The 576,716-nt window shown below is 46.7% G+C and overlaps 1 protein-coding gene across 1 annotated transcript; it reads right to left on the bottom strand.

Moving 5' to 3' along the window:
- Positions 1–128,274: 128,274 nt before the first annotated feature.
- On the bottom strand, positions 128,275–525,935 carry INTS13 (integrator complex subunit 13). The gene is made up of 17 exons (XM_086920218.1): positions 525,726–525,935; positions 491,684–491,914; positions 474,544–474,618; positions 471,038–471,240; positions 464,877–464,957; positions 442,434–442,524; positions 397,452–397,580; positions 381,781–381,865; positions 359,543–359,635; positions 357,440–357,529; positions 321,417–321,595; positions 277,991–278,161; positions 259,162–259,316; positions 257,969–258,199; positions 218,320–218,459; positions 130,550–130,685; positions 128,275–128,727 (listed from the first exon to the last, which is right to left on the bottom strand). The coding sequence occupies exons 2-17, from the start codon at positions 491,906–491,908 to the stop codon at positions 128,688–128,690; spliced, it is 2,124 nt and encodes a 707-aa protein (XP_086776344.1). The 5' UTR covers positions 491,909–491,914; positions 525,726–525,935; the 3' UTR covers positions 128,275–128,687.
- Between the last annotated feature and the right edge of the window lie 50,781 nt (positions 525,936–576,716).

The following is a 576,716-nucleotide window of genomic DNA, read 5'->3' as shown; positions in this document are numbered from 1 at the left end:
ACAGTGGGGGTTGAGAATAAGGAGGGGCCCAAAACATAAAAGTTGAAGCTGCCCAAAACGCTTCTCCCTGTGTTAATTCTCTTAGGGTTTTTCCTGAGGTCTATAGCCCGGACCACTGAAAGGAATTACACCAAATTTGACATGAAGCTAGATCTTGATCTTTAGGTAGTTTGGCATAAATACGTCCAGTAGTTTTAGAGATATTAACCTAAATCCAAATGTTTATATTGAGGATAGTGGACCCTCCGAGGATCCACTTTCGGTAGATCCGCAGGTTCACGCGCCACAGCAAGGCCCCGATTGGCTGGCTGCATCTTCACATAAAAGTTTCTCAACCACTCTGCAAATGCACATCCTGTGCACTACTGGTTGATTGATGAATTCCCGTTGGCTTCTGAGGGTCGTTGGGGGCCAAGAACCCCTATTGTTCACACCAGTTAGTCTGACACAGCAGGATTACTGAGACCTCCTCGTCGGAGGTCCCTCCGCGTTTCTCAACCACTCTGCAAACGCACCTCCTGGCACACTCTTGATTGGCGGATGAAATCCCCTAGGGTCAGGGTCATTGGAGCCAAGAACCCCTATTGTTGCCACAAGTAAGTCTGTGGATGATGTCTTCAGTGATGTCATTTGAGATGTCATCAGTGATATCACTGGCCATGTCATGACTGATGTAATATGTGAGGGCATAAGCAGTGCATTGCGGGGGCATAAGTTATAGTTAGCTCAGGTAACTAAAACTAAATTTCACTGGTTTTGTACCAGTAAAATCTGAGCCTAACTATAACGTCCCTTTATTTTTCCAGTGAATATATATATATTCATGTGATCAAGCTCCCAGTGAGGAGTGAAACACGTCATGGCAGGCACTATGCCTGTGGAGTTGGTGGTTTTCTATAATTAAATAAAACCGACACTGCTTCACCCACTAACACTGCGTGGGAGTTCGTAATTTCCTTAAGAAGTGCTGAGGTCCGTGCCTGAAGTTCCACCGGAGTAACTGGGGGACAGGATTGTCTATTTTCATATATATGAACTTTACAAAAGAACAGTATAAGGCGGTGGATGACTTAAGAAATGACCCACCGATAATTATGAAACCCTCGGACAAAGGGGGGAACATTGTCTTGCAGACTTTGGTTGCATATAATAAATAAGCATTGAGACAATTGAACAACAATGAGTCTTATATAAAAGTTAAGAAGGATGTGTACACTAAGAGCATAGGGGAATGTCATGAGATGTTGAAAAAACGGTATGAAAAGGGGATGTTGGAGACGGAAGAATACTTATTTTTGAGAAGATTGAATCCTGTCACACCCTGTTTTTACCATCTCCCCAAAGTGCACAAGAACGCTCTATGCCCCTCAGGGAGACCCATTATCTCCTCCCAAGGGAGGAATGTTTCGGTATATATTGATTATTTTCTGTCAGATTTTGTGGTCAAATTGAGGTCATACACGAAAGATACGAAAGATTTTCTGGGGAAATTGGAGAAAGTGACTTGGAGAGAAGGGGATTTGATGATGGCTATGGATATCACAAGTCTTTACACGTGTATATCACACTTACAAGGCATGGAGGCGACACAGTTTTATCTGAGGAATAGAGAAGCTAAATACTAAGAGCACAACAAAATGTTGCTAGAGTTTTTGAGATTTTGTCTGCACAATAATATCTTCATATTTGATAGTCAGCACTTTAAGAAAGTGTCAGGGACTGCCATGGGAACCTGCTTCGCCCCCATCTACGCAAATTTATTCGTAGGCTGGTGGGAGGAGCAGGTGGCCTGGGCAGCGGACAAAGGTCCGTGGACGGAGAAGATAGTCACCTGGCACAGATATATAGACGATCTCTTCGTTATCTGGAGAGGAACGAAGGAGAGTGCCGAAGAGTACGTAAAAGCACTCACTGAGAATGACTACAATCTAGAGTTTACTGTTGAAATCAGTGATTGCTCAGTAAATTTCCTAGATTTGGAGGTAACTGTGATTGACAACAAACTCTGCACGAAACTATATCGCAAACCCACTGTGGGCAATTCCATCTTGCATGCCCGCAGTGGGCATCCACCTAGGTTAATAAATAGTATCCCCTACGGAGAATTGCTCCGCATAAAAAGGAATAATACAAGAAAACCAGACTTTGAGAAATATGCGGGTGAGAGTATGAGAAGATTCCGTAGACGGGGATACAGTGCACAGACTTTGGAAGGAGCTAAGACTAGAGTTGACTCCATAGGGAGAGAGAAGCTTTTAGAAATGGGCACCAAAGAGAACAAAGAGGAAGACAACAAAAGTGGTTTTCGGATGTTTACCACCTTCTCTAAGGATGCCTCGAAGCTTAGATCCATGTTTGGGAAGCATTGGAGTCTACTCCAAATGGATCCAGTGATCGGAATGGATATTCCGAAAAAAACCCTAATAACATTTCGAAAAGCCAGGTCCCTTAGGGATAGCCTTACTAATAGTTTAATTGGAAAAAAGGAATTGAAGGGCTTTGAGAAAGATTTAAAGGGATTCCATCCCTGTAAGAAGTGCAAGGCCTGTGTGGGGAGTAAAAAAGTTGCAACATATCAAGTACCGGGAATGAGGCAGCCTAAAGAAATAAAGAAATTCCTGACCTGCACTACTCCATATACAGTGTACTGCTTGCAGTGCCCGTGCGGGCTTAAATATGTTGGCAGCACCATCCACCAAGCTAACATCAGGGTACTAGAACACGCTAGGGCCATTAATAACGGGGATTTAACATACCCTGTGGCGCGCCACTTTAAAGCACTACATAAAGGAGATAGAAGTCTCCTAACATACTATTGCCTAGATCATGTACCCCTGAATCCTTGGCGGGGTGACAGACTGTTGACCCTCAGAAGGCTAGAGTCCAGGTACATTATTGACCTCAATACGAAGACACCTGGAGGTCTTAATTCACATGAGGAACTGGCTGTACACCTAGGAGAGTAATTAATAATGAGTGTAGACTCAAACTGTAACTGGAATTAGCTGATATCAATGTGACTGGAGATAAGGGATTGTTGTTTGTAGAATCTTCGTTTTCTTCTGCTTTGTGATTATTGAGAATTTCAAAATTGTTTGATGGTTTATTGGGACATTGTGGACATGAACTTTCATATGCTCATCTATGAGCGGTATTATTTAAATGCGGGTATTGAGGGTGGCTCATTAGGGGCAATAATATAAACATTTCTGAACATTTCTGAGTAGGCCCATCTATGGGCATTATGTACAAAATGAAAATGTTGCCTGCATTGACTTTTGCTGTGGCTCGCAGAAAGGTTATTTAGCATAAGACGTAACAATGCTTGCATAGTCTAAGATGGCGGCCATGGCAATGACTGTTTGGTCCTTTAACTATGTCCTTGAATTGTAAACGTAAAAAACGTCTGTTTCAGCAACGCCATGTTACCATCGACAAAGGCGAATGCCGAAACGCGTCTGGACACGGTGAGCTCGCAAATAAATCTTTGAGCTCGCCACCGTGAGTGCTTTTGTTTTGTGATGTAAAACTACGGAGTCGGGAGCAGTCATGGATGCGGGGGCACCACCCGCTTAAAGACACCCGCTTATGAGTGCTAGGATTTGGTGCAACTTTGGGGCAAGTATATATATATATATATATATATATATATATATATATATATATATATATATATATATATATTTATATATACACACACACATTGATATATTCACCTGTTATAGTTTGCAGAGCTAAGCATAACCTGCGCTGCCCCATCCACTGCTTATGACCTCACACAATACATAACTCATGACATGGTCTATAATATTCACTCATGACATGTTCTATGACATTATTTATGATATCACTGACGACATCTCAAATGACATCATTGATGACATCACTAATGACATCATTCAATGAGTGTGTTGTTTTTTTTATAGTTTACATAATGGGGGGAATCTACAATAGTACGTTTCTACCTAATTTTGTACAGCCTCTGCCCAACTAATGGGTGTAAGTGTTTACAAAATGCATATGGTCCTAATGCATCATGGGTGTGTAGAGGTGTTGAAAACATTATAAATCTTTGTATTGAAGAGTAACTATGTGTGCAGAGGACAGTTCATGACTTGTGTCCAGTATGTTTCAAGCATGTTTTTTTGGTTAGGCAGAAATAGTTTTCAACAGGGCAAATATTCTAAGTAGTACATACTAAGTATTGTAAGCAGCCTTAAGTCATTAGACAGATGTGTCTCAGCATAATTTCTACATAGCAGAAAAGACTTCATCCACAAGGTATTTACCTATGTACATGTGCTTTTTTTGCTTGAGAAGATAGCCTAACTGTCATTTTTCACTACACTATGAAGGCTGCAGGTAATTGGATCTTTAGCACCAGAATCCAGTGGCCGCCATAAGTGTGGCAGGGTATGCTCAGACGTGAGCCCCTTGCTCACTTTGCCACTGGATTCAAGCAAGCCGGGCTGAAGACGGCTGGAATGCCAGAAACCGGTCCTCGGAAGCTTGTTTCCGGTCCAGGGAAGGCATGGCTTGGCAGTTCGGGCTGGACTGTTCCCATGAGGCACAGGGTCAGACTGATTTGCATATAGCCATGTCTGAACTGGGGTGGCAGAGTGGGCTAAAGAACGGTGATGGTTAAACCCAGATCTTTTGCCTGGGTGTGAGTGTTTGATTGCTTCAGATACTCCATCCATTACCACCCCCTTTTGTACCGCTTTTGGCCGCCATAAGTGTGGCAGGGTATGCTCAGACGTGAGTCCCTTGCTCACTTTGCCACTGGATTCAAGCAAGCCGGGCTGAAGACGGCTGGAATGCCAGAAACCGGTCCTCGGAAGCTTGTTTCCGGTCCAGGGAAGGCGTGGCTTGGCAGTTCGGACTGGACTGTTCCCATGAGGCACAGGGTCAGACTGATTTGCATATAGCCATGTCTGAACTGGGGTGGCAGAGTGGGCTAAAGAACGGTGATGGATTAAAACCAGATCTTTTGACTGGGTGTGAGTGTTTGATTGGTTCAGATGCTCCGTCCATTACCACCCCCTTTTGTACCGCTTTTGGCCACCATAAGTGTGGCAGGGTATGCTCAGACGTGAGTCCCTTGCTCACTTTGCCACTGGATTCAAGCAAGCCGGGCTGAAGACGGCTGGAATGCCAGAAACCGGTCCTCGGAAGCTTGTTTCCGGTACAGGGACGGCATGGCTTGGCAGTTCGGGCTGGACTGTTCCCATGAAGAACAGGGTCAGACTGATTTGCATATAGCCATGTCTGAACTGGGGTGGCAGAGTGGGCTAAAAACGGTGATGGATTAAAGCCATATCTTTTGAATGGGTGTGAGTGTTTGATTGGTTCAGATGCTCCGTCCATTACCACCACCTTTTGTACCGCTTTTGGCCACCATAAGTGTGGCAGGGTATGCTCAGACGTGAGTCCCTTGCTCACTTTGCCACTGGATTCAAACAAGCCGGGCTGAAGACGGCTGGAATGCCAGAAACCGGTCCTCGGAAGCTTGTTTCCGGTCCAGGGAAGGCATGGCTTGGCAGTTCAGGCTGGACTGTTCCCATGAGGCACAGGGTCAGACTGATTTGCATATAGCCATGTCTGAACTGGGGTGGCAGAGTGGGCTAAAGAACGGTGATGGATTAAACCCAGATCTTTTGACTGGGTGTGAGTGTTTGATTGGTTCAGATGCTCCCTCCATTACCACCCCCTTTTGTACCGCTTTTGGCTGCCATTAGTGTGGCAGGGTATGCTCAGACGTGAGTCCCTTGCTCACTTTGCCACTGGATTCAAGCAAGCCGGGCTGAAGACGGCTGGAATGCCAGAAACCGGTCCTCGGAAGCTTGTTTCCGGTCCAGGGAAGCCATGGCTTGGCAGTTCGGGCTGGACTGTTCCCATGAGGCACAGGGTCAGACTGATTTGCATATAGCCATGTCTGAACTGGGGAGGCAGAGTGGGCTAAAGAACGGTGATGGATTAAACCCAGATCTTTTGACTGGGTGTGAGTGTTTGATTGGTTCAGATTCTCCGTCCATTACCACCCCCTTTTGTACCGCTTTTGGCCGCCATAAGTGTGGCAGGGTATGCTCAGACGTGAGTCCCTTGCTCACTTTGCCACTGGATTCAAGCAAGCCGGGCTGAAGACGGCTGGAATGCCAGAAACTGGTCCTCGGAAGCTTGTTTCCGGTCCAGGGAAGGCATGGCTTGGCAGTTCAGGTTGGACTGTTCCCATGAGGCACAGGGTCAGACTGATTTGCATATAGCCATGTCTGAACTGGGGTGGCAGAGTGGGCTAAAGAACGGTGATGGATTAAACCCAGATCTTTTGACTGGGTGTGAGTGTTTGATTGGTTCAGATGCTCCGTCCATTACCACCTCCTTTTGTACCGCTTTGGGCCGCCATAGGTGTGGCAGGGTATGTTCAGAAGTGAGTCCCTTGCTCACTTTGCCACTGGATTCAAGCAAGCCGGGCTGAAGACGGCTGGAATGCCAGAAACCGATCCTCGGAAGCTTGTTTCCGATCCAGGGAAGGCATGGCTTGGCAGTTCGGGCTGGACTGTTCCCATGAGGCACAGGGTCAGACTGATTTGCATATAGCCATGTCTGAACTAGGGTGGCAAAGTGGGCTAAAGAATGGTGATGGATTGAACCCAGATCTTTTGACTGGGTGTGAGTGTTTGATTGGTTCAGATGCTCCGTCCATTACCACCCCCTTTTGTACCGCTTTTGGCCACCATAAGTGTGGCAGGGTATGCTCAGACGTGAGTCCCTTGCTCACTTTGCCACTGGATTCAAGCAAGCCGGGCTGAAGACGGCTGGAATGCCATAAACCGGTCCTCGGAAGCTTGTTTCCAGTCCAGGGAAGGCATGGCTTGGCAGTTCGGGCTGGACTGTTCCCATGAGGCACAGGGTCAGACTGATTTGCATATAGCCATGTCTGAACTGGGGTGGCAGAGTGGGCTAAAGAACGGTGATGGTTAAACCTAGATCTTTTGACTCGGTGTGAGTGTTTGATTGGTTCAGATTCTCCGTCCATTACCACCCCCTTTTGTACCGCTTTTGGCTGCCATAAGTGTGGCAGGGTATGCTCAGACGCGAGTCCCTTGCTCACTTTGCCACTGGATTCAAGCAAGCCGGGCTGAAGACGGCTGGAATGCCAGAAACCGGTCCTCGGAAGCTTGTTTCCGGTCCAGGTAAGGCATGGCTTGGCAGTTCGGGCCGGACTGTTCCCATGAGGCACAGGGTCAGACTGATTTGCATATAGCCATGTCTGAACTGGGGTGGCAGAGTGGGCTAAAGAACGGTGATGGTTAAACCCAGATCTTTTGCCTGGGTGTGAGTGTTTGATTGCTTCAGATACTCCATCCATTACCACTCCCTTTTGTACCGCTTTTGGCCGCCATAAGTGTGGCAGGGTATGCTCAGACGTGAGTCCCTTGCTCACTTTGCCACTGGATTCAAGCAAGCCGGGCTGAAGACGGCTGGAATGCCAGAAACCGGTCCTCGGAAGCTTGTTTCCGGTCCAGGGAAGGCGTGGCTTGGCAGTTCGGACTGGACTGTTCCCATGAGGCACAGGGTCAGACTGATTTGCATATAGCCATGTCTGAACTGGGGTGGCAGAGTGGGCTAAAGAACGGTGATGGATTAAAACCAGATCTTTGACTGGGTGTGAGTGTTTGATTGGTTCAGATGCTCCGTCCATTACCACCCCCTTTTGTACCGCTTTTGGCCACCATAAGTGTGGCAGGGTATGCTCAGACGTGAGTCCCTTGCTCACTTTGCCACTGGATTCAAGCAAGCCGGGCTGAAGATGGCTGGAATGCCAGAAACCGGTCCTCGGAAGCTTGTTTCCGGTACAGGGACGGCATGGCTTGGCAGTTCGGGCTGGACTGTTCCCATGAAAAACAGGGTCAGACTGATTTGCATATAGCCATGTCTGAACTGGGGTGGCAGAGTGGGCTAAAAACGGTGATGGATTAAAGCCATATCTTTTGAATGGGTGTGAGTGTTTGATTGGTTCAGATGCTCCGTCCATTACCACCACCTTTTGTACCGCTTTTGGCCACCATAAGTGTGGCAGGGTATGCTCAGACGTGAGTACCTTGCTCACTTTGCCACTGGATTCAAGCAAGCCGGGCTGAAGACGGCTGGAATGCCATAAACCGGTCCTCGGAAGCTTGTTTCCGGTCCAGGGAAGGCATGGCTTGGCAGTTCGGGCTGGACGGTTCCCATGAGGCACAGGGTCAGACTGATTTGCATACAGCCATGTCTGAACTGGGGTGGCAGAGTGGGCTAAAGAACGGTGATGGATTAAACCCAGATCTTTTGACTGGGTGTGAGTGTTTGATTGGTTCAGATGCTCCGTCCATTACCACCACCTTTTGTACCTCTTTTGGCCGCGATAAGTGTGGCAGGGTATGCACAGACGTGAGTCCCTTGCTCACTTTGCCACTGGATTCAAACAAGCCGGGCTGAAGACGGCTGGAATGCCAGAAACCGGTCCTCGGAAGCTTGTTTCCGGTCCAGGGAAGGCATGGCTTGGCAGTTCAGGCTGGACTGTTCCCATGAGGCACAGGGTCAGACTGATTTGCATATAGCCATGTCTGAACTGGGGTGGCAGAGTGGGCTAAAGAACGGTGATGGATTAAACCCAGATCTTTTGACTGGGTGTGAGTGTTTGATTGGTTCAGATGCTCCCTCCATTACCACCCCCTTTTGTACCGCTTTTGGCTGCCATTAGTGTGGCAGGGTATGCTCAGACGTGAGTCCCTTGCTCACTTTGCCACTGGATTCAAGCAAGCCGGGCTGAAGACGGCTGGAATGCCAGAAACCGGTCCTCGGAAGCTTGTTTCCGGTCCAGGGAAGGCATGGCTTGGCAGTTCGGGCTGGACTGTTCCCATGAGGCACAGGGTCAGACTGATTTGCATATAGCCATGTCTGAACTGGGGAGGCAGAGTGGGCTAAAGAACGGTGATGGATTAAACCCAGATCTTTTGACTGGGTGTGAGTGTTTGATTGGTTCAGATTCTCCGTCCATTACCACCCCCTTTTGTACCGCTTTTGGCCGCCATAAGTGTGGCAGGGTATGCTCAGACGTGAGTCCCTTGCTCACTTTGCCACTGGATTCAAGCAAGCCGGGCTGAAGACGGCTGGAATGCCAGAAACCGGTCCTCGGAAGCTTGTTTCCGGTCCAGGGAAGGCATGGCTTGGCAGTTCAGGCTGGACTGTTCCCATGAGGCACAGGGTCAGACTGATTTGCATATAGCCATGTCTGAACTGGGGTGGCAGAGTGGGCTAAAGAACGGTGATGGATTAAACCCAGATCTTTTGACTGGGTGTGAGTGTTTGATTGGTTCAGATGCTCCGTCCATTACCACCTCCTTTTGTACCGCTTTGGGCCGCCATAGGTGTGGCAGGGTATGCTCAGAAGTGAGTCCCTTGCTCACTTTGCCACTGGATTCAAGCAAGCCGGGCTGAAGACGGCTGGAATGCCAGAAACCGATCTCGGAAGCTTGTTTCCGATCCAGGGAAGGCATGGCTTGGCAGTTCGGGCTGGACTGTTCCCATGAGGCACAGGGTCAGACTGATTTGCATAAAGCCATGTCTGAACTAGGGTGGCAAAGTGGGCTAAAGAATGGTGATGGATTGAACCCAGATCTTTTGACTGGGTGTGAGTGTTTGATTGGTTCAGATGCTCCGTCCATTACCACTCCCTTTTGTACCGCTTTTGGCCACCATAAGTGTGGCAGGGTATGCTCAGACGTGAGTCCCTTGCTCACTTTGCCACTGGATTCAAGCAAGCCGGGCTGAAGACGGCTGGAATGCCATAAACCGGTCCTCGGAAGCTTGTTTCCAGTCCAGGGAAGGCATGGCTTGGCAGTTCGGGCTGGACTGTTCCCATGAGGCACAGGGTCAGACTGATTTGCATATAGCCATGTCTTAACTGGGGTGGCAGAGTGGGCTAAAGAGCGGTGATGGATTAAACCTAGATCTTTTGACTCGGTGTGAGTGTTTGATTGGTTCAGATTCTCCGTCCATTACCACCCCCTTTTGTACCGCTTTTGGCTGCCATAAGTGTGGCAGGGTATGCTCAGACGCGAGTCCCTTGCTCACTTTGCCACTGGATTCAAGCAAGCTGGGCTGAAGACGGCTGGAATGCCAGAAACCGGTCCTCGGAAGCTTGTTTCCGGTCCAGGTAAGGCATGGCTTGGCAGTTCGGGCCGGACTGTTCCCATGAGGCACAGGGTCAGACTGATTTGCATATAGCCATGTCTGAACTGGGGTGGCAGAGTGGGCTAAAGAACTATGATGGATTAAACCCAGATCTTTTGACTGGGTGTGAGTGTTTGATTGGTTCAGATGCTCCGTCCATTACCACCACCTTTTGTAACTCTTTTGGCCGCGATAAGTGTGGCAGGGTATGCTCAGACTTGAGTCCCTTGCTCACTTTGCCACTGGATTCAAGCAAGCCGGGCTGAAGACGGCTGGAATGCCAGAAACTGGTCCTCGGAAGCTTGTTTCCGGTCCAGGGAAGGCATGGCTTGGCAGTTCGGGCTGGACTGTTCCCATGAGGCACAGGGTAAGACTGATTTGCATATAGCCATGTCCGAACTGGGGTGGCAGAGTGGGCTAAAGAACGGTGATGGATTAAACCCAGATCTTTTGACTGGGTGTGAGTGTTTGATTGGTTCAGATGCTCCGTCCATTACCACCACCTTTTGTACCTCTTTTGGCCGCGATAAGTGTGGCAGGGTATGCTCTGACGTGAGTCCCTTGCTCACTTTGCCACTGGATTCAAGCAAGCCGGGCTGAAGGCGGCTGGAATGCCAGAAACCGGTCGTCGGAAGCTTGTTTCCGGTCCAGGGATGGCATGGCTTGGCAGTTCAGGCTGGACTGTTCCCATGAGGCACAGGGTCAGACTGATTTGCATATAGCCATGTCTGAACTGGGGTGGCAGAGTGGGCTAAAGAACGGTGATGGATTAAACCCAGATCTTTTGACTGGGTGTGAGTGTTTGATTGGTTCAGATGCTCCGCCCATTACCACTCCCTTTTGTACCGCTTTTGGCCACCATAAGTGTGGCAGGGTATGCTCAGACGTGAGTCCCTTGCTCACTTTGCCACTGGATTTAAGCAAGCCGGGCTGAAGACGGCTGGTTGCCAGAAACCGGTCCTCGGAAGCTTGTTTCCGGTTCAGAGAAGGCATGGCTTGGCAGTTCGGGCTGGACTGTTCCCATGAGGCACAGGGTCAGACTGATTTGCATATAGCCAGGTCTGAACTAGGGTGGCAGAGTGGGCTAGAGAACGGTGATGGATTAAACCCAGATCTTTTGACTGGGTGTGAGTGTTTGATTGGTTCATATGCTCCGTTCATTACCACCCCCTTTTGTACCGCTTTTGGCCACCATAAGTTTGGCAGGGTATGCTCAGACTTGAGTCCCTTGCTCACTTTGCCACTGGATTCAAGCAAGCCGGGCTGAGGATGGCTGGAATGCCAGAAACCGGTCTTCGGAAGCTTGTTTCCGGTCCAGGGAAGGCATGGCTTGGCAGTTCGGGCTGGACTGTTCCCATGAGGCACAGGGTCAGACTGATTTGCATATAGCCATGTCTGAACTGGGGTGGCAGAGTGGGCTAACGAACGGTGATGGATTAAACCCAGATCTTTTGACTGGGTGTGAGTGTTTGATTGGTTCAGATGCTCCGTCCATTACCACTCCCTTTTGTACCGCTTTTGGCCACCATAAGTGTGGCAGGGTATGCTCAGACGTGAGTCCCTTGCTCACTTTGCCACTGGATTCAAGCAAGCCGGGCTGAAGACGGCTGGAATGCCATAAACCGGTCCTCGGAAGCTTGTTTCCAGTCCAGGGAAGGCATGGCTTGGCAGTTCGGGCTGGACTGTTCCCATGAGGCACAGGGTCAGATTGATTTGCATATAGCCATGTCTGAACTGGGGTGGCAGAGTGGGCTAAAGAACGGTGATGGATTAAACCCAGATCTTTTGACTGGGTGTGAGTGTTTGATTGGTTCAGATGCTCCCTCCATTACCATCCCCTTTTGTATCGCTTTTGGCTGCCATTAGTGTGGCAGGGTATGCTCAGACGTGAGTCCCTTGCTCACTTTGCCACTGGATTCAAGCAAGCTGGGCTGAAGACGGCTGGAATGCCAGAAACCGGTCCTCGGAAGCTTGTTTCTGGTCCAGGGAAGGCATGGCTTGGCATTTCGGGCTGGACTGTTTCCATGAGGCACAGGGTCAGACTGATTTGCATATAGCCATGTCTGAACTGGGGTGGCAGAGTGGGCTAAAGAACGGTGATGGATTAAACCCAGATCTTTTGACTCTGTGTGAGTGTTTGATTGGTTCAGATGCTCCGTCCATTACCACCCCCTTTTGTACCGCTTTTGGCCGCCATAAGTGTGGCAGGGTATGCTCAGACGTGAGTCCCTTGCTCACTTTGCCACTGGTTTCAAGCAAGCCGGGCTGAAGACCGCTGGAATGCCAGAAACCGGTCCTCGGAAGCTTGTTTCCGGTCCAGGGAAGGCATGGCTTGGCAGTTCGGGCTGGACTGTTCCCATGAGGCACAGGGTCAGACTGATTTGCAGATTGCCATGTCTAAACTGGGGTGGCAGAGTGGGCTAAAGAACGGTGATGGATTAAACTCAGATCTTTTGACTGGGTGTGAGTGTTTGATTGGTTCAGATGCTCCGTCCATTACCACCCCCTTTTGTACGGCTCCTCGGAACCAGCACGCAGATTGCTTCACAGCCACGACGCAGAAACGGCTATGTGAGCCAACACAGAACTCCGCAGCAATTCCGCGGGGTAGGCATCCGTTAAAAGCCGACTCACAAGGACAAATCACGTGCGATGATCACTGCCTCCCATAGAGCAATATGCCTTCCTGGTCCGCCCCTCCTACCGATAGGCATTATGGGAAATGTAGTCTTCCTCTTTCTATTTGGCAGGCACCTTAGTTAGATCCTGACAGTTAATGAGCAAGTTTCAGCATTAAAGAAACTAAACTTACCAAAGACCATTTCTCGTAAATGAGCAAGTAACATTTCATTTATAATAGAAATGACATCTTCGAGAGATAACATGGTGGCACAGACGTCAACCTAACTAACACAACATCTGTATTTACTGATCGCGTCCATACACAATATGCAGATACAATGTATTAGCCATATAAATGCTAACATGATTTTGGATAAAACACGAATAAGATGACAATGTTACAATTTGATTCTCTCAGTGCCTCAGTGAACATGGTGTGACGTTACACTGGGAAAAAGGTTCATTCTTCCAGCCCTCCCTGGAGTTCTTTGGCTATGTATTCAACCAAGAGGGTATTCAGATGGACCCCCCCAAATCACTGGCCATCCGTGATGCGCCGGTCCCCAGCACCCCATCGGAATTGAGGAGTTTCCTCAGCATGGCCACCTACTGTGGGCGGTTCATCCCAGTCCTCGCAACCCTGGCTGAATCACTGCATCACTGCAAGGCCTCACCAAGGCGGAAGCCAAATGGACCTGGGGCGCCCTGGAACACAAGGCATTCCAGAGCATCAAAGAAACCCTCCTCAGTGAGGCCACCTTAGTGTACTTCAACCCAGCCCATAGAACAGAGCTGCTGGTAGACGCGAGCCCGGTAGGACTTGAGGCGGTGTTGACCCAGGAACAGGAGCCAGGAGGATGGGTCACTCTAGCGTTTGCCAGTAACTCATTGAGTCCATCTGAATCCAGATACGCACAAATTGAGAGCTAAGCACTCGCTATCAAGTGGCCTTGCAATAATTTCCAACTATTTCTGAAAGGGCAAGCCTTCACGGCAGTGACCGACCACCAGCCACTGGTCTCGCTGTTCAAAGGATTGGCTCCACACCCGCTGCCGCGGATCGAGAGGTGGGCTGTTCAGCTGCTGCACTACCACATGGAGGTGGTATACCGGCCAGGAGCCAAAAATCCCGCAGATTTTCTATCCCATCACCCGGCACAGAGGAAAACAACTGGACCTTGCGACAACCCAGAGCACCACATCAGAATGATCTCAAGATCAGCGTGCCCACAAGCCATAACTTTGGATGACGTCCAGAAGGGAGCGGAGCTTGACCCCATATATGCTCGTACTCTTCAAGCGCTCCAAAGTGGGTCATGGAGGGAGTTTCTCTGACAGTGAAATGACTGGTCCCCAGAGAATAAAGACGAATAAGCCAAGATATGGAAGATAAGGAACGAGCTCAGTGCCACAGAGGAAGGAATTCTTCTACGAGATTCCCGCCTTGTGATCCCCCAGGCACTTCGACACCAGGCCACCCAGCTCGCACACTGGGTACATCAGGGCACCACCAAGGGCACCACCAAGATGAAGTCCTGAATGCGTGAGACAGTGTGGTTCCAGGACCTTGAGACATTGGTAGAGGAACTGGTGCGTAAGTGCAAGGCCTGTCAGCTGAACAGACAACCGGAGCGCCTGGCTCGAGTGGTGATGGAAGATCCCTGCACCGCCCCATTGGTCTAAGCAGAGCATAGACTTTGGGCACTTCCCGGGGGGAAAACCACACTATTCCTGGTAGATGCATATTCCAAGTATCCAATTGTGGCGATAATCCCGTCCACAGCGTTCGTCACCAACGCCTATTCTGGAGAAGATATTTGCGACCTTCAGCCTCCCCGCCAAGATGAGGAGCGACAATGGGCCTCCATTTCAGGGAGAAGAGTTTGTGGAGTTCCTTACCCAGCAAGGAATCCACCTCCACCGGATTACCCCGCTATGGCCCCAGGCGAACAGTGAAATTGAACGCGCACGTTGAATAAGACACTGCACATTGCCCTTGTGCAGCAGGCTGATCCAGAGCAACAACTAAATCTGTTCCTACGGGAGTACAGGAGCACTCCCCACTGCACAACGGAACAATAACCCTGGGCGGTGATGTTCAATGGCACCTGGAGAAATCTCCTGCCCATCTGTCCAGGCTGCAAACCTCTGCCGCATGACGCCCGGGATGCACAAGAAAGGAGGAAGCAAAGGAATGACCGAGCCAGCACGCGCCGCCAGGCCGTACAACGATCGCTCCAGCCTGGTGCGATGGTGCTCATCAAGAACCGGCGCCCCGGAGTCAAGTTCAAAACCGCTCATGAACCAGGGACCTGGATGGTCATGGCTAAGAGGGGCACCATGGTAACGGCCCGTCGAGGGGTGGAAGAAGTCTCCCATAACATCTCCTGGTTCAAGGAAGTTCTAGAAACCCCGTCTGAACCCGTCTCAGAAAACCCTACAGAGTCGGCACGGAACTCTGACCACCATCTAACCAGTGCAAAGAAAAAAGACACAAGCCCTGCAGAGTCCGTAGAACTGTCATCAGACACACCACCGAGCACTACCCCACAAGGTGACCCACCTATCCGGAATCACCCGCATCAATACAGTTTCAGAGGAAACCCTCAGCCTAACTCCCGGCTTCAGGACTTTGTGTGCTAGCCAATGAAGACTTTGTTCAAGGACTAACTTGAGAAGGGATGTAAGAGGTCAGCAGTCCTGTTGTCTGGTGACGCAACAGGATGCTGCAGGAGCACCACATCCGTGAGCCAGGCGTGGCTCTTAGGGTTGAATATAAGGGGAGGAGCCGCACGTGGTTCTACTCCTGAGCGGAGTGGCGTGTTGGTGTCCTAGCACTGCATAGCGCCATATATCTATATAATTTACAGTGTCAGTCCCCCCATAACACATGCAATCATAGTTTTGATCGATTTTGCTTCATGACTCAAACGATTTAATGTTAGAAATTCATCCAACGTATTCAGATAAAACTTTAAGTAGGCTAAACCCTCAAGTGTTTCCGGTGCACCAGTGGGCACGTGCCGTCAAGCCAGAGGAGCGTGTTTCCTTACTTCCGTATTTCTCAACACTTAGAACATGTCCCACGTTCATTCAATGAGCATGGGTGAATCATTCACAAGCAGGAGGGGGAGTCCCTCAACTCCACCAACTTCTGCATTTTGTGTACAGGCCCTTTGCATACGAGCATTCGTTGTATTCATTATCACAATTGCAGCAAAACAGGAAGAAAGTTCAGCTGGTAGCTAACTCTACATGCCATAAACTGAAAATCTCAGGGTTATCACCCAGAATGCTTACACAGTCTTAAGTTTGGAGTTGGGTTAAGCACACACTGTGGATTGTGTTGAGCACGTTAAATTGTGCTCAGGACAATTCCTTTGAAAGGTGTGCTAAAGAAACGGTTACTATAGTTAGTATAATATGGGGGTGCTCATGCTTAAAGGTGCATTCGTCAGTCACTCATAGTTTGTTGTTTGGGTCACGTGGCTCAGATTTCAACCCCGTTCCTTCATTGTGAAGACCACCAATTCCACTTAGTGAAGAATCAAAAATTAGCTAGCATTCGCGTCATGAATTTCTAATTTCTTTTAAGGACACGGAGGCAAGGATTATGCTATCTCTTTCTTTACTGTATAAAATCACAGTAGCCAATAAACCTACAATTTAGTATAACAAACTACATTGTCCATGATGCTTTGTATCAGCCACGCCTCCTTAGCCCTCATAAGAGCCCTGGGAACAGTCCCATCATCCTCTTTCTTTGCTCGAACTGTAGAAAAAAGTCCATTAAACCAACAATTTGACGAACATCCTCCAACATGGAAGTTAACTGGAAACCCAGTTCCATCACAACTCTCCAACCAGGAGAAACTTCTTACTCAGGCTTCTTATCTGCTCCTAGGAAAAACAAACATGAACAGCCGTAATTCCTGTTTATTACTAGCATTTAGCATCATATCAACGGGCAGGTAAGCATGAACAATCACATTGTAACATAGCCGGATGGAATAATCCTCGCCTCCGTGTCCTTAATAGAATTGAAAATTTTTGGCCCGAATGCTAGCTAATTTTTGATTCTATTACAGGACCGGAGACTTCGGATTAGGCTAGTTTAATGTTTTACCAAAAACAACAGATGTTATATCTCCCACCGGCTTATAATAAAATTGTTTGAAAGTCGACTCAGACGACCAATCAGCACAACGCATAATGTCCTGGATATTAGCTCCTAACAAATAAGACTTTGATGCCATGGCACCACGCACAGAATGTGCACCAAACATTTGAATATCAACACCAGCTTCTTTCATAATGTATTTAAGCCATCTTGCTAGTGTCGTAGCTGACACTGGTTTAAAAGGTTTTTGCACAGCTATCAGAAGTTGGGTAGCACCCACAGGCCGCAAGGGGCGAGTACATTCCTCATAAGTTTTCAAGCATTGGACAACACATAGCTTATCATTACGAGGATAAGCATTATACTCAACATGCCTGGAGAGAGTTTTTGTACATCCTGTAATAGCAAAGGAATCTCCTTCTGGAGTAAATACTCTACCTGTAATCTCCAGTGCGCGAACATGCGATGAACGTCTACATGCTGACAAGCATAAAAGCATTGCTAACTGCAAACAACTGTTTTCGTGAAAGAAGATTATTCGATGGCCAACTATTGAAGAGATAAATGACTAAAGAGACATCCCATAACCCCGAATACTTGCCTGCTTGATGAAGTCTGAAGCTGTCTCCGAAATTCCAGGCAACTCCCACTGTTGCCTGAAAGCCTCCATGCCATCAGAGACAACCGCTTTGATAGAATCAGAGGGTGTTGCTCCCCGAGAGGTCCCAGGAGAAGAGACTCCGACCAAAGGAGCATCCTGGGGAAATCGCAGCCCATCCCCAACAGTACCGGGAACCAAGGCTGCGATCTCCACAGGGCCGTCACTTATATCACTTCCGCCCCCTGTCTGAGAATGTGAGAAGTCACTCTTGGAATGAGAAGGAAAGGTGGGAATGCATAATTCACTGACCCCGACCAATCCTTAACAAATGCATCCGTCGCTTTTGCTGCTGGATCCGGCCTCCAACTGAAGAAGTTGGGAAGTTGCCGGTTCAGCCTGGACGCCAACAAATCCATCTGATACGGACCCCATAAGTCCTGCAACCATTGGAATATGCTCGGCAGTAATTTACAGTCGCTGTAGTCCCTGAGATGTCTCGAGTTCCAATCCGCTATGACATTGGACTGCCCCGGGATGTATTCCCGTATTACTGTTATTTGACGACTCAGGCAATAATGCCAGAGGTCTTTGGCAATCTCCACTAGCAGAGACGATCTCGTTCCTCCCAACTTAAGATGTACCTCACTGCAGACACGTTGTCCATCCGAAGAAGGATGCAACAAGAGGTCTGCTTGGGAGACAGGGTCTGAATTGCAAATGACCCTGCTAATAGTTCTAGACAATTTATGTGCAATGCTAATTTCTGGGTAGACCACCATCCGCCTGTGGAAACATCTCCGCAGCGCACTCTCCAACCCCAACGGCTGGCGTCGGATTCGATAACCACCTCAGGTTGCGAGCCGAAAATGGCTCTTCCGTTCCACTCTTACACGTGGCCCAGCCACCATCGATCTCATCCCTCACCTCCTGTGAAAGGGGAACCAGGTCTTTATAAGCCAGACCCTTCTGTAGGTGTTGTATCTTGAGCCTCTGTAATGCTCTGTAATGCAGTGGTCCTGAAAAAATCGCCTGAATGGACGGTGCCAATAAACCCACTACTCTGGCGATCGCTCTGAGCGAAACTACCTGTTTGCTGAGAAGTACCACGATCTCTTTCTTCAGGCCCTTGAGTTTTGATTTTGGAAGGCTCAACTGTGCCTTCTGGGAGTCTATCACAAATCCCAGATACTCAGTTGTCTGCGACGGAGTCAGAGCTGATTTGGCATGGTTTATTACAATTCCCAGGCTCTGTAATAGAGAAATGGTCATCTGTAGGTGTTGCAACACTACCTCTGGACTGTGAGCCATTATCAGGATGTCGTCCAAATAAATCATCAGGCGCCCTCCCTGCTCGCGCAGTTGCACGACCACCGGTTTCATCACCTTGGTGAAGCACCAAGGAGCAGAGGAAAGCCTTAAAGGAAGGGCCAAATACTCGAACCACCAACCTTTCCATTGAAATTGAAGGAAACGGCGGTGAGGAGGAAAAATGGGAATGGACAGATAAGCATCTTTGAGATCTATTCTGACTAGCCAATCCCCTTGCTGTAATAAATCTGCCAAAAGGTGGATTCCCTCCATTTTGAAATGATTGTAGACTAGGAAATGATTGAATTCCCTCAAATTTAGCACCAGTCTGTGTCCAACACCCTTCTTCTGAACCAGAAATATATTGCTGCAAAATCCGTGAGGCTTGCTGTTGCATAGCACTATTGCGTGCTTTTGTAGCAATTCTGCTATTTCGGTGTCTATAAAAGAGCTCTCTTGTTGGGAAAAATGGAGATGCATTGGGAGTGTGTCTTGACTGGGTGTCTCTTAAAATTCCAGACGGAAACCCTGAACCGTCTGAAGTACCCAAGCATCCTGTGTAAGATTGCGCCAATTGTGTAGGAAAAATTGTGTGAGGCCCCCCAACGGTAAAAGAGACAGATCTGTTACTCTCACCTGCTGATTTCTGTGCCTGCAAGCCTGCTCTGTTGCCACCTCTGTGGAACGTGCGCCTGCTAAATCGAGGACGAGTGGGGTAGAACGTACCCCCTCTAGTTGAGTCCCACTCTCCTCTTCCACGATCGTAGTGACCACTTGGGGGGACCCTGGTTAGGGAAGCGGCCTGACGAGCGTCCCCTGCCTCGTCCAGCCCTGTGAAAATGGCCTTTCTGAAAAACGGGTAGTAGGGGTGGGTAACCCAATATACCCTTGCGGGCTTGGGCAGTGAAATTGTTTCAAGAAAAAGATTGCCAGCAAGGGGTTTGTTTGTTGGTCTAAGTTAGACAGTATAGCGCAGTCTGAATTAATTAGACTTAGCAGCTGAATAAAATAGCAACTGTTCAAAATATTACGAATCTGTCAGCCAAATACTATAGGAACTACCACACTAGCCCCATAGAAATGCAGTGATTTGAACAGATTCAACAACAAACTTGTGTTTTCTGGCAGTGAATGAAAAATTAAACACAAGAGTACAAGTAAAGCAACACGAAAAGATTAATTTTTTTGGAAAAATTATTATTTTTTATATTGAAATAAATCATCAACGAAAATCAAGGGTGTACAGTTGTAAACAATTGCATGTGTTTCTTGAGTAAATGGAGATGAAAAAAACAATCCATAAATACAGAAGAAAACAATCCAGTCAGGAATACACTAAATTAAATTGACTTCTTTACAAGATGGTGAATAGAAAGCCAGATGTAAAAAAGGAAGAGAGACTTGGATTGAAGAGTCGACGTTTCGGTCTCAGTGGAGTAATCCAGAGACCATCATCAGGACAAGAGGATAATGCAATAAGGATGACCCTTATTTCATTAATAAAACAAAGCTGTAGATGAACTCACGCAGAGTTTAACAATTAGTTGCCTTAGGGAAGCTATTAAGTCTGCCCCGAAGTGATATCCAAATATCCAGGCCGAAAAATGTTAAATATTTAGGGAACCTGTGGTATCAATCTCAGGGTCCGCGATTGTTCTGGAGCGAGTAACTAGCGTGAAGCGTCTCCTCTGTATCGAATCAAAGGTGATTCGATACAGAGGAGACGCTTCATGCTAGTTACTCGCTCCAGAACAATCGCGGACCCTGAGATTGATACCACAGGTTCCCTAAATATTTAACATTTTTCGGCCTGGATATTTGGATATCACTTCGGGGCAGACTTAATAGCTTCCCTAAGGCAACTAATTGTTAAACTCTGCGTGAGTTCATCTACAGCTTTGTTTTATTAATGAAATAAGGGTCATCCTTATTGCATTATCCTCTTGTCCTGATGATGGTCTCTGGATTACTCCACTGAGACCGAAACGTCGACTCTTCAATCCAAGTCTCTCTTCCTTTTTTACATCTGGCTTTCTATTCACCATCTTGTAAAGAAGTCAATTTAATTTAGTGTATTCCTGACTGGATTGTTTTCTTCTGTATTTATGGATTGTTTTTTTCATCTCCATTTACTCAAGAAACACATGCAATTGTTTACAACTGTACACCCTTGATTTTCGTTGATGATTTATTTCAATATAAAAAATAATAATTTTTCCAAAAAATTAATCTTTTCGTGTTGCTTTACTTGTACTCTTGTGTTTAATTTTTCATTCACTGCCAGAAAACACAAGTTTGTTGTTGAATCTGTTCAAATCACTGCATTTCTATGGGGCTAGTGTGGTAGTTTCTATAGTATTTAGCTGACAGATTCGTAATATTTTGAACAGTTGCTGTTTTATTCAGCTGCTAAGTCTAATTAATTCAGACTGCGCTATACTGTCTAACTTAGACCAACAAACAAACCCCTTTCTGAAAAACGGGCTTGATTTCTGATTGAGCCTTATCAAGTGAAGTGAAGGTGCATACATATTTCGACACATCCTTCACAAAACGGTCCCCAAAAAGGTTTTCCTCTGCAAGGGGGCCTGGTTCTGCTGTTGCCAGGTCGGTAGGGTTAGTGTCCATTCGCATGAGCAAGGACTTGCGTCGTTCTGTGGATATGGCGCAATTGGCATTGCCCAGTAGGCAAATGGCTCCCTGTGTCCATCCTGCGAGGATATCTAGATCCACTGGGGTGTTAGCCTCCTTGACCACCAAGGCCATCTCCAGAATCTTTGCGAGTGGACCTACCACGTCAAGGAGTTTGTCCTGACAAAAGCACCACGTGCCAACAATTCCTTTCTTCGGACCTTTGGCAAACTTTTTTAGAAATGAGAGTAAACTGACATCTATTTCAGGGGTTTCTGCGACTTTATCCGGTAGATCAGGTCGAGGTCATTCCGACCGAAGCCGGTTCTGTACCTCCTTATCAAATCCTTTTCTGAGGTTTTCGTGTAAGTATTGTGTGGAGGGAGGCTTAAGCGACACCACTTCCTGGGTGTCCCATTCTGGGCAGCCATCTTGGGGAGGTTGACGGGCTAGTCTCCACCCTGGCCTAATCTATATGACCTCTTCCTATCCCGCGCAGCGGTGACGCACTGCGGTAGCGCCGTATACGCGCCGAAGAGGCGCCAAAGAGAAGCCAGTCCGCGTCCAGTCGCTTCTCGCTGGTCCTGTTCTGGGGTGGTGACCGGCATCATGGTCGGTAATCAAGTTGTCTACAACTCTTTGTGGTTACACTCCTTACGCCCCCCTGTCAGTCCTTCCTGCTGCCATTCCGTCTCTCCAGCTAACACCGACCATCACTGCAAGCACTGTACATGGAGCACCTCCCGCCCATGTAGCGGCTCCCTCCCGTTGGGAGAGTTTTGGAGATTGTATCTCCTTAATTGCCGGTCGCTACCTAAACACTCCACAGAGTTGCATCTGTTGATTGATGAGCTTAATCCTGATGCCCTATTTTTAACGGAAACTTGGCTTCAGATTGACAACGACCTGTCCTTAATATGGGCCACTCCTCCAGGCTACACCCTTAAGCACCTCGACCGCCAATCGGGGAGAGGCGGGGGCTTAGCTATTATATATAGGGACACCTTTAAGTGTCGGGTCACTTCTAATTCCTTGCTGACCTGTGAGAGCTTACACTTTGCACTTGAGCTCTCCCCTACCACCACTTTTCTGGTATTCTTCTCTATCGACCACCAGGCTCCCTCAACAATTTTATCACTCAAATTACTGATCTCACCGCTAACGCAGCCGTGACCTCATCTAACCTCACTCTGCTTGGGGATTTTAATATCCATTCAGATGACCCCCAGGATACGGCAGCTAATAACTTGCGGGCCAACATGCAAGCGTTAGACCTCTGCCAGAGAGGCTATCAGGCGACCCATAAGAAGGGACATCTTCTCGATCACATATACAGTAATATCAACCTTAATGTAGAGTCCCCTGTTCCTCTGCCTTGGACCGATCATTTTTTGATACCGTTCACCTGGCTTTTTAACTCTTGTCCCCCTCCTGAAGCCTCTATAAAGTACATGGGCAGGAAATGGTCCTCACTTCCCCTCACTGATTGGACAACGGCCCTTACTCAAGACCCCCCCGAGAAAGGCCTTGAACCCTGCCTCAGCTTCTAGCAACTTTGATCACTGGATCTCCAGCACTTTAGACCAAGTTCTTCCCAAACGCCCTTGTAATCTCATCAGAAGACCTAAAGTTGCACCCTGGTACACTCCTGCTCTGAGGTTATTAAAGCTTAACTGCCGCAAACTAGAGAGAGCGTGGAGGAAGGACCATTCTCAGTCTAGGAAAGACGAATACAGGTCCGCAATGAGGCTCTATAAATCAGAGATTAAAATGGTGCAAACCTCCTTCTATGAAGGTAAAATTAGTGCTGCAGCAAATGCGCCTAGAGAAATCTTTAGGATAGCTAAGTCCCTCATTTCAGCTCCGGCTGAGCGTCCTTCTGTTGAAGGGGCACAAGACCGCTGTAATGAGCTAGCTGCCTTTTTTCCAAGAAAATCTCGACCATATATTCATCTTTTAGTAATCCTACAGTCAATACCCCCTCCGTCCCTCCTAGGCCAGCTGACTCCTCGGTTCCCTGCAAACTGGACACAATTCCGCTTCTTGATGCCGCCAGCCTGGATAGATTAATCTCCAAAGTTTCTTCTGGCTCCCCCAATGACCCGGCACCCCCCCGGATCCTTGTCAAGGCACTGGACGTTATTCGTCCTGTGATCCTGGAAGCTTTAAACACCTCCATTGTGTCCAGGTCGGTCCCACTCGCTTGGAAGTGTGCCATGGTGAGGGCGCTTCTCAAGAAACCCTCCCTGGACCAGAACAACCTGTCCAACTACCGCCCCATTTCGTTGCTTCCCTGGTTGAGTAAACTGCTGGAGAGGCACACCAACAATATCTTAACAGACTATCTGGAATCCAACTGTCTGTTGCGTGCCTTCCAGACAGGTTTTCGCCCTCAACATGGCACAGAAACTGCCATGTTGGCGGTCACAGAGGAAGCAAGAACGACTTTGGATCGGGGAGGAAAGGTGGCCATTTTCCTGTTAGACCTTAGTGCCGCGTTCGACGCGGTAAACCATGCCACGCTAGTATACCGACTGGCGGGCATGGGCGTGTCGGGCGCGGCTCTGGACTGGCTCACCTCCTTTTTGAGTGAGCGCTTTTTCCGGGTCTTTGAGGGTGAGACAGTCTCTCCTAAACATCCTCTCAGGTGTGGGGTCCCTCAGGGCTCCTCCCTGAGCCCGACCCTCTTTAACGCCTACATGGAACCTCTGGACAGGATAGTCCATCCCTTTGGTGTGCGTATAGTCACCTACGCGGATGATACGCAGCTGGTGGTCTCGTTAGACCACGCAGATGGATCATCCAACACCTTAGGCCCCTGTCTAGAGGCTGTTGCCAGTTGGATGCAAGCTTCCTGTCTCAAGCTTAACGGGGAGAAGACAGACATCATTCTCCTAGGAAATCCCTCCCCGTCTGCTCTTGCACCCGTCTGGCCACCATGTCTTGGCGCTCCTCCTGCGCCCAAGTCTCAGATAAAGAGCCTCGGGATCTGGCTTGACACTGCCCTTGATTTCTCTGTCCAGGCTATTAAGACTGCTGCCACTTGCGTCGGACTAATGAGGATGCTCCGGCGGGTGCTCCCTTTGCTCCCTTTCCAGGCGAGGAGGATCATGGTCCAGGCCCTCATTCTCTCTCGCCTGGATTACGGGAACGCTCTCTACCTGGGAGCACCGGCTTCGGTCCTTCAGAGGCTCCAGGTCACACAAAACAGTGCGGCCCGCCTATTGTTCAATCTGTCCCGTCGGCAGTCGGCGAGGAAGGCTCTGAAGGACCTTCATTGGCTCCCAATGGCTGCCAGAGTGCAGTTCAAAGCTCTGTGCATCATGCACAAATCCTTCCACCGTGTAGGCCCAGTGATTCTGCACCCTCTGGTTACGCCTTATGTTCCAACACGCCCCCTTCGGTCTGGTACCCTGCAGCTGGCCACCTCCTCTAAAATTAACAAAGCCCGTTGGGGTGGCCGCTCTTTTTCCCATTCGGCGACCAGACTCTGGAATGCCCTCCCCTTTGCCATCCGGGGTAACAGCAACCTCCTCTCGTTCAGAAAGGCCCTAAAAACGCATTTGTTTGCTAAATCTCTCTGATCTGCCCCGAGCCTGCGCTAAAACCATTTTATCTTCAAGCGCTGCGAGGCCCCAGGGCGGTTATGCGCTATACAAATGCAATTTTTCATTTCATTTCATTATTCCGCGACCTCTGGCGCCGGGGCCCAGTCTGATGATCTGGGATGTACAATATCGCTAGGATTGAAGTTGAAAGGGGTATTAGCCAGAGTTTCCGGAGTAGAAGAAGCAACTTTCTTGGCTTTCTTCTTGGGCGGGACATCCTCGTCAGTTGTGGTAGTATCGGTGTCGGTGTTAATGGTATCAGTATGCACGTAGACCTTCTGTTTACTCTTCGCTTTGCCCCCCTTATCGTACTCATGACCTGCGCCAGTTGCTGGGGGAAGCGAACTCAAGGCACTAGCATGCGGCCATTGACTCTCTTTCACTGTCTCTGTAGCTGGTGGAGTAACCTTACTTGACTTGTCCTTCATAAACCCATGACACTTTGCAAAACTTTCCAGCTGCTTAGTTATCGGTTTAAGAGCAGCTGCCAATGCTTGTTGCACAGTTGTGGGCACTGCGCTTTCAATAGCCCTGTCCACCAAGGATTGGACGGAGGCGTCCAGAGCCTCCACTATCTTATCTTCAATGATAGTCTCCTGCTGTCCCTCATAATATGCATCCTCCTCATCCTCATATTGCACCCAAATGAGGAAATATATATATGTATTCTGGAGCAGTAATGGGGGGGGGGCAGCCCAGTTGCACACAGTGATTTAATTATCGGATTTGTAGAGCGGACAATTGGATCAAAGCGGCGGTTCTCTCAGTCGCACCCATAAAAAATAAAAATTCCAAGAGGAAAAACATCTCCGAGCCTTGGATTTCAGAGAAACTTAGATTACAAAAACAAAAATGTAGACGGGCCGAAAGGACATGGAGGCATAGCTATGAGGACAAGGAAAAAGCAAACTACTGTAGGGCATTGTCAACCTACAAAAAACTCATAGCGGAAGAAAAAGTGGCCTATTTCGTAAAAAAAATGGAGGAGGCTAAACACTCAAGTAAGGTACTCTTTGCCACTGTTAAAAAATTCACAGAGCCAGCATGTAAAAACATAGAAGGTAGCCTAGATCTATGTAATGAGCTGGGGAAGTTCTACATTGACAAAGTGAAACTCATCTATGAATCCATCAATACCCTTAATAGTAATTCCTTGTCAATAGGAAACACACATCATAAACCAAACAAAGGCTCAGAATTGACAATGGCAGACTTTCAGTTTTCAGCCCCATCCACAGAGCAGATATATCATCTCATATTGACAACTAAGTTAGGGGGCCCATTGGACCCATGTCCAACCAGGGTCTTCCACATGTTCCCGGAGTTGCTCAGCAAGCAACTCCAGCTGCTCCTCGCCAAAATAATACAGGCAAATAGTTTCCTGAAGGCATGGAAAGATGCTTCTGTACGGCCATTCTTAAAGAAACCCAACCTTGACTCATCGGTCCCGGCCAATTATAGACCCATATCAAGAATTCCCTTCCCGGCTAAAATCTTAGAAAAACATCTGAACATACAACTCGCCGGGTTCATCAGGGCATCTCAGGCATTAGACGTCTCACAATTCGGGTTCCGGTAGGAACAAGGGACAGAAACTGCTCTGATTATGGCGGCGGAGGAGATCAGAAGTGTGCTGGACGCAGGTGGGAAGGCTGCCCTGATCCTGCTAGATCTGTCGGCAGCCTTGGACACCGTTAATCACAGCATACGCCTGACCCGCCTAGAAGAAATTGGCCTGCATGCATCCGCAGTTGCATTAATGGCCTCCTTTCTGAGAGAAAGATCATTCACGGTTCAGCTAGGGGAATTCTCATCAAAACCGTTTAGAAACCCGTGGGGGGTACCACAGGGCTCGTCATTAAGCCCTACCCTTTTTAACAAATATGTTGCCCCATTAGCAAACATCATCAGGAACTGGGGTTTTCTCCCTATATCCTACGCTGACGACACCCAAATAGTGGTGTCCATCTCAAACAACACAGGCGAGACAGCAAATAGGTTTAGGCTTTGTATGGACCAGTCAACCACTGGATGCAATCAAATTGCCTAAGACTAAACAGTGATAAGTCAGAGGTCTTGCTGCTGGGGGCCGATCACAGCATTTGGTCACCGGACTGGTGGCCGGATAGTCTGGGCTGCTGTCCGTCACCAGTGGACAGCGTAAGGAACCCGGGGTTCATGTTTGACTCCAAATTTAATTTCAAGGTCCAGATCAATAAACTTTCCTCCTCGGTATGGTACACTCGGAAGCTGATAAGAAAGCTCCTGCCATATGTCGCATTAGATACCAGGAAAACTCTAGTGACTATGTTGTCATTATCTAAAATGGACTACGGAAACGCTTTGTATGCAGGGCTTCAAAAACAGTTACTATTAAAGCTCCAGCGCCTTCAGAATGCGGCAGCCAGGCTAGTTTTGGACATACCCATATTTGAGCTGGTGGCACACAAATTGAGCAATCTCCACTGGCTAACAATAAGAAGAGAACTCAATTTAAGTCAGCGTGCCTGGCATATGAGGCCGTGTATGGTTCAGGCCCTCATTTTCTGAAATACAACCTAAGACACTACGACCCGCCCAGGACCCTCAGGTCTAGCAGTGCTATGCTACTCAAGACCCCCAGATTTAGACAACTCAGATGGGGGGAGAAGCTTTTTTTTGCACACAGCAAAAATCTTGAATCAGATACCAGTAGCAATAAAAAACAGTCAATCACTGCTATCTCTCTGAATGTCCCTACAGACCTGTCTCTTTTCAAAATAATCTTGTCCATATAATTCCCGGCGTCCCTGGCATACCTCTTCTCCCACCCCCGGCAGTCTTAAGTCATTTTTAGCGCCGAGACGCCCACGGGCATTCGTGCGCTCTACAAATCCGATAATCAAATCAAATCTAATTCCTCCACCAGCTTTCAGGCAAAAACGCGGTATAAAAATGCAGATTGGGCCGATCCTGACATGCGCAGCCCAACACGCGCCCAAAACAAGCCCAAAAGCAGCCCAATGGGAGTGCGTGCGCTGCGCACATCGGCCGGATACCACCCGGATCCTGCGGTGCGTACGGGCGATTAGGGAAGCCCACTACACCGGCGCTCGAAGCGCGACCAACAACCGGCCTTTGTTCTGTCGCCCAGCGGCCCGGTACTTCTCGCGCTGAGGAGCGCATACAAACGGATCAATTCCAGCAGCTCCAAAACACGGCGCAAAGCACGCCCACCAATACACTGAAAAGAGCTTGATTACGATACAGAAAACACACGTAAGAGGAACCACAATTACGATACCTAAATGAAGATTACCCTACTCATCGATATTAAATAAATAAGCGCAGCGCGCTCCTCACAGTCTGGCAAAACCGCCTTTAGGTGCAAAAGCCACACAAAAAAGTGAAACAACAAACTGCAATAGTCAAATGCAAATCACAATGCACATCGGTATTATACATATAAGCGCAGCGCGCTCATTACATTCTAGCATATAACCAAATTAGACAATTAGCAACATCGTGGAGAGTACTTATCTCTTGCTGTGAGCAGCAAAGAAAGAGGATGATGGGACTGTTTCCAGGGCTCTTATGAGGGCTAAGGAGGCGTGGCTGATGCAAAGCATCATGGATAATGTAGTTTGTTATACTAAATTGTATGTTTATTGGCTGCTGTGATTTTATACAGTAAAGAAAAAGATAGCATAATCGGAAGCCTCTGGTCCTGTAATAGAATATGCTGAGGGATAAGAGAGAACAATATAGTGTAAATGTCGGGACCCCCTCTATGTATATTTTGGTGACCGGGGAAGAGAGAGGAATACACTGTATATCACAATTTATCAAAATTCCCCCATGGTCAGATCATAATTTCTTTTCAGGCTTCGCTCTCACAATTTAACCATCAAAATTCACATTTAGTATAGGAATAACAGTCTCATATTTTTCATTTGAATCTCTTTTATTTCTTTTTTTCGAAAAAAAGAAATAAAAGAGATTCAAATGAAAAATATGAGACTGTTATTCCTATACTAAATGTGAATTTTGATGGTTAAATTGTGAGAGCGAAGCCTGAAAAGAAATTATGATCTGACCATGGGGGAATTTTGATAAATTGTGATAAGAGAGAACAAAGCAGGACTCTCTGGTCTGCCTCTTTCCGCAAGACACTGCCTCAACATAGCAGAGCAGATATACTCATGGAAGGCTGTAAGATGAGCAAATAATCAGAGATCCTGGACATTGGGAAATGTCAAAATACAACACCTTCTCGACCCGACATCCAACACAAAGTCTTTACCAACTCTTCAATGAAGGACTGCATTAACTTGTTCCGGCTACCAGAGAACAGCCCATGCAAAGGGTATAATGGGAGGATCTAACAGGTCCCCAAGAAGGAGCATGGAGAGCTTCAAGGATGCAGACATAAAGCTGGGAAGCCCAATGCTGAAATACTTAACCATAAGGGACGTGAAACGGAGTAAAATAACAAAGGTGCAGGAAAGCAAATGGCGCAAACTTTTAAGAATGTGTAGCCTTCCAACGGCTTTTGCCAAGTGTGGTCTACTGAGAAAAGTCCTGTCTTATAATGCAACCACTGTGTAAACTTGTCTTTCATTGGTTACTTTTTCCGAACTGTTTTTCTTGGTAAGGCTTAGTCTTACTCTTCAGTGTGCGTCAGGTGCTTAGATGCTTAGTGCTCCTTACTCCTCAGTGTGCGTCAGGTGCTTAGTGCTCCTTACTCTTCAGTGTGCGTCAGGGGCTCAGATGCTTAGTGCTCCTTACTCCTCAGTGTGCGTCAGGTGCTTAGATGCTTAGTGCTCCTTACTCCTCAGTGTGCGTCAGGTGCTTAGATGCTTAGTGCTCCTTACTCCTCAGTGTGCGTCAGGTGCTTAGATGCTTAGTGCTCCTTACTCCTCAGTGTGCGTCAGGTGCTTAGATGCTTTGTGCTCCTTACTCACCAGTGTGCGTCAGGTGATTATGTGTTTAGTTCTCCCTACTTCAGAGTGTGCATCATATGGTTAGGTTTTAGTGCTCATTACTCCTCAGTGTGCATCATGTGGTTAGGTGTTTAGTGCTCATTACTCCTCAATGTGCATCAGGTGTTTAGTCGATTAGTGCTCATTACTCCTCAGTGTGCATCATGTGGTTAGGTGTTTAGTGCTCATTACTCCTCAGTGTGCATTATGTGCTTAGCTGCTTAGTGTTCATTACTCCTCAGTGTACATCATGTGCTTAGGTGTTTAGTGCTCATTACTCCTCAGTGTGCATCAGGTGTTTAGGCGATTAGTGCTCATTACTCCTCAGTGTGCGTCAGGTGCTTAGGTATTTAGTGCTTTTTACTCAGTGTGCGTCAGGAGTTTATGCTCTTTTCTCCTCAGTTTGTGACAGGTAATGCACAGCAAGTGCAGGTGTGCGGGTATTCTTCGAGCATCTGTTTATGACATGCAGTGCACAGGAGTGGTGAATATGTACTGCAGGAGTACGGGTGTTCTTCAATACTCTGTGACAGGCAGTACACAGGAGTGGTGAATATGTGCTGCAGGTATGTGGGTGATCTTCAATACTCTGTGACAGGTAGTGAACAGGAGGGGTGAATATGTGCTGCAGGGATGTGGGTGTTCTTCAATACTCTGTGGCAGGTAGAACACAGGAATGGTGAATATGTGCTGGAGGAATGTGTGGGTGGTCTTCAATCCATAGTCTACAGTAGGTAGTGCACAGAAGGGGTGAATATGTGCTGCAGTAGTGTGGGTGTTCTTCAATGCTTTGTGACAAGAACTGGACAGGAGTTATGAATGTGCTGTTGGAGTGTGGGTGTTCTTCAGTCCTCCGTGACAGGTAGTGAACAGGAGGGGTGAATATGTGCTGCAGGGATGTGGGTGTTCTTCAATACTCTGTGGCAGGTAGAACACAGGAATGGTGAATATGTGCTGGAGGAATGTGTGGGTGGTCTTCAATCCATAGTCTACAGTAGGTAGTGCACAGAAGGGGTGAATATGTGCTGCAGTAGTGTGGGTGTTCTTCAATGCTTTGTGACAAGAACTGCACAGGAGTTATGAATGTGCTGGTGGAGTGTGGGTGTTCTTCAGTCCTCAGTGACAGGTAGTGAACAGGAGTGGTGAATATGTGCTGCAGGAGTGTCAAGGTTCTTCAGTCCTCTGTGGCAGGTAGTGCACAGGAGCAGTGAGTATGTGCTGCAGGAGTGTGAGTGTTCCTCAATACACTAAGGCAGGAAGAACACAGGAGTGGTGAATAGGTGCTGGAGGAATGTGTGGGTGTTCTTCATTCCTCAGTCTATGACCGGTAGTGCACGGAAGTGGTGAATATGTGCTGCAAGAGTGTGGGTGTTCTTGAAGCCTCTGTTTATGACAGGTAGTACACAGGAGTAGTGAATGTGCTGCAGGATTTTTGGGGAGTTCTTCAATACTCTGTGACAGGTAGTGCACAGGAGTGGTGAATATGTGCTACAGCAGTGTGGGTGTTCTTCACGCCTCTATTTATGACAGGTAGTGCACAGGAGTAGTGAATGCGCTGCAGGATTGTGGGTGTTCTTAAATACTCTGTGACAGGTAGTGCACAGGAGCAGTGAATATGTGCTGCAACAGTGTGGATGTTCTTCAATCCTCAGTCTATGGCCGGTAGTGCACAGGAGTGGTAAATATGTGCTGCAGGAGTCTCAGGGTTCTTCAATCCTCTGTGGCAGGTAGTGCACAGGAGCGGTGAATATGAGCTGCAAGAGTGTGGATGTTCTTCAATCCTCTGTAAAAAGTAGTGCACAGGAGCGGTGAATATGTGCTGCAAGATTGTGGATGTTCTTCACTCCTCAGTCTATGGCTGGTAGTGCGCAGGAGCGGTGAATATGTGCTGGAAGAGTGTGGATGTTCTTCAATCCTCAATCTATGGCCGGTAGTACACAGGAGTTACGTTTGTGCTGCAGGAGCGTGGGTGTTCTTCAATCCTCAGTCTATGACCAGTAGTGCACAGGAGCGGTGAGTATGTGCTGCAAGGGTGTGGATGTTCTTCAATCCTCAGTCTATGGCCGGTAGTGCATATGAGCAGTGAATATGTGCTGCAAGAGTGTGGATATTCTTCAATCCTCAGTCTATGGCTGGTAGTGCACAGGAGTGGTGAATGTGTGCTGCAGGAGTGTAGGTGTTCTTCAATACTCTGTGACAAGTAGTGCACAGGAGCGGGGAATCAATCTAAATCGTGGGCATACCTTGCCAGTCCCATTGCAGGGACCGCAGAATCGCTCCCCTCCGCCGCCGCAAAGCCACACCAGCGGCCGCAGCGGGAGGGGGGCGTTCGGGACAGGACAGGACTTCAATCCCCAGACACCCTTCCGGCGGAGTACGCCGCCACACATCATTCCTGCGCCAGGAGGCGCTTCAAAAGGAGGCCAGCCCCGGTGGAGTGGGGGAATCAATCTAAATCGTGGGCATACCTTGCCAGTCCCATTGCAGGGACCACCACCGCAGAATCGCTCCCCTCCGCCGCCGCAAAGCCACACCAGCGGCCGCAGCGGGAGGGGGCGTTCGGGACAGGACAGGACTTCAATCCCCAGACGCCCTACCGGCGGAGTACGCCGCCACACCTCATTCCTGCGCCAGGAGGCACTTCAAAAGGAGGCCAGCCCTGGTGGAGTGGGGGAATCAATCTAAATAGTGGGCATACCTTGCCAGTCTCATTGCAGGGACCACCGCCGCAGAATCGCTCCCCTCCGCCGCCGCAAAGCCACATCAGCGGCCGCAGCGGGAGGGGGGCGTTCGCGACAGGACTTCAATCCCCAGACGCCCTACCGGCGGAGTACGCCGCCACACCTCATTCCTGCGCCAGGAGGCGCTTCAAATGGAGGCCAGCCCCCGCGTCGCGGGATCGCGCGCGGGTCGGCGCCGGGAGAAGCCCGGGACAAGGGCGGGACCATCTAAGGCCAGAAGAGGACGGGCCGGGCCACCCGGCTGGCCGTGCAACAAAAGGAGGTAAAGAGCCGGGTTTATTATTCTTAGGCACACTCCGGCCCTCTCCAAGGGAAACCATATTGTGATTTGTGACATTCTTAGATCCTTCTAGGTGTTTGTTTCTGTTCCCGTGCTAATTACATCATGACATGCAAGGGGGTGCGCAAAAATCCAATTCTCACGAGTGACTTTGCCAAGGGGACGTTGGACCACTACCTAAATAAGGCAACATCACCCATCGTCCATCCAAAAGTGAGAACAGAACGACGACTGTCTACAGATTACACCTTCAGTGAGCGATCTCCCTCACAGACAGTTACCGTAGCACAAAACTCATCATTGCTGGAGGAACTCAATAATTTATGTAAATCCAAGTATGTTGTTGTCGAATCGAGAATCGAGCAACTTAGTGCTTCTATCTGCCCTACAACCATTACAAGTCCCCAGTCTAGTGCATTATCCCAACCAAATGAAAGACTGCTGGGTACTTCCCTTTGTCTACCTGCAAAAGGTAACACGAAATCCATAATGTCTCCTCAGGAGCCTTCTGGTAAAAGAAAACGAAATGTGGACAAACACACGGGGAGCCAAGCAAAACAGCAAAAACTGAACTTAAGCCCTCCATTGCCTATCACCTTTACCCCTAAAACATGTAAGGATTCCGCGAAACGGCTAACTTCTGCATCCTCTACCCGGCCAACTCTATTGGCCCAGATATAAACCATGATCAATTCTATGATATCCCCCTTGATAGAAAGAATGAATAATCTGGGGGATAGGATTGCGGGCATAGAGGAAATGACTAAGGCTAACTCGCTACTCTTAAAAAGTATGGCAGGCCCCAACCAAATACAGTCTTTATCCGCCACTGTAGTGCCTTTAACATCTCCACAAAGTAACATTGACCAAAATCAACCAGCAGCCTCACACATGCTACCTTCAAACACCCTGAAAGTATCCGCAAAATCTACAACAGCACAGAGCTCTTCCTCCAGAATAGGGCTGAAGAAAGAACCCATACCCCATAAAGGGTCACTTCCTAATCTAGGGAATACGTCACGAAAATCTAATCATATACAATTACCACCGGAGGCTGTCCCGTTTGTGTGCGTCCTCTCTGGAGTGCCAGCACTTACAAACGGAAATTCTGAAAGACAACAGGACCTAAGAAATAAGGTGATGTTCTGGCTAACAAAAAATAGACCCCTGCCACCTGATATTGATGGAAGAATACAAAGTTTTAGAAGGGTGGGCTGGCTAGGTCCCCTTCGAAAAGATATACCTGGCGACCTGGTATTAATAAATTTTAGAAATAATAACGTTGTCCCATATCTTCAAACCTGGCAGCCACAAATAGGAGATGGCCCTATACACACCTGGGAACTATCTGACTTTTATCCCAGAGCATCACTCCTCCCCCAATCAAGACCAAATGAAGAGAGTAACTTCACGATGGGCTGAAACGGCCCCGGGGTGAGGGGCGATAATATCCAGACTGTGATTTGACATACTTCGTAATGAACTTAATGATTAGCTGATTTGCTCCAAAGATTTAATGCTATATTAATATAATGTTATTTATTGTGAAATGAAATGTAATGGTGTATATATATGTAATGTTGCTTTTATGATTTTATATTTCAAAATCGAATAAAGCTAATCGAATCGAAGAATATGTGCTGCAAGAGTGTGGATGTTCTTCAATCCTCAGTCTATGGCCAGTAGTGCACAGGAGTTATGAATGTGCTGCAGGAGTGTGGGTGTTGTTCAATCCTCAGTCTATGTCCAGTAGTGCACAGGAGCAGTGAATATGTGCTGCAAGAGTGTGGATGTTCTTCAATCCTCAGTCTATGGCCACTAGTGCACAGGACTTATGAATGTGCTGCAGGAGCATGGTTGTTCTTCAGTCCTCTGTGGCAGGAGTGGTGATGATGTGCCGACTGAATGTGCAGGTGTTCTTCAATTCTCAGTCTAGACTGTAGTGCACAGGAGCAGTGAATATGTGATGCAGTAGTGTGGGTGTTCTTCAGTCCTCTGTGGCAGGTAGTGCACAGGAGCGGTGAATATGTGCTGCAGGAGCATGGGTGTTCCCCAATACTCTGTGGCAGGTAGTGCACAGGAGTGGTAAATATTCCCACTGGATTGCTACAAAAAAGATCACTACTATCACCCCATTTACATTGATTGGATTTCTTAGAGATATCTTCTCTAAAGAGGGCATACCCAGTATGTTAATTACAGACAATGGGGTTCAATTCACTTACGACTAAATGAAGCAGTTTATGACTACCTTATCCATAGCTCATCTCAAATCCCAACTCTACTGCCCAAAAGCCAATGGACTAGTAAAAAGGGCCAGCAGGATGGTAAAGGATACCATTCAATTGGCTCTGGCCTCCCGTGAACCTGTGGAGGAAGTCATAAGAATGATGTTATTGCCATATCACATCACACCTAATGCTGTCTCTGGTGTTTCTCCCTTTACCTCCCTCAAATGTCGAAATCCAGGTTCCAAACTCACACCCAACTGGCTCAATGGAGGGTGTTCAGGAAATCTGTTTTAAGAAAAGTTTAACAGCACAAACTAGAGTATGAATCTAGATATGACAAGAAATTGGGTACTGTTAACAAGAACTGGCAGGAAGGTCAATTGGTGATTATCAAGAAGCCTAAGGTTTTTCGTGCCAAAGTTTCCTCATTTTCAAAACCTTTGAGAATAAGACGTGTTAATAATTTGGTCGAGCTGGAAGATGGAAGCACCTCAAGCATGGACAATATTGCTCGCTGCCCCAAGGTACAATACTCGTTGTCTTCCAGTGAAGAAAGCCAGGACGTACCAACCTCCATCTCACATGACTCTAAAGAACCCAAGTCTCGACGACCGCCATCTTGGCAAGCAGATTATAAAATGTAACTTCTCTTATGATACTCTATGGATGTTGTATTAGTTATGATGATGGTTATTACCACCTTCTAATCTTGCATTATTAGTTCTCCTTTATTCAAAGAGAGATGTGTTATAACTAGTGCTTAACCTCCCCTCATCCTGCTTTCCATCCCGTTTACCTTCCTTCCTCACCCTCCTCGTCTCCCCCCGTTCCTTCCCCTCTATTCGTACATTCCTCCTGTATAACATTGATGTGAAGCTCACCTTAGAATGTTGGTGACTTCACTTGTCAGCTGGCACTGAAGGATCTAGATGAATAAACGCCTGTTCTTACCTCACTTGTGTTGGTGATGGAGCAAGAATTCGCACAGTTCGCGACTTGCTTGTATTCATGAACCTCGAATAACGTTAACGTCTTAACCAACATATTTTGTCTTATTAATATTGCACTTATACACTACACGGGGGTGTCCCAGTGACGCTTGCCTATGTGTTTACTAAACCTAACTACGCTTGCATATTAAATGGTCGCTGCTTTGCGGGATTCTAGTCTGCGCATGCGTCGGTCATACCCATATGATGTGACGCACTCGCAGTTCTGGAGGGAACTTGTCGCTCATGCGCAGTACAGCTAAAATGGCCGCTTTGTTTCTCACATGCTCTTCGCTTGCACTGCTGCTTTAGCCCAGCTATTCCGTTCTGCTTAACTCCTAATGCTATAGTTATTATAAAGTAAGGGATGTAGTATAGCCAATCATGGTATACAGTGTATTCATTTTTTCCCGTGTTTCTAAATTGTTTTCGCTTACTTTTCATGTAACATTCTTCGGGGGCCTGGGAGAGAGGTGCTACTCCATCTTGGAAGCCCGTGCGGTACCAATCACGTGATGGGGGAAAAGAGAGTCATACAGCAGTGGAACCCAGCCAGCTGGCTGCCAAAGCTAAGATGCTCATGGGAACCTGAACTGCGCCCCAACGCGAAGATACTGGCTCGTACCTGCATTTGTTACATTGTAATGTTGTACTGTGTACTTTATTGTTTTCTTAAACTCACATGCCATGGGAACTGGAATGTAGAGGGTGGGTTCAAATATTGAATATTAATTATGAGAAAGTCTTAAAATCAGGAGGTACAATGACCTAACCACCTCCCGTGTCCAATCAGAAGTTGGGGATCCTTTCACTTGCAATATTGGTGGGTGGTACACTGACCCGAAAACAGTATAACTAGCCTAGGTTTAGCTAGAGAAATTGTCCGACTTGTCTGAATAGCTGACCTGTCACTGACCCAACGAACTCTATAGGTGATTGATACAGAGAGCTGCGGAGCACTCTGTCCGTAATTTCCACAAACTCAGTCGGAGTTTGGAAACCTTAAGTGCTGGCGAAGCACTTTGCTGGGAGATTCGAGAACCCAATCGGGGTTATTGGCATATTCCTTGCAGAGAGGGAGTAGCGCAGGCGTTGCATCCGAAGCTGCAGGTGTTGGTCGTACCCTTTGGTGAACCCAGTCCTGATCCAAATCCTGGGGTTATCCTGTCCTGACTGTCCATGAGCTGTACCTGCTCGCCTACTGGCATCCTAAGTCCTTGAGGGTCCTTTCCCGCCTTTCCCAACTGACCCGTGGCCAGGGTTAGTCTCCATCCTGTTCTAGGTAAATATATTCCGTGTGGGTGTTTGTCTATCTAAATCTTTTCTCTCTCTCGTCTTAAATAAAGCAAACATGCCTATGTCTATTTCCCTCTCATTATATAAAATTTGACTTTCATGCAAAGTATTTTACTAGCATGTTCCATATTTTCTCCTTACCTTTAGTAAAACACTGAACTGTTTACATATAGTATGTTCCATTCTTACCCTCCCTATAGAAAATAAGCACTTGTTGGTATAGAAACTTTCATGAGTTTCGTTTTTTCTTAACTGTTAGAATATTTGAAAGCTTACTTTATTAGTATGTTCCCTTTCTCTACCCGCCTTTAGTAACGTTATGAAAGTTTGATAGACTAAAATAGCGTGTTCCTTATTTTTCCCTTCCTTTATTCTTCGATTTATAGATGATTCTCACTCTGATTCATAGCTACACTATATTTCTAATCTTAGTTATTGATAGTCTGATCTGTGTAAATTTCATTCTCATGGCATATGATGACGACAATTAATTAGATAAAGGTGTTGAAAACTTCTTGCGTTTGTGGTTATTACAGAAGTATAAACATTTTCAAATGTACAAAGTATCAATTCATGTTGATTTGCCTATCCATTAATAGCTCCTGATCCATTGTGATCTTAGGTACCTGTTTCCGAGGATTGGTAAGTCAGGTACACGGAAATAATTAGAAAGGAACAAGGATTGCTGATAGGGGTGTGTTGGTCACCTGATTTATGAGAATAGTGATAAATTCGTTATGGGCCCAAGTTTGCATATTGGATAAATAAGAGTCGGGTGACCTGCGCGCTCTATCATTGGCATCATCTTAACTTTGTGCTGCTAGAGTGTGGGTGTTTTCTTCAGTCCTCTGTGGCGGGTAGTGCACAGGAGTGGTGAATATGTGTTGCAGGAGTGTGGGTGTTCTTCAATACTCAGTGGCAGGTAGTGCACAGGAGTTATGAATGTGCTGCTGGAATGTGAGTGTTCTTCAGTCCTCTGTGGCAGGTAGAGCACAGGAGTGGTGAGTATGTGCTGCAGGAGTGTGGGTGTTCTACAGTCCTCTGTGGCAGGTACTGCGCAGGAGCGGTGAATATGTTGCTGCAGGAGTGTGGGTGTTCTTCAATACTCTGTGACAAGTAGTGCATGGGAGGTGCAAATGTGCTGCAGGAGCGTGTGTGTTCTTCAGTCCTCTGTATGCGTTCAGGGTGCTCAGGCATGAGTTTGTGCCGCAGCACTGAAGGGCAGATGTATCAAAATACCTATTTGCGATTCTCAAATAGCGATTTTTTGAGAATCGCTATTTGAGAATTGCAAAATGGTATATATCTAAAAAATCGCAATTGTTTTGCGATTTCTTAATATTCCTTATTTGTGAATAGCAAAAATGCGAATTCGCAATTAAAGAATCATTTCCCATTCATTTCTAATGACCAGGAGGCCCATAGTAATGAGTGGGAAGGTATTCTCAATTTGCAATTTGCAAATCACAAATTGAGAATAATTTCAAGGGTGCAAGGGTGTCATAAGGACACCCTGTTGCACCTCTGAAATTTACATGTGTGCGCATGTGGCGCACATACATGCCCTAAGGGCATGTATGTGCGCCATATGGCACCTTCATAAATGGCAAAAAGTGCATTTGTGAAAGAAATCGTAAATTACCACCAACCTCAAGTTGGTGGTAATTTGCGATTTCTTAATTAGGAATCGCACAACTTTGGTGCTTCATACATAGCATTTAAGGAATCGCAATTTGCGATGCGATTTCAATAATACATCGCATTTTCCGATTTTTTTGTCGCAAATGCTGCTATTTTGCGAATCGCAGTGTTTGCGACAAAAATTTTTTTGATACATCTGCCCCAGCTATTCAATCCTCAGTGTGTGACGGGTAGTGCTGAAGAGAGTGACTGCAGTAATGTGAGTGTGATAGGATTCTCGGCCTGTGCGGCACTGGTGTGGATTCTGTTTAATGTTCACTGTATAAAGGGAATGCACAGGGGTGGTGCAGAGTATGCGTTGCAGTACGGGGTGGGTCATGCAGTCCTGTGTATGTGACACATAGTGCTCGGGAAAGTGTGTGCCACAGTAGTGATGTGCTGCCAATGCTCTTTGTATGACGGGGTGCGCAGGGATCTTCCTCTGGCAGCACTGGTGAGGATTCTCTTTTGTACTCATGTGTGATGAGAAATGTTCAGGGGTGTTGAGTGTGCGCTGCACTAGCAAAAGAGCTCTTTAAAAATCTCAATTCCAGGTTATGTTTTTACTTATTGCGCTTTCTATCGTTTTTAACATCTCCCTTAATGCTAACTATTTAAATAAATGTGCAAATACTTACATTTAAATGAGGGTGCAAACCATAGTGTCTGGTGCCAGATGCAAGATCACATGTGAACTATTTGCACTACCTTAGAAACCAGTACCATCTCTAACGCAGCCTTCATGCAAAACGTGGTTTCGATGCTTTGCATCAAAGCAAACAGTATAGAGAGTTTGCATCTTTTACCGTAAACGAACTGGCAGCTGTGTATAGAAATTACCTCTACGTACAGCAGCAAGTCAACTTTAATGTTGGCTTGTGCTAGCCTACAGGGAACATAATGCAAAAATGTCGGCTATCACGATAGAGCAGCACTTGTATCAGTCACTGTACTTATATCCTCTTGTGTATTCACACTCTGCATTTCTTTTGTCTTAACGTCCTTTTTGTCTCTCGCACACTGGCTGAAGTTGGGCATTTTTCGCCACAGGTATGGATATTTCCTTATTTCCTACCAGTGTAGGATTTTTTGGGATCTAGTGGCCAAAAATATTTGTTGGGCAGAATAGCGCCACAATTAGCTGCCCCCATCCGTGTTAGCAACTAGAAAGCAAGTTTCAATAGTCCCCTTTGATAGTGAGAAGTTCCACAAGCCACATTGAAATGCCTTTTCCTATATGCTGTTGCACACGAATATTCACTGGTGAAAGGGATCTGCTCCTAACAAGGACCAGTGAAAGAACAAGGTAAGCTAGATGTTTTGTACACGTAGGAGATATGGGTTTTGTGATTGTTCTGTTTTGACTCTATGAGCTAGATGTACAAAGACTGGAGTCGGTAACATGAATGTCAAATCACCAAAATGTCAGGAGTAGCAGAAGTAACAGCACACGCCCTTTGACCTTAATTGTCACTCACACACATGCTTACACATACACACATATTCACACTTGCACACACTCTATCATGTAAACAACACTCACCTGCAAGCATGCACATAATAAACCTTTAAAAGCATTTTTATTACTTACCTTAATTGCCGGAGAAGGTCATATTCCAGCTAACTGTACTCCATTTTTTTATTACACAAATAGTGAGTAATAAGTATTATTCACTATTAGTGTAATAACTAAACTTGAAAGAAAGCAGAGAGTGTAGAGACCCAACCAATGTCCATAAGGACGAGCTTCTGTTGTGTTCCTGCAAACACAACAGGTGATGGACCGAATGTGGATCAATGTCACACACTCACCCCAGTCCAAAGATCTGGGCCCAAATCCATCGTTTTTTTGCACTCCACACCACCCTGGGTTAGACAATGGCGATATGCAAATCAGCTCTGACCCTGTGCCCCATGGGAACAGTCCAGTCCGAACTACAAAAGCCATGTCCTTCCCAGAACGGAATCAAGCATCCGAGGACCGGACCGGTTTCGAGGTAACACCTCTCATCAGCCCGGCTAGCTTGACTCCAGTGGTGTGGAGTGCCTGGGACCCACGTCTGGGCATCCCCAGCGCACTTAGGGCGGAATATGCAAACACAACAGGTGATGGACCGAATGTGGATCAATGTCACACACTCACCCCAGTCCAAAGATCTGGGCCCAAATCCATTGTTTTTTTGCACTCCACACCACCCTGGGTTAGACAATGGCGATATGCAAATCAGCTCTGACCCTGTGCCCCATGGGAACAGTCCAGTCTGAACTACAAAAGCCATGTCCTTCCCAGAACGGAATCAAGCATCCGAGGACCGGACTAGTTTCGAGGTAACACCTCTCATCAGCCCGGCTAGCTTGACTCCAGTGGTGTGGAGTGCCTGGGACCCACGTCTGGGCATCCCCAGCGCACTTAGGGCGGAATATGCAAACACAACAGGTGATGGACCGAATGTGGATCAATGTCACACACTCACCCCAGTCCAAAGATCTGGGCCCAAATCCATCGTTTTTTTGCACTCCACACCACCCTGGGTTAGACAATGGCGATATGCAAATCAGCTCTGACCCTGTGCCCCATGGGAACAGTCCAGTCCGAACTACAAAAGCCATGTCCTTCCCAGAACGGAATCAAGCATCCGAGGACCGGACCGGTTTCGAGGTAACACCTCTCATCAGCCCGGCTAGCTTGACTCCAGTGGTGTGGAGTGCCTGGGACCCACGTCTGGGCATCCCCAGCGCACTTAGGGCGGAATATGCAAACACAACAGGTGATGGACCGAATGTGGATCAATGTCACACACTCACCCCAGTCCAAAGATCTGGGCCCAAATCCATCGTTTTTTTGCACTCCACACCACCCTGGGTTAGACAATGGCGATATGCAAATCAGCTCTGACCCTGTGCCCCATGGGAACAGTCCAGTCCGAACTACAAAAGCCATTGATCTACATTCTGTCCATCAAATTGTTTTTTGTAATTTTCTCCCTGAGTGTACTGGGGTAGCTCAGACGTGGGTCCCAGAGCCTCCACACCACTGGAGTCAAGCTAGCCGGGCTGATGAGAGGTGTTACCTCGAAACCGGTCCGGTCCTCGGATGCTTGATTCCGGTCTGGGAAAGATATGGCTGTTGTAGTTCGGACTGGACTGTTCCCATGGGGCACAGGGTCAGAGCTGATTTGCATAAAGCCATTATCTGACCCAGGGTGGTGTGGAGTGCAAAAAACGATGGATTTAGGCCCAGATCCTTGTACTGGGGTGAATGTAAGACATTGATCTACATTCTGTCCATCAAATTGTTTTTTGTAATTTTCTCCCTGAGTGTACTGGGGTAGCTCAGACGTGGGTCCCAGAGCCTCCACACCACTGGAGTCAAGCTAGCCGGGCTGATGAGAGGTGTTACCTCGAAACCGGTCCGGTCCTCGGATGCTTGATTCCGGTCTGGGAAAGATATGGCTGTTGTAGTTCGGACTGGACTGTTCCCATGGGGCACAGGGTCAGAGCTGATTTGCATAAAGCCATTATCTGACCCAGGGTGGTGTGGAGTGCAAAAAACGATGGATTTAGGCCCAGATCCTTGTACTGGGGTGAATGTAAGACATTGATCTACATTCTGTCCATCAAATTGTTTTTTGTAATTTTCTGTTGTGTTCCTGGCATCGATTTTGCTAACTCTGAGGTCAGGGGTTGCAAAGGCAGTGGGAGGGATTGCAAGGGGCAAGCCATGGGCTGCAGCTACGACCCCTAAAACTCCTAAATTAGGTCTCTGGCTGGTAAAAGTTGTCCCAAATCCAGTACCGACTTTTACCGAGTGCATTCTGTTTTTGCAAACTGATTTATGTATTACTAGGTCAGTTTGCAAAAAACGATTCGTAGTGGGTTGTAATTCGACCCAGCTCATGAATATCAATAAGACAATCAAATTATGACTCATTAGGTATCACTGGTATCACAGGATGGTGGTCTGCTGTGGTCAGCAGACCACCATGTCTGTGATTTCTTTTTTGTGTGTTAACTTTGTTTTATTGAGTTTTAGACAATAAGAAAAACACAGTACAGGCATCTTATAAGTATGTAGAGATATGGGGACCCACCACCCTCCCCTGCCTGCCCACTGAGCAGGTTAGCTTTGGTAAAATCCGCCTGTGTCGCAAATGTCCAGGAATGTCCCACAGGGCAAGGTCCCCGACAAGGTACTCCAAACATAAACTCATTTGACTAAAGAAACGGAAACCCAACAACCCTTCCCTCCCCCCCCTTCCCGGAACTGGTGTGTCTGAACTACTCCAAGTGTGGACAGAGCACGCTGTGGATTGAATACACCTATTCCCCGGTGGTATCATCTGAAGGTCTGTAGTCTGAAGTCTGTAAGTCTCAGGAGGCGTAGATATTTCGGGCATGTGACTTCGTTGAATTCCGATTCCAGTATTGCGAGCATTGGCTGCCAAGTGGTAGCGAAAGAGGACAGGGATTGGGTGAGAGAAGCCTGAATGCGCTCCATGTCCACTAGATACCACAATTTGTGAAGCCATCCTGTATGAGTCGGAGGGGTCTGTGTACCCCAGAGGGACAAAATATATTGCGCTGCCGCCCCCATCGCTAATCCCATCTGTTTACCCCAGACTGATTTCAGAGGAAAAGTAAGTTTATTGGCTAGTCCCAAGAGTGTGTTTGCTGGGAATCTAGGGATTTCAGTGTTAAAATGTTTGTCGATTTCATTGAGAACCTCCGTCCAGTACCCCTCCACCTCCTGGCAATCCCATAGCAGATGAGTCAAAGTTCCCTCTTCATCACATCCCCTCCAGCAGGACGGGCTACGGTCAGGATTACCCCTATTCAGGCGGACCAGTGTTAAGTACCAATAGGTTGCTACTTTAACCGCTGCTTCCCTGCTCGCAGTATTCCTAGTGGTGTGGTTGGCCCTGTAGTATATGGCCTGTCACTCCTGGTCAGAGAGAACTCTTCCGAGTTCTCCCTCCCAGCTTTTCTGACCGGCTGAGTGTATTTTAGGGGTCGACGGATAGATTATCCGATAGAGCTCAGAGATCAATTTCCGATCCGTTTATTTCGTGACCAGCCATTTTTCATAAGCCGTCATTTTTCTACCTACAAGGGCGCGTATCTCCGGTATGTCAGAGTTGGAAGTATTAGTATCTGCTCGGGTTGGGGAGATCATAGAACTGCGTGAGGTCTGAGAGTTGAAGAAAAACGTTGAGATCGAATAAGTGACCTGCGGATTTGCACAACGAGTTGAGCCATTGTGAGAAAGCTAGTCTGTCCATTCCAGGTTCAAATTCCGAGGTGTCGAGCAGAGGTATCAGCGGGGAGGGAAGTCCCCACTTACACATGATTGCGTTCCAAACTCTCATAGTCGCGTGAGTTATAGGGGATCTATTAAGATATTTTGGCCTAACCATTCGCCTCAAGAAGTGTATCCTCCAGAGAGCAGCCTGCGCCATTGCTTGGTCCTGAAAAAGCCATCTCTTTTCCGATTCAGGCCGGCTCTATTCTACTAAGTACCGGAGTTGGGCTGCCTGGTAATATTGTAGGAGATTAGGGATCCCCAGCCCCCCCTCGTCTGGAGGCCTATGAGACAAGTCCCTACGCATCCGCGGCCTCTTCCCCGCCCATATGAAATGTTGGATGGGGTCCTGTAGCCTTCGGAGTGTTCCTAGGGGTGGTTCAACAGGAATGGTTTGAAAGACATATAGAATTTTAGGTAAAATGGACATCTTTACTGCCGCAATGCGGCCCAGAAGTGATAACGGATGCTATTGCCATTGTCACAGATCCCCCTGGATTTGAGAAGTGAGTTACGTGTAATTCAAGGAAACTGTCTGCTCTGTGGACGGGGTTAAAGTAATCCCCAAGTATGGGATCGACGTGTACACTCTAAGGTCCCCATATTCTGGAGGTAAAGTTGCCGGCATGGGGTCATTGCATGGATTTCCCAGTATTAATTTTAAAGCCCGACACTGCACCAAAGGCCTCTAGCTCGCACAGGATAGCTGGCACTGACCTTTTAGGTGTATCTAGCACCGCCAAGATGTCATCCGCATACATACTGATAGTGTGGGGCTCCCCTCCAAAGGGAACCCCCACAATGTTGGGGTAATCCCGGATTCTCTGGGCAAGGGGTTCTATATATATTGTGAAGAGGATCGGCGACAGTGGACACCCCGGCCTCGTACCCCGCCAGATGTCGAATGGGCGTGAGTTCGTACCGTTCACTCGAATCAACGCCCGTGGCCTGTCATAGCAGCTTGCGACCCAGGCCCTGGCCCTAAAATGAGCAGTGTGTGCTCTTGGGATGGGCCTCCCACCAGACATCCAGAAGCCCTCTCTGACTCAACCAGGCCCTCCCCTCGGGTGAGATCGCCCCTGCCGAGCCATAGCGGTGGCCCGATCTATTCTGTTCTAGGTTCATAACGAGGTTGAGGTCCCCACCAATAAGAACATATTTATCTTGAGTTTGTAGCACTTCAGACAGTGCACTCTTAAGAAAGGATTCATGACCTTTATTAGGAACATAGAGAGACCCCACAACCAGAGTCATGCCTCCCACAGTGACTGTGTGTGCCAGTAGTCTGCCCTTAATCTCTGCCACCTTGTCCCCTACTGTACCCTGGAAGTGTTTAGCCACCAGTATGGCAACCCCATTCTCTTGTCTGTAGTGGAGGAGTAATATTGATGAGGAAAGGCACGGGATCGCATCCTGTGCCAATCTCTAGACAGCAAGTGTGTTTCCTGTATGAGACATATGGAGGCTCCGAAGTTCTCTAGGTAGGACAGGATGGCTCTACGCTTGATGGGATTGTTGAGCCTCTTGAAATTGAGGGTAACAACTTTCAAGGTAGGACTCGTCATAGTGTCAGTGTGGGGTGGAACAGCCTTGCCCTGGGTTTTCCGCCGCTACGAGGTGCCCTTCTGGGGCCCACCCTGATGACACACCGGTTCTCCCCATGATTGCTTTTAAATGAACTACTACACTGTAAGGTGGGCTATTTCTAGCCCCGAACAAACGCACAGCTTAATGTGCAACATTGCAGGAATTTTTACCAATTTTTCACAATTTTCATCCTTTTTACTCCTTAATTTTCCAAGTTTGTAATCATTATTCAACTATTTTTAATTCGAGTCCACACGCTGAATTTACATATGCTGTTTCCGAGTTTTTACTGTTCAACTATGTCTATCCAGACTTTAAGAATGAACAGGACTAGGGCATAAATTCATTTCAGGCAGTGTTTATTTTAAAAGTACCCAATGCATTTCGGGCTCAACGCCCTTCGTCGGGGGTCTCTGTAAACAAGTAAAAATAATCACAGTCACCAATACAGTAATCCAATCGATTATAGTGTCACCAACTACAAACACCATTTTGATTCGAAACCATTATAATTTCTCAAAGAATCAGTGAATCATCGATGCATTTAAAAAGCTTTACGTAACAGTTCTATGCATTGCAAGTGTCCCTGAGTATACGGCGCGGTCATTAGTTTGTTCAAACCTATTTAAATGCTAAACACATTGAAATTATCCCAACTGTTGTAACCTCCCCCTTACACAAATCATTCCGTGCGATTCTGCAGCAATGAAAGCCTCCCCGTCGCCCTGTTCTTTACATGCACGTTTTTCACAAGTGCCTTTCTAGTGCATCCTAATACATTCTTGCTAATGTGCCCCTTCCAGATCCCTCCATATTCAAAATCCTCTGCATTCACTTTACTCCTAGATCGTGACCCATTTACATGTAGCCGCAGCTTTATCTCTCATATTTTACCTCTATCCTACAATTATTAATAAGCGATTGCATCTCTCTCCGTATCCACCCCTCTACCTCTGATGCTGAAACACCAAACCTAGCCATTACACTGTGTTCTCCTTATAACGTACCTGCCGCTCTGTTGTTAAAAAACCACACGTTCTTCCTCCGTTAAAACTGCCTCATCTCCCTTCCTGAAACCCTTTCTTTTAAACCCGTCGTTGCAACTTCGCAATTAGGCTCCCCGTTCAAATTTCCCGCCCTTCAGGTGTCCCTCGTTACATCTCATACTCAGAACACTACCATTCCCAAGATGCAATTCGAATGGTTTTGACTGTTTAGTCCATGCAATTCTCGGTAATGTGACCAAATTTAAAACGATGATATACCCAATGGTGCTTAACACATAACGTGTGGTCACATTACCGAGAATTGCATGGACTAAACAGTCAAAACCATTCGAATTGCATCTTGGGAATGGTAGTGTTCTGAGTATGAGATGTAACGAGGGACACCTGAAGGGCGGGAAATTTGAACGGGGAGCCTAATTGCGAAGTTGCAACGACGGGTTTAAAAGAAAGGGTTTCAGGAAGGGAGATGAGGCAGTTTTAACGGAGGAAGAACGTGTGGTTTTTTAACAACAGAGCGGCAGGTACGTTATAAGGAGAACACAGTGTAATGGCTAGGTTTGGTGTTTCAGCATCAGAGGTAGAGGGGTGGATACGGAGAGAGATGCAATCGCTTATTAATAATTGTAGGATAGAGGTAAAATATGAGAGATAAAGCTGCGGCTACATGTAAATGGGTCACGATCTAGGAGTAAAGTGAATGCAGAGGATTTTGAATATGGAGGGATCTGGAAGGGGCACATTAGCAAGAATGTATTAGGATGCACTAGAAAGGCACTTGTGAAAAACGTGCATGTAAAGAACAGGGCGACGGGGAGGCTTTCATTGCTGCAGAATCGCACGGAATGATTTGTGTAAGGGGGAGGTTACAACAGTTGGGATAATTTCAATGTGTTTAGCATTTAAATAGGTTTGAACAAACTAATGACCGCGCCGTATACTCAGGGACACTTGCAATGCATAGAACTGTTACGTAAAGCTTTTTAAATGCATCGATGATTCACTGATTCTTTGAGAAATTATAATGGTTTCGAATCAAAATGGTGTTTGTAGTTGGTGACACTATAATCGATTGGATTACTGTATTGGTGACTGTGATTATTTTTACTTGTTTACAGAGACCCCCGACGAAGGGCGTTGAGCCCGAAATGCATTGGGTACTTTTAAAATAAACACTGCCTGAAATGAATTTATGCCCTAGTCCTGTTCATTCTTAAAGTCTGGATAGACATAGTTGAACAGTAAAAACTCGGAAACAGCATATGTAAATTCAGCGTGTGGACTCGAATTAAAAATAGTTGAATAATGATTACAAACTTGGAAAATTAAGGAGTAAAAAGGATGAAAATTGTGAAAAATTGGTAAAAATTCCTGCAATGTTGCACATTAAGCTGTGCGTTTGTTCGGGGCTAGAAATAGCCCACCTTACAGTGTAGTAGTTAACTTTAGTGCCGGTAGGGCATGGCACTATAACCATTCAGCACGCAAACACCTGATGAAATGAATATATACTTAGACAAATTGGATTATGAGGAGTGCATCCTGACCCCCCATTTACAGTGCTTTTAAATGAACCCATTATTGTTTTTAAATGGAGACCATTTTGTTTTCAGCCCATTTTCCTTATAGGAAAAGGGTATGCACTAACAAAAAAAGTTTAAAATTTTTAGGTCTCGCGACCTATCAATGCGCGCAAGCGCATTGAGCAGAGCGAGAATTCAAGTGCTCGAAATCCTCCTCAAACCAAGGGCTTCTTGGTGCGGTTTTCATTAAGTTCACGTGAATCACGTGACCAAAAAAGCACGCGCATTCACGGCCGCACAGCACATCAAAGGGCTTCGCCCAGCGTGTGCTGTGCGGCTTCTCCTCCCCTAATTACCAGCTTCCCCCATGTCTCCCTTGTGTGCTTCTCTTGTAGGCTCTCCCGCCCCCATCCGGCTTCCCTCCGGCCATTTGCCACACTCCTTGCCTCTGTCTTGCCTCCATTCTCCTCCCCTCGCCCGCATTCCCGCCCCTCACCAGGCTCTCCCGCCCCCATCCGGCTTCCCTCCGGCCACAGTACTGGCACTTTATTTTAATCTCATCTCTAACATGAGACTTGTTCGAATAGAACACGAGGGTAAAAGGAATCTGTCCAAACCTCCCATTCAGATTCCATTCAAATCACTCCAGATCCCGTAACCAGTGTCTTTAAACACACAGTGCAGCGCTTTTCACGTTTCTTCAGCTGCCGCCACCGGCGCCGTTATGATGATGATGAGTAACACCGGGCTCCCTCCAACCACCGTTATCCAGGTCACCAACCTGTCCGCCGCTGTCACCAGTGAGCAGATGCGCAACCTCTTCACCTTCCTGGGGGACATCCAAGAGCTGCGGCTCTATCCGCCAGAGTAAGTGCGGCCTTGAGGGTCAGACAGCTAAGTGTGGTCTTGGGACCTCACCCCCAATCTGCACATTCAAATTTAGGGGCCTAGACTAGGTACCGATGATGATAGCTGGAAACTTGGGGTCATGTGACATCTCCAAGTGTCTCTGGAGAGCGTGTCTGCCGTCTGGCCATTGAATGTAATAAACCGCCATACAATCCCTGGCCTCGTGAAAAAAAACAGCCACTTGCTCACATATTGCACTGTCCTCTAATTTCAAAGAGTCCATAAAGCATTACTGGACTAAAAACCCATCAAAACAACAGTTGTTGTGGCCCCTGCCTGCCCTTGATCACATACAGAATAAGCCCTTTGGTAGCGCACAATGTAATCAGGAATAAAAAGCCCATATGTCTTATCATAGTCAGAAATGCCAATGTAAGCGCTTAGATTATTGTTACTGTAAATAAAGTAACAACAGAAGAGAACGCCTCGGCTTGTGAGCATTTTTTGCAGGCGGTAATAGGTTTCCCCTCTCCTCCCCCATTACCTCTTCCACGCCTTCTTTACTCTCTTCTCACCTCCCCCATCCCATCTGACCCACGACCTCCTGCCTAATAATTGCAATTGCTGTGAAAATGGCGCCTTTTGTATACCAAGTTTTCTTGGTCGGTGGGTGGGGAGGGAAATGCAAGAGAAGGCAAATGTGGAGGGGGAGGGTAGACCATGAATTGGCGAGAGGTAGGGGGAAAACAAACAGCATCCCCGCACAGGCCAGTATCGGGGCACCCAGTGAGATCTGGCAGTAGAAAGAGGTTGTTCCGTTTGCCAAGTGACTTGCATCTGAAGGTACAATAAGATAAAGTTTAAAAAAATGAGGGATGTTAACTTTTGCCTAAATGGTCTGCACCTTCCGTCTTAAATAGGGGTGCCAATCTTTGGTGCAACTCATGGACGCTTTACTAATGGTTCAAATGCACATAAAATTATTTGAAATATTTTTGAAGTTATACAGCAGTTAGACGCCTGCAGCTTCCAAGCACTGTACATCACGCATGCTGTTATTAAATATGTAAATGGCCTCTTTCAATAATGTATATTTTTTATCCCATGTCTAAGTGCATCTGCTTTTTTCAAACTTAGCTAAATATATAGTTCACTAGACTAAAAGTGTCATTATAAGCATAACAGTAAAATGCATAAAATAGTAATAAAAGAGAAAACATTACATTTTGCAAAGTCATGCAAGAATTTTCCACCTGACAAATACAATCGAATGATGATGTATAGAAAATAAAAACACAAAACTTTACTTCAGCTCTCTTACGATGCAATTTTCTTAGTTCGTGATAAAAAAGGACATATTTGTAAGCAACATAACTGCGTGTCTTTTCTACAAAGATGTAATAATGCACGTAGTTTCACATCCTGGCTTCTGGGTGATCACTTGGGTCTTCCTCCAGTATAAAGCCCAATCACATTTTAACACAAGCACTGGCGTTGCCAATAGGTTTCGCATTTGGAAAGTTGGAGCTATTGGTTTTGTAAATGACATTTTATATTTATATATTGTTATTGACAATGCCAATAACAATATATAAATATAAAATGTCATTTACAAAACCAATAGCTCCAACTTTCCTAGTGCGAGACCTATTGGCAACGCCAGTGCTTGTTTAAAGGGTAGTGCCATTAAAAAATATTTTTTCAACATTCACAAAGGGGAAGGAGTCTCTTTGGGACCCCTTCAAATTGGCAAATGCCTTACCACTACCTTTCAGTAGCCTGTGGAACATTAATATTTTTCAATCGGAATTTGGTCACAAAACATTAATACATCCTCTGTAATTCAGTATTTGGAAGGGATGTACTAAACACGTCCATTCCATATACAGATTCAGTATGTAGATGCAAACCCAAACACATTACCTGCTGAATCACAATTTTGGGTTTCTTACATACCAAAATGCCTTTTTGCGGTTGCAAACAGCCAGATTCTGAGAATACAACTGTTGGCAAAAAAGGCTGGTACATAAGACCCTATTTTCTAGTTTCTCATCAGTATCAAGAAAGACAGTTAAAAAAATAAACAAAATTCTAGGTGCTTACCTAAAACAATAGTTTGGTGTGTTGTGGTACACTGGTTACCAGTGCAGGCTAGAGCAGTACTGGGGGAATTAGCTGCAAGATGGTTAAGTGTACAGTTAAGTGGGCCTTGTGCAGAGGGGAGGACACTGCTTTCTCTGTGCTGGGTCATTGTGAGTGGTGCACAGGAAGCTGCAGGAGGTGTTTCTTTCGATGGCAACCCATCCATCGCCTCACTGCCTTAGTATGCAGGTATGTAGTGCAATTTGGTGAAGGTTGGCGCCAGTGCAAGTGCATAAGGAGACGGTCATTGAAACTGTGGTAGTGCTGCTAAAGGAGGCAGTGTGGTGACCGTCGGGCAGCAATTGGTCTTCTGTGGACCTGGGCCACACAACAAGTTATAAGAGGGTGGTGTCTGTGAGCTACTCACGACTGTCTTCATGTGCATGATACCCTCAGAAGGGTGAGGAGCAGGGGGGCCTCACTGCTCCCAGTGGCGCCCCCGTGAGCCAATAACAACAAACAAAGAGGCAAGTTGGTCCTCATGAAGATAGAAATAAAGGGGCTAAGAGCAAACAGGGACTAGCACTCAAGAAGACAGTCTCTTTGGCAGTGAGGAAGAACAGCATGTTGGGCCCCACGCACAGTGGGGCAGGGCTCCAAAGTGGGCATAAAGACAATGGTAAGAGGCAGCGGGTGAGGCCAGCGAGTGCAGGCCCCCAAGAAGGCAGGAAGTAATGTAATCACAAAGGGTAGAAGCAAGCATGGCTGGAGACATGCCTACAAGTGCTAAAAGTGATGTAAGACCAGGAGACCCAGGAAGAAGTGCAGCTGGGAGAGAGAGAAGAGATAGAACAATTATAGGTTAACTCGGGATGACTGACAGAGTAGACCTGTTACCAAATCGCAAAATGGGTTTGTGATTCAGTATTAGGAAGGAGCATGTTTAGGGCGTCCCTTACTAATACCGAATCGCATTGGTATGTATGAATGTTTTGTGACCGCAATTGTGGTTGCGAAACATTCACATTTAACCACCTACTTCAAATGGGAAGGGGTCCCTTCCCCTTTGTGAATGTTTGTAAAACCATATTTAAGAGCAGGCAGTGGTCCTATGGACCACTGCTTGCTCCTAAAAAATGAAATGAAAACTTTTCATTTTTCGTTTTGTAAAGCATCTTGTTTTCCTTTAAGGAAAACTGGCTGCTTTACAAATAAAAAAGATTGCTTTATTTGAAAGCAATCACGGACATGGTGGTCTGCTGATCTCAGCAAGCCACCATCCCATGAATTTTCCGAATCCTAGGGAGTTGCAAATTGCGACCTACCTCATTAATATAATGAGGCAGGTCATTTGCGACCCCCTAGGAATCACAAAAGGTGTACTGTACACCTTCATACATTACATTCTGCCTTTTCCATTAGGGAATAAAATGCTATATTCAAACATCTGGCCCTTAGTGTGGAAGAAAAATAAAGCATCACTTGATATCGAAATTGATTTTTCTGCAAAAATATAGTGCCTGGAAGCAGATACAGCATTTCGCGTGCTCGGCTCTCAGAGGTAGCTCTATCAGGTACCCCAAGGGTATAAGAATAGCCCCTGGATGATCCAATCCAGAGTAACAAAGCTAATACAAAATTTTGATGACCAGGCATTGTCCTATGTCAATTACATTTATTTAACGGATGATGACCTTTAGGAACACTTGACTAGAGTAGATCGTGCAATTCTGGAGTTTCCTCACAAGGCCTACAAATGTAATTTTAAAAATTTAAAAATCGCCAACCTCAGTTTACATTTTTCTGGCTATGAGTTGTCAAATGAAGGCAAAAGCCGTTTGACACTCTTCTTAGAGAAGTGTGCACTACTTCAACCTCCATTTACGTTGAAAAGACTACAATCCATATTGGGATTTCTAAAGTTTGGCCGAACATACATTCCAGATTACGCAGAACCGTTTAAACTGTTGTACGACTTGATGCATCCAGACTTTTCCAGTACCCATTGGACACAGGAACACACAAATATTCTACGTTCTGTACTTGCTGACATGATAGTTCAAAACATTCGCACACACGTGTAAACATAATTAACAGGGTCATCCGCGTCATCACCGGGACATCAGGTTACACCTAGGTTGCGTCTAACGAGGGTGACAATGTCCCAATTGCTTATAAATTGCATTTATACACCAATGTTAAAAAGCGTTTTGCACCTACAGAAAAAATGCTGACAGCAGTACAAAATGTTGTGGTGGGAGAGAGAGCCCTGGTTCATGGTAAGTGCATTATTGTGGTGACACATGTGCCGACCTTAGAGGCCATCACCAGAGCAAGCATTCCAAACGCTAAAGCATTACATCGGTGTTGGATACAATGGGCTAACGCACTCACTGCAACAGACTACAGATTTGACTCTACATTACAAACCCAAGCTTTTCTGCAATACAAACAAGAGTATCCTCTGGCTAAAGAAATAATGCCTCTAGGACAGTATGATTACATCATAAATACCGATGGTTCTGCCCAGCCTGCCATAGGGACTAAGCACTAGTACTCCGCAGTGTGCACAATTGTAAAAGGGCACTTGCATGATGGAGAATTCCATCCCACGAAAACCTACATGCAGTCACTTGGTGACTGCACAGCGCAGATGGCTAAACTGAAGGCTCTAATTATGACCCTGGAGAATACAGATCCTGGATTCCCCACACTTATAGTGTGTGATTTGTACTACTGTGTCCAGTCCTTCAAAGAACATCTACACTATTGGAGCCAGAATGGATTCAGAGATTCGAAGGGTTGCACAACTAAGCACAAGATGCTTTGGGAACAGGTGGCAAATTTGAAAGATTGCTTGCCACAAACTCATGTAATACACACGTTGAGTGCTCGTTGCAGGGAATTCCATTTCTGATAAAGCCATGGAAGCAACAATTTGCACTGCTGCAATTGCTACAATTTATCTTTCAAGTGCGAGAATAGACAAAGTCATCATGGTGGCTGTCAACTCTGTTCACAACGAAACCCACTGCCGAAAGGCTTTCCACTCAAGTACTCCTACAAGTTAGATGACAAAATACACTATATGCTCACATTCCTGGAGTGGGTATACAGTAACACCAAACTCTGATCACAGATTAGGTTTAATTCTAGCTGCACACGAGGGTCTGGCCTCTGCACACGCAGAGGTTGCTTCTACAATTACATTATTGCAGCAACACTCCTGGGGACCAGGTATTTACAAACAGACCAAGGACTTTGTCCTTAAAAGCAACATCTGCCAGCAGATGAAGTGTTCTACCATGGCACGTCTACCACAGACACCTGTACTGATTTCAGACAAGCCTCTGGCTTGTGTTTATTTGGGCCATTGCTACCCTGTAATCAGATGAGGCTAACAATGGCATCTTGGTAGCAGTGGATTCCTGCTCTCGATTCCTGTGGGTAAAGCCAAAGCTATTTGCTGACGACTGAACTTTTTTTAAAGGATATGCAAGTCTTTATTGGGGCATACACAGTAGGTGTAGGAATGTGGGTTACTGTTGCAGTAAACCCCCCCACACTTTTTTGCCAGACTACTGATGTACTTTGACTTGATGTGCCCTGGGTCCCTGCCAATCAGGTTCCGTGGGCCTGTGTTCTTTCCCCAAATCTAACCCAATTGGCATATATGGCCACAGGTTAGACCCTAGTAAATGGTACCACAGGTACCCAGGGCACTGTGACCAGGAAAGACCTCTAAGGGCTGCAGCACTTATTGTGCCACCCTTAGAGGATTACACTTACACCTACACACACACACACACACACACACACCTACACACACACACACACACCTACACACACACACACACACCTACACACACACACACACACACACACACACACGCACACGCACACGCACACACACACACACACACACACACACACACACACAGCCTTTGCAGGCTGCGTGTTTTGGTACAGAACAAAATGAAGAGTCGACATGGCCACATCCCTGAGTGCCATGTCTACAACCCACTGCGCTGGCATAGATCAGCACCCCTCTAGCTGGGTGCACAATACCAGTGGTGAGGGAACAGGTGCAAGAGCCCTTTAAGTGCAGTGCTGCCATTAAGAGTATATGGTGCTGGGAGCTTGTCATTAAGAACTCCACAGCACCACAATGGCTACACTGAAAACTGAGATGTTTGGTATCAAACTTCTCAGCACATTACACCCACACTGATGCCAATGCACGCAGAGGGCATCTTAAAGATGCCCCATGAAAAATGAAGAGCCTCTGGTGGGTTCCCTGACTGGTACACACCAGCCTGTCACCACGAGACATGTTTCTGGACCCCTAGGGCGAGAGACTTCGCTCCCTGAACCCAGAAAAAAAGCCTTTCCTGGGTGAAGGTTTTCACACCTCGCCCAGGCCAGGAAGAGCCACCTGTGGCAGGGGAGCTTCAAAGGCCTGGCAGCCTTTGTAATGCGACCCCCAGCCTCTCCTAATAGCAGGAGCAGGCCCCCTTCCTGCCTCCCTCCTTTTCATCGGGAAGACAGGCGGGAAAAACTAACCAGCCCAGAAGGTGTGCCCACCTCTGCCAACTCCACATCTCAGGTGGGGGAGGCAAGGTGAAGACCTCTCTTCAGTCCTCACCATCTTGCAGGTGGCAGGCACTCCCCAATCAGGATTAGGGATTGTGCTCACCCCCCACGTGGGGTGAGCACACCAAGGGTGTAGTCACCCATTGGCTACCGACCTCAAGACCCCTAAAACACCCCCTAAATACAGTATTTAGGGGGCAGCATTGAACCAAGAAAGCAGATTCCCGCAACCTAAGAAGAAAAAGGACGAAAGAAGACGCCCAGCAGAGGAGACTGCAGAGAACAACTGACTTGGTCCCAGCCCTACTGGTCCGTCTGCAGTTTCCAGAGATCCTGCGCCAAAAATCATCTTCTCCTGCAGCCAGGGACCTCCAGATGCCCGGGGAGGACTGACTGTCTTCAACAAAGACCGGGTCTCCTGTGAACATCAGCTCTGTTTAAAAGAAACACCAAATAAAGACACTGAGCCTGCTGAGGAAAAAGAAACACGGTGCCTGGAACCACCACTGCACCCGTCGCCTACAGCCCGAGTTCAGGTGGCCCACTGGTCCCTGCGAGGTCCCCCAACGCTCCAGAGTCTGAGTGCCCTGTGGGCTGACCCCTCCAGGACACCCTGACTCTGCCTGCAGCCTCTGCATGGAGACCCCCCAACCGCGAGTGGCCTGGTGAGATGAAATCCGATCTCAAAAGTCATCCCTGCACCCAGCCGCTTTGCGCCCTGGAGAAAGGAACCAGAGGTGCACCTACATCCCAGAGCCCTCCAACTTACCTGCCCAGCTGTTGGTTCATCCTGGAAGTCTTCCTGGACCGAGCCTGCAGCTAAAAACCAAAAACGAAAATCCCCATTGAAAACAACAGGGCACCCAACGCCAACACAGCACCTTGCACCCGGCCACCACTGCCCGGCTGTGGGTGCACTTTGTGTGCTAAACAAGAGCCCCCTTTGCTCTGAGACTAACACCGGGAGCTTGGCTCCCACAACGTTGTGGCCTGCTCGCCAGCAGCCACCAACCGGAGGCCCTCTAGACCTCATTGGATAACATTGGCCTCAGCACTCTGCACCCGGCTACCCTAGTGCCGCTGAGGGTGTAACAAGACTGCATCTTTGACCCTGGGGTTCGCCTTGTTCTAACTCCAGAAGCTCAACTCCAAAGTCCGATTACTTATCTGGTAACCGTTAACTTAATTTCTCTCCATAAGAACCTATTGACTTTTTTTCTGAAAAAAAAAAGTGTGAAGATGATTTGTATGGAAACCTAAAAAATAACAATTGTGCAAAACAGATTTTACTTACCTTTTCTATAGGAAATGTCCCAGTGTGATATTCAGGCATATCACACTGAGTAGAAAAAGTAATCTCAAAAGTAATCTCAAAAGTAACGTAAAAGTAATTTACCTGTAATTTTCATTGCAAAGTCGATACAAAGTATATGTACAGCATTTCACAGTATTGCATTACCTGTAATTCAAACGTAACCATTTCAAAGTACATTTACAATTGCATTTCAAACTGTATATTTACTGCAAAGTATTTATCAATTCACCTGTGCCAGACTTGCTTGGTTCTAGAAAATAAAATAACTAAAAGAATATTTGTATACAAAACCAATTGGTCTGATGTTCAGTCTTTGAGTGTGTGAAATCATGTGCTGATTGAGTGGGTACAACAAATGCTTAACACTGTCCTCTTATACTGCCTTACTGATCACCCTCACTACCACAAATAGAGAGTGGGGTGCTATCTAACTTTACCTCGGCCTATCTTTGGGAAACCACTAGACTCTATGCACACTATACCTCCCTTTGTTATAGTATGTACAGAGCCAGCTTCCCATAGTGGGCACATTGCTTTCCGACCACAGTCTGTCATTTAGCTCTAGGGCTTACAGAGAGGCCCTGGGATGCTTGGGTGTGACCCTGCATTTCTCTTTCCTCTACCATCACTTATATGGTGTCCAGAGGGCACTCAATAACCTGCCTAGAACATCCTTGGATGGTCGACTCCTTATGAGATCCTATTTTGGGTAAAGATGTGGGTCCCAGACCTCAACGATCACAGCGGTGGAAACTCCATTTGATCCAAACGAACATCTAGCTGTTTTACAGCAACTGAACAGCTTCCAGGATAAACAAAGCAACGTTCAAGTAAAATGCACTGCTACTGGGGAAGTGAAGGAAGTACCAGCAAGACCTGCCTGGGTCCCAATGGTTGGGGATCTGGTCATGGAAAAAATTGTGGACAAGAAAGAATTTGAGCCATCTTGCAGAACGCTTGTACCTGTCCTGGCTGTTGATGGTACAAGAACTGTTATTCCGCTTCTTGTCGATCGCAAAGACAAGAGATTTGACTCAATTGATCTGATTAAACCACACTATATGGGTGATTCCCAACAGTAAACCACCTGGGCTCCTGGGTAGGTACATGCCTCCTCTCGCTACTGTCCAGGAAGTTCAGATGGAAGCGCTGAGAACTAAAAAAGCATCTTCAATGCTACAAGATACAACAATAAACAACAATGAAGTGTGCCTTCTACCTCTTTCTGCAACAACAACTGTATACTCAACTAGTACATAAACACAGATTTCAATTCGGTACCCTGACAAGAATACTGTCTACGTTAATGTGCCACTAATTGAGTCACCTCCCAGTTATCTGAACAGTGGAAACTACATGAACATAGAGCCAAGTCCTCTAGGCCTACTGGACTACTGCAGAGATGGGGTATGGAGATTGTGGAGTTGCTCAGGGGACCACCCCTGCTGTATGAGAGCACAAAGAGGGAGAGAAGTTGGCCACCAAAGTGACAAGCAAGGGGAAAAGACGAATGATGGCATCAGTGGTGATGATGCTGATGGAGCAGTGGCTTAGTGGAACTGATGGTCCTGAAGGGACTAGCGGAAAAAGAGCGGGAAGACAGATGGCGAGGTACAGCCCACATAGGGTGGACGATAAGTACAGAGAAAAGAAGAAGCAATTATCAAGAGGATGAAGGTATGAGAAGACACAGGTGGCAAAAGGTTAAGTTGGATGGGATCCCAACACCCCCTGGTCATGGACACTGACTGGGAGTATTCAGGTGAATGATGGGAGACACAGGGGATTTAAGGTATGGAAGAGAGTGTGCTGCAGGAAACGGACAGAATGGGGGGGGGGGTGACAATAGGATAAGGAAGAGAGTGAGTTCCGGAAGTTCTAAGGAAATGGTCGGACTCAAGGGACAAATTCTTAGAAAAGAGGAGAGAGGTAAGGTATGAAGGAGGGAGAAAGCAGGTTTGGGTGGCACAGGTGAAGGAAGCGGACATGACAGGGTAGGGGGGCAGTAGGTGCAGACAAGGAACAGGGTGACAAAAGACAGAGAATGGGTGATGAGGTATCGGGTAGGATTAATGAAGCTAGGCTAGAAGTGACAGAAAGAAACACTGGATCAGCAACGTTTAATATGGTAGAACAGAACAAGACGAGGGCATGAATTTACCTTATATGGGAATAGGAGCCCCCTGGGGTGCCCATCTGCTGACTAACACCAATGAAAAAAACTGGGCTAGCAAATACATTGACATCTTCAAGATATTGCATAGAGAGACATGCAGCAAGTAAGGATCCAAAGTGAAGGAAAGGGATTTGGCCAAGAGGCAGAGTCCCCTCTAATATCAACACATCGCTGACGGCATTCACAACTTATGCCAGCATTTTTTGTTAAAAATATCCAGATAGCTGTTTGGCTCTCAGAAAAGGTGGACATCATCAGAATGGCATGTATCAGTTTTGGTTGGATAGCATTGATGAGATATGAGCGACAAGAATGAGATATGAGGTATTCAGTGCGAGAAGAGTCCAAGAGTCCACGCAGTAATGGATTGGGGTGACTTGTTCTGGGGAATCGGACGCTACATTTGATTTGTTGACAAACAAGCGACTGTAGTCCCAGACATAACACGCATAACGAGCATGCACACAGGATACAGGCACAGCCCCGAGTTTGGTAGAAGCACACCGCACAGCTACGTCCATTATACATGCGTCCAGATTGACAACCAGTAGTTTGGAGGGTGTAGTGTGGAACGATGCCCCACCAACCTACAGACCTTCAGTTATGTACATGAGAGGAGAGAAATGTGTTACACCCCCTGTTTGCAGTTCTGTTCTGTGCAAGCTGTTATCAAAACACGAGAAAACAAATTTTTGTTCTCACGGACAAATACTGATATGTACGACTGCTCAGTCAGTCTGTTTATTGCTGTAAAGCATATAAGTGAAATGGGAAGAGAGGCAAGGAACCCCGACACAGTTTTGTCATACCTGAACGGTTGTGTACTATATACAAATGTATACAAACAACAAAAAAAAAGGTTGGGGTGACTTGAAAAAGCAACTCAAGGGGGCTGATTTTGAGCTGCTTTTTCAGGTCACCATGTAAGTTCAGACATGAGTAGTCAAAGTGGAGCAGTAATTACCAAGTGGTGCAATGTCCAGCAGAACAGGGAGATAACACTGGTGACAGGGGCCGTAAAGTTGGAAGCGTTGAAGTCTTGGCTGAACCTGTACCCAGATTATTTGGTACAGGGAAGTTGATGAGAGATTTTGAAGGGCTCCATATACAGTAAACTGGAAAGTGAGTGAGATGCAGGGCTGGCAACTTAAAGTTTGCGAAAGGACTGAAGCATATAGTGTGAGACAAATTGACAAAGGAAATGCAGGCAGGTACGATGGCGAGCTCATTTCAGGAGTGCCCATTTCAAATTTTTTTTTATATCCCCTCTAGGTTAATACACTTCCTGTCCTGGTCTACATGTCAGTGGAGGAATGTTCTTTGTACTAAATTGTCATTGACAAGGCCACAGCCTTGGTTAGGAGTGGTAGAGGTGGCAGACATAGTAAAAATGGTCATATAGTTGGCTGTCAGGCTGCTGCTGGTACATCCAGTGGACTTTGCCAGTCCTGAGAGTGATAACAAATTATTGGTAAGTGAAAAGTGAGTGCTGTTGATGGAGCTGGAGCTGAGATGTTTACATATGAAGATGCTACTCAAAGCCAGATACATACTGGGCCTTGACAATAAACGGGCAGATGTTTATTCTCATTTTAAGAGATTGAGCTTCTGTGGATTGGCACAGAGCAGTATGTAGCAAAAATACCAGAAGAAATGTAGGAGTTAGGGGCATGGGCACCCTGACTTTAACTGAAAAATCCCTGGCCGAGTCAGTAGAAGCACCATAAAAATAGGCATGGATGGAGTTTAAGAGATGCAGAGGAAAAAATAGAGAATGAGAGTTTAATGAAGTGATGGACAGGAGAGAAGATGTAATCGTCCGGCCACCAAATTCTCCATTCATCCGTAAGAAGGGAGGCGAAGAAAATTATTTCCGACTTTTCTGGGTTACATTTTCACTGGTTGGTCCTTAACCATGTATACACTTTTGAGAAGCAGGTTTTAATCTTTCCTCCCTCAAAGCCCTTACCCTTGTCACAGGTAAAGAGGAGCTGTGTGTCGTCAGGGTATGAGATGATTTTCGCTCCATACGCTTCCGCCAGGGTTGCCAGAGGGGACATGTATAGTTTGAATAGTGTGGGGCTCAAAATGGAACACTGGGGAACCCCAACATTCATATTAGGGATTCCAGCCGCTAAAGGTGGAGTCCGAACCTCCTGGCCTCCATCTTCCAGGAAGGAAGAGAGCCATTTTAGATCATGGCCGCTGATACCGAGTTTCTGTATCCTGTCCAAGAGCCTATTATAGGGAACAGTATCAAAGGCCACTAACAGATCTAATAGGATCTAAATGGCTTTTCCTCCCACATCAAGGCGTTCCTTAATGTGTTCAGAGACCTCGAACAGTGTGGACTCAATACTGTAATTGGCTCTGAAGCCAGACTGACTGATATGTAAAAGGTTATTTGTTTCCACTTAGTCAGTGGTGACCGTATTTACATATTTCTCCAGGACCTTGTAAAATGCCAGTAGCAGTGAAATGGGCCTAAAATTTGCCGACACCTTTGGGTCAGCAGGCCCAATACGCTGACACTGGAACAACCTAACAGAGGTGGATTCAACATCGCCCTCAAAGAAAAGAACCTAGAACCCACTTGCCTACTGGCACACAGTATCGAAAACTTCAACAAGTGGATCACCAACTACGCCAACACTCTGGCGCCAAAGAAAGGAGGCCACACATCAAAAACGATAACAAGCCAGCTTGTAAATGGAAGGCGTCAGAACTACCAAGCAACACTGCAAACAACTGGAATGGAAATGGAGAACTAGCCCAGGGGAAGTGGAATAGATGCAACCAACTAATACCAGAAACCAAGCGGGAGCCCCTAGCTGAGTAAATAATTGCCAGCTCCAACAGCTGCAAATAAATCATTGCTATCATCAAAAATGTTACCACATCCACAGCAGTCACAGCAACATCAGCCCATCACAGGATTGGTGTAATGGCCCCTCAAACTTCTTTGCAGCAAGATTACAACCTAAGACAACAACTTTGCCCCACAGCCAGACCTCATTACTCTTTCAAGAAGCCTCCCAGTCACAAACAAAAATAACACAATCACCACGTGGGACACCACCAGCACAGAAGAAACCACAGCAATCATAAAGACCATACACTCCGGGGCCCCGGCAGATCCATGCCGAATCACACCTTTGACAAAGGAGCGATCCATATCAATGAGGGCCTCACCCTCATCCTCAACACCTCCATCAGTACAGTCACCTGTCCTGGACCATGGAAACACGTAGCCGCCAACGTCCTCCTAAAAAAAACTTCTGCTGACCCAACCACACCTGCCAACTGCTGATCAATATCCCCCTCCTCTAACCATACAAGGTCTTCAAAAAAATCCATCAACAAGCGCCTTTCTGATATTTTGCCAATCACTAGCATTTAGTTGCTGCACATTCAGGATTTAGACCAACCACAGCATGGAAACTGCCTTCATAGCAGCAACAACGTACATTTGAATGATCCTCCTCTCATCCCATTCAAATCTGAAAACTTCATGAATCAGGTATCCAGCGATATGCCCTTGATTTAATCTGTTACTTCCTCATTGGAAGAACCCAAACCATCAATACACACCCCCACTCTTCTGAAGAACGAGACTCATCGGCGGAGTTCCGCAAGACTCCTCGGTCATCTGGATGGTCTTCAACATCTACATGACTCAAACTGACTGATGTCATAAGGACTTTAACCATAAACATGCTCACATATGCCAATGACATGCACTTGATACTGTCCTTCTTGGACATACCCTACACCAGGAACAAGTTCACCACATGTATGATATAAGTACTTGTTTACTCTCCCCTGAGGCGGAAAGCCGGGGGCTCTACTTTCTTTTCCTTTTGTGGTGTGATAAGCGGTAACTTTTAAAAATTGTAAATATTTTAATTGTAGCGCTTTTAAATCTCACTGCACAACCGCGCTCTCGAGTGCAAGATTAGCTTTGCACCGAGGCACACTCCCCTCACCTTTCCTCCCGGCGTGGCCGATTAGGGGCTGACAACGCGGGGTAAAGGCGCCATCTTGGAGGGAGGAAGGGTTGGCTGTCCAGTGGCAGGACGCCTCCCGCCCTCCCAGATATTTAAGCAGGGCTGACCATCGTTCTGTGTACTTGTTTACTCTCCCCTGAGGCGGAAAGCCGGGGGCTCTACTTTCTTTTCCTTTTGTGGTGTGATAAGCGGTAACTTTTAAAAATTGTAAATATTTTAATTGTAGCGCTTTTAAATCTCACTGCACAACCGCGCTCTCGAGTGCAAGATTAGCTTTGCACCGAGGCACACTCCCCTCACCTTTCCTCCCGGCGTGGCCGATTAGGGGCTGACAACGCGGGGTAAAGGCGCCATCTTGGAGGGAGGAAGGGTTGGCGGTCCAGTGGCAGGACGCCTCCCGCCCTCCCGGATATTTAAGCAGGGCTGACCATCGTTCTGTGTACTTGTTTACTCTCCCCTGAGGCGGAAAGCCGGGGGCTCTACTTTCTTTTCCTTTTGTGGTGTGATAAGCGGTAACTTTAAAAAATTATAAATATTTTAATTGTAGCGCTTTTAAATCTCACTGCACAACCGCGCTCTCGAGTGCAAGATTAGCTTTGCACCGAGGCACACTCCCCTCACCTTTCCTCCCGGCGTGGCCGATTAGGGGCTGACAACGCGGGGTAAAGGCGCCATCTTGGAGGGAGGAAGGGTTGGGGGTCCAGTGGCAGGACGCCTCCCGCCCTCCCGGATATTTAAGCAGGGCTGACCATCGTTCTGTGTACTTGTTTACTCTCCCCTGAGGCGGAAAGCCGGGGGCTCTACTTTCTTTTCCTTTTGTGGTGTGATAAGCGGTAACTTTTAAAAATTGTAAATATTTTAATTGTAGCGCTTTTAAATCTCACTGCACAACCGCGCTCTCGAGTGCAAGATTAGCTTTGCACCGAGGCACACTCCCCTCACCTTTCCTCCCGGCGTGGCCGATTAGGGGCTGACAACGCGGGGTAAAGGCGCCATCTTGGAGGGAGGAAGGGTTGGCGGTCCAGTGGCAGGACGCCTCCCACCCTCCCGGATATTTAAGCAGGGCTGACCATCGTTCTGTGTACTTGTTTACTCTCCCCTGAGGCGGAAAGCCGGGGGCTCTACTTTCTTTTCCTTTTGTGGTGTGATAAGCGGTAACTTTTAAAAATTGTAAATATTTTAATTGTAGCGCTTTTAAATCTCACTGCACAACCGCGCTCTCGAGTGCAAGATTAGCTTTGCACCGAGGCACACTCCCCTCACCTTTCCTCCCGGCGTGGCCGATTAGGGGCTGACAACGCGGGGTAAAGGCGCCATCTTGGAGGGAGGTAGGGTTGGGGGTCCAGTGGCAGGACGCCTCCCCCCCTCCCGGATATTTAAGCAGGGCTGACCATCGTTCTGTGTACTTGTTTACTCTCCCCTGAGGCGGAAAGCCGGGGGCTCTACTTTCTTTTCCTTTTGTGGTGTGATAAGCGGTAACTTTTAAAAATTGTAAATATTTTAATTGTAGCGCTTTTAAATCTCACTGCACAACCGCGCTCTCGAGTGCAAGATTAGCTTTGCACCGAGGCACACTCCCCTCACCTTTCCTCCCGGCGTGGCCGATTAGGGGCTGACAACGCGGGGTAAAGGCGCCATCTTGGAGGGAGGAAGGGTTGGGGGTCCAGTGGCAGGACGCCTCCCGCCCTCCCGGATATTTAAGCAGGGCTGACCATCGTTCTGTGTACTTGTTTACTCTCCCCTGAGGCGAAAAGCCGGGGGCTCTACTTTCTTTTCATTTTGTGGTGTGATAAGCGGTAACTTTTAAAAATTGTAAATATTTTAATTGTAGCGCTTTTAAATCTCACTGCACAACCGCGCTCTCGAGTGCAAGATTAGCTTTGCACCGAGGCACACTCCCCTCACCTTTCCTCCCGGCGTGGCCGATTAGGGGCTGACAACGCGGGGTAAAGGCGCCATCTTGGAGGGAGGAAGGGTTGGCGGTCCAGTGGCAGGACGCCTCCCGCCCTCCCGGATATTTAAGCAGGACTGACCATCGTTCTGTGTACTTGTTTACTCTCCCCTGAGGCGGAAAGCCGTGGGCTCTACTTTCTTTTCCTTTTGTGGTGTGATAAGCGGTAACTTTTAAAAATTGTAAATATTTTAATTGTAGCGCTTTTAAATCTCACTGCACAACCGCGCTCTCGAGTGCAAGATTAGCTTTGCACCGAGGCACACTCCCCTCACCTTTCCTCCCGGCGTGGCCGATTAGGGGCTGACAACGCGGGGTAAAGGCGCCATCTTGAAGGGAGGAAGGTTGGCGGTCCAGTGGCAGGACGCCTCCCGCCCTCCCGGATATTTAAGCAGGGCTGACCATCGTTCTGTGTACTTGTTTACTCTCCCCTGAGGCGGAAAGCCGGGGGCTCTACTTTCTTTTCCTTTTGTGGTGTGATAAGCGGTAACTTTTAAAAATTGTAAATATTTTAATTGTAGCGCTTTTAAATCTCACTGCACAACCGCGCTCTCGAGTGCAAGATTAGCTTTGCACCGAGGCACACTCCCCTCACCTTTCCTCCAAGCGTGGCCGATTAGGGGCTGACAACGCGGGGTAAAGGCGCCATCTTGGAGGGAGGAAGGGTTGGCGGTCCAGTGGCAGGACGCCTCCCACCCTCCTCTGCAGATTATAAAACGATGAGGCCATTCCGTCCGCGCAGCGGGCGCGCCGGCGGCGCGCCAAAGGCAAGCCCGTCTGCGCCCGTCCGCGCCGGACATGGGCCTAGGGCCACCACCCCTGGATCTATCGAAAGGGTTCGCCTACCATCATACTCTCACTCCGTGCTAACTGACCTTCGCCCTCAAATTAAGGAAGGATGCACTAGATATAGCCCAGACTCCATATCGTCTACGACTACATTAAACTGCAAGCACTGTCAGGCGTCCATTCCCTTACTAAATAAACCGGTGGGAAGTGACAACCCAAAACAGACAACACAAAATTTTATAATAGCCCTCATTAATGTGCGCTCTCTGGCCAAACATAGGCAAGAAATTGCCGATGTACTTATAGACAGGAACATCGATATAATGTTCCTGACAGGGACCTGGTTGGATAAAGCATCGGACCCAGATCTTGTGATAGCCATCCCAAAAGGATTTAAAACCTACAGGCTGGACAGAATTGGCAAAAGAGGAGGTGGGATAGCCATAATTGCCCGAGAAATTTTCAAAATTCGTACCAGGGCAATTCCCTCCACAGCATGTGAGGCATTTCACTTTGATATTTACCTGTCCCCCTCCTACAACTTTAGAGGCGTATTACTATACAGACGACCAGAAATTCGGTCGGGATTTCTTACAGAAATCGCCACTATCTTAGAAGCCTCCGCAACTGATAAATCCATAACACTGCTAGGAGACTTCAATTTCCATCTTGACTGTAGTGAAGATAAAGACACTATGTCTCTACAGTCAGAAATGGAGGTTTTCGGTCTATCACAGTTGGTGAAAGGACCTACCCACAATGCAGGACGCACCCTAGATGGAATATTTACCAATCTAGAGAATTTGCTAGTGACCGACGTCCTGCCAATGACTTGGACCGACCACCACTTGGTACTGGCCACGATACAAATTAGCAAAACCTCTATTGTTATAACGCCTAATCCCAAACAGGAATCGTTTAAGGTATGGAAAGATATTAATCTTCCCAACCTTAAGGACGCATTAGATATCTCAAAACCTACTCTGTCCAATGACCCAGAAACTGCTACTGAGCAATACCAAGCATGGCTGGACCTGGCCGTCAATAAATTAGTGCCAGTAAAAAGGATGTCTAGGAATAGAAGTTCCCCTTCAGCATCTTGGTACACTGAGGAGCTCAAAAAACTCAAACAGCAATGCAGAAATAAAGAAAGACATTGGAGGAAAAATTATGACAATGAAAATAGAAATACGTATAAAGAACTTTTAACCCAATATAAACTCCTGATCACAGAGGCCAAAAAAAAGTACTACAGCGAGCAAATCTAAAGTGCTAAAAACTCTAATAAAAAGCTCTACGAAATAACCAAACAACTGGCGGGATGTGTCCCTGACTTGAATCCCCCTTGTTCACAAAGTTTTTGTGATTCATTGGCATCCTTCTTTTTCACCAAAGTGAACGATATTTTCTCAGCATTCAATTCTGGTGATAATCAAAGTACTGAAAAAATAATTACTCCACTCACAAGTAACAACCTGTCTCTCTTTGCAGAAGTCACAGAAGACCAAATCCAGGATATTATTAAAACCATTAAGTCGGGATCGGCATTGGATCCCTGTCCCCTGAATACCCTTCGCCCATTAATGGATACTGTGATTCCTGTTATAACCCAAATATGCAACCTAATGTTCTGTACAGGCATCTTTCCTAAACCCTTAAAAAAGACCTTATTAAAGCCTCTTTTGAAAAAACCCGGCCTAGATAAAACTGAATTGAAAAATTATAGGCCCATAGCCAATCTACCGTTTCTTGCCAAAATAGCTGAGAAAGCCATGAATATCCAACTTGCGGAATTCATCGAGCAACACCATCTACTCGATGAAACACAATTTGGATTCCGCAAGTTTCATGGAACTGAAACAGCGCTCATCAAAGCGGCGGACGACATCCGACTAATCAGAGACCAAGGTGGTGCTGCACTACTGGTGCTTCTAGATTTATCGGCCGCCTTCGACACGGTCGACCACAAGATCTTAGTCGACCGTGTCGAAAAGATGGGCGTGCAAGGCCTGGCAAAACATTTACTGGCATCTTTTCTGAAGGATAGATCCCAGGCAGTCATTCTGGGTCAATTCGAGTCTGCAGAGTTGTCACTACCATGTGGGGTACCTCAAGGTTCATCCCTTAGTCCGACACTTTTTAACATCTATGTGTCGGACCTCGCTAAAACCATAAAAGCGCATGGGATGAACCTTACCTCCAGTGCTTAATTTGTAAAATATGAAGTGCAGGTGCTCCCAGTTTTTAGGAGGCCACACCCACATCCCTGGCCCCACCCACGTTCCCCAATGGCTCCACCCACTTTCCCCAATGGCTCCACCCACTTCCTTTATTGGCTCTATCCCCATCCACAAGCCTCAACACATCAGAGCCACCTCCTCACTTCTATAGTTCAGCAAGAAGCTGAAGACCTGGCTCTTCACACAAACACCTCGAGTACCTCACACCTACACACCTGCCCATTGCCCAAGCACCTGGATACCCTCTTGGGTGATTAGTGTGCTATGCAAATCAATATAATATAATATATAATATGAAAAGTCTATAACAACAACTTATAAGTCAACTTGAATTACAGAATGTGAGTAACGGACAAAATGCAGCTTTAGGAAAGATAATAGAAGGACGTGAGACAGCTTCCCAACTTAAAGAGAATGTGCTTGTACTGTGCTGCTGGAAAGAAAGAAAGAAAGGGATGAAGGAAAAAAATACATTAAGGAAGGCAACAATAAATGCAGGCAGGAAGGGGGGGAGTACTGGTCTGGAGTGAGGAAATAAATGAGTAATGGATGAAAGGAGTAAAAAAGGAGAATGTGGAAGGACTGAAGGATAGAGGGAAAAAGGAAGCTAACGATGTGTGATGTAGGACTAGAAAGAAGAAAGGAAAATGGAAGAAAAGCAGAAGGAAGTGTTAAGGACAAGAAAGAAAGTAATTAAAGAAAGTATGAAAGGACCAGGAAAAAAAATTAAGGAACAAAAGGAGGGAGAAAGAAGAAATGCACCAAGTGTAGTGATTGAATAAAAGATCTCATGTCCGCTTGAGGCAAGTTGCACTATCAACCTTTATATTATGCTTTTGCACACCACCACGCCCAAGCCAGTGAGCCTCTGTTGCTTAAACAGGTGCCTCTCACAGGGACATGCTAAAAGCGTGAATACTCGTACATGCTGCTAGCCTGCTGATCCTGTACAAGAAATAGGTATGTTGTGATATTACATTAATAATATGCCTTTCAATAACATTCCCACGACTGGAATATCTCTCCATTCCTCTGAAGTGCCCGTGAACTTTCATACACAACACCAGCCTGTTCCTCCCATTTCAAGAGGAATCATTTCTTTCATTAAACATGCTTTTATCAAGCACATTCCTCTCCTCTCCCTATTTTTAAAATAAATTACATTCCAAGCAGATTCTCACATAATAATAGTGCCTGTGACAATGCTAGCTACCGCAAGGCTGACTCCCAGTATAAAAACGACAACAGGAAAATGCTGCTACAAGAAACAATTACGACGCTTGCACTTCTACACTGCATTAAATTTCAGTCTAGAATGCCAGTAATATAGCTCAGTTAGTTAGTGCCTAGTAGCAAAGATGTGAATACAACATGAGATTCTTTCATTCTATGACTTAATTTTGAAGTCAATAAAATGAGCACCACCGAGTTAGTTTTTAAAGTACTATGAAGTCCCACGACTAATGCACTAAGTACTATTTAAAAAAAAAGTTATTCCTTACATGTTGCAGAAAGAGTTGCTGCCCCTGTACACATCTTACCTTCATATCTTCTGCCTGACTGCAGCAGGGACCGGGCTGCCCCATATATTAGCAAACTGAATCGAACGTTGTGAGACGAGACACCAGAACCACAGGCTACACTTGACTGAGACTGACTTTAAGTTCATAGCTGCCAAGGTTTCAGATTGCTAAGTGTGACATTTTCACAAGTTCAGTGTAATTATGAGTGACATTTTAACGACTATGAGTGACACTTTCTCACGAGAGCATTAACCAATTTAGATATACAAATAATATCAGAAATTACACCACTTTGAGCAATGAGCCAGGATTTAACAACATTTAAGCAGTGTGACGTCCGAACATAAAAAAGTAAATCTGTAGGCCTCACCTGCGCAGATTTATTATCCATTGCTTCAAAAAAAAAAAAAACATCCCTTAATAGTGTAAATCAGAACAATTGCGCACGCTGCAGCTTGCCTGGCACAGCCCCAACCTGAACCCCCACACATTTTATGATCGTGCCCGGCCTGCCCTGAAAACGAAACCGAATCCTGCCCTGGGCCTGCATCCTGTACTGATTCCACCCAGGCAGCCCACAACTGCGCAACAAATAGCCAGTGAGTGCACACTGCTGGCAACAACAAACCTGATCGTGCATCAGAAACAACATTTAAGCAGTGTGACGTGTAGGCCTCACCTGCGCAGATTTATTTGTTAATTCATGATGTCTGCCGGCCAGGCCTACGCCGCCTATCATTCCCAGCCTCCGTCCAGGCCAATCTTTCATGTTATAATAATGTAATGATAACCAACCACAATGCTAATTAATTTAAAAAAATGTAATCCTGCGCCTGCGGCCCCCGCCGCCCCCAGGCCCTGCCTGCCTGCCTCGCCTCACCTGCCTGCACAGCTCATGAGGATTATTTCGGAAATTCGGCCGGCGCCGGCCTACCCCCAGGCCATCTTGTCCAGGCGCTGGCAATCAGGATGATTTTAAAACCTGACTGGCCACCAGTAAATTAATCACCATAAGGGCGCCACTGCCAGGCCCCCTGCCCTGCCTCGCTCGCACCTTGCCCTCACCCACTGCCCTCACCTGCTGAGCGCTCGCTGCTCCCAACTCCGAGTCCACCAGCAACTTTGCGCGGCGAATACCTCCTAGTCGATACTCGGTGAGGGAAGAGGTGGGGGTATGCTGGGGCGGGCAGAGAAAATGCGCGTGCAATGCATATGCATTCAATTGCATGCAATCTGCGCACACGTCGCTTCCTCTGGCGCGCACAGCCCCAACCCCCGCAGCAAAGCCCTGCCCAGTGCCCTGGCCCCTGCAACAAGTAACACAACAACACGTCCCGCCCACTGGGGCCCCAATCCGCGCCGCGGCCGGGCAGTGGAACTCTTAGAGAGAGAGAGAGAGCAGGGCAGCTGCATGCATCATCGACAATGACGACCTGGTCAGAGTCAACAAGTTTGGCCACAGTGACTGTGACAGCAGTAACACAGCAGCGCCACAGCCACACGTGCCAGAGTCACCAGTCAGTGCGCAGTGACACGCACAACTTTAAAAAATCTAAATCTAAGGCAGGAGGACAGGTGCTCTTAATGCCGCGTGATAGACCCGGCCCCCATAATTAAGTGCCGGTGCTGAGCACCGGCAAGCTCCGGCTCAAATTAAGCCCTGCTTACCTCATATGCAGATGACACCCAGCTGATTCTGGCTGTCAGAAAAAATGGGGAAACAGTAGCGGAGAGTTTTAAAACAGGTATGCTGGCCATCGGACAATGGATGTCAGCAAACTGTTTAAAACTGAACTCCGATAAAACTGAGGTGGTAACCTTTGGCCATCTCAGTCCTAACTGGTCCCCAATATGGTGGCCATCATCCTTTGGAGCCTTGCCCAAACCTGCCACGAAGGTGAGAAATCTGGGTGTCATCTTCGATGACAATTTAAACTTTATGGCTCATGCCAATCAGACTGCCACCACAGCGTTCTATAAACTACGCCTGGTCAGGAAGATCCTTCCTTTTCTTCCCAAAAATGTAGGCAAGACATTGGTCACCGCCCTTGTCCTGTCAGCATTAGACTATTGCAATGGCTTATTTGCCAATGCCCAAGTTAGGGTTATTAAGAAAATGCAGACAATCCAAAATGCAGCAGCCAGGCTTCTCTCAGACATTCCCAAATTTAAGCCTATAACTGAGACCTTAAGAAGTTTTCATTGGCTCCCTGTCAGGAACAGAATCAAATTTAAAACTCTGTGCATTGTTTACAAAGCGTTACACCATCAAGCACCTCAATTCCTGAGAGACCATCTTGTTCCATACATTCCCTCTCGGACACTTCGTTCAGCAAAACTGAACGATCTGGTAGTACCTCGGACTAAGCTGGTCAACTGGGGAGACAGACGTTTCCTGGTTGCCGCCCCAAAACTATGGAACACACTCCCGCAATCCATAAGATCCAGCCCAAATCTCATGTCCTTCAGAAAGAAATTGAAAACCTGGTTATTTAACCTTTAAAATTCATAAGACCGCCCAGGAGAGCATACAAAAGTACAGCGCCGAGACGCCTGCGGGCAATTGTTCGCGCTTAAGAAATGTTAAAAATAAATAAATAAATAAATAAATAAGTTACTACCTGGATGAATTCCACTTGTCTCAAACTGAACTCAGACAACACCAAAGTGGTGGTCTTTGGGAAAGACGCCTCGCCATGGGACACCACCTGGTGGCCCAAACCCTCTGACATCCCAAAGCCTTGCTTACAAGTGATCCAGGGATCTTAGACTAATAATTTTCTACAGACTAGGCACAATTTCATTACCCAACAAGTCCCTTCACGCTGGGTTAGTGAATTACTAAACAATTACCAACCTTACCAAAGACCGAATTGTATCTTCATTTCTATTATACCAATTATGGCGATGCAATCTTTATATAGTTAAGAGGGTTTGGCAAACTAATTCTTGTTTCTAAAATATTAATAAAACTAAAATAAACACCTCTAATAAAGACAGACTCATTTATGTATTTATAATGTTTATCTAAATAATGTGAAATAAGTGCTTAGCAATACCAAAATCACAGATCATCACGTCAATTATACCCTAAAATCCAAATGTCCAACCCAGGCAATACAAATTCAAGCCACTGTCATAGCATTTGTTTCCTCCATCCCGGTCATGTAGCAAATTCTGTGTCACATGTATCCGCTTGTGCCGCATAAAGAGGAAATGTCCCTTCACTCGATGAAGAAATAGTTTCTTTCAGCTAACTCTTGGCAGGAACACAGGACTCCTGAAGGACACTCGTCTTCCACCTTCCCTTTTATTTTCATAATGTATTTTCATTTCATTTAACCCCAAACAGTGTTTCCTGCAGAACAGAAAACAATGCTTCTATGGGAAACAAACTCAGACATTATTAAGCACTTACAGTGCTTTCCATTACGCACCCACCAAGTGCTGCATTTATCTATGCGCAACCCGTGTTAATATTATTTTCCTAGCAAACGTTAATATTGTGCACAAAAGCTGCATTAGACCTTTTATTTTCATTTGTCAAGAACCATTTGCGGCCTACTCCAATGTTTTAGTACGCGCTTGCACAATAGCATTTTCCCTTATGGCAATCCTTTCCACATTAGTTTTTAACCACACTCTGCTAATAAATGTTACTGAGTGTTAAATTTGAGCAGGTTTTATTTCGCGAAAACCCTGCTCCATCACAAGCAAGAAACTTCAAAATCATCATAGACAACAACCTGGACATGGCTCGCCAAGTAAACACTGTGGCCTGGACCTGCTTCAACCCTCTAAATATGCTGAAAATGTTCAAGCAGCTTCCAGACAACACCAGGAAAATGATCGCCATCACCAGCAAACTAGACTATGAGAACACCCAGTATGCATAGATAACAAACCAGCTCCCAATAAGACTACCAACCATCCAAAATGCAGTAACTAGTCCTCCCCCGCCGAAGCCACATCAGACCTTAGGAAACTCCACTTGCTCTCAACACACAAGCGTGTGCACACTTCAAACTCCTCTCTCACTCCTACAAAGTACTCCCTAACACTGTCTCTGTGAACCAAATTAACCGCATTAATTTCTACTTTGCTCAACTCTCACTAGCACACACATCAAAAAAGCAGAGCAGGTTGTTGAGTCTTCTTGTACCTGGGCCATAAAGCCTGGAACGACGTCCCACAACTCATCAGGGCCTCGTCCTCTCGTCTTGACTTTTGCAAGAAGCTGAAGACCTGGCTGTTCAAGTAAGCCCTCCAGTGCAGGCCTCACACACCGGCCATCGAGCTCCTGGATACCCTCATGGGTCATTAGCATGCTATAAAAGACTGATAACAGAACACCACATTTGGAGTTAAGGCAAACAGGTTACACAATCACAAACTTGATGGAAATCTACTCTGCCTTCTAACAAGTGTCATGGGAGATAATGCACTTGTAATACAGTGAACCGAATATCTGTCACGTTTGTGATGGAGTAACCCATCGCCGAACTCTAAAGCTGGCCAATAATATCCACTGCACAGTGTTTGTATGCCTGTCCCTTTTGATTTTTACGGATTCATTGTGGCAACATAAATCCAATAGAGAACATGCAGCTAGTATCTCATATGTTCAAATTAAGAATAATTAATATTGATATAGTATACACAACAAATTGAATTCACTAGTCACATTAATTATCCAGATTGAAGCATATTATCTACTCAATGGTACTTTTTTTAAACCTCTGTACTTTTATACAAAGTAAAGCACAATCATTTTTCTCAACCATAGAAACGGTTGTGGTGATAGATGCTTATGTTATTCAAGCAGCTTAAGGGTGACTAATGAATATTAACCAAGATTTGTGTCTGACATGTTGTTAGATTAGATTCAGAGTGTTTGTTTGGTTTCTGCAGATTAGAGTATAAAGCAATATTGTTTAAGTGTATGAAATGGCCATTTATTTTGACTGGGATATGGCTTTAATTTGTTTTCTTGTTGCTATATGTAACAACTTGGTTTACTTTCTAGTAGTAACCGCATGAACAGACAGAAGTTACTGTGTGAATAGTTACGTTCTCAGGTACTTCCAGAAGGAGAAATGGTAGGTACATTCTTAGATCTCATGTGATTGGGGTTTCCCAAGCAGCAGCATTTGAATAAAAAACACAAAAGGCCTCCAAACTGGATCACTGCAACTGATGTTCCTAGAAAGTCACTTGAATTGCTGAACTTAGTGTACCAAAGGGGATGAATTAAATATTTCTACTGTGCAGGAACAGGTTGTTTGTTTAACTGGAAGGTGGTGTTATTAGTATAAAGACACCAGCACAGTCTCTTCTCCAAGCGTGACCATGGAGTGAGGCCAGGGCTGGAAAAGTGTTCAGAAGGAAGTGAACTTTTTAATGGGCTGCACAATGGGCGTCTATAAAGTAGTTAAAAACTGATAATCCAAATGTACTGGTTTTTATTCACAAAGGGGTAGAGACGAATATTAAAAAGAATGGGTAGGATGGCAGACTCTCACTGTACAGCATATAATAGATTGTTAGGGTTATCTTAAAATGGATGAAGAGCAACATAGTGTGTGTGTGTATAGATCAGAAATATGGTTAAGCATGCTATTCGTCCTAAGAGAGGGAAATGAGGAAGGAGAAGCTGTTGGTCGAGACAGGGAGAAGAGTTGATCAACTGGATCAGGGGATCCGATTGATCAGAATTGATAGCCCTCATTACATTTAAGGAACATAGGTGCGGACCTCATAATTAGCTTATTGACCCTCCTTTTCTTTATTGATTAGAAAGTTGTAATGAATGGGCAGAAGAACAAGATTTGTTAAACAATATTCCATACCGTTTCCTGTCATCTTGAACCTGTACATAGACCTGCTTAGCGCTGCATCAAGATTCGTCAGTATGCTGATGATCTTCAACTCTACTTGAAAGTATCCTCTACATTAGACATACAATGCCTGGAGACCATCCAAGCCTGGATGCCCAGCACCTACCTAAAGCTCAACCTATCCAAGACAGAATTATTTTTGTTTGGCAAAAACAACAAACAAGAAACAGTAAAAAGATGTCTCAATGAATTAAACTTTGACAGCTTTTAACCCTAACTTTTGTTAAATGCCAGATCACTTGGATTCCGCCTGGGCACCAACCTTACCTTATAGGTACACATTATTAAAAAACAAATACAACTTGGTAACAGCTCTTTCTTACTACTGTACACTGCTCTTTTGGGCGGTGATTACTGTGATTTTGTCTGCTCCTACGAGGAACACGCCGCCGGACCCCCGTGTTGTCGGCTGACGGGCTGTGTATGCATGCGAATATTGTTTACTTGGAATACATACAACGCGGCCGGCCCTTGAGGTTGTAGGCCTGGAGCTGTGTATCTGAAGTTCGTGGTAATAAAAAACAAAATAACAATTTCAAAAGGGCTCCCTGGAATATGGTCGATCCTGTCCTGCCTTTTAGGGGCCAGGGTGGACATAATGATGAAGCATGTCACTTTTAGAGTGGGTGAGGGTAATACTAAAGAAGAAAGTTTTTTGTGGTATTTCCCACCTTGATTCCCCTCGGCGTCTCTGCATGTAATGGAGCTGCTCGCGGTGACATCACTTAGAATGTCACCGCGACCAGCGTTCCGAGGCGAGTGCCGGCGGGCAGTGTGAAGCTGCCACCTGTTGTGGCCTGTGCTGTGGCTGGGGTCGCTGTTCTTCCTTTGACATATCTAACCCTATTAAATACCGTTTAACTCCTCAACCACGCCTGTCTACATTTATGACTGATGTCACACTGGCGACGAGGGCCTTTCGGGGACAGCGACCTCAACACGCCAATGAGGTGAAAAAACACAGAGAAGCTGAAGAAGCATAGCGTGAAGTGCACCTGTAACAGACTTAAGTGCTGTAAAAGACTAATGGTGAGGAGCGGCAGCGAGTTGCAACAGAGCGGTGTGCAAAGTGTGTAAATAACCTGTTCCGGCTCGAGGAAAAGAAAAGAGGATTTTGTAGTGGAGTGCTAGCCGAATGAAGAGGCACTTTGCCGGTATCCACCAAGTAGAGTAATGTGTAACGCACCTGAAGCTGACTGAAGTGCCGTGTCCAGCATATGGTGAGGGGCGGCAGCGAGAGGGCAACAGAGCGGTGTGCGGCGTGTGTTAAGAATTCGAAGATAATGGAGTGAAGTGTCAGCGGTATGAGGAGGCACTGTGCCGGCATCTGCCAGTGAAGGGTGCACGGAGGTGAAATTGTGGCGGAGGCCAGGGAAGTGTGGTGAGCGGCTGAAGAGAACTGGACGTTGGACGTCTTCCTAATTTAGGAGCACCAGCTGGGACCATCGGACTGGAGGAGGCGAATGGGATTGCCGGAGGTGGCTGCGGAGGGAGTGGATGTGCCACGAAGATTAGAGGCCGTAGGAAGCGCTGGCGGAGCGTGGCGGTGTGACCTTTCCCTGTTATTGCCCTGACTAGATTTGGTGTACTAGTGGTGACGGGCGGTGCGAGCAGCGTGCCACTCGTAGGTGCATCAGGGACTCTTTTACACAGGGATCTTAGCCTTCTCGTTTGGAAACAACGGCAATAGACAACACCACCCTTCAGGCAACCTTTCGACTTACTTGTGCCTTTTCCCACGTATCGCTCGTCAACCACTCTCAGGAGGAAGTGTAGAAGTGGGGTAATCGCCTCAGACTAGTAACGCCCTCTGCATGAACAACAACAGGGCGAATGTCATGCTGGTAACTCGCCTCAGTGGGAACAGATCGTACGCCACAGTGCCACCCAGTGGTTCAAGAGATTTTGTTTAATACTATCTGTAAGGTTACAGTTCTAAGTGAAACTGTGCAGTAATCTCCTAGGAAAGGTGCATTTATTTTGCTGCATTACTGTCTAGAGTCTTATCATTTTTGCTTATGACCTGTAGTTCCAGTACTTAATCTTCCTCATTTACTCTTAGAAGGGCTACCAGTGACATTGCTAGAATGCAGAGTGTAACACCCCCACCCTTCTTTTTGACCAGCCCCGGGGAACCTACTATTCTGTGGAAAAAGTGGAAAAAAGTGTTTTTGAATTATGCTACTGTGTGTGGCCCAAATCTTGGGCTAGAAAGGAAGGTAGCATTATTGGCATATTACCTAGGAGCGGAAGGGGAAGTGGTTTTAGATCACCTCCCAGATCTAGGGGCACAGGAAGCAAGAGGTCTAAATGAGCTAGAAGTAAGCTTGAAGAAATTAGACTTACACTATCTCCCTAAGACGAGCACCATAATGGAAAGATACCATTTTGGGAAAAGAGTACAGAAGGAGGGGGAATCTATTGAAGATGTTGTATCTGAACTAAGAAGACTGGCTTCTACATGCAAGTTTGGTGGTGCAAGTGAGGAAAGGATCAGGGACCACTCGTGTTAGCTTGTAGGATGGAGCGCGTGCAGGAGGAGTTGAGGCTTAAGGATGACCCACCCCTGAGGGAGGTTTTAATAATAGCCAAACAAGTAGAACACATGTTACTGTGCGTCAGTGAAATAAAGCAGGACACTAGTGAGAAAAGAAGCGAAGACAAACCTAAAGTGAGCGAAGTTGTGACTGAATGTGAGGCTGTGTCTGTGATCAAGGGCCAGAAAGTAGTGAGTAAAGAGCAGAAAGAGAACAAATCGGGAGGGTCATTCAAGGGCTCCTGTTATAGATGTGGTAAGCAAGGGCACATGGCCGATGACAAAGAGTGTCCTGCCCTCAAGTTCACGTGCATACCAGTGACTATGCATATGTTGCTCAGTTTATCAATACCTCTGTGGCCTCACTTCTGAGATCCTTTGATATTGTAGCCATCGCAAATGCTTCAACATTTCTATATGATTTTGCCAATATCCAAATTGCATCCTCGACCACATTCTCCAAAATATGTAAAGTTATGTTATGTAAAGTGATATGAGCTTCAAACATGCAAGACCTGAAATGGACACATTAGCTTGATAAATAAAAAAAGTTGAGTTTGAAAGCACAAATACGGCATCTCCACTAAGTAGTGAGGTTATCGTGGACCCTACAGAAAAAAGGAAAAGAGAGTGATACACTGTGCTTTCACAGATTTATTGTGATCCCTTTCACACAATCAGGAGTACCACCGTGCAGTTCCATCCCAGTCACTCCTACATATCTCCAACTGCATGCAAGCATAAGTGCTAGAGGGGTAGCATACAGGCATACACCCAAAGCAACAATAGAGCCATCTTACTGCTCAGCCGCATACATTACCTACTCAAGACCCAGCTGAGGCTTCTCCCACCAAGAAGAGGGAGAACTGGAGCAGGCCCTGAAGCGGGACATAGCGAGCTAGCATCGCTTACTGCATGTGAGCGGCTCCAGCAATGACCCTGCATGTTTCATTTCAGCACATACATTGTAAATACCAAAGCGCTGCATTACACCCCACGTAATACATAGGCTTAACCCTAAATGCCTGCATTGCCTCGGATGTAGGCTCTATGGTTTTAGTTTCAATGGTCAAATTATGCTGAAGTTCTCGTCTAGGATTATGCAGGTTATTGAGCAGTGCTGATGGGACTAGATGCGCTAATAACAGGGATTGCACAGCTGCCAAAGAGGTCACCACTCACAAAAGGCTTGCAGAGCTAACCTGCTCGCTGAGGGTAGACTGATAACGCAAAACATGACGTAAAAGTGGATGGATCATATTAGCTGCAAACAGCAATACTAAAGAACGTTACACGAAGCTACATCATCTCAGGTAGTGAGTGACCTTTGAATACCTCAGATGACAAAAGGAATTATATGTTTGGTCAAGAAAACAAGAAGGGCGACTACACAGATGACTAGCCGGCCTGCTGGAAGGTGAGGCTTGACTGGTCTGTCTGGGAGGTGCAGGCAATCCTGCTGAGTGAGCAATAGGCACAGGCAAACATACCGTGGACATCTACCAAATTGGTGATCCGAGACCTGGAACGGAGCAATCACCATGCAATGTAGTTTTAAGTATAACATATTAGATGCCAACAACAAACTGTTCGATATAATGCATAATGGTATGTATGTTGCCCAATAAACAAGCGTTAGAAAGCAACGTTTGGTAAACCAGATGCATGAGAATAATTTTGCACTCAAAGGAAAAGTTACTTACCTGCGGTGACGTTGTTTCTGAATGACACTCTATCTACCTGCAGATTCCTCACCTGAAGAACAACCCCAGGGGTCCGACTGGATCCAGAAAACTTCAAAGCCTCGATAACGCCAGTAGAGGATGCTGGACTCAGTCAACGCCAGAAATTGCATCAGGTGAGGTCCCCGTGTCCATAAATCTCCCACTCCATCAAATCAACAACAGTTTCCCTCCATTTATTCCATGGCAAGAGGGAGGGAAAAATCATGTGAGTTTGCATTATCAATATGTATATACACACACACATATACATACATATATATATTTAGCTTGGAACCTTATTAACTGTCCCTATGAGTCATCCATCAACATGGGGAGGCAGGTGGATTGGTGATGAATCTGCAGGTAGATAGAGAATCCACCAGAAACATTGCTACTGCCCGTAAGTAACTTTTCTTTCTGGTGGATACTTCTACCTGCCCATTCCTTACTTTTAGAACAGATTTCACAGGAGAGAGCGCGCGACGCGGCAGCCAAGATGGCCGTTCCTCCGTGAGCTCCGCAACCTCGGCGGCGCTCCGAGACCGAAGGGACTATTTCAAGTCGGCGTTTCCCTCCTTCAAAGGCAGAATTGAGCATCGGAAGTTCTTCTGCACCCAACGATATGCTTGAGGCTCCTAGTGCTCCTTCCTTCATGGCGCACTGAGGTAAAAACGGACTTCTTCGAAAACGGCCGCCATTTTGTTTCTTTCCTTACATTTTCTGCAGTCCTGTTGGCATTTTTAAAATCAACCAATCTAGTTTTCCTGGCGTTTTTCTTCAGGAAGGACTGCCCTGGTTGCTGCTACGTTGTTGTGGGACTGCTGCCTTATAAGTGCTCCTTTTCGCAGATTTACATGTGAGGAGTCACTTTCATTGATAATGGCCGCCATTTTGTTTTCTCACGGCGAAGGGGGAATTAATCTGTTTTTTTTCCAGTCTCATTGATATGGTCCTTCTTGCCTTATTTCAACGGCGTGCATGCTATCTAAAGCTTCTCATAATTGTCTATGGTGCCCCTCCTCCATAGTTTTGCAGTATAACATTCAAACCTGCTACCTCTACTGCTTTGTATGAGCTCCTGCCTGCTCTACACATCTACTGCCTTTTTTGGTTGTTTTTCGGACTTTGTGTGGTGGCCTCTGTATATCTCCTTTTTGCTGGTGCATTTCTATAAGCTGCTTGCTCCATTTCTTTTAGTGCGCCTCTCACTCATACACTATGGAATCCACACAGAATTCTAAGGGTTCCTCTGCGTCAGCTACAACGCGCAAAGACTCTACGTCTTCTGGCAAGCGCCTCAAAAAAGACCCTCCTTCGCCTTCGAAGTCTCCACCTCCTGTGACGCTTGAGGACATTATGGAGGAACTTCGTCATATTCGCCCCTTCATGGCGGATACTACCACAACTCTTCAGAGACTTGATGAGAAATGGTCTACTCTAGACAAAAGGGTAACTGATGTCGAGCAGCAGATAAGTGATGCCAAGGATGTTGCTGCCAAGGTCGCCACTCTCACCAAAGAAGTTGAATTCCTCAAAAAGACCTCTGAGGATTTGGAAAATCGAAATAGGTGCAAAAATCTACGTATTTATGGTGTTCCAGAAAATTCGGAGGGGTCGGACATCATTCATTTTCTTAAGTCCCAAGTACTGCTTATCACTGGTATCCCTAAACATCTTGACATCAATATTCAGAGAGCGCACCATCTTAGCACTAAAAATTCTTCTGCTTCTTTGAAACCCAGGGGCATTATTGCATATTTTCTCCTCTACTCTGACTTAATGACTATTCTTCATTCAGCTAGGCAGCACAAGCAGCTAGTGTGGTCTGGTCACAAGTTATTTTTCACCCAGGATGTATCAAAGTTGACTGCTGCCCGTCGCAAGGAATTTTTGGACTTGAGACCCACGCTTCGTGCCATGAATGCCAGATATGGGCTCATCCATCTGTGTTTTTTTAAGGTCACATACAAAGAAAGGTCTTTCAGCTTCGACGATCCAGCAGATTTGCGGAAGTTCATCAACACCCACAAAGAAGATTCTATGGAACATAGCGGCACTTGATGTTTAATTGTTTCTTTCCTTTTGTCTTCAAAATTTTTCTATTGCCTCTTCGTGCTCTAATATGCATTGTTTTTTCTCTCCTCTGTTTTCAGAAATACATTTCAAGTGTCTGATCCTACTTCTCCTCTGTTGTGTTGTCTCATCGTACGACTTTCTCTGTCACATCCCATCACGCCGTTTTTCCTCATGGTTGTCTGGTAAGTCTCCTTCATTTGTAATACATTGTCAGGCTCAGTCTCCCTCTATTTGTCTTCCTTTTCTTTTTCTCCTTATGTACTCTTTTGTAGGAGGCTTTGTCTTTGACTTTTCTTTTTGTAGTGGGGCCGTCTTTCCCTGTTGCTCCCGCTCTCACTTCACTGTCTGTTTGCTCCTGATATGTATGGCTAAAACCCCACGGTTTTTTGCCATCCTGTTTTTTTTCTCTTATCTTTTGGGACTATGTGTCTCCCAGTTCTCTCTCCTTCTTCTCTTCTTTTGCTTCCTCTTTCATCCTTTTTTCTCATTTAGCCTTTCTATACCCCCCTTATTGCTCACTTTTCTTACTACTCTTCTAGTGCTTTTTTTCATTGGCCTACTCTCCTTCTCTTTTTTTATATTATCTCATTAGGGCTTCTTAAGCATTCCATTTTCTATTTTCTGCCTCTTCTATTCTCTTCTTTCTATATTTCATCAGTGTTCATCTATTTTTCTCTATATTATTTCTATTTTGGTTGAATGAAAGGTCTCAGAATAATTTCTTGGAATGTTAAAGGACTTCGCAATCCGATTAAAAAGCAACGTGTCCTTTCTCACTTAGCGAGACTGAAATGTCAGATTGCTCTCTTGCAAGAAACACATTTGACTTTGCAGGATTTATCCTCAATGCTTAAACAATGGGTTGGAGCAGCCTTCTGTTCCCCAGCTGTTAATCACAAGAATGGTGTTATTCTCTTGTTTCATAAATCGTTAAATGTTCAAGTTTTGCATGAATCTCAGGATTCTGATGGTAGATGGTTGTTTATAGAATGTACAATTAACAATGTTAAATTTTCTTTCTGCAACGTTTATGGTCCGACTGGTGTTGATAATGAATTTTGGAACACTTTTTCCTCCCTTCTCTCCTCACATCCTTCTGAAGACGTCATTTTGGGGAGAGAGTGTAATCAGCTCATGGACCCCTTTTTGGACAGGAAATCCAGAACTAGGTACATTCCCACTAAAATGCAAAAGTCTTTTCATAAGGCAATCACATCCAGAGGCCTTATTGACTCTTGGAGAATACCTCACCCTAATTCTCTCGAATTTTCCTTTTTTTCCCCGGTTCACTCTTCACACTCTCGCATTGATTACATATTTCTCACTCAACATGCATTTCAGTTCATGACTAATTCAGAAATAGGTTCTAATCTTATTTCTGATCACGCTCCTATTATTCTCGATATGGACTTTCCTGCCCCTATCTCCACTTCCAAACGCTGGCGATTCAATAATTCCCTCCTCTTAGACCCTCTATTTATTGAACATTTAACTTCATTCATGACGGAATTTTTCCACACTAATTTTCACTCAGTTTCTGAATTTTACTTTGTCTGGGACGCTTTTAAGGCCGCTGCTAGAGGCTGTATCATTGATTTTGTGTCTCATAAGAAGAAGAGAGCCATAGCCCACTCTACCCACATTCTTAAACAGATTAAACATTTGGAGCACTTATACTTCACTACCAAGTCCCCTGATACGCTGTCTTCACTTATTCAAGCTAAGATATAGTTTAACAAACATTCATGGGATTCTGCCTCTAATAATCTTCTCAAATTTAATGCAAAAATGTATGGTGGTCGCAATAAGGCCGGGAAAACGCTTGCTAGTTATCTTAAAATTAAAAAGCAGAAAACCAATATTATTTCTATCAAGGACTCTCAAGGTGTTTCTCATTCCTCGGATGCCAAAATTCTTGAGTGCTTTGTTGATTATTATTCTAATCTTTATACTCCAGAATCCACTCCATCTCCAATACAGATCGACTCCTTTTTCCAGTCCATACCTAAATCCTCTTCAGATACTGTTGATCTTTCCTCTTTAGATGCCCCTATTTCTGATACGGAAATTCTTAAGGCTATTACTCTTTTGCCCAAGGATAAAACACCTGGCCCAGACGGTTTTACTGTGCGCTTCTATTTGCATTTTAAATCTATTCTCATACCATACCTACTCTCTTTAGTTAATTCCTTTCTTGCTAAAGGCGAATCACACTTTTCATTTACTCAGGCCATGCTTTGTCTCCTTCCTAAAAAAGACAAAGACCCCACTTTATGTAAAAACTACCGGCCTATCTCTCTTATAAACACTGATTGTAAGATTTATGCAAAAGTCTTAGCCTTGCGGATTAATCAAATCATCCCCGATCTCACTAATATTTACCAATCTGGCTTTGTTAAAGGACGCTCCATTACGGACAACTCAAGAACTCTTCTTAACATCATTAATCTAGCTTCTAAAATGAAAGCCCCTGTCGCGGCCATTACATTGGACGCCGAGAAGGCTTTTGATCGTGTTAACTGGGATTTTATGTTTGGGGCTTTAAGATGGCACGGTTTTAGTCCCCACATCATCCGTTACATTCATTTATTATATTCTGCCCCCTCTACTTCCATTTGGGTCAATGGTTCGCAATCCAAGTACTTTTCCCTTCACAGAGGTACTCGGCAAGGCTGTCCTCTTTCACCCCTTTTATTTGTCCTTGCTTTAGAACCTTTTTAAGAAACAATTTGTCGATCCTCTTCCTACACTGGTTTTCTTTATAAGACTATTGAGATCAAATATACAGCCTATGCAGATGATATTATGCTATATGTTTCCAATCCATCCACCTCTTTACCTGCACTTTTTTCCCTGTTACAGGCCTACTCCTTAGTTTCAGGTTATAAATTGAACGTCGATAAATCTGAAATCCTACCTCTAAATAAATTCTGCCTTTCTCATTAGTTTCATGGTTCTGGTTTTGAATGGACCCCCACTCACATTAAATGTCTTGGTATCCTTTATGCTAACACCATTAGGGAAACTATCAGACTTAATCATAAAGATGTTCTCAATAAACTTACTTCCCTTATTAATGGTTGGTCTCCCCTTTTTTTTTATCTTGATGGGGTCGTCTCGCAACAGTTAAAATGATGCTACTTCCTATTGTTAATTTTTGCCTTTCAATGCTCCCTATCTCTCTTCCACTTTATTTCTTTAAATCTATCAACCGTTTACTGACTAAATTCTTATGGAATAATCGTAAGGCTCGCTTATCTCTTTCTCGCCTACAACAGCCCAAAAACTTGGGTGGTGTAAACTTCCCCAACATTTCCCGTTTTCACTCTGCTTTCACTCAAACAGATTTGGCCTTTTCTGGAAGATCCAGTTACTCTCCCTGTAACTGCTTGGAGCTCATTGGAACTTGAGCAGATTGCTCCCTTCTCTTTCCTTACTGCCACTCGTCTCTCTCACCCGCCGGCACGTTTTCTTGCTCCTACTCTTAAACATTCTAAGACACTCTCTTTATCTCTATTCCGCTCATTTTTATCGCAAGCTGAATTACACTCCCTTACTCCTATTTGGTACAATAAGTCCCTTAGACTTAATAATAAAGCGCTATTTTGGAAGGAATGGATTGATAAAGGTATTTTCTATTACACTCAACTCTTTGTAGACAATACCCTTCTTACTTTTCCTCAGCTCTGTGCTACCTTCCATATTTCCAATGCACATTCCCCTCAATATTTTGCTCTCACACATCCTCTCACTGACTTCATTTCTCAGCAATCTTCATTATCTACACTTCCCCCTACTTCTCTCTCTTTACCAAACTTTTCCTTTCCCCTTAAAGCAGCTATAATTTACAAGTCACTCTCTTGTTCCAATGTTACAAGAGCTAAAACTAAACTGGAATTACTTTGGGAACGGGACCTAGCTCAAGAATTTTCATTTCGGACATGGGATGTTATCTGGTCTAAAATACATATTGTATCCCGTTCTGCCAGTACTACACAGACATGTTACTTTTTTTTATAATAGACTCTTTTTTACACCACACGATTTATGCAGATTCAAACTACTTGAGACTCCAATTTGTTGGTCCTGTTCTCATAGCACTGCTGACATTATGCATATGTTTTTTCACTGTCCTCTTGTTCACTCTTTTTGGTTAAAGGTTTGGTCGCAATTGAACAAAATCCTGAATACTACCTTTCCTTTTGAAATTGTACACATTTTTTTTAGGTGGTTCTTCACCTATTTATGATGTTCATTGTAATTTTCGTAAATTCATTGGCCTTGCATTGGCTATTGCCTTTCAAGTCATCACTACCAATCGGAAAGACACTTCTAAAATCTCCTACATTGCTTGGTGGAATCTGCTGTGTCATCATCATAGACTTGATCGTGCCTTTGCTACTACGACCACCTTATTGATCGAAAGGGATTTAATATGGATGCCGTTAACTGAATTTCTTTCTACACCTATTTGAAGTTTTCTTGTCATATGATGCACCTTTTTCTTTCTTAATATATCTTCCTAATGTTTTTTCTCTCCATTATATTGTATTTTTATTCTACTGTATAATCTCTTTTGTTAGGCTATTCCATTCTTCTCCTTTCTCCCTCTCTTTCTTTTTCTTTCTTTTTCTCTTTCTTTCTTCCTCCTTTTCTGGTCTTTCTCCCCTTTTCTCTTCTTCTTCCTCTCGTCTCTTTCTCTTCCCCCTTAAATAAAATCTTTAAAAGCTTTTTCCCTTAGTAATGTTCCTTAGTCCCTTTTGGGACATTTTCTTCATTGGTATATTTTATTACTTTCATTTTATTTTCATTGCTATGTTTCTTTACATTTCTTGTATTGGTGTTCACATGGCTTATATACTTCAATAAAGCTTTCTAAACTTAAAAAGAACAGATTTCACAGCAATACCCTGCCCAGGAGGAGGATGATGGATTAATAAGACCAGTATATCTTGCAAGACAGATCTAGCAAAGTGCACATCCCTGCAAAACTCTGCATCAAGGCAGTAATGCTTTGTAAAGGCGTGGAAAGAAGCCCACGGTGCTCCCTTACATATTTCCGCAATTGGGACACCCCGAGCCAGTGCCGAAGTGGTGGACTTAGCCCTGGTGGAATGGGCCCATGATTTGAGAATATACATTTTTGTGCCACATATTTTATTTTGTGTTTTGTATTCATCTATTCTTGTCTCTTTGTATTTGTTGTTGCATATGTATTGTATGCCCTTAGTAGGGTCATTTTTATTCTTTGGTTTCATTAAACAACTGTTTTTAATACGTTTTTATGAACTGATATAATGTCAATAAAATTGTAGTACTATATCTTTGAGAATGGTCTTTAGTCTTTAATCCTTTTCTTGAGACAAGCAATTGAGGTGCTGATGTTAATCAAAAAGGTAGTACCGCAAACTGGTAGTGAGTAGAACCCATCACAAATTTCAAGTACTTCTGATCAGACCACAGGATAGGGATGTGGAAGTACGTATCGTGCAGATCTAGTGACACCATTCAGTTTCCAAGCTTTAATGCCAGTAGAATTTGAGCTAGGGTCAGCATTTGAACGTCTCCTTTTTGAGGAAGAAATTCAAACTTCTGAGCTCTCAGGTGAGGTGCCAGCCGCCGTCTTACTAGGGAACCAGGAAGTAATGTGCGTAGCAACCTTGGCCCATTTCTGTTTGGCACTAACTCCATTGCTCCTTTCAGAAACAGAGCTGCCACTTCTTGCTGTAGGATTGTCAAATGGTGGGGAAGATAGGAAGAGTGGGGAGGTGGGGAAGATAGGAAGAGTGAGGAGGTGGGATGGGGTGGAACCTGAACAAAGGGAAGGGTATTCCCCTTTTCTATAAACTAAAGGACCCATTGGTTCGAAGTAATGGCCTTCCAGGCTGGAAGAAAATGGGACACCTGCCCTCCTAGAGGCTCCGTGTCGGATTGGAGTGACAAACTAGGCCTGCTTTACTTAATAGGCGGGGGAGGAAGAGGAGGGTGGCAAGAAGGATCCACGGCCTCAGATCTGGATCGACCCCCGTATTGGCAAACTAGGGGATTAGGTTGTTGCTGGAGCGGCTGATATTTCATGAAATGGAAGCAGGAACCTCTCCCAAAGTCACAAAAATGACAAAAGGACAAAAAATCCTTGGTTGGTGGTGGAAGCTGAAGGCCCAGTGAGCATGCCACAGCCATTGATGTTTTGAATTTCTCCAGCACCAAATCAGCCTCATCACCAAAGAGGCACACTCTTTTGAAGGGAAAATCCATCAAACTGGACTAGATGTCAGAACAAAAGTTAGTTATCTGGAGCCAAGCATGGTGACAAATTGAGACAGAGGTGTCCATGCCCAGGGCGACGAAGTCAGCCATGTTAAGACACGACTTAATAATGTGTTGGCAAGAGTTTTATCCATTGGTGATGACCTCCTGAAAGTTGACTTTCATGTCTGGAGGGATTTGCTGCAACATTATTTCGGCCCCGTCCCACAACACACGAGTATATCTAGTCAGAAGACAATTGCCATTTAACGACTTCAAGGTTATACTTCAGGCTGAAAAGTCTTTCTTGCCCTAAGCCTCTAGTCATTTGGACTTCCTGTCCGATGGTACCATAGGGAAGGCTCCGTCCAACTTTATACTTGAGAAGGACACCTGTATAACCAGGCTCTCCGATGTTGGATGTGTTGAAAGGATTAGGGGGGTCACCTGGTGTTGTGCGACAGCAGCGGGTCACAAGTCTGTCGACTCCCAAGGTAGATGACTGCTTCTCCCAAGCCGGGCCACCAATGCATCATTAAAATGCAACAAGGGCATCGGATGTGCCAACAAAACCTCTGTGAGGGCAGAGGTACTGGTAGAGAGTTGGGGCATGAACATCTGGGGTGATGGAGGTATAGATACACCTCACGCCCCAATTGATTACACAGGGCACATGTGGGGGAGCAAACACTAGAGAGATACACGGTCCTCTTTACCTCCATCATTCAAGGCAGTAATGCTTTGTAAAGGTGTGGAAAGAAGCCCACGGCGCTCCCTTACATATTTCCGCAATTGGGACACCCCGAGCCAGTGCCGAAGTGGTGGACTTAGCCCTGGTGGAAAGGGCCCACCATTCATGCCCCAATTCATGCCCCAATTCTGCACCAGCAGGCACCCCCAAACAGTATGTAGTAGTGTGCATCTCTGGCCACAACCTCTCAGGTGGAGGTCAGGTTCACTGTGTCCAATTTTTTGTAAAGTCACACCTTATGTAATATGCTCTGGGCAGAAATTTAGATGCACCAGGCGAAAGCCAGCTCGTATTGCCACCTCCCGCAGGTAGCAGCAGGCCTTGCCACACAAATCGCCCTCCAGTTTTCCCAGATCCCTCTCACACCTATCTCTAAATGAGTCCAATGAGGGAAGGCCATGAGCTAGAAATGTACTGTATACCAACGATATGGCATGCGTATGCAGGTGAGAGGCAAGAACTCTAAACTTAAGGAGTGATTCCTCCGGCTGGTCTTCCAGGAGGGCTTCAAGTTTCTTAAGGATATACTGCATCATCAAATACCTAAGGTATGGCATCTGCAAATACCTAGGTATTAGCTACCCCACAATTATTTTTATTTTTTTTATAACTTTTTACTAAACAGTTGCTCAGATCCCATTTGCATTTATCATACCAGGGATAAAGACTTTATACCCCCCCCCCATTCCAGAGCTCCGTCATCTCTAATGATTCCCAGAGCTACCCCGCAATTCTTAGTATGCCTGCAGCACCAAAAAGGGTGGCATCCTCTCCTTCCAGACAACTCCCAACGCTGAGATACCCAGTGTGTCCCACCTTTTGTATTCCCCAATCATCCTGGGCTTTTTTAGGGCCTCTAACAGTGGTGTTACCATTGTGATTGTCCCCCTCCAGCCCATGATCCATTTAGCCCTCCTCCAGATATATACCACTATGGCCATTGGAGGTGGGAGTTTGCGTGTCATCGTCCCCTGTACAGGTAGCGTAAGTAACCCATAGGGTCTAGTGACCTTCTATCCACCTGGATGGAAGGCTATTGTTTGTTCGAAAAGACTCAATAGTTTGCAACCACCAACTGAACCGCTCAATAGCACAACTTCAGGATTGGCACTGCAATGCCCCAGACTAGTGTCTTTCTTGTCAGCATTGTCAGGGCTAAGCAAAAGAGGCTTCATCATCCAACAGTAGAGTTCAAGTGACCTCATCTACCGGTCAGGAAAACCTGGCCCTACCCAGCAGTGACAGTGGGAGGTTCCGCCAAGGGCCCGTATCTTGCTTAAATTCCACCAGGATCCTCCTCAGGTTTTCGTGGAAGAACAGCTCCCAGTTAGTTGTAATGCAGATGCCCAGGTACTTAAAATCAGTGGGCTCCCTGCAGACCAGGAAGGGTCGGGGGAGCGCCAAGGGGTAGGCCACCAATGTATTGCAATTGATGCATAGCTCTGTGTATGTTCCAAAGACCTATAGTATACGTGGGAGAGACCAGCGTATATAGAAGAATGCCATCTGCATAAAAGGATTTTGCCTTTTCCCAGTTGGGGTCCCATCCCATCCCAGAGCCAGAATTTCAGCATCTCTACGTACCCAGTTCACAAGCAGCTCAAGTGCCACTGTGAACAGCAGTGGGGACAGCAGGCATCCCTGTTTGGTGCCTCTTCCTATTGGTATTTCCTCTGACAGCGTTCCAATCACTGAAACCCAGGCAACAGGGTTTCGATATAGCAGTTTGAGCCACCCCAGGAAAGACCAACTGAAGCCTATCTTTCCTAGGACAGCCCATAAGCATGTCCATTCTATGGAGTCATCCGCCTTTTCGACATCCAACAATAAAGCAATTGCTGGTTCCCATATCCTCCCATTGCTTGCTAGGCAGCTGAACAGGCTCCTGAGATCATGGCGCATTGCTCTATGTGGCATTTAGCCCGATTGGACTTGCAGTATGCAATTCGGGTGGACCCGCACCAGCACCAGCACCTTTACCCCCATGCTGAGCAATGAAACGTGATTTTAGGATGCACAGCCCTCCTGCGGCTTTCCCTACTTGTGTATGGCAACCATCAGGGCCCGGTGAAGGCAATATCCCCTCTTAAATTGCACTTTTGAACAGCTTCCCTCGGTGAGGCACTACCGGCATTCGCAGACAGTTGAAGAATTTGGGAGAAAGACCATTTGGACCCGGAGCTTTCCCGCTCTTCAGATGGGTCAGGGCCTCCGCCATCCGCCTGATGAACTCAATTCACTCAGGATCGCCAAACCGCCCCATGTCCCCACCACATCTTCAACAAAGCAGACTCCATCATCGCACCCCATCTCCGCGATGTCATCAACTGTTCCTTCAACTCCGCTACCTTCCCGGAAAACTGGAAACATGCCGAGCTCAGCGCCCTCCTGAAGAAACCCACAGCAGACCCCTCTGAACTTAAGAACTACCGCCCCATCTCGCTCCTCCCATTCCCTGCCAAAGTCATTGAGAAAGCCGTCAATAGTCAGCTCGCCGCCTTCCTTGAATCCAACAATTCCCTCGACCCCTCACAGTCCGGCTTCCGAGCCAAACACAGCACCGAAACCGCCCTCATCGCAGCTACAGACGACATCCGAACGCTACTGGACAACGGAGAAACAGTTGCCCTCATCCTACTCGACCTCTCCGCCGCCTTCGACACAGTGTGTCATAGCACATTCATACAACGCCTAAACAACGTCGGAATACAAGGAAAAGCTTTGGATTGGATCATCTCGTTCCTCGCCAGAAGAACCCAGAGAGTCCGCCTCCTCCCATTCAAATCAGAGGCATCCGAAGTCATATGGTGTACCACAAGGATCTTCACTCAGCCCCACCCTCTTCAACGTATACTTGAGTCCCCTCGCATCCATCGCGCGCCAACACAACCTCACCATCATCTCCTACGCAGATGACACCCAGCTGATCCTCTCCCTCACCAAAGACCCAAACACCGCCAAAACCAATCTACACGAAGGAATGAAAGAAGTAGCCGAATGGATGAAGAACAGCCGTTTAAAACTTAACTCGGACAAAACGGAAGTCCTCATCTTAGGATCATCCCCCTCTGCCTGGAACGACTCATGGTGGCCACCGGCCCTGGGCACAGCACCCACACCTACAGATCACGCACGTAACCTGGGCTTCATCCTTGACTCCTCCCTCTCGATGACCAGACAAGTCAACGCCGTCTCATCTTCATGCTTCAACATCCTACGCATGCTCAAAAAAATCTTCCGCTGGATCCCCACCGTAACAAGAAAGACAGTCACCCACGCACTGGTCACCAGCCGTCTGGATTATGGAAATACCCTTTACGCCGGGACCACAGCCAAACTACAGAAAAAACTCCAACGCATCCAAAACGCCTCAGCCAGACTCATACTGGACATTCCCGTCATGCTCACATTTACGATCACCTGAAGGATCTCCACTGGCTCCCCGTCAACAAGAGAATAACGGTCTGTCTCCTCACCCACGCACACAAGGCCCTCTACAACCTAGGACCCGAATGCCTCAACACACGACTGTCCTTCTACACACCCACCCGCCAACTACGATCATCCAATCAAGCCCTCGCCGCAATTCTGCGCATCCACAGATCCACCATGGGAGGAAGATCTTTTTCCTACTTAGCGGCCATGACCTGGAATTCCCTCCCCACCCACCTCCGCCTCACACAGAACCACCTCTCCTTTAGAAAGCAACTAAAAACATGGCTATTCGATAAGTAATGCACCCACCCTCCCTCAAGCGCCTTGAGATCGTCTGGGTGAGTAGTGCGCTATACAAATTCCTGAACTTGAACTAGTGTTTATCGTACCTTATCCCCAATAGTAGTTGTCTGGAAATCACAGATGAAATAGAGTAACCCCTCCCCATCGTCAGAGTTGGGCAAGCTGCAGATGTCTTACAAGTAAGCAGCCATATCCCGATCTATGCTGTCCGGTGTCTCCACCATGGCTCCGTCTGTGTATCTATTTCTGCCCTTCTTCCCACTTTCCCAACCTGGCCAGGAGTTTCCCAGCCTTGTTATCAAATTTGTATACCCACCCCTGTTTTGCCTAGAAGCGGGCCGGAGCTTTCTGTTGTGACAGTCTTCTATATTCCGCTCTGATCTTTTCAATTCTAATCACCAGTTCGGACATTGGTAAGGTAAGGAACTCTTCCTCCCCATCGCACGAGTTACTTACCTTCGGTAACGATGTATCTGGTAGAAACGATTCTAGCCGCAGATTCCTTCACGTAGAATTATCCCGAGGTGTGAGACTGGATCCGGAAACTTTTTGCCATCGCATCCCTGTGCGCCAGAGGCGGGGAGACATCATGCGACTCCCCCAGGCGTCGTCCGCGTACGTAACGTCAGTGAGGTCACATAAGCCCCACCACGGCACGCCTACGTCAGTTTTCTTCAGAGAACTTTACCACACCACAACGCAGAGCCACCAGACAAAAAACTGTGGGAGCATGGGAACAGTGTGTGAAAGAGTATATAAAAAAGAAACAAGAGTAAGACACCATAATGAACAGTGCAAGACTGTAATGTCCAAGGGCAGGGACAGAAGGAAGAGCAGAGTCCTGAGCAGACACCCTGCCAGAACATAGACAGCCCCCCCTCCCTCTTCCCCGGAGACAAGGAACCTGCGTGAAAGTCATGACACACATAGCAGGCCTACAACCCTCACCCCGAAACAAGGAAGGTGTGCTAGTCCCACAGGCAGGAACCACCAAGCACCCCAGCATAGAGGGCAACCACCCCCCAGTGAACAAGGGTAAGGCACGACCAGAGGACCCCAATTCAGAGGTTAGCAGAGGGGCCAAGATCCCTAGTAGCAAGAGGAAGGGAGGGAGGGTAGAGGCTGAAGGCAAACTACCCCAACCTGGAGCAGCCAGAGAAGCGGAGCACAAGAGCACTGCAAGGGGAGGAATGAACAGCAACAGGACGGAGCCCCCATCCAGAGCAAAAGGGTGCACTCACAGGAGACAGAGCCCCCCACCGGGAGGCGAGTACCGAAGACCAGCCGAGGGGGTCCTCGCAAAACGGGGAGGAAGGGCGGACCGTGAAGGAATCTGCGGCTAGAATAGTCTCTACCAGATACATCGTTACCGAAGGTAAGTAACTCAAACATCTGATAGAGACTACTAGACCCAGATTCCTTCACGTAGAATAGGTACCCTAGCAATACCCACAGGGGAGGAAGGTCTGCGAGAGGACCCCATCAGTCTGGGCAGGACAGAGGGTCCCACAGGAAACCAAACTTGCAGACCAGGGAAGTAACCTCGACCCTTCCAGGTAAGAAGACCCCACAAGTCGAACACCAGCAACCCCCAGAGGGATGAAGGAGGAACACTGAAGAGGCCAGTACACTCACAACAGAGGGACCAAGGGCAGGGCCGGAGGCTGAAGCACCCCACTCCACCCCCAAGGCACCAGAGCTTCCATCCAATGCCAAGCTAGGCAGAGGAACAAGAAGGCCTAGAAGGCACAAGGAAACAAGAGAAAGAGGGAGAGCCCACCCAGAGGGAAGGCTACAGGCCAGCCAGAACGGCACCTAAGCCACAAGCCGCAAAAGCAAGAACACAGAAGCATCCCAGCTCTTAGAACAAGAGCAGGAAGGGTAGGAAATGCCCGGACACACCACCACAAGGGGCCGCGCACACCACCTCAAGAAGCAATAGCAACATACAGAAAACGCCATGGAGAACAGGCACCCTAAGGCGATCAGCACGCCCCAGCAGAGTTCAGCTACATAATAGCTACCACTACCCCACATAGGGTACGGTAAGTCCCAAGACATGGGAACCCTCTTTAGAAGAACTTCCGCAGCAGAGGAAAAAACAAAACAGGCATGGGGAAAAACACCCCCGTGGAAGGCTTGACAAGCAGCCAAAATGAAAAACAAAAGGCCTAATCTCAGGGCCAAGTCTGTGTAACAAGTCCAGCAAAAACACACACAAAAGGCCGTCCAGCAGCCAACAAGGCCAAAGTCCCAGCAAGGAGGGCTCAATGGCCGGAAAACAGAATCTACAGCAAGGGCAACCGGTCCAAGAAGGTCCAGAACCAATTCAACTCAGCAGTCACTGAGGAGGGGAAGGAGGAGGAGGAGGATGATAATGCGGAGGAGGACGGAGCCCTGCCAGGAACCTCTTGATGGCGGAGTTAGCCGGGGCATAGAACAACAGGCTTCCATCAAACGGAAGATCAATGAGCCGCTCCCCAATATTTTCAGGGAACAGGCCATCCCGAAGCCAAGCATGGTCACAGAGGGGGACTGAGGAAGCCATGGTCCAGCCCAGCACCTCCGAGATGTCCAGAGCTGATCGGAGAATGAACGCCGCCAGCTCCCGTCCATTCAACGCATGATGCTGTAAATCCACCTGGACAGTCTCCTGGGAAGCTGTGAATCCCAGAGACACAGCCTAGTCCCAGAAACAAGAGGAGGCTCTAGCCAATACACATAAGGTGTTAAGGGCTCGCAGGGCAGAGGTGGTCGAAGCGAACATGTTGCGCAAGAGTCCAGCCAACAGGCCTCCCAGGACGGTGGAGTCAACAGTGGCGGCAGGGAGGGAAAAGCAGTCCGTAAAAGCGAACTAGAAAAAGAGGGGTGTAGGGAAATACACGCTGGGTCATACGGCGCCGGAAGGTGCCGGTGCAGAAGGTGTTGAGGCACCGGATTCCCTCTGGCGGGACGCCTCCAAGCCCCAGTCAGGGAAGAAAGGAGCGATCCCTCAAAGTGAAACAAGATCTCCCTCCCACCAGAGCCCTGGTGGAGAACCTCCAAGAGATGGTCCGCCGGGAAATCGTCAATCGGGTCACCAATGCACAGCATGGCTACAGCCGCGGACACCGCGTGTGCGAAGGCTGCACCCGCTACTGTAGGGCCCCACTGTGGAGAAAGCAGCTGTTCCGTGGGCGATGGCTGCAAACTAAGGCGGCCGTCCCCGAAGCCAAGCGGGACGGGCAAAGGCCAGACCTCGAAGTCAGCAGGAACCGAAGAATGGGGGACCTGCCGCACCTCCGACGAGCACCTCCGACGAACACCTCGGCCTCAGGAATGGCATGGAGCCACCCTTCGACGACTTCGGTGAAAAAGAAACCACGCGGCAGCCAGTCTCCGGGGAGGATGACACCAATATGCAGTCAGGCTCCGGAGAAGAGGGAGCGTCCGAAGACGAATCCATGGCACGACCTCTGTGTGGAGCCATAGAGTCCGTCGCCTGAGGCAGGACGTCAACACCATACGGCACAGAGGGAGACACCAGACAGGGCTCCTCCAAGTCACACCACGTCGGGGACCGGAGTGGTGCTGGAGCCGAACTGGCCAAGGGGTGGCCCCGGAAAGGCGCTGACTGGACCCCCGCCGAGGCAGCCCCCTGCGTGGAGGAACGAGAAGGATCGGGGGAGTGACACAAAGCCCTCCACCAGTCTCGGCCCAGAACGTGGCGGAGGGGGTCCGGCGACCATTGCAGCGGCGCAAGGGACGACTCAACCTCCGACTTGCCCTCTGACGAGGCAGCCGCCCGCGGGGAGGGATGAGGGGGGTCCGGAGAGGGACGAGGGGTCCCCATCCAGCCTCGACCCAGAGCGGACGAGGGGAGGTCACTGACCTCTGTGGTGCCGCCCGGAGCAGCAGGCGCTGGCACCATGGCGGCATCAGCTCAGCCGCGGACGAGGCTCTCGCCTGCCCAGAGGGCCGAGCGGGGCTCGGGGATGCGACCCCAGCCCCGGTGACCTTCTGCGACACCACAGGGTCTCCCGCAAGAGTTTGCGGTGAGGCGGAGGTGCCGTGGCCTGAAGGAGGGACCCCCAAGGGGCCGCACCCCAACAGCACTACATCCTCCAAACTTGGATCCGAGCCAGTCGGCGTCAGGGCCGGAGCCGCTGGCGGCGCCGCGGAGGGCCCGCGCAAGGTGAGGGATCCGTGGACACCCCAGGAGGGGAAGGAGGAGGAGACCCCAGCGACGCCTGCAAAGCCGCTGCGTATGTCTCCATCTGGACTCTCGACGCCCCATCACCGGGAAACGGTGGATAGGACGACACGCGTAGGCCACCCACCAGCCCCCGGGGACAGACTGTGATACTTACCCACCGGGGATTGACGCTCACGCGACATTGAAGAAGGGCGAGGACGATGAACACGTCCGAATCTGAAGCTGTCTGTCGAGGCTGATCGAGGGGAAGGAGTTGACCTGGAGAGACGCGCCGAGAGTAGTTTCAGCCGGCCCTCCCGCCGTGACTTCCGCTTCAACCGTTGACACGCCTCACAACCAGTGGTGCCGTGATCCTCCCCCTAAACACCACATACAAATGAGGTGAGGGTCCGTACCCGACATAGGACGCCCACACGACGTGCAAGTCTTGAAGCCCGAAGGCATTCGCACAATGTTCCCCAAAAGAAAAGACAATGAGAAAGAAGGGCCCAAAACAGGCCCGTAGCAAGACCGGATCTGTGTTGCACGCGGAAAAGTAAAAAAAATGATGTAGGCGCACCGTGGTGGGGCTTATGTGATCTCGCCGATGTCACGTACGCGGACGACGCTTGGGCGGAGCCGCGTGATGTCGTTTCCCGCCTCGGGTGTGCAGGTATGCTGTGGCAAAAAATTTTGGATCCAGTCTTACGCCTGGGGACAATTCTGCGTGAAGGAATCTGCGGCTAGTAGTCTCTATCAGATCACCAGTTTTGTTTCCAGATCCAGGCACTCCTTCTCCCTCTTTTTCCCCCAAGTGAGGGAAATCCATTTCCCCCAGATCACCATCTTTTAGGCCTCCCTTATATGCCTCCCACAGAACCACCCCTGATTCCACGACCGCTTATTTTCCACAAAATAACTGGTGGTCTCGTCCATCAGATATTTTCTGGTGCTCCAATTCATAAGCACCTGCAGGTCGAAACTCCATCTCACCCTTGGACTCCCTATGGGCATCTGGTGGTTATAGGGCAGTAGTCTCAGATGTCTCTGGGTGGGTTCTGAATGTCTTCACACGTGCAGATCTGATATTACAGGACCAGGATTTAGTCCACTTTTGAGAGCGACCGCATGGCGTTGGTCGCATATGAAAATTGCTGTCATTTGGGATACTGCACCCTCCACAGGAAAGCTAAACCCATAGAGCCCAGGAAGGTTGCCAGGTGTGTATCAACCCTGGGTGGGTGTCAGGATTGTTTTATCCTGTACTTGTCAATCAATCAATCAGGGGTTTGTGAAACGCGCTACTCACCCGTGAGGGTCTCAAGGCGCTGGAGGGAGGGAGGGGTGCAGCTCCGAGTCATCCGAAGAACAAGGTCTTGAGGTTCCTCCAGAAGGTATGTATAGAGTGGGAGCATCTGATGTTGATCGGGAGCTCGTTCTTGGCCTTTGCCGTGACGTAGAAGAAGGCTCTTCCACCTGCTCTGGCTGTACGGATGGAGTTTTGGTGAAGGCAAGGTCGGCGGAGCAGAGGTTTCGCTTGGGTACGTGGAAGGAGACTGAATCATTGAGGTATTGGGGTCCGGTATTGTGGAGGCATTTGTAGGCGTGAGTGAGTAGTTTCAAGGCTGCTTGCTTCTCGATGGGGAGCCAGTGGAGGTCTGGCGGGTTTTGGGTGATGTGTTCATATCGTGGGAGGGTGAGGACAAGCCTGGCCGCAGTGTTCTGGATGGTCTGTAGCTTTGGTAGCAGAGATTTGTTGATTCCAGCGTAGAGGGCATTTCCGTAGTCCAATCTGCTTGTTATGACTGCATGGGTCACAGTCTTTCTGGATTCGGGAGGGATCCACTTGAAGGTTTTTTGAAGGATGCAAAGGGTGTTGAAGCAGGTGGAGGCAACAGCGTTGATCTGTCTGGTCATGGTGAAGGAGGAGTCTAGTATGATATTGAGATTCCAGGGGTGGTCCGTGGGAGATGGGGGGATGCCGAGGGCGGTGGGGAGTTGTCCCATGCTGAGTGAGTGGGTCCAAGGATGAGGACTTCTGTCTTTTCTGAGTTGAGCTTCAGGCAGCTGCTACTCATCCAGAATGCAACGTCTCATTCCTTCCTGGAAGCTGAGTCTGGTGGTGTCTGGTTTCTACGTGAGGGAGAGGATGTGCTGGATGTAGTTGGCATTGGATACTATGCTGAGTCCATGCAGTCCGACAATGGCAGCGAGGGCTGCCATGTAGATGTTGAAGAGCGTGGGGCTGAGCGATGCTCCTCAGGGTACTCTGGAGTTGATCTCTGTGGGTTTGGAGAGGAAGGGCGGATGCCGGCGTTGTGGAGTCTGTCAGTGAGAGTGCGGTGGAAGACAGTGTCGAAGACTGCATAGAGATTAAATAGGATGACGGTGGCGGTGTGGCCCCACCCACACACACCACCAACTGATCCGGATTGCCAAGAAAGCTGCACTTAAAGACCGACTAGACAACAACACCCACAACAGCAAGGAATTATTCAACATCGTCAAAGAATTTACCAACCCCTCAGCCAACTCCAACGACATCACTCCCTCTCAAACCCTTTGTGACTCCCTAGCCTCGTTCTTCCACAACAAAATCGCTGACATCCACAACAGCTTCGACAACCAACCCGGAGACCAACCCACCCAACCTTCTGCCGTACCTTCACCCCCCTTGAACATCCTTAATAACTGGAACCCAATCTCCACTGAGGACACCATCCGCCTGATGAACTCCATCCACTCAGGAACCCCCACAGACCCATGCCCTCACCACATCTTCAACAAAGCAGACTCCATCATCGCACCCCACCTCCGAGACGTCATCAACTGCTCCCTCAATTCCGCCACCTTCCCGGAAAGCTGGAAACACGCCGAACTCAGCGCCCTTCTGAAAAAACTCACAGCTGACCCCACCGAACTCAAAAACTACCGCCCCATCTCGCTCCTACCATTCCCGGCCAAAGTCATTGAGAAAGCCGTCAACAATCAGCTCGCCGCCTTCCTCGAAACCAACAAATCACTCGACCCCTCACAGTCTGGCTTCCGAGCCAAACACAGTACCGAGACCGCCCTCATCGCAGCAACAGACGACATTTGAACTCTACTGGACAACGGAGAAACAGTCGCCCTCATACTCCTTGACCTCTCCGCAGCCTTCGACACAGTCTGTCATAGCACCCTCCTACAACGCCTTAGAAACATCGGAATCCAAGGAAAAGCACTAGAATGGATCACCTCGTTCCTCACCGGAAGATCTCAGAGAGTCCGCCTCCCACCGTTCAAGTCAGAGGCCTCTGAAGTCATTTGCGGCGTGCCACAAGGATCTTCACTCAGCCCCACCCTCTTCAACGTTTACACGAGCCCCCTCGCGACCATCTTACGCCAACACAACCTCAACATCATCTCCTACGCTGATGACACTCAACTGATCCTTTCTCTCACCAAAGACCCGAACACCGCCAAGACCAACCTACATGAAGGAATGAAAAAAGTAGCCGAGTGGATGAAGCACAGCCGTCTGAAACTGAACTCAGACAAAACAGAAGTTCTCATCTTAGGTACCTCCCCCTCCGCCTGGGATGACTCTTGGTGGCCAGAGGCCCTTGGAAAAGCACCCTTCCCGACGGACCACGCACGGAACCTGGGCGTCATCCTGGATTCCTCACTCTCGATGAACAGACAAGTCAACGCCGTTTCATCATCTTGCTTCAACATTCTTCGCATGCTCAAAAAAACATTTCGCTGGATTCCCACCAAAACTAGAAAAACGGTCACCCACGCACTGGTCACGAGCCGCCTGGACTACGGTAACACCCTATACGCGGGTACCACCGCAAAACTTCAGAAAAAACTCCAACGCATCCAGAACGCATCAGCCAGACTCATACTAGACATCCCGCGTAAAGACCACATTTCTAGTCACCTGAAAAACCTCCACTGGCTCCCCGTCAATAAGAGGATAACATTCCGCCTCTTAACCCACGCACACAAAGCACTTTACTAACTCGGACCCGAATGCCTCAACACACGACTCTCCTTCTACACCCCCTTCCGCCAGCTACGCTCCTCTAACCAAGCCCTTGCTGCTGTACCTCGCATCAACAAAACCACCATGGGAGGAAGATCCTTCTCCTACCTGGCAGCTAAAACCTGGAACTCACTTCCCATTCACCTTCGCCTCACTCAGAGCCACCTAGCATTCAGAAAGCAACTTAAAACTTGGATATTCGACAAATAATTCACCAACCTTCTTCAAGCGCCTTGAGACCCTCTGGGTATGTAGCACGCTATATAAATTATTTGACTTGACTTGACTTGATCAAGGAGAGTGTGGATGTCTTCTGTGGCGGCAAGGAGGGCGGTCTCGGTCCTGTGATAGCTGCAGAGCTGCAGAGAGCAGAGAGTTGTCTTCGATGAAGTCCGTTAGCTGGATGTGGACAATCTTCCCAGTGACTTTGGCAGTGAAGGGGATGAGAGACATGGGTCAGTAGTTCTTCAGGTCGGTCAGGTCAGCTAAGGGCTTCTTGAGGAGGGGCTTGATTTCTGCGCTTTTCCAGTCGTCGGGGAAAGTGGCTGATTCGAAGGTGACGTTGGTGGTGCATCGTAGCTCGGGTGCTATGGCGATGGTGGCTCTGTGGAAGATGTGCAGAGGGTAGGGGTCCATGGGGGCTCCTGGGTGGATGTTTTTTATGGTCGTGGCAGTGTTTTCAGTGGTGACCAGGGTCCAGGCAAAGATGGTAGGTGTTGGAAGGGGGTGACCCCAGGGGTCAAGACTGCTCTCCTAACCACCCGAGACTCTCCTCTCCCACAATTCCTGCCGAGTCTTATCGAGGGATGGTCCTCGCTGGGGAGGACTGATCGTACACACTGTCCACACACCACACTTACGAACGGACACCACACCGTGAATCTTTATCAAGTATGATCTTTATCAAAGTAAATTAGGTAGCAATACACAGCGATCAAGGGATCGCGAAAGTCTCGTGAAACAAGGGAACGGGGAAGAGGGCCAGCCAATACGTAGCGTCCCCTGCGCACAGTTCTCAATCCTCAAACTGGGGGGTACGGGGGCTGGCGATGGTACTTGCTGTCCTACTCACTTCGGTTCGAGGTAGTCATGAGGGTAGCGTTGCTGGTCCAGCCGGACCAGAGGGTTCTTTAAGCCGCGACGAGGTCAGCAGGGCTTGATCGGGAGTACCCCGTAGTACTCGTAGTCAGGGGGAGCCGCGACAGCGTCCGCAGGGCTCTGGATGGTAGCAAGAGTCTCTCGTTCTTAAGAGTGGGCCGCGACCAGGTCAGCAGGGCTCCGATGGTTCCAGTCTTACTCTTGGAGAGGGAGCCGCGTCAGCGTCAGCAGGGCTCGGTGGTTCAGTTCCGTAGCTTCGAGGATGAGCCGCGACAACGTCAGCAGGGCTCGGTGGGTCAGAGTCTGTTCTCCTCAAGGTCAGCCGCGATCAGATCAGCAGGGCTTTCTTGTCCAGTATACAACTGCCGGCTGGATGGGAGGCAGGCTGTCTTATAGGCCAGAAGCCCTTTGATGTCCGGACCCTCAGAGGCAGGAGGCCGGTGATCCGAGGGCCAGGCGGCCGATTGTCTGGGCGGCTGCTTCTTTGATGCTTTGGACCGTACGTCCTGGGGATCCCAGACGCCCATCAAGGTTTGGAGCCAGCTCGCTAGGAGGCCAAAGGTGTGATTGAAACCAGCCCCCTGGGATAGTTCAGAGGTGTGAGGGGAACCAGTTCCTCGAAAGGGGGCTGGAGGTGTGATTGAAGTCTTGGTTTCGGGTACTTGGTGGGTCTTTCACACCCCGGGCGGGTCCGGGCGTGCCGGATGCGCACGCCTGGCTGCAGCCTGGAGCGGCCACGAGCTGCCGAAAGGGAAGAAGGCGGCCGGCCGGAGTGGCCAAACATGGAGTCTGATGGTCACGTGCACGGGTGCAGGCACGCGGTCTGGAGATCGGCTTAGGTCCGGGGTAGAGGCGTCATGTACAGTTCTGGGTGGACTGGGGTCAGGTCCATCAGTAGTTCTTGGGTTGCGGGGATCAGAGAGGACCACGCCATGAGGCCGGGTCCAACATGCGTCCCCTCCAGCTGAAAGACGAGGAGAACTACCCATCCTCTTGGGGGTTCTCTTCGCTGAGGCGAGGCTGAGGCGGAAGAAGCGGTACAGGCCGTCGGCGTTGGCGTGGTCGGCACCAGGCCTGTGCTCAACAGTAAAATCCATCCCCTGGAGGGAGATAGACCAGCGTAGCAGTTTAGGGTTCTCTCCTCTCATCTGCATGAGCCACCTGAGAGGACGGTGATCGGTCTGGACCAGGAAGTGGGTACCGATCAGGTAGGGCCTCAGCTTCTTCAAGGCTCAAACCACTGCGAAGGCCTCTCACTCGATGGTGCTCCATCTCTGCTCTCAGGGTAGTAGCCTCCGGCTGATAAAGGCTACTGGGTGATCAATCCCCTGGTCGTCCACCTGGGAGAGCACGGCTCCAATGCCATGTTCGGAGGCGTCTGTCTGGACCACGAACTCTCGGGAGTAATCGGGGGCCTGTAGTACTGGAGCGGTGCACATGGCCTTTTTCAGTTCCTCGAACGCCTTCTGACAGGCAGGGGTCCAACTAACTTTCTTGGGGTTCGCCTCGGCTGTCAACTCTGTGAGGGGGCCTACAATACTCCCGTAGCCCTTGATGAATCTACGGTAGTACCCTGCGAGTCCTAGGAAGGCCCGCACCTCGGTCTGGGTCGTGGGGGTCTCCCAGGCATTGATAGCGTCTATCTTGGGTTGGAGGGGGGCTACGAGGCCGCTTCCGACCTGGTGCCTGAGGTATACCACGGAGCTTTGCCCTATCTGGCACTTGCTAGCTTTAATGGTGAGGCCTGCGCGGCGCAGGGTGTCCAACACCTCCCAGAGGTGTTGCAAGTGCTCGGGCCAGTGAGCACTGAACACGGCAATGTCGTCGAGGTATGCCGCGCTGAAACTTTCCAACCCGGCCAGGACCTGGTTGACCAGTCTCTGGAAGGTGGCGGGGGCGTTTTTCATGCCGAAGGGCATTACTCGGAAGTGGAAGTGGCCATCCGGAGTGGAGAACGCGGACCTTTCTCGGGCCCTCTCCGTGAGGCCGATCTGCCAGTAGCCACTGGTGAGATCGAACGTACTGAGGTACTGAGCCGACCCTAGGCGGTCAATGAGTTCGTCGGCTCGGGGGATGGGGTGTGCGTCGGTTCGGGTGACTGCGTTGAGTCCGCGGTAGTCTACGCAGAACCTCAGCTCAGGAACGGTGCCGGGGGCGGCAGCCTTCGGAACCAGGACCACGGGGCTAGCCCATGGGCTGTCGGAGGCTTCTACTACTCCCAGGGCCAACATCTTGTCAACTTCGGCCTTGATGCAGGCTCGAACTCGGTCAGGGACTCGGTAGGCTCTGTGCCGTACCGGAGGGCTGTCCCCGGTGTCCACGTCGTGGACGCACCAATTGGTGACGCCGGGGGTGAGGGAGAAGAGGTCCGAGAACTGTCCCAACAACCGGTGACAGTCTTCACGCTGCACGGGGGTGAGGGAGGAGGAGAGACTCACTCCCTCTACGGAGCCATCTTGGTCCTTCGCACACAGGAGATCCGGTAGAGGGTCCGTTTCCTCTTCCTCTCCGTCGTCAGTGGCAAGGAGTAACCCCAACTCGGTGCGCACAAAGTGGGGTTTGATCCGGTTCACATGGAGAACCTTCAGGGCATTCCTGGCCGATTTTGTATCGACGAGGTATGTGACCTGGCTCTTGCGCTCTATCACCTTAAAGGGTCCAGTCCACTTGTCCTGAAGGGCACAATGTTCCACTGGGGACATGACCCAAACCTGTTGGCCGGGCTGAAACTCGACCAGAGTGGCATTCTGGTCGTACCAGCGTTTCATCTCCTCTTGGCTGGCCTCCAGGTTGGCCTCGGCCAGTTCGCGAAATCTCCGTGTCTGGTTCCGGAGGGCCAGGACGTAGGAGAACATATCGGGGGGTGTGCTCGGGGGGGCTGTCTCCCAGCCTTCCTTGACCAGGCTGAGGGGACCCCGGACGAGGTGCCCATAGAGCAGCTCGAAAGGGCTGAACCCCAAGGACTTCTGGGTAACTTCTCTGTATGCGAACAGGAGGCAGGGCAGGAGGACGTCCCACTTGCGTTGCAGGGGCTCCTCGAGACCCATGATCATTCCTTTCAGGGTGCGGTTGAACCGCTCAACCAGGCCGTTACCTTGAGGGTGATACGGGGTGGTGAACTTGTACGTCACCCCACACTGTTGCCAAAGGGACTTCATGTACCGGGAAATAAAGTTTGTGCCTCGGTCGCTCACCACTTCCCGCGGGAACCCCACCCAGGAGAAGATCCCCATGAGGGCCCGGCCCACGACCGGGCCGTCACCGTCCGGAGGGAGATGGCTTTGGGGTATCGGGTGGCATGATCGACCAAGACAAGAATGAACCGGTGACCTAAGGAGGTCCGGGGGTCCAGAGGTCCGACAATGTCGATTCCCACCCTCTCAAAGGGGGTACTGACAACTGGGAAGGGCTGGAGGGGAGCCTTGCGCTTACCTCCGCTTTTGCCGCTAGCCTGGCACGTGGGGCAGGACTTACAGTGGGTTTCCACATCGGCACGCATACGGGGCCAGTAGAAATGTGTCACTAGTCGTTGGTAGGTTTTATCCTGGCCCAAGTGTCCCGCCAGGTTGAGGAGGAGGCCGCGGAAACATAGGGGTACCACCAGCACTCGGGCTGACCCTAGTTCGGCGGTCTTCTGTTCGCTGTAGAGTAGGCCGTTTTCCCAGTAAAGGTAGTGGGAGCCGGACTGGTCTCCGGTGGCCTGGGCTGCGGCCTGTTGCCGGGGCCCTTCAAGGGCGGGGCAGGAGGCCTACTCCTGGCAGAACTCTTCTAGGGATGGTCCTCCCTCCTGGCGCCACTGGGCCAGCTCGGGGAGATCGGTTAGGGTGGGGACCGGGTCGACGAAGGGTCCGAGGGGACCTTCGTCGGATTCGCTCCCTTCATTGGAGGGCTGGTCAGGGACCGTGGGGTGCTCGCCTCCCTCCGAGGCATCAGGGGTTGTATTGGGGAACTCAGACTCTTCGTTCCCGGGGTTGGTCATTCTGGCGGTCATGGCTCGGGTGCTCACACAGGCCCAGAGGGGCAGGCCCAACATCTCTAGATGGGTCCTCCTTTCTACATCCTTCCACTTCGAGCTCTCTAGGTCATTCCCCAGGAGGCAGTCCACGGGCATGTCCGTGCGGACCGCTAACCGTAGATCGCCCGAGACTCCCTCCCATTCAAACGGAACCTGTGCTATTTTGCAGGTGCGGACGGAGTTGTCGGCTGCTATCACTCTGCAGGAGGCGTGAGGGATGATCAGGGACTCAGGGACTAGTGTGTATCTGACGGGCATGATGCTGGCTCCTGTGTCTCTAAGGGCTCCTATGCTGCGCCGGTTAACCTTAACCGTCTGGCGATACTTTTCTGTGTTGTCGAGCAGGTAATCTCCCTGGACCATTTCGCTATTCCCCAGGGAGGCTAAGACCATGGCTGCGGGCTCCCAATCTCCTTGCTCTTCTATCTCTTCCTCTTCTAGGGCTACGGAAGATATCTGTCTGGTGGAGGAGCCAGAGGGGGTGGATTTCTGGGACATGGGGCACAGGGGATCACCAGCATAGTGCCTGGGTATGCTAACACTTAAAACACGCGGTGCTGGGGCGGGGTCCCGGGGGACCTACGCTCGGGGCTGCTCTCGTCGAGGGAGGAGAACGGGGTGTCTGGTTTCTGGGGGGGCTACGCTGGGGCCCTGACTGAGATCCTTGCCGTTTACCTCGACCTCCCCCACCCCTCTGGCGGGAAGATCCTTGGTCGTTCCGTGGGGAGTCTCCCCCGGGACCCTTCTGGACTCGGGTGGCCACCCAGCGATCCGCTTCAACAGCCAGTTTTCGTGGATTGGCGAGCTTGCTGTCCAGGAGATGCTGTCTCAGTTCCACAAAGCAATTCGCGGACAGATGCTCGTAAGCGATGAGGTCGACCAGGCCTTCGAAGGTGGTCACATTGCTGCTCTTGATCCACCCATCTAAGGCCCGGGTGTAGTAGTTTACATAGTCCACCCATGTGGTGCCAGGAATCTTCTTGCACTCCCTAAACCGCTGGCGATACATCTCGGGCGTGAGCCCGTAGCGGAATAGGAACGCGTCTTTCATGTGGGGATAGGCGTTCATGTGCGCGGTCGGCAGGTCCAGCAGGGTGTCTCTTCCCTCGCTGAGGAAGCGGCTCCACAGGCCGGCCCCCCAGTCCTTCTCGGGGACCCGGTGGGCGGACATGGTGACCTCGTAGGCCTTGAGCCACTGCTGGATGTCGTCTCCTTTGTAAAACTCCTTCACGACGTCTTTGGGGATGCGTACCTTTGTTTCCCGGGGGATCTCCGGCTCTCCGAGTCCCGGTGGTCCGGTTGCATCTGCTCTTGCTTTCAACTCTAGTTCTTTGAGGCTGCGCTTGTGCTCGAGCTGGAGTTTCTGGCCTTCATGCTCCCCCTGGAGCCGCAACTGCTCGACTGCCAACTTCTTTTCTGCAAGTTTGAGTTCTCCCTCCAACTTGAGGCGCGCCAGTTCTAGTTCATGACTTCGGTCATGTTCTCGGTCGGCCATCTCTTCCGACGACCGATCCCTCCCGGTTGCTGGGCTCCGGGTTGGTAGCTGGTTTCTTTCACCGGTTGGTGTACTGGGTTCGGTCTGTGGTCTCCCTTCGCCGTTGTCTTCAGGCGGGGGAAGGGATGACCCGGACTCCACCCAAGCTGTTAGCGCTTTTTGGAAATCCTCCTTGGTACTTAGTCCGGTACTCGCGATACTTAGTTCTTTGCAGAACTGCTTTAGCTCTCTATGGGTGTAGTCTTCCAATAGGTCTTTGTCGAATGTTGTTTTCTCACCGGATTCTGTGGACGACATCGTCGCTCTTTTTTTTCTAGTGCGCTGCTGCGTGTGGGTTCAGGAAGTGTGTCAGTGGTACGATCCCCAGACGTAGGTTCGTATCCCACCGCTGCCACCAATGTTGGAAGGGGGTGACCCCAGGGGTCAAGACTGCTCTCCTAACCACCCGAGACCCTCCTCTCCCACAATTCCTGCCGAGTCTTATCGAGGGATGGTCCTGATCGTACACACTGTCGATACACCACACTTACGAACGGACACCCCACCGTGAATCTTTATCAAGTATGATCTTTATCAAAGTAAAATAGGTAGCAATACACAGCGATCAAGGGATCTCGAAAGTCTCGTGAAACAAGGGAACGGGGAAGCGGGACAGTCTTAGAGGACCAGCCAATACGTAGCGTCCCCTGCGCACAGTTCTCAATCCTCGAACTGGGGGGTACCGGGGCTGGCGATGGTACTTGCTGTCCTACTCACTTCGGTTCGAGGTAGTCGTGAGGGTAGCCTTGCTGGTCCAGCCGGACCAGAGGGTTCTTTAAGCCGCGACGAGGTCAGCAGGGCTTGATCGGGAGTACCCCATAGTACTCGTAGTCAGGGGGAGCCGCGACAGCGTCCGCAGGGCTCTGGATGGTAGCAAGAGTCTCTCGTTCTCAAGAGTGGGCCGCGACGAGGTCAGCAGGGCTCCGATGGTTCCAGTCTTACTCTTCGAGAGGGAGCCGAGACAGCGTCAGCAGGGCTCGGTGGTTCAGTTCCGTAGCTTTGAGGATGAGCCGCGACAACGTCAGCAGGGCTCGGTGGGTCAGAGTCTGTTCTCCTCAAGGTCAGCCGCGATCAGATCAGCAGGGCTTTCTTGTCCAGGATACAACTGCCGGCTGGATGGGAGGCAGGCTGTCTTATAGGCCAGGAGCCCTTTGATGTCCGGACCCTCAGAGGCAGGAGGCCGGTGGTCCGAGGGCCAGGCGGCCGATTGTCTGGGCGGCTGGTTCTTTGATGCTTTGTGTGTATGTGTATGTGTGTGTATAGGCATTTATATAGCACACTACTTACCCGGAGGGTCCCAAGGCGCTTCGACCGCTGCGAAACCCTTCCTGGCTTCCCTGAGAGATGGTCCCTTAATGGGTATCTCCAGGGTGAGACCAGGCATCCCCGGCGGTCTGGTGGGGCCGTTAGTGAAGATGAGGCAAGCTAATGCCCAGAGTTGCCGAGTGTGATCGCTGATCAGAGTGGGCACCGAGGCTAGAGAATTATCGAGTCCGCTGACCCTGGTCCAGAAACCTGCCGCGCCGGGAATTGAACCCTGGTCCCGGGCCGTCCTCTGCTCTCGGGTCTGCCGCCTCTAACCAGTGAGCCACACTACTGGACCGTACGTCCAGGGGATCCCAGACGCCCATCAAGGTTTGGAGCCAGCTCGCTAGGAGGCCAAAGGTGTGATCGAAACCAGCCCCCAGGGATAGTTCAGAGGTGTGAGGGGAACCAGTTCCTCGGAAGGGGGCCGGAGGTGTGATTGAAGTCTTGGTTTCGGGTACTTGGTGGGTCTTTCACCCCCCGGGCGGGTCCGGGTACGCCGGATGCGCACACCTGGCTGCAGCCTGGAGCGGCCACGGGCTGCCGAAAGGGAAGAAGGCGGCCGGCCGCAGTGGCCAAACATGGAGTCTGATGGTCACGTGCACGGGTGCAGGCACGCGGTCTGGAGATCGGCTCAGGTCCGGGGTAGAGGCGTCATGTACAGTTCTGGGTGGACTGGGTTCAGGTCCATCAGTAGTTCTTGGGTTGCGGGGATCAGAGAGGACCACGCCATGAGGCCGGGTCCAACAGTAGGCTGGCTGTTGTTGATGGAGTAAGGAGTGGTTTCGGTGTCTGGTACTTGAAGTTGCCATACAGGGACTTGATTTTCAGATGGAAGTAGGAGCTGAGTTTGTTGCTAAGGTCCTGGGAGGGTGTGACATCCGTAGTTCTTGAATGAAGCTGAAGAGTTCCTTTGAGTTGTTGGAGTTTGCGAGGTTTTGTTCTGGATGAAGGTCCTTTTGGTAGATCTGATGAGTTGGTGGTATTCTGTCATGGCGTTCTTGTAGTTGGTCCGATCTTCTGAGGTTTTGCTTGCCTCCACTCCATATCTTCTCGAAACGTCTGCAGGTGCCCGGCTTCCAGTAACAACCCAGTGGGGGTTCCCGGATTCTAATAGTGAGTCAATGGGGGCCCTGGGTTGCCTTCAATGGCATGGCATTCATGCTGGTGGATGGGTAGGAAGAGAGGATGGTTCTGATGGCCAGGCTGGCTGATCCTTGACCCTTGTGAACACAGTGGTCCTGCCCCCTCCCCTCCCCCCGCAAACTCAAAATGAGGCATGGTAGCTGAGCTTTGGGCAGACATGATTTTTGGCAAATTCCATTATTTTATGACAAACATCTTGACTACTACACAGAGGACATTTATGACTTCAGTTCCAATGCACATGGAAACACAGGTTTAAACAAACATGCCTGTTCATTTATAAAGCTTCAGTCTTCCTTCTTCCCATAATTGTGCAAGGTAATTATTTTGACTTTGCAATGCAGACATATTAAGTGGAGAAAATGCAGTCTTAATATGTGGAGGTGTAGATGGTTCACAAGGAACCTGGAATCTGTAACAATCAGTGCCAATTGTACTAGTTGAAGTGCGTCTCAAGACTTGATTACATGGAGCCGCATATAGGCATCACCCAGTGCACTGAACTCAGTTCATTCAATAGACTGAGACGCATTGCGTGCTTGACAGACTGAAATGAGCTGGCAGGGTGCGAATCTAACTGGGAACCTAATTAACATTAACTCCAATATGTTCACTCCACAGAATAGGTTGAGGTCGGGCAGTAAGGAACCTGCAGTTATCCACAAGTAAGAGCATTATCAAAGGTAAGTAATGTATTCTTCTGATGGTTGCTTTTAACTACAGAATTCTCACCTTGTGAATCAATACCAAAGTTAGTTATGCCCCCTCAAAAGAGACGGGTCTGAGGAGTTAACAAAGCACGACAAATTATCCTGGCTGTGGATTTGATTGGTAAAATAGTAGTCCCTGATGAAAGAGGTGGATGGATGCCCATGTGGCTGTCTGACAGATGTCAAAAGCAGAAATATACAGAGCAAGGACTGAAGTCAAATCCTTCTACTAGGTGTAATGAGCCCTTAGGCATTCAAGAAAATCCTTTTCTTGCCAAAGGCATAACACAGTTGAATGCAAAGGACACTTCTTTGTGTATTGACCCACTTCTGGACCACCTCTACTTCTATATACCAGCGATTCAAAGAAAGAACTGAACATCCATTCGAGATCTATGTAGGACCTGTTTAGGATCAAACGAGGGCAGCCTTTCCCCCTCAAAAGAGGGCTGTGGTGGAGAGAAGAAGACAGGAAGCATGGTGGACTGTCCCCGACAAAAGTGAACCACTTTTGGAAGCAAGAATGCACAAGTCCGAAGCACCAGCTTGAGAAGAAAAAAGATATTTATGCAGGCTGGACTGAGAAAGCTTGTAGCTCAATGATGTGATATGCAGAATTAATGCCAATTAGAAAGAAAGTCTTTAGAGATAAAAAGTCTGACAGCACAACTGTAAAGAGCATTGAAAAGAGCTCATATAAAGAAGGTTAGAGCCAAACTGAGGTCTCACTGTAGCACAATGAAGCAGCAAGGAGAAACATTTGAAAGACGTTTTAGAAAATGCACCACAACAGAATACTTGAAGAATGATGGCTGATGAGACAAGTGAAGAAAAGCTGACAAGGACAATAAGCAAATTTTTAACAGCGCCCACAGCAAAGCCTTGCTTGGCCACATACAAGACAAACAAGTGAGCATCAGACCGTTTCAGGGGGTCAACTTTCTTCTCTTCACACAAGATAACAAATTTAGCCCTTTGGCCTGAATATACAGATTTAGGGGATGGGCAGTAAGCACCCAAAATGATATCCACAACTTCAGAGAGAAGATCAAAACTTTAAATTGCTTCTCCTCAATCTCCATGAATAGAGGTGTAGATTGTGTTGGTGTGGGTGGAATACTTTGACTTGCTGTTGGGACAGCAGGTCCTCCCAAAGAGGCAGTCAAAGAGGAAGCCATGCACTCAGAGCCAAGGTTTCGGAATCCCACATTTTCTAAGTTCAGTCCAGGGTTTATCAGGGTGCTCCAGGGTACTATGCCTCCTGATCTTCTTCAGAACCCGCAGGATCAACAGCAGAGCAGAGTTGAGAATGGATACCAAAGTCCCATCAAAGGCAGAATGTGTCACCTAGAGACTATTGGGGAGAAGATTCTACAGCAAAGGTCAGGTAATACACATTTTCAGCAGTATCGAAAAAGTCTACCAAGAGAATGCTACCCTCGAAGAGTATACCCTGAGCTACCTTAGTCTATAGAAGTCACCCCTCTCTTCCCTATTTTCTGCAGTACCACATGGCGGTCAAGTTGTGTCATCGGATTGGCAAACAGATGTTCAGGGCTCGCCAGAAACATGCACCCCCAGAAGAAGGTGTGTATGATGGTGCGGCTCCATCCGAGAACAGAGGTCTCTGCCCTGCACCTTGTCAGATAACATCATCAATCTACAATTCACATGACCATCCCCATTGTGAGCTTCGGAGGGGGCAAGAACAGCTTGTCGCATGTAAGATTGGCACCTGACATCCACCACAGGCGGTCCTGAGCCACATCATCAGAGATGTGGAAGTGATCTAAAAGTCATACCCAGTGCTGGGCCCACAAAAGATTGAGATTCCATCAGAGGCCCTACCTGGGGTAACAGGCAAGAGGCAGTAGCTGGATGCACAATGCGAAGATCCAAAGAAGCCTCAGAACCATCAGGGCTCGAAAAAATAGTTTTGGGTGAAACATCCAGTCAAAGCCTGAATGTCCCAGAATCGCTGCAGGGGCGGAAACACCTTTAAAGCTAATATGTCCAGAGTGACCCCTTATCACAGGAATCCTCAGTACAGGTTGAAGAAGGGGTTTTTGACTTGATTGTGGAAAACCCCTAGTTGGACATGACACCATTGTCTGTATGTTGTAAGAGACCAGTTGGCCTAATCCCACCTTTAATAGCCAGTATTTGAGGTACAGGAATATGTACCTGAAATGCAAAGATGTGCATCAACCACCGAAATAAACTTTATGGACACTCAAAAGTCTAATGTAAGGCCAAACAATAGGACAGTAAATTAAAAGTATTCGGACCCCACAGCAAATCGAAGATATTTCCTGTTCAGGCTGTAGGATTGGTACATTAAAGTACCATTCAGGATCCAAGGCTAACTGACCTTGGGCTTGAGTCAACATATTGAACTTCTCCTTTAAGAGAAAGGAGATCCGCACCCTAAGGTCCAGATACATCTTCAGGTCGCCATCCTGCTTGTGCACCAAAAAGTACTGAGAGTAGCATTCCATTTACCTCTCCACCTCTGGTACCACCTTGCACCCTTAGAACGTAACATCAATACCTCTCTCAGAGAATATTGGCATTAGCAGATGACATTTGGGTAAAAATCAGAGAAATGTGGAAAGGGGTGTCCAAGATGGGAAGGGCCTAACCAAGTTGAACAACTAGAAGGGCCTACTGGTCCAATGAAATTGATCGCCAGTTAGGCAAGCAATGCTGGATATTATGCTCCTTACTGGCAAAAAATGGTCGATGGAGGGTCCATTAAAGTGGATTGGTGTCAGTGGCTACCAAAGAGGAGGACTGAGGCTGCTGCATTCACTCATGAAAGCCTAAATTCTAAGACTATCAGGAGTAGGATGCTTCATTGGGAATGCCAGATCACCTGGCGTCGGGTTATGACATCTCAAAATACAGTGACTCACTGGAAGGTCGAGCAAGTCTTACACAAGGCCACCATGACAGACTCAGTCAGGGCTTTAATAGATAGCAGTAGTAGTTTAAAGTCAAGACCTCACCCGCAGACTCCAAGCCAGCACGTGAACAGCTGCAAATCGAATGCATCTGCAGCCCTATGGACCACCATTACAAAAGAGGCAGTATCCTTTTGTGGGCTTTTATTTCATCTCTGATGAGCATAACATGGAGTTATCGATGACCAGAGGAACTTAGTATGCATAGGCTCTGGAATTGGCATTGGATCTGAATCGGAGTTCAGAGTTGAGATCTTCAAACACGGACTCCATTTCCTCTTCCCAGTGTGTGCATCTGAACGTAAAAGAGCTTCATTTTCTAGTCTTCTTGTGCGTTTTCCTTCCCCTTGTCCCTCAACTTCGATCTGGACTTTCCTGAAGATGGTGAATAGGGCTGGGAGGGAGCAGCCAATCGACTTTGAGTGAGATTGAAACCATTTCCTTTGCTCACTAACAAAGAGTTTGGCCTCCCCTCCCAAATGGCCATCTGTTGTAGGATTTAGTGTGAAACTTGATGCTGAAAACACCAAAGACAACTTAATATGTGGGTCCATGCCTGACATTTGCCTGCTTCAAAAACAACAGTTGATGGACAGAATGCAGAACAAGGTCATACATTCACCCCGGCACACTAGGGATTGCTTGAAACCTGTGGTTTTCAGGGTCACTGCCAAATTTGCACACAATTTGGTGAAAAAACGAAAATGGTAATAGTGGAGTTTTGTATATGCATCAATGGGTTTGGATAAAGAAGAACTCACATCTGCGAAGAGAGCTATTGCCTGTGAGCCGCTGTTGTGTCGACATGTGTGGGGATGGACAGAGTCGCAATGGAGGTCCATGGTGCCACCTGCTGGAGCGCAGGAGCTATTGCAGGAGTTGGTGGATCCAGTTTGACTATTGTCACACAAATTGACCCAGACCAACAAGGCACTTAGAAATTCATTATTTTCATTGCCAATAATGAGATCAGGGCAATCCTGGTGAGTACCTGCCAGGTTCCCGTTGGTGGTTCGCCCGTGAGGCGCCATCTTGCTCTCACACACTTTTTTTCCATATTTGTCTGAGTGCGACACTAAGGTGTGTGATATTCGTCGTCTCACAACTGTTATATTTTATATTAAGGGCTTGGGCATTCTTTTAATATGACACAACATGGATGTACCTCCTACCTCAATAATTAAAATAGAGGAGTTAGTTGCAAAAGTATTGTAACATTTGGTACAACATAAAAATAATGAATTTCTAAGTGCCTTGTTGGTCTGGGTCAATTTGTGTGACAATAGTATTGAGTGGAGGGCGACCCATGACCTAACTTTCCCTCTTGGCTCCTTGTTGTTAGATATGGATCCAGTTTGACGCCTGGGAGATTCAAAGGGAGGAATCGAATGTCTAGCGTCTACATCAATGAACAAAAAAACAAAGTAGGGATACCTGACTTTTGAAATAAGCAATGTATAGTGGCTTCTGCGAATAATAAGGTGCAGCACAGGGGATATCAGAAAGACCTTGGACCTGCTTGCGTGGGGGCACAAGAGGGGAGGAAAAAGTGAAAGCTGTGCTAAAAACAAAACCCAATGCTCAGAGATGTGTTCATACATAATGGGTTTGAGGCACAGGGTCGCCCTGTGAGAGCCTTGTCCGGTACCCGCAGACCACTGTGCATGGCTGAATGACAGTCACACTGGATTCAGCACACAGCATGAGGACAACCTTTTTGCTTTACATTTTGATATGGCATTAGAAATTTTACAGATCTCTTCTTGTTTATCTGTGAACTCAAGGGGTGTAAAGAATCACCGAAAACACATGCTCAGGTAAAGGAAGAGTAGTGAACATTTGGGACCTAACAAAGGTAAGGAAAACATAGTTTGTCTGAAAAAAACTTGATTGACATTCAGCAGACGTGCGTGGCGCAGGTAATGTTTCACTATCCTATCAAAGACAGATTTTGGTTTAAAAAGGCTACGGAACGCTAATGGAATTTTTACAAAAGTAATGAAAATGATGTTTGAAAACAGCAATCTATTTTAGCGCAAATGCAGATCCAAAACGATGGGGTGAGAGGGAACAGTTATAGCACTATAAAGTAAATTGACAGATGTTAAAAAGTAATGAAAACACACTATATGCGAATCCAAATAACAGAAAAAACGTGGGTACTTATACAAGATATTCTTAGGTTTAAAAAATGTCAGTGACTGTCCGGTCACATCAGTATAATGACAAAAAATGTTCCTTGAAATAGAATGCAGGTTACTGGTAGTTTAAGTTGTGGCTTTTCCGGTGACATATGCAGAGTGTGATGGCTTTAAAAACTATATATAGGGGCGTGGCCAAGATGGCGGCCGAGTTGGATGTGCCTGCTTGCCGCTCCGGTCCTTTGCCTGAGCCCCGGCATAATAGCTTCGTCTAGCAGACCTCATATAGCACCAGACGCTGCTGGAACCCTCCCTGATCGGTGCTGGTGATTGATCACGGCGTGAAATGGACAGCCGCATAGAGGGAGGACTGAAAGTTTTGCCCGCCGTACCAGCGTCATTAGGCTGGGAATATGAGGACGCGAGTTGGGCCTGTTGCAAGAAAGACCGTATCGGAGCCTCTCATGTGGGCAGCCGGTGGAATTGGGATATCTGGCTCAAGTGAGCGGGGCGAGGCCTCATCGCAACGGCGAGCCCTCATTAACCTTGAGCTTCGACCTGGCGGGTGGCGGCTGCCGCGCTTTGCTCAGCTAGCATCATTGGAGATCTGTGGCGCGTTGGTGGAGCGGCAGCGGACACAGGACCAGCGCGCTCTTCTCCACTATTTTATCTGTGGTGAGGCCAGCAGTACAGATCGATGGGGCCTCCCATTCCTGATGCTCTACTAAGCAAGGTGTGCAAGCCGCTGACTATTGAGCAAGGTGTGCAAGCCGATGCTGGGACAGGCGACCCATGACTGTGAGCAGATCACGCAGTGTCGAAGCTGAACAGGGCCTCAGTGGTGAATTGCCTCTCCTGGTAGTTTTGGAGTCAGCAAGGGGCCTCTGCAAGCACTTGAAAGCCCGTGACAGGATATATCATTCTTGTGAAGGTGAGCTGCATAGCAGGAACGACTTGGCCCTCCCTTTCTTGGCATCCTTTCCCCCGGTAGGACTAATTCCGTACCTGCAGAAGCTTAGAGGGGACGCAGGCGTCTGAGTGAGTGCTAGCGGATGGGTGAGGTGCCAATGGTCCCCAACAGAGCATAGAGGCCTGAGCCCTTCGAGACAGTTGGACCAGGCTGAGTAGCAGCGGCGTAGGCCTACGTTCATTGACTCTCTGGGCAATTGGGCGAGCGGCCGGACCGCGCACTGAGGCAAGCACTCCAGGACACAAGAGCGGCGTTGGGAGACCCCGATCTGGCACACGCCTGGCCTACTGACGATGGTGGGCTACAGTACACTAATTTATTGGGTCCCTGCTGCATGCTGAGGTTGAGAGAGCTTTGGGGGGGTTTATCTGCCCCTACAGGAGAGAACCTGATAGCTCACTAGGACATAGCAAGGATCGCGGAGTGAGGCCTACAGAGAAACCAAAGGAGAATTTGGACGGAGAAGGCTCACACCGGGAGAGGGTCGCTTGCAGAGTGCCAGAACGGCTGGCCTGGGGCTCTTTGAACTGCTAGTGGCGAGATTTGGAGGTCTGTAGAATTTGTATGTTCCTTCCTTCCGGCCTTAACAGGCCCAGCACCCTTGGTCTTCAGCTGCGACTCCAACCCACAGTGCACCAAGGGGGGCGAAACTTCCTTCACCATGGCCACCAATAAATCCAAGAAGGAGAGATCCATGAAGGATCTCCTCCTCAAGACCGGTGCTGGAGGAGCGGACGCGACGCCAACACCAGGGGGGGCCCAGCTGAACGCGGCGGGCGGGCTGGTTACCCGTGGCATCCTGGTCTCTCTTTTTGCTTCCCTGATCGGGGAATTCCACACCATGAAGAAGGAGCTGACCTCGGAACTCCGCTAAATGTGCAGGAAAATAGACTCTGTAGGTGAAAGGGTTAACACGTTGGAGACGCAAGTGTCATCAAGGCGGTCGCAGCATTCTCCTACTCCCGGGGCCACCCTTTCAGGATCATCTTTAAATGGGAGGGCAAGCTCCGCCAGATCCGCTCCTTACAGGAGACCACATCGTTACTTAACTTGGCTGGGGAGCATCAGGGCACCCTGGAGCGGGAGGACTCTGCAGGCCGTCGTGATGCGAGCAGCAGGGTGGCGCCAGGTTGGGAAGGCTCCTCTTCACTTTCGCTCAGATCCTGAGACAATGGCTAAGGAGCACAAAGTCGTCATTGCTACCTTGGCGGACGACTCAGCAGCCGCAGACTGAAGAAGTATGGATCCGGTAATATTGGGATACTTTTGTTAGTGGGGTCCTTTTGGCTTTCTGTGGCCAGGTCTTGGGCGGTGGTGGCAGGTGCCTCCTGCTGTACATCTCACATCTCACCATGGGGCTTCTAGCCCAGGTCTTTGATGGACTTTCAACGTTATTGTTATTTGTAGTTTGTTTTTCTTTAGGGGAACTGGGGTCTTCTAATCCTCCTTCCAGATATGGTGGACAATTGAGACTTGCATTCTGTGTTGTTTATTTGAAACTGCAGGAAGGGTGTATGTATGGGGAGTCTCCAGGTGCAGGCCGATTTGGGCCTGCAGGCCTTCCAACTGCACTCTTATTTCCATTATTAAGTTTGCTGACATTAAAATCTTGTCCCTTAACGTTAAGGGCATTAATAACCCCACAAAACGGCGCGCTGTCCTGTCCTTTTTGGACAACTCGGATGCTCATATCGGTCTCCTTCAGGAGACACATCTCCTGGTGCAAGATACTCCCAGATTAAGGTCCAAAACGTTTCCTTATCAACTGTTCTCTTCTCGGGCCTCTAAGACAGCTGGGTGGCTATATTAGTCTCTGCTAAGTTTGAGGTCAGTTAGGTCAGAAACAGGTCGCAATTAATGGCATGCTCTTACCTTACACCTTCACAATGGGGCAGCATAGTTTTACAGTAGCCACATTATATGTCCCCAATGATGGCCAGGAGGGGTTAATTCGGGAGGCGAGTCATAAGATGACCTGTATCCCTGACAGATCTCTGTTTCTGGGGGGAGACTTTAATTTGGCTTTTGATAATGAACTCGATAGATCATTGCAGCGAGTGGGGCAAACTGGGGCCCTTTCCAGACAAGGGATGCAATTACTTGCTGAGGCTAGAGTCACGGATGTCTGGCGATTGCACCATCCAAATTCCAGAGAACATTCATTTTATTCCCACCCCCACAAAACATATACCCAGATTAATTATATACTGACATCAGACACACTGATGCAGCAAATGCAGGAGGTTGAATTCCTGTCATTTCCCCTATACGGCCACTCGGCGGTGAGGGTATACCTATCCCGATTCCACCATCGATCTCCTCGTCGTTTTTGACATCTGCGCGAGATGATTCTGCAACGCCCCTCAGTAGTTCAGCAGGTCACCAAACCCATAACCGACTACCTTGATATCAATGACACTCCAGATATCTCAACGGGATGCACTGAAGGCGGTGGTCAGGGGGGAGTTCTTAGGGATAGCAGCAGCTGACAACAAGCTTAGGAGGAGAAAAGAGAGCAACTAACGGGCGTGGTTGTAGAATTAGAGAGAATCCACCAGAGGACAGGAGCACCAAGGGGCTGAAAACTGAAAACAACTTAAGGCCGCCAGGGCACAGTTAGCAGGATTAGACGTAGACAGAGCTGAATATGCCGCCCTCCGACTTAAGCACGCCTTTTATGTTGGAGGGGACAGATGCTGGAAGCTCTTAGCCAACAGATTACGTGCACAAAGCCAGGCATCCCTCATTCCCATGGTAATGGATCAGCTAGGAGGGGAACAAACCACTGATCAAGGAATTGCTTAAACATTCCGGGATTTTTAGGAGACCCTGTACGAAGCCCGGAGTTTACCTGAGGAAGGCCCAGCCCAATATTTACAGGGCATATCCACAGCCAAGTTAGTTCCGAGCCAAGTGGAGGAGCTTGAAGCCCCTATAAGATTGGAAAAGGTTTTCTTTGCCATATGTAAATTAAAATTTCACAAATCCCCTGGCCCGGACGGATACTCTTCTGTTTTCTATAAAACATTTTGCAATACCTTGGCCCCACTGCTGGTAAGGGTCTACAACTCGATCGGGACCTCCAACCCTCTCCCACCTTCAATGTTGGAAGCACTGATTACGGTTATCCTTAAACCGGGCAAAGATAAACGTATGTTCGCATCTTGTTGCCCTATTTCCCTCCTTAATGTGGATCTAAAAGTCTTTACTGGAATCTTGGAGCAGAGACTCTCTCCCCACCTATCAGGGCTGATAGATCCAGACCAGTCTGGTTTTGTCCCTAGGCGTCAGTGTTCTGACAATACAAAACGAGTTCTACACCTGGCGGATAGGTCTAAACGCTTTCTGGCCGAACAAATGATATTCTCTGTCGACTCTGTTTAACAGGATGCACGGGCCGTACCTTAAAGTGACGCTATCTAATTTTGGCCTACCACCCACTTTCATTGATTGGATACTCAGCAGCTATACCCAACCCAACTGCCTCGGTGCAGGTGAATGGCACTGTCTCAAATTGCTTTCCCATTCAAAGGAGAACGTGACAGGGGTGCCTCATGTCACCACTTTTATTTGCGCTGTACATGCAGCCTATGGCTCAAAGGGTTCGGGACGATCCCTCCATAACAGGGGTGCACTTTGGAGGGTCGGAGCATCTGCATAAGTCATAAGCTCTCAACCTCTCTCTTGAACAGGAGACACTAGGCCTTCTGCAGCAGTCTTATCACATTCACTGGGCTCAAGCTTCTATCCCCCATCTGGGCCTGCACCTCTCCGCTAGTTTACAGGTCACCAACTCGATAAATTATACATCGATGTTACGCCAGGTCCGAAATTGTTTAAGAAGGTGGTGGCCTCATTCGCTGTCATGTGTGGGCCGCATAGCGGCCATAAAAATGACATTACTCCCTAAGATCACTCATGTGTTACAAACACTTCCACTGGTGCCTCCGTCAGGAGTTCTACTTTCGTTTCAGAGGGATTTCGAACTGGTTTATATGGCAGGATCAACTGGCTCGTTTGCGCAGGGAGTTAATCTACAGAGATCCAAATGAGGGTGGCCTGGGGTTCCTAACTTGCAGGCCTATTGGTGGGCAGTCCAAATGAGAGCATTGGTTGAATGGTCACGTCCAGAGTCTGAGAAGCACTGGCTGTTCATGGACAGGTCTCTTGCCAGACAGCCTCTGTGGGGGGTCCTCTTCCTTACCGGAGCTGCAAGATCCCGGAATGTGTACCTTTCCAAAGTAACTCACCCTACCCTTTTGGCTTAGGATAAGGTTTCTGCCCCTCGAGGGCTTACAACTTTCCCGTCACCGATCACACCTATAGTACATAACCCCGATTTTACCCCAGGGCTAGACTCAGTGGGGTTCAGGCATTGGACTAGGGAGGGGCAGCGCTCCATAGGGCATCTCTTTGATACCACAGGGCCCCTATCCTTTTCCGATTTTCGCAGGTACCGGGACATACCGCAAACAGAACGGTATCATTATATACAGATTCATCATTGGGTACTACACACTGAGGTGTAGGAGGATGCCGAGAGACATCTCACCCCTATTGAGAAGTGGTTACTTACGCAGCACACCGATTCTCATCTGACATCAGATTTGTACAAGTTTACCAAGTACACCTCCAGCCCTGGGAAAACACTGGGTCAATTACGTTAGGAAGGGGAACTGGGTCTTGCACAGACACCGAAAGAGTGGTCAGGTGTCTACTACAGGGTCCGACACGTGGCACGCAATGTAGCCTCCATTGAAAAAGCCACAACAATAGTTACCTATTGGTACTCGACCCCTCCCCGGCTCCATAGAGGTAACCCCTCTTAAAGTCTGCAACGTTGGAGAGCCTGTGGCTCGCTGCGTACCCTTAACACTTACTATGGGATTGCCCCTCCTTGGCGGGTTATTGGAAGCAGATCTTATATGACATGACCTGTGGGAACCTTTCCTAAAGCTATTGACATCTGACTTCACGGAACTCACCTGCCCCAAATATTTGAGATTATTGCGACTTGCGGATCCACCCACACAAACAGACTTGAGTACTCATGCTCCACAATAGGACTTCTTTCCTTTGGGTCATCTTTAGTTAGGACACATAAGATTGACCAACTGATTCTGGAGGGGTGGGGAGATGTTTCCTGGCTCTTGTTATAGTATATCTTGCCAAAAGAGGTAATCCTGCTACCGGATTGCACTTTGATGGTCACAGCACATGTTGGCTTTGAAAGTTGATTTACAGTTTTTGAAATTGATAAAATAAATCTAAACCTAAAAACTATATATATGCAGGATTGGACAAAAAAAGTGAGGTGTGCATATGGGTATTACCGTTGAAATTTAGTGATTACATTTAATTGACTTGTGTAAGACACAAAAATAAATCGTATGGTTCAATATTTTAATGTCAAGCAGAACATACGGTTTAATTTACCTGCCTAAAAAGCATTTAGGATGAATGAGCTAGATAACACAAACAAATGCAAACCTCATTATTGTATACAACTATGGTCAATTGTAGTGCATCTTTTAATTAATTAATTCTCGTGTGTCAATATATATTTTTGTTCATTGTGTTTGTGTTTATTTATACACTATCCCAGTTGAGGCGTTGTTCATCTATGTGTCTTTTCTTCTTTTAAATTCTCTGCCGCCTCTAAAGTTATGGTTTGAAACTGCTTTATCATAGCATAGAATTGAAACCCTGAGGAAGCGGCAGAATATAATTTATAGAAGTCGTCTAACACGTGTTACTGTTAGCTGTTCTTTGTCTTAGAACTTCAAAGGCTTTCACAGTTCGTAGATTTTGAACTTCAAATGATCACTTATAAAGGTATTTTGTTCAAATGAAAATGTCTTCTACTCTTTGCTTTTTAAATGCTTGATGAAAATCAATGATACCTACACAAAAACGTCTTTGACCTTTCATGTAATCTAATTGAGGAAGAGACAGTGTATGTTTAAGTCTGTCGCAGGTTATTATTGAACTGATGTCCCCAACCAAGATTATGCAAAGAAGTAGCCCGGCTCACCCAAATTAATTCCCAATAAGATTGCATTTATATCGAACCTTCGAAGCAGCTTAATTTCCTCAGGGCAAGCATGTACAAAGCTACTTTTCATTACCAGCAATTAGGTCAAACATCAAAACCCTCCTTTTAGTAGATATTCTGGTCATTACATTACTCATCTTCTTAATAAAAGCGGTTTTGTCTATGTGGAAAAATACATTTACAAGCAACTACACAGTCCCCGAGGTCAGGGCTCTAGTGTTTCGTTAGGCTGTTCCCCGAGGTCCCATTCCCTCCTTACTTCTAGCAGTAGCAGTTATTCCCTACTCACTATAGTAGGCAACATTCAGGGTAACCCAAACTAGTAGACAGTTCCTGAAGTCCACTGACTATTTTAGAGTCAAAAGTGTCCCAGTACAGTAGTGCTAACTAGCAGCAAGTCCCCCCCAGGGGCCATTTGGGATGAAATCAGTCTTAGCCGCACCTTGCAAGATCAGAGTTCCTAAGCATGTCCATTCCAATGAAGCTGGAGTTCACTGCTCACGGTCCAAGCAGATTGCACTCAACAGTCTTCACAGTCCTCACACAAGGTCATCCCTGTGCAGTGACCAGAGGTTCTAGGTAGCTCTTCCTGGCAGGGTACGTTTCTGGTTCATCCTGCAATGGGGGTGGGGTCGAATAGCTTGGCGTGAATCCTTTGACCCACACATGTGCACAGTGTAGTACATCGACTTCACTCCTCCAGCGATGATTTGGACCAGGTCGCATGGCTTGCTGGTCCTGGCGACTCCTCTGACATACGAGGTCACCATATTCTCACAGTACACAGTCAGTGCATCAATGCACCTGACTCAATTTATTGCCAGCCTCCTCTGGTGTACAAGGGATCACCAACTACGATGCCTGTGTGCAGTACAATGCGATCGGTGCAACAGCCGTTTTCTCACACTTTGCAGAGGGAGTCCACTTGACAGGGTTCCACACGGGACCTTTCTTCCTTTAAAGTTTTTTCGTTTTCCTTCTCCTTACAGGGCATATTGGTCTTGGCAAGCAGGCAGGTGCTGGTACTCCAGGCTCCACAGCAGGTGGTATTGAGTTGCCTGGGTGATGCCCCATCACCAAGCAGGAAGATTAGCAGACCCTGGCCTCCAGTCCTGATCACAAACAAAAGTCTTGTAGAGCTTCCCTTTCTCACAACGCCAGTCTGGCTGCTTGGCAGATGACAATTTGGGGGTCTCAAGCTCCCCTTCTTATAGTCCATTTCCAGACACAAAATGTGATTTAGAATCTGATCTGATTCTTTGAAGCTTATGTTGAGGATCTGCTTCTTTTGAAGGGCCCACTCTTCTGCTCTCTTTAAGGCGGCCATAGCAGGAGCTACTTTAATATTGATAGCCCCACAACAGAATCAATGGGAGTAACTAAAGTTCACACCTGGATGTCAGCCACAGTGACATGTTCATCAAAAATTAGCCCAGGGCCCCGGACCTACTCTTTGTGATTCTTCATCATCCCCATCTTCCTGAGATCTGACCAGGTCCCTTTCATGTGACCAGGTCCATTTCCTTTGACCACTCACTGAATCAAAGAGCACCCTTTGAAGTATACAGGGGCAGGAGGAAACCTGTCTCTACCGCCTCCAATGTGTCCCCACCCAGCTTACAATGATGCAACAATATACAAATTTGTCTGGGGGGGTGGAGGGATTCCTCTACTTCCTCGTGTTTCACTATGCAGGCCTGCTTCTCTTACAATGGAACCCAGAGTCTGCCATGTATTGTACTACTCACAAGCATCTATACGGGTAGTGCATGTATACAACATACACACACTACACAGCACTATCCTTCCTATACTCTACCACTCATAGGCACACATACAGTCAGCACTTGCATTTAATATGCATGCATTGCAAATCCCTATATCTTTCATGTACTGTACCACTCACAGGCACACATACATCACATGCATTCAATATTCACTTACTTCACAGCACTACATTCTGTATTGTATCCTTTACAGGCACACATACATCGAAGCGCAGATACACCACTCATGTGCTATGCACCACTACACTGATGTAGGCCAAGGGTGAGGTAAGCACACAGCAACAGAACTTTAACAAGCATTTACAATGCAATAGGTCTCGCAGCATTAAAGTTTGAGTTATTAGCATTGTGTATGACAATGCGTTGCATAACATTTTTAGCAAACTTTGAATTGGTGAGCAGTGAGAGTGTGTGCAAGAGTATGTTGTTGCTCACAACTGTTATTATTCACACAGCTCTGATGATGCACCTCACGCACGGGGGCTGACTCAGTTATTATTCACACAGCTCTGATGATGCACCTCAGGCACGGGCTCACAGCTGTTATTATTCACACAGCTCTGATGATGCACCTGAGCACGGAGCTGACGCAGGTATTATTCACACAGCTCTGATGATGCACCTCAGCATTGGGCTGAAACAGTTATTATTCACACAGCTTTGATGAGGCATCTCAGCACGGGGCTGCCGGCAGTTATTATTCACACAGCTCTTATGATGCACCTCAGGCACGGGGCTGACGCAGTTATTATTCACACAGCTCTGATGATGCACCTCAGGCACGGGGCTGACAGTTATTATTCACACAGCTCTGATGATGCACCTCAGGCACGGGGCTGACAGTTATTATTCACACAGCTCTGATGATGCACCTCAGGCACGGGGCTCACAGCTGTTATTATTCACACAGCTCTGATGATGCACCTCACGCATGGGCTCACAGCTGTTATTATTCACACAGCTCTGATGATGCACCTCAGGCTCGGGGCTTTCAGTTATTATTCACACAGCTCTGATGATGCACCTCAGGCACGGGGCTGACGCAGTTATTATTCACACAGCTCTGATGATGCACCTCAGGCACGGGCTCACAGCTGTTATTATTCACACAGCTCTGATGATGCACCTCACGCACGGGGCTGACGCAGTTATTATTCACACAGCTCTGATAATGCACCTCAGGCACGGGCTCACAGCTGTTATTACTCACACAGCTCTGATGATGCACCTCAGGCACGAGCTCACAGCTGTTATTATTCACACAGCTCTGATGATGCACCTCACGCACGGGGCTGAAGCAGTTATTATTCACACAGCTCTGATGATGCACCTCAGGCACGGGCTCACAGATTTCAAATTTGAAGGTAAATGAACTACAGTGTAGAATTCGGAGGTCTCAATCGAGAAATCGTCCCCACCGTAAAAGCTATGAAGACATGGAATTTCAAAATGCAGTTGTTAAAATGAGTTAAAACATTAGAACGCGGTTCGATGGAGGAAATTTCTAAACGAGGAAAGGTGTTGAATGATTCAGAAAAACAGAAAAAAAAGTAGAATACATTTTTAACCAGAACTTCAAGTTCCTTACTGGTAAATGCTTCAGAAAATAATTCACTTTAATTTAATGTATTTTATCAAATTTAATTTATGCGGACAAAGAATTGCGTTAGTACGATGCAGATGGCCAAGCCACCTACCGTCATCCGTTTCCACTGGTCTCTGGTCATCTACAACCTACTTTTCGACTACAAACAATAGAAGATTTAACCCCAGTTGCCACCCACTCACTGCCCCTTCCTTCATTCCCCGATCAATGTTAACTACACAACAAGCACTGCACCATTCAACCACCTGACCCAACTCCCCTAACCTGTATCTCTGACATCAACATACCTGCCATCTCACACCGTTACACACACTTGGTTACATTAACCATGATGTCTTGAGCCTGCAGTGACCACCTGTCATATACTTACGGGATCCCTCCGCAAGTTCAGCTTCATGTCCGGCGTCCATAGCTAATCTTCAAACGGACGTTATTGGTCCATCATTTTTAACACTTCCGGGTCACATAATAACCAATACTACGGCTGAACATATACTGGGCGTCATCTACGAGTGGAAAGTACTGGTAACGTGTTAGTTGATCGTAAAATGGACGAAGCAGCTGCAAACTGGAGTGACATCTTCGTAATCACAAGCATGGAAGCGATTACAAAATAAACAAGCATTACCCCTTCCTCCAGCGCTTCCGCCGCCTCCGTTGCTGCTGGTCGTGGTTCCTCCGCAGGCGCCGACGATCGGCCCCAACTCCCCGCTGCCCTGCTCCTCTTCACACCAAGTTGACGAAAACAAAACTTAAGAAGCTGAAGCGCGCAAGTTGGCGAAAACGAAACTTAAGCACGCATTGCAAGGGAATTGTGGCCTGTTCAATGGAGCTCGCGTTCTCGTGCGCGTGGCCCGTTCAAATCGCTTTCTTGGAGAGGAGATGCGCGCGGCCAGGTCCTGTCTCCTGGAAAGCTGAGTCGCTAACTATAGGTCTCTGGCGAGACAGCGCTTTGCGCTGTAAATGCCACGAGACCTAAAAATGAGTGAGCCTGTAGGTCTCACTCCAGTGACATAGGTTAAAAAGGACCTTTTCACTCCTACTGATCATTACACAGTATACTGCCACCAACAAGCTCATGCTACTTAACTCCTGGTGAAGGCAGTAGCCTTCCACCACTATGAGGGTATTGCTCTGGGCTCCCTTCTCGATCCAACAAGCCCGCAATCCGTGGGATAGGCCTATGTCACTGTGCACGCGCATGATCAGTGTTTGCCTAAGACAACACAAATCAGCATTAGGCATTCAGACATCAGTACAGGTGGGCAGGGGTGTATATCCATTACCAAGCGGAGGACTTTCCGCCCCAGCAGAAAGCATTCTGTAACTGCAGCAAGCATGCCAAGATTAGGAATTCTGTACTCATGCTAAAAGCATGGTGTGGAACAATCAAACCTGGCAGGCTATGACTTTTTCAAAATAAGAAAATTAAAAGTGAAGCTTTTTGGTTACCTTATAACTTCAAAAACAGAGTTAACGGAAATTTGCATTCATCTCCAATTTTCAAGATCACATCGAACCGTAAAAATCTGAAAAAGGTTGTACACACAGTGCAATGTAAAATCTTTATATACACATTACAATGAATGTTCATTTCTATCGAAAAAAAGGAGAGCTACATTTTAATAAGAGCACAAAAACCTTTATACATGTAATTTAAAGAAAATTCTTCAGATTTAAAATTATTTATAGCACTTTACATTTGTGAAATTACAATTCAATGACACCAGAAAAAGAGAGATTATTCTTCAATTTGGTGTCTGAACAGAATTCGATTAAGTCTATTCCAGCAATGTTTTCTGAACCTTTGCATTTACAAAAAAAATGTTAAAAGGTGCAGGGGAATAGAAAATACTAAAAAACCAATGGAAACAATGTAACTTCGCGATTGCCTGGAAGTAAAAGCAAGAAGTCCTCTGTACAATATTTGGTAAACACCATATTTACAGTAGCTCAAAAAAGGTTCACTGTCTGCTGGCTTTTCCATTTTCTGTAACTTCCATCCTGAAACACAAAGCGGGAAATTATTCATTATACATATTTTTTTGTTTTGGTACACATAAATATACAGGTAAAGAAACCTTTTTAAGACAACAATTTTTTCTTACAGAAATGTTTGTTCTAAGTAAAATGTGTTATTACATCTGTGCTATGTCACGTAACAAGGAACTTGAGTGAGTTCCAGGTGCATCTATAATTTCACAATGTTAAAAATGTTGAGCGACAGTTCCATGCACATCATCCTCTATGTTAGCCTGGAGGGCAAAGGCTGGAATCTTGTTGGCTGCAAAGTGTAGGCCCAAAACTGAACATACACATTTAAACAAAACCGGGAGCGCATATTTTATTACAAGATGAACACTTCAATATAGCCCCAAGATTAGTTTCGGACCACTCATGTATCAGTCTAAAACTGAGCGGGTTCCATAACGAAGCCGTCCCCCGGAGGTGGCGTTTTAACAGTGTAATCAGACCTCAAGAACACAAAAAAGATAAAGGAGGCCATAACTGACTACCTAAGGCATAACGACTCCCTGGAGATTAGCGAAAACACCCTATGGGATGCCCTAAAAGCAATGGTCAGAGGTACAATAATTGGAATTAAGTAAAAAATGAACAAGAATACAAACCTTAGATTAAACCAACTCGAGCAGGAGATCAAGAGGTTAGAATTAGACCATGCACACGCCACACAGGACAATAAGCTCCTAGCGAGACTAACACAGAACAAATACGAATATAACAAAATCCTGAGCGAGAGAGCAAGGTTGTGGTTCAACAAGGGCAAAGCCCTTAACCTATGCGAGGCCAACAGAGCTGGGAAGCTTCTTGCTTCCTACCTAAAACACAAACTCAACCAAATTGTGGTCTCATCTATCACAGATTCAAGCAATAAAACCCACACAAGACACAAAGGCATCCTCAAGACATTCCAAGAGTTCTACTCAGAACTCTACAGGAATGACCAGACCCTTAACCAAGAGGACGGTACAAAATACCTCGACAGAATCGGGCTGGCGAAGGTAAGCACTGTAGACACAATCAGGCTAGGTCAGGAAATTAGCTGCGCTGAAATTGAAATGGCAGTCAAATCACTGAAGAAAAATAAAGCCCCAGGCCAGACGGGTACACAGCCGATTTCTATAAGAAGTGCATACACTTAGGCTTGTTTTCTAGCTATTGTCCTCTGCTAGATAGAAATGGCACTGTTAATGAAATTGTCCTTTCATGCTTACATCTAGGATGACATAATTATCTGCTAGTAAATTAAAATAAATCGCTAGGACCTGCTCAGTGTGTATAGTTTTCTTTCTTAATTAACTGTATAGTTTATTGAGCGTTATGAAATGAATTGTACTATGGTGTTACAATAGCAAATAAACAAAAGAACAGAGCGCGCCCCATAACGGCTCATAATTTGCCTTTGTTTGCACATTATTTAATCACCCCTCTGCTTTATTTGGTCTTGCACTGCTACCTAATTCCAGTGGCTCTGGTTTTAGAGTAAATTGGAATGCACAGGGCAACAGTCTCAAAATGCTGCAGCCTTGTACTGAACAGAGCAAAAGATGATTATATGATGAAGACAAGTCAGATTACAGGTAGCACAAAAAAAACGAATTTTGTAGAAAACTGAACTCCAAATTAAGAGGAGATCTACTAATAGGGCTTCCTTCAGGTTGGTGTTGAGTCATGGGAATACCATTGAAAGACCGTCTAGGCGAATTTGCCTTCTTGGAATGCGTGCTGTTAATACCACCGATGCATACTTATGTTAAAGAACAGCAAGCTTTATCAACAAATGACATATATCAAAAATACATACCCATTTTCCTCTTTCAGATTTTGGTATAACTCAGCTTTGTTGTTGATAGAGTTTAGACGCCCAGCAAATTCTTGGTGCTTCTTGGAGTTGGCAGTGTTGATTCTATTGCTCCACAGGGAGAGCAAAGACATAGGCCCTACAAAAAACAAAGGTTGGAATGCAAATAAAATAACTGTTATAAAAAAAATGTATTATGCTAATTATTAATTTGTTAAATAGACATATAATCACAGAAATGTGATTTTCACCGACATCTATTTAAAGGTAAATGTTTTAAAAAATAGTGTATATTTACTGTATAAAAAATCTAAAATTTTAACACATGTAAACAGCATCTGTTAAAACTAAATAGTAAAGGCGACATACTCGCACCACACATAATAGTAGAAATAAAAGAAAATATCAAATGGCCCAAAAAAAATTACGTTTTTTTATTCGTTTTGGAACAACTTCTCAAGAAGATCAATAAAACAGATTCAATTCATACAATACAAAATACCATAGCAGTATTATATTTTATCCAAATATATTTACATGACTAAGAACTTTTTTAGCAATTTAAGAACTCAATAGCATTTTAGGACAGTTTGTGGTGCAAGCACAAACATCATGACTTGTTCAGCTGTATTTACATTATTTGTGATGAAAATTAACTGAAGAATCTTCTGCGGTAATCTTACAGCTAAAGATGATGAATAGAACACATTCCAGATGTCGTCCAAAACAATGTCCATCAGTTCGCCCCCCCATTTGCCATTAATACATCTCATTGGAAGGCCGACGCTTCTTAAGCGTAACACATTTTCTCAGTGTATGATCAATTACCAATGACAGACGAGGCTGCCTATCTTTTCAACTCAACCGAGTCGCTTATAAAATTTTATTTGACGATTGCCCTACTTCGCTCTGACGCTACTCTCAGAGACAGTCAATTTAATACATTACTTCATCTGACTTGTACTTGACCAAGAGAATAAATCAGTAAATTAAAAAACTAAGATTCTGTAGTTAATAGTTGAGATCATTTGTACAGTTAAAAGCACAGCAAAGATCTAAATGCAACACCCGCCTAACAATATCTCACCAAGTATTTGATGTGGCAAGAAGAATTTGATAATCTCATCTGATTTCGTCCACAAAAGCTTCATATTGGGCTATAATTTTCAATCGAAGAACCTCACAGGAGAAACTGTTACTCATTAATACAGGAGATTTTTTAAAAGTTTCCTTCCATTTTATGAACAAAACACATCTTATAAGGAATATACTAAACCCCTTATAACAGAGCAGGCAGAACTTTAGTTTCATATACCTTAAAAACTATGCAGTTACAACCATGTCATATTGCCTAGATAGTTTTTCGTTTTATATGGAAGAGATGTCAACTATTCTGGGTGACTACAGTGCAAAGGTACACATCCATTTTTTTTTTTGCAACACCTCGCCAACCTCTTACAGGCCTTCTATATTTTGGAATTAACAATATTTTACATTTCAATACATTTAAAAAACGATTTAAGATTAAATGCAGAGCCGAGAGGCCACAACATAATCCTATAGGAATTAGATCTAATAGAATACGACTGTCTGCATATAGCTGCATTTCAGTGCTTGCTCAGGATTGGTTCTTACACCATTGCTGGGAAGTCACGCATGTAAAAAGCTTTTTCTAAAATAGATACCCATTTTAAGGTTTAAAAGTTTTTAATGCACCCTCGTTGTTGATAGAGCTGAGAGACAGCAAATTCTTGATGTTAGAAGTGTTAAACCAATAAGAGTTCCAATATGCACCCCTGTGTAAGTAATTTCTTGTTATTTATTTGCTTAGTTCTCTGTCTGCTCCCATAAGGATTTGGCACCAAGGACCTGTATGCAGTTCTATCAGCAACTTTAATACACTCCGGGGGTGTTTTTGGCGGGGGGATTGGGAGAGGGCGGCCCAAAAAAAAACTCTGCAAAAAATGCAGTGATTCCACAACGCTCTCGCGGTATTGGAGAAAAGCGTTATGTCAGAGCCTACCACCATGGCTGTACTCATGATCCTCCAGAGACCCCAGTGGCCTGGTGAGCAAAGAAACAATAGATTTAACCCAGCTCTGTGACTGGGGATTAATGTTTTATTTAATCAGCATTCCATCCATCATCTGTTCTTTTTACATTTGTTACGCTAAGTGGGAAGGGTAAGCCCAGGCTATCAATGCAAAAGATCTTACGCAGTATAAGATTGAAATCTCGAATCCTCCAGACGCGTAGAAACGAGCTTTTAGGGTTAAGTACAAAGTCATTAATCAGAAATGTTCCAAATTGAAAAGGTTTATTTCAAACCAATCTTCAGGTCATATTGCATCATATGCTGAATGGTTTATATAAAACATATTCCATAAGGATGGTATCAGAAGTAAATTTCCAACAAGGTCGATTCGTACAATTCAGTCACAAATGCATCCCCTATGCATTTCGAGCAGTGCTCTTTGTCAGGGGGAATATCGCATAGTATGACCAGTACGAGCACCTCGGTAAAACCACGAAACGGGTCTGTAGTACGCTTACTACAGATCAGTTTCACGGTTTCACCGAGGTGCTCGTACGGGTCATACTGTACGAATCTACCTTGTTGGAAATGTACTTCTGATACCATCCTTGTGGAATATGTTTTATATAAACCATTCAGCATATGATGCAATATGACCTAAAGATTGGTTTAAAATAAACCTTTTCAATTTGGAACTTTTCTGATTAATGACTTTGTACTTAACCCTGAAAGCGCGTTTCTACGCGTCTGGAGGATTCGAGATTTCAATCTTACACGACGTAAGATCTTTTGCATTGATTTAAGTTTCAGCACCTCACGGTCAGGAGGTGATCATCTCGACATCCCATACCCTAATTTCCAGGATTTACCAATTGATCACACACAATTACCCTGGAGTGCTGCGGCCCTTTAGTTTTTTCGTTTTAAGCCCAGGCTATGCCACTGGATTCAGGGTAGCCTGGCTAATAAGGGGTGATACCCTGACACTCGTCCTAGGACGCCTATTTTCAGTGCAGGGAGGATTTTGCCTGGCAGTTCGGGCTGGACTGTTCCCATGAGAAACAGGGTCAAGACTGATTTGCATATGGCTGGGTCCAAACTGGAATGGCTTGGCGAGCAAAACAATAATGGATTTAACCCAGATCAGTGACTGGGTATGAAGGTTTGATTTGTTCAGCATTCCGTCCATAATCTGTCCTTTTTGCATTTGTTGCACTAAGTGGGAAGGGCAGGCCCAGGCGTGGGTCCCGTGCTAGCTATGCCACCAGATTCAAACTAGCCTCACTGTTGAGGAATGATACCCCAAAACCAGTCCCAGGATGCTTGTTTCTGGTCCGTGGAGGACCTGGCCCAGCAGTTCGGGATGGACAGTTTCCATGGGGAGCAGAGTCAAGACTGATTGCATATGGCTGGGGCCAAACTGGAATGGCGTGGCGAGAAAAAAAATGGATTTAAGCAAGATCTGTGACTGGGGGGTACATTTTTGATTTGTTCAACATTCCGTCTCTCGTATGTTCTTTTTCCACATTGCTTGCAGACAGTAAAACTCTCATGCGAATACACCACAGAGTAATAAAATGCAGCTAGGAAGCACAGTACAATCTATGCAAAACTTGTCCAAAGAGAAACTATTCACTTAAAATAAACAAGGTCTGAATGTGCTATAGATCATACTGCATGGGGTCTTCCTACTGTGGTGAAAAGTTTACAGATAGCCCATCTTCACGAAGTACCTGGTGCACACAGTCTTCTATGTTAAGTAGAAATTGTCACGCTGAGACAATTCTGTCAAATAACTCAAGGCTGTTTTTAATACTTAGTATTTAGTCCGTAGAATCGTTGTCCTATTGGAAAAGTTTTCTGCAGTACCAAAAAGCTTGAGTAGAACTTGGTGTCACAGGCACTCAGAGTTATTGAACAAGTTACTTACCTTCGGTAACGATATATCTGTAAGAAACATTAGTTAGTGTTAGATTCCTTACCTTAGAATATCCCCAGGCGTCAGTCTGGATCCGGAAACTTTTGCGTAGCAGTACCCTTGCGCGTCGGTAGGCGTCGTCTGCAGGCGTCTCCTGCGGCTCCGCGTCCGTCGTTGGCGTCGTGCGCCGTGATGACGTCGCTGGAGTATATAGACGCCGCCTCCGCGCGCTGACGTCAGTTCTTTGTACACAGCTTTTCCGCGCCAGAAGACGCAGAGCCATGAGAGAACCAACACTGGTGCCATTTTGAAACTAGGGCCCTGAAAGGGATGTCCTTAACCCTAGGTATCAGTTCGCAGAACGGGGAGGATGGGTGGGTTCGGTAAGGAATCTAACACTAACTAATGTTTCTTACAGATATATCGTTACCGAAGGTAAGTAACTTGTTCATCTGAAAGAAACACGTTAGTGTTAGATTCCTTACCTTAGAATAGATACCCCAGCAATACCAACCCCGGTGGTGGGTCTGCGAACCAATACATTCCTACACCAGAAAGTCCTGGAGGACAGAACGGCCAAAGAAGCCATCCCTCCGGACTTGACTGTCCAGGCAGTAGTGCCTCGCAAAGGTGTGCAGCGAGGCCCACGTAGCCGCTTGGCAAATATCCTGCAAGGGGACTCCCCGGCCCAGGGCAGTAGTAGCCGCCGTGGCCCGAGTGGAATGGGCCCTCAGGCCAACAGGAGGCTCCTTCCGAGCCAAAGAGTAGCACGCTTTGATGCAGAGAACGACCCACCGAGAGATGGTCCGTTTATGTACCGCCCGTCCCTTCTTCGCACCCACGTAGCCAACAAACAGTCGGTCATCCACCCGGAACTGGCGTGTGCGATCCATGTAAAATGAAAGCGCACGTTTTGGGTCCAGACGATGGAGCCGCTCTTCATCCTTTGAGGGATGCGGAGGCGGGAAGAAGGAAGGGAGGGTGATGGACTGCCCGATGTGGAAAGCAGAAACTACTTTGGGCAGGAAAGAAGGTCTAGTCCTCAGAACCACCTTGTCAGGATGGATGGACAAGAAAGGAGGTTTGACAGAAAGAGCCAGGAGCTCACTCACCCTCCTGGCAGAGGTGATGGCAACCAGGAAAGCCGTCTTTAAAGTCAGGAGACGGAGAGGGCAAGAATGAAGGGGCTCAAAGGGAGCACACATTAAAAAGGTTAGAACCAGGTTCAAGTCCCACTGAGGCATCACAAACGGAACAGGAGGATACATGTGTGTGATGCCCTTCAAGAATCTCGTTACAATTGGGGACTTGAACAAAGAAGGCTGATCAGGAAGCCTAAGAAAGGCTGAAAGGGCAGAAAGGTAGCCCTTGATAGTGCCCAGAGCAGAGCCCTGCTGGGCAAGAGAGAGAAGGAACAGAAGAACCTCGGAGAGAGGGGCAGAAAGAGGATCCACAGCCTTTGCTGTGCACCATGCCACAAACTTGTTCCACCGACAGGCGTATACCGATTTCGTGGAGGGACGCCTGGCTGCCAGAATTACATCACAGACTTCAGGAGGCAAGTCAAATGGCCTCAACTGCCGCCGCTCAATCTCCAAGCATGGAGGTGGAGACTGGACAGGTTCGGGTGGAGGACCGTCCCCTGTTGCTGCGACAGACAGTCCTCCTGAAGAGGCAGGCGGATCGGGGGACCGACTGACATGCTGAGTAGCTCGGGATACCAGTACCTTCGAGCCCAGTCCGGAGCCACAAGGATAACTTGGGCCCGGTCGCGCCTGATCTTCTTCAGCACTCTGGGCAGAAGTGGTATAGGCGGAAAGGCGTATAACAGACCGCAACTCCACTCGCGCCGAAAGGCGTCGCCGTGCGAGTGCCGTCTTGGAAACTCCAACGCGCAGAACTGATGACATTGCGCGTTCTCTTCTGTGGCGAATAGATCTAACCAAGGCTCTCCCCATTTCCGAAAGAGGCCTTGCGCCACGTCCGAGTTCAGACGCCATTCGTGATCCATCGAGCACCGACGGCTGAGTTCGTCCGCCCTGGCGTTCAGAGAACCTGCCAGGTGTTGAACCGTCAGAGTCACGCCCTGACGTTCCAGCCACTGCCAGAGGCGCAGAGCCTCCTGGCAAAGGGTCCACGACCCCACCCCGCCTTGTTTGTTGCAGTACCACATGGCGGTGGCGTTGTCCGTGAACACCTGCACTACACTCCCGTTGACAAAGGGGAGGAATGCCTTCAGTGCCAGACGAATCGCCCGTAGCTCCAACAGGTTGATATGGAGCCGGGACTCCGCCGGAGACCAGACGCCTCTGATCTCCGCCTCTCCCAAGTGGCCTCCCCAGCCCTGGAGGGACGCGTCCGTCACGACAACGTGCTCCGGTTGGGGAAGGGAGAGGGACTTGCCCCTGACCCAATCGCGGTCCGTAAGCCACCACTGCAGTTGTCTCGCAGTGCCCTCCGAGATCAAGACGTGGTCGGACAAGTTGCCCTGATGCTGGGCCCACTGAAACTTCAGGTCCCACTGCAGAGCCCGCATCCGCCACCGGGCGTGATGCACCAGAAGGATGCAGGAAGCCATCAGCCCCAGCAGCCGCAGCGTCAACCTGACCGAAACCCGGGATAGCGGCTGAAAGATGGTAATCAACGCCTGAATATCCCGGATCCGCCGTTCCGGAGGATAAACCCGAAACTGCGCCGAGTCCAGAACCGCTCCGATGAAAAGGAGCTTTTGAGAGGGACACAGGTGTGATTTCGGCACATTGATGGAGAACCCCAGGTCGTGCAAGAGGTCTGCCGTCATCTGGAGGTGGTGGACGACTGTCTGGGGCGAGCCCGCCTTCAACAACCAGTCGTCGAGGTAGGGGAAGACTGAAACCCCTAACCTGCGCAGATGGGCTGCGACCACCGCCAACACCTTTGTGAACACCCGTGGGGCGCTGGTAAGGCCGAAGGGGAGCACGATAAACTGAAAGTGCTCCTGGCCTACCGTGAACCGCAGGTAACGCCGGTGGGCCGGCAGGACGGGGATGTGAAAATACGCATCCTGCAAGTCCAACGCTACCATCCAGTCTTGCGGGTCTAGAGCAGCCAAGACCTGAGCCAATGTCAACATCTTGAACTTCTCGTTCCGGAGGAAGCCGTTGACGTTCCTTAGGTCCAAGATAGGACGTAGGCCCCCTTTGTCCTTCTTGGGCACCAGAAAGTAGTGGGAATAGCAACCACGTCCTACTTCTGGCCCAGGAACGCGCTCGATGGCCCCCTTGGCCAAGAGGGCCGTAACTTCCTCCTGCAGAAGTTGCAAGTGGTCCCCCGACACACGGTGGTTCTGCGGTGGCATGGCTGGAGGAGTGGTCTCGAAGGGGAGGGAGTAGCCCCTTCGGACGATTTGCAGCACCCACCTGTCCGATGTGATCGTGCACCAGCGGGCGTGGTGATGGCGAACCCTGCCACCCACTGGCGTCACGTGGGCCTGAAAGCACGGACTAGGAGGATTTTGAGGCAGATGCTGCGGGGGGAGATGTGGCCTGACCCCGCCGTTGACCCCGACCGCCTCCACGGCGGTTTCCACGGCCGCCACCGCGTTGAAAAGATTGCTGCGGTGCGTGGCTGGCAGCACGTGTGGGGGCGCCCCTTCCGTGGCCACGAAAGGAGCGAAACGAACCCGTTTGCTGGCGCTGGGTCGAGAGACCCAAGGACTTTGCCGTGACCCTGGAGTCCTTGAAGCGTTCCAGCGCGTGGTCCGCCTTGTCACCAAACAGATGACAGCCATCGAACGGCATGTCCATCAAAGTGTTCTGGACATCTGCCGAGAAGTTGGCGGATCTCAACCAGGCGTGGCGACGAATCGCCACCGTCGTGGACATCGCTCTGCCTAGCGAGTCGGTCGTATCAAGACCACATCGAATAGAATATCTAGCTGCATCCCGGCCCTCAGCTACAGCTTTGCCGAGTTTTGCCCGCACCTCCATGGGGCATTCCGGCAGCAGCTCCGCGACCGTATCCCACACAGAGTGGGTGTAGCGGCCCAAGAGGCAAGCGGTGTTGCAAGACCGCAGTCCTAAACTCAGGGACGAGAAGACCTTCTTGCCATATTGGTCATACCTCTTGGATTCCCGATCGGGCGGGGCCGACGGGAATGCGGACTGGGAGGTAGAGGCCTGGATCACCAGGCTCTCAGGGGTGGGGTGGGTGGACAGGAACTTGGGGTCGTCCGGACAAGGACGGTGGCGTCTGGCCACGTTCCGATCAACAGGCGCACCTGAAGAGGGCCTGGACCACGTGCCCAACAGAACGTCTGATAAGGCTTCATTAAACGGCAGCAGAGGCTCCTGTGGGCATGACCGCGGTTTGAAGACCTCAGTGAGGATGTTAGGCCTCACGGCCGTGACGGGGAGCTCAAGGTTTAAGGCCTTGGCAGCCCTCATCAACACCACTGAATAGGCAGCACCCTCCTCCGATGCCACGGAAGGAGGAGAGACAAAACCAGGGTTAGGAGAGTCATCTAAACCACTGGCGTCCCCCAATCACCTGTCCAGTCCATGTCATACTGACACTCACGTGACAGAGGGTCCTCAGACATCATCACCATAGTCGGTGCCAACCATGTAGACCGGCTCCACGGGGTCGACAGGCCCCATCGGCGTCGAGCCCGGCGTCGAGCGACGCCGGTCCGACTCCGCGTCCGGATTCGGTGAGGGTATGGGGACGGCGCCGCCCGGAGCCGGCGCCGGAGCCTTGAAATAACTTGGTCAAAAGACCGGGTACCGCTCTTCAGATCTGCGTCCACTGGCGTGGAAAAAAGAAGAACTGACGTCAGCGCGCGGAGGCGGCGTCTATATACTCCAGCGACGTCATCACGGCGCACAACGCCAACGACGGACGCGGAGCCGCAGGAGACGCCTGCAGACGACGCCTACCGACGCGCAAGGGTACTGCTACGCAAAAGTTTCTGGATCCAGACTGACGCCTGGGGATATTCTAAGGTAAGGAATCTAACACTAACGTGTTTCTTTCAGATCTTCAATACAAAGAGATATAACATGTTCAAAATATCTCTACCCATCAATGATGCATTAGGAGCACATGTGTTTTGTAAACATAAACCCATTAGCTGGGCACAGGCTGTACAAATTTAGGTAGAAAAGTAATATAGTAGTTACCCGCCACTATGTTGTGCATGGAAAGTTTCACTGTGATCCGTCAAGCGGGGATGAGAAAAAAGGGGGGGACCCCAAAATCCCCACACATTTTTCATAGACTTCTTAAGTCAGCAAAAGCTGCTGAACGAAATCAGACCAAATTTGGCAGGTAGCTAAATCTTGGTACACAGCTTGTGGTTGTTTTGATTTGGTGCACATCCATTCAGTAGTTTTTGAGAAATTAAGGTTTAAAAATCATTGTATATCTGAACGATTGGGTGCGAGGGACTCTCGCAAGAGTCCCTTGGTCCCAATTTAAAAAATCTAGAGTGCTCTAATTGGCCCACGGAGTTTCTTTTTTCCTTAGGCCATCCTGAGGAAGAGAGCGTTCTGATTGGTTGCCAGCGCCATGAGAAAAATGTTGCCGGTAGCCATTACAGGACTCTGGATTTTATACGCTGGTCTGAACTTGTGTAAAAAAAATAATATAAGGGGGCAGGTTAGAGCTACCCTGCCACCCTAGATCCTATTTGGGGTGGGCTGGGGGGGAAGCAGAAGGGCTCCGCTCTGGGGCCAAAATAAAAACAAAAGGGCAATTTTTGCTGAGACCCCGCAGGACTCCAGTGGGTTCACGGCAACAAAAAAAAAAAAGAAATAAATGGCACCCGGGACCACATATTTCTATAAAGGGGATAAGGGGTGTGGCCACCATCCCGAGCCACATTTGGCCCAGGAGACCCGATCCCTATGGGCCTGATTTCATTAATATGGGAGGGGGCGCACGGCTCTCCTCCCTGTGCCTTTAAAAAACAGTGGTTTCCCTTCCTGCACCAGTGCTTTGCAAATCTGCTCCAGGTGGCAGGTGCATTTTTAATATGTTTTCCGGCAAGGAGACAGATCAAGATACAGTTCCCACCCGGAGGGAGTCCCTGGGCCCAATGAGGCCCAATGAGGCCTAGCGGCACCCTTTCATTTAAAATACTTAAGGTTCTGGGCAAGGGTCCCCGAAGGGGGCCACGTGGTCCCCTTCACCTTTAAAATACTTAAGGCCCTGGGGAATGGGGTCTGCAGGGCCTTATGAGGTTCGAGGAAGGGGTCCACGCAGCCCCCCTCCCCTTTAAAAAAAAAGCAATGGGGATGGGGTCCCCAGGGCCTAATAAGGTCGGGGGAAGGCCACTTGCCCCACTCCCCTTTAAAAAAAATAAAAGGCCCTGGGGGATGGGGTTCCCAAAGGCCTACTGAGGCTGGTGGAGGGGGGGCACGAAGTGGGGGACCAAGCTGCCCCTCCCCTTTGAAAAACAATGAGGCCCTGGGTGATGGGGTCCCCAGGGCCAAATTAGACTCTGGGAAGGGGCCATGTGACTCCATCAAAAAAATGAGGCCTTGAGGGATGAGGTCCCTAGTGCCTAATGAGGCTCGGTGAGGGGGGTCACTTGGCCCCCATTCCCTTTCAAATACCTTAGGACCTGTGGGATAGGATCCCCAGGGCCAAATGAGACTAAGGGAGGGAGGCCATGTTGCCCCCTCCCCTTTAAAACAGCATTTTCAATGCAATAGGTCTAGTCTTATTGAAAGTTTCAGCTATTCGCATTGCAAATGACATTGTTTGTTAGATTTTATTTTGTCAAAAAATATCCCATCAGTCAGTAGCATAAGTAATGAAAGAAAATCCACGAAGCAAGAAAAGGGTGCAGTACCACAGGCTGAAACTAGGTGTCTCTGTGGAGTTGTAAAGGGACCTCTATTAGCCATATAAGGTAATGAACCCTTATTTATGCTACTGTTGGGCTATTTGTTTAACAAAAAAAGTAATCGGTCTTACATTAGTTTGAGTTAGAGCTATTGGCATTGTAAATGGCAATGTCTTTTACCGATGTGTTATGGAGTGTATGTATGTTGTATGTTTTGGAATTATGTGGGTTGTATTGGATTAGTTAGTTGTGTAATTGAGTGGCATGGAATTGTGTGTTGTGGATAGGATTTGTGTAGTGGAAATATGTGGCATGGTGTACTGTGGAATTATGTGGCTAGTAATTATGTGGTATTTAGTGTACTGGAATCATGTGGAGTGGGATTCTGTGTTATGTAGTGTAATTATGTGGAATGGCATTTTGTGGTATGTAGTAGAGTTCAATTATGTGGCGAGCTGTTGAATTTTGTGGCATGATGTGGAATTGTGAAGTGTGGATTGGATTTGTGTGGTGTGGACTGTATAATTGCGGTGTGTTGTGTAATTGTGTTGTTGAGCTATAGTGGAATGGTGTTGTGGAGTGGAATAATGTGGTTCAGGGTTGAACTATGTGGTGTGCATTGGAAATGTGTGGAGATGAATTGTGTGGAACTGTGTGGAAAGCGTTGCGTTTTTGTGACAAAAAAGAACAAACAGTTAGGGGCTAAGTTCCAGATCTGTGTGTATGGGTGTTAAAAAAAGAAAGAGTTAGAGGCATTAGTGTTGTAAATGTAAATATCTTACTTATGTGTTATGGACTGGAGTGGATGTATGTGGTGTGTAGTGGAATTATGGAATTATGTGGGTTGGATTAAAATTGTTAGTTGTGGCATTGTTGTGTAGCGTGAATTTGTGAAGTGGAATTATGTGGCATGGTGAGCCGTTGTGAATAGCATTTTGTGTTGTGGATTATTATGTAGTGGAGTTTAATTATGTGGTGTGCTGTTGAATATTGTGGTATGATGTTCAATTCAGTGTTCTAAATTTAATATATGTGGTGTGGAGTGGAATAATGTGGTTTGGTGTTGAATTATGTATTGTGGAATGGATTTATGTGAAGTTGAATAGTGTGGCATGGAACAGTGTGGTGTTCAGGAAAAATATGTTGAATGGAATCATGTGGAATGTATTAATGTGGATTGTCATAATGGGCTTTTGTGGAGTGGATTTATGTGGTATTGAGTAGCATGCAATTAGGTCGAGTTGAATTATGTGGTGTTGAGTGGTATTATGTGGATTGTAATTATGTTGTGTGGTTTGGAATTGTGTGGCTTTGAATTGTATGTTGAGGAATGGTGTGGCATTGTTTTGATTTATGTGGCGCTGAAAGCTTGTTTTCTATCTACAGCAGTGCTGACTGAGTACATGTAAAAGAGCCGTCCCTTTAAAAACTGTGAAAACTTTAAGCAGAAGCTTCAGAAAAACAATGTTAACATTTGTACAATTTCTAGAAAGAAAGCTGCCCTGTTAATAGTTTCCGAGTGAACAGAATTTTTCTTTATTCCAGTAAAGGAGTAGTCCTTTTGTAGAAACCTGTGGGTCATGGTTGTTTGTTCATAACAAATAGCCCAGATGTATTGGTTACATCTAATATGTCCTATTACCTTGGATTTTTAATTATATTGTAGACGCTAAGTTTAAATAACAACTGAACATTTTTACAAAAGCAGCACACTAACCATTATTAAAGAAAAATAGCCTTGGACGATATCATAAGGAAAATGCTACTTACCAGAATGCATCTGTTCTTAGCATGTAGAGCTGCAGAGTAGTACACTGTGCATTAGATCGCCACCTGGTGTTGGGCTCGGATGATTGCAGGTTGTCTTCTTGGAAGTAGTCTTTGCTAGTCCCGATAGGTGACTCCTCCCTTGGACAATACTGCGCATGGGCATCGGCTCCATCCTCAGGTTGTTTTTCGCCATGATGGGAAATGATGGAGTCAGTAGAAGTAAAGAAAAGAAGGATGTCCATGCGTATGCATCTAAGTAAGATGAGAACTGGAACGGATACAAGTCCCGGGGAGGCGGGAGGGCGTGTTCTACTCTGCAGCTCTACATGCCAAGAACAGATGCATACTGGTAAGTAGCATTTTCCGTTCGAGGCATATGAGCTGCAGATAGTACACTGTGCATCGATTGTGCAGCAGTATCCCCTCTAGCAGTGGTCACCTGTATACGTTGCAGTTGTTTGAAAGAGCGTTCTAAGGACAGCTTGGCCTACTGCAGCTTGCTGCCTGGCTTGCACATCAACACAATAGTTTAGTGAAGGTGTGTGGTGTAGACCATGTTTCTGCCTTGCATATGTCCTCTAGTGGTATATTTCCTAAGAAAGCCATAGAGGCTCCTATTTTGCGAGTGGAGTGCGCTCTAGGAGGAACTGTTAGTGTACGTTTAGCTTTTATATAGCATATTTGTATACACTTTACAATCCACTGTGCAATCCCGCCTTTGGAGATGGGGTTGCCTTTGTGCGGAGGAGAGAAAGCGACAAACAGTTGTTTAGTTTTTCGAAATGATTTAGTCCTGTCGGTATAGTAGAGTAGATCTCTTTTAACATCTAGGGTGTGTAAAGCCCTTTCTGCTACTGAGTCTGGGATTTGGAAAAACACAGGAAGCTCGACAGACTGATTGAGGTGAAAAGGAGTGACAACTTTTGGGAGAAATGTTGGATTAGGCCTAAGAACCACTTTGTTGGGATGTATTTGAAAAAATGGTTCTTGTATAGTGAAAGCTTGTATTTCACTTACTCTTCTGAGAGAGGTGATAGCAACAAGGAAAGCAGTTTTCCATGTTAGGAATTGCAGCTCGCATCTATGTAGGGGCTCGAAAGGGGGTCCCATAAGTCTGGTAAAGACAAGATTTAGGTTCCACACAGGAGAAGGAGGCAACCTGGGTGGGATTATCCTTTTTAAGCCTTCTGTGAATTCTTTAATCGCGGGAACTCTGAAGAGACACAGATGTTGTCTGTTCTGTAAATAAGCTGCAATTGCTGCAAGGTGCAGGCGTATGGAAGAATATGCCAAATTAGATCTTTGTAGATGTAGAAGGTAACAAATTATATTCTGGATGGAAGCATCCAGGGGATCAATTTGATTATTTGTCCAATAAATTGCGAAGCTCTTCCATTTAGCAGCATAACACGCACTGGTAGTGGGTTTCCTGGCTTCTTTAATAATGGCCATACAGTCTGGTGGTAGGTTTAAGTAAGTCAAGTCAAGTCAAATAATTTATATAGCGCGCTACATACCCAGAGGGTCTCAGGCGCTTGAAGAAGGGTGGGGAATTACTTGTCGAATATCCAGGTTTTAAGTTGCTTTCTGAATGCTAGGTGGTTCTGAGTGAGGCGAAGGTGAATGGGAAGTGAGTTCCAGGTTTTAGCCGCCAGGTAGGAGAAGGATCTAACTCCCATGGTGGTTTTGTTGATGCGAGGTACAGCGGCAAGGGCTTGGTTGGAAGAGCGTAGCTGGCGGGAGGGGGTGTAGAAGGAAAGTCGTGTGTTGAGGCATTCGGGTCCAAGTTCGTAAAGTGCTTTGTGTGCGTGGGTTAGGAGGCGGAATGTTATCCTCTTATTGACGGGGAGCCAGTGGAGGTTTTTCAGGTGACCAGAAATGTGGTCTTTACGCGGGATGTCTAGTATGAGTCTGGCTGATGCGTTCTGGATGCGTTGGAGTTTTTTCTGAAGTTTTGCGGTGGTACCGGCGTATAGGGTGTTTCCGTAGTCCAGGCGGCTTGTAACCAGTGCGTGGGTGACCGTTTTTCTAGTTTCGGTGGGGATCCAGCGAAATGTTTTTTTGAGCATGCGAAGAATGTTGAAGCAAGATGATGAAACGGCGTTGACTTGTCTGGTCATCGAGAGTGAGGAGTCCAGGATGACGCCAAGGTTCCGTGCGTGGTCCGTCGGGATCGGTGCTTTTCCAAGGGCCTCTGGCCACCAAGAGTCGTCCCAGGCGGAGGGGGAGGTACCTAAGATAAGGACTTCTGTTTTGTCTGAATTCAGTTTCAGACGGCTGTGCTTCATCCACTCGGCAACTTCTTTCATTCCTTCATGTAGGTTGGTTTTGGCGGTGTTAGGGTCTTTGGTGAGTGAGAGGATCAGTTGAGTCATCAGCGTAGGAGATGATGTTGAGGTTGTGTTGGCGTGCGATGGCCGCGAGAGGGCTCATGTATACGTTGAAGAGGGTGGGGCTGAGTGAAGATCCTTGTGGCACGCCGCAAATGACTTCAGTGGCCTCTGACTTGAATGGTGGGAGGCGGACTCTGAGTTCTTTCGGCAAGGAACGAGGTGATCCATTCCAGTGCTTTTCCTTGGATTCCGATGTTTCTGAGGCGTTGTAACAGGGTGCTATGACAGACTGTGTCGAAGGCTGCGGAGAGGTCAAGGAGGATGAGGGCGACTGTGTCTCCATTGTCCAGTAGAGTTCGAATGTCGTCTGTTGATGCGATGAGTGCGGTCTCAGTACTGTGTTTGGCTCGGAAGCCAGATTGTGAGGAGTCGAGGGATTTGTTGGTTTCGAGGAAGGCGGCGAGCTGGTTGTTGACAGCTTTCTCGATGACTTTGGCCGGGAATGGAAGGAGCGAGATGGGGCGGTAGTTTTTGAGTTCGGTGGGGTCAGCTGTGGGTTTTTTCAGAAGGGCGCTGAGTTCGGCGTGTTTCCAGCTTTCCGGGAAGGTGGCGGAGTTGCGGGAGCAGTTGATGACGTCTCGGAGGTGTGGTGCTATGATGGAATCTGCTTTGTTGAAGATGTGGTGAGGGCATGGGTCTGTGGGGGATCCTGAGTGGATGGAGTTCATCAGGCGGATGGTGTCCTCAGTGGAGAATGCGTTCCAGTCATTAAGGATGTTCAAGGGGGGTGAAGGTACGGCAGAAGGTTGGGTGGGTTGGTCTCCGGGTTGGTTGTCGAAGCTGTTGTGGCTGTCTGCGATTTTGTCGTGGTAGAACGAAGCTAGGGAGTCGCAAAGGGTTTGAGAGGGAGTGATGTCGTTGGAGTTGGCAGTGGGGTTGGTAAACTCTTTGACGATGTTGAATAATTCCTTGCTGTTGTGGGCGTTGTTGTCTAGTCGGTCTTTGAATGCGGCTTTCTTGGCAGTTCGGATCAGTTGGTGGTGTATGCGGGTGGCGTTTTTGAAGGCGTCCCTGGTGCTGGTGTTTGGGTCTTTTTTCCAGGCCTTCTCAAGGGAGCGACAGAGTTTCTTGGATTTCTTAAGATCATCGTTGAACCAGGGGGCGTTTTTGCTGCCTAGTTTGATGTGACGTTTTTTCAGAGGTGCTAGGTTGTCAGCGCTGTTGGTTAGCCATTGAGTGAAGTTAATGGCTGCTTGGTTGGGGTTTGAGGAGTGGGCAGGGGGGTTTTGAAGAAGCGATGAGGAGATCTGGTCGATGGTGATTTTGTTCCAGTTTCTTCGCAGAGTAGGTTGAGGATGGTTGTGGGTTGTGGTCTTTTTGTAGATAAAGTGAACGCAGCTGTGGTCCGTCCAATGGAGAACTGTGGTGTGACTGAAGGAGATATGTTTGCTGGAGGTGAAGATAGGGACGAGTGTGTGACCTGCGTAGTGAGTGGGGGTATTGACAAGTTGTTTGAGTCCGAGGTTGGCGAGATTGTCCAGAAGAGTGGTGGTGTTGCTGTCGTTCTTTTCCAGGTGAAAATTGAGGTCTCCCAATAGAATGTAGTCCTCGGAGGGGAGGGCGTGTGGGGAGATAAAGCCAGTGATGTCTTCACTGAATTGTGCACGGGGCCCTGGTGGCCTGTAGAGGAGGGTGCCTCTGAGTGTGGTCTTGGGGTCGGTGTGGATCTGGAAGTGTAGGTGTTCGGCGCTAGCGAGGTTGACGTCTGAGCTGGTTGAGATGCGGATGGAGTTCTTATGGACGATAGCTATGCCTCCTCCAGTTTGGTAGGTGCGGTCTTTTCGGATCTTGTAGCCTTTCGGGATGGCAATGGTGATGTCTGGGGCTGAGGAGGCGTTCATCCATGTTTCTGTTAGGAAGGCGACGTCAAGAGAGATGGTGTTTAGTAGATTCCAAAGGTCGATGGCGTGTCTGTGGACCGAGCGGGTGTTGAGCAGGATGCATTTTAGGTGGTTGGTGTCAGATCTCTGTTTGGTGTTAGTGGATGAGGAGTTGGTCTTGGTGCCGTCATACTTGCAGGAATTGCATGTGAAGGGTCCATGGGTGTGTCCAGGAGCGGCTTGGGCGCAGTTGGGGAGTCGACCGGGGTTAAGGGCTGAGAGGGTGGAGGCGTCGTATGTAATGCGGGTGGGGTGGGTGGTACGGGGGCCAGGGGGTCTGGCGCTGGGCGCGGACGGGCGTAGACGGGCTTACCTTTGGCGCACCTTCGGCGCGCATGTGGCGCGACCGCTGCGCGTAAACGCTGCGCGGAAAGACATCAGTCATATATGGATAGTGGGAGGGGCAGGGGCGAGGGAGGATGATCTTGGAGGCGGGGAGCGGGGCGGAGAGCCGGCCTGGGGGTCGCCACAACAACAACAAGATGGCTGCAAGCCAAAATGCGATCGCGACGAGCCAGGGGCACAGGCCGGGCAATGGTGGTCGGCAAACGCTAGTGGGATCGGCGTTATAAGGCACGGCAGGCCCAGGCAGCAGAAATACCGATCAAGTGCAATCCGATGATCCCAAGCAGGTACAGGCACAAGCAGTGCGAGCAGCGCAATCAAATAAACAAATCAATAGTGTCCACAAGCAGCGCGAGCAGCGCTAATGAAATAATTAAGTCAATAGTGTCCACAAGCAGCGCGAGCAGCGCTAATGAAATAGTTAAGTCAATACAGTCCACAAGCAGCGCGAGCAGCGCTAATGCAATAATTAAGTCAATACAGTCCGCGAGCAGCGCTAATGAAATAAATAAGTCAATAATGAACAGAAAACTTAAACAGATAAGTGAATTATGTCCACAAGCAGTTCGAGCAGCGCCAATTAAACAAACAAACAATTGAATAATCTCCAGTAATCACAAGTAAGGCACAGGCACAGGCGGTGCAAGCAGTGCCACGATACCAGGAGGGGATTTTCAGCGGCAAGGGGAGCGACCTCCTTCGAGGATCTTGGGACGGTCACAGCGCTACGAGCGCTGGGACGGGCTGGATACTTACAGTGGGAGGGAGGATGATCTTGGAGGCGGGGAGCGGGGCGGAGAGCCGGCCTGGGGGTCGCCACAACAACAACAAGATGGCTGCAAGCCAAAATGCGATCGCGACGAGCCAGGGGCACAGGCCGGGCAATGGTGGTCGGCAAACGCTAGTGGGATCGGTGTTATAAGGCACGGCAGGCCCAGGCAGCAGAAATACTGATCAAGTGCAATCCGATGATCCCAAGCAGGTACAGGCACAAGCAGTGCGAGCAGCGCAATTAAATAAACAAGTCAATAGTGTCCACAAGCAGCGCGAGCAGCGCTAATGAAATAATTAAGTCAATAGTGTCCACAAGCAGCGCGAGCAGCGCTAATGAAATAGTTAAGTCAATACAGTCTGCGAGCAGCGCTAATGCAATAATTAAGTCAATACAGAGCGCGAGCAGCGCTAATGAAATAAATAAGTCAATAATGAACAGAAAACTTAAACAGATAAGTGAATTATGTCCACAAGCAGTTCGAGCAGCGCCAATTAAACAAACAAACAATTGAATAATCTCCAGTAATCACAAGTAAGGCACAGGCACAGGCGGTGCGAGCAGCGCCACATCGCTAGATTAAGTTGGTGCGGGTCTGGGTGTCTGATTTCGCCATGGTTCTCTGTTAACAGAGATGGAGTAAGCCGCAGCTTTTGGTGTGGAACTAGAGAGAGTTCCAACAGTGTGGTGAACCACGGTTGGCGTGCCCACGTGGGAGCTACAAGGATTAGTTTGAGAGACTGTTGTCTGAGCTTGCGCACCACTAATGGAATTAGTGGGAGAGGCGGAAAAGCGTACGCAAATCTGCCTGACCAGTTCATCCAAATTGCATTGCCTTCGGACAGTGGGTGTGGGAACCTGGCGGCGAAGGCTGGGCATTTTGTATTTTCATGGGTGGCAAACAGGTCTACGTGTGGATGACCCGACTGTTGGAAGAATGGCTGAAGAACTTGTGGATGCAATTCCCATTCGTGAATCTGTTGTGACTGTCAACTCATCTGATTGGGAACTCCTGGAAGGTGTTCTGCTAACAGATGTATGTTTTGAGGAATGGCCCATCTCCAAATGTCTTGTGCAAGCTGGGACAGTTGCAGAGAGTGTGTGTCCCCCTGTTTTTGAATTTAGTACATGGCTGTCATATTGTTGGTCCGGATGAGGACAGCCTTGCCTTGCACGTGAAGTTGGAAGGACTTGAGTGCTAGGAATATTGCTAGCAGCTTGAGATGGTTGATATGGAGTAGCCGCTGTTGAGCGGTCCATTGAATCTGAGTGGTATGTTGTAGGAGATGGGCTCCCCATCCTGTGAGGGATGTGTCTGTTGTGAGCACTACTTGTGGAACTGGCTCTAGGAATGGCCGCCCCTTTGTCAGGTTTTTGGTGTTCCACCACTGCAGAGAGCGATGTGTGCGGCTGTCCACCAACACCAGGTCTGTTAATTGACCGTGAGCTTGGTTCCACTGGCGTGCTAGACACTCTTGTAACGGACGCATTTGCAACCTTGTGTGTGGAACTATGAAGATGCAAGGTGCAAACATGCCTATGAGTTTCATGAACACTCTGGCTGGGAGAGATTGTTGGTGCTGAAAAATCGCAACTAAGTTTTGAATTCTCTGTATCCTGGCTGGACTGGGATAAGCTAGAGCTGTAGACGTGTCTATTGTAGCCCCTAGATACTGGTGTACGTGCAAAGGCTCTAGGTGCGACTTGTAGTTTATCGTAAACCCTAGGTTGTACAACATTTGGATCGTCTGATATGCGTGTGCAACGCACTGACTGGCCGATTTGGCTTTTATGAGCCTAAATCACACTACCCTCACTTGCCCCCCAGTCACACTCAGCGCTACGAGGCCTCCGGGTAGTCTGCGCTTAATAAAACCCATTTAATAATAATAATAATAATAATAATAATAAGGGAAGACATGGATCTATTTTCTTCGCAGATGTGCTGCTACGACTGCTAGGCACTTCGTGAATACTCTTGGTGCCGTTGTCACTCCAACTGGAAGGACCGTGAACTGATAGTGTTGTCCTTCCAGTACAAATTTTAAGTATTTCCTGTGAGCAGGATGTATAGGGATGTGAAAGTAGGCGTCTTTCAGATCCAACGTAGCAAGGAAGTCTCCATGTTGCCGCAGTGGAAGCACTAGTTGCAGAGTGATCATATGAAAATGATCTGATTGTATGTAATGGTTGAGGGGCCTGAGGTCCAGAATCGGTCTCAAGGTCCCGTCTTTTTTGGGAATTAGAAAGTACAGCGAGTAAACCCCCGTCCCTTGTTCCTGTAAAGGAACTATCTGAATCGCACCCTTCTGTAGAAGGGATAGAACCTCCTGCTGGAGCAGAGCTAGATGATCGGTAGACATTGGACGCTGTCTGGGAGGTATGTGTGGAGGGGTTGCTGTAAGTTCTATGCAGTAGCCATGTTGGATAATCGGTCTTACCCACTTGTCTGTTGTAATGGAGTTCCAGACAGGCAGGAACTGTGTTAGTCTGCCCCCTACAGGAGTGGAATGCTGCAGGGAAGTCATTGCTTAGGGGCGTAAGAGGCTTGAGTGTTGTTATTACCTCTACCTCTGCCCTTGGTATTATTGCCTCTGTATCTTCCTCTATAGTAACTCTTGGTAGAGGAGGTTTGTTTCTCGAAAGACATGTTAGTGTCTGTTCCAGTTTGTTTGGAGCCGCCTCTGTAAAAGGGGCGACAAAAGGAGCCTCGAGCTGGGGTAGACTGTAAGTCCCCCATAGACTTGGCAGTGTCTGTGTCTTTTTGCATTTTTCGAGGGTAGTGTCTACCTCCGGACCAAATAACTGGTTTTGGTTAAAAGGCTGGTTCAAAATGGTGGTTTGTACTTCCTGTTTGAAACCCGAAATGTGTAGCCACACATGTCTCCCAATAACGACACTGGTATTATTAGCCCTAGATGCTGTGTCCGCGGCATCTAGTGCGCATTTGATGGAAGCGTTAGATATTAACTTGCCTTCCTGTATGAGGTTAGTAGCTTGATCTTTGTACTGATCTGGGAGGTGTTCAAGCAATTTCTCCAATTGGTCGTAGTGAGCCCTACCATAACGAGAGAGGAGGGCTTGCGTATTAGCTATGCGCCATATATTGGAAGGCTGCACAGCTATTCTCTTGCCTGACGCATCAATAATCTTGGATTCTTTGTCAGGCGGGGGTGCTTCACCAGAAGTCTGAGAATTGGCCCTTTTACCTGCATTGGACATCACTAATGAGTCTAGTGGTAGGTGTCCTTTAATATAGACTGGGTCTGAGGGTGCAGGTGTATATTTCTTTTCAATTCTGGGTGTTTAAAATTCTGGTACGCACAGGATCTTTAAAGACCTCAGTAGCATACTTAACCACCCCTTTAATCATGGGAAGAATTTGAGCAGATCTCTGAGACTGCTCAAAAGTATCTAAGAGAAAATCTTCCTCAATGGCCTCAGAATGCATGGGGACACCATGGTATGTAGCAGCTCTGTTGATCAGCTGGCCAAACCCAATAGTATCCTCAGGAGGATAAGGTTTAGATGGGTATGAGAGGCCTCAGGCACATCAGGGTCATTTGCAGGGTATGGAAAACCCCACCCATATGCAGGTTTTGTGTATGGAAAAGTCCATGTGCCCTCACCTCCAGGGTATGTAGTGTCTCCTTCACCATCCCCTCCACCTAAATCATATTCATCATCATTCTGTGGTGAATGTGATGATAATGGAGATTGTATAGGAGAGTTTTGAGGTGAAACATAGGGAGGAGCGGGAGAAGGAGGAGAGACAGGAAAGGAAAAGTGCAGAGAAGAGGTTGCACAGTCCTTTTTGGCAGGAACCAGTGGTGTAGGTGGTGTAGCTGCAGGTCTCTTCTTGAGTTGTGTGGCACCAACATGACCGGTTTTCGATGAAGATCTTTTTCTGTTGAGGATCTGGTCGAAAAAGGTCCTCTTGAGATGCAACCTTCTTCGGCGCTGATTTTTTCGGTGCCGGCATAGGTTGTCGAGTGTCTGTAGCCGTAGGAGGTATTAGAGGGTCCTGTGGCTTAGGTTTCGGCACCGAAGGCGTCGATTTTGGCTTGGAAGGAATGTTCGGGGGCTCGGAGGCCTCAGAATCAGGCTGTGTGGTTTTCGGCACCGTGTGCGGCTTCGGAGCTGGTGCGTCTTTTGGTTTTGGGGCCGAAACATGTTTCGGTTCCAGTGTCGGCACTTCTTTCGGTGTCGGAGCCGAAGGGTGTTTTGGCTTCGGTATCGACGGAGTCTTGTTCGGTGACGAGGCACCGAAAGGCGGAGGACACTGTTTCGGAGCCGAGGGAAGACTCTTGGTCGGTGATGAGGCACCGGAAGGCGTGGAAGATTTCTTCGGAGTCGAGCCGGAAGGCGGGACTTTTGAAGTAGATGATCGGTCTCGACTGGGCCCAGCGGGCAGAGCGCTGACCTTTGCCTTATGCTTGGGCGTGCGTGGTGCAGGGGCAGTAGTACTCACGCGCTGACCTGATGGAATGGAGTCGTCGGAGTCATCTGCCTCGGAGACGATCTGGAGATCCGGTGAGTCTTCTTCGGGAACGAGTGGAGCCTCGTTGTCGAAGATGTCTTCCGGTGCTGGGGCTGATCTCCTCATCTCGTGTCGACGGGCCCTCCGGTCTCGGATGGTTTTCTTCAAGCGGAAGGAAGCACAGGCTGTGCAGGTCGACTTGTTGTGGTCCGGCGACAGACAGAGGTTACAGACCTCGTGGTAGTCGCTATGTGGAAATTTTCTGAACTGAGTCCTTTCCATATGGTGTAGGCAGCACAGCGTCGATAGGCCCAGAGGCCCACTTGGATGACCGGAATGGAAACTTTGGCGTCGAAAGGTGCCGCCGTCGATGTCGAAGGCAGGTAGTAAATGTTTTATGAAGTTCTGCGCGTCGAAGTTGCAGAAAAACAGTTTCTGGCCGGAGCGGAGAAACTTTCATCCGAACCTAGTGGCGGAAAAAAACAATCTGAGGATGGAGCCGATGCCCATGCGCAGTATTGTCCAAGGGAGGAGTCATCTATCGGGACTAGCAAAGACTTCTTCCAAGAAGACAACAACCTGCAGTCATCCGAGCCCAACACCAGGTGGCGATCTAATGCACAGTGTACTATTTGCAGCTCATATGCCTCAAACATATTATTATGAGAGCATAGTTGCGTTGGGATTATCGCGTAAATGTTTATTAAAAAATAAATGGATTGACAAAAATTCTACACTGGGGGCGTGGCTAGCACCCGACGAATTTGGCCGCAGCCTAGGAGAGCTCCGCGATCGATAACGTCTCTCCCCATGAATCCTGCTATAAATCCGCCGACACGTCACAATCTGAAACCGGGAGTGGGCGCCGGAACACTGTAGCATCTGTCACTGCTGACTTGAATTTGCGGCCTATGCAGCAATCCTGAGCCGGGGACTCGCGTAGGCAAGGGACGGCTGACAAGGGGGCTGGCGGCGAGAGACGAAGAGGTGCACTTTGGGGAGCCGCCGAGGGCAGAATGCCATGACACCTGATACAGCGTGCAAAGAGTCGACTGCGGAAGACAGGGCGTAGAAGGGTTCCCGTTAACGTCTACACGGAACATTGAGAGAGGTGGCATAACCTCGGTGAGTCGCTTGGGAACCAGCAGGAGCTCGGAAGGCGAAAACGGGAAAAGACACTGGCACATAACAGCCTTTTTCTGGGGAGACCTACACTGACCCGGGCAAATACAGCACTGTGTGTGCATACCGCGGCGTAAGTAACAATAGGGAGCAAGGGCCGCGCGATAGTCAGCGCGACTGCAGCGAGGGCCGGCGGCGGGAACGAAAAGCGACGCTGCGGGGTGCCGACGCTGACCTGGTGCTGAGACACCGGAGGTGGCGTGCAGAGTGTGAACAGGGAAAGATTGGACGAGCACTACGTCCTGCTGTCGCCCTCGCAGGGAACAATTACGTGAGATGCCATAATCTCGGCGGCTCGATTTGGAGCACGGACGGAGCGCAAGAGCGAGCATCCACTGGCGCCACGCCGCCTGACAAGACCAGCTTTGAAGCTGAGCTGGAGTCTCATAAAAACTAGTCATGGCCTTCAGAAGGATAAACGAGAATCTGCTCAGTACAACGCGCAGTCCAGCAGCAGGGCGCACATGAGGCAGAAACAACCATAGCCGGCTACTTATACCGGAGGTGCTCAGACGTTCGCACTGGGACGATATGTTCAATCTCAGAGGCACAGCGAGACAAACTCTCACCAAAGGTCACAAAAAAGGGCTGTGAGGGACTAAGAATTGGCCTAAAAGATGACCAAAGCCAGCTAAAAGTAGACTCAAGGGAACACTGTACTATCCAGGAGTTTCTATGTGGAACGCATACGCCACAAACCTTAAACCACGTCAGCTGTGGGAAGCGGGAAAACCGAAAGACCGTGGGAGGGCGCTACTCATGCAGTGATTCAGCGGTGATTACTGCCTATCTCACGGAAGCATTGGGCGAACCACCAAGTAATTCTGACACCATGGGAGGAAGAGGCCAGCGCACGAAGCAACTGAATAAATTTGAGTAATACGCCTACCGAGGGGATTAACCGCCTACCTCAGGGACACATCGATGATGGCTCTCCGTCCACGGCACCTAAGGAGATAACCCTACAGGACATAATGATTACCCTGAACCAGATGTAAACATCAATTGGCACTATATCCACTGACATCCCGCTGCTGTGTACGGATGTTTCTAAAATCAGTACAAGACTGACAGAGTTTGAATCCACGACAGCGGCTCTCTCCACAGATACAGCGACGTTGCAGCAACAAGTCCGAAAACCGGAACAGGAGTACAAACCAATGGAGGCTAAGCTGGATGACCAGGAGGGCCGCTCCAGACGTAATAATGTTCGCCTGGTGGGAGTACCCGAAGAACAAGTTACTTACCTTCGGTAACGATATATCTGTAAGAAACATTAGTTAGTGTTAGATTCCTTACCTTAGAATATCCCCAGGCGTCAGTCTGGATCCGGAAACTTTTGCGTAGCAGTACCCCTGCGCGTCGGTAGGCGTCGTCTGCAGGCGTCCCCTGCGGCTCCGCGTCCGTCGTTGGCGTCGTGCGCCGTGATGACGTCGCTGGAGTATATAGACGCCGCCTCCGCGCGCTGACGTCAGTTCTTTGCACACAGCATTTCCGCGCCAGAAGACGCAGAGCCATGAGAGAACCAACACTGGTGCCATGTAAAACTAGGGCCCTGAAAGGGATGACCTTAACCCTAGGTATCAGTTCGCAGAACGGGGAGGATGGGTGGGTTCGGTAAGGAATCTAACACTAACTAATGTTTCTTACAGATATATCGTTACCGAAGGTAAGTAACTTGTTCATCTGAAAGAAACACGTTAGTGTTAGATTCCTTACCTTAGAATACATACCCCAGCAATACCAACCCCGGTGGTGGGTCTGCGAACCAATACAAAACTACACCAGAAAGTCCTGGAGGACAGAACGGCCAAAGAAGCCATCCCTCCGGACTTGACTGTCCAGGCAGTAGTGCCTCGCAAAGGTGTGCAGCGAGGCCCACGTAGCCGCTTGGCAAATGTCCTGCAAGGGGACTCCCCGGCCCAGGGCAGTAGTAGCCGCCGTGGCCCGAGTGGAATGGGCCCTCAGCCCAACAGGAGGCTCCTTCCGAGCCAAAGAGTAGCACGCTTTGATGCAGAGGACGACCCATCGAGAGATGGTTCGTTTACAAACCGCCCGTCCCTTCTTCGCACCCACGTAGCCAACAAACAGTTGGTCATCCACCCGGAACTGGCGTGTGCGATCCATATAGAATGAAAGCGCACGTTTTGGGTCCAGACGATGGAGCCGCTCTTCATCCTTTGAAGGATGCGGAGGCGGGAAGAAGGAAGGGAGGGTGATGGACTACCCGATGTGAAAGGCCGAAACAACCTTGGGCAGGAAAGAAGGTCTAGTCCTCAGAACCACCTTGTCAGGATGAATGGACAGGAAAGGAGGTTGGACAGAAAGAGCCTGGAGCTCACTCACCCTCCTGGCAGAGGTGATGGCAACCAGGAAAGCCGTCTTTAAAGTCAGGAGACGGAGAGGACAAGAATGAAGGGGCTCAAAGGGAGCACACATCAGGAAAGTCAGAACCAAGTTCAAATCCCACTGAGGCATCACAAACGGAACAGGTGGAAACATGTGAGTGATGCCTTTTAAGAACCGAGTTACAATCGGGGATTTGAACAAAGAAGGCTGATCAGGAAGCCTTCAAAAAGGCTGAAAGGGCAGAAAGGTAGCCCTTGATAGTGCCCAGAGCAGAGCCCTGCTGGGCAAGAGAAAGAAGAAACAGAAGAACCTCCGAAAGAGGGGCAGAGAGAGGATCCACAGCCTTTGCTGTGCACCATGCCACAAATCTGTTCCACCGACAGGCGTATACCGACTTAGTGGAGGGACGCCTGGCTGCCAGAATAACATCACAGACTTCAGGAGGCAAGTCAAATGGCCTCAACTGCCGCCGCTCAATCTCCAAGCATGGAGGTGGAGACTGGACAGGTTCGGGTGGAGGACCGTCCCCTGCTGCTGCGACAGAAGGTCCTCCTGAAGGGGCAGGCGGATCGGGGGACCGACTGACATGCTGAGTAGCTCGGGATACCAGTACCTTCGAGCCCAGTCCGGAGCCACAAGGATAACTTGGGCCCGGTCGCGCCTGATCTTCTTCAGCACTCTGGGCAGAAGTGGTATAGGCGGAAAGGCGTATAACAGACCGCAAGTACACTCGCGCCGAAAGGCGTCGCCGTGCGAGTGCCGTCTTGGAAACTCCAACGCGCAGAACTGATGACATTGCGCGTTCTCTTCTGTGGCGAATAGATCTAACCAAGGCTCTCCCCATTGCAGAAAGATGCCTTGCGCCACGTCCGAGTTCAGACGCCATTCGTGATCCATCGAGCACCGACGGCTGAGTTCGTCCGCCCTGGCGTTCAGAGAACCTGCCAGGTGTTGAACCGTCAGAGTCACGCCCTGACGTTCCAGCCATTGCCAGAGGCGCAGAGCCTCCTGGCAAAGGGTCCACGACCCCACTCCGCCCTGTTTGTTGCAGTACCACATGGCGGTGGTGTTGTCGGTGAACACCTGCACTACACTCCCGTTGACAAAGGGGAGGAATGCCTTCAGTGCCAGACGAATCGCCCGCAGCTCCAACAGGTTGATATGGAGCCGGGACTCCGCCGGAGACCAGATGCCTCTGATCTCTGCCTCTCCCAAGTGGCCACCCCAGCCCTGGAGGGACGCGTCCGTCACAACAACGTGCTCCGGTTGGGGAAGGGAGAGGGACTTGCCCCTGACCCAATCGCGGTCCGTAAGCCACCACTGCAGTTGTCTCGCAGTGCCCTCCGAGATCAAGACGTGGTCGGACAAGTTGCCCTGATGCTGGGCCCACTGAAACTTCAGGTCCCACTGCAGAGCCCGCATCCGCCACCGGGCGTGATGCACCAGAAGGATGCAGGAAACCATCAGTCCCAGCAGCCGCAGCGTCAACCTGACCGAAACTCGGGATAGCGGCTGAAAGATGGGAATCAAAGCCTGAATATCCCGAACCCGCCGTTCCGGAGGATAAACCCGAAACTGCGCCGAGTCCAGAACCGCTCCGATGAAAAGGAGCTTTTGAGAGGGACACAGGTGTGATTTCGGCACATTGATGGAGAACCCCAGGTCGTGCAAGAGGTCTGCCGTCATCTGAAGGTGGTGGACGACTGTCTGGGGCGAGCCCGCCTTCAACAACCAGTCGTCTAGGTAGGGGAAGACTGAAACCTCTAACCTGCGCAGATGGGCTGCGACCACCGCCATCACCTTTGTGAACACCCGTGGGGCGCTGGTAAGGCCGAAGGGGAGCACGATAAACTGAAAGTGCTCCAGGCCTACCGTGAACCGCAGGTAACGCCGGTGGGCCGGCAGGACGGGGATGTGAAAATAGGCGTCCTGCAAGTCCAACGCTACCATCCAGTCTTGCGGGTCTAGAGCAGCCAAGACCTGAGCTAACGTCAACATCTTGAACTTCTCCTTCCGGAGGAAGCCGTTGACGTTCCTTAGATCCAAGATAGGACGTAGGCCCCCCTTGTCCTTCTTGGGCACCAGAAAGTAGTGGGAATAACAACCACGTCCTACTTCTGGCCCAGGAACGCGCTCGATGGCCCCCTTGGCCAAGAGGGCCGTAACTTCCTCCTGCAGAAGTGTCAAGTGGTCCCCCGACACACGGTGGTTCTGCGGTGGCATGGCTGGAGGAGAGGTCTCGAAGGGGAGGGAGTAGCCCCTTCGGACAATTTGCAGCACCCACCTGTCCGAAGTGATTGTGCGCCAGTGAGCGTGGTGATGGCGAACCCTGCCACCCACTGGCGTCACATGGGGCCGAAAGCACGGACTAGGAGGATTTTGGGGTAGATGCTGCGGGGGAGGGTGTGGTCTGACCCCGCCGTTGTCCCCGACCGCCACCACGGCGGTTTCCACGGCCGCCACCGCGTTGAAAGGATTGTTGCGGCGCGTGGCTGGCAGCACGTGTGGGGGCGCCCCTTCGTTGGCCACGAAAGGGGCGAAACGAACCCGGTTGCTGACGCTGGGTCGAGAGACCCAAGGACTTGGCCGTGACCCTGGAGTCCTGGAAGCGTTCCAGCGCGTGGTCCGCCTTGTCACCGAACAGGTGACAGCCATCAAACGGCATGTCCATCAATGTACTCTGGACATCGGCCGAAAAATTGGCGGATCTCAGCCAGGCGTGGCGACGAATCGCCACCGTCGTTGACATAGCTCTGCCTAGCGAGTCGGTCGTATCAAGACCACACCGTATTGAATATTTCGCTGCATCTCGGCCCTCAGCCACAGCCTGACCGAGTTTTGCCCGCACCTCCATGGGGCATTCTGGCAGCAGTTCCGCGACCGTATCCCACACAGAGTGGGTGTAGCGGCCCAAGAGGCAGGCGGTGTTGCAAGACCGCAGGCCCAAACTAATGGACGAGAAGACCTTCTTGCCAAATTGGTCATACCTCTTGGATTCCCGGTCGGGTGGGGCCGACGGGAATGCGGACTGGGAGGTGGAGGCCTGGATCACCAGACTCTCAGGAGTGGGGTGGGTAGACAGGAACTTGGGGTCGTCCGGACAAGGACGGTGGCGCCTGGCCACGTTCTGATCGACAGGCGCACCTGAAGCGGGCCTGGACCACGTGCCCAACAGAACGTCCGACAAGGCTTCATTAAACGGCAGCAGTGGCTCCTGTGGGCATGACTGCGGTTTGAAGACCTCGGTGAGGATGTTAGGCCTCACGGCCGCGACGGGGAGCTCAAGGTGTAAGGCCTTGGCAGCCCTCATCAGCACCACAGAATATGCAGCTCCCTCCACCGATGCCACGGAAGGAGGAGAGATCAAACCAGGGTTAGGAGAGTCGTCCAGACCACTGGCATCCCCCAAGTCACCTGTCCAGTCCGGGTCATACTGGCACTCGCGTGACAGAGGGTCCTCGGACCCCTCCCAACCTTCACCGAACTCTTCATCCTCTCCGTATTCGGAGTCAACGATGTAGACCGGCTCCTCGGGGTTCATGGGCCCCATCGGCGCCGGGACCGGCGTCGTGCGACGCCCGTCCGGCCCCGCGTCCGGCGTCGGTGAAGGTAAGGGGACGGCGCCGCCCGGAGCCGGCGTCGGAGCCCCAGTGCCGCCCGAAGCCGGCACCGAGGAACCGGCGTCGCGCGGAGGCGGAGCCGCGGGCAACCCTGATGGAATCGGCGCCGGGTTGGATGGGCGTCCATCCGGCGTCGACCCCGAAGGCCCTAGCGGCGCCGGGATCGGCGCCGCCGGCGGCGCCGGAATCGGAGCATCCGACGGCGTCGAGGTAGGGTCAGCAGAACCGCTAGGGCCCCCGGACGGGTTCACTGGGCCCGTAGGCGCCGTGGAACCCGCCGGAGGAGACAGGGCCCTCATGGCCATGAGGAACGCCTCAATCTCCTCAGGCGTCGCACCGTGCCCAGGGACCTGAGGGTATGGGGCAGGCCGCGCCGGCGACTCTCGCGGAGCCGCGGGGTTGGGGTCACCCGAACCCCCGGCCGCATCGCGCGAGCGTCGGGGGGAGTCGGGGGTACGATGACGACGCCCCGACTTCTTGTGTTTCTTACCTGACGAGGATGACGAGTGGTGTCGACTTCCGGAACGCTCGGCGCGGCCCCGCGACCGCTCCCTCGAACGCTCTCTCGACCTCCGGCCGGACCGGGACCGCTCCCGGTCCCGACGTGGGGCCGACACCCGGAGCTCCAGTAGCTTGCGGGACCGCTCCCGTCTAGCTTTGCTGGTGAGGGCCCGGCAGTCGACGCAGGAGTCCACGTCGTGGTCGGGGCCCAGACACCGGAGACAGAGGCGGTGATGGTCTGTGACCGACTTCGTGCGCTCACAGTCATCACAGTGCTTGAACCCAGGCATCCTAACAGGCACAAAGTGACAATAATTCGAAAAAACTTGGTCAAAGACCGGAGTACTGCTCTTCAGATCTGCGTCCACTGGCGCGGAAAAAAGAAGAACTGACGTCAGCGCGCGGAGGCGGCGTCTATATACTCCAGCGACGTCATCACGGCGCACGACGCCAACGACGGACGCGGAGCCGCAGGGGACGCCTGCAGACGACGCCTACCGACGCGCAGGGGTACTGCTACGCAAAAGTTTCCGGATCCAGACTGACGCCTGGGGATATTCTAAGGTAAGGAATCTAACACTAACGTGTTTCTTTCAGATAGTGTGAAAGGGCCAGGTCGAAGAACTTATCAAGACCAAACTACAACCACATGGACAGTCCAGTTTCTTCTCGTCCGGGCGCCCCAGCCAGGCCTATACTGGCACGTATGTTTAACTTTCGCGACCGGGACGCAATTCTTCGAACGTCACCTATTGCACCCCCCCATACAGGTGTAAAATAGCACAGTGACGATGTACCCGGACTACCCCCACAGGAACGGAGGCCTACGGACCTGACAGCGCCATACTTGCTGTGGAAACAATACAGATTCAGACTCACTGAACATACGCACTGATCTCACTGGTCACAATAGGTTGTGGGGCCAACATCACAGAATGATGTATTTTAAGGCGTGAACATGACGCAGGACTAAGGCAGAGACTAGGAGTGGTCGTAAGCAGCTCTTCCCCCTCACGCAAGTACACAGTTCTGGGGACTAAGCACTCTGTTAAGTTGGAGTGGCGGGTAGTTTAAAGTCCGCCGTGCAGAAAAGCAGGGGGGGGGGGGAGGTTTCAGTTCAGGGGTTTTTTGTTTGAATTTGTTCTGATGCATACGATGAGACAGGACGGCATACAACTTAGAGATAAGACGTACATATTATACGACACCTTCAACCTTAAGGCCAAGATGATCCTAAGTAACACTCAATATGGTGTCCATGACAGTTACGGACTCACAAACCCCGGGCGCTAAAATGAGGTCCGCTCCCCTCGCTGTGGTGTCCTGGAATGTAAATGGGTTGGGGGATAAGATAAAGAGGGGCCTGGTTCTTCAATATATCACACAAAAGGGGCCAGCAGGGGCACTGATACAAGAATTGCATCTGACGGGCTTTGCATGTAAGGCCTTGGACAGATGGGGTTACAAAATGGCTGTACACTCAGAATTCGGGTTCCAGGAGAGTTGGAATCCTGATTCAGAAGCGTTACCCCTTGATACTGACTGGATCCTGGACAGATGAACAGGGGAGATTTGCAGCGATCTCATGCCAATGGGAAGGGAGACATTATAATATGGTCTTGGTTTATGTTCCACCTGCACCGCATCAATCAACCCTCCCAGCTCTGGGGAAATTCCAGTTAATCGCTCCGCAGAGAGAACTTATCATAGGGGAGGGGGGGTCTTTAATGCTACAATTGATGCTAACATAGATAGAAAAAAAAAACAGGAATTTCAGTGGCTCCAATCTTAAGCTAAAAGACTTTGTTAATGCGATCGGACTCACGGATGTCTGGAGAGCTAGATACCCGAAGGAACTTCAATATAACTTTCAATCAGGGCCCCACAATAGTCTTTCTATAATAGATGCACAAATTACTACTTGTGTAACGATATATCTGTAAGAGACATTAGTTAGTGATAGATTCCTTACCTTAGAATATTCTCAGGTGTGAGACTGGATCCGGAAACTTTTTCGTCAGCAGTACCCTTGCGTGTCGGTAGGTGGCGTTGTGCGGCTCCACGTCAGTCGCTGGCGTTGTATGCGCCGAGATGACGTCGCGGAGACTACTTAGGCGCCACCCATGTGCGCCAACGTCATTTCTGTACATGACTTTCCGCGTCGGGAACGTAGAGCCATGCAAGAAACTGACCACTGGTGCCATGAAAATAGGGCCCTGAAAGGGATGACCTTAACCCTAAAATCAGTTTGCAGAACGGGGAGGTTGGGTGGGGCGGTACGGAATCTATCACTAACTAATGTCTCTTACAGATATATTGTTACACAAGTAGTAACTTGTACATCTGAAAGAGACACGTTAGTGAAAGATTTCTTCCTTAGAATAGATACCCCAGCAATACCAACCCCGAAGGTGGGTCTGCGAACAGAATTACACCAGAAAGTCAAGGAAAACAGAACGGCCAAAGAAACAGTCTCTCCGGACTTGATTGTCAAGGCAATAATGCTTGGTAAGCGTTTGCAGCGAGGCCCACGTAGCAACCTGAAAAATGTCCTGCAAGGGAACGCCGCGTCCCAAGGCAGTATTGCCGTTGCCCTGGTGGAATGGGCACGCAGCCCCACAGGAAGCTCCTTCTTGGCCAACGAGTAACATGCTTTGATGCACAGAACGACCCACCGAGAGATGGTTAGTTTGTGCACGACCCAACCTTTTTTGGCACCCACGTAGTCAACAAAGAGCTGGTCATCCACCCAGAACTGTTGTGTGCGCTTCAGATAGAACGAGAGCGCATGTTTTGGGTCCAGACGGTGGAGCCTCTCTTCCTCTTTTGAAGGATGCAGAGGCGGAAAGAAGGTGGGCAAAGTGATGGACTGCCCGATGTGGAACGGCAGGACAACCCTTGGCAAGAAAGAAGGACGGGTCCATAAAACCACCTTGTCAGGATGAACAGAAAGGAAAGGGGGTGTAGAAGAAAGAGCCTGGCACTCTCTTACTCTTCTGGCAGAGGTGATAGCTACCAGGAAAGCAGTCTTTAGAGTGAGAAGACGTAATGGACAGTTATGAAGGGGCTCAAAGGGAGCACACATCAGATAGGTCAAGACAAGATTTAAGTCCCATTGAGGCATTATGAAAGGCACTGGAGGAAATGTGTGTGTAATGCCCTTGAGGAAGCGGTTGACAACCTGGGACTTAAAAAGAGAAGGCTGATCTGGAAGCCGTAGAAAGGCGGAGATGGCCGAAAGATAACCTTTGCTAGTGCCCAGAGCAGAGCCCTGCTAGGCCAAAGAAAGAAGGAACAGAAGGACCTCAGAAAGATGGGCTGAAAGGGGATCTACTGCCTTCGATGTGTACCATGCCAAAAACTTGTCTTAGTGGAGGGATGCCTGGCTGCCAGAATTACATCACAGACTACGGGAGGCAGATCGAAAGCTGTCAACTGTTGGCGCTCAATCTCCATGCGTGGAGGCAGGACAGGTTCGGGTGGAGGACCATCCCCTACTACAGTGACAGAAGATCCTCCCGAAGAGGCAGTCAGATCGGGGGAACGATCGCCATGCTGAGTAGCTCGGGATACCAGTATCTTTGTGCCCAAATCAAAAGCCACAAGGTTGACTTGGACCTGGTCGTGCCGAATCATCTTCAGCACTGTGGGCAGAAGTGGTATAGGCGGAAAGGCTTACAACAGACCGCAGCTCCACTCGTGACAAAAAGTGTCGCCAAGCGAGTGCCGCCATGGAAATTCCAAAACACAGAACTGATGACATTGCCCGTTCTCTTCGGTGGCGAATAGACCTAACCAAGGCTCTCCCCACTACAGATAGAGACCTTGTGCCACAGCCGAGTTCAGACGCCATTCGTGATCTATAATGCACCGGTGGCTGAGTTTGTTTGCCCTGGCATTCAGAAAGCCTGCTGGGCGTTGAACCAACAAGGTAATGTCTTGATGTTCCAGCCATGTTTAGAGGCACAGATCCTCATGACATAGGATCCACAACCCCACCGCACCCTGTTTGTTGCAATACCACATGGCGGTGGTGTTGTCCGTGAACACCTGCACCACACTTCCGCGGACAGAGGGAAGGAATGCTTTCAGTGCAAGTCGGTTCGCCCGAAGCTCCAAAAGGTTGATATGGAGCCGGGACTCCGCCAGAGACCAGAGGCCTCTGATCTCCGCCTCTCTCAAGTGGCCGCCCCATCCCAGGAGGGACGCATCCGTCACCACTGTGTGCTCAAGTTGGGGAAGGAAGAGGGATCTGCCATTGACCCAATCCCGATTCGTGAGCCACCAATGCAATTGTTGTGCAGTGCCCTCCGAGATCTGGACGTGATCGGATAGGCTTCCCTGATGCTGTGCCCACTGGAACTTCAGGTCACACTGGAGAGCCCGCATATGCCATCCGGCATGTTGCACTAGCAGGATGCAGGAGGCCATCAGGTCCAGGAGCCAGAGGGTCATCCTGACTGAAACCTGGGATAGAGGCTGAAAGATCAGAATCATAGCCTGAATTTCCCAGACTCGCTGCTCGGGAGGATAAACACGAAACCACGTTCAATCAAGAACTGCTCCGATGAAGGGGAGCCTCTGAGAGGGACTCATGTGCGACTTTGGCACATTGATGGAGAACCCCAGCAAATGTAGGAGGTCGGCCGTAGTCTGGAGGTGGGAAAACGACTGCTTAGGACAAGCCCGCCTTCAACAGCCAGTCGTCGAGATAGGGGAAGAAACCCCGGATCCGCGCAGGTGAGCTGCGACCACTGCTATCACTTTCGTGAACACCCAAGGGGCACTGGTAAGGCCGAAGGGGAGCACGGCATACTGAAAATGCTCCTGGCCTACTGTGAACCACAGGAAACGCCGGTGGGCCGGCAGGACGGGGATATGAAAATATGCGTCCTGCAAGTCCAACGCTACCATCCAGTCTCCAGGGTAAAGGGCAGTCAAGACCTGAGCCAGAGTGAACATCTTGAACTTCTCCTTCCGGTGGAAGTGTTTGACGTTCCTGAGGTCCAAGAACGTGGAGGCAGGCCTCCTTTCTCCTTCTTGGGGACCAGAAAGTAGTGGGAATAACAAAAACAACCTACTTCTGGTCCAGGAACGCGCTTGATGGCCCCCTTGGCCAAGAGGGCCTTGACTTCCTGTTGGAGAAGCGCAAAGTGTTCCCCCGACATGCGGTGGAACTGAGGTGGCATGGCTGGGGATAGGCACTCGAAGGGTAGGGAGTAGCCCCTTTGGACGATTTGCAGCACCCACCTGTCCGAAGTAGCGGAACACCAGTGGGAGAGGTGATGTTGAATCCTGCCGCCCACCGGCGTGGGGTGGACCCCAAAGGTTGGACTAGGAAGGCTTTGAGGCAGATGCTGCGGGAGCGGAGGTGGACTGACGGGCACGCAGGCCCCGTGCGCCACAGCGGCCATGACGTCCGCAGCCACGCTGAGGTTGGTTCTGCACAGGCTTCTGGCTGAACGAACGTGTAGGAGCGCCCCTTCTGTGGCTACGAAAGGAACGAAAGGCAGATGTGACCGGGCGCGTGGTGGAGAGACCCAAGGACTTGGCCGTAGCTCGAGAGTCCTTAAAACGCTCCAGCGCACTGTCTACCTTATCGCCAAACAGGCGAGTACCATCAAAGGGCATGTGCATGAGGGAACTCTGAACATTCCCTGAAAACCCCATGGACCGCAGCTAGGCATGGCCACTGCCTTGGAGATCGCCCTACCCAGAGAGTTCACGGTGTCCAGTCCACACCTGATGGCGAACTTTGTGGCGTCTTTCCACTCCGCAACAGCTTGGGAAAGTACAGCTCAAACCTCCTCCAAACACTGGGGCAGCGTCTGCGCCAGCATGAGAGTAGCGGCCCAAGAGGCATGCAGTGTTGACTGACTGCACCCCCAAGCTGGCAGAGGGTTAAACAATTTCTTGCCAAACTGCTCCAGCTTCTTTGATTCCTTATCCGGCAGGGCGGTAAGGAATGCGCTTTGGGAAGTGGAGGCCTGGTTTACCAGGCTCTACGGAGTTGGATGGTTCGTTAAAAAGACAGGGTCACCGGGTGCCGGGCGATGATGCCTGGCCATGTTCTTATCCACAGGAACCACTGTGGCTGGTCTAGACCAGGTGCCCATCAAAACATCTGTCAACGCCTCATTGAACGGACGCAGAGGTTCCAAAAAAATTTGCCACCGGCTGAAGAACTTCAGTGAGGAGGTTGGTTTTGAGAGTGACAGTAGGCAGATCAAGGTCAAGGGCCTCAGCTGCTCTACGGAGCACCACAGTATATGTGGCGCCCTCCTCCTTGACAGCAGGAGACAGAAAACCCGGCTCAGGAAAGAGGTCAAGGCCACCTGCATACTCCGACTCCTCAGCCCACTCATGTTCAGACTCGCACTGCCGTGCAAGAGGGTCCTCAGACCCCTCCCAGTCGCCCCCCTCCTCCAACGTCCGACGGACACGGATTAGGTGGGTAGGCCGCGGGACTCACAGGCTCCAACTGAGCCGATGAGGGAAGTACCCCTGGCCCCGTCGTCCGCGTCCGGAGACCCACGGGGGATGTCCGAGCGCAAGCGCTTCTTCGACTTTCTTATAACGTCTCTTACCCGATTCCGAGAGTGAAGACTTCGACCCCGAGGAGCGATACTGATGGCTCTGCGGTCGGTCCCTCGATCGACCCCTGGACCTCGAATGGCATGGAGACGACTGTCGTGCCTCCAGCAGCTTTCGGGACTGCTCCCGCAAAGCCTCCGGAGCCATGGCCAGACAGTCGGAACATGACCGGGGTCATGGTCGCGCTCCAGACAGTAGAGACAGACGCCAAGGGGGTCGGCCACCGACATCATATGGCGATAGGCCCCGCAGGACTTAAACGCAGGCATCCCTACGCGGCACCAGGAGTCAAAGACTCAAAAGAAGTAGAGACAAAAGTCTCAAAACAGTTAGTCAAAAAGTGACTAGGTTATGTGCTCTAATCGGATCTGCCCTTGCTGGCGCGGAAAAAGAAAGAACTGATGTCAGCGAGCATGGGTGGAGCCTAAGTAGTCTCCGTGATGTCATGTCGGCGCTTACGGCGACGGAGCCGCATGACGCCACCTACCAACGCGCAGGGGTACTGCTGACGAAAAACTTTCCGGATCCAGTTTGACGCCTGGGGATATTCTAAGGTAAGTAATCTATCACTAACGAGTTTCTTTCAGATTACATATTTACACTGGCAGTGGGGATGGAGAGAGTTTTAGATGTAAGCCATTTGCCCAAAGGCATATCAGACCACTCACCAGTACTGATCACCTATGCATCCTGCATCCCGGGGAGACACATACTTTTTCCACTATACCCTGGTTACCTAATAAACAGTGATTAGGAAGGGCTCGATTACTACCACGAAACAATATTTCGCTGAGAACGAACACTCAGTGCACGCGCCAACCGGTCCTAGGATGCTTGATTCCGGTCCAGGGAAGACATGGTTTGGCAGTTCGGGCTGGACTGTTCCCATGAAGCACAGGGTCAAGGCTGATTTGCATTTGGCCATGTCTGAACTGTGGTGGTGTGGTGAGCAAAAACACAATGGATTTAGGCCCAGAACTCTGTACTGGGGTGAATGTATGACATTGTTCTGCATTCTGTCCATCAACTGTTGTTTTTGCATTTGTAACTAAGAGGGACGGGTATGCTCAGACGTGAGTCCCATGCTCTCCACGCCACTGGAGTCAAGCTATCCTGGCTGAAGATGGCTGATAGCCAGAAACCGGTCCTAGGATGCCTGATTCAGGTCCAGGGAAGACATGGCTTGGCAGTTCGGGCTGGACTGTTCCCATGAGGCACAGGGTCAAGACTGATTTGCATATGGCCATGTCTGAACTGGGGTGGTGTGGTGAGCAAAAAAACAATGGATTTAGGCCCAGGTCTCTGTACTGGGGTGAATGTATGAGATTGTTCTGCATTCTGTTCATCAACTGTTGTTTTTGCTCTTTAAGATGATGGCGCTCCCCAGATTTCTCTATGCCTTGTAAAACACATCAATTTCGGTCTCCCCCAGCCTATTTCATAGCGATCAACACAGAAGTAAATACGCTTCTGTGGGATGGCTGGTCAACCCATATAGCCATGCATAAACTGGTAAAGAGCTGGTACGACGGAGGTATCGCCCTTCCTAATATAAAACCATACTACTGAGCATTCCAGCTCGTGGTGCTGAATCAATGGCTAAACGAAACACAAGATGAACCAGTCTATCGCATGGATAGACGTTTCTTGGGAGTAGACGGGATGATAAGGGCGCTCTACAATAATACCAGAACAATGGCCCTGACAGGACCAACAGCACATACAGTTAAGATATGGCATGAGGCGCAATGGGCACTAGGATGGGAGGGGGTCATGACACAGGCAACACCACTATGGGACTCGCAAAAGTTGGGAAAGCTATGCAATACCAAAAGATTCCGGCAATAGGACCTAATAGGCATTTCGAAAGTGGGTGACCTGTGAAAAAAGGGTGAGGTTGTCCCATTCACACAGCTGCAAAACACTTATGGCCTAGCGACGACGGAAGCCTTTAGATATCTGCAGATCAGACATGCACTCACTGCACTGATCCGGCCAGGCACACAACTACCGGAGTCTTCGCCCCAGGAAGAGCGGTTACTCATTGACCACATGACAAAAAAAGCCATCTCCCTAACATATAAGAAAATAATAAACAACCAGCCAGATCCCACAGCAGCCCTTAAAACAAGATGGGAGGATGACGTAGGAGAATTAGACGAAGTGGACTGACAAGAAGCAATAGCATCCCCTAAAGAGGTGTCTATCTCTTCTAGGCTAAAACTAATACAATTGAAGGTGCCACACCGCACCTACTATACAAGAACATTACTGCACAAATTGGGCAAGACGGATACCTCATTCCGCCTGCGACAGTGGGGTGCACCAGGCACATTTTGGCATACAATCTGGCACTGCGCAGAAATTACGGCATACTGGGAAGCGATCATGCATACAGCATCACAGGCTTCAACTAGAACCTAAAAGATATCTGCTTAATAGTTGGGAGCCCACTGATCTTAATCCTGCAGCTCAGGATTGGGTAACATTGGACATGGCAATAGCGAAAAGAAATATAGCGCAGTTCTGGGGCTCCAGATCGACCGGACCCTTTAGACGATGGTGCCAGGACATGGACGGCGTAATGATGACAGAAAAATCTGTATATCTGCATAGGCGATGCCCCAAAAACTGGACCCGGGTGTGGGGAGGGTGGAATAGATACCAGGGCAATATCTGCGAACCCCCACAAGAGGAATCGCTGTCCAAGGGAAGTGACTAACTATTAGGATTAAAATGTTACATGATATGATGGATCTAGACATGCATAAAGAGGAGGGTGCAAAAGAAAAACCCTGAAAACTGTACTGTCGAACCTTACAAATTGCTGCTATGAAAATATGGTCTTACACTATAATGTATGCACAAGTGACTATGAGAAATGATGCATCATTGTATTACAATAGAAAATGTTAATAAAAAAATTTTTTAAACAATTATACGCTGTATCATATTATAGTAACAGAAAAGCAGCACATGTTTCTTAAAAACAGACATAGCCTTTGATTGCTGATCCTTCCTGGAGCACCCATAAACAAGCATTTGCAATGCAATAGATCTCGCATTTGTGACAATTAGAGCTATTGGTGTTGTAAATGGCAATGTCTTTTACTATTGCGTTTTGGTTTGGGTTGGATGTATGTAGTATGGAGTGTAATTATGTAGGTTAGACTGGAATTGTTTGTAGTGGAATTGTGTGTTGTGGAGTTAAATTATGTGGCATTATGTGCATAGTAATTATGTGGTGTTGAGTGTACTGGAATTTTGTGGAGTGTGATTGTATGTCATGGAGTGTAATCATGTGTAATAGTATTTTGTGTTGTGGAGTGGTATGTACTGGAGGTTAATTATGTGGTGTGCTGTTGAATTGTATGATATGATGTGGAATTCTGTGGTGTGGATTGGATGTATGTGATGTGTTGTTGACTTGAATTATGTGGTTTGTTGAATTATGCGGTGTGGAATGGAAATGTGTAGAGTTGAATTGCATGGCGTGGAAGTGTGTTGCGTTGAGTGAAATTATGCAGACTGGAATTATGTGGAATGGTGTGTGGGGTGCATTTGTGTAGATTGTGTCCCCAAGTATAACAATTATGAAACATAATTACAAAGAAAGGTGGCTTTTCATTGCATACATATTCACAAAATCAAAACACGTGGCTTCTACTAAATAATGTCAGAAAAGTACAAATCTTCAATTTCAGACCCAAGCAAGGAGGAGCTGCAAGCAAAACATACTTGTTCAACATGAGCCAGGAAAAAAGAAGATAGTTCCAAGACCAAACACTTCAACACACCAGTGGAAACTTACCAGTAATTAGGCACTACTTTCTGGGTGTTAAACAACAATTAGCATTGGCAAAGCTAAGCAGGCGCCGTGGAGAAACAAGACACATACATTTATTAACTTTAAAGATCATAAGAACTACAGTGTTTATCAGAGTTATATTTTGGAACGAAAAATAACTGTAAAACGAAGATGCATTAGCAGCACCATTGGTGCTTATGACATACTGAATCAGTCCGACAGTCTGAAAATCAATGATATTAAACTAATTAAGAAAAGGGTAGCATCTACAGAAAAAAATACATACCAATGTTGAAACCTAACCTTTAGTTTCATTAAAGAAATGGGGCAGTACATTATTTAGCACCATGCACAAATCTTTATTTCTTCTGCCACATTAGCAAAAAGCTCACACATTCAACAAATTAAACAAGCGTCAAGTTAGACTGATTTTAACAGATTTAGTGCCTGCTCTACACTAGTGATGATCACCTAGTAATATTTCATTGGTTTAGATGTAGCATTTGTTTGGGAATAGATGAAGACAGAACAAAAGCACCCCTTTGGCAGAGAAATGTGCACATTTAATTGGGTCAATGCAAAGTAACAATATCCCTGTACCTTATGTTCCTGCAGCTTGCCACAATAACTATAAAAGTAACGCAAACCAAAAATGAGAATACAAAATATTGGGAACGTCCTCCAAGGATGTGAATGGACAGACTTCCTAAGCAAAGAATGCAAGTCTGGACCCTTTATGACATGCAACTTTAATGATCTAGCACGAACTTTGTAAACAAACCTCTGCTCCGCTTGGAACATTAGTATATGAGAAACCCAGAATCAGTACGTGGAAAGTGAATACTTAACGCACAAGTTACTTACCTTTGGTAACGATATATCTGTAAGAAACAGTAGTTAGTATTAGATTCCTTACCTTAGAATAATCCCAGGCGTCAGACCGGATCCGGAAACTTTTGCGTAGTAGTACCCTTTCGCGTCGGTAGGCGTCATCTGCGGCTCCGCGTCCGTCGTCGGCGTAGTTGGCGCCGGGATGACGTCGCCGGAGTACTTAGACGCCGCCATAGCGCGCTGACGTCAGTTCTTATACACAGCTTTTCCGTGCCAAAAATGCAGAGCCATGATAAAAACCAACACTAGTGCCATGAAACTAGGGCCCTGAAAGGGGATGACCTTAACCCTAGATACCGGTTCGCAGAACGCGGCGGATGGATGGGGCGGTAAGGAATCGAATACTAACTACTGTTTCACACAGATGTATCGTTATCGAAGGTAAGTAACTTGTGCATCTGAAAGAAACAGGTTAGTATTAGATTCCTTACCTTAGAACAGATACCCCAGCAATACCAACCCCGGTGGTGGGTCTGCAAACCAATAATCACACCAGAAAGTTCTGGAGGACGGAACGGCCAAAGAAGCCCTCCCTCCGGACTTGGCTGTCCAGGCAGTAGTGTCTTGCAAACGTGTGCAGCGAAGCCCACGTAGCTGCCTGACAGATGTCCTGCAAGGGGACTCCCCGGCCCAGGGCAGTAGTAGCTGCCATGGCCCGAGTGGAATGGGCCCTCACCCCAACAGGAGGCTCCTTCTTAGCCAAAGAGTAGCATGCCTTGATGCACAACGCGACTCACCGAGAGATGGTCAGTTTGTGCACAGCCCGTCCCTTCTTAGCGCCCACGTAACCGACAAAGAGTTGGTCATCCACCCGGAACTGGCGTGTGCGATCCAGATAGTATGAGAGCGCACGTTTTGGGTCCAGACGGTGGAGCCGCTCTTCCTCTTTAGAGGGATGCGGAGGCGGAAAGAAGGTGGGCAAAGTGATGGACTGCCCGATGTGGAAGGCTGTGACTACCTTGGGCAGAAAAGAGGGTCTTGTCCGCAACACAACCTTGTCCGGATGGACAGAAAGGAAAGGAGGGGAGGAAAGAGGCTGGAGCTCACTCACTCTCCTGGCAGAGGTGATGGCAACCAGGAAAGCAGTCTTAAGCGTAAGAAGACTGAGAGGACAGTTATGAAGCGGCTCAAAAGGACCAGGTTCAAGTCCCACTGGTGCATCACGAAAGGAACAGGGGGAAACATATGAGTGATGCCCTTCAAGAACCTATTTACAATCGGGGACTTGAACAAAGAAGGCTGATCAGGTAGCCTTAAGAAGGCGGAAAGGGCAGAAAGGTAGCCCTTGATAGTGCCCAGAGCAGAACCCTGCTGGGCAAGAGAAAGAAGGAAGAGGAGAACCTCAGAAAGGGGGGCAGAGAGTGGATCCACAGCCTTTGCTGTGCACCATGCCACAAATTTGTTCCACCTGCAGGCGTATACCGACTTTGTGGAGGGACGCCTGGCTGCCAGAATCACATTACAGACTTCAGGAGTCAAGTCAAATGGCCTCAACTGTCGCCGCTCAATCTCCAAGCATGGAGGTGGAGACTGGACAGGTTTGGGTGGAGGACCGTCCCCTGCTGCTGCGACAGAAGGTCCTCCTGAAGAGGCAGAAGAATCGGGGGATCGACATGCTGAGTAGCTCGGGATACCAGTATCTTCGTGCCTAGTCCGGAGCCACAAGAGTAACTTGGGCCCGGTCGCGCCTGATCATCTTCAGCACTCTGGGCAGAAGTGGTATAGGCGGAAAGGCGTACAACAGACCGCAGCTCCACTCGCGTCCAAAAGCGTCTCCGAGCGAGTGCCGCCTTGGAAATTCCAACGCGCAGAACTGATGATATTGCACATTCTCTTCTGTGGCGAATAGATCTAACCAAGGCTCTCCCCACTGCTGAAAGAGGCCTTGCACCACGTCCGAGTTCAGACGCCATTCGTGATCCATCATACACCGACGGCTGAGTTCGTCCGCCCTGGCGTTCAGGGAACCTGCCAGGTATTGAACCACCAGGGTCACGCCCTGATGTTCCAGCCACTGCCAGAGGCACAGAGCCTCCTGGCATAGGGTCCACGACCCCACCCCGCCCTGTTAATTGCAGTACCACATGGCGGTGGTGTTGTCCGTGAACACCTGCACTAAACTCCCCCGGCCAGAGGGGAGTAATGCCTTCAGTGCAAGCCGGATCGCCCGCAGCTCCAGAAGGTTGATGTGGAGCCTGGACTCCGCCGGAGACCAGAGGCCTCTGATCTCCGCCTCTCCCAAGTGGCCCCCCCAGCCCTGGAGGGACGTGTCCGTTGAGGTAGGGAGAGGGATCTGTCGCTGACCCAATCGCGGTCCGTGAGCCACCACTGCAACTGTCTTGCAGTGCTCTCCGAGATCAAGATATGGTCAGACAAGTTGCCCTGATGCTGGGCCCAATGAAACTTCAGGTCCCACTGCAGAACCCGCATCCGCCACCTGGCGTGATGCACCAGAAGGATGCAGGATGCCATCAGCCCCAGAAGCCACAGCGTCAACCTGACCGAGACTCGGGATAACGGCTGAAAGATCGGAATCAGAGCCTGAATATCCCGAACCCGCTGTTCGGGAGGATAAACCCTAACTGTGCCGAGTCTAGAACCGCTCCGATGAAGAGGAGCTTCTGAGAGGGACACAGGTGCGACTTCGGCACATTGATGGAGAACCCCAGCAGGTGCAGGAGATAGGCTGTAGTCTGGAGGTGGCTGACGACTGTCTGGGCCGAGCCCGCCTTCAACAACCAGTCGTCGTGGTAGGGGAAGTCTGAAACCCCTAACCTGCGCAGATGAGCTGCGACCACCGCCATCACTTTCGTGAACACCCGTGGGGCGCTGGTAAGCCCGAAGGGGAGCACGGTAAACTGAAAGTGCTCGTGGCCTACCGTGAACCGCAGGTAACGCCGGTGGGCCGGCAGGACGGGGATATGAAAATAAGCGTCCTGCAAGTCCAACACTACCATCCAGTCTCCTGGGTCCAGGGCAGCTAAGACCTGAGTCAGTGTCAGCATCTTGAACTTCTCCTTCCGGAGGAAGTCGTTGATGTTCCGCAGGTCCAAGATAGGGAGTAGGCCCCCTTTACCCTTCTTGGGTACCAGAAAGTAGTGGGAGTAACAACCACACCCTACTTCTGGCCCAGGAACGTGCTCAATGCCCCCCTTGGCCAAGAGGGGGTAACTTCCTCTTGTAGAAGTTTCAAGTGATCCCCGACACGTGGGGGTACTGCGGTGGCATGGCTGGAGGGGACGCCTTTGGACGATTTGCAGCACCCACCTGTCCGATGTGACAGTGCGCCAGTGGAGGTGGTGATGGGGAACCCTGCCCCCTACTGGCGTCACATGGGCCTGAAAGCTCGGACTAGGACTGGGGGAGAGTGTTTTATTTGCTCAAACACTCAGTCCATCATCCCCTTTTGTGAATGAATGAAGAGATTCTTATTGTGCGCAAACTTTGCCCCATGGGCGTCAAGGCGCCTACATCAAAAATAACAGCTTGTCACCACATGTAGCATTCTATCATTGGTAGGCCCTCCTGAAGAACCAAGTTTTAAGTTCTTTTTTAAACAGGTCAATTGAGGGTAGCGTTTTTATCTCAATTGGGATGGAGTTCCAAAGCTGCGGGGCAACAACTGAAAAGGCCCTGGCTCCCCATCTAGTCAGCCTAAAGCTGGGCACGACAAGTTGGAAAAGTCCAGCGGACCGAAGACCTCTTGTTGGAACGTAACGAGTGAGTAAGGAACTGATCGCACTCATTGATCCCTCTGCCAGTGCTCTATACGCCAAGCAGAGAATTTTAAAAGAAATTCTGTGCTGCACAGGAAGCCAATGAAGGTCTTTCCTGGCCTTGGTGGCAGATGATGTCTTAGGAAGAGCCAGAACAAAGCGTGCAGCAGCATTCTGCACAATTTGCAGCCGATGTATGAGGCTCTTATTAGACTCCATATACAAAGAGTTGCAATAGTCTAACCTGGAGCCAACAAGAGCGACTGCAACCTGTTTGCGCGCCTGGGGGGAGAGATAACCACGGATTCTGTTAAGTATCCTAATCACGCCCCAGCACGTGGCCACGGTCCTGTTAGCTTGTAGGGACAGAGAGAGTGAGGTGTCGAATATCACACCAAGATTTCTGGCTGATTGGGATGGAGTGGGGCAGGGGCCAAGAGAAGAAGGCCACCACTCGCTCGACCAAACATCCTGGTCCTTCCCAAAGACCAGTACCTCTGCCTTTTCGCCGTTAAGCTTAAGGGAATTAATAGTCATCCAGTCTGCCACATACTGCATGCATACCCTAAAGCTGGAGGCGAATGTCATGACAGAGGAGTGAGCTAGAGACACCATTATCTGGGTGTCATCGGCGTAGGACACCACCTCCATCCCCTGCGATCTTACTAGTCTAGCAAGGGGGGCCACATAGATGTTAAATAGGGTCGGGCTCAATGCCGACCCCTGTGGCACCCCACATTGCAAAGACTTGGCAGGGGAGAGGTAGTTCCCAAGCATTACTCTCTGCTCCCTTTCAAGAAGAAAGGAGTTCAAAAGACTCAGGGCCGGTCCAGTAACCCCTGCCTCCCTAAGCCGAGATGTTAAAATGGCGGGAGACAGGGTATCGAACGCGGCCGTGAGATCCAGCAGGACCAGAACTGTAGTTTGGCCAGAGTCCACTTTGCGCCGGATGTTGTCGACCACAAGGGTAAGAGCGGACTCTGTGCTGTGGTGTTTTCGGAATCCGTGTTGCGTGTTGTCTAAATATTCCGACTCATCGAGAAAAGAGGACAGGTGGAGGTTAAGATGCGCCTCCAATATTTTTGCTGGAGCAGGGAGAAGGGAGATAGGCCTGAAGTTTTTAAGAAGGCCGGGATCGAGGGACGGTTTTTTAAGGAGAGGCTTCACAATAGCCTTCTTCCATACAGTTGGAAAAGAGCCCTGGACAATAGCTTTATTCATGGCCACGAGCATGGGAGGAAGAAGACTGCTTCTACACTCTTTAAGTTTTTTAAGAGGAAGAGGATCCATGGGGGAAGCGGATTTAGTCCTGTCAAGTAGAAGGTTCGGTCCCTCCAGAGACAAGAGAGGAAACTCCATAAGTGGTTTGGGAGGGTCTTTACCTAAAGAGTCAAGATTTAATATGACAGGAGGGATGTTCTGATCCAAAGAGTGGCAATGGGCTTCCAAAGAGACATGAATATCCAGGATCTTCTTATGGAAAAAGTCTGAGATATTATTGCATAGTTCTTGCGAACTAACTACAGGATCCGGGAGTTGAAGGGAGCATAACGAATCAGCGATTTTAAAAAGCTCCCTAGAAGATGTGAGAGAGCTGGTAAGATTGGAAAAGTACTCCTGCTTCTCCATTACCTCTCTCTGTTTATACTCCCGTAATGCAGTCTTGTGAGCCTCTCGATCATTAGGGTCCCAAGATTTCCTCCAACTTCTCTCACTGCTCCTGCATCCCTGCCTCAGAAGTCTCAGCTGGTCAGAGAAACAAGGTGCCGTGGGCTTCCGCCGGGCTACATAAGGCAGAGATGCAGGGGCAAGCTTTTCCACTGCATTGGAAATAGAATCCATCAGATCTTGAGCTGCCTCAGCTGCGTCTTTCCGGGAGAGAGATTCAGTAGAGGAGACTAGAGAGGCAAGAGCCTCATCCGTGATGTTCCTGAAGTTTCTCCTAAGAGTAAGTGAAGAGGTAGCCTGGATGCCAGAACAAGGGGCAGGAAGAGCAAATTCCAACTGTACTGCAAAGTGGTCTGTCCAGACCAGCGGCAGAGGGGGGCCAGTAGAAAGTCTCAGGTCATTAGAAAATACCCCGTCAAGTATATGACCAGCCTTATGAGTGGAACTATTCACAAGTTGAAGAAAGTCACAAGCTCCAAGTGACTCAACCAATGATAAAGTATCTTTTGAGTTGGCCTCATCAAGATGAAAATTAAGATCACCTAAGATGGTGAGGCAGGGCTTACCAAAGTAGGGTTCGAGAATTCTTAATAAGTCCGAAGAGAAGCCAGATCTAGGACCCGGCGGCCTATAGATCAAAATCCCTGTGAAAGAGGCCGATGGGGCACACGTGATACAAAAATAAAGAGCTTCGAACTGATCTTGAGGCATGGATAGTGATTTGATCGTGCAGGGAAGAGAGGATTTTGAAAGAATAGCGATTCCTCCTCCTCTGCGCAACAGTCTATCCTGCCTATGCAGGGAATAGCCATCAGGAATGGCCATAAGCAAATCGTGACCGGAGGTGTCAGAGGCCCAGGTCTCCGTAATGAACACCCAGTCCGGCTGTCGCTCATCCACAAAATCGTGAACGCACGTTGATAAGAAAGCCAGATCTCAGGGAAGTAACAGGCTGTTTTTGAGGAAGAAGGGATTTAATAGGGTCAGTAGATGAGAATTGAAAAGAAACTGAACATGTCCTACAACTATAAGAGTGCAGTATCCCTTCAGGCGAGAAACGATGTAAACAAGGTCGAAAACTTGGTTTAAAAGAGAGGATTTCAGACATGGAATATTGCCTAATTACCTCAGAGAGTGAAGATGGAGTAAAAGCCGAGTCCAGGCGCAGACGGGCGCAGACGGGCTGAACTCAGGCGTAACTCCGGCGTCAGTCTGGCGTCCCCGCTGCGCGTTACCGCTGCGCGCTGGCATGGCTGACTTTATATTCGCCTCGCAAGAAGAAAGCGGACTAGAGCGCGCAATGTATGCCCCTTACCCAATATGGCCGCCAACGAGACAGGGGCAATGGACCCGCGAAATGCGGTGCTTTCCACAGATTATAGTGTGGGTGAGATGACAGCAGTGGGGGTATGCGTGGCCGCGTTAAAAGCAGGGGTAAGTGTCCAAAAGAAATCACAACTAAAATGGCAAAACGGGAATTAAAATTCAAGAGCTGCAAATGACAGGCGCTGCTGCGAATAGTGCGCTAAAGCTGAGTAGGGCGAGCTGCACGATTTGCCTGCCTTTATACTCGCCTCGCAAGAAAAAAGCGGACTAGAGCGCGCAATGTCTGCCCCTCACCCAATATGGCCGCCAACGAGACAGGGGCAAAGGACCCGCGAAATGCGGTGCTTTCCACAGATTATAGTGCGGGTGAGATGACAGCAGTGGGGGTATGCGTGGCCGGCGTTAAAAGCAGGGGTAAGTGTCCAAAAGAAATCACAACTAAAATGGCAAAACGGGAATTAAAATTCAAGAGCTGCAAATGACAGGCGCTGCTGCGAATAGTGCGCTAAAGCTGAGTAGGGTGAGCTGCACGATTTGCCTGCCTTTATACTCGCCTCGCAAGAAGAAAGCGGACTAGAGCGCGCGATGTCTGCCCCTCGTATCGCTTTCTTCGCCCTAAGTTGGCAGGGTATGCTCAGACGTGAGTCCCTTGCTCACTTGGCCACTGGATTCAAGATAGCCTGGCTGATGAGGATTATGAATCCGAAACCGATCCCAGGATGCTGGTTTCCGGTCCAGGGAAGACATGGCTTGGCAGTTCGGGCTGGACTGTTCTCATGAGGCACAGGGTCAGACTGATTTGCATATGGCCATGTCTGAACTGGGGTGGCAGAGTGAGCTAAAGAATGGTGATGGATTAAACCCAGATCAGTTGACTGGGGGTGAGTGTTTGATTTTCTCAAACGCTCCGTCCATCACCCCCTTTTGTATCGCTTAGGAGGGTTTTGAGGCGGATGCTGCAGGGGCAGGTGTGGACTGGCCTCGCCGTTGTCCCCGACCGCCGCCACAGCGGTTTCCACGTCCGCCACCAAGCTGGATGGTAGTCTGCGGCCCGTGGCTGGCAGGATGTGTGGGGGGCCCCTTCTTTGCCCACGAAAAGGAGCGAAAGGCAGCCGTTTGCTGACGCGGGCGAGAGGCCCAAGGACTTGGCCGTAGCTCTGGAGTCCTTAAAGCACTCAAGTGCATGGTCTGCCTTGTCGCCAAAGAGGAGACGGCCATCAAACGGCATGTCCATAAGGGTGTTTTGGACATCAGTCGAAAAGTTGGCGGACCTCAACCAGGCGTGGTGACGAATCGCCACCGTCGTTGACATCGCTCTGCCCAGTGAGTCCGTGGTATCCAGCCCACACCGGATGAAATACCGTGCCGCATCTCGACCCTCCGCAAGGGCTTGGGTGAGTTTAGTCCGGACCTCCTCTGGACATTGTGGCAGCACGTCCGCGACCGTGTCCCACAGAGAGTGGGTGTAACGGCCCAAGAGGCACGCAGTGTTGACTGACCGCAACCCCAAACTCAGGAAGGAGAATAACTTTTTCCCGTATTGCTCGTACCTCTTGGATTCCCGATCGGGGGGAGCCGCCGGGAATGCGGTCTGGGAGTTAGAGGCCTGGATGACCAGGCTCTCTGGGGTGGGGTGGGTCGACAGGAAGCAAAGGTCGCCCAGAACCAGGCGATGGCGCCTGGCCACTTTCCTATCTACAGGCGGACCTGTAGCGGGCTTGGACCAAGTGCCCAGAAGAACGTCTGACAAGGCCTCGTTAAACGGCAGCAGAGGCTCTGCCGAGCTTGCCTGCAGTTTAAGGACCTCAGTAAGGAGGTTAGTCCTCAAGGCCACGACGGGGAGCTCAAGGCCCAAGGCCTTGGCAGCCCGCGTCAGCACCACACTATAGGCAGCCCCCCCTCCTTCCTAGCCACGGTAAGAGAGGAGACAAAACCAGTATTGGGGGAAGTGTCCAGACCACTGGTCTCCCCAAGCTCAACTGTCCAGTCCTGAGAAGACTGGCACTCATGTGCCCGAGGGTCCTCGGACCCCTCCCAATCCCCCTCGCCACCCATCTCCTGATACTCAGGGTCAAAGGTTCGGGCCGGGTCATAGAAATAGAAATCTCCCATCGGCGTCGAGAGCGGCGCCGCTCCGACGCCGCACCCGAATCGAGGGTAAGACCAGGGACGACGTCGTCCTGGGACGGCGCCGAAGGCGACACCCTGGGGGCCGGCGCAGACGAGGTCGTGAGGTCGACCGGCAACGACTCGGATCCGAAGCCGGATCCGGCGGGGCCCTGCGCCGTCGGGACCGAAGTCGCTGACAACGCCGGGGCTGAAGCACCTGGCCCGCGTGGGGACCAAGTCGGGCCGCTTGGCCCGAAAGCGCCGCGAAACCCGGCGGAGGAGGGAGTGACCTCATGGCCGTGAGGAACGCCTCAATCTCCTCGGCGTCGCGTTCTGCCCAGGGACCGGCGGGTGTGGCGCAGGCCGCGACGCCTGCTGCTCCGATGGAGCCGCGGGGCGGTGTCGCCCGAACCCCCCGCCGCGACGCGCGAGCGTCGGGGGAAGTCAGAAGAGCGATGACGTCTCTTCGACTTCTCGTGCCTCTTACCTGAGGACTTCGAGCCCGAAGACTGGTGACGACTCCCGGAGCTATGATGACTCTGACCCCGCAACAGATCCCTCGCCCTCCTCGCGGACCGGGACCTCGAGCGGCGCGGGGCGGACTGCCGGAGCTAGAGTCGCTTGCGGGACCGCTCCCGTCTAGCTTTGGTCGTCAGGGCCCGGCAGTCGGAGCAGGACTTGTCGTGGTGGTCGGGGCCCAGACAATGAAGGCACCGGCGATGGGGGTCGGTAACCGACATCAGTCGGTTGCAGTCGACGTAGGGTTTGAACCCGGGCATCCCTACCGGTACCGTCGGAGTCGATAGACTTCGAAAAATTATCAAAAAGGATCGAAAAAGTTAGTCAAAAATTGGCTAAGGGTAGCACTTTTTCGGATCTGCGCTTGCTGGCGCAGAAAAAAGAAGAACTGACGTCAGCGCGTGAGGGCGGCGTCTAAGTACTCCGGTGACATCATCCCGGCGCCAACGACGCCGGATGCGGAGCCGCAGACGACGCCTACCGACGCGCAAGGTTACTGCTACACAAAAGTGTTCGGGTCCAGTCTGACGCCTGGGGATATTCTAAGGTAAGGAATCTAATACTAACATGTTTCTTTCAGATAGGAGAGATCAGAAGGTCAAAACAGCAAGGCTTCTGGTCAGTTACGGCTGCCTCACAACGGGAGAGGTGAGGGATGAAAAAATAATAAAAAATAAACGTACCTGTTTCCGTCGCTGCTTCTCCTCCACGCAGAACCGAAGCATATTTTTAAAGTGGTTTTAGCTGGCCAAACTTCATCTTGTAAATTACTCTTCTTTGAGAACAGAGCTGAGTCTTTGACAACAGAAGCCTTGTGACACCCGTTTGGGAAACTGAACTGTAATTTAGGTGGAGCTTGAACTATTTTATGCATGACTGTGTGCGACCTTCTGTGTCGCTTCCACTACGTCTTGGGGTGGGCTGGAAGTGAACTCTGTACTATGAATCCAACATGAAAATCAACGACAGTAATGACTCTACAATAAACACTTAATGCGAATTATGCTGTGGTTACTAAAGAGGTTTGTTCCCTTCACCTGTGCGTGTCCACATCGTAAAAATATCACTGGAACATCTAATTCTGCTACAGAGAAAGGGAAGGGGCAGAAAGAAGGGTGGCTGCACGAATGGCAGACAGGAGGCGGGAAGGGACCTGCATCTATGTGGCTGCAGATGATCATACAGATGGGATGGAAGGAGTAACAAGCACAGTCAAAGTCAACACGAGGAGCAAGGGCACTCTTCCAATAATCTTCCCTGCTCCGTGCAGCTCCAATCAGACATTTTGGCTGTAAAATAAAGGGTTTGCATTGAAAGTGGGTGGCGTGCCAGGATTTAAAGGCGCAGGCACTTCTAAAAAGTGCTCCATGTTAATAACCAGCATTGGAATGAGCATAACTGTATTGTGATTAGCGCAGGCCAGAACGTCTTACTTATTGCTTTTAGATATGGTGCCGTAGCATAGGGCGGCCACATTTACAAGCAGAAGTAGAAAGCAAGGTGAGCTGATGCTTCTTCTGCTCGGCACCCAGCTCATCCACTATGAAGCTTGGTAAATTAAACCTTAAATCGCTTGATTGTTGCAGGAAGCGAGCAAAAGCATTTAAGGCAGCCTGCTCCGTTTTATCTTCAGGCGCCATGCAGGAAAAAAAGACAGGCACACGTCCTTCGCAAGCAGCTGCCATGCTGTGATGAAACACAGCTGAATATTAAAAGAGAAAGCGCTTGTTCCGTTGCTGGCGGAAGCCATTGAAGACAACCTGCTCTAGTTTAGCTGCAAGGCATGCAGAACAAGGCGACGGTCCCCTCCCTCGCCCGGCGCATCTCCTTTCAGGCACCTTATTTATTTATTCATTTGTTTAAATTTATATATCAGCGCACAGCTAGCCACAAGGGTTTCTCGGCGCTGTGAGGAACAGCAGAAGTTAGAGAGACCTTGGAAGCCCTCTCCCCCAAACACCCCAGGCGGCTGCCTAACCTCCCCGGTCTTCCTATTCCTCAGCTCCAGATTCAGCCTCTTCTTCCTGTCCCTGTTGTCTCGGGGTGAGGATGCAGAGCGAGCCGGCAGTCCGCACGGGAGGGTAAAACAAGCCCTCGCCATTGTGGAACGGCAGGCGCTTGTTGACATCGCGATTTCTCCGTAATAAAAAAACACAGTGCCTACATGGAGTAATGAAGGAGAGAGTGATACACCGCCAGTAAAAGATCCAGTCCGGGTGGGCGGGGCTAAAACTGGACAGGGTGATGACCAGTAGGGTCTAAAAAGCTTCCCTTAAAATGTGAAGGCAGCGTTTAGCATGGAGGATGACGCAAGCCAAATAGAAACCGAGGCGGAGCTTGCACTCCGGGTTGAAAGTAAATCGATCAAAAGAAGCCTCGCGGAGCTTGCAGACGCGCATGCGCTGCAACGCAGGTCTGAGAGACCTAAAAAGCTTGCTTAGTGTGAACACTTAGCAATAAACTCTACTTAGGAATTATAAAAGACTGGCTTTCATAGAGCAGTGACATTTGCATTTTCTAAAGCTTTCTGTTCTAGCAACTGAAATGTGTGTTAAAGAAGGACACTCCCTTTGCAATAAAGCCAAAAAACTGCATTGAGTGACAGTAAATGAAAAATGCATAGGGCTGTTACTGCACATATATTAAGCACAAGATTACTTATAAAGCGCCCTCCATTCTCCCATGTCCGCAGAGACAACACGTTTTGGACACAATTTCTCTTTAATGTATTGCTAAACTGTCTTCGGACATAGAAGGAGAGAGGGCACTTCATAAATAATCTTACAACTAACAGGAATGTTTGGGCAGTTTCACTTTTTAAGAACAAATGAAAAAGCTATGGAATGCATTTTTACAAAGCTTTTTCATTTGTACTTCAAAAACGAAACAGCAATCCTTCCTGTTAGTTTGTTTGGAAAAACAAATCCTGCCTGGTGAACATGTGTTCAGAAAGCACCCTGAATGTTGCCTTCGCCTATGTCCCCAGAGACAGCGCATTTTGGACACAATGTGCTTTTAAACTGTCTTTGCTGACAGAGGAGAGGGCTCTGCATAAATAATATGGTTCTTTGAAAAGTGCAACATTGCACCTTTGTGGAAGTTGTTCTTAACATCTGAATGGCTCCAAAACTCTCTTTTTTTTTTAAAGAAAAGGTGACTGTGGGGAAAATTATATTTAATGTGGAATTGCCCCAACAAGTTTTTTTTCCAAGTTTAATCTTTTTCTGCCGGCATGCATTATTAAACCCTCCGTTTAAAACTCACATTTCTGCAGGGCAATTTAAACAAGCAACAGGAGGGTGGGATGTTGCCGCTAATTGAAGCTGGGTGGGGTGTCAATGTAAAACTAGCAGCAGACGGCATCGATTAAAGTAGCAGCAGGGAGGAGTATGTAGCAGAGGAGAGGGAGGGAGCGTCTGTCTGTAGTAAATTGTAAACAAGCAGTTGCAGATTGCAGGAAAGCATGTTGTGTGTGCAATAGGAGAAAGCTATTTAAGAGAATAGGGCCCCCAGACAGTAAATAAAACATACTGAGTAACACCACAGTAAGAGGGCCAGTCCTCATGGTAGGTTACCAAGAGAGACAAGGAGGTACTAAGGAGGGACTACCAAAGCCTATTGACGAATCAAAAGCCATCATTTGTAAAGATGGTCAGAGCTTAAAGCAAATATACTGAATACAGCAGGTCTCTAAGAAACAGTCCAAGAGCTGCTCTATGCGAGACCTAAAAAAACGGGACTGGCGGATGGGGTATTCAGGGCCTAATGAGGCTCGAGAAGGGTGACCACCACGTGCCCCCCACTTTATAAGACTTATGGCCCAGGGGGATGGGGTCCTAAGGGCCTAATGGGGCTTGGAAACGGGAGGGGGCATGCAGCCCCCCACCCTTTAAACAAACAAGACCCTGGGGGGTGGGGTTCTCAGGGCCTAATGTGGCTTGGAGTGGGTGGCCACATGGTCCACTCTCCTTCAAAAAAATGTGGCCCTAGGGGATGGGGCCCCAATGGCATAACGAGACTAGGAGAGGGAAGCGACATGGCCTCCTCCCCTTTCAAACAAGCTTCGGTTAATGCATTAGGTTTTGCCTATGTGATTAATAATACATATATATGGTACGTTTTAAGTTGTGAGCAGTTGTGCAATATAAGGGGCTTTGCAGTCGAAAACTAATAAGCACAGCGCAAGCGCTGTGCAGGCCAATCCTAAAACATAGGCCTCTTCCATGCCAGGAACAACTGGAATTGCGCATATAATTCTTTATTTTATCCACAAATAAAAAATGATTACATTTTTCTCTCTTTCTTTCTGTTGTATGGAAAGGGGCCAGAAGCTCCCTAACAGTGCTATGGAGCTGTGCGAGTTATAGCATTTTGCTTAATCACATTGCCAGAAGCTCTGATTCGCCCCTCAATCCCTGTACACACATGTTCCTTGCAGCATGGATATGAGGAGCATCAATAAAGAATTCTCAACATTTATTTCAATTTGAGGCCAGTTTTGTAGATAAAAATGTATGACTTCCGCTTCCTCTATTGCGTTTTGTAAACCAGAATGTGGGAATACTGAAGTTGCTTTCAACAAATTAGCAACTCTGGAGCAATATCAGTAATTATATTGTTTGCGGGCGCTTATACGAGAAGTTTCCAAATGTGCTTGCTGCCTGTGAAGAGCAAATTCTCGCTTCCTGAATGAAACATGCAGTACATGAAAAAAGTATATGTATCACCTTAAATAATAGGTTCCCCCCCTGTGAGATCAAGATAAACACGTGCATTGTTAGTTTTGGTCTGTGTGCGCAATTCCCTTCGGAGTGGCTGATAATGATGAGCTAATGACTCCGTGCCAAAATGTGAAAAACGCCAAAAGCATCTAAAGGGGGATGGGCACATTCTTGAAACACAACCCAAAGACAAATGGGTAGACACAAAAAGCTATTTGAGCCTGAAAATATAACTTCTACAGACTCGCCAGGCCCGAAGTTTGTGTAACTCAGAGTCGCTAAGTAAACAAGTACCGAAGTGGATGCCTGCTTATGCCCTGGGGTACAGTGTAGTGCACACAATGACTAAGGCACTGAAGTGTGTCCCTGCTTACGCCCAGGGCAGGAACGGCCAGTGCAGGTAAAAGCATTGAGGATTCGACCGACGATTACAAGGGACTATTAAATAAATAAATGATTTTTCCTTGTTGTTATCTGTCGAATCCCCCCCATCCCGCACCACCGCTCTTACCTGCACGGGCAGCTCCTGGCCCAGGGGGCCGTAGGTAGTGCATGCTTTGTTTGGAGCATGGAGTAAGGAATAAAAGGCTCATCAGAGGATCTCCGAGGGGGTGGAGTACCCAAGGCCTAATGAGGCATGGGGACAGGACCACACAGCGCACCTCCCCTTTTTTTATTGGTATTGCCCTGGGGAATGGGATCTCCATGGTCTAATAAAGCTCAGGAAAGTGGTGTGCATGATTTTGACTCCAGCGAATGGGTTCCCCAGGGGCCCAAGAAGGCCTGAGTAGGGCCCCCCTTATTGAATTTGGCTCCGGAGGATGCAGTCCCCGGGCACTATTAAGTCTCAGGGAGGGGAGCTGCACACCCATTTTCCTTTATAATTGTATTTGGCCGCGGAGATGCCTTCCATGGTCCATTGGCGAGCCCCTGCCCCTGCCCCCTCCCCTTCATGGTATTTTGTGCTGCAACTGCCACTCCTATCTCTCCCATATTGCTGCCCACGCCTATTTCTCAGCTGCTCTCTGTTGTCCAAATGCATGGCCCTGTTCCCTCCCTATTGCTTTCCATGGTCCGTTGTCCTGCACTGCCCTCCCACTTGCTGTGTGGTGTATTGTGCTGCTGCAACCCTTGGTGCCTGCCCTGTAAGGTCCGTTTGGTGCCCCTGCCCACCTCTGTCGTGCCTACTATGGTCCAGATCCATGAACCCCATTCCTCCTGCCCTCTGTGGTCAAATCTACAATGCATGCCAACATTATGAACGTGGTAAGAGGGAGATTTTGGAGAAGAACATTTGGGGAATGGGTTTTCTCCATTCACTTACATTGAAAAAGAGGAGATTTTAGGTGGGAGCCGGCTAAAACAAAGTCCTTTTGGGCTTAAAAATATTGGTAGTCTCCGGCCTGAATTGGATCTATTAGTATGTATGGTTGGTCTAAATGGTGCCCTACCTCTTTGGTACGAAAGGGCCCCTCTCTCTTATTGAGATGTATGGTTGTAATGCAATTGTCTCTTCCTTCTGCTCTCAATGGTCTGTTGTAGTGCCACAGCCTCTCCTGCCTGTCCTGCATGGTTGGTTTGTTGCCCCTGCCCCTCATCCCCTGCCCTCCACGGGCCGTTGTACTGCCCCTGCCCCTCCCACATGCCCATTGTGGTCAACATGCTGCCTCTGCCCCCCTCATTCCTTCCCTTAATTGTACGAGTCCATGTCCCTGACCTCTGCCTCCCCTAATGAACAACTAGATCGCGAACATTCTATATTTATTACAAAAGTGTGCCACGCCTGAAGTCATCTTGATGTAATCAAAACTGTAATACCTAAATCATTTCCTTTAAAAAATATATAAAAACGAGGGGGTCTTTTCACCATTGAAAATTTGGTTAGTGCTCTAAAATACTAATATGACGACTTAGCCTCACTCAGTCCTCACAATTAAGCAGACCATAGCCTATCCCAACGCACACCCTGGAATAGGTGACATAAAGTAAGCATACTGTTAGACCACACTTAAACCTGCAGAAGAATAAGCACATGCAGTTGAATCAAACATAAAACATTTGGAAGAAAAGTAAACCATGCAGACCAAATGCTACAAAGCACATAAAACAAAAAATAAATAAACTAAGGTGAGCGACTTCTCACCCGAATTACACCACTGTTTCTGTACCATACAGGCGTAAGAAACAGTTATGCAGCATAACTTCACAGAAGCCCTCCGAACGTAAATTATGGTGTGCACGTAGAACATAAGTTCCATGTTTCCTCACCACTACCAAAAGTAATTTCCAAAACACACAGTCGAAGATAACATTAACAGACTACCTTCAAGATCAGTGTTCAAAATGAAGACCAGCGATGAACTGTGGTAACCTTAACTTCCTTGGAGTGTGTTCTATCCTCACCGCAAGAGGACACCATCAAGACAGTAGAAAGGCAGCAGTCACTCAAGATCGCTGGATGATCCCCTCCATAGGCAGCGTCGAACTTGCACTCCTCACCTTCCACCAACACCACAAGAAAGGCATTGCGATAATAGAGCTTCAATCTTCCTCCAATTTGTCCTACCGCGTGGGACCCTGAAAGGCAAAGGAACACTGCAAAGCATCGCAAAAGATGCCTGCTGTCTTCTGGGACATGTGTCATCAGGAACAATGGGTCGTCACAGTTTGATGCACAAACCTCCTCTTGTGCTGCACTCCTCTCACGTGCAGAGCTCCTCTCACGCGAAGGACTGCTCTTGCGCACAGAGAACGCCAGAATTCTAGTGACTGAAATTAAGTGCTCAAGAAACGGTAAAGCTCGCACTACAACCAACCATGTTGGTCCCCTTTTTGTTCCTTAATCGGCTACGCCCCACAGGATGTAAATTACAAAAGTACTCAGCCTCATAAAATTGCATCCTTCCACCTCTGGCACGCTACAAGCTTCTACTCGCAGACGTATACAAACTGTAAAGTCCACCTTACAATCCGCTGACCGCTCCTGGAAACTGACAGAGTGCAGATGGTTGGCTCCACCAGAAAGTCAAAACATTCAGGCTGAACATATACTCTCCCTGGGCTGTCCAGATGACAAGGACAATGGTGCGACAGAGAGCGTTCTCAAGTTCTCTTCAAATTGTCGCCAAAATGGTGCCAACCAATAAATGGGGGGGAGGGGAGGGTTTGGGGATCTGTAGAGACAAATCGATACAAGTATAGTTTTCAAAGTAGGTTTATTGACAACCTCGGGACTGCATCATATCAAGATCCTCACAAGGAAGCGGCTACACAGCAACTGAACACATTCTAATCTAAACATATGTGGAAGCAGAATATGGGACATACAGAACATTGTAAATAAATCGACAATCTATTAAAGATATCACTACACATCCCCCATATCCTCTCTATAAAAGAATAAAAAATAAATAAATAAATAAAAAATTAAAATTTTAATATAAGTAGTACAAACATAGTCATCACATTTCTTGGGTTTGGTGATCTTCCTACCAAAACCACTAAACTGATCAACACAATTTTGATTATTTGGTAAATTAGAAATAATATTATCTTCCCTTGAATCAGAAATACCATTTGATTCCACATCAGTAGGAATAAGTATTTCTTCAGTGGAAACAGGTACACTATTTTCGTTATTTCTGTCAATGGTAATACACCAGTACTTGTCAATGTTAGAAACTTTTTTTGTACTAACTTCTTTTTTTTCAGGAATATACTTTTTGCCAAAGCTAATTTGCTCATATGATATATAGACCCATTCTCAAGTTGAACAGTGCTTCTATTTACTTCAACAACATTTTGTGGTTCACTAAATCTGTTTTCACCTTTAACAATTTTCTACTGGATTTTACTCTAATCCATTGTCCAACATGGATGTTAGCATCGTTGACTCCATGTTTGTTGTCAAAATAAATTTTGTTTTTTAGTTGAGAATTAGTTATGCACTCTTTAATGTTATCAATGTTCCAGTCACATTTTCCCACTTTATTCATCCAACCAGGATTTACATTGGAATGGGGAACTCTGCCTCTCATAACAATAACAGGTCTATTGGAAATGGAATCATGCACTGTTGTTCTATGACTCCACATCATTTTCATTAATTCAGTTCTCAAATCTTTTTTTTATTCATGGCAAGCTGAATGATACCTTTAATTACCCTATTCATTCTCTCAACAACCGAATTTCCCCATTGGTGATATAAAGCAGTGAACTTTTGTTTGATACCAGCATAATCCATGAACCTAGTCATCTCCACAGATTTAAACTGAACCCCGTTGTCAGCGAGTAAAGTTTTCGGAAAACCTTCCCTTAAGAATATATTTTCCAAAAAATGAATAAGGGAACAAGTATCTACTTTAGTAACAATTTCCATTTCAGGCCATTTCCTGAATAAATCCATTAATACAATTATACATTTCTGTGTACCATCATTCCATGAGACAGGTGCCATTATGTCAAGGGCCACATCTTCCCACAGTAAACTCGGACACATTAATGGACATAAGGGAGGATTCAATGTTTTCTGAGATTTATCAGCTGTAATACAATCCCCACATGATCTAACAAAACGTTCCGTTTCAATGTCAATTTTAGGCCACCAATAAAGTGATTTAATGCTTTTTTTAGTACGTGTAATACCTGGATGACCTTCATGACAAAGAGTGACTATCTTGTTCCTCAGCAAAGAGGGTGGAATAATTTTATCACCTCTTACAAAAAAATGTTCCTTCGATGCCTAATTCATTTCTCACTTCCCAGTAAGCTTTTAATTCACCCAGAAGATCATGTTTATTACATCCTTCCCAACCTTGTTCAACACAAACCTTCACTTTTTCTTGAATTGGAACATTCAATTGTGCTTCAACCCATTCTTTTTCTTGTAAACCTTGACTATTTTCATCTACAAAAATGCCAGCAACACAAACATCATTCCAAGGACTGGAATCAATTTCTGTAAGGGGTAATGATACCCTACTTAAAAAATCTGCAGTAACATTCATTCTTCCAGGAACGTACTCCACTTTATAAATGAAATCTTGTAAACGCATAGAAAGTCTGGAAATTCTTGCTGAAGCTCTCGATAACCCTTCAGTGGTTAACACTTTTGTCAAAGGTTTATGATCTGTTCCAACAGTGAATTCCTTAAGCCAAATAAACTTTCTAAAGTGCTCTAAAGCCCAAACACATGCCAGGGCTTCCCTTTCTATAACCAAGTATTTCTCCTCAGTTGGAGACAGGGATCTAGAGACAAAAGCTATTGCAACTTCAGAATCTTTTTCATTGCTTTGTGTTAGTACTGCCCCCAAGCCCTTTCCACTGGCATCTGTGGTAATAAAGGTGGGAGCACAAGGATTGAATCCTTTTAATGTAGGAGCTTTAACTATGGCTGATTTAATACTTAGAAAAGAAGACTGACATTCGTCAGACCACTGAAATTTACACTTACTTAAAGCACGCATCTCATGAGTTTTATCTGCAAACTTCTCCACAAATTTGGAATAATATTCTGCTAAACCCAAAAAGGAGCGAAGTTTATCTTTGTTTGACGGTGACGGAGCTCTTGGATATGGCTTCAACAAGTTTGTCTTTCGGTTTTATGCCATCACGGCATATTACATGACCAAGATAGGTTACGCTGAATTCAGCGAACTTTCACTTACTTATTTCACCTGTAAGACCCTTATCATCTAGAACCGCAAAACATTCCTAAGGATTTCATCATGGTGCTTTTTTGACTTCCCTATAATTAATATATCGACCTGAAAAAATACGTTACAAATGTGACCTAACAATTGTGACATGAGGCTCTGAAAAACGGCTGCTGCCGACGCCAATCCAAAAGGCATCTGGCGGAATTGGAAACATCCAAAAGGGGTGCAAAATGCTGTTAAATGTTTGCAATCAGGATCTAATGCGATTTGATGGTATGCGGATGACAAATCTAGTGTTTAGAACCATTTTGCATCCCTAGTGAAAGATAACATCTCTTCAATACAAGGTAATGGAAACTGATCCACAACAATGTTATTATTTAGTCCCCTTGGATCCACACATTAACGAACCTTGCCATTGGCTTGTCTTGCGATGACCAATGGAGATATCCATTCGGATGATTCTATAGGTTCTATGATGTGGGCATTGAAAAGCATATCCAATTCTTGTTTGACTTCATCACGAACAATAAAAGGAAGTTCCTAGTCTTGTGAATTTTGGGAACAGCTTTCTGTTTCAATTTGATATTATGTGAGAAACCCTTTAATTTCCCTATTTTGTTATTGAAGACATTCGGAAATTCCTTCAATACCCATTTCTTTGTATCTTCAGAGTCACAAGCTACTAAAACCTGCTCAGGGCTACTTCGCTCCCTCCGTGTACCCGTAAAGGAGAGAAATGCGGCGCCGTAGTTAAAGGCGGCCGCCATTGTGGGCGCGGAGGGCGTGGCTGGCCCGGCGGCGCGCGATGACGTCACGAGGTTACGTGATCGTCATACGTGCGTCCGGTTGCCATGGAGATAGGTAGTAAACAAAGCCTCCGTAATCGGAGACAGTGCGTTACGGTCACATTTGTAACGTATTTTTTCAGGTCGATATATTAATTGTGGGGAAGTCAAAAAAGCACCATGATGAAATCCTTAGGAATGTTTTGCGGCTCTAGATGATAAGGGTCTTACAGGTGAAATAAGTAAGTGAAAGTTCGCTGAATTCAGCGTAACCTATCTTGGAGGTGAGTAAACTCCACTACAATCCTCCAAGTTGGCAATATAATTTAAAAAATATTACTTCCATTCACTCCATTGAACAGTAAGTTCACCAGGAGCAGATAAGAATTGTCTGGGAGTAGATAAATGCAAAGCAGATTCTGAACGTGGAGCTACTTCTATTTGGGATGGTTCTGCTGGGTTGGTCATTTCGAATGTTAATGGATAAAATGTGCAAAAATAAATAAAATACTCACGATCTGGCTAGAGTGATAGAAAATGAGCAAAATACGGTTCTGAAATGTATTCTGGATATTCAAATAAACAAAGAATTCTTCTCGGTGAAGTTAAAGTGCCGATGCTGAGAAGAAAGTAATCCTAATTTGCGTCACGTCGGGGTCACGTCCAGCGCGATGATGTATGAGCGCTGGGTCACGTACCCAAGTGACACAAGATCACTGCTCTGAACACCGTAGAAGAAGCAGAATGCCAGCTCAAGACTCCGCAGCTTGAAATAAAAAAAAGGCGCGCAAGTGCTCAACTGACGGTAAATATGAGTGCTTGGATGGTGGAAAATGAGGTAACTTTATTTTTTAGAAAAATAATTAAACAGTACCTTTACGATCCATACACATCCACTAGCCTGAAAGCATTGGAAACACGTATAAGCAGGTTTTCACGATCAAACAATGTTTAGCTTCCACTAGCCAAGGAGACTTTGAATTGAAGACAAAATAATCCAATTAAAATACTGCAGCGTGGATTCTCAAAAGTTGCCTCTCCTCGTCGTCAAGTTGTAGAGATGAATCGATACAAGTATAGTTTCTAAAGTAGGTTTATTGACAACCTCTGGGCTGCATCATATCAAGATCCTCACAAGGAAACGGCTACACAGCAACTGAACACATTCTAATCTGAACATACACGTAAGCAGAATGTGGAACACACAGAATACAGAACATTGTAAATACAATCTACAATCTATTAAAGATATCACTACAGGGTCCTGTGTACCCTCCTAAAATGCCCTTTGGGGTCCGTGTATGCTCATTTTGCCCCTTAAATCCTTATACATTGCCTCTAAGTTAAGCCTGACTGTTCTGAACCAAAACTACTAGGGAGTTGAGTTCAGGTTTATTTAGTGACTTTAGTGGTCATCCTGACATGAGTTGTGATTATTACTTTGGGTGGGGGATAATTACATTTGTGAAGAGGCTTGACTTGTGTGCACATAAGAAATGACAATACCGGGTTCAGGTCTCACTGAGACACCACAAACAGTTTTGGTGTAACCATTAATAAAATGCATTATAGCCAGTGACTTAAACAAGGACAGTCAGAAGACAACCCTTAGCAGCACTTAATGCAAGAATTTGCAGGGCTAACGAAAGAACAAACAAAAGAACATCAGAAAGTTTGGCCTATAAGGAATAAGTATTTCGGGCACCACACAAGCAACAAATTTCTGCCCATAAAGTGGGATTTTGTGGAAGGGTATCTGCCCGCAAGCATGACAACCACCACCTAAGTTGGCAAATGAAACACATTCAGGTGTGGCTGTTCAATCTCCATGCATGGAGATGTAGATTATGGACTGAGAACCCTGTGCAATGATGCCGAAACAAAAGATAGCCTCATCAGGGGATAAATAAATTAGGCTTAGGAACTCTAGTTATCATACTATTCTGACCCACGCGAAGTCAATTTGAATAACTTGGGCCAGGTCCTGTCCTGCTCTTCAGAAGCCAAAGTAGGAGAGAAAGTGGTGGGAATGCGTACAGAAACCCCTCATTCCATTCCAGCATGGAAATTCATCGCCTAACAAATGCTTTAGAGGAAACTTTACCTGCGAAACTGAACGTTCTCAAAAGTGGTGAACAGATTTAAGCCAGGGTGTTCCCCACAGTTTGAAGAAGCCCTGCACCACATCACGGTGGAGGTCCCACTCGAAATCTACCAGAAGACACCTGCTTAGTTATTCCATTCTGGCATTCAGGAACCCTGGTAACAGGGATATATGGATCACTGAAACAATATCGATGTCAAAAATATTGAGATACCAAAATATCGAGTAAAAAATATAGAATGCCAAACAGGTAAGTACAAAAATATCGAATCAAAAATATCGATGTTAAAAATATAGACAGTCAAAATAACGACTTTTTTAAATAGTTAAAAGTGATTTAAAATTAATAAAATATAACTAACTTAAAAATTGTTAAAATACTTAAATAACATCAAAGCTAACAGATAATTAAAATAATTAAAAAAAATATATATTTTTAAACACTCCAGTTAGTGCAACAGTAGGGAAAGTGTTGGATAGCGTCGGGGTAAAAATTACTATTTCCACTGCAGAGAGTGCAATATTAGGGAAAGTGTTGGATAGCGTTGGGGTAAAAATTACTATTCCCACTCCAGAGAGTACAACAGTAGGGAAAGCTTTGGCTAGCGTAGGTGTAAAAATTACTATTCCCACTCCAGTGAGTGCAACAGTAGGGAAAGCGTTGGATAGCGTAGAGGTTTAAATTACTATTCCCACTCCAGTGAGTGCAACAGTAGGGAAAGCGTTGGATAGCGGGAGGGTTAAAATTATTATTCCCACTCCACTGAGTGCAACAGTAGGGAAAGCGTTGGATAGCGGGAGGGTAAAAATTACTATTCCCACTCCTGAGTGCGCAACAGTAGGGAAAGCGTTGGATAGCATAGGGGTAAAAATTACTATTCCCACTCCACTGAGTGCAACAGTAGGGAAAGCGTTGGATAGCGTAGGGGTAGAAATTGCTATTCCCACTCCAGAGAGTGCAACAGTAGGGAAAGCGCTGGATAGCGTAGGGGTAAAAATTACTATTCCCACTCCAAAGAGTGCAACAGTAGGGAAACTGTTGGATAGCGTAGGGGTAAAAATTACTATTCTCACTCCAGTAAGTGCAACAGTAGGGAAATCATTGGATAGTGGGAGGGTAAAAATTACTATTCCCACTCCAGTGAGTGCAACAGTAGGGAAACTAAATACTTCATATATAAATAAAAATAACCTAAATATTAATACCAATTACAAATTAATTTAAATAATTAATTGTATATAATATATTAATTATTTGTTTTTATAATTGATTAACAATTAATTATTAATAATTACCTACTAATACAAATTATTTACCAACAATAAGCTAACAATTTAAAATTAATAAAAAATGTGATCAAAATTAAAAATTTCAAAAATGTAATTACTTACAATTAAATCCCACCCTATTCCCCTATAAACCCACAACCCACTACAGAAAATAAATTAATGAAAGTAACGTAATTATCTTGGTTCTCGCGGGTTACGCCTAAATGGATCCCTGTGGATACGTTGTATATCCATTGCTAGGTTCTCATTGGGATGCTGCAATTTAAGAGACTCTTTTAGCAGCGAGATAATAAAGCCCTTGATGTCTGTGCCTTCGCTGCCTTCCGGGACATTTAAAATGCAGATATTGCTTCGTCTGGCATTGTTCTCCACAACCTCCATTCTCTCTGATAAGGCCATATCTTCTCTTTTTAGCTTCAGTATATCTTCCTGAGCGCCTTCTGCACGCATAGAGATTTGCCTCACTGTCTCTTCTAAGGCTTGAGTTCTTGCTGAGAGACCAACAATCTTTTCGTCTAGGGACTCACAAAAACTTCTTATTTCTCTTTGATTTGAGGCAGACTCCTCAAAGCCTCGCTTAATCTCGGCTGATAGTGCTGCAAACATCTGCTGCAATGAAGCGACAGAAATAGGAATGGAACTAGGATCCAAGGCTCCATTTTCCTCAAGGCTAAGAAAAACACCACTGTCAGCGGGACTAAAAGCCAAAAGAGACTCAGGAGGTATCAGCACATCAGCTTCCAGGCTATTTTCAGTATTTCCCAGGTCTATTGTTGTTTGAAGTTCTTTACCCCTGTTTTCTTCATGGGAAGGTGAGGGTGCAGGAGACGGGGTTGTGGCATGAGCTGCCACAGCCCCTGATGCAGCAATTTCGTAAACTGATCCTGCAGACTCCCTTTGACTATTAAATAGGTCTAGGACTGATAGGACTGATAGACCTTCCCCTGCCCCAGCACTGAGGTGCAGTAGAACATCGGAGTCGGTTCCCATAGGCTGCGCCATGGTGCCGCTAGAGTGGACTGGCTCTGGATCTTGCTCCATCGATGCCATTTCGCTGTTCTCAGTAATTGGTTCAATAGACTTACTATCCCTCAACAAACGGTCTTGACCTATTTCTAACACCTGTGGGATCACCTTAAAGTACGAACGCAGCGAAGGAGTAATCTTTGAGGTAGGAGCTGGGGGAGGTTTGGCCGCCTTACTGCATTTTCTTCCCCATTTTGCCTTCACTTCAACAGAAAGGTACGAAGATGTTTTTTTTGGGTTCGAATCAGAGGGTAGTAGGGTGGAGACTTGGTGGCCCACTGAGACTTCTGGGGCTTCCCTTAAGAGCCTCTCTGCTGAAGATGACTCCCCGCCTTTACCCCTCCTTTTGCGGGGACTCCTCACCTTCCCCTGGCCCTTAACTGAACTTTTGCTTTGATTTCCTTTGATAGTTTCTACTGCTTTCATATGCGAGAGGGGAAATTCAGAGGCTTTCAACTCACTCCCTCCCTTCTTCCCCTTTACCTCAGTTGTGCAGTCAGCCTCGTCTTCCTCTTCAAGCCGTCCACTTTCATGTAGTCTGGCGTCAGACCCCGCTCTTGGGAGGCTTAATACAGTACTGGCGCTAGCGCTGGAAGCTAGTGCACTCTCCCTACTTTGGCTCGTGTGGGAGTCCTTACGGAGACTCCGTATGCGCCTGTTCTTCCGGAGCTCCAGGGCGGCCTGCCTCCAATGCAGCAGCTCTGGTGCCCGCAGCTCTCTCGCTGGGCGTCTCCTGCTGTCGGCTTCGGAGCTCTCCGCCTCCACACCGTAGTCCACGCACATCGAGGCGGGTCTGGAGCCGCGGTGAATAAGAGCCTCGTAGTCCAAAATGTGCAAGCAACACGGATAGGAATCAGTTTCAATCTTTTTGCCAAAATTACACCTCGTTTTTACTTTTAGGTGGCATATTAGCGAGCTGTCACGAACAATTTGAAAGAAACGCCGAGGCACTCATAGCGGGGTCGGAGCGGAGCACTACGGCAGTCAGCCGACTGCCGCCATGTTTCTCAGAACCAAGCCGAGGAAAATCCTTGTGAACTTTCACACGTATACTTTGAAAGAGCAAATTTTGAACCTCGCATTAAAACAAAAATCTTTAGCAGGCAAAGGATTCAATTTCCAAATTCGCTCGGACCTGTCTAGATTTACTCTCGATAAACAGTGGGAGCTGGGCAGGAGAATGGATGCTTTTCGAAGGCTGGGTGCTACGGTGCAGATGGGCTTCCCCGCATCTCTTAAAATAATGCATGACAACAAAATGCACAATATACGATCGGTTCAGGCTGCAGATGAATTGCTACTGTCTCTAGGCAGTAGGAAGGAGAAGGGGCCAGCTGACTAGGACAACAGGATGATCCACTATCTTAATGTCTTATAAGTTCTCCCTCCAGCACCCTTTATTACTACAGGTTTAGGTCTAGGAGGCCATGGTAGAGTCAACACATAACAAAAGGAAAAAAAAAAATAACACATAAATAGAAAAAAAAAAAAAAATGATGACTAATTTCTAGCTAAGGCTCGGTAAGGAACTATACCAAATCTCCTCGGATGAAATAATAACAATAATAATCATTTGCAAAAAAAAAAAAGGGGAAAAAAAAAAGTGTAAGGCGCACATAACACAATAAAATTAAAATGAGAGGCACTTGTGGTGGGGGCTGGGAAGAGTAGGGGCACTTACTTCCGGAACTTCCGGATAGTGAGTACAAGGGTTTCTCATGGGAGGGGGGGAGGTTTGGGGTGTCACTGGGGGGTGAAGGGACGCAATAAAAAGGGAAAAAAATATCTATTCTCGATTGAGCTCCAATCAAAGTACATTTAGGAGTTTTCTTTTATTTTTATTTGGCAGATAAACGTGGAATTGTACAAACTGGCAGCTTTTTCTATTAACATCAACTCTCAGGGCTATGAGTAGTCTCAAGATTCTATCCTGGAATGTTAATGGTCTCCGCACCAAACCCCGTGCAAATAAAATTCTGCAGTATCTACGGGACGCTGATGCGGGAATCATTATACTCCAGGAGACACATTTAATTGAGAGTGAAATGCTTGAGCTAGTTAAGAAGAACAGGTGGATAGATACATCAGTCTCTACTTCTCAATCGTTGAATGTAAGGGGTGTGTCTATCCTGTTAAAAAAAACCATTAACATGAAAATCTTACAGCAGAAGGCGGACACTGGAGGGAGATGGGCCATTGTGGCAGTCGAGATAGGTGGCACAGCTTTAACATTAGCAGGTTATTATGGGCCGAATTGCGATGACCCTAATACACTAGAATCATTATTTTTACACCTCTTAAAATTTCCAGAGCCAGTTATAATAACCGGCGATTTTAACATCGTTCTGAATCCCTCATTGGACAAGTCCCCAACAAGTAGACAGCAGGCTTTTTCTAAATCTAGAAACTGCTTACTAGGGTGTATGAACCAATATGGTTACGTCGACATCTGGAGGGTTAGAGAGGGGCAGAGGCAAGGCTTCTCGTTCAGAAACCTCAAATATCGACATCGATTGAGGATAGATTTTATCCTAATTAGCCGAGCCCTGGTTGACTGTCAAGAGTGTAGACTACATTCCTTCGCACCTCTCCGACCACTCTGCTATGAAGCTGGAACTTGAGTGGGGGGATAAGCCTCCCACCCGGATGTGGTCCTTTGATAGATCTCTCCTTACCTCTATGGAAGATATAGAGTTTATACAATCAGAAGCACGGGAGTTCTTCATTACCAATACTGGCACTGCACCAATTGGCATAGTCTGGGATGCTTTCAAGTGTTCATTAAGAGGAATAATTAAGAACAGGACTGTATATAGAAGAAGGCAGTATATGGAAGAGGTGTCTTCTATTGAAACTAGTATGACAGTAGCTCAGTTAGATATCGATATCTGCAGGGCTGACGACAGCCACGACTTATCTTTGAAACTTGCAGAACTGGATGAATTGAAGAATAAATTGTCATCGGTTCTTGACAAGCGTGTCTTGCAGAGATGGGAGGCGAGCAAACTATCTCATTTTCAAATATGGGGAAGGGGCTGGAAGATTGTTGGCCTGGAAAGTTAAATCTGACCGGGTCCGAAATAACATCGACTCGGTTACAACAGATAGAGGCACCTTCACAAGAGACGCAGATATTAGGGAAACTTTCAAAGACTTCTTCCAATCAATATATCAGGAAGATCTTAGTGTTACATCTGATGACATTACGAGCTGGTTAGAGGATATTTCCCTACCATCCTTGTCATCTGAACAGAGTAGTTTCCTGGACAAGGAAATAACCAAGGCTGAGGTAGAGCAGGCCATAAGGGGAGCTAAGGGATGTAAGGCTGCAGGAACCGATGGCTTACCGAACGAAATTTACAAAAACCTGATATTAGAGGTGTCTCCTGTTCTGGCGGCCTTATTCAACCAGATATTGAGGGAAGGAGAGGCCCCCCCCACCTCCTGGGATAACGCCTCTATAACACTCATCTTAAAGCCAGGAAAGCCTCCATCTGACTGCGGCTCGTATCGGCCAATATCAATTCTAAATGCCGACTATAACATTTTTGCTACCATATTGGCCAAAAGGCTTGGCCAGGTAGCCCCAACATATTGCATCCCAACCAAAAAGGTTTTGTAAAGGGGAGGCAGCTATATGAGCTCACTTACGATTTACTAGGCGCTATAGACGTGGCCATAAAGGAAGCTTTGCCCCTATTGGTTCTCACGTTGGACGCCACCAAGGCCTTCGACAGGGTGACCTGGCTATACCTGTCGGAGGCCCTGCAAATATTCAACGTCGGGAACAAATTCCGTAGAGCAATAAACCTGCTTTACGGAAGCCCTTCAGCCTCAATTTTGATCAATGGGGGCCTATCTGAGCCATTTAGGGGAACGAAGGGAACGAGACAGGGGTGTCCCCTGTCTCCTTTGCTATTCGACTTATATATAGAGCCATTTGCGCAAAACTTAAGAGAAAACACACTGATAAAACGTTTTGTTTTTGGTGATTGGAAAAAAAAAGTGGCACTCTACGCAGATGACATTATGATTTTTTCAACAGATATCAACACTGCGTACCCAGAGGTCATAGACTTAGCTCTGAAATTTGGAAAAGTTTCAGGTTATGAGGTGAATGCCTCCAAAACAGAGTCAATGTCATGGAATGTCAACTTAATTACCCATAAAGAAACATCAAGAGCTCACCTGTGGTACCTGGGGATTAATATAGTCAAAGATATAAATCAGATAGCCTCTTCAAATTTTGGTAAAGTAACTGCGTAGTGCCGAAAACTGATGAGAGATTGGGCACACCTCCCGCTTACCATTCTGGGTAAGGTAAATCTTGTAAAAATGTCTATTCTGCCAAAGGTTTCTTTTCTATTTAATTCAATTCCGCTGTTTTTTGATCCCAAATTAATTACAAAGCTGCAGAGCGAGATTTCTTCTTTCATTTGGAACAACAAGATTCCAAGAATCTCTTGGAAAAAGATAAGGCGTCGCAGGGAGAAGGGCGGGTTGGCGGGCCCAGATCTCCAGGTTTACGCATGGGCATTTCAGCTATCACATGCACGAATGCTATTAAAAACACCAACAGAAACAGGCGTAGGTCACATGTTTTCCACCTTGTTGAACTGTGAGGGAGTTGGACAGGGCAGCTTCTTGTTTAAATTTGGAGACCCCAAATTTAAAAAAAAAAAATAAAGCTGAAGGTACTACAGGGGATGGCCAAAACGTGGCATAAAGTGAGGCACACGGTCAAACTAGGGTATTACTCAAGTAGAGCTCCTATATGGGATTTACCCGCGCCCCCAGCCTGGGCGGAAGATGTATTAACACTACCACTTAAAGAGGCTGAAATTGTATCCTGGGGCGACCTGTTTATGGATGGATCTTTACTCCCTTGGGATTATTTGGTCAACAAAGTTGGGCCTAGACTCTCAAGATTCAAATATATACAAATATCAAGCTGGGCTCAGGCATCCCGCACACAGCCTTCGCGGAACAGCAGCTTACTTATAGGGGGAGGAAGTGAATTAGAGACGTGTCTGCTGGATAATCCCTCTGCAAAGAAGGAGATCTCGCTTTGGTACAACATGATCTTAGAGGAAGCAGACGGTAAATTTGTCTCCCAACGCTACTGTGGGCTGACTCAATGCCAGGTAAAGACGTGGAAGAACTTTGGTCAACTTCATGTAGGGTGATGTGGGACTTGGTCAAACCAGCCTGGCTCCGAAGGAACCATCTATTTACAATGCATAGGGCCTACTACTCCCCGCAGAGGTTGTCAAAATTTTCCCCGACAGGCCTGGTCTCTTGCCCAAGATGTGGACTGGAGGCAGCGTCTGACATCCACATGTTTTATGAATGTCCGCAAATTACCTCATTCTGGGATTCCATAAGTAGCAAACTGTCCTCGTTATTGGACTCTCACATCCCCATTGATCTTGGCCTTGTCATCTTCGGTCGGAGCGGAAAGTCCCGCAGCGCTGCCTCTAACTTGGTGTTTTATTCCATTCTGGCGGCGCGTAGGGAAATTTGTAGACACTGGAAGGACGTCTTGCCGCCCACCTTCTATGAATGGCGTTCCTCAATCCTCCAGATCTCAAAACTCGATCTGGCAAGGGGTGGGAACCAGGGTAGGAGAGCCTTTTGGAAACAGCTGGAGCATTTCCTGCTCTGTGGCAGTTTTTGTTTTGATAGATTGGAGCTATGTATGCAAATGAGGATACAAAAAAAAAAAAAAAAAAAAGAAAGAAAGTAACATAATTATCAATTAATCAATTATTTAAAAATAATTAACAATTATATTTTAATTAATTACCAATTAATATTTAACAATTCAAAATAAATACCAATAAATAAATTAAAATATTTAACTAATTATAATTAAATTACTTCCCACCCTATTCCCCTCTAAACCCACAACCCGCTACAGAAAATAAATGACTACAATTAACATATTTATCAAATAATCAATTAAAATAAATTACCAATTATATTTTAATTAATTACCAATTAATAAATAATTAACAATTAATTCAAAATAAATACCAATTAATAAATTAACATATTTAATTAATTATAATTAAATTACTTCCCACCCTATTCCCCTATAAACCCACAACCCGCCACAGAAAATAAATTATAAAAATTAACATATTTATCAATTAATCAATTAAAATTAATTACCAATTATATTTTAATTACTTACCAATTAATTAACAATTAATTCAAAATAAATACCAATAAATAAATTAACATATTTAATTAATTATAATTAAATTACTTCCCACCTTATTCCCCTATAAACCCACAACCCGCTACAGAAAATAAATTACTAAAATTAACATATTTATCAATTAATCAATTACAAATAATTACCAATTGTATTTTAATTAATTACCAATTAATAATTAACTAACAATAATTCAAAATAAATACCAATAAATAAAATAACATTTAATTAATTATAATTCAATTACTTCCCACCCTATTCCCCTATAAACCCACAACCCGCTACAGAATTATATTACGCAAATATTAAAAATAATATTAACTTACTTACCTCAAATTCGATTTTTTGTTGTCTATATTCTGTCCATTCGATATTTTTGTATTCTATATTCGGTCCATTCGATATTTTGTCCATTCTATATTTTTAATTCGATATTAATGCTATTCTATTCGATATTAATACTGTTCTATTCGATATTTTGGTAGTCTACATTCTGTCTATTCGATATTGTCTATTCTATATTTTTTACTCGATATTATTGCTACTTGATATTAAAAACTCGTTATTTTGACTTTACACCTGAATATATTGTGCTGTCCAGCCCACTCCAGAGGTGTAGGGTCTCCTTGCAAAGGATTCAGGATCCCACTCCACCCTGGTAGATTTAATACCTTCCACACAGCGGTAGTGTTGTACTTGAGGACCTATACCATCCTATCTTTAATGGATGGCAGGAAGGCCACACTAGATGCCGGAGATCAGAGACCTCTGATCTCTACCATTCTCAGATGACAACCCCAACCCCTTCCCGGAAGTGATACATCCATCACCACTCTGGGTGGGAGAGGGATAGTGACATGCTGCAGGAGAGGTTGGGTTCCACCAGCCTTCACTTAAGATCCTGTTCTATCTCCTTTGGAGACTGAACGGAGTCAGAGAAGCAGACTATGCTGGTCCACTGGTATCTGAGGGTATAATGCAGGCCCCTCATGTGCCAACTGATATTCGTGAAAAGGAGGATACTCATGGTCAGTAAACCAAAAAACCTAGAGCCATGTCATGAAAACCCAGGATTGATCCCAAAAACATCACCTCACTTCCTGAATGTGCCAAGTTCCCAGTAGCAAAGGAATGGTCTTGAACGTCAGTGTAGAGAAATGCCCCAATAAATGGAAGCCAGTGCATGGGGCTCAGGTGGAATTTCAGCTTGTTGATCGTGAAATCCAAAGGTATTAGGAGCTCGGCCATCGGCTGTGGGTATTCTATGACCAGTGGTCGAGGTACGGGAATAGATGTACTGCTGACCTTCAAAGATGGACAGCAACCAATGCTATCACTTTTGTAACCACCCATGGCTGAAGGGGAGCACTTCAAACTAATAACAATCTTGTCCAAACTTGAACCACAGGTAATGCCTGTGGGACTGCAGGACAGGTATGTGGAAATACCCATCCTGCAAGTCCAAGGACACCAACCAGTCTGCGGAGTCCAAAGCAGAGCGATCTGAGCCAGCATGAGGTTTTTCATTTGTCCTTTGAAAAGCATTCAACAGATAGAGTTCCAGATTATGCCTGAGACTCCTGTCTTTTGGAATACTAAAGAAGCGTGAATAACACCAGTCTGCTTTCTCCGAGCCCGAAACCTATTCAATAGCACCTGTTGAGAGTAAAAGGAACTGACCTCCTTAATTAGGATTGCAGAGTGCTCCTCTGAAATTCGTCTGGCATGAGAATCAGTAACACTCATTTGTCTGATGTGACGAATCTCCAGCCGGGGAGGAAATGTTGGACTCTGCCTTCTACCGCCCTGGCATGAGTCAAAAAGGCTGGCTAAAGCGGTTTTGTAGCTGATGCAGCAGGTGAGGTAGAACTGGAAGACAGCAGTCCATGTCAGGATTTGCCCAGCCGCGCCTACCAAATCTTTAACGGACTACATCGTCCATGAGCCCTCACTGCAGGAAGTATAAGGTAGGACGAGTCAGGAGAGGAAGTTTCACGTAATACGGAGTCCTTCGTTTGTGTCGTTGGAAGAAGCGCTGGTTGCTGTAAGCCTCGCGCTGCTAACGCGGAAGTATTCCTTCCGCTGCTGAACCACTCGCGGAATCTAGAGGTATTTTCGATTATAGGAGACCCGCTGGGAGCCGTTGCTCGCGAGTCGTGTCTTTGTCCTGATATTCCTTTTTTAAAGACCCCATCAGAGGATGGCATCGGCTGATGTGTAACTGTTACTGAGTGTGGGGTGGTAAGACCCGCGGAACTGAGCGTCAGGTCACAGCTTGTGGTTGCATAGTTTGCTTCACTGATAGAGCCTTTGTGGGAATCAGAGCAGTGGAGCGTTGTGGGGATCTACACGTTACCGTGTGCTAGGCTCCTTAATGAACACCGGAACAGTGTGGTGGTCTCAACTACCTGCTACTGGTTAATTGGATTGTTTATTTGTCCTACAGATAAGCGGAGCGTAGTGGTGGTCGCAACCACACGTTGCCGATTTATCATTTGAATATTCTCTTTCTATTAGGATTGGTTTCAAACTTTATTGACTACCGAGGTTGTGGAGTACTATAAAGAGCATCTGTAGATTGGAACAAGTTACACCGAATTAGAGTGACAACAGAGAGATGTATCTCTAACTCTTTTTTAAGGTGGTGAAAGAATTCGGGGATTGAATTATTCAATGGATTAAGTGAAGAAACTGACATTGATATTAAGGGAAAATGACAAAGTCCATTTTCTCATTATATGGTGTGTGCATGTTATGGGCTCGAGATATATACAGGAATGAAGTGGATCGATGAAGTGAATAACCTGTGTGTTTTTGATTACAGGAAACAGGACTAGATCTATCTTATATTGGTTGGAGGAATAGGTACAGCCTTGTAAGGTATTATAGTTCTAGCGAGATTAATTGAGAGTAGCCTTGTTTAAAGTGCCAAGTATATAATGTATCATGCTTTGTCATTTCAGATCCCTTGTCCCTGCTGACCCTTTCCTGTCCCCGGTCTTTCTCTGTTATTATCCCTCGCCTGATGGTTCGAACCCCCTGTGAGCATATTCAGGGTGTTGGTAACATCGGGAGGTGGACCCCTTTGTTCATCGTTTGAATCCTGCGAGGCGGGCCCTGACAGTCCAAGCTGGCCTATAAAAATTCCTACTGGTGCTACGTCTATGGACCCGAAAGGACTGGGACGGGTGCTGTGAGAGCTGTTGAGAGGGCTGTTGTTGCCTATAAGCTAACCATCTGGAGTAACCCTTACATTTCCTGAACTGATGTGGTGATTACTTTGAAGATGTAAATAATATCCAAGGAATGTTCAATTGTGCCCCGATCTTTGAATTGTTTCAGTTCAGAATTAAGCTTTTCCTCTGACAGAGCCTGAACCCAACATAAGGCATATCGGTTAGGAATGCTTGCATATCACCAGAAAACCAGGTGGACCCTATCCAGCCATGCCTTCTGAGCACCCACTGGCGTCAGCAGCTCTGCCAATGAAGTCAGCAATGTCCAGGAAGTCCTGAAGTACGTATTTTGCCATATGCTGGCCGTCATGCATTGAACCCCGAGGTACTCTGTAACCACTGGCAATATTTCACCGACTATGATCCATAATGTATGTATGTACATGCCTGATAGCAAACTACAATGATGGATATAAATGCCAGGCTAGCTGATGAAAACATTTTCCCGAAAGCATAAACACTTTTGGATTCTCTACTCTGAAGTTTGGTCAGAAAGGAATATTGATTGACTTCACTTGTGAAAGCCTGCACAATCACGCCCTCTGGGGCAGTGTGCTTAGTAAGAACGTCCACAGCATGAGGAGCAGGTGTACATGGCTGAGCCACAGGTCCACTAACTGGCAGACATGAACAAGGTTTGCACCATGTGACCATAAAGGTTTCAATAAATTGGAGTGATGGATCCGATGAAGTGGGCCCTGACTGGACAATATCAGTCAGAAATGTTGTTTTCATCGCAATGGTCGGCAACTGTGGAGCCACCCCTGCAAACAAGTACTTTCCACAGCTGGTGGTCCTTGTGCTGAGCCAAGGTATGTTCGAGGAGTTACATTTTGCAGGTCTACATGCACTGCATCATCAGTGTAATGAAGGGTGAAAAATCCATCGGGGTGCAAATATTAGCTTGCCACTCTCGAACCTTCTAGTGAGATTTTGAGTAGTGGGATGGGATTGAGCCCTGCTTCATCTTCTTATCCCTGGGCATGGACATCCAATTAGACTTGCAGTAAGACTTTGAGCATGAAGCAAATCGGTCATGAGAACGTCCTCGTGAACGGGAGTGAGACCCTGTCTGCGACTTGGAACAGAAGTGGGCTCCTCTTTTAGTTTTCAGTGATGTAATGTTTCACCTCCCGGTCCTGGATAGCCTTTACTTGCATGACGGCAGTTATGCCTGGAACCTGAGCACTAAAGACATGCTTTTGTGCATGGGCATGGGCATGAAACCTGTCTGTGGGGACATTATTCCCTGGCACACTGTTGGAGAATTTCTAAATCTTTGGGAGACTGACATAGCTAGGGGTGAAGCTACAAAGCTGAAGGGATGGAAAGGAAGGAATTGACATCTGCCCACATGGGTGGTGCTTTTATGCGGCTCTGCTGCTTTAATTCTGTGCAACAGACTCCATACAGAGCTTTATGACCTTATCTACTGGTAAACCGGAGCACTGCTAATAACCCCCGCACTCGCCCTACTCCCACAGTGATTCCCAATACCTTTCCCTTGTCCTCCCCCTCCAGCCAAGAAAGCCACTACACATCGTATCTATGTGGTGGTCATTTGTTGGCCGCAGTTTATTAGGGTTACAAGGAAACAACAGGTATATCTTGCATTTGCATGTTATGTCATCATATATTTCCTTGCCATTGTCTTTTTGGCCCTTCTGGGTGCGGTTCTTGTGTAGGTTGGATTTGCTTGCACTTCCTCTGCGCGGGAAGGGGATATCCTGTGTCCCAGAGTTAGGCCGCCTCGCTACCTTTCCCGACTTTGTTGTGCCCTGCCATCCGGCGGGGGCTGGGCTGCGAGCGCCGTCTCTGCATATTCCCCCTTCCCTTCCTAGCCATGTCACCCAGCCGTGAGGCATCCCAGAGCTGCTGTCCTTAGGCCACCTCACCCAGCCTTGCGGCACCTGAAGGTGAGTGGACCTATTCTGGCGCACCGCACTCCGGTGTGCCTCCGTACTAACCGTTCTGAGCGTAGTCCTTCGCCACGAGCTTTCCCTATCTCAGCCCTGCGACATCGCTGTTCCTAAGGTGTGGGTGGGTGGGACAAGCTTCTTCGTGCGCCGTGCTGCTCCCCGCTCCTGTAGATAGGAGCATACCTAGGGGAGCGACGCTTATATGCCCCCCCAGATTGTATTCGGGCTACGAGGCTTCTCCTCATTGTGGGGTTTGAAGGCCGCCTCGCTACCTTTCCCGACTTTGTTGTGCCCTGCCATCCGGTGGGGGCTGGGCTGTGAGCGCCGTCCCTGCATATTCCCCCTTCCCTTCCTAGCCATGTCACCCAGCCGTGAGGCATCCCAGAGCCGCTGTCCTTAGGCCACCTCACCCAGCCGTGCGACATCTGAAGGTGAGTGGACCTATTCTGGTGCACCGCACTCCGGTGTGCCTCCGTACCAACCGTTCTCAGCGTAGTCCTTCGGCACGCCGTCAGGGAGGCTGCCGTCTTCCTGCGGCTCCCCCCTTACGCCCCCTTATTTACTGGCATCCTGCTAACCTCATGGCGCCCCACAGGTTGCTCCAGAAAGTCTCCATCCCGTGCTCGGAGAGGTGCACCCCGTCAGTGGCGTAATATTCTGGGCGCCCCGTGTGTATCAAACCAGGCCAGATTGATCCCAGGCAGTTTGCCCTGCAAAATTTGCTCACTGTGAGTTCAGCTTTTTCCTCGAGTTCTCCACCCCCTTGTATGATTCTGCACCTCGCCATTCCTGCCTACTGATCAGTTCGGACCATATGATTGTCGAGCGCCCGAATGCCCTGGCTATCTCCACCAGGTCGTTCTGTATTCCGATGAGTAGGGCCCTCCGCCCCGAACTGGCCAGGTCGTTCCCCCGAGGTGTATGATCAGCACGTTCGGGTGGCACCCCTCCTCTTCCCTCTGGCGTCTGAGGGATGCCGGCAGTTGCTCCCAACGCATGCCTGACCGGCCGAACCAGCGGATGCACGTGTGTCATGGTCTGGACCCGAGTGCGCATCCCCTGCTTTTCCACCATGCACCCATCCGTCTGATGAATGAGTGGCCGACCACCCAAACTAGGTGGGGTCTGCTCCCTGTCGAGGCAAATGGGAAGCGACCGGTCACTCTCCTGCTTACCCCGGGTGTCCCCTGGTCACAATAGCTGGGACCTTACATATGTCTTGTATGCGTGCGAGCGTCACCTTCCCACTGCCTGTATGCCTGCTTCGGGCATCCCGTGCTGTGCCGCGGTTGTGGCTGCCCCTATCCGGAATGAGTGGGACCCAAAGTCTCCTGGTGGCAGACCCGCCTTGCTAAGTGTGAGGCGCATTACCTCTGTAAACTGGAATTTGCTCAGATTGGACCCATCTCTATGTTGGAGTAGGGGGCCCCCTCCGGCTGGGCGTACAGCCATGAAGGCCAACAGGCAGCATACCGCGCAGAGTTCCTGGTCCTGAATGCAATGCAATCTCACTGTGGCCCCTCTACCCGCCTGATCTGTCTTTGAGCGCCGCAGCACCAACTCTATGCCCCTGGCTCTTGGAGTTACATCACTGGCCTGTAGGCAGCGCTCGGCCGGGCCCTCCCTTGCGGGGGCCACTAGTTCGCTGATGCGGAATGCCCCAAAGAACGCCGTGGTGAATGCCACCCTGAATAGCAGCCGCTCATAATCGCCTGCTGCCACGTCCTATAGTGCTCTTAGCAGCGCCCCCAATCTTTCGAAATCTATTGGGCGCCTTGTGTCCGCTTTCTTTCTTTACTTCCTCTTCCAGCCTTTCATTGCCGTCTTTATGTAGTGTGATGCAGCCGGGTTGTGTCCTGCTTCTAACTTTAAATGGTGTGCTATGGCTGCTAGGTGGGCTTGCGCCCAGGACCTGGTCCTCTCGTTCCTGTATGCCCAGGCAATAAATCGCTCTGCCGCCTTGCGCGTGTCCCCTGTTTTGCCCAGTGATTGTATCCCCCCTATTCTCAACACTGTCGCTACGTAGTTGTTGTACCTTTTTGCTGCGCCGGGGGTCAACGCGTGTGTGATCAGTTCTGAGAGCACTGCCCTGCCAGTTTCCACAGCTGGTGCGGAAAGGGGGTCATTTCTGCGTCTGCCCTGGGAGCCAGTTCCCTGAACCTGCTCATCTTGTCTCTGGATAAGGCGTCCGCTATCTCGTTCTCCACCCCCGGCACGTGCCTTGCCCGCAGGTCTATGTTGCCTTCCAACTGCAAGGTAACCAGACGTCGCATTAGTCTCAGTGTGTTTGGGCACCTGGCCGATCCCCTGTTAATTGCCTGAACTACACCCTTGTTATCGGACCATAGGGTCAATTTCATGTTCTGCAGTTCCTCCCTCCAGATAACCAGAGCTACTACAATGGGAAAAAGCTCCAAGAAAGTTATGTTGCTTGTTACGCCTTGCCTGAGTCAGCTGTCGGGCCACTGCCCTGCGCACCACTTGTCCCTCAAGATTGCGCCAAATCCTGTGCTCCCTGACGCATCAGTGTACCGGTTGACCTGCTTGCAGGTGAGCCAGCCTTCCCTCCAGATCAGGACTACGTTGCAATCTGCTAGGAAGGAATCCCACACCGCCAGGTCCCTTTTGACCTCCAACCCCAAGCAGACGTGGTGGTGCTTGTGTGTGAGGCCGCGCATGAGTTTTGTCAATCGCCTTGCGAACACTCTGCCTGCTGGTATGACCCTGGTGGCGAAATTCAGCTTCCCAATGAGTTGCTGAATCTCCCGCCCGCACAGGCCTCTCAACTCTCGCCTCAAGTCCTCCACTTTCTCAGGGGGGGGGGGGGGGGGGTGAAACTGGACGTGCCTGAGACTGAATCAAGCTCTATCCCTAGTAACGTGATCTTTGTTGTTGGCCCTTCGGTTTTGTCTTTGGACAAGGGAATCCCTAGTTCTCCTGCTAGCTTGATGAATGCCTCCAATGTGTCTCGGCACTCTGGGGACTTTGCTGGGCCCTTAAATAGGAAATCATCTAAGTAGTGGAGCTTCCCTCCCGCTGGGTGGAGGTCGTGCAGCGCCCATTCCACGAATGTGCTAAATAGCTCGAAGTAGGCACATGACACTGAACAGCCCATTGGCATTGCTTTGTCATGGTAGTATTGACCCTCCCACTGGAAACCTAACAGGTGGAAGCTGTCGGGGTGGACTGGTAGGAGGCGAAACGCCGATTCGATGTCCGCTTTTGCCATGAGCGTGCCGCTGCCTGTGGCCCTTATCAAGTCTATGGCATCGTCTATTGTGGAGTAGCTCACCGAGCACACCTCCGACTCAATCCCATCATTAACTGACAATCCCTCTGGGAAAGACAAGTGGTGGATCAGTCTAAATTGCCCTCCCTCCTTTGGCACCACCCCCAGTGGTGAGATGACCAGCTCCCCCCCTGATGTGGCTGGGAGGGGACCCTCAATCCTGCCTAGATGCCTCTCCTTTTCTATCTACCTTGTTACCACACCCGGGTGTTGCATTGCTGATTTCAAGTTTCTTTCGCAACTGGGGGGGGAGGGGGCCTCTGAATGGTATGGTGAACCCTCTCTCAAATCCTTGTACTAGTATTTCTGCGTTCGACTTCTTGTGGTATCTGTTGGCCAGTGCGTGTAGTCGTTGCGTGTTGATGGGGCACCATGCAAGGGAGGGGGTACCCTGTCGCGCTTCACCCATGCTGTCCCCACTGCGTGCCTCATTGCTGCTTCTTCTCCCTTTTGTTGCGCTTTGGCTCATCCCTGCGCCTACACTTCCCCGCCGGGTGTCCTCCCCCGCATGCAGAACATGTGTGTAAGAATTTGCATGCTGCCCCATACGTGCATTCGTTGGCCTCAAACTTCCAGCATATTGCTGGTGGACCGCTTGCGTGCGTTCCCCTCCCTGTGCTGAAGTGTTTGTGCTTTCCTTTCCCTCTTTGAAAGGGCCCACGAAAGGGGTGTTCGCCCTTTCCCCCCCAAGACCTTGCGTCCTTTGCCGCCATCATTTTATGTATGAAACCGGAGACGTCTTCCTCGTTCCATTCCATTCCATTCCATTTCCGGGTGTGTCTGCATTTTTAGCCTGAAACCCTTGTCGTATTCTAGCCATGCCTCACCCTGGAACTGCCGTTGCGCATTGTGTATACTCGCCTCGTAAAGCCATAGGTCAGCTGCGCAGCGCGGGAATTTCTCAACTATGATGCATGCCATTATCCGGAACGCATCTAACCAATTGTCAAATGTCCGTTCCTTCCTCTCCCTTCTTCTTTCCCTCCGGTCTTCCTCCTTCCTGTCACAAGTTGTCAAGTCCAGCCCCTCTAGCTGTATCTCCAATAACAAGAATATATCTATGAACTCCTGGCGTCATATTCTTTCTTTTACAGCCAAGGGAATGAGGCTAGCCAGGCCTGTGGCTCTGGTGGTCATGGATGCGGGGCCCGGTGAAGGTCTCGCATAGGCCCCGGTTATGTCTACTCTGGTGGGGGGTCCGCCCTGTAGCTGGACATTTCCCCATGCTGCTGTGGGTGACCCCCCCTCCCTTTCCGGAGCGGCTGCGGTCTGTTCCCCTATCTGTTGCTGCCGTGCCGCGCCTGGGTTGATTAAGTACCAAGGAGCCCCTGTGGCATCCCCCTCCTGCGCGGTTGTCGTTCCCTCCGGTCGCACTGGCCCCTGCCCCGTGCTCGTCTGCGCCCCTGCTGCCCCTGTGCTCCCTGCTTTATGCACCCCTAACTTGTAATACAACATTCTTGAATAATCTCGCTAATATGCTCACCACCCGTTGGTGCATTGTTGGTTCCCTTGTCCGTCCCGCCGCCGCCGTGCTGGCTGCAGTTAGCTGGGTCCGTCTTGGTGCTTTCGTGGTCTTTGCCGCGTCTGCGAGCTTTGCTGGCGCCTTCCTGCTCCTCTTGGACACGGGGGGGGGCGGGGGGGTAACTTTGCGTCTCACTCGTCCCTTCCTCCAGGTCGCGGTCGATGTGCTCGTGCAACCATCCGTCGCCATGCACCTCCGATGCCGCGCGTATCCTCCTCAGCAGGTCGCTCAGGTCGTCCTGGCCCGCCGTTAGCCCCCTCTCCTGGCCATCCCTTCTGGGAGGGTTGCGTTGGGCGGAGTGCTGCCTCTGATGACCTTGCACCAAACTTGTCCGCTGTTGCGCGTGGTGGCGGGGTGCAGCCGCTGTGTTTTATGCACCGAGGTAGAAAATCCCCAGCAGGAACCTTCCTGCTCTGCCAATGCTTGTTGTTCTTTTTGCCGCGTGTTATTGCCTTCTTTCTCCACTAGAGGGCGCCTGCTGCTGCTCACTTGTGCTCCCTGGATACCGAGGGGCACTCTGCTCCTGCCCGCTGGTGCTGCCGGGTGCCTTCCTCACGTTCTCCGAGTCGCCTTGGAGCGAGGTAGGTGCGGGGAAACTGAGGTGTTGCTCCAGTTCGGGATTGCTTCCCCGAGCTTCCTTCCGCCCCTGCACACGCCGGGTGGGCTCCAGCTGCGATTGGTTCGGGCGGGTCTCTCCTTCAACAGGAAGCACCGGGTGGGCTCCGGTCGCGTTTCCTGATGCTTGGCCACGCTCCGGTTGGTTCGAGCGGGCTTTTCTTGGTCTGAATGCACCAGGTGGGCTCCGGTCGCGTTCCTGTGGCCCGGGCGCTTCCGGCTGTTAGCAAGGCACCGGGTGGGCTCCGGTCGCCTTCTCGGGTGCAAGTCAGTCGTGCCGCGGCGTCGGCTGACCAAGATATTACTCCTCTATTCCCTGTCTGTTCGGACGCGCCGGGTGGGCTCCGGTCGCGTACTTCCTGCCTCTAGTGCGCCGCGGAGTAAGCTACCGCCGGGCGCGTTTGTCCAGGAGCTGTAGGCACCGGGTGGGCTCCGGTCACTCTCTCGCTGTGGCCGGTCCTCCACGTAGAGCTGCACGGTGTCGCGTCGCTGTCCCGTCGTCGTCCACAAGGTTACAAGCTTCTTCATGCGCCGTGCTGCTCCCCCTGCTCCTGTAGATAGGAGCATACCTAGGGGAGCGGCGCTTATATGCCCCCCCCAGGTTGTATTCGGGCTACGAGGCTTCTCCTCATTGGGGGGTTTGAATGTCGCCTGCCCCCCCTCATTGGCCGCGCTGGGAACGGGGGGGGCAGGCACCTTTCGGGGTTTCCCCTGCTTGCTGGGGCGACCCCGTTTTCACATCAAATCGGCATCTCCTGTGCCGTCTCCTTCCCCCACCTAGCTGCCCCGGGGGCTCACCGCCGGGTTATGGCGACGGCTCCTCAGCCACCTACGGCGGCCCGCCTCGGCGAGAACATTTCCAGATCAAGCCTGGCAGATGGCTACCTTCAAAAATAAAAAAACACATTCAAAATGCTCTTGCACACTCAAACATGTGCGGCTTTTCCTTTCCATGCAAGATCAGTGCTGTCTTTTATTACCATCTCTAGCTCCTCTGCATTTCTCAGATAGTTCATAAGCGGTCACTCGGACCTTCACTACATCCTTAAAATGTATGCCCTATCAATTTTTCAGCTACAAACAGTAACGTGCATTCAGATTTTATGTCTCCCTTTCAATTATCTCATGTTTTCTTCATTCTAAAGGGATTACCTTTGAACTTCTAAATTACCTTCCAAGTATCCTCCATCCTACCACTAAATCTTGTCATTACTTTTCACGTTTCCGTTGCTCTATATGTAAATGTCACCAGGGTCTCTCCTACTTCCACTTATCCCTCTCCTCTACTGATACATCTACATTATATTTTTCTAGTATCTTTAATACTTTTATGTCCTACAAATGTCTTTGGGTCTCATATGAACCCTGTTTCCAACTATGCGATCAATTGCTCGTTAACAAATATAGAGAGCTTTCATGTTTTAAATGCTTGAGTTCAGATTTATCATAGATTAGTGCAGTTACCTGGGACTGAAATGCGACCACTTAGAAAAGCATATTCACCTGTAGCCACAGAACATATGTTTTTTGAGAAGCTTCCTTACAGAGCCCTATCAGGACAGTGCCTGACCTCAAGATTTAATCTGGTTTTTGTTCGGGATGCAGTATCTCATCTCTCCAACTCCATTTATTATGACATTCTCTGATTGCACCTGATCATTACCCTGACAGCGGAGTCCGAGCTCTATGTCCGATGCCCGGTGGAGCTGCTCGGTTCAGCTATAGAGGAGTCCGGCCAGGGTTCATCCCCTCGGCAGTCACCTACCCAGCCGGACATTGGGCACAGTTTCTCCCCGTCTCCCTGTTTTTCTCACATCCCTCCCCTGACGAATTTCCGTAACTTTGCTTCCTTTTTTCCCCATGTTTATTTTGTTCTTGGAACAAATGTAACTTGTAGCCTGTAACTCTGATCCTTATGTAAAGGCCAGACTTACCCTATCCCTTCCGGACTCCTGGCATGGGTCCGTCATTAGTCCGATATATAAACATGGGAGCAAGAGTAATCCGAACAGCTACCGCCTCATTGCTTTGCTTGACATAGAAGCAAAATATTTCAGTGGCCTTATTCTGGAAGAACTATCGGAGTGGGCGTCCAAAATAGCCATCATCCCTCCTAATCAAACAGGTTTCCGTAAAGGCCAAGGGACAACAACTAACATCATGGCCCTATCCCTATTGATGGGCGAAGCAAAAACCACCAAGCTACCGCTATACCTCTCATTTATTGATTACACGGCGGCCTTCGACCATGTGGACCGAAACAAACTTTGGGAAAAATTATTCAATTGGGGCATTCCGAAACATCTCCTAGATGTCCTAATACTGCTTCACTCCAACACCTGGATTAAAATCAAACTTGGAACTGGCCAGCACCTCTCGAAGCAGATCAAGACAACTAAAGGTCTAAAGCAGGGGTGCTTATTAGCGCCAATTTTATTCACCCTGTTTATTTCGGACTTATTGGAAGAACTTGACAAATGCCGCAATCATGCGCCCAAACTAGGAAAAGTCACCCTCCCTAGTTTGTTATATGCGGACGATTTAGTGCTGATAAGCCGATCGCCAATAGGCCTTCAGCACCTTTTGAATTGTACCCATGCCTTTTCGGTAAAGAATGCCCTAGAAATAAACCTCAATAAATCCAAGGTCATGACGGTGAACTACAGGAAGAAAAGGATCCCTTGTTGGTACCTGAACGGAGTAAAGCTCGAACTGGTAGCCACATATAAGTACCTTGGTGTTGTGCTGGATTCTAGGAACACGTCCAGGCCTCAGCTCCAGTCCATCCGAGGGAAGGCAATAATGACCCACCTCGCACTGAAATCTCTAAAGACTAAACTCCCCGATCTTACCCTTAAACCTTTCCTTGAAATCCTCCGAGCGAAACTTCAACCAACGCTCACCTATGGGAGTGAATCGTTGCATGGGAAGGACGCTGCACTATTAGACACAGTCTTAGCCAATTGCTACAGGGTCATCTTCAATCTTCCCAAATATGCGTCTCCGGCCCAAATATGTCTAGAATTTGGGGTGGTCAAACAAACACTAGAAAGACGGAGCGCATATGTAATTAATTGGCGGAAGATCCGCGATGCAGACCCGGACACCTTAAATGCCAGGGTCTGGGAAGAGCTACTTAGATGTCGCACCTCACTGCCTAGGGACTACCTATTTGGATCTCTTGATGTGCTAGGCTTATCCGATATTTGGGAAACCGCCAAAGACCACCAGTCCTTCAAAAAATTGGCAAAAAAATCTGCCCGAATAATATCGGCAATAGAAGATAAGAAAGACCTAGCCAATAGGGCGCATGGCTGGATAACGGTGGGAGACTACGGAAAAATGCGGCCACAAGCATATCTTAATTTCGGGATGAAAATAAAAATCAAAGAAAAGTTCCTAAAATTGCGCCTTGGAGCCATCCCGATATTACCACACCTGCCGCCGTGGGAGAGAAATCATACGTCGGCCTTATGTCGGCTATGTAAATCTGGCAAGGAGGACATTATCCATGTGATATGCATTTGCCCGAGGCTGGCGGACCTGAGACATAAGTTGTTGCTACCTTTTTTTAGATTATATGCCGTTCGGACCTGTAGGCAGGGAGTTAAACTGTGTTCTTCCTCCAGCGATATTAAATTGAATTGTCAGGTTGTGAAGTTCTTCGATTTAATGAAGGAAAGACTCCAGCACACTTGAAAGACTTATCGGGACTTAATAACAACCTTGAATTGATAATAGCAATTGCTGTATTTTAAATCATTTGTATTGCCATATGGCGTTTTATATTTTTGTAAAGATTTTAATTAATCATACACAAATAAATATATTACTTACTTACTTATGTAAATACTGCCTGCACCTGCCTAAAATGACGGCCGCAACAAACCCTCCTGTGTCTCTCCTGACCTATATAGATCATCATTTGCGTGATGGATTCAGTTTTAAGGTTTTTAAGATACAAATCTTTATTATATTCCTTTTTTTGTGGCTTTGCTGACTCCTAAGTACCTTCTCAAGACCTCCCCCGCTTTCAGAGTTGAACTGGAAAAGATCACTGTCAATTCTTCTTCTATCTGGAATTGGTTTCCCACTCAGTTTTGGCACAGTAGATTACTTTCAGCAAATTGGCATAATGAGGTTACTTATCCTGTGGCATGTTCACTAAAGCAGTGCTCAGGATTCTTGACTGACAACAGCCATGCAACCCGATTATATGTCTGAGCATTCCTAAACAGCAAAATAACAGGACATAAAGGCACTGATATTGCTGAGATTAAACCAGCCTTAAACTAGACTTGATTGCAGACTAATGTCTATGTTGAGTTTTTCACAACTCCCTTGGGGAAGTTAAACCACTTTCATGTTAGTCAATCACCTGTTGTGTGAAGACTACATACTTTTATATGTAATATTTTTTGGTTCACAAAGAATTCTGTTTGCATTATAAAACTGGAGTTACTGGTAGTGGAAAACTGCTCCTACAAGAGTTATGTTGTGACTAGTCCACGAAATATATCAGCAACCAAGAGCTGTAAAATAGAAATTTTCGTCGCCATTCGGTTATGGATTCAAATCCCTTCTGCAATGAGGATAACACAAGGCATTGGATACATGTCTTTTAAAGTTTACATTCCTTCCATGTTTTCAATTTAGTGTTTGACAATCATATTTAATATACCTTTAGCTTTTTCCACTTGGGATGAATCTTCCATAGTAATGAGAGGCTTTTTGTTGGGTGGCTCCGGGGAATCGGGGGAATCTTTAATTATTTCTGCTTCTGCTAATTCTTCTTTTTCACGTTCCAAAGATACTTTTAACCTTAAAAAATACAATATTGGTTCACAAAATATGTACAGATGTGGTCAAAATATAGAAGAATAGTATATGGCTAGTTGTTCCTGCTAAAACCATAGTAGTCAAAGACACAGGTTAAGATCTAGTTTTAAAAACTGGATGAGAAATGTACACAAGCCAAATTTTTTGTTCATCATGTATTTCTAGGCACGTAAATGTAAAGCTTGATCAACAGAGCACCTGCAAATACATGCATACTGTATGTAGATAATTAGGACAAAAACATCTGTAAATAATAAGATAGCGCAGAGCAATTAAATCTCAACAAGCTGGATAATAAGAGCTAACTCTACCAGTGCTTCCAGATTCTCATAGAATCAAATGTTTACTTTAGCGCATTCCCGACCTTTAAGAAATGGTTAAGAACCACCTTTTAATTTACATCTTTTGGGCATTGTAAGCCTTGTTTCATCAAGCAACTTTATATGTTCTATTCAAAGTAATATAGCATGGCTCTCATTCCGAAATGAGACGCAGAGGACTACCTTTTCAGAAGAACAAGTTACTTACCTTCAGTAACGCTCTTACTATAGACTCAATCTTGTTACTTTACTAGCAATTGCTCCTGCGTGCCAGTTGGTGGCGCAATTGGACTCCGGAACAACCTCACTACGGCTCTGGAAGTGACAATGTAGAGCCACAGATAGGCATCAACTCTGCACGCTTACGTCAATATAAAACCAGGCATTCTTTGCCCTCAGATACGAAGCTTGACTGCTAGGTTGAGGACAGCGACAGTCTGCAAAACTTTGGGCATTATTTGCACCTAGAACGCCACTCCAAATAATGGGTTGGAAAGAAGGTTGGTAAGAAATCTGAGGTTAGTGTATACACAAGAAACTCTTATGGAAGATAATCAACAGAGAAGCATCATAACAAAGTGGAGCATTCTGGAACGTCTGGAATTTATATAGTATATTGTCATCAATATAGGATTGATTTTATTTTTGAAAAACTTTATTCACAGCTGCAATATCACATATTTCCGCAGTACATTACATATTGTCAACATATCAGCCGGTGTTTCCTATTTTCACCCCGTGCATGTCCCCAACTTATCGTTTCTCAACAGTGATACTAGACAGGGGACCCAAAACCTTAGTAATATGCAATTCAGTCTCATTGCAGCATCATATTATGATATAAAGGTAGTGGCTCAACATCCCTACGCCCTCCCCCCACCCTCTTGTGCACATGAACTTCCCATCTCCCGGCGGTAGCTCAATTTACTCGTCCAAAGTGTGCTCGGGCGTATCTGGCTGTCGTAGGCGGTAGTGTATGTTGCCTCGTGGGGCTCTACGGGTAATAATACTAAGAATAAGGCTGACTGGGGCACTCCCTCACCCATTGTATTCCCTGTGACTTTTCTTGTCTAGGTCTCGGGCCCACTCCCTACACTCAGGCTGAGGTCCTCGGTCTCCATTGTAATGAGCATAGTCTCCCATTCTTGGGAAATTGGAAATTTCCGGAGGCCACGTGTCTCCTCCGTCCGAAGTGTTGTTCCCTCTGCCCTTCCCCATTTAAGTACTTCTGCCTGCCAAAGGAGTATCCCTGGGGGTCAAGGGGACTTAAACCTCATTGTAATCGTCCTGAGTGCCAACAGCAATGCTAGGTCCAGTAGTTTCAATTGGCCTTTAGCGCCCTAGGTCTTCTGCGCAAACCCAACAGACAGTACAGCGCCTCCTCCGGCACCGACAGGTTCGTGACCGTCCGCAGCGTCCGGCACACCCCCAACCAATACTCCCGGAGTCGTGGGCACAACCACAACATATGTAAGAACCCAGCCAGGTCCTCTCCACAGCGTGGACAATTATGGGGAGAGCCCTGGAACATCTTATGGAGCCTCATAGGGGTCAGGTATGCCCTGTGTAACACCATCGCTTGTATAAATCTGAACCGGACATTACGAGATACCCGCCTGGGATGTTCTAGTATTGTGGCCAGTCTTTGTCGGACAGCTCCTGACCCGTGTCGTGCGCCCATGTTCGCATAAGCGCGGTGAGTGAGACTGCTGCATGCACCCTAACCCCCGTGTACAACCATCTCACCAGGTGTCCTCCCGATCCCATGTAGTATAGCAAGTTTACTAATTTGTGTTGTGGGGATCGTAGGCGTTGTGGTGCCCATCTGTGCTGTATGTAATGAGTGACAGCGGCATGTAGTAGGTACAGTCTGGGGGGGCACCAGTGGCCTGTAAAAAGGCCTCATGAGTAAGAAGGTGGTCGTCTCCAAAAAAGTCCCCTACTCTTTCCACGCCCGCCTCGTTCCATGACCGAAGCGCCCTGTCCGTAAGCCTACCTTGTGGCGTCGGAACACCCAACAGGAGAATGTTAGCTGCATAATCCTCAGCCGAGGACGTGTATGCTAAGGCTTTCCGCCAGCATCTCAAAGCTGTGCGCAGGAGTGGGTGACACTCCGCAGGAATACGGCTCTTCGGGAGTAGCAGGGCATGCAACTCTCCCCGTCCCAGTCTGTCAGTCGTATAATCTATTTCATGCAGGTTCCGTCCCGCCGTCCAGTAAGATAGCCATTGCAGTTGGCTAGCATAGTAATAACCTCTAAAGTCAGGGGCCCCCAGCCCACCGGCTCTGGTGCCCAACTGTAGCTTACGAAGGCCAATCCGTCGTCTCCCCGCCCCCAGATCAGAGTGGTCAGGAGCGAATCGAGGGTGTTAAAGATAGACTGTGGCAGAATAACCGGTAAATTAACAAAGAAGTAAAGCATGCGGGGGAGCATGACCATTTTGGAAATCGCGATTCTTCCCATGATTGAAAGTGGCAGTGTCGTCCAAAACCCCACCGAGGCGCGTAGACTTGAGACAGCTTTGTTAATATTTCCAGCTATCTGGTCCTCCTGTCGCCTATAGACCTGAATCCCCAGGTATTTAAATGTGGCAGGAGCCACAGGGATAAGGTGAGTCCCAAAAGGTATGGAGCCGGGATTCGGAGTATACCCGGAAGTAGAAGCCAATGGACTTCTCAGGGTTAATGGCCAGGCCCGAGATCGCGGAGAAGTGCTCAAAGATCTCAGACATGTCCGTGTGGTCCGTCTCCAGGTCGCGGAGGAACAACAGTATATCGTCTGCGTAAATCGATATCAAATGTTGGACTCCACTGCTGGGGAAACCCTTCCGTTCCATCCTGGTCCGCAGGGCCACGGCCAGGGGTTCCAGGGCCAGGACAAAGAGCAGTGGGGACAAGGGGCAACCTTGTCTAGTGCCACGATGGATCGCGTATGCGTCAGAAATATGCCTCCCCGTACGTGCCTTCGCTGACGGCGCGGTATAAAGCAATCTGATCCACGCCAAGAGGGGGCCAGGGATCCCAAATCTCTCTAGAGCCGTGAACATATACGACCAGGCCAATGAGTCAAAAGCTTGTCGGAGGTCTAAGGCTATACAGCCCGCCCTAGGGAGGGTCGGAGGAGTGGACGCCATGAGTGCGTGCAACCGTCGCGTGTTCATGGAGGTGCTCCTACCCGGAAGAAACCCACATTGATCTCTGTGGATCAGGGCCGGAAGGTGCGTCTGCAATCTCAGAGCTATAATTTTGCTGAGTATTTTATATTCCGTGGAGAGCATCGATAGCGGCCTATAGTTTGTCATCTCCAGGGCATCCCTCCCGGGTTTAGGTAGCGAGACGACCAGCGCCTGCATCGTGGATTCAGGCAATCAGCCTTCTACCAGTGCCGCTTGGTAGACTTCCTCCAGGACCGGCACCAAGATGTCTGAATAGGTCGCATAAAACTCCACTGGGAGTCCATCCATGCCCGGCGTCTTCTTGCGGTTCAGGGATTTGATACCCACCCGTATGTCGTGTTGGGTGATTGGACCCTCGAGGTCCTTTTGGGCCTCGGCGGTCAGTACAGGAAATTGGAGTTCTGACAGAAAGGCAGATATTCGATCTGGGTCGGCGCGTGTAGGTTGCGCATATAACGCAGTCAGGTGATCGTGGAATGCCCTGTTTATTTCAGTTTGCGTGTCCACTAGATGTCCGTCCCGCGTCCTAATCCTGGTTATCACCGGGATGTCTGGGTGCTCCCTAACCAAACGGGCTAGCAAAGCACCCAATCTGTCCGCCTCAGCATGTTGTCTATGGAGGTGTTCCTTGTGATCAATGACTCGTAGTGTTTCAAGAGTGTCCGCGTGTTCTAGGTTTTCTAATTGTAGTTCCCCCCTCCTGGTGGAATCGACCCCCACCTCCCGCTCCAACCGTTTAAGCCTGTCCTCTATGTCTTGTAGTTTCCGGTGTATTTCCCGTCGAGCACCCACTAGTTGCCCAATCGCCGCTCCACGTACCACCACCTTCATGGCATCCCAGACCACCAAATTCGTAGAAGCTGTGTCCCAGTTTTCCACAAAGTATTTGCCCAGTGTCTCGGACAGGGACGCCCTGAAGGGGCCATCTTCAAGTAGGAGCGGGTCTAAGCGCCACGTGGGGACCGGGGTCGGGACCCTCCCCCAGAGGAGGGTGCACGTCAGGGACCTATGATCTGAAAAGGTTTTTGCCAAATATTCCGGATTTTCAATTCTGGACAACAGCTGTCCGGAACAAAGGAATCGGTCAATCCTAGTGTGGAGCATGTGTATGTGGGAGTAGTGAGAGTATTCCCTGTCTTCGGGGTGGAGGGAGCGCCAAACATCCCGCAAGCCCCATCCCGCTGCCCATGTATGAAAGAGCTCCGTCAACCTAGAAACTCCCGCCACCTGTAGGGGGGGATGTGATCTGTCACGATCCAGATCCATGATCATATTCCAATCTCCACCTAATATCCAGGGGGTAGTGGTCCAGTCAGCTAACGCCAGTCCCACTCTCTGCAAAAATTTATCCTGATCAAAATTCGGGGCATAGATACATCCCAACACCACTGGTGAGCCATCCAGCGTACCCCTCACTAGTATGTACCGTCCCTGATCATTTACCCTCCTTTCTACTTCCAGGAACGGAGTGCCATGTTGAATCCAGATGGTTGCGCCTCTAGAGAAATCAGAATAGGTCGTAGATAAGATCGTGCCCCTCCATTTTTTCCTCAATTTAAGGGCCGCTGATGTAGTAAGGTGGGATTCCTGGAGGAAAGCTATCTGAGTGTGGTGTCTCAACAGGAAGGCATGTATTCTGTGTCTCTTCTGAACCGCCCCCAGCCCTCTCACATTCCACGTCGTGATCCCATACTTCCCCTTCGTATCAGCCATAGTCAAAGGTGTGCCTACTCTACAACCTCCACCGCCCACCAGCCGTAGCCCTACTTAACATCCGCCAGGAAAGCACCCACCCCCCACCCGTAACACAATAAAGAACCAAAACGAACAATTGAACAAGTCTCGAAAGGACCAAAGAGTCAGTGCGTTCGCCATCGTGGGGTTGGCCGAGCACCATGTCAGTCTTCACTTGCAGCCCAGCGGGCTCCGCCAGCTCTACGGCATACTGTTCTCGGGGCAATGTTACCAATGTGTAACGGGGGAAATAAGTCCCTGATCACCCGTGCCTTACATTTCTTAACGAATTACATCTGATCTCGACCAAGCCTAGCATCAGGATACAGTCGAGGGCACCAGTATCAGCCACCACTGCCAGGTCTATCTCCCTCCCCAGAACCTACAGCAGTCACTGTACAGTACATAATCAAGTAATAGAAAAATACAATACAATACGGTTTGCTGTCCGTTCAGCTATTTCCGGTCAAGTCTTCGTTCTCGCAGTTATCCATCACCTCATCAGCTGTGCGGGGCGTTACAGTGGAGAATAGGAGAACACTATGGTCCGAATCGGAGTGAACCGTACTGTCCTCAGCTTCCGTCGTGATCTTCTTGGGGTTCTCCCGAAAGGACCCTGCTATCGCCAGAGCATCCAGCTGCTTCTCCTTCTGCTGTTCTCGTGATTGTCCACGCCTCCGTTCGCTGCGTCTCGACCTGGGGGGCCTCTTCTCCTTCGCGTTCTGGGTATCGCTCGATTCCGCCGTGTTCAATCCCTGTGAGGGTCCCTGGCTCCCATCTATTCCCATCACCTCCAGCCACTCCTCTGCGTCCGTCGAGCTCCCGAAGAAGTGGATTTTCCCATCTTGCATGATTTTGAGATGGTCGGGAACAACAGTGCGTACTTGAGGTTGGCCTTTTGCAGTTTCCGTTTCACCTCCAAGTAGGACGATCTCTGCTTTTGGACCATGTTGGTGTAGTCCGGGTAAAGTGAGACTTTCTGATTGTCATACTGGATGAGGGATTTCTCTCTCGCCTTTTGCAGCAGTACATCCCTGTCCCGGTAGTTCAGGAATCTCACTATAACTGGGCGTGGGGGTCGTCCGGCAGCAGGCTTACCCGTCGGGATTCTATGCGCTCTCTCCACGCAGAAATGAGGTGACAAGCCCTCATCTGCCACATGGTCCTGGAACCATTGTTCCATAAAGTCTGCGGCTCGAGTCCCCTCACAGCGTTCCGGAAGGCCTATGACGCGGATGTTATTTCGGCGGTTCCGAACTTCCGCATCCTCCACACTGTCCATAAGTGAGGCGACCTGAGCCTGGAGCTGTTGAATAGAGGCAGCGTGGTCCGACACTGTTGGCTTAATCTCGCTAATGGTCAGGCCTTGCTCTTTCACTCTGTCCGCCAACTTTCCGTGGTCCGCCTTCAACAGGGATAAATTTGTCGTTAGGGTGCCCATTTGTTGTTGCAGGACCGCTCTACAGTCTCTAGTTTCCTGCAGGATGATGTCCAGTTTATCGATCTGCGGCCCTTCCGTTTGTTGCTGCGTAATGGGCAGCGTCAGAGCCCCGTCTCCACCGGTGGGCCGAATCTCCTGCATCGCTGCCGGACCCCCAGAGCTCTCCACCGTCTTCACACCCTTCCGAACCATTCTGGGCGATGTTCCAGGTCCTCGGCGCGCGACCCGGCAGATCCCTCGGCACTGGACACTCAAGGCGGGTCCCGCTTGGCAGCACCCCGTCCGGCAGAATCAAGCTGCGGGAGTCGTGCCCAACCGCCCACAGAGCCAAGCGTCCGCAGCGCGGCTCCAGACCCCGTCCGCACCCCCCCACAGGGCCCGTCGTGTGGTGATGTGGGCGCACCTCCGTCAGTAGCCCCGACCCGTGTTCTCCTTAAGGGGGGGGGGGGGGGGGGGTAAGAGTACGAGGGGGTCTCGAGAGTCCCCGCGGTGTCCTGCTCCGCTCAGCTCGAGCCAGTCCAAATCTCTGTTATGGAGTCCTCCCCGCGGATGGAAAGCGTGGTCCGCGCAAATGGGGCCCCCGTCGCCCGGGCACAGCAGCTCCCCTCCTCTGTGGGGGCGGAGGCAAGTGGGGTTGCAGGAGCGCTATCGGCGTCTCTCTCTGCCCATGCACAACTCACCAGAGGTCCTGTAGGCGGGCCGCCGTCTCGGGGGGACACGCTACCTGCCCCAGCAGGTCACCCAGATGTCCAGGCGTCGCAGCTCTCTCTGCGGGGCCCCCCATGGGATGGGGGGTTAAGGGGAAGCACAGGAACGCCCGCAGCGTCCCTTCCCGCCCCGTGCGCAGGAGTTCTTCACCCCCCGGTGGGGGGTTCGCAGCCCGCTCCTACTGGGGCCCCCGCCGTATAAACACAGCAACTTCCAGCTAGTGGCTCCGGGACTCCTCAAATCCACACGGGGCCTCCACTCTTGGCCGGGGTAGGGCACAAGGGACAGCCGGAGGGGGAGCGGCCAGGGCAGACTCCACGCAGTGGCCAGATAGCGCCCCTCCACCGGTATCACCGCCAATAAGTGACCGGTTCGACGGGGGGGGGGGAGGCGCAGGGAGAGGAAAGGCAGTCCCGAACAGGGGGGGAGAACAGGCAGGCAGAGAAAGTCCCCACGTTACTAGGGCGGCGTCCGCGTTAGACTTCGGGGGCCTCACCCCTCGAGCGCCAGCATTTTAAGCTCCAAGCACCGTCGGACGCCTCCACTTGTCCCGCGGCTCGGCACCTCCTCCCGCGGTCTCTCAGCCGCTTCGTGGTCCGGGGCGCACTCCGGCGAGGACTATGCACATGCCAAATCCGGCGATGGAGACAGCTCCGGCCCGGCTCTCAGTCTCCGGGCACTTCTGGCGCCCGCTGCCGCGGGCCGGACGGCCTCACCAGCTACTGTGGGCCCCGGTCTCAGGCCGCACACTCCTCCTGCAGGCCGGACCACCGAAGTCCCGGCTACACCACGCCTTCAGTCGCCCCTCAGCCAGCGACGGGGCAGTTGTGTCTAGGCGCTATGTTCCCCCTAGCAGGCATGCACCCCAGGGGCCCCCGGGGTGATTTTTGTAGGATTATGCCCCGTTCAGCGCCGGAGCCTCAGCGCTATGCGTCCGCTCACATGGCCTGATAGCCACGCCCCCCATTACAATATAGGATTGATATATTTAGTAATGTTCTTTAAAGTACAGTAAAGGAGTTACTGCATACTGTAAGCCTGCGGTCTTGAAACAGAACCTCTGGTTAGTCAAAGTATCCACCAAAAAGAGCATTATCGAAGGTACGTGGCTTGTTCATCTGATAGATACTTTTAACCAAAGATTCTTTACCTTTTGAATAAATATCAAAGCTGTATCTCATAAAAGACGCAGAGTCTACGGAGTGTGCTTCACACCAGAAAATCTTGCAGGTCAATGAGGGCCTGAGAGTCAAGGCAGTAATGCCTAGTGAAGATGCGGACAGACATTTAGCACACGGCTGCCTAAAACCAACACAAGAGTTCCATGCATCTCATTCATATAAAACCATGAAGATATAATCAGACAATACCATAAAGTCTCCCACGATGCCAACAATAACTCCTTGTATTTATTCAACCAATAGTTATTATAATCCTCACATTGGTGCAGAAGACATAGGTGCAGTGAAGTGAACAATAACATAAATATGTAGAATATGGATGTCGATCAATTTTTGATGTTATGTTATGTTATGTTACTTTATTTCTTTTATAGCGCACGGCTACTCCGGGGAGCATCCCGGCGCTTTAGCAAAGAATAACAGCATAAAAACGGCAATCAACAACAGAAAAAAGCAGAGAATGAAAAGGGTCTATTTCATAAAAAGCCATGTTTTCAGGTCCTTTCTAAAGGCAAGAAGACAGGGAGCCTGTCTCAAGGACAGTGGTAGGTTGTTCCAAACTTTAGGTGTTAAATAGCGGAAAGACCGACCTCCCAATCGTGCGCGACGAATTACAGGAACAGTCATCATAGACAGACCAGATAACCTGAGGGTCCTGCTCGGTGCATACCGGGAAAGACGTTTCCCAATATACTTGGGGCCAATACCATGAAGGGCCTTAACCCCTTCCATGCTGGTGACGAACCCCAGCCGTCATGCACTACAGTGCTCGTGTGCTGATGACGGCTGGGGTTCGTCATGGCCCGCCCGTGTTCTGCCGGCGGCCGCACACGGGGAAAATCGCGGCCGCACGGAAGGGGTTAAAGGCCACAGTCAGGCATTTGAAAGTAATTCGCTTGGAGATGGGTAGCCAATGTAGAGTGTTCAATAAGGCAGTGGCACCAGCTCTCCTCGGGAGCCCAAAGATGGTACGGGCTGCCGAATTCTGGACAACTTGCAAACGGGTCATAAGATATTTCGGAAGACCCAAAAAGAGAGCGTTTGCGTAGTCCAGTCGTGAACCGATCAATGCCTGAACAACTGTTTTCCTGTGGTTAAGTGAAAGTAGAGGAAGAAATTTCCTCAACATCCGTAAAATGCAGAAGCATTTCCCAACAAGAGACAGGATGTGAGGTCTAAAGGATAGTTCACAATCTACTATCACTCCCAAATTCTTGGCCTTAAAAGAGACCTTATCAGGAGGAAACATATCTTGTGGCCACTAAGATTTCCAATCGGGTTCAGGGGCGCAACCGAAAAAGAGAAGCTCTGACTTGGTTTAAGCCATGACATCTAAACCACTCAAACACTGCACCAAGGCAGTCCCTGATCTGTCTGCCATTGAAAAACCCACCCCTATCACATGTGAACAGGAGTTGGGTGTCATCAGCATATGACACGATCTGGGCGCCAAATGATTCCGCGACTTCCGCCAGAGGGGCCATAAAGATGTTAAACAGCATAGGGCTGAGAATGGAGCCCTGCGGGACTCCCACCTCTAGCGGAGCCATATCAGCGGAAAAGGGAGGCGCCCAGATCGTTTGTCGGCGGTCGGCCAGAAAAGATTTTAGCCAATTCCACACCGTTCCGCGAAGGCCACACTCCCAGAGTCTTGCAAGGAGGACCTCATGAGGAACGGTGTCGAAAGCCGCCGACAAGTCAAGCATGACTAACACAGCCTTTCCCCCAGAGTCGAGTACTTCCCTGATGGCATCGGTGACCTCAAGCAGGGCCGACTCCGTGCTAAAAATAGCGCGGAAGCCGGACTGCGAGGCGTGCAACAGGTCGTTTCCTTCGATGAAACTGGAAATTGTCCTGTGCACGTGTCGCTCGGCCACTTTCACCAGAGCAGGGAGAAGGGAGATTGGCCTGTAATTGGCATGGATGAGGGAGTCCAAGGTGGGTTTCTTGAGCAGAGGTAGAATCATGGCACGCTTCCATGCCTGCGGCACCACCCCTGTCGACAAAGATGTATTCAGCAGGGGGTTCACCAAGATGTTAATGGCGGATGCCACTTTCCCCAAATATTTAGCCGGACATGGATCTAAAGGAGAGCCGGATTTCAAGCCTGATAAAAGCTCCAAAGATGTACTAAGATCCATGTTAGGGAATTCGGAGAGGAAAGGACCGTGACCTTCCACAGAGCATGGTGGCACTAGATGGCTCAAGTCCGATTGAGCGCTGGAGAGAGAGGTCTGGATATTGGTGATCTTACTAACAAAAAAGATGGCTAGTTGTTGTATCCAAGAGTCCGTGTGAGTGTGTTTAGGGGTACAGACAGCAGGAGAAGTAAAATCCTGAACCACTTTAAAAATTTCTTTGCAGACATTATCAGCCTCATCAATACGATGTTCAAAATAGGCCTTTTTTTCATCCCAGATTGACTGATGATAGGCTTTAATTGCTGCACGAAATTTCACTTTCTCAATTGGATCATAGGCCCGCCTCCAGGTCCTCTCAGCCCTTTTACACTCCTGTCGTTGTGTCCTCAACTGAGGAGAAAACCATGGGGCCGACGCTCTGCGCTCTCCTGGTTTAGGTGTCTTAGCGGGGATTAAAGTCTCAAATCTGGCTAAAAGCCATTTTTGGAGGAGGACAAGATTCTCTTCCAAACTTCCCAAAAGGGGACAAGGAAAGGTGATAAGAGCCTCAGATAGCATGTCCCCGGAGAGCAGATGAAACAGGCGTGAAGCCAGCGTAGTCTCAACCTCTCTCTCCCGAATAAGGGCAGTGACAGGCAGAGAGAAGGAGATTAAAAAATGGTCCGACCAGAGTACTGGCTGTATAGCACAGACAGAGATAGGTCTCGTTGAGAATACCTGATCTAAGGTATGGCCTTTGTTATGTGTAGGACCTTTCACAAACGGAGATAACCCTAACGGAGCCGTGATATCAATAAGTTTAGTAGCGTCGGGGTCACAGCTAATGTCCATATGGACATTAAGATCTCCGAGAAGAATGCAATGATCAGACCTAAGACAGAGAACTGAAAGAGCTACTTGCAATTCGTCAAAGAATGGTCCCGTTGATACGGGGGTTCTGTACAAAAGTATCCCAGTACAAGCCTGGAGAGGGGAAAAATGTAGGGTGAAGCCAAGTGCTTCACAGCCCTGAATATTCTCCACCGGAAAGGTTGAACAGGAAAAACTCTTTTTCACAATAAGAGCTACTCCACCTCCTCTACCCAGTGTTCTATCCCTCCTAAAGATGGTATAATCCGGAGGGATAGCATTGACCAGGTCCGGTGCGGAAAAATCACTTAACCAGGTCTCAGTCAAAAACAAGCACGTAATATTGGAGTTATACAGCAAATTCCAAATATTAAGAGAGTGGCAAGTAACGGACCTGGTGTTAAGGAGAAGACATTGAAAAGAGACAGATGTATTGTCATGTCCGGTTCCATCTGCAGCCGGGAACCGCCACGCGCATGTTACACTGAGCAGTGATATTTCGGATTTCTGCATTAGGTACTAAGTTTAGACCCACCCCCTCACTCTTGTGGCCCTCTTCATGATAAAACATGGCGTATGACATAACACCTCAAAGCTGTGCACATTATTCACATGCTGAGCTTAGTTAAACAGGGATGCGCCCAAAGAAAACTCATCAACAACATCTTCCCAAGCCATGAGTTCAGAAACAACCAGACTCAATGCTGGAACTGCGACTAAATCAGCGCATCTGCCATTCCGACCAAGGCTTGCAGATGAAGATTTTGTCTTATGTTTTTGTCCTTGTACGGCTACGCCTTAGCTTTGGTAAAATTTGCCTGGAGGCACTCAGGCTCATTCATTGCCTAGATACACCACATCTTTATGCAATGTATGATCCAGATGGAGAAGGTAACGTTTTTCACATCTTTTGTCTTCATAGCACAAGAAAACCCCACAAAAAGCGGGTCATCTACTGAGGGCTCTGTGGTATTAGTCATACGACAAGACGCAGGTAGTTTCGGTTCCAATTAGACATTTATTCAAGGTTCAATAGTCAAAGGGCATACAGCGACCCCAGCCACAGCAATGGCCACGGCGGGTGGCAGCTTCACACTGTCCCCCGGCGCTCGCCTTGGAACGCTGGTCGCGGTGACATTCTAAGTGATGTCACCGCGAGAAGCTCCATTACATGCGGAGCTGCCGGGGGAGGGGGGGGGCTTTGGGGGGGGAAGGTGGGAGATACCACACATCCCCCTTCCCTGCGGAATGAAACATCAGAATTCAACATGAGAACAAAAGTATAACAGAAAAATTACATCATCACATACTGTTCTAGATGCCTGGGTGGTCTGGTCATTCTGCGGCTAGTCCTCCCACCCGGGTGGGGGACCGGCCACTGGTTCCTGGGAGGGAAGACCATGTTCCCCTCGGAGTTGCCTTCACCCTCACTACCTCTACATGAAACCTGACCGGGTGGGGGAAATCTCACTACTCTTCCCAGGTTCCAGATCTTTCCTTCCTGTGTCTTTACAGCATTCCTGAACAACTTATGATCTTGGTGGGCCTACTGTATCCTGACGAACTTGCCCTGCCAGTGGGTGTCCTGATCTTAATGTCATCTCCTACTTTGAACACGGCCTCCTGTGTATAGTTGAGCCTGTCAAACCTTTCTTTCCTCCCAACCATGGCTTCTTCCTGCCTCACGAATCCTTTTGCTTCTTTGGAGTGATCTGACCATCCCTTATGCCACCCCATCCACCCTGGGGACAGTTTGGTGTTGGGTATTCTTGCTCGGAGCAACTCGAACGGGGTGACTCCTGTCGTTTGGTGCGGAGTGAACCTGTACGCTTCAATCCGCCTCCATACTTCTTCTTTCCAATTCATGCCCCTGGCCTTGGCTAATTGGATACTCTCCTTGAGGGTCTTGTTAAAGCGCTCAACCATGCCATTGGTCTCAGGGTGATACAGGGCACAATGCTTGTGTGGGATTCCTCTCTCCTCAAGAAAGTCTTCCATCTCTTTCGAACACAGTTGCACCCCATTGTCCGTGAGTAGACTGCTGGGTAATCCTTCCCTAACAAACAACCCTTGAAGGAACTCAATGACTATCTTAGTTGTGATTTCGCTCCCCAACTTCACTTCCGGCCACCTGGAGTACAAATCCATGAGCACCAGAATGTACGGCGTGCGCACCTCTCCCGTCAATGGATCAACGATGTCCAACGCCAACTCTTCCCAGGGTCCTGATGGTGGTGGCCTGCACACCATTGGAGGTGTCAGTTGTTTCAGTACTTTATCGCTGATGCTACACGGAATACAGTCCATTACTTTTCTTTCAATTGCAAGGTCCATGCTCGGCCACCAATAATCTTCTCTCAACCTTTGTTTGGTCTTGGTGATGCCCAGGTGGCCATCGTGAGCCATGTCTATCAGATTCTCTCTCACAGACACGGGAGGTACCAATCTCGTCCTCCTGAACAGACATTCATCAACCACGGACAGTTCATCTTTGACAATCCAGAATGGCCGCAGAGCCTCAACACGTTTATCTTCATGTTTCCATCCGTCTTTTACTCTTCTGCTCACCTCATCCAAGACTTTGTCATCCTTTAGTGCACATTTCCATGTTTCCTCACCTATCGCTCTCTGGATGGCGCACACATTTTCCGTTTGGCGGTCTTCAAATTCATCATCCCTTTCGTCATGCGCTTCGTTCCCATCATTTTCTTTCACAAGCCTTGACAAACAGTCTGCTGCGAAATTACGTGTACCAGGGACGTACTCGACACCGAAAGTGTATTCCTGGAGACCAACAACCCAACGCCTGATCCTGCTAGAGATCGCATCCAGGCCCTTCTTACTGAAAACCTCCACCAATGGCTTGTGGTCGGTACGAAGAATGAACCTTGTGCCCCACAGGAAATCCCTAAATTTTCCCAACGCCCAGAATACTGCTAAGGCTTCCTTTTCGATGACAGAGTAGTTGTTTTCTGACTTCTGAAGGGATCTTGAGGCGAAAGCTATCGTTTTTTCTCCGTCTTTGCTTACTTATGTGAGAACTGCTCCTAGCCCTTTTGCGCTTGCGTCAGTGGTGACTATTGTTGCACGATTGGGTATGTAAGACTTCAGGCTGGGTGCTTCTGCAAGAGCGTTCCTCACGTCCTCAAACTCTCTGACACTCCTGACTCCAGTTGAACACCGTCTCCTTCTTCAACAACAGCCTGATTGCATACGTTCTTCCTGCAAGGTTCCGTATGAATTTGCCGTAGAACTCCAGCTTCCCCATAAAGGACTTGATTTCGTCCTTGCTCTTCGGTGGCACCAAACTTACAATGATGTTCTGGAGCTCCGCTTTGGGACGGATTCCTTCCGCTGTCACTTTGTGTCCCAAGAAATCCAGTTCCGCGCACCCAAAGACGCACTTTTCTCTTCTCACTGTTAGTCCTTGCGACCTAAACCTGGTCAGCACTTGTCTCAGTCTCTTATCATGCTCCTCATGGTCTCTGGCAAAAACTAGCACATCGTCCTGGTAGCATACGACGCCAGGAATCTCTTTCAAGATATTTCCCATGAGCCTCTGAAACACCGCTGCCGCCGATACCAACCCGAAGGGCATCCTCTTGAACTTGTATGCGCCCATGGGCGTCACGAACGCTGTGAGTTCTTGCGACTCTTCATGCAGCTTGATTTGAAAATAAGCTGAAGTAAGGTCAAGTGTAGAGAATACTCTTTCGCCCTCTAACATGCTCATCATCTGGGTGATGTTGGGCAGTGGGAAACGCTCGACCACAACCTCTTTGTTCAAAGCCCTAAGATCTATGCACAGCCGAACCGACCCATCCTTTTTCTGGGCAGCCACGATGGGTGCCAGCCATTCTGTCGCTTTCACTGGTTCGATGACTCCTGCTTTGCACAGTTTTCCGAGTTCCTTCTTCACCGCTTCTTGAATGGCAATGGGCAGCTTCCTGACTTTGGCCACTACCGGCTTCGCGTTTTCTTTCAATTTATTCTTGTGGCAGTAGTTCTTCAAACATCCAATACCTCCTTGAACTCTGTCACTAAATCTTCCTTTGGCTCTTGTATCTCTTGTATTAAGATTTGGGGATTGCTATTAGGATTAAGATAGACCCCCAACTCTTTCTGTGCTTGCCAACCCAAAATGTTATCACCAACAGTAGACACATACACCTTAGACACTGTTGTCCGGTCTTTGTATTCAATTTTGTCCCAAAAGTATCCTTTCATTTAGATAGGTCGACCCGCATACCCGCCTCCCCCGGGCCTCACATCCATTTTCCTCAAGATTATCCTCCCCTTGGACACCCGTGAAAATTCTTTTGCACTGATGATTGTTATTCTTGAACAGGAATCGAATAGTGCTTCCAACTCGGTGCCTTTTACTTTTATAGTGTCTTTAGGGCTGCAGACCTGACCTTCACCAACTTGCACAACTATTTCTTCACATGTCGTGTCTCTGAGACTGCGGATCTGACCTTCGCTCACACGTACAACTATTTCATCACATACTGTGTTTGTCCTGTCCTTACCCTGTCTACTGAATCCCTGTCCACTTTTGCAATACTGCCTGAAATGACCTTTCTTCCCGCACTTGTTGCATGTGAACTTGAGGGCAGGACACTCTGTCATTGGCCATGTGCCCTTGCTTACCACATCTATAACAGGCACCCTTGAATGACCATCCCAGTTTGTTCTCTTTCTGTTCTTTATTCACTATTTTCTGGCCCTTGATCACAGACACAGCCTCACATTCAGTCACAACCTCGCTTACTTTGGGTTTGTCTTCGCTACTTTTCTCACCACTGTCCTGCTTTCACTGACGCACCTTAACATGTGTTCTACCTGGTTTGGTACTATTAAGACCTCCCTTAGGGGTGGGTCCTCCTTAAGCCACAATTCCTCACGTACACGCTCCATCCTGCAAGCTAACACAAACTGGTCCCTGATCCTTTCCTCAATTGCGCCACCAAACTTGCATGTTGCAGCTAGTTTTCTAAGATCAGAGACAAAATCCTCAATGGATTCCCCTTCCTTCTGTACTCTTTTCCCAAAATGGTATCTCTCCATTATGGTGCTAGTCTTAGGGAGATAGTGCAAATCTAATTTCTTGAAGCTTACTTCTAGCTCATTTAGACCGCTCGCTTCTTGCGCACCTAGATCTGGGAGGTGATCTAGAACCTCTTCCCCCTCTGCTCCTAAGTAATACGCCAATAATGCTACCTTCCTTTCTAACCCAAGATTTGGGCCACACACAGTAGCATAATTTAAGAACACTTTTCCACTTTTTCCACTGAATTGTAGGTTCCCCAGGGTTAGTCAGGTAGAAGGGTGGGGGTGTTACACTCTGCATGCTTAAAATGTCACTGTAAGCCTTCCCAAGATTCAGTAGAGAATGATTAGTACTGGGTAATACAGGGTATTAAAAATAAAATGAGGTGACTGGTAATAGTAAACACAGCAATGTAAATGTACTAAACACAAAGAAGTTTCTGAACAGAATACTAATACTGCATCCTTACAGATGATAAAGACAAAACCATTTCAAACCACAGGGTGGCACTGTGGCGTGCGAGTCTGTTCACACGGAGGCGAATTACAGGCTTGAAATCTGCCCTGTTGTTGGTCATGCACAGGACATTACCATACGGGGAGGATAACCCAACGCTTAACTTCTTTGCCACAGCAGTGATTTCAACAAGGCCTAATCCCCTGTGAGCAGATGACGGAGGATAATGGGGAAAAACACAAGTAAGTTTTAAAGTTACACACGGAGTGGGGATCTCATTGCCGTGTGATATCCAAATCGTGATGACTTAAGCTCGCATGAGTTCCAAGCTCCACGATGTACGTCTGAGTAGCACGCCGCTCGCACCACTCGTCACCTCAATTTCAACCAAACCGGTCAGAAAGTTTGATCCGGACAGGGCCCGCGTCGCTACGCGCTGACGGGGTAGGGCTAATGACAGTCACAAAGGGTGGTGCAAAACGCGGAAACCTGTCAGTAGGAATTCTCACCGCCACACGCCGCCAGCATCTCCTTCAGCCTTTAATCCACGTAGCGCCTAGCTCTCCGCCGACACTTCAGGCAATCCAGTCCGGCACCTCTTTCCCGATGATTACAGCCGGTGGTCCTTAACCGAGAGGATGTGCAACCTCCACTTTGCTTCACAGCCGCTCCACTCTCTTCCGTGACCCCCGCCACTAATTCACACTCCACGCGCCCTTTAGGCGTGGGTGGCAGCACAGCTTACAGCGTATGATAGTTTCCTTGTCTCGAGTAGGAACTGGTTTCTAACACACCTCGCTCTCCCCGCTGATGCCAACTCGCTGCCGCTCCTCACCATATATCGATCGCAGCACTTCCGTCTGCCTCAGTTGCATTTCGAGTGTTCTTCCCCAGCTTCAAAGCGCTTCTTGACATCACGGGCGTGTTGAGGTCGCTGTCCCCGAATGACCCTCGTCGCCAGTGTGGTATTAGTCATACGACAAGATGCAGGTAGTTTCGGTTCCAATTAGACATTTATTCAAGGTTCAAATAGTCAAAGGGCATACAGCGACCCCAGCCACAGCAATGGCTACGGCGGGTGGCAGCTTCACACTGTCCCTCGGCGCTCGCCTTGGAACGCTGGTCGCGGTGACATTCTAAGTGATGTTACCGCGAGCAGCTCCATTACATGCGGAGCTGCCGGGGGGGAGAAAAGGTGGGAGATACCACAAGCTCTTTACTCCAATCAATGGAAAACTAGTTTTTCTTGGGGTCCAAACAGTGAAGGCTCTCCTCCTCCTTAGAGGGATGTGATCTAGAGAAGAAAGCAGGGAATGTGAAGGATTGCTCCACATGGAACGACAACACCACTTTTTAAGGTCCTGAAAGATGGTGGTATATGTGGACGCATTGACAGTGCCTGTAATTCATTGACACAATTATAGGCCCTTTCAAAATACACTCCCAACTCGTGACTTTAATAAATACGATGATGCAGAAAACGTAGAAGGGCTGAAAGAGCCGATAAATCACCTTGAGCACTACTGACAGCAACTCCTTGACTGGCAAAAGACAGTACAAGCAGGAGAACATCTGAAAGTTTAGCCTGCAGATCAATACGATGGTCCTTGCACCAGGCCACAAGCTTCACCTAACATCCAGAATACACTGACTTTATAGATGGGCGGCTTGCAGTCAAGATGACATCCATTACTTCACTGGGCACATTAATTCCAGTCAGCTAGTTGCTCTCAATTTCCATGCATGAAGGTGTATATTGTGATTATTTGCTGGGGAACCCAGCTCTGTTATTGGCAGATGAAAGCGTAGAGAGGAGAAAGACGATCAGATGGTGTGAGTACCAGACCTTCCAAGCCCATTCTGGTGCTATCAGAATAAGCTGAGCCAAGTCTCCACTGACTGTTTTCAAACTCAGAGAAGTGTCAGAGGCTGGAATGCACAAAGGGGACCAGAATACTAGAGTAGGTGAAACACGTTTCCCATGGAACAATGAAACTTTATGGAGCAAAAAACTCAACAAAGAGTGTTCTCATAGGAGCTAAATTATGTTTTCCAAGGTAAAACTCACTGGGAGAAATATGCTCAAGACCACCTCTAGAGGCAGATATCAAGGACCCCGCCAGATGGCTGACAGTCAAGAATATGATGACAATATATGAATACTACAATATTTATCTGTGGGGGGCATGCTATAAATTTTGGAAGCTTAATCATATGATCAATGCTTCACTGTATGATATATTTATTACAAAATCAATAAAATATTTTATTTAAAAAAACTATGGTGGCAATACTTTTCTGATCATATTTATTTATTTGGCTCATTAAAACACTGTGATCTTCAACATAATACATTGCTATAATTAACATAGTCATCAAGTTAAATTATTATAGCCCGCTGCCAATGTCTACATCGGTTGTTAGAGGCCCTAAACCACAATTATAGGCCTAAGCAGCAGGCGAGAGCCTATAAAGAGGGAGAGGACCTTTAATAACTATTAGAATATTGGAATGTTGGGAGCTCCATTGCAGACAAAGGAGTGCTCCCTGCTTCTACGGGCCAGTAAAGGCCCGCAGAGCAACATTCCAATGTTCTACAAAGGCTTCTCGTAGCTCGAGGGGATTTATATCCCCTCGAGCTTTGAGAACCCTTTGTTTAATTTGTTAGAACATTCTGCCCTCTAGTGGCAGAATGTTCTAATAGCCTTATAGCCCAGCTGTCTCGTTAAAGTCCCTCGCCTTCTGCTCGGGCCTTTAACGATTCAGCTGGCCTTTAATAGCCCATATAGCCTGCTACTGCGGGCTATAAGGCGATAGTACAGCCTGAGGCAAAAGGGCTATAAGGCTATCAGGATATTCCAACCACAGAGGATAGAATATTCTAAATTAAAAAGGGAGAAGCAGAAAGACCAATATTGGAATGCTGGAACAGAGGGTTTGTACCAGCCGTTATTAGCCCTGAGCCACTTCATGTTCTCCATCAAAGCTCCCAACACTCCAATGTTCTAATTAGAAAATATTGCACGTACCAGGCTGAATGGATGTTTCCAATCACACACTTATGAAAGAGCCTACAAGATGTTAAAGTATTATTAAAGATACTGTAATGTGTCACAAGCATCCATGTAGTGACCGGTTAAAATGCCCTGCTGACCGTGAAAACTATAAAATTAAAATTACTTGCAAGGTGATGTATGTGAAACAAATAATTACGATGACTGTGCTAATGTAACACATATGTACATAACACTCACTGGACAGTGAACTTTTCTCAAATTATTCTGGTAAGGATTAATACAAATGCACCTGTTGATGCATTATAATCTGCACGATAGTCATGGTACCCACTGAAGGGTCTTGGGCAGTGTTTTCTTCAACAAAAGATGAGGCAATGTGTCACTAAAGATAAGATTAAAAACAGCATTTCAAAGTGCAACAATAAATAAAGACTGACCTAAAAACAGAGTTTGAGATGAGAGGAGTAGGGAACCAGGAAGGTTTATTAAAGTATTAAGATGCAATACAGTAGGCAAAAATAAGTAGTCGCAATAAACCAGACAAAAGACAAATAAATCAGTAACCATAAAGTGCTAAGAGCCTTAATATAAATTCAGCAATAAGCAAAATCTGAACAATAGTCCAAGTGAAGAATGAACAGCAAATGGATAGAGGAATGGGCATCATCCCTAGAAGAGGACCTTAAAGATGGGGCTCACTCCCAAACGGAGAGCATTTGTAACAATTTTCAACACAGAAAGCTTTCGAAGTCGCGGAGTCAGCATGAGATGAGCAAATGTATCAATACTTAGTCAAATCACAATTCAGCATTATGAAACCGTATATAATACCACCATCCTAGTACTACCAACCTGAATGAATATTAATATGCCATTTCTGACCTGATGTCATCAGAGGTGTCAGAACAAATCTGATTACCTTAATAATGAAAAGACTCCTAGATGAAAGGCCTACAGTGAGCAAGCAGGAACACCTTCAGGTATCTAAAGGCTACCTCCGGGTACTTCCACAGCAACATGTCACCAAAAGACAGCAGAGCACATTGTGTTGTCTGCTGTGTCAATGAGAAATGAAATAATGAGCCAGCAGCCATACTAATTTAAGATGGAGTTGAGGCCTAGTTTGGCATAAGCCAGAAAAACATAGTTATATACAACATATCATTATAATTTCAACTGCAATATATTCATATTAACACATCAGAACTTAGTTCCATCACACCAGACCAACAAAAGGTACTGGGTGGTACCAAGCAGCATGGGCCTATCAAATTTGGTGTAGTTTCATTCACTGAAATTAAGATGTAGTCAGAGGCCCCTCGACCTCTTTGAGGCTTTTGGTCTGAGGTACCTAATCAACCTCAGTTTACCATGCACCTGTTAGGGCAAATGCCAAGTAAGGCATCCCACTGCAGTACAGTTTCGACTGGGCCATGCAGATAGTTGTAAACAGGTAGACCAGAGGTTCTCTTGCCTAAGCAGGCAGCAGAAAGTCCAAAACATACCTACCCATTCCTACCAATGGCTAGCAACAGCCTCATGGCACACGTAGTCTATTTGTGCGTATTACTCAATGGTAGACTATTTATAAGCTTCAAATGTTTCGCGTTCTGGCACATTTGTTGAGTATTTCAAATTAAGTATCTAGTGGATGCGCCTGATTTATATCAAGAGAACACATTTAACACAGAAAGACGGACGGGACATATTGACTGACAACATGAATGCTGCCTCACTTTGACTCTGTTTGAAAAACGCCTCATGGATCCAATCATACAATGCTACACCCAATTCTGACCCTACAAAAGAGTAAAAAGGCTGAGACAGCGGTTGCGGTAATGTACTTACTCGCTTCGCAGCTCCTGCGTATTGCTAGCGGGCGCTTGTACTCCCGTTTGTATGGGGCTAGAAATCATTGTAACCTACGTTGTGGACCGGATCCCGCTGTTGTGCGGTCTGCAGAAGGTCTTCCACTTAGAAGTAGGAAGACGGAGGAAGTGGTCACGTCATCACGTGGTCAAAACTGCAAAGCTTGCATGTTCCAGAAACGAGTGCGCTAACCTTACGGAGACCGTGGCATAATGTGAGGCTGCGGCTGCGCATTAGGGTGCCAATAACTAGAGCGCTAGTCAGATAAACACTATGGCAAAGCCTGAGGATGCAGCTGGGCATTACTGGGGCAATATTATCAGGTAGATTTAAAGTACTCTAATTGCTCATATTATACAATCAGTCATATGGAGAGCTCTAGAGTTCTATATGTAGGCACGGTCCTTGTGGGAACGGATGGTGATTAAAGAGTAATGGGTGTCTGGGCTTCACCTCAGACGTGTTTCATAATGAGATATATTAGTGTATAGTACTACGACATGGTGTATATCTGGGATCTCTGTGGGCCTGTTGCCTAGTACCACGCATCTCCATCATTGGAACCATATAATACAATATGATTATTTTCTCTGTATAATGTTCCATGGCACATTGTCATTGAGACCTTTGGTGTGAGTTGAGAGTCTATACACCCGACGTTGCTCTTTTTCCAAAAGCATGTCTTGTACATTTCCAGTTTGTGCATCTAGTTGTTCAATGACCACCCAGGTCATGTCATTGGTCGTGTGTCCTGCAATTAGAAAATAGTCGTCACTTTCGTGGTATTCAGCTTACATCGGATGTTGCTCCGATGTTCGCATATTCTGGTCTTTATTTTGCGGCTGGTCATGCCCACGTTCCTCAGTTGACATGGGCATGTGATTAGATAGACCACTTAAGCTGAATTACAGTTGGTGTGTCTTCTGATATTCCATATTTTTCCCTGTTCAAAGTCTAGGGTTTTTATAGTTTTGGTTAAATGACAGACACTACAATTGCTACAGAGAAAGTGGCCAGTGACATTTGGTAGACCACATGCATTAAGCATGTGTTGTTGGTCGGAGTTAGTTTTTTAGGGCTTGTGGACTCCAAACTATCTCGTAAGTTTTGTGATCTTCTGTAGGAGAATAGTGTTTTTTCCCTTTGCAGTTTACCTGGTTACAATTTTCCAATTACTCTGAATCATTTTGGCGACTTTGTTTGAGATGGAATTGTACGTGGTCACACAAGTTAAAGGGATGGTAGATTCTGTGTGCTCTGTACTCTCTAATAGGCTTTCCCGATTCTGGTTTCTTGCTCTTTTTTGGGCTTATTTGATGATATTGTTAGGATACCCCCTGTTCAGTAGTTTTGTTGTCAGTGCATCTGACTGTGATTTAAACTCCATGACTTCACTGCAATTGCGTCTTAATCTGAGATATTGCCCATATGGTAAATTTTCCCTCAGTGGTCTAGGATGTAAACTTTTGAAGCGCAGAAGAGAGTTTTTTGCAGTGGATTTAAAATGAGGCTTGGTGGTGAAGCCGCCTTTCTGTGCCTCTATATCCAGATCCCAGAACGTGATGCTCTCTTGACTTTTAGCGTGTATGAGTTTTAAGTTGGGGTCAAGGGTGTTGATCCAATCAAGGAATTCTAGCAGTCTGTTTTCGATATTTGTCCAAATTAGGAAGACGTCATCTATGTATCTCTTGCAGAATGTTATATCCTTTGCCAAATGTAGACTGGGGGTTCGGAATGTGTAGTCCTTCAAAATTGGACACATATAGTCCGGCCACGCTCGGCCCAAACCTGCTCCCCATTGAAGTTCCGTATTGTTGTAGAAAGAGAGTGCCTTTATATTCGAAAAAGTTGTCTTTTAAAGCTAGTTCAGCACATTCCAGGACAAATGACTTGGGTCTCCTATACTTCCATTCCGTACTGTCAAGTGAGGTGCGGAGGACTGCAAGTGTATCATCTTGAGGTAGGCTGGTGTACAAGCTTTCAATATCCATGCTCACTAGGATTGATGTTGCGGGGTTGAATTGAAGGTTGTTTATGTGGCTTAGTAGGTCTTTTGTATCTTTCAGATATGCAGGGGATACCTGTACCTCTGGTTGCAAAAAGAACTCGCAAAAGCGAGACAGCGGTTCCAAAAGTGAGCCTATGCCGGACACGGTGGGTCTGCCAGACGGGGGTGTTTTGTTCTTATGAATCTTTGGGATTGTATAAAAGTATGGTATCTTGGTGCCCCCTGGAGTCAGGAATGCAGCTTTTTGTTTGCTGATGTCTCCATTTGATTCTGCCTCATGAACCAGTATTTCTATTTTGGTTTTGAGGGTGTTACTTTGATCTTGTTCCAGTTTGCGATAGTTTTTAGTGTCATCTAGGAGGCATAAGCATTCAGTGTGGTATGCACTTCTGTTTTGTAGGACTATACCACCTCCCTTGTCCGCAGGTTTTATGATGATGTCATCATTATTTTTCAGCTCTTTTATGGCGGGAAACTGTTTCACGCTTGTATTTTTGAAAATATGGTCTTCTGAGGTATTTTCTATCCCTTTGTAGATAGCTTGTTCAAAGGCTATTAGTTCCACAGGTGTAGTGTGTGGTGGTGGTTTAAAGCTGGATTTGAGTTTTAAGGTAGTGTCGCCTTTATCCTCATTCTGTGTTTCTGTCGGTGATTGATTTTCAAAAAAGGCTTTTAGTCTTAGCTTCCGATAGAAGTCAGAAAGGTCACAATGAAGTTTACATTTATCAAGTTTGGCAGTTGGTTAAAAACCTAGTCCTTTGTTAAGTACTTCTTCCTCTGCATCTGTGAGGATGTGGTCTGACAGGTTCGTGACTAGTGTCTGCTTGCACTCGGTCCCGCCTGTGTTTCCTTTGTTTTGCTGCGTGTGTTGGCACTCAGGTTCATGTCTTCCTCCCAATGTACTTGTCCTCTTCGGGGTCGTCTCTCTCGTCCTCTCCAGCCTTATCCTAAAAAAGGAAACCTGTTGTTGGGGTTCCCGAATTACAAATTCCCAACACATCCAACTCGCACACTGGCCAATCCATTCATCCTTCACTCATACAAACATATACTTTGGTCCTAATGTCAATAATAGATTATCTGTCCATATAAACGATTTTTCATCTCATAGTTTCATTTGGTCAGAAACATATTTAGAAGCAGAGCCCTGCTAGGAAGATAAATCTCGCTATATTGTGGTTGACAAAAGGGACCAAAACCAGGTCGACCTGGTTTTGGTCCCTTTTGTCAACCACAATATAGCGACATTAGGACCAAAGTATATGTTTGTATGAGTGAAGGATGAATGGATTGGCCAGTGTGCGAGTTGGCTGTGTTGGGAATTTGCAAATTGTATTGTATATAGCTATTTTTGATGCAATGTTTTATATGTGTACATGCAAAAAAAATCCATGATTTGCTTATCAAAAAATAATGCTCGACTAGTGAAATAAACGAAATAATAAACTAGTGACGAAAGTAAAAAAACGGACCGGTATGTTTTACTCATAAAGGTCTACATCATTATTTGAAAGTAACTTCCAGTACTGGCAGTTGTGTTGTTTAATTGCTAGGATGTTGCTGACATCCTCGTCAGTGAAAGTGAGTCCAGATTTCTCAGCCATGTTGTCAGTGGGTTCTCAGGAATAGCGCTTGGATTAGATACAAAAAATTGAGAAAGAGACTCAACTCTCACAGCTGTGGGCTGTCATAATACAAAGGAACAACTACAGGGTAGGGAAAAAATAGTAAGGCTACTTGTCCTTTTCCCTGGGTAATATGGAAATTAACAAAGTGGACAAGTCCTTAGTAGGTTTTAGGTCGTAGTTCCTGACCTACACCTTTGAAAAGGAGCGCAAACAAAAGGTTGTTTTAGGAAACCCCTCACCCACCTACCTAGTAGGTGGCATGCTTCATCATCGGGCCCAACTGGATTACAGAGTGCAATCCAGCTGTGCTTCAATGCCTGAATTACAGCGGAGCGGGTTATTGTGTGAGACGTGGAAAGTGCTATGTGAAGTGAAATTACGTGATAAAAATGTCTCTAGGAAATACCCTTATAAATGTTTTAATGAAAGGGTCCTAGGACATAGGTAAAAACCTCATCTGGATATGCATGAGGTTTTAAAATGTACCTCTATATCCCTGGGAAAGTGTAGGTCTACTAGTTTCAGCCTTCAGATATGTTCAAGAGGCTTTCATCAGGACCAAATTTAAGTGTGTGGCCAAAGGAAAAAGGCCCCGGTGGTGTAAATATCAGCACACACCCTAAAGTGCGCTGTGAGTGTGGTGGGATCTTGTTACTTACAGATCCTCTGTGGGGAGTGCCTGTGAAGGAAAAAGAACAAGTACAATGCGACATTCATCTGCATTCAAGCATTTCATGCACGTCTTACTTATTAGCGCTCCTCCATGCGAAGAGTAGTGGGGTATTACTCAATGGTGGACTATTTGTAAACTTCAAATGTTTTGCATTCTGGCACATTTGGTGAGTATTTAAAATTAAGTATCTAGTGGATGCGCGTGACTTATATCAAGAGAACACATTTAACACAGAAAGACGGACGGGACATATTGACTGACAACATGAATGCAGCCTCACTTTGACTTTGTTTGAAAAACACCTCATGGGTCCAATCATACAATGCTACACCCAATTCTGACCCTACAAAAGAGTAAAAAGGCGAGACAGCGGTTGCGGTAATGTACTTACTCGCATCACGGCTCCTGCGTATTGCTAGCAGGCGCTTGTACTCACATTTGTCTCGGGTTAGAAACCATTGTAACCTATGTTGTGGACCGGATCCTGCCGTTGCGCGGTCTGCGGAAGGTCTTCCTGTTAGAAGTAGGAAGACGGAGGAAGTGGTCACGTCATCACGTGAGCGGAACTGCGAAGTTCATATGTTCCAGAAACTAGTGCGCTGACCTTACGGAGACCATGGCATGATGTGAGGCTGAGGCTGCGGCTGCGCATTAGGGTGCCAATAACTAGATCGCTAGTCAGATGAACACTATGGCAAAGCCTGAGGACGCTGCTGTGCATTACTGGGGCAATATTATCAGGCAGGCTTAAAGTACTCTAATGGCTCATATTATACAATCAGTCATATGGAGAGCTATGTTTCGTGCCTACCCTAGAGTTGACATATGTATTAAAGAGAGAAGTCTAGGCCTGACAAAAGGTTTATTTTGCCAGTTTTAAAGAGCTACTTATGTGGGTGGCACAATAAGTTATGTTATGTTATGTTATGTTAAATAATATTTATAAAGCGCACGTACGCCCTTGGGCTTCATGGCGCTGAGGTACGGGAACATAACTAAGAAAGGAAAAATAGACAGCCAAATTAGGAATAAACATTATTTGAAGGCCTGTCTAAAAAGCCAAGTTTTAAAGTGATGTCTAAAAGTGAGAATGTCAGGGCTCTGTCTGAGGGGCAGAGGAAGCGTATTCCAAAGGCTGGCGGCTAAAAAGTCAAAGCAGCAGCCACCTGAACGTTTTTTGTTATAGGAAGGAACAATTAAGAGATCCTTCTTTGCAGAGCGGAGATTAAGCGAGGGGGTGTACCTGAGTACCAAGCCTTCAATAAACTTAGGGCCAGTGTGTTGAAGAGCTTTGAAAACCATGCAGCCCGTCTTAAACATGACCCTCTGCGCCACCGGGAGCCAGTGCAGTTGTTCCAGGCCAGGGGTGATAGATTGCCACTTTGGCTGCTTGAGGATCAGTCTGGCCGCTTGGTTTTGAACTAGTTGTAGTCTCTTAAGTTGGCCAAGCGGAAGTCCCAGGTAGATGCTATTAGAGAAGTCCAATCTGGACATAACCAAAGCAATGACCACCTGGATCAGGGCTGAGTGGGTAAGGAATTGGGAAATTTTTTATTTTCCGGAGCTGAAAGAAAGCCCCGGAGACAACAGCTCCAATTTGACCCTTAAGAGAGAGGTCGGCACTGATTAGGACTCCCAAGCTTTTCACAGATGAAGATTTGCACGGGGGCTGGCCCATGATGCTTGGCCAGAAATGGGGACCCCAACTTAGCTCACTTTTCCCAGGCAAGATCAGTTCGGTCTTGCCTGGGTTAAGTTTGAGGTGGTTGAGGTTCATCCATCTATGGATGTGATCCATAGCATTGTGGAATTCAGTAACTGAATCTGGTGTATTGAGGGGGAATATAAGTTGTAGGTCATCAGCATAATTAAAAATGGAGACCTGATAATTCTTTAGTGAGTGAAGCAGAGGACGAAGATAAAGATTAAATAAGAGAGGTGACAGTGAGGACCTCTGTGGGACCCCACAAAATGAAAACAATTTAGGAGCAGAAAACGGACCAAGTGTGACAGATTGTGATCGGTCAGAGACAAAGGAGGTGATCCAATTCAGGGCCGAGCCCCTGAGGCCGGCCTGCTCGACACGGCTGACCAGGATGGAATAGTCAACCGTGTCGAACGCGGCCGACAGATCGAGGAGTATCAGCGCCTGATGGATGCCTTTGTCAGTGTTCGAACGGAGCTTGTTCTAGACAGCCACGATGACGGCCTCCGTCGAGTGGCCGGGTCGGAATCCCGCCTGGTTGGGCACCAGATACTGAGTTGTCTCGATGAAATTAGACAAACAGTTTGTTACATGAGCTTCCAGTACTTTTGAGAAATAGGGGAGTAGGGAGATAGGTCTGTAGTTGGTAGGGATGAGGGGGTCAGTGCCTGGTTTCTTGAGAAGTGGAACAACAGAAGCATGTTTGAAGTTTTTTGGCACAGTGCCACTGGAAAGCGAGTTCTTTAACAGGGTAATTATCCCCTGCGGGAGGGACAGACCGATATCTCTGAGAATGAGTGGAGGGCAAGGGTCGGATGGAGAGCCAGATTTGACCCGGGCTAAAAGAGTAGTCAATGTTTCTAAGATAATAGGAGTAAATGAGTGCAGTAGCGACGGGTTAGGAGAGATATCACTTAAAGGGGTGGGTGAGGGGCAGGCCAGGATACTCTTTTTGATGGTGTCAATTTTTTCCAAAAAGAAGCTGTTAAGAGAATTGCACAGCTCTTGGGTGGGGATAACAGAGGGAGTTGTTCGGTCACAGCTGCTGAGTTCATGCACTATCCTAAATATGTCTTTAGATTTGTTGTGTGAGTTAAGGATAATTCCAGAAAAATACTCAGTTTTTTGTTTGAGAATGGCTTTCTGGTAATTTTTACGGGCTGCACAGTAGGCCACTTTATTTGGAGTAGAATAGCTAGCTCTCCATTTCCTCTCCAACTGGCGGACCTCCAGTTTCTGAGAGTTAAGTTGGGAGTTAAACCATTTGTGGCATTATTGGGGCGAGAATGAGAGACTTTAACCCAAGGAGCATGGGTGTCTGCCGCGTTCACAAGCCAGTCCGAAAGGGATTTCTCCATCAAATCCAAATCTTGTGATGAAGAGGGTTGCGTCGCGGTCAGGGTGTCAATTAATGCTGGCATGTCGATGCCCTTCCATTTGCGAAACGTCCCACCTTTCCCAGTTGTCAGTTTCAAAGACCCTTGGATCAGAAAAGAGAAGCATATCAAAAAATGATCTGACCATATGCAGGGTTCAATAATCAGGGAGCTGTAAGTTGTAGGACCAAAGCTGGTCTAGATTATGGCCTTTCTTATGAGTGGGGGAATCTATGTGTTGCCTAAGGTTGTCGGCCAGTAGCTCCTGCAATACAGCTGCCTGAGGGTCCGCCTCTGGTTTGTCAAACCAGAAGTTCAAGTCACCGGCCAACATACACCTGGAATAGTTGGTCACTAACGGTGCCAGTTGTTCGGCCAGAGAAGTGGGGAAGGAGGGCATCGAGTGTGGGGGGCGATAGATAAGAACGAAGAGAATGGCACCCTTGGTAGTATGCATTTTAAAGACGATGTTGTCTGAATCGCCCAAGGACAAGGTTGGTAAAGCCATGCAATTGTGAGATTTATGAATGATGGCCGCTACACCACCGCCTTTCTTGCCTGGGGGCCGATTACCAGTAAGTATAAAATAATCGGCCGGTAGAACAGCCAGGATGTCTGGTAATGAGTCCTCCGAGAGCCATGTCTCGGTCAACATAAGGACATCAGGTTTTTCGGATGATAATAGGAGGAAAAGGTCCGTTTGGTGTTTGACCATTGATCTCGTATTGAGGTAAAGGCAATGGACTTTCCTATCAGCCAGTGCACTATCAGGTTCCTTGCTGAGGGAGGTACGAGGTGCAAGTTTGTCCTCGCAGGCTAGGAGTGCAGATTTCTGAATGCCATAGAGATTAATACGCTTTAGAACATGAGGCAACACAGGAGGAAGTAGTGGATCTAATGGTCTGAGGGCCGCGAGATCAGCCGAGGAGTATGTATAACAAGCATTTACAATGCAATGGTCTCGGCAATATTATAGGTAGAGCTATTGGAATTGCTCATTATTTTTTTATCTTTTTTGTATCCCTAAATAAATGGCCTTGTCATTTGTATTGGCATTAGCTTTGTATTTTGCATATGTGATACCTATTGCATTAGCAGAGAGAGAGTGAGGTAGTGAGATAGAGCGAGCGAGTGAGGTATTGAAATAGAGAGAGTGAGGTAGTGAGAGAGAGTGAGGTAGATAGAGAGTGAGGTAGTAAAGAGTGAGGTAGAGGGATGTTGTGAGGTAGTGAGATAAGCATAGAGTGATGTTGTGATGTAGTGAGATGGAGAAAGAGGTAGTGAAAGAGAGTGAAAGTGAGTTAGTGAGATAGAGTGATTGAGGTAGTGAGTTAGAGAAAGAAAGTGACGTGAGGTTGTGTGGTAGAGAGTGAGGTAGTGAGAGAGTGAGGTAGTGATGTTTTGAGAGAGAGAAGTTGTGAGATAGTGAGATAGAGTGGAATAGTGAGGTAGAGAGTTATATAGTGAGAGATGGGTCGATAGAGAGTGAGGTAGTGAGAGACAGAGAAAGTGAGGTAGTGAAAGAGTGAGGTAGAGGGATGTTCTGAGGTAGTGAGATAGAAACAGTGAGTTTGTGAGGTAGATAGAGTGAGGTAGTGAAAGAGTGAGTTAGGGATGGAGAGTGATTTTTGGTGGTAGGGAGATAGAAACAATGAGTGATGTTGTGACGTAGTGAGATAGAGAAGGATTGAGGTAGTGTAAGAGAGAGTGAAAGTGACTTAGTGAGATAGAAAGAGAGTTAGTGAGATAGAGAGTGACGTAGTGAGTTGGAGAGAGAGAGTGAACTTGTGAGCTAGTGAGCTAGAGAGTGAGTCAGCGAGAGAGTGTTGTAGTTGTTTTTTGAGTGAGTGACTTGTGTTATAGTTAGGTATTGAGAGTGATATCGAAATAGAGTGATGTTATGGAGAGAGTTAGTGAGAGAGAGAGTGAGATAGTTTTATAGATATAATTCGAGTAGTGATGTAGTTATTTTTGTTTTGTGGGAGAGTGAAGTAGATATAGAGTGAGGTAGTGAGAGAGAGAGAGAGAGAGAGAGTAAGGTAGTGAAAGAATGAGGTAGTGAGGGTGAGAGTTGTTGTGCTGTATTGAGATAGAAACAGAGCGATGTTGTGAAGTAGTGAGCTAGAGAGAGAGTGAGGTAGTGTATGAGAGAGTGAAAGTGAGTTATTGTATTTGAGAGAGAGAGAGAGTGCAGTAGTGAGATAGAGAGAGTGAAGTAGTGAGTTAGAGAAAGAGTGAAGTTGTGGGGTAGTGAGAGAGTGATGTAGTGAACTTTAGAGAGAGTGTGTTGTGATATAGTGAGAGAGAGAGATAGTGAGATAGAAATAGAGTGAGGTAGTATATAGAGAGAGTGTGAGGTAGTGAGAGAGTGTTGTAGTGAATTTGAGAGCCCTCTCTCCTCCTCCCTTCGAGGGCTTTATTGCCATGGAGATGCCTTATTCTAGCTGTAACATCCACCACTACCTCAGATATAACAGGAACACAGACAATATAAATTATGCACAACCCTCCTGGACGCAGGCTGGCGAGCAATTCTTGGAAATCGAAAAACCAAAACCCTTTTAAAATGGCATAAAATATTAAGTGGTAAGTGCTATCAAGCCAACAATTCAAACAATGCCACAAAAGGCAAAACATGAACAGAAAAAAACACACATAGAACAGCGGCCTCTTATCAGTGTTATTTATGGGCGTGGTATAGCCATATTTTTTTTCTGCCAGTCACCTTCTAAAAAGAAAATAGTTTTCACTAGCTTCTCTTATGTCAATTCTAACATCTCTTCCTTGTTACGCTGAAAGCAGTGTGCTCAGACTTGCACTACCAACACTGTGGGCCTGATGCAGGACCTGTCAGCATGTGAAGTGCCTTCCTTCATAAAGAGACATAGCACGGAAGTGTACTATTGGGAGGGTGGCGTCTGCTGTGCAACCATTCCTAGAGCACAGCCCACAAATGCCAGGATTATTAGCGCTGGCAACTGACTCGGGATATAAGAATACTACCATATAGAGAGGGCACAAAATACCCAAGAGTAAACAGTGGCTTGGTACACGTTTGTTAGCGTTAATTTTCTTATCGAAGCACAGCATATGACTTATGCCAAAGGGCAATTGCATTTCCAGGTTGGATGTTTAGTGCACCCACTTGGAGTTAAATATAATTTGACGCACACACTTGCATGAATGGTGTAGATTTACACACCCCCACACACATTTCAATGTGCGCACAAAAAGAATTTCAGAACGGTTTAGAGACAAAAATAAACTACGTAATTTCTGTTCACGTGTTGCACCGAACGTTTACGTCTACACAGAAGCTTAAAAATTAGATATATTCTCATCGTACAGTCAACACCCGAATCTCTCGATTATGTCTGATCATTTGTCTGTGTCACACGCACGTACAGACCTTTTAGATATTTTGCGAGCTGTGCAATTTCTATTATTTTAAAGCTACACACCTATATGAGCTGTTGGCAGCCGATTAAATAGGGAGGAGTAGTAGAGTCAACCTGCATACATGGGCTAACGGTCAGTTGATGTAGAGTATCAGTGGCTAAAAAAAGAGTTTGCACTTTAAGGTAAACATAACCCAGGGAACACTGTTCGCGGGAACCGAGATTCTAAACGCCTATTGATTAGCGCGTAAACAGCGTTCTCGTTTTAGCAGGTGGGGTCCCCCGTCGCTTTGAAAGTGATCATATGAAGGGGGTCAATTCCCAGAGGGATAGGATTGTCGTATGAAGCATGACCCGAGCTCCCAGGGAGTCCGGATGAAAAGGCTCTTATAAGAATGTAAAACAATTATTTATCAGCGCTGGAGGAGCTACTGAGGATATTGAGGTCACTAAAAGCCATTAAAGAAGCGAAAAGGGGGTAATGCCTGTGGGTATGAAGATGAAATCTTACAAATAAGGAGGAGCAGCCGAGGCGCTCAAATACACGGAGAGCGGGAAACAGACAGGGGGGAAGAAGGCACAAACAGACACGGACAGCGAAAATACACGGAGAGCGGGAGGGGGGCGGAAAACATACAGGGGGCGGGAAACAGACAGGGGGAAGAAGGCACGGAGGGAAACAAACACGGGCTTACCTTCACTGCGAAGGATAGAAAATGGCGGACACAAGCTTCCGGATTTTGAGGATTTGTGGGTGTGGTTTTGCTGTCCTGAGTGACGGACGACGTCACAGGGCTAAAGAATGCAAAAAAATCACACCCCAAATCCGAAAAAGACGGGGCTTCTTTGGAGGGATGGCTCTCCAGCCGACAATGAATCCACTAAGCCAAACATAGATCCTTTTTTTGGAAAGCAATTTAAATTTTTTTTTTTAAATAAATATGTTGAATGCACATTTTTTACGGTGTTTATTTCAATCACTTGTCACCAATTTCTCCCAAACATGAGTTTGGATTAAAGATAAAAGTTACCGCTGTTAGTGTGAATTACTCCCATTAGAACAAGACATTTAGTTCTGTATCTTTAAAGGTAACTCTAAATGTTAATTTGTTTTGATATTAACACGTATGAAAGACATTCCATTAAAAATAACTAACGTACAGAAAAAATGAAACGCACCTAAAACAACGAGATTGTGGCCCTGTTTTACTAAAAAGGATGTGGCAGCTGCTTCTGAAAGCTGACATCTTCCTGCCAGTAAACAAAAGAAAGACTGCCCGTGATCACAAGCTTATAGACAGCTTTGGTCAGGAGGGGTGTGGCAGGAGTTACTTCTATCATTTGCAGTTCCCAGAAGAAGCTGCCATTTCCTAGTTTCGGGTGTATGCCCTGTGTTTTTTGTTTTGTACATACATTTGTATTACTTTGTACTGACACAAACTGAACCCAGCACATCTTACCTGGGCACATTGTACTATCAGTGGACAGCCCTACTCCTTATAGGCAATAAGAGAGCTGAACTAGTAGTTCATCTCAAGTGTTTAATTCGATGTATTTCTTTTTGAAGGAGAGTGAGGCTGTGTGTTAAAGTGCCAATTAATCGATAAAATAGAGAGCAAAAGCAAGGAAAGCACACACACATGGATTACTTTCAGCCGCACCCACGTTAAGTGCACTGTACACGACAACTTAAAATATACAAGGCAACCATCTTTGTGATATAAGTGAGTGAGCTCTGCTCCATGGCAATAGGGTTTATCTGTTAACAGGAGATGCTCTTGTCATTAAAAGCATCAACCCTAGTTGATCAGGGAATCAACCTTGATTTCAAGAAGTTGGAATGACGGATCTCTGAAGGCAGGCTGCCAAGATAGTGCAGATTTCTCTCATTCAGCGACAGGAAGCAATTCCGAACAAGCATTATAAGGCCTCCTAGCATATGCCCCCCACAGACGGACATAATGCATGCATGCAGAAATATAACTGCCATATCCGTTAGGGTACCCTAAAAAAAACTCAATGGTGGCTCTCTTGCATCACAGCTCGATCAGCATCTAGGTACATGGAGAGATTGTTCAATGAACTAGTGCCTCTGATAGGCCGGCTGAATCAGTCAGCTTTAGTGGTAGTGATAGAGGAGGCCCTGTCTCCAGACACGCCAGCACCGACACTCACACAACCTCCAGCTTCAATTCAGCATTGGGAACAGAGATGGCTTTGGATGGTGATGGGGGTGCTCGTGCAGCACCCACCTCGGACACATACTGCACACAACTGCCCGGCGTTCTGAAGCCCAGCACAGCGAGGCGCTGCGAGTCTCGCGCGCGGTTCATCTTTGCCGGAAGTCTCTGATTCCGGCAGGTCCACATACACCTGTTTGCTCCTGGGCATGGCACGCCCAGGCGCCTTTTGTCTTTGCCACTGGTGGTAACACATCCAGACACCCCTGGAGTCACGTCCAGATACACGTGCCATTGCTGGTCACGCCCACACACATTTCCCACTACACATAACAAAACCAGACACCATTCACCCCACAGATGGAACGCTTGAGTTTTTTTTGAAGTGTGCATTGAGAACACAGACACAACTGTTTGTGGTGAGAACCAAATCATGGGCTTTTGCTCTTGTTGTCTACAACAAGACACTGTTAGGTGTGAAGTGTGCAGGCCCAGATACATTTTAAGTACGTGTTTACACACTAACATATGCTTGCTTCTGGTTGTGATACCCGACCAACCTGCCCTCGTCACCTAGCGTTTTGAATGGCATGGCCACACAGCAGAGCGTTTTATAGCAGCGAATACATCATATGCCCAGAGGATCACACAGCCAGACTCAGTCCCCAAGCTGAGGCCCCCTATACATCAGGCACAGGCCCACACAGGCCTGATCACAAAGACTTGGCCACGGCACACAGACACATTTGCAGATGAGGATGGCACGCCAAGACACTAAACAATAAATACGGTGCCCCCTGGAGGAGCACACACCCTTCGGGGGGCTCCCTCCGGGGAGCAGGGTCACACAGCCTGACGCCGCAGGTGGGACGGGGTCCCGCACTCACCTGCTCGGGACCTTGGAAGCAGATCCGGCACTGGGGGGTCCGCATGCCGCTGTCCAGGCTGCTGCTGAGGGACACCGCGTCCAAGGGAGGCGCCACCTTCTCCTCCAGGCCGAGGCCCTGCGCCATGTAATCCAGCCGTAATCACATCCACCTGACGTCATCTGGGAGCCGGCCTGCGGTGCAAACACCGTGGGCCATGTAAGTACAAAAGAATGTCCCACTGAGTGGATGAGCCAGCTGACAGCAATCTCCGGCCAAATGGGCCGGCAGCCACGCCACCCTTCCAAGATGGCGAACAATGCTTACAACAGCAGCCAATGAGGTCAGCTGCAATTTCGCGATCCTGGCACAGTCCTAACTTAGAGAGAAGAGACCTCTGACCAGCCGGCTCTCGTCCCACTGGGGAGCCGAGGTCGGTGTAGACAACTACTCGACATGCCAGCCTGCGGACGCATTGCTCTGCTAAGACGGCGGGTGGTAACTATCTCCCGAGTCCCTGCCTCCTATTAACACCGATGGTGTGCACCGAGACCGAAGAAAACCTTGTCACTGGCCAGGGGGTGTTAAGGTTGGCGAAGCTCCACATTTGCCGACCGGTGTGTGGGAGTGCCTGGCATCGGTCGCACCTCCTGCGGAGCTATGAAACAGGCTGCTGCCGGTGGTTCCTGATGGGCACCTGGTCCTGCTAATCGGCTTACACGGCGCACTCCCATCTCCCTGTGCGACCGAGCTCTTCGAGTGGCCTGTAATCTCTGATGAGCTGCCCCTGCTGATTGGATTGTGGGGACATAAAAGCGTGGACCATCCCCTGCGTTCCAACTTCTTTGCACTGTACAAACGCAGAGCCCAGCCCCCCACTCGCATTTAAGATGAGAGTGGGCCTCTGTGGGGCTGCTGTGAGTGAGGAGGGCGGCTTCTGCTGTACCCTGTGGTCCCCAGGTACCTGTCATCTCTCCCTCTCTCTCGCTCTTGACACGCTGCAGGGAATCCATCTCCAACAAATTCTGGGTGCAAGATTGTGTGCAGGGGATATTTGGAAGATCCGTGAGTTGCTGTGTCTCAGGGCCCTGCTGACGGCACACTCGTGAATACTGGCAAGATGGCGGGAGGGGGGCGGGAAACACACACACGGACAGCGAAAATACACGGAGAGCGGGGGGGGCGGGAAACAGACAGGGGGCGGGAAACACACACACGGACAGCGAAAATACACGGAGAGCGGGAGGGGGGCGGGAAACAGACAGGGGGCGGGCAACACACACACGGACAGTGAAAATACACGGAGAGCGGGAGGGGGGCGGGAAACACACACACGGACAGCGAAAATACACGGAGAGCGGGAGGGGGGCGGGAAACACACACACGGACAGCGAAAATACACGGAGAGCGGGAGGGGGGCGGGAAACAGGGGGAAGAAGGCACGGAGGGAAACAAACACGGTCTTACCTTCACTGCGAAGGATAGAAAATGGCGGACTCAAGCTTCCGGATTTTGAGGATTTGGGGGCGTGGTTTTGCTGTCCTGAGTGACTGACGACGTCACAGGGCTAAAGAATGCAAAAAATCACGCCCCCAAATCCGAAAAAGACGGGGCTTGTTTGAAGTGACGCATCTCTCCTCCAATGGCTGGCCTCCGTTTAGGAAGCCAGCCAATGAAGGAGAGAGAGGGCAGGGAGGCGGGACCTTCTGCGCTACTAAGAATCATTAAATCTCATGCCTAAGACTGCGCAAGCGCAGCCTTTTAGGCCTTCGACCTAAAAATGGCCAGAATGACGGGGCCCTGGGCCCGGACGGTCGCGGACGAGCGCAGACGAGCTTGCCTTAAGCGCGCCTTCGGCCCGCCATCGGCGCGCCCGCTGCGCTCGTCCGCTGCACTCCCTAATACACATTGCAATTTATAGCCTGCCTACCTCTGTGAGACTAGACCGCTCGAATCGGTCCCAGAGGTACAGAGCAAATAACAATCACGGTATTTCAAGTGACAGTAAGGTAAAACACAATCAATGCGTGATATTAAAAAGAACCAATTTTTAAAATGTAATTTTAGCGCAAATCATAGCAGTCATGTGGCGCTTGCTGAAATGATTGTTCGATCTAAGAAAATGAGGCTAAGAGCGCTAGTTCCCCACCAGCGACTACACAGGCCCTGCCACTGCCATAGTAATCACAGCGAGTCCCAGGGAGTGTGTCAATTTATAGCCTGCCTACCTCTGTGAGACTAGACCGCTCGAATCGGTCCCAGCAGTCCTAAGATGGCACCTCCCCGCCACTCAAACGGCAATGCAGCCGCGGTGGTAGGAGCGAGGTACAGAGCAAATAACAATCACGGTATTTCAAGTGACAGTGAGGTAAAACACAATCAATGCGTGATATTAAAAAGAACCAATTTTTAAAATGTAATTTTAGCGCAAATCATAGCAGTCATGTGGCGCTTGCTGAAATGATTGTTCGATCTAAGAAAATGAGGCTAAGAGCGCTAGTTCCCCACCAGCGACTACACAGGCCCTGCCACTGCATGCCCATGAGTTGCATTCAATTTACAGACCTAGGATACAAAGTACCTCTTTACTAGGGACTAATAAATAAATGAAATAATCTAAAATTGACAACGTTTCTTAACCAAATATTACTAAAGTAAATATCCAGCTGCCAGGAAGTAGGTGTTCGCTTAGTCCAGCGCATCCACAAATGTGTATGTTTGTGGGTATTCTCAAGCATTTTAGAAGATATTACCCATTCTGTAAATAAATATAGATTCTGCAGAGTGGTAAATTAAGGGTGCAGGGGAAGCAATTACTTGCCCACTACAGAGATATGGACAATTATCATAGTAAGAGCACATGATTACTAGTACGGGAATCAAGGATTTGCGTACATCTCCATGAGTGGGGCAGATTTTATTTAGAGAATCCCAAGAATGCCAAAAATATATGCAAATCATAGTCTTGTGTCCACATCTGACTTTCAAATATCTTACTGCAACTCATGCCTAGGAGATGCATCTAAAGCCATCTACAAGCAAAAGATAACAAAAAGCCTTTTGGAAAATAGTTCTAAGTTCAATTATAATAAGAAGCACACATTAAAACATGACAAAGAATGGAAAGATAAAACGGCCTAGACTTCACCTACAAAGCAAAACAGGTAAAAACAATAAATGTTCTTCCCCTGACAGTGGTAAAACAAATATTTTACCCAGCGTGGTAATGAAAGCTATCCAAAGGTAAAGGTTCTGACCTAGAATCCCATCTGTTAGAAAACATTGCCAGTTAATTTAGAATCCAACCTGTGCAAGACCCAGATGAGAATAATTTCTGTCAACAATACATGGCATTAATGATGCATGCCATGGTAAAACCCTCAATAATTAATTAGCTTTTTTGAAATATTAGATATTTCAGTTCTCTACATAGATCACAAATATTACCTTTGACAGAAAACATATGTTTGAAAATCATTTTACTTCTGCGCTTTTCAAATAAAAAGTAACCTTAAATTAAAAAAAAACATTAAATGTAAATTTTAAGTGTGGGTCAAAGGTAAATATACAGCATCTTTCAAGGCTATGACTGATTGTGCGTGTATGTTCATGTCTAGCTCTACGATGTCTGGATAATTGCTGTGAAAAAATCAATAAAAACAATTGTGTTTTAAAAATAACTGATTATGCGTTTTTAATATCGAAATAACTGTACCTTTCAGATTCCTGCCACAGTTTTTCTGGTTCCAAGTCTTTTACTGTTTTATCAGCCTTGTCCTCTTTTTCTTCCCTCTTCCTTCCTCGTTTCTTGCGTTCCTCCTCTTCTGGTGGTTTGCTTCTGCAAGCCAATACACACTCCAAGACACGCTGGTGTCTTTCGGAATTGTTGATATGCGCCCTTACCAGGGTCTCAAGCTCGTTCCACATGATTCGATATTGCTCATCTCTTTAGAAAAAAGAAAAAGAGAAAAGTAGAACAGACTTCGTATTTTATTAAGAAGTTGGACAAAGTTTCTGTCAAATAGCAAGCTGGTTTATATTTTTCCATTAGTCATAGTGGTTGCTTAAAGGCACCTCCAGACGCCCAAGCAAGATTAGTCTTTGGTAGACATTAAGAAAAATAACATCTAAAAAGAGGAAAACCCAGTCTCTACCGTCATTAGGTGCTGAATAGGGCTCCTAGTCATTGAACCTAACAGTGAAATATAACACAGTACATCCTATTAATAGGAACACTTACAGCTTCTTCTTGAAGATAGGAAAATGTGTTTTAAAGCTGAGAGACTACTTGTTCCATAATATAGGAGTCTGGGCTCTGAAGCCCCTCAATTCGAGGAGACAAGAGGTTGTATAGGAGAGAACTGCAACTGTGATGCCTCTGGATAAGGCACTTGAAAGGCTTTAGTGAATTCTTACAGAAGATCTAGTTATTCAATGTAATAGTGTGGTCACTTGTAAAACGAAAGCACATCATCTCCTGTCATCATACAAAAATTCATAACAATACCAGCCTGTATCCCTGAGCAATTATTGAGAAGTACCCAAAACGTAACTCTCACATCTAGAGGGATTTAAAAGTGGAAGGTGCCTTTTAGGTGGAACAGAGTTATTACTGGAAGGCCTGGGAACTAACCCTGGCATATAAGATCTTTAAAACAGGTAAATCATTTGTTTAATATAGGAATCAAGAAGAAAAAGTTCCTGGATAAGCTATTATATCATAGTACAAGATTCAAGCCACTTGTAGGGTGCGCCATTATCTGTTACACGAAATATATCTGGTAAATGTTCCATTACTAGGGTTGGCTGTTTTTGAAAAGTACATCTCCATGAACAAGCCTAGTTTAAAGTTTCTTGTCATCACCCAACGCCATTTACGAAGCACACACCATTTTGTCATTGTTTTACCTTTTAGGGCCCTTTCCTCTTGTACCCAATGTGGAAATAGGCAGTGGATCATTTTTCCTCTCCATATCAACGAGATTATATATTGTTTTCTGACAGCTCAGCACATCCTCATCTGTCAAAATTTCTTTCACAATGAGACTAGCCAGAGGTACAACCTGCATGGAAAAAAGAATCCAAAAGTGAAAAATTGATAGAGGCCTGTGTGTGGCTGTTTTTGACAGACACCAGCTCAAAACAATTAAAATGATCGGCAAAGCAGGAACAAATCTTAAAACGCCAGAAGCTATATAGGTATCCAGATGGAGAGGAAGCAATTAAGAGAAATGTTTATGTAACAAAACTGGTAGACAGTACATGAGCAAATGATGTGACGATAGTTGTGATCACAATACCTTCATTAAAATCCTAAACATGCTGCCTATTTGTGGGACTCTGGTATAGGTTTTCCAAAAATACAGACCTCTGCCAATACATATTTGTAAACAGCGCCTCTATGAAGACATCACTTTCTTCTTTTTACCAACTATAATTTAAAGTTAATTCAGGGAAACATTGGCATATTCAACACTTTTGTATTTATTTTAGGAAAGTAAAAATGAAGAAAATTGGCACAGTCTTGCCAGTAAGGAATTTGTCATTGTAACTTTAATACCGGCAGGCAGTCACAAAGTGCCACAATGATCTGCAGCAACATGTAACTTCAATGTATTTTCATACCTTGGGCCAAGGGAAGATCATAGTTCGGCCTCTGTCCGGCCCTGCGATAACAACCAACAACGGATCTGGATGGGGATATCAACATACCCCTTTACATGCCAAAGACATTGTTAACATGTCATCCTAACATGAATCAACATTTATCGGCGACTTTCAAGTTGAGTCCAATTCTAAACTGGAGCATAAATTTGCCTATTGATATAAGGACTTGGCAACAACTAATCAAACTCTTGACATCACTGCCCAGGTATTGGAATATCAATCAAACAAGTTTGACATGCAAATTTAATTGTTAGAGACACTAGCCAAATTCACGTCATCCATGGACTCTCGCTTTGAATGCCTCAACGCCACAGTGAGCAGCTTAGTATTAAACGTCCACCAACGCTCGCCGTATCAGGCATACAAGAGTGAATCTGCTCGAACTTGAATGACAAGCTACTCACTTTATCCTCCATGGTGGGTGACCGACTCTAGGAAGTAAAACTGATACAAAAAGCACAGCCTTCATGACCAACTGTCAAATCAGTCTGTCTTCAACAACCTTGCCAAGCACTACTGCACAACTACCAATGCTGGCATCAGAGGAGCTCCCTACCACAAACACAACCCTGAATAATGTTATGGAAATCAGTGTGCAGACACATATCGTTCCTACAAAGCTCGAAATACTAGACAATAACAACTCTGTTCCCAATAAAGTAGATGCTACTGTGCTACCCATTATTGCAACCAGTTCACAAATAAATCTTGAGAATGCCACTTTCTGCACATCTAGCACCGCCCCTCCTCAACTGTTGAGAAAGCAACTCGGGAAACTGAATAAAAAACAGGATAAGATCATGAAAGCAGCAAACCAGGTTTCCACAATCAAAAAGTTTTACAACCCACAACAAAAGAGATTAGTGAGGAAGCTGAGTCAGACTATATCTCGAATCCTCAGAATTTGGACACTGGACACCGGAGCAATAGCGAGGTAAATTTGATCAGGAAAAGCTATTGTGAGGGCCTACTTGCCCATTCTGATGAGCTGCTAGCAGGTGCTCTGCTTGCTCACAAAGTGAATGGGCAATAAAGTTGCCTTGAAATCTTATCTTGTCACATTTCTCTGCTTTCAGAGACAGAGGTCAAAAGTCAGTATTCTCTTTCTACATGAACTTTTCTTTCTGTGACTGAAGTTAGAGGATTTTGTCAAATGAACTGTGTAATAATCAGGATGAGACTAGTTCACTGGTCAAGAACATTACAGTTCGGGCGAGTAGTGTATTCAAGTTACTAGACCTGCAGGCCTAGTACATTTTTTATGATTTTTCAAGCCCTGGGGAGCACGCTCTCAAGTCCCAAGTGTTTTCCCATGTCCTCAAAAAACAAACAGAACACAAACTTCTGTAAGGTTGGAGATCATAAATGCAGGCGCGACTAGCCTACAGCCACCTGCTGCACAGGACGCAAAATAAAAACCTGTTTCACCTCTATGTGAGGCAGTTCCTGCGTCCCTTCTTGAAAAAAGGCCATTATCAAGCCCCAAGTAGGCATGACACCACCAGGAACTCAGGCTCATTAATATCAAAAGAACTAAACTGCACACAGCAAGCACAGTCAAGGCTGTATTCCAAAGCTGTGGTCACCTCAGGCCGCTACTTGACCAATAGAGCAGCTGGATACACTTCCATCCCTCAATCAAGAATTAGGACCCTCAATAAACAATCGCACAGTCTGCTGATGCCTTTGATCCACCCAGCACAACTTCAAAGCATAATAATATATCTCAAGACGCCTCCACTTTAATGACAATCTGGCATCCTAAGTACACCTTCCAAGGCAATAATGATATCTAGAATCAAGGAAACCTTGTTAAACTCTTGGCCTCTTACCCAAACCTCTGTCATTTAAACTCTAATAATATTACCGCTTTACAGTTCATTCCCTCAAACATACTCCCCCATAAGGAAGCAATTGCTGTGACTTGGTCCACTCAATCAGCAGTCAATTCAATATGAGCAAATTGCTAATTTTTAGAAGAGTAGGGAATATTAATAACACTTCCAACAAAGGCCCAATACCAAACAGCTCCTACTAAAAAGGACACGGTGCAAGCCTGTTGTCAGCCCTCCATTTTGAGTAACCTGGAAAAAAAACAACGCCTCAATGGAGTTGATAAAGCTCATACAACATCATCTTTTCTTAGAAATGCAACTGGCTCGCTCCATCCAAAAGCTGTTACCAACTGACAAACATTAATAATTTTAACTCACAATCAGGCAGGGAGACACTGCAAGTTCGCTATTCCTCCAGCGGAAAAACCTCTAGAGGATTGGGGATGGTCCAGTGCCACCCTGTCCAGACCCCCATTAAACTGACTTTCACTCAAAGGACACACCAGCCTAACTCTTAACTTGAGGAACGAGGAAAAATCTATGTTTCTAATATCTTGGAACATAGCTGGCCTACAGAATTTCCTAACGAACTCTGACGCCATTTTTTTTAACATCTCATGATACCATATGTGTCCAGAAATTGTGGCGTGAGGTGGAAACCCTCTTTGAAGGCTATTACGAGTTTTTCTCTCTTGCCGCTAGACAGTCCACCAAGGGCCATACAATGGTTGGCCTGTGCATCACTCTCCCATTGGGACTGTGTGAGCTCTCAGCACACCACTTGACACCACAAATGTTGTTGTGTGGAAGTCAAAAATTGTAGCCACAACTCCATAAAGAGCAATCGGTTCTTGCTAAATGTGTACATTCACCCCAAAGGCCATGGCAAAAGACAAATAGTGAAGGAGCTGGAGCATTTGATATCAGTTATCAGGTTCAATCAGCCCAAAGCCCATCTACTTCTAACCAGAGATTTTGACCTAAATCTGCTTTACAACCCTCTTCGCATCCCCTCTGATGTACTACTGGAATTCCGATGGCTTATTCCACTGCAGGTAACAATTTCACAAAGAACAGACTTCATTGGACACACTCTGATAGCTGCCTTAGAGGGGATGTCCCTACGGACATTTTTCGAAAGATCAACCATCTCATTTCACTCATTCTCCCCAAAAGACCAGCTGCTTTAGATTACACCTTCTGTTCAACTTCACTGTTCAATGCGATTAAGTCTTTCTCTATCACTGTGCTCTGTGAAAGTGATCATATGCCACAGGGTCTAATTAGAAAAAACTGCAGCAACAAGCACATTTTACAGACCGTCAGTTATAATGCCACTTACCAAAATTGGAAACAAATAAAATAGAACTTGTAAATTGCAACAAATTACATTTCCTGGAAAACAACTTTTCTTCATCACAGGCCAACTTTGCGGTATATTATTTAAGACTGACAACCCTTTGTGCAACACAGTCTCTTTGCCCTTGCTAGCAGCCACCGGTTCCCGGCCTCAAGGTCCTCCAGACCCGTTCCATCGCAACGTTGGTTTTCAAAAGAGCTTAAAATGTCGAAAAGATCTCTGAACAAAAAGATTAGCCAGAAACCTGGGAGTCATATTTGACTCCACACTTTCTTTTGACCAGCATGTGAGGAATATGGCAGGGTGCTGTTTTGGCATCATTAAATCATTAAAGAAGTTCTTTGACTTCCTTCCGACGGACTCAAGGAAGGCCGTGTTGGTAGCCTTAATACTCTCCCGGATAGACTATTGTAATGGCTTGATGGCCGGGGTAAAAAAGGCAACATAAAAGAAACCAAAACAAAAAGAGGAAGCGTAGAGGTACTGATAGAATCACCCTCCTAGCAGAACTGTATAAACAAAGATTCCTCGGAGCAGCACGGGGGTAGGAATAAGGATTCTTTCTCCTGCCGGTGATTTAACCGCGCTGAACACCCCTCGCCTGCAAGCTCATGGGGCATTGAAAACTATCAAAAAGAAGACCACAATAGGCCAATATTTTTGTTACTCATTGCATTTACCTTGCTTCACCGGGGCCAGCTCATGCCCTGAAGCCCAAACAGTCAGCTTATTTTTGCTGTATTGTTTGTAGGACAGTAGGAATACTTCTGTAGAACTGAGTTATTAGTAGTAGGGATCATTATACGGTCCTGATGAGTAAGCAGAAGGGGACTGCTTACGAAACATGTCGACTAGGTAGCAAGCTATTGCTCTACCTCACAATCCCTATCTTAATGTTCCCAGCTAGAGAAGTGAATAAATAATTTTTTTCTACTAAGCCAGGGAATTTTCAACTTTTTTGTAATTTTTCACCCTCAATTTGTTAGGTCCCTACACTTTCACTGACACCCCTACACCCACACATATCCTCTGTCACAACTTAAGTGCTCCCGCGTAGTTCGTTTGGTCGTAGCACGCCCCGTCCCGTTATAGGGGCGGGAAGACCCCTATGATGAAGCATGACACTAAAGGACTTTTTAGTGTGTGAGGGGTATTTTAACAAGCACATTGTGCTCTCATCTTTCTAAACCTAAGAGAGAGCCTAATATCACTCAGAAAATTAAACATAAAAATTATCACTTTTTCACTTTGATAGAATCTCTTTGTTTATACAACATTAAAGAAACTCCAGAGTGTGCAACATGCCGCTGCTAGACTGGTATTGAAACTACCGAGAAGAGCCTCGGCCTCGGCTGCTCTTAAGAACTTGCACTGGTTACCCGTGCACAAGAGGATCCTATTTAAAATTTTGGTGACGACATTCAGAGCTCTAAATCATACAGGGCAGAGGTATCTTGCTAGGAGATTCACTCGCTATAATCCACCCAGAAAATTGAGGTCATCAGGGGGTAACCTAGTTGACATACCCAGATTCCACTACATAACCAAGGGAGGAAAAACTCTGACTGTCTTGGCCTCCAAGGCTTGAAACGCAATGCCCAAGGATCTCAGACTTTTGGAGCAAGAGCCTGCATTCAGAAAGCAACTAAAAACTTGGATCTTCAGTCTACCAGAGGCCTTCATAATGGCTGCCCTATAGTTCCATCAATGTTCTGTATTGTTCTTCAGCGCCAGGATGCTCCTTCCGGAGCGATAGCAGCCACCTACAAATACTAAATACAAAATACAAATACAAATAAGATTGCTAAAAACTTGGTCCAGTACTGTCTTTCATGCGGAACTACACATCTTACGCAGTAAATATAGAAAACTAATCTGACAAGCAAAACAGAGATACGAGAAAGCACTACAGATCGAGCTTTTTTTGGCCTGCTAATGTAAAAACTCAATGGAGTTCTGGCTCATCATGAGTCGTCTTAGCAGAGATACGGAAATTGTCAAATTAAATAGGAGGAATATGCTACTTACCAGTATGCATCTGTTCTTGGCATAGAGGGCTGCAGAGTGGTACATTATGAATAGATCGCCATCTGGTGTTGGGCTCGGATGATTGCACTTTGTTTTTCTCTTGGAGAGTCTTTTGTATCTTGGTGACTCCTCCCTTGGTTGGTAGTGCGTATGGGCATCGGCTCCATCCTTAGATTGTTTTGCCATAGTAGGGTTAGATGGAGTAGTATAGTAGAATACAGATAAGAGTGCCCATGTAAGTGTATCTAAATAAGATAATGTTGGAACAGACACAGGTTTCCGGGGAGGCTGGGAGGGCATGTACCACTCTGCAGCCCTCTATGCCAAGAACAGATGCATACTGGTAAGTAGCATATTCCGTTCGAGGCATATGGGCTGCAGATGGTACATTATGAATAGACTATACAGCAGTTCTCTCCCTAGCGGTGGTCGCCCGTGTCTGTTGCAACTGTCTGAAACAATGTTTTTAATACTGCTTGTCCCACTCTAGCTTGTTGTGTTGTGTGCACATCTACACAATAGTGTTTTGTGAAGGTGTGCGGTGTAACCCAGGTAGCCGCTTTGCATATGTCATCTAGTGGAATGTTTCCCAGAAATGCCATAGATGCTCCTAGTTTACGTGTAGAGTGAGCTCTAGGAGGAACAGTTAATGTTCTCTTTGCCTTTAAGTAGCATATTTGAATGCATTTTACAATCCATCTGGCAATGCCCGCTTTGGAGATGGGATTGCCTTTATGTGTGGGAGAAAACGCAACAAATAGCTGTTTTGTCTTTCTGAAAGTTTGTGTCCTTTCTATATAGTACAATATGGCCCTTCTAACATCCAGTGTATGTAGGGCTCTTTCAGCTACTGTTTGTGGTTTTGGAAAGAAAACCGGTAATTCCACTGACTGATTGATGTGGAATGCTGAAATAACCTTCGGTAAGAATTTTGGGTTTGTTCTAAGAACCACTTTATTTTGGTGTAGCTGCATAAATGGTTCTTGAATCGTAAAAGCCTGCAGTTCACTTACTCTTCTAAGTGACGTGATAGCTATGAGGAAGGCTACCTTCCATGTGAGGAATTGTATTTCACACCTATGCATAGGTTCAAATGGTGGCCCCATTAGTCTGGTAAGCACTATGTTGAGATTCCAGACTGGGGAAGGTGGTCTTCTTGGTGGAATGACTCTTTTGAGTCCTTCCATGAAAGCTTTAATTGCTGGTACTTTAAACAGTGACAGATGTTGCCTGTTTTGTAGGTACGCCGCTATGGCTGCAAGATGAACTCTGATAGAGGTATATGCTAGGTTACATTGCTGTAAGTGTAATAAATAGCAAATGATTTGTTTAGTGGATGCGTCCAGAGGGTTGATGTGCTTACTGTTACAGTGTATAGCAAACCTCTTCCATTTTGCTGCATAGCATGCTCTGGTGGTAGGACGTCTTGCTTGTTTAATGATTTCCATGCATTCTGGTGGTAAATCTAAATACCCAAACTCTATGACCTCAGGAGCCAGATCGCTAGGTTCAGTTGTTTGGGATCTGGGTGCATTATTTCTCCATGGTTCTGTGTAAGATGCATGGGTAATAACCTTAGCTTTTGATGTGGTACTTGTGAGAGTTGTAGCAGCGTGGTGAACCACGGCTGTCTTGCCCACGTGGGTGCCACTAGTATCATTGTCATTGAGTGTTGCTGCAGTTTCCGAACCAGTAATGGAATTAGTGGTAGAGGAGGGAACGCGTAAGCAAATTTGTTGGACCAATTTATCCACAGTGCATTGCCCTGGGACCTTTGGTGTGGGTACCTGGATGCGAATTCTTTGCATTTTGCGTTCTGATGATTGGCAAACAGATCTATCTCTGGTTGCCCCCATTTTTGGAAGAATGGCTGCAGTATTTGGTCGTGCAGCTCCCATTCGTGCACTTGCTCTGACTGTCTGCTTAGGATGTCTGCTATCTGATTTTGAACTCCTGGTAGGTGTTCTGCTAACAGATAGATCTTTTGAGGAATGGCCCATCTCCAAATGTCCTGTGCTAGTTTGGATAGTTGGAGAGAGTGTGTCCCCCCCTGTTTTTGAATATAATACATTGCAGTCATGTTGTCTGTTCTGATCAGGACTGCCTTGCCTGTTATTTGCATTTGGAAAGCTTTTAGTGCTAGAAACACTGCTAATAGTTCCAGGTAGTTGATGTGCAGTTTCTTTTGCTGCACACTCCACTTCCCCTGCACTGTGTATTTGTCCATATGCGCTCCCCATCCTGAGAGCGATGCGTCCGCTGTTATTATTATTTGTGGAATTGGCTCTAGGAACGACCGTCCCTTGGAAATGTTTTCTGTGTTCCACCACTTCAGAGAGCGGTACGTCCGGTCGTTTACCAACACCAGATCTGTAATCTGACCTTGAGCCTGATTCCACTGTGTCGCTAGACACTCCTGTAGTGGACGCATTTGAAGTCTGGCATGTGGTATTAGCAGTATGCATGAGGACATCATGCCTAATAGTTGCATAAACACTCGTGCTGGTAGTGAGTGTTGTGGTTGAAATCTTTGTATTAACCCGACCATTTTTTGTATCCTGACTGGGTTGGGGTATGCTATTGCCTTTTCTGTGTCTACTGTAGCCCCCAGGTATTGCTGAATCTGGTTTGGTTGCAGGTGCGATTTTTTGTAGTTCACCGTGAACCCTAGGTGGTGCAGCAATTGAATTGTCTTCTGTGTGTTGTGAAGACATTCTTCCTTTGACTTGGCCTTTATTAGCCAATCGTCCAAGTATGGGAAGACATGTATTTGTTGTCTTCTTAGGTGTGCTGCCACCAAAGCTAGGCATTTTGTGAAAACTCTCGGTGCTGTTGTGACACCGAACGGAAGGACTTTGAACTGATAGTGTTGTCCTTCTAACACAAACCTTAGGTATTTTCTGTGGGCTTTGTGAATTGGGATATGAAAGTAAGCGTCTTTTAGATCCAGTGTAGAAAGAAAGTCCCCTTTCTTCAGTAAAGGGAGTACTTGTTGGAGCGTGACCATGTGGAAGTGCTCCGAATTTATGTAAGCATTGAGAGGTCTGAGGTCTAATATTGGTCTTAGGGACCCGTCCTTTTTGGGGATCAGGAAGTATAGAGAGTATACTCCTGTTCCTTGTTGATCTTTTGGGACCTTCTCTATTGCATGCTTTTGTAGAAGTGCTAGCACTTCTTCTCTTAACAATGTCAGATGATCTTGACTCATTGGACGCTGTTTGGGGGGGATGTTTGGTGGGGTAGCTGTGAGTTCTAGGCAATAACCATGTTGGATAATTTGTCTCACCCACTTGTCTGACGTGATGTTTTCCCAGACAGGTAGGAACTGTGATAGACGTCCCCCGACCGGTGTTATGTGGTCTGGGGGGAGTTCTATGAAGTCACTGTTTTGGTGTTGAGGCGTTGCGGTTGTTATTATTTCCGCGGCCTCTTCCCTTATTGTTGTTACCTCTGTAACTGCCTCTTGAATTACCTCTGGGTGATGTTGGTGTGAAAGATGTGGATTGCTGATTCTTTCCTGTGTTCTTTGAGCCCCCTCTATAGGTGGATCTACGAAAGGAACCTCTGTGTGTTGGCTGTTGCAATGCTCCCATTGACTTAGCCGTTTCCGTATCTTTCTTCATTTTTTCTAATGTCTCGTCTGTGCTTGAACCAAACAATGTCTTCTGACCAAATGGTTTGTTCAGTAGGGCTGTTTGTACTTCTTGTTTGAATCCTGAGATTCTAAGCCATGCGTGCCTTCTTAGCATGACACTAGTGTTAATCGACCTTGCTGCAGTGTCTGCTGCGTCTAATGCACACTTAATGGAAGTATTGGTTATTATTTTACCTTCCTGTATTAATTGGTCTGCCTTCTTCTGATGTTCTTTTGGGAGATGTGTGAGAAGTTTTTCTAACTCATCGTAATGTGCCCTGTCGTAACGTGCGAGTAGTGCTTGTGTATTGGCTATACGCCAGCTAGTCGCTGCCTGTGATGCTACTCTTTTGCCTGATGCATCTATTAACTTCGACTCTTTATCTGGTGGAGGGGCCTCTCCTGTAGATAATGAGTTTGCTCTTTTACGAGCGTTTGAGACCACCAGCGAGTCTAGAGGTACATGCCCTCTAATAAATATTGGGTCCTTTGGAGCCGCTTTGTATTTTTTATCGATTCTTGGGTTTAACACCCTGGCTCTCACTGGGGTTTCGAATATTTCCTCTGTGTGAGTAAGAAGACCCTTCAACATAGGAAGAGTACCTGATGTTCTCTGTGCATTAGGTAGAGTCTCTAACAAGAAATCCTCTATTTGAGGTTCTGTATGCATATCTAGTTTGTGATATTTTGCTGCCCTATTAATGAGCTGCACAAAACCTGTGTTATCATCAGGTGGTGAAGGCTTTGAGGGATATAGCTCTGGGTCGTTGTCCTCATCTGACCCTACATCATAATTTTCCCATGGATCCTCCTCATCTGGGATAGTTTCGTCATCCCCTTGAGGTTCTCCCTCCCCTAGATCACTGTCTACATCTGACTGAGGTGTAGCTGGTCTTGGTGTGGAAGGTGTAGGAATATTTGGCCTATTGTGAGGAATAGGAGAAGAGGGTGTTACTCTAGGACGAGGAGAAGCAGGAGGAGTTATATTCGTCCCCATTGTTCTCTTTTTTGAAGGAAGAGGTTTATCTTCTGACTGTTCACTCTTTCTCTTCTTCGTGACCACTTTCCCAGTTTGTGGATCAATAAACAAGATCTTTTGTTTGGGATCTGTCTGTTGCTCCTGAATCGGTACCGAGGGTCCTGGTTCCGAGAGGTGCTTTTGTTTTCGATCGTCAGATCTTGTTGTTTTCGACACCGAATGTCTGCTCGATTCCGACTTTCTTGGTATCGAGTGTATCTTGGGCGATAAGTCATATTTATGTTTCGACATGGAATGTTTCGATACCGAGCTCTCCTTTGTATGTAGCCTCGGTGCCGAAGTCGATGTCGCCCTTTTCTCGGATCCGACATGGTGGGAGTCCGAGTGTTTCGGTTTCAGTTTCGGTTTCGTTGCCGGGCCCGAGGGCGGGGCGTCGGAAACTTTTTTCAGCGGTTTGACCGGGCCCGAGGGCGGGGTCGTTACCGCACGGGGTCGGTTTTTCGGTAAGGGGACGTCGTCACTCACGGTTTGTTGCTCGATGAGTTCTTCAACCTCCGACTGGTCCCCTTCCGACCCCGACTGGTCCTCTTCTTCCTCGATTTGTTCGTCTCCGAACAGCATCGGGATCGCTTCCGCCTGCATTCTGGAAACCTCGTGTCTTCGAGCTCGACGATTTCTAATCGTTAGCTTGGAGGAGAATGCTGCGCAGGCTTCGCAGTCCCTGGATTCGTGTTCAGGCGATAGACAGAGGTTGCACACCTCGTGTAGGTCCTTGTGTGGGAACTTAGCACCACACGTTGGACATTTTTTGAATGGAGTCCTTTCCATGGACTCCGGGCTTGACTGCGTCGAGAAAGGCCTCCTGTTCTTCGACGTAGATCCAAGTTTTTCTCTTCCATTTTGAATTTGTAACGCGTCGGAATGGAAATGAACGCGTTCGATAACAATACCGTCGAATTGGAAAGGGAATACGCGCCGAAAATCACTTTCTTCTGAAGTTGATCTGGAGCGTCTCGATCTTCATCCGAACCCGATGGCGGAAAAAAACAATCTAAGGATGGAGCCGATGCCCATGCGCACTACCAACCAAGGGAGGAGTCACCAAGATACAAAAGACTCTCCAAGAGAAAAACAAAGTGCAATCATCCGAGCCCAACACCAGATGGCGATCTATTCATAATGTACCATCTGCAGCCCATATGCCTCGAACATAATGTTACCTCTGAAAATTGGCCACAGACATCAGCACCCTTTATAAAACTAAGCCAGAAAGCATCAACCTGCAACTTAGCCACAGTAACTCCAGTTTTTCATATGAAAAGTCAGAGGCGACAGAAGTGCAAATTAATCAATAAGTGTAAACCATTACGACCAAAAGAACAGCAGCTTTGATCCAGAAAAGCAGAGCTAGTGGTGCCCCTGGTCCAAACGTATCCCTGCCTCAGTCTATAAGCAAGATGCTGAGTCCTTGTCCCTGCTGATAGAAGAATTATTTATAAACTGCCTCATCACTGATTCTATCCCCTCGTCCTGGCAAGGCTTGCAGTAGCTGAGTTAGAAAGTGGTGCAAAAGGAGGCAAGAGATCTGTGAGATTGGGTTAATGAATTCTTCAATCACTGCCTCGTGCACAGAATAAGTAGATGTAGCAAAGTGCCCCTTTTTGCACGGTTGCCTCCCAAATAATTCCTAATGTTGATGTACTGTGACTGACTGTGCCCTGGGTTTCTAACAACCAGGTACCCAGGGCCTATGTTCTTTCCCTAAACTGTACTGTTGCAAAACCCAATTGGCAACTCTCTGGTCACATGTAAGTCGCTTGTAAAAGGTACCATAGGTACCAATGGCACTGTGACCAGGGAAGGCCTCTAAGGGCTGCAACACTTATTGTGCCACCATTAGAGGCCCTGTACCTTTACACACACACACTGCCATGGCAGGCGGTGTGTTTTGGTGCAAGGCAAAGTTTAGAGTCGACATGGCACACATTCCTGTGTGCCATGCCTACAAACCACTCCTCTGGCATGGGTAAGTCACCCTCTAGCTGGGTGACCTATTCCAGTGGTGAGGGTACTGGTGCATGAGCCCTGTACCCCTGCAGTGTCTAAGTCCATCCTTAGACATTGTAAGTGTAGTAATACCATAAAGAGTATATGGCCTGGGAGTTTGTCTTTACAGGTGATTCAAGCTCTGATAACAGGCGATTCAAGCTCTGATCATATCCAGGCTGGACTACAGGAACAGGCTCTATCTTGGCATGCCTAGCTATTTCCTGGACAAGCTTCAGCTTGTCCAGAATGCAACAGCCCGTACCATCTTGGAGCTCCCACGAAATGCGCATGTGTCCCACCTTTTGAGGAGTCTTCAGTGGGTCCCTGTAAGGAAAGAATATTCTTTAAGACTCTGCTTGTTACACAGAAAGCCCTAAACATAAGATTTCTTTCTAAACCCCACATAGAAATCTTCGCTCCTCTAATCTGCTACTAGCCAATATCTCCTGTTTTACAAAGACTAGGTCAAGAGGTAAGGCTCTCTCCTACCTTGAACCCTTCCACTGGAACAAAATGCCCCTCCATCTGAGAAACATTGGACTCACACCCGTTTAAAAAAAAAAAAACTGAAAACTCTCTTTGCCCTAACCCTCTTCGACACTGCTACCACTTAGCTTTAGAGCCAGGACACTCCTTGGATCTGCAGTGCGCTCTATAAGTATCCCCACATACACATGAGGTGCCAAGCCTCCTCCACCAGGATGGACAGGGTACACGAAGGAGAAGCTTCAAAGGCTTGCTGCCTTTATGAGCTACCCCGGCCTTTTGCTGCTCCCAGCAACTGGCCCCCACTGGTTCTGACCCCCACCTTGGGTGGGAGAATCGTCTGGAAAAAAAGTTAGGAGAGGTGTGCCCACCTTTGCCAACCCCACCCCTCAGGTGGGGGAGTCGAGGTGAAGCACAACACTCAGTTCCTGCCATCTTGCGGATGGGGAGACCCAGCCAACCAGAGGGAGGCTTATGCCTCCTCACACTGGAGGGTAGCATGATAGGGGGTGTACCCACCCCAAGGAAGGGACCTATTGGTCCCGACTGGTACCTGCATGTAACACCCCTAAATTTAGTATTTAAGGGCAACCCTGAACCTTGCTTCCTTATACTAGAGTCAACAAGAAGAAACAAGAAGAAGAAGGACCGAACAGCCACGCTGAGAGACGAAGAGGAGGACACCAACGGACTTGGCCCCGGCCCTATCGGCCTGTCCCGACTTCGTACTCCTCCAGCAACACCTCGGTATGTCCTGCAGCCAGCAGCCCCCAAAAACCAGGAGGTCCTACTCTGCTTTTGCAATCCAAAGACTTTGTCTCCTGTGAGCATCGGACTTGCTCAAGCCCAACCGTCTCCGACTCTGTGAGTGCCCCACCACTTAGCACCCGGTGCCCTGAGCCCAAACACGAGAGGCCCAACACCCTAAGGAGGTCCCCCGGTGATCCTGGCCGGGTACGTGACCCCTGAATCCCCACAAGTTTCTAACCCAAGCCTGCAGACATTATCTTGTAGGTCCCCTCCAACCGCGAACAAAGGCGACACTTCGACCATCTCTCTGACCGAAGCGGGCCAAGGAGCCCAATCGGCAACCGCCCGACCGACTCTGTCTACGAGCACTTGCGTTCACAATCCCAAAGACCCCATTCGCCGACCCAGTCGATGACTGCCTCCCAGGAACCCCGTCCGAATCTGTCGCTTGGACCAAGACCAAAGGTCTCCGCTGAATTCAGACGACCACAACCTACAACCGGCCCCTTGGCAGTGTAGATTTTGTGCTGGCCATTGGATCCTTCAATGCTAACCTCGACACCAGGAGCTTTTTGTTCTATCAACCTTGTGGCCTGCTCGTCCGCAGTCCCCAAACCAATGACCTTGCTTAGCCCTTTGGCTAACGTGTGGTTCCCACACTCTCTACCCGGCCGCCTCTCTGCCGCTGGTGGTGGGAACCAAGTGTCCAGCTGACTGAGCTCTACTCACGGACCGTAACCCCATTTTTGTTCTTTCAGGACTAAGCGGGTCTCATTAGTAAAACTGTAATTGTATTATAAAATGCATTAAATTCTTTCCCTCCTCTTAGGAAATTTATCTAGGGATACATCGCTGAGTAAGAAAATTAACTATAAAGTAATTTTGGCTGCTTATTGCCAAAGTTTACAAACCTGTAACAGAAGCCAAGATAATGTTAGATGCATATTCATGATACCTTGCCGTTGAGAGTAGGATTCTCCTTATGATTTGGTTCTAATAAAATTACCCTAAATAATATTTTTATACGAATAAATTGGTTTGAACTAAGTCTTTGAGTGTGTGACATCATTTCTTGGCTGAGTATATACAATAAATGCTTAGCACTGCCCTCTGATAAAGCCTTACTGCTCGCCCACACTATCACAAATATAAAATAAGGTGTTATCTACTTTTATCTCTGCCTGCCTTTGGGGATCCATTGGACGCTGTACACACTATACCTTACTTTGGTATAGTCTATACAGTGCCAGCTTCCTACAGTTGTGAGTAGGGAATGGAATAGGATAGACATCTAACTACCTGCTCCTCAGAATTTTCTTCATCCTGGGAAGAAATCTCTGAAAGAAAAGATCATTCGATCTGACTGCTTGAGGAATAAGACGTCTGGTAGCACCCAGGAATTGGAACAGCTCTCCTAATCTCAACAGGTTAGCCTCTTGTTGTTGCTACCATGACACAAAAGGCAGAAGAGCTCCCTGCTCTTAAAAAGACCTAGATGATCACGTATGACTCAAGCATGAATGAGCTCTTTCTTGAGAGAGACCTGGAGCCCAGAAGTCTGCCCGGTAGGTTATAGGAGACCACATACTGTAGCAGTGACTTACCCATAACCAAGACACATTTTAGACTTTTCATTGTAGAATGAAACTGGGGCAGGGTGTCATGTCCCACACCCGGTACTGTGACTGAGCCCCTAGAAAAGGACCCAGAAAGCGGAGAGCAGCAGCATGAAAGATTACTGAGTGTCCCTCTGAGCTCCCAGCCTCTGTAAAGCAGAAATATGTATTTGCTAGGAAATATACTTGTTTTCTTTTCTTGTGGTCATTTTTGGGTAATACAGATAGACTAATAGTGACATGTAGATCACTATTGTTTCTCTGCTCATTCCTTCATAATTATGCTTTCATGTTTTGAAAATATAAATCTTCAGTTCCTCTTATCCAATTCTAACTCAAATCAAAAGAAGCTTTATTCGATTGTAAAATTGTGCAATCATAAAAGCAGTACATACATCTATATAATCAAAATGACAATATAAAAAATGTAACTCCATTGGTATCAATCATATATCAAAGTTAAAAAGACATAAATATAGTCGGGGATAACAGACTTGAGATCCACATTCAATTAAAACACTAAGCTCTTCATATAGGCGACCATCCTTTTCAAAAACATCACAACTTTCCAGATCATATCAGCATTTTCCAGGGTTTGCAGTGCAATATACGCAGGTCGACAAGTCCTAAGTCCCATCATTTTTAACATTGGTTGAATCCACACTTTTCTAATTTCAGAGTAAAAACCCCAAAAAAAGATAACCTGGATGGTGGATTGATATGAGCAATCGTCGCAAGGACAAGCTATTAGAGTGCGACTTCAATTATTCATATTAGGAAAGCTAGTGAGTCTGTGAAATATACAGAGTCGAAATCTTGTTAGTAAGAACCTATCGGACCCTGCTGGAACTATGGCTACATAGAGCTGCATTTTAAAAACACTTAGTCATTTGGTTACTACTACCGAGGGTTTAAGACTTTCCGTTGTCAGCCTTATCATTTCCAGCATAGCAATACCTTCTTTTTTCAGTACCTTCCTGCTTACTGAGTGCAACGATTCAGGGTCAGTAAAATACTCAGGATGACCCAGATTATGCATACAATTAGAAACGTAATGAATCCAGGGAATCCTTAAAACTTTTTTCAATTTTAAAATATCCTTTAAAACATCCCTATTTAATGTGGGTTCTTCTTTAGTTCATACACGATGCCACAATAAAATTGGCTCAAGTTTAATGATGTCAGTCAGATCTGTGAATCCCAATTCTGAATGACATATATAGGCAAGTGTTGTTCTTGGTACAGACAACACTTCTAACTCGTTTGTGTCTTTTTGCTGATTAACTTTTGCTTCATCTTAAGATACTGGATATGTATTGTGATGTATTTGCAACTTTAAAATTGTTTGGTGCTACTTGACCTTAATACATTTCTTATGAAACTGCCTGCTGCCTGCGCCCTAGTTACCAAGAGCTGAGCAGAGAATCTGTTATAGAAATGTGTTGCTCCATACCAAGATTGTGTTTATTAAACCTGCAGGGTTAACCACCTTCCAAATTAACAACGAACTGTCATGACTGCAGACGTGGTTGGCATTTGAGCTCGGACGATGGTTGGCAAAAACACAGATCTCCTACCACTGCGCATGCGCTAGATCAAAGCATGCGCAGTACTGAAGAAAGAGAAATTTAAGCCCGACCAATGCTTACGGACTTGCTTCGCGTTGATTAGCCAGGTTCCTGATTCCGTTCCGGGTCATTTGTCGGCGTCCGAGGAGATAAGAAATTTGCGTGAAGCTCGTTGGTCTGCGGCGGCTTGTATCGTGAGTAGACACCACGCGCGAGAGTATTTCACGGGTTTAGTTACTGCTATTACGCCCGCGTATATCCTCATCCTACGTTTCAGTAGTATTTGGTCTTGATTCCGGCCACCAGCCTTTAGCAGCGCTATCGTTTGGTAATATTGCAGTATGTTTGTTCGATTGGCGCTCCTGGTTGCGCATTTAGGCTTGATCCCCGATGTGAAGTCCTCCTGGAGTTTTTGTTTATTTAAAGATTACTTTAGGGAACGCTGAAGTGAAAGCTTTCCTCTGAGAATTATTGAAGAGTCTGTGACAGGATAACAGACTTTATTGAGAAACATAGTCTGATCCATATGATTTAGGAATACCACCTTTGCGTGTTTCCACATTAGTAACATGTTCTTTGAACCCTATCTTCTAAGCCTCACATATTAACGAATTATGAATTTTCAAATTCACATTAATCTGAAGACTCTGGTATATACCTTAGTTAGGAGACATAAAACAGAAAAAGAGATTCCATATTTACAGCACCTAAACACTGAGGGAGAAGTTTACAACAGTACCTACAACACTGAGGAAGAATCTGACATTCGATTATAGTGAAGATTGAGGAATTCTTGTATTTCCCTTCCGACCCTTGTTTTGTTTCCCTCTTTCCCCCTTGTCACCCTCACATGTATCAGTATCTGAATCTGGCATGTGTTGATGACAGGGTGAAGTTGAGGGCTTAGCTTCTGGGATCACGACACTCCTGAGGCAACAAGACTCGAGCATTACACAAACTTTCTGGCAAATACTCAGTATTGGGTTTTGTGTGGCAATAATGATCTCCTCAGGGTGTCATTTTGCACAAGAATTTGCTTATTCTCAGGTGCCGTTTGCAGCAAACCAGCCCTTTCAGTTTTTGAATTCTCCACATCACTGATAATATTGCGCACCTCGTAAACTCTCAACAAATGAACAACCCAGTCCTTCAACGGAGCGTATTCCATGAATAGTGGAGGGACTGAGTATGCCACAAAGAATATTGCGAGTGATCGCTTAAAAAAGCTTAAGGCTCACTTGTTTTCATGACCCCCTAATAAAGACAACTCAGCACCTCGAAATGTGTTCATGAAATATGTAAAATGTGGTTTAAGCAATCACCAATTTCATAAGGAATATTGCAAAATTGACGAATGTGTTTTAAGACAGGGAATGAAATTAAAAGATTAAGCAGTAATGAAGGATAGAGTTGTCCATTTGCAGAGCATACCTTGAGGTTGTGGAGGTAAGGGAGCATTGTAATGACCTTGGAGTACGGTGTTTTCCTCCACTTGTTACTACACTGTGACACAAGCTTTACCAATAAACCGGCAGTGCCGGTCTCTGAAAGTGGTGATTCTTCAGACCCTAGCAGAGTATACAAATAATACTGCCATAAACAACGTTAAATATACAAATCACACATTGCTGACAGTTACTAGACAAGGCAAACAAGAAGATGTACACATTTTTAGATTAATTTCTACACTTTGTGCAACATTAGCATGTACAGTATCGCTAATTTAAGTGAAACAACCATGGTTTATTGGAAACTATAAGCTTACTGCTTGCATGTTGAAGATAGTCGTCTGTGAAATAATCATAGGCCAATAACGAGTATATTTTTCCAACTGATCTTTCGCTCTATCCAACGGAATTTCCAAACTTCCATCAATCTTGTACCGAGCATCCAAAAAAGGCGCTAATCTGTTTTCTCTCATGAACTCGCCAAAATCCTATTGATTAAGAAATATAAAAAACTGGAGGTTAGGACTCTGACATGTAATTAAACTTGTCAGATTAATGCTGTTGTTGACTTAGTGGCACTTGCATTAAACAGCTATGTGTATCTACAGTTTTCTAAAATTATAAATTTCGATCATATTTCACTTTCTTGTTGAAATCAAATTGATGAAAAAAATCATGTAATGTGCAGTCAAGTTTATCCCGGTTGGGCTAGTTCAGTACACATAGTTACTAATCATTTTTAAGCTACTGGTGTCTTCATTTAGCATAGTTAAAGGTTCATTCATCCTACAGACCATGTCCAATACAAATACATTCACAATTAAGTCACTAGCATCATAATATGAATAAGCAATAACAAGCACACTAACTAATCGTACCGTTATGGTAACAAGGTTACTCCTAGTCTTTAGGCTCTTGGCCATTATCAACAGGATAATAGCCTACTAATTAGAGGCAAGGCCCATGACTGCTTAAAACATTGTAAACTTTGTGCACTGGTGCTGTGCAGTCATCCTTTCTGGCGCACTGCACATTCTGGCTTTTATTCAAGAATAACCAACCTCAACCCTTTTTTAAAAAAAAGTATGAAGTCAATTTGTGGTTTTGGACGATGTCGCACGGGTTGGTGGTAGGGTGCGGTAATAGGACAGGGCCATTACAGGGTCATCATAAATGTATTTTGATAACACGGCTGTACTCTAACTCTTTACCAGCCTCATCATGAGGGCAGAAAGATCCCACAGGATTGAGGAGGCAAAGGCCCTAGGCAAACACTTTGAAAAGAGCTTCTTGACCACATTTAGCATTGCCCCAGAAAGAAGATTCAAGGACGCAATGTCTGTAGAATGCCCATGTGAAGAAGACCGGAATCTTCTTGTCAAGTCTTGGATATAAGCAGGCCTAGTTAATGTAATCAAAGCTACCTTAGCTCTGGGGGAGTGCGCTTGCCAAATAAATGGAGGTTCAGCCAAATACGGGATATCAAAAGCTAATTAAAGAAAAGGTAATCTATCTGACACAAGTGGCGTCAGCATTCAAATGGCCAGCATTATCGACTTCAAAGCTCACAAAAAGTTTGTTGGTGTAGTGCAGTGTACTGGACTATTAAATTCTTCAGTGGACGCGGTCTATACATTTTTTGACATATGTGTGACCAGCTGAATCTACCTGGTGCACATAGGTCCTCGACCAGACTCTAACTAGACTGAAGAATAAGGTTTTACATTCAACAGCATCTTATAACATGAAACTAGTCTCCTAAAAATATTATTTTTTGGAGGGTGCTAGATTAGCTAAGTCTATAAACAAGCTGAAAGCTGTGTGCTCTTCAAAACCATACTCAGACTTCCATCGTGACAAGGTGATCTGGTGAACAAGTTATAGGTTTGTTCCTAATTTGAATGAGGAAACTGTTACACCCACATTTTTTCCACATCTACATTTAAACAGCAGGCACCTAATTTCATGAAATTTAGCTTCTCTGGAAGATCATGCTGACAGCCTGAAGACTGTGTCTTTGTTGTTTCTAGAGAGTCCTTAGATAGAGCATAAGGGAGGAAGGTCATTGTGTCGCTCCTAGGAGTCCCCCAGGACCTTGCGAGTTTTGGATGACCTAAACTGAGGGATTGGTGTCCAAACCGACTCTGGACACCCCCACAGGATAGTCAGCCGTTAGACCAGCTAGTTCTACAGTGCCATTGCCACTCCCCTGTATTCTACAGTGGTGTAGGCAGTTTCTGGCAACCACTGAACAGGACAACCATGATTCATCAGGAATCATGGAAAACAGTACAGTACTTTTCACTCAGTCACTCGTGCTCACTTATTCTCAGGAAATACACAAAATGGCAATTGGGACGTTTTCAATAAGTAGTTAATGGTCGAGCAACAGTCTTGTGTAAAACATATGTGCTGTGACAATCAGGAGACAGAAGCATACAAAAAAGATTGCTAAGAAGATGAACATAAGCAGTTCAGATAAAAAAACAGTAGCACTTGCACATTCCAAAAATGTGTGCCCTAAGTAAGTTGGCTAAATGTACCTAGCCTAAATCTGTATGCGAAGCATGGATATGTGCATATGTGTATGTAGCCAAGAATCCCCTCGGGAAGCTCCAAACCCCTCACATGATGGTAGAGAAAGAAGGACACAGTCTCTGCTTCGAGGAGGACACCCCGCAAGGGATGTCAGACCGCTGCGTGTCCAAAATTCAGCATGCATGACCCCGTCTCAGGTTGGAAGGAATTCTCTTCTAATTTGCAGGGGGGAGTGAGGGTATTTTATACTAAAGAGGTCTCTACAGGGTTTTTCTAGGAGCAATGTTTTTAAAACAATCATAAAGGTTTTGAAAACAATCACCAACGTTTTTCCAAACAAATGTGATCATGCACAGCTGCCTGTCGGCCAAGGATGAAAAGCGTGTTGACCTTTTTTACAGAATAATTCTGCCGTATACTAAGAGCCTGGTGCCAAGGACACAGGAGCAAGCTACTAGATAAATGGTCACCTGTTTGGAATCGTTATTGTCATGTGGACAGGACCATGCATGTAAAAAGTGGTATACATGACAGGACCAGCGTAAAGGACATGACACCCACTCCTCATCAAAAGGCCAGCAGGATCAGCTAGATAATGATAAAGCTAAAGCAGGAATACCATAAAATCATGTGTAATTAGTACACTAAAAGCACTTTAAAAGCCTGTTAAAATGTCTGTAAAAGAAACAAATTCAAAGTCGAAATAATCCTCTATCCTAAAAAACGTTCAAAAGGCCCTCTAGACTGGTATATGTGCTTATAGTTACACTGAGCACCTTGAAAGCCATAGTGCTCAGTGAGAGCAGAAAAGGAAAAATAAAACAAAGTCATTGTTCGACCTTCAATTTGGAAAATGTTAAAAAAAAGCTGAATAGTTAACAGCACAGGAAAGGCCAGATTGTTTATGAATCCTGTGCTGAAGACTCAACATCGCTGAACTTTGCATCCGCAGATGACAATCCCTCCAGCACTTCCAGTATGATGTCGAGTGAGCAAAGTTGGTCATCTCTAGTTCCCACAGAGGAAGAATTAATGCCTGGAACCGATGCCTGTACGTCAGGAGCCGAGCCGATTTCCCTTCCAATAGATGTTGAAGCATCCCTTGTAGGCTCTAAAAATGCCGTCACCAACATGGGAATATGCTGTGGACAACTGTACACATGGGCCTGCAAGGGATCTAGGAGCATGTCTATGTCTGGTGGCACAACCAATGGAAGTGTCAAACACAAGTCCAACATGCACTCAGAACCACAGATCCGGGAGATCGCCTGGATGTGAGAGCCGGTCGCCAGTTGAATAACACCGGGGCCGCAGACCGGAAGTCGTCGGTCGGGCCCTGGTACGGATCTGCGGCACCCAGCGCCTGACGGAGAGTGGCGGCGGCACGGTAAACAGTGGTGTTGACCCCCGCTCGGCAGCACGTTTACGAAGTGAGGAGATGCGGAGGGGGCGGCAGAGAGTTCTTATGTTCGCAGAGTGAAAGTGGACGTGGAGCGGTGGCTCAGAGGGTGCGACGGAGGAAGATATTGAGCACCCACGGTGCTCGAGAATAACAGGCTCCTATACAGCAGTCTTGGGTGTCAATATATAGGGTAGGAGGGCCCCCCCCCCCTGCAACCTAATTGAGATGCCCCCGGGCAGCAGCGCTAGATGAGGTGGTGCTGGGGGATGCCGGGCCCGGGAGAGAAGGCGAAGCTGCGCCCGGGGCCCGTCCTGGCTGAGTGATGTTGGTGATCGACCAGGGCCCCTGAGACTGGGACCCACATCTCTACTGATCACTGAACAGGCCAGACACCGAGGTCATCAGGTCCCGGGTGGCTAAACGCAGTGGCTGTGGGGACCCCTGAACATCCTTCTGTGGCCGTGCGGGCTGGCTCGCCCGGAGTGGTCCTGGACGTGGCGATCTGAGGTGGGCTGGACGGTGCAGCCCTCGCCCTGTGCCTCCCCCGGGATCGTGGATCTGTTTTGTTGAGGCCTGGATAGCTTTTTGGGTCTATGGCATTGCAGCTGGGCAGGTTGACTTACCTGTTTTGGGGCCACATTGACTGGTAACATCACTTGACTGCCCACTCCTCCCGGCTGAGTGATTTGTGCGCTGTTGTTGCATCGACGCAGAGTGAAGTGGCCTTGGGTCCACAGAGAAGGCACTCGAGATGGCGTCCAAATCAGAGGGTGACAGACAGCAGTCAAGAACTTCTAAAGGGTCGCAACAGGTCCAGACTAACAAACTTGACCGGTACACGATGCCTCGGTGGTCACCACCGGATTCGAGGCGTATTCAATCAATCGGAGGCCCGCCGGCAGAGCAGACCCTAATTGACATGATGGCGGCGATAGCTGGTGTGAAGACCTCCCTGGGTTCTAAAATGGAGCCACTGGACAAGAAGTTGGATGCGGTCACTATTGAGGTCAATCTCATACGTGCTGACCTCACTAAGGAGAGTGAGAAAGTTAAGTCTCTGGATATTAAGACCGCCAGCTTAACAAATGACGTTGCACAGCTCCAGCAGGAAGTGCGATATCTTAAGGCCTCCGGCGCCTTGACCAATTGGAAACTGGACGAATATGAGGTGAGAGCTAGGCGCAATAATGTCCGCATTATTGGTGTCCCCGAGAGAGCCGAGGGGCCGGCCCTGGACCTCTGTCGAGGATATCACGCTTAACCATCTAAAGCCCAAGGGGATGGGCTACTTCATCACGATTGAACGTGCGCACAGAGTGCGGGGGGGGAGGGGGGAGACCCAACCCGGGAGCCCCCCCTTGCCCAATGATTGCGAGGGTGCTAAATTTTAGGGACGGAGACGCTATCCTGCAGGCTTCTCCATTCCGGGGTCCCCTACGATATGAAAATGCTACTGTTTTTTCATAATCTTTTTCACGGATTTTACCCAGAATGTGCAGAAACAGCGCCAAAGTTTCCTCGGGAGTTAAGAAGAAACTCAGAGATGCAGGACTGAAATACGCAATGATGTTCTCAGCCTGGTTGAGGGTAGAGGCTGACGGGAGGTTCTGGTTTTTTGACGTCCCAGAGGTGGCTTCTGATTGGTTGGAACGTCCCCTGAGCTAACCGGAGAGACAGGACCGTTATGGAGGGGGCGAACTGCAGGAAAAGGAATGAAGGAGACCGCGGATTGTCCGTGACTTTTAAAGAGTCAGGTAGTGGGTTCAACCCACATGTACTGATTTGATCTTGCTCCCAGGACTCAGGGTAGAAACGGACACAGAATGGGTTCGCTTTTTCATAGTGGTGGGGGGGTGGGATGGGGGAGTTGGCAGGGTCCGGACCTCCTCTCCTCGTAACTAACTTTAGTTAGTTGGGTGGTTTTGGGCGACAGGCACACTGCGAGTTGGGGATGGGCGTTTGCCATATGCAGGGGTGCAGGGCGGGGTGTTGGAGGGGGGGTGACTGAGATATTAGGTTTTGAGATTTTCACAATGTTGTTTTTTTCTTTTTTCTTCCTTTGTGCATCAGGTGACAACGCTAAGTTTGTATCGTACCCATACCAGATAAATGTCAAATGTTAGTGGGGGATCGGGGATAAAAGTGCTAAGTTGGAATGTGAACGGCCTGGGGGATAGGATCAAAAGAGGGATGGTCACCCAATTGATTAGAAGACACTCCCCGGACTTAGTGCTATTGCAGGAGACCCATCTGATTGGAAATCGATGCATGGCCCTTCACAGGGGGGGGGTTACAAGTTAGTGGCACATGCTGGGTTCACCGCGGGGTCGGGGTCCTGTTGATGAACTCCTTTCCCCTAAGCATCCAAGCTACATGGTCGGACCAGAGTGGCCGCTACAATGTAGTGTCGGGCAGTGGGAGGGAAGACAGTCACTTTCGTGTCACATCCTTATAAATGTAAGATCCATGCCCAAACATAAACACGAAATAGAAGCACTAGTAACTAATAATAAGGCAGATTTAGCTTTCCTAACGGAAACCTGGGCCTCCGAAGTGTCTGGGCCTGACTGGAACTCCTCTGCACCTGCGGATTATTCTGTGGTACATGCGGATAGATCTGGTTCCACGGGCGGGGGAATAGCTATTATTCATCGTTCGCATTTTAAAATTAGCATTCTCCCGCAAGTTGGACTAGAGGTGTAGTCCTTTTCTTTTACTGTCAAGCTAAAGAACCAAACAATATTCACTGGTGTTCTCTTATATAGATCCCCTGGGCCTAGAGGTCCCTTTACGAAAGCCCTATTAACATATCTGGAATCTACCCTAGACCAATCTACATTCACGGCACTTGGCGATTTCAATTTCCACCTCGAGGAGAATAACTCGGTGGAAACATCCACTTTAATAGAAACTTTTTCTAGTTTTGGGCTGAACCAAGTGGTCGTGGAGCCCACTCATATAGCAGGCCACACGCTCGACGCGGTTGTTACCAATAACAAACACCTAAAGGTCACCTCAGTTACCCCAGTTCCATGGTCCGATCACGCAGTTATTAATTTCAATCTTAAAATAACCCTTGCAAACATTAGGCGGAGAGACTTCTCCCTTCCTACAAATATCCGCCCATGGAAAAAGCTCATAGCCACCCAACTTACCAACACTTTACTAAGAGATCTTCCTTTAGTTGAGAACTGTGACAGTAATAAAGGAGCTGACATTTTTAACCTATGGATTAGCCATGCGGTGAATGAGCTAGTCCCGGAGGAGACTAAGAAGCCTAGGCAACGCTCGGCCACCTCACAATGGTATACCCCAGAGGTGAAGTTAATCAAATTGAAATGCCGGCGCCAGGAAAGAGTTTGGCGTGCTGACTACAGCCTGCATACCAGGAAAGAGTACACAGCTGTACTACAGGAAAACAAGATAGCGATAGTCCAAGCGAAGACGGCATTTTATTCTAAAAAAATCCTAGAATCATCAAATTCTTCCAAAGAACTGTTTAAGACAGTTACGCACCTAGCCAAAACTCCCAGGGACACTGTCTTCGTACCCGATCAGGAGTTTGTGGAAAATATAGCTCACTTTTTCCAGCAAAAGGTTCAGGCAGTCTATGACGGTCTTCGCTCCTCACAAGCTAGAGCGGTTAACTCACATACAGCTGACTTGGCACCTTATATTTCCAACTTTACGCAATTTGCACCATTAAGTGACTCTCAGGTGGCCACTCTGCTTTTGCAGACCAATTCTGGATCACCATTGGACCCCTGTCCCTTTATATTGCAGCAGGTCCCAGAAACCATCAGTCCTGTTCTCACCCCGCTTCTGAACACCGTCCTAAGTTCCAGCTGTTTCCCCGGAAGTTGGAAAATAGCATGTATCAGGCCTATTCTTAAAAAGGAGACATTGGATCCAACAGAATCCAAGCACTATCGACCAATATCCTGTCTCCCCCTTCCGGCCAAAATGCTGGAGAGAGCAATGAATCAGGAGCTAACCAATCACATAGAAAACAATCACCTTCTAGACGAAACTCAACATGGCTTTAGGGCCTGCCACTCTACTGAGTCCGCTCTGATCATAGCCACAGAGGACATTCGCAGGACCATGGATGACGGGGGTAGAGCCGCTTTGATCTTACTTGATCTAACAGCGGCATTTGACACCATTAAACATGGGGTCCTACTTAATAGACTCAGGGCGCTGGGCATTAGGGACACCGCCTTAGCGCTTTTTGAGTCCTTCCTTGAGTCCAGTGTACATCTGATCCACTGGGGAGGCCTCCAGTCAGCAGAATTCCATCTTCCATGTGGCGTTCCGCAGGGTTCGGCTCTATCACCGACCTTATTTAATCTATACGTCACTCCCCTGGCTTCACTAATAAAATCCCATGGCTTGCGTTTAGTTTCTTACGCCGATGACACTCAATTAGAGGTGGCAATTGCAAAAACAACAAGTGATGGACTGAATGTGGATCAATGTCACACACTCCCCCAGTCAAAAGATCTGGGCCCAAATCCATCGTTTTTTTGCACTCGCTATAAGTGTACTGGGGATGCCCAGACGTGGGTCCCAGGCACTCCACACCACTGGAGTCAAGCTAGCCGGGCTGATGAGAGGTGTTACCTCGAAACCGGTCCGGTCCTCGGATGCTTGATTCCGTTCTGGGAAGGACATGGCTTTTGTAGTTCGGACTGGACTGTTCCCATGGGGCACAGGGTCAGAGCTGATTTGCATATCGCCATTGTCTAACCCAGGGTGGTGTGGAGTGCAAAAAAACGATGGATTAGGGCCCAGATCTTTTGACTGGGTTGAATGTGTGACATTGATCCTCATTCGGTCCATCACCTGTTGTTTTTGCAAACTCGCTATAAGTGTACTGGGGATGCCCAGACGTGGGTCCCAGGCACTCCACACCACTGGAGTCAAGCTAGCCGGGCTGATGAGAGGTGTTACCTCGAAACCGGTCCGGTCCTCGGATGCTTGATTCCGTTCTGGGAAGGACATGGCTTTTGTAGTTCGGACTGGACTGTTCCCATGGGGCACAGGGTCAGAGCTGATTTGCATATCGCCATTGTCTAACCCAGGGTGGTGTGGAGTGCAAAAAAACGATGGATTAGGGCCCAGATCTTTTGACTGGGTTGAATGTGTGACATTGATCCTCATTCGGTCCATCACCTGTTGTTTTTGCAAACTCGCTATAAGTGTACTGGGGATGCCCAGACGTGGGTCCCAGGCACTCCACACCACTGGAGTCAAGCTAGCCGGGCTGATGAGAGGTGTTACCTCGAAACCGGTCCGGTCCTCGGATGCTTGATTCCGTTCTGGGAAGGACATGGCTTTTGTAGTTCGGACTGGACTGTTCCCATGGGGCACAGGGTCAGAGCTGATTTGCATATCGCCATTGTCTAACCCAGGGTGGTGTGGAGTGCAAAAAAACGATGGATTAGGGCCCAGATCTTTTGACTGGGTTGAATGTGTGACATTGATCCTCATTCGGTCCATCACCTGTTGTTTTTGCAAACTCGCTATAAGTGTACTGGGGATGCCCAGACGTGGGTCCCAGGCACTCCACACCACTGGAGTCAAGCTAGCCGGGCTGATGAGAGGTGTTACCTCGAAACCGGTCCGGTCCTCGGATGCTTGATTCCGTTCTGGGAAGGACATGGCTTTTGTAGTTCGGACTGGACTGTTCCCATGGGGCACAGGGTCAGAGCTGATTTGCATATCGCCATTGTCTAACCCAGGGTGGTGTGGAGTGCAAAAAAACGATGGATTAGGGCCCAGATCTTTTGACTGGGTTGAATGTGTGACATTGATCCTCATTCGGTCCATCACCTGTTGTTTTTGCAAACTCAATTAGAGGTGTCATTATTTCAGTCGCTAGAAGCTGTCTGTCGGACGTAAAGAACTGGATGAACGATCATTTTTTAAAACTTAACACCGATAAGACTGAAGTGATCGAATTTGGCCAACAACCTTCTATATGGAGTCACCAATGGTGGCCTCCAGAAGCGGGCAGCTGTCCGGTTCCAACAAAAAAGGTCAAAAAACTATGTTTTATAATAGACAAAGATCTCACCTGCTCAGCCCACATCAGTCAGGTCACCTCGGCATGCTTTTATTTAATGAAGGTACTTAGGAAAATCCTACCCTACATTCCGCTCCTCCTTAGGAAAACTGTGGTGGGAGCCTTAGTTATGTCTAGAGTAGATTATTGCAACGCTCTCTACCTGGGAGCAGGTGCAAAACAGCTTGCAAGGCTCCAGTCCATTCAAAACACTGCGGCAAGAGTGTTACTCAACCTCCCAAAAAGACATCCCACCTCCAAAGCCATACGGGAACTGCACTGGCTCCCTGTAAGGCGCAGGATCCAATTTAAGGCCCTGTGTCTGGTTCATAAATCATTGTATGGGAATTCATCTGAGGAGCTTACTAACCTCCTCCCCCGCTATGTGCCCTCACGCGCCTTAATGATCCTGCAGCCAACATCTACTCCAAACACCAAGATTAAAGAGAGCCCGGTGGGGAGGAAAATCCTGTCCTTTTCCTTCCTAGCCCCTAAGCTATGGAACAGCATGCCCATCACACTGCGCTCGGAAAACAACAGAGCGAGTTTTAGAAGGGCTCTGAAGACCTGGCTCGTTACGATGCCTTAAACCTTCCTCTCTACCTGCTTCTGTCTCACAGCGCCAAGACACCTCGGCATAAGAGCGCTTTAAAAAAATAATTCAGTCAGTCAGTGTATGTCCCACCCAGCCTTCAATCCGATACTTTCGAATACCTGGGCGCCATCTTCCTGACTTTGCCCTTGGGCCTCCTAGTATTAGGGGGAGACGTTAATGCGGTGGTGGACAGAGAGGTAGATAGACACCCAGCCAGAGTGCTGAGACCGGCCCAGAAGTGGCTTCCTGACTTCCTAGAAATGACAGGGCTTGTGGACGGTTGGAGAATACGTAATCCAACGGGGCTACATTATACCCACGTGTCCATGGCGCATCACAGCCTCTCCAGAATTTACTATGTATTGGTGCCTGCGGCCCAGGCGGCCACGGTTAGATAGGCGCGACACTTGGCGAGGGGGATTTCCGACCACTCTCCTGTTTGTCTCCAGCTGGAAATTGCCCAGTTTGAAGTGGGCAGGGTGGCTCCTATCAGCACTTGGCACTTGAAGGATCCAGGCACCAAGAAAGAGATTGTTAAGATAACCAATAGGTGTTTCTTAGAAAATAGGGACTCAGTAGACTCGTCACAGACCCTATGGGAAGCATTTAATTCAGGGGGAGGTACGGTCATTGGTAGCGGGGAAGAAAAATAAGCGTTGGGCGAGATGGTAAGGGCGGAGGCGGAAATGATAAAACTGGAAGAAGAAGTAGCCAGGGCAGCAACTCCGGAGAACATGCATCTTCTAAAATTGCGACAAGATGATTAGAGAGGCCTCGCTAGAGACGAGGCCATAGCTCAGAACGACAATATTCAAAGTAGAATATATGAGCATGGAGACAAGGCCGGTAAATTGATAGCGTGGCTAGAGAAGGGAGAGTGGGCATCGAGGCTGGTGCCAGAAATGGAGGGAATGGACTCCGAGGTGGTCACTGACCCGCAAGCAGCTGCGGATGAGTTCTCCGAGTACTATGGCTGGGTGTATACCTCAGTTGGAGGGTACACAGAGGACCATAATAGTGCAATTCTTAGGGACATCCAGATACCTACGCTTTCGGATGAACACCGGGAATATCTAGTCTCTTCTCTCACGGATGACGAGGTGGCGCAAGCCATCAGAGGGGTGCGCTCTGGGAAGGCTACCGGCCCGAACGGAATCCCCATAGAACTATATAAACTAAGTGCCAACAAAATTGACCCGTTCCTCCGGACCATGTTTAATGAGAGTAGAGAGAAGAGCCTGCTCCCGTATGACCAGCGGGTGGCCAATATTGTGGTTATCCACAAAGCAGGTAAACCCAAGATGCTCTGCTCTTCATACAGACCAATCTAGCTGCTCAATGCAGAGCCTAAAATACTTGCAAAGTTGCTAGCGACAGGACTTGTCAAGGTAATCTCCACTTTGATACACCTGGATCAATTCGGTTTCATGCCCCGTCGTAACACAGCCCTCAATCTGCGCAGGCTACACGGGATATTGGGCAGGGCCCCAACGATTCAGGAGCCTGCAGTGTTGGTCTCCTTAGACGCCACCATGGCGTTCAATAGAGTCGAGTGGCCCTACCTATTTGCAGCACTGGGGAAGATAGGCTTCGGACCGGAATTTGTTAGCTGGGTACGTTTACTCTACGCCAATCCCTTGGCCAGAGTAGTTGTAAATAATCGCAAGTCCGCTGACTTTCCCCTTGGTAGAGGCACGAGGCAGGGTTGCCCCTTGTCCCCGCTTCGGTTTGTCCTCGCCCCGGAGCCCTTGGCGGCGTGGGTTCAATGGGACCGTTCGATACGAGGCCTGCGGTGGACGTTGGATTGGGAAGATAAAATGTTGTTATATGTGAACGATATCCTGCTTACCTTACCAACCCTACGGGATCCCTAATCTGTTTTATGGATGTGGTAGCCATATTCGGGAGGTATTCCGGTTTCGCAATAAACTGGACGAAATCCGTGCTTTTCGTCCTTAGGGGCGATCTGCCGGTAATACCGCAAGCCTGCCCAATACAAATTGAGCCAACGGGGTTTAGGTACCTCGGTATCTATGTCACGCTTGATGCGAAGTCAAGATATGCCAACAATTTGGGCCACCCTTTGACTCGGTTTCAGAGGGATGTGGAGCAATGGAAGGCTCTTCCGCTCTCCCTCTTGGGCAGAGCGGTGCTTTTCAAGATGATGGCCCTTCTCTGATTCTTGTACGCACTCCAGAACACAATGGACCCGGCACTGACATCCTACTTCAGGGAAATAGAGGCCCTCCAGAGACGGCTTCTTTGGGATGGTAGGCCCCGAATAGCATTTCCGAAACTCACTCTCCCCTGGTATGACGGAGGGGTTGGATTGCCGTACCTACAGAAATACTATTGGGCCTCCCAACTGGCGACAGTTAATCACATGGTTTATGGGGCCCCCCCGGGGACCCTAGATATGCTATGGCCCGCTGGCAGGTGCCAGGGAGGGACTTTACCAGGGCGCTGTATGCCAGACCTTGACGGTTTCCCCTGGCGGGACCAACGGGGCATGCCGTGCATGTGTGGCATGTGGCCAACAGGCATCTCGGTTGGAAGGGGAAGCTCACGCTGTCCACCCCCTTATGAAACTCGGGGAAGCTTGGAAGCTTGTGGAAGTCCAAGGGCTTTTACAAATGGGATTTCATTGGGAATACACAGATTAAAGGCGTATGGGGAAAAGACACAGTACACACATTTCCTTGTCTCAAGCCGCATTACAGCCTTCACCATGGTGAGCACTACTGTTACCTCCAGATGAGACATGCTCTACTTACACATATCCTGAGGGACACAACGCTTCCCGACGCGTCCCCTCTTGAAGATCGTGTGTTGGACGGGCACCTCCCAGAGAAGACCATCTCCTTAATATATATAAAGCTTATAAATAATATGGAGGACCAGCTGGTATCCATCAGGTCACACTGCAGTGACTATGGGTTGGAGCTGGACGACGAGGTTTGGAGAGAGACGCAATCTCATCTCCGAGGGTGGTAGAGATACAGACGAGTTTCAGATTAATGCAATTAAAGATTTTACACAGGTCATATGTTACGGGGCCATGTCTGGTTCGCATGGGCCAAGTGGAGTGTGGGGAGTGTCGGAGGGGCTGTGAGGAGCTTGGCACCTTTATGCCTATCTTGTGGCACTGCACGGTGGTGCAGGGTTACTGGGTGAAGATCCATGAGGCTCTGCAAGATGTCCTTGGGGTGGAGATTTTACCGAAGGCCCGTAGGTGCATATTGAATGTTTGGGAACCCACCGATCTGAATGTGTACCGGAAACAATGGGTAGCATCGGCATGTATGATAGCGAAACGGAATATAGCTCAGCTGTGGGGAGCCAGTCAGCCACCCCTGGTCACAAAGTGGGCGGAAGACTTGGACTGGTGTATGTTCGGGGAGAGGTCAGTCTATGTCGCCAGGGGTTGCCCTGAGAAGTGGGGGAAGGTATGGGAGGCCTGGGACTATCACCCTGCAGATATCTGTACACCCCCGATACGTCTTGCAGAAACAGAAGCGCAGGAGTCTCCGTGATCCATTATGTTTATTTTGTATTTAATATTCTGTAAGTATGGGAATGTATTGTTGACATTTGTGATAACTGCTGAAGTCACTTGATGTTTTTCCTTTTTTGTTATTGCGTTAATAGTAATAAAAAGATTTATTTAAAAAAAAAACAGATGAATCACTGCAGCTGGAGAGCTTTCAAGTAGCAAGATAAGTTTGCTTTTGATGCGTTACAAGTTCCAGGAAGCAACACTTCTTTGCACACTAAAGACACACTTAAAGCCTTCCCACAGTCAGTTCCACTAAAGAAAACTTCAGTGTCCTTATTTTTACACCTTTATCTATATGGTAACTCCCAAGTTACCTGTATGTACCCTTCACCAACACTTCATACCTGCCTGCTTGGATGTATCTAAGGCAGAATTGGAACTGAAATGTTGTGATTGGCAGTGTGATCTAGCCATAAATTATCCATTCAGTAGATGTTGACTCAGCCTGTGAAAGGTAACTTCTCTACTTTTTCAATGAGCAGCATAGTGTAGTTTGCATCTCTGTATGCCATAGTCAACTGACTGTTGGTCAGACTGTAAGCTGAGAACAGATTTGTGCTGTTAATGTATCATCATGGCATATAGCCAGAACGAAATGATTGTAGTGTCCAGCTCAAAAGCATAATGGAGCGCAATTAAGATTGCCCAAGATGTAGTATAGACAAATCTTGTTCTATTATGTCAATTGCTGAGGACACAATGTTGCCCAGTGAATAAATACAAGAAGAAATTTATAATCTACATCTGTCGCAGTGAGAGAATTAGCTCATTGTAGCCATCGTGACTGCAGCGATTTTGCATTTGGAATGCTCGCTTTGGTAACCGCTTCTAAAGTAAGTACCGGGGTTACGACGATAGTGCGTTTCCCCTGTGCTAGTGCTCTTTCTCTCACTACAGCAGTCTGTACTGCTGTCAGTGTTTATTCTGTTGCTGCAAATTGCATTTCACCATTTGTGTATAAATGTGATTTGTATGCAATTGGGACTGTCTCACCTTCTTTGAAAGTGATGTAGGTCTAGCCTGATAAACCCAGGACCACCAAGTTGGTAGAATTCAAACATACGTGAAATGTTTTGATGCAATTGTATCAGCCTGAACTGAACGGAGTGTATCTGTGTGTTGTTGTGTCCACTGATGTGAGTTGAAGAGATTAAGTTGTAGAAAGATTTGACTCTTTCTGCGTAATTTAGAATGTATGTTCTGCCAAAATTCAGAAATCCTAAAATGGATTGCAAACCTTTGAGATTCTTTGGAGGTTGGAGCAACTCACAATTTAATAAAAAATTTGGCTGCCAGGCTCTTCCCTTCACTTGACAGCTCTTATCCCAAAAATAGGACATTGAGATGGGCAATTTTAGATTTTTTTAAAATTAAATTTGTAGCCCAAGTCGGCAATACCCACAATTATGTTGTTCACCTTGCAAAAATGTGCAAGTAAATCATCGCCAGTCAGATAGATGTCATCTACATAGGACACGGCCGCCTCGTCATTTGTTTGTAATAATTCTGACACTCTTTCCGAGAATAGCCCTGGGCAAAGGGATGTTGTGGTGAGTAGACTCTACTTCCCACCCTACATGGTTACTTTATAATGCTGGAGCTAACGCCGCCCCCACTCCTGCGCATATGAGTGTTTTAAAGATACTAGAACAAGGTCGGTGAAAGCAGGCAAAAATTACTATTTCCCCTTTAGGGAAATCCATCACAAATTCAGGCGGACAATCTTTTTCTGCAAGCAGGATGTCATATCCAAATGTCAAATTCTCTCAAAAGAGACCCTTAATTTTTTTGGAGATTTCCACCTCTATCTGGAGTATAATTTAGTATAATCTATGCAGGGCACTCACTCTGGTATTAGGTTCTTCCACCGTGATATGTTCATTCTACTGTCACCAGAAAATCCTTAAGGTTCTGGCGAGCTATTGTTACTGCTATCGCGCTGTCTAGCATCGTCAGAGCCCATTCCCCGTTCAGAAGCTGAGCCCTCAGTAACCTGGGCATGTGCATATGTGTATGTAGCCAAGAATCCCCTAGAGAAGATCCGACCCCCTCACCTGATGGTAGAGAACTCAGGACCCCCATCTCTGCTTCGAGGATGACACCCCGCAAGGGATGTCAGACAGCTGTGTGTCAAAAAATCAGCATGCAGGACCTCGTCTCAGCTTGGAAGGAATTCTGCTTTAATTTGTAGGGGGAGTGAGGGTATTTTATACTAAAGTGGTCATTCCAGTTGTTTTTTAAAGAAGCGATACGTTTTTAAAACAATCATAAATGTTTTTAAAACAATCACCGATGTTTTTCCAAATAAATGTGATCAGGCACAGCTGGCTGTTGGCCAAGGATGAAAAAAGTGGTGAGCTTTGTACAGAATAATCCTGCTGTGCCTGGGGACATGGTTATGTATGTCAGGTACAGGGATTATGATAGAAAACTAAGAGCCTGTCATCGAAGAGACAGGAGCAAGCTACTAGGTAAAAGGTCACATGTTTGGAATCATTATTGTCATGTGGATAGGACAATGCCTGTAAAAAGTGGTATACATGACAGGACTAGCCTAAAGGACATGACAGCCATAGATTGTAAATTAGCCCTGGCCCAAGTAAAAACTGTGATCAGGAGTAATCTAGCTCCAGTCAGATGTGAAAGTGGATCTACCTACACAGTGAACACTGTTTTGATCAGTCTTGTGTGTTAAGGCAGGGCTCTGGACCAAGTGAATACTTCAGACAAAGGTGAACATCACGTGAGGAATACAGCAATGAAATTAAATGAAATAAACTTCATAAAGCGTTCCAATACCTTAAGGCACAAAGGTGCCAAAAAACATAACCTATTTGAGGAACAAAAGCATGTCTGTCAAAGAATCCTACAAAACAAACCTAATGAGAAAAGAGCCAAGTCTTCAGGTTTTTCCTGAATCATAGACGGTCATCTAGTTCTAAGATGCGAGGAGGGAGAGAATCACAAATGTTTAGCTGTCGTAAAGACAAAGGACCTGTCACCTCATCTTGATCTGCCAGATCTAGATATTATCAGCTGTTTCCTATGGGCCGGGCGCAGTGTTGAGCCGGAAGATATTACTCAAATTCTGACCGAAAAAAGTAGGAAGTGGGGTCCCTGATCATGCAGGGCACAGTAAGCAATACAGAAAACTTTACGGTTTAAATATTTTTATTTGCATTTCTTAACAAAGGCCAACAGTAAGTTTCACAAATGTTTACCACCACAAGTCAAGTCAGGCAGCAGTGAATTGCAGTTTATGGAGAAAACCAGCAGTTTTACTTCTGCAAATGGCCAAAAATGGAAACGTGCCCTACCCTCTACACCCACCTATCTCCAACCTCCCTCTCCGACCCCTGTCCACCAACTAAGATGCCAAATTAAGATAGGTTTACTGCTCCTCAGCAATTGAGGCTCCCTGTGATTCCCCTTCAGGCGGTGCTGAAAAATGCAGCCGAGATATCTCGGGCAGGTGAGCTCCCTAAACACAGAGCCAAGGAGGGCGAGAAATGGCTGCCAGGGATCCACAAAGTGGAGCCCTTCCCAGCCAATGCAAGAGTGATCTTTTCCATCCCCTGGATCTGCCAGAGACGTTGCAGCCAACCAGTGAATGTGGGAGTGCACGTAGTCTGCCAGTGAAGCAAAATGTTTTGCGTGGCCGAGCCCAGCGCAACCGCCATCTGGTGACCTCACTGTGAGCAAAGAGGATATACGAGAGGGTTGGGGAGGTCTAAAGAGGATATAGCTTGGGGTGCTTGGGACCCGAGTATCGAAGTGTTTATCTATTTCATCAATGACCTGTGCCCAGTAGGCATGCAACTGCTCACAGTGCCACAGAAGATGCACCAGTGTGCCCCGTTGCCCACAACCCCGCCAGCAGTCAGCGCTTTGTCAGGGGACCATCGAGTGGAGGCGGTCAGGTGTGTAGTACCAGAAAGTGGTGACCATAGTCAGGGTTCCGTCAGTCCTATACTTCGCGCTGAGTGTCGTGTTCTAGAATATATCCCTTCCCGTTCTTTGTGGCTGAGGGCGTGACCCAGATGTCGTTCCCATCGCATTCACCCTGCATTATAAGCATGTGCATGTCACTCTAGCAGCATCTTATACAGGTCTGAAGTGAGTTTTTTGGCAGATGAGCAGCCACTTTTCATATAGTGTAAGGAGACGCTGTGCGTGTGGTCTTACGAGCGGATGGAGAGCCCAGTGCCGGAGCTGGAGATCGTGGAATCGCTCCGACATTCCGAATCTGATAGTGCGACTACAGAGAACTTTAAAATAAATTCTTTGCTTAACTGGGAGCCATTGTAGATTTTTCAGCTCCTTGGATACTGATCTAAATTTAGGGATGTCAAGAATGAGGCGAGCAGCAGCATTCTGTACTGTTTGTGATTAGGTTAGAGCCCTGCCTAATGCTGAGAAATAAGGCATTGGAATAATCCAACCTAGAAGAGATTAACATGACAGTACCATTTTCCGAGCCGACTCCAGAATAAAATGAAAGATTTTTTAAAGGGAGTAGATGATGTTAAAGCATGAAGAAGCTGCATGAGTGACATGAGTGTCAAAAGCAAGATGTTCATCAAACATCACTCCAAAGGTTTAGCTACCTTTACAGGAACAGGAGGAGAGCGTAACACAGAAGGCTACTAATTGTGGGACCAAACGGATGGATGATAACCAAAAATAAGAACCTCAGTTTTATCAGCATACGCCTTAGGGAATTATCCTTCATCCAATTAATGATAGCTACCATACTGTTGTTAACATTTTGAGCCACAGAAAAAATGTAATCAGTGACTGTAACAATGATCTGGATACCATCTGTGTAGGATGATACACTAAGGCCAAAAGACAGGATGAGCTTGGTGAGTGGTGAAACATACAAATTAAAAAAGGTTGGACTATGGGATGAGCCCTGCAACACCCCTAAAGGCAGCGAAAAGGGTTTGGAAGTAAACTTTCCAAATCTGACTGCATGTTTCCTTTTAGGTAGAAAGTAGATGAGTAGATTCAAAGCTCTGCCCTCGATCCTCACTGAGTAGAAAAAAACAGAACACTGATATTTTGACACTGTGTCAAAGACTGGACAAATCTAGCATAATGAGTACTGCACCCTTCCGCCATCTACAATGGTTCTGATACTGTTGACCGCTGCCACCAGCGAAGAGTCTGGGCTGTGCCCGTTCTTTAAGTTTTCAACATCAAGATTAGCCTTTTTTAGCAAAGGAATTGCCATTGCTTGGTTCCAAGCTTCATGAAAGCAGCCAGTGGTGATCACAGCATTAAGTAGCAGGTCCAGAGGAGATCCCACCTTAATTTTCAACAAAAGAGTCTCTGCTTGAGAGATGGACAGCGAGGAGAAGGACAACAGTAAAACTGCATCAGTTAGCTCACAGGGATAAGGAGTAGCACTATTGACTGTTGGCTGTAGTGAAGGCAAAGATAAAAATGAAGAAGGGATATTCCTGTTAGCCACTTCTAAAACATTAGCGATGCATTCCAATTGGATACATTCCTGAGAGTTAGAAAATCCAGAACAGATGTTACCGACCTTGTCATGAATAAGTATCACCAGCTCGTCACAAAAAGATTGTGGTAAGTCTGTGACTTTCCGATATTTAAAGTCAAAGAGCAAATTAACTACTTTAAACACATTTTTGGTAGGATTTGTGGCGTATACTATTTTAGAGGTGCAAAACTTACATTTTCCTTCAAAAATGGCCTGCTTATAGTCATGAAATAAAGACCTAGAAGTTATTTTTCCCTGAGGGTCATATGCTGGACGCTATTTGCATTCTTGTCTACAAAATGTCTGTCTCCACCGCCCAGCTCCCACACAGCCAAATTTTACCGCCGCCACCCACCCGCCAGATTACGAGTTATCTTGTGGTCTGGTCAGCAGTCCTTTGGCGTCCCCCCCTGGTGGTGCTTATTAAAAAGGCACTGCAGGCCGTTCCTGCAGGGCATGGACTTTAAACTACATGCCCTCAGGGTAAGGGGATTCATGCAGACATGGGTGCACACCATGTGTCCTCCTGCAAGGGGCCCTTAAGTTTCTCCAATGCCACCTTTTTCAAGGCGGGCTCACCGCCCTGAAAAGAGTGGATGTTGGGAAACTCATAATATGCTTGGCAGTGCCACAGTGGCACAGCCAGCATATTGCAGCCCTCAGACCACTGCGCCACCGCCAGGGATCCCTGCTATCAAAAATAATTGCCAGTCCTCCACCCTACTTGTGTCTACAATCCTGATGTAGAATACTTTACCCACCTGGTATTGCTTCTGCAATGTCTAAGACTGAATCATCTTAAGCCCAGGTATCAGTTACGAAAATGCAGTTAGGATTGTTGTACTAAATAAAATCCGAAAATTCATTTTTTGTTCTTAATGAGCGAGCGCGCATTCAGGTGCTCAACAATTTATTAATAAATGTGTCCATTGGGGATTCAAGTAACTCAAGAACCGGAGGAGGTGCACCTATTTAACTAGCTGAAAAGTGAACAAACTTCACTGTTTGTTACCAGAGCCTCTGGCTTAAACTAGGCCTGGGTGGTAAATTCCGTCCTGAACGCGGAATTTGGGTAATTTCGCGTTCCGTGGAGAACGCGGAATTGCCAAAAATTCTGCAATCCGCGGCTTCGCAGAATTTTTTGCTTGTTCGCGCTTTCAAAATGCGTGTTCGCAAGATATTTTTCCCACAAACACACAAACAGCGTTCGCAAACAGGAAAAAAGCATCTCGAACGGGCGGAACAAGCAACTCGACTGAACATTTGCGTGCTCGTGGAGATTTTTTACCGTTTTGCGCAACTATGCAAATTCCGCCCACCCCTAGCTTAAACTGGGAACAACTGGGTACATAAGTAACCAGAGGAACTTACCCTATAGCTTAATAGATCCTCTCGCATATAATAAATGTGAGGGTCCTCTCTTGGCCCGAAAGAAGGAGGGGTTTTGGAGCAAGGTGCAGTCCAGACACAGACGGGTGCAGACGGGCTTGCCTTTGGTGCGCCCACTATGCACGCCTGCCACGCGGGATGGACACGCTGCCAGGAAATTTAAGAAGCCTACGACGAAAAAGGAGACAAGGCTAGGCCATGACACATGAGGTGAAAAGGAAGTGGAGAAATTAAAAATCAAAACTGGAGTCCAGCTACTCCTGCTTGCATTCAGAGGATCCCCTATGAAGCAAGCCTGCATGGAATTTAAATTCAGATTAAAACAAACGTGAGAAAAAGAAAATATAAACAGATTAAAACGGCCAATATTCTCCTTTAAAGATAGTGCTGGTAGGATACAAACGGAGCCAGGCTCCTCTGACTAACAACTAGTGCACAAAAGGTGGGCCCCCAGAAGTAGAACATAGGTTTAAAAACAGGAGGTGCACTCCAGCATGCACTCGGTTCCAGAGAGAGAATTCCAGTGACTAAAAAGACAACAATCCCAGAAGACATTACTCTGTGCAGGAAACTACAAATTTGTGCTATGTTAAATACGCCAGCTGACCAATCATACATGCCCGTCTTCGCTAGAATGTCAGCAGTCATAATTCGTAAGTCTTTGGACAGACTGGTGAAGGAATAATAGTTACACTCTATTCACGGTGGAAATAGGACATGGGTCTGTAGCAGTTGAGAAGAGCCTGTGACAGGGAAGCACATACTGAGTCAGCTGGAAATGGGGCAAATACAGGGTCAGCTAGATCAATTGAAAGGCCAATATCTGTAGTGTGAGAACATTTATGCCCAGGCTTCAGGAGTAGGCAAACCAGAGGTAGTACAGAGAAGGTCTGTTAAGTTATGGGATTTTGCACAGTGTTGTTATTAAAAAACAAAACAAAAATAAAGGTTATTAAAAAAAACTAGAACAAAAAAAGTTATGGGATTTTAGCATTCTTTTATCAAATTAAACACAATGTCACGTCATGGATACATGTCAGGCACTAGACTTCTAGAATCAAGTAGAAGAAGGATGTATTCAGAGGAATTCATTTTTAAACTAGGCTCTGCATTTGGTTTCTCATTTTCAGAGGTGCTTCAAGAGCACAGGGAACTGGGGTAACGTAAGCGTAAAGTATGCTTTCTGAAATTCTTTTTACGAGTTTAGTAGTTGTAAGACGGCCTCCATGGTGAATGCAGTGTATGCAGGGTACATAGGGGATGTATGACGGTACAACGCGTACCGTCACAACGCATCCCTTTAGCACGCATCCCTTACAACGCAAGTCGTTACCACGACTTGCGTTGGGGGTGCGGATTTCGAATAGTATAATTTACTATTCTAACACCAGTCCCCGTGGACCCTAGGGAAGGTGTTGGGATAGTAAATTAACTATTTTTAAACCTTTAGCGCCCTCCAGCGTAAGGGATGCATGCTAAAGGTACTGCGTTGTTAAAACTTCGTGGTAAGCGGTGTTTACCATAGCAAATGTCCACTCCTACACACATTTCCATCAAACTAGACCAGGTGCCTCAAACCAGTCAATCACGAGCTACGAGTAGCTCACAGACACCTTCAGAGTAGTTCACAGCCCCCAGTTCCTTTTTAAATAAGCACAGGGTCACATGGTCCTTCTAAAGTTAAGGGAAGCCTGTGTTTATGTTACATTATTACCTGATAATGAGCAATGCTCAATCAAAAAAAAAATCATGGCCCCCCTCAGAATTTTCCACTATTAGTCTATTAAATTGTATCTATTAAAATTTACCACAGTGTGTGGCTTGGAGGTTTAAGGAATATTTGGAGTCCCTTCCCCTTTGACAAATACTCCCAGCTAGAGTATAAATGACAAAAGATGTTAGTGATGGCACATTACAGAGCATAATTATTCTTTTGGCCAGAGCTTGGAGCCCCCCTGGAATCACCCGAGACCCCCTGGGGGGGGGCCGCCCCCCAGTTTGAAGACCCCTGCCTTGAATAAGAGTCCTTGTCAACTCAGTATTGGAGCTGAGAACAAAATGATGTTTCTGGATACTTTTAAATGGAAGAAAATTAAAATGAAAAGTTAGCTCAATGAGTAAGTTAACTCTTCTTTTTAATTTTCTTCCATTTCAAAGTTGCTCCCAGTGGCCAGCAGACATTGCACCATACTTATAACTGAAAAATACAGTAATTTTATTTTTTAAATGGGAAACATTTTAAGTGAAGAAAAATATTTCTAATAAACATTAAGTCGTAAAGTCATTCTCCACTTTCAATTAAGCCAGTTGTGTCGTAATGTTTAATGAAATTTGTTTCTTTACTTTAAATTCCTTCCATTTAAAGAAATGGCTATATTTTTTCTGTTATAAATATGGCTACAGACCACTGGGAGTAAGAAGCCTGGTGTTTGTAAATGTAACACTTGGAAATGAGAGAAAATATAAATTACGAGTTTTATGAAATCTTTTACACAAAGTGTTGCCTTTACACGCAGCAGGTATCTTGCTTCCAGTGGCTGTTAGACACAGTGCCATATTTATAACTGAAAAATACTACCATTATTTGAAGTGGGAGAAATGTAAAAGTGCAGAATAAATGTTCCATATTATGAACGTTTTGCAGAACTTTTATCTGCACTTTAAATTTCTCCCATTTAAAAAATGGCTGTGTTTGTTCTATACATGTTAAAGTGCCACATATGGTGAAAGGTATGCCCTGTGCCACAAGTACATATGAAACAAGTCCCTACCCATCTTATACATTTATCTCATTCATACGCACACATGTTCATACATCTCAAAGACCACACTCTCACTGAAGCACATGCTAACCCTGTCACAGCGCCCCCTAGTCCACGTATTTTGTTTAACCCATAGTACCTGGCTCTATGGACATTAGGCTTAAAGTCAAAATGCTGGTTGAGGGGTGCCTGGTAGCAATGCATGAGTTGCTCTGTCTTCAGTAAATCAATTATTTTCACTGATCAGAAGTAGCTCTCACTACAGAAAAGGTTAGACCCCTGCACTAGACTATAAATAAATCCAGGCAAGAATACATAAGTCAGGAATATGCCTTTCGTGATGACTGTAGCAGCACACCATCACTTCAGAGAACTCTTCAACATTAAAATATTTGTGACACATTTTGATAGGCTTTTAATGTGAAATACGAACAAAATAAGTTAATTCACCATTCCAAAAAAGATATTTCCTACGCTTCCTTCCTAACTAATAAAGTACCTGTACTCCATCGTAAGCATTCCATCTTTCTCACTAACCAAAAAACATTTGTACGCAATCAAAATCTTACCTCCTAAAATACAACATTGTTATGCCCCATCCTCATACCTTCATAAAGTACAACATTCCTATACCTTCATTAATACCCCACCTCCAATATCTGTGCCCCATCTCAACATGCCACTTTCCTTCCAGCCCCACAACATACATGTTCCTATTCAAAATCATATCCTTTCTGCAACCCAAACCCCTGCACCTAAGGGTTGTGTTGGGTCAGGGAGGAAACTTGTATGCTGGAATACCACCTTCCCTAACACACGTCCACCACATCGATTACAAGTGATAACAGACCAGTAACGAGGTAAGCTTTGTGCCCCTGTCCTCTGTACCACTCTAGAAGAACTCAGAAAGTATATTGGAAGGACAACAGTATCCAGAAATCTTCTGAGAGCATTGCAAATACTTGGCTGAATTGCGAAAATCTCTCCCCACATGCACAGCATGTCCTAAAATAACAGCTTTGTGGCTGAAAGAAATGCTACCTGAAGATCTCCCATCATTCATGTTACTCATTAATTTTTTTATTTTGTTCTGACAGCACTATATGTATTGCTACCATTTTTTTAGACCACCTCGTCTTGGCTGTGTAGCATGGAAGCAATTGTTGTCAGATGTACCTGGTGGTCAATCTGATGCATTTACTTACATAGGAAAACTAGGTGTACTCAGGAACTGTAATTGAAAACTACAACCAGTCACTCCCCAAACCTAATTGCTCCTCAGAAAGTAAAGAGTATACTGTTCTACACTCTAGAGATGTTACGCATTATATCCTAACTGTATGCGTGCTTCACACACATCAGCGTACTGATAAAGATTGCCTTGCGTGGGTTTAGAAACAAAGTAGGCCTAGAAGAGCCCTGGGTTTGCACATATGATAAATCGGCCTACCTTTTCTTGCCTCAAATATCTCAATCAAATACACTGCCACTGTATATCAGACAACAACGCAACTTGGAGGGGATAGGTTGGTGGTCACAAACCATTTAGAGAACAGCATGAGTATAGAATTTACAGGGCATATACAAAAGCTGTATTGAAGAAATATGCACAATGTGTACTTTTGTGGGCTCTGTGCCAAGGTCCCACAAATATTGTGCTGCTTGTAAATGATCCTATACTGTAGGATCGCCATTGCCATTCCGGACGGCTACATCGCCATTGCCATTCCGGACGGCTACAAGATCATCCGAAAAAATCGCACCACCAAACAAACAGGAGGAGGCATCGCCATCGTCCACAAGAACACCATTCGCATCTCTACCAGCTCCGACGATAACCTCGCTACCGCCGAACACCTCCACTTCCAGATCCACACCGACCCGAAGTCCACACTCAGAGGAACCCTCATCTACAGACCACCAGGACCCCGCGCACAATTCTGCTAAGACATCACTGAATTCATCACCCCTCACGCCCTCCCCTCTGAGGACTACATCCTGCTAGGAGACATCAACTTCCACCTAGAAAAGAACAATGACAGCAACACCACCACCCTCCTGGACAACCTCGCCAATCTCGGACTCAAACAACTTGTCAACACCCCCACTCACAACGCAGGGCACACGCTCGACCCAATCTTCGCCTCCAGCAAGCATATCTCCTTCGACCACACCACAGACCACCAATGGACGGACCACAGCTGCGTACACTTCAGCTACAAAAAGACTACAACCCACAACCTCCCTCAACCAATTCCACGCAGAAACTGGAACAAAATTACAACCGACCAACTCTTCACATCACTGCAACAAAACCTCCCTGCAAAATCATCGGACCCAAACCTTGCAGCAACCAACCTCACTCAATGGATCATCCATAGCGCGGATGAATTAGCACCCTTGAAAAAACAGCAATCCAAACAAATCAACAATAAAGCCCCTTGGTTTAATGAGGACCTCAAAAACTCAAAGAAGAACTGCCGCACCCTCGAGAAAGCCTGGAAAAAGACCGAACCTCAGACAACCAAGCAGCCTTCAAGAACGCCATCCGCAAACACCACCAACTGATCCGATCCACCAAGAAATCAGCACTCAAAGACCAACTCGACAACAACGCCCAAAACAGCAAGGAACTATTCAACATTGTCAAAGAATTCACCAACCCCCCCGCCGGCACGAACGACATCACCCCCTCCCAAGACCTCTGCGACTCCTTAGCCTCATTCTTCCACAACAAATCGCAGACATACATAACAGCTTCGCAAATGAGACCGGAATCCAAGCCCCACCACCCTCACCTGAACCTAAATACCCCTCTAACAACCTCTGCGCCTGGAACCCAATCACCACTGAAGAAACCATCCATCTGATGAACTCCATCCACTCAGGATCACCAACCGACCCATGTCCCCACCACATTTTCAACAAAGCAGACTCCGTTATCGCACCCCATCTCCGAGATGTCATCAACTGCTCCCTAAACGCTGCCACCTTCCCAGAAAGCTGGAAACACGCCGAACTCAGCGCCCTCCTGAAGAAACCCACAGCAGACCCCACCGAACTCAAGAATTACCGACCCATCTCACTCCTTCCTTTCCCTGCCAAAGTCATCGAGAAAGCCATCAATAATCAGCTCGCCGCCTTCCTCGAATCCAATAAATCCCTCGACCCTTCACAATCCGGCTTCCGAGCCAAACAAAGCACGGAGACCGCCCTCATCGCAGCAACGGACGACATTCGAACACTACTGGACAATGGAGAAACAACCGCACTCATCCTACTTGACTTCTCCGCAGCATTCGACACAGTCTGCCATACCACCCTTATCAAACGCCTTAGCAACGTCGGGATACAAGGTAAAGCACTAGACTGGATAATCTCGTTCCTCGCCGGAAGAACTCAGAGAGTCCGCCTTCCCCCTTTCAGATCAGAGGCCACCGAAGTTATCTGTGGTGTACCACAAGGATCCTCACTCAGCCCCACCCTCTTCAACGTATACATGAGTCCCCTCGGATCCATCGCACGCAAACACAACCTCAACATCATCTCCTACGCAGATGACACACAGCTCATCCTCTCCCTCACCAACGATCCCAGCTCCGCCAAAACCAACCTACACGAAGGAATGAAAGAAGTAGCCGAATGGATGAAAGACAGCCGCCTAAAACTAAACTCGGACAAAACTGAAGTCCTCATCTTAGGCTCATCCCCCTCCGCCTGGGACGATTCTTGGTGGCCACCGGCCCTGGGAAATGCACCCACACCTGCTGACCACGCACGCAACCTAGGCTTCATCCTAGACTCCTCCCTCTCAATGACCAGACAAGTCAACGCCGTCACCTCATCTTGCTTCAACATCCTACGCATGCTTAAAAAAATCTTCCGCTGGATCCCCACTGAAACAAGAAAAACGGTCACCCACGCACTGGTGACCAGCCGACTGGACTACGGAAACACACTCTACGCCGGAACCACCGCCAAACTCCAGAAAAAACTCCAACGCATCCAAAACGCCTCAGCCAGACTTATACTGGACCTCCCCCGCCGAGCTCACATCTCCGAGCACCTAAAAGACCTCCACTGGCTTCCCGTCAACAAGAGAATAACGTTCCGCCTCCTTACCCACGCACACAAAGCTCTCTACGACCTAGGACCCGACTGCCTCAAAACACGCCTGTCCTTTTACACCCCCCCCCCCGCCAACTACGATCATCCACACATGCCCTCGCCGCAATCCCACGCATCCCTAAATCCACCATGGGTGGAAGATCCTTCTCCTACTTAGCGGCCAAAACCTGGAACTCTCTCCCCACCCATCTCCGCCTTACCCAGAACCACCTCACCTTCAGAAAAGAACTAAAAACTTGGATATTCGACAAATAAACTTCCCCTTCCCCAAGCGCCTTGAGACCCTCTGGGTATATAGGGCGCTATACAAATGCCAAACTTGAACTTGAACTTGAACTATATCTACACTCAAATGAGGAAACTCCTGCAGCTTGCAGCACATATTTACCCAGAGGGGATGGGATGCAGAGGGGAAAGACAGGATAGGAATCCAGAGGCAGGATCCAGGACAGAGGTTCAGGAATCAAGTAAAGGGCAGTGTGACATTTTTGGCACATAGGATCAAGGCAGCTTAAGACACAATCCAAGTTGGTCACTTGTGGGGTATTGCTGGTCAAATTGAGGGCAGGTCAGCAGCAGCAATAGTAGATGGGCATATTAAGTGAGTTTCTCCTCACCTGGCAACTGTTTTCTATTTTCTAACACTACTTATTGATGCCATAGTTTACACTGAACTTCCTCCATTCATGTGCTGTTATTCTGCTTTCCCTGATATGGTTCCTCATTCTGGACTATTAGACAGGCTTTTAGCCTTCGGTCTTCCCATATTTGTTCCAATTTGTTTTTAGCAAAACTTCACCTCCCGAGCTTGGTGACTCCTGATTCCTCATGGATTGTGGTGAAGGCTTTTCTCTCAAATTCCTCACAGCATTATTAGAAGGAAAACAGATAAGTCCTGGTTATTGTATACAATTTGACGTCACTCACTCCTGTATTATATGATGGCTTATCTTATACTTCCATGTGTCATCTTGACTCCAGCAATCTTTCTTGTCCTGTCATTATGAGGTGTCCTGCCATCAACCAATCCAGGTAGAGACATTCTGTTCCTTCTACTTACTTTTTCTACTGGTCATCTTGGGCTGTTCATATTATATGCCATTAGGAGTAGTCACAGGCTGAAAGAGGAGGCCTGTAGTTCACAATGGTTCTCCATAGTCAGGCTTTTGTGACAGCTCTAGCCCATGTTCAGCTCTCTGCTGATCTCATGCTAGTTATGACCTTTACACATATTCAAATACATACAAAGGAAAGTAGAAATCCATAAAGGTTGTACATGTGAAGAAACATTAACAACCCTGTCCAATAACAACTATTAAAGGATTCCTGGCTCTGCATAGGAGTGCATAAAGGCAACAAGTAGAAAAGAACATTGTTTCCTGCAAGATGAACCTAATATGACAGTGTCTCACTATGGTGTAGAATATCTCCTATTGGAAATATGGAGCCAGTCTATGTGGAGAGTGCATAATCCTGCGGTTTGCATCCAAGTGACATCCGCTTTCAAACAAAACATGCTACTATCACTTTTCTTCTTTCCCTTGATGCTTTTTTTAGGTCTTGCCTGTGCCAGCGCATGCGCTGCTCTGGAGAGACATTTAGTGAGTGGGCATTGAAAAATCCGACCACATGCTTTCTGTGTGGCATTGAGCGTGCGGTTACGCGCACAGTTACGAGCAGAGGTGCCATCTGGCTTTCCTCTCTCGTTATGGGCACACGCGCTCGCACGCACCACTCGCGTGCTTGTTTTCTTTTACTTTCGCGGCCGCGCGGCCACTGCTTGTTGTTTGCTTGCTTTTTGTTCTTTTTTCAGGCTGTAGCTTATCTGACTTGCCCCTCTTCCCGCCCTCCATCCTTGAAAGCCCTTATGGCATTGTAGCATTAAATGCACGCACCTCTTGTGTGCTTGTTTTCTTTTACTTTCGCGGCCACGTCACTTTCACGGCCACACAGCCACTGCTTGTCATTTTAAAAATCTGGTCACCTTAATTGCAATTCAATGATGTGAGCACTTCTAGGTTAAAGTCACGCCTAACAAAGCAGCAGACTCCATGCAGGGTCCCCTTCCCATGGTACTCCCCTACCTACGTTATAATCATCGCATCGTTGGAGGGCGGACCTGTTCTCGGTGTGCTCTCTGTTTCCACCCTAAGAATGCGAAGCCCACTCCCCAACACCGAACCACCTCTGCTACGGAGTGTGCTTGCTCTCAGCTTTCGCTATAGCAACAATCCACTTGCGCGCCCCTCCTTCACAACCGGCTGCGTGAACTGCTCACATGTGGGTTACTTCTTATCTTCTAGAGTAGCGAAGAGGTTACTTCCGTTGCACTGTCAGGGGCAGCCTCTTCTGGTGCAACAAGACTTCTTAGTGGATGGATTGGCCATCCATTTCGAGGCGGGCCAATGTAGCTAACTATCACCGGACTCTATGTGAAGTACAGCCTCAAATGCCTGTATGGTTTTATTTCTCTTTTGCTTGTCAAAACAATTTTAAACCTTTCCTTCGATTTCACGTATTAACTATAGATGATTGCGGCAAAAGGATATTTGGAATCTTCTGTAGGGAACGGCAGGTATGGCCCTTATCGGGAACCATACTGGCTGATTCGAGAGGTTTGTCATGTAGATACTGGAATATAAGTGGGCACGAAGAACCAGCCCTCAGCCTTTAACTCCGGTTTGGTTATCTTACAGAAATGTATTTGTAATCCGAGTATGAAGCTGTGTTGTCTATGAAGAACGTACCTGCTCTTGCTGTCAGTGTCAGCTGAGAAAGTCTCTCCTGGGATTGAATGGCCGTGTGGTTATTTATCATCCTTATCTTATATATGTCATTCACTGTGGTGTAAGTGAAAGCCACTGCCTTGTTACCGTGATTGTTTTGCTTAGAGTACGATTGTGCTTAGTACTTCTCAGCAGGACTGCTTGCTATCTTTTTAAATGGGCCATTGCCAAGCGCAGCTGTTATACTCTTTAGTGCGATAACACCAGCGTTGTTCAGGTACAAGATCGAGAGAGGCAAAGTAGAATTAAAGTTATTTTCCAAAAGAGATAAACATTTTAAAGCAAAGTAAGTCAGTGATAACAGCAACAACTAGATCCCATTTTGAGTGAACCTAGGTGGGTTGTAAGTAAGTATATATTTATTGCGCAAATATTTTAAATCATTTCAATATAAAACGAGTAATATCATTAATCAATGTGAATAACTTAATAAATAATATAGTTGGTACTAAGATCCCTCATTATTCGTTTTTAGCCAACATTTTCTTTCATCATAATTAAACGTTTTCAAATGGTTAAAAAAAAATACCAGTAAAAATATAGAAGGAGTCACCCTTTGTAAAGAAAAAGGGAATACGTTTGTGAACATCAAAAATACAAGAGTTCCCTTTTTCCAGTTGTAAGTGACAGAACAAACTACCCTCGTAGTCTTTCTGTCAGGTCGTATTTTACGATAGCCTATGAGTATAATCGAGTTAGGGTCCCATACCACAAAGTAACAAATTTACAAATAGTATCTTCAATATAGATAATTTCCTTTCCCTACTTACCGGATAATAATCAGGTAAAGAGAGGTTTTACAATTTATATAAAAGGTTTATTATAGCAAAAAACTGTTTTTTTACATTCAATAGTATGGAATAACGTATAGTAAACCGAATGAGGAATGCTAGAACTAGAATGAAAATATGGAGCAATAGGATTTAGAGGTTGTTAGAGAGGAATGTTTAGTATAAATAATAACATTTTATTTATCTTTCTTTGTATAGATTGTTTTTAACTTTAAAAAGCATTGTCCTGAAGAGGGTGATCCGCCTATTCAACGAAACGCCGCGTCAACAGTTTTTTGTGCTTTTTCTTGAAATAACCTTTTTTTAACAAAAAGAAATGTAACATCATGTTTTTAATAAAGTATATGTGATTAATTGTTTTTATGAAATACTATTGAATGTAAAAAAAACTGTTTTTTTGCGATAATAAATCTTTCATATAAATTGTAAAACCTCTCTTTACCTGATTATTATCCTTTGTTTATTATTGATGCAGTTTTTACAATTACGAATTTTGAAGTAGGGAAAGGAAATTATCTATATTGAAGATACTATTTGTAAATTTGTCACTTTGTGGTATGGGACCCTAACTTGATTATACTTATAGGCTATCGTAAAATACGACCTGACAGAAAGACTACGAGGGTAGTTTGTTCTGTCACTTACAACAGGAAAAAGGGAACTCTTGTAAAAAAAAATACCAGCCATCTGAGGATCTACCCAGTCAAGAAGGTTTTCACTGCCTCCTTAAAGTTCCTGAGTTTAACCTTTAATAAGCATTTGCAATGCAATAGGTCTCGCATTTACGAGATTTTGAGCTATTGATATTGCAAATAACACTGCCTTTTATTTTTGTTTTTAAAATATAAATTAATGGCATTGTCATTTAAAATGCCAATGTCTTTTTGCTATGCTACTAGCCATTCTTTCACCCACTTACATTATTGTGATTTTATGTCAGATTAATATTTGTTTTAACATTTTTTTTATTGGTTTAAAAAAAAAAATAATTGACATTTTCAGATTACACATTTTCTGCAGGTGCCCATCCGAGAACAATATGTTCCGACCACTCCCATAAACAGGCAAGAGATTTGTGGACTACATTAAACTACACAGCATTTCACCACAGCAGATCTCCATAGCAGCCCCAGTGTGGTTGTGAGTCAGACACAATAATAGCAAACCAGAATTAAGAAGTATCATAAGAAAGGCACCTGCACCACAGATGTAAATAAAACAAAACAAATACCCCTCCCTACCCTGCTTGTCCCCTCCCCAGCATGGCACATAGATCAGAATACTATAACAAAGAAGGGTGCAGTGCATCCGCTCGCCATACATACATCATACAGTACAGACCAGGGAATTCTACAGCTATAAACCCAACTACAGTCGGGGAATCAGATGTCTATTTGTATTCTCCTTTTGCAACATTTTTTCACTCATTTAGTGTGTTGCCCTGTGTGCATACACTTTATAAATCTCAGCCTAGCCCTGGTCAGTCAGCTAATCCGCAAAACATTTTAGATTTCTGCCCTGCCCATGTGCTTGTGCAGTCGCACCTTGCTAAGTCCAACTGGATCTTCCTTCACTCGGATTCACTGCATGTTGGTTGGTTGCTGCTGCTATGGCCAAGGAAATGTTGGTATGTTAGGCCTGGTTGAGAACCAGGACACCAGCACGCACTACTCGATTTATGATTTGATCGTTAATACATTTATTGCAGATTTCATCAATGAGTTAGCTTAAATCAACATAACATTAATATCCATGTTACATTTGATTAAAGTGCTATGAATTAGTCAGCATATACATGAATGACATTTACTGAACATTTATACATCACAATGACAATACATTTAATTCCACCCAATGCATTTCGGGGCATGAGCCCCTTCGTCAGGGGTCTGTGAATGTAGAAGAGAAAAGAAAAGAAAAATAAAGGAATCTTGTTACTAGTGATGCACTAACATCAATGAGAATAAGTGATTAAGTAGCATATGTTTCTTACCGCAAACTAGATGGAAAAGAAATGCAAGATACATTTCTGGATGAAGACCAAGAAAAATCTGTGGATGAGGGAGAATTGCGTATGAATGTGGTGATGTATTATATACAATTTGATGCGTTTTGAGCAGAGAATAGGGGGTTGAAATTACCTGTATACTTGGTTTAAAAGAGTCTGCGAAAATAGTGAAAAGCGGGGTTAGGAGTGAAAAAAACGGGCTTTACACATAACAATAACACGGAATAGAATTGGTCATAAGATTAATGGTTGCATGAACGGCCTTACCTTATGTATGCTGACTTGAACATAAGGAGCCTAAGTGAAAATAAAATAATATTCCAAGGTCGGCACATGTATCAAAAAAAGTGAAGGCAAAAATACGAAAACTCCAAATTTCGTCGGAGTTTACCTGTGAGTCCTAAGAGTGGCGCTTCAGACTCAACGGGTGCTCAACATAGTGAAGAGACCTGCCAAGAGAGACGTCGAAAGTATATGTTAAGATCCAGGCCAGCGTATAAACTGATAGGATCGCATTGTAAATGACGAGCTGAGCCCAAAGTTTGAATCCGAGCCTTACCGAAATAGAGTGTAGGAGAATCCCGTCTCGGCGTCTTCACTAACGTGTGCAATAGAACGAATAGTCCTTCTTTTAATAGGAAGTAGGGCTGCATAAAAATAGATGATGGACTCTATCACGGAAAGACGAGCGATCGAGAGTAAATTGTTTACGATGCGATGTGGGCTATGATGTGGGCATATGTGTAATAAATGCGTGCCAGGAAACTAACGGCTAGATGATAAAAAACCTTTTGACAGTGAATTCCATCAGATAACGTATGCAGCGTATGTATATTAATAGCCATTGCGCTTGCATGCAACGCCATCTTGGAGTGGTGTCTTGTAAGACATCGTCAACAGTTTAGAGGCTCGTAATCTTGTTAAAAAATAGAAGGAAGCGATATCTATTTGAGCGTAGGGAATGTTATGCATCAAATACAGAGAACATGAATAAAAGGAGCGAATATGAAGATTCCAATTGATCGATGCTTCCTATTTAAGCATGTCGTTATCTTTTATACCTTGGTTCATGGTAACTACTATTAATAAAAGATAGTGTGTAACCAATGTCACCTGCCTATTTGCATTCTAAAATAAAGAATTATGCTTCGTCTAAATATATTGTTTCTTTGTGGTATGAAGAGGAAAGTGTTATGGAAGCATAAATGGGATCAAAAGCGACAGTGACTAGTGTGTAGCTGAGGAAAGGAGAGGGAAAAGGTTGACAATAGATACTATTTCATGTGGGTGGTATACAATCATTATCTCCTGCCTATTTACATTCTAACACAAGAAATCATATTTCATCTAGGACGACTGTCTTCCTATGTTGAGTGAAGAGATGGTGTTGTGGGAACAGAAAAAGTGAATGGTAGGTGGTTAAGAAAGGGACCTTGTTGAAAGTGTTGCTATATTAGAGATGTATGTTCTGGAGTATTGCTTGAGGATGTGGTAATTTGCGGTATATACGATTGAGGTACCTATAGGAAACATAACAGATCCAATTTATCATTCAAACCCTTCGGGTAAGAGTTTGCAGTCTTCGAATCCAAAAAGTTTCCCTTTGAATTAGAATTTTAGCATTGTCTATGCCCAGCCTTTGAGGAACAATTTCGATGATTTGAAATCTCAATTGGGCAATGGAATGCCCTGCTTCGATCCAGTGTTTTGCAAGAGGTGCGGTCAAATTCTTGTTGCGGATGCGACTTTTATGTTCTGTCAGTCTGAGTTTTAATTTTCGATCTGTTTTGCCGACATATAATAATCCGCAAGGACATTTTATGGAGTAAACCACATGTTCCGAGTTACAATTTGTTGTGTGCCTTAACTGTATTTTTTCACCCGTGCGCGGGTGTAGTAGGATATCTCCTGGGATGACGTTGTTACAGTTTTTGCAGTTATAGCATTTTTGGGTTCCTTTGTGAGTCTTGTTTGATGTTGTGTCGTCAATTTTGGGTTTGTTCAGTAGTTCTTTAAGATTCTGCGACCTTTTGTATGCGAACAGCGGTTTGTCTTGGAAAAGTGTTTCAAAGTCTTTTTCGGCTGCTATAATTTCCCATCTTTTGTAGATAATCCTTTGGATGTCTTTAGAAACAGATGAGTACTTTGACACGAATACCATTCTTTTGTTATCGGATTTCATCTTCTTTTGTAGCAAGTTTTGCCTTGGTATCCTTTTCACTTTTTCAAGATGAGTCTCAAGCAATTGATCAGGGTAGCCCCTATCTAGATATCTTTGTCTTTGTTGTTCCAAGCTTCTCATGCAATCAGTTTCGTTGGATGATATTTTTTTGATTCTCATAAATTGAGAAATTGGAAGGTTATTTATGAGATGAATAGGATGAAAGCTCTCATAAAGTAGTGCTGTGTTTCTATCTGTTTCTTTTTTGAATAATTTCGTTTGAATTGACCCATTTTGAAGTTCCACAAGAACGTCCAGAAACGAAAGTGCTGTGTCACTGATATTGTGAGTGAATTGTATGCGTGGATTAGCTAGGTTCAGACTCGCGATATTCTGTAGTAGTTCTGCGGTCGAGCGTCTCCAAATGATAAATATATCGTCAATGTAACGCTTATAGTAGACTATCCCTGCTTGCCATGTGGAGTCTTCTAAAATGTAGTCTAGCTCGAATTTCGCCATAAAGATGTTGGCGTAGACGCAGGCTCCTGGAAATCCCATGGCCGTGCCCGTTTGCTGAATGTAAAAGTTTTCTTTCCAAACAAAGTAGTTGTTCAAAAGGCAGAATTCAAGCAGTTGCAATATAAGGTATTTTAATTCCTCAGGAATTTCTGATCTCAGTAGAGCCCATTCCATCGCTTCTATCCCTTGTTTATGGGGAATGGATGTGTAAAGCGAGGTGACGTCAATAGAACACAGTGTCCAGTCTTCATTGTCAACCTTTTGTATGCTTGTTAGACTCCTCAGGAAGTCCGATGTGTCTTCTATGTAGGTGGTCCATTTTTGCATAAATGGTTGCATGTGTGCGTCTATAAAAATTCCTGGATTTTCAAAGATCGAAGAACAGCCTGAGACAATCGGCCTGAAGGGAGGATTTTCTAGATTCTTATGAACTTTCGGTAAAAAGTATATTTTAGGTCTTCGTGGATGAGGTTGTTGAAGGTAGCGTTTAGTCGAGTTGTCGATCCAATTGTGTTCCTCCGCTTTATCCAGAATATTGTCGAGGCTTTTGGCCATGTTCATGGTTGGATCTTGTTCCAAATTGATGTACGTTTTGATGTCATGTACGTGTTCGTCACCTTTTTGTATGTAGAAGGTGGAGTCCATTAGGACTAGTGCACCCCCTTTATCAGCTCTTTGGAATGTCAAATCTTTATTATTGGCTAGTCTTTGAAGAGCACTGTATTCCGCTCTGGTGAGGTTCCTGTTTTTCCTTTTAAATTGGATGTTATTTATATCCGCTTTCACTAGAGTTTCGAATGTGTCGAGAGTTTTGTGTGACATGGGTGGCATGAAGTTACTCTTAGGTTTAAATCGTCTGTCCGCTTCTGTTTCATCTGACATCAACATACGATTGGATAGATATGGCAAAGAACTAGAAGAAGTCAAGTTACGCAAATTCAAACGCGACACCATTGACTATAAATTAAATGAGGCCTACACATGGGCAGAGGTGTACGCTAAACGGCGATTCAACAGCAATACGAGACAACAACCAACCTCTTCGGATGAGAGCGTAGTGTCAGATAGCGAAGTAAGTGCAAGGAGGCAACCAATAAAAACTACACAAGCACAAAGACCCACAGCGCAATCCTCCGATTCCAACAATATTGCCACTGAATCACCACCGACTCCTTTTTTAGCCACGGACCCACCGCCAAGCAAACCCCCGGAGATTCCCATCACAACTACTGGAGAAAAAAATCGAGAAGAGGAAAAGGAAAGAGAAAAACAACGAGAGAAAGACAGAGAGTTACTGAAGAAGACAGGATTGAGAAGCCAGACCAAGATCTCATAATAAATATTTCACACTATACCCTTTCCGACTTTGAAAAAAAGATACTCAACAAAGGCACATCATTTGTCACCACGTATCACACGAATGCCCTGGAAACGGAGGTAGCACTTTTCAAATTTATGAGAATTCTTAGGCTACGGTACTTCTTCACAGTCCTAAACCCAACAACAGATGAAACAGAAGCGGACAGACGATTTAAACCTAAGAGTAACTTCATGCCACCCATGTCCGCCTTAGAGATGGGATTGCCTTTGTGTGTTGGAGAAAACGCAACAAATAGCTGTTTTGTCTTTCTGAAAGTTTGTGTTCTTTCTATATAGTACAATATGGCCCTTCTAACATCTAATGTATGTAAGGCTCTTTCTGCTACTGTTTGTGGTTTTGGAAAGAAAACCGGTAATTCCACTGACTGATTGATGTGGAATGCTGAAATGACTTTTGGTAAGAATTTTGGGTTTGTTCTAAGAACCACTTTATTTTGGTGTAACTGCATAAATGGTTCTTGAATTGTAAAAGCCTGCAGCTCACTTACTCTTCTGAGTGACGTGATAGCTATGAGGAAGGCCACCTTCCATGTGAGGAATTGTATTTCACACCTATGCACAGGTTCAAAGGGTGGCCCCATTAGTCTGGTAAGTACTATGTTGAGATTCCAGACTGGGGAAGGTGGTCTTCTTGGTGGAATGACTCTTTTGAGTCCTTCCATGAAAGCTTTAATTGCTGGTACTTTAAACAGGGAAAGATGTTGCCTGTTTTGTAGGTACGCTGCTATAGCTGCAAGGTGAACTCTTATAGAGGTATATGCTAAGTTACATTGCTGTAAGTGTAGTAAATAGCAAATGATTTGTTTAGTGGATGCGTCCAGAGGGTTGATTTGCTTACTGTTACAGTGTATAGCAAACCTTTTCCATTTTGCTGCGTAGCATGCTCTGGTGGTAGGACGTCTTGCTTGCTTAATGATTTCCATACATTCTGGTGGTAGATCTAAATATCCAAACTCTATGACCTCAGGAGCCAGATCGCTAGGTTCAGTTGTTTGGGATCTGGGTGCATTATTTCTCCATGGTTCTGTGTAAGATGCATGGGTAATAATCTTAGCTTTTGATGTGGTACTTGTGAGAGTTGTAGCAGTGTGGTGAACCACGGCTGTCTTGCCCACGTGGGTGCCACTAGTATCATTGTCATTGAGTGTTGCTGCAGCTTCCGAACCAGTAACGGAATTAGTGGTAGAGGAGGGAACGCGTAAGCAAATTTGTTGGACCAATTTATCCATAGTGCATTGCCCTGGGACCGTTGGTGTGGGTACCTGGATGCGAAGTTTTTGCATTTTGCGTTTTGATGATTGGCAAACAGATCTATCTCTGGTTGCCCCCATTTTTGGAAGAATGGCTGCAGTATTTGGTCGTGCAGCTCCCATTCGTGCACTTGCTTAGACTGTCTGCTTAGGATGTCTGCTATCTGATTTTGAACTCCTGGTAGGTGTTCTGCTAACAGATAGATCTTTTGAGGAATGGCCCATCTCCAAATGTCCTGTGCTAGTTTGGATAGTTGGAGAGAGTGTGTCCCCCCCTGTTTTTGAATATAATACATTGCAGTCATGTTGTCTGTTCTGATCAGGACTGCCTTGCCTGTTATTTGCATTTGGAAAGCTTTTAGTGCTAGAAACACTGCTAATAGTTCCAGGTAGTTGATGTGCAGTTTCTTTTGCTGCACACTCCACTTCCCCTGCACTGTGTATTTGTCCATATGCGCTCCCCATCCTGAGAGCGATGCGTCCGCTGTTATTATTACTTGTGGAATTGGCTCTAGGAACGACCGTCCCTTGGAAATGTTTTCTGTGTTCCACCACTTCAGAGAGCGGTACGTCCGGTCGTTTACCAACACCAGATCTGTAATCTGACCTTGAGCCTGATTCCACTGTGTCGCTAGACACTCCTGTAGTGGACGCATTTGAAGTCTGGCATGTGGTATTAGCAGTATGCATGAGGACATCATGCCTAATAGTTGCATAAACACTCGTGCTGGTAGTGAGTGTTGTGGTTGAAATCTTTGTATTAACCCGACCATTGTTTGTATCCTGACTGGGTTGGGGTATGCTATTGCCTTTTCTGTGTCTACTGTAGCCCCCAGGTATGGCTGAATCTGGTTTGGTTGCAGGTGCGATTTTTTGTAGTTCACTGTGAACCCTAGGTGGTGCAGCAATTGAATTGTCTTCTGTGTGTTGTGAAGACATTCTTCTTTTGACTTGGCCTTTATTAGCCAATCGTCCAAGTATGGGAAGACATGTATTTGTTGTCTTCTTAGGTGTGCTGCCACCACAGCTAGACATTTTGTGAAAACTCTTGGTGCTGTTGTGACACCGAACGGAAGGACTTTGAACTGATAGTGTTGTCCTTCCAACACAAACCTTAGGTATTTTCTGTGGGCTTTGTGAATTGGGATATGAAAGTAAGCGTCTTTTAGATCCAGTGTAGAAAGAAAGTCCCCTTTCTTCAGTAAAGGGAGTACTTGTTGGAGCGTGACCATGTGGAAATGCTCCGAATTTATGTAAGCATTGAGAGGTCTGAGGTCTAATATGGGTCTTAGGGACCCGTCCTTTTTGGGGATCAGGAAGTATAGAGAGTATACTCCTGTTCCTTGTTGATCTTTTGGGACCTTCTCTATTGCATGCTTTTGTAGAAGTGCTAGAACTTCTTCTCTTAACAATGTCAGATGATCGTGACTCATTGGACGCTGTTTGGGGGGGATGTTTGGTGGGGTAGCTGTGAGTTCTAGGCAATAACCATGTTCGATAATTTGTCTCACCCACTTGTCTGATGTGATGTTTTCCCAGACAGGTAGGAACTGTGATAGACGTCCCCCGACCGGTGTTATGTGGTCTGGGGGGAGTTCTATGAAGTCACTGTTTTGGTGTTGAGGCGTTGCGGTTGTTATTATTTCCGCGGCCTCTACCCTTGTTGTTGTTACCTCTGTAAGTGCCTCTTGAATTACCTCTGGGTGATGTTGGTGTGAAAGAGGTGGATTGCTGATTCGTTCCTGTATTCTTTGAGCCCCCTCTATAGGTGGATCTACGAAAGGAACCTCTGTGTGTTGGCTGTTGCAATGCTCCCATTGACTTAGCCGTTTCTGTATCTTTCTTCATTTTTTCTAAGGTCTCGTCTGTGCTTGAACCAAACAGTGTCTTCTGATCAAAAGGTTTGTTCAGTAGGGCTGTTTGTACTTCTTGTTTGAATCCTGAGATTCTAAGCCATGCGTGCCTTCTTAGCATGACACTGGTGTTAATAGATCTTGCTGCAGTGTCTGCTGCGTCTAATGCGCACTTAATGGAAGTATTGGTTATTATTTTACCTTCCTGTATTAATTGATCTGCCTTTTTCTGATGTTCTTTTGGGAGATGTGTGATAAGTTTCTCTAACTCATCATAATGTGCCCTGTCATAACGTGCGAGTAGTGCTTGTGTATTGGCTATACGCCAGCTATTCGCTGCCGGTGATGCTACTCTTTTGCCTGATGCATCTATTAACTTTGACTCTTTATCTGGTGGAGGAGCCTCTCCTGTAGATAATGAGTTTGCTCTTTTACGAGCGTTTGAGACCACCAGCGAGTCTAGAGGTACATGCCCTTTAATAAATATTGGGTCCTTTGGAGCCGCTTTATATTTTTTATCAATTCTTGGGTTTAACACCCTGGCTCTCACTGGGTTTTCGAATATTTCCTCTGTGTGACTAAGAAGACCCTTCAACATAGGAAGAGTACCTGATGTTCTCTGTGCATTAGGTAGAGTCTCTAACAAGAAATCCTCTATTTGAGGTTCTGTATGCATATCTAGTTTGTGATATTTCGCTGCCCTATTAATGAGCTGCACAAAACCTGTGTTATCATCAGGTGGTGAAGGCTTTGAGGGATATAGCTCTGGGTCGTTGTCCTCATCTGACCCTACATCATAATTTTCCCATGGGTCCTCCTCATCTGGGATAGTTTCGTCATCCCCTTGAGGTTCTCCCTCCCCTAGATCACTGTCTACATCTGACTGAGGTGTAGCTGGACTTGGTGTGGAAGGTGTAGGAATATTTGGCCTATTGTGAGGAATAGGAGAAGAGGTTGTGACTTTATGTCGAGGAGAAGCAGGAGGAGTTATATTTGTCTCCATTGTTCTCTTTTTTGAAGGAAGAGGTTTATCTTCTGACTGTTCACTCTTTCTCTTCTTCGTGACCACTTTCCCAGTTTGTGGATCAATAAACAAGATCTTTTGTTTGGGATCTGTCTGTTGCTCCTGAATCGGTACCGAAGATCCTGGTTCCGAGAGGTGCTTTTGTTTTCGATCGTCAGATCTTGTTGTTTTCGACACCGAATGTCTGCTCGATTCGGACTTTCTGGGTATCGAGTGTATCTTGGACGATAAATCATATTTATGTTTCGGCATGGAATGTTTCGATACCGAGCTTTCCCTTGTATGTAGCCTCGGTGCCGAAGTCGATGTCGCCCTTTTCTCGGATCCGACATGGTGGGGGTCCGAGTGTTTCGGTTTCACTTTCAGTTTCGTTGCCGGGCCCGAGGGCGGGGCGTCGGAAACTTTTTTCTGCGGTTTGACCGGGCCCGAGGGCGGGGTCGTTACCGCACTGGGTCGGTTTTTCGGTAAGGGGACGTCGTCACTCACGGTTTGTTGCTCGATGAGTTCTTCAACCTCCGACTGGTCCCCTTCCGACCCCGACTGGTCCTCTTCTTCCTCGATTTGCTCGTCTCCGAACAGCTCCAGGATCGCTTCCGCCTGCATTCTGGAAACCTCGTGTGTTCGAGCTCGACGATTTCTAATCGTTAGCTTGGAGGAGAATGCTGCACAGGCTTCGCAGTCCCTGGATTCGTGTTCAGGCGATAGACAGAGGTTGCACACCTCGTGTAGGTCCTTGTGTGGGAACTTAGCACCACACGATGGACATTTTTTGAATGGAGTCCTTTCCATGGACTCCGGGCTTGACTGCGTCGAGAAAGGCCTCCTGTTCTTCGACGTAGATCCAAGTTTTTCTCTTCGATTTTGAATTTACAACGCGTCGGAATGGAAATGAAACGCGTTCGATAACAATACCGTCGAATTGGAAAGGGAATACGCGCCGATAAATCACTTTTTTCTGAAGTTGCTCTGGAGCGTCTCGATCCTCATCCGAAACCCGATGGCGGAAAAAAACAATCTAAGGATGGAGCCGATGCCCATGCGCACTACCAACTAAGGGAGGAGTCACCAAGATACAAAAGACTCTCCAAGAGAAAAACAAAGTGCAATCATCCGAGCCCAACACCAGATGGCGATCTATTCATAATGTACCATCTGCAGCCCATATGCCTCGAACACAATATTAAAAGCACTGAAATTTCTGTTTAGGCAGGCTTAGCAGCGGACAGTATTTTCTTATGCTGGGTGGAATTCTTCAGAAAACAGAGTCCATAAAAAGTAAAAATAAGCAGCTCAGAAAACCCCCATTCAAATTCAAGTCTTTAGGTAACGATTTCAATAAGTATAGTAAGGCCTGAGACTGAAATTAGAAAAAATTGCACCGTTCTTCATAGTAGGAGACGGTGCAAGCAGAACCACTCTTAGAAAAAAAGAAACAAAGACCGCCCACACCCCAAAGTCAACAGATTAGGCAGAACAACAGTTGCAGCAAAATTACAGTCAGGAAGCACTAAATACAGCGTATGATTATAATGTAGAAATGGGCCTAGAAAGTAATTTGCCTAACATGGTAAATGTCTGTCAGTGGTTAATGGAAAATTTGTATTGGATGCCGCTTAAAAAGTTAAATTTAGGGAACAAAACCCAAGACAACAAGTCAGCCTGGCAAATTAGATGTGTTCAAAGTAGACTTTAATGGTTGGCTGTGATGTGACCCTTTGGTCTCTCGAAAGATATGTGTTTAGAAATGTGTGCAATCTCGAATATTTATTCATGAAAAAGACTCAAAATGGTGAAGGCTAGCTGAAACAGTGACATGAATGAAATAACAATAATCTTGAGATGGGACATATGTGAGCATTTCCAAATGTCTACATTCTATCCAAATCTGGGGAGTTTAGACTGTGAAGGATAGGGCACAAAACCGATTATAAATGTACTCTCCTCCTGAATGCACTGTATAGTACTTATAAAGGGCTAATAACTAATAGAAACAAACATTTGGAATTCGAAAAGTTTGACTCTTACTGTGATCCTGTAGTCCGTGACTCTCCCTCCACAACCTTCACTGATAGATGGAGGCTCTTCCAGAATAGAACGCGAGGTACTCAAAACATGCAGGAAAATTTCTCCTCCATGACTACTTAACATATGGCTTATTACTTTGGACCCAGATTTACGGGGCTGTTCCAATAAAACAGAACGACCTGTTAAAAAATTAAAATAATGTATAAGTTGCTTCCAAACACGAAAGATGCATATTTGCAAGAATTATAAACCTTTACAAATTCATTCAGTTCCAGAGCACATCCTCAACAGGTTCAAACTTTCTCCACTGAATATAAGAAATCTTCATTATTCAGACTTGAGAGTAATCGAGTAAAAGCTGCAAACATGTTAATTAAACTACGAAGCTGAACTGCCTTGTGCACTCAGAGTTTCACCCTAGCATTCATCCCACAATTGAAAACTAGTGATGCATTAACAGTAAGGCAATCAGTATATATGCAGTGAAATAAAGCAAAAAGTCAGTACAACTTTAGGAGTGCAAAAGAATGCACCTGGGAGGCGGGAAACGCATTATGAGATAGGATAAGTGTTAAATATGAGTGGTGTAATGGATAAACAGGCATTGGCAAAGAAAATTGTATTGGTTTGCATTTTGAGTAAACTACAATATTTTTTTAAAGGGCGCTGCAGTGAAAAAACCCCCCAAAAAACATTTTGATCTGTATATACTGCATTTCTGAGTTAAACTACTTTAAATAATAATTTAATTTACTTTTGAGATGTAAAATAGTAATTTATGCATTATAATGAAAATGGTAATGATAAAACCAAACAGTCAATGGCATGAGGCGAGAGGGATAATACTGTGGGGCAGAGCCAAAGCCCACGCTGTTAAAAAATTGGTAACAATAGGTCAACCGACAGCTGCACTGCTTAGATAGACTAAAGAGGGCGTGATAAAAGTACCCTGGAAAACTATAATGATAATACAGCAAGATAATCTACAGTGAAAGCGGTCAATGTGTAGCAGCAACAATGCATACTTAACTATCACAGAGGTACAGGTGCATATAAGGACCCCTTATCGGGAGCTACTGATCTTTTCATCTCAGACAACACTTACTGAAAGAAAACAAGCATGCATGTAACACAGGAAAATGCACACACAAAACATAAAAATATCCCTTTCCTAGACAACAAACCAGACCGACTCAAAATACGTACAACACAACTTCCAGAAGTATCAATTAACGAGGCTAATTCTCATTCTGCACTGAAATGCTCTAGCATAGCAAGCATTCCATAATCACATCAAACCACTCTTTATCTCACAGAACACGAACACAAACACAAGCCACAGAATTTCTGTGACATTTTCTGAAATTTCACCTCGACAGATTGCAGGAGTTAGCCCCACAACAAGGGATGGCAGCTCTTCACGGTAATCGTTGAAGCCAGGTACTTCAGAAAAGGAATGCTACTGAAACTCCTCCAAACCAGAAATAATGCCCTGACAAGTGTAACAGGGATCACAGGCACTTTCTTGTCCTGAATGGCCAAACACATATCGGGAGATGTACACACCTAAAGATACTAGTCCTTACGCACAGCAGATCAAACGTTGCAGTAATACTGATAATAAAGAAACAGTCACACCACAGAAATGCTCCCAACCACCGCTCAAAATAATATGACCCATTTAAGCAACAAATCCCAAAACCAAAGATAGAACCTAGATGTATCTTTCCAAAGCTACAACCTATGGTTTAGATTAACTGTTCCTAACAGCACCGTTGCAGCTGTCCCCTCCCTCACTATGTGATGATGTAACTACCTAAGAGCACTAATGCCTTCAGGCAGATCGGTAGAGGATACACCATATTAAATATAGCAGCATTTTAGCAACATCTCGCCATTGCTCACATAGGTCCTCTATGCACAGGACCGAATATGCTACTTACCAGTATGCATCTGTTCTTGGCAAGTAGGGCTGCTGACATTCATATCTGTGCATAGATCGCCGCCTAGTGTTGGGTCCTGATGATTGCACATTGTTGTCCTGGAAGAGTCTTCGAAGTATCACGAGATAGGTGGCTCCTCTCCTGGACTACAGTGCGCATGGGCATCGACTCCATCCTCAGATTGTTTTTAGCCATTGCGGCTAAGATGGAGTGAAACTCAGTGAATGATGACCATGCTATAAGTATATGTGAATTCTGCAGCTGCTACAGGCGCCGGGGAGGAGGGCGGGCGATATGAATGTCAGCAGCCCTACATGCCAAGAACAGATGCATACTGGTAAGTAGCATATTCGGTTCGAGGCATGTGGGCTGCTGAATTCATATCTGTGCATAGAATACATAGCAGTCCCCCCATTAGCGGCGTCCGCTTGTGCCAGCTGCAGCAGTTTGGAAAAGTGTTTTGAGAACAGCCTGCCCTACAGCTGCCTGCTGTTTGGAGTGCACATCAACACAGTAATGCTTTGTAAATGTGTGTGTGGTAGACCATGTGGCTGCTCTACATATGTCTTCTAAAGGAATGTTTCCAAGGAATGCCATAGAGGCCCCCAACTTTCTGGTGGAGTGGGCTCTTGGTGGAATGGTAAAGGTACGTTTTGCTTTCAGATAGCAGATCTGGATGCATTTAACGATCCACCTAGCAATGCCAGCCTTGGAAGGAATATGCTACTTACCAGTAGGCATCTGTTCTTGGCATAGAGGGCTGCAGAGTGGTACATTATGAATAGATCGCCATCTGGTGTTGGGCTCGGATGATTGCACTTGTTTTTCTCTTGGAGAGGCATTTTGTATCTTGGTGACTCCTCCTTTGGTTGCTAGTGCGCATGGGCATCGGCTCCATCCTTAGATTGTTTTGCCATAGTAGGGTTAGATGGAGTAGTATGATAGAATACAGATTGAAATGCCCATGTAAGTGTATCTAAATAAGATATTGTTGGAACAGACACAGGTTTCCGGGGAGGCTGGGAGGGCATGTACCACTCTGCAGCCCTCTATGCCAAGAACAGATGCATACTGGTAAGTAGCATATTCCGTTCGAGGCATATGGGCTGCAGATGGTACATTATGAATAGACTATACAGGAGTTCTCTCCCTAGCGGTAGTCGCCTGTGTCTGTTGCAACAGTCTGAAATAAAGTCTTTAGTACAGCTTGTCCCACTCTAGCTTGTTGTGTTGTGTGCACATCTACACAATAGTGCTTTGTGAAGGTATGCGGTGTAACCCAGGTAGCTGCTTTGCATATGTCATCTAGTGGAATGTTTCCCAAGAATGCCATAGATGCTCCTAGTTTACGTGTAGAGTGAGCTCTAGGAGGAACAGTTAATTTGTATTTGTATTTGTATCTGGGTTTTATATCGCGCCAAATCACCGACAGGTCTCAAAGCGCTTCTGACCAAGTACAGCAACAAGAGGAAGGTAGAAGGGATGTGGAATGCCGACCTATATTACGGGGATGTAAACGCGTCCCTGAAGAGCAGAGTCTTCAGGGATTTCCTAAAGCGGAGAAGATTGGATTCTCTACGAAGCACCTCCGGTAGCTTATTCCAAATGGTGGGGGCTTGGACTGAAAAGGATCTGCCACCTTTGGTTGCCATTTTAAAACGTGGGCAAGATAGCAGAAGGGAATTGGAGGATCGCAGAACTCGCTTGGGTTCATACACTTCAAGCCTCTCTTTTATATAGGTCGGCGCCTGCCCATAAATTGCTTTATGGCAAATGCACAGGCTCTTGAATTCAACCCGTTGCTTTATAGGGAGCCAGTGCAACCTATAAAGTAGAGGGGAGGCATGGGTCCGTCTGGGTAATCCGAAGATTAGCCGTGCTGCGTCGTTCAAGATGACTTGTAGACGATTTATTGCATTTTTTGGAAGATCTAGGTATAATGCGTTCCCGTAATCGATTGTGGAAACTATTGTGGCTGAAACAATGCTTCGAGGCATGTTCGTTGAGAACAGAGGGACAAGCTTTCGCAACTGCCTAATCAGGTTGGTACATGATCCAACCACAGCGGATACTTGGTTGGTCATCGAGAGCTCCTGATCGAGTTTCATACCAAGACTCTTTACACTAGGACATGGCTTTGGGGTAGGTCCGAGTTCTTGGGGCCAGAACAGATCGTTCCAGGGGGAGGCAGAGGTTGAAACTACAAGGACCTCCGTTTTGTCTGGATGAATTTTTAATAGGTTGGACGTCATCCAGTTTACTGTAAACCGTAATATCTTTTGGGCCATGGACTGAGCCGATGTTGTGTTTTCAATACTCAGCAGCAGCTGAGTATCATCGGCGTAGTTAAAAACTTTACAGCCCATGTTTGCCAAAGAGTCTATCAGTGGCTGCAGATCAAAATTAAATAGAAGTGGTGAGAGTGCGGACCCTTGCGGGACTCCACATACCAAGGCGCCAACGTGAGATACCTGATCTGCCAGCTGGATCCTCTGCGTCCTCCCTAGCAGAAAGGCCGTTAGCCATTGGAGAGCTTGTTCTTTTATCCCGGACATGGCTTGTCTGTCCAGGAGCAGTGCATGGCTGACAGTATCAAACGCCGCTGAAAGATCTAATAGTATCAGGGCGCTTGGTTTTTTACTGTCAGCCATGCATCTGAGCTCCTCCAGTACCGACAGCATTACTAGTTCCGTGCTATGGTGGGCACGAAAACCAGCTTGCCGCTCCTGGAGTAGGTGATGTGATTCCAGGAGGGGTGACAATGATTTTAATACATGCTGTTCTAGAATTTTTGACAGAAACGGCAGCTGGGAGATTGGCATGTAGTTCTTCAGGCTAGTTGGATCCGCCCCAGGTTTTTTTATCAGGGGTCTAACACGTGCCTCTTTAAAGGTAGTTGGTAATGATCCTGTAGCTAATGAGTTATTTAGGAGGTCTAGGATCTGGTCCTCCAGATTGGGAATTGCTAGCCGAAAAACTTCGGGAGGGCAGGGGTCAGCAGGGGAGCCTGACTTGGTTGATATAGCTAGTAGTCTGAGGGTAGTGGAGTCAATATTAGGAAATCTAGTAATAATAGGGGTCGAGGGGTTTTGAGGGAGCGATGACGTGGTAAGTATAGTTGAGCTGTCTTTCTTGATATCTGACAGGATAGTCGCTACTTTTTCAAGAAAGTATCCTTGAAAGGTGTTACAGTCAATCTTTGCCTTTAAGTAGCATATTTGTATACATTTTACAATCCATCTGGCAATGCCTGCTTTAGAGATGGGATTGCCCTTATGTGTAGGAGAAAACGCTACAAATAGCTGTTTTGTCTTTCTGAAAGCTTGTGTTCTTTCTATATAATACAATATTGCCCTTCTGACATCTAATGTATGTAGGGCCCTTTCCGCTACCGTCTGTGGTTTCGGAAAGAAGACCGGTAGTTCCACTGACTGATTGATGTGGAATCCTGAAATTACTTTAGGCAAGAATTTTGGGTTTGTTCTAAGAACCACCTTGTTTTGGTGTAACTGCATGAATGGTTCTTGAATTGTAAACACTTGTAACTCACTTACTCTTCTGAGTGAAGTGATAGCTATGAGGAAGGCCACCTTCCATGTGAGGAATTGTATTTCACACCTATGCATAGGTTCAAAGGGTGGTCCCATTAGTCTGGTAAGTACTATGTTGAGATTCCAGACTGGGGAAGGTGGCAGTCTTGGTGGAATGACTCTTTTGAGTCCTTCCATGAAAGCTTTAATTGCTGGTACTTTAAACAGGGAAAGATGTTGCCTGTTTTGTAGGTACGCTGCAATAGCTGCGAGATGAACTCTGATAGAGGTATATGCTAAGTTACATTGCTGCAAGTGTAGTATATAGCAAATAATCTGTTTAGTAGATGCGTCCAGAGGGTTGATGTGATTACTGTTACAGTGTACAGCAAACCTTTTCCATTTTGCTGCATAGCATGCTCTGGTGGTAGGACGTCTTGCTTGTTTAATGATTTCCATACATTCTGGAGGTAAATCTAAATATCCAAACTCTATGACCTCAGGAGCCAGATCGCTAGGTTCAATTGTTTGGGATCTGGGTGCATTATTTCTCCATGGTTCTGTGTAAGGTGCATGGGTAATAATCTTAGCTTTTGATGTGGCACCTGTGAGAGTTGTAGTAGCGTGGTGAACCACGGCTGTCTTGCCCACATGGGTGCTATTAGTATCATTGTCATTGAGTGCTGTTGCAGTTTCCGAACCACTAATGGAATTAGTGGGAGAGGGGGAAAAGCGTAAGCAAATTTGTTGGACCAATTTATCCATAGTGCATTGCCCTGGGACCGGTGGTGTGGGTACCTGGATGCGAAGTTTCGGCATTTTGCGTTCTGATGATTGACAAACAGATCTATCTCTGGTTGCCCCCATCTTTGGAAGAATGGCTGCAGTATCTGGTTGTGCAGCTCCCATTCGTGTACTTGTTCTGACTCTCTGCTTAGGATGTCTGCTATCTGATTTTGAACTCCTGGTAGGTGTTTTGCTAACAGATAGATCTTTTGAGGAATGGCCCATCTCCAAATGTCCTGTGCTAGTCTGGATAGTTGGAGAGAGTGTGTCCCCCCCTGTTTTTGAATATAATACATTGCAGTCATGTTGTCTGTTCTGATCAGGCCTGCCTTGTTGGTTATTTGCATTTGGAAAGCTTTTAGTGCTAGAAATACTGTTAGTAGTTCCAAGTAGTTGATGTGCAGTTTCTTTTGCTGCACACTCCATTTCCCCTGCACTGTGTATTTGTCCATGTGCGCTCCCCATCCGGAGAGCGGTGCGTCCGCTGTCAGTATCGCTTGTGGAATCGGTTCTAGGAACAACCGTCCCTTGGAAATGTTTGTTGTGTTCCACCACTTCAGAAAGCGATGCGTACGGTCGTCTACCAACACCAGATCTGTAATCTGACCTTGAGCCTGATTCCACTGTGTCGCTAGACACTCCTGTAGTGGGCGCATTTGTAGTCTGGCATGTGGTATTAGTAGTATGCAGGAGGACATCATGCCTAACAGCTGCATAAACACTCGTGCTGGTAGTGAGTGTTGTGGTTGAAATCTTTGTATTAACTTGACCATTGTCTGTATCCTGATTGGATTGGGGTATGCTTTGACTCTTTCTGTGTCTATAGTAGCCCCCAGGTATTGTTGAATTTTGTTTGGTTGTAGGTGGGATTTTTTGTAGTTCACCGTAAACCCTAGGTGGTGCAGCAATTGAATGGTCTTCTGTGTGTTGTGAAGGCATTCTTCTTGTGACTTGGCCTTTATTAACCAATTGTCCAAGTAAGGGATGACATGTATTTGTTGTCTTCTTAGGTGTGCTGCCACCACAGCTAGGCATTTTGTGACACTCTTGGTGCTGTTGTGACCCCGAACGGAAGGACTTTGAATTGATAATGTTGTCCTTCCACTACAAACCTTAGGTATTTTCTGTGGGCTTTGTGAATTGGGATGTGAAAGTAAGCGTCTTTTAGATCCAGTGTAGAAAGAAAGTCCCCTTTCTTCAGTAAAGGAAGTACTTGTTGGAGCGTGACCATGTGGACATGTTCCGAATTTATGTATGCATTGAGACGTCTGAGGTCCAAGATTGGTCTTAGAGACCTGTCTTTTTTGGGGATTAGGAAGTATAGAGAGTATACTCCTGTCCCTTGTTGATGTTTTGGAACCTTCTCTATGGCATGCTTTTGTAGCAGTGATAGTACTTCTTCTTTTAACAATGTCAGATGGTCTTGACTCATTGGACGCTGTCTGGGGGGGGATGTTTGGTGGGGTAGCAGTGAGTTCTAGGCAATAACCATGTTGGATAATTTGTCTCACCCACTTGTCTGATGTGATGTTTTCCCAGACAGGTAGGAACTGTGCTAGACGTCCCCCGACCGGTGTTAAGTGGTCTGGGGGAAGTTGTATTAAGTCACTGTTTTGGGGTTGGGGAGTTGCGGTTGTTATTATTTCCGCGACATCTACCCTTCTTGTTGTTACCTCTGTAACTGCCTGTTGAATTACCTCTGGGTGACGTTGGTGTGAAAGAGGTGGATTGCTGACTTGTTCCTGTACTTTTTGAGCCCCCTCTATAGGTGGATCTACGAAAGGAACCCCTTTGTGTTGGCTGTTGTAATGCTCCCATTGACTTAGTCGTTTCTGTGTCCTTTTTCATCTTTTCTAAAGTCTCATCTGTGCTTGAGCCGAAAAGTGTCTTCTGATCAAAGGGTTGGTTCAATAAAGATGTTTGTACTTCTTGTTTGAACCCTGAGACTCTAAGCCATGCATGTCTCCTTAACAGGATACTGGTGTTGATGGATCTTGCTGCAGTGTCTGCCGCGTCCAGGGCGCACTTAATGGAAGTGTTAGTTATTATCTTTCCTTCCTGTATTAGCTGATCTGCTCTCTTCTGATGTTCCTTAGGGAGATGTGTGATGAGTTTTTCTAACTCATCATAATGTGCCCTGTCATAGCGTGCAAGTAGCGCTTGTGTATTGGCTATGCGCCAGCTATTTGCCGCTTGTGATGCTACTCTTTTGCCTGATGCATCTATTAATTTTGACTCCTTATCAGGTGGAGGGGCTTCTCCTGTAGATGATGAGTTCGCTCTTTTGCGAGCGTTTGAAACTACAAGCGAGTCCAGAGGTACCTGCCCCTTGATAAATATTGGGTCCTTAGGAGCTGCCTTATATTTTTTATCAATTCTTGGGTTTAACACCCTAGCCCTCACTGGGTCTTTGAATATGTCTGCTGTGTGACTGAGAAGACCCTTCAGCATAGGTAGAGTACCTGATGTTCTTTGTGCAGTAGGTAGTGTCTCTAATAGGAAATCCTCTACTTGAGGTTCTGTATGTAAATCTACCTTATGATATTTTGCTGCCCTATTAATGAGCTGTACAAACCCTGTGTTATCATCAGGTGGTGAAGGCTTTGAGGGATATAACTCTGGGTCGTTGTCATCATCTGACCCTGCGTCATAATGTTCCCATGGGTCATCCTCATCTGGGATAGTGTCATCAACCCCATGAGGTTCTCCCCTGTATCACTGTCTACATCTGACTGAGGTGTAGATGGTCTTGGTGTAGAAGGTGGAGGAATAGTTGGCATAGTGTGAGGAATAGGAGAAGAGGGTGTGACTCTAGGTCGAGGAGAAGTAGGAGGAGTTGTATTTGTCCCCATTGTTCTCTTTGTAGAAGGAAGAGGTTTGTCTTCTAGCTGTTCATTCTTCCTCTTCTTCGTCACTACTTTGCCAGTTTGTGGATCGATAAACAAAATCTTTTGTTTCGGATCTGTTTGCTGCTCCTGTGTCGGTACCGAAGCTTTTGGTTCCGAAAGGTGCCTTTGCTTCCGATCATCAATGTTCAGTGTTTTCGGCACCGAGGATTTGCTCGATTCCGATTTTTTCGGTGTCGAGTGAGTCTTCGACGGCGAAGCATGTTTCGGTTTCGACATGGAATGTTTCGATGCCGAGCTTTCCCTCGCATGAAGCTTCGGTATTGAAGTCGATGTCGACCGCTTCTCGGATCCGACATGGTGGGAGACCGAGAGTTTCGGTTTTAGTTTCGGTTTCGTTGCAGGGCCCGAAGGCGGGGCGTCGGAAACTTTCTTCTGCGGTTTGACGGGGCTCGAAGGCGGGGTCGTTACCACACGGGGTCGGTTTTTGGTAAGGGGACATCGTCACTCACGGTTTGTTGCACGTCGAGTTCCTCGACATCCGACTCGTCCCCTTCTGGCCCCGGCTGTTCTTCATGATCCTCTTCTTCATCGAGGTGCTGGTCTTCGAACAGCTCCGGGATCGCCTCCGACTGCATTCTGGAAACCTCGTGTCCTCGAGCTCGACGGTTTCTAATCGTCGACTTGGAGGAGAATGCTGCGCAGGCTTCGCAGTCCCTGGATTCATGCTCAGGCGATAGGCAGAGGTTGCACACCTCGTGTAGGTCCTTGTGTGGGAACTTAGCACCACACGTTGGACATTTCTTAAATGGAGTCCTTTCCATGGACTCCGGGCTTGACCACGTCGAGAAAGGCCTCCTGTTCGTCGAGGTAAATCAAAGTTTTTCTTCGATGTTGGAGTCGAAACGCGTCGGAATGGAAATGAAATCGCGTTTGATAACAATACCGTCGAATTGGAAAGGGAATACGGGCCGAAAAGTCACTTCTTTCCGAAGTCGATCTGGAGCGCTTCAATCCTCATCCGAACCCGATGGCGGAAAAAAACAATCTAAGGATGGAGCTGATGCCCATGCGCACTAGCAACCAAAGGAGGAGTCACCAAGACACAAAAGACTCTCCAAGAAAAAAACAAGTGCAATCATCCGAGCCCAACACCAGATGGCGATCTATTCATAATGTACCATCTGCAGCCCATATGCCTCGAACATAGGGTTACCTTTGTGGTGTGGTGCAAAGGCGACAAAGAGTTGCTTAGTTTTCCTAAAATCCTTGGTCCTATCGATGTAATACATTAGGGCCCTTTTGACGTCAAGGGTGTGGAGCATCCGCTCCGCCAATGACTCGGGATTTTGAAAGAAAACAGGTAATTCAATAGTTTGGTTGATATGGAATTGAGACACAACCTTGAGAAGAAATTTAGGGTTCGTGCGAAGCACTACCCTGTTGGAATGAATTTGAATAAATGGCTCTTGGATAGTTAGGGCTTGTAATTCACTAACCCTCCGTAGCGATGTAATTGCTATGAGGAAAGCCACTTTCCACGTCAAGAACTGAATCTCGCAGGAATGCAGTGGTTCAAAGGGAGGACCCATCAGCCTGTAGGACCACATTGAGGTTCCACTCCGGAGCTGGTGGAGTCCGCGGAGGAATGACTCGTTTGAGTCCTTCGAGAAAAGCCTTAATGGCAGGCACCCTGAAGAGGGAGAGGTGCTGCCTATTCTGGAGATAAGCGGCCATTGCAGATAGATGAATGCGAATGGAAGCATAGGCCAGATTACATTAGTACAGATGGAAAAGGTAACAGATGATATTCTGAATAGAAGCATCCAGCGGGTTAATGTTGTGGTCTGCACAATAAATGACAAACCTCTTCCATTTTGCCGCATAGCATGCTCTGGTGGTGGGCTTCCTTGCCTCCTGAATGATGTCCATACAGTCAGAATGTAAGTGCAGGTAGCCAAACTCTAGGACTTCAGGAGCCAGATCGCCAGGTTGAGCTGTTGCGGATCTGGATGCTGAATGTCGCCATGGCTCTGCGTCAGAAGGCTGGGTGTGAGACGTAGCCTTTGATGCGGTACCACGGACAGTTCTAGAAACGTGGTGTACCATGGTTGGCGAGCCCACGTTGGAGCAACCAGGATGAGAGTCATCGAGTGCTGCCTGAGCTTGCGTGCCACCAGCGGTATCAGAGGTGCTGGGGGAAAAGCGTACGCAAATTTGCCTGACCAGTTCATCTATATCGCATTGCCCTGCGACTGTGGGTGTGGGAACCTGGCGGCGAAGCTTTGGCATTTTGCGTTCTCCCTTGTGGCGAAGAGGTCGATCTCTGGATGACCCCATTGCTGGAAGTACGGCTGGAGTACTGATGGATGTATCTCCCACTCGTGCATTTGGTGGCTGTGCCTGCTGAGCAGGTCCGCCATCTGATTGTCCTTGCCCGGGAGGTGTTCTGCCATGAGGAAGATGTTTCTCTGAATGGCCCACTTCCACATGCTCTGAGCCAGATGAGACAGCTGCGGAGAGTGTGTTCCTCCCTGCTTCTGGATGTAGTACATTGTCGTCATGTTGTCCGTCCGGATCAACACGACCTTGTTGCACAGATGTACTTTGAATGCTTTTAGTGCCATGAAGATTGCCATCAGTTCCAGAACATTGATGTGCATCTTCCTCTGCTGTTGCGTCCAAAGTCCCTGCACAGTGTAATGGAGTACATGAGCTGCCCATCCCTGGAGAGAAGGGTCCATCGTCAGGATGATCTGTGGCACAGGCTCTTGGAACGGTCGGCCCTTGCAAAGGTTTCGTGGAGTCCACCAATGCAGAGAGTTGTATGCCCGACCGCTCACCAACACTAGGTCTTTTAACTGCCCGTGAGCCTGAGTCCACTGACGTGCTAAGCACTCCTGAAGCGGACGCATATGTAGTCTCGCGTGGGGGACTATGGAGATGCAGGAGGCCATCATGCATATCAACTGCATGAACACTCTCGCTGGAAGCGAGTGTTGAGGTCTGAACTTTTGGATCAGCGATTGAATGCTGCTGACTCTCACTGAATTCGGCTGTGCTGTGGCTGCCAGAGTATTTATGGTCGCACCCAGATACTGCCGTATGTGGGCGGGCTGGAGGTGGGATTTGGGGTAATTCAGTGAGAATCCCAGATCGTGCAGGAGCTGAATGGTGTGGGACATGTGGGCGGCACACTGCTGGGCTGACTTCGCTTGGATGAGCCAGTCGTCCAGATAGGGGTAGACGTGGATGTTTTGTCTCCTGAGATGTGCCGCCACCGTCGCCAGGCACTTTGTGAACACCCTGGGTGCCGTGGTGACACCGAATGGCAAAACCTTGAATTGGTAGTGCTGGTTTTGGATGGTGAACCTGAGGTATTTCCTGTGTGAAGGGTGCAGTGGAATGTGGAAGTACGCATCCTTTAGGTCTAAAGTTGCGAGAAAGTCCCCTTGCCTGAGCAATGGGAGCACTTGCTGCATGCAGGGTTAGCACGTGGAAGTGCTCCGACAGGATGTAGAAGTTGAGTGGCCTGAGGTCCAGAATGGGTCTGAGGGACCCGTCCTTCTTTGGTATGAGGAAGTACAGGGAGTATACCCCCGTGCCTCTCTCCTGCAGTGGCACAAGCTCTATTGCTCCTTTTTGAAGCATGACGATGACCTCCTGCTGCAATAAGTGCAAGTGCTCGTCTGACATAGGACGGTGTTTTGGGGGCATGTTGGGTGGAGTGGATGTTAACTCCAGACAATAACCGTATTGGATAAGTGTTCTGACCCACCTGTCCGTGGTGATGGACTTCCAGACGGGCAGGAACTGCTGGAGTCTCCCCCCGACCGGTGTTGTGTGGTCGGGGGGCAGTGAAAAGACGTCACTGTTTGCTGGTGGCAGAGGACCTGGAGCTGTTGTTGCCATGTCCTCTGCCCTTGGCGCTGTTGCCGCAATAACCACCTCGACTCTTGTTGGCATAAGTCGTCTGGGTGTTGCCCTTGTAGTGTGTCGTGGATTGGGAAAGCTGACCCCTTGAGACGCCTCTAGTGTTGGAGCGACGAAAGGACCCACCCCGAAACTGCTGGGACTGCAAGGCACCCATGGATTTTGCAGTGTCAGTGTCCTTTTTCATTTTTTCTAGGGTGGTGTAAACGTCTGGGCCAAACAGGTGATCTGGGTTAACCGTATTGAAGTATTACGGGGTTCCCAAGGCCTACACGCTCCAGAGATTACCCACTTACACACAAGAACTGTTGGCACGGAAACTGTAAAATGCAAAGAACAAGTTTATTAAGACCCCATGGGGTGGTGGTACACTCAAACAGCACCCTTCGGTAATGCAAGAGGTATCACCCCGAACACCGGTGTGACCCCGTTTTTATACAATTTTGGGGCAATAAAAGATAGGCGGCATAAGTTAAGACACAGTTTTAGAGACATATATGGTCATGTTTTGGAACACTGCCAGCTCATTGGTGGGTTTCAAACCCGTTGGTCAGTTAGCGGCACATTCCTGAGGGTTTACGGGTCAGTAAGAACTGCGCATGTGTGGCTTGACCAGTACTAAAAATAGCCTGTTGCTGGGCAGATGAGAGTGGTCAGTGGAACGGACAAAGGACTAAAGGGCACGTCGGCCACGAGGCCGCTCATGGTCTAAGATGGCCGCTGCAACATTCAAAAATGGCGTTTATCGTATATAGCCAAGTTAAGGAGGACAACGTGTAGGTTCAGCTAGTCGCTAATCCAAGCGGGCCAATTACGACAGACGACCCTTTTAGCGTTTAGCTGAATCTACCTCATAATGAACATACTCTGGATGTTCGTCCTCGATGTCTATTAACATAATTTGTGTCACCTCTTTGTGTAGCATTATTTTGTCTTGGGCAAGAGCTCGCCTCGATGGTAAGCAAGCTGATAGACACATTGAACATAAGGTAGGGCCACATTGGATACACAAGCATATAAAGAACATTGCTCCCACAAGTATGCAGAGAATTGTCAACAGTTTCCAGCCCCAAGTTGCAATCATGGACCAGAACCATCCAGAAAGTGTCCAAGTTCCATTGTCCGGGTGTATTTCGGCAGCTATCTTATGCAGCTTGGAAATCGCATCATACACAGATGGAGAATTATCAGGCACGTAAACACAACAGCTGCTTCCGATGATTCTACATGCCCCCCCACGATCAGCCAAAACAACATCCAGCACCATCCTGTTTTGGAGGGTGACAATTCTGGAAATCTGCAGTTCTTCGGTAATATTCCCCAGGGCAATAGCAGTGTCATTCGCAACAGCCTCGACAACGCGAGTCAGCCGTCTGATTTTCCGGCTGTTCAATGCAGCCCCCACAAAGGAGAATAGTCCCAGATTGAAATCCACATACTGTTGTAATGCAGTGTCCGTTTGATCAATGTCCTCTAAAGCAACAGTTCGCTTAACTCTGTTCAAAACAAAATCGTGGTACAGAGTATAGTCGTTATGATACATCGGAGGGGCAATGAATACAGGAGGTAGCACAAACGATACATAGCATGTGCCCAACCACCCCACCGGAAGCTGATGGTACCCCTTCGTTCCACAGATGAAGTAGGTGTTTCGAGATGCAACAAATGAAATGCCATTCGGGCTATCAAACGTGAGAGTAATATTACATTCACTTTTCCCCACTGCAATCGTGCCCTTGTTTCTGATGCATAAATCGGCTTTGGTGGCAATGACATTTATAACATGAGCACTGGATACATTCACGTTTCGCTGATTGCTATATATTCGTGGGGCAGACACATTATCAGGCCTGTATTCTTCCCATTCAAAACGTGTACCCTCTGCCCGTGGAAACCCATCCTTGTCATGGGGACATTCTTTATTTAGGCGAAAAAGCACCCCCCCTTTTGTTGGCCATCTCAAAGTAAAGAGGAGAGTGTACCAGGCATTGCAAGACCCATTGTGCGAAAACGGGAGTGGAATAAGTGGGGTGCCCCCTCTCTTCTGGTGCCCAGGCAACATTCCACACACCCAGCAGTTAGAGGTATTGGTCATGTTATGCGTGTGGTGAAGAATCTGAATGAAACTGTTATTTAAATACGTTTGGCGATGGCGTTCTTCATGGAAGGGCAATGTAAAATGGAAATGTTCAGACGGTGCCGGGGTAGTCGGCAGCAAATGTTCACGTACAGGCACCACAAGTTCGACTACCCAGGCTATAACAGCTATCACCACAATGGTTAGAAGAAAAAGAAAGGCACCCAACAGTTTCTTGTCACGAGATGCCGTTGATGCCATAGTTCAAGAAAGTCTGTGCAAAGTCTCAAGTGACACAAATTGTTCACAAGTTTTCACAAATAGTCTCAGATACACATACGTGTATACCTAAAAAAGAAAAATGCGGTGCTGAACTCCGAGGTAGCCGTTGTTTTCTTCTCCGGGCCAAGACGGGTGTCGCTACTCTGGCAGAACTGATCCCCCCCCCTTGGAATTCCCGGTTTCCGTTTCACAAACCTGGAGCGGTTACCAACCAGTCATAAAAAAAAGGACAAAAAAAAACTTCTTATCGCGGACGTAGATTGTAGCGCTCTCTTCCGGTAGCAGATTGGTCCGGGAAGGCTCCCTCCACTTCGGCCGACGTCACAGCTGGGCTCTTTTCTTTCTCCAAGATCTCCTTATAATCAGTCAGCACAACAGGAGTCACCAGATCCGGAGAGACTCGGCGACAATGTGTCGAATGCACCCACCGCTTCCTGTTGGTCACTCGTACGGCGGTGCGGGTCGCCAGAAGGACCTGCTCGGGGCCCTTCCACCTGGGCTCCAGACTGCTTGCTCTTTCAAACGAACGGATCATCACATGATCCCCAGGACGAAGATCGTGGCCCTCTCCAGCAGAGTTGTCAGGGAGCGCTTCTCGAACCTGTTGGTGAATAGAGAGCAAATCATTTGTTAATCGTGCCAAATAATCATTCATCATAACACAAGGCACATCATGTATTAATCGCGGCTTGGGCACCCCCCAGATATTCATGGGGCGGCCAAACACCACCTCATAGGGCGTAAGGCCAGTTCGTGAGTGGGGTACTGATCTAAGAGAGAGCAGTGCTAGCGGCAATGCATCTGGCCACTTCAACGATGTAGACGCCACGATTTTGGCCAGCTTAAGCTTCAAGGTGGCATTGTACCGCTCGACCAAACCTGCTGACTGAGGGTGGAATACAGCGTGGAACTTTTGCTGAATCCCTAACCCCTTCAGTACATATTCCACAATCTTTCCAACAAAATGGGGCCCATTATCGCTCCACAGAAATTTGCAAACTCCAAAGCGAGGAAAGAACTCCTTAAGCAACACCTTAGCTGTTGTCAAAGCTGTATTGTCTTTCGTGGGGTAGGCCTCAACCCATTTGCTAAAAGCACACACCACCACTAGGACGTACTTCAGGTTGTTGCAGCGCTCGAGTTGGATGTAATCCATTTGAAGCACTTCAAACGGTGCTGAAGGTGGAACGAACCCTCCTTTCGGAGTATGGGTCCCCTTCCCAGGATTGTGTTGCAAGCATACCAGGCAGGTCTGCACTACTCTCTTTGCAGTATTCGCAATCTCAGAATGTTCCCAAACTCGTGTTAAAAGCCGGGTGATTGCAAGAGCTCCGACATGGGCCAGTCCATGAGTCATCTGGACCATCGCCTGTAAATAAGCGCAGGCAATTTCCACTTCTCCATGTCTTTGCTTCTCCAACAACCTTCATCATCTAGCACCCCCTCTGCTGCCCAAGCCGCAAGCTCAGATTCTGTAGCTGATTTTTGAATATCCCGTATCTCTGCTCTAGCATCACTCCATCTCTCGGCCTGTGATTGTACCACGTACATAGGGGAGCTAGTTCGGGACATAGCCGTCTGCCTTGCTATGCTGTCTGCAAAGGCATTTCCTTGACCCACTTTATCCGTGATCTTTTTATGGGCACTGCACTTCACTATCGCTACTTTCTTGGGGCAGAGCAACGCATTTAGGAGATCACGCACTAACTCTCCGTGCATAATGTGCTCTCCGTGTGATGTCAGAAACCCACGTTCCCTCCAGAGAAGTCCGAAGTCATGGGCCACTCCAAAGGCATACCGGCTGTCTGTGTATATGTTCACACATAGGCCAGCACTCAATTCGCAGGCTCTTGTTAAAGCTATCAGCTCTGCTGCCTGAGCCGATTTTTGTGGTATTCTAGCTGTTTCAACCACCGTCTTAAGAGTCGTGATCGCATATGCTGCGGAAGTCGTACCATCTGGCAGCCTCAAACACGATCCATCAACCCACAGTTCCCCATCCACATCTGGAAGTGGCACATCCTGTAAGTCAACACGACCCTTTGTCTGTTCCTCAGTCAGGAAAACACAATCATGATGTTTTTCTTCCTGACCCTCCTCGGCCGGATAGGGCAATAAAGTCGCGGGGTTCAAAGTAGCGCATCTTTTCAATGTTATGTGTGGCGCTAAAAGTGTCAGCTCATATCCTGTAAGTCGTGCACTCGTGAGGTATTGGGTCTTTGTTTGGTTTAACAGGGCATCTACTGCGTGAGGAACTAACACCAACAGTTTGTGTGATAACACTATGCCCTCACTCTGTCGTATGGCTACTGCTGTTGCCGCTACCGCTCGAAAACACCCAGGCAACCCTCGTGCTACAGGATCCAAAATGGCAGAGAAGTATGCACATGGTCTCTGCTTATCCCCGTGTAACTGCACTAACACTGACAACGCGCACCCATCATTCTCATGCACGTACAATGTGAAAAGTTTCGTGTAGTCTGGTGTTCCTAACACGGGTGCAGAACAAAGGGCCTGTCTCAACTGTTCAAAGGCTTTCTGACATTCGTCTGTCCACTCAAGAGGCATCGGTGTAGTTTTGGACAATAATGCTAGCAGAGGTTTTATGATATGTGAGAAACCCATAATCCATTGTCTACAAAAAGATGTCAACCCTATAAAAGCACGCACATCTCTCTGCGTGCGGGGGACTGGTGTGTCTAAAATTGCTTGAATTCGATCAGATGTTAATGCCCTCCCCTCCTTAGACAACAGATGACCGAGGTAGGTCACCTGGGGTCTACAGTATTGAAGCTTTTTCTTGGAGACCTTGTGATTGTTTTGTGCCAAAAAGGAAAGCAACGCAAGCGTACTCTGTTCACATTGTGCATAGGAGTCGGCGGCAAGCAGAAGGTCATCCACGTACTGGATGAGCGCAACGCCAGACTGCAATTCGAAGGAATCTAGTTGTCGTTTCAAAGCCTGGCTGTAGATGCTAGGGCTCTCAGTATATCCTTGGGGAACTCGACAAAATCTATATGATTTATTATTGAGCGTAAAACCAAACAGATATCTACTATCTGGATGGACAGGGATAGAAAAGAACGCATTCTTTAGGTCGATAACAGTGAAAATGGTGGCCGTCGGAGGAACCAATGTAAGCAAGGTCGTAATATCGGACACCACTGGGTATTGGGGAATGACAATTTTATTTATTTCACGCAAATCAATAATAAATCGATAGATCTTGCCATCTGAGTCTCTCTTAAGAATTGGTAGAATAGGGCTGTTACAGACATTATAAGGGACCTCCTCCACTACCCCTGCAGAAATCAAATCCTGGACAATGTGTGTTAGTGCAATTTCGCCTTCCTTCGAGATCTTATACTGTGGCACTCGTGGTAGGGGGGCCCCCTCCTTAACGGTAATGTGTATTGGTGGAATACGCATCCCTCCCACATCCGTATCTGATGTCGCCCACAACGTGTGCGGCAGAGAGGCCAAAGCGGGAACATCTAAAATGACACAAAATCTGTCACGTTCAGGGCAATCATCAGGGTCAGGGTAGTTATCATTCAGAATAACCCGCACTCCCTCTGGAGCGCAGCGTATTGTTGCTCGAAAATATTTAAGCAAGTCAATGCCCAAGATATTATCTGGGGTATGGGGCGATAACAAAAATTGGCCAAAACTAAAGTACTTGTCAATGCATAGTGCAAGGGGCTTGGACAATGGGCTGGGGGAGGGTGTGCCATCAAACCCTACACACGTAATCATTTCGCCAGACAGGGGAGCCCTCGGAACCAAGTTTTTCGACAGAGCGCTACGAGTAGCTCCTGTGTCGACTAGAAACTGATCAGTAGAACCCAAAATACCCGCTGTTACATATGGACCTTGCTGATCTACTGGCACTTCAACTGATTCCTTACCCCATCCTACGCAATCCTATGCATGCACATAATCCTGATGTTCCACATTCTCTCCTTCCAAAATCTGATATTGATTCCGTCTATCAAACGTATTTCGTTCGTCCTGGCCACGGCCCCTCTCCTCAACCTGTCTACGATCACCTCCTCCACCTCTCATTCCAGTATAACCTCCTCTTGACCTTCCACTACCTCGCCCACGCTGGCTACGCTGTTCACGAAGTACCGGACAATCGTCGGCCCAATGCCCAAACTCCTTACAATAAGCACACTGATCCTCCGCAATGTCCGTACGACCATACGATGCGTTACCTCCACCTCGTCTACCTCTCTCATTCCCTCTACCCTGTGTTCCCCGAACCTGCGCCAACATCACCTTCGTTTTCAATTCCTTCGTCTTTTTCTCTACACTTTCTTTAGCCTCCACCTCCTGCCGCTCATAATACTGAGCCATAGTTAACAAGGACGCAGGGGTCGCCGTGGCCCAGGAACTTTCACTCAATTTCAATCGCTTAGCAATCTCTGGTAGGAGATTAGCCACATACTTATCTACAAACAAATGCCGACCCGTATCGTCAGTTAAAGATTGACCACTGTAATCATGAAATGCCTCCTCGAAGCGTGTAAAGAAATCTGAGACTGTTTCATCTGGTTTCTGCTTGCACGACGTTAACATGGTCCAATCTATCTTTTTGGCAGGAACGAGCGTTTTCAATTTATGCAAAATAGCTGCCGGAAGATCTAGAATTAGCTGACAAGGCTTACATGCTGGTTCTCTATCTAAATCTGCAGCATTTATCTCTTTCCAGGTCCCCCCCAAAATCGTTTCGTCATTAGTTTTACGAATTTGCCTCCACATATCAGGTGGTAAAATTAGCCCAAAAAACAAATCTATATCTACAAGAGTCATCACACAAGACGATATAGCCCCCTCTACCCCCTCATAGAATGCCGCTGGGTTCTTTCGGAGATCAGGTAAAGAGTTTTTCAGTGCCATAACATCTGCCCTATTCCATGGCGTATATACCCAATTGTACACAAAATACCCTTTCGCATCCTTCGACAACTTATCATCATCCGTACCTTCCCCTTTTGGTGGAACATACAAAGGCGCCGCTTCACGCATAGGCATAACATGCAACGCAGAGCTCTTATCTGAACCACGAAGAGAACACTCCTTAACCGCCTCATCATTTCCCGGCTCAGACTCCTTTTGCCTCCGTTTCCGTTCCTGTCGCAAATGGGTTGTCTCATCCCGCAGCGCGATCAAATGCTTGAACAGGTCATCAACATCTGTAAGATCAAAATCACCTTTAGCTAAATTCTCACGATACACCGACAAAACTTTAGGCTCTAACGTATCAGAAAACTCACGATATGCGCTTACAACTTCATCCGCTAGGCTGGACAAAAAATACATTAATTCAAGATCCGACCACCCCGTTTTCTCTGATATCAATTGATCCTGAGTAACACTATGCTTATTCACTTTGCGAGCCCAACTACGTAAATGAGCGGACCTCTCCGCGGTAAACCTGAGAGCCGATACACCCTTCTTGCCCAACTTATCCCGTCCGTCATCATCAGAATCCACAGCTGGAGCCGTCGGCGTAACGTACGGAGGCGGTGACCGATCTAACAAAGAGAAATCATCAATTTCATTATTAAGGACAGGATAAAGTGGTCGGCGAATAGGAAATTGACCAGTCGTTAGCAATTTACGCTCCCGTTCCTCCCTTTCTTTCTTCTCCTGAGCCTCCTTCTCCTCCAGCTGTAAAGCCTTATCCCGAGCAGCCTTGCGCTGCTCTTTGTCCGCCAAGGCAACCTCACGCTTCATTCGTTCACGCGCCGCTTTCTCCCACATTCGCACACAATCAAACATGTTTTGTCTAGACCTGCGTTGAAACATACATTGCTCTACAAATTGGATTTTACTCAAATCGTACGACCCGTGTAGGGGCCATTGCAATTCGGGATCGGCCTTAGTGTACTTATGCCATAATTTACCGTACATAATAGGGGGGAGGCCAAACTTAATATACATCTCCCTATTTGGTGTTCCCTCTGGGGGAGCCGGCTGTGATTCCGCTAACCTAATTGAGGTACCATCTCCTAAACAACACATTCCCCGGAGTGTGCTAAAAACAGGCATGTTCAAAGAGTATCACGAAAGCGTGACACCGGACCAAATGGCACTTACAGTTCTTCTCACGATTGTGCCGCTCAAAGGAAAAAAACAAAGTTAGAGAAACATCTCTACATGCCTGCCTATGTGAAGTGCACTACACATATAAGTTCAAAGATCACAAATTCAAAATGTTAGCTAACTCAAATCAAAGTTCATAGAATTCGGCAAGCGTCCTCACCGATCACAAAGCACAGATTTTCAGTAAGCGTCCGAAGACTACCTTACCGAACACAATTCGTAGGACTTCAGTAAGCGTCCGAAGACTACCTTACCGAACACAGAGCTTACCAAATACTCAACTGTCCAGGTTCCAACTGCCAAGGTCTTGTAAGCCAAATCAGCCAAACGGCACTCTCTCAGTGATGCGGACACTTCGAAAACTCAGTCGGAGACCGGCGCCACCTGGAAGGTCAGATCGGAAGGAAAGGAAAAAACACCGTGGCAGCCAAGACTCGGGTCACTCGTGGCAGCGCGCGCCCATGGCGGATTTCCAAGCCTTCGTCACGACCTCTCCTTCGGGCATCCGAGTCGCCGATGAGTCCCTTCGTGGTCGCCAATTGAAGTATTACGGGGTTCCCAAGGCCTACACGCTCCAGAGATTACCCACTTACACACAAGAACTGTTGGCACGGAAACTGTAAAATGCAAAGAACAAGTTTATTAAGACCCCATGGGGTGGTGGTACACTCAAACAGCACCCTTCGGTAATGCAAGAGGTATCACCCCGAACACCGGTGTGACCCCGTTTTTATACAATTTTGGGGCAATAAAAGATAGGCGGCATAAGTTAAGACACAGTTTTAGAGACATATATGGTCATGTTTTGGAACACTGCCAGCTCATTGGTGGGTTTCAAACCCGTTGGTCAGTTAGCGGCACATTCCTGAGGGTTTACGGGTCAGTAAGAACTGCGCATGTGTGGCTTGACCAGTACTAAAAATAGCCTGTTGCTGGGCAGATGAGAGTGGTCAGTGGAACGGACAAAGGACTAAAGGGCACGTCGGCCACGAGGCCGCTCATGGTCTAAGATGGCCGCTGCAACATTCAAAAATGGCGTTTATCGTATATAGCCAAGTTAAGGAGGACAACGTGTAGGTTCAGCTAGTCGCTAATCCAAGCGGGCCAATTACGACAGTTTGGTTCAGGATGGTGGTTTGGATGTCTGGCTTAAACCCAGAGATTCTCAGCCAGGCATGTCTCCGAAGCATAACACTGGTGTTTATGGCTCTGGCAGCGGTATCGGCTGCGTCCAGAGCGCACTTAATGGAAGCGTTGGAGATTAGCTTCCCCTCTTGAATCAGCATCTCAGCCCCTTCTTTATATTGATCAGGCAGGTGTTGCAACAGGGTCTCTAGTGTATCGTAGTGCGCCCTGTCATAGCGCGCTAGAAGCGCCTGTGTGTTAGAGATGCGCCATATGTTGGCTGCATGTGCTGCTACCCTCTTCCCCGAAGCCTCAAAGACCTTGGATTCTTTGTCTGGGGGAGGAGCATCACTCGTAGTCTGAGAATTGGCCCTCTTCCGGGCATTCGAGACGACAAGGGAGTCCAGAGGCAACTGTCCTTTAATGTATGTAGGATCAGTAGGTGCTGCCTTGTATTTCTTGTCAATCCTAGGGTTTATCACCCTCGCTCTGGTAGGTTCTTTAAAGATCTCAGCAGCATGCTTAAGAACACCTTTTAGCATAGGCAGAGTTTTTACAGTCTTTTCCGATACTGAAAAAGTGTCAAAAAGGAAATCCACATCCACAGGGTCAGCATGCAGCTGGACGTTGTGATTGTTTGCAGCCCGTTCAATGAGGGCATTGAAAGCAGCAGAGTCTTCAGTGGGTGAAGTTTTTGCTGAAAAAAGCTGAGGGTCTTGTCCTGAATGAGGATCCCCAGGGTCACCACCAGCTGCCCAGGGCTCATTTGTATCCTCTGGGTCTGTATAGACCGGATAACTGTATTCATTCTCTTAATCACCCTCACCAGCATCCACATCGGAGTAAGTGGGGGACACATCATGAGTTTGTGGTGAAAGGGGTTCCACCAAGACAGGTGAGGAAGCAGGGACCATCTTCCTTTTGAGAGGGATCTTGTAAGACTCCAGTTGTGGTTCAGGTGTGATTTTCCGCTTCAGAAGGGAAAGCCTGCCTGTTTCGGCATCGATGTAGTGCTCCGGACGCTCATCCTCCGCAGGTTGTCGAGGCCGCGGGCCGTGGACCACCGGTGACGCCTTCGGCGCCGAGGAGACCTTTTCGGGCACGCCGGCCACCGCCTTAGGAGCGAAAGCCTTCGGCGCCGTTTTAGGCAGCAAGGTAGAGGATCGGCGTGGGCGCCTTAACTGGTTTCTCCACAGGCTTAGCAGGCGGAGGGTCCTTCGGTTCGACCGCCGCGGCGCTGTCCCTGATGCGCTGCAGGGACTCTGTGACCTTCTTTGTGAACGCGGCGGATGGACGCGCCTGTTCAACGGAGTCCTTCGAGGCCACTTTCGGAGTCGAGTCCTTCGAGGTCACTTTCGGAGTCGACTCACGGGGCGCAGCGCCTCTGGCCTTGTCGAGTGGACGCGGGACAGAGAGGACCTTTGGGTCGTCGAGTCGCTTCTTCGGCTCACCGAGAGTTTTCTTCGGGTCGTCGACAGCTTTCTTCGGGTCGACAAGGCCTTTGCCGGCGTCAACCGGTCTCGGTGTCGACGCGCCAGTATCGACCGCCTTCACCTTAGTCTTCGGCGTGGTGGACTTCGACTCGACGCCTTTGATTTGGCCTTTCGGCTCGGCCACCATCTTCGGCTTCTTCGGCGCCGAAGCCTCAGAAGTCCTCGATCCGACTAGTGCGATGCGCACTTTCGGTTTCGATACCGGCACCTGCGCAGTATCTGGCGTCGAGACCGTAGTTTTCACTTTCAGTTTCGTTTTTGCCGGGAGAGGCTCCGTAACAATGTCCATGGCCGGGCCCGAAGGCGGGCCGTGGAACTCATATCGAGGTCTTGGGTAAGGCCCGAAGGCGATCCCTCGACCTGGGCCTTATAGATAGGCATGGCTCCAGAGTCAGTTTGAGGGAGGTCATCATCCGAGCTATCCTCCATGGCCCGAGGGCACCGTCGTCGTCTCCTACCTCCTCGACGACTTCTTCGCTTTCGAAAACCTCAGCATCAGCGTCGTAGTCTTCTTCGACGTCCGACGCGGGGTTCGATTCTGAAACGTCCTGGATATATTCTTCCTCGACATCCCCAGCATCGAAAATGTCCGTAGGCGCCGGAGCAGATTGCTGGGCCTCCAGGCGCGCAGCTCATCGGAGCTTGAGTGTCTTCTTGGACCTGAATCGAGAACAGGCCATACACTTTGCCTCATCATGGTCCGGTGACAGACACTTGTTGCACATCGGGTGGACGTCGATGTGTGGGTACTTCGAGTTACAGACCGGACATCTCTTGAATGGACTTCGGTCCATGATGGATGGTCGATAGGTCAGGAGCGTCGACTAGGCCTTCCGCGCCGAGAGCACGCGGAAGTACAGGAACCGGCTCGGAGCCGAGCTCGAAGAAGAAAAGCCGAACGCAAGACAATATCGACGTATAGACTAAAGACCTTTTGGTCTTAAGAAAGTTTTGTTTTTATCGATTCCGACAAGAGGGAATTGAAGACATCCGAACCCAATGGCGGAAAAAAACAATCTGAGGATGGAGTCGATGCCCATGCGCACTGTAGTCCAGGGGAGGAGCCACCTATCTCGTGATACTTCGAAGACTCTTCCAGGACAACAATGTGCAATCATCCGGACCCAACACTAGGCGGCGATCTATGCACAGATATGAATTCAGCAGCCCACATGCCTCAAACCTTGCTCTATATAATGGATACTTATTACTACAGTTCTCTAATTTCTAGACTCTGTCCTGTACATTCCACTACTCATGTGCAACACATTCCATCTCCCACAGCCTTATATCGATCAATCGCCATGCTGTCATAATGGCTCCTCGGTCATGCCCCTCATTGAACACACTGCTATTGCACCACCTCAGCTTTATGCTGCTCGCTGAACACCCTATAGTGGTCTCCTTTGGATAAGCCTCCTCAGGCAACCATAAGGGTCCATATACCTCTGTGAGCAGAAGAATATCCTTTGGAGTGGTATCTCGGCACCTAAACTGCTGATGCTTCTCCTAAAAGTAGCCTGCTGGCAAACCGTGACCAAGGTGAACTGGGGACACCTGTCAGCCTACAACTGCCCAAGGGACAGCAGCCACATTCCCTTTTTTTAACCTACCTGCTCAGCTCTCAAAGTCCGACATATTGATGCCTTGTTCATTCTTCATCGCACAGAGTGTGATTTTTTATCGTGGACAACCAACTTGCTTCTGCCCTGTCTGATCCTCATGCCGGCACCTTAATCAATTATTTTTTAACAATTAAAGATTCTTATCTATTTGAGGAATTCTTGGATGATATTTATCCTATTGTAGCCAGGAAACTCTATCTACAATGGAGATACAGTACTCTACCCTTAAGAGCCTTTACTAGTAAATGGTCAGTTTCCGCTTACAAGAACTGCCCTGGGAGCAGCTGTGACATTGAAAATGAACTTCACGTTCTCTTCTTTGGTCCAGCCTACAGTAAATCAAGGAAGTATTGGCTCGTACCGTTATGTAAAAATCTGGGTTTTGTACAGTGTATGCATGCCTTCAGAGTTCTAAAAACTGATACGACCAGGCACATAGTATTTGTTGTTTCTCAATTTTTGGCAGCCATCGGCATAAGCGTAGGCTTACGATTGCTAATGAATGACATTGATATTCTTGTTGATATGGATTGTCTCATTGAAATCATGTATTATCCTAGTGCTACGATTTATTTTAAATAGTTATTGTGCTTCTAGTAATGAATTGAATTACCATCCTTGAATTCTGTTTTAATCTATTGTACTCTTTTATGGCAATTTGCCGAAATAAAGATTTTAAAGTGAAGTGATTTTTTCTTGTATTCTATTTCCGGTTCAGTGGGTTATAGTACCTTTTCCAATTTCCTTAGATCCAACTAATTGCCAAGTGTTGCAATGAAAAACTCTTAATGAATAGGTAAAAAACATACAAGTTTCTATTTTTTTTTATTCCTCAAGTACACCACATTCATACAACAAATACATAGAAGTAAACGCCACTTTTAAAGGTTTCTACTCATAATGTTGTCCAGACAGAAAGGAAAAGTCCACTTTTCTGCCACTCACCTCTTCACTTTCTTCTTGTTCCGCCCCTCGTTTAATCTTATGACACCACTTCTAACCTCTCCCCCTCAGCTATCACCCAGTCTCCAGTCTCCCTCCCTATCTCCAGGAGTGAACTGGCCTATTACACACTCTGAGCAGAAGAAATGCCACCATGGCAAGCCAGTGGAAATGGGATCGGGCCAGTGATAAGTCAGGCACAACGAGACACAACACTGATATATTACTGACAAACTCATTCTATTTGTACTCTTAGTGGCTTTATGGTGATAGGCCCTTCTGTGCACTTTATAAATATTGAAATCAAATTCAAACCTGTAGTGCAGTTTGATGCTGCACAAAGTTGATGGCTAAAATTGGCCCCGCTCTCGTCACACCTGGGTACATTAGTATATGCTGTATTGTTTATTGGAATGAGGGCGAATGGAGGGAGCCTACTGTCGGCAGTTTTGTTTTCCTCCCCGGTCTGGTGGCTACTGTAAACAAAATTACAAAACAACAAAGGAACTTTCATAGGTTCTACCAAGCTGCACAGCCACATTGCTGCCTGAATCCAATGAATCAAAAAATTCATGTTTAAATCTACTTTTTCCATTATTTCACCATTAATTTTCATCCTTCTTTCTTGCTTTCAATTCATTTTATTCAAACATAATAAATCATGACATGGAAGGAGTAGTTTATGTCCTGTAACTCCAGTTCTTTAGTAGGGGTATCTCTGCTATAGTCATAATCTGATGAATAGTCCCGCCCATGTGCGTGGACCCCGGATCAATCAAAAATAATCTCTTAAGTCGTCAAACATTGCAGACCTGCACAGACACTTAAGAGAGAATTTAAAGACAGATAATGCAGCCTATATCCACAGGCTACACTGTCCAGTACTTCAACTAGAAATTCCACCAAAAACCCACAGCACAGCCTGTCCAGTGTTTTCCACAGAGAAAATCCTTCCCTTACCAGCAGAAGCCTCTGGAATGATAGAGAAAGTGGTGGACAGACAAGCCCCATAGGCTGCCATTATGTGGCTCAGAACAGGATACTGTGCCTTTAAGAGAACCTTCCAGAACTCTCTCAGTATCCCAGAATGCACAGCAGGTCCCTTTTACTTTCAGCTCTTTTTGAAGCCGTAACACGCCAGACCTGTAGCATTCCTTACATGAATATCTTTCTCCACCGGGGAGGAGGGCGGGCGCTTATGACTATAACAGAGATACCCCTAATACAGAACTGGAGTTACAGGACAGAAACAACTCCTTCTGTAGTAGGGGATCTCTGTGTATAGTCATAATCTAGTGAATAGAATGGCAAGCCCATCCCCACACCAAAGCGGCGGTGGAGAGAAGAAAAAATAACACCACAACTGTGCGAACAGATTTCGCAGCGAAGTCTGCCCAACCTGAGCGTCTGTCCTGTCATCAGTGTCCAGACAGTAATGCTTAGCAAAGGTATGGACCGACTTCCAAGTGGCCGCCTTGCAGATCTCTGCAATCGGAACATTGCGTAGCAAAGCAGTCATAGCAGCTTTGCCCCTGGTGGAATGAGCCTTAGGTTTACCCCCTAAGGTCTTATTAGCCTTCTAGTAACACAATTGTATACAGGACACAATCCACCTAGAGATGGACTGTTTTGAGGTAGCAAGACCGGTCCTGACTGATCCATAGTTGATAAACAATTGGTCTGACCCACGAATATCTTTGGTTTTATCCAGATAAAATTTCAACACCCTCCTAACATCCAGGGAATGCAGAGACCTTTCTGCTAGAGACGAAGGATTCTGAAAAAACGTAGGTAAAGTTATGGTCTGGTTAACATGGAAATCAGAGATAGCCTTTGGAAGAAATTTAGGGTGAGTACGCATAACGACCTTAGCAACATGAAATACAGTATAGGTTTCTTGGCAACACAACGCCTGAATTTCATTCACCCTACGGGCCGATGTGATGGCCACGAGGAACGCCGCCTTCCAGGACAGGTGCTGCAACGAAGCCTTATGAATAGGTTCAAAAGGCTCCTTCATCAATCTGGACAGCACCACATTCAATTCCCATGAAGGCGAAGGAAGCCGGACAGGAGGGAACACTTTCTTCAAGCCTTCCAAAAAATCCTTGATCACAGGGATCTGGAAGAAGGAAGTCTGTGAAGGGCATTTCCTGTAGGCAGTCAGCGCAGCGAGATGAACCTTAATGGAATAGAAATTAAGGCCAGACTGCGCCAAATGTAGAAGATACGGAAGGATGACATCTTCCTTAGATGTTGTTGGATCATAGTTCTTAGACGTGCACCAGATGCAGAATCGCTCCCACTTGTAAGCATGGGAAGTCCTAGTGGAAGGTCGCTTAGCCTCCTTCAATATGTCTATACAATATTCTGGTAGATTCAAATGGCCATATTGCACTATCTCAGGAGCCATGCCGCCAAACTCAAGGACGAGAGGTTGGGGTGCAACATCTGCCCCCCGAACTTCGTCCGGCCGGCACGGCAGCTGTATGTGAGGAAGGAGAGACCGGTGAAGCAGGTCCGTGAACCACCACTGCCTGGGCCATTCTGGGGCGATCAGGATCATCCGCGCCCTGGAGTGGGCCAGCTTGATGAGCACCGCCGAAATCAGGGGAATGGGTGGAAAAGCTCACCGTTCAAAGTATGCACCGTAGTTTGAGCGCTTCAATGCCTCTTCAGAGGTAGTAAGCGTTATATAAATACAACTAGCAGCCCGTCCCGACTTTGTCCAGGTATGAAATAGAATGTGTGTAATGTGTGTATTTGGCAAGGGCAATTTATTTTAAAATCTCGCGGTAAACAACATTTTTTGTTTCATTAGAATAAGGACGGAGAAGGCCCAGCTGCAGCCCTTGTTGATGTTAGAAGGCGTGTGTAATTGGTGTAGTGATCCGCCGCCTGAGCCCGGCTACAGCCCTGGTTGATGTTAGCAGGCGCGTGTAATGTTGTTCAAAGAGAGAGTTATCAGCCCCGGGTAAATCCGTTTAATGAGAGAGTTGAGTGACAGCGAGTAGGAGAGGCTGCAGTAATTGTCCCCGCAGACACGCTCATTAGCGCGTTCCCCCGCTTCAGGCCCAGATGCAGGCCTGTTTGATGTTAGCAGGCGCGTGTTCCCCCGCTTGAGGCCCAGCTGCAGCCCTTGTTGAAGTTATCAGGCGCTTGTAATTAGTGTACTGATCCGCCGCCTGAGCCCGGCAAGAGCCCTCGTTGATGGTAGCAGGCGCGTGTAATTTCGTTGCATGAGAAAGTTCAGTAACAGCGCGCAGGAGAGGCTGCAGTAACGTTACTTACAAGGCCTCCAGGTGAACGCGTTTGTCACGGCCACAGCAGACGATCTTCTGATTAATGTACTACCCACATGGCATGAAGGGCGGAACGTAGCACCCGCCGCCAGCGTTTCTCACGCCCCCAGCGTGCCCGTTGATGCGGCGCAATTGTGTTCACATGGCATGAAGGCCGGACACACGCCCCCTGTGTTTCTCACGCCCCCAGCGAGTCATGCCCCCAACGAGCCCCTTGATGCTGCGCAGCAATGTAATAGGCACTTGTATGTACGACTCACATGGCATGAAGGGCGGACACACGCCCCCAGCGTTTGTCAAGCCCCCAGCGTTTGTCACGCCCGCAGCCCACGATGTGATGGCCGTAACACACGCCGCCAGCGTTAGTCACACCCCCAGCCCACGCCCACAGCACAACGCAGACACGCCCACAAGGGACTACTTTGCTGGCACGGTTCTTTTATCTTTTAAATGTATAGAGGAGTTGGCCTAACGGCTAAGACGCTCGACCTCGGACTTGGGGATCTGGGTTCGAGTCTTGGTAACGACGCCAAACATCCTGTGATTCTGGGCAAATCACTTAATCTCCCCGTGCCTAACAAAAATTAATGTGTGTCCTCATGTAACGTAACTGGTGCTATGTAAAGCGCTCCGATACCTGATTCAGTTCCGGTCAAAAAAAATAAAAATATGGTGGTGGTCTGCATAGCCTATGTCCTTTTGCTGCAACTGCCCTTTACAACGCTGTATTGGGTGTTGTGATTGGTGCTGTGGTTACTGAGATTACCCGCCTCAAAGGTTTGGGCTCTCTCTTTATAATATTAGTATGGATTACAATGTATATCTGTGCATGCAGAACCTCAATGCTCTTCAACAAAGTCTCGCCATGTGAGCCAACACGTTTGAAAAAATTCCAGTTAAAGTATTAATTGATATGAAAATAAAATGGGTAATATTCACACCGATGACTTCCATAAAATATACAGTGTGCAGTCACCAGCAGCAGGTAAGCCATTACTGCACAGCACAAGCACAGCAAGACTTGTGTGCTTTGTGTTCCTCGGGGTGCACTTGTCACTGATTGACACAATACATCTCTCCCCGGGCTCGCGGCATCAATCTGTCACTGGAATTAGGGAGCGCGAAAGAGTCGAGATGAGAGACTTCCTTGGACATGAATGTGTCACAGGAGTCGAGGAGATGCCAGAGGGTGCTGACACGAGTTCATCTGGCTGCCATTCCGATCCTGTAACTGTGTGTGTATGCTCATGTAGCGCTAGCAACGGCTGCTCCACAAAGAATTCAGCACAATTACACAGCCTTGCGGTTTAAACTTATGTGGTATTACCACAAGATATATCACACCATAGCGAGAGCAAATTGAAGTTTGTGCGGGTGATGAAAAACCAGCCCTGATACATAATTTACTCAATAAAAGACAGGACAAGGTTAAAGCCCTGCCAACAAACTCTTCCAGGAACATATGTCTCCTTTAAAGGTTTAGCAATCATCCGGAATCAATTTCACAGCCAGAACCTGCAAAAAGATGAGCTAACTCTGCGATTTCAAATGTAGAAAACTGCGCTCGTGCTATTCCCAGGTTGACGCTAAATTTGCGGGAATGCCAGTATTGTCGGTGTTGGTAATGCAATTACGGAATCTCCTATTAAAGCACCTAATCAGGCCTTTTGTAAATGAGAATGTAGGTGTTGTGATCACCAAACTAACAAGCTCAATCTGCCTAAAAACAAAGCCCAAAACCTAAATAGTATCCTACTGAACAAAACACCCAAATGACGGTCGACATCGTAAATTGCTGAAAGTCTAAAAATATAACCAACGAAGCTGGAGGTATGGCGCAAGACATACCCCCAAAACAACTGTTGAATTAAGAGGAGGGAGGATAACTGTATTTAGATGTAATCAGCTATGGTGGAATGGAATGGAATGGAATGAGGATTTGTAGAGCGCGTTGGCTACCCAGGGGCGTCCCAGCGCTGTAGAGAGCTTGAACTGGTTCAGAGAGGTGGGAGGGGAGAGGCGGAGTGAGGTTTTAAGCCGAAGTTTTGCTGAATAGCCAGGTTTTGAGAGTTTTCCGGAAAGTGAGGAGGTTAGGTTTGGATCTGATGTGGAGAGGGAGGGAGTTCCAGATCCTGGCTAGATTGTAGGAGAGCGCTCGACCACCACATCTGGCCTTCCTGATGCGTGGTACTGAGGCGAGGTGGGAGGTCGCAGATCTGAGAGAACGGGTGGGCTGATAGGCTTTCACCAGGGGGGAATTGATGAGGGGGGCCTGTTCCCCAGTAAGAGCGATGTGCAATGCACATGCTCTTAAATTCGATTCTGGCTCTCACCGGGAGCCAGTGAAGGTCTCTCAGTCTGGCTCTTACTGAGGTTCGGCGAGGAATGTTCAGGAGGATTCTTGCTGCACAGTTTTGAATAACCTGGAGTCGGTTGAGTGTGGATTGGGGTGCTCCGAGGTATAGGGCATTTCCACAATCGAGGCGGGAGAGGATCAGTTCTTGAACCATAATTTGTCTCGAATGGAATGGAAGGAGAGGGAGAATTGTGCGAAGCAGTCTCATCAACCCAAAGCAAGAGCAGCTAGCTTGGTAGCCTGATGGTTGAAAGAGAGGGTGTTGTTCAGCCAGATGCCCAGGCTCTTGATCTGCTCCTTGGGTTGCGGGGGATTACCTAAACAGAGAGGCCAGATGGAATCAATGGTTTTTGCGATGTTATTTCCAAGGAGCATTATCTCTGTTTTGTCCCCGTTAAGTTTGAGACAAGAGCCGGACATCCAGGTGGCGACTGCTTCCAGGCATTTGTGTAGGCTGTGATGAGAGTTTAGGGGGGGTCCAATGATACCACTAGCTGCGTGTCGTCCGCGTTAGACGATTTTCACACCAAATGGGCGGACAACATCAGCTAGGGGGCGCAGATAGACATTAAAAAGGGTGGGGCTCAGGGAGGAGCCCTGGGGAACTCCACAATTAAGAGGTCTACTGGCAGAGGAGAAGTCCTTCTCAAAAACCCTGAAGGATCTGTCAGTCAGGAAAGATCTCATCCAGCTGAGAGCAGTCCCCGACAGTCCTATTCCCTCAAGACGCTGGAGTAGGATATTATGATTGACAGTGTCGAAGGCGGCACTTAGGTCAAGTAAGATGATGGCCGTTGATCCGCCATCGTCCAAGATCCTTCGTGCCTCCTCCGTAACTGCAATCAGTGCCGTCTCCGTTCCGTGACGGGGCCTGAAGCCGGTCTGGGAGAGATCTAGGATGTTATTGGCTTCTAAGAAGTCGGTGAGAACGGAGTTGACATGCTACTCGAGGAGTTTACTGAGCCATGGTAAGAGGGAGATGGGACGGTAATTGGCGGGGTTAGATTGGTCAAGATTAGGTTTTTTTAATAGAGCTCTGACCATTGCTCTCTTCCATAGAGGAGGGACAATACCAGTATGGAGTGAGGAATTGAGCAGGTCTAGGATGGTGGGCGAGATCAGAAGAGTAATCTGGGTGAGGGTACTGGGAGGTGCTGGGTCGGTAGGTGATCCAGATTTAACCTGTCCCATAAGTTTCTCCAGCTTGGTAAGATCTAAAGGAGGAAAGCTGTTGAGATCGTGAGAAGGGACTATCGTACACCCTGTGTTGACGAAATCTGTGGGTAGAGTGACGGGGTGGGGAAAGAAGAATTGATGGTTTCTATTTTCTGGTGAAAGAAGTCAGCTATTTCTTCACAGTAGATCTGAGTGTTGTTATGGTGCTTTGCAGGTTCTGGAAGTTGCAGGAGGGTTATGGCTATTCGATAGATCTCTTTGGGTTTGGAAGCTGCGTTCTCAATCTTGAGTTCAAAGTATTTAGATTGCGCTAGATGAATTTCCGTTTTGTAATTTTTAATTGCTGTTCTGTAACTAGTTTTGTCAGATGGGAGGTAGCTGAGGCACCATTTCCTCTCCAGTCGTTTACATACACGTTTGGCCTCTCGTAGTTCATTTGTGTACCACGGGGCTGTAGGATTGCCCCGCTTGGGGTGGGAGTTTTTTAGTGGTAAAACTGTATCAAGGGAGCTGGTGATCCATAGGTTGTAGGTATCATTGTCTTGGGTGGGAGTAGATGTATTGGTGGGTTTGGTACTTTGTAGGAGGTCCTCCCACTCGGGTAGGTGGAGTTGAGACCAGTTGCGAGATCGTTGTATCATCTGGGGTTTGGGGGGGGGGAGGGTGAGGGGGCAGGGTCCAGGTGAGCGGGATGAGAAAGTGATCGGACCAGGGAAGGGGAGAAGAATTTCCGATGTGAAGGTTATTACAGTTGCTGAAGACAGGGTCCAGGAGATGACCCTTTAGATGGGTGGGCCCAGAGACATGCTGGTGTAGTTCAAGGGCGTTTAAGCCTAAGGATAGTTCCCTTGCTATGGAGTCATTTGGGTCATCCAGGTGGATGTTAAGGTCACCCAGAATTGTGAAATTGGCAGCGCTAACTGCAAGACTTGCCGCGATCGAGGTGAGGTCTGTTAGAAACTGCCTTTGTGGTCCAGGAGGACGATATATAAGCATACCCGAGAAGGTATGTGTAGCACTTAATTTTATGAAAAAAGGAAGGCATTCGCAGTCTGGGAAGTCTACAGGGGTGCTGGTGACAATATAATCTGATTTGTAGATTATAGCTAGACCGCCGCCGATGCCCTTTTTTCGATCGAGGCGGAGTATTTGATAGCCCGGTGGAAGTGCTTGCACCAGGTCGGGTTCTGAGTGTTCCTGTAACCAGGTCTCTATGGCGAAAAAGACGTCTGGGCTTCTCTCTTCTAACAATAGAGAGATTTCCGCAGAGTGTTTGGGAAGCGAACGGCAGTTAAGCAGCAACATGGAGAATGATGTGGGATTCTTTATACCATGAGAGAAACGAAAACCGCACTGATTGCAGGAAGAGTGTTGGGTAGAGGGGTCCCATGTATGTAGGCAGGATAGCCCAACTGTTTGGTTTAGTTGCCGAATGGATTGCGGGAGATAGGTCTGGATTAATGGTTGGCCAGGGGGGGTGGCCCCTGGTCCCGGTCGGTCGCGGACGGGCGCAGACGGGCTTGCCTTAGGCGCGCCTTCGGCGCGCAAACGCCGCGCCCGCTGCGCTCGCCCGCTGCGCGACCGGAAGAAGCACATGATTTATACTGTGCCAGTGATTGAGGACCGTGGGGGCGTGGTCTAAAAAAGGGGGCGTGGCCTCTGCTCGTGGCACGAGGAGTGTTTGACGGTTTGCGTGCTGTGTCAGCGCTGGCTCCGCTGTTTCCAGCAGCTAAATTCCGACAAGTGAGTGATTTAAAAAACAATTTACACAAGTAATTCTGTGCCGAAACTACACACAGGCAAACACAAACAGAGCAGGAAACCAAGAAAAAAGTAGTCCCTTAAAGAACAGATAAAGAACTGTAGCGTGATGAGACATTACTTAGTCCCTACTACAAGAGAGGAACGGAAGAAAAAAAGGAGGGACAATGAGGCAGGACTGACCACTGGCATGCAAGGATTTTTGAAGGACACTGGCATAGACAAATGATAAACAAAAGCAAGCATTGGGTGGAGTTGGTACGCCACAAAGCAATTACCACAGGTCGCTAAGCATCAGCGCAAGCGCTCCCTAGGCTCAACCTAAAAAACGTGCATTGCAAGAAGAGCTGTATCAGTAGAGCTACAACTTTTCTAGATGTTTCCTTAACAAAAGTTGCATGTTAAGGACACTGGGAAGTAGTGAGAGAATCTCAGGAAGCCTGACACACTTTAATTTATTAATTATGGGCACTATTCCATCCAAGCAAATGTAATTCCTTCATCAACAATTCAAAGCTAAGGAATACCCAATAGACAACCTAGAACACTGTTAATTCTCTCCCAGCAGATATTAGTCAAGAACAGGTCTTAACATCACACCACAAGGACACTGAAAACGTTGCAGTGCACCAAGTGCTGCCTTTAAAACAATAAAGGTGCAACACACCAACTGCTAAACAGAAGAATGCAACATGGGATTTTAGATGTAAAAGATTACATAATGTTTCACTTTACCATTTAAAAGAAAGTTTGTAAGACAGGATGATGGTCTGCTATTTACATCTACTGGTGAAATTCTGAACGCTCCTGTGCAATAGTGTAATTCTAAAAAACAAATGGAAAAAACATACTTTATAAAATGCACTTAGCATCAACAAATAGAATACCCATTATAAAAACTAACATGTTTAATATTCATGTGTCAGTAAAGCATTAAACAGGGACATACACTTAAAAAAATTAATATATTACACATTTCATTAATGTTTTCTGAGAACAAATGATTAACTGTTGCAATAGAACGGGGGTATATTTATTCTGGTTGCATTAGCCATGTCCAAAGTGGAGCGTTGCTCACCTGGATATGTTGAGCAGTTTTGTTGAAAACCAATAAAGAAATATCTCCAAAAGATATATATGAAAACATTTCTGCGCTAGACCACTAATATGGATTATTCCAGACATATAAATATGTATGAAGTACTCTGGACAGCACTAACACTGTTACACTTGATTTAATTTCTAAACATTTGGCCTTCATTGCTTAATGTCCATCTTTGTTTTGGGCATTGAGTACAAATGGGCGTAGAGGTATCTTTGAGATCTAAAATGACAACATGTAAACTGACTGAACTTTAAAGGTGATTTGAAAGAGGTGGCAAACCTAGAATTTTAACTGGGTACTAGCTACAACTTGGCACAAGGAAATAATGTCTAGTTACTCTGGAACTGATCCATGGTAAACATCTGCCATTATTTAGCCATCTAGACTTTCCACCCACTCCATGGAGTTATTACATAGATATACAAAAACACCCCCCAAACACCCCTGCCCCCTGAGTGTGAGCTGTGGAGCACCACAGACTAACCAGCAGGCATGTCCACCACTTTCAAGCATACAATCAGCTGCACATTGTCCATTCAGCTGTGCCACAATCACTTCCAATTACAGACCATGATCTCTCCAGGCAGCAAGAGGCATAGAGGGGGACCAGAGTACACTTCAGAAACTGAAGTAGCTGTATGAAATACAGCGAGCCATAGTGCCGCTGAAGAGGACTTTGCCAACAACATAGGTGTGAACTCTCACTCACAGCAGCCGAATAGAGCCCTTCGTTGGTAGGCAAGTAAGCTCCAAGCTTCTTGTCACTCCCCCACTCCTCCCACAATATTACTCTTCTCTTTGAGAAGGGATTTACATCCTCAGTGAATGGTCTCACAGATCATTTTTTTCTGTTGCATCAGCTTAACTGGTAAGAAGGCCAGCAGTATTTGTAACCGGTGTTATTGTTCCCCGGGTTCCTCAATCACATCCAAGCTACCACAAGTAGTGTCAGTCAGCAATTACCATGCCCTCTCTCATATCGAAAGCTTTCAGCAACTTTTGCTCAGGTTCAGCCTGGAGGCTGGCATTAGATGTTGTTCCACAGTGGCCCCATCAATGCTACCTAGTGTCCCAAAAGGCATAGATAGTCTCCAGCGCAGTACCATGGTGGCGACATCAGTGCAGGCAAAGCCAGAACCCCGTATCCAGGCCATACCAGGGGAACAAACACAGCCCCATTCGGGAAAAGCGTGCTTCACCCAGTAACCAAACCACCAAAGCAAGTGGGCCTCAGCTCCAAGCTCCAAACTAATGTCCCTACGCACTTCATATCCTCAAACACATGCTTACCCGAGCAAGAGAAATGGATCAGAGGGATGTCCCAGCAGTGCCAGATCCTCTCCACAGTGCCATCTCAATCACATTCTGCCCAATGCACCGAGCAAGAGAGAGGGTTCACCTCTCACGAGTTAGTATGGATCCCCAACCACTGAACAAAGCAGGCTGAGAAATTACCCCATCAGTTTGGAATTGGTGCAAAGGCTAGTGGAAGCCAGCGATGTTGTCCTTAGAAGGCTAAAGAAGGACATTTAGGGCAATTTGGTTGACACACACAATCCCATAACTGACTAGTGACCATCTTGCTCAGCGTCCAGGCCACGCCCCTTCTGTGAATGATTTTGTGATAGAATAAGAATACTTGACAAACAAACACGAAATGAATGCCACAGAAACAAGTAGAATGTTCCCCCCCCCCAGACCAAAAACACTCATGATGGCTTCAATCTACTCACCCACACTATTAGTCCTAGGGGTGCACCATTTTAATGTTACAGTTTCCTTCAATCCACCTTCTCTGACATTACTGTTTCCAATATGATCTCCAGCTATAATAAAAAGCAGAACGTGCTCAAATACAAATCAACGTACAGAAATATTTTATGACTGCCCTCAAGCTACCTGGAAAAAACGTATAATACAATTTTTCATCAGTTTCATCATTAAAAAAAAACAATGCTGAAAAACAATAACATTTATTTCCTATAAAAAATGCTATTCACCTGGAAATTAACATTTGAAAAATAAGTGTTGACAAAAGGTCTAGCATTTGTTAGGTTACATGGTTGGCAATGGCAATGCAACTTTGTGTGTGGTGCCCCCAAGCTGTTTTAGAAAGAAAATCCCATTAAAAAATGCAAAATTTTCGGCTACAGTGTTGAAGCTAGGAAGAGGACCGTTCTGACGAGCAGATTAAATCTGTACATTTCAAACGGAGTGCTAAGAAAAGGGTCAGAAGATGAAGCTTATGTTTTAAATGCTGAACTAGAAAGGCATACCCAGCAAGTTATTGCATAGTGCACTTTTGACCCAGTATTAACATTTTTGTTGCATCTTTAAGAAAGCCTTTCATGTGAGCATGTCTTTACTTTTAAAACAAACAAGTTGTAAATGATATAAGCAATATGTATTGAATGAATGTATTAACTGTTCGATTAATTAAAATCATTACAATAAAAAGCAAGAGCATTATTAAAAAGCAGCTAAACGACAGTTCCCCTTAGCCCCTCATCCTTCACTCCCCTTTGATAACCTTTGACTTTATAAATGTCCGTCGACCTTTGGCTCATTTGTAATAGTCCACGGAGTTACTTATGTTTTAATTTTGGAATAAAACAAATATATACTGGAGCTTTTAGGTAAGTAGGGAAGAACCCCTTGATGCCTGTCGGGGGCCACTCTGCCTCCTTCAGCGTATTATCAAATGTGGCGTATTGTCACAGGCGCGGAATGTCTTCTGATGCCTCGTTTAAAGCAATCCTGATCAGATACGTAAATTTCTCCAGTCTTGCTAGGTTCATTGTCTTTTGTTTCGTTAAGCATAAGGCCGAGGCTTCTCTAAAGGGCTTTGCCCCACTAGTAATAAATATTGGGCGTAGAATGCGCCGACGTACATTATTCAGTTTAGGGCAGAAGCACAGGAGGTGCAGCCAAGATTCTTTATGGAAGGAAGATGCTCTGACCTCAATGTTCACTCCCTGGCATGCCCAAGCTGGATTAAAGACAGTAATGTGTAACGTGATAAGTCAAGATGAGATTATTCCTGCGGACTTGTGATGTTAGGGCCTCATTAAAATAATGTTGAGATTTTCCCGAAATATATGTTTTGCTCAGTGCCTCTAAAATAGTGCTTGAGCGGAGGAGTATAGTATCTTGAGCAAAATAAGTTTCCAAGATTTGCGTGTTTACTCCTTTCTTCCAGGTGGAAAATAGAATTCCCCATAGTCGGAAGCGCGCTGCCTCAATCTTCAGTGTGTTAATGGCGTGGCTAAAGCAGGCCTGCCAGGCTGTCCCTACCTCCTCAAAGACAGACCTCAGCTGGTATCTGATTAAATCCACTGGAGCCCTCAAGATCCTGAGGCATAGCTTCATCAGAGCCCCCTGGCATATCAGGTGCGGCCTTCCAAGGCCGAGCTCCAGTCTCAGTCTTGTTTTCCTGGCTGAACGCAAGATGAGCAGCACTAATTTGTATACTTTAGCTTGAATTGTGTTTAAGAGCTCATCTAGCAATCCAGGGAAAGGCAGCTGTCCGTATCTTATGGCTGGTAGAAACGTTGCTTTTAAAACGGTCAGTATCGGCGCGGCTGATGGGCTTAGCAAATGTTTATTCAATTGTCTTAGCAGGTGGATGATGTTGTTGGCCTTAGAGTTCAGATGTTTTCGATGGATGTTTACATTGGCCCTTTCTGCGAGCCAGACCCAAGGTATTTGTAAGATGTTCCTGTGCCAATTCTCAGATCACCCAGGGACCATTTAGCTTGCCTTTTCAGTTGATGTTTCCCGAACACAACTGCCTTGGACTTTCCTTGGTTAACCGTCAAATAGTTGGCCTTGTTAAAGCGATTTAGCTCTTGCAGGGCTCTTTCAAGGCTCACTCTAGTCGGGTCCATTATTACTGCGTCATCTACAGGTTGCAGAACCGCCAGCTTCGCACTTCCCAGCCTTGGGGCTCCTAAGCTAGAGCCTTGCAAGGCGGATCCCAGGTCTGCAGTAAATAGATTGAACAGGAGGGGCACCAGCACGCAGCCCTGATTGACCCGCACACATTTCTGAGGTCATTGCGCTTGTTTTGACCCACACCGAGGTGTCCTCATAAAGCGATATTATTGCATTTAATAATTTGGGTGGGATTCCCTAGCTATCGAATTTCCACCATAACCTTAAGCGATCTACTTTATCAAAGGCTGTACTATAAACAATAAAGCAGCAGAACAATGGAAGCGACATGTGTTCATGACAAACTAAAACAAAAAAACAGACAAGGGTGATTGGAAAATGTAACTACATTTAGTAGCATACGCTCACTAAACAACAAATCCATAGAACAGCAATCAGAATTAAGCATTTTTAGTACAATAAATAAAAAAATAAAAAATAGTAAACACAGTAGCTCTGATTTACAAGCTACATATCATGAAATCGCTACTGCAGACTACTCGATGCCCCTTCGCAAAAACCTAATGGGAACATAAACAGGTCAATGTAACCAACCATGCAATTAAAACACATGAAAGCAAACGATAAAGGGAGCCTGAACGAAAGCGCACACACTTTGTAATGCATATAGTATCTTTAAAAAAAAAAAACTGTTGTCATGTATTTTTCAAACAAATAAACCTGTCTATTGCTAGACCTAGAACACAGAAGTCTGACCCTGCAAGGAATCTATTCATCAGCCAAATCTAATAGAACTGAAAAATATTCTTCTTTTAGGAGGAACTATAGACTAGAATAATTTTGCATATAGGAGAACAGCTTTTTCCCTACTATTAGTAGATCTGCTGCTGGCAAATAATCCCCAAATACTAGACTGGGAGCGAGGAAACCTTTGAACTCTGCTGCAACAGTTCAGAGGAATGGCTTACCTCTACAGCTCAGCGGGTGTTGTGGGGCTTGGCCCAATACTCAAAATGCTCTCTCCAACAAAGTTCATTTCAAGGAAGGAAAGGCCAGTGGTGTCCGATGAGTGTCGGCACCGCCTTGAGTGAGGCTACACATTGGTGAAGAATGCACTATGCAATGCTGCACCAACAATGAACCATATGTCCATTAGTCCTTGAGTTCTAACATAGTTTGGGACTAATGACAGCCATTTTAGATCATCAGGTATAACATTTGTCTTGTCTCACAGCACCCTAACTAAGTAAGCATGGTAAAATGTTGCTATAGCATGGACTTTGCAAATGGGGTTAATAATTTATTCTTGAGAGTTTACTGGTGAATAGTTTATGATTACCAAAGAGTATTTCGAAAACTATTACATCTTTGCCAACAAACCATTGAGCTATTTTGACCATTTGACTTAGTGTGGTTAGACACTTTCGAAATTGCTTGTATATGTTTTTAAAAAATATATTTTTATTGGTTTTCTCTTATACAACGGTCAATTTACACACAAAAAATAGCAGGAGGTGCAGTGTTCAAAAGCACCATTATCTATATATATAATCTAATTACAGATTTGGTGCAGGCATATCAAGTATATTCATTAAGATAGGCGGTCCATCTGTTAGTGGGTGTCATGCACACCTCCGGTGTTGTCATAGTTGTGTTATTTTGAAACTGCGGGTTTCACCGCATTTATAATTCCGTAATACCCCAGCCATGGGTTCCATATTCTGTCAAATTTCCTCAGACATCCTTGTACCGTGTACGTCACCTTTCCGCCCTCATATAGAAGTCCATCACCATTTTCCATTTATGTAACGTGTGTGGAGTTGATGCCCCCCAGTGTTTTGCGAAGTCTCTCTTCCCTACCATTATTCACAGATTTGTAAAGAGTAACTTGGCTCTGGGCAGATCTCTCTCTGTGGGTATTCACATTGGTATTGGTGCATCTAGTATGCAGCCAAGTTCTCTGGTGAGGGCGGTCAAGTAAGCGGCGATTACCTTGCATTGCCATAGTGTGTGGAGCTATGTCCTCCTGTCAATGTGGCATCGGAGGCACTGAGGTGTTGCTGCTCTTCCAAAGTTATGTAACTGGGTGCTATCATAATATGTCCTATGTATGATCTTGAATTGTATCAGGCAGAGACAGGCTTTTATCGCCACTTCCCTGGGATGCATCTGTGCCACCTTCCAGTCTAGGTTTTCAAAAGGCCCTAGTTCTCCCTCCCATTTAGACAATAGGTTTACTAAAGTGTCAAGTTGATTATTGATTAGGGTCTTATAGGTCAAGGAGATCGCCTTTTCTTCAATTTCCCCCATAAGTAGTCTTCCATTCAACGGTGCATATTCAGGCATTGCCTTTGTTTCAATCTGCTGTGTTTTCCAGGCATGAGCAACCTGTAGGTATTTATAGCATTGTGTGGAAGTTAGTACGAACTCTTCCAGTAGAAAGTCGAATGAAGAGAGAGCCCCTCCCTTCAGTACATCTCCCACTTTTGAAATCCCCAGCATTTCCCAGTGCTTGAAACCTTGAAGCTTTGCCAATTCCTTTAACCGTGTTCCAGCCCATAATGGAGTCTTCTGTGTCACACGGTTATCCCAGTGCATTCCCATTTCTGCTTTTTTCCATGCATCTATCACCACTTACGTTGTCAGGAGTAGTCTTTTTATGCCCTTCCCCCCAAAGAGGTAGTTAATATGAGAGTAGTAGCCAAACTGAGTTTGCTCCAATGCATATGTGAGGTGGTCACTTGGCAGTGTTCCCAGTCATTGATGACAGCGATGTGAGCGGCCCAGTAATAGGCTCTAATGCTAGGGAGGGATATGCTCCCACGCACTTTTCCCCATACATCAACATGACAACCCTCTTAACTTTCCCATGGTCTCACTTTTGGTCTCCCTTGAAGTTCGCCCAATGAAAGGTAAAGGCAGGGGGGAAAATACAGAGGGGAACAAAAACAATTCTACATAACAACAACAACAAATGAGTAATAAATTGGGGGTCGCAGTCTCTTGCTCTTTCAGATCTGGAATACTGATAAGGTTGTAGTGTCTTACTTGTCTTTTCCCATCCTACAGTGACTAAGTATTAGTATCCTCCATCTGCAACGTCAGACTTATCATTTTGATCTGATGGTGCAGAAGGTGGATTTTCCATGTTCATAATAGTGGTCATAAGTGGATGTTCTAGCTCCAAAGCTGTTGAGGGGCCAGAGTTTGAGTCACCGGTTTCATTTCCTTCATCGTCACCAGACTTAGTTACTTTGGGGCCTTTGCTGTGAGCAGATCTTGTATCTGCAGACATTCTGGATCTTGAGGTACATTTCTCCAGTAGCGGTGTGGATTTCCATTGTTTTGGAGCACTTGAGATCTCCTGCAAAGCTTTTCCATCTGCCTGTTATTTGGGTCCAGATTCCTGCTGCCAGTCGGCAACGGAGGATCTTCTATTGTCCTTTCCCGATCGGACCGGGTGCTTTTCCTCTATCCAGGCCCATGCTTCGTCTGGGGTGTGGAAAAATAGAGTTTTCTGTGGGTTTTTTTCCCCAGAGTTTTATATAGCGCGAACTTGACCCGACAGTGTCAGGTATCAGAGCACTTTACATTAGCATCAGTTGCATTACACAAGGACACATTTATTTTTGTTAGGCACGGGGAGATTGAGTGATTTGCCCAAAATTACAGGATGTTGAGACTCGAACCCGGTTCCCCAGATTTGAGGTTGACTGCCCTAGCAGTCAGACCACATCCTCTCACAAAAAGGCTGAATAGGACCTTAAGTTTAGCTGGGAATAGGAGCATATTTTGAATGTTCATCGCTCCGAGTTTGGTCTTTACCGTGTCAAATGTGCGCCTTTGGGATTGTACCTTTCTCGATTAGTAGGGAAAAACCATTATTTAAGCATGCCTATGTCGGAGTTCTCCCAGTTTCCTCGCTTCTTTCGGGATCCAGTTTCCTCGCTTCTTTCATGATCAAGTCTCTATCTTGAAAATGCACAAACCTAGCAATTAGAGGGTGGGATGGGGCACCTGTGGGAGGATTTGCCCTGAGTGCTCTTTCTATCACAAAGCATGATGAGAAGCCAGCCTCTAGGAAGGTGTTCTGTAGTCAATTTTTCTAGAACTCTCTGGTGTCTGAGCCTTCAACTCCCTCAGAGAATCCCACAAAGAGTAGATTGTTCCTCCTCCGCAATTTTCAGGATCGTCTACTCTCCACACAATCTCCTTCATCATGGCGCTGAGTTCTGGAGTCTTCCTTCCGCATGTTATGGGTCGAGTCTTCTACCTCTGAAATTCTATTTTCTGCCTGTGTCACCCTCTCCGATACTTGCCGCAGTTCTTGGCGCTGGAGTGTGCCCGCTTTGCAGAATTTCCCTATTTTCCCTACCAGAGTGTCTCTGGCTGTGTGGATAGCTTGCAGGATAATTGCATTGTCAGGAGTTTGGGGAGGCCTGGTATCTTGCTCTGCCAGTGGGGCAATCATTTTCATGAATTTACCCTGCCTTTGCGGTTTTAGTTTTTTGTCCCTGGTCATGGTTGCAGGTTCGTATAGCGCAGTGTTCCAGGGGCTGCTGGGTCATCTCTAAGTGCCTTGATGGTGATCCCTCGAATCCTTCCGTCTCGCGCTTTTCTCACAGATATGGAGGTCACTGGACTTTGTGGGGTCCATCTTGGTTCCTCAGGTTATTTCCTGTCGGAGAGAGGGTGGTGTCAGGCCATTATTTTGTGGGGCGGTATCCATGGGACAGCAGGGCGGAAGCAACAGAGGGAGGGCTCACACCACAGACGGTGTGGAGAAATCTGTTGTGCCAGACGGTGCAAAGCTCCTGGCCTCCCCTTTCTCCCTTGGGGCCACACGTGTCTACAGCCCCCTCAATGTCTGCTTGTGCTGATACTGCAGGTCCCTCTTTGTATTGGCTCACCTGAAGGTCTGCAGTGATGTTGTGCAGTGTCAGTTCTCTGCTGTTGTCTCCGTGGGTCCAGCCGCTCCTGGATGGCCTATGCCCACCTCAGGCCAACTCGTCCTTTAAATATTTTGCGGCAACGCACACGGTAATAGTCTTTGCAGACATTTGGGTCTTCGCCGCGGACCCCCTCTCACCTTTCATCAACATCAGCACTTCACACCGGTCTTTCCAGGCAGGAAGATGTCTGCTGGATCGTCAGGCAGGGAGGTGTGTGGGGCGGGTGTGGGAGGGCTTCGGAAGCTTAGCACCCTCGCTGCTCCCAAGGTGGCACAGATTACTTAATGCCTATCTTGACCCAGCTAACACTCCCCATTCTCCAGGGGGTCGGTCGTTCCTCCAGACCCTGGGCCGGGAGGAGTCCACTGGGCCCTCAGGGGTCCCAACCACTCGGGATCTCCACTGCACTCCAGAGCGACCCGGAACACTGGAAGCAAGCCTCGGCCCAGCCGTCCCTCTTCGTCTCTGGGAATCGGTCTCCTCTCTGGGTTCTGGAGTTTATCTCCCTCTGTATCGCTCAGGCCTGCCCTCACTTGCCAGTTCCCGCAGTCAGGTGGGTCGTGTTACCTGCTTTACGGCACCGAGCAGCAGGGAAGGACCCCACACGACACATGCCCAGCAGTCGTCTGAAGGGGTCCAGCCGCAGGTTCAGTCCGAAGTGAGCAGACGGAATCACTTCGGACAAAGGATGTTGGAGGAGCCACTCATCCAGTATCAAGAGTTACTGCACCAATCTGGCAGCTGATTAGTGCAGTGGATGGAGCCAGGAGGACCGGCTCAGTAAGGGATTAGCATGTAGGCTCGTGCAGCTCATGTTCAAAGCTGCTGTTTCGCCAAGCTGTGTGCCACGCCCCCAAATTGCTTGTATTTGTATTCTTCCGTTAAATAACAAGAAGAATCTTGCATCAAGACAAAGATTACTAAGAAAATGTATATATGAATATGTGTTAAGGTAGAAGTGATATTGAGCAAGTTATACATGCATTGCTAATTACAGGTATTACAAAATACAACAGCACATTTCTTTTCAGTTATGCAAGAGACAAAATATAACAAAAGCATATTGGCATCAGAGTGTGTATATTAATGGAGTTAGAGTTAATTACCTAGGCAAGAGAGGAGGAAGGTTGATGAGCTCTAGTTACTCAATTCTTGTTATGCTTTAGTTTTGGAAGAATCCAGTGTAGGAAAGTACCTCTTTTTGACACAGTCACCCCCACTTTTTTCTCACCGATATTGATGCTTTTGATTGGAAGTGTACTGCTTCCCTGCTAACCAGACCACAGCACCAGTGCCCATTCCCTAAAATCTTCACAAGTGCTCAATTGTAATCCAGTTGGCAAGGTCTTCAGCACTTTGTATGTCCCTAGTAAATCGTAGCCCTAGATATATTTTTTGTACATTTACTGGTTGTCTTGTGTACAGGCACGGGCACGCCAGTCTGTTTTCTCCAAACACCCCTGCAGTCCTAGATTGAAGTTGAACAAGAACAGCTTGGTGCTGTACTACCAAAAGGGCACTGGTGTCCTCATGGTTAATGATTTGTAGGAGGCACGGACATCCTTTTTGTGCAAATCAAGACCCAAGACATGCGTGTTTTTTCTTGCATGTGTCACATGCTCTCATTCCTATATGCCTGTATTTCCATCAGATCAGACATACTACACTCTTGTGCATGCATGTTCCCTTTTCTAGGCTAGGAACACTTCAGCATGATGTGTTTTAGGTTCCACAATTTCACACTGAATGTGCACGTTTGTCTTTTGGGAACCTTTTTCAGTATGACAACATGCACACTACCCTGGGGGTGCATAATGTTTTGTGCTTTGTTCTCTCTATACTCCTCCGCTTTCTTTTGTGTTTTTCCTAAGTTGGCAGTGTATGCCCAGACGTGGGTCCCTTGATCACTTTGCCACTGGATTCAAGCTAGCCTGGCTGATGAGGGCTGTTAGCCTGTAACCAGCCCCAGGATGCTGGTTTCCTGTCCATGGAAGTCATGGCTTGGCGGTTTGGGCTTGACTGTTCCCATGAGGCACAGGGTCAATACTGATTTGCATATAGCGGTGTCTGAACTGGGGTGGCGAAGTGAGCTAAAGAACGATGATGGATTCAACCCAGATCTGTAACTGGTGGTAAGTGTCTGAAAAGTTTCAGCACTTCGTCCATTATCTCCTTTTGTTTCCTTTGCCACTGAATCGACAAAAAAGGTCAGCTGCTAATAGGCAACCTTGAACATCCTGGGCTCCGGGTGCTAAATGCCCACTTTGCTGGAGACCACCCGTCTGGACTCTCACACCTGAAAAACTGGAGCATCCTTTACCAACTATACTTTGATGGAACAAAAATGTTAGTACACCGATCGACAGCGACCATGGTCCACAGGAAATAGCCTTATTAATCACACCACTAGAGCACAAGCCGTCAAAAGACTAGGAGGCATCCATATACACATACACAATTCAAAACAAGAGAATAAAATTGGCAACAAATTCTCTGCCAGCTCTCGTTCAGAGTGCAAAGGAATTACTTCACACTAAAGATGAGATGAAGAGTCTAGTAACTAGATAGGAGGCATTTACAGTAGAATATGCTGCCCTCTTCGCAACTACTGTAGCTAACCATCAAAAAGGCCCAGGAGTCACCACTAACTCACAGGGACACCTGAAGAGAAACCACCTCATTAGGGCAAAAATAAGACAGATAAATCCTCTGTGGAAAGCACTGAGGAAAGCCCCAAGCGACTTCCCCCTCTGGTGTGAATTAAAGGAAGCAAAAAACTTTTTTTAAAAAGCAGAAATGGGAGATCCTGAAAACTAAAAAAGAATCCTTTTGGACTAAACTACTATACGATGCCAAAAGAAAAAAAGTTAGCAATTTTTTGCAAATAATAAGCAGTATCAACAAACCACTGCCATCAGCACCGGGCTCAAACATCTCAGGCCAGCTACTTAACTACCTGTCTTCAACGCACATAAACAGGTTACAAAGCACATAAACAGAAAGGAGTCCATATTACCAAGACAACAGGAGCAAATTCCAAACCAACTTCCCCAGCACACATCACATGAAATGACTGAAGACACTAATCAAAATTCAGGAAGGCGAGCTGAACCTCCATTTGTAATTAATATACAGAACATCAAGAGGCAGATTTCAAAAGGCCGACGAGGGGAAGCTCCGGGCCCCGATGGGATAGCACCTGCACTCTTCAAAGAAGAAAAACATACAGAAAAGCTAGAGTCACTTTTCAACTCCATCCTATTCAGCAGCAGAGTTCTCACATCTTGGAACGGCTACATGATTTTGCCCATTTTAAAAGGGCGGGATGGGGGGTGACAAAAACAAACCTGAAAATTACCGCCTCGTAGCATGCATTGACAACAAAGTGAAATATTTTGCTGGTCTAGTTTTAGAAGAACTGCAGCTCTGGGCAGAGGACTACCATATAATACCACCGAATCAGACAGGTCTTACCAAAGAAACAGGGTCTATAACAAACATCATGGCTCTTACTTTATTAACTGATTATGCAATAAAATGTGTGTACATGTACATCTATGCTTCATAGATTATCAATCAGCAATCGACAAGGTGAGTCGAAACATTCCCTGGCAAATACTTAAGGCTGGAAAATTCCAGATGGTCTTCTGAAAGCCCTGTAAATGCTGCACAATGACATGTGGATAAGGATAAATCTTGGAAATGAATCTCGACTGTCCAGGCGAATAAGAACAGCAGATGGCTTAAAATAATGATGTGTCGTTGTCCCAACACTCTTCAAATTATTTCTCGCGGACCACCCACCCCTTCTAAACACAGTGAACCATCACGCCTCAAAACTAGGGGGCTTTACGACAACAAATCTTCTCTATGCAGATGACTTAGTTCTGATAAGTATGACAACAGTGGGATTGCAGCAACTCTTGGAAGTAACTGTGGAATACGCAAACAAAAACAGATTAACCATAAATCTGAACAAAATAAAAGCCTCACGTTCCACAGGAAAAAACTGGGAATACATTGGTGGCTATTGGAAGCGGAAAACATGAATAAAACAGACTTATATAAGTAACTGGGAGCACCGTTGTCCCCAAACGGGAGCTTCAGAGCTCAAATCGAAGAAATTAAGAGGAAAGGGCACGTGCTCGGAGCTGGCCTAGGATAGCCCATAAGAAAATAAAAGGTTTGTCCTTCAGTCCAATATTGCAAGTGGCCCAAGCCAGAATTCTTGCTACATTAATTTATCGAAGTGAGGCTTGCAGAGGCCAAGACAGCAAGTCACTAGATCACATAGTCTCAAGAGTATATATAGCATACTTCCATTTTCCGAAATAAGTGTCCCCAGCACAAATCAGATTAGATTTTGGCTTGGTCAAATAAACTCTGGGCAGACATGCGGCATTTGTGAACTGCTGCCAAAGCTTCAGACATGCAAAAGAGGACTCCCCAGGTCATCACCTATGGTTGTAAATACAGGGAAGCGAAAGATCACCCATGAGGGCATATTTACAAACATACCTCGAGATCTTGACTCTTACAGTCATCTGGGACCAGAATCTGAGCCAAGATGGGCTGAAAAAAATTATAAATATAAACACCAACGTTTTATCTCTAACAGAGGACAAGAAGGCTCTGGCATAAAGGAGACATGACTGGTTAACATTACTCAATTACAAAAAACTATCCCCTCAACGATATTTAACAACAACCCTGCACCATTCAGACAAAGGAAAACATTCTTAAAATTAGGCTAAGAGTTAAGCAAATAATGGAGCATTACCCGCCATGGCAAAGAGAATACAGAGATCAATGCAGACTGTGCGGCGAAGCTACTGAAGATATCATTCATGTAATATGCCTCTGCTAAACTACCTTGCGTGACCGACCGATAATACTTCGAGAAGAGTTCATCAGAAGACAGATAAGAACATGCAGAAAAGCAGTGATTGTGTGCTTTAATCCAATGGACCTCACAATCAACTGTGCCCTAGTTAAGTTCCCCGGGAGAGTGGAGAAAAAGATCAAGGCTATAGACACTGGGAAGCTCTTGGACTACTACAGTGAGATCATTTTGAAGACTTCCGAGTTCACTATGCATTTTTTGACATAATTATTAGTGTGCTTCATCACACTTGTATATGTTATGCTTTTAAAACTCTGATAATTTGTATATAGACATTTATGGTCGTTTTAAGAAAAATGTAGGATGAATTTTTCTTTTTTTACAAATGCAAAACATTGTATTCATAGAAACTGACAAAATGTATTGCAATGGTTTTAATTAACTACGCAAATAAAACTTGATGGAACGGAAATACAGGCTGGGGGGAAGAACTAGCTGAGACCTTAGATTCTTCTGTCCAGCACTCTGAACAAAGCCCTGGCAGTTGCCCTTCAATCCTTCACACGAGAGCTGCGCCTTACTGCAGAGTGCGTCCTAATCCTACTCCTTCAATCCCAGCTCATCTTCTCAAACCCACACCGGACCCCTCTAATGCACCCTCTATTGCACTTCAGGACAAACTGCACGATTCCGATGCCTATGCCTGCCTCCCTCAATCCTTCATGATGGACCACATCCACAGCACTTTCACTGAGTCCAACTCCCCTCCTGCTTCTGACCCTAGAGCTCAGCAGGAGGAGGAGGAGGAGACCTCCTCTTCTACCCCGCCAATATCCCAGAATGCCAACCCTGTTCCTCCTAAGAGTTGACCCAACGAAATGCCTGTCCTGCCCCAGGACTCTCCTCAGGTGGATATCCTTGGCTTCAACCCGGATGATATTGTCCATCCCAGATCTACTGACTGGACCCCTGACCACAAAGTGGCTTCATACATGTATTACCACCTCTGCAGAGGGTTTGACAAAGAGGTGCAGGCAAGGTTCCATTCTAAATGCCCACGTCCTACACTGGATAACAAGGTGGCTGACACCACTGAGGGCGACACAAACATGACATCTTTCCTCGAGAAATGTTCTAAGGTCATGAAAAAGGGCATTGCTAGGGCTTGGAGGTCATGCCAGGACCGCTTACAGGATGTCACTGGGTACCTGGCAAAGATCCTGGACTTAGAGGTTCCTGCCAAAGAGTCTGGTGTCCCTATTATCCTGAGGTCCTCGCTGGTTGGGCTCAGCGTGCCATTATCCATATCGACAATGCTAATTGCACCATATCTACTGAATACAGGAAAACCATTCTGATGTGTATACACCCGAAGCTTTCAGAGCTATCCTCAGCGGAGGCCGGTCCCTATGCCAATGGCCTCCTCTCCAGTGATCCTTTTATTAAAGATCTGAGCAAATCTGTTCATACGTTCACTGCCCTCGACAAAGCTGAGAGCTCCTTAAAACGAGTATTCCACTCTGGTCTTTCTGCCAGGGACCCAGGCGTTATTGAAGTCGCTCGCTCGGCCCTGCCTTCCTACGAGGCCTCCAACAGGGGTATGATGATGGCCACACTTCGACCTGGCAAGACTCTGGCAGCAGTTCCTCCTTCTACCCCACCCGCTCCTGCCTCTGCAGGGCCAGGCACGGCAGTGGTGGCTTCTGAGCTTCTGAGCCGGAGCGTACAGCCGATCACAACTCTCAATTATAGGTGAGACTGCTTTTGGCGTCAAAGATTTCTTTGGGAGGGAGAGTGGGGGGACATATTTCTTTCTTCATCACTGGGCTCACATCACCCCGGATTCCTGGATTCTCTAGACGGTACAGGGCTATCAAATAGAATTCTATGGGACGCAGTCCTCTTTCTTTTTCCCTTCCAGATCAGGCGGTCATCAACAAGAAAATTAGCGATCTGTTGAGCAAAGAGGCCATATCCCTGACCATCCAACATCCGAATGGGATCTGCAGTACCATTTTCCTTGTCCCCAAGCAAGGTGGGGGGTAACAGATTGGTACTGAACCTCAGAGAGAATTGGACGTGTTACTGGCACTTCAAAATGGAGGGTATCCACCTTCCCTACAATGGACAGATCATAAAGCCATCTATCTTAAGGTACTAATCCCGGAGAGAAACCGACCCCACTTAAATAGACTTTTTGTTAATACAAAAAACAAAAACAAAAAAGAGTTAGAAAAGGCTCTTGATAGGAACCCCCCTACGCATGTCTCAGATAACAATCTGGCAGCCAACACATTTGATGACTGGATCAGGTCATCATTAGACCAGTTGACCCCAGAAAAAATATAGAAACTGAGAAGAAGCCAGGCGTCAGCACCCTGGTACAACTCAGATCTTAAAAATATTAAGTCCAATTGCAGACGATTAGAGGGTCGACTACAGCAAGGAACACAAAACAGTCTATAATCTAATCCTAGAGGAATACAAGGAAGCAATCAAAAAAGACAAATTTGACTATTTCACAACTAGAATACATACAGCTAAGAACTCCTCTAAGGAGACAGTTACTATCCTGTCTAAGCGGCAGCAGGATAATCAGTTCATGCCAGATCAAAACTTCTGTGATAAGACTGCTAACTTTCTCAAACCAGAGTACTATCAGACTACAATTAACTTTTAAGAAAAGCACTCAATTCTACTGAAAATAATGATAAAACCATAGAGCCATCCTTATCCTACTTGAACCATCAGCAGCATTTGACACGGTCAACCATGCAGTGATAATGCGGCGGCGGAAGGCAATAGGTATTAAAGAGACGGCTCTAACCCTACTCTCCTCCTTCTTGCCATCTAAGGAACAGAGGGTGTGTTGGGACAATCTTAAATCGGAGAAATTCTGCCTCCCATGTGGGGTACCACAAGGCTCAGCTTTATCACTGACTTTGTGTAACATCCATGTTACCCCTCTGGACAAGCTAATAAGAGAACTGATCTCATACGCTGACGACAACCAAATAGTCATATCTATCTCGCGGAGGGTTGGAGTCACAGATGTCAGTTTCCACAACTGCCGGAAGTGCATCATGGGCGGGATGAATCTAAATTTTCTCAAGCTTAATACAGATAAAACAGAGGTCATGGAGTTTGGGAATGCTCCATCTATATGGAATCAAGCATGGTCGCCAACTGAGGAAGGTAAATTGCCCCCTTCCATCTACAAAGGCGAGAAACCTTGGAGTGATGTTCGACAACCAGTTCAACTTTGCAGGACATATCAATCGCCTGAATTCCTCATGCTTCTTTCAATTGAAGACTATGTAAGATTTTGCCTTTTATTCCTCAGGAAAACGGTAATAGGTGCATTAATTCTCTCAAAAATAGACTAGAGCAAAGCATCATTCTTGGGCATTGACAAGTATCAGACTGCTAAATTGCAGTCATTACAGAATGCCGCAGCACAAGTATTACTTCATATTCCTAAATATCACTCCATTTCCCCTAGTATTAGGGAGCTCCATTGGCTCCCAATTCAGCAACATGTTGAATTTAAAGCTCTGTTTGGAACATAGGGAGCTGTATGGTGGGGTAGCAAGGGACATGCAGAAACTATTTCTCTGGTATTCCCGCGACAGAATCTTAGATAGCCAACACCGGGCTAGTTCAGGTTCCCAGAATCCAAAAAGCTAGATGGGGAGGGAAAAGCCTATCCCACAGGTCAGCCAAACTCTGGAACAGGCTGCCGATTACCATTAGGCTACAGCCGAATAGGCTTCAGTTTAGGAACATGGTCAAGACTTGGCTATTTCCTCCCAAATAATCTCTGTTACTGGGCCAGGACAACACACGACACGTCCTTTCAGCACCAAGACGACTCAGCATTTGTGCGCTCTACAAATACTATACTTACTTACTTACTTCTCAGAAACCTCCTTTGCAAGGCCAACTGGACGGTCCGGCTTGAACTGAAGGACTCTTATCTTACAGCCCCGATCAATGCCCTTCACCAACGATTCATCCAGTTACCGTATTGGTGGTTCGAGTATTCAGCTCTTCCCTGTGGATTTTCTTCCGCCCCCTGGTGTTTACCCAAGTTGATGAAACCCATCATAGGCTTCCTACGAGCGTGGAGCAAGCATTTCATAATATACCTGGACGATCTTCTGATCCTGATCCAAGAGAGGGATCTCCTTCTATCTCACCTCAATATGAGCATTTCTCTACTTCAACAGTTGGGGTTTCTCTTGAATGTGAAGAATCTATGTTGAGGCAGTCACGTTAGTTGAGGTTCCTAAGTTTCCAGATCGATACACCGATTGCTCAGTTATTGTTACCCACTCAGAAAGTCAGGGACGTCAAGCGAGAGTTGAGATCTGTTCCGTCCAAGAGCCAGATATCATTGTGGCAGATTGCTCGAATGGAGGGACTTCTTGCTTCCTCCATTCAAGCCATCTTCCCAGGACCCCTTCATTACCGGACTCTCCAGAGCCTCCAGATTCACCATATTCAGAGCGGTTTGTCATATTCTGAATTGGATTCCCTGACTCAAGAGACCCAGAGATATCAACCGCCTAAAACTATTGACAGATTTCTGTGCCATCTGGGCTCTATCTTCGCAGACGTTCTCGGGTTACATCCTTCTCCAGATGGACAATGTGTCTGCTGTTTGGTATGTCAAGGGGCAAGGGGTACTAGATCTCCCATGTTGGTAGAGGGTTGCCAAATACTGTTACCATTTTAACCTTCAACTAAAGATCTCAGCAGTCAGGGAGGCTGCTTCAACGCAGTCTGAAACTCCAGGTTCCAGAGGGATCTGAGCAACTGGAAGCTTCATACTCTTCAGGGGCTTAAGTGTCTGTGGGGCCCTTGTCAGGGTTACCTGTTCGCATCACGCCTCAACTTCCATAATTTTTCAGTTAGAGGCTGGACACTCCGGCCTTAGAGACAGATACTATTTCTCAAGACTGGAGTCGTCTGAGCTTAATATGTGCCTTCCCTCCATTTCTGATGATTCCTTGGGTGGCGGCTTAGGTGAGACTTCAGAGTGCAAATTTGTTTCTGGTGACACCAATTTGGAGAGCTCAGTCTTGCTTTCCCACTCTGATAGAACTGTTGTGCAACTTTCCTATTAGTCTTTCTCCCTTTTGGGACCTCTTGAATGATCCCTTGTGACAACCTCGCCCTCTTGTGTTACAGGGGTGTTTACATTTAATGGGATCTTTCAGGTGACATTTGCAGCAGACTGAGTGCTTCATCTCCCAATCCTGGCCTTCCAACACCCACATTGGTTGGTGCAGTCCATGGCGTATCGATCCCGTGTGGACAGACTTATCTCATGTAGTAAACTATGTTTACTCTTTGGCAGCAGATGCAGTGGCTTATCGTTTAGTTAACAACTTTTGTTCAGTCATATCCGCTAGCCATCTGCCCCTAGATAGAAAACCTGCTGAACACATGCTGATTTGCAAGGTTATGTGGGATATCCTCATCTCTAATCCTCCGGCCCCTCAATCTTCCCAATTGTGGGATGTGGCTATAGTGTTAATTTTTTTCCAGAACTGGTCAGAGAATTACCTTCTGTTAGGGAAACAGTTGTCAGCCATGCAAAATCTTCTTCTTTGCCTTAACTCTTGCCGCAGAGTCTCGAATGTGAATGCTCTCAACGTTGCAGGTAGAGTTTTTACTCCAGAAGAAGTTTCTTTTCAGATTACCAGACATCAGAAACACATGTAGAAAAAGTCTTTGTATCGCAGTTTACCAGCAATTCACAGCTATGTGTTCAATGCCTTAAAGCCTATGAGTTAGTGACTCAGCCGCGGCTCTTTGGGGCACTTGTTGATTGCATTGAAGAAACACTTCAGTACTGTGGTCTTTGCCATGTTGGCCTTGTTTGAAGCCCACTTTGCTAGGGGGGGGAGGTATAGCTTCAAAGTATTTTGTATTAGGCTCTTGTCTAAAGAACATCCTGAGAACAGCAGATTGGGCTTCAGATTCCATGTTTAAACAATTTTATTATAAACCTATTGTGAATGTTGCCTCTGAATAACTGTAGCTTTGAACAAGCATTATCTGAGCCTCCTTTTTAAGCATTCACATCAAGAATTTTCAGTTCTATTAAGGAGACTGCAGCAAAGACTATCCCACCAATTCACGTTATATTATAATGTATGAAATTGCCATGTTTGTCCTCTCCCTGTGAGTTATTCTTCTGTGATGAATAGCAGAGGTTACCCCTCTTTGTTTTGGTTGTACATTTTCGGATCAGAAGCAGAGCTAGACGTATTCTGGGCTGAATAGCTGAGCTTCCTGATCAGGTGTGGGTGTCTTTGTACTTGAATGGTCCTGGCATTCTTCTTGCCCTGTTGTGGTTGATTCCTGGTCCAAATTCCAGAGGAATTACTAAATGTTCACAATTCTCTCTCTGAGCATATTTTTTTCTCGTTCAGATTGTCATGACCTGTAGCCTAGTCTTGTCATGTATACCCCTTTTTACATGCATTGTCCAATCCACACGACAATAACGATTACAAACAGGTGACCTTTTACGTAGTAGCTTGCTCCTATCTCTTCGACACCAGGCTCTAGGTATTCTATCATGCTCTAGGTATTCTATCATACTCTAGGTATTCTATCATAATTCCTGTACCTGACGTACATAAAGATGTCCTCAGGCATGGCAGAATTATTCTTTAGAAGGGTCACCACTTTTTTCATCCTTGTCTAAACAGCCAGACGTGCATGATCACATTTGTTTGGAAAAATTCCAAAACATTTATGTTTGTTTTTTAAACAGATCGCATCTAGAAAATACCCTGGATTGACCACTTTAGTATACAAGACCCTCACTCTCCTCCACAATTTAGAGGAGAGTACCTTCCAAGCTGAGAGAGGGTCCTGCATGCTGAATCTTTGACACTAAGTGGTCTGACATCCCTTGCGGGGTGTCATCCTCTAAGCTGAGACGGGGTCCGTCATTTTCAACCATCAGGTGAGGGGGTTGGAGCTTCCCTAGGGGTTTCTTGGCTACATACAAATATGCACATATCCATGATACACAAACAGATCTAGGCTAGGTATATTCAGGGAAAGTACTTGAGGTGCACATTTTAGGAATATGCAAGTGCTATTTTTTTTATCTGCACTGCTTATGTTCATCTTATTAGTACTATGGTAGAAAAGTATCTACTCTTTACTATATTGGGACTAGCAATCTCTTTTGTAAGCTTCAGTCTCCTGAGCAGATATGTTTCACACAAGGCTGTCGCTGGATCAATAAATACTTATTGAGACTTCCTAATCGCCATACTGTATGTTTTCTGAGAAATCACGCACAAGTGTCTGAGCGAAAAGTACTGTACTGTTTTCCACGATCAATGAGGTATTCAGGATTGTCATGTTCAGTGGTTGCCAGAAACTACCTACACCACTGTAGAATACAGGGGGGTGCAAGTGGCACTGTAGAGCCGGCTGGACTAACGGCTGACATATCCTGTGGGGGTATCCAGAGTCGGTTTGGACACCAAGCCCTCAGTTTAGGTCATCCAAAACGAGCAGGTCCTGGGGAACCTCTAGGAACTACACAGCAGATTATTTTGTTAAATATTCTTAATTACTTGGTTATTTGATTATGTCTTATTTCTTGTCTATTTTGCTGGCTACATTTCTACTGTAAGTATAAAACAAAGATAAAAAGACCAAGTGGGGTCTTTGGGGTAAATCATTTTTGGCATAGTTTTTAATCCACTTTGCCTCCTACTGATACTGTGGATCAACCATTTCTGAGAAGAAAAGCGCTGACACTTCACCCATGACCACAATATTATTCACTATTAGTACAAAGACAAATGGGAAGAAATAAAGAATCACAGCTGCCCCTGTGTTCTAGGCACTGAGTTTGCCACCACTGAGGCTTGGGGTCGCAATGCTAAAGCCAAGGGTCTCAAGGGGCAAAGCAGGGGGTCGCAGCTGTGACCTTTGGTGACCCCTTAATGACGTCCATGACCTAGACACAGCTTGAGAGATACTCAAGTTTGCCTCTGTGCCATGCTCTTGTATGTATTACACGTAGAAAAAAACACAGGTTGTCAAGTCCAGACCATCTCCCTGCCGAAGTATTTAATAAACATAACTGCAGCCATAAATATAACCTGTTTTTTCGGAAACTATATTCAAGTTTCACTGGGATCTAAAACATCTCCACGTCAGTCTTGCCTAGTGGCGATATGGCTGGTTGGAATAAGGGTCTTGAGCAATGTTTAATCTGCTTCACAATGCACTGGTACACATTTAGCCTCCCTCTGAGGACAAGGGTGCACTTTCACCATCGTCCGAGAGCAGGGAGATAAAAAACAAGAGCAAAAAGTGACTGGTTAGTCAGTGTGAGAAATTAGCTCCTATTAACTTCACTCGTCCACCCATATACAGGCCAGCCTATGTTCCCATTCTAAGAGGTTTGGCCAGTTTCAAGCAGTGCGCCAAAGGCAAGTCCCCATGGGCAAAGTGGAGCCCCACATGCTTTTTGTTTTGTTTTAAGCTCACCTCAATTAGTTGTTGATGTAGTGATACATTGCCCAGTTGCTGCTTTATTAGAGGTCAAGGAATACAGGCTTCAATAGCTTCTCATCATCACCAGCCATGTTCTTGCTGCAGAGATGGTGCAAGACCAAGGAGTCACCAAGTACTCTTCCTGCCGGTAGCCCAGAAATCATAATGATGTTCCATCCAGTTTTTGGGACTGCAATATTCATGTCCCATCAACATAAAAATCATCGTAGGCTTAGGCTCTCAAAAGGAATATCAACTGATACCTCTACACCAATTCTATTGGTGCAGGTTCTGAAGTCCTGGACAGGGAGAGGCTCACACACACACACACACATTTAGGATGTTCAATCATCACCCTACTGGTGCAGAGAGAAGCAGTCCTCTACAGTGCTCGGAATCACACCAAGCTCTGCCCAAGCACATCACAGAATCTTCCTGTCAATCAGCAATGACAAAGTCACTCCCTACACAGGCACATCTGCTGTGGCACCCCCTCAGAGCTAGGCGAGACAAGACATGCTCTCCGGCAGGCAAAGTCCAGAGAATTAGCTTTGAATCACACTCACATATACTTATATAGTGAATATATCCCTACGCTCTTCGTCTTCAAACCAGTGCCAGAGTATCAGACCAGAACGTCAACTTGACTGACAAAGACAGACGAAATTGCTAACAGTGTGTTACAAACAAATAAGGCTCAAATGCCTATCTTTATAACTAAACAAGCAATCATGCAACTAGTGATGTCTCCTCTTGTGCTTGATTGCACAATGGTCCTGCCACATCACCACATTGTGATCAAAAACCACCAGCTTTACAAAGTAACAATACGAAAGCTTTACTGAAAAGGGTAGCCAAGGGAGTGTAATGGTAAATGGTTCAATCCCTTTAGCAGACAAGGATTTGATTGTGTTCCACAACTTGGTCCCTTATATCACAAATGCTCTGGCATCCCGTTTTGAATACTTGAAGAGAAGAACTAAAAGGCCGGCCTTCTTGTAGGATCTAGGATTTCTCAAAGGTAAGTATTTTCTTACTTTGTCTAAGAATTTGGAAGCTGTACCATGGGAGTTTAATATATGATGATTTGAATGTGTTTTTTAATTGGCACCCAATCTACTAAAATAAACGTCATTACTAAACTGCAACGTAAACTTCTCCAGCTGGCCAGCAATCGTGGGAAAAAACCCAACTAGGGACTGATCATCATAATTTAAAGAAAAAACATAAAGGCTAATTGCTCTTACTGCAAGTAAAATGCATGGACAAGCTGAAATGCTAAATTACATTTTCAAATATAATGTGGAATGGTGGGTGTTACTACTTTCTGGTAGCACAGGAAAGTGGGCTTTCCTTCTTGTCAGTTGATAATATTGCTAGACACAACAGGGAAACTTTCAAGCAAAATAGACCAGTAAGACGAAGGTAATAAAAATGTAATAAAAATGTTGGCTTTGCCTGAAGTGTAATTCGGTGATGAAAAAGCAATCTGTACTTACTTTATGTTTATATCTAGGCTAAAGAAGGAGGACAATAAGAGGCTGCTTAAGTACATTGCACTGTTAAGAGGTCATTGATGAGATTAAATCAGACAATGGGAACAGGCCTGTCGCTGTCAGACATAATCATTATATTACAAGAATACACCTTACAAGAGACAAGCTGTGTTATTTTCGAATAGAAGACCCTCCCCCCTAAAGGGCAGCCCACCATTCGCCTTCTTCTCCCATCTTTCACTCACCACTTTTTGTAAAGTCTGCATGTGCCTCTTTGTGGTGAAGAAGCTCCACGTCATAATTTGCAGATGTGTTGGCATGCTGCTCTTCCTTTAGATAAAACAAAACAACATATTTTGAACACAAAATATCAACTCAAATTACCATTTTACTACCAGAGATTGCCAGCTGCTCAGTGATTAAATAAAATATGCAGTCGGCCACATTTTGCAAATAATATGTTGTACTCGTGGCTACTGCCTAACAGTTATATAATAGCAAATCATTCCAATGTGAAGTATATGGAGATTGGTAAAATAAAAACCACAATTGAAATTCTCAACCGTGTCAAAGATCTAAGTGAAATACTAGTGACATTACAACTGTCTACCAGACACTCCCTGTCCCTTTATCTCAATTCTACAGGTTTCTGCTTCTTGTTTCCCTCTCTTGCTGTCAGTCAAAGTCTGCTGCAGAAAAATAAGGGCTGTTGCCGAAAAATTAGTGCAGTGTACCCCTCCAGCAACCACTGGCTCAAATTATCCACTGGTAATCAAAGAAACTTAGCGACAAAAGGATGACAGTATACTTGTTAAACAGCTTTGAGAAAAGTGCAGGATCATCTGCAACTTCAAAAAAACAAATGCGACCCTTCACTTTTTCTCAATGTTTATTTTCAACTCCTATTCTAGATAGGAAGTATTTGATTAAAATGTGAAACATAATCTAACATGTGTCTAAGGTACGATACCAAGATTTGTCATGCTGTATTTCTGAAAACATGCATCTCTAGAAAAAAGGGCATTTATCTGCAGCAAGTGGTGAGTATAAAATCATCTACTGAAGATGGATATGCTCTTTGGCGACTAGACAGACAGACATCCCCATATTTATTCTGAAAGGGTGTCAATATGAGCACCAAAATCAACTTAACACATTTAGTTTTCAGCAGTACAATTTGCAGTTCCTGCTGGACTTCAGTTCCTCATGTATAGTGACAGGTTTATTCCCGGATTATTGAATATTTCCAAGTATCCTTTACCCAGGATAAGCTTTAACTTCTAATGTGGCATTAATCAGCAGACTCGCCTGAGGTAGTCCACAAATTCTCCTATGAATACCCAAAAATACGCCCATGTGAAAGCTTCCTTATGTAAGTAAGGCTTAGAACCCACCTATGCGTTTGAGTGTGAAATTATGCAGTTCAAGATATGTATTCCATTAAGAGCCCAATTACGTGCGAATATGAAGTATGTGCAGGGATTCAGATTGTCAGGTATTTTCTTACACACAAAATCTCCACATATAATTTTACTGGCCAAGTTTTCTGGCTGGTGAAATGTGCTCAGTTGAATGTTCCGCACCAGAGAAATCCTAGTGGGGAAACACTGCACAACTTATAATTATGAGTAGCAGAATTCCACACAGGATCCACTGCTCTATAAACTATTAATCAGAACCCAGATTTACTGTGTTGCATCATTTGAAATGCATTTCACATTGACCTTTTATATCACGTTTGCTGAAGTAGATGGCCATTACCATAGCCTTATAGCCCGCCGTGGAGGGCTATACCGGCTATTAAAGGCCCTCTCCAGCGTTAAAGGCCCTGAGCCGAAGGCGAGGGCCTTTAACAAGATAGAGGGACTTTAATAGCGCTATAGCCCATCTGCGAAGGGCTATAAGGCTATTAGAACATTCTGTCACTAGAAGACAGAATGTTCTAACAAAAAAACAAAGCCTTTTGGAATCGTGAGGGGATTGGAATCCCCTCAGGCTCCCTAAAGCCTTTGTTCACAGCCAGAGCTGTGAACAAAGTAACATTGGAATGTTGGAGCTCCAGGCTTATACCAGCCATTATAAGCCCAGAGCACTCCATTGTTTTCAATGGAGCTCCCAACATTCCAATGTTCTAATAATTATTAACACTGTCGTGCCATCATTAACATCTCTGACCTGTCCCCAGATTTAATATCAAGTGAGATAGAGCTTGCTAGGAAATGAGGATTGTATTGGGACTGCATAAGTACATGTTGTAGAAACAAACACTGTTGTTTGTATTTATTTATTTTTAGAGTTTTCTATAGCGCGAACTTGAACCGATTAGGTTATCAGAGCGCTTTACATAGCACCAGTTCAGTTACATGTTATCACAGCAGTTACATAGAATCAGTTACGTTACACATTTCAGGAACTTGAACCGATTAGGTTATCAAAGCGCTTTACATAGCACCAGTTCCGTTACATGTTATCAAAGCACTTTACATAGAATCAGTTACGTTACACATTTCAGGAGCACGTTTCTTTTTGTTCTAGTGAGTAGGGTTATCTCTTCACACGGGGGAAGGGATACACCTGGCTATATTCCAACAGTCACACAGGCGACTAGTCGTTACAGCTATAACTCTAAACACAGGGAGGGGATACACATGGATACAATCTAAGAATCACATAGGATACTAGTCATTAGAGTTATCTTCTATCAACACAGGAGGGATATGACTGGAAACACTCTGAGGGTCACATAGGGGTGGTAGAGAGTACAAAGGTCCACTGCAAACACTAGTGATAAGAGTCAACTACATATACATAGGAAGGGATATGACTGGTTAAACTCTAGGAGACGCATAGGGGTGGTATATGGTGTAAGGACTTCAGCGAATACTAAAGCTTAGCATTATTGCAATCGGTCAAAGGTCTACTGCATACACTAGTGATTAGAGTTATCTCTATATACATAGGGAGGGGATATGACTGGATAAGCTCTAAGAGTCACATAGGAATGGTATATGGTGTGAGGTCTAAAGCAAATACCGTTAATTAGAGTTATTACAATAAGTCAAAGAGCAGAGCTCCATAAGTGTGGATGCAGTCACAGCACAAAGGGAGGGTGGGAACTGTCCGAAAACAGCAGCAGAGTGTCGGTCAGGACAGAACAAAAGTCCAGAAGTCCAGGAGAGAAGGTGGGAGCCCAGGTGGGAGATGAAGCAAAGGGAAGAAACATTTGAGGATCATCCACGGGGAAAAGGGTTAAGGATGAGGGAGTGGGAGGAGGGCTAGAGTCCAGAGAAACTGTCCGACAACAGCAGCAGGGTGTCGTTCAGGACAGAACAGAAGACAAGAAGTCCAGGAGAGAAGGTGGAAGCCCAGGGGGGAGATGAAGTTGGAGGCCAGCCGCAGGTGCGTCGCCATCTTGGAGAGCCTGCGGTCATCCGGCTCGGTGGGCGTGAGAGTGCGCAAGGTGGTGGAGGTGTTGGTGCGGTCCCGTGTTGGCCATGGGGCGCTGCCCAGGCATGTTAAGTATTTACAACAAGGGGTGGTGAGGGACAGAGTCTCTGAATTAAGCAGAATACTCTCACCCAGTCAAGAGATCAGGGCTAGATCCAACACCGTTTTTTAGCTCACTGCACCATCCCAGTTTCAGAACCTGGCTGTATGCAAATTAGTCTGTTCCTGTCCCAGTGCATGATGGGAACAGGGCAAACCAAACTACAAAAGCCAATTCTTACACTGGGAAGGAAACAAGCTACCGGGGACCGGTTTCTGGCATTTCAGCCGTCTTCGGCCCGGCTTGCTTGAATCCTGATGGTGCAATGAGCAAGGGACTCACATCTGAGTATACCCTTCCACGCTTAGGGTGGACAAAAATATTTACAACAAGGGGTGGTGAGGGACAGAGTCTCTGAATTAAGCAGAATACTCTCACCCAGTCAAGAGATCAGGGCTAGATCCAACACCGTTTTTTAGCTCACTGCACCATCCCAGTTTCAGAACCTGGCTGTATGCAAATTAGTCTGTTCCTGTCCCAGTGCATGATGGGAACAGGGCAAACCAAACTACAAAAGCCAATTCTTACACTGGGAAGGAAACAAGCTACCGGGGACCGGTTTCTGGCATTTCAGCCGTCTTCGGCCCGGCTTGCTTGAATCCTGATGGTGCAATGAGCAAGGGACTCACATCTGAGTATACCCTTCCACGCTTAGGGTGGACAAAAATATTTACAACAAGGGGTGGTGAGGGACAGAGTCTCTGAATTAAGCAGAATACTCTCACCCAGTCAAGAGATCAGGGCTAGATCCAACACCGTTTTTTAGCTCACTGCACCATCCCAGTTTCAGAACCTGGCTGTATGCAAATTAGTCTGTTCCTGTCCCAGTGCATGATGGGAACAGGGCAAACCAAACTACAAAAGCCAATTCTTACACTGGGAAGGAAACAAGCTACCGGGGACCGGTTTCTGGCATTTCAGCCGTCTTCGGCCCGGCTTGCTTGAATCCTGATGGTGCAATGAGCAAGGGACTCACATCTGAGTATACCCTTCCACGCTTAGGGTGGACAAAAATATTTACAACAAGGGGTGGTGAGGGACAGAGTCTCTGAATTAAGCAGAATACTCTCACCCAGTCAAGAGATCAGGGCTAGATCCAACACCGTTTTTTAGCTCACTGCACCATCCCAGTTTCAGAACCTGGCTGTATGCAAATTAGTCTGTTCCTGTCCCAGTGCATGATGGGAACAGGGCAAACCAAACTACAAAAGCCAATTCTTACACTGGGAAGGAAACAAGCTACCGGGGACCGGTTTCTGGCATTTCAGCCGTCTTCGGCCCGGCTTGCTTGAATCCTGATGGTGCAATGAGCAAGGGACTCACATCTGAGTATACCCTTCCACGCTTAGGGTGGACAAAAATATTTACAACAAGGGGTGGTGAGGGACAGAGTCTCTGAATTAAGCAGAATACTCTCACCCAGTCAAGAGATCAGGGCTAGATCCAACACCGTTTTTTAGCTCACTGCACCATCCCAGTTTCAGAACCTGGCTGTATGCAAATTAGTCTGTTCCTGTCCCAGTGCATGATGGGAACAGGGCAAACTAAACTACAAAAGCCAATTCTTACACTGGGAAGGAAACAAGCTACCGGGGACCGGTTTCTGGCATTTCAGCCGTCTTCGGCCCGGCTTGCTTGAATCCTGATGGTGCAATGAGCAAGGGACTCACATCTGAGTATACCCTTCCACGCTTAGGGTGGACAAAAATATTTACAACAAGGGGTGGTGAGGGACAGAGTCTCTGAATTAAGCAGAATACTCTCACCCAGTCAAGAGATCAGGGCTAGATCCAACACCGTTTTTTAGCTCACTGCACCATCCCAGTTTCAGAACCTGGCTGTATGCAAATTAGTCTGTTCCTGTCCCAGTGCATGATGGGAACAGGGCAAACCAAACTACAAAAGCCAATTCTTACACTGGGAAGGAAACAAGCTACCGGGGACCGGTTTCTGGCATTTCAGCCGTCTTCGGCCCGGCTTGCTTGAATCCTGATGGTGCAATGAGCAAGGGACTCACATCTGAGTATACCCTTCCACGCTTAGGGTGGACAAAAATATTTACAACAAGGGGTGGTGAGGGACAGAGTCTCTGAATTAAGCAGAATACTCTCACCCAGTCAAGAGATCAGGGCTAGATCCAACACCGTTTTTTAGCTCACTGCACCATCCCAGTTTCAGAACCTGGCTGTATGCAAATTAGTCTGTTCCTGTCCCAGTGCATGATGGGAACAGGGCAAACCAAACTACAAAAGCCAATTGGCTTGGTAGTTTAGTCTGCCCTGTTCCCATGATGCACTGGGCCAGGGACAGACTGATTTGCATATAGCCAGGTTCTGAGCTGGGATGGGGCAGTGAGATAAATAACGGTGATGGATCAAGCCCTGATCTTTGGACTGGGTAAGAGTGGTCTGTTTAACTCAGACACTCTGTTCATCACCACCCCCTTTTGTAAATCGTTTTTGGCCACTATAGGTGTGGCAGGGTATACTCAGACATGAGTCCCTTTCTCACTGCTCCATCAGGATTCAAGCAAGCCGGGCCGAAGAAGGCTGAAATGCCAGAAACCGGTCCCCGGTAGCTTGTCTCCTTTCTGGTGAAGAATTGGCTTGGTAGTTTAGTCTGCCCTGTTCCCATGATGCACTGGGCCAGGGACAGACTGATTTGCATATAGCCAGGTTCTGAGCTGGGATGGGGCAGTGAGATAAATAACGGTGATGGATCAAGCCCTGATCTTTGGACTGGGTAAGAGTGGTCTGTTTAACTCAGACACTCTGTTCATCACCACCCCCTTTTGTAAATCGTTTTTGGCCACTATAGGTGTGGCAGGGTATACTCAGACATGAGTCCCTTTCTCACTGCTCCATCAGGATTCAAGCAAGCCGGGCCGAAGAAGGCTGAAATGCCAGAAACCGGTCCCCGGTAGCTTGTCTCCTTTCTGGTGAAGAATTGGCTTGGTAGTTTAGTCTGCCCTGTTCCCATGATGCACTGGGCCAGGGACAGACTGATTTGCATATAGCCAGGTTCTGAGCTGGGATGGGGCAGTGAGATAAATAACGGTGATGGATCAAGCCCTCATCTTTGGACTGGGTAAGAGTGGTCTGATTAACTCAGACACTCTGTTCATCACCACCCCCTTTTGTAAATCGTTTTTGGCCACTATAGGTGTGGCAGGGTATACTCAGACATGAGTCCCTTTCTCACTGCTCCATCAGGATTCAAGCAAGCCGGGCCGAAGAAGGCTGAAATGCCAGAAACCGGTCCCCGGTAGCTTGTCTCCTTTCTGGTGAAGAATTGGCTTGGTAGTTTAGTCTGCCCTGTTCCCATGATGCACTGGGCCAGGGACAGACTGATTTGCATATAGCCAGGTTCTGAGCAGGGATGGGGCAGTGAGATAAATAACGGTGATGGATCAAGCCCTGATCTTTGGACTGGGTAAGAGTGGTCTGTTTAACTCAGACACTCTGTTCATCACCACCCCCTTTTGTAAATCGTTTTTGGCCACTATAGGTGTGGCAGGGTATACTCAGACATGAGTCCCTTTCTCACTGCTCCATCAGGATTCAAGCAAGCCGGGCCGAAGAAGGCTGAAATGCCAGAAACCGGTCCCCGGTAGCTTATCTCCTTTCTGGTGAAGAATTGGCTTGGTAGTTTAGTCTGCCCTGTTCCCATGATGCACTGGGCCAGGGACAGACTGATTTGCATGTAGCCAGGTTTCTGAGCTGGGATGGGGCAGTGAGATAAATAACGGTGATGGATCAAGCCCTGATCTTTGGACTGGGTAAGAGTGGTCTGTTTAACTCAGACACTCTGTTCATCACCACCCCCTTTTGTAAATCGTTTTTGGCCACTATAGGTGTGGCAGGGTATACTCAGACATGAGTCCCTTTCTCACTGCTCCATCAGGATTCAAGCAAGCCGGGCCGAAGAAGGCTGAAATGCCAGAAACCGGTCCCCGGTAGCTTGTCTCCTTTCTGGTGAAGAATTGGCTTGGTAGTTTAGTCTGCCCTGTTCCCATGATGCACTGGGCCAGGGACAGACTGATTTGCATATAGCCAGGTTCTGAGCTGGGATGGGGCAGTGAGATAAATAACGGTGATGGATCAAGCCCTGATCTTTGGACTGGGTAAGAGTGGTCTGTTTAACTCAGACACTCTGTTCATCACCACCCCCTTTTGTAAATCGTTTTTGGCCACTATAGGTGTGGCAGGGTATACTCAGACATGAGTCCCTTTCTCACTGCTCCATCAGGATTCAAGCAAGCCGGGCCGAAGAAGGCTGAAATGCCAGAAACCGGTCCCTGGTAGCTTGTCTCCTTTCTGGTGAAGAATTGGCTTGGTAGTTTAGTCTGCCCTGTTCCCATGATGCACTGGGCCAGGGACAGACTGATTTGCATATAGCCAGGTTCTGAGCTGGGGTGGGGCAGTGAGATAAATAACGGTGATGGATCAAGCCCTGATCTTTGGACTGGGTAAGAGTGGTCTGTTTAACTCAGACACTCTGTTCATCACCACCCCCTTTTGTAAATCGTTTTTGGCCACTATAGGTGTGGCAGGGTATACTCAGACATGAGTCCCTTTCTCACTGCTCCATCAGGATTCAAGCAAGCCGGGCCGAAGAAGGCTGAAATGCCAGAAACCGGTCCCCGGTAGCTTGTCTCCTTTCTGGTGAAGAATTGGCTTGGTAGTTTAGTCTGCCCTGTTCCCATGATGCACTGGGCCAGGGACAGACTGATTTGCATATAGCCAGGTTCTGAGCTGGGATGGGGCAGTGAGATAAATAACGGTGATGGATCAAGCCCTGATCTTTGGACTGGGTAAGAGTGGTCTGTTTAACTCAGACACTCTGTTCATCACCACCCCCTTTTGTAAATCAGGCATGTTAAGAGCAGGCCCCGCGTGGCGGCTATCTTTGCTCTGCGGTCACTGGCGGCCGCCATCTTCGGTCCAGGCGAGTTGCAAGGAGGGTGGTGCGAGGGGGAGCCGCCGCAGCACTAGGGGCCAGTTGTGCACCCCCTGCCCAGATATGTTAGCGGGAGACTCCGCTGGGAATCAGCGAGCAGCCAGCCACCCTCCCTCCCGGGTTGTTGTCGTCGGGTGGGCACCTCACAATAAGGCACTGCAAATGTCCGGTAGATCGTAGAGGTAGATGCAGGCGAGGGACACTGCCAGGGATCCTTGAAGAGGGCTCACCCCCGCAGGTATGAGACACAGAGAGAGCTTGCGGGGTCGCCTATGGGAGAGGCAGTAAGCGCTGGGGCCAGATGGTCAAGTAGAGGCGCCGACCGATAGTTGCAAGTCACACCCGGCCGCCATTTTAAGGTCAGGCAGGCGTGGGAAGGCAGATTGTAACCTGGGCCGCCCCCGGTGTCTTGCCGCTACAGAAGCCCCCGGAGACTATCCTCAACTAGAGGCAGCCCCTGCGTCCCTCAGATTTCGCCCGTCAAGCGTACCTCCCACAGAGAGTTGAGGTCATCGGCGCTCTCATCAGGGCTCCGGCCGCCATTTTGCCCGCGGCCGTCCTCTCCTCGCGTCTCCTCACAGATCCAGCCGCTACAGCGGCACCAGGGGCGATCGGAGCAGCCCCGCCGGTGCCCTGCAGTTTCCGCTTCCTATGGGTGCCGAAAACAGCCCCCGGGCCACTGGGGAACCGCCAAACCAAGCTCCCGAGCAGCTCCGGAGCCGGGAGCCGAGATGGATCACGACCGCCCGGCTCGGCTCCGCCCCCTTCCTTCCTATATTAGTTTTAAATATACGAAATATACGAAAACACACTATATATTTTGACAGATACATATAAACATGCCTTGGCTTAACTGTGCCTTAAACTTTCTGACGCTGAGAAATCAATACGAGGAAGATAAGTCTGAAAAGTTTTAAAAAGCAAGATACTCATGATTTTTTTTAATCTAGTTTCCACATTGGAATCTGTGAGCCAGTAATGCTAAATTGGTTTTGTTAGGCCTGTCAGCTTTAGAGTGGTCTTCCCCCCGACTTTATGCCTTCTTTCTTTCTTTTTTTCTGACCTCATTTTTGGTGGTATTAGGACTCTGCATACTTTACCACAACTAACAAGTGCTAAAGTGCTTGTTCGGTCTCCTGCAAACATAAAAATATTGGCTTAGCCCCAACTGGCATATTTAATTTACTTAATTTACTTTATTTAATTTAATTTGGGCCTGGCCAAATAAACATTTTGCCAGGCCCAAACCTTCCTTTTTAATACATACAACCCCCATAAGTAGGCGATGGGCAGCCCACAGGGCAGGATACAATGCATTAAAAAAAGCAGGACATGTACGTTAAAGTTTTATATGTCCTGGTAGTGAAAGACTCTCAGATTTGTTATTCACTGCTTCAGGGCCTATATCTCCCATAGGATAACATTGGGAATATCTTATTTATTTTATTTTATTTATTTATTTAGAAAGTTTTATAGAGCGCGAACAAGATCCTGGCGGATATCAGAGCGCTGTACAGTCAGTAAACCTGTAGACTTGTAGAGTGCGATTGCTGCCCGGAGGCGTCCAAGCGCTAGGGTAACCAGAACCTACAGAAGAGAAGATGAGGAGGAAGCTAGGGATTAGTGGGGGGAATTAAACAGGAAAGTCTTTAATTGTTTACGAAACACAGTGAGGTTGGGATTGGCTCTGAGATGTAGTGGCAGAGTGTTCCAGGTTCTGGACGCATTGTAGGCGAACGTCCTTCCGCCTGACCTGGATCTTTTTATTCTTGGCGCCACTGCTAAAAAGGTCTGGCTGGAGCGAAGGCTTCGGTTGGGAATGTAGTGAGTAACTAGGTCACGTGAAATGCTGGGGCCTGTGTCCCAGAATCCTTGGTGGGCTATGCACATAGCTTTAAAAAGGACTCTCTGCCGAATCGGTAGCCAGTGAAGGCTGACCAGACCGGCCCTCACTGATTGTGTCCGAGGGATCTTGAGCAGTAAGCGCGCTGCGCAGTTCTGCACTATCTGCAGTCTGCGCAAAGTGTAATCTGGGGCGCCTAGATAGAGCACATTGTTGAAATCGAGGCGTGAGTGTATGAGGCCTTGTATGGCCACCTGTTTGGCTTCCAGGGGGAGGAGGGGGAAGATTTTATTTAGCATCCTCATGATGCCAAAACAGGTGGCTGATAGTTTTGTGGCTTGAGCGTTGAATGACAGATCTGTCTAGCCACACTCCGAGGCTCTTAATATTGTTCTTGGGGGCTGGGGGGGCCCAGACAAGGAGGCCACAAGGAGGGGGGGAGGCCAAGATCTGGGGGGCCAAAGAGCATCAGCTCTGTTTTATCCCCATTCAACTTGAGGGATGATGAAGACATCCAGGTCTTCACCTCCTCTAGGCAATCTCTAAGCCCATCTGACGCAGGCCCGGTAGTCTCCTGCGCCAGTGAGACCACCATCTGCATGTCGCCCGCATAGGAGATGATCTTAACTCCGAATGGGCGGACAACATCAGCCAGTGGCCTCATATGCAGGCTGAAGAGTGCGGGGCTCAGAGAGGAGCCCTGAGGAACTCCGCACTTTAGAGGTCTGCTAGAGGAGACGGACTCACCCTCAAAGACCCTGAAGGATCTGTTCTCCAGAAAGGATAAAAACCATGTCCAGGCTCAGTAGAAGTTACTTATACAACACATCAGTGTAAATCAAGGCACGTATACAACACATTTTGTAAAAAGCAAAAATAGTCTGGTGCAACACCAAATTTATCTCGTAGGGTGTGACAGGAGAAAAATGAAATGTATAGGTTGTTTAGATGGTTCTTTATCAAAATCAGGTATGCGGTTGGTCTCGAGATTTCAATAGACCTAATTTCAGGTGAATTTGGCCACAAGGATCGATTTTACTTCTTTTTTGAAAGAAGCAGTGGAGGGGTTAGATCTGGTTTCTGGGGGTAAGGCATTCCATATCCTGGGTGCCATCCCAGAGAAAGTTCGGTTATATGTTTTCTTCTTTTTGAATTTTTGTGGTTTCAGAAGTAGGTTATCTGCACTTCTTGAGGATCTGATCCCACCAGAGATTGTCAGTGCATTGTGATGCATGGCTTTGTGCGTCATACATGCTATTTTCAGATGAATTCTGGCTTCCAGAGGTAGACAATTCAAGGATTGTAGGTCCAGGGAGATGTGTGCGCTTTTTTAGAACCAGTGATGAGTCTCGCTGCTGCATTGATTGAGGCTCTTAATGGTGCCGCTGATGCTTTGGGTAGGCCGCAAAGAGAGACACATCTGTATTCCACTCTCGGTATAACTAGAGCTTGTACTGCCTGCTTGAAGTCATTATGTGGTAGGAAGGGTTTCAGTTTCCTCAGTGTGTTTATCTGGAAGTTTGCTCCCTTTGTGGCATTGCTGATGCGTTTTTGCATATTGAGGTTACTGTCCAGACTTATTCCTAGTGATTTCGCTGAGTCCACGATGGTAGGTTGAACGTTGAATGTTGAATGCTGTAAGGTGTTTGATCCATTCTTGCATTTTGGGGACTTGGGCGGGTGGAGCTATTAGCAGGATTTCGGTTTTTAGGGCATTCAGTTTGAGATGATTTTCTGCCAGCCAAGTTTGGGTATTCCTAAGCGTTGCATTAAGCAATTTGATGTTGTCTAAGGTGTGAATCTTAAGGTATAGTTGTGTATCGTCGGCGTACATGTGATATTGCACGTTAGATGCGTGTAGAATTTCGGTGAGTGGTTCCATAAACAGATTAAACAATGTCAGGGATAGTGATGACCCTTGCTGGACTCCCAAGGTAACTGGGACAGGCTTGGACAGGGAGCTGTTGACTTGTGTCCGATTTTGAAGCAATTAGGTAAACCAGTTTAGTACTGCTCCTGATAAAACCATTCTGTGTTCCAAGAGGTCTTTGAAGTTCTCATGTTTGACCGTATCAAAGGCTGATGAGAGGTCTAGCAGGATGAGTAAGCAGGATCCATTTTGATCCAGTATTTGCAGCGCGTCGTCAATTATGTGGGTCATGGCTGATTCAGTGCTATGACCTGCACGGAAGCCTGATTGATATTTGTTAAGGAGGTCAGAGTGATCAATATGCCTCGTTCGTTATAGGTGAACACATTTTTCCAGATGTTTGGCCAAGGTCAGAATATTGGAAATAGGGCGATAGTTATTTAGGTCCGTAGTGTCGGCCGTGAGCTTCTTTAGAATGGGTGTTACCTGACCAACTTTGAGGGTGTCTGGGATGCAACTTTATTGAAGTGAGCTGTTTATAATCTTGGACCAGAGAGGTAGGAGCGGAGTTAGGACTTTGACAGCATTTGCGGGGAGAGGATCAGTGAAGTGATTAGCAGGATTTAGGGAACCTAGTATTTTGCATATGGTTTCTTCGGAGTAGGTGGTGAAGGAAGACCTGACTGCGTTGTTTTTGAGGTTAGGCTTAGATGGTGCAATTGGAGAGGGAGCAATTAGAGATGCTGTGGTGGTCTTTGTGAGTGGTCTCGAATGCAAGGTAAGATAATATAAGTCAGATTTTAAATATGCAATTCTGAAAATGCTACTTTTAAAAAATGTGCATTTTCTTGCCTTAACCACTTGGTGCCAGTAGCCTGTCTGTGCTCACCTGACTGAGTGTAGTCGACAGCTGGGCTTTGTATATTCCTCCGAAACAGACAAACACAATGGGAGCTCAGGTGTGACTGAATGGGCCATCACTGGCAGGATGGGAGGGAGGAGCTGGACCCAGCTTCACTTATACCTGCATTGGCTGTGTCCTGTTCCCACACAAAGAGTTGCATACCCCCTATAGTTAGTCTTGAGGCAGGGCAGGGAAGTCCGGGCATCTGTGCACTTCAAAGGCATGCCTCTCAAAGGTTCTACCAAATTAAAAAGTGCAGCTATGTATTAAAAACCAAAAATGTTCTCAGACACCACCACTTCGAAACACTTCTAGACCTGTGGATACTCTTCCAGGAAGAAGTAATGCTAGGCTGCTGAAGGACTGCCACTCTGCTGCACTGCACACTGTTGGACTCCTGCTTTGCTGTGCTGATCTGATGCCTGAGTGATAAGGATTAGACCTGCATCTCTTGAACCCAGAGTGACTGCAAGGGCTAGTTGGCTCGCCTCCTGATCTAAAGCCTCAGGGACATAACAGGCTTCCAACCACTTGCACCCAGACTCTGCCATCTGAGTCTACCCTGCCAGCTAGATCACCTCAGTCCTGGACCCTTGGAAGGGGGCTTAAGGTCCTTGTCAGCGGAACCGACGCTGAAAACTCAAAAACTGCGGCACGATCCTTCGCCGGGAGCGCCCTAAAATCTGGAACTCTATTCCCCCTAACATTAGAACTATTCCCTCTTTTGTAAAATTAAAAAGCCAACTCAAAATCCTGTTCCTCGACTGCTCCCTAGGGATCCGATAGGAGCTGTCGGAGCGGGAAGCAGACACCTCGCACTGCTTCAACTCCTTGTCCCCAAGGCTTCAAATAAGATCCCACCATCGACCTGCACTGTTAATGTTTTTTGTGATTCTCTGCAATAGATCTGCTGTAAAGCGCTCCGATACCTCGGGTCAGGCCAGCGCTATTTTAAAGTTCTTAAATAAATAAATAAAGTAAACCTCGTCAGCTGAGTGGTGCATCCACTAGCAGAACTGTCGCATCGCTATTACTACATGAATTGGACCCGTCACAAAGTCCCGCAATGCCCTCTGCAGTCCTCAGAATTGACCCATTGGCCGGCAGCGCGTTGCATCCAAAGCCCACATCATCACACCTCTCGTCAACGCCAGCCTTGCCGAAGACGCTGGACTCCACATTGCAGCCTTGTAACTTCAGGACCGATGCATCGCCAGTTGAGCGCCGCATCCTTGACGTAGGACTTTCGCATCACAAACATCATTGATGGGATCCTTAACAACAATGTAACAGGATCTTGCACCGCAGTCTTGTCTCAACTTGGACCAGATGTATTGTTTCAGCTGCACAACTCATCTTCGACATGGATCCGCTCAACGCTACGCAACTAGGTATTCGATTCAGAGGGCTTAACTGGGTCCATGTAACTGGCTTGTGCTTCATTGTGGTTGACCTGAACTTATGACTTTGTTCCGGTCCGGCGCAAGCAGTTACACCCAACAGCGCTTTGTGCTATTTTTACAATAGACTTTAAAAAACAATATCTCCAGTTCTACTAATTGGATTTTTATTGTTTTAATCTTGTTTTATTTATTAAAAAATATTCTATTTTTGTAAGTCTGTTGTGGTCTCCTTTTGTGGTGTGTTCACTGTTCCCTGTTTGAAGTGTTGCACAAATACTTTACACAATACCTCTAAATTAATCCTGACTGCTCTATGTCAAGCTGCCAAAGGTATGAGCACAGGTTAATTTGAGGTGCTTGTGCCTTACCCTGACAGAGATTGTGGTTGCTGCCTGAGCAGGCCTTATACCCCAGTCAACCAAAAACCCAAGTCTTATTAAGATTCACGGCAAGAACATTTCCTCTTCCTTTTCTAAATGCAGAATAGATAACTGGTACATCTACCTCAAGTAAAACAAATATTTATGTATTGCATATCCTTCTAAAACGAATAAACGTGCTTGAAAAGCACTCAAAGAAACGATATGCTCTTTAATTAAAGATTTCCTAGATGTCCTTTAACAACATCATACCCATTTGTATTTCTCATAGCTGATCATAGATTGATCAGTGTCAAATAAATAAAAATAATCAAGATTATTTACATGTAGTGTGAACCACATCAACCCAATTCCCTTAATTTATAATCTTCCAAGAATGGAAAAGTGAAAGGGATATATAAGATACTGAAACAGTGTCTTCTGAGAATCAGCAACAATGGTCACGTGACGCTTCTTCTAACTAACTTTGCAAATAAGAAAACAGACAAAATGTAGTAAAAAAAAGTAACTAATATATCTGTCAAAATGTCAATAATGTTTAAGAGAATTCCATTTCACTACTTCTGATAACTGAAAGGCAAAACAGTGTGCTTTTTTAGACACATTATATTGAATGATCATGATACTGAAGAAGCAACATTCTACTGTACTATTAAAATACACAGGGTAAGAATTAACTAGTTGGCAAACTACAGGAAAATAATGACAGACACAAAACATGGAGGCAAACTTATGAGACTGCAATAGTTCCTGGGTGCTACATCTAAACGGGGCACAGTACAATACAGCAGCTTGCTCTCGGGCCTTTTTTTCATTAGTATTTTTCCTTTTCATAAAATGTACTGACCTGGTCACAGACATTGAACGTGGGCTAGCAAAACAGAAAATATGATTATGAAGAGAAAACAATGCAAAACAAAACTAAGAATTAAAATAAATGTTAAAAACAAACTATATTAGCGAGAGATGCAACAGTCTGAACATTAAATCAGTAGAGGAAGTCAGAGTACCTTCATGGGGATGTTAGTGATGGTGGTTGAAGCCAAGTCAAAGTGGTGCTGTACTAAGATATTTAGTTTGGTAGCAAGATGACGTCCTGCTCGGACACTATGTACTTCACTGATCAAAACTGAAGAAAGCTGAAAATAATGTAAAAAAAATTTAAACAGGGAATCCAACATGAACGGAAAACATTTATATTTTCACATCTCAACTGACAAAAGATAAGCAAAATCTTAACATAGTAGAGCAGAGTGAATGAATCTGGGTTTGGGCATTATGTTCAAAGTAAAATGCGCAGTCATTGTTTTAGCTCCTCCAAATTCTACACATATGAACTGGGCAAAATGACTTAGTCAGAAAAGCAAAATGACATTTTGGAAGCAGCACAAACATGATGGTAAAGGCTACGTAAACAGAGCGGTGTCTACAGAAAGCATGCATTCCTAATATGAAACTTGTAACATTTAAAAGCTTGTGCTGCAAAATGCAAGCAGGATTTAGTTGTCCATAAGAAGGAGGTAGAAGTACTGTAAGTGGATTATTGTTTCTAATCTTCTACAACATCCAAGAACCCACCTCGTACATCTCAAGGGAGCTTTCTAATGACCTACAGCAAAATGCAATGAAGTCAGAAGCTACAGATAAAGAAGTCAACGTTCCCATTACATTGTGCCACATGCAGGATCCCAGTCTTTAGATCCACTATAGTAGCAGATTAACAAAGGCATTGTGCTTTTTGTAAATGTAGGTATACAAGTACCTAATAATTTCAATCATGAGAAATCAGGAGTTCTAGTTAAATAATGAGGCCAAGTCTGCCGTTGTGTAGTGGAATGTGCTCATAACACTTCCTGCACATAATATTTTTTTTCTAAATGAAATACATCTGGCAACGAAGATAATAGAAACTCAGACTAAGAAAACAGGAATAATTTTCAGGATTAATTTGGCTTTTGTTTTTGTTCTGGTTGCTACGTAAGCAAAATTAAGACGAATTTTTGAACAACTGAGTTATAAGTGTTAGAAGCAAAACAACTGTCACCCCACTCATCCCCTTATAATACATCTTTGATAATCCTAATGTTAATTAGCTTATTGTGTTACAGAACTTTCAGCAAAAAATGAAAGGGCACTCCGTGAAGGCCTAAAGGACAACACAAGGAGGAGTTGCGGCACTCTGGGCTCTATTTCCTTACGGCATCCAGATTTGTTTTTTTGAAAAGCTGGTGGAGGCACTGCCCCTGTGCTAGTTTACATAAGATCTAGGACTACTATTCCTTGTGTGAAATCAGAACCCTCTATTACAGATTGTCCTGGAGGAAAATCTTTAGCTGGTATTGTGGGAAGAAGGGGTCTTCTCTCTTCCAGGCAGAACATCTGGTGGACTTTGCTGGAAGGGGACAGTGAGTTTCTACTAAAAACACTTAATCAATTAGGTCACTTATGCACCATCAGAAATCTCGAATGTACGTGATGCTATCGGTGTAAGGATCCATTAAAATAAGTTACTTCTACACACACCCTCTGGGGGTACATGTGTGAATGATTTGTAGGAAGCTTATTCTTGTGTGCTAAGTCCATCTATATCTGCAAGTGAGGTTACCCCAAAGTAGTCATTTGGTTCTACTGTGAGGGTGGTGGAGACAGGTATCAATCTAGCCACACCCAACTTGTACGTACACACCAAAGGTATAACTAGCTGAGCAGCAAGGGAAACTCTGATGGTGTGCAGAAGTTTCAGATGGGTCACAGCAATTCCCAGAGCAGGATGAAACGTCAAGTTGGGTCCTGTGTGTGAGACACATCAAGCTTGCATAACTGCCAACAAAATTCACACATGTTCTCTGGTTATCTCTCATGAGCGCTCCTCACGCAGCTCCCTGCCCTACAGGACGCCTGGTTTCTTAGCGCTTCAACGCTACACTGCTATCTGCCACCTGGTATCGTAGCGCTTCAACGCTAGACTGCTATCTGCTTGCCCAGATTATAGCATCGCTAGATTGCCTGATTGCCTGCCTTGCTGAGCATAACTATACCGTAGCGCTAGATTACCAAAGTGCGCTTTTATAATAGTTTGTACTGCTCTGTGCTGCCTGTAGAAACCATTGTGCTCGACTGTACCGGTGCCACTTCCATTGACATTGCATTGTTTATACCCCAATCCGGTTTCGTTTCACGGCTTGCGGCCATTTTGTTGTTGTTATTGTGCCTCCCTGCCCGGATCTCCGCCCCGCTCCCGCCTCCCAGCTGACCCTCCCTCCCACTGATCCTGTCGGCCGCTCTGCTGCTTGTTGCGCTGTGACCGCCCTGACTCCATCAGCGGCGGCCGCTTCTCACGCAGCTCCCTGCCCTACAGGACGCCTGGTTTCTTAGCGCTTCAACGCTACACTGCTATCTGCCACCTGGTATCGTAGCGCTTCAACGCTAGACTGCTATCTGCTTGCCCAGATTATAGCTTCGCTAGATTGCCTGAATGCCTGCCTTGCTGAGCACCTGAAGTGCATTCTGCTGAACACCCACTCGGTGCACAGACACGACACTGAACTCTGGGATCTACTCGACACTACATCGCCGGACGTCGCCTTCCTTACTGAAACATGGATGAACGCCTCATCAGCACCCGACATCGCCATAGCCATCCTGGACTATTCCAAGATCATCCGAAAAGATCGCACCATTCAAACAGGAGGAGGAATCGCCATCGTCCATAAGAACACCATCCGAATTACGACCAGCTCCGATGACAACCTCGCGACCGCCGAACACCTTCACTTCCAGATCCACACCGACCCCAGGACCACACTTAGAGGCACCCTCATCTACAGACCACCAAGAACCCGCACACAATTCAACAAAGACATTACTGACTTCATCAGCCCACATGCCCTCACTTCCGAGAACTAGATCCTACTGGGAGACCTCAACTTCCACCTGGAAAAGAACAACGACAGCAACACCACCACCCTTCTGGACAACCTGGCAAATCTTGGACTCAAACAACTTGTTGACTCCCCCACCCACTTAGCTGGACACACGCTCGACCCTATCTTCACCTCCAGCAAACACATCTCCTTCGATCACACCTCAGCTCTCCATTGGACGGACCACAGCTGCGTCCACTTCAGCTACAAAAAGACCACAACTCACAACCCCCCCACAGCCTATTCCCCGAAGAAACTGGAACAAAATCACCACCGACCAACTCACCACATCTCTCAACCGAAACCCTCCTGCCATTTCATCAGACCCAAACCAAGCCGCCACCAAACTCACACAATGGATCACCCACAGCGCTGACGAATTAGCACCCTTGAAATACTACCAGATCAAATAAAGTAGCAAAAGAGCCCCTTGGTTCAACAATGACCTTAAGAAATCCAAGAAGTTATGTCGCACCCTCGAGGAAACCTGGAGAAAAAACCCAACCACTGACAACATGACCTCCTTCAAGGACGCCACCCGCAAACACCACCAATTGATCCGTTCCACCAAGAAATCAGCATTCAAGGATCGACTCGACAACAACCCCCACAACAGCAAAGAACTATTCAACATCGTCAAAGAATTTACCAACCCCACCGCTGGCACCAACGACATTACCCACTCCCAAGACCTCTGCGACTCTTTATCCTCTTTCTTCCACAACAAAATCGCCGACATACATAACTGCTTTAAAAACCAGTCCGAAGAACAGTCCACTCCACCCACATCCGAACCAAAACAGCACTCTCACAACCTTTGCGCCTGGAACCCAATCACTACTGAAGACACCATCCACCTGATGAACTCCATCCACTCAGGTTCTCCAACCGACCCATGTCCCCACCACATCTTCAACAAAGCAGACTCCATCATCGCACCCCATCTCCGCGATGTCATCAACTGCTCCCTCAACTCCGCTACCTTCCCGGAAAGCTGGAAACATGCCGAACTCAGCGCACTCTTGAAAAAACCCACAGCAGACCCCTATGAACTTAAGAACTACCGCCCCATCTCACTCCTCCCATTCCCCGCCAAAGTCATTGAGAAAGCCGTCAACAATCAGCTCGCCGCCTTCCTCGAATCCAACAACTCCCTCGACCCCTCACAGTCCGGCTTCCGAGCCAAACACAGCACCGAAACCGCCCTCATCGCCGTTACAGACGACATTCGAACGCTACTGGACCACGGAGAAACAGTTGCCCTCATCCTACTGGACCTCTCCGCCACCTTCGACACAGTCTGTCATAGCACCCTCATACAACGCCTCAGCAACATCGGAATAAAAGGAAAAGCTTTGGACTGGATCGTCTCGTTCCTCGCCGGAAGAACGCAGAGAGTCCGCCTCCCCCCATTCAAATCAGAGGCCACCGAAGCCATCTGCGGCGTACCACAAGGATCATCTCTCAGTCCCACCCTCTTCAACGTTTACATGAGTCCCCTCGCATCCATCACGCGACAACACAACCTCAACATCATCTCCTACGCAGACGACACCCAGCTGATCTTCTCCCTCACCAAAGACCCAAACACCGCCAAAACCAATGTACACGAAGGAATGAAAGAAGTAGCCGAATGGATGAAGATCAGCCGTTTAAAACTAAACTCTGACAAAACGGAAGTCCTCATCTTAGGATCATCCCCCTCTGCCTGGGACGACTCATGGTGGCCACCGGCCCTGGGGACAGCACCCATACCTACAGATCACGCACGTAACCTGGGCTTCATCCTTGACTCCTCCCTCTCGATGACCAGACAAGTCAATGCTGTCTCATCTTCTTGCTTCAACATCCTACGCATGCTCAAAAAAATCTTCCGTTGGATCCCCACCGAATCAAGAAAGACAGTCACCCACGCACTGGTCACCAGCCGACTGGATTATGGAAATACCCTTTACGCCGGAACCACAGCCAAACTACAGAAAAAACTCCAACGCATCCAAAACGCCTCAGCCAGACTCATACTGGACATCCCCCGTCAAGCTCACATTTCCTGTCACCTGAAGGAACTCCACTGGCTCGACGTCAAACAAGAGAATAACGTTCCGTCTCAACACACAACTGTCCTTCTACAAACCCACCCGCCAACTACGATCATCCAATCAAGCCCTCGCCGCAATTCCGCGCATCCACAGATCCAACATGGGAGTTAGATCCTTCTCCTACTTAGCAGCCAAAACCTGGAATTCTCTCCCCACTCACCTCCGCCTTACACAGAACCACCCCTCCTTCAGAAAGCAGCTTAAAACCTGGCTTTTCGATAAATAATGCCCCCACCATCCCTCCAGCGCCTTGAGACCCTCCGGGTGAGTAGCGCGCTATACAAATTCCTGAACTTGAACTTGAACTAACATACCCATCATCCCTTACATCCTTGTTATCAACCAGTAGTGTCATATAGCTACTTCTTTTTTACATACTGCGTTAAGTTAGCACGAGTTTATTAAAGGTTTGCACGCCGTTTTCATTCTTGCTTCACTTTTGCACACGACACATAATTGTTGTTTTAGCTTTCAACCTAGAAGAGCTTCGTGATTTATTAGAGAAATAATATGTTATTGCTTTGATATCAGTTTTGTTCTACACTCTGTCTGTACAGCGAGTGCTGAAGGCTACACTGATAACTTAACCCAGTGTTGTTGTAAGGTCTGATCTTCGCACCACCATAGAAATAACACACATGCTGCTGCCAAAATCTGGCTCTAGGCGAGTTTTATATTGTTGTGCTGAACGCACAAAAACACACTGGATACGCTTCGCATGCAGAGAGCTGGTGGAAGGTGATGTGATCGTCCTGCCACTGAGATTTTAAGGTATGGGCCCGCCCTGCTAAAACCCAAATGAGACCTTCATATATATAAAATTGTCACGCATGCACTCGAGGGGGGGTGTAGCCCAGAGAGTAAAATGAGGGTAACCGAGAGATATGTCAGGTGAGACAAACGTTTATTTATAGAGTTGCCGCTCAAGGGCTAGGAACATAACAAGAGTCCCGGAATGGCAAACAGTCTGGTAAGTTCTGGAGGCCCTTGTATCCGGACAACCGTTGATTCTTCACGGTAATTTCCCCCGGGGTACTTCAAAAGAAAGGCTTCAGGCTTTCAAGGCTTTCAAGGTGCTCGAGAAAAAGAAAATAAAAAAAAACCAAGGTTACTAGTATGTCCGATACTCTGGGTAGAACAGAAGGGGGCCGGGGAGTGAAGGGGATCACCAGGGACCGTAACCGGTTGTGCACTGCAGCGTTTACATGTGAACGTGGTAAGGCCCAGACACACACGTCCCGTGACCACCCCAGCAACGCCTATCCGGTCCCTCCCGGTGTCACGAATATTCCCCTTAGCTTCGCCCGTACCTTGTGAAGCCACACTTCTCCTCCTGAAGTGTGGCGGGGTGGTGCGTGGTCCAGTTGGCCTCCCGGCTTTTTCTCTTCTTGTGGCGACGTGGCTTCGGTGTCCTCTCTCCTCTTCTGGGGCGACGTGGCTCCCGCGTTCTCCTGCTGGGCGCTGAAGTCCTCCCGAGGCCCGTTGGACGCTTCCTCCTCTCCTCGTCCGGTCGCGCAGTTTCTTTCCGGGTGTTGCGTTATCAACGCCTCCGCTGGTCCTGATAGGTGGAACGGGGATGACGTCATCTGAGGAACTCCCTCCTCCTGGCAAGCCCAGGCTGCCTTAAAGGGAGCGTAGCCGTCCTGTGCACGCCGGGGTGGAAAGGAACAGGGTTCAATGTCGGTACCCGACTCGTGGCAGGCAGGGACCCCCTGACATATCTCCCCACCAGGATTTCCCCGATCGGGAGAAAGAGGAAATCGGGACAGAAAGTCAGCATTCCCCTATTCCAAACCCTTGCGATGACGGACCTCAATGTGGAAGGGTTGCAGAGCCAGAAACCACCTAAGGATACGGTCGTTGTGACCACGGTTCCGTTGAAGCCATGTCAGTGGGGCATGGTCCGTATATAAAACAAAGGGCCTTCCCTCCAGATAGTATCTGAGTTTGTCCACACTCCAGCGGACCGCCAAACACTCCTTCTCTATGGTAGAGTAGGCCAGCTCTCTGGGGAACAATTTACGGCTGATAAAAAGAATCGGTCTTTCCAACCTGTCTGAGTCCTTCTGAGAAAGGACTGCCCCAATACCAACCCCAGAGGCATCAGTCTGGAGGATGAAGGGTTTTGTGAAGTCCGGAGACATTAAGACAGGGGACGTGGTAAGGACAGATTGTAGTGTTTAGAAAGCATTGGTTTCTTTGGGAGTGGGAGCTGGTAACCTAGAAGATGATTGGGTTTTCTTTAATAGGTCTGTAAGAGGACCTGCCATGTCCGCGAACTGTGGAATAAACCTCCTATAATATCCCACCAGACCTAGGAATGCTCTCAGATCTCTTTTGGTCTTGGGATAGGGGACTTCTAGGATAGCCTTCACTTTCTCGGATTGTGGCTCTATCATTCCGTTGCCTAGGACATACCCCAGATATTTTACCTTTCTGAAGGCCACTCTGGTCTTTGTGGCATTGATATGAAACCCTGTTTCCCTTAGACTAGCGAGGATCTTTTCAAGATGTTTTGTGTGGTCTTCCCATTTTTTACTGTAGACGACAATGTCGTCCAAGTAAGCAGAGGAGTATTGTTGATGGGAAGACAAGACTGTGTCCATTGCCCTTTGGAAGGTCGCCGGAGCGCCGTGCAGACCAAATGGAAGAACGGTGAAATGATAGTGGCCTGGGGGGGTAGAGAAGGCTGTTTTCTCCTGGTCTGCCGGGTTTAGCGGAATCTGCCAATATCCCTTGGTGAGGTCTATGGTGGTTATATAACGAGCCTCACCAAGGCGTTCTAGCAGTTCGTCCACGCGAGGTAGTGGATAAGCGTCTTGTTTGGAGACCCTGTTTACTGCTCTGAAGTCTATACAAAAACGAATACTGCCGTCCGGTTTGGGAACGAGTACTACTGGAGAACACTAGTTGCTGTGTGAGGGTACAATCACCCCGGAGAGCAACATCTGGTTGATCTCGTCCTGGAAGGCACGTCTTCTAGCTTCAGGGATACGATAGGGCTTTTGTTTAACTACGGTCCCGGGAGGAGTAGGTATGGAATGCATCGCTATGTTTGTTCTGCCTGGTTGGTCTGAGAAGATGTCTGAGTACCGGAGAAGGGATACAACTTCTTCTCTCTGTCCCTCGGTTATATCTGGATTTATAGGAGTGTCATGAACAGTGTGAGGGGCAGTCATGAGGGTATGAACCACTTGAGGGGGTTTCCCGAGCCATTTTTTTAGCAGATTAATATGATACATCTGTGTCTTATTCCCCTTAACTCGCAAGATATAGGTGGTTTTACCAATTTTCCGGAGAACCTCGAAAGGTCCTTGCCATTCCTTTCTAAGCTTATGCGTGGAGGAAGGTAACAACACCAAAGCCCAGTCACCAACATCAAGTTCCCTCCATTTTTTTCCTTTGTCATAAAATGTCTTTTGTTTGTTCTGGGCTATGGCCAGATAATCTTGGGCCAAAGTCCTAAGCTTATGAAGCCTCGTCTGGAGCTGTCGTGTGTAGTCTAATAAGGCCTCTGCCTCGTGTGCTCCTTCCTTTTCCTAACTGTCTTTGGTGATTTCTAGAAGGGTTCTTGGTGTCCGACCAAACAGCAACTCAAAAGGAGAGGCGCCTAGGCTGGCTTGTTTTTGGCTCCGTAGGACAAAAAGAGCCTACGGTAACAACTGATCCCAGTTCTTGCCATCCCCCGACAATAGTTTCTTCAAGGTGAGTTTTAGGCTACCATTATAACGCTCAACCAGACCATCTTCTGGGGATGGTAGACAGACGTCCTAATGTGTGTGATCCTTAGTTGTTTACAAACCTGGGCCATCAACCGCGAAACAAAAGGCGTTCCTTGGTCTGTAACGATTTCGCGAGGAAATCCCATTCTAGAGAACACCTCAACGAGCTTTTGAGCAATGGCTGAAGAAGTAGCAGTCTGGAGGGGATATGCCTCGGGGTAGCGAGTGGCGTAGTCAACTAAAACCAAGGCGTATAGATGACCTCTCGCAGATTTAGGCAACGGGCCTATAAGGTCCATTCCCAATCTATCAAACGGTTTCCCTATGATGGGTAACGGATTCAGAGGAACCGCAGGGGGAATATAAGGATTGCGCCGCTGACAGATCTGGCACTCCTGACAATAGCGTTGTATTTGTGCATACACCCCTGGCCAGAAGAAGTGTTGTAAGATGGCCTGCCCTGTCTTTTCCGCACCTGAATGCCCTGCCAGCAAGTGTGCGTGTGCAAAAAAGAGTATTTGATCCCTAAAGGCAACAGGCACTAACAACTGGGGGTCGGCACCGGGTTTAGCCAGCCTATACAACAACCCGTTTTTCTCAATGAAAGTGGGATAGGTTCTATGTACAGGGTCCTGAGCGGAACGGGCTATGTGCCAAGCGTTGGTGAGAGAGGCATTGTTCAACTGTGCAGTCCTGAAATGGTTATCTCTAGCCCACGGTTCTGAAACAAGCAGACTGTTACCTGGAGTGCTCTGCAAGGCATCAGACATAAGGGTGATGAAGCTGGGATTATCAGTGCCTATTATGACTGGTTCTGGAAGGGAAGCTAAGACTCCAACCACTACTTCTGTTCTCGTTCCTGCAGCGGTACAGAGGCTTATGGTGGCTAATAGGTTCTCCCTAACATACCCATGGACGCACCTTATGTGAACGCTCTTCCCTGGCATGAGACATGTCGACGGAACCAATTCTTGTCTTACTACTGAATGCCTACATCCAGAATCAAGTAAAGCATTAACCACCTTCCCATAAATGTTCACACTCACATAAAACACTGGTCCTGTCTCCTGGGCGTATAGAAGAGAATGTGGGGCATAATTAACGTCCATAGGCTCTTCTTTTTCCTTTTGTTTTTTTCTGCAATATCTTGCTATATGGCCCCACTCACCACTGTCATAACATTGAGGACCAGGGTTGGGCTGAAAGTTATGTTATGTTATGGGGGGGTTTTGTATAGCGCTCAGATACTCCAACGGAGTGTCCCGGCGCTTTCAGACCAACAGGTCAGCAGCTAACACATAACACAACAAAGAAAAAAGGAGCAGTAGGAAGAGTAGAAACACCAGACTAAAGACCAAACAACCAGGTTTTAAGTCCCTTCCTAAAGGCAAGCAGATTGGCGGTGCTGCGGAGTGACAGGGGGAGAGTGTTCCAGAGCTGGGGAGCAAGACGTTTGAAGGAGCGTCCACCAGTCCGAGCCTTCTTCACCACTGGAACCACCGCAAGAGAGAGAGTTTCTGATCTCAGAACCCTGGTGGGTTTATAGAAGGCTAGCCTTTTCTGAATATAAGTCGCTCCAGTAGAATATAGCGCCTTGTGGGCCAAAGTGAGGGCCTTGAAAGCAATTCGCTTTCTGACAGGGAGCCAGTGCAAGGTGGATAAAAGATCAGAGGCACTGGCCCGACGGGGGAGACCATAAATGGCGCGGGCGGCCGAATTCTGGACTACCTGAAGACGCTGCATCAGGTAGTCAGGCAGACCAAGGTAAAGAACATTGGAATAGTCCAGCCTCGATCCTATGAGGGCATGGACGGTAATCTTACGATGGTCAAAAGAGAGCAGAGGGAGAAACCTCCGCAACATCCTGAGCAAGCCAAAGCAGACGCCCACAAGGCCAAGAACTTGGGCTTTCATGGTCAGGCCATTATCAATTTTAACCCCCAGATTTTTCGCCACGGTGGAGGAAGATGCCGGTGGAAACATGTCATGCGGCCACCAATCCTGCCAGCTCGGGTCGGATTGGCACCCGAAAAAGAGCACCTCAGATTTTCCAGGGTTACACTTAAGACTATGACCCTGAAACCATTCAAATACAGCTCCTAGGCAGCCACAGATACTGTCTCCATCAAACTCAGCCCCCTTTGCACACGTGAAAAGGAGCTGAGTATCGTCGGCGTATGATATTATCTTGGCCCCAAAAGACTCAGCCAGCACCGCCAGAGGGGTCAGAAAGATATTAAAAAGTATCGGGCTCAACACGGAGCCCTGCGGTACTCCAACCCCAAGTGGCGGCACTTCGGCTGAGTGGGTAAAGTCTGGTTTGGGTAAACGTGGGCGTGGAGGTTCTAGCGGTGGCTTAGGGTATTTCTTCTTAATCTTTCCTGGTAAAGGTTTACTGGACTTTTCAGGTTCTCTCACAGGGGGGCGTCCTTGGGCGCGGGCATAGGAAGTAGCATGTTCCAGTGTCAGGCCTGCATGCTGCTTCAGCCACCGTTGTGTGCCATAGGGTAATGCCTCCAAGAATTGTTCGAGATTGATCTTATTCATCACCTCATCCATATTCCCTTCTTGTGGCTTAAGCCAAAGATCAGCAGCAGCTTTTAATTTATAGAAAAGGGTTTTAGGAAGGTCCCCTGGGGTTCCCAGCTCCTGTCGGAACTTAAGTCTATGTGTCTCTTCGTCTACGCCGAGACGGTCGAGGATGTACTGCTTAACTACAGCATACACAGAGGTGCCGTCCTTATTGATCATCTGATAGGCAGCTTGGGCCTCCCCTGTTAAAAGAGGAGCGAGGTAAAAAGGCCACCGATCACCAGGCCAGGCACTGGCCCTAGCGGCCCTCTCGAAATTCAAAAACAAGGCCAAAGGATCATCCCCTGGCGTGAACTTTTGTAGAGGGACTACCGTTCCTGTGGGGGGGGCGTTCGTTCTCCCTTGTCCCAATACGGTCATGAGTTGGTTTTGGCCTTCAGCTAACTTCAAAAGACTGCCCGACTGTGCCTGTATGGCACTGGCAAATGACGTACGGTCCGCTACAGCCTGAGTGGTAGTCTGTCCGATGGCCCACTCGAGCTTATCTTGGCCCTGCTTCATTTGTTGAATGAGGGCTTCCATCTTGTATCAGAGGAGGGCTTTTTCTCCTGGCTGGCTCGCCACTTGTCACGCATGCACTCGAGGGGGGGTGTAGCCCAGAGAGTAAAATGAGGGTAACCGAGAGATATGTCAGGTGAGATAAACGTTTATTTATAGAGTTGCCGCTCAAGGGCTAGGAACATAACAAGAGTCCCGGAATGGCAAACAGTCTGGTAAGTTCTGGAGGCCCTTGTAACCGGACAACCGTTGATTCTTCACAGTAATTTCCCCCGGGGTACTTCAAAAGAAAGGCTTCAGGCTTTCAAGGCTTTCAAGGTGCTCGAGAAAAAGAAAATTAAAAAAAAACAAGGTTACTGGTATGTCCGATACTCCGGGTAGAACAGGAGGGGGCCGGGGAGTGAAGGGGATCACCAGGGACCGTAACCGGGTTGGCCTCCCGGCTTTTTCTCTTCTTGTGGCGACGCGGCTTCAGTGTCCTCTCTCCTCTTCTGTGGCGGCGTGGCTCCCGTGTTCTCCTGCTGGGCGCTGAAGTCCTCCCGAGGCTCGTTGGACGCTTCCTCCTCTCCTCGTCCGGTCGCGCAGTTCCTTTCCGGGTGTTGCGTTATCAACGTCTCCGCTGGTCCTGATAGGTGGAACGGGGATGACGTCATCTGAGGAACTCCCTCCTCCGGGCAAGCCCAGGCTGCCTTAAAGGGAGCGTAGCCGTCCTGTGCACGCCGGGGTGGAAAGGAACAGGGATCAATGTTGGTACCCGACTCGAGGCAGGCAGGGACCCCCTGACAAAAATACTATGCTAAATAGGGAGGTTGTGAATTAGACATTGTTAATTTCTATTCATTCCAGCATCTTAGTATGCTGTCTCCATTCGCCTTTTATGGACTAATAACTATGCTGATAACTTTGTTGCTTATAATATGTTTCCTAGTATTATACAAGATACTGCGTTTGAGAACCTTGCATTAGTTAAGAAATATTTCAAACATGCATGTGTCCTCTTTTACTCCACGTTCTGGTTTGTGATGATTGCATAACGAAAGAGTGTTCATGTGTTCCACGATTCCTGAGGTACTCTAAGGTCATGTTCTGGTCTGTCTAAGCATTGGGAGTTTGTTATGACCAATGAGACACTGTAGCTAGCTCGGTAAGGGGATTTTGGGTACTGAGGTGAGTTTTGGGCCATCCTAATTCACCCAGGTTCCAGGTCTCTATGCACAGTTCTGTAGGAGAACGGAATTCCCGCTACAGTAGTTGATTATCAAGGGTCTGCCCATATATTCCATTCAGTACTCCAAGACTTAATGCTGGAAAATGCAGCATTTTTTTCTTTTATTGTACGCTCAATTCATAAAGTTGCATGTATTACAGAGAATGCTGGTGACCTCTAATTTTAGTTGGCTAGTATCAGTTGGCTTATAGGCAGCAGGAACTCTAACTCTCCTGTAGATTTCCAGATCAGCGAGGAGTTGGTTTCTAGTAAAGGTTAAGGATCATTTTCATTGTGTTACAGTTGTTTGGGTAACATTGGGTCTCCCATCTTCCACACGGTCTAAGGCATTTTCAAACAATATAATACTTCCAGCAACTTTGGGGTGTGTTGGAAAAGGTTTCAATCATACAGTGTCTCTTCCAAGATTTCATAAAAATACCAGTTGGACCTGCTAAGCCACTGCAGAAGTAGTGGGAAGGTTTCAAAGATTATTTGAAGGGCAAAAAAAAAATCCGATTTTGGGGTTTCACCTTGAGGACCTGGTCTGGCAGTTCGGACTGGACTGTTCCCATTGGGCGCTGGGTCAAGACTGATTTGCATATGGCTGGGTCCAAACTGGAATGGCACGGGGAGCAAACAAAATATAGATTTAGGCCGGGATCTCTCTACTGGGGTGAATGTATGACTTTGTTCTGCATTCTGTCCATCAATTATTGTTTTTGCATTTGTCATCCCGAGTGGGGCAGGTATGCCCAGACGTGGATCCTGTGCTCTCCATGCCACTGGAGTCAAGCTATCCTGGCTGATGAGGGCTGAAAGCCCGAAACCGGTCCTAGGATGCTTGTTTCCAGTCCAGGGAGGACCTGGCCTTGCAGTTCGAGCTGGACTGTTCCCATTGGGCGCAGGGTCAAGACTTATTTGCATATGGCTGGGCCCAAACTGGAATGGCATGGGGAGCAAAAAACGATGGATTTAGGCCTATTTCTCTGTACTGGGATGAATGTATGACATTGTTCTGCATTCTGTCCATCAATTGTTGTTTTTGCAAATAAAGTGGCCAGGCACTACACCTTAAGTGCTAATGATTACATCGTATTACTGAATTGCACACAAAAGGGCAGCAAGGGCAGACAGCTAGGTTCAATCAGTAGTCTGGGGTAACAAAATTCCAATTATTACAGAGCAGGGTTTGTGCAGCTCCCGAACAGCATTTAGCTGGTCGACATAGAGCTTCAAAAAAACTGTTTGTTTTGTGTGGAAAGGGGGAGGAGACTGGCACTCTTAAAGGAAGGATGGAGATGTTGTGCTTAAGGATGAAACTATGAGCAGAGTCAGCGGTGGCTGAGTAGAATTAGTATGTCCATCCAAGCCTTAGCTGTACTAGTTGAGAGGACGTGGTCCTGAGCAAAGACTGTGGGGTCCACTGATCCAACATCACAAGAGGGCTTGCAAAGGCTGAGTTCAGGATTTCATACCCTCATTCTGTCAGTAGACAGAAAAAACAGTAGAGTCCCATTTGAATTTAGATTTGGTACATATTCACATGGGCTCAGTCACCCAGTATGACAGTCCAAAACTGAACTTTGTAGAGCGAGTCTGCCAAGGTACCAGTGGATATTTTCTGATGACATGAGAGCTGTGAAGAGGAGTCTCGGTAGTGACTCCACATCATCAGGAAATAAAAAGGGCCATAAAGTAGACAACTTACAAGGCCATGATAAAACAAGCATTTGCAATGCAATAGGTCTCGCATTATTAAAGTTTGAGCTATTGGCATTGTAAATGACAATGCCTCTGATTCATTTATTTTTTAAACCTGCAATCGGTGCATAAACACGCACTTTGAATGTATAGTCCTTGCTTACGTTGAGCAAGGCTGGCAGTAAACGAGACTGCCAACCTGTCCCTGTCCGGACGCTGTACGTGGGGGTAGGTTCCAACGGCCAGGACCGCGCGCCGCCGGAGGTACCATACCTTGACAGCCGGTCCCACGGGAGCAGTCTGCAGGGCACCTTAGGGAAATCTCTAGGGTCGCAAAACTTCAGCAGGACCAATCGGCCTGCGCACCGGCAAAACCTACTAAAGAAGGTTGTATACCACACTGGATAATAATTTTTCTTTCTTTTGTGTAGTACTGTTCACCGAGGTCCTGAGGAATTGCCACTTTGGCAAGAAACATGTCGACCTGACCAGAGGGTAGTAGTTAATATGCTCGGATAAATTCAGGGCATGTATCTCCCCTCCCACCCTTTTAATCAAGGGAGTCAACCACGCAAATAAATTACATTGTGGACTGACCCACCTTTTTTAACTCAACTTTCACGCCACGACTACACTTCCCCGCCCTCTCACACGCATGCACCATATGGCCGGAACAAAAAATCTCCGATAAAGAGCCCCGGTCTTTACGCCAACATTATTTTGACAGGGGGGGTCTCTGCATCACAAAGTTTGAAGACCTCTGCTCTAGGGTCATGTTTGCTTTATATAAAACCTTATAAATAAATACAAAAAAAGATAGGAGAGGCAGTGATCTCCATCGGAGATTTATGAATTGCATTTTGGAATACATAAAGTAATACTTTATTGTCTCTGGAAAATATAGGAAACATCTGCTCCAATACTGTCCTGGATTTCCCCTGAAAGTGTAGAAAAATAGGTATTTTCTTTTCCTAACTTATTTACATGATCATTATCTCATCCGCTTTCTGGTTTGGCTGTGGCACTGACAGCTACTTCTATGGTGCTGGATGATGCCATAACTGTATTTGGTCAGGGGGAACAGGTGGTGGTATTATATTTGACAGAGACATATGGCAATATTAGCCATGACCCTAAGAGATCTTGGTGCCAGTCTCAGCACTGCACATAGATATTTGCCCTGAAGTGGTTTACTACTACTTTTATGGGCCGGTAGATCACCGGTAGTTCAGATGGATCTACCCAGGTTGATCCCCTCCATGAAAGGCAAGCCTTTCCTCACAGGCTCCATACTTAACATCTACATGGAGCCTCTGGAAGCCGTGGATCTCAGTTACGGAATCTTTATCCAGGAGCGTGCTGAAGATACTCAGTTAACTTGTAAAGTAGCATCAACAGCAGATGTCCTTTGGTGAAGGATGCCTCTGAAAACTATACGCCCTTTAACTAAGATCACACCCTGAAGGCTTCTATTCTTTTTCCAATGTTGTTATTCCGGCTCATTAGCGGCTCTGTGCTCTACCTCCTTTTGATATCACTCCAACTTTAGTTTACTTTCACATTCCTTTTTTTTTTTTTTTACTCTTAATACCGCTTTGAGCATTAAGGCTCATTTTCCCAAACTATCTCAGTGTCATCATTTTCAGTAGCTTTCAGATCAAATCACTTCTCTCTATTCCATTTCCATAGCTTTGGTGATCTCCAGGCTGAGCGACAGTAACGCTTTTAGCGTGAAATTACCTGTTCCTATCTACATACCCCGGTCTGCATTTCAAGCCGTTGGTGGAGGGTGTAAAAACATTTGCCCAAATTACTCCTCTGTTTCTTTTGAAATGGCCTCTAAAGGCACTATCATTTCCAAGATGGGTTGTATTAGCTTTAATGTGCTTAAACTGGCAAGTCCAGATTACTCTGATTCTACAGGAAAGGCAGTAAAACTCCCTGTAAACATTGATTATAGATTGCCAGATGTAGTTTTATTAGGTATTCTGATACTGATTCTTCAGAAGTAGTTGTTTGTCAATGGAAACCCTTAGTTTTAAAAATCTGAATTTTTCAACTGGTCTTTCAGGATTTTTTGGTCAAGCAATATTTTACCTGAAAGCATCCGAATTAGACACATCCACCGAGTCTTTTCTTTAATCTGATTTTTTCTTTCAATGGCATTTTTATTCATATATATATATATATATATATATATATATATATACTACTATTATAAAGAGAGAACACAAAGCTTGGAGCCAGGTAAACTACAAAAGTAATGCACCAATCACTACACCCAATACACCATTTGAAAGGGGAGATGTGGCAGAAGGACATAGGCTATAAATATGTACACCATATACATTAAAAAAGCAAAAACGCCAAAAGTGGTAAAGTAGTCCCTTGGGGGCATGGTCGTGGGCGTCTCAAACAACAAATGTGGGCGTTTACAGGGCTTTGCCAAGTGCAAATAACAAACATAGGCCAAGCGACTTCACAACACACTTACATATGCAGACAGAGCGGAAATGCGCTTTCAATGAATTTCTAACAAACATTTGCAAATCCCAACACATACAGCGGAAATGCGCTTTCAATAAATTTAAATTCACACATACAGCGCGGTAACACCAATATACAAAAACAGCAGAGGTGTGCGCTATAAGAAATATACACACATTTGTTGCAGTGACCCAGACAACATTGATGCCTTCGCATTAAAAACCGGGCGGTCCTTCCATCGACGAGGAGTGTCAAATGACGCCACACAGGGGGCAGGATTAATCGCATACTACACCAATCACAACGCACTAAAGAAAACACACACACGACTTCGGCTCACCAAAAAAAAAGTCTTTAACCATTGGCAATTGACCAACGACGTCACAGGGGGGTAAACACGAACAAAAAAAGCCGACATTTCTTAACGATGAAACGCAATCGACTGCGCATTCACGAGACTTTCCTCACATCTTGCGGACGAGATAAAACGCTTACAATAAGACATACGAATAACAAAAATAACACAACTGCCCATAATCACTCGAGCATTGCCAGGACTTCACCACACAATTGACAAAACGAAAGGGAAACTTCTTTGAAAGGGATACAAAAACGAACACACGGAAAGAGCCTTCGAAAGAAAAAAAAACATTAAACAGGTGACACAACACTTTCCTCACATCTTGCGGACAACATAAAACGCGGAAAACAATACATACGAATTAAAAAAATAACACAAGTGGGCCAAATCAGTGGGGGCCCTGAAGCAGCCTTTTGCTCCCGGACAACGTCGGTACGGGCTGCTAGTATGTATGTATATATATATATATATATATATATATATATATATATATATATATATATATATATAACATTTCGATTATTTCTAAAATGTTTATCTATTATATTCTTTGATTGCACAGAGCCTCGTGCATCTTTGTAAAAACTGCCATCCAGAAAACCAGTGCTAGAACCCGTGAGTCTCTGTTTATTAACAGTGAATCAATTGCATCAACTGATTCAAGGGAGGAACAAACTCCCAGGCTTATCACCGGGTATAGCAAACAGGCCAGACAAATTAAATCCATCATAAAACAGCGCTGGCCTGTTTTAAAAACAGATTTGGTTCTGGCCCCCAGGCTTCCAGACAACCCTGTGGTTACTTATCGGAGGGGACCCTCCTTTAAAACCCAGATCAGTCACGAATTCCCTGAGCTAGCAAAACAAGAGGATTGGTTGAAATCCCGGCCGGGATTCAAGCGTTGCTCAACTTGCAGAGCTTGTAAATTTGGAAAAAACACTTCCCAATACTTGACACCGTTCAGTCCTATTGCCAAAAACATCAAGGGCACATTTAATTGCAAAACTGATTTTGCTGTCTACATTCTGACATGCACCTGTGGCCTCATATATGTGGGCAGCACTAAGCTACAGGTGCATGCCAGAATACTCCAGCATTTACGTGCCATCGTTAATAACGATGGCACTTATCCTGTTGCCAGACATTTCAAGGCAAGACATAACAACAACCTACAATGCTTGGAATATTATGTCATTGCCTCGGTCCCTAAATCTAGACGGGGTGGCGATAGGGAAAAAATGCTCAGAAGACTTGAGTCACAATTTATTATTGAGTTAGACAGCAGATTCCCCAATGGATTGAACACAACGGAAGACTTACATGTTTTTTTATAACCAATCCCTGTTCAATGATTTATTTTGGACCATTATCTGCTTTCTCTGCCTTTACCCTGTTAATTTCATTATGAATTCTAATACACATACTGTATATCATCCCTTTTTTTTAGTATCACATGCACAATTGATTTTTTTCACTGGTTCAATGGATTCACATTACTTTTCCCATTTAAGTTTTGGGACACAGACATTAAGATAGATTTTCTAGTTTGTTTCCTCCTTTTGAATCACGTATAGAGTAACATTTTTTTGGAAGGTGGTCGATATCTGTTGCTTTATCTAAATATATATAAAGGAATGGATTGTAAATCATTACGTTCCATATTGTCGTTACATGTCTATTGCATTCATGCAGTTAATTGAGAGATTGCAAAAGAGTAAAACATAGTTGATATTTTTATATGGTCATATGCCTAGCATCAGGTTTCATGAATTGAGAAGCTTAGATGATTTTAATATGAAATTATTTATAAATATTTATATTTATTTATATGCTATGCTTGCACAGAATATTTTGCATTATTTGCACAATTGCATTTGCACTTTATCTACGCGCATTGCACTTTTTCATGACAAATGACCACCAGTAACACTGTGTCTTTTTTTGCAATCTACTATATAAGCGCATTTATGCGGATATCATGTGCCATTTTCAATGCACACTGACAATAATTGTCTGATATAAAATTTACAAAATATGTAACATGGCAACTCACAATGGAATGTTAACACAAATTTGGGCAACAAAATGTAAATATTGTAATTATACCTCCCGCTATTCGATTTGTATATATCAAATTGTGATTTAGAAAACAGACTATCCATGTTAGCTATATGTAGTGTGTCCTCAGTTTTCAGTTTCTAATCACATGGTGTTGCAAAAAGAAAAAAATCACTAATTAAATTCGTGCAATGTACCCTTTAAAAGGGATGTTCTTTCATTTGCCTGACGATCTGTGACCAAGGGCGGACGCCCGAAACGCGTCAGATTTGGTGAACTTGCCTTTTTAAATAAACTTGCCGAAAGAAGACTGGGACTTGCGTGGTTTTTCCTCGTTGCTGCCTGCCTGGTGGTTCTGTGGTGAAAGACTTCTGTTTGCGTATATATATATATATATATATATATATATATATATATATATATATATATATATATATATATATATATATATTCCAACACCATCCCTCCAAAGAAGAACGCGGAGAGCCAAGGGGATTGACAGGTCAGCAAACACGTTTATTTTCCTCCCCAACAATGGCGGCGAATGCATTTCGGCTGGTTTCAGCCTTCCTCAGCGCCCAGCATTGCAGCAAATGACGATCCCAAATGTTCCCTCCTGCCTCTGTAAATGTCCAGCGTCTGACGCTCCTCCCCCTGATGCAGTCGGCACATCGCGCTGGAGTCCGTCCTAGTTTCTGGACTTCAACTCCCAGAGTGCATGGTTCCTGCTACACTGGGTCGATGGCGTGGGGGAGTGGGGCTAACTGTGGGTCTTGCTGGTGGCAGGTAGGTGGAGAGCGGCACAAGCCTTGGCGGGAGAAAAGTTCGACTTGCGGACGAGATAAAACGCTTACAATAAGACATACGAATAACAAAAATAACACAACTGCCCATAATCACTCGAGCACTGCCAGGACTTCACCACACAATTGACAAAACGAAAGGGAAACTTCTTTGAAAGGGATACAAAAACGAACACACGGAAAGAGCCTTCGAAAGAAAAAAAAACATTAAACAGGTGACACAACACTTTCCTCACATCTTGCGGACAACATAAAACGCGGAAAACAATACATACGAATTAAAAAAATAACACAAGTGGGCCAAATCAGTTGAACAGGGCCAGGACTTGCACAGACAACTCTTCTGTGGGGCGGGCGGGGGCCCTGAAGCAGCCTTTTGCTCCCGGACAACGTCGGTACGGGCTGCTAGTATATATATATATATTACATTTCGATTATTTCTAAAATGTTTATCTATTATATTCTTTGATTGCACAGAGCCTCGTGCATCTTTGTAAACTAAAAATGTTTTATCAAAAATAAAATAATGCATCCATACAGACTCATTCCAGAACTGAAAACTCCCTTAACACAAATATATTAAGCAAGCATTTATAAATAGCATGGTTTACCTTTCAAATACTTTTCACTCAGGAAACTGAAAGGAATTTAAAAATGAGGTAGTGTCAGAATTTAAAGAGAAACACTTGCCAAGGACTAACTTACTTTCCACAGGACTCAGACATTTGGCCTTCTGCAGTAGTCCTTGAATATATTTGGGTCTCTTCTGGAGAGGTTTCATGCTAAGTGAACCTTCTCCCTCAAAGGCCAACAGTACGTGCTGAATATAGCCCTTCCCCGGCACCATAACAGTTTTTGTGCGCCAAACCTTGTGCCTTCATGCAAAATGTGGAATACAGAAGAAAAAGCAAAAATAACCCTTAAATTCTGCTATTCGGCCACATCGCTGTAGCTGGGAGGGGAGCGTTGGAGTGGGGTAGAATTTGAGTGAGGATGGCACAAGAGGGAGATAGCTTGAAAATGCATGCACTATCATGGCGTGCTGAATGAAAAAGATAAAAGTAGTTCCCTAAAAAGAAGCAGGGGAAGGCTAGAAGTCAGACAATCAAAACAATCGCAAAGAGGATGTGCTCCAGTGGGACAAACACAAAAACAGGAAAGCAAGCCACTGAATAGGAACCAAGCAAATGAGAGGGACTATAAAGTCACCCAATGGGCAGGCTCTAAGCCAACTGTAAATTCACACCTGCGCTCCTCCTCTCTTGCCCGTGTGCACCCCTTGCTCCTTCTACATCACCACCAAGACCTGGAGTGACCTACCCCTCCATCTTTGAGCAGCACCTCCCTGGCAGACCTTAGAAAGAAGCTCCCTCAGCACCCAAATATCCCTACAGGTGACGGTGCTGCGCTATGCAAATACTGATTAATTAATTGATTGACAATAAGTCTTTCTCAACCAGACAGCTGCGTAGTCAGGTACGAGAACCTAAAAATGGCACTCGTCCCCTTTAAGTTCGCTTTTGTGTTTGGCCACTCTCTCTAATAACAAAGTACCAATGCAAGTATCCCTGACATGTGATCCTGAAACCTGCGAAGGAAAACAGAAAATATAAAGCTCTAATGAATACAAAACCCTAAGGTATTTTCTGAGAAGTGTTGCTTCAACTGACAAGTGCCATACTACGGTTACAGTGGCAAAAGGAACCTTCTTCAAAATTATGCAAGAGCCCTGAGCATCATGCAGTTACTGAGTGCCCACCTCCAAACCAACAATAGTAATGATGTTCAAAAACTTAGAAAGAGAGCCCCTCAGGAGGGAAAAAAATGTTTCCCAATTAATCTCGAATACCGCGACAATAGCAAACAACTTAAATAAGCTCGAATGGAGGAAAGTGCACAAAAATACTGACCAAAACACTGTTGTTCTACTCTCAACTATCCCCACACTTTACTGATTACAACTTGCATATTCAGGGTGTGGTCAGTGGTGCTGGAACAATTTTCAAAGTGGGGGTGCTGCCATCAATGTTACGTCACTGAACTCACGGGGACTGTGAAAGATTCAAGCGTCACACAAAGAAAAGTGCAGCAAAAGAGCCTCTCCCATTCGGCAAGAGAGTGGTAAGGGAAAAGAATGTCGCTGGTTGTGCATTTTGGATCACACTGTTACAAATACATTATTGAAGAACGGTGTGGTATCACACTGACATTTACTGAGAGCACATTTTCACTAAAATGGCCACTAATTGTGCACAGACAAAGTTTTAGTGATAAAACTACACAGTGCACAAACAATATGCTGTGGAAATTGGGTTTCATAAAATATTTGTCATTTGCCCAACTCCAAGTAAAGTCTCTTTAATTGTTTTGATCCTATTAAAATCTATGTTTCCATCACACTTCCAAATTAACAAAATTCTTTAATTTTACTTTCCCAAGTGCTGATATATTCTAAAATGTGTGTAGTTTATTTTTATGAGTGTAAATGTTGTGCAGTTAGATAAATCTAACAGCCATCAGCCTTTACTTTCCCTCCAGTAAGATGGTCACATAACTTCACTTTACAAATTTCGCTCCCCGTGCAGTTGTAGAAGGAAAGCAAACCCCAATCTCCATGTAAAAGATCCATGCATCAATTTGTCACAAGAGATGGCCTCATATCTCACCTGTCTTTCAACGCACAGAAAATGTGACAAGATAAAAACAAACTTTAACCTCGGAAATGCCGCATGGTTATTGAGGGGGTGCTGCAGCACCCCACTGCCTCTACTTCCAGCAACTATGCTTGTGGGATGGTACTGATGTGTTCGTTCAAGGTACCTCCTGCTCACTTTTGCAAGTAAGGCACCAAATTTACTCTGATTTTTGGCAAAAACAAATGTCTGGTATCCAAATTTGGCCTACCAAAATGCTCATCCAGTCGAATTCATCTAAATGAAAAGCTAACGATGAACCATAGCTTCATGTTCTGGAATCCTCGTTGCAGTGCAGGGAACTCTGGAGCAAGGACCAGCTCAAAGACCCTGCTGGCCCTTATTCCTAGTAAAGAGAACTGGGGAGAAGCTGCTTTCCCAGAGGAACTCCTGGGCAGGGTATTCAATCTGACCTCCAGGAGCCTTCTCAATCTAGTTCACACGTGGCGACCAATATAAGTGGGTGGTGGAGATCTGGGGTTTAAATCAGTGGCCTCCCAAATTATTTAGTGGAGACGAAGGCAAACACAGATGCCTGGTAAGGAAGAACCTATCTTTGAGTCTGCTCCATGCCTGTTCTAATACTTTGTTTCACAATAGAGGAAGGTGTATTTAAGGTCACACTGCCCCTTCCTTATGATCAGGGGCAGTGATACTGTCACAAGTGGGTATACACCATCTTAGAGTCCTTCAATTATTTTTCCCCAGACTCTCATGAAGCACTGTGGCAAATTTGACCCACGACAGCCAGTCTTCACATGTGAGGCCTACGCCCTATTGCGCCCTTTGTAGCTTCCATGCATGGTTGGAAAGCACCAGTTCACCACTAGAAACAACAGCTTCACCTTCAACATCAATGTGCTGAATATGAACATATGGGATAAGAATGTTAGCAATTAAGTGCTGGGTGCCAACCTAAGCACACCTGCTTCAACACAGGCAGTGCATCTCTGCACAACTCCAATGCAAATGTCTTCATACATCAGCCACAACCAAGATAGAAGATATGTGAGGGGGCAGCAAGGGGAGAGCGGAAGGGTGGGAGGGGGCAGCTAGGAACAAGCAGGAGAGCGGATAAAGAACGCCTCCGCACGACTCATCCTAGACGTCCCTCGCCACAGCCACATATCGGCCCACCTGAAAAACCTGCACTGGCTCCCCGTTAGCAAGAGGATCACGTTCAGGTTCCTCACTCACGCACACAAAGCACTCCATGACATGGGCCCCAAATACCTCAACAACCGCCTCTCGTTCTGTTGCGTGCTTATCTAGGTTCCTGATCGATACTGTGACCTTATGCCCCTATTCGGCTATAAATCCATTTATTCCCTATATTGGCATAACCGTTCAAGTGCGATTTTCTGAAAAGTCATCTCTGGCCTCACACGAACAGAGCCACATTCCAGCATGACTCTCTGCTACTTCCTTTGCGACCAATTAGTGCAATGACAGAGCAGCAGTCACTATCTGATATTCCTAGATAACACTCCGAGTTCTTCAACAAGATAAAAACTTAGCAAACCTGGAAATCCCCGCTTGCTATGTTTTGATTAGTAATAGAACTCTAATGAGCAACTGATAACTGTCACTTCCTAGTGACATCTTTAATTGACGTCTTATGTCCAGCAAACTTGCGTCAAACCCGGCACCTGTCAGGTATAAATATTACCAACGTTGCCTTAAGCAATGCGAAGCTGTGAGCTGTTAGCTGTGAGCTACTGTTGCTGATGCCAGCTGCCTGCATGACCCTGTGTTGGTAAAAACTAGCACTCTGTCGCTGCAGCCTGCTATCCTGTGGTGGTGAAGCTGCTGATTACCATTATCGCCGCTACAGCGCGACCTATGGTGCAGTACGCTTGAGGAGCCGTGCAGCCGTCCTCTGCGAAGACATCCAGCCCAGCTGCCCGCGGACGCTGTCACCCCTCCTTCCTCGACGCGCTGAGAGAAGCCGCTGCATTTCTCGTGCAGAGAAATCCAGTCCCGGCGCTTCCGGTTTACCCTCGCGGGTGACTGGGATATCGAGAGAGACCCCTGAAGGAGATACCAATCCTCCATCATTCTATTCAGAGGTATGGTGTTGACTAAACCCTTAGATGAGAATTCTTGAAACAAACCTTGGCAAAACCAACTTAACTTAAGCTACTTACTTACTCCCCCTTCTCACGTGTTAGGCTTAGGTCAGGCACACTGGGGTAGGCTTAGTTAGAAGCACCAGTTGAGTATGTTAGCCTAATGTATATATGACTGTATATATGTTTTATTACTTTTAAACCATTGTATGGCTAAGAAACCATATCAATGCTTTTACAGTTCTATTTCGCAATACTTATCTTACTGTACGTACTTTTCATAATAACAGTTATTGCAATTGTGGCAATACATGTCTCTTGTATGAGAAGAAAGACTGTTCAATAAATGTTAACCCTTTATTGATAAACGCCCGTCTCTCTATTCTCTACATACTGTGAAAGTAAACTGCACTAGACTGACTGAGTGAAATCTGTGTCTATTGTTTCACACGACCCTAGAGATCGACTCTTGATCTGAGGAGCAAAGTTGTCATGTTGCACGGTTGTTGGAAAACTGAATCCCTTCTTGTCTGTGCCAAGGAAGCTGATCACTCCCTATGCAGAGAAGAAAGTTTCCAGTGACCTCTGAGCTAGTTGGTAACACAACCCAATTAAGTTTAGCATAGTCAGTGGAGGCCTGGAATATAAGCAGTTCCACGTCGATACTACTGTTTATGTTATTCCAATGCGCAGGGCCTAGTGGGAAACTAGGAACTACACTACATGGCGCCCTAACGTTTGGTAAGGCGATAAACTAACGCAAGACTTGTAGAGTAACTCAGTCGTGCATATTTCACACCCTTTCTCCCGTAAATACTCCAATAGACGTCTGGAGTGGGTGAAAGGTTAAAATCCGCCCGACCTTAGTAGGAAGAGATTCCTATGTAAAGCTCTGGTTTATTCAACGTTGAAGGATACAGTGTTCCAAAATATTGTGCATCTAATCTTTGTCTCCTTGGAGACCTACTCTGCAAAAACTGCATTTATACAATGTCAGTAGAAAACAACGGCACCTCTGGGGCCGCAGCAGATGCGACTCAGCAAGGTCCCGAATACACAGACCCAGGTGCTATTATCATCCCGGTCCAGTTAAGAAGATCTATAACTTTAAAACTTATAGAAAACGGACTGACACCTCAAGGTGGTACAGTAATTTTCGTGATAGAGGCTCACGAGTATCGGCAGACAGAGGTATTCTATTCATGGATAAACTTTCCAGCGGTAAACGCTATAACACAAGAGTTTCACTATTACAAAATAGAGAAACCTCCGGAAGAGTACGCTCCTTTCGAGGAGATTGAAATTCCTCTTAAATTTCAAGAGCACCTGCTCTGGTTTAATGGCGCCCTAAAACATAATGATCACATTACTAGGCTCGGTCCACTAGGTAGACCAGGAGCCACGTGGCCGGTTCTAGCCAGCTACACACCACATCCTGACATTGCAAAAATGTCTAGAGAAGAGCTGTTAGCACAGCTTAACACATTAATAAAAATACATAGGCAATTAGTCCAATATGTAATGCGGACTGCAACAGTCCAACCAGCTGTTAATTCACCACAGCTGACCCCTCATCAGGGGAACACAAATAAAATTACACCACAGAACATACAGTCATGTCTTGGTAAAACACCTGTAAAACAGGAACAAATTCCTTTCTGGTTAGCCCAGAAAATCACTCAAATAGAGGCAGTATTTCCTGATACTACCCCTATTGAGAAACACAGAATCTTGACCATCTGCCTTCCTATGGGAATCGCACCACACGTGGAGGACTGTGACACTTGGGGTACAGTCTTTGCTTCCATTTACACAAAAACACACGGTGTTCCGTCCATGGCGGTAATACCAGAAGTGCTAAAACAGATTCAAAATGAATTCGGTCCAGAACCCGCTTTAAATCTAGGTATGAAATTACTGAAAGACTTCAAGCAGGTCACGGCTATATTATTAGCCAACATAAAGGGAGAAGCAGCATCTGTGGCGATTCGCCAGAAGTTGAGGGAAACAGATATAAAAGATCCTGTTGAGCTTGCAAAAATCATAGAAAAATGCTATGAAGAATTAGGTAGAGACAGCTTGGGTGGAAAACCAGTTAAGCCCCAACTGCTCGAAAATCCTGAAAAATTATTTATTAAAAATAATTCAAACACTCCTAAAAAGAGCTGGGATGGAAATAAACAATCCACTCCCAAGGAAAAAGTTTTCCAGTCCAGAGGAAGGTCTCCTCGACGGAGGGAAAGAACTCCGACTCGAGAACGCCAGTCTCCCCAACGGGAGCCCTCTGAGAAAAGATATAACCTTAGAAATAGGGATAATCTAAAAAAACCTGATAGATATCAAAGTATTGATACACGTCCCTCTCGATCTTTTCCACAGAATTCGGAAAGAAGAGGACGTTCAGACCCAGGAGAGCACACCAAGTCCAAAGACAAGGAACCTGCTCAAAATAAGAAATCTCAATTTCAGAAAAAGAAGGTAGCCAGTATTAGAGTAATCAACAATGCCGAGAATACTGAGGACACAGTTGAAAAACGGGGAGTGGGCATTGACAATGTTGGACAGTGCAGCAGAGATCAGTATAGCGCGCAAGAACTTGATGAGTCATCTGGAGACAGTGGACACGAATGAATACATTCAGGTTGAAACTGCCGACGCCAGACTTAGCGAGCCCCATAAAATATACGAAATAACATTGCGTATGGAGGGTGATAAGACTAGGAAAATTAAGGGTCTATTTTGGGATAAGCTCTCAAAAGGCTATGATATTCTGTTAGCTGAAAAAGATTGGCCCCCGGAGTTTGTCAGGGAGTGCCCTCGTGGCGAAGAAGTGATTATGCCTGCCTTCTCGAATCACATTCCGATTCACAAAAAATACACATATGCAAGGAAATGGGCAGTAGCCCAGGCACCTGCATTGTATAAAAATCATGTAGGATGGGATGAGGATTCTACGCCTCACAAAATCCAACTAAAAAGTGAACCAACTGCCCAACGGCAGTATCCCATAAAGCAAGAAGCTAAAAAACAGGTCAGGGAGATCTTAGATCAACTTGAGTACCAGGGGGTGATTGAAACATGCACCTCTCAAATGAACAATCCTTTGTTTCCTGTCTCCAAGCCAGACAATTCATATCGTCTAGTTTTGGACTACAGACATCTTAATACATGTTGCAAAACCTTTGCAGTACAAAACTCGCATAGTGCAGCCCTAATGAATAACATAGTTAGGAAAAAATATAAAACGACATTAGACATTTCTAATGGTTTCTTTTGTCAAAACATTGCACCAGAAAGCAGATACTTGACCGCTTTCTCCGCATTTGGGTCACAGAAAAAATTCTGTCGACTCCCACAGGGGTTCAAGAACAGCCCAGGACTATTCTCAGCTAGGGTAACAGAGTTACTACAAATCTATGATGATGAAGCATTATCTTACGTAGATGATATTTATCTCACAGACGACGACTTGGATACTCACTTGAAAAGAGTGAACACCATTATACTTGGGTTCGCAGCAGAGGGTTACAAATTCAACTTTAAAAAGTCCCGAATTGCCCATCTGACAGTACTATTTTTAGGGTACGAATTATCAAGTGAAGGGAAAAGCCTAGCGGACAACTTCTTAGAGAAGTGCGCTGTACTCCAAGCTCCAAAAACGCTGAAGAATTTACAATCAATACTAGGTTTTCTGAATTTCGGAAGAACTTACATACTAAATTACGCAGAGAGGGTTAAACCTCTCTACGAACTAATTAAACCTGATTTAAAACAAATCAATTGGACTCAAAAACACACAGAAATTTTGAGATCACTGCAAACAGACATGTTAGCAAAAACAAAATTAGATACACGTGACAACACGATCGATCTTGTAATCCGAGTCATCCCAGGAAGATGCGGATTCACGTACCTAACCTCTAATGAGGGAGAAAAGGTACCAATTTCAATTAAATCTCACTTGTACACACAAGCAGAAAAAACATTCAGTCACACAGAAAGAACTGTGAACGCAGTGCAAATCGCATTAGCAAATGAACGAGAACTAGCACACGGCAAACGGATTAATATCCTTATAGCGGAATCCGCCTTCGAGGCTCTATTCAGCCCGGTAAACCTGCCTACAGTGTCACTGGGTCCGAAGTGGATACAGTGCATAGATTCTCTAGGAGCGGAAGACGTGAAATACTATTTTGCTCCGCAATTTGAAGAACTGAATGATTTAGAATATGAAGAAGAATATCCTCTGCCAATCGAAATCCTGCCTCTGCCACAATACGCCTGTATAATATATACAGATAGCTTTGTACAGCATTTTAATGTAGAGAGTAAATCCTACAATGCAGCATGTGCGATCATTAAAGGTCGTTGGCTGTGCGGTAAATTCAGACCGAAAGTTAGAAAAACTGAATCTGTAAGAAACTGTTCGGTTCAGAGAACTGAAATCAGATCTTTAAAGATGGCGCTCGAAAATGCAGAACGCGAATTCCCCACACTTATAGTGTGCGATTCTCATTTTTGCGTCAACTCTTACAATAACAAACTGCAGAGTTGGATCGAAAACGACTACAAAGATGACACAGGTGCCACAATAAAGCATAAATTGCTCTGGAACGAGGTAGCTCTTTTAAGTAAAGAACTACAAAAGACTCACGTGATTCACGCACAGAGTCTTCAACGTGATGGCGTTCACGTTGCAGGGAATTCATTGGCTAATACAGCCACAGCGGAAGCAACTAACCCGGCTTCCGTAGCCACAAAAAAGCGTACAGATAAGTACATAGACGGGGAAACCATGCTGGCAGTAAAAACGACCGTAAAAGGCGACTGTGCAGCACTACCCGTAAACTATCCACTCAATTATGCATACATAATCGATGCAAACTCCGTTCCTTTTGCTCGAATCCCTGGAGTGGGGGATAGAGTAATTCCAAACACGAACAGGAGAATATTTTTAATAGCAGACGCACACATGGGTTTGGGTCTAAGGCACAGAGAGATCAAGGAATCACTGACTGAATTACAATCAGTATTCTGGTGGCCGGGAATGAGTGTAGAACACCAAATATATGCAAACAACTGTGAAAACTGTAATAGGGATCGCAGTAAGGAACCTTGCTACCGGCTACCAATCAGAAAGAGCGTAACGCTGCCTACACCCCACCCTGCGTCCTATTAATAGTTAAGACGAAAAGCACTTTAAAAATGAGGCCCCAGCGCTCGGCTGACGCTAGAACGGTTATAAAAGATTTGCGAGTCCATATCGGCACATACGCAAGTACCACGTTCCATTCTGACCAGGGTCCTGCTTTCAGCTCTCGAGCCTATAAGGAGGCCATGGCTAGCATGGGAATTGGGTTGCGGTATTCTTGTCCGTCGCACAAGTGTGGTAGAAAGAAAAAACCGGGACATAAAGCAATCTATAACAGCGAAGGTATTAGGTTCAGGCGCTGGGTGGGTCAAACATTTAATAAGTGTCCAGACTAGTCTTAACAACATGCCAAGAAATTCTCTAAAAGGTTTCAGCCCATACGAACTATTGTTCGGAATTAGAATGAACGTTCAGGACCTCGATAGTCAGATATCAGTGGTACAAGAAGAAACAAAGCAGTTTGAAGTAAAAGACCGTTTGGCTGTTTTACAGGAACTGAATGAAACAAGAAAATCATTAAGCAACATAAAGTTAAAGCAACAGCCAAGTACCACTGACGAGGCACCACCCGCAACAGCCCCAGCAAGGCCCGTCTGGATTCCAAAGATTGGGGATCTAGTCAGAGAAAAGATCGCGGTGAAGAAGGAATTTGGGCCTTCTTACAGAAAAGCAGTACCTGTCTTAGCAGTCACCGGAACAAGATCAGTTGTGCTACCGCCCCTTGCTGGTAAAAAGGAGAACAGAATCGTGTCCATCGATCTGGTAAAACCACAAGCATGTGGCCTATAATCAACAGTAGGCCCAGTGGACTCCCAAGAAACAACAGAATACCCAAACTTGCAACAATGCAAGAGGTTCAAACTGCAGGACTCATCACATTCGATCAGCCTGCAGTGCACAATGAAGGACTATGCAATAATGCCATGGAACTCGTGCCTCTTGAAACACAGATTGAAACAGTTCGTCGAGAAACAACACCAGTCTACAATGATGTGGCATCAGAAAGTGCTACCGAGAGACAGATTGAAAGAACAATCCCATCAATTGACAGAACTGCCTCTGGTTATTTCATCAACTTCGACAACTTCTCTGAAGATCAAAACGATCCCGAAGTGATGCTAGAAACAAAAAAGTATTCTAAAGAAAATACAACAGGACTCCTTCAACAAATCAAAGAACTATATCTGGATTCACCGTTGATTGAGCATTGGATCATCTCAGGGGTATTCATACTCCTACTATGCCTAATTTTAGTTTTAATTTTAGGAAAGTTCATTACAATTGAATGGACACAGCAAGTCAGAACATCAACTTAGTCCTGAAACCACACAGATCATCCCACGTGAAGAAAAGAGAACTGTCAACAGTAAATGTCACAGCAATTCCAATACCTGGTGGGGTAGTATGGGAGAAAACAGACTATGAGATCTATGGTCCGGTCGAAATCCTGAAGTATCCTCATCAACTAAAGGTTTCCTTAAGTGACTTTGTGACACCAAGTACATTCTCTGATGATTGGGACTTTAACAGTATTAATGACATGATGTCTGATTTAGTAATGTCAGCTAGATTCACAGATCATGATTATTTACAAGGTTCATCTAGTTATGAGCAGTTATTCTGTTATACCCATTATGGGGATCATTACTTGCATAAATCTGCACAGCCTAGAAATGTTTTTATGTATAATCAATGGGAACATTGTGCTACACCACCTAAAAGCAGTTCTAAAGCATTTTTTGAGAAATTCAAATACTTCTCAGGGTTTAACACCAGTGATGCAGAAACGTTTTATTACAAACTGTTAGATAAAACAGGAATGAAAACAATGCTGACAAATTCTAAATTGATATATTCAGAAGCATTTTATGACAAAATGATGACATTTGGTTTTGATTATTGGAAAAATAATATTGAAACGAAAACAATTTGGGGTACAAAAGATTGGCAGGTGCAAGGCATAGAAGCACTATTTAGAACCTGCATGATACCTGAACAAATGTTATTTTTAAATGACACTGTACACCAAACATCTTGTCTTGGCCTAGCCAAGAACAAAGAAATGAAAACACCGTCTATTCCAAAGCCAATACCTGAAAATGCAACAGCTGATATTGAATTAGACGTGTCACACATTTTACATTTCAACAGAACACATCCTGATTGGAAAAAGTGGTTAATCTGGCCTACAGACACAAATAGCTGTCAAGATAGGTTCCTGAATAAAACACAAGGTATGAAAATGACCAGATTAGACTCAAGATACTCCCAGAGACAACATCCAGGGATTATAACCACATACAGTGTAGGGAAACTCTGCCTAGAATGGCTAACTACATCCACACTGGCTGAAATTAAGCAACACTTGTCTTTATTAAAAGATGGTGCTGATTTGCGCGATTTCATTCTTGGACCACGCAAACAGCGTCAAAAGCGTTTCATAGCGACCAGTATCTATGCAGCTTACAACGAGGCTTGGAAAGTAAAGCAAATTGAAACTGCTGAAAAAATACGAGAAATTGATCGTATTAATTTGGAGAAATCGCTTTCTGTAGTAGACAATGGGTTAATGACTCTGTCTTCCAGAATATATTCTTTGGACAATATTGTATCCTCTGCCTTTGATGTGATAGACAGAGATTTGCTAATGTTACAACATGGCCAGTCTCAATTACGCTCTATTATAGAACTAGGCTGGACGCTGCAAAATCTTCGTTCAGGCTATGTGCCTTGGCGTTTAATCAACACAACGTCATTATTTTCCATTTTTAACCTTACTGATAAACAGATCAGTTTGGCACAGAAAGGAGCAGACTATACAATCTTGAGCATCGAGAAACTTGAGAGATTACCATTGACAATGTCAGAGAGCCCTGTCATTGAATGGATAATACACGGAATTATCACAATTCCGATAACAACTTTCCGATTTCATAAATGCCTTGAGTACATACCTGCTGGCCAATATGAACAATTGGGTAAGGGATATGTTAAATCCGAATGGAAATTACCATACACTCATTCTTGCTATAGTGACAGCGACAAAAATGTATTTCTTAGTGGTGACAACTGTAAACACTCACTAAGCGGTATACTTTTGTGTCAGGGTATTAATTTACACGGAGCATGTGATGGAAATTCAAACAACCTTTCATGCCACCAGCTAGTCACACCTGCAACTCAGATAGAGCCCTTCTTTATGCAACTCGCAAACGGGAGTTACATTCTTAGAACGGATCACAGGTGCTGTGGCCTCGCGCCAGGGAAAAGTTATCTAGTACAAGTAACGTCCATGGTCAAATGTTGCATGCAAGCATTGTTTCCGAGCGGGCCTCCAGACATAGTGACTCCCCTCTGGCCTCGTCTGAATCTCTATTCTATACGAATTGATACATTAAGCAAAATGAAATCTGTGCTTTTACAGACAACAGTGCCTATAACGTCATCTAAAGAGACGTATGATCTTCTAGTCGCAAGGACGGCTACTGAGGTTCATGACCTTTTATCAACAAATTGCCCCGTGCATTTCGTAGAAATGTTTAGCCAACTCCTTAACATGTCTAGTGCAACAAGCATCCCAGGCATATTTAAGACAGTCTTTACAGGACTGCTGACACCCTTCCAGGCAATTTTGGGAATCTTTCCTAATTTTGTGCACTCCATCTTTGGCGGCATTCCACTATTTTTGGGACTCATCGCAGGGATTCTATTTTTGACCATCCTGCTACGTTATGGCAAGCCTCGGCTCAGACATAGCTCCCATGGGAATGGAAGAGACGATCCTAGCAATGCGCTACAGGGACAGGATAACTAACGTCCTCGGATTGGCCAGGCTGAGAGATCTAAACATGACCTGGTTCCATTCATTCAGACCAATATGGCAAAATTGCATTTTACCTGTGCTACGGTGTATGCTTTGCGGCGAGGAATGCGTGTTGGACATCTGTCTTTCACTTCCATCAGCAGTACCAATGGACGTCGATACTTTGCTCAGTCCAATAACGGCTCACGCATTGTGTTGTCCCCAGCGGCTACCAATCCTGATGACGGCATTCGTGGAGACTCCTGTACTACAGCCAAGTGGTAACAGTGGAGCGAGTGACAAAAGCAACATCATCCAGGTACAACGTTCTGTGAGCATTGCTGGTCCTGCCTTCGATGACAGCAATCATTCTCACACCTGCCAAGTTACAGCGCTATCTAATTTGGTTGAACTATCACCTGATTTTGTAGACCAATTCTTTGAGAGCCTGTCTGATACGATGTTCTCACCCATAGAGAAACAATAACTTTTGAGAAGCTTTCCGACACACAGCGTTCCCATGAACTCTGACTTCGGCCTTCAGTTTTGATCAACAAAAACTGCCAAGAGCTTTGGAAATCTATTTTTTTTTTTTTAATTGGACAATTTTTAAAAAATATTGACCCTCTCTTTTTGGCACGAATAATTCTTTGCTTAACGTAAAAACTATTCTTAGAGAACAGAAGCTTCACACTTCTATTTCTAAACACATCTAGAGACATAACAACATAACACCAGCCTCTAGCACACATGTTATTACAATGCATTTTTATGTGATGTTTTATCTCGCATTTCTTCTGTCAGAGATACTTCATGTGTAATTCTTTATGCATAATCGTTCATTGATTTCATATGCAATACCTTTTGAATGATTACTATGCTTTGAAAAACGTACAGTACCTAAATTCCATGTATTACAAGTACGCCTATTTCGAATGCATTTATGTATTTTGGGGTGGGCAATGTTACACATGCATCTAATTGCTTTAGTTTTAGTAATTTTGATGGACATGTATACGTGGAGTGGGTGTTGCGTGCTTATCTAGGTTCCTGATCGATACTGTGACCTTATGCCCCTATTCGGCTATAAATCCATTTATTCCCTATATTGGCATAACCGTTCAAGTGCGATTTTCTGAAAAGTCATCTCTGGCCTCACACGAACAGAGCCACATTCCAGCATGACTCTCTGCTACTTCCTTTGCGACCAATTAGTGCAATGACAGAGCAGCAGTCACTATCTGATATTCCTAGATAACACTCCGAGTTCTTCAACAAGATAAAAACTTAGCAAACCTGGAAATCCCCGCTTGCTATGTTTTGATTAGTAATAGAACTCTAATGAGCAACTGATAACTGTCACTTCCTAGTGACATCTTTAATTGACGTCTTATGTCCAGCAAACTTGCGTCAAACCCGGCACCTGTCAGGTATAAATATTACCAACGTTGCCTTAAGCAATGCGAAGCTGTGAGCTGTTAGCTGTGAGCTACTGTTGCTGATGCCAGCTGCCTGCATGACCCTGTGTTGGTAAAAACTAGCACTCTGTCGCTGCAGCCTGCTATCCTGTGGTGGTGAAGCTGCTGATTACCATTATCGCCGCTACAGCGCGACCTATGGTGCAGTACGCTTGAGGAGCCGTGCAGCCGTCCTCTGCGAAGACATCCAGCCCAGCTGCCCGCGGACGCTGTCACCCCTCCTTCCTCGACGCGCTGAGAGAAGCCGCTGCATTTCTCGTGCAGAGAAATCCAGTCCCGGCGCTTCCGGTTTACCCTCGCGGGTGACTGGGATATCGAGAGAGACCCCTGAAGGAGATACCAATCCTCCATCATTCTATTCAGAGGTATGGTGTTGACTAAACCCTTAGATGAGAATTCTTGAAACAAACCTTGGCAAAACCAACTTAACTTAAGCTACTTACTTACTCCCCCTTCTCACGTGTTAGGCTTAGGTCAGGCACACTGGGGTAGGCTTAGTTAGAAGCACCAGTTGAGTATGTTAGCCTAATGTATATATGACTGTATATATGTTTTATTACTTTTAAACCATTGTATGGCTAAGAAACCATATCAATGCTTTTACAGTTCTATTTCGCAATACTTATCTTACTGTACGTACTTTTCATAATAACAGTTATTGCAATTGTGGCAATACATGTCTCTTGTATGAGAAGAAAGACTGTTCAATAAATGTTAACCCTTTATTGATAAACGCCCGTCTCTCTATTCTCTACATACTGTGAAAGTAAACTGCACTAGACTGACTGAGTGAAATCTGTGTCTATTGTTTCACACGACCCTAGAGATCGACTCTTGATCTGAGGAGCAAAGTTGTCATGTTGCACGGTTGTTGGAAAACTGAATCCCTTCTTGTCTGTGCCAAGGAAGCTGATCACTCCCTATGCAGAGAAGAAAGTTTCCAGTGACCTCTGAGCTAGTTGGTAACACAACCCAATTAAGTTTAGCATAGTCAGTGGAGGCCTGGAATATAAGCAGTTCCACGTCGATACTACTGTTTATGTTATTCCAATGCGCAGGGCCTAGTGGGAAACTAGGAACTACACTACAGTTCTACTCTCCCACCTGCCAACTCCGCTCCGGCAGCCTCGCCCTCGCAACCGTCCCACGGATCCGCAGAGCCACTGCCGGAGGACGATCATTCTCCTACCTAGCCGCCAAGACATGGAACTCCCTCCCCCAGGACCCAGGACCATCTCACCTTCAGAAAACACCTCAAGACCTGGCTATTGGAGCAGTAGCGCCCCCCCCCCCTCTCCCTCAGCGCCTTGAGACCCTCGTGGGTGAGTAGCACGCTCTATAAATGTACTGATTGATTGATTGATTGACGGGGCAGCAAGGAAGGAGCGGGAGGGAGCAGCAAGGAAGGAGCGGAAGGGGGCAGCAAGGAAGGAGCAGGAGGGTGGGAAAGGGTAGCAAGGTTGGGAGGGAGGGGCAGCAAGGGGAAGAGGGAGGGTGGGAGGAGAGCAAGGCTGGTAGGGGCAGCAAGGAGGAGCGGGAGTGGGAGGGTGGAGCAAGCGGGAGCGGAAAGATGGGAGGGGCAGCAGGGGGAAGGGGCAGCAAGGGGAGCGGTAGGGGGCAGAAAGGGGGAGGGTCCTGCAAAGAGGAGCGGAAGAGACAGCAAGGTGGGAGCAGATTGGGAGCGGAAGGGTGGGAAAGATCAGCAGTCACAGGAGGAGACCGGGAAGGTGGGTGGGGATAAGCAGCACTCAAGCACACAATGAAACAATGAAAAAAGCAATGAGGGGGAGAAGTCACAAGGTTGAGTGCAGCACGCATGGGGGAGAAGCACATCGGCGAGTGGAAGCAACATGGAGTAAGGCCGAGGGAGGGGGAGGAGAAGTACGTGAGCAAGACCGCTTTTAAACACAAACACTCTAATGGAGTGCTTAATCAACAAGATTTATATCGCGCACAGAGTTCTAGCATTAGGCAATGCTAACAGCGTCTGCTCAGCCACTCCAAGCTGCCCACGCGTGGTGTTTACAAACACATTAGCAGCACGGTCTCTCCTTACCTGTCCCATGCAGCACGGCCCAGACATGCTGCCGGTGTACAGCGCAACCCAGCTCCACTGAAGTGGCTATGGAGCCTCCCCGACGTGCAGCCCTGGGCTCCACGGGCAGCATAGGGCAGGCAGGCGGTCCCGGCTGCTACCACAGCAGGTGAGCAGGCCCTCTGCCTCTCGGCACCTCCAACTGTTAGCAATAGGGTGCTTCTCGCTGGTCTCACAATATCCGTCGGTTGTTCAATCCCAAGAAGTACGGGGTCTCGTGTAGGTCCTAAGGCAGGGCAGTTGGCAGTCCCCGGCAGATTGGATAGAGCAGAGGAGCTCCCCGGGGCTCTGCAGCATGGCCGGACACACAGCGCCTTCCTCTCCGCCACTCTGCCAGCCCCTCCGCCTGCCAAGGCTCCTCGTCCCGCACCTCCACCCGGGATCCTCTCTGCCCCGCCCTCCAGCACGAGAAGACAACCAAACACTGCCTGTTCCCACCACCTGTTAGACCCTAGAGAGTCCGAAAGGGGTTTCGGTAGATCTAGCTACCGTGCACTTGTAGCAGCAGGCGCTACGTTAGGCACAGAAGCATGTTAAAACGATACACAGCCGCTTTACGGGAGTCATCAAAACAAACAGCATTTCTTTCACCCGCCCTACCTGTAAACAAGGACGGCACGGCGCCCGCCAGCAAGATCAGCTCCATGGGCAACGGCCGGCGGAGGCGGCGCTCCGCTCCCGCACGGCTCCCCAGGCCCTGGGCGCAACTCATCTCGAGCATCCGGGGCCGGCGCAAGGACCCGACGAGCAGACTGAACAGGAGGGCGCAAGATCTTCTTGACTTCAGCCTTTGCTTCCTTGGGTAGCTGGTCTAAATACGGGGATAGATCACACCACATCTGGCGATCATACCGTCCAAGAAAAGCCAAGGCAATGGCCGCTCTGACCAGGAGGCTGGACATGGAAGAAAACCTCTTTCCAACATTATCTAGCCGTCTTCCCTCTTTATCAGGTGGTGTGGTAAGAGGTGCCTCCGGATTTTTAGATTTTCTTTGGGCTGCTTGTGAAATTACAGAGTCCGGTTTCGGCTGGCTGACCAGACAAGCGGGGCTATCCTCTGGAACTTTGTATTTCTTTTCTAGACGTGGAAGCACAGGCATGACCGTTGCCGGCGACTTCATGACCTTTAACCCCTCATCCCAGACATGGCCCACTATTGGGATAGAGCGAAAAGACTTCCTATAAGGTTCTTTGAAGTCATATAGAAAACATTCCGATTGTACAGATGAAATGGGCAGATCAAAACGTTTAGAAGCTCTCTCCATTAAATTGTGAAACCCTCTGATATCAGCTGGAGGAGAATCTGCTGGATCAGGAGCTGGAGAGGCGGGATACGGAATAATGTAATCATCCCATTCCCTATCCGGGTCTGAGATTATTATAGTGCCCTGGTCATCATCCGATGAGTCGTCCTGGACAGTGACCACATTCTGTTGCAGTTCGGTTAGCTCCTGTACCGGAGTTTGAGGGCGCTGAGGTGCAACCGGATAAGGAGGTTGAGTTGGAGGCATTTGCCCAGTCTCTTGGCCGGAGGACTGAGACGGAAATCTAATCCTGTGGTCCAACAGCATGAATTGGAGGTCTGTAATGAGTGAGGATGGCATGCAGACCATGTCCTGCTGATACTGATCCTGGGACCTAGATTGCAGCACATATTGTTGTTGCTCCATATAATAGTCCTCAGAGTCCGAGTCCTGATACTTCACATGCCGTTGAGATGGGCTATCTGCATCACCATAAGGTCTGTCATCATCCTCTGAAAACTCCTCTATCAAAAGGAGTGCAGGAGGCAGGGGTGTTACTTTCCTTAGGGAAGTCATTTCCGGGGTAATGCAACGCCTCCTTATTGAAATTGCCATATTTTGAATCGCCGACGAGGTCGTAGACGGAGCCACCGGCGACGAAGATTAAACCGTCGACGATGAAAGGGCCTCCGTCGACGGGACCGTCGTCGAGACCGTCGTCAGTATTAGTTTGGAAGCTGTCGACATCGTCGCTGTCGACACTATTATCGTCGTCATCCTCGTCGACGAGGATGTAGTCATAGTAGACGTCGACGGCATAACAAAGGGTAACTCAGTCTGTGGCGTCGTCGTCTAAGTCATCATCGACGAACTCAATGGAGACAATGAAACTCTCGTCGACAGAGCCGAAGTCAATGCAGCTTGAATTTTCGAAGCAGTCGTAGACGGAGCTGATGTCATCGTCGAACAAATTTTCCTGTCAGCTTTCCCCTCAGGTGGGACAGAAGCTGTTTTTTTTTTTGTTTTCTGTTTATCAGAGGGTGGATAAGAAACAGAAGACCCATGGCTCGTCTTCTTACCCGATGCCACCTCAGTAACCAGTCCTCCCCTCTCCTTTACACCTCGGTGAGGAGATTTGATGGGACTATGCCTGTCAGACCTATCAGAGGTCTTTTGTAAGGCTTTGGCAGAGGGGTCTGAAGAAGTTGAAGGTGAAGACCTACCCCTTTTCTATGATCTCCTCGAAGATGTCGTAGAGGAGGCATCATCACTGTCACTTGAAACAGGATCTTTCCGTGACTTCAATTTTTGTAGCCAGGTGAGCAGACGTCCCTCACGGTCCTGCAAGGTTTTTGTAGAGAAGGTCCTACAAATCATGCAGTCAGTAGCCTTGTGGTACGGATACAAACAATAAATACAATCTTTATGTTTGTCCTCCACATAAAGCCTCTTTTTGGAGCAGGTGGCACAAGCCTTGAACAGAACCTTCTTTTCCTTATCAGACATAATCTAGATTTGAAGAGTTGAGATGACAAAGTAGTTGAAGAATAAAGAAAAACTGAGCAGAGCTCAGTGGAGACTCCCTTGCACAATGTGCGGTAGAAAATATGAGGCTCTGAGGCACTCTCAGGAAGGTTCTGTGGGGTGAGGCTGTTCTGATTGGCTGTTCAGTGTTTTTGGTCTCTTTAACAAAAAGAGGTGGATATGCTACAGAATGGGATGAGGCCTAGGCCTTGTTCTTTTTTTGCACCTCCTGCTATGGTATTTTTTATTTACATGGGACTCCCATTCCGACGACGGGGAATGATACAAGCTATGGGAATCTATGAAAGTTCCAATACTGGTGTAAGTTTGATATCGCAGCTTACAAAAAAACACTCAGTTAACTTGTGCCAATTTTGCTAAAAGTTAGGTGATCCAGCTCAAAGAAACAAGGTTTTGAGAAACTGACCAATTCTGCTATTTAGGAATAGTGGTTGCGCACACGTTCAAAAATTGAAACAATATAATATTGACTGTATAACAGAGGGCCTAACTAGATCTGTGTAAATCTGGAACACACTCCCCCTGTCCATTATGGAACGAGTGCCAGAACTGAGGATGGTGTTCTTGCCACCTAGCCTATAAGCCCTAAAGCACTCTTTAGACACGCTCCCAAGGATAGTGTTCGAGCACCTACATTCCTTACTAACGACTATGGTGTAGGCTGGAGGCAGGAGCAGAGTGTCCTGAAAAATTCTTCAATTACCTACGGAGTAGGGTGGGCTTGCACTGCCCTATATTTAGCATCCCTGTTGCAACATGCAGCACACTGGTTGTCACGTACCAGGAAGCCCGACTTCCTCTGACATGTTTAGGACACTGCAGGATTTTGGTGGTTTCCCACCTGTATAGGGCCATGATTGCTCCGACACAGCGGCCTTGCAATAGTAGCAGAGTGCTCCTCTGTTTCAGAAACTGTATTTTAGAGGAACATTGTATTTTTGGTGGGGTGGGTGGGGACAGTCATTGATAGGTCGCTGTCATTGCGCAGTCACTGTGTCAGAGTCTCAGCCCAGCTGATCCGGTTTACACTTGGCGAGGACGGATGTCCAACTTGTGACCAAGACGGGGACCTGCATTCACTTATCTTCAGGTAATGGGGAGATAGATCATCCAGTAGGGGATTCTTGGCAAAATACTAGTTAAGGAGCCGATAGTAGGAGTACATTATACCCAGTGCTTATATGCCAGCATATATACGCTGTCTTAGCACAATGGTGGAATCATTTATCCTTTTCACTGTTCTTATACTGCTAATCACTTTTATCTGCTTCTATCTATTAATCATTGCAGCACATATATTTTAAGAATCACAGTGGTTCAATAAATATTGAAATGCCCCTTTGTGTAGTTCTTGTGTACCTTTCTGCGTATGCACGAGTGACTAGAGGAAAAGGTTCCTTGGCAGTTCAAAGCTCCTTTGGAGTGCAGCAGCTGGAGTCTCACTTCTTCTTTCAAGGGGGAGCAAAGAACACTGGGAGAGTGACTGATTGGTCAACTTGGACAGCAGTCATGGCTTTTAGCAAAAAGGCCGACCTGGTCCTCAACACTAGTTTTTTCTGAGAAAAGGTGGTGTAAGACAGCTACACAGAGAGAACTTGGAGTTTACTCATGTGACGATTCAATGTTACTGCAATCGAGAACACTGTCTTCAGAGTCAGGAGATGTAGTGAACAGGTCTGCATTATTTTGAAGGGAGTAAAAGTGAAGATCAAACTTAGATCCCACTTTGGCATGACAAAGGGCTTGGGTTAAAATAGAGTCAAACATTTTAGAACCTCATTACAACAGGTGATTTCAACAGGGGCAGCTGATCTGACAAATGTAAAAAGACTGAAAGAGTTGGCAAGTTACCTTTAATAGTGGTCAATGGAAGTCCTTTCTGGGCCAGAGATAAAATAAACAAGACAGCCGACATTTCTTCTTGTAATGATTGGTCCATATTGCAAGGCTACAAACCTGTCCCAGCACCCAGGATAGACAGATGTGGCAGTGGGATGTCTGGCAGCAAGGATGACTGACAAACACAACTTCAAGAGGAGGATCAAACACAATCAAATACTACCGCTCACTCTACATAGATCAATGAGCTGACTGTGCGGGTTTAGGTGCAAGACCATGCTATGCTGCTGAGTGGGGCAGTCTCCGGGGTCTGCCTCTGATCCAACTGCAGTTAAGCAGTCACCACTATTGTTGAAGTCTCCTCCAAAACCTGGCTGGAATCAGACAGGTTCCACATGTGCTAGGTTTACTGAGACCAGATTCCACAACAGATATGCCATCTGGCATAGTAGAGGAGCAGTATGAAGGAGGCTAAGGAGTCTGATACTCACTCACACTGACACATAAGACCAAGTTCAAAACACTGGGATTATAGCCCTAATGTCCTGGACTAGTTGTGCTTGAGGAAAGACATAGAACCGCACCATATCCAGAATGTTTCTAATAAAAGGTAGCCTTTGGGAAGGAGTCAGATGTGACAATGGCATGTTGACAGTGAACCTCAATGAAGTCAGGATGTTTACTTTCATCTCAAATCAGTTTATTACTGACTGTGGAGAGCTTGCCTTAAACAGTCAGTTGTTGAAGCAGGAGAAAACTGGAATCCTCAACCTCCGAAGGTGGGCTGTGACAACAACCTTCACTTTTATGAACACCCAAGGGGCACCCTAGTAAGGCCGAAGAGAAGCACAGCAAACTGAACATCCCCCTGGCCTACCTTGAAGCTTTAGAAGAATCTGTGGGGCTGCAGAATAGGTAAATTAAAGTAGGCGATGCTGGAATGGCCTGGAAATCGGAAAGGTTCCACACGTTTGACTTCCAGTGGTACTTCTGTGACTTCTTTCAGAGTTTGGCTTCACACTCCTGGTTTGCCCAGGAATTAAAAAGGGCATTTTCCTGGCAATAGTTGGGTTTTATGCCCTGAACCCAAACACCAGAAGCATGCCTTGTGAGGGTCTGTAGCAGGTATCTTTTTGTGGCAGTTGCTACAGCCTACAGTTTTAGGATGGGACAGTTTCCCTGTACACTGATAAAAACTGCAGAATGTTAAGAAAAAACTAGTCAACTGATGAGGAAAAAGTTTGAAGCAACCTACAGATTTGTGTACGGAGGCATGTAAAGAAAGGACCCGGCATCGATGCGCGTGACTGGCATTTATATGTGGGTTCATTGTCACTTCTGGGGAGGACCAAAGTCTATTCATAGCTGTATGGTGCTATCTGCTGGCATGCAGGAGCACTATACAGCTGTTTAAATCTTCTGGATACAGTCTGGTATTAAATCGTCTGGATACAGTCTGGTACCTGAGGATATTCTAAAGGTGAGCAGCCTTCAATTAGAAGTATCAATTACAAAGCGCAGGTGACAAAATAAAGTACTTTTACAATATGGTTGTATGGTTATATATATATACACACTGCTACAGTGTGTAAAGTGACTGCTATCTATGCACTGATGGATAGGCATCTATTTATTTGCAGCAGTATGTTGCCCCATTATTTCTTTGTGTCTCAGTACAATCTTTTACAAACAACAATAATAGCCAATTGAAAAAAATACTTTTACAAAGGAATATGGCAAAAGCACAAAAATTGGCAGATCTAAGTAATTATTAAATTATCATCAATATCACACAGACCCCTAGGAAGGAACACCACAAGTTATATCAAATGATTTTTAAACATTCAGTAGGCTCATAAACACAGAAGAGTTGAAAGAAAAGCACAACTATGAAAATATATCAGTAGTTTGAAGCCTCCTAAAGTAATGCCTTGTATTCTTTTACTTCTTCCCAATTCGTTCTTCCAAATATTGTGAGGGCATAGCGGACATTCACATTAAATTTTTGCATTTGGTGGCTAACAATAAATTGATTGCCCTATAAAAAAGGGTGATAACCTCAGGCTTTTTAATCCTGCTTTATACTTTAAGCAAAAGTGTCAAACCTGGTGCGTGTGGAGACCGAACTGATCTACGTATTTGTAATACATAATAAACACTTGGATTCAGATCTTGCAGCCTGAGAGTGACATCTCTGTGAAACTTGCTTCTTAATAACACTCGCTCAGAATCTATGCTATTTAAATCTACTTCAGTTTAGACAACCCTTTCAAATGGTTACGAAGACCCAGGAAAATACAGCCACAGACGTTACATGTGTTAGTACACTGCTAAACCTGATAACATATACTAAACGCGCTAACTTTGCTGGACTCAATCAAAATATTGAGAACGTATAAGAGAAAAGCAACCACACAAGCCTAGGATGCTTGCAGGCCTGGTTCAAAGAATGATAAAGGCTATGATTATGTTAAAAAAATCTTTTTTTTAATTAAAGGAAACTTGCGACATAATTAAATCACAAAACTCCTGCCTTCTGTGTTACTTTGTGCATCAATGAACTCTGGAACCTCAGTATGTCCCAAATAAAGAGCACATAAATATTTATGAGTGTTTCCAACCTCTTTCTTTGGACGATCCGACACAAGGCTATCCTCGCCAACTGGGTAAGTATGGATTAGGATGAGTTCACATTTCTGAATCTGCATGAGACTAAGAAACAAAATGTTCATTTAGTATAGGATGTCAGCTTTTAAACAGTTATGCATACCGTACAGTTGTAAAACATTCATGAAGAATATAGATTTTCAATTACATGTTTGTACATTTTTTCATATAATACAGTGTGTCACAGTTAAGTTTCAGTCTGATGGTCAGTTTTTTTAAACCTGGGTGACATATGTTTCAATAATGGCTCATTCTATATGCATGTGTGCTTCTGCTCACCATCCAGTGCCCAATCTAACTTCTGTGCAACCAGTGACGCATTTTTCACAGCTGCTTTACACACTGAGCCCAACAGGCACGTACGCTGCTGCTCTTGCCTATCTTAAGGTTGCTCCAACAACTCACCGCCAATGCTATTAACAGTCTTCTTTACTGACCATTGTTCCAGACATATGACTCTTGTAATGACAGTTTGTCTACAATTTAGACTTCCATTATGGTTGTGTAGTGATATGTTGTGTCTGTGAATGCACAGGTTGAGTGGGCATGCTGTAGAATGTGGAGTGCGGATGCATGGAATGTTTGGTCTTTTTGTGCTGGGTGAAGTCTGGAAATTGATTGCAGCGAGGGGCGATGGGGCCCTACAAGGAGCTATCAGGTTGTGGCTGTAAAATAAGGTTTGAACATTAAATGAAGCACTTACTTCCTACCTGTTTGGCTCCAGTCTCTTGTATAAAGGCCATGTGCTTCAAATACATGATTTTGGCAATGAATTGTTAGAAAGGACCTGTGTGGAGATGCAGGAATCTAACGTCAGTTGGGAGCTCACCATGGCAGAGGAGGAGGCTTATCTAAAATGGAAAGAGGCCTTGTGGCCATAGAGGAGCAGTTGGGGGCCATCACTCTCAATTCAACCGGCAAGTTGAACCAATGTTGGCTGCCCAACAGCTGGAGCCTAGTGAGGAGGGAGGGCAAGGGAAAGAAGCCAGATGAACAGAGTAATGAGTCTAGAACATAAGGCAATGGACAGAGCTCCTGGCACTGTCGGAAAGTGCCCATTTTTGTATGGTCACCTCCACTTTTTGCTCCAAATGCTGATGGTTATGACTCTAATAGTGCACTGCCCAGACCAACGTGCATGTGCTCTCTCCGATACGATTATGCGGGTAGCTAGGGATGCAGCATGGTTTTGTGCCACCTTGGGCATTCCAAACAAACTACGGACAGCAGGCCTGCTTTACAGACTGCAGGAGCAGTGCAAACTGCTCAAATTCAACTGTGCCTTCACCATGTGCGGCACAGTCAAATGGACTGCCTGTAATATATGTCAGGCACGCCTAAGGTAGGCCTCCTCAGCACAGGAGGTAGAATGCAGTATATCAAAGGTGAGCCTATATGTCTCTATAGTGGTGTTCCCTATTGGAAACTACTATAAGTGTTAGCGGTTGGTATCAAACTATGCGCCTTCTCACCCCTGACATGAATCCCATCTCCTGGGTGACGTGGCGGCCTTAGCGGTTGCCCACCTGCTTGCCCCAGCATCACTCTGTTCTGGCTGACCAGAAAGCTCTTTCCCACGCCTGCTGCCACCCAGACACAAATCTGACCTTCTGTCAGGCAGTGTGATCACTCCCAGAAGTGAGAAACAATGGCTTGGGCAGGAAGGAGGTCACACTTCCCTTCTCCGTAGAAAACTAATGAAGCGGCACATCAAGTCGAGGAGCTTAAAAGCCTGCATTGCCTTTGATATCCATTAGGGATGGCTCCCAGTGGCGGAAACAGCCCTCATCCTGCCCAAGGCGCAATTGCACACGGGCAGGTGGGAAATTAGCTATGCAGGAAGGTGTACACCCTCCAGAAGGCTTGCCACACATCCAGGGTGAGCAGATTGGTCTGTAAACCGCAATTTGATTTCTGCAATCTTTAGGAGTGGCAAAAATGAGGGTCCTGGGTAGAAAAGTTGATCTACACCCCCAGATGTGGTCACCTCAAGGGCGGACTAGCTGAGGGACTAGTTGCCCACTGGCTATTAGCTCCCACACTCCTAACTCCCCTAAATCTAGGATTTAAGGGACCCCTTTGACACCATAACCTCAGATCTGAACAACTTGCATCAAAGAAGGGCCAGGAAACCCATGTCACCAACAACAGGACTTTGTCCACATCACCAAAGCAAAAGAGGGATACTTAGTCCCTGTGGTAACAGACTTGGAACTGAGTGAACGACCCTCGTCCTTGGCTAAAATTTGGCACTCCCGATGAGAGGGAACCCTGGGGAGGCTAAAAGCACCCTCAGACTACCCTAGACTAGCAGAACTAGCCCCTGCAAACTGAAGGTAAAAATGCTTGCTGGATCCCAAAAAAAACGCTGGACATCGCAGTGAAGTTCCAAGTGCTTACGGCTCCCAAGGCATGTTGGGCACCAATCTGGTAACCAACTCCCACACTAGACTCTCCATCTATAGGAAACACTGTGCAACCATCATCTGACATCAGCAGCTGTGTATCTCTTGCGTTTTTGCATTCTGTTTCTTGCAGCACCATGTAAGCTGGTAAAATCAGCACCACGGTGGCTCCCGTTCTCCACCAAGGACAGCCAGGACAACCTTGCACCCGGACTCCACCTCGTGGACTGGTCCAGGAGCCCACATGACCGTAACCCTGTAAGGGTTCCACATAACACGACTGCATGTGACAGATTGTCACTAGTGATTTTTCCCATTGACCGCAGGTTACTTTTTTTATGTACTATTCTGCACTGATTCAATATTGCTTCAAAAATCTATAACTTCATTATATGTATGCTATTCCGTTAATTTCGGTTTTAAATTAAGATAAAAATACACTCTATTTTTATAAATTGGTGACAGATCTCTTTCAAGTTGGGTCAATTACTTAGAGTACATGTTGGTACTCTGAAATGCTTAACAAATGCTCCGTACAGCCTGACTGCTCTATGGCACGCTAGCAGGATTGAGCTAAGAATTTATTAGTGTGAATCCAAGGACCATTTCTTTCGGCAGTGTGATAGTATTACATGGTGAAGTCTAACCCTCATACCACATAATGCTCCACTTTCCTACAGGCACTTATTGAGGAGAAAAGAAGTGCGCCTTACAATAGTACGTCAGCAAAAGCTAAAGAACAGGAGTAATAAAAGTGCTGTATCACCGTCAGATGGAAAAGAGAAAAAGACGGTACAGAACTGGAGGAGTGTCTGTTGCTCATGTATCTGTATCAAATGAGGTTTGGCAGTGCTGGCCTTCAGAGCTATTTATTTAAGTTGAATTGTGCACTAAAATCCCAACAAAGGCGATGTCAGTTTACATGAAGGAGCAATTCTTTTTTGAAAGACTGCCAGTGCTAGCTTTGTCCATTTCAGAGAAGATGCTCATGGCATTACACACTATGGAAGTACATCAGATAAGCCAGCTGGCTGTCCTGTGAGAGCTGGCTTAAAGGTGCCCAGCGCACGTCAACAGAAATGACGATGCGCCTCTCCTGTGTGTGCTCATTTAAAGGTGTCCATCAGAGGTCACCAGACATGGCAGCACAGCTCCTGTGAGCATCAAGGTTAAGGCAATGTGCAGCATCTGGAAGAGATGTCTCAGCCTGCGCTTGTGCGAGTGAATATAAGCATTCAGCTCGTTTTTTGGCAGTGGGACCTGTAGGAAATGGGGGTTACCCAAATCTTCAAGGGGGTAGCATGGCATCAAGCGGGCAGGCCAAACTCCAAGGACATGTGAAGCATTCACGCAGTATCCACAGACAACACACCAGGCACACTACAAAAGAGACGCAACTCCACCTTTGGTTGGAAAAGAAGATGTTTAGTGATATCTCCAACCTGTAAGGTAAAAAGGAAAAATACACTGGTAATCACATCAAGGCGCCAACTGGCACCCAAACCAAGTACTACAGTGGGGGATTATTTACATGGGACGAAAAGGGTTGAGTCCATAGTCCATAGCTGAAATATCAAAAGGTTAGCATTTAGTACATAACATCAATGACATCTATGTAAGGGACAAATTCCCTTGGCGTGTTCGCCCATTAAAACTGCAATCAAACATTAGGGGTAAGAACCCAAAATAGCTGGCATTGGAGACTCCTGCAAAAAGAATAGGAATCACCTGGCATTAACATTAGGCCGGAACACCTATAATAAACATTAGGTTTCTTCCCCCCTCCACCTAGGGAATTATGCGTCAGGCAGGGCCAACTCAGGCCTTCATCCTCGGTAGCGGCTGTAATTACAACAGGCAGCATCCTGCATAACCCCTGTAAGGAAAGACATCATGGCATACCAGCATCCACTAGCAGGCGGGTATAACCATAGGACTATTAAGCCACCTTCGCAAGCTCTACCGGGCATACAGAACCCCAGTGCTATAGCCTTAGGGAAAAGACCTGGGGAACATGACTCCTTAGCCCCCAACCTGCAACACAAACATCAGGTAGTGCATTGGCATTAATAACATTTGAACCAGGCTTGAATCCCACTGCACTTGGGCATCAATCCCCTAGCTTAGGCGTAACACTGGGCATGTCATCACAGCACATTATCATTGGTCCCCCATCACCATAAATGCATGGGTCTTATCATACCAGCAGGGGACACATTACCAAAGCTGCATTGCCATAGGGCACCATCACCTGCGATGTAAACAAAGGGGGCGGTTCAGCAGGGGTAGAAGCACAACCCAACTTCCCAAATAGACAAGTCCACTGTAGGGACAATTAGTCTCGGCCGACTACTCACAGCGGGGAGTCCCTCCGGGTCCTCGGGGGGGGGGGTGTTACCCAGTTTCCAACAGAAGAGGGGTGGGGCGAGCACCGACCCTGTGCCCCGTTGCCCTCTCCACCCTCTTCAGATGCCCCACTCACCGGCTGCTCCCGGGGATGTCCTGTGGGCTGTGGGCTCTCCTCCCGCTGCTGGCTCCTTTCTCAAGGAGGCAGGTCAGGAGACTCTTTGTGCTCTTCTCCGGTAAGCTCGGACCATTAAGCAAGATGAGGGGAGGGGCAGGCACCGACTCGCACCTCGACGCCCCCTCCCTCTCGCTCCATTATGGGTGGGCACAGCGGGACTTCCCTCCGGGGCTTCGCCACACCACCCCCGGTCTCTTTATTTCAAAGCTGGCCCTTTTCAAAGGGGGCTGGTCAGGAGAGGCCTGCGCAGCTCTGGCGCTCTTCTCGGGGCCTCTCAGGCCTAACGCGGCCTTCCTGGGGCTGCCGGCTCCTTTGGGGGCGGGGGCCTAGTGCGAGGGAGGCTCCCTCGCAACTCCTTCACCATAGCGGGCAGCTGTCGCTCTTCGCGCGGGGCTCCTCTCTTCACGAGAGCCCCGCCGACACCGGCGCTCTTCCTCCTTCCTCCCGGGCCCCTCCCTCTGGCCCGGGGCACTCACCGGCGGGGTGGCCTCCCGCTCCGGTCTTCGCGCTGGCAGTCGAGAAGGCGGGCCAGGCACCGATCCTGTGCCTCGAGGTCCCCGCCTCCTCCTCACAAAAGCCGGGCCCCTTCTCTAGTTGCCGTTTTAATCAGGACTCCCACTTCACCACGGGAGTCCCGGAACACCTCCGTTGGCTTCGCCCGGGTTCCCTCAGCCTCACGGGAACCCGGGGCTTCTTCGGCAGCTTCCGCGGGCTTCTTCCTGCTGCCTGACTGGGCAACCAATCCGTGCGCGGCAAGGACGGGGGCGCAGCCAATGACGCGGCCGGGCGCCCCCGGACGGCTTCAGGGCCCAGCGCGGCCCTCACTTCACATCGGCGGCCCTCTCCTGGCACCGGGGGCCGCCGCGACGATGCCAAACACGGCGGGAGTTCAATAATGGCAGCGCCGGGCTGCGGCGGTGACTTCCGGCGATAACCCACCGGCGCAAGGCCGCGCGACCACTCCTCGGGCTGCGGCGGTGAGGACGGCGCAATAAGGGGAAGGCTCCCTTCTGTTTAATTATTCCTTCAGCGGCAAGCGCGCCAAAACAAGGGTAGGCTCCTCTAACGCTGTGCGCTAGACACAGTTCCCTCAGGCCACACGGCGCTATTCGCAGCGCACTGCTCCTCCCTTTGCCCACAGCTCTCAGGGCCAACAGCACTTCAGGAGCCACACCAGCCTCTGCGCTTCTCTCCCCACAGCGCTTGGCACACAGTCCAGGGGCAGGTTAACTGAGGCAGGTCAGCGGGACACAGTTCCTCGGGGGTACAATCCTCCCCGGGCAGCTCCTCCCAGTCCAGCGCTTCCACAGGGGCCACAATTTCCCAAGGGGGGACAGTACCAGTACAGACCCTCAGGGGCCCCTTCCTCACCTCCTGGGTGCTCCTTTCGCGCTGTGCTGGGGTGATTCACAGTCCCTTATAGTGACAGGGTCCTGGGTGGGCCCTCATAATTCAGGGGCCCAGGGGACAGCAGATAGGGGGGTTTTTAGGGGTACAGGGCCCAGCTCACAGGTTCATGTGGCGGTAACACCTCGCAGCAGGTCCCCTCTCTGTCCTGTCCCAGCGCTGACTGACCCTCTGGTGACACTTCCCCCTATTTATATCCTCCTCCCAGGCAGTGCCAGGACCTTCTAGAATGTTGGCACATCTAGCCTAAACTGGTTCTAGGGGAGGGGGTGAGCACCCTGGGTGCCAGGCTTTCCCTCCAAAAGTTAGGGGTTGCTGGGTATTAATGACTAGACCGCCAACCTAGCGCAGTCAGGTGGCACTACCCAGGGCCATGGCATCCATTTTAAAATCACATTACATTTCAGTCAGGTACATTTTTAAAATGGGGGATATTTTCTGTACACCATTTAACATCATGTAATTTTACATTTTCAACAAGGTGTCTCACACCACTCATGGCCTATACAGGTTTAATCCCATGGGGGAGACATCCTAGGTAAGGGGGTCAAAAGCGAAACATTTTGGGGGAAAAAGGCCAAGTCCAACACGGCTCCCCCCCAGCCAAAAGCCAGGGTAGACCGATCAATGCCTTGATGGGCTTCCCTGCTTGGGGCGGAAAAAGGTGGACGCAGGCCTGCAACTACAGGAGTACCTGCAGTCTCTCCTCCACTCTGGAACCCAATGGTTCTCTTTCGCAACCCTCCCTTCACCAACAGAACCACCCCACTGGTGTTCCCTAGTGGGATGTTTCTCCTTCCTAGAATGGGAGGCTCTAGCCTCAGGCTTGGAATTCTCTTGAACCACTCTCCTCTCTCCAAATTTCCACTGGTCCACCCACCTGGGGTCTACACCCTCAGACTGACCAGCCCTTAGGGGCGAGGCTCTCCTCCCCCTACTTCTCCTCCTAGGGTTCCTCCATCTCCTACGCCTGGGGACACCCTCACACAACCACTCTCTCCCCAACCTGGAGTCGAAACCCACAGGCTGAACCGGTGACAGGGGCGAGTCCTCCCTCTCCCTGCACCCCCTCCCAGAGTTCCGCACCCTCCTACCCGGAGAAGTACCCCTGGGAGTCACTTCCGTGGGGACTCTGGTTACAGATGTCCCTCCCACCAGGGCAGGCAACTCCTGTCCCTGGCCACCCAACCCGGGATCTGCGCCCTGTGGCTGAGCTGGTGACAGAGAAGAGACCTTCCTCCCTCTGCACCCCCTCCCAGAGTTCCGCACCCTCCCACTGGGAGTGGTACCCCTGGGAGTCAATTTGGTAGGGCCCCGAATTACGGGTACCCCACCTTCCAGGTCAGGCAACCCCTGAACCTGGAACCCCAGTCCAGATCTAGACCCTGTGACTGGTCAGACCCCCGAACCACTGGAGCTCTGATTATTGATGCTCCGGGTTCTCCTGACATAAGGGGATCCCTCCCTCTGGATGACACATCGGGGCAGCCTAGCCTCCCAAGCTGGGGTTCTCTTAAAGAACACTCCAGGCCCGGTGGCCGCAGCTGGGGCACCTTGGGACACCTCCCCGTCTCACTCCCTTCAGGATCACTCCCCTCAGCCTTCCCAGACGCTCTGGCATTTACCCAGAGGTCGGCCTCCCGTGCAAGTTCCCTGGGGTCTGAGAACCCGCACTGCAACAGATGGTGACGCAGTCTTGGGAAACAACTCCTCAGCATGTGCTCCCGGATAACGGCATGGCACAGCCCTTCCCAATCCTCCACTGCTCTCCTCACCACCCAATCCTCCAGTACAGTCCAACACTCCTCCTCAAACTCTCCCCAGGACTGATGGGACAGCTTTCCCCTGCCCCTGAACACTAACCCGTCCTCCTCTTCCGGGGAATCAGGCACGGTCTCCTGGGCTTCGGGAGTGGGACTCCTTGCACTGGACCTACACTCGCTGCCACCACTGGATCCCACCCTCCTCGGTGAATCCAGACTCCTAAAACCACTCTCAGGGGACAACCTACCCACCTGAGCTGATCTCTCTCTGGCGAAGGCCCTCTCCGCCTCCGCCATCCTCTCCTGCGCTAGGACTTTTTCAGTCTCTAGTCGCTGCTCTTCTACCTTCAGCTGCGCTAAGCCCTCGGCATGCCTGAGCTTTGCCAGCGCCAGCTGATACTCCCTCTCTTCTCTCCTATCTACCCACTCTTCTGGGGACAGGGAAAGGGATGGGGCAGTGCCCCCGGGACTGGACCCAGTGCGAGACTCCCTATCTTTGGTGTCCTCCACAGCTACTGGCATCTCCGCCCTCTCAAACTCTTCCTCCTCCTCATCGGAATAACTACCTCCCAGGGTTCTGGATGGGGAGCCCTCTCTCTGGTCTCTAACCCACTGACCCTTTAAAACCTCGGGGGGTAGTCAGACAAGTCCCCATCAATCTCTAAGGGCTCTCCCCTCTTGAGGGCCTCATAGAAAAACAGGTTCCTCCTAATGTTCCCTACTGGGGGTATCCCTCTCTCCAGGAGGAAGTCTATCACCTCCTGTTCGGTGTACTCCATCAGTTCCACTTCCTGGTAGATCAACCCCATCGTGGCGAGGTACACCCGGGACACACCCTCTCAGTGGAACAAGGGGACACAGTTGTCAAACACTTTCAGGAGGAAGCAATTTAGCAAACAACAATAATCCCCACAAAAAGGCTGTGATTACCTCCAAGCTCTATTTGCAGTGTAACCCGTGGCCGCTGTGGTACTGCGCAAACACAAGTCCTATCCCACCGCTTGCCACCAATGTAGGAAATGGGGGTTACCCAAATCTTCAAGGGGGTAGCATGGCATCAAGCGGGCAGGCCAAACTCCAAGGACATGTGAAGCATTCACGCAGTATCCACAGACAACACACCAGGCACACTACAAAAGAGACGCAACTCCACCTTTGGTTGGAAAAGAAGATGTTTAGTGATATCTCCAACCTGTAAGGTAAAAAGGAAAAATACACTGGTAATCACATCAAGGCGCCAACTGGCACCCAAACCAAGTACTACAGTGGGGGATTATTTACATGGGACGAAAAGGGTTGAGTCCGTAGTCCATAGCTGAAATATCAAAAGGTTAGCATTTAGTACATAACATCAATGACATCTATGTAAGGGACAAATTCCCTTGGCGTGTTCGCCCATTAAACCTGCAATCAAACATTAGGGGTAAGAACCCAAAATAGCTGGCATTGGCGACTCCTGCAAAAAGAATAGGAATCACCTGGTCATTAACATTAGGCCGGAACACCTATAATAAACATTAGGTTTCTTCCCCCCTCCACCTAGGGAATTATGCGTCAGGCAGGGCCAACTCAGGCCTTCATCCTCAGTAGCGGCTGTAATTACAACAGGCAGCATCCTGCATAACCCCTGTAAGGAAAGACATCATGGCATACCAGCATCCACTAGCAGGCGGGTATAACCATAGGACTATTAAGCCACCTTCGCAAGCTCTACCGGGCATACAGAACCCCAGTGCTATAGCCTTAGGGAAAAGACCTGGGGAACATGACTCCTTAGCCCCCAACCTGCAACACAAACATCAGGTAGTGCATTGGCATTAATAACATTTGAACCAGGCTTGAATCCCACTGCACTTGGGCATCAATCCCCTAGCTTAGGCGTAACACTGGGCATGTCATCACAGCACATTATCATTGGTCCCCCATCACCATAAATGCATGGGTCTTATCATACCAGCAGGGGACACATTACCAAAGCTGCATTGCCATAGGGCACCATCACCTGCGATGTAAACAAAGGGGGCGGTTCAGCAGGGGTAGAAGCACAACCCAACTTCCCAAATAGACAAGTCCACTGTAGGGACAATTAGTCTCGGCCGACTACTCACAGCGGGGAGTCCCTCCGGGTCCTCGGGGGGGGGGGGTGTTACCCAGTTTCCAACAGAAGAGGGGTGGGGCGAGCACCGACCCTGTGCCCAGTTGCCCTCTCCACCCTCTTCAGATGCCCCACTCACCGACTGCTCCCGGGGATGTCCTGTGGGCTCTCCTCCCGCTGCTGGCTCCTTTCTCAAGGAGGCCGGTCAGGAGACTCTTTGTGCTCTTCTCCGGTAAGCTCGGACCATTAAGCAAGATGAGGGGAGGGGCAAGCACCGACTCGCACCTCGACGCCCCCTCCCTCTCGCTCCATTATGGGTGGGCACAGCGGGACTTCCCTCCGGGGCTTCGCCACACCACCCCCGGTCTCTTTATTTCAAAGCTGGCCCTTTTCAAAGGGGGCTGGTCAGGAGAGGCCTGCGCAGCTCTGGCGCTCTTCTCGGGGCCTCTCAGGCCTAACGCGGCCTTCCTGGGGCTGCCAGCTCCTTTGGGGGCGGGGGCCTAGTGCGAGGGAGGCTCCCTCGCAGCTCCTTCACCATAGCGGGCAGCTGTCGCTCTTCGCGCGGGGCTCCTCTCTTCACGAGAGCCCCGCCGACACCGGCGCTCTTCCTCCTTCCTACCGGGCCCCTCCCTCTGGCCCGGGGCACTCACCGGCGGGGTGGCCTCCCGCTCCGGTCTTCGCGCTGGCAGTTGAGGAGGCGGGCCAGGCACTGATCCTGTGCCTCGAGGTCCCCGCCTCCTCCTCACAAAAGCCGGGCCCCTTCTCTAGTTGCCGTTTCAATCGGGACTCCCACTTCACCACGGGAGTCCCGGAACACCTCCGTTGGCTTCGCCCGGGTTCCCTCAGCCTCACGGGAACCCGGGGCTTCTTCGGCAGCTTCCGCGGGCTTCTTCCTGCTGCCTGACTGGGCAGCTATCCGTGCGCGGCAAGGACGGGGGCGCGGCCAATGACGCGGCCGGGCGCCCCCGGACGGCTTCAGGGCCCAGCGCGGCCCTCACTTCACATCGGCGGCCCTCTCCTGGCACCGGGGGCCGCCGCGACGATGCCAAACACGGCGGGAGTTCAATAATGGCAGCGCCGGGCTGCGGCGGTGACTTCCGGCGATAACCCACCGGCGCAAGGCCGCGCGACCACTCCTCGGGCTGCGGCGGTGAGGACGGCGCAATAAGGGGTAGGCTCCCTTCTGTTTAATTATCCTTCAGCGGCAAGCGCGCCAAAACGAGGGTAGGCTCCTCTAACGCTGTGCGCTAGACACAGTTCCCTCAGGCCACACGGCGCTATTCGCAGCGCACTGCTCCTCCCTTTGCCCACAGCTCTCAGGGCCAACAGCACTTCAGGAGCCACACCAGCCTCTGCGCTTCTCTCCCCACAGCGCTTGGCACACAGTCCAGGGGCAGGTTGACTGAGGCAGGTCAGCTGGACACAGTTCCTCGGGGGTACAATCCTCCCCGGGCAGCTCCTCCCAGTCCAGCGCTTCCACAGGGGCCACAATTTCCCAAGGGCGGACAGTCCCAGTACAGACCCTCAGGGGCCCCTTCCTCACCTCCTGGGTGCTCCTTTCGCGCTGTGCTGGGGTGATTCACAGTCCCTTATAGTGACAGGGTCCTGGGTGGGCCCTCATAATTCAGGGGCCCAGGGGACAGCAGATAGGGGGGGTTTTAGGGGTACAGGGCCCAGCTCACAGGTTCATGTGGCGGTAACACCTCGCAGCAGGTCCCCTCTCTGTCCTGTCCCATCGCTGACTGACCCTCTGGTGACACTTCCCCCTATTTATATCCTCCTCCCAGGCAGTGCCAGGACCTTCTAGAATGTTGGCACATCTAGCCTAAACTGGTTCTAGGGGAGGGGGTGAGCACCCTGGGTGCCAGGCTTTCCCTCCAAAAGTTAGGGGTTGCTGGGTATTAATGACTAGACCGCCAACCTAGCGCAGTCAGGTGGCACTACCCAGGGCCATGGCATCCATTTTAAAATCACATTACATTTCAGTCAGGTACATTTTTAAAATGGGGGATATTTTCTGTACACCATTTAACATCATGTAATTTTACATTTTCAACAAGGTGTCTCACACCACTCATGGCCTATACAGGTTTAATCCCATGGGGGAGACATCCTAGGTAAGGGGGTCAAAAGCGAAAAATTTTGGGGGAAAAAGGCCAAGTCCAACAGGACCCTTCTCACAGGAGTAGCTATGCGCTTTATAAAACTCATACTCATTCATTCTCTTGGTGACCTCAGCTAGCATGGGATCATACCTGGGAGCGTTGGCGAGGGAGAATCTAACCTGGAACTAACCATGTGATGAATTACTGGGTCCCCTAAACACTTGGTGCTCTTGATGCTCTAGGACTGGTCAACTTGCATTTGCAATAAGAATAATTAGACAACAGGATAAGAAGTAAGACTATGGCCAAGGTCATTGACAGTGAAAAAACGGTGTTCATCCAAAGTCTCTATGCAGGTAAAGAGAATAGACTGGGACTGGAGGTGTATCAGCTTGAAGACTACGAAAGTCTAAATATACAGCATTTTTTCACGCATTTTCAATATACCATGGCCAGGTAATCCATGTTGTACGATGTGCAACAAGTGAGCTGTTAGTAAAGTGTAGCCTAGTTCTGTGGTTTTTAAAATGAAGCTATGATTTTAGAGGCTATTGTAGTCAGCTCCTGTTAGTATTATTTGTTTCACATTGTCATGGACTTCTCACATTCCTTTCCACGAGAAAATCCTGGTCCATGCTCATTAATCGTTATCTTCAAGTTCTTGTTTTATCTTATACTCACACTACTATTCAATCACATCGAGAACAAGCATTTACAATGCAATGGTTTCGCCTTTGGAAAAGTTAGAGTTATTGGCATTGTAAATGACAAAATTTGTATTTATGTGCTGGTTTTGAAAACAGATAAATAAATGGCATTGTCATTTAAATTGCCATTAGCGTAATCTCTGCACTCTCCACTCTCCACTCTCCACTCTCCACTCTCCACTCTCCACTCTCCACTCTCCACTCTCCACTCCTTGTTTCTCTCAAAAGAGGACTAGGTACACGAGCCTACAACGGGTTAATAATTAAAGGGTATCAAACAGGTTACGTCTGTTAACAGTATTCACCCGTAACACAAATTAACTCCATGTAGAATTACAGATGAATGGTGGGCACAAATTCTTTAATAAAATGCAAATGAAACACGGGGAAAACATATACGAATCAATTCAAATGTAAACTCAAATAATCTTAACCGAGCCGACCCGATTTTATGCAGTGCATTACGTTACGGGAATGGAGGCTGAAAGCAACTCACCTGGACTTCGGTCGGCCGCGGAATGGCCAAAACAAACCTCCACGAGCAAAAAAAATTTACCCCGCCCACGGCCGCGATGACGACATCGCAGAGGGAAAAAATCTCGGGAACGCCCACGAATCTGGTCCGGCCATGACGGACAGATCTCTGTTCCAATGGCTAGCCTCCATTTATGGAGCTAGCCAATGGAAGCAGAGGCGGGACTAAGCCCCACACTGTAGGGACATAAGATTTCTCCTGGGCGGAGCTAGGAGCTCCGGCCCCAGGCAAAACCTAATAAATGGTGCCCAGTCTGTGTGGGGCATGGAATGGAAGGAAGGGTCGAGGGTTAGCCAGAAACAGTCCCGCGCCCTCCGCCATGTGAAGTTTGGGAGTTACGTTTTGAAACTCAAAGATTACACAAATCTCAGCAGCAAGTGTTCAACCTACTAAGCCATTTTGTGACCCACATATACCAAGGTGCGTGCACAGGGCAAGTTCTGAGGAAATGAAAGACGCACAGCCGCTATAGTTAAAGCATGCTGTGCTGCCACAGAAAAGAAAGCAAGGCTCGTGACAGCTATAGAAAATGTGTGCCACGCTGCCAAAGTTACCAAGCTAAGGCTTCTATTTTGTGCCACCGAACAAAGGGCAGGCGTGTCATGAATCTTTAAAACAACACTCACCTGGTCTGGTTTGTTCAGCCCCTTACGGGTCACTCTCGCTGTAACCCTAGAAGACCTAAACTGTGTTTACCTTTTCTGTCTGTAACAGCAGAGCTGTCCGCTACCTTCCCTCGGCTCGAGATATTACTGCCATGAACCCTCACGTCTGCCGTGGACGTGCGCGTATGTACCGTCGTTGCTGCGTGACTGAGCTGTGTTACATACACACAGCGTAACCAGATGGATGGTGTCACCCCATGTGAGGGTTTCACCCGGTGCGGTCCGCACCCCCCTAGTGACGCCACTGGCAGAGACTGTCAGACCGGTGAAAGCTGTCAGACAAAGCCAATGAAAAAGCAAAAAACATAGTCCCACAGGTAAGCTGCATAAAGCATAAGGTCTAAACTATTGAACCAACAATGAAAAAAACAATCGAATGGAGAGGCAAGTGAAATAAAAAAAACATATTCACTAGAGGAACAGAAGATCCACAAAAAGCAGGAATCAAAATTGAAGGAAAGAGATGGGCAAACACTTGTTGGCCCTGATTAAAAGAAAAAACAAGTGCCACGAGCAAGTCCTGTGCATGATCTGCCAATCGCAGTGTATCCAAAGAATTAACACAACTGAAGTAAAAAGAAGCGAAAAATACCTAATGAAGAAAGGAAATCCAAAAGTGACACCGGTGAAAATAACAGTTTCCTGAAGACAAGGCTAAACAACACCGTATAGCACAACTGAAGGGAACCATCTGTTAAAGAACAATCAACCTTACAGAAAAGGAAGCCCAAAGACAAAACCGTTGGTTAGCAACCAGTAGCAGAAAACCCATATGCAGATGTATGAAGCCGGTACCCATTACGGCGAGAGAAGAGAATGGTAAACACCTTGATGCTATGTAAAATTGAGGCAGCAAGAAAACGATGATGCATATATGCAACAATAGTACTAAGTACCTGACAGAGTCGGAAAAAGAACACAAGGGTGGTTGTAAAAAGAAAGATAGAGAAACAGACTCTAATGCATGACCACACACAAAGAATGTGGAATAGACCACCAATAAAGGAGGTCAGCAGGACGAAAACATAATAGAGGAAATACCACTCAGTAACCTGCTTTAGAAAGGCGAGAAAGGTCAGTGAAAACAAATGGAGATACTAGAGAAAAAGATGTCCTAACGGAAATCACTTGTCAGGCCCAGAACGTGGATTGCAGAGTAGAGACCCCACCAGATGTTCCACTGCTCCAGTGAAACATCCTTTAACCTAAAGGGTGCTCCCTGAGAAAATCAGGAGAGACCAACGATGCACCGGTAATGGCATCACTACAAACTGTACACAACCTTCCCCAAGGAGAAAGCAAGCCACAGGATCACATAAAGGATAGCATATTAGTACAAACAATGGCAATATGCCCACCGCAAATGCCCATAAGAGCAGGTAACAGAGATAAACAATCTTGATCGAAAAGGAAATAGCATTGAAAAAAGATCTGAGCACGGAACCCTTCAGCAGAGATAACAGAAAAACATATTCAATAGATAGTAGACTCACATAGGTCACAAAGAAAGACAACCTGTCGTTGACAGAGTAAATACAAAGAAGAATAAGACCTGCAGAAGAGGGACGACCCCTCTGGGTGACATGCTATAAGGAGCACATGCACGTCAGGGCCCTTCAAAAACCTCACAGAACTCACAGAATAACAAGATGAATAACTCAGCTGTAGAATAACAATGAAGGTTGAGAGAAGGGAAACTGAGCTATGTGTCTGCATTACCGTGACTGTCTCGAAAACGGCGCAGAGCAGCGTCAGCATGGGCGCAAATACATTGGAGGCCATCAAAAGGCATGTCAACTAAAGTGGATTGGACTGCCTCCGAAAACCGAGTGGTACGAAGCCAAGCCTGCTGGCACAACACCACAGAAGAAGCTATGGCATGGTGAACCGAATCGGTGGTGTCCATCACACACTGAATGATTAACTAAGCAGCCTGCTGCCCATCCAAGATCAGCTAGACCAGATAGTTCCAATTAGCATCTGGGAGCGATAGCAAAAGCTGTGCCAACGAATCCCATAAGGCATGAGAAAAATGCCTGAGGACACGAGATGTGTTAATGGAACGTATAGCAGCACCGGTGGAAGAGAAAATATGCTTTCCACAAGAGTCCTGTGTCCAGGATTCTCCGTCAAGCAGAGTATGAGGCAGTCAATTCAGATCATGAGAAACCGTAGCGACCTGCAGCACGAAACTGCGGCGTGTCGGTTGGCAGGCGACAATCCGGGTTGGTGGAGGGAGGGCAGTGCTTGTGGGCAATAAAACAGTCCACAGGAGCACCAGTATTTGGCTTAGACCAGGCCCCTAACAAAACATCAGGCAGCGCCTCACTAAAGGGCAATAACGGCTTAACAACTGATTGGCTGAGGGTGAAGAACTTTAATAAGGGGGTCTGTAAACTTTGCCACCGAAGGAAGAGCCAAATATAAAACTACAGCCCCCCTTTCCAAAATGTCCGCCAAAAAAGAGCTGTCTTCCGTGACCAGTCCGGGAGGATAAAGAAGGCCAGAAGCAGGGGAAGAGTCTAACCCGCTTGCTTCACACAAATCAGCAATCTAACTATCCACCAAAGGAGGATCCGAAGTCATTGGCTGCACAAGCCCAACCCCTTCCTCATTTTCTTCCTAAAATTGTTTCACTGAACCCAGATGCATTGGCGCTGCACTCGACATCGATCGATGCCGATCAGGCATCATACTAATGTGGAGAGAAGACAGTGGAAGGTCCTCTGACCGTGCCGATGGCACTGTGGACAGAATAAGGGGACGCAGACGTCACAGGAGTGAGCCCTGGAGGGTCGTGCACCGAGACAGTCAATCAGCGCCGCAGGTGTGAACATCTTCGATGTGTATAAGGGCCTAACTGCAGCTTAGGGCAAACCCCCCGGCATTGGGTACAGTCAAAGCACCAGTCACCTCCTTAGGGCCCAAAGGCTGGGCCAGGAGAAGGTGAAAACCCAAAGATGGCGTAGCGAGCACAATAATAATATCTCATTTGGTTAAAGTTGCCACGGCTCCAGTAAAGGCACGGGAGAGACTCGTGCACAGGGTCCTCAGCTTGAAAGCGCGACGAGCCATAGGACACCACATCATAAGGAGACTAAGCCGGGAGATTTTGTGACTTCGACCGTTTGCAAAGGAATTTACTGTGTAACATCAATGGAGAGGAAAGTCTATGGGAACAGCTCCTGGAATGGCTCTGTGTAGGGACCACTGATCGGGAGGAGACTGAGATCGGCGAGATTCAGAGGATTGACCGCCACGTTGTCAGGAGCCTCATCCGCCGCTTCCGCAATGCCTTCGGCTTCATTTGTTGAGAGGCAGTGTACTCCTTGGAGTCGCGGAGCTCGCTGAAGCATTCACATATAGAACAAGCACAAGCACCACAAGCACACGGACAGCGGGAGGGGGAGGGAACAGGCACAGGACAGCGGGAGGGGGGGGCGGGAACGGCGCACGGACAGCAGGAGGGGGGGGCGGGAACGGCGCACGGACAGCGGGAGGGGGGGGTCCGGGAACGGGCACAGGACAAAATACGTAAACTTACAAAGTGAAAACACATTTATAAACAAAATGCTCCTTACCTGATCGCCTCGTGGGAACTCGAATCTTGCAGCCAACTCCAACAACAGACACTTGTAAAAGGAAGAAAACAGGCCGACTCGAAGAAAAAAAAATAACACCCACCCACCGCCGCGATGACGATCAGAAGTGGGTGGAGAGGGAAAAAAATCGCGGGTACGCCCCCGAATCTGGTCCGGCCTTGACGGACAGATCCGGCTCCCAATGGCTAGCCTCCATTTATGGAGCTAGCCAATGAGAGCCAGGGGACGTTCCTGAAGCCCATATAGTAAACAATAGATTTCGCCTGCGCTGAAAAGCTGCGCAGAGCGCAGCCTTCGGCAGGCGAAACCTAAAAATGTGTATACAAATGTTTAAGCATGATATGCTCCAACTGATCATGGGTAATGCTTTGGTCTGTTCAAACAACAATTGTCTAGTAATATTTTTGATTGTTTGCTGGCTATTTTGCATCAGATGAATGCAAGCTAGACTTTATAGGCTATCTAGCCTGAGTGCTATGTTTTTCCTTTTACAATGTTTACATTGAACTTGTTTCTTGTAAATATCCTGTTGAAAAACAGAAAAAGTAGAGTGAAGAAACTCTATTCTGGTCATAAACTCTAGTAGCATTCCGGGTATAAATAAATAGCAATTCGGGTCCTATCCATAGAGCAAGCCACTTGCTAGACCCCATTTTTTCCAATCTATCTAGCATCTCATGCCAGGCAGCCATCCCTATACTATAGTCCAATCATTTTTTGGTCGATTTTAAGTAATTTTTTGGTCGATTTTAAGGTGAGGCTAGACCTGCAGCAGGAGAAACCCTCTATTTTACCGGGGTCTAGAAATTGGAAGAACTTAGACATTGACGCTTTTAATCAACATCTCACAAATAATATTCCTGCCATCACTTCTATTAAGTTAGCGGACTCTGACACCATCCATACCTGGATCGTATCATCCATCCACTGTTGGGTGCCTTCCAATGTCTAATAAAAAAGTGGACAATCATCGTCCTTCTGCCCCCTGGTTCTCGGAAAGGTTGAAAATAGAGAAACGCAAATATAAAGTATTGGAAAGACGTTGGAGGAAGGATTACACACCTGAATCCAGACACATATACAAACTGGCTAAACGGGACTATCACTCCCTTTGCTAAGCTGCCCGAGCAGAATATGTAAACAACACCATTACATCGGCACATAACAGCCCCAAGGCCTTGTTTAAAGTAGGCAAACATCTTTCGGGAGCAGCTTGCCAACCCACCTCCCCCTGTGCTCAATGAAGCTCAATGTGAGGACATAGCCAAGTTCTTTATTGGCAAATTGGAGACAATGTACGCAGAACTGAATGTTGTAACAACTAATGAGGGGCATCAAATAAGGAGCTCTCTCCCTACATCAAGCTGCGCTGCACCACTAGCAAATGAGATCACCATGCTTACAAATAGACTAGAAAACTGGCAGCTTTTGGATACCCCCTCCCTCAGACACATCTTAAATAGCCTGAAAACCGCTTGCCTAGAGATCCTCTCCCCATTCCCATTTTTCAAAAATTGGAAACATCATCACTTAAAATTATTATGGAGCTGCTTAATGCGTCTTTGTTAGAAGCAACCGTTCCATCGGCATGGAAGCGTGCCATGGTTTGTACACTCTTGAAAAAAGTTAATGCTGATCCAGCGGACTTATCTAATTTCCGCCTGATCTCATTACTACAAGCTTTCTCAAAAATTTTAGAAAAACATATAAACCAACAACTGATACAATTTGTCGACTCCCAAGAAATTTTATATACATTACAATCAGGTTTTAGAGCTGGGTTCTCTACTGAAATCACGCTTTTAGGTGTGACAGAAATTCTGCGTGAACGCCTTGATTTAGGTGAAACTGTGGCACTCATACTGCTTGATCTGAGTGCCGATTTTGACATTGTGTCACATACTGCCCTACTCAAAGATCTTCAATCTGTGGGCATTGCTGAAAAAGCACTCAAATGGCTCGCCGACTTTCTGATCGACCGAACTTTTCAGGTCTTCTCATCGTCGGCATGCTCCAAGTCCCACGCTTCGCCTTATGGAGTACCACAGGATTCTATCCTTAGTCCAATATTATTTAATATCTATGTCAGACCCCTGGCAACAATAGCGGAAGAGGCTGGGCTATGTATATATTCGCAGCCGGGTCTGGTGGCGCAGTGGACTAATGCATCCACTGTAGGGGCCTGTGTTCGACCTCATGGTCACAGGTTCTAATCCCAGCAGGTCCACTCAGCCTTTCATCCATCTGAGGTCGATAAAATGAGTACCATTGAGTTGGGTAACAATATACATCTGTTATACAGCGCCGTGAGACCTTCGGGTGATACGTACGCTTTACAAAGGTACATGTTATGTTATGTATGTTGATAATACCCAGCTAATCTTCTCGCTCGCCACAAATAATGCATCCTCTCTTCAGATAGGACTGCAAAACATAGCCGGTTGGATGCACGCCAACATGTTAAAGCTAAATGGTGGAAAAACAGAAGTCCTAATCCTCAGTAAAAACAAAGATCTTTGGGGCCCACGGCATTGGCACTCTCAAATGGGTGATCTCCCCCAGCCGCTACAAATGGTCTGCAATCTAGGCATTATCATTGACGACCAGCTGTCAATGAGGCAGCAAGCAGTCAGGGTCGCCTCAACCTGCTTCACCGTCCTAAAATGGCTAATAAAAATACTCTGGATGTTGCCTAGTCCCACACAAAAAACTGTGGTCCAGCCCCTGATCATGTCAAGGCTGGACTATGGCAACGTCCTGTATTTTGGAGCCAACAAGGAGGTGGTTCGAAAGCTTCAGGTAGTACAGAACTCGGTGGCAAGACTGCTTTGCCAGGTGCCTAGAAAAGTCTCTATATCAGGCTCCCTCCTCGACCTTCACTGGCTGAGGATGGAGAACTGCATTAAATTCAAGGCCCTGTGTTATATGCATAAAATTAAAATGGGCACAGCACCACAGTACCCGAGTACCCTAGTCCATCCCTACCTACCAACACGTCATCTTCGATCCTCCACTCAGGCCAAATTTTCAGTCCCTAGGATCAGACGGTCACGCATGGGTGCCTGGTGTTGTTCCTATCTGGCCCCCTTACTATGGAATTCCCTCCCCACGCCACTTCGGCATGAAACCAACCATAAGAACCTTTAAAAAAAAGTCTCAAAACGTGGTTATTTAACCAATAATGTTTTCCTCTCTCTGCTTGCGTAGGTCCGATGGCGCTGGGAAACCTCCGGGTAGCTGTGCGCCATATAAAATCAAATTAATACTAATAATAACATTCAGTTTGTTTGTTAACAGTCGTTAGATGGTGTAGTCGACAAGATGTAAGCAACAGAATCCAAATAATGAAAATCTGTCAGACAAGGCGAAATTCATTCAAACCCCTGTGGCACTGACAATAAAAATGTTGTAGTACATTTTCCAGACCAGAGTATGTTTACCTGCATGTGCATTAATCAATCAAAATAGATATAGGCCCATCTGCCTTAATGACCCAATCTCCTGCAAAATGAAATACATTATATGTAGAGAAGTAGAATTTTCAGTCTGATTCGGTAATTTTCCTGAAGTTTTGTAAGAAACCAGGGCAAAACAGTTAATAGTGGCTCCATCTCTATAAATTCTCCTGTGGTCAAATGTATACTTTTAACAAATGATCCTCACTTGTACTGGCACAGCTGAGCAACAAATGACAGGATGTTGCATCAAGAGGTATCACATTATCTGAAATGATCCATAACCTTCACGGGATCCGTTTTCCTTTCCACTTCACATAACTTCTTTTAGATAACAAATACCAGATTCAAAGAAACCACATTCTGATCAGTATGGGCACAGGCTATATTGTAAGGGGTACAGTTAAAGCCAACCATTCATTTCCTTCTTGCATCTAAGAAAATGTTCTTGATTTGACTGTAAGCTATCGGCCATCAAAGATTTTGTGTCCATCATCATCCGCTTTCTGAAAAATGCTTAACAGAGATAGCTGACGTGGAGCTAGAATCAGGGGCATTTTCCTCTGCTAGGCAATAGGAAATAGCACCTTCATTCCTGGAGAAATTAGGGGATAGTAGGTGCTTCCTCAGTGAAAAGACGATGCATGAGTGAAAAACAGACAGGTGAAGCAATCAGGCATCTGCTCCCTTTTTTAAATCTTTATAATTATTTGGAGGACATTGATGTTACAACTTTCTAATCTTGGGCTTTCCTTTTTCATGGTCATGGTCATGGTAATCAAGACAAAGCTTAATACACTTGAGCATGGAAACCTAAGGAGAAAAGCACAGAAACCAAGCAATTTCCACTAATAACACAACGTATGAGTTCTAAAATATAGCAATAATAGAGCATCAACAAAGCTCAATGGCGGTATATAAGGATATGAGGACAGGCACACAGGGATGAATTGTCATCAAGATATTCTCAAGTTTAGGACTCACTGGTATTCTGTATCGAATGAAAGATTCTTAAAATACATGCAGAGGATGTTACAGAAAGCTTTGGTAAACAGCTAACGGAACATGGATAAATTAACAATAAGTGTTTGAAAAGACAAAAAATACATTCTGTAATTTACAAACCGCACTTACTGATCAGAACCAGCAGCAAGCTTATTATGCTCATGGATTGTTTCATTAACGCAATCTTCCAACATACGCACATGGCTGTCACTGAAAAATAGCAACAATAAAGGATTTTAGGCCACAATTATGACATATGCACGAATGACTGATGCAGTTCTTTAATACGTTAAGAAAATGTTTTCTCCATTAATGGTTTGTGGCAGCTGATATCCCATATTGGAATATGTACTTCTATTTGCAAAATATTTTACTGTCTAGTTTTGTTCTCATCTTTTTAACCTGTTGACAGCAAACCAAATTTCTGCCCGCATTGTGCCCTGCAGTGAGGTTGTTTTAATCATTGGGTCTTTATCACATGAATTCGCTTTGGGAGTAGTCTTTTGTGTAGACGTAGTGTCTGATTATCTGGATTTAGCAAGTTGGTTCAAGTAGTTCCTGGAACAGTTACACTTCCATTTTCACTCCAGTCCGAGTTTACCACTAACAGCAGCAATTTGGTAGCTGTGCTTTCTGATAGGTTCTCCCATTTTGGAAACGCAGTTACTTAATGTAGTCTGTAGAGGGTGCTCTGGAAGTGTGCCTAGGCAAGTCAGTCTGCACCCGGTGCAGTGGCCAACTGTGCAGCCAGCTTTCCATACCATTAAGTGATCAATGTATTCTTACTTCCGACTGTACAACTCCTTTGAACCTCTATTCCTCAACTCACATTTTGAACAATGAGCTCAGAAGAATTATACAAGTTGTGGCATCTATGTGAAACAACTTTTGGCTTCAATCCCTTACTCTAGACCAGATACCATCATGATTTTTAATCAAGGCGCATTCTGCAATAAATAATTGAAGATTTTACTATAGATTACAACTTGGATTTAATGGCCATCAATGAAACATGGTCTACCAACCACTCTACACAGGTTCTTAACTATTATAATTAAATAGGAACATATCGACCTATTAAGAGTGGTGACGTTTAGACTTTCTTGATTAAGAAGTCTTTTAAATAGACAAAACTTCATTCTACCTCTGATCCAGCATTAGAAATGCTTACTAATAAATTAAATGGCAATGGTGGTGCTCTATGGACACTCATATTGACATTCAGATCTTATTTAGAATTTGAACATACATTGTTATGTTATTTTTTATTTAGTATAGCGCAACGGTTACTCAAAAAGAGAATCCCGGCGCTTTAGGTAAGGTGAAACTGGTTTCAGAATAACACAACACAGATAAAAACAGATTAAAAGTCCACAAAAGAAACAGGGCTACAGGCAAACCTATTGAGAGAACAGCCAGGTTTTGAGGCCTTTCCTAAATTCAAGAAGACTGGTCGCCCCCCGCAAAGGGAGCGGTAAAGAATTCCACATCTGTGGGGCCAGAAGACTGAAGGAGCGGCCACCTAGGCGAGCCCTCTTCACACGCGGAACAGCCGCAAGAAGTAAAGATTCCGATCTCAACGCGCGAGTAGGGTGGTAGAAAGTGAGTCTCTTTCGAAGATGTTTGGCTCCCACCGCATGGAGAGCTTTATAGGCCAGGGTCAGCGCCTTAAAGGCAATCCGTTTGCGGATGGGTAGCCAGTGTAGCTTCACCAACAACCCAGAGGCGCTGGTGCGTCTGCTTAGGCCAAAAATGGCCCTGGCCGCCGCGTTCTGTGCCACTTGAAGCCTCTGCAGCAAATACTCTGGTAGGCCCAGGTACAGACTGTTGGCATAATCCAGCCTGGAGCCTATCAGGGCCTGCACCGTCAGCCTCTTGTGATCCTCGGACAAGAGAGGCAGAAACTTCCGCAACATTTTTAGCAAGCCAAAACAAGTGCCAGTTACCCCCAGAATCTGGGCTTTCATCGTCAGCCCCTTGTCCATCTTAACCCCCAGGTTTTTAGCCAAGGGAGAAGAGCCGGACGGAGGGAACATGTCGATGGGCCACCAGGCCTGCCAGCTGGGCTCCGAATCGCACCCGAAGAAGAGAACCTCCGATTTATCGGAATTGCACTTGAGGCTGTGCAGTTGGAACCATGCGAACACAGCCCCAAGGCAATTCTGGATACTCTCCCCGTCAAAGTCAGCCCCCCTCTCACATGAGAAGAGGAGCTGAGTGTCGTCGGCATACGACACGATCCGGGCACCAAAAGACATTTTGATGTCTCCACTGTGTCTTTGGCTCCTAATTTGTAGACAGATTTGAAAACCAATATTTTGCTTCTTACTCATGTTAAAGGGCAGGCCTAAGAAATTGTTTGTTCTAACTCCCAGCAATACCAACCCTATCAGCTCATATTTGAACCCTGTCAGAGCGTTTTTGTCTCTCCTTCGCTGGTGATTTTAGTAAATACCATTAAAATCAATCTCTTTTCCCCATGACCATGTTTAGGAGGTAGAACGCTGTTTATGCTGAAATCCTAGCCTTTAAAAATCTCTAAATGCACTAGGGGCTATGTGCAATTGAATGAATACTTTATTTAACTCTATTGCTGTAATTCCTTTAATCAAGCAAATCAAGCAAAAAGTCTTGTTCACTGTGTAAGTGTTTTTCTCAGGATACTCCTTAAGTGCTCACAGCGAGTCGCTGAACGATACAGGCATAATAACTACAATCCAGCTGGCAAACCGAGGTGGCAGAAACTCAATCAAACCTATAAATGAAAGGCCAAGCTAAGGTTTCATTTTAATTATTATTTTTTTTAACACCCCCAATCTTTCCTCTGAAAGGTTTACTGTTATCAAAGACCTGCATGACCTTCCAAAAAAAGCAGTCTGTGTGACTTCAACGGGCACATGCAACCAAACTATAGATTTTTTTAAGAATAAGATTTCAAACATTCAGGCTTCCTTGCGGGCTGCCTAAATCTCCCTTTCCGCTCCTTTTGAAGTTTGTTAACTTTTAATTATTCCGGTGCCTAAGAAAATGCAAACTTTGCTACATTGGTTAGCTCTAGGAAAGACTATATGTTGCTGGATTCGCATTGGCCAAGAGCTATAATCAAAGTACCCATAAAGCCCAGCATTGTTCCTGAACCCCTTACATTTGCGCACGTCACTCCTCTGTTCAAACAACCTCTTGTATCTGCCTAATTTAACAAAATCGTCTCACTTCCTAGTTAGCATACTTGGCCAAAATACTGGAGAAGGCAGTCTAAATTTGTGGAGACTAACCGACTATAATATCCCATCCAGATGGGATTTTGTTCTGCAACAGTACTGAACAAAACGGTCTTTTCTGCTCTCGACAATCCATAGGTCAAAATAACTAAGCCCCCTTGATACCACTTGATCTCTTACTTGGCACGGAGAGTCCCTCTATCTTACTGACCACATTTACTGATTTACTGACTAGGGTATTAGAGAAATAGCTCTATCTCTAGCCCTATCTTGGCTGTCTGATATTTTGCCAAATCTTCATACTACCATTCATCCCATCAACCAGACTCTGTTCCTGTGGTATTTTCCAAGGTTCTATCTTTTTTTTATTTAAATAATTTTGCCTTTTAAATCATATCAGACTGTGGTTTAATCTTTAAACTGCTAGTGATGATAACTATGCACTATTAAAGTGAGTAAGGGAATGGCCTAAATTGCACAAGGATAAACGCTAAAATGCAAACTAGGTGCTCCACCATGATTGCTGGCAAAAAAAGACAGTCAAGCCACCCCATGAGAAGTCCCTTATGATGGGGTTTCCAATAATTCTCTTAGGTGCTATGGTGGGATAGTATAGTTTTTTGCAGTAGTTTTAAAGTTAAGGATCAGGCTATCCCATCAAATGGTTATAGGGTGCTAACTGAGGCCTTTAATCTCTTCCCTTCTTAGGACTTTGCTGCCATCTTCGGCTCATTTTAGTGTGGTGCGCCACCAGGCTATAACATTGGAGGAACATCTGCTCCCCACTTCAATGTTATGGTTCACTTGCCTACCAATAGGCCAGGTCAGGACAGCGGACAGCCAGCTTATTCTTTTTAGTACATTTAGAGTGCAAACGTCACAGTTTCTGATGTTGGGGGCGCCAGTGATGTCAGTGACTGTGAGCAAGGAGTTTGCTAAGGAAACCCAACTCCACAGCATATGTTTCAAGTCCACTCCGGAGGTGTTTCATTGAAGGCATAAGACTTTGGTTTCTGCAAACATTTAATGATTTTGTCAAGGGAGAGGTAGGCTCTATGTAGGACATTATGCAGAATATATTTGAATCAGACGTTGCACAAGACTTTGTGTTGATACGAGAGTACTCTGTTCCATTCCCTGTCATTTAATATCCTTCGTATATCCATTTGCCACTCCTCGCACAGTCCCTCCAGTGAGGTCTTAACTATCTTGAAACAGATCGCCCAATGGTGTAATGTCAAGGACACTCAAGTGTCTTAGCTTGCTTACAGAGAAGCGGGCCTGATGTTTTGATATCAAAAGAGGGATAAGCAGGTGTATGTGTGTAGTGAAGAGTTAGCTTTTTGAAAACAATTCTTGGTGACATGTAACTGAGAATGCTCATGGAAGAAAAAGGCTGAGCAAGTGCTCGGGTCACAGCAGCCCTGTCCTGAGCAAGTGTTTTCCAGTAAGGGCCAGAGATCCAACATCTCACCCACTGCAACAGGGCAGCTAGTGCTCAACGTTGGCTTCCCCCCTATTCATCCCTCCAGCCAGGCCCCCCTTATCTAGAAGGAGTCACAGCTTGGCTAATACCACCATGAGACAACCATTGCACTAAATAAGGTTCAGGAAGAAAATGTCCAGTTCCCAAAATAATTTCTTCAGAGGGTACAGCAGGTGGTCGTTGAAGTAATAGAGGAGGAGATAAATCTTGCACAGAGTGATAGATTGGTCGGAGGGGACACAAGCAAGATTTCAGCCAATTGACATGTGTCCCGTGCTCACTACACCACTGGAGTCAAGCTAGCTATCCTGGCTGAAGACGGCTGATAGCCAGAAACCGGTCCTAGGATGCTTGATTCCGGTCCAGGGAAAACATGGCTTGGCAGTTCGGGCTGAACTGTTCCCACGAGGCACAGGGACCAGACTTATTTGCATATGGCCATGTCTGAACTGGGGTGGCTTGGTGAGCAAAATAATGATGGATTAAACCCAGATCTGTGACTGGGGGTGAATGTTTTGCTATTGTTCAACATTCCGTCCATCATCTTGTGTGTTTTGCTGTTCACCCTATGTGGGAAGGGTATGCCCAGACGTGGGTCTGTGCTCACTACGCCACTGGAGTCAAGCTATCCTTGCTGAAGACAGCTGATAGCCAGAAACCGGTCCTAGGATGCTTGATTCCGGTCCAGGAAAGACATGGCTTGGCAGTTCGGGCTGAACTGTTCCCATGAGGCATAGGGTCAAGACTGATTTGCATATGGCCATGTCTGAACTGGGTGGCTTGGTGAGCAAAATAACGATGGATTAAACCCAGATCTGTGACTGGGGGTGAATCTTTTGCCATTGTGCAACATTCCGTCCATCATCTTGTGTGTTTTGCTAGTAGCTCCCTCCACGCATCAGCTATGCCGGCTATCGCAAGAGGCAGGTAGCCGACTGGGACCTCGAGGCTACGCCTGCGTAATCCCTGAACTGCAAACTGGGTGCCCAGGACCCAGGGGGCATGGCCTGCTCCCGGTGGATGGTGTCCCCGGAGCTGGAATGCCAAGGAGTGGGGGGCTGCGCAAGTCCCCTACAACATTAAAAAAATCTATAATTTTAGGGTTGGGCCCCGAAATCGGCCCAGGGAGGGAGCTGTGCAGCCAACTCCCCTATTTGTTTGAGGCCAGGCCCCAGATGATGGGCCCCCGGGATCAAAATCGGCCCGGGGTGGTGGGTGGTGCGGCCTATGCATGGTAAAGACTTGCAAAGTATCAGCAAAGCGTGGTGAAGGCACTGCGTAGTAATGACTGCATGGTAAAGGTTGTTTCCCTGCAATTTATAGCCTATGTGTGGAAGTGAACGTGTCTAAATTTTGTGTTATGGACAGACAAAAATCCATCCTACATATTGGATACCTACATTTCTTCCTTTACAATTATAGTAACGTCAATCATTTTCATTTTCTTTATAATGTCGACATTTCTACAATATGCACATATGATGAGAACAAACAAAACAATTGTGGGGATCATTACATTGGACACAAAATGATTCAAGATGTAAATCAGTAAGTACAAATGGTGGCAAGTAAAAACAAAGCACCTTTTAGCATTTGTGAGACAGATTATACGTCCTCTATTCCCAACACGGTCAGCATTTTCCATTAGCATAGTACGTGCTTCATGCTGGTAGTCTGTAATTTTGCAAAGAGACTCGACAGCTGCCACAAGGCCATGCAGTATACTGCAGCATTCTGGATCAGCACGTGGATTGGGAGGTCCAACAGCAGCTAAGGCAGCCATTAACTGTAGGGCGGAGCAAATCAATGTTAAACAATCAAAAAGGAAAACGATTGTGTTCAGAGGTTAATGTCTCAACACAATATGCACATAGAGGATAGCATAACTACAATGTAAGTCAATATAAAGTACTCAATATTGTGATATATGTTCCTGTCATACCAATCAAGTAGTTATAGTGTCAATAAAATGAAGAATGCAACATCATAACTTGCTTCATAACGTGTTCTTTATTCAGACTTCCAGCCTGGTTCTCATCTTCACCCTATACTATTTGATCTATTCTGTACAGTAGGTCCACTTCAGATATTTCCAAAGTTATGATTCCCACTAAGCTGTAAAATACAGTTGACTGATGAAATGTTCATAAAGGAGACTCATTCTAATCTTCAGAAGCTGCAACAGTCATCCCAAAGTTGCAGACAGAGATCCACATCAAACAACCCCCTGCTCTAGCCGACCAGCGTAAGCATCAAACTTCAAATTCTGAGGAGGGACTCACCAAGGCAAATGGAGAGAAATTAGAAGAACTGAACTGCTTTTCTTAGTGACAATATATGCCCATATATTTCAATGTGAAAATACGGTAAGAGATCAAAAGGGGAGACAATCTTTGGTATTTAAAAGAAGGGGTGAGCTTGCATTGAAAAACACACACCTTTTGTAAACCATCTGAAAAATCTAGTTCAGCAGCAGCCACTGTGGATAAAAAAAATACTTTGCTCACAAGTAAAATCGAAACGTCACTGAAACGGGACTTTCTAAGACGTTTCTCCATCAAGTAACTCATCCTCAAAGAACAAACAGAATTGGAGTGCAGATTCGCTTCAAAGAAAACCAGGGGATGCTGACAAAGCACCAACAATTAACTTTCCTGGGACATCAGTAGCAATGGCAAAAGCAAACTGAAAGAAGAGAGGCAAACTAAATAATGGCCCCATCACACATGCTGGGAACCACTATGATTTTCTGAACTGCACAGAAGTGCATATTTCTGTAATCTTCAAGAACAGTAAACAATGTAAACTGTCTTCTCAGAAGAAATAGTTGCAACTCAAAGATACCCAATACTGTTTTATCCCAGGTTCTAAACTATGAACAAATACATTACAGAGATTGTAGCGTGCCATTTGCTACCAAGAATACAATCTCAATGAAGAACTCTGTCTAGATGTTCCGAACTTTCACACAAAAAAGGTGCACTCAATTACTTCAGTCAGCAGATCACAAGGATGAGGATATTTCCATCAATACACAAACAAAGAATAACAATGTGTCTGAGCAAAAAAGGATCAACTCAAGAGCATTTAAAATCACCAAGAAAAGACAGAACCCAATTTTTTCAAATGTTTTAAAAGTGTATCACAAGTCTATAACTTCTCATGGGTGTATTCCTACATATATCCGAGATTTACAAAATGATTTCATGATAAATCTGGAAACTCGCACCAGTGGAAGTGTTCAAAACATAATCCTAGAAAATTCCTCCACAGGAAAAAAGTATTTCTCCATAGAGAAACCTAATATACTATAGCTACACAAATTGTGGAGCTTTTCGCCTTCCTTTTCTGACAGTGGAAAGTCATTTGGTCCTGTACTAAACACTAAACAACTAAGCTCCGACTATATCCATTTTTGGGACGGGAATCGGACAAGAGGTTGAAAATACTTACTTACTCAGAACCAAAACCCATTTTTAGGATAAGGATAAGATTGCAAGGCCACCATTTGTGAATATGCCGCGGTCTTGAAGCACGTCATTTTATGTGCGGGTCAGCCTGACATGTATAAATACTTTTTGAATATAGTCCAATGTTTTGAATATGTTAACAGCTCACCTACAGGCAGTTCTTTATACAGCTTGCTGCTTTAATATAAAATATTAGCTATTTTCCAGACAAATTATATAAAAAACTAACCAGCATACAACAGGAATGTCTTTTCAAAAATAACCCAGATGGAGGAGACTGACCTCTGCATAAAAATGTTTAGAAGGAGGCTGTGGGGAGAAAGCCAACAGATGGGAGATGAAGCAGACAACACACTGATAAGGGTTCACAGGATAACAGATTACATTTTCTGTCTGAACAATCCACACAAATAGATGGTGTTGCCTTTTATTAACTAGTGGCCAGTTTCCAAAATCTAGTTTCTATTGGTACTCGACAGTGTAACAGTTCCTTGCTTCACTTTCACTACTCCAGAGAATCACAAGGGTATTTTACTACAGCCCCTCTACGAGGAACATTCTAATCAAGGGAATCAAAAGGACATTCAGGAAAAAGGCCCTCTCCTTGAAGGTATCCTTAACGGTATCAACCCATCTTTCAAGACTTTTCTACACAAGAGAATCCGAGCGATACCACTACTGACAATCCATTACATTGATGTACATTTACACAGAAGTTGCCACATTGATACATACTACAACATCAAAAAAGACAATTATGAATGTAAGAGATTGGGCATGGATGCAGTACGATTACAGCTAAAGTTAAGGTATGGATCATGAATATGTTAAGAATTATACTTAGGTTGAGGTTTATGAGAATGTTACGGGTTAGGATAATGTTGATACATATTTCTATACAGTGGTACCTTAATGTAGTGGTATTCTATTTAGTAAAATAAACCCACCTGGAGTTTCTCCAAACAGCAATCACAAGTGAAAAGGCCCAGTCATAGAAACTCTCTGCTGAAGGAAGTAACAAAGCTATGGAAGATGTAATACTTCACCTGCAATCCCCAAGTATAGGAACCACAGGGGTCATTGTTCAATATGTAATACAGGGATACAGATGGTGGCAAGCATCTTCATTCCCCAATGTACAACAATAAGCCAGGTGGTTTAAGAAGGTTATCAAAGGACAAACTTCCATAGCTTTGTCAAACTTGGAGCATAAATTATCAAAACTCTCTGCTTGGACGTTTTCACTTCTGTGACAACACCGTTAGAAACTGGTGAGGTCATCACTCTTTGGAGAATAAGAAAACTAGCCTGCAAAAACGCATACCCAATACCTCTACACATTTCAAGCATATGGACAATAGTATTTTTGCATGGATCCATTAAAAACAAACTTGCTTTTTATAACTTTAAGCGTTTGATCCCACCATTGTACCACTTGAGGACACTTTTGACATCAGCAATCTTAGAAGACACTCCAGTCATAACTGTAGTAAGTACAGTAGATGTTGTATGCTAGTCTTGGAACTCTATGCATTAGCACATATTCTAAGCTATTTTTACAAAATGACAGATTTTTGCAAACATTGAAATTCATTCTAATACTGTAATGTTAATCATACCTCCTGTAAACTCTGCTCCTCTTGTACCCAGGAATTCAAAATATGAGAGCCAGAATCACTGACAATGAAATTCACCTAAAAAATTACAAATGAAATTGTCAGTTAGGAAGACCGACACAACTTGAAATATAACTACAAACTTCAAGGTCCTTACATTGTATTTACTGATACTTTAAACATAGCTGGATTTGTTTTTCTCAAACTACACTTCATTCTGTACATATGTGGGGATGGGTGCTCTCATACTCAGAAGAAATCAGGTCAATAATACTATTTATTCTGCATGGTGTCTCAGCCACAGCAGCTCTTTTCTAGTTCCTTTCTTCTTCTCAGCAATCATCCTAAGGAACCCTATGAACTCACCTCATGGAGTATGAAGTCACCTGCATGATAAATAAACTCCAGAATCCACCATCTCCATTTTTAACAACTCTGCCATAATGTTTTTAACAAAAACTAACCATAAAACTTGTGGAATATTATAATAGAAGAAATCCAATTAAGATAGCAGTTCTAAACTAATTGGAAAGAAACACCACACAAAAACCAATGATGCTGGAGAAAAAGTCTAAGTTGCATTTGCTCATTATACAAAGACTGCAGTTGCACTACCAAAACATTAGGGAGTTTCAAGGTAAAGCAAGTTCAAAACAACACCCTATATAACTATACAGGATTATGGACCGGTCTCTTCTCAACCTTCAAATATTTAGTGGATGTGTATCTTGTTCAGTTTCTCATTCGGTTTTCCTTCAAAACATACCAAGTGTTAAATCAAATGCACATCATCTTGTCTTGGAAAATGATGGCTCCATAAAAAGCATGTCAATTTAAAAGGTAAAAGGAGACCACTGATTTACGTCCTTAATACGCTGTCTGCCAACTGCAAAATGTAATTGCTCCCTTCTCACTATACTGGACCGTTGCCCTGTGTTGTGGTCCTGTTTAAAGAAAGTACTGAAAAGTCCATCAGTGCCGAAAAATGCCACGTGACATAATGAGGAGATATTTTGTCTCACGTATGACTAACAGACATGCTGTAATTACCAAGAGTGACACTGTATTTACTTGTTTTTCAACAACAAAACAAAAATATTCTAGTCTATCGTTGGCAACAAACTAAAAGTAAAAAAGTAAAAAATAACTCATGAATGCAATATGCAACTAGTAAACCCCATAGTCAAATTACCTATTAAGCTATATTAATAAAGCTAAATCCCTGTGTAAAGTAACTAAAGGTGCACACAAATGGGAGACTTCTACTGTGCTCCAAGGAATCATGCAAAGTCACTATCACCTGCTATGCTACAGTTAAAGAAAATGATTTCCTTTGATTTAAGAACAAAAGAGTTATTAGACTAAACTAACTACCATAATTATTTAAATCGACAGTCATGAGACAAGTTCAAGTTCAGGTATTTGTATAGCGCACTGCTCACCCAGAGGGTCTCAAGGCGCTAGAGGGAGGGGTTCATTAATTGTCGAATAGCCATGTTTTCAGTTCTTTTCTGAAGTAGGTGTGGTTCTGTGTAAGGCGGAGGTGGGTGGGGAGTGTGTTCCAGGTCTTGGCAGCCAGGAAGGAGAACGATCTGCCGCCCATGGTGGATTTTCGGATGCGCGGGACTGCGGCGAGGGCTAGATTGGATGATCTTAGTTGGCGGGTGGGTTTGTAGAAGTACAATCGATTGTTATGGCATTCGGGTCCAAGATTATGAAGGGCCTTGTGTGCGTGGGTTAGGAGGCGGAAAGTGATTCTTTTGTTGACGGGAAGCCAGTGGAGGTCTTTTAGGTGTCCGGTGATGTGATCTTAGCGCGGGATGTCTAATATGAGTCTCGCTGACGCATTTTGGATGCGCTGGAGTTTTTTCTGTAATTTTGTTGTAATTCCGGCGTAAAGTGTGTTGCCATAATCCAGACGACTCGTGACCAGTGCATGGGTAACAGTCTTTCTTGTCTCGAGGGGGATCCAGCGGAAGATCTTTTTGAGAATGCGAAGGACGTTGAAGCAGGAGGATGAGACGGCGTTGACTTGTCTGGACATTGAGAGGGTGGAGTCTAGAATGAAGCCAAGGTTACGTGCATGGTCTGTGGGTGTGGGTGCTGTGCCCAGAGCGGAAGGCCACCAAGAGTCGTCCCAAGCTGAGGGGGAGGATCCTAGGATGAGCACCTCCGTTTTGTCTGAGTTGAGTTTTAGGCGGCTCGGTTTCATCCATTCGGCTACTTCTTTCATGACTTCGTGAAGATTGGTTTTGGCAGTGGTGGGGTCTTTGGTGAGGGAAAGGATTAGCTGGGTGTCGTCGGCGTAAGAGATGATGTTGAGGTTGTGTTGACGCGCGATAGAGGCGAGAGGACTCATGTAGACGTCGAATAGAGTGGGACTGAGTGAGGATCCTTGTGGTACGCCGCAGATGACTTCGGTGGCCTTTGAGTAGAATGGGGGAAGTCGGACTCTCTGGGTTCTTCCAGCTAGGAACGAGATGATCCAGTCCAAGGCTTTTCCTTGTATGCCGATGTTGCTGAGGCGTTGTATAAGGGTGCTGTGGCAGACTGTGTCGAAAGCGGCGGAGAGGTCGAGTAGGATGAGGGCCACTGTTTCTCCGTTGTCCAGGAGTGCTCGGATGTCGTCGGTCGCTGCAATGAGGGCGGTTTCGGTGCTGAGTTTGGCTCGAAATCCGGATTGAGAAGAATCAAGGGAGTTGTTGGATTCAAGGAAGGCGGCGAGCTGGCTGTTGACGGCTTTCTCGATGACTTTGGCCGGGAAAGGAAGGAGGGATATTGGTCGGTAGTTTTTCAGTTCTGAGGGGTCTGCTGTAGGTTTTTTCAGAAGGGCGCTGAGTTTGGCGTGTTTCCAGATTTCTGGGAAGGTGGCAGAGTTGAAAGAGCAGTTGATGACGTCGCGGAGTTGGGGTGCAATGATGGAGTCAGCTTTGTTGAAGATGTGGTGGGGACAGGGGTCAGAAGGCGAGCCAGAGTGGATTGAGTTCATGAGGCGAATGGTGTCTTCAGTGGTGATTGGGTTCCAGGCACTGAGGTTGTTGGTTGGAGGAGTGGGATCTGAAGGGGGTTGGGCGGGTTGATCACTGGGAGTATTCTTGAAGCTGTTGTGGATGTCGGCAATTTTGTTGTAGAAGAAGGAGGATAGCGCGTCGCAGAGGTCTTGGGAGGGAGTGATGTCGTTGGATGCTGCGGTGGGGTTAGTGAATTCTTTGACGATATTGAAGAGTTCCTTGCTGTTATGAGAATTGTTGTCGAGACGGTCCTTGAATGCTGATTTCTTGGCGGATCGGATCAGTTGGTGGTGTGTCTTAAGGGAGGCCATGTTGTCTGAGGTTGGGTTTTTTCTCCAATTCTTCTCCATGGTGCGGCATAGCTTCTTGGATTTTTTAAGTTCATCATTGAACTAGGGAGCCTTTTGCTGGCTGATTTCAGCTGGTGCTTTTTCAGGGGTGCCAATTCTTCCGCACTGTGGGTAATCCATTGCCTGAGGTTGGTGGCTGCTTGGTCTGGGTCCATTGAGAGGGTGGGAGGGTTATGGTTGAGTGATGTGAGGAGTTGGTCGGCGGTGATTTTGTTCCGGTTTCTCCGGGGAATGGGTTGTGGGCGGTTGTGGGTCAAGGTGGTTATGTAGCTGAAGTGAACACAGCTGTGATCCGTCCAGTGGAGGGCTGTAGTGCGATCGAAGGAGATGTACTTGCTGGAGGTGAAGATAGGGTCGAGCGTGTGTCCGGCCGTGTGAGTGGGGGTGTCAACAAGTTGTTTGAGTCTGAGATTGGCCAGGTTGTCCAGAAGGGTGGTGGTGTTGCTGTCGAGTGAGTTTTCAAGGTGGTAGTTGAGGTCTCCTAGAAGAATGTAGTTCTCGGAGGCGAGGGCGTGCGGGGGGACGAAGTCTGTGATGTCGTCGCTGAATTGAGCGCGGGTGCCTGGAGGTCTGTAAATGAGGGTGCCTCTAAGGGTGGTCCTGGGGTCGGTGTGGATCTGAAAGTGGAGATGTTCGGCGGTTGCAAGATTGTCATCGGGGCTGGCTGTAATTTTGATGGTGTTTCTGTGGACGATGGCGATGCCTCCTCCAGTTTGATTGGTGCGATCTTTTCGAATAATCTTGTAAGTGTCCGGTATGGCTATGGCGATGTCGGGAGCAGAGGATGCGTTCATCCATGTTTCAGTAAGGAAGGCGATGTCAGGTGACGCAGTGTCGATTAAGTCCCAGAGTTCTGTTGCATGTCTGTGGACCGAGCGGGTGTTCAGTAGGATGCATTTCAGGCGATTGGGTTCGGAGATGTGTGAGGAGGAAGTGGGTTTGGTGAGGGTCCTGAAGCAGTTGAACTTGCAGGAGAGGCAGGCGAATGGGCCGTGGGTACGTCCTGGGGTAGCTTCGCAGCATAGTGGTGAGCGTCCGGGGTTGAGGGCGAGGAGGGAAGCGGCATCATAGGTGGTTCTAGTGGGTTGGGAGTGGCGGGGACCAGGGGGTCTGGCGCTGGGCGCGGTCCAGGCGTGGACGGGCGCAGACGGGCTTACCTTTGGCGCACCTTCGGTGCGATTGGGGCGCGACCGCTGCGCGTGAACGCTGCACGAAAAGGCATCAGTCATAAGTGGAAAGTGGGAGGGGCGAGGGGGGGTCAGCTGGGAGGTGGGAGCGGGGTGGGGCTCAGGTCAGGGAGGCAAAACAACAACAGATACAATTAAAATGGCTGCAAGGATTCTAGTCTCAGGGTTGGGGCTGAATGCACGTGAATAGCGCTACGCTGACGGTAATGGCGCAGGCACAATCAGGCACGAATTTACAGGCAGCAGAGAAATATGTTACAATTGAAGCGCACCTTGACAGACAAGCGCTACGGGTAATTTATCAGCAGTGATATGCTAATGTGGAACAATGCGAAGCCGTCTAGCGCAAACAGTAATATATTAATGAAAATGGAAATCCAAGGCAAAGCAGTCTAGCGCTACGATCTGTCGGCAATAATAACAATTAATCCGGTTGAAGCGAGCAAGACAGGTAATGCACTTATCAGTCTGGCGGTGCAGGGAGCAGCAGGGAGCAGCGTTTGGAGCGACCTCTTCTGCGAAGAGCAGGGCGGTCACAGCGTTAGGACGGTGGAGAGAGGAGAGCAGTATCCGTGGGAGGGGGGGGTCAGCTGGGAGGCGGGAGCGGGGTGGGGCTCAGGTCAGGGAGGCAAAACAACAACAACAGATACAATTAAAATGGCTGCAAGGATTCTAGTCTCAGGGTTGGGGCTGAATGCACGTGAATAGCGCTACGCTGACGGTAATGGCGCTGGCACAATCAGGCACGAATTTACAGGCAGCAGAGAAATATGTTACAATTGAAGCGCACCTTGGCAGACAAGCGCTACGGGTAATTTATCAGCAGTGATATGCTAATGTGGAACAATGCGAAGCCGTCTAGCGCAAACAGTAATATATTAATGAAAATGGAAATCCAAGGCAAAGCAGTCTAGCGCTACGATCTGTCGGCAATAATAATGCCAATAAAAGCCAATGATTTATCAAGAAGCGGTCAATGACTTACCAAGATGCGATAAAAACATCAGGAGGAAGTCGGAAGATACAGGGACAGAGAGAAGAAGTAAAAAAAAGTAAACATGCAACTAATTCCATAGGCACATCTGTGATAAAAAAAAGACTACAATGCACCAAAGAGTACTAAGCGCCTGATTACGATGCGGTTAGGATAGCATTCCCACCAAATCGGTTTGGGAATGGTTTACGATCAACTCGGATAAGGAGAGTCCAACCGACTGATTAGGTTGCATCCGGATGCTTTCAGATACGATTCGGTCGGACTCCCATTGGCTTCAATGGGAGCCTATGTTCTGACCAAATGCATAGGCTCCTATTGAGGAAAGGAGTGGCTTGGAAAACTCGAGCACCATCTGGCGGGCACCCCCTGGTGCCTGCCACACTGAGCATGGCTGGTAAGAGGGGACCCATACCACGAGCCCAATTGGGAAGGCTCCGGTTCCAGGAGCACTGCTACGGGCCCCCAAAGTCGGATTCCGACTGCCGATTTGGAAATGCTGTCCGAACCCAGCATCGTAATCAGTCGTTCGGCAACGATGCCCGTAGAGACGTACGAGTCTGCTCCGTACAGCACGGTCATTCCGAATGTTGTTGGGTTTGGATTAGGATATTCCTAACGCCTAACTTGCATCGTAATCATGCGGTCGGAAACCTTTCCGATTCGGTCGGAAAGACAAGTTACCGATCCTTGCATCGGAATCTGGCCCTAAATCTGCAATGTTACATGAGGAGCAAGAAGAATAAGAAGTGCTTAACTCCATAGTGCATCACACACAGAAGGAACTCATTATCCCTCAACCTCTTTAAAGAAGACAGCCATTCGGCCCTTTCATAGGTTCTGAGAAGTAGGTGCTGCTTAGCAGCAGTTTAATCTTCTTCTACAACTAAAGAATCAGAAACAACCTTTATTGTTTTTCAAGATTTTCCTAAAAGAAAATTAAAAATAAATTGGTAGATCAGCTACAAACAAAAAATATGAAATCCCCAAGAAAATCACCAGTAAGAAGTAGTTTCACATAATCCATTTACAAAGAATACTATGTACAGATCGATTAAAGCATTTTCAAAACTGATCACTCAGTAACAGATAACAATCCCCCCTGAAGAGAGATAGAGCATCACAGTTGATGGCTGCAGTTTCCCAGATAACAGTATTAACAAGGAATTTTAAAATTATTAGCTTACTTTCTGATAATATGTGGTAAAACAAGTGGAAAACTAAGGTCAAATTTAGTTCAACCAATAAAAAAAGGATCACATATATCTTTAAAATTGGTCGCACCTGTAAAGTTGCCTTTTACTTTTTTACCAGTTTTTAAAAAAAGAGGGCGTTTGTATGCAAAGACTCAACTTTCACTGAAGACTTAAATCCATGTTTGGGCGTTCCAGTAAAACCGTCAGAAGAAGAATGCTTTTGTGATATTCAGTAGAAGGTAGGGAAGAGCTGGAAGGATCCCCAGGAGACAACGGTGGTACAGAGCGAGAAACTACATACACCTCGAAATCAACAAGCGGGGTTAGGGTTCCTCGTCAAACACAAAAACTTTTGAGGTGGTCCAGGTTGAAAAATGGGTCACTGGCCCAATCGATTTTATACTGTGGTGGGGTTCAAAACATGGGTAACAATCAAAGTTCAAAAAGCTACCACATCAGAAGATTATTTGGGAGCCAGCATTGTAACAATATTCATTAGCAAATTCCATTATATCATTCTCCAAACCTACAGTAACACAAAGGCTATAGCACATATTGTTGCTATAGTGTAGGAGGCTGGCTTAGTATACGGTGAACACTTATTTAAGTGAAGCACCTTGCACTAATCCAGGCAACCCTTATGGTGATTTCAGTGGTCTTAGACAACCATAGAAAGCTATCCAAGTAGTAGGTGTGGAGAGCAGCCTTCAGACTTTGTCCAGAAGGATTGTTAAGCAGCTTGTTTTTTTACCAGAACTAATCAAATAGTGTGGGTTAGACAAAAAAGAACCACACACAGTAGTTATAAAAAATAGTTATATTTATTATACACACTCACTAACACATTGATGTATCTCCTAACCGGAGATACCAACACTCTACACACAATATTTCAAATGTAAAATAGGTAAGTAAGCACAAATACACAATGGTCTCCAGGGGGAGACCAAACCATATACTAAAGTGGAATGCGAACTGTGACCTAAGTCGGGACTCCAAAGAACTGGGGTCACAAGGAACTAGCCTAGGTAAGTGCCCAGGAACCACAGTGAGGCTGTGTACAGAGTGGTAACACAGCCGCGTATTCAATGCAAGTCAGTGGGAAAGTCGCAGTTGCAGTTTTTAAGAAGGACCCTTCTTAGTAGACCCTGAAGAAACGCAGTGGAAGACAGAAGGTTGGGGAACCACCCCACCCGTGGATACCCCAGGAACCAGGATACCTACACCAGGGAAGTGGGTGCACAGGTGCGAAGTGACCTCGGAAACTGCTGTAGACCACAATAGAGGACTTCAGAAAAGATGCCGCTGGCGAAGAAAGTATAAGTGTCCAGTAGAATCCGAAGATGGATTCTTGAAGAGAAGTACCTGTAAGGAGATGGGACAGAGTCTATGCCAATCGGAAGTGACCAGGAGGCATGGAAGACCAATGACCACTGAAGATGCAGGAGCAATGACGGTGCGCTTGTCGCTGCAGCTGTGCGGACCAGGCGATGCTGCAGAAGAACAGGAGCCGTTCAAGAGCTTACCCACGTCGGAAGTCTAGGACCAACGGGTGGGTGTCCGACGGGAGGCGCAACAAGCCTTGGCAGCAGCAACAGACGTGGTTAACGAAGGTGCAGTGTTGGGACCAGCAAAGTCCATGGGACTCACCGAGTACAGGAGAGTTAGAGCAGGCTCCAAGCAAGCAGGGGAGACCACTGAAGCCAAAAGAAACCCTCAAGAGGACCCACAGGCTGAAGGCACAGGAGTCCAAAGAGGACCTTGAGCAGCTCACCAATGAAGCAGAAGAACTAAAATTAGAGGGGCCGGCAGCCTATTTTAAAAAAACACCCTAGACATTCAGGCAGGACGGGGTACTGTTTCAGCTCAGAAATGATAGATCTAAAAAAATATGAGGAGTTAATGATGGCATTAGTGGAACCTATGCTTCAGAAATTGGATAAGAGTGAGGAAACTATCAAACATTTAGGAGAAACTTTGAGTATTGACCTCAAGACTCTCCTGTTGAGCTGAAGCTGAACACAAACAGCAGAGTACAGACAACATCATTATATGGCAACTCTGGAAAGAGGACACTAGTAATGGAGGCCTAACTTGCTTTCAACAGAGCATATTTACATCTTTAAATATAAAGGTAAACAAAACTGAACAAATGGTGAACTTCTGGATTGCAGCTAACATGAGTGTTTTGGGCCTTACAGCAATTAACACTGGATGGATGAAATCTGAAGTACTTTTTAACAATAAATACAAATGTAGCAGCACAAGCTGGACAAGTTGCTTAAAAAGGCAAAAGTCTTCAAACAAGGAAAAGGGGCAGGATATTCTTCCAAATTTACATCACTGTGCCAACAGAATATTTGAAATAATGACCAACTCATGAAAACAACTGCACTTTGCAAGGGAATTTTATCAGAAAGAAAAATTTGCTCCTGTCCACCAATCTCTGCTTTGAAACAAAAATTATAACTGTAGCTGGTAAAGAATGCTCTGCCAGAGATCATTCTCGGAACTTCTTTTCGGAAGTCCCCAAACTTTCAATCGAAGAGTAATTTCATACAGATAAATTAAAGGTGTGGAAACTTGTCAGGATAAGGCCAGGGGTGAAAATCTAGAAAAATAAAAATTAATTTAGACCCCACTCCCACAAATATTATCATGTGCCTCAGACAATGAAAGGGTTCTGTATATTTACAGGATATCCTCATTAAACAAAAGAAATTGGTAATGTCTTATGGTTTTGAGCTTATTGGATTCACTGTCCTGTATTTCCTCTATACTACCCTATCACATCAAATGAGGACAAGTAAGTCAAACCCTTTGAAGTGGCATACAAAAATGACATTGGATATATAATATACTGGTTTGGGCTATAATTAGGAGTTTGAAACATACATTGCTTTCATTATGATGCATGTGAAAGAATTGCAAACTTTAAAAAAGATTTAAAGATAACCAATGTAAATTACACCATTACATGACACATTGGTAGATACACCTAACAAGCCTTTAAGCAAGCTAAAATTCACAAGGTATGACTTACTGCTAACCAAAGACAGGCACTATATGCTCGGATGACTGAAGCTATCACACAGCTGTTCCAATCTATACAGAATCATGCAACGAGGATTGCATTAGGCATAAAGAGGACTGAAAGCTTATGAACCTAGAAAAACTCTTCACCGACTTCCCATGAACCAGAGGATGCTATTTAAATTGCTGTGCATAATGGACATTACTTTTTATGGTCTAGAAAAGTCTCCTTTAGCAAGGTTCTTTTTAATTATATCCTCAATAGAACATTAAGATATATGAAGTCTAAATATTTCAGAATACCAAGACTCCATAAATAGAGAAGTGGAGGTAGAGCATTAAGAGTTGTGCGTCCTAAATGTTGAAATTCTCTCACATATTATGTAAAGACTACTACTGAATATCTACTGGTCAGAGAAAAACGTAACCCCTTCCATGCTGATGACGAACCCCAGCCGTCATGCACTACGGTGCTCGTGTGCTGATGACGGCTGGGGTTCGTCACGGCCCGCCCTTGTTCGTGTTGTTTACAGCACACCAGCGGAATCGCGGCCGCATGGAAGGGGTTAAACAATTTCTGTTTTGTTAGGGACGGTTCATTTGTTCTGGGATCTTAAGGTTTCTTAGCATGTGGACCAATTGTCTAAATCTGAGATTTCTGGCTTCTGTTTTTTCAGTTTTGTTACGTCTTAGCCTTTTTACATCTTTGAGCTCTGTTTGTTTTCCTCGGATTTGAATTCCTAGATAAGATACTGTGGGTGTTAGTTAAAACTTTATAACTGATTAAATACATAAATAAATACAGCAAGCCACAGATTTCTGCTGAATGAATCTAGCATGACCTAATACTGCTATTATATTGACATAGACTCGCTATCAATCACACTGCACTTCAAACGAGATATGCCTAACTAGACAATTGACACTTTAAAATAGTAATGAAATAGGCAAATACCAAATAAGCACAAGGATACAGTAGTAGTAGAGATGGGACACCATAAAAGACATTAAACTAGGAACAATGATGGTATGCATAGTAACAATTAAAACAAGGGGGAGTGGCCACGGAGACAACCAAGATGGTTGCCTCTACGTGAAGCTCCGCCGACCAGGCTCCCGATTTCATGGATTAACATGTAATTCGTCATTATTGTGACTGCAACACACTTCCATCCTAAAGACGATCCGACCTGGCACATTCCGGCGCCCTTGCAGTCTCTGGGGACGGCGCGTGAAGAGCGTAAGGCGGAGGGGATCGAGGGCCTTCCTGCCCTCGCCGGTGAAATCCCTGTCTGTGCCCGGCCGTGAGGTTAGAGCCGCGCTTGGCGTGCCACCGCTTTGCTCCGCGGGTGCTCGTGGTGCTCGGATTGCCTGTCTCTCTCCCCCTGTCGCCTCGCTGGTTTGAGCCGCGCTGCTCCGGGCTCCGGGGACGCGCTCGCGGCCCTTGGGTGTGTCCCTGAGCCGGGGCCTTGAGTTGCGGACTGACCGGTCGGGCTGTGGGCTGGGCGGTTCGTGGGCCGCGGGGGTGCGTGGGGACTGCGTTGGGCGCTGCGGGTGTTGGCGCCCCCCACCGGCTTTGAGGCGGCCCGCCGGAACAGCACGCCGCCTCTGCCCCAACCGCATTGAACAGCGGCCCCCTTGCGGATGGGAGACTGTCGCGCCCTGGTACTTTCTGGTTTGCATGCCGCGGCCTAGCTTGTGAGTCTCCCAGCCATAAAACTATTGAAGCGACATCATTCATGTAGTGCCCTATATTCGGGAGGCCTCATTATTCAACCTGGGCTGATTTGTGGGAAGCCTGCTGACGCCTGCTGCGGACATCTTGCTGCTGCCTTATTGCTTCTGTTGGAATGCCTCCCGGATGAGCTATTTTCCAGTTGGTTGGCCTCCCTTCTCTTTTAGAACGGCTCCCCACGTTAATGACGCTGTTGGCAGCGCTCTTACCTTGGCCATTGCCGCACACCCGTGTGGGATAGTGGGCGCTCTGCACCTGGTGGTCAATCCCCTCCTGGATCCCCTGAGCCATTGATTCGATTGCGTTGCTGTTTGTACGCTACTTACTGCCTTTTTGCTCACATCATGGGGAAAAGAGATCCTAACCAACGCAAACTCAGCTTTGATAAAGCCTCCCTCCTTACATCTGCCGCTCCACCAGGCTCCTCTACGGGGGCTTTGGAATCTACAGAGCGGGAAGATACGACTTCCTTGGTCACTGCCATGAGGAGCGAAATGAGGGCAGGCTTTAAGTCATTGGACAGCCGATTAGACAGTCTTTAACAAAAACTGGCAGATATGGAATCCAAGGTCCAGGCACACGACCGCCGATTAGACGTGGTGGAGTCCAGGGTCTCGGACATTGAGGACAACGCGTCAAAATCATTGAAAAGACTGGAGCTTGCCAAAAGATTTCTCAAGGAAGTAGCCATCAAGAATGAGGATCTTGAGGCGCGTAGCCGTCGCAACAACGTCCGCATCCTCGGTGTGGCGGAGACGACGTCAACCGGACGAATGGACACTTTCGTGGAGCAACTACTCTTCGACCTGTTCGGCAGAGAGGTGTTCACGCAGGGGTTTGTGGTGGAACGAGCCCATAGATCCCTGGGGCAGGGGTCGAGCACGGCTTCTACTTCTGGGACACAGTCCCCGACACATGGCGGATCGCAAAACAGTGTAGATCTCTTCACAGATCCGGGGCCTGGTTAAGGTCTCATCACAGCATATCCTTTTGTTCTGATCTTTGTGTTGCAGGATTATGTATTTTTTTGTGTACTATTCTGCGTTTGACACTCGGGGTGCCTGCCCGGCGTGGCGTTGCTGCCACCCATTGCGAATGCCTTTGTGACCTTACTCTTTTGGGGTTTTTTTTCAACTGATCATCGTCTGTTTAATTGGTCAATGTCATGGTTACCATTAAGCTTTATTGTACGATCGCATTGGGTATGCCTCTTTGGGGTTGCTAAGAGGTTGGGTGGTGGGTGGGGGGCGGGGTTTGTTTTGTTTGTTTGCATTCCTGATTGATACATCGTTTATTGTGTCACTGACTTGAAATGGAGTAATACGCAATCCAGTTTGTCTCTGATGTCATTTGCCATATGGCCAAGGTAGGCCTTCAGCCCGGGCCATCGGGCTATCCCTGATGTCCTGGAACGTTCGGGGACTGAATAACACTAGAAAGCGCAGACAGGTTTTTAATTATATCTCTCGCGACAGGATTGACATCACCTTTTTACAAGAAACGCATTTGGCTACTTCAGACTCTGTTCAAGTCACCAAAAGCTGGGGGCCCATCGGATCTTTTCTAATTATAGCAGATATTCGAGAGGGGTTGCCATATTTATACATAAGTGTGTGCCCTTTGTGTTATACAGCAGTATTATTGACAAAGAGGGACGCTATTTGATTGTGACGGGTACACTTATGGGATATAAGATCACACTGGTGGGGATCTATTTCCTCAATATTGAAGCTCCTTTTTTCCAGGACCTACAGGTGAAGCTCCTCACGCTTGATATTGGCTTGTTGGTTATTGGCGAGGACTTTAATTTGTTGATGAATCCCGCTAGAGACAGCACCTCCTCTTCCCCTGACACTAAAGCCCGTTCCCGCCCTGTGTTGTTGGATATATGCACACACTTTTCCCTTATTGACATTGAAGCACGACTTCACCCGCAGCTGCCTGACTATACACACCATTCTGGATATTACAATACCTGGACCAGAATTGATTATTGGCTCCTTTCCCCCGGGGTCGCAGGTTGGGTCGAAAACCTTCTTACTCTCCCGCGCACGCTGTCAGACCACTCTCCAATTGTCCTTACATTAAAGATACCCAGGCTAGGGGGGTATGAGAGACAGTGGCGGTTTCCCTGGAGGGCTTTGACTGACCCTGTTTTCACCGAGGAAGTCCGACAAGCCATTGAAGAATATTTTGATCTCAACACAGGGTCTGTGGGGTCTTGGGCGATACTCTGGGAGGGGTTCAAGGCTACTATTCATGGTGTATGTATCGACAAACACGTAGCTGCTTTAAGGGACATTCGTTCCTCTTTGACTCGCATTGAGCAGGATATTGCTGCAATAGATAGGGAGCTATCAGAAAACCCATCAGATGCCAGGGAAGCCAGACGCCTAGAGTTAATGATAGAATTTAGAGAGGAGGCAGACAGAGAGATTAGGTTTTTGGTCAGGCAGTGCACGGTGCGACAGTACGGAGAAGGTGATAGACCTGGTAGATTATTGGCACAGATGCTCCGACCACCACATCATGCTTCATACATCACAGAGATTGTGGATCTGCGGGGGGAGCTGCTTCATTCCACCCCAGAAATCTGTGGCGCCTTTCTGTCCTATTACAAGAATCTATACACATCCACGTTATCTGTGGAGCGGGTTGGACCGGGGCCCTATTTAAATGAGATTGCCATGGTTTATCTTGAAAAGTACATGCAGGAATTCCTGGCCACACCCATCACTCATGATAGCATAGTGGAAGACATTGACGCGTTGAGGGGCTCCTCGGCGGCAGGCCTAGATGGCTTTTCTGCTGATTTCTACAAAGCCTATAAGGAGGAACTGGTCCCGAGACTGGTGGAGGTATACGCGGAAGCATTGGAGACGGGTAGCCTGTCGCCCACTTTCCGCGAAGCGATCATTATTCTTCTTCCAAAACCGGGCAGGGAACACACATTATGTAGCTCATACAGACCGCTTTCCTTATTAAACCTCGACTAAAAGATTTTGGCCAAAGTTATTGCCATCCGGCTCTAATTATTGATGGAGTCTATCATTTCCCCTGCGCAGTCGGGATTTGTCCCGCATCGCTCCACCTCCTTAAACTTGAGGACCCTGTTCTCAGTATTGCATAGAATAGAACCTTCCACTCCAGCCGTTGCAATTCTTCTTGATGCTGAGAAGGCGTTTGACTCTTTGGAGTGGCCCATTTTTTTGTCCATCATGAAGCTCATGGGGATGCCGGAGGTTTTTGTCTCTACAGTTGCATTGTTATACACTTCGCCTGTGGCCAGGTTGCGTCTGAATGGCACTATTACCGAGCAATTCTCTTTGTCACGCGGCACACGTCAAGGATGTCCCCTTTCTCCGTTGCTGTTTATTCTGGCGATGGACCCTTTGGTCCGTCACTTTCAGGAGAAACACCTTCACCGGGGTCTCCAGTTCCGCACGGGCCCTCTTTTAATATCTCTATATGCTGACGACACGATCTTATATGTTAGAATGCCTCATATTAACCTGGAGCCTCTTATTCTAGAAATAATTCGCTTTGGAAAATATTCTGGCCTCTGCATCAACCGGCACAAATCAGTCATTTTTCCGCTCACCCAAAGCACCTCGCTGTGGAATTGTGCTTTTCCCCTTGAATGGAGCCACGATTCAGTCAAATATCTAGGGGTTCATGTTCATCTGGACACAGTGTCTATTATCAGACTGAATTATGGTAGCGCTCTGGATTTTTTGGAAAATCAGATTGAGAGGTGGATCCGCCTCCCTCTATCCATGGCTGGAAGGATCGCAATAGTTACAATGGTTGTACTTCCTCACTTTCTATATCTTTTTAATAATATCCCGATCCCCCTCACTAAGATTTTTTTCTCCCAATTGCACTCTCTACTGTTGAGGTTGGTTTGGGGTGTCAAAAACCTGCGTGTGTCCTGGCGTGTTTTGACCCTCCCGTACGAAAAGGGCGGTTTTGGTGTTCCTGATTTTTATCTTTATTTTTCAGTTGTGCAATGTTCATATGCACACTCTTGGTTTCATCCAAATGCCCGTATTTTGTATTTGAAACCTGAGGCGAACCTGGCCCTGCCTGTACCTCTTTCCACTGTTCTCCCCAGGGGTATCCCAAGGGACCCGCAAGATATACAGACGGTCTCGTCCACCTTTGGGCTTGGGATAAAGTGCGCAGATTGATTTGCCTAGACCAATTGTATTCTCCAGCCCTCCCTCTGCCCAATGCTCATTGGTTCCCTATTACGGGGGAAACTGTGGTCCAACACACATTATCCAAATATCACATCCACACCTTTGGCGACCTCTTCCCCGAGGGACATGCTTTTTCGATGTCAGCGGACCAACGCTTTTCTGACCGCTCATTCATGGATTCTTTCGTTTTGACTAGACTTCGGTCCATGATGCGAGCTGAATTTCCCACATTTCCAGTACCCCCCGAAGATACTCCTCCGCTCACATTCATTGTTCAGCACCAACTGGGTACACACCTGGTCTCCAAGTTGTATTGCGCCTCACTTCCCTCTCTGGGCTCTAGGGTGCGCACTGCGTGGGAGGGGGATTTGGGCAAACCAATATCGGACGACCAATGGGCACAGTGCTGCAGGGCTACGAAGGAGGTGTCTCTCAACAGTAGACACAAACTCATCCATTTCAAATTTCTCCGCAGGCTTTATCACACTCCAGTTCTTTTGCACAGGATAGACCCTAGTCGACCCCACTGTTGCCCCAAATGCAAGGCTCCCCACGCCGACTTCGCCCACCTTTCTTGGACCTGTCCGCTTCTACATGATTATTGGGCTCAGGTACACAGCACCTTCGGCGACATGTTGGGTCTTGACTTGATCCCTACCTCCGAAATAGCGCTGCTTGGCTATGTTTCTAACTTTACACCTCATAAGCTCGCAACACTGGGATTTCTGCTAGCAAAGAGAGCGGTTGCGATATATTGGTGTGCTAAGCGGTCTCCGAGATTACGATCCTGGCTTCAAAGCATGGCGTTCTGCAATGTTAATAGTGTGGAATACTCTACGCAGGTCACGTGCCGTCCCACCCTGTTGATATTTGGGGTCCATACCGCTCCTATATTGAAAAGATAATGAGAAACAGCAGTCTCAGTCTGAGAGCCAAATAGTCCTAGAAGTGGTGGGTTGAGGGATCATATATGGATGTAAATATGCAGTGGGTTTAATTTTACTTAAGGTCCTTTTTTGTTGTTCCCCTGATTTCACCAGCTGATTAGCCAAAACATAAGTGAGGGTGAATCTGGATACCCGTATTGCTTCCTGTTTCAAATGCCTGTGATATTCCCTGCCTCTCATGGTGTATTATACATTGTCATAATTAATTTGTTAAGTAAAGCCAGGGCATTCTTAATGCCCGAACGACAGATATGGTTTATATTACGTGCTATATGTTGTTCCACTCCACCTATGATATTGTCTATCTGTTATGATATATAACTCATGATGCATCACTGCACCTTTTTTTTCGAAAAATGATAAATAAAGGTTTTTTTTAAACAATTAAAACAACTGACATGGGACTCTAATTTGCACTGCAAGTCATGTCTGTCAACCTACATTATAAGGCAGAGCTGTAAGCATGCAAATAAGTATTGAATACATACCTGTTTTTTAAAGGGAAATATATCATACATTATTCTACAGTACTCCATGGATGATTCAACGGCACAGGTCCATAGTGATTTAGAGATGGGAGCAAGAGGTATGATTCCCTGTGTCCGGTTTTTCGTGAGCATATCAAACTCAACATGTTGCCTGCAGGATTCTGCCATATAAGGACAGTGATCTACAACAAACACTGTTTTGTGAGCCTCCGAGAAGACCTTCATTTTTCCCTAAAACAAATAAACACAAAAGCAAAAATTTTAAACATAGCATACCAACATAATGTGAGTGGTGGGGGAGGTACCTGGGCAGTACAGGATTTTGCATTAAACTACTAATTAGAGGGCTAGGAATGTGGAACATAATAATAATAATAATAATAATAATAATAATAATAACAATATTAATTATATTTATTACTTATTAACCCCTTCTGTGCGGCCGCGATTTTCCCCGTGTGCGGCCGCCGGCGGAACACGGGCGGGCCATGACGAACCCCAGCCGTCATCAGCACACGAGCACCGTAGTGCATGACGGCTGGGGTTCGTCACCAGCATGGAAGGGGTTAAAGGAACACATTCATATTGGAATCTGTTGACCCAGTGGCAAATAACAATCGACCTGTCCAATTTGCTGCCTTTGTTGTGGTCATGTAAAGTGCTCAACCAGAAATATCAGGACTAAAATGTGAGGGGTTCTTTTTATTTAATGTACATGTTATGGCACATGAGAGATTTCATATGGATTCTCAGAATGTGACAGTGACACAAAAGCCTCAAAAACAGCATTGTGTATTTTCGACCCCGAAAAAGCCTGAATTTGGAATGATTCACTCCTTGCATGATCATCAAAGATGATGGTAAAGACTATGATTGTGACAAGTACAATTTGGAAGAAGACCTCAAGTTGCAGCTTCTGGTTAGCCGTGACCCCTCAATTTTCAGGATGAAGTAGTTAAAGACGGCCAGCCAACTCTGTGACACTCATGTCACAGCACATGCTACATATTATCCTGTGCAGATGTCCAGTCAGGGGAAATAAGTCACCACATGCATTTCAGATCTTGCATTAAGTGGTATGACAAATGAGGGGTACCCATCTGTTGTCACAGTTAACAGTGAGAGATTGCACTAAATGGGCAGCAAAGTCCTCACACAAGAGACTAGGGTGCACTTGAAACTGAATGTAGTGAATATGGAGTGATGAGTCACTTCAGTAGTGTGTGCAAGTTCAGGCCCTTGCTCAAGCAAAGTCCTTCCAACTGTTACTACCTCCTGAAGCACTCAAAACGATGCGACATCAAATCAAGGCAAAAAGCCACTGAAGTCAAAGCCGAGAAGAAAATTATGCGTTACTCTTTAATGTCACCTTGTTGTAATTTAGCAGCGATTAGGTTAAGCATTAGCAGAAGACATCTTGTATTTAGAGACTATCTTGTCTGTTGTGTGGAATCCATTTTGTATTTCTGGCAGCCATTTTGTTTGCCATATGCTCACCATGTGCTCTGTCCTACCTTCCTGTTAACGACTCTTGAAATCTGCCTAGAGACGAGATATATTTCGCCTCTTTTGCTTCGCACATGCTAAGTTGAGCTTACAGCTGTCCTCTACTTGTAACTGTCAGGATGTGTCTACCAGAATTAGCTAACTGTTAGCTCCTCCCACCTGTTGCTTGTACACTTTCTGTATGACCTTATATGTACTTACAACCAGCAGTCTGTACTTGTATCGCCTTTATTTGAGCCCCTGTGTGGGTATAAAAGGACTAAGCTCCTTCCAGTCAGTGTGCTACTTCATACATTGCCGAAGGGTGTTGTGTGACTGTAGTTCCACATCATGAGGTTTAATAAACTCTGTCAATTCTATTCCAGTTTTCTGTGCCAACTTCTTTCTATTGGTCTGAGGACTCTGTGCAGAGAAGGGATAACCCCTAGCACTGTTAGGCCTTGCTGAGGCTCACCACTACAACCTGAAAGTATAATCCTGAGAAATGTCAGTAGTCCGAAATAATGTGATAATGGAATCTCTGTGCTTTTGCTCCTCATAGATGTATGTGGCGTTATGGCCCAAGACTTTAGTTGACACTGAGGCCTACTTATACAAGACCCAGTTAACCAATCTGCCAAGTAGCATCACACTCAACCTTCTAAAATCAAGGTCTACAACGTGTGTATGCCGCTACCCTGAAACGGACACTTATGCACATCACTCTTGATGTGTAGGTTGCCAACTTCAGTGGTATGTCTTAAGTCTCTTGATCAGTAGTTTGCTTTAGGTAAATCATAAGCTGTGCCATTTCATAGCAAAGATGAAGCTTCTAAATGCACTAAAGTAGCATTTTTCACCCAGAATTCTTTCAAAGTCATATTAAACTGAAGGGCAGGTGAAGCTGATTAATGTTTATGAAGATGTGAAGCCCTTTAGTGCAATACCTTCCTGGGCATTCTTATCAACATTCAAAAACTGGTAGAAGCTCCAAATATGTAACCCTGTACAACAGGACCTAAATTGCTGCACAACTGCCCAGCCATCCTGACTGTTACACCAGACTCCCTGAAAGTCTCATTACAGTCATGGGTTGATGGTAGAGGGTCACAGAAAGGGAGATAAAGTGTTGTCATAGCCAGTGCATCACTAACATGCTAGTGCTGGCTCTCCCGATTTCAACAGTCGGTCAAGCAGAGCCAATGTTTTCCTTGCTTTCCACTGAAGTAACTCCCTTAAGCAATGTGCAGCTGCGGGAGCCCGAACCCCAATATTTCACAGAACCCCAATATTTTTAACACCCCAAATTGTACCTGTGGAACTTTCGGCTCGAGCACCACCGATCTTGAGATGAGAGTCACCACCCACCAAAACATCAATTCAAACTATTTATCAGAGTAAAATCCAATAGTAAATGGGACCACTCAATAACTGAGTTTAGATCAAATAAAAGCTAGTTTTATTACCAAAATAATATCTCAATATATCTATACAGAGAAATGCAGTAAATGCCATGAAGGCTCAGATACAGAGTACAAAATCTGAAATCTTATAAGTCCTAATTAAGCAGTAAAGTCTCTCAAAAATCGAAGTGTCAAGCTCATAAAGTGTGCTGGCAGCAATGTAAGGGAGAAAGAAAATCTCAAGAAAATCGGACAGAGTTTCAGGAGGAAAAAGGAAATTCATCTCCCGAACCCCCAAAACCATGGGGTTTCACACACATTTTACGTATACTAAACTAGGAAACTGCAGATTCTGCATTGGATGACTGTTGCTAAAACATATTGGAAAAACCAGCAACAAGATCGAAATTGCAAGGTTTTATAACACTAACCTATTTCTAAAGGTAGACGACTCCTGCTGTTCGTTTCCACAGCAATAGTAGTCCGGGGACATAGAATACAATATGAAACATTCCCAAACACAGGATCATACATTAATGTGCTAGCAAGCCTCATCAGAACTTCCAGCTGAAGTGTCCGTCAGAAAGATAAATTAGGATCAACATGGAAAGTTTCATTCACAATACATGCTCCCTTAAAAACGCAATTGTGTCACAGTCTGCTATGCTCTGCAGAAATCCTGGGAGAGAAGACTCACAAGGGGACATTGATTGGGAGGGGGAATGAGCAGGAGCAAGATGAGCAGAACATCAGAAACTGTACTCATTTTAATAAATGGTGTCTCTAACTAAAATGTGGCATAACTATACTACAATAATAATCACACTTCTAAGCATTACACTCAAATACTTTCAAAGTGCCACATAATTGATTAATGGGTTACAACTATATTCGCTTGTAATCAAAATAGAGAGTGAGGAACTAGAGTAGCTAGTTTGTTTCCCCAGGAGATATGTATTAATCAACAAGAGCTAGCTACTTGGAAAAGGCTTTGTGTCTGTTGGGTCAAAAACAATTATGTTTGAGAGAGAAGAAAAAAAAATGTTTTTTAAGAAATCCCTCACACCCACTAGTTGGTGGCATGCTTCATCATCGGGCCCCACCTGAGGCACCGAGTGTACCTCAGGTGTGCTATGAAGCCTGATTACAGCGGAGCTGGTTTTGTCAAGTGAGTGTGCAGTGAAGTGATTTGTGTGGGGTTAAAAAAGCTGTCCTAAAGGTCCCAGTCAGTAAATGTAATTAATGGGCCCTAGGCAGAATTAAAAACAAGGCTTTAGGACGTGGTTGGAGAGGCTTATGGTCTCCCACGTCCCGTTGGTCGACTTGTTTCAGCCAGGCCTTGGTTTAAAAACTGCCTTTTTTCAGGACCTTGGTGCAATCACTGGATCTGCTGCTTCACCTGTAGCATCCCACCTTGAGCTCCGACGGAGCTCAAGGCGGGATAACCTTTTCCAAGTAGCTAGTTCTTGTCGATTATTACTTACAAGTATATTCATCATAAAAAACAATAGTACGCACATGCACTTAACCACACGACTTTTCCACAATTCTTCCCTAATTCAGTAAATCACAAGCCTACAGGTTTCCATCAGTCGGATTCCTTCAAAGAGCTCATCTCAGGAGTTAAAATAGTCATATTAATAATTTAAAAAATCAATACCTCCTCTATATATTACTTGTATATATGTACAGAATCACCTCACAGACCCCTTCTTCTTGTGCCAAAAGAATAGATAAAAGCATGATGATCTTGCATGATCATAACCTTAATTGCTACAATCTCTAAATTTAGTAGCTTTAAGGAACCAGCTGTGTCTACAGCAAGCATATCTACTACTGTAGACAATCGCTTAATTTTCACAACATTCATCGTCACTCCCATATAGGGAATAATAACACCTAATAATTCTAAGACTATTTGCTCAAAACTTCATCTCACTCTCCTCAGACCATGTTCATCACTCAGTACATCCATATAGTGAACTCTAGGGAACACTAAAGTCAAATAACACAAGCAAACCTAATTTCTCGGCAAACTGAACTAAGTAATCCTTCTACAAATATAATAAATTTCCCTCATAATAGAATCTTCACCAAGCAAATAATCTCCACTAACATTATATAATATATCACAAACTCTCTCCTACATTTTCTACATTATTCCCATTTGTGGAACTACACCTTACCATACACAATTCACTTTTCCTTTCTGCTCCATTCTAAATCTAGGATATAGACCCAACAATCTAAATTCCAGTGGCTTGCGACAGACTCAAGATGGCTGCAACCTGGGAGGAGCCAAGATGGCGACCGGAGCAGACCTGTAGGCTCCCGGCTCCGCCAGCCTTTCAGCGCCGCACCGACATCCTGACACAGATCCTGGTGTGCATTGGGGGCAGATTGTGTGCGGCGCTGCACTGATCGCGGCGATGCTTCCTCGGACTCTCGACCTGCCCGGCGGCCGGAGATAGCCGCGGAACAGCCTGCAGCCCTGGACCCCGTTTGCACGGTCCCTTCCTGCCGAGCCCTGGTGAACTGCTGACGGCCGGAGTGCTTGATCAGCGCCGGCTGCTGGACCACCGGTGAGATCCCCGCGATGCGCTCCCTGCTATAAGCTACCTGAAGCGACTCGAAGCGGGCGGGGAGAAGGGAGCACTTGAAACGCTGCAACATCCCTCCGGACCAATTCCTTTGTTTGCGGCAGACGATACGGAGAAAGGCTTGCTCGGCCATATTTGTTGAACCAGGATTGCCTGCCCCCATGCCTCTCCACCCGGATCTGCCACAGGGCGCCTATCCTGTAATGTGTGCCTCATTGGAGCGGTGTACAGTGCTCCCCCAGTATTGAATGGGCAAACGCTGGTACTTTGTCTATCCTGTGATTACCCCGGAGTCTCGCCATAATGGCTTTGCTTGGTGCTTTGTGTGGTGGGGGAGAGTGCTCGATCCTGCCAGTAGCCTGTGTTGCCCCGCCTGAGATGGGGTCCGAGTTACCAGTGACTCCCCAGGGAATCGAGAGGCAGGGGCTGCAACCCACACTTTCCCTTGACATCGTTCTATCCGTCCTGTTTGACCTCCGTGCAGATATGTGCCATAGCTACGGAAGATTGGGAGGCAAGCTGGACGACATGGCGTCCGCGCTACGGCGGGAGTGTACCGCGCTGATCCCGCAGAGCTGTCACTCTTCTCCACCCACAATCCACGAGGATACAGCGCTTCCTCCTGCCTGCTGGTCGCCTGTGCCCGCTTCCGATTTTGTTGGCGCTCAAGTCCACCCGCCTGACAAATCCGCCCGGGATACTTTGTTTCCCCCTTTCATGGAGAGTGCTACATTGTTGTTGGACTTAATATCGAGGGCGTCTTGGGACCTATCTACGGCATTGCTGGTTCCATCGATGGCTCCTGTGTTGTCTTTTTTGACTTTGCTGCCTGAAAACTCATACTATCCTGATGTTTCGGTGGATCTCCTTGCTACAGTTGACGGAATTCCTGGTGACTTTCGACGGCCATTTTGTGTTCCCACACTACTTTCGTTCTTTCTCTCGCCATGTTGCTTCTTTGTTTTATTGTGGGCGGGCCTCTCCCGGCGAGCACGTCTGGGGGTGCATCCACGTTCGGGCCAGGGCTAGGCTGATTTCCTTATTATTTGCTTCTGGGCGGGTTGACCCGGGTTAGGGATTATTTTTATGTCCAGTTTAATCGAACGCTGCTAGTTGATGTCTCACCCCTATATCTGCCTTATTACTTGCCGGCTCTCCTGACCTTGGGGTGGGAGATGTATATGTGACTGGTGGGGACCGGGATTGCCTAGAATTGATCCTCCTCCTGTTCTATTTGTCTTTGAGAGTAGGTGAATGGGGTGTCCTTTTCTCACTCTCTATATTAGATGTTATACCTTTTTCTTTTCTCTTTCCTTTCTTTCTTTCTCACTATATTTCGGGTTTATTGGGCGACAGACACACTGCTGGGGGGGGACAGGCCGTAGCCTCTGCATGCGTGTAGGGTGGGGGGTTAGTAGTTAGTTTCTAGTTATTATTTCTATGGTGCCTTATTTTATTCCTATTATTGATTTCTCCTTTGTCTGGGTCCATGCCTAGATTACTAGAGGTTGGGTGGTGACGGGCGATGGGTGGGACGTTTTGAAGGGTCACCAAGTTGGCTCTAATATTGCTGCCATGCTGCCTGGGAGGGACTTGAATGTTGGGCCGATATCCTGTGGAGTGAATTTTAGTAAATGTCATGCTCCTCCCGCATGGATCCTTCCTTTTATTTCTTCTTCTCTTACGATTCAGGACAGTACGATCTGATTTAATGATTGCGTAAAAAACTTTGAAAATTAACCTTCACTGGTTCTGGGACACGGTACTACAGTAATTAATGTGTAACTCTTTACTGCTTGACTACGAAGATGGGGTACTACTGTGTCGCCGTAATGCTTGCACTGGTGCTTTAAACGTGTTGTGGCCGGCCGGATGGTTGTAGGCCCGTATTTGTCCTCCTTTCATGCACAATAAAGGTTTTCAAAAATTTAAAAAAAAAAAAAAGATGGCTGCAACCTAGAGAGGCTACCGATACCTGACAGCCTTGACCCACAAATCCGGTATTAATCCTGTGTCCTGAAGTGCCCAGAGCGCTGGAACAGCGGCAGTGTGTCTCCCGCTACCTGAAAACGTGATCCGGTAAGGAGCGCAGTGCCCCCAGAACCGGGAAAGGAGAAGGGGCGCCGCTGAGGCCTAACATCCATAAAAGAAGCCGGGACCCACAGTGAAGGCCAGGGCCACACGTCGGAGCACGCACGGCGGTTGGGCGGCGACCGGCTCCTGTTTCAAGGAGCCGGGCTGGAGTGTTGCCGGTAGCAAATATTTTTTACAGCTGGCACAATTGCGGTGACTCGAAGCGGACCCCCCTGGCCAAGATAAATAGTGCGACATCAGAGCAGAGTGTCTGGACGGAGCACAGCGAGGGAGCCGGAGGAACACCCGGGGGGTTAAGCTACAGTGCAGGTGACAGAGGGACGCCCGAGGCGATGCGACGCCTTCAGTGCTGGTGTGGCCCAAACGGTGAAACGGGGGTGATATAAACAGATACGGCCTCTGAGGCCTGTGATTAGATCCGGTGAGGGCCAGTGACAGTGTGGAGGCAGCCAATTACAATTGAGGAGCGACACCCCCCCCCCCTGGGGTTAATTAACGCAGGATACCTGGAGAGAGGCAAGATGAGCTCCAGGGGGGCGCGTCAGGTGCAACAAAATCGCATTGATAAATACACGCTGACGAAGACTCAGCAGGCAGAGCCACAATCGGGATCTCCGCCCAAGGGCGCCAAGGCGGACGGGCCCCAGAAAGAGGTCACATTGCAAGACGTGATGGCAACGTTACTACAGATGCAAACATCCATTGGCTCCATCTCCACGGAGGTGTCTCTGCTAAAGGCTGACCTCTCCAAAAAGAGCTCTAGGGCAGAGGTCTTCAAACTTTTTTGCTCCGAGCTCTCCCTAAGCAAAATGTTTTGAGGTCAGGCCCCCCTACAAAACTTTAAGGCAATGATTGGTAGAGCGGGAGGGACATGGCTGTGTGCAAGGGACAGGCTTATGAGATGATTTCAGGAATACTTTTTCTACAGCTCCTTAACCACACCAAGTATGATACTTATAAAACAGCAAATGCATCAAACAAAAACATGGGTGGTCCCAAAAATACTGCTCCCCATTATTGGCTTGTTGTAGTCCCTCACACTCTTGGACCCAAATGCAACTACACCTGCTGTACTATTGATAACAGCAGTCTTGAGTAGCATGCTATCTCCTCTACATCTTTCACCTCTTCCCCACCATGCCTGCCCACTGCTCCGATTTTGAATGAAGTTCTCTGTTCCTTTCAGAAAAAACATAAAGCTCCCACACTATGTCTCCCTTTTTTTTGCAAAGGTGCCCTCAGTCCTAATGCTAAAAAGGAAAATAAGCTCCCATGCCTCTTTTTTAAAGGTAGACAGTGATAACTGTGATGCAGTGGGCCCCTCAAACCCATAGACCCCAGTCCTTCTGCATCTGCTTAATTATTGATAATCAGCAGTGGCCACTTACACACCTGGCAGCAGTACCTGCTTCACTAATGAATGGCCTTTTTTAAAGAAAAAAAAGGCCACTTATATTACCGCATTTGCTACATAATCCATCATCTGCTGCATAGTACTGCATATCCAAGTCTTCAGTACTGTAAACTAGTACTTACAAACATTCTATTCTAGAGGACAGATTTATGTCTTTTCAATAGTTCTGCTTTATTGTGCAGTATAGGAAGACAAATACATTTTGTTGCACACTTGTGTTTTTAAGTGAACCTAGTTCTATGTATGTTGCGGTTTATTTTGCTGCACAATTTGTGGTCTTCTGCCATGTTTTTTAAATATGTTGAGCGTGGATTCAGCGTCCATTTGATCTCCCAAACATACTTTGGGATTGGATCACCACGTACACCTTGTTGCTGTTGTCATAAGGCCGTTTGAGCTCAGGTACAAATAAAAAAAGAACCCTTTTGCCTTTTCTCCTGACTCCAATATTTCTTTGCACCAAATCAGCCTATCTGCCCCTAAACCAAGCCTGCCTTCCTTTCATTCCACCATTCTCCTCTTACTTTCCGTTGCTCATTTCCCAGTTACCTCTAAACTCGTCCTTAGTGCCTTTTGATGAGCTTGACATCTATAACTAATACCTCTTTCTCTGACTGCAGCTCTTTCCCAGTGCTCAGCCTGCTGCTGAAGCTATTGTCCCTGTACCAGAGTTGGCTGGTAGGGTCAGTGCTTCCCTAGAGTAACTGCTTGGTTGTGAATTGAGTGCTGTGAAGCATTTACCACTCCCAAATCTCCCGGGGTGAAGAGGGCAGTACCTACCAATCCACCCAGTGCCCTGCAAGTCCCTCCTTGTGTGGTGTGATAGGAAATAATGGAATTTACCAACACTGTTGTTCTATAATTGCCACATTTCTTATAATCATGTTTCAAGCAGAAAAAAACTGCTACCACAAGATTCGGGACTAAGGAAATTTCTGTAATAAAGGTCCGGCCTTAGTCCTGGTGGCACCCTGTGCGACAATTTTTGATGACGCCCCCTCTCCCCCCCCCAATGACCACCTCGCCACGGATTCCCTCACTACCACCATTTGACAATGCCCCCCAAGTCTCCATTACCACTGTCTTTTAGATTAATTTAGTTTTATAGCGCCACTCATACCAGTTTAAGGTGTCAGAACACGTTACATCACACATACGTTGCACGGAGACAATCATACAAGTGTTAATCCGTATATGGGAAATGTTACATAAGACAGCGGTCTACAAGTTGTAGGAGTCACGTGTCATGCATACTGGTAGGCAGTATAGTTTAAGAGTCCTTCGTCTGGAAAAGCACAAATTCTGAATTTAAAATGTAACACCATTGTGAGTGGTTTTTTAATAAGAAGACTTGATTTCTACCCAAATGAACCCTTTTTGCAATACTAGGATAAGGAAAAACTGGACAAAAAAATATGTAGCTTTAATATATTCCTTGTAGTTTGTATGCAGCTCTTTGGTGACAGTTAATAACACTCTGCTATATATTAGTATTTTAACTTTTAAACTGCAAGTAACAAAAAGATCTCTCTGAGAAAAACCATAACCCATTGACCTATTTATAGTGTATGTACTTTGTGATCTGAATCAGACATGTTCTGTGCAGCAGGCATATTAACCTTCTGTGCTATGATGAGTCAAAAGAAACTTCCACTTCCAGACAAAGCTCCGGTCTCTCCCCAGAAAGAACATTAATCACTGGAGTTATCCTGGCATTTTTATTGATACTTTGAAAATTGCTGGGGCAAGGAACGTGGCATCAGGTGCTTTGAAAATTATTGATGTTTATGCATCATAATAAAAACAGCCAGTTGTTAAAAATACATAAATGTATTTTGATTTTAGCAACCTTTTTGATCCTTCCAGCACACTTCCTGACCTCCTCCCCCATGGCATGCTGATCACTGTTCTCACAAGGGCTCGAAGTAAATGAAGACAACCTGGAAATGCTTTCTGAATGTAGGAGACATTGACGAGGCGGATTGGAGGGATGCGCTCACCTTCCCAATAGAGTCTGCAATCCCGTCCAGACTGCGTCTAGTGCAGCTCAAAATATTACATCGCACATATTACACGAGGGTTCTCTTACACAAAATCGGAAGCGCAGATACTCCACAGTGCTTGAGAGGGTGTGGGGAACTAGGGACCTTCTTTAACACAGTGTGGGCCTGCCCAGTGATGGGGAGGTACTGGATAGCAGTATTGAGAACAATCTCCCAAGTAACAGAAGTCACGATGTTGCCAGAGCCAAAATATTGCCTGTTAAATATCTGGGAACCAACAGATGAACGTGACTATGCAAGGGTGGGTAACCATGGGGGTCACAGTGGCCAAGTGGAATATTGCGCAGAAATGGGGATCCGGGGCCTGCCCGACAATGGCCCAGTGGTGTGCAGATATGGTGTGCAGATATGAACCAGGCAATGGTGGCGGAGAAATCTGTTTTTGTATACAGGAGATGTCCCGGAAAGAGTTTGGGGTAAATGGAACTCATATAGGGGAGACATATGCGACCCACCACCTCCGGAGAACAGCGATTCAGATGAGAGCGAATAAATGCCTTTATGTCCTTGTGATGGGGAATCGAAACAATCTAACATACATGTTATTATGTTTTGTAAATTCCATCACCCACACAGGAGAACTTGGATTTTACCAACTTTGAGGCGATGAGGTCTTAGGCAATACCGCCCGCAATGCTCCGCCTTCAAATGCTTGATTCTGAATCTGTCTGTTACATCGTTTTAAATTTCCTGAAATGTATTAGGAAACATAGAAGAAATCTTTAAAAAATCACTTGGGATTAGTTTTAACTCAACCAATTGAAATGATCATTATAAATGTTTGTGTATGAATTTCTTTGGAACAATGAATTGTAATTTGTATGTCTGTGTAAATAATGTGTAAATGTATTTTAAATGTTCCTTTTATGGTTTTCCCATGTGAAAAGCCGAATAAAGAAATTTATATAAATGCCTTTTATTTCAGGAGACCGGACTACCGTGCTATGGATTGGGAGAATTCCTGGTTTTCAGATGCAAAGGAAAAGGTTCCCCACAGCTACAGTTGTGAATAATTTGATATGGGTTGTTTCTGATCTGTATCTATGTCATGCATATATTAATGTACCATTTTGCTTTTACAATCAAATAAAAAGTTTTACAAAAAAAAAATCTAAATTCCTCTTCTTCCAATGCAATTTTCTGTTCTTCTCAGTTTCTCATCACTTTCACTCATCTTGTTATATTCTCTAATGAACTCACACTCCTCTCTACTTAAAAAACATACAATTTTAACCAGGTTAATATCATACCCGTTTTGTGCGCTTGCTCTTGATAGTTACCATATTTAATTTCATGATTATCTTCCCTAGTAAGCAGCTTCCCTAAAGACACATTAAAGTCAGTCAAATAAGGGGATAAAAATGCATCCGGGTTAAAGATTGTGCCAAAAACACTACAAGACAAGGAATATGAAATTGGTAATTGAACGTTAGTTGATCCTTATCCAGCACACATAGGAAGATAGGCAGAAATATAACAGCCAATAAACTTAATTATGTCTATATGTACTCTAATCATTTTAATTTATGCATTATCTTTAAAACCACTAATTAAATTTTCTCTCAGTACTGGTACATTATGTTTCAATTCATTTTCTTTAGGTGTGATCTCAACATAAGTATTAACACAATCTAAAACATATCCCACGGAAATCAGTAAGCACAAGAATAGTCCCACTAAAACGATTAATATTATAATTAGTAGCATTAGACCAACAATTTTATAGCATCTGCTGTACTCCATCTTCTATTGAGACAAAAATTCTTATTGTGGTAAAAATGTAAAATCTATAAAAGTGTTTTTTGAAACAATATTTTTGTCTTATTTCATTAAAGCAATAATTAAAATCAAAAATGTTTCCCAGTTCTTTTTAAAAAAAAAATCATATGTTATTTTCAAAACTTTTTCTCAAAGTTCATCAGGTTTAGACTTTACATCAATGATGATTTTTAGCTTGGTCAAAAAATGAAAAAAACTCCATACATCCTATAGTCTCTTATCAGCAGAACTCTTCAAATTGGTCAAGGCTTTTTAAAAGAAATGATCTTAACATCTCTGTCATCGGATTTTGGGAACCACTTTTATTCAAGAGTCTCTATTCCTCATTGAAGGTGGCTCTTTTTCTGTTTCAAACTGTCTCTGATTCACTCTCAAACGTTTACTGGTATCTATTCACCAAAAAATAGTCATCCTTAATTTCATCTTCTTCAGGCCTCGAAAAATCCTAAAACTGTTACTAGACCTGCAGATCTAGTGACTTAAATAATCTACGCTACCTAATTATAATGGTCTTCACCCATAAACTGGTTTCAAATTATGTGATCATGAGCAAGTATTTTAATTCACTGAGACAGCATTTTCTTCTTTATCACATATGAGAACACCTTCAAATACACGAGTTCCGCATGTACAGAAAACTTTTTTTTTATTTAATAAACTAAATATTAGCTCCATATAGAATACATATCTAGCCCCATACAGAATGCAGATGACCGCTGACTTGCCTCTTTGTTCATTAACTGCATTGTCATCAGGGCAGGGGCAGGAATGTTTCTCAAATCATGTTTAAAAAGTATCACTTTTAATAAATACATAACTAAAGGATAAAGTAGAAGCACACTGTCATTTGCAATCAGCAGATTTTTCATTGAAATCACCACAGAATTGTTCACTGACATGAGAGTTTAAAACTATATAGTGTACAATGTTTGGAAATAAAGTTTCTGCAAATATTTGTCATTTGCACATCACCAAGTAAAGTGTTCTGATTTGTTTTGTTCCTATTTAAATCTTTGTTTGCATCACACTTCTTAATTACAAAAAAAGATTCTTTCATAATTCCGGATATATTTTGAAATACTTGTACCATTCATTTACAAGCTGTTTAAATGTTGTGTAAGAGGAAAAAACTGCCATTTTACGTTTTTTTGTTTCACTATTCTTGTCCGATCAATTGGCAAAAAGCATTAACTGTAATAAGAGAAAGAAAAGTAAAAACCATTTTCTAGGAACACATAAGCAACAATTAGAAAAAAGACAAACTGGCATTTGACCTCTGTTCTTGAGCAGTGGCAAATGTATCAAAATAAAAACAAGATTTAAAGGCGCCTTAATTGCTCATTCACTTTCTGAATGAACAGAACACCTGTTTCTTCCAGCTTAAGTTACTCACCAACACGGACGAGTAAGTGTTAAAAATAGCTCGACCCCATAAAATCTCACACGCAATTGCGAGTGGATTTTTCTAAGCCTGTTCTTCTTCTTCACATACTGTGACTAAATACACCCTTTCAGGGGAAGCATAGTTTTGATTTGAAACTTTCTTTCTTGTTGATCTTTTGGCTACTAGTGACTCACTCCCACCAATTTTTTTTTTAAACCTTTCTTTAGAGAAATCAAGTCAGACACAGCACATCATGCAACATCGCAGTGCAATATACAAAAAAAGTGAATGCAGGTCAAACGTTCCATTACACATAGGCGTCAGTAAACAGCATAGTCAATAATCATGAGAAGAGTGTCACAACTCCATCACATCAAGGTCCCCCCCTCCCGGGAAAAAACAGACAGTGCATTGTAGGCAATGAAGGGCTGAGGAATAAGGGGAGGGAGCGCCAGCTGCAGGGGGAAGAGGCAGTCCCTGACCAGCACCGGCGGCCGCCGCAGACCCAAGGCGGGCGGGGAGTGCGGAAGAGGCAGCGCCACTGGGGTGAGAACGGGAAAGAAGGTAGGTAATCAAAGGGCCCCAGATGTCAACAGGACGGGACCTAGCAGGCATTAAATCCCAGAACAGGAGAGTCTGGCACCGGGAAGCATCCTCAAGCCAACTCTCAACCTTGGGAGCCGGCCGACCCCAACACATAGCCACCCTACGCCTAGCAAGAACCAGCAGCATCAAAATCAAGCGGCGCGAAGTGTCAGGGCAGAACTTGACAAAATCAAGAAGGCACAGAGGTGGATCAGGACGCACGGCAGCGCCGGTGATGTCGGAAATGGCCGAACAGACAGCCTGCCAGAACTCCGAGACCCGGGGACAGAGCCAAGAAAGATGAGCGAAGTCCGCCGCAGGAGCTGCACAGTGCACACAATTATTTCCGGGAGTGAGCCTGAGCCTATGGAGCTGCACCAGGGTGCGGTAAAGCCTATGCAAGTACTTAAAATGAATTAAACGAAGCCGGTCATTTGGGGATAACTTCTTCGTCTGATTACAGCAATAGAGCTAGTCCGCCGGCGAGATGTCAATGCTGAGATCAGCACCCCATGCCTCCCTAGCACGATCATAGGACATGGGGACGGACACCAGGGTGAGGGCGTATAACTTAGTGACTAATTTGTGCGATGACGAGGAGGTATAGATAAAATCCAGAGCCGGCATGTTAGGTGGGTGGTTGAGGAAAAGTGGGATGCAGCTTCCGGCACGTGGCACGCAGCTGGCAAATTAGGAGCGTGTCCTGTAGCCCCGAGGCATCAGGGAGCGTATATAAGGTGTTCGCCGGCTAGAGGTCCTCCACCTTCGTCAGGCCCAGGCGGGGCGCATTCCTGGACATGCTGGAGGTCTGAAGTGAGGGAAAGTCCAGGTGATTAACTATGGGCATGGAGTTTGCAGGGGGACGTCAGACAGCCAACGCAAGCCAGACCAGGCCCATCGAAGCATAGCAACCATGTCAACCTCGCCCAAATGCGCCCTGCGGGCGCAAACAAAGCTGTCGACAGCCCAAGGAGAAGCCATGTCCTTCTCAACAGCGACGTGAGGCTGGTAGGGGGAGGGGTGAATCCAAAAATGCAGGAAACTTGCCTGGGCACACAGGGCATAAAGCCTAAAGTCAGGAGCACCCATTCCGCCAGCGGACATGGGTAGAGTAAGGATATCGTAAGCTACTTTTGGCTGTTTACCCGCCCAGACCAATGTGATAATTAAGGAGCGTAATTTATGAAAAAAGTGAGGGGGGGTGGGGATATTTAGAAACAAGTAGAGGAATTTTGGAAGAACAACCATCTTAGCAATTGCGATACGGCCCGCCAGAGATAGCGGAAGCCGGCTCCACGATGGAATCCTGGTTTCCAGCCAGTTTACCACACAACCAAAGTTTGATCTCCACAATTCATCCAGATCACTACTGAGCCAGATGCCCAGTTAACGTGTGTGGCCAGAAGCCCACACAAATGGAAAGTCAGATAAGAATGGCACAGTGGAGTCAGTCAATGGAAAAAGAACCGTCTTGCTCCAGTTCACAAGGATGCCCGATAACCCACCAAATCGAATGATCTCGCGAACAAGGGGGCTAAGGTTCTCTTGGGGATGACGGGCATAAAGCATAATGTTGTCTGTATACATTGAGACAAGCAGGGAACGGGATGAAAAACCAATACCCCTATGGGTATGGTGCTGCTCTCCCACAAATTTCTGGTTCTGTCTCAGGTTTCTTTCTGGCTCACAGTGCTTTAACTTACACATTCTCTTCCTTGGAATACCTTCCCCTGCTTTTTTATTTTCATCAACAGTCTTTGTTTCTTTGTTCTCCAACGAACTTTGACTTGAGCTCAGAGCTGAGGTCAAAATTAAACTTTCACCCACTTTGTCACTGTCTGCTCTGTTGACTTGAAATTCTTTCCGTTGGGGGTCTTGGTAAATTCTTCTTTCCGTTGGGGGTCTTGGTAACTTTGATCTTCAACTGCAACTTTTCACTACTTGCATTAGAGGCTTCCTACTTTCACTCATGCTTCTGTCTTTTACTGTGTAACACCTCTTCACTCTGATCATTGTTCTGAAACTGAATGTCAGGAGTTTCAGGTTCTTCATCAGAACTTTCACTAACCTGAAACTTCATACCTTCTGTTTGCTTCTCCACTTTGCCTTCACCAGTTTCCAAAAACTTGTATCCTCCCCTTCATCCCCCCCACCCCACCCCCGGTTCCGGATTCAAGCTGCAAACTAGAAGGTGGGTTTGTACGTGGTGTTGTTCGAGCTGTTTACCTCGGCCACTCGACCCATCCACGGATTCAGCTATTCTTACTCTCTGTGTGTGAGCAGCATGGATCACTGCAGCACACTTATGCACTCGAGAGCAGTATTGGTTGTCAAGATCACCTCATAGGGCCCTTTCCATTGCTCATTCAGACACCTCTTGTGGACATGCTCAAGGATTAAAATACTTTCATCTGGACTTCATTAAAGATAATCTTTTGTTGTCACATTCACCCTATGAAAAACTGGTTTCACCATATCATCCAGACCCTTGCAATAATCTAGCACCATGCCAACAGTTATTGATACTAGTGCAGCTGAAGGTGTATATGCAAGCCTCATTATCCTACCCATGGTGAGCTCATGGGGTGATAAACCCGTTTTCCTGTCAGGAGAACTTCTCATGTTCATCAAAACAAGAGGCAGAAGCCAATTTAACCAGCTGAAGCACATAATTATGCCAGTTAATTCTTGAGCATGGCATTTGCTCATTCCACAAGGCCTGAGCACTGTGGTCGATAACCACAATGGAATCTTTGGTTGATATTAAATGCGGCACAGATTATCTGCAAAATCTCGTTCGTGACGTGTGTGCCACGATCAGTCTCAATAGAAGTTGGAAGGCCAAATCATGGAATTAACTCACTCAACAACTTGGCAACTGTAAAACGATCTGCCTTCCTTGCTGGAAGTCCTTCAACCCTTTTAGGAAACAAGCAGGTAACCACTAAAACATATTTAAAACCATTTCAGCTTGGCATCACAAAAAACTCAGCTTGGAGTCTTGTAAATGGGCCTTCTGATTCGCCAGTATGAGTCATGATTGTGACTATTTTCTTGTCTTGGATATTTAAATGACGCTGAGCATCGGCTACAAACATCTTCAGCAACATTTCGAAATCCTGTATTTTCCCATTACTTTTTGGGAAATTCTTAATAAGCTATCTCCCTGCATGTGTATGTGCATATATACGCACATGGGATGTAACATAGAATCTGGCAATCTATACTTATGTCCTGCATTGACATACAAATCCTGGTAATTCTTGCTGTAGCCTAGTTTCTCCCATTTTCGTTTCTCATTCTCAGTAACATCTTCCTATAAACCCCCCAACTCACTCAAAGAAGTCTGCATTAAATACATAAAGAAACAATTCACATTATCTGCATTTTTACTACATCAGTTTCCAGTTTCTCGATTTGACTTCTCTGTACAACGGACTCTTCCAGTAATGCACGGTACCTTGCCATTTGATCCGCACATGGGTTCCCAAGACTAATCAGAGCCTTGCCAGCCTTGTCGGCAGTGCACTTAGCCATTGCAATCTCCCTTGGTTTTTGTATGGCTCGCACAAATCCAATATATACACACTATTTTTAATGGGAGCTGCTGAGGATATCATAAATCCTCGCTGTGACCATAGCAGTCCATAGTCATGAACAGCAACAAAACCATACTGGCTAACTGTGTTAATAGTCATATTCAATTTCTCTTATAAGCAGCACCCTCTCGTTAAGGCAACTATTTCTGCCACTTGCGCTGATATAACATTTGGCAAAAGAGATGCCTTCAACGTCTCTGAAATAGAACATAGCACATCGGCAGCTTCCAATATTCCATGTTGGTCTCTCAAACAATAACTATTAACAATGTCATATCAGCGCATGGCCAAGCAGCATGGTCGACAGGACGTGAGCTCCTCTGGCTCCCGGCATATTGACCTCATAATCTTGCAAAGAGATCCTGTACGGGTTCGTACAAAGTGAAATGGAGGGTATCGTGACCACCTGATGTCTGGGAGACCCTGCGGGACCCAGTTTGTGGGTCCTGTGACCGGTGGTTACGAGTAACGCAGTTGCGACGTGGAGACCTGGGCCGCAAAGTACGCGAGCCCGGGGATCGTGGCCTGGAGGGCGTGGGGGAACTTGCCTGCTGTGGGAGGCCCGGCGGTGTCCCGTGCCCTGGGGACTGGATGCGCAGAGCTAACTCACAGAATCCTGACCTGAGACACTGCTGCATCGGGAGCTGAAGCGGAGCTCCGGTCCGCGCTGTCCTGGCCTCTCCTGCTGGGATCGAGGTGCTGGCGCGTGGTGGTTGTGGAGCGCCCAGGACAAACTGAGTGCCTCGGCTCCGCCCCTGGGCTGCCGTGAAGGGCTGCTGCGGGGGTCCGACCGCCTGCCGGGGCGACTGTTGCCCGAGGAGTTTGCGTGGGTCTCCGGCGGGCTTGTCGGGTGACCGGCGGAGGCGGCCTGCGGAGGGGAGGAGCCCTGAGAGTTGGCCTGCGCGCCTGGACGAGGGGATACGCGGAGCCTCCCGTGCCCGGTGCTTGCGGGCAGGACGCTGTGGAGAGGACGGCCGTGGGGGACCTCTTTTGTCACCTGGGATTCCCGGACGTGGGAGCCGTGCGGCTGTGAGGCTCAGGAGAGCGGTGGGCGCTCCGGCCCTGCTCCTGCGTTCCCTGGGGGCCGCTGTTGTGACGTCCTGGCCGCTTGTTGGAGAGACCGGGGACTGTGGAACTTGCGGGGGTCTCCCGGCGGGCTCGTCAGCGGGCTTGCGGAGGCGGCCTGCGGCGGGGAGGAGCCCCGGCCATCAAAGAGTGAGGCCTTCTGAGCCTGGTGTTTGCAGACGGGACAGCAGTCTGCCGAGGACCCTGTTGTCACCTTGGGCCCTATGGGGTGTGAACCTGGCATGTGTGACGGCGGTGAGCAGCGGTGAGTGGCCCCTTTAACCCCGTTTGAGCCGCTCCTGGGGTTCCCTGCATATCGTTGGACTCGGCCTGAAGGGAGTGGACACACCTGAGGCGCAGCCCGCCTGCGGCGGTAACTTAAGGTTGGAGAGGTCCCGGGCGGCTGGCATTGGCCCTCAGCGGTGTTGGATCCGAGTGATCTGCTGGGGGGCACGGTATAGGGGACCAAAGGATCCAGATCGCGTGGGACACTGCACTGAAGGTTGCGACGACCCCGTTGGGGGGGCAGTTGGTGCGTTTGAGGCACGGGGGCCCCTGGACATAGATCGCCCTGCCGTGAGAAATCGTGGTGCAGACATCTTTTCCGGCAGGAGGACTCTCTGGCCTGGAGGACTCCGGAGTGCGGGGGATAAGCTGTGAAGTCTGTAAGGGGTCAGACCTGCGGCGAGCCCTCGGGGGCCCATTCCCTGCTACTGTGGTGAAGCATGGTGAGTGGAACAGCGGCGAGGCAGGATTGTAGCACCCCTGACGTGGTGATGGGGGACGGGGAAGAGTTCCCAGGGATAACGCAAAGGAGCACAGATAGGATCTGACCCCTGCGGGTCTCGGGGTGCCTGTCGGGAGTGAGACCGAGTGGTGGTCTCCTGGACCATGGTGACTACCGCGGGGAGGACGAGGCCCTTGGACGCCCGACCAGCCTCATTGGAATCTGCACAGGTCCGGCGAGTCCCCAACGATGCGCAAAGACAGAATGTCGCGATCCACGCAGCCCAACACCATCACACAATACACCACTCAAAGATTGCCGTACCAGAAGATTGCGCGACAGTCAGGCTCAGAGGAGGTTGCGGAGGGGACTGGGGAACCCTCACGGGCAGAGCTCCTGAAGGCAATCCAGGGATCGCACTCGGCGCTGGAGCGCCAAATAGAGACAGTCTCAACAGACGTCAACCTGTTGGCACGGACTTGCGAAAGGTGGCTGACAAAGTCTCTGATGCTGAGGGCAATATCGCAGAGCTACTGGGAGAGGTGACGTCCCTTAAACAAACCGTTGCGCAACTTAAGGCGAAGACTGGTGACCTGGAAAGAAGAGCGGAGGACGCTGAAGGGCTGGCGCGCCGCAACAACATCAGGGTCTTGGGCGTGCCGGAACGGGCGGAGGCTGGAAACGCGGAACGGTTTCTGGAGGACTAGATTCGTAACCGGTTGTGTCCGAGGGGCCTCTCGGAGGTCTTTGTGATAGAGCGCGCCCATCGAGCCCTAGCCCCGTCGCCGAGGCCGGGGGGCCCTCTGCGAGCCCTGATTGCAAAAATCCTCAACTACAAGGACAGGGACTGCATCCTTAAGGCGGCGAGGAAAACGGCGAACCTCATGATTGACAATAGTAGGATCTCCATCTACCCGGACTACACCCAGCAAGTCCAGGAGCAGAGAAAATCTTTTCTGGGCGTCAGACGGAAACTCCGAGAGATGAGTTTACAATATATGTTGTTATACCCGGCTAAACTGAAGGTGCTGGCACGGGAAAGCACATTTCTTCGAATGCCCGGAGGAAGTCTGGAAAGGGTTGGAGATCCGAGGAGATGACCCACCGCCTGGTGAACGGGGCGGGAATAGAAACATGTGGGGAACACGAGCACCAAGGAGACGTCTGAACAGGAGACGACGGAGATCCGAGTCCGCCGCCAGTGGAGACCAGCCCAGGGTGTTGGTGGGAGCGGATGGAGCCTTGCTTCTGGATCTTGCTGGAGGAGAGAACGATGCGGAGCCCTTGAATTCCACAACAATGAGGTTTTGGTCCCTGACACGTTACCGGCCCCGGTAGTAGACATGTTGCCTGCTACGGCGGTTCCTGAGACCGCAGTGACCGGGGCTCCTGAGACGGTGGATCCTTCTTGAATTGGATAAGTAGTTGGAGTTCTGAACTGTATAACATGTGATGAGGACATCATCTCTTGGGTGTTGATGGTAGGACGTTCTGGGGTGTTCTTCGCCGAAAGTGAGAGGGGGTGGGGGTAATCCTTTGTGTGTGATGTGTCGGTGTGGGGGGGGTGGGGGGGGAGATAAGGTTAGGGGGACTTGGCAGTGTACCCTGACTGGATTTGGAATGTATGAACCCGGAGTAAATGCTTTTCATTGGGTCATGCGTGGAGTCGGTATGGGGGGGGGGGGTTACTTGTTTTTTGGTGTGTGCAGGGTACTTCGCCTCGTTGGGCAGATGGGGTGGCTGTGTACGTCCTGGCACCGGCAGGGAAAGGGCATGTTGGCATGTTCAGTTGTTGCTTATACATCGCTCGCGGGAGGGGGGTGGGGGCTCTGTTTGAGGGAAATGTTCAGAGGGTATGTTTTTGACATCAGTTGTATCACGGGTCGGGCACTGGAGGGGACTGCTATGGAGCTGGGCGGTGGTGATGGGGTGGGGTAGATTAAAAGTTATGGGTTATAAACTCATGAGCTGGACTGTGAGGGGGTTAGGCACCTGCACCAAGAGATACAGAGTCCTTTCGTTCCTCCACAGGCATGGTGTATCCATCGCTTGCCTGCATTAGACTCACCTGGTGGATGACGGGGCGCAGAAGTAGGCCAAAAAATGGCGGGGACAGTTGTACCATGCGTCCTACTCCACATATGCCAGGGGGGTCCTGATCTGGGTGGCCCCGGGGGTACCGTTCGCTCTGAAGTATATGGAGGCGGACGTAGATGGCAGGTATCTGCTCCTCCGGGCTAAGCTGGACATTGTCATCTTAAATTCCTATGCTCCCAACTCCGATGATCCGGCCTTTTTTAGAACCTTGCAAGATGTCTTGACTCATGACCTAAGAACACCGACGGTTTGGGTTGGAGACTTCAATTGCATCCTGGACCCGGTCCTGGATAGATCTCCACCCAGGCAGGGCACGAAGCCCCGTATGACGGTCCAGCTCGGGGAGGTCTTGAGAAACACAGGGGCAGTGGATGTTTGGCGCCAGCGCAACCCTACACAGAGGATTTACACGTGCTTCTCCCCTACACACAACACCTACAGCCACCTGGACAGGGTCCTGGTGGCCAATGCCGAACTCGATATGTCCGTGGAGATTACCCACCAAGCTCGTTTCTTGTCGGACCACTCACCGGTGGCCTGCATGATTCAGTGGGGGCCTCCGGTTGCTCGTCCCCGCACTTGGGGACTGCCGGAAGGCGTACTAAGAGATCCCGTAGGACAGGCACACGTGGCGAAGGCCGTTGGAGACTATGTAGATCTTAACTGGGGGCAGGTGAACTTGACTGCCGCCACTGGATGGGAGGCCCTGAAAGCCGTGGTGAGAGGGGCCGGTATGGGGCTGACCTATGGAGTCAGGAAACAACTCCTTAGTGGCCTCCAAAAGGAGGAGGGTACCCTACTGCAGGCCCAACTTGTGGTGGTACCCACTCCCCTGCAGCGGCAGGAGGAACAAGCTGCCTGTGCTAGTTTGAGGATGTGTTGGATAGATTGGATAAATATACTCTGGGTCAATATAGGCAGCGCCTCCATAGGGAGGGTGACAAGTCTGGGAGAATCTTGGCATGGATATTGCGGAGGGAGCAGACCCCTGAGCTTGTTGTAGCCATGGGGACCTGACCGGCCAAGTGGTGTATTCGGAGCAGTCCATCCTAGGGGTCCTCCAATCCCACCCGCGGCATGTCTATACAGCGGATCCGACCGTCTTGGAGTCTTTTTATCTCCCCTACTTACAGGACACACAAATGCCGACTCTCACAGAATAGGATGGGGAGGAGCTTGCCGCGGATCTGACGTTGGCAGAGATCCGTGTGGCCTTGGCAGCTTGCCTCGAGCTAGGATGCCGGGGAGTGACGGATTACCGTCAAGAGTTTTACCAGAAATACCAGGTTTCCTTGGCCCCGCTTCTCCTTCAGATCTTCCAGGAGGCCTTTCATACCGGTGAGCTCCCGTCTAGTATGGCCCATGGGGAGATATGCATGATCCTGAAACCAGGGGGGATAGGCTTGACCGTCGTATCGGCCGATAACCATGGTAAACTCCGACATTAAAATCCTGACCAAACTGCTGGCATCTCGATTGGCGCCCCACATGGAGCACTTAGTGCATCAGGACCAATGTGGTTTTATCCCCGGGCGGAACACGGCTATGAACTTGAGACGGCTGAACTATTTCCAACATGAGGTGAGCGGGAGGGACGAGCAGACGGTCTTGGTCTCTATAGACCTGGCTAAGGCGTTCAACACGGTCGTCTGGGGTTACCTGCAGGAGGTGCTTCGGAAGGTGGGTCTGGGCCCCAATTTCAGTCGCTGGATTCGCATCCTCTATAGCTCCCCTCGTGCCCGGGTGCGGCTGGGAGCTGCGCGATCAGAGGAATGGAGGCTGGAGAGGGGCACGAGACAGGGGTGCCCGCTCTCGCCGCTCCCCTTTGCTATCGCGATCGAGCCCTTTGCCGTCACGCTGCGAACGGAGATGGGACGATGGGGCATTCAGGTGGGTGACACTTGTAATGTGTTGTCGTTATATGCAGATGACGCCTTATTTTACCTGTCGTCTCCGAGAGACGCACTCCCGGAGTTATTGCAGCACCTGGACCGCTTTGGCGTTGTGTCTGGATTGCGGCTCAATCGGGGCAAGTCCCTAATTTTTCCGCTCTCGGGGTTTGGAGAGGTCCCGCAGGAGGAGTTGCCACAGCTGGGGCTCCGTTGGGAGCTGAACAATTTTCGATATCTGGGTGTACACGTGACCTCCACGGTGGAGCAGTCCCTAGCCCACAACATAGACCGAGTGATTATGACGCTCAAACACTCTGTGTCCTTCTGGAACACTCTTCCGCTGTCCTTGATGGGGAGGCTGGCCATATCTAAGATAGTGATGCTGCCAAGGACGCTATATGTCCTGCAGAACACGTTGTGCCCACTTCCGCCTAGGGTCTTTAGGACTCTCAACTCGCTCCTTACGTCTCTACTCTGGGCAGGGCGACGGAGCAGAGTGGCCCTCCGTACTCTGGTGTGCACTTTTGAGGAGGGGGGTCTGGAGGCCCCACGTTTCGATCTTTATTATTATGCGGCGCAGCTCCTTCCGGCGGCCCGATGGTTCGCTGATGCGGATGTATGGGAGACGCGGTTGCTCGATGGGAGGGCAATGGTACAAGAGCTTCGCTTGGCACTTATGCTCGGGGCTGGAGCTGCTGCCGCGCTGCCCTATGTAGTCAGGCACACGGCGGGCGTCTGGCAACGTATTATAGAAAGGGTCCTACGGTCGGCCCCCTTCCACAGAGAATTGCCGCTCTGGATCCTGGCCCTGATGGTGGAGCTGGATACTCAGATGTCCTTCCGGGAGTGGAGAGCTGGGGGCTGTGAAGTTTTGGCGGATCTATTTTCCTCGGATTGCTTTGTGTCATACGAACAAGCGGTGGAGTCCTTTGGCCTTAGCGGTGGTCAATATATACATTATCAGGGTCTGCGGTCTGTGGTACGATCGGTCTGGCCTCGGTGCCCGGAAATCCCCCCAATGACACACACCCTACATATCATACTGTCCTGTGGCAGAGGACGTAGGTTGATAACTTTGCTGTATACAGCTATGAGACGGGATTCTGTTCCTCTAGTGCTGCCGGCGTGTGCGGCCTGGGAGACGGATCTGGGGGTGCTGCTGGATCAGAGTCAGCGGACGCGTATAGGGGCCCTCACGTGAAGGGTTTCCTGTAATGCACGCTTTAAGCTTATACATTTTAATTTCTTGCATCGCGCCTACCTTACACCGAAGTCGATCAGCCGGTTCTCAGGGAGTGGCGGAGGTACTTGCCCCAGATGCAATGCAGGGGGGGAGGGGTTCTTACACCTGGCCTGGGAGTGCCCATTGGTGGGACATTTTTGGTCCTTAGTTGTGGCCCGGATGAAGGCTACCACGAACCTTCGGATCCAGCTAACACCAGTGCATTGCTGGTTGGCATTGGTCCTGCGGCCTCGGAAACGAAAGTTGTCCAATAAATTGTTGCAATTGATGCTAGTGCTGGCTAGGCGCAGGGTCACCATTACATGGATGGGACAGCGAGCTCCGGATGTGGATGCATGGCTCAGGGATGTGCGGGAATGGACACTGCGGAGGAAACACACATGCAACAGACTAGGAGGGATGAAAAATTGGAGGAGGACTTGCTAGCATGGCGAACCATGTGTATGGCGGGCTTGGCAGTGGAGGGGGGCTTGTCACCCAGTGACTCTGAAGGGACGAGCGGTGAGTTGTACTCTGCGGCTGATTCAGATGGGGGAAGGGGAGGGGCCAACTGATGGGTCCTTGACATGTGCATGTAGTAGGGTTGGACAGGGGGGGGGGTTACCTTTCCTCACAGTATTCCATGTAAATGTAAAGGGCTATCCTCGTTGTCACGAGACCAGATGAGCTTTCAGAAGCTGTTCTACTCCATTAGGTGCCATAGTGAGTCCGTAGACCTGTGTACAAAAGTCGTATATGATGTCTTGCTGGGGGGGGATTGTTTCTTGTGTTATTTTGCAAAACTGAAAATAATGTTTTTTTTTAAAAAAAAACAATGTCATATCAGCTATCTCCAAAGGTACTTTGTTAATATATGGTCTTCGTTTTGTGCATTGTTCAGTCACCTCTAGGCAGTTATGATGCAATTCATCATCAATTTCATCATCATTACTACCTTCAAAGCTTTTGCCTGAAGTAGGAACCAGTATTGCTGGATTTAAGACAATGCACCTTCTAACTGAAACGTTCTCTGCTGCAAGTACGGTCTGCTCATATCAAGTCAGTCTACTATTTGTTATATGCAGGTTTCCTGTCCTTTTTAAAAGGATCCCAAACTAGTGAAGGATATAAACAATTAAAGTATGACTCAGCAAAATTCCTTCACTTTGTCAATTACCATACAAAAAGCTACAACTGATTTCAAATAACCTGGAAAACATGCAGCTCCTGGACCCAGTACAGCAGAAAGGTATGTACTGGACGCAATTATACTCTAGGTTTTTGGGTGAGAATCGAAAGTGCACATCTCATCTGTCTCTCTCATGACAACAGAAAAACTTCAAATTATAATCAGGCATCCAGAGTGCAGCTGCATGACACGAACTCTCCTTCAATTTTTTAATAAATCAAAGGATTCATCATCAAATGGTATTGGATCTTGGACATCATTGCATGCCAACCTTACTGAAATCTTACAAAAGGCTTTGATAGCAAAGAAAAGTTTTGAATCCTCTAATGACAATATCCAACAATAACAAGAAACATCCAAGACTCCATTGTGTGGTTGGTTGGCTCAATCTCAGAATTGCAAAAACATTCTTTAGAAACTTTCCTTACACCCTCTCCAATATGGTATACGAGATACATGTTTTTGTTTTGTTTACAATACTGCATTTCAGTTAAGAAGATGTTATGCCCATTCTCAGCTACATGATTCAGCAAGGAAATCGTATCAAGCTTACAGTCCTCCTTGTCTTAGATGCGACCAGTAGGTCATCAATGTATTGCGCCATGACTGAGTTACATGGTAATTTCAAACTTTCAAAATCTTTCTTCAGTATTTTGAAATTGAAGGGCTTTCAATATACCCTTGTGGGATTCTACACCACATGAAAACTTTCTTCAAAAATTGGAACACAAAAAGGAATTGCGACTACTCATGGGAAGAAAGTCAGAAAACTTGGCATAAGTCAATGACTGTATACCATTCTGCTTTTGACTGAATTTTAAATAAACTCACTGTTGGATTCAGTACCACTGGACAACAGGGAACAATAATCTTGTTAATACTGCAGAGATCTTGTACGATTCTCCATTTCCTACTTTGCTTTTTAATTCTGATCACAGGCGAACTACAAGGGCAACCAAGTACCTCCTGAAGGATTCCATGTTCAATTGTTTTTCAATCACTGGTTTCATCCCTTCTTCTGCCTCTTTTGTAAATCTATATTGTCCTGTTCTGGTGAATATTGCATCTGATGCAAACTTTATTTTGACTGGTTTTTCTTATTCAGTCAGTAAAATCTCTTAATCAGTATTTTTTTAACAGAGTTTTGTGTAGCGCGAGCTTGACCCAGTATCGGGTATCAGAGCGATTTACATAGCACAAGTTACGTTACATGAGGACACATTCATTTTTGTTAGGCACGGGGAGATTAAGTGATTTTTCCCAGAATCACAGGATGTTCAGCGTCATTGCTGAGACACAAACCCAGTTCCCCAGATTCGAGGTCGACCGACCTAGCCATCAGGCCAACTCCTCTCCGAATATCTCATCCCAATAACTCCTAATCCCATACATCTGTGACATCATGTCTTAAATCCAGAGGCAGGTCTTCGTTTGTCAAAACTGGGAACTACTCAACTCTCAAATTTTCTGAACTAACTGTAAAATAGGAACCCTCTTGTATTTCAAATGAGACATTCATTGTCTGGTATACAATAAATTGCACTATTCATCTTACAAAGTAAATCCCTTCAGAATAAATTAACAGGACTTGAATCATATAAAATAAATTGATGCTTATTCTACATCGGGCCAATTTTAACTAGAACATGTGCTGTAACCTAGTTAACAATTTGTTACAGCTGATCCTTAAAACTTTTGCCTCTCTTCCTGAGAGGGGTAGGTTTTGGACTTCCACAGAACAAACTATAGATTGGAAATCCCCAGTATCAATCAAAAATTAAACAGGATGGCTGTTGGCGTCTGCATCACAGTATGAGCTACTTTGGTATATCTCTCGGACTGTTCCAAGCATGCAATCCTGATCCCCCTCAGGCATCATCCTTATGAACAACTCCCTTCCATCTCATCATTCAGAATCAAAGGATATTGTTAGTACTCAGCGCTGTAGAGCATTTTGTTTCTCATATTTTGCTGTATCACTGGAGATGTTGGTATTCAAAATGTATTCTGACTTTGCACATTCTGTTCTGAATTTTTTCATATCTGGAACCATCATATTATTTTCGGAACTTGTGAGGTTCCCAAAATTTTAATTGAATTTATATCCTTCTCATATTTGTCTGCTATTTCTGTGTCTGATGCATTATTAGGACCAACTGTAGCTGGTTCTTGCGTTGGCCATACTACCACAAACGTACACTCCAACCATAAATCTCCTGGAACCACAATTTGAAATAGTGAATTCAAATCCATTCCTAACATCGGCCAAATGTGGGCAAACTTGTGTATTTCATCATCCCACTTTGCTGAATTCTCTCGCAACTTTGGAAAATTATGTGTAAATGTATACAAATCAGCTTGTGTCCATGGCACATGCACAAAATTCCCTCCATTAATCTATCTCAAAGGACACTCCAAAACCTAACCTGCTCCAAATTCAGAATCACTTGCAACACCTCTTGCCTTACTCTCAATCCCTTTCCTTCTCTTTTAATTTGCTGTCCCTGATCTTCCATCTTTCTAATTACTTCATCAAATCAGTCCGATCTTGAGTTATTTAAATGAGCTCTTAAAGTAATCAAGCCTATCGCCTTAATTTCATGGTGCGTAAGATCTTCATTGTGCGCCAAATCTATTTAATAATTTAGTTTCGCATTTTTCATCTTGTGGATGTCAACCAATAAATCACCTAATTCCACTAATTTATCATGTGCCGCATTTCCACATCTGGCTGCTTCCTTTACCAAGTATCTCATTTCATCAGCATTGTAAATCAAAAGTATATTTTAAACTACATTTCCCTGTTAAATGTTGCTGAATTCAATTTTTAGAATTCCAATGCTAATCTCTTTACGTGGCTCCTCTGCCACCACTGTACTCACAGGTGTGACAGCCCGAGTCTGAGATGGTAAATCTCTACTTGTACTAGGCACTGCACTACTGCTGTCATGGCCAACTCTGTCGGTGCAGTTGGTACAACTCCAGTAGGAGTTTGCACCACGACACAATCCCCCCCAGCACCTGTGTCCGTCCCTACAGCATTAGAGGTTGTATCAACTGCCCGGTCTCTATATGAAGAAGGTCTAGAATGCAAAAGCTTACATATTGATTATCTTTATCAGTCTAATCTGCTTGCTCATGTTTCTTTTTTGTTTTAGAATTATCTTGCTCCTCATTCTCAGTGACTATGCACAGAATATTTTCACACACTCAATTATTTTCACCCTCCAGCTTTTCTCCTGCCGATTCTACTTATTCTAAAGCCAATGTCTAAATGAACTCTTCACCTCCTTTGCTGCTTTCTTTTTCTCTTTCTCCTTAACCATGTGATCCCATTTACGAAGCGCCTCAAACTGTCTAGGTCTGGGAGTGGGCTTCATTTCATACATGGTTTGTCTCAAGAAATTAACTGACTAGCATTAAGCGTAACAACTAATTGAAATTGTCAAACCTAATAATGTGCAGTATATTTGTTTCCATTCTAAAACCCAAGCACATGTATACTACCCGATCTCCTACATCATCTCATAGGCAGACATTCCGCAAGTAATTTGTGTCCCGCCCTAAGTATCTCAGTAACCTTAGGCTTTACTAATAAACTCCCCATTGTTTACACTCTAAACAAATTCAAAATAAACTCAAACAAGCTCATAATCACAACAAGTGAATTAGAGAACGACTGTCAATTACAGCACTGCTCTGTCAAAGGTCAACTTATAACAGCTCGGCTTTGCCAGCAACCAACCAATCAGAGCACTTCTTTGTGATGATACCTCATCAATTCCAGCACGACTCCTTGGTTGTGTAACCAATTACAGCATGACTTAACCGTGAACAGGAAACCAATCATAAAACCTCTTTAAACCCAAATAACTAAATAAGGGTCTGTTCACCCTAGAAAGGAAGAAAAACATAGATAAACTAGGTAAAACAATTAATTTGTAAACCATGTAACTTCAAAATAAGAGCAAGACTTCAAATCAAACGTGAAAAATCAAAAACAATCTACAGCGTACTTCAAACCACACTTAGCAAGACATCCATCCAGTGGTAATCTGCAATAGTTAGTGTGTTTGCTCTGTGAACAAGAGCAAAGTTCACAAACTCAAATTGAGCACACACCTAGAAAATACATTTGTTAGTTCAGAAAACCTAACAATGTGTAAGCAACACCTCCCTCTACACACCACAATTACAGAAACCAGTATATCTCGAGGTCTTGGATTTCAACAAATCTAATAGCCAAACCAATTCAATCGATAAATCAATAGGCCCACAATAGTGTGTACAGATATTACTAATACATTAGCACAACTGTAATCAATCTACCAATTGAACCCATAATCATCTTATACCCACACAACTCACAACAGAAATCCACCTCATGATGTCATACTTCAATGCACACTCACAAAATAAATTTTCCATATTAATACTTACACTTCAAATTGTTGAGGAATGCACAGTTGGTCACTTGTCCGGAATACTGAATGTGAGAAAATTTGGCAAAATTATCAAAAAATCCTTTCTCCCTCGGTCTAGGAATTAAAAAAATGTAAATCACAGAAAAGTGTTTAGGTGAGCCCTACTAAAGAGGAGGTGCATTTACGCAACCATCCTCTGCTAGCAACATTTGTTATAATTAATGGAACACCTATATTTTGAACACCCCAAACTTTTATTCTGGCGGTTCAGCTTCAGCACCCTTGATCTTGCGATAACTATCACCAAACTCCATAACTTCAAGTCCAAAAATGTAACAGATTAAAATCCAATACTGATTGGGACCACTCAATAACTACGTTCTAGGTCAAATAAAAGTTAAAGAGTTGTATTTCAAAATAAATCTAAATATAAGCAATATTGGAGAACAAATTATTTATCATCCAATTTGCATATTAGAAAAACTTCAATATTGTCTATACTGATGACCTATATTGTCAACAAGATTTTTTTTGCCTTTGACTGTAATGAAACCTATAGTTTCACATCACGTGCTTCTGCCCTCCTGAGAAGAAAAAATGTAAAATTTCTCCCTAGTACATTAGGGGGTAGGACCAAGGGGTCCTCATATGTAGGGGTAGGCAATATATTCTACTCCGCCGAATGAGTTTTGGCCACTCATGCCAAATTCCGGCAACTGTCGTTTGGATGAGCTTTTTCTTGTGCACGGCTAACGAATGGTAAGTTGGAGAGTGAGATTTGCATCCCCAGAGCGATTTCTGGTCGTTAGGATGGCACCCGGCATGAATTATCCATCATGGGAGGTTGCAACTGTTCGCAGTCAGAAAGCTGCCACTCAAGAAGAAAATCTACTAGAGCTGCAGCAACATTTACTCGAAAGCTGCACCCTCTAGTGCACCGTGTGGTGCCTTTCAAGCGGACATGAAACAAGCTTCCAGCGCTGAATCACATAATGCTATTCCTATTTCCACTCATTCACGGAATTCGCTGGAATTTCACTGAGGGTATTTTTATAACTCCGCAGAATTCCATGGTGTTAAACTAGATGCAGGCCTGCCAAGTATCACGCATTAGACGTGCCTCTAACGCACTGAAATGCACTGTCACGCATTTTAATGCCTGTCGTCAAGTGCTGTACCAGCAATGAAACTGGCTACACCAGGCTGCTAGTGCGTGTGCCTGTAACACCTGTGTGCCAGCACTGCTGCTCCACGGACTTGACAGCAGACTCAGTAAACAGTTAAATGATATTGCACTGCTGGCTGCAACAATGTTACATCTTGCTGCTGCCTGTCTGCATTGAAATTCCCGCCAGCGGTGCGGATGTCACACTGAGAGTCACTCACTCACTGCCCAATACCGAGACCCGGGGCGGGGCCTGCCTTCCGCAGTGATAAGTAATGGGTAATAAATATTTCTGCTGTGACTTGAAGTGTGTTTGCTTATTTCTAATTGTTTATGTGACATAAAACAAACAGAAGATATAAGGGGCATCGTCTGGATGCTGAAGATGGCTGACGCGGCTTAGTATTGCTCCACACCCCAGTAGTGCCCTGGGGCTGTGAAACCACTGTTAGAGAGGTGTTGCAACGCATGAAGACCTGTCAGGCTGTGTTGGAGTTTCCGGGTAATTGTGTGGCAGCCGGTGAGAAGGAGGCTAATGTACCCAGACAATGCTCTTGAGGGGCCATTGGGTCATGGCGGGAGGAGCCACTAGACTTTGGTCACCCGTCCTTAGTGAGGGGAAGACTGAGGTTGAGCCTGGATGCATCTTCCACGCCAGACAGCTCGGTGCATTGAGGCGCGTGGTTGGGCCCCCGGAGAGGGTAGACCAGGGGGCACTGGTGGTCAGTCAGGTGGGCCTCTCGAGGTACTCCTGTTGATGGACTGCACCCATCGAGCCTACAAAATGAAGTAAGTATGCCTAAGCGCTTTACTGTCCGTGCGATGCTATTAACAGTTGAAAGCTAAAGCTTCTGCTGTATTTGGATATATTGCCTATTGTGTCATTACACAGGGCCTCTGACTCTGCAGCATGCATACCCTCACTTAGCAAGCTACTTCAGCATGCAACAGAGGTGCAAGTCCCGGTGGTCATTGTCGTTTGCAATGAACGTTTGCTATTCCTGCTTGAATTAACAGCTCGTTTTTAGAGCTAAGTGGTATCCGTAAAAGCTGTGCTGCCTCCAATAAACTATACTTACTTAATCGGATGTCTGTTGAGGGAGAAAAGATGCACGAGAGACTGCAATATGTTCATTGTCAGGTATGAATGTTTCACCCAGGCTTGGAATTTTCTTTGCATTGTAATGTTTGTTGTTATTAATCGTACCAAAATGCACACAAAAAACAGACCAAGTCGAGACACAGTGAATAAGTATAAAACACTTTACCGACACCCATTAAAAGGGCACTACTTTAGTGCCCTTCCAATTCTAGTACTTTGCAGATGTTTTAAGATCTTCTAGAGTGTCTTGTTGCTCAAATGGGTGTAATTTCTGATATTTATATGTTTTCCTCGTCTTCATTGCTTGATTTTGCTCGTGAGAAAGTGTCACTCATAGTCGTTGCATTGTCACTCATAATTGAACTGAAATTATGAAAATGTCACACATTGCAATCTGAAAACTTGGCAGCTATGTAGATGCCTCGCCATCATGTGAGAACCTGAAAGATTTATCGAGATGGTTTAGCGCAGATTGACAGGGGGGCAGTAGATACAAGCACACAGCGAGTTGCGTGAGACGAATACTGAGGAGGGAAGAGAGAAGTCACCAAAAGAGGTGTAAGGAGGACATGTGTACACAGAGAAAGAAAAAGAGTTGAGAAAGAGTGGAGAAAGTAAAAGAATTACAAGGAAGAGAACACAGAGTGGTAACGCGTTTTTTGTACCGGCACCTGTGCTCGTTCGGTGACGACCTCTCCTATTTATGGGACGCTTCCGGAAACCGGCGTGAGGCTCCCGAAGGTGGGCCCTTACCTCCAATCGGCAAACAGAAGAACTCAAACATCCGAAACCCGTTCCTTCGACTCCGATGCTAACTAGCTTCAACAAATACTCGAAAAGTATTAGAGGTCATTAGAAAGCGGGTTTGAAACTGCATGAAAAGGCTAATGAGAGGTGCTAGATGGTCTTTCTAGCTGTATTCTACAGAAAGCACTGCAATTGGTTAAAAAATATGTCCCGCCCAGAAAAGAACGGTGCTGACCCGGAAGACTTTGCTCTGTTGCTCCGGAAGACATGGTTCAGCCGCTTGTATGCCAAACATATTGAACTGTGAGAGCCTAGTTACTAGAGCCGGTGACTGAAGAGTACAGCGGCTAGATCGTTGCGAAGTGTAGTGCTTGGCAGGAAGCTCCGCGTACTGAGTGAAAGCGATAACAAACACAGAAGAGATCGGCTGCACCCTGCAGCACATGGCTGGCAAAGGAGTTCAGCGGCGCCGTCCTTGTCAGGCTGAGAGAGACAGGAGATAAACGGGCGCTGGCAGAAGACGGCTTTTTAGGGGCACTGTAGCAAACCATGAGTTCCCACGGAGAAGGAAATGACTGTCTAGAGAGGATGTTAGAGTCGTGGCAGTGGCCCCGGTTTGCAAGCCCGGTTTCAGGATCGATTGGGGGGATGGTGGGAGGACATGAGGGAGTAGGCGAAAAACCACGAAGGGTGTGGGATATCCGTTTTTGACATTGCCCTTTTGACTTCTGTATAAAGTAAAAATTACATATTTTTAGTAGAGGTGAGCGAGCCAAGGGATTAAAAGGGAGAGCCGTACCAAGGATCTGGCTTTTTTTTGTTGCATATTTATATAGCGCGAACTCGACCCGAAGGTATTGGAGCGCTTTTCATGACCTCCGTATTTACATTCAGGCACGGGGAGATTAGTGATTTGCCCAGAATCACAGGATGTGGACGCGACCCCGTGGCTCGAAGCCTGGTCTCCAGCACCAAAGTCGGCAGTCGAACATACTCTAATCACATGATAAAGTCAATTCAAAATTCACGAGTGTATTTTTTTAACAGGTTCAACCGTTTCGTTATACTAAATGGATTATATTACATTTATTAAATGTGATAATTTTTATATTTGAATTGCATTCCTGTCCCATGCCCTGACGACATTCCCACTAGTGACCTAAAAAGCAAGTTAGTGTTCGTGTGTACCTAGTGTGTGGCCTGGATTCTTATCATAGGTGGATCAACATAAAACTCAAACAAGAGTTTTGTTTGCAGTGCACATCCAGAACTCGAGTTTTTGCAGGCTCTGTCGTGTCATAATGAAGAAAAATTGTTCCCAAACCAAATAGGTCATTTCTTAAATATGCCTATGTTTATAATTTTGTTTGTACAGTTAATTGTTTTTAGGTCTCGCCTGTTACATCTCGAAGGGATGATAGGCGAGATTTATAGTAAGCAGACCTAAAAAGTCTACCCACTGCGGATCGCGTACAGTTCATGTGAGCCAGGCACGTGCACAGCAATTCGCTACCCCTCCCACAAAGCAAGACAAGAGCATCAAAGCGCACACCATCTGTCCGCCTGCAGATTGTGGTAGCATTTTCGCGGCCGCTTTGTTCTCAGTGAGCCGCGTTGCCACTGAGAACCCCAAAGCGGACACAAAATTGCTCACCATTTGCCACCCACTTCCTTCATTGGCACTTGCGGAATAGTCCTGGTTAATTAACTTGTTTAACTTTTATTTTGTTTTGAGAAAATTGGATTCAACCTATATTGTTCTCCCAGAAACAATTTTGTTACTTGAAGAGTGGGACTACAAATTGATCTTGCCTTGTGTTAGTCACTAATGGTCGACCTTTTCCTTTTGTTTCTTGCTGGCATCTTTTGCTTTCGCGTTCTTTGCATATCACAGAGGACGCAAAACTGAATTGACGTACTCACTGCACCAGTGTGCACTGCCGGCCTGCAGACCCTCAGCCAGGGTTGTCTTAAGCATCGCTCCACATGTAGTTAGCCAATTAGGCAATGCATGTGTAGCTGTAAGTGATTGCTTGTCAGGGGTTGCTTATCTTCATTCCGTGGGTGGCTGCTCACAGAGAACTGAAGTGCTATTAGATGGCTGGCCCCAAAACATATCGAGAAACACCTCTGACTCTAATCGGATTACACTGACAGATGCTACAGGCAGGACCTCATCGTTATCCACAATGTTTACTCCGCCGAAAAACGGGTAGCGGGGAACGTATTTCACATATGGTTTCAATACTTTGTGATCAATAAAACGTATGGAAGAACATGACTGAAGGAGCAGCTGCAAAAGGGGAGAACCCCCTAAGCACCTTTAACGATCTCCGTATAAATAAATTAGAGGTCTTGGTTATTAGAGATTGAATAAAAAATAAGTGGTGCAGAAAATGCTATTTTTTTGCGATTGTATATAGTGCGAACTTGGTCCAAAGACTTCAGAGCCCATAACAATAATATGGCTAGCAATTAAAATAACAAGCATTTGCAATTTAATAGGTCTTGTAACCTTTCTTTTTTCCTCTCCAAGTTCCCTTCCTTTCTTACATGTTCTTTGTTTCCACTCCCTTTCGTTTCTCCTCAATCCGCTTTCTTACATGTTTTCCTTACCTTCTGACAGTCTTCCCATCTTTCTCGCATCACCTCCACTCCTCCCTTTCCTCCATTTCTCTCTCCCTTTTTCTTTCTTCGTAAATCCCATCTACTGATCTTTTCTTCTTATTTTCTTTCTCTCTCATTTCCTCTTTTTCACAGTTCCCACTCCTTTTCACACCTTTTCTTTCCCCCATCTCGCACTGCCTTGTTTATTACTTTTCAAACCTGGAAATCCCATATCTCGAAGCATATTTTCTAGGCGGTACTTTCGGTTCTTCTCTGTACAGAGCGGGGTAAACACGTTACGTATTGTTCTGAGCTGGATTCAGCATCCAGGACACCACATTTTAACCTTGAACCCTCCCGGCCTCCATAATAAGCTTCTTTTCCATCAGCCAAAGTGGGCCGAAGATGTAATGCCGACAACACCTGGCGAGGAGAGTAATTTAGTGCCTCTCGTCTTGGATGTCATCTAGGGGCACCGCGCCCTTGGAGGATGGATTTCACGTGGCGCTGGCAGGAGATTCCATGCCACGGGACATGATCCAGGTATTTCAGCCCAAACAATAGAGCCCCAAATACATTTCCTGCAAAGATTTTCAGCTCTGCTATTTTTTCACTCTAAGACATGGTAAGCTTGGCGTTAGGCCACGGCCACTGATCCACGGAACAGCAAAGCAACCAAGCAAGGGATGTCACAGGAAGCCTGAAATAGGAGTGTGCAAAACCGCAGTTTTTCTCTTATGAACTTCGTGATGTTCAGTTTCAAAGTTCCATTGAGCTTTCATGTTCAAAACAATATGTTAGTGAATATTTACAAAAATACTCATGAGTTGACAGTACAACATGGTTTCTGGGTGCTCCGGAGAAAAGGCTAATCAGGGCAGTGCTTTAAGTGGGCCGTGTCTCACCGGTGCTGAGCACCGGCAGTTTGTTAAAGGAGGCCTTCAAACGGGTCTCTATCATGCTCTTTTGTGCCCTGGCACAGGCGGTCCGTTTTTTTTCCGAACTGCAATGACACAGGCACATCCATGTGTGCTGCTCACACTGCTCACTTCTCACTAGTGGATAAGTTACGCATGATGTCATGCCAGGTGAGCTTTGTAGGGGAAGGGAAATCCTTTACAGAGTCATTTTCTCTCTGGATTCTCTTCTCTTTTTGAGACTCAAGAGCAGCAACATTGTAGTGGCTTTAAGTGGAAGCATTTTCAATAATATAATGTATATATTACAGTCAAAGTGTGAAATCCCGGTATTGTATAGAATGCCTAGGTTATGTATAGAATGCCTGATGGTTTTTGGCAAACTATGAAATATACGTTTTTTGTGAAAATGTTACATACAATACCTAGGCATTCTATACAATTCCTGGGCATTATGCAGAATGACCAGTACCATTTATGCAAAGTGTTAAAAGGCCACGGGATGAGATTCCTAGACATTCGGCAAAGTGTGAAATCCCAGTATTGTATAGAATACCTAGGTAATGTATAGAATACCTAGGTAATGTATAGAATGCCTAGGTAATGTATAGAATGCCTGATGGTTTCAAGGCAAACTAAGAAATATAAGTTTTTTGTGAAAATGTTACATACTTTTCCTAGGCATTCTATCCAATTCCTAGGCATTATACAGAATGACCAGTACCATTTACGCAAAGTGTTAAAAGGGCACAAGATGAGAAGCCTTTATTAATTAATACGCTTTTATTCTTCACACAAAAACACCTTATATTTTGGCACTTTTGGATCTTGTACATACATTTCACAACTTAAAGAATAATGCGAACAGAATATTGTTTCCGGTAAAACAAAGCAGAACTGGCATGACCTACTTGTTGCAGCACAAAAACACCTTCTATTTTGGCACTTTGATCTTGTACATACATTTCACAACTTAAAGAAGAATGCGAACAGATTATTGTTACTGGTGAAACAAAGCAGAACTGGCATGACCTACTTGTTGCAGCAGGGAAGGCTAGAGTTAGGTGTATTCTATACTTTGCCGGCAGACAATCCGGCAAAGTATACAATGCCTCGGCAATTTATAAAATATCAATCATTTCATACTTTGACGTTCGATTTTCAGGCATTCTATACATTACCTAGCCATTCTATAGAATGTCGGATTTCACACATTGCCGGGTGGGAATAAAATGGCGGTATTAGGCGTATTATATATTTTGCCAGCAGACAATCCGGCAAAGTATACAATGCCTAGGCAATGTATAAAATATCAATCATTTCATACTTTGACGTTCGATTTTCAGGCATTCTATACATTACCTAGGCATTCTATAAAATGCGGGATTTCACACTTGGACTGTAACATATACAAACCATAGTTGCTACTTATTTATCTTATGCAACTAACAACCATTGACAAAGCCAATAGTCCTGACTTGTATGTATGATGTTACTCTACTGCCCTCACTCTACAGCCCTCATTCTACCGCCATCACTCTACCGCCCTCACGCCACCACCCTAACTCTACCACTCTACCGCCCTCACTCTATCTCTACTGCCCTCACTCTACTGCTCTACCGCCCTCACTCTACCACCCTCAGTCTGCCACTATACCGCCCTCACTCTTATCACCCTCACTCTATCTATCTCCCTCACTCTATTGCCCTCCCTCTCTATCTATTGCCCTCCCTCTATCGCCCTCCCTCCATCAATTGCCCTACCTCCCTCTTATCGCCCTCCCTCTATCTATCTATCGCCCTCCCTCTATCTATCTATCACACTCACTCTATCGCATCACCACAGCATCACTCAGGGGTACAACAACATCACTATGCGCTACCACAGCATCACTCGTCGCCACCACAACATCACTCAGCGCAACCATTCAACAACAACTGGTTCAAATATATTCTCTCAATGTTTCAAGCTTTATTACAAATGTCACAAAAAGATGTTAATATTTCACTTCTGTTCTTGGATTTACATCACAAAATACACTGAACATAATCTTCACAAAAGTTATTTAGAACAGTTTAAGCTATTGCCAATATAAATTACAATAACTTTTATTTAAGTGACCGCTGAGCCTGCTCCAGGCGAGGTCAACCCCCACGCGTCACCGCTGTTGCCGCTGCCTGCCTCCTGTTTTCAGCCTGTCACGAGCGACCCAGCCGCCGCTGAGCCGCCCGCTTGCCACAGTCTTTTCCCGCCGCTGCCTCCCTGCGGCCCCGACCCCCGACAGCCCATTCGCCGCCCCGCTCCCGCCACCCAGCTGACTCGCCCTCCCGGCTACCTTCTTAAAGGGACCGCGCTGTCCACGTGGGAGTGACCGCTAAGCCTGCTCCAGGCGAGGTCACCCCCCACGCGTCACCGCTGTTGCCGCTGCCTGCCTCCTGTTTTCAGCCTGTCACGAGCGACCCAGCTGCCACTGAGCCGCCCGCTTGCCACAGTCTTTTCCCGCCGCTGCCTCCCTGCGGCCCCGCCCCCCGACAGCCCATTTGCCGCCCCGCTCCCGCCACCCAGCTGACCCGCCCTCCCGGCTACCTTCTTATGACGCCCACGCGCAGCGTTGACGCGCAGCGGGCGCGCCGATTTTGCGTCGAAGGCGCGCCAAAGGCAAGCCCGTCTGCGCCTGGACCGCGCCCAGCGCCAGGACCCCTGGTCCTCGCCGATCCAAGACGACCCGACAGACCTACGACGCCGCCGCCCTCAACGCACTCAATGCTGGCCGGAACGTCGCCTGCTGCCGGGCCACCCCTAAACGCATCCACGGACCCTTCACCTGCAAAACCTGCAAGTTCACCTGCCTCCGAACCTGCACCACACCCGCCAAGCCAGACACCAGCAGCAACCACCTCAATTGTATCCTGCTCAACACCCGCTCCGTCCACAGACACGCCGTGGAACTCTGGAACCTCCTCGACACAACATCACCAGACATCGCCTTCCTCACGGAAACATGGATGAATGCCTCCTCAGCCCCCGACATCGCCATCGCCATCCCGGACGGGTACAAGATCATCAGGAGGGACCGCATCAACCAGACCGGAGGAGGCATCCCCATCGTCCACAAGAACACCATCCGCATCTCGACCGATTCCAACGACCCCTTCACCACCGCGGAGCACCTCCACTTCCAGATACACACCGACCCAAAGACAACCCTCAGAGGCACCCTCGTCTACAGACCCCCGGGACCACGCACCCAATTCAGCGAAGACATCACAGACTTCATCAGCCTACACGCCCTCCCCTCCACCGACTACATCCTCCTAGGGGACCTCAACTTCCACCTGGAGAACAACAAGGACCGCAACACCGCGGCCCTGCTAGAAAACCTCGCCAACCTCGGACTCAAGCAACTGGTCAACACCCCCACCCACTACGCCGGCCACACGCTTGATCCCATCTTCTCTTCCAGCAAGCACATCACCTTCAGCCACGCCACCGGACTCCACTGGACCGATCACAGCTGCGTCCACTTCAGCTTCAGAAGAACCACGACCCACCACCACCCGCAACAGGTTCCTCACAGGAGCTGGAGCAAGATCACCGCCGACCAGCTCACCACCTCCCTTAGCCAGAGCCCACCCGCCAGCACAACGGACCCCAACGAAGCAGCCCGCAACTTCACGCAGTGGCTGACCGCCTGCGCCGACAACCTCGCACCACTGAAGAACCCTCCCAGCAGACCCAGCAGCAAGAAGGCCTCCTGGTTCACCAGAGAACTCAAGGACTCCAAGAAGAACTGCCGCACCCTCGAGAAAGCCTGGCTCCTCAACCAGACCACATACAACATGACCGCCCTCAAATAAGCCACCCGCAAGCACCACCAGCTCATCCGCACCACCAAGAAGAAATCACTGAAGGAACGACTGGACAACAACGCCCACGACAGCAAGGAACTCTTCAGCATCGTCAAGGAGTTCTCCAACCCCTGCACCGGCAACAACGACATCACTCCTTCACAAGATCTCTGCGACTCTCTCGCCTCGTTCTTCCACCGCAAGATCGCCGACATCCACAACAGCTTCAGCGCACCATCCACGCACCCAACCGTCGAACCAACGCCCCCCACCGCCACCCTCCGCACCTGGACCACGGTGACCACCGAAGACACAGCCCGCATGATGAACACCATCCACTCCGGATCTCCGACCGACCCCTACCCCCACCACGTCTTCAACAAGGCCGACTCCACCATCGCACCCCAACTCCGGAACATCATCAACACCTCCTTCAACACCGCCACCTTCCCGGAGACCTGGAAGCATGCAGAGTTCAGCGCCCTACTGAAGAAACCAACAGCAGACCCCACCGACCTCAAGAACGTCCGCCCCATCTCGCTCCTCCCTTTTCCTGCGAAAGTCATCGAGAAGATCGTCAACAGACAGCTGACCGCCTTCCTCGAGACAAAGGGATCCCTCGACCCCTCGCAATCCGGTTTCAGAGCCAACCACAGCACCGAGACCGCACTGATCGCAGCCACCGACGACATCCGAGCCCTGCTCGACAACGGGGAAACAGCGGCACTCATCCTCCTGGACCTTTCCGCAGCGTTCGACACGGTCTGCCACTGCACCCTAGTTCAACGCCTCAGCAACATCGGCATCCAAGAGAAGGCACTGGAGTGGATCTTCTCGTTCCTCGCTGCAAGAACACAGAGAGTTCGCCTCCCCCTGTTTCGATCCGAGGCCACCGAAGTCATCTGTGGCGTACCACAAGGATCATCACTCAGCCCCACCCTCTTCAACGTCTACATGAAACCACTTGCAGCCATCGCATGCCAACACAACCTCAACATCATCTCCTACGCCGACGACACCCAGCTGATCCTCTCCCTCACCAGAGACCCCGACACCGACAGAACCAGCCTACACGAAGGGATGAAAGACGTTGCCGAGTGGAGGAAGAACAGCCGCTTGAAACTGAACTCGGACAAGACGGAAGTTCTCATCCTGGGACCATCGCCCTCCGCCTGGGACGACTCCTGGTGGCTCCCGCCCTGGGCACCGCTCCCAAACCACCAGACCACGCACGTAACCTGGGCTTCATCCTGGACTCTTCCCTCTCGATGACCAGACAAGTCAACGCCGTCTCCTCATCGTGCTTCAACACCCTACGCATGCTCCGCAAGATCTTCCGATGGATCCCGACCGAAACCAGGAAGACGGTCACCCAGGCACTCATCACCAACCGACTGGACTACAGAAACTCCCTCTACGCCGGAACCACAGCCAAGCTACAGAGGAGACTCCAACGCATCCAGAACGCCTCCACCGACTCATCCTGAACATCCCCCGACGCAGCCACATCTCCGGCCACCTGAGGGACCTGCAGTGGCTCCCCATCAACAAGAGGATCCGTTCAGGCTCCTCACCCACGCACACAAGTCTCTCCACGACCTGGGCCCCAAGTACCTCAACGACCGACTGACCTACACGCCCACCCGCCAGCTACGATCTACCAGCCTCTCCCTTGCCGCCGTACCACGCATCCGAAGAGCCACCGCCGGAGGCAGATCCTTCTCCTACCTGGCGGCCAAGACATGGAACTTCCTCTCCATCCACCTTCGACTGACCCAGGACCATCTCGCCTTCAGGAGACAACTCAAGACCTGGCTGTTCGAGCAGTAGCGGACACCCTCCCCCAAGCGCCTTGAGACCCTCCCGGGTGAGTAGCGCGCTATACAAGTGTTATGATTGATTGATTGAAGTATTATTTAAAAACATTAAAAGCCATTGTTATTTGTAATATCAATACATCTAGGTCACGTAAATACAACACATATTTTCATTTCATAAGCTTTATTTCGATAAAAAAATATCTTGAAAGCTATGCAATCCAGTATTAAAAAATATACAAATAGACCATAGTACACACATTTTAAAAGATATACAAGAAAGTCATTTGAATTGAATAGTTCAGTAAAAACGGTCAACAAGAAATAATTATAAAAAAGTTGCCTCAGCAATTATGTAAAAGTGCAAAAGAAAGGTGCAACTTATGAGGGACAAGGGTCATTTGTGAGTTTTGAACTTCAAGAATTAGCCTTCAGGTTTTGCGCTCTGATGCTCCATGCCCATTTAAGATATTTTGCTAGCCCACAGGCGTAAAGATCCTGAGTGTCAGATTTTAAGATGCGCAATGCAACTTGGTGGCTACCGGTGCCCATCTCTTTGCATATTGGTTTCAACCAGCACCCCTTGGCACTTTGTATGCCGGGCAAACAAACATAAAATGTGCAATCGACTCAATGGCAACCTCACGAACATGGACAAAGAGCTGTAGTTTGATGAGGGGGCTTCCACTGAGCAGTCAGCTCTCTCATAAGAAGTGTGCCTGTCCTAAACTCAAAGTGAAGGGCTCTGTCGTGTGGTTTTTGTATAATATCTAGGTAGGACTCAAAACGAATAGAATGCTTATGCTGCATGAACTCTTCTGTGAGCCTACCTATTTTGGGATTGAGCAGATCATTTTTGGTAATCCACTGCCAATACAGCCTCTTAACTTCTGCCTTAGGCTGAGAGGTTCTGTTTAGCCTCTCTTCTTTGAGATCATACAAAAGTTTTTTTACACTTTTAAGCCAATGGACCTTGTGCCACCCGTCTATGTCCATTACCTCCCTTAGCCCTGCCGCATATTTTGATAACTATGGTGTCCGCCACAGGCGTGCCCACATCAAGAGTGGGTGAAGTCTTGCTGTGTCCCTGAGCGTATGGCATCCTAGATCATAAAGAAGGGGCTTAGTGGGTATCCTCTGAGGGAGCATCATTAATTCTTTTCGGAATTTGTTTTCCGATTTAGAAATTTGGTCTATATTGGAAAAAACCCCACAGTTCGGCACAGTAAAGAGCCGAGCTTACTGCTTTGGCCTTATAGATTGTGAGGGCGGGGCAATTGGTTTGCTCGATGAAGAGCGATGTTCTTTTAATATTGACCCCACCACCCTTTTGTGGGACAAAAGCATTTTCTGTGTGTGTGGTGTCCAGTTCATGGAATCGGAAATGCGAATGCCTAAATAGTCGAAGGTAGTGACCCTCTCTAATGGGACAGAGTTTAGCAATGGAGGTTTCCTGAAGGTTCTTGATGGATTTAGTGTCAGGAACTTTGTCTTCAGTGTGTTCATGGTCAGCCCTCTAGTAGTGCAAAACCGTTGAAAAATGTCCAAGAGGATCTGCAGGCCATTCAGGGTTTTTTAAATGAGAAGGGTGTCATCAGCGAACAGGAGAGTAGGGATTTTTTGTCCGCCAGGGCTGGGGCATCAGATGGTATTCGCTGTAGATATTCAACCACCCCAATCACATACAAAGAGAATAGGGTGGGAGCTAACACACAACCCTGGCAGACTCCCCTGTTCACCGGTATTCAAGCTGTTTTTTCCCCTTGTGACCCCCCATCTCACTTGGGCGTAGTTGCCATCATGGAGGCGAATCAGTATGTTCAAAATATGCCTAGGAACCCCCTGATCTGCCAAAACCTGTCACAGGCGCATGCGGGGAACCATGTCAAAGGCAGTCTTTAGGTCGATAAAAGTGAGATAAAGACTGCCTTTGCCTATTCGGACCACCTTTCAATATAGGAGGAGTAGCCTGAACGCCTGCTCAATTGTCCCCGTACCTGCCCTGAAGCCAGCCTGATAATCCGAGAGGACCTCGTTCTCATCCGCCCATGCCAGGATTCTCTCCAGCAGAACCCGTCCTACTACCTTTTGGATCGAGTCAATCAAGCTTATTGGGCGGTAATTTGCAGGATTGTCCCTGGCCCCCTTCTTGAAGATGGGTACAACCTCGGCCCCCTTCCAGGAGTCCGGGATCGAGCAGACGTTGTCAATGGCATTAATTAGGGATGATATGAATTTTGCCCAATTAGCAGGATCTGCTCGAAGGAGGTCCCCTGGCAATCCATCGGGCCCTGCTGCCTTTGCTGGAACTATTCGCTGAATGGCGGTTTCCACCTCCAATTCGGTGAAAGGATATCTAATACGTTCCCCGGAAACTGCCCAAGGGTCAATTGGTGGGCCATCTAAGAGGACTTCTTCTACATCGGAATATAAACTCCGAAAATGGTCATACCAAGTTTTGCTTGAAATATTGTTGGTAATTAGCTCGCTATCGGGGCGTGTCTTGTTCCTAAGCGGAGTCCAGAAGAGGTTAGCATCCTTGTCCAGGCTAGCTGCTTTTAGGGCTTGCCAATGTTGCTCCTCCCACTCTTTTTGGGCTTTAAGGACTACCACCTTATACTCCCTTCTTGCTATCAAAATCCTAGAGGGGGACTTACTTTTGACAGCCATAATCAAGACAGATTTTTTTTGCCTGCAGGACGCCGTGTACCATGTGACGGTGATGTTGCTAGGCAAATTGTGTCTCCTTCTGTTAAAAGTTGTATAAAAAAAGGTTCCCAAATTATTAATGGTATTCTCGTAGACTAAAGATATCTTCTGTATGCCATCTGTGTCAGTGGGAATATCTTGCAACTCAGTTAAGGCCCCTATTAAAGTGTCTCTGATGCTAGATAGTTTTGGTGCGTCAATGGCGACTTTACTCCATTTAAGGTCCCTTCCAGAGTTTGAGGGAATTATTTCCCTTGTCGACATTACATCTGGTCTGTTTAGGTTTCTGGACTTTAGGGACCATGGTTGTATAAACGATAGACATAACGGGTTATGATCACTATCAGTGGTTGGCATTACCACCATATCTATTAAATGTCTCCAGAGCTTGCAGTCTAACAGGATATAATCGATTTGAGAGGAGTGACCTACCCTGTTATAAGTGTGTGCTCCTGACCGGTCAGAATGTGACCTCCTGTTGGTTGCCCTTAGCCCATATTCTAGGCATAAGGAATTCAACTGGACCCCTAGTTGGGTCTACTTTTTTACCGGGGGTATATTCAGCGGGGGAACTCCCTGCTTAGCATCATCCTCTTCTAAGCCCAACATGTCATCTGCGGCAAGAGGTTCAAATGTACAATTTAAGTCTCCCGCTACCAGAATGTATGAATCTGAGGTGAAGCGGGAGAGTTCAGATTCCAGGCACGCAATTATGGAAGATTAAGCACCACCTCTTGTACCGCGTACATAGATGTTAAAGATCTCTAGTGTCCTCCCACCTTTATTGTCCCTTAGGCGCTCTCTTAGGAGATCCGAGCAGTTGCATTCGATCTGTTGTAGTGTGCAATCCAATGAAATACTGACCCAGATCAACAGACCGACAGATGGCCGCCCCTTTCCTGTTACTGGTGATGCTGCAGGGATATGGTAGGTAGCAAAACCCACTTTGTGGTGGGGTACCATACTCCAGGTCTCCTGGAAGATGCAAATAGCATGGCTTTCAACAAAATTGTTCCACTCAGGGAGAACTAGGTTCTTTAGAAGGCCAGCTATATTCCAGGAAATGATTTTAAGGTTTAGAATGTTATCACTGGGGCTTCCTAGTTCAATTTCTGGTGCAACCTGAGAGAAATTAGGTCCTAGTGTGCTGCATGTTGATGGTTGTATATTAGTGCTTGTAACTATGATCCGGGGATTATTTACACTACTAGACTTGTGTAATGGATCTGAAATAGATGTTATCGCCTGGGCATATATGCTCTGAGGAGTGGTAGATTCAGCGTCTAAAGAAGCCCGATCTTGAATTGGAATGTGCCTGGTGAAGGATTGTGAGATGTTTGTCAGTCAATCAATATCATTTAATTCGGACCCCCTTGGATAGTTGCAGACAGGGACTTTGGTCCTCATGTTTGCACCTATGGAGGGTGCAATCGATCTAAATTGAATATCCGATGGGCCAGGAGGGCAGGTCCTATATTCCAGGGCCAATTGGCCCTCGGCCAATTGAGGGGAGGTCAGTATAAGTTTGATTGTATCTAGTGAATGATTGTGGGAAGAGATCCTCCTGACTTTTAAAATATCCTCTCTTATTAGTGATCGGCAACCTCTCACATGCCGGATCAGGCGAGTGACCTTATTTGTGAGTGAGTGCCCCTGTTCACGACCCAAGTATTTAGGAACGTTCACCATAAACACTGTCTGCTTCTCGAGACGGGTGGGAAGCCCAAGAGCGTGTCGGCCAGGTGCTATGGGTGTGTACTAAGAGGGCTTGACTGGAAGTAGACAGTTTGTTGAAATTAGTTTCCGGTGGGACACTGGCTTGCCTTCTGGTTTGGGTCAGTAAGGATATCGTAGTAGGGCCCACAAGTGAATGAGATGGAGTGGTGTGTGTTCGGCAGGACTGCCAGTGGCCTATTGTGCCTGCAGACTTGGTGCTGGTTGGTGGCAATTCAGGGAGCTGCATGCTGTCTGGTAAGTTAGATGACATCTGTTGCAGGGTCAGTCGCTTGACAGTAGCTGTTAAGTCTCAGACTAAAGATTTCAAATCTCTCACCTGAGTAGTTAAGGAATTTATGAGCGATATTAGCATTGAGTCGCTAGCACCGGGAACAATTATACCCTCCATTTGGAATTGGGACGGTACTTCTGGTAGAAGCACAGTAACCGGGTCATCAGGTATGTCTGGGTCTGGGTCGATGTTCAAGGGTGAAAAATGATTGGCGCAAACTAAGACAGTGGGCTCCAAAGGACACTGTCTAGACTGTGCAAGGGACATCGAGTGAATCTGAGAGTGCAAAGAATTGGTAGGCTCTGAAATAGAGCAACTCAAGGGTGTCTCGATGTTACTACTAGATGGCTTCGGGTGGGACAATTTAGAAAACATTTCAGGTATTCGAATTGACTCGGCACGTTTGTCAATTTTAGTAGCTTTGTCAGGCTGATCTGTCAAGGTGTCAGTGCTTGGAGCAAGATCTGCCACTAATCTACCTTCGCACTCTTCGACAAGTGATTCAATCCTATCCATGACATGGGTACTGGGAATTTTCTTGTTGCTCTTCTTTGCTTTCCTAAGGCCCTGGACAGAAGTTATTCCTGCAACCCCTCCTATCCCCTCCATAACTTTTCGTTTTGCCCATGATAACACAGATTGTATATTTAAGGAGAGGATAAAAAGTACCTTTATAGACCGTCTCAGTTCAATGCAGTTCGTTCCTATGGATAGCAGGCGGCAAATGTCATGGGGGTAGCCCTGCCCTGGCTCCTCCTGGCTGTGACAGGCACGGATGGGCCCGGGCACAGCCGCACCCGTCCCGCGCTGCGGGAGGCGCTGTAATGATTTAAGCACCTCTGGGCGCTTGAGGGTGATGCTGGTTGTGCGCCCCTTTCTGGGCAGCCTGGGAGTTGTAGTTTCAGGCCTCAGGACAGCTCCCACAAGCAGCCAGCGTGGTAGGCGAGGGTCACGGGTCGTGGTAGCAGAGCCCCCTCCGCAGTCCAGGGACGCAGTGTTCAGCCCCTAATGTTGATCCTGGGGTCAGGTAGAGCAGCCGAATTACAAATGCTATAGGTGTCACATTTGCGAAAGTTAAAACTATTGGAATTGTAAATGACAAAGCTATTCATTTAGCTATTCTCAAAACCAACACATAAATACAAAATTTGTCATTTACAATACCAATAGCTCAAACTTTCCTAATGTGAGACCTATTGCATTGCAAATGCTTGTTTTAAATGTCAGGCTAGAAATGTGAATTCATTTACATTGATTAAGTAAGTAAAGAATGTGTGATTCAATGAGTAAGCGAATGTATTTAAAGAAGGTGTGGGAGCGTTTTTTATAAATTAAAATGCTTGCTTTAGCTGTTGTTTGTTAGCATAACAAAAGCCTTAGTACACATTACTAGACCTCAGTCGATGTTTACTCACTTGCACTTTACATTCATAGACAAAAAGTCTTGTTTTTATTATTCATGAATGACTTTTCACGTTCATGTTTCCAGCTGGTTTTCCTTTATATTTCAGAAAATAAATGAAGTAGAATTAATTTTCCTGGTGTTGTAGATCAATAAAATGTATTAATTTGTGCTACTTAAGATGGAAGCTGTGGAGTTCGCACATATAACCATTTCAAGCCCAGCTGCCCAGGCCACAACTGCACTTCCTATATTGCTTAAATGGTCTACTGTATTTTGTTTGCTTCAATAGTGCAATGTCCTTTCCCTTGTTTGTAGAGTAAAGGGTTGCTCTATCATTGTTAAAAATGTATGTGTTTTCTACAAGTTTACTTCAGACAACATAATTTCTCTATTCTTTATTTGTGTTGTGTGACTTTGTTAGTACAGCCCTATGAGGCTGAAACTTAACTATGTCGTTTTTTTCTCCACTGTTTGAAACGTATAAAATGTTAACTTTTTTATGTGAGCCAGACTTTCCTTGCCTTTCAAACCAAGCAGTCTTTATACCACACTGTTATCTGACTCTGTTCTTAGATTCTTTGCTTGCTTCTTTGATGGAACACTCCAGTTTAGTCTGGGCACTAGATTTATATTTAGAGTTTTGGCTCTTTCCCTGGAGACAGACTTCATGTTGGTCCTCTCTCTGATTTATAATTAGACAATCGTTGAAGTTTGTACTGAGCAGATTTATGTTAATCCTTTGCTGAGCTATATTTTGGTTCTGGCTGTTGCATTGGTTTGGAGGGGACCTTATGTTATGACCTCTCACAATTAACTTTATTTGATGCATTATTGATGTTGATTTGAACCCAACTAACTACTTTTTGCCTTCTGTAATGATTTCTTAATTTATTATACATCTTTATGGGTTTGACTTTTGTCCAGTAAAGATTTTCTTTAATAACAATGAGCGATCACCCTCTGGGACTCACTTAGACCTAGTCTTGCGCATCAACCCTTTTAATTTATTAGTTAAAAGCCCTGACACCATTATAAATATTTAAATCGCTAACTTTATGTACATACTAGGTTTGTGATGGGGCAAATATTACGTATTGATGAATAATTGGGTTGTATTTATTGAAGTGTATTTGTAATTTAAATAAATTATAATGTAATGTTTAGTGTAGATGGTATTAACCCGTTAACCGCGGCGGTAATTCCGCCGCAGTGCCATTGGCCGACGGCAGCAGGGAAAGCGTTAATTCCAGGTATTAGTAAAAATAAATTATCCATACACCTATAATTGTAATCTGAAATTAGCGGAGGAGCAAGCTATTATGACATAGCGGGTGTCTACGTTGTGCTTAGTTGTGCTGTGGAATGTAAAATGAGAGAGGGGCTCAACATAGGATATATGGCAGGCAGATGTGTACAATTTAAAAGGGATCTTGTCATGCCACCAGGAGGGAGGACATAAGGTGGTGGTGGGTCAATTTGATGTTTTGAATGGAAAGATACACTTGAAAAAAGAAAATGAAAGTCAATAGTTTGCAATAAAGCAATACTGGATAGCATTGTGAAGTTGAGATAAAAGGGTAAGCAGATGCGTCTTTGTGGTATAGGAACGGCACACTGTGTGGGCTAAAGGCATGAAATTAAAAAATAGGTAAAAATGCTATATTGCTTGGAAGAGGCAACAAGTAGAATAAGTATTAGCAGAAGAACCGGGTTTAGGCATAGAAAAAGAAAGGAAGGAACAGGGAGTGAGAGTGTAATGGAAACAATGTCCCAAGTGTATGAAATAGAAAGTAAACAATATAGCTTACCTCAAAGAACTAAAAGATTTAGGTATCGGTAGGGAGCAATAAAGTCACATTTGAAGTTGTAGGAACTAAGTTAGAAGTAGATGTTGGATGTATTCTATTAAAATTCATGCTTTCGTGAAAGGACAAGCCTTTGTTCCGTCTTCCAATTTTGAAGACAAAGTGAGACTTGGCAATAATGTATGTCATTTTGGTTAGTAGAGTGGAAGATGCATTGACCCAGTCGCCCAATGGAAAGACAGTTGGGCACCAAGACAACTTCACACCTTAGTGGAACCATGATAGCAAAGCCTACACATCAAAATATGACTACATATTTAAAGGAGAAGAAAACGGGAGACTTGATCGTAAGAAATGCAAATATCTAGCATAAGTCAGCAAAGCTTTTAGGTGAAGAGTGAATGTTGGGTAGAACGACAGAAAACGAAGGTGAACAGTAGTAGTACCCTATACCCTTGTAGAGTCATGAAGGGGAAGCTGTTATAGCACCACAGTTCGGACAGTAGACCACTCCAGCAAAAAACAAAGCACCAATCCAAATATCACCAAATTATTCTCTTTTCAATAAACCAGCGTGCACTTTCCAAATGCTCCCTGTCCCAAGAGCATTACCCAAACCCTGGGTAAAAAGTCTATATTTGTCCTGAATGGAAAAGCACCGCTAAATGAGTTGGTCTCCTCCAATTACAAGAGACTATTCAATCTTTCAATTGTCCTCTTATATAGACGCTGAGTCGTGATGTACAAATTTCAATGTTCTTTTAATGATCCACTTAAAGACAAGACACCAGCCAATGTGTTTCGTTCTGTGACCAGAACTTCTTCAGGGCGCAACTGATATATCGAGGCGTATTGGGTTCCAATTATAATATTTAGTATTGTCCCATGAGTAAGTGTTCTCTTTTTCAATTTTTTAATTTATTCTGCAGTGAGCCAAGCGGTCGGGGTTCTCAATATTTCCCAGATTGATTTCTATGTTTTTTATATATTTTTTGGACAAGGCTCAACCTTGGGCAACGGAAAGTTCGTCTTACACAGTCAATATATTCCGCCTCCTATTTGTTTAGAAAAACCATGCACGTATCTCCTTTCGGTAGTTGCCTGTAGTGTTGATCTCAGTTTGTCAACCTCGGCGTCCTGGTATTCTAGCACGCCGTCATCTCCATTGCCATCTCTGGCAACTACCGATCATCATGGAATCACCAATTAATACATACATTTACAGTAGGGAGCACTCACACTGTGGCACTGGACAGCAGTGGCACAGTGCCCAAAGCATCTAACACCAGCCAAAACACATGAGGCAACAGCGAAAATGGAAGGGAGACCCACGCCAATGGTGCCAGGTCTAACAGTATTCATACTTATCCTATAGGAAAATCACACAAGCTCACAAATATTTGTTATTTCTCAATCATATCACGTCCCACTTCAGGCTCCATGAGGATTTAGCCTGAATCAAGCAACATTTCCACCAAAACGTGCTGCCAAAAGTGCCACACTCCAACCAATGCATTCCAATTATGTTATAGGTTGTTAGAAATGGGATTTATTAATTTGGGGAATACCCATCCACATTCAATAAATCCACTCTGGTCAGGTCAAAACACAGTTCTGAGAAAATCTCAGCTCAGCCTCTGGTAGCTATGGCACAAACACCGGGCAAACTCCAGAGAATTGAGCGCTATGTTCAAGAAGTACTAACAATTTTAAAGTGAAGATCAGAACTTAATAAAAAGCAATTTATAAAAATAAATAATCATATTAATGAGCAATAGGACACCAAAACCATAAAAATAGGTGAAGGGGAACCAGAGATGTGAATTTTTTTGCCTAAAAGCACCTACAAGAAACAGCAATTTGCCATGAATTCAGTGCTTAATTTTAGCCGTGATTGTCAGTGGGGTACCACCGGCACTCAGTTTTGAGGACCGGAACTTATTAGATTTGGTGTGAGCAAGCGAGGAAACACAAATGGGAAATAAGAAAGAAGAGAAAGACGGGAAAACTGGCACCAAGGTAGAAAGCAGGCATCTGCAAGATTGTGATATAGAGGAGAAGGTATTTGTAGGAGTGGATTTAGGAAGCCTGAGGTTGGCTCAGGAATACAAAGCCATGGTATTGTGGTGCACCAGCATTTAATTGAGTTATCTACTGGCTTTTGAGCAGTGCTTTGGATACTGGCACTCCTTATTTGACACATTAAGCACTGGGTGGATTGATGCCCAGGGCTGACCCCAATGGAGCGGAAGTTGAATACACCAAGCTGGTTGTCCAAGGAAGTACCTTCTTATTCCATCTCCTACTTCTTGGAAAGCTTTTTCTGGTCAGCCATGTAGCTACTACCTGCTAACAGCAGACTTCTGGACACCAGATAGATGATTCCGTCTTAAATATGCTGGTTTGACCACCCTATATATTAACCGAAAGGATACTTCCCACAAATGATCTAGATTTATGTTGAAGTTATTTCTCCCCATAAGTGGTTCGGTAAGCTTCGCCCTTTTTCTGAGATATCCATAATTAACTCATAAATCACACACAACTGAGGTGGAAGAGGAAAGACTCCTACATCAACCTCCCCTACAAATTTCCAAACACACAAAATAGAAGTATGAGAATTTGAAATCATGCTGTTATACTTGGTTGCACGTGTTGTTTATTTAAAACTTTCCTCATCCACAAATTGTGGCATGCTTCATCATAGGGCTTTCTAAACGACACCTCGCGCAGCCCAACGCCTGGGGTGGAACAAAAGTGAGGGGGAAGATAGTACAAACATGAAATTTTAGGTTTAAAAAAATAGAAATATTAGTGCAGAACATAGAGTTGAAAACTGGCTCAGGAATATCTGCCTATATACTTTATTCCTGGACTTCCCGGTCAGGATTAAAAATAAATATAGGATGGTGGTGACAGGGTTTATTAGTAGCCCTTCACCACTTCTAACTGCATATATGTCAACATGTTTCAGCTGGTTTGATGTAGCCCTGAAACAGGTCTTTATCGCTTTCGTCAGGACCTAAGATCCCCTTTATTCCCCTACTTTCCTACCGTACTTTAGTAGGTTGAGGGTAGACCCATTCTGGTCTGAGGCTGCTTAAACACACTGCGGTAGTACATTTAGGAGAAAATGTAAAAGGCACACAATTAATGGACGGAATGCAGAACAAATCAAAACATTCACCCCCAGTCAAGAGATCTGGGTTAAGTCCATCATTGTTTTGCTCACCATGCCACCCCAGTTTAGACCTGGCCATATGCAAATCAGCCTTGACCTTGTGCCTCATGGAAACAGTCCAGTCTGAACTGCCAAGCCAGGTCCTCCCTGGACCGGAAACAAGCATCCTCGGACCGGTTTCGGGGTTTCACCCATCATCAGCCAGGATAGCTTGAATCCAGTGGCCCGGTGAGCCCGGGACCCACGTCTGGGCATACCCGGGGCACTTAGGGTGAGAAGGCAAAAGACACAATTAATGGAGGGAATACAGAACAAATCAAAACATTCACCCCCATTCAAGAGATCTGGGTTAAGTCCATCATTCTTTTGCTCACCATGCCACCCCAGTTTAGACCTGGCCATATGCAAATCAGCCTTGACCCTGTGCCTCACGGGAACAGTCCAGCCCAAACTGCCAAGCCAGGTCCACCCTGGACCGGAAACAAGCATCCTGGGACCGGTTTCGGGGTTTCACCCCTCATCAGCTAGGATAGCTTGAATGAAATGAAAATGTAGCCGTCATAATCATTGTTTCATGCTATAAGAATTGGCTGTCAGCAATCTTTAGGCAAATAGCATGTATGGGTTCTGTCATGTTTACAATCATGCCACTCATTGATTCTTTCCAAGGACCCCTGGAACAATAATCCTATAAAAATCTTACTAAGTTTCATAGTCACGAAAAGGTAAGGGAGCTATGGCGGCTCCCTGTAGTAAAACACTAGTTACAAAAGAAGATAATACATATAATAATAGCCTTTGTCCCGCGGACCCCATCTCAGGGATCCCATTTATCTCGCTATGTCTTCTCAAGGCACACTAGAACACTCTGACCTGTGTGTTCAAGGAGTTCTCTATTTTCCATAGGACACCGCCCATCTGCCTGTTTATTCCTAGCACTGAGGATTTAAAGCATTGCTGCCAAGACGACCATGTATTTCTCTGCTACCTAGCCTCCGTTAGGTCAGGACATCCACGCCCTGTCCTTACTTCGTCATGGTGAAGCCGCCGTCCCTGCACTTCTCTCAGCGCGGTGTGTAGGTGCCAGTCGCTCAACTCGGCATTCTTACTTGACGCATATACTTCCCGTCACGTGACCCACAGTTGCTGTCACGTTATCGGGACGACTCTCTGGTGTTAGCGCAGGACACTCGCTCTGTCCTGACCTTCTATTTCCACCACATTGAGAGTGTTTTGTTTGTCTGTATTCCGAGTTATTTAAGGGTGGTTCAATGATGGCGTTCTTTCTGTGGATATGGAATAAAGCAAAAGCACTGTGGCCTCAGTCAATGAGAACTGAACAGTATAATGGTACATAATGTGTTAATCTCTGGGCAAATTATACTTAATTGTGTTACCGTTATATATATATTTCTGGAAGGAACTTATGTTCATACTCCAGCCAAAAGTGTGTTAAATCTGGTTTGGGAGGATAAAGTCAGGGAATGCTTCTCCTTAGCAATAATCTTGCCTGAAGTTTTAGTATGGTATAAACCCCATATTTAATCAATGTGGGCACCTGCCCTTGTCCTATTCTTTCGTTCAAAAACATGCTGCAGTCTGGGTATTGCAGTTTATAGTAACATGATGGCACTTAAATCCGAACTGTGACAGGTAACGTGTGGACAGATATATTTGTATTCACAACCTACTATGTGAATTCCACAAAATTTCATTGTTTAACCCCTTGACCGCGGCGGGAAATAATGAGTGGGCGTGTTTCGGCCAGCCCCCGGCCATACTCCACACACGCCCACTGTGATGGGGGCCATCTGACGCACGCAACGGGTTAAACCATTCTCGTTGCTCCAGATAGTATATCTCCATTTTTTGTTCCATGAGCAGCAGAGTCCTTTTGTTGTCTCGCACTGTACTTAGGATATTTGGTGTATCCAGCACTGTTCAGTGGATATCATCCACTGTGTTTCTTCTCTAGGTAATGTGCGGTCAATTTCAGCATACCTTTCTGACATCTGAAGTTTCTCCTATGTTCCATAATTCGGATCTTGACTTTGCATGTTGTCATTCCTATGTATATTAATCCACATGGACAATTAATTAGGTAACTTACGTTTTCTGTGTTGCAGTTTGTGCTTCTTCTGCACCGCTGGATATTTCAGACCTATATTGATACTCTTAGTGTCTTCAGTGAGGTTGCAGATGTCACAAGCACTACATCTAGTCTGGCCTGTTACTGGTGGAAGGTCCCAGAGTTTCTGAGGTTGCCCTTGCATAACATGAAGAGGCCGAGTGTGTACTAGTAAATCCATCATATTGGCACTTCGAGAATAAAGGTTTTTCAAGATTAAGGCCATTAGAGTTCAAAATTCGCCAATTCTTCAATACAATGCGTTTTATAATGTTTAATGCAGTGTAAAATGTGGTAACACAAATTGTGTTTGTGACTCCCAGTTTCTCTGTTTTTTGCAAAAGGGCTTCTCTGTTGCAATTGATGCTCTCTTCTGTGCTTTTCTTATAATCCTATCTGGATAGTCTCTTTCAGAGTTTTTCAGATAGTTCAATTGATTCCTTTCTAAAGTCTCCTATGTCTGAGCAGTCCCTCCATAGTGGAAAAACTGGCCCACCCGGACGTTCTCCCCTAAGGATTTGGGGTGAAAACTGTTAAACAATAAAAGGCCGTTCCTGTCTGTGGGTTTGTGAAAAACCTGGGTGGTAAGCTTTCCTTCCCTGGGTACAATTACCAAATCTAAAAATGGAAGTTTATTTTGTGTGATGGTGGATGTAAAGTGTAGTAAGGGGTTGCGGCTATTAAGCCAGTGTAGGAAATCATTGTGCGATAGTTCTTCTCCTCTCCAAATATGCAGAACATCATCTATACATTTAAGCCAGAGTTTTCTGTGGTTCCCCCAGGGGCTGTTCTGTGTAAACATGTGTTGCTGCTCAAAGGATGCAACATACAGCCCGGCCAAACTGCAGATGAAAGCGCTCCCAATGGATGTCCCATGGGTTTGCAGGTAGATGGTTCCATGGACTTCAAAAAGGTTTTTTGTCAATGCAGTTTTGGTCAGGTTTAATATAAATGCTCTTGGAGTGCTGTATGTCCAGTCCTGAGCATACAGTAAATCTTCCACCACACTCAATGTTTTCTTTTGAGGGATATTTGTATAGAGAGATTCGATATTCAAACCTACCAGGAATTCCTTTGTAGAGCCAAATTCCATGTCTTTGACGAGATTTAGTACATCTTTTGTGTTCTGCAAGTATGCCTTCATTCTCTGTACCAGAGGTTTAAAGAAGAAATTACCAATTTGTGATAACGGTTCAAGTACTGTGCCGATCCAAGACACTATTGTCGTCCCGGTGTAAGTCTATGTACTTTTGGTAATGTTTAGAAATAAGGAATGACAGGATTGATGTTACAAAGTAAAAGCCCTTCCTGTTCTGAAATCCAGTCATTGTTCACTGCTTACTCCACTAAGGTGGCTCTTTGTGTTCTTATCTAGGGAGTTGGATCCCAGAGTAGGATGCTATAGTTCATTTAATCCGATAAGAGTCTGCTGCATTTTTTGTCATAGGCTGCCTTGGTCTGTATGACTATAGCACCTACCTTGTCTGCTGGTTTAATAATCAAGTTGGCATTCTGTTTTAGTTGTTCCAATGCCTCCTTCTCCACTCTGGTCAGATTCCTAAATGGGTTGGACTCCTTTCTAGCTAGCTCCTCAACCTCATGTACAACGGCCTGTTCAAATGTGGTCACGTCCTGGGGGAGTTTTGAGATAGGTGGAGTGAAATTAGATTTGGGTGGAAAGGTTGTGTCCCCTCTCTATTTCAAGCCCTGATCTTTGGACTGGGTAAGAGTGGTCTGCTTAATTCAGACACTCTGTTCATCACCACCCCCTTTTCTGAATCGCTTTTGGCCACTATAGGTGTGGCAGGGTATACTCAGACATGAGTCCCTTGCTCACTGCACCATCAGAATTCAAGCAAGCCGGGCCGACGACGGCTGAAATGCCAGAAACCGGTCCCCGGAAGCTTGTCTCCTTTCCAGTGAAGAATTGGCTTGGTAGTTTGGTCTGCCCTGTTCCCATGATGCACTGGGCCAGGGACAGACTAACTTGCATGTAGCCAGGTTCTGAGCTGGGCTGGTGCAGTGAGCTAAAAAACGGTGATGGATCAAGCCCTGATCTTTGGACTGGGTAAGAGTGGTCTGCTTAATTCAGACACTCTGTTCATCACCACCCCCTTTTCTGAATCCCTCTCTATTTGGCTATAGATTGCCGACAGCCATTTCTCATAGCATGAAACAGATTATGACGGCTACACTTTCACCTACAGGTACTACCGCAGTATGTTCAAGCAGCCCGAGACCAGAATGTGTCTATCCAAAACCTACTAAAGTAAGGTAGGAAAGTAGGGGAATAAAGGAGATCTTAGGTCCTGCCAAAAGCCATAAAGACCTGTGTAAGGGCTACATCAAACCGGCTAAAACATGTTGACATATATGCAGTTAGGAGGGGTGAAGGGCTACTAATAATCCCTGTCACCACCATCCTATATTTATTTTTAATCCTGACCGGGAAGTCCAGGAATAAAGTATATAGGCAGATATTTCTGAGCAGTTTTCAACTCCATGTTCTTCACTAATATTTCTACTGTTCCCTCAAATCGTATGTTTGTACTGTATTCCCACTCCCTTTTACTCCACCCCATGCATTGGTCTGTACGCAGTGTCATTTAACAAGCCTTATGATAAAGCATGCCACAATTAGTGGATGAGGTAAGTTTTAAACAAACAACGCACGCCACCAAGTATAACAGCATGATTTCAAATACTCCTACTTCTCTTTTGCGAGTTTGGATATTTGTAGGGTAGGTTGACATAGGAGTCTTTCCTCTCCCCTCACCGTTGTGTGTTATTTATGATTTTATTATGGACATCTCAGAAAAAGGTTGAAGCTTACCGAACCACTTAGGGGGAGAAATAACATCCTTTTGGTTATTATATAGGGTGGAAAAAACAAAGGGTGGTGAGGGGCCCGAGGGGAGAATTTATTTATAGACCTACTGGTATCTTGTCCCCCAACTACAGAGTTAAACACACGGAAGATGCCAAAGGTCTTTGTTTGATTGAATTCCTATATGGAACCTGTAAAGTGTCCTACATAGGTGGTAGAACCAGAAGGTTACTACAGAGAAGGAGAGACACAGGAGATAGGGAGTCGTGAGATACAGTTCAGAATATGAACCCAAAAAGAGTACCCATCAGCCCACTCAATAGTGGAACTTCGTCATCTGGGATTTCACGTTGGAAAATGGTGTCCAATCAGCCCTTCCTCAAGAAAAACTTGAGGCTAGCTGTTCTTGGACCCAATGGTTGAAACCTCAACCGAAGAAGATGACAGAGTCTAGGCTGGTAGGGCTTAGTTGCAGTGCTCAGAAAAGTGTGAAAAAATGAAACAAAAAGGAAAATGATCCAAGTGATTAAAAATACCTATCTTGATGTCATAAGGAAACTTTATTAGGTCTACCCATCAAGGTGGTATAATTAAAAGCAGAGTGATAATAGCGTGCAAAAAATTGCTATTTACCATAGATGTTATGTGGTCAACATGTTTCAGCCTTTATAGGCTTTCGTCAGGACCTATGATTCACTACTGCAACACTTACTTTCTGTGCTGTGAATGACAATCTACAGACATTCTCCAAATTGGTGTATCATCTCCTGTGAAAAAATATATAAGAGAACACAAAGGGAACAACACAACAAGGAGTTATGGTGCTTAAAACAGTTGTCATATATGTACATACACTGATTTGTACAATGTGTTCTCATTTGTAACTTACCCAAATTTTTGGGATGAGAAACCTCGCCTCACCTGACAACGGCTCAGGATAAAGGAGGCCACGCACTATAAATTAGAATAATGTGTTTTAGTTCATCTTGTAATTCGGATAGATAAATCCAGGTGACATTCCAGTAAGATACATAGAGGCAGTCCGGGAGGCCATGGGAAAAATGACGCTTTTTAAAGAGGGGAATAGCATGCTGTTGTATAAGTGCAGTCTGTTCGTTCACAGTGACAGTTACACTGTTTGCCCTCTCCAAAAAATGACGCTTTTAAAAGATGGGAATAACATGCTGTTGTGTAAGTGCAGTCTGTTCGTTCTTAAACAATGACAGAGTTGCCCTGTTTGCCCTCTTTATAGTCGTTGCCTCGTGCTGTACTAAGCCGAGGGGGAGGTGATGACGCAGTGCGGTGCGAAAGAATAAATGATGAACCTGCGGACCTTAGGGAGAGCCGACTATCGCTGCTTTTTGATAGGCTCTTTGTGCTTTACAAACGCGGCCCAATGGTTGTTCGTTTAAAGGAGTATCGCTCTCAATAGAGCGTAAGCTCCTTCCTCTTTGACCCGGATATTTATCCACATACTGCGTTGGCGGACCGCTCTGGAAACAGAAGACGGTCCGTTTCTGATTGGTCCGTCTTGATGGAAACGGAAATTTGAGAAGCCAACAGTAACTCCTTGCCAAAAAATGAGTGATATCACAGAGAATCAGCTCTCGTACCAAAACGGCGCGGAATAGCTGGCCTTTGTGTGCCTAACTTCTTGACTCTGTTCTTAGTAAGCTGATCCTAAAAACACAAAGGAATATGAACCATCGTAGGTTTGTGCGACGGCAGTGTCCAATTTAAACCACAATGACACGGCTGTGGAACCACTCGTATAAACAGAAAAGCGGAGCATAGAGCGCACTTTGTTAACCTCTATGTTCAGAATAGTGCAAATAGTCAGCGTTTTCGAAAACGAGTAGTGAGAGCGATACTCCTTTAAACGAACAACCATCGGGCCGCGTTTGTAAAGCACAAAGAGCCTATCAAAAAGCAGCGATAGTCGGCTCTCCCTAAGGTCCGCAGGTTCATCATTTATTCTTTCGCACCGCACTGCGTCACCACCTCCCCCTCGGCTTAGTACAGCACGAGGCAACGACGGAGAGGTAAGTGCGCTCTGGGCTGCGTTTAGAATATTGATCTGTCCACGTTACTACTTTTCTGTGCATCTACTGATAGCTCTAGAATTGACCTCTTGACATGAGGAGTAAGGAGCGCACCATTCAGAGCTACAATATCGCTCAGACAGATTTGTCACATTCTTATTTACCCCTCCCTCTTTACACACTCTACTAAATATTGGGAGAGTAAGACCTCTGTAAAGAGGGCAAACAGGGCAACTCTGTCATTGTTTAAGAACGAACAGACTGCACTTACACAACAGCATGTTATTCCCATCTTTTAAAAGCGTCATTTTTTGGAGAGGGCAAACAGTGTAACTCTGTCACTGTGAACGAACAGACTGCACTTATACAACAGCATGCTATTCCCCTCTTTTAAAAGCGTCATTTTTCCCATGGCCTCCCGGACTGCCTCTATGTATCTTACTGGAATGTCACCTGGATTTATCTATCCGAATTACAAGATGAACTAAAACACATTATTCTAATTTATAGTGTGTGGCCTCCTTTATCCTGAGCCGTTGCCAGGTGAGGCGAGGTTTCTCATCCCAAAAATTTGGGTAAGTTAAAAATGAGAACACATTGTACAAATCAGTGTATGTACATATATGACAACTGTTTTAAGCACCATAACTCCTTGTTGTGTTGTTCCCTTTGTGTTCTCTTATATATTTTTTCACAGGAGATGATACACCAATTTGGAGAATGTCTGTAGATTGTCACTCACAGCACAGAAAGTAAGTGTTGCAGTAGTGAATCATAGGTCCTGACGAAAGCCTAGAAAGGCTGAAACATGTTGACCACATAGCATCTATGGTAAATAGCAATTTTTTGCACGCTATTATCACTCTGCTTTTAATTATACCACCTTGATGGGCAGACCTAATAAAGTTTCCTTATGACATCAAGATAGGTATTTTTAATCACTTGGATCATTTTCACACTTTTCTGAGCACTGCAACTAAGCCCTACCAGCCTAGACTCTGTCATCTTCTTCGGTTGAGGTTTCAACCATTGGGTCCAAGAACAGCTAGCCTCAAGTTTTTCTTGGGGAAGGGCTGATTGGACACCATTTTCCAACGTGAAATCCCAGATGACGAAGTTCCACTATTGAGTGGGCTGATGGGTACTCTTTTTGGGTTCATATTCTGAACTGTATCTCACGACTCCCTATCTCCTGTGTCTCTCCTTCTCTGTAGTAACCTTCTGGTTCTACCACCTATGTAGGACACTTTACAGGTTCCATATAGGAATTCAATCAAACAAAGACCTTTGGCATCTATTATATAGGGTGGTCAAACCAGCATATTTAAGACGGAATCATCTATTTTTCCTCCACAGAGTTTATTGATCACTGAAATGGCTAGTGAAACTAAAAAGATCAAATGAGATATACTGTAAGAAATGCAGCTTAAAGAATGCTGATGAGATCCATATGTTTATAACTAGCCCCCTCATCTTCTAAGAAGATGTATGTAAATTTGTGAATGTCCTCTTGCATACGCGGGGCAGGCTAGAAATTAAGAAGTGAAACCTGGAAGTTTCAGTCGGAAATACTAAGGCATATGAGGACACAAAAACAAGCATTGGCATAGCCAATAGGTCTCGCTTTTGGGACCTTATAAGTATTTAGTTATGTGGCACAATATCCTTAGTACAACAACATCAACTGTTGCATGGCTAAACATGCTCGCTGCGTCGGCGAGACCTAAACATGGAGGGAATGATCGATACATGATCTCACAATATATAACTGCCTAAAGCATTACAGTACCTCAGCTTTCTCCACCTGCACTTCCTTCGGATCCGAGTAGTGGGAGATGCGTACAGCCAGGCATGGCTTTCGTGCAGGCTGCAGTTCGCTGTCGCTACTAACATTTTGAGTGTGTCACAGCACTCTCTGGGCCTTGAGTATATCTGGGTTAACCTGACTATATCCTTAGCTTCTTGCTTATCCTCATTGTTCGGGAGGTCTTCTTCACTGTTTCAGAGCGCTTGCTGCTACCGCGGCTCAGTATTGCTGCTTCTTTTGGCTGAGCTCGAGAGAAGGAGTAGCAGCTTCACCCTACTTGTCCGCCATCTTGGCCTTATGAATCAGCTCTATTTGTTATGATATATACGAATATAAGTGAGCTAAATTTATGTTCAAGAGAAAATATATGATTACATATTCTAGGAGAATGTTTGTGAAATACCAAATATTTGTCAGCATATGTGCTTTTCCTATAGGACAATTATGAGTACTTATTAATATGTAACTGCAGTAGTATGCACAGAAATGAGGGAAACCAGTTTGGTGCCACCTGACCTTGGCTCATAGAATACTAGCTTGCCTTTGAGCCCAGGAAAAGCTATTTTTTTATTAACTACTGACCACTTAGCAGGGATTCACTATCAGAGTGGCCAGGAATATATAGTAGAAGAAGAAGCTGTAGCACTACCTCTTTTGACTTGGAGATACCAAAATGGGGTTCTATTTATTCTTAAGACCTCCAATGACCCAGAACCCAGTCACAGTAGGGGCAGTAACAGTTTTTCCCTTGTCAGGTGGGAGGAATGCCTACCGAATTAAGAGAGTGGCTTAGAAGCAGAAGACTAGCTTTTCTGATGGCGAGCTTGGTTTTGTCATCTTGAAACAGGGACTTATGAGTTATTTTATAGTAAGGCAAAGAGGAAGTGCTACTAAAAGAGGTGATAACTGTGAGAAAATTGGATTAAATAGCAGAATTGCTCCAATAACTTGCTAGTGCACAGGATAAATCTGACCCATCAACTCAAAATATTCCTGGAAAGACTATCTGAAGAAGCCGGCCTAGCTGGTATTAGAATCTTGACCTCTGACTCCTGCTGGCAGGAAAAGACTCACACAAGGACTCCTGAATCATGTGGTACCCAAGGATTGGAACTGCTCTCCTAGCGATGTGCTGCTTCAGAGACACAGACATTATGGGGTTTCTGACTCCAACAAGGCCCAGCTGACTAAAGAGAACAACACTTGATCTTAGCCAAAAGGCCGAGAAGCGATGACTAAAGAGAACTAAAGAGAACTAAATCTTGTAATCTTGCAAGAGACCTAGCTGGGGAGAGACTGGTGTCCAGAAGCCTCCCGTTGGAAGGTAGGAGCTACACGGCTGACCAGCAAAAGCTTTTTAAGAAGGAGACAGAGTCTGAAGGCACTTCCTTTGATTTGGAAAACCTGCTTGGTGTATTCAACTTCCGCCCCATTGGGATCAGCCTGAAATTGCAGCTGGTTTCCAATGCACCCAGTGCTTAATTTGTTAAATAATGAGTGCCATGACCCAAAGCACTGCTCAAAGTCAGCAGACGACTTAATACCAAGGCTTTGTAGCCCTGAGTCAACCTCAGGCCTCTTTAATCCATTTCTACACATCGCTTCCCCCTGTATCACACTCTTGCAGATGCCTGCTTTCTACCTTTGTGACAGTTTTCCAGTCTTTCTCATCTTTCCCGTTTGTGCTCACACAAAAAATGTTAAATACAAGCAAATAAGTGCTGGACCTCAAAACTGAGTGCCGGTGGCCCCCCACTGGCAATCACAGATCAAAATGAGCACTGAATTCATGGTAAACTGTTGTTTCTTGTAGGTGCTTTTTGCCTTAAAACAATTTATATCTCCGGTTCCCCATAACCTATTTTTATGGTATTGGTGTCCATTTGCTCATTAATTTGTTTCTCTATTTTTATAAATTGCTTTTTATTAAGTTCTGATCTTTACTTTAAAATTGTTAGTACTCCTTGAACATAGTGCTCATTTCTCTGGAGTTTGCCTGCTGCTTGTGCCATAGCTACCAGAGGCTGAGCTGAGGTTCTCTCAGTACTGTACTTTGACCTGACCATAGTGGATTTATTGGATGTGTTCGAGTACCCCCAATTTAATAATTCAATTTCTAACAGCCTATAACATAACTGGAATGCATTGGTTGGAGTGTGGCACTGTTGGCAGCACATTTGGGTGGAAATGTTGCTTGATTCAAGCTAAATCATCATGGACCCGGTAGGGGGATCTGATGATTGAAAAATAATACATATTTGTGAACCTGTGTGATTTTCCTATAGGATAAGTATGATTACTTATACAGACATACCTGCACAGGAATGCAGTGAAGTGAAGGTGACTCATTAAGTGCCACCTCTTCCTATACATTTTGCTTGACTCAGGTAATTAATATACAGGTAGTGCAGAGGGATGTTTTATCTATTAAACACAGACTGAATATGTGGGAGCCAAGTTGATTTTCATGAGTGAAGGGTGATTACATATTCCACAACTATTTTGGTCAACATATTGCTTGGCTCAGGATATATCCTCATGGATCCTGTAAGAGGACATGATGTGTTTGAAAAGCAACACAAATATTTTGGAACCAAGATGATTTTCCTATAGGACACTTATGATTACTTACTCTGACATAACTGAATAGGAATGCAGTGAAGTGAGTGACTCATTGCAGTGCCACCTATTGCAGCAAATTCTGCTTGACTCAGACAACTTACAGTTAGCATAGAGGATGCTCCAATAATGGCAATATTTATACTTGTCAGAAATGTTGATCTTCGTGATACAAAGCATGGTTACTTATTCATCTATTACTCCAAATGAACGCTATGGCTTGAGGGTGGCACAGTTGTCCAGTGTTTTGGTGGAAACATTACTTGACCTTGTAGGGGGTTGTGGTGTGTTTGAAGAACAACAAAGACCTAGAATGACAATACAAAGTCTGAGTAATTGCTGTTGGTTGAATTATTTAATGTTCAGTAAATGGAATGTGTTTTATTTAATATGTTGCCTCTGAATAAAACGCAAACTTTAAGCCTGCAAATACAATACTGGCTGAATAAGAACCCTACTTTAGCATCAACTTCTATGTCTATCTGGGTGAATGTTCATCGGCATCCACAGTCCTTGAAAAAGGGGTACCACAAGGCTCAATTCTGAGCCCCACCCTATTTAATGTGTATGTGGCCCCCCTGGCAAGATTCATCCGGTCATGTGGGTTTGGAACCATCTCTTATTCTGATGACACACAATTGGTCATCACTATGGACAATGACCCGACACTTACCAAAGCTAAATTTAAGAACTGCCTATTGACAATATCTACATGGATGACTAACAACTCTCTACGGGGGGGCGTGTCTGTCAGTGCGATAAGATGGCCTCTTGAGCCCAGAGCTTCGTGTCCTGACAACAGCTGAAAGTCGGCTGTCTGAGACACGAAGAACCTGGGGGTCATGATGCAGCGCCTTTTGTGAGGAAGAGTGGCTTGGGTCAAGTATTTGCGACTGCTGCAGCAAATCATGTGACATGAAGAAAAACACTTCAGGAAGCACGGGAACAGCGCTCATAAAAGCCTAGCAGACTCGACTGTTGGCGGTCGGTCCTGACTCTTCTAACAATTCTGAGGCAGGTTCTTTCACCTACCAATGGGGAAACGTTGTACTGCTGTGACTGAAATTCCTTTCTTTCGTCAGGTATGATTTAACTTGCATTTCTGTCAGCTCTGAGGAGAAAAAAAACACGCATTTCTGGCTACATTGTTGCAGTTAGACCTCTGCCTGTCTATTTTCTACGAGCACAGTAATATATTGACCTATCAACTTTGGTTTGACAAGACATGTGAGTCATAAACTGGGATATTGGTTTTTATTTATCTAGTTAGCTGATCTAGCCTTGAAACATCAATACTTTTTGGCTCTAGGTGATTTTAACCTTCATGTCGATAATTCCCTCTGCACAAAAGCGAATAATTTACTGGAAATCATGGATAGCCTTAATCTTACTCAACTTGTTACCGGCCCTACTCATGTGGCGGGTCATACCCTGGATCTCATCTTCGCTAACTTTCCCACTATTACTGTTTCTCCCTCCCTTCCTCTTACATGGTCGGACCATTACCTTATCCCTTTTTCTTTGACCCTAGACCGTAAATATATCCCCCCTGTGCCCAGGAAAGAGCTGGGTAGGAAGTGGCACAAAGTCACTTGCGCTTCCCTTGACCCGATATTCCATTTCCAGTCAGACTTTCTATCCCCGGATATCGATTCTAATATCACCAGGCTCAACTCCGCCCTTATCAATGCTATTGACCACATCGCCCCCCAGAAACTCATTACTTCCTCTAGATCCCGTCCCTCCGCTCCCTGGTTCTCAACCTCCCTCCGCGAGGAAAAAAGTAGCTGCAAAGCTCTCGAAAGGAAGTGGAGGAAAAATTATGATCCTGAAGCCAAGCTCGCCTACAAGGAGGCCTTGAAAAAATTTCTCAAACTTAAAAAAACTGCCATGAAAGACCATTTCTCGCTCCAAATTGCCAAGGCCAAAAATTCTTCAAAAACTCTTTTCTCCATCGTTAAAAACTTCATCACCCCTCCGGCTAGGACCACTCAGGTCTCAGCTAGCCAGAAACTTTGTGAAGGACTATCGGACTTTTTCCTTGAAAAGATCGATAAACTCTGCGTCTCCTTCCCTAAAGAGCCAATGCCTCGGACTCAGTCTACCGATCCCCCTAACTCCCCGTCCCTTCATGCTTTCAATAAACTTGTCCAGGAGGATGCTCTTAGACTACTCACTCTCTGCAAGTCTGGCGCACCCACTGACCCCGTTCCGGCCAAAACTATGGGGGAATTGGCTCCTCTGCTAGCCGACCCATTCCTCTCCATCTGGAATGCCTCTCTGCACCATGGCTTCTTCCCTACCACCTGGAAGGAAGCCTTGGTGATCCCAATTCTAAAAAAGGCAGACGCCGATCCCACTGTATTCTCCAACTACCGCCCTATATCCCTCCTCCCCAAACCGGCTAAGGTCCTGGAAAAAGCCGTGCAGCTGCAGCTCACGGAATACCTGGAGAACAACCAACTACTGCACGACTCGCAATCTGGGTTTCGGGCAGGATACAGCACGGAGACGGCTCTGCTGGAGGTCTCGGAGACCATTCGAGAGTGCGTGGACAGAGGCGAGGAGGCCATGCTGGTCCTCCTCGACCTGTCCGCGGCATTCGATACGGTATCCCACTCCATCCTCCTGGACCGACTATGGCAGATGGGCATTGGCGGCACTGCCATCAGGTGGATCGAGTCCTTCCTTTCTGGAAGAAGTCAAAGGGTGCTGTTACGGCCCTTCAGATCGGAGAAAAAACCCCTATCTTGCGGTGTGCCACAGGGCTCTGCCCTCAGCCCTCTGTTTTTTAACATATATCTTGCCCCTCTGGCGGGCGTGGTGGAGTCCTATGGAGTCAGGGTGGTCTCTTATGCTGATGACACTCAGCTAGTGTTCTCCTTTAGGGGCCACTCTGACTCCGCGTTCTCCAGCTTCCGCCGGTGTCTCAACAACATCAGTGATTGGATGTCGGAAAACCATCTACGACTCAACGCTGACAAAACAGAGGTGCTGTTTTTTAACCAGAAAAACTCTATCCCCTCCTCCTGGTGGTGGCCTACAGCATTGGATCCCGCCCCTTCTCCGGTCCATTCGGCCCGCAACCTGGGCTTTCATTTCAATGACTCTCTTTCCTGTCAAACCCAGATTCAAAAAGTGACATCGGCTTGCTTCCTAAAACTACGCATGATCCGGAAAATCCTTCCCTATCTCCCTTTGGATTCCCGCCGGACAGTCACCCACGCCCTCATTACGTCCCATCTGGACTATGCTAATAGTCTCTATGCCGGAGCTCCCCATTACCTGACTGATCGGCTTCAGATTGTCCAGAATGCGGCAGCGAGGCTGATTGGCAACATTTCCTATCGTCAGTCAGTTGCCGCATATCGTAGGGAACTGCACTGGCTTCCGGTGGCTAGCCGAATTCAGTTTAAGATCCTCACTCTGACTCATCGAGCCATCAACGATCGCGGACCTAACTACCTAAAAAAACGAGTTCTAATATCCAGATCCACCAGATCTTTAAGATCCAATGACCTTTGCCTCCTGATCTCTCCCCGCTTCAGACTTTCCAGAATGGGTGGCAGAGGATTCAGCGTCATTGCTGCTAAACTCTGGAACTCCCTGCCAGTTGATCTCAGATTCTGCTCCTCTGAATCTGCCTTCCGGGCCAGACTCAAGACCTGGCTCTTTTCCAGACTCTGATCTTCGTGTCACATCCCCTGTCTGTTCCCCTCCTTTCCTCTGAGACTCAGGTTCCAGCGCCGGGACACCCCTCCGGGGGTAGCTGTGCGCTTTACAAGCTACATAAAATAAATAAATAAATAAATAATTGAATAGGCGCTGGCATATTAGAACTATTAATTTACTACGCTGTAGAACAGGAGATAACATATTCAATTTAGATAATTGTGTACTGCCTCATATGGATATTTTTATTTAACTATTGAACAATACTACAAAATTATCTGAAGTAAAGATCTGTATTACAGTATGCTGCTCCTGACTCAATATAAATACTGAGATTCATAACGGCAAATTATCTCCTATATATACAGTTTATAACTAACTAAGATCTCTGAAAATTACACTTTGCTACATTCTGAACTGAGATTTTCTAATTACTATACTAGTAATTTACAGATCACTCCCTACCCTGCACGTTTACTTCTTTATTATTATGTCTAGGTTTGGATTGACTTTACATGATAAATATATTAGATGAATAAGAAGATCTCACCAGTGTTACCTAAAATATAAACCTGACACAGAAGTATAGACTTGAACTTATTTTCTGAAGCATAAAATTAGCCATTATTTACTGCTTTCCAATAACTACTCTTTTGAACTAACTCTTGAGTGAAGTATTTTTAAATGGAAAAAAGGGCATTCACAGTTCTATATCAAAAGACTGCCACTAAAAAATCAAAGATGCCCTCCGGTAAAACGAATGGGAAACCCGCAAAACAGTTCCTTTTCTCAGAAACTCTAAGCCAAGGTTGTCCTACATCGGATGTAAAAGGTGCCAGTACCTTGACATCAAATCATCCTAATCCTTCGATATCATCATAATCGGACTCCACTATTGAGCATATACTCCAAGAAATATCTGCTGTTGTCCGTAGACTGGAGGGCATGGAAACTTCCATATCTACTCTTACGACCAAAACCAAATCTATTTGCATGAATATTGCTGGATTTCAAGGTTGAATGGACGGTTTATCTGCACAAATGAAAATACTGGAGACCAGACTTGATACTATACCAGAACGCAACCAAGAACCTCTCTTCCTCAGGAGTAGAATTGTAGACCTGGAAGACAGAAATTGTCTCAATAATGTTCGCTTTTTTGGCTTCCCGGAAAAAATAGAAGGGTTGAATGCCAAAGCCTTCCTAAAAGAAATCCTTCCAAGACTTACAGGTCTAACTTTTGAACCATCATTAGAGATACAGAGTACATTGTATTGGTCCACCCAATGCAGGAAAAAATATACGACTACGTACGCTTACCGCCTGCTTCTTACAGCATGAACAGGCACGTCAATTAATCATAGCAGCTCGTACTCAAGGCTCATTTATTTTTCAAGGTCATGAAACCAAAATGGCTGCAGATTTTTCAAAAGAAACTAATGACTGTCGCAAAGCTTTTCTCTCAGACTCCGTCAGCTTGATATTAAATGTGGCCTTTTCGTGCCTGCGAGCTTACGAATCACTAAAGATAGGATTCCCAAAGAGTTTTATGAACCAGATGACTGACCTTTGTCACTTTCTAAACAACCTCTCTTCTCAAAATATGGAGTGTGCGGGATCCCTACCAGAAGACACATCACAACTTCTATCATTGAAATCCACAATATCTTCTGGTGAAAATCGACGTAATCCAAGCCGTTCCCAGAGTAGAGGACGAGACATGGATCGACTCATATGTTTCCTGGGAGATAGAGTGCGAGCCCTTCAAGCTGTAGCTACCCTCACCCAGGAAAGAGACAGGGATAAATCACGCTCTCCTCCTAAATCTTCTTCATTTGAGGAGGAGGTGTTTTGAACCACGACTGACTGACTGATTTTTCTACACTAATCCACAGATGGGAGCTCATTCTGTTGATGATCACTGGAGAAGACGATCAGATGAGTTTGACTGCTTGTATATCTGGTATACGTATTTATTATATATTACTGTAATTACTTGATCTGTTTATTCTTCTCTCCCCTCTACTTATTCCTAAGCGTGAACCAGTGATAATACATAATCTTACAAAATCTGTATAATAGGATTTCTCATATTTTAAATTCTATCTTACATCGAATATGTCCATTGGTTTTATAACGAAGAGAAGACAAACCTCTGAGCCAGGTAAACTCGGGAACCACAGCGCCAATCCACACACCCGATACATCATTAAAATTGCCAGGGTGTGCAGATGGACATAGGCTATAAAAAATAAAAATTAAACGTAAATTTAAAAATGTAACTAAAAAAAAAAGTAGTCCCCTGAAAGTAGCGCCGGCCGCGACGTTGCGCCTGCCGCGACGTGCGTGATGACGAGGAGGAGCGGCGGTGAAGTGAGGAGCGCAGGGAGGAGCGGCGGCTCAGGTAAGGCAAAGGCGAGGCGGGCGGGAGGGGGTCGGGGCGGGAGGGGACGGGGGGGTTGGCCCTGCTTCCATCTGCTCCGTGTCCTTCCCTGAATACAACAAAAAAAACAGCATTAGCGGCGGCTCAGGTAAGGCAAAGGCAAAGGCAAAGGCGAGGCGGGGCGGGAGGGGGTCGGGCGGTTGGCCCTACTTCCATCTGGTCCGTGTAGCTAATAGGTGTCTTGGCGGCTCAGGAAAGGCGGGGCGGGAGGGGGTCGGGGCAATGTCGGGGCGGGCGGGGGCCTGGGTGGGCGGTTGGCCATGAAGCCTTATTGCCCCCAGACAACGCCGGGCGGGCTGCTAGTGTGTTATACATTGCTAATACAAAGGTTTTCATCTTTTATTTCTTCTCTTACATCATTTCCTTGATATGTACTATGCTCTTATTTTAAACTATTCTCATATATCTTTCTCTTCTCCTCCTCTCTCATTTACTCTATAGATAAGATTTTAATTAGCTGTTTTAATATTTAATATTCAACTGTTTGATATTTAGATTAGCTGATATCTATTTATACTATTCTGGTACATCATATATCCTAACCCCAAATTGTTATAATACTTAGGAAACACTTCATTTTATTTATTACTATTGCTATTATATGTAAAGTCTGTGTTATTGTGACTTCTATGCGATGCACTAATATCTCTCTATTCTTGCAGTTCCTTCCATAGTCGGTTTACTATTATTCTTCCTTTCACATCAACTATTGTTAAAAAACTTCTATTATAGGTATCAGAATAATTTAAATCTAAATGAATAATCGTCCTTTTGTTACATGAACTCATTTTCAATTATTAGCGCCACTATATTAATATTTAATACGGGACTATAACAATTAATATGTTATCCACAGTTTACCTGATTATACCATGTACTAGATCTTTTCATATTATATTGACCATTTTCTTCTTACAAATGTCTTACTTCCTTTCCTCTCCTTTTAACTCCCTCATTTTCTCTTACACTATGCTTTTAATACATAAATTTCCACCCGCTACTCCTTCATCTATAATTCCGAACTCTATACTAATATTTGAAAACTATTATTATCGCTTAAACACGCCCTTTGCTAAAAACTCGGTCGCTTGATGGGACTCCTCCGACGCGAGTAGCCTGAAAGTTGAGACCCGCAGTAAACAGTCCCATTCCCCGGGTGCTGCGTTTTCCCTACACAGCACATATACCATTTCTTCCCTTGTATTTTCATAAGTTCTCCCTGGACTTTGCAATTCTTCCTTTTTATTTACTTCTATATATAACATATAAGTAAATCCTTCATACTTCTTCTCCTTCCCCTCTCTCCTTAACCGGAATGTATTTATTTTCTTTCTTATCCTCCCTTCTCTTTTCTTAAATCTCTCCCCCCATTTACACAATCTATTTTCTTTTTCCTTATTGTTGTGATATCCATCTAATATTTGTTTAACCACTATCCCCTTCTCTACCTAACCCTTTGCACTCCAACACACATATGGCAGCGAATATATCCGCTTCTTCGCACCAGTTGTGCATAATTTAATGGAACGTTAATGGCCTCACACACTTTATGAAACGCAAAAAAGTACTCTCTTATCTAAGAAAAGAAAATAACTGATATTGCTCTTCTACAAGAGACTCATTTAGATGCTCTAGATTCATCTAAATTACAGTGGGACTTGTTGGGGGAAAATTATCCATTGTGGATTGACAGTACAATCCTCGCTTGAGAAGAATCAACCACAGAAATTTGGTGTGGCCACCCTTTTACATAAACCTCTGCCCGTTACAACTATCGAAACCAGGCTTGATCCGGAGGATAGATAAGCCTTTGCTAAGTTAAAAATCGGTGAAAATATGTTTTGCGTTGGCTCAATATACGCCCCACAGGTGTTAAACGCTCTTATTTTCTCAATCTAAATCGTCTCATAGTGGAGATTGGAGCATCTAGCTAAGTCATCGGTGGTGACTGGAACTTGGCTCATGATGCGATTTTAGCTAGAACAGGACCCTTAGACAAATGCAATGTTGGTGATAGAGCTTTACTGGGCGATAGAACGTCAGACCATGGTTTAATAGATCACTGGCGCCTTGGTCATCCCTTAGACCAAGAATATACCTTTCTTTCTTCTGCTCATGGTACACAATCTAGGATAGATAATTTTCTTATTTCCCAATCAGTAGTTGCTATCACTTATGAATCCTGCATTCTAGAAGCCGCTATTTCTGATCACTCTCCAGTTTTACTCGCCTGGTAAAAAATCATGGCGTATGAACATTCAAAGATACTGCTCGCTCCAGGGTAAAATCCAATTGCGTTCTCATCTCTTTGAATACTTAACTAATAACAATTCATCTAATACCACTTGTAGAACTGTCAGGGCGGCTGCAAAAGCAACTATTTGGGGACAACTAATGAGAGATGAAGGCAGCATCTTTGCATAGTACTGAACTTGAGGCTCAAATTATTTCTCTCACTCATTTATATACTTCTTGTCCCACCGTATCCAACTGCAAGAGCCGAGAGTTAGCCAAAATGGCACTTAATCATTTCTCTTCCAGGGGATCCTCGTCAATAGTCATAAGCATTAGAATATTCCCGCCCATGCGCGGGACCCCGGAAACACTATATTATATGTGCCCCACATATATATATACTCATATATATATATAAATACATATATATATATAAAAACATGCAATAGCAGCCAAATAACATCAGAGCTGAAATATGCTGTGAAGAATTTCCACCATACATGAATTATAAGAATTAGAAACATGAGAAACAACACCAAAGATTGTTTAGAAACTGTTTTAATGCTCAGAAAGCAGTAGAAATTCTCATAACTCACTGAAAGCATAGAAAGCTCCCAGGCTGCATTGCAATCACACAGTCTAAAAAGACTGAAAAGCTAACCTGTAGCTGTATACAAAAAACTGACACCGTGCCTTTAAGGCACCCCTGACCCCCTGTATCCCATCATGCCTCAGGGGTGACAGTTAGGTCAATTTGTTCTTTCCGGCTCCTTCAGGAAGGATCCTGGTTACACAGCTCCACTAATTTCTGTTTTCTGACAGAAAATTACTTCACTTTGAACAACTTTTTCACTTACCTTGACATTTTTCAACTAGTCAAGTAAGGAATTTCCTTTTTAAGTCAGTTTAGTGGGCATTTTCAACTGAAAATGCCTTCACTTTTTGATAAGTGTCCTTCTTGTGGCAACAAGAAAGCAAAATCAGTCAACCACGATGTTTGTATCCTGTGTCTGCCTGAAGAACATGATCCAGGCACCTGTCCTCACTGCGAGCACCTGTCAGGAAGAACTCTCAAAGACAGGGAGAGAATTCGCATCTATGGCCTGGCTCATAGGTCATCCAGAGGAAGGTCTCCGGGGAAGAAGGGTTCCAAGAAGACTAAAACATCTTCAAAAGACAGGTCTTCCATCCCTTCAACTTCAGCGTCAGGCTTGGCGCTGAGGAAAGAACCACCGGTGGATCGTTTGGCTTCAAAAATGCAGTCGACGGCGGGCTCGCCGTCGAAAAGAAGAACAGGTACGTCGACGACGTCGAAGGATCCAATTCCGTCGTCGAGATCCCCTCCGCCGTCGTCAACCGGGCGCCGATCGGCGTTGAGAGATGTGACTCCGCCCCCGTCAACCGGGCGACGGGCAGCGTTGAGATCTAAGGCCCCTCCGCCGTCGTCAACCAGGCGACGACCGGCATCGAGAAGTGTGACACCTCCGCTGTCGTCTAAGAAGCGGCGTTCGGCGTCGAGGGCCAAGACCCCTCCGCCATCGACAGTAACACGTCGATCGGCATCGAGGACGCAGTCTCCGTCAGTGTCTCGTCGACGCTCGGTGTCGAGGGTGTCCAATACCCCTCCGCCATTGTCTCACAGGCACTCGACATCGAGGCAGAAGGCTCTGTCAACGGCTGGTCATCGCCGTTCGACGTCGAGACAGAGAACTCTGTCGACGACTGGACATCGTCGTTCGAAGTCGAGAGAGAGGGCTCCGTCGACGACTAGACATCGTCGTTTGACGTCGAGAGAGAGGGCTCCGTCGACGGCCGGGCATCGCCGTTCGACGTCGAGACAGAGGACTCCGTCGACGGCTGGTCATCGCCGTTTGGCGTCGAGACAGAGAGCTCCGTCGACGACTGGACATCGTCGTTCGACATCGAGAGAGAGGGCTCCGTCGACGACTGGACATCGTCGTTCGACGGGGAGAGAGAGAGGGCTCCGTCGACGGCCGGCCATCGCCATTCGATGTCGAGACAGAGGACTCCGTCGACGGCTGGTCATCGCCGTTCGGCGTCGAGTCAGAGGACTCCGTCGACGGCTGGTCATCGCTGCTCGACGTCGAGAGACCATAGATCCTCACATCGATTGCCGTCGAGGCATTCGAAGTCGAGATTGTTTGACCCGCCGACCCCCCAAAGGCGTTTGGCGGCGAGAGAAGAACGCTCGACGTCGAGACATTCAGAAAGAAACTATGTGATCATGGTGACGGAGTCAGTTTCTCGTCATTCCACTTCACGGTCGTCTGGCTCCTCAACTGCATCTTCAAGGTCCAGAAGTCCTGTGCGCAGATCTCCTGTGCGTCAGCCATATCCTTCGGCTGAGCAAGTCAGACTGTCACCTAGATGGTACAAGTCTTTGGGCCATTGGCAAGATTCTGGGGCTGCCAAACGTATGCAAGAATATGTCAGCCCACAACACAGGTCTCCTCTTCAGAGTCTGGTAGAGGAGATGGACAAGCGTAGTCCTCCCAGGCACAAATCACCTGTGAGAACACCAACCAGATTTCCCAGAAGATCCCGATCTCCCAGAAGAGAAAAGCCGGTCAGGCCTCGTTCAGAAGATCAGGTCAGATCTCGTTCTCCTAGAAGGGATGAGTGTTCAAAAAGACCACTAGAGAGGAGGCACAGTGCTCACCGTAGGCGTCGACGAACTCCGTCTACTTTATCTACCTCTTCTACCAGGTCTTCCAAAAGGGATTACTCCCCTACGTTGACGGACAGTACTACGTGCAGATCCTCCCCAGTGGATGACATTGGCACTTATCTGGATGTCCTGCAAAGAGGAGCTCAAAAGCTGAGCATTGAAATGTCTGTCCCTCAGGTTACAACAACAGTAATTTTTGAGACTTTACACAAAAAAGCTATCTCTCGTCCACTGCTGCCTTTAGTCCCGGGGATTATGGGTCCTGTCAAAGAGGTTTTCCTAACTCCAGCGGCTATCAGAGCGGTGCCAGCCCGCATTCAGAAGAAATACAAACCGGCCTCTTCTGACCCGGTTTTGGTAAAATCTCACCCTCCAGCAGACTCTGTAATAGTGGCAGCAGCGAGGAAGACGCATGCAGTTGCCGGTTTCTCTTCAGTCCCACCAGACAAGGACAGCAAATCTCAGGACTCCTGGGGTCGCAAGGTTTGCAATTCAGCTACCTCCACTCTGAAGGTTTCCAGTGCGGCTGCACTTCTGGGTCGATACGACAGAGCCTTATGGGACTCCATAGAAAGGTTCAAATCCAAACTGCCAAAGGAAGACCAGCAGGATTTTGGAGAGACTGTGACAGAAGGATGTCTGGTGGCGAATCAGAGGATAAGCACAGCTGCGGATGGTGCAGTGCTTGCGGCGCATTCCTACTCACATGGGAATTGTGCCAGGAGGTCGGCTTGGTTGCGCCTTACAGGTCTGAAGCCGGATGCTCAGCATCGCATCCTTAATCTTCCCTTTTCGGGTTCCTCTCTCTTCGGGGAACATGCTGACTAAGAGATGACCCGTATGAAGACGGAACTAGATACAGTGAAAGCGGTGGGTTTGGAAAAGAAAAAAGAATTCAGACGCCGCTTCAAGACCAACAGGGGGAGAGGGGCTCAACAGAGGGTTCAAACCCCTCAGTGGTCCCAAAGTAAGAACCAGGGTAAATCCCAGTTTCGAGGCAAAGCCAACAGAGGTAGAGGAGGTCACCAACAGTCCTCTAACACCACAAGAGGAGGAAAGGCCTGAGCAGTGGCTTCCTCTGGCGCTGTTGCCCACTCCAGTGGGAGGAAGTGCTTCACAACACCTGGCAGAGTGGGTCAGCATCACAAAGTATCAGTGGGTGCTGAATATACTGCGCAATGGATACAGGCTACGTTTCCGTGCGCCTCCGAAGAGCATTCCTCCAAAGAACTCTTGCCCTCACCAGCTAACTTGCTCCGAAGAGAGGTGAAAGTTCTACTACAAAAAAGAGCTATAGAGGAAGTTCCTCCCTCTCAAAGAGGAAAGGGGGTCTACTCCAGATACTTTCTTGTCCCCAAAAAAGATCAGGAGGACAAGTTCAGACCAATACTCGATCTGCGTCTATTAAACAAAGTCATCGTCAAAGAAAAGTTCCGCATGTTAGCGCTTCTCCAAATATGCCCACATCTTCAAGCCGGAGAGTGGATGTGTTCGGTGGATCTGCAAGATGCGTACTTTCATATCCCAATTGCTCAACAACATCGCAAGTACTTGAGGTTTGTCGTAGGGAACAAACACTACCAGTACAAGGTTCTACCCTTCGGTCTCAAGTCCGCACCACGAGTCTTCACCAAATGCATGGCAGTGATGGCGGCTTTCCTTCACAAAAAGGGACTCTTCATCTACCCATACCTGGACGACTGGCTCCTAAAAGGCCCATCTCCGGTACAGGTAACGCACGATCTACAACTTTGCCTGCACCGGTTGCACAGACTCGGCCTCCATGTGAACCTGGAGAAGTCAGTACAGCGGCCTACACAGTCCATCCACTACCTTTGCTCCGTTCTGGACACAAGATTGGAAAAGCGTTTCCTTCGGAGGAGAGACTTTTTTCCATGAGTCAGAAATGTGGGATTCTGCTAGAGCCTCGGCTTCCAACAGCCCGACAAGTAGCATCCCTGCTGGGTTCCATGGCATCCTGCATTTTTCTCATCCCAAACGCCAGGCTGAGAATGCGTCCTCTGCAGCAGGCTCTAGAGGACCAGTGGGACCAAGCGACAGGGCGTTGGGAAGATCGTATCACTCTTTGCCAAGCGACGAAGGATGCCATCAAATGGTGGACTCGGAGAAGGAATGTGCTGGTGGGAGTACCGTTTCACCAACCTCTTCCGTCCCAGTCTATAGTGACGGATGCCTCTCTGCAAGGCTGGGGAGCGCACATGGGTCCGCTTCAAATTCAAGGCCAGTGGTCTGCGCAGGAGCAGACATACCACATCAACATGCTGGAACTCAGAGCGGTATTCCTGGCTCTCAAAGCTTTCTTTCCAGCGATAGAGTCCAACTCAGTCCTAGTTCAGACGGACAATACAACCACCATGTTCTATCTGAACAAACAAGGAGCCACACGATCTCGCCCACTCTCTCGAGAGGCTCAGACAATCTGGCATTGGCTTCTCTCTCGAGGTCTCACAGTAGTGGCAGTGCACCTTTCAGGTGAGTTGAACGTAAAAGCAGACGCACTCAGCAGGCACTTCGAAGATCAGCCAGACTGGGTGCTAAACGACGAAGTGGTAGAAGAGCTTTTTCGTTGCTGGGGTCGTCCAACCAAAGACTTGTTTGCAGACGACGAAAACGCCAAATGCCACGCCTTCGCGTCCAGGTTCCACCGGCCAGGAACGCAGGGGAATGCTCTCCTGAAGGATTGGTCGGGAACATTCGCTTACGAGTTCCCTCCACTGGCTCTGATTCCGAAGGTAGTGTCCAAGCTCCTCAGGTCGAACATGGAAATGATCCTCATAGCTCCGGATTGGCCACGGCAGTGGTGGTACCCGGACCTTCTACATCTATCTGTGTGTCCACACAGACGACTTCCTTGCAGGCCGGACCTGTTGAGCAAGATGAAAGGGAGGATAATGCATCCCAACCTCCCATCACTGAACCTGACAGCATGGCTTCTGAGGTCCTGCAATATGGACATTTGAACTTGCCTGCCGAATGCATGAACATTTTAAAGGAAGCTAAGAGGCCTTCCACGAGAGCGTCCTATGCGTTCAAGTGGAAAAGGTTCTACATATGGTGTAGGGATCATCACTTAGATCCGACTAAAGGGCAGAGGAGGTCATCTTGCCATACCTCCTTTCCCTGGCAACTGCTGGTTTGAAATATACTTCTATTAGAGTGCATTTGTCAGCCATAGTAGCATACAGAAAATCACCTGATCAGATTTCTTTCTTTCAGGTTCCAGTGGTTAAGGACTTCCTCCAGGGGTTGAAAAAAGTGTATCCCCCTGTGCGAAACCCTTCTCCTCCATGGGAATTGAACCTGGTTCTATCCAGTTTAATGTCACCTCCTTTCGAGCCCATTCACAAGGCCTCCATGCAACATCTCTCTTGGAAGGCGCGCAGAGTAAGCGAGATACAAGCGCTCTGTGCGAAGGAACCATATACTGTTTTCGACCACAATAGAGTAGTCCTAAGGGCTCATCCATCTTTCTTGCCTAAAGTCATTTCTGATTTTCATATAAATCAGTCAATTTCCCTCCCTTCGTTTTTTCCAAATCCTACGACCCCAGCCGAGCAGTCACTTCACTCCTTAGATCTTAAGAGAGTGCTCAAGTTCTATTTGGAAAGGACTAAAGGGATTAGGAAAATGAATCAACTGTTTGTGAACTATGGTTCAATGACAGGTTTGCAGCGGCCAAGAGGTCCATCTCCAGATGGATTGTCTCTTGCATTAAATTGGCCTATCAGCTTGCAGGCAAGCATTTGTTGGTGTCACCCAAAGCACATTCCACTAGAGGGAAAGCCGCTACAGTAGCTTTCTTGCATGACATTCCAATGTCAGAAATATGCAAGGCTGCAACCTGGAAATCGGTTCATACCTTTACGAGGTATTACTGTCTCGAATCTGATTCCAGGGCCGATACTCAAGTAGGGCAAGTCTCCTTGAGGAATCGGTTTGGGTAGTCTATAGCCTACTCAGACTTGTTGATGAGATTACTGTCTTATCATTCCTTTGCCCGCAGGGAAGAGGAGAGGCTCGCTATTCTATTCTAATGCTTATGACTATTGATGAGGATCCCCTGGAAGAGAAGGATTAGTTACTTACCTGTAATCCTAGTTCTCTACCAGGGGTATCCTCATCAAAGTCATAAGCAACCCTCCCGCCTCCCCGGGCAAAGGATACTCTTTAATAAGGAGATATTGTTAACCTATTTGTTACTGGGTTTGTTTTCAGTCTCCGAAAAGAACAACTGACCTAACTGTCACCCCTGAGGCATGATGGGATATAGGGGGTCAGGGGTGCCTTAATAGCACGGTGTCAGTTTTTTGTACACAGCTACAGGTTAGCTTTTCAGTCTTTTAGACTGTGTGATTGCAATGCAGCCTGGGAGCTTTCTATGCTTTCAGTGAGTTATGAGAATTTCTACTGCTTTCTGAACATTAAAACAGTTTCTAAACAATCTTTGGTGTTGTTTCTCATGTTTCTAATGCTTATTCATGTATGGTGGAAATTCTTCACAGCATATTTCAGCTCTGATGTTATTTGGCTGCTATTGCATGTTTTTATATATATATGTATTTATATATATATATATATGAGTATATATATATGTGGGGCACATATAATATAGTGTTTCCGGGGTCCCGCGTATGGGCGGGAATATTCTAATGCTTATGACTTTGATGAGGATACTGTAGTAATCTAGTTTCTGTCTTCTAGGTCTATGTTATATCAGAACATTACCATGTCATGTCCATCCTTATGGATACAGAATGTTGTGCTTTGAATACTGTCCTAGGATTCCTGTTTTGTCAGTTCCTGGGAGCTCTTGTGACTAATGGTTAATAAATAACATCTGACCCATCATTTGTGGTTGTGTGGGCTGATGAGTTATTTGAAAAGACATAGAATGAAAGGTCACTTTACCCACCTGACAGGAGACCACTCTCATATGAGGGTAGGCGAATAGAATTGTCAGGATTTTTGAAGCTACGTTGGTCTTTAGACAAAGAACTATTGAAGGCAAAGTCTATGTAGCTAAAAAATGACTCAATATTCTTGGTTGGTACCATCAAGGCCTATTCAAAATGCAACTTAGACCTGGCACGAAAGATCAAGTTTCTGTGGTTGAAGATGGTGAGTTAGAGGATTCTTGTAGTTCATGGTTTGATAAGTTCCCAAAGGTATTTGGGGATGATTTAGGATGCATTTCAGGTTTTAAACATTTAATAAGGTTAAAAGAAGGTGCAATCCCTATCAAACATAAGTTACGGACGGTACCTCATAGAGTCAGGGATGATTTGGCTAATGAGCTCAGGAAAATGTGTGAATCTGGAGCAATTGAACCCATTGAGTCTTCTCTTTGGTTATCTCCCTTGGTTGTCAGACGCAAACCCAATGGTAGCTTGAGAGTCTGTATTGATCTTCGCAGTGTCAATAGTGAAATTTGGATAGATTCCCATCCTTTACCTCGCATAGACGACATTCTTTCTAAGTTTGAGGGGTCTAGATATTTTTCAAAAATTGATTTAGCTTCGGCTTGATTTAGCTGTGACTTGCTTGACTCCTTTGAAAGCGGTCGCTCCAGCTGTGGTATCGTAACGCTGCTTCTCATTGCATTATTTCTCTTTTGAATTGCTTTAGCATTCCGCCCTCGTAACGCTGCTTCTCATTGCATTATTTCTCTTTTGAATTGCTTTAGCATTCCGCCCTGCTTGCTTTGCATATTTAATCTAGATTGTGGCTGCGTGCGTAGCGCTGCTCCTCTCCTCTCCCGATCGGTGGCGTAGTGCTCCGCATCGCTTTGTGTGGTGATTGAAAGTTTTAATATTTTTCCTGTATTCCACCGCTAGTCCGCTCTTCCCGCACTGCCCCCTGATTGCCTGATTGCGCCCATAGCGTAGTGCTGTCCTTCCTTCTTGTTGTTGTTTGGACACCATTTTGTTGTGCCTGCAGCCCGTCCCTCCCCCTACGCCCACGCCTCCCTGCTCCCCCTCCCACGCTCCGCCCCTCCACTATCCTTTAAATGCCAGATGCTCCAACGCGCAGCGTCCACGCGCTACGGCCTCGCCGAAGGTGCGCCAAAGGTAAGCCCGTCTACGCCCGTCCGCGCCTGGACCGCGCCCAGCGCCATTCCCCCTAGTCCTCGTAATGCCAACCCCTCCCGCATTACTTACGATGCCACCACCCTCCTAGCCCTTAACCCCGGCCGTTCCCCCAACTGCGTCCAAGCCGCTCCTGGACACACCCATGGACCCTTCTCTTGCAACTCCTGCAAGTTCGACGGCACCAAGAACAACTCCTCATCTACGATCACACAACAGATATCAAACCCTAACCACCTACAATGCATCCTGCTCAACACCCGCTCGGTCCACAGGCACGCCATTGACCTCTGGAATCTACTAGACACCATCTCTCCGGACGTCGCCTTCCTAACAGAAACATGGATGAACGCCGCATCAGCCCCAGACATCACCATTGCCATTCTGGAAGACTATAAGATCATTCGCAAGGACCGTACAGGCCACACAGGAGGAGGCATCGCTATCGTCCATAAAAAATCCCTCCGTATCTCAACCAGCTCAGACGTCAATCTCGCCAACTCTGAACATCTTCACTTCCAGATCCACATCGACCCCAAGACCACACTCAGTGGCACCCTCCTTTACAGGCCACCAGGACCCCGCGCACAATTTAGTGAAGACATTACGGACTTCATCACTCCACACGCGCTCCCCTCCAAGGATTACATCCTTCTGGGAGACCTCAACTTTCACCTTGAAAAGAACAACGACCGCAACACCACCACCCTTCTAGACAACCTCGCCAACCTAGGACTTAAACAACTTGTCACTACCCCCACCCACATCGCAGGTCACACACTCGACCCTATCTTCACCTCCAGCAAACATGTCTCCTTCAGCCACACCACAGCTCTCCTTTGGACTGACCACAGCTGCGTTCACTTAACCTACAACAAGCTCACATCCAACAACCACCCCCAACCCACTCTGCAAAGAAACTGGAACAAAATCACCATCGACCAGATTTCCTCATCGCTTCTTCTAAACCCCCCAGCCCACTCCTCAAACCCCGACCAAGCAGCCACCAACCTCACCCAATGGTTATCCAACAGCGCCAACATCCTAGCACCACTGAAAAAACGACAATTCAAACTAGGCAGCAAGAAGGCCTCCTGGTTCAACGATGATCTTAAGAAATCCAAGAAACTCTGTCGCTCTCTTGAGAAGGCCTGGAAAAAAGACCCAACCACCAGCACCAAGGATGCCTTCAAAAACGCCACCCGCATACACCACCAACTGATCCAGAATGCCAAGAAAGCCGCTTTCAAGAACCGACTAGATAACAACGCCCACAACAGCAAGGAACTATTCAACATCGTCAAGGAATTTACCAACCCCTCAACCAACTCCAACGACATCACCCCCTCTCAAGCCCTCTGCGACTCCCTAGCCTCATTCTTCCACAACAAAATTGCAGACATCCACAACAGCTTCGACAACTGACCCGAAGACCAACCCACCCAACCCCCTGCAGGACCCCCACCCCCCCTGAACATCCTCAATGACTGGAAGCCAATCTCCACTGAGGACACCATCCGTCTGATGAACTCTATCCACTCAGGATCCCCCACAGACCCATGCCCTCACCACATCTTCAACAAAGCAGACTCCATTATAGCACCGCACCACCGAGACGTCATCAACTGCTCCCTAACTCCGCAACCTTCCCGGAAAGCTGGAAACACGCAGAACTCAGCGCCCTCCTGAAGAAACCCACAGCTGACCCCACCGAACTCAAAAACTACCGCCCTATCTCACTCCTTCCATTCCCGGCCAAAGTCATCGAGAAAGCGGTCAACAACCAGCTCGCCGCATTCCTCGAAACTAACAAATCCCTCGACTCCTCACAATCCGGCTTCCGAGCCAAGCACAGCACTGAAACCGCCCTCATAGCAGCAACTGACGACATTCGAACTCTACTGGACAATGGAGACACAGTCGCCCTCATCCTCCTCGACCTCCCCGCAGCCTTCGACACGGTCTGTCATAGCACCCTTTTACAACGCCTCAGAAACGTCGGAATCCAAGGAAAAGCACTGGAATGGATCACCTCGTTCCTCACCGGAAGAACTCAGAGAGTCCGCCTCCCACCATTCAAGTCTGAGGCCACTGAAGTCATCTGCGGCGTACCACAAGGTTCTTCACTCA

Source organism: Lissotriton vulgaris, chromosome 1_1 (assembly GCF_964263255.1).
Source record: "Lissotriton vulgaris chromosome 1_1, aLisVul1.2, whole genome shotgun sequence".
In the NCBI taxonomy this organism is placed as follows: Eukaryota; Metazoa; Chordata; class Amphibia; order Caudata; family Salamandridae; genus Lissotriton; species Lissotriton vulgaris.
The sequence above is the reverse complement of the archived record's forward strand: the minus strand, read 5'-3'. Positions and strand labels throughout refer to the sequence as shown.

Coding starts and splice junctions, on each gene's coding strand:
- INTS13 (XM_086920218.1), bottom strand. CDS start 491,908: ATGAAGGTCTTCTCGGAGGCTCACAAAACAGTGTTTGTTGTAGATCAC. Junction 442,525..464,876: donor CTTGCTGCTGGTTCTGATCA/GTAAGTGCGGTT, acceptor TTTGTTTCTTAG/TCTCATGCAGATTCAGAAAT. Junction 321,596..357,439: donor TACAAACTTTCTTTTAAATG/GTAAAGTGAAAC, acceptor ATTTTTTAACAG/GTCGTTCTGTTTTATTGGAA.